Here is a 576,716-nt window from a genome sequence, read left to right as displayed (position 1 = left end):
CCAAAAAAAACCCTATATTTGCTATTAGGCACCTCTCCATTTCCCTGGGGAAACCACTAATCTGTTTTTTCTCTGTATGGTTTTTTTTATTCTGGACATTTCATATAAATGAAATACAGTGTCTGGCTTCTTTCATTTCACATATATTCAAGACTCACCTGTTACAGAATGTGTCAAAAAATCATTTCTTGGGCTGGAAATGATTCAAGGAGAAATACCTGCCTAACAACTGTGAAACCTTGAGTTTAAACCCCAGTACCACCAAAAAGAAAAGAAGATTGTTTTTTATCCAGGTGCCAGTGGCTCAGATATAAGTGGCCTATAATCCTAGCCACTTGGAAGGCTGAGATTGGGAGGATTGCAGTTCAAGACCAGCCCAGGCAAAAAGTTTGCAAGACCTCATCTCAATCAATAGCTGGGCACAATGGCACAATCCTGTCATTCCAGTTATGCAGGAGACTGAGATGGGGAGGATCAAAGTTTCCAGGCCAGCTAGGGCAAAAAAAAAGTTGGGCAGGATGGTGCACCCCTGTCATCCCAGTGACAGCAGGAAGCACAAGTTAGGAGGATAAGGTCTAAACCCGCCTGGGCAAAAAGTGACACCCTATCTCCAAAATAACCAGAGCAAAACAAGCTAGAGGTGTAGCTCAAGCAGTTACAACATCTGCCTTATAAGTGTGAAGCCCTGAGTTCAGGCCCAAGACAGCCAAAAAACAAACAAACAACATTTCTTCTACAGCTCAACTAATATTCCATTATATGAATGTAATATATTTTGTACATTCCCACGTCAGTTGATGGATATCTGTATTGTTTCTCCTTTTTGTTTACTATGAATAATCACTGAAGATTTGTGTATACATTTTTGTGTGAACATAATGTTTTTCAAGTCTCTTGGTATGTACCTTGGAATGTAGTTTCCTTGGAACGGAACCACTGGGTCACATAGTAAGTCTCTGGTAAGCTTTTTGATGAGTTGTCAAACAGTTTCCAATCTGAGTATTTTAAAAGATCTCTCTCAGCCACATGTGACACAGGTAAGAACTGCCACCACAACTCTATCTCCCAGCCAATAGAATTCTCTAAACCTCAGTCTAGTCAAGGAACCCCTCAAGAGAGGTCTCACAAGAAATATTTCAGAAGCTTTCTTACTAAAGAAGAGCCACATATTAAAATGGTGTTGGGGTGATACGGACCTGGTATTAGTGGGGGGTTCTACATGCAGTTCTGACTCTAGGCAGGGTAATTCCTTATTATTGTGCATGCTTTGTGTGCTGATGCCACGGTTAAATGTATACGAGGGGAACAAGCATTACAATCCAGTCAGCTCATTTACAGAGATTCACTCTTCATGCATGTATGCGTTCTTAAATCCAGGTCAATAGAGGCAGTGCCTTCCTCATGTTGGGCTTGTATAGACAGGGAATCAGGCAGCCACAGCAGACTCAGTTTGTGCCCTCACGGGGAAATGGATAAGAGAATCAGCACTCACAGTCCAGTGCTCTACCAGTCCTGGGAGGACTACAAATGGACATGGAAGTCGGCCAAAGAAGATCAAGGAAGGCTTGACTTTGCTTGAGGTGAAGTGGGCTAGGAATTGGTGACTGGGATGGAAGTGTGGAGGGACAACTCAGGCAGAGGAAGCATCATATGCAAGACTGGAGGCTGGTGAGAAAGTGCTTGCTGCAGGCTCAGGGACCAACCTCGCGGGGCTGCTGGTGGGACTGATGATTGATGACATCAGTGTGTGCTGGGTGGGAGATCCTAAAAACCTTTACTGGATTAAACCAGATTAAACAAAGGAAATATTTTAAGCAGAATAGCAATAAAATCAGGTCTGTATTAAAAAAAAAAATCCCTTTGGTAGCAGTATGGGAGAGGGTGTAGGTGGAGGGACCATAAGAATTGAAAAAAGGAAATGAATTAAAGACTCATTTCTTTTTTTTTTTTCTTTTATTATTCATATGTGCATACAAGGCTTGGGTCATTTCTCCCCCCTGCCCCCACCCCCTCCCTTACCACCCACTCCACCTCCTCCCTTTCCCCCCCACCCCCTCAATACCCAGCAGAAACTATTTTGCCCTTATTTCTAATTTTGTTGTAGAGAGAGTATAAGCTATAATAGGAAGGAACAAGGGTTTTTGCTAGTTGAGATAAGGATAGCTATACAGGGAATTGACTCACATTGATTTCCTGTGCGTGTGTGTTGTCTTCTAGGTTAATTCTTTTTGATCTCACCTTTTCTCTAGTACCTGTTCCCCTTTTCCTATTGGCCTCAGTTGCTTTTAAGGTATCTGCTTTAGTTTCTCTGCGTTAAGGGCAACAGATGCTAGCTAGTTTTTTAGGTGTCTTACCTATCCTCACCCCTCCCTTGTGTGCTCTCGCTTTTATCATGTGCTCAAAGTCCAATCCCCTTGTTGTGTTTGCCCTTGATCTAATGTCCGCATATGAGGGAGATAAAGACTCATTTCATTTGAGTTACTTATAACCAATATATTCTCTACTGTTAAGTCTCTAAGGGGGATTCCAAGATGGCGGCTAGAGGCAAAACTTTGACCCTTCCACACCTCCAGCCTGTGCATAGCATCTCCACTTCACATTAAATGGAGAAACCAGGAGGGCTCCTGTGCTGCCAGACACCAGCGCCCAGACGGCTTGGGAAGATGCGGACCACAAGGTGAGCTAAGTGGTATGCGGTACTCCCACAGACAACCCTGAGCCAGATCAGCATAGCCCCTGGACAGACTGACCCCCACCCAGGGAAAAAAAGAAAAAAAACTGAATAATAAGCAATAACAACAAAAAGGACAGGTAGCAAAGAGGGTGGGGCGCCCTGAGCGCCAAAGTGGGGGAGGGGAAATCACTCACAACAAGCTGGCTGGAGAAGGCAGGAGCGGTGGCACACGCCCAGCAACCAGGAGCGCGAAAGCTTGTAAAAGTGGTGGTGGGAGGAAAACTCCACAGGAGAGGGGGGAAGACCCACTTCCCATGTGAGCTGTAAATAAACACGCAGGCCTGAGAAAGCGGGTGCAGTGTCACCTCCCCCCCCCCCCCCCCCCCGTGCTTGGAAAGGGGAAAGCTTGTAGCAGTGGCAGTCGCACCCAGGAGAACTCTAAGTAAACAAAGTCTGAGGGGCTAGGTGAGTGTTAAGCTCACTCCTGAGATCTGCACAAATAACGCCTCCAGCAAAACCTACAGCCATTAGGTTGTAGAAAAACTGAAACCATTCCCTCTAAAATCAGGAACAAGACAAGGATGCCCACTATCTCCACTCCTATTCAACATAGTACTGGAATTCCTACCCAAGCAATTAGGCAAGAAGAAGGAATAAAAGGAATACAAATAGGTAAAGAAACTGTCAAAATATCCCTATTTGCAGATGACATGCTACTATACCTTAAAGACCCAAAAAATGGGTCTCTAAACTGAAGAGAACACCCACAGAGTGGGAGAAAATATTTGCCAGCTACACATGAGAGAAAGGACTGATAACCAGAATATATAAGGAACTTAAAAAACTAAATTCTCCCAAAATTAATGAACCAATAAAGAAATGGGCATGTGAACTAAACAGAACTTTCTCAAAAGAAGAAATTCAAATGGCCAAAAAAACACAGGAAAAAATGCTCACCATCTCTAGCAATAAAGGAAATGCAAATTAAAACCACACCAAGATTGCACCTCACCCCTGTTAGAATAGCCATCATCAGCAACACCACTAACAGCAGGTGTTGGCGAGGATGTGGGGAAAAAGGAACCCTCTTACACTGCTGGTGGGAATGTAGACTAGTACAACCACTCTGGAAAAAAAATTTGGAGGCTACTTAAAAAGCTAAACATTGATCTACCATTTGATACAGCAATACCACTCTTGGGGATATACCCAAAAGACTGCAACACAGGTTACTCCAGAGGCACCTGCACACCCATGTTTATTGCGGCACTATTCACAATAGCCAAGTTATGGAAACAGCCAAGATGCCCCAGCACTGACAAATGGATTAAGAAAATGTGGTATCTATACACAATGGAATTTTATGCAGCCATGAAGAAGAATGAAATGTTATCATTCGCTGGTAAATGGATGGAACTGGAGAACATCATTCTGAGTGAGATTAGCCTGGCCCAAAAGATCAAAAATCGTATGTTCTCCCTCATATGCAGACATTAGATCAAGGGCAAACACAACAAGGGGATTGGACTATGAGCACATGATGAAAGCGAGAGCACACAAGGGAGGGGTGAGGATAGGTAAGACACCTAAAAAACTAGCTAGCATCTGTTGCCCTCAACGCAGAGAAACTAAAGCAGATACCTTAAAAGCAACTGAGGCCAATAGGAGAAGGGGACCAGGAACTAGAGAAAAGGTTAGATCAAGAAGAATTAACCTAGAAGGTAACACCCACGCACAGGAAATCAATGCGAGTCAACTTCCTGCATAGCTTTCCTTATCTCAACCAGCAGAAACCCTTGTTCCTTCCTATTATTGCTTATACTCTCTCTACAACAAAATTAGAGATAAGGGCAAAATAGTTTCTGCTGGGTATTGAGGGGGTGGTGGGGAAAGGAAGTGGTGGGGGAAGGGGGGAGAAATGACCCAAACATTGTATGCACATATGAATAAAAAAAAAAGTCTCTACACAGTTTTGAACCCACATTGTCATCAATAAAAATAGATAAAAACATTAAAGGTATCCCTTCAATGTAGGCAGATTGAGCAGCATATTTATGTATAATTTATCCAGGTACTACCTACCACGGTAAGCCCACCTTACCTGTGGACTTATCACATATGATTTTGACCAAGCATGGCAAAACAAATAAACAAATCAAAAGAAATTTCTAAAACAAAAATTTTAAATGTGTTCCTGCGTACACATTCCATAGCTTGGTTGTTACAGTAAAGCTGTCAGTCAGTCAGTCTGTATTATCGTCAGTTGTGTCTAAATTTTTGCGTGATCTACTGAGTGTTCCCCTACACTTGATTTTGTGAAAATCTGCCTCTCAAAAAGCAAAGAGTGTCCCCCCAAAGCTAGGTAAAAGTTATGGTGATTCTCCCAAGCCAGAAAGGGCACGTAATGTGCTTAATTTAAGTGATAAAGTGGAAAGTTTATTTTTGTTGAAAGGCGGCCTGTCTTTAGTGGAAGTCAGGTGGAGTTACGGGAAAAATGAATTGAGCATCTGCAGTACAGCACTGAGCTCTATGCATCCTGAGCGTGCATGGTTTTCCTCAAGCGTGGTCTCTTTGGAACCATATACTTGTGGATACCAAGAGTCTACTGTAACACGTTATATATAATAAGATAAACAAGGAGAAGACATTTTAAGGATGATATCAAAAGTTAAGTGTAAATATAATGTCTAATACCTTCTCGGTCCTTAGTATCCACACATAGTGTTGCCAAGACCCGTTTGGGCCTCCTTTTACCGTGGCCTTTTTCATAAGGCTTAAGGGATTCGCTCACTTGGAGTTAATATTGCTGCCTCTAGGTGTTCTCTGGGTATCCAGGACTTAGAGTTCTCTGTCCAAATGGCCTCCAACTTGATCCCAAGGCCAACACAAGCCTCCTGTCTGGGTCCTCCTTCCATGGGAGATGTCAAGTGCTCACTCAGAGGCCCCTGGGCCAGTCAGGGAGCAGATGTTGGGGTAGTGGTGTGGTCTGGGTTTAGACACATGGGCAGGAGTGTCATAGGAGAGTGATTTGTGCAAGGCCTTTATGTCAAGGGCTGGAAGATAAGCAAAGGTAAGCTGTAGGCTTAATAATGTAGCAGATATTCTATAGACATGAGTTCAGTCTAAGGCAGCCAGTTCTGAAATCATCACTGAAAACTGGTAAATGTACAATGCCAGTGGGAATGCTGAGTATTTGGCACTTTCAAACACCGTTGGTGGGAGTACAGATCGAAATAGCCTTTCTAAGAAGGCAGTTTGTGAATATATCCAAACTTGAAAACTGTAGCATGTTGACACAATATTTTCTCTTCTGAGAACTTACCCTAAGGAGATAATCCTGGCTGTGAGAAAAACTGGATGAATATGGATCTTCATTGGAACAGTGAACGCTTAGGAGCAGATCAAGTGGACAACCATGGGAAACCCAGTTAGCATGGTTTACCTGCCTGATGGAGCACTGTGGTGTGAGCAGTAAATGAGTTTGGAGAATATATTCAAAGGCATAAGAAGCTGATAAAGGAAGCAAGCTACAAAAGCTATGAGTCAAATTTTTATAGAAAAAAGATAAATGTATGAATTATCATTCCAAAGATAATTATCAAATTATGTTTGGCTGTTGAGATTATAGGGATTTTATTTTTTATACTTATTTTGTAATTAGAAAAATCTTACTTATAAAACATAGCTGGGTGTAGTGGTACATGACTGTAATCGCAACCCTCAGTAGGCAGAGGCAAAAGGATCATGAATTCAAAACTAGCCTAGACTACATCACAAGACCCTGTCTCAAAAACCAAAAACCAAAACATAACAGTCGTAATGATGAAAATACACTGGCAGGGAATGGTGTAGTGCTCAACGGAAAGGGTGATGATTGAGAATGAAGATGGAAGTGAGCTGGTATTAGGGGCTGAACTGTATTCCTTCCAAACTCACATACTGAACTCCTAATTCCAGTACCATATTTGGAGACAGAGCATTTAAAGAAATATTTGAAAAGAAATGAGGGGGTGAGATGGTAGATTAGAAGCACCCACTGTTTTGATGAGAAGAGTCAGGTAACACAGAAAGAGACTATATTCTGAAGAAAGAGAGAGGAGAGGAAGAGCACTGGGAGTCATGAAAAAGGTAGTGCAAGACAGCAGAAAAGCATGGAGAAACTGAGGCAACAGAAAAGCATGGAGAAACTGAGACAGCAGAAAAGCATGGAGAAACTGAGGCGACAGAAGGGTCCCAGGCCCAGTTTCTAGCTCCCCGGGAGGGGGAGGGCATGCTGAAGACACAATCACAAGTTAAGCCGATGGCCCTTGTGGCAGACTGGCAACTCTCACCATAGGATAAGCCAGCAGTTCCTGCCAGCCTTAAACTCAGTGAGAAAGTTACTGCTCTGGTGTGGAAAGCTAGCCTTGAGAAGAAGGATAATCTGTTGCCCCATCATCTGTGAGAGCTGTCGCTCTACCTCTGAGGCCATCTTGAGAGAGGGCCTGTTGTTGAGACCACCGGGGGACTTGAAAACAAGGAATAATAATGGCACAGGGAGTCTTGGGGATACCCTGCCACAGTGTCTGGATGGGAGACAGCTATGGGAAGTGGTTGTGGAGAGGGGACAGACTGTTGTGGTCCCGCAGAGGGGAGCTATGGCAGCAGAGTGCTGTGGTCAGAGGCTCCGTCTTCCTCAGGGAAGGATGAGTCCCATTGCCTGAGGGGGAAAAAAGCATCAAGCCTGTGACTGCTGTAGGATCCAGCCTCAAGGGCTTGCCTCCTGGCTGCAGGGTAGAGTTGAGGTCCTGAGTTCAGACCTGAATCCTGTGGTGTCAACAGCCTCCTCCCCCCACACAAGGAAGCGACCCTGCTGGGCAGGGTCTGAAAGCACTGAGGTCAACCTCTGAGACTGTATCATGGAGTGCGTTTTGCTGCCAGGTGGGTATGAGAGCCCAGAGACCAGACCTTCCAAATCACGTGACTTCCACTTAGGTGAACAGCTGGACAGGTAATGAAAGCACTGAGAGCTAGGGTTTGCTGCCAGGCAGGACTGAGGACTTCAGGTCCAGACTCTCTGAACCATTCAACTTCCTTCCACAGCCTCCTCTTCCCCACAGAGAGCTGAACTGCTGGATGGAGTCTGGAAGCACCGAGAGTAGCACGGAGTGCTTAGGTTCCATCTCACTTCAGTAGCAATGGCTATAATGAAGAAACCAACAAAAACAAATGCTGGCAAGGATGCAGGGAAAAGTGAACCATTACACATTGTTGGTGGGAATGTAAGTTAGTACAACCATTATGGAAATCAGTATGAAAATTCTTTTAAAAAACCAAAGGTAGGCCGGGAACAGTGGCTCAGCCCATAATCCTAGCTACTTGAGAGGCCATCCAGAGAATTGTGTTGAGAGACCAACCCAGGCAAAGAAGTCCACAAGACCCCATCTCAACTATGGCTGAGCACAGTGGTGTACATCTGCCATCCCAGCTACGTGGGGAAACACAAATGGGAAGGTTGTGGTTCAGGCTGGCCTGGGTATAAGGCAACATGCTATCTCAATAATAATGATCACCAAAAAGGCTGGCAGAGTGGCTCAAGTGGTAGAGCACCTGCTCAGCAAGCATCCAGCCTTAAGTTCAAACCCCAGTACCACCAAAAAAAAAAAAAAAAACCTAAAAATAGAACTACTATGTCTTCTAGCAATACCAGTCCTGGACATATGTCTGAAGGAACGGAAGTCAGCATACATGAGACACACTGGCACACCCATGTTTATTGGAGCACCATTCACAATGGAATTATATCATTTGCAGAAAAATGGGCAAGTGGAAATGACCATGTTAAGCAAAATAAGTAAGACTGAGACTGGCAAATATCACATGTTCCCTCATATATGGAATCTATGCCTAAAAAACCAAAAAAAGAAAGACATATAAAATGGGGAAACTCTCTGGGGGTGGCAACCAGTTTGGGGGGAGGGTGAAAGTAGAGTGTGAAGGGAAGGGTGAGGATGACAAAGTACTTTGTACACATCAATGAAACAAGAATAACAAAACCTGTTAAAATTGTTTTAAAAAGAGGGGGAAGGGGGATCAGAAAGAATAATAGAGGGGGTGCATTTGATCAAAGTGCCGTGTGCATGTGTGGAAATATCACAATGAAAGCGCTTTGTACAATCAATATATGCTAATAAACCCATGAAATGAGTCCCAATCCAGTATGACCAGTGCCCATACAGGAAGAGGAGAGTAGTACACAGTACACAGACCCAGCAGTGGCCATGCGAGGACACAGCCAGAAGATCACTATTTGCAGGCTCAGGGGAGACACCTCAGAAGAAACCAAGCTTGTCATCACCTCCAGCATAGACTTTCAGCGCCACAACTTTGAGAAGAGAAATTCCTGTTGTTTATGTCACCCATCTCTAGTATTTTGTTATGACAAATGCAAGTAGTATTGATATGATAACCTCTGGGCCGCCTTTCACCAGGTTAGGACACTGTGAGAGAAGATGGATGGCTGAGTTCAGGGCAGCTAGAGATGCAGGTGTCATTGAACTGCTAGGTGAGTGTCCTGTCAGGAGCTCAGCAAAGAGAGCTGAGAGAGGCCGGGCGTTGCATGGACGATGTGGGTGTGCCTGAGAGCCGTCCGGGAGAGAGAGTGGACCAAGAGAAAGAGTACACTGTTGCTCAGCGAGCCTGGCTTTGGCTTCTTCCTCCACCTCTCACCAAGCTACGAGGATTTGCACAAGTTCCTAGCCCGCTGGGAACTTTAACTCATCATTCGTAGACAGAGAAGAGAACTGGGCCTCACAGGATTCTTGTGAGCCTTAAATGATGTAGCATGTTAAGTTCCAGAATGTTCTAGAGAAGGAGCTTAAACAAAGTAAGCAAGTACTAAGGCCAGGACAGAATGAAGGGCTACCTGGAGGATGGTGACTATTTGAAGGAAACTGAGAAGGAAAAACCAGAGGGTTGGGAGAAGTCAAGATCGGAGAAAGTTTCGAGAAAATACTTGGGTCAGCAATGTGACATGTCCTAGAAAAGTAAGATAAGCATGGAGACTTGGCTGTTATGCAGTGGAGAAACAGGGACATCACTTTAAAGTACAAGGCAGCTGGGCCTTGTGCAGGCAGAAATCAGGAGGATTGCAGTTCAAGGCCAGCCCAGGCAAAAAGTTAGCAAGACCCTATCTAACAGAACAAGCTTGGTGTGGTGGTAAAGGCCTGTAATTCTAGCTATGCAGGAGGCTTAGATAGGAGGATTGCAGTCTGAGGCTGGTCTGGGCAAAAAACGTGAGACCCTATCTGAAAAATAACTAAAGCAAAAAGGGCTGGAGGAAAGACTCAGTGGTAGAGTGCCCACCTTGCAAGCTCACAGCTGTGAGTTCAAACCCAGTATTGCCAAATAAAATAAAATAAAATAAAGTACATGAGAGACAAAGGAATGAGGCTTAAGTATAGAGTATTTCAAGAAGTTTAACTCTTATGTCAGGGGGGAATCAGAAGAGAAAAGACCTAGGTCCTGTCTACATAGACCATGGATGTGAACGCCAGCTATGTAGACACTGACAGGAAAAAAGCATGGAATCCTTTCCTGTCTGCCCCCCCAGCAGAACTCAAACACAAACCCTATAGGATTCCTATTTAAGGTCAAAGTAGAAGAGAACATACAATACATCCCAACCGCTTATTCTACATTTTCCCCTTCTAAGGCTGTGCAGAATGGTTTTTAAAATTCTACATTCTCCCTTCTTACCTGGGAACTAGGTTAGAATGCTTGCTTTATATCTCTGGGTGCCTGTGTGGTAATAATCCCAATAAAGACAAGTGAATTACAGAGCTGTGTGCTAGTCAACTTTTGTCTGAGAGGAAACACACTAGGATTATCAGAAACATTTTCTCTTTGGATGCATTTTTGTTTCTCATTCATGATTAATTCAAATCTCTATCTACAGTGTGGCGCCTACAGCAGACCCACCACTTCCTTCTATTAAAAGCCTACTTGAAAGAAGCAAAAACAAAACCCAAGCATTGGCAAACTTTTATCTCCTTGTAAGAGTAGTTTTAATAGAGTGGGCATACTCTTAGGAGGGAGTTCAGATTTACAAGAGTGAAGGAACTCTGGAAGACTCTCTGCTGAATTTCTGTACCATGAGACATGGGAACATCTCTGCATGGGTGTACATCTTCCCGTGAATGGCATGTCACAGGATGACTGACAGCCTTTTCCTTCCTCGAGGGTACATAAAATGATGGTGTGTATCAAAATAGATGCTGCCTCACATATGATGAAATGCAGCAGTGCTGTGCCCTACTGCTGGGCAAGCTATTCTAGAAGAAACACTGTTCTCTGGTGTTATAGCAAAAACACACAACCCCGACATTTGTCATGGCTTAGTGTGAAGCTGGCATCTCACTACTCACACCAAGAAACAAGCATGAAGCACTTCATGGATCAAGATTATAACATTCCTTTTTCTGAGTCTCTCTCTCTCTCTCTCACACACACACACACACACACACACACACACACACACACACACACACACACAATTAATAAGCCACCTCCTTGTCACTCCCAGAGGCCATTACAAGCTTTGGGATGGGTCAGCTATCAGCTGATGGCAAGAGAAAAGTGGGGAACCTCTTCTATTTCTTAGTATTTAATTCTATTTCTGTGAAAGCTTCATTGAACATTTATTGATAATAAAGTTCTCCCCACTTTCTGAAGCCCAGGGAATCCCCAAGTTCTCTCAGGCATTTTACAGAGATGCCACCATACCTGGGCGAGGCGCCCCAATTCTGCACCTGGCACTAGGAGCCGGAGTGCATTTTCTTTCCTGAGAAAGACATGGAGCCATGGACAGAAGTCTGGAAGTTCTTGAGTTCAGGAAGAATCTGAACTGCAAAACACATGTCTTGATATTTATAACGGAGAGTTAATGTTCCATCTGTTATGGAATTAAACCTTCTGAGCCGTCCCCGAAATGCAAAGGGGCTGCATAGCTCTGTGGTCTCCATCCTTTGTTTAACTCATGCAAGATTTGAAAGCACATTTGTCTACAAGAAATAAAGCTTCTTTGGAAATGGCTTATAAATGAACTCAGATGACAAGAAATTCAAATAGCAGGCATGGATGAAGCATTCATCCCAGTCCGAAAGCCAGCTGGGGCTTTCTGCAACATAAAAGGCACAAACAATTGAACCAAAGGGGAGACTTTCCTCCCAGCAGCCTGTGCCCTCAGACTCACCACCCCGAAGGGAGGGGAACCTACCTGGTCTGCGGGTTTTCTTCACCTGGAAGTTGATTTTGCCTGAGAGTTTGTAAATCGCAGTTCCCATCTCTGAGCTGAGCCCTGCCATGCGGTGTAGTGTGGAGAGACAGCTGATGGTGACATGCTGAGCAGGCCAGCCCCTCTGACCTGTGTGACTCAGAGCCCACCAAGCAGGAGGGAGGCTCCAACTGGCCACCACAGGGGCTGTTGAACTTTCACAACTTTGATCATAAATCACCTCAAAAGAGGTTGAGGGGGGGCCCAGATCACCAGGCTGATTAGAGGTGGCTGTGATGGGTTGGCTAAGGCTACTGGACATAGGCACTTTAGGAGAGCTGTGTGACCTTGGTGATTTTTCAAAACTTCTCTGTGCCTCTGTTTATTCTTTTGTGAGATGAGGAAATTAATAGTTCCCATCTCACTGATGTTTGATAATTATGAAAAGTGCTTCAAATGGCCTCTGGCTCACAGGAAGTGCTCTGCAAGGGTGAGCCATTTAATTTAGTATGGGCTAAATAAAGTCCAGGGTGTGTCTTGTTAAGAAAATTTGCATTGGGCCAGATGCTGGTGCCTCACGCCTGTGATCCTAGCTACTTGGAAGGCTGAGATCAGGAGGATCGCAGTTCGAGGCCAGCCAGGGCAAATCGTTCCAGAGACCCATCTCCACAGCAAAATGGACTGGTGGTGTGGCTCAAATGATAGAGTGCCTGCTTTGCAAGCACAAAGCCTTGAGTTCAAACCCACTCCCAACAACAAACAAACAAAATTTGCATTGGCTTGGAGTATAGCTCAGTAATACTGCCCTCACATGCACAAGGTCCTGGGTTTGAGCCCCAGTACTGAGAGAGAGAGAGAGAGAGAGAGAGGGGAAGGAAGGAAGGAAGGAAGGAAGAAAAAAGCTGCATTAATGAGTAAGGCTGCTAATTGATTGGGGTTCTGGTTTCTAGCTGCTTCCAAGAATACTGGGAAACCCCACTTCCCATGGTCAGTTGGATCACGGTTCCAAGCGTTTTGAGGGAAAGGATCCCTAGCATCAGACTAGAGCTGAGGGGATACTGCTGTGTACCCCCAGACAGGCTGTGTGTGGGGAGCATTCTGTTCGCACCCACAGGGCTGCTGAGCCTCTGCTGGCCTTCTGCCTACACTTCCTAAGCATCCTTTCCACAGATGGGAAAGCCCACCTGTGACTGCGCTTTCTGTCCCTGGCCTCTGCCTTCCGTTGACTTTGAGGAAGCTTTATTCCTTGTGGAAAACCTCAAGTCGGTCCTCTGTGCAGGGTTGTGCTGCTTCACTTTTCTGGTGTCCAGAAATGAGGAGAGTTGATTTCACCAAAGCCAGATCTCACAGCAGGAGGGAGGCTGTCAGGATTTGGTGCAAACCCCTCAATAGCACAAAAATAGCAATTCTTATTTCTCAGCTGGCTCTGTCACTTACTAGCTATTTTATCCCGGCTTCTCAGTTGTCACCTCTGTAAGACCCATGCCTCTACAGGACCTAGAAATTCTCTGGTTTCTTTTGAGAGTCTCAAATTGGTATCTGCACACCCTATAGGGAGGGAGAGGTATCATGGAGCCCACAAGAGTATGGCTAAACAGGGCCCAGCCCCCTTGGAACATCAACATTTTTTATATTGAAGCAAAACCGGACTGCCATTCAAAATTCCAAAGTTTTTAAAAGACAAAAATGTGAGGTTAAAAAAAAGTCTGGACTGGGGCTGTGGCTCAAGTATTTACCTAGCAAGTGAGAGGCCCTGAGGTCAATCCCCAGTAACCACACATACACGCATACACACGCACACGGTCATTTTGGGTAAAATGGTGGTGATGGTTGCACAATGGCATGAGTGTAGTTAATGCCACTGAATTATATATTTAAACATTGTTAAAATGCTGAGCATAGTGGCACTGCCTAGACTGGGGTACTGAGGCAGGAGGATCATGAGTTTCAGGACAGCCGAGGTTACATAGCAAGACAGTCTCAAAAACACCATCACAACAAAAGGTTGAAATAGCAATTTTTTTTTTCAGGACTGAGGTTTGAACTCAAGGACTCATGCTTGCTAAGCAGGCACTACATTACTTAAGCCTCTCCGCCAGCCTTTTTTTTTTTTTTTTTTTTAATGGTACTGGTGTTTGAACTCAGGGCCTATATCTTGATCCACTCTGCCAGCCCTTTTTTATGATGGTTTTTCGAGATAGGGTCTCCTGAACTATTTGCCCAGGCTGGCTTTGAACCAAGATCCTCCCTCCTGGGTAGCTAGGATTATAGGCTTGAGCTATCAGCTTAGAAATGGCAATTTTTATGTCATGTACATTTTAGGTAAAAAAAAATAAAAAAGCAGTCTTTTGGACTCTAGTCCAGAAAAAATTCATACATACTTAGTCAATTGACTTCAAACAAAAGTACAAAGGCAATTCAGGGTGAAAGAATACTTCTTTTAGCAAGTGGTACTGGGACAATTAGGTATGCATATCCTTTTCATATTATTTAATAAACTTTAATCCATATGTCACACCATAAACAAGGATCAATTCAAAATGGATCCTGGATCTAATCGTAAAACCTAAAATAATAAATCTATTCTATTTCTAGAAGAAAATATGTAAGGAACTTTTTGAGACTTTGGGTTAGACAAAGATCCTTAGATAAGGTGTACAAGTCTTAATGAAAAAATTGATAAGGTGAACTTTATCAAAGTTAAGAACTTCTCTCTCTAGCTGGGTGTGGTGTCTATGCCTGGAGTTCTGTCTACTCCAGAGGGGGAGGCAGAAGGATCACTTGAACTCTTGGGGTTTGAGGCTAGCCTGGGCAACCAACATCATGACACCCTGTCTTAAAAAAAAGAAAAGAAAAGAAAAGAAAAAGGGCTGAGGAATGGCTCAAGTGGCAGAGCACTTGCCTAGCAAGCGTGAGGCCCTGAGTTCAAACCCCAAGGCTACCAAAAACAAAACAAAACAAAAAAAGGGCAAATACTATGAACAGACTTCATTAAAAAAAAGACAACTGAGTACATGAAGAGAGACGCCAGACATTATTATCGGAAGGCCAGGATATAGACAAATACACATGAAAACCGCAATGAAGTACTACTATCCCCCCATAAGAATGGCTAGAATGAAAGTGTGACCTGAGCACATGTGCAGAGGGTGTGGAACAACTTGAAGTCTCTCTTGTGCCCTGGTGGGAGGATGGAAAACAGTTCAACGAACTCATAAGAACAGTTTGACGGTTTCTTAACAAGTTCAATATCCATCTACCGTATGACTTAGCCATTCTACACCGATGTATTTAAGCAGGAGAAAGGAAATGTGTGTTCATACGGAAGCCTGTGCAGTATCCACAGCTGCTTTATTTGTAACAATCCCAAACTAGAAGCAATTCAGAAGTTCATTAACAAGCAAACACATAAACAAAATGTGGCTGAACGAAATACTATTCAGCAATAAAAAATGAACTCCTGGTACACAACACTATAGATAAATTTGAAAATAATTATCCCAAGTGAAACAAGTCAGGGTATGCATTGTATTATTGCATTTCTGTAGTATTCCAGAAGAAGCAAATTAATCTATAGGATTGGAAAACAGATCAGGTTTACTTGGGGGCGGGGAGGATGAGGGAGAAGGATTATAAGGCACACAAGGGTGCTTTGGGGGTGATGGAAATATTCAGTACTTCCACAGTGTCAGCCCCAGGGTTACGGAGTCAGCTCTTCTGAGATGGAAGTGGCTTGGTGGAAAAGTTTGTAGGGGCTCATGTAGCAGGGCAGATGCCTGCATGAGAGGCGAAATCTCTCACCAAGCCAGATTGTCCCAGATGTGAAGATTGAGGTCCTGATATTCATCTCTTCTCTTTCTTTGTCACAGCAATGATTTGGGTGAAGAACCAAATTTTCAGCTGGGTGCCAGTGGCTCACACCTGTACTCCTGGCTGTTTAGGAGGCAGAGATCAGGAGGATAGCAGTTTGAAGCCGGTCCCGGGCAACCAGTTCAAGAGATCCTATGTCAAAAAATACTCAACATGAAAAAGCATTGGCAGAGTGGCTTGAGTGGCAAAGCACCTGCCTGGGAAGTGTGAGGTCCTAAGTTCAAGCCCCAATACCACCACCACCAAAAAAAAAAAAAGGCCCACAAAAATAAAGTTTTTAAATATCTTGCCTATTTTTATTGATCAGGATATTTTAATTTAAAGCAACAGGAAACCTGTCTCATATGGATGGAAGGCAGTAGGTGAATTAGTGGAGCACATGCTGGTAAGTGCAAGGATATCAGTTATGGCTCATCTAGGAGTTGAAACAAGATCATTGACTCTTGGCACTGGGTGCATAGCCCAGTGCTAGACTGCAGGCTTAGCATGTGCAAAGCTCTGAGTTTAATAACCAGCGTCATCACCACCGCCAACCAAAGATCTCTGGCTCTTGACCCATCGCCACCTCTCTGCTATCCTTTCCCCTGAGATGGCTCCATCTTCAGAAAGACTTCTGTCATCGTGACAAGATGGCTCTCAGTAGCTCTAGGCCACATCTAGCAGACAAAGTGCTTCTTTTTCCTAAAAGTTCCATCAGAAGGTCCAGGATGGGTTCAGATTGGATAGGTTTACATTATCTCTGTGTGTGTGTGTGTGTGTGTGTGTGTGTGTGTGTGTGTGTGTGTGTGTGTTAGCGAGTACTCATTGGGCACAGCCAAGAAAATAACCAACAGAGTGAAGTGACACTGACACTCAACCTATAGGATGAGGGGAGATATTTACAAACCATATACCTACCAAGGGGTTATTAATATCCAGAGTATATACACAACTCAAAACTCAATAGCAAAATATAATCCAATTATATTAATATATGTTAATTATATATTATCCAATTATAATTAAAACATGGGTGCTAGACCTAAACAGACATTTCACAAAAGAAGACATGCAGACATGTATAGGAGGCAGGTATAAGAGAAAATGTTCACTACCACTCATCTTTATGAAAATGCAAATCAAAACCTCATTCTAGTAAGAACGGTTATTATCAAACAGAAAAAGAGAACAAGTTGTGGCAAGGATATGAAGAAATGTGGATACCCTTGTACACTGCAGATGGGAATGTAAATTAGTAAAGCCATTATGGAAAAATGGCATGGAGTCTCCCCAAAAATTTCAAGCAGAACTACCATAGGGTCCACTACTAAGTGTATCCATCCAAAGGATGTGACGTCAGTGTGTCGAACAGCTGCACTCCCATGTTCCTTGCAGCATGATTCCTGATAGCCAAGAGATGAAACAACCTAAATGTTCATCAGCTGATGAATGGAGAAAGGATAAAGAAATGTGGTTTATATACCCAATGAAACACTATTTGGTCACAAAAAGATGAGATCCTGTTACCTGCAATGACACGGGACGGGGTGGGGGGGAGCCAGAGATCATTACATTAAGTGAAATAAGCCAGGCGCAGACAGACAGGTCCTGCACCATCTCACTCACATGAGGCATCTAAAAATGATCCCATAGAAGGTGAGAGGGGAGTGGAGGGAGGTTACCAGAGACCAGGAGAGGGGGCAAGGGGGATAAGGAAAGGTTGTTCCATGGGTACTAAGTTGCAGTTAGATAGGAATAGAAAATTCTGGTATTGCTGCTATACAGAAGGTGACGATAGATAATAATTATGTACTCTATATATTTCAGGAAGCTACAAGACAGGATTTTGAATGTTTTTCTCATAAAGAAATGATAAATGTTTGGGAACATAGATATGTTTAGCCCTATTTAAACATTATATAACATATACATGTATGAAAAAACACACAGTACCCCATAAATAGGTATAATTTTTATGTATTGGTAAAAGCAAATTTAAACAGAAAGAAAGAAAGAAGGAAAGAAAGAAAGAAAGAATAAGAAAAAAAGAAAGATGCTGATTGGACCAACTTGGGTCCAGCCATGGATCAAGCACAGGCAGGGAACAAAACTTCTCCAAGGAAGACAGACTTAATGTGGTGCTTAAAGTTATTTGTTCAAAATTTGACTTTTCAAAAGTAATTGCAGTTGGGCGCCAGTGGCTCACACCTGTAATCTTAGCTGCTTGGGAGTCAGCGATCAGGAGGATCGTGGTTCAAAGTCAGCCTGGGCAAATAGTTCACAAGACCCCATCTCAAAAACACTCAACACACATTGTATGCACATATGAATAAAGGAAATTAAAAAAAAATACTCAACACAAAACAGGGCTGGAGGCCTTTGCTAGGTAGAACTCCTGCCTAGCAAGTGTGAGTCCCTGAGTTCAAACTCCAGTACCACCCCCCAAAAAATAAAGTAATTGCATTTTATATTCAAGATCACTAAAATGTCTAACCACTGAGTGGAGCCGCTTTCCCATCCCTCATTCCTTCCAATCTGTGGCTTAAAAGGCAATTAATTGTATTTCACTGCATATGATCACTCAGTCCAAGAAAACGTACAAGGAAGTCAAAGGAAAAGCTACCCCTGCTGTATTAAGCAGTTTCTCTAGGTAGCACCTGGCTTTTCCAACATAAGAATGGAGGAGCTGAGGTTGAGAAAGGCAAAGTAATTTGAAGGTCAAGCTTGTGAGTGGTGAGCAGGAGTGGAACCCAGGCCCACCTGACACTAAGCTTGCGCTCTCAGCTCTTGTCGCCCCCGACCGCAGCATTTCCAGCCATCAGTGTTTGAGGGAGGGAGGGTCTGGCCCAGCTCCTCCAGGGCAGTGTTAACCAGCGTCAGCACCAGGGCCGTGCGGGAGCAAATGACGTAACCTATGCTGTCAGCTCCCTCTTCCGCAGGCTACAGGGAGCTTTTCTTTGGAGCCAATTTTATATATAAGGTTTATTCCAGTTTCGAAGGGCAGGCTAACAAAGGGATGTTCCCTTTTCAGTACATTTCAAAATGCCTTTTAAGAACACTGATGGTGGAATAAAAGAACACTGACCCAGTTAGAAGGAGACCTCAATTTCTTTACTTCTGTCTTTTCCCACAACTCCTCGTGTAAGCTTCTGAAAATTCATTTAACTTCTCTGAGCTTCAGTTGCCTGAACCCAAGTTGAATTAGATCAGTATATCCTAATGGTAGATATACCACGCTGGTACCTAAAATGAACATTTAAAAATTTCAGGGCTGGGGGAATGCTCAAGTGGTAGAGTGTCTGCCTAGCAAGCAGGAGGCCCTGAGTTCAAATCCCAGTATTGTAAAAAAAAAATCAGTAGTTAACTTTAAGATGTAAAAATTGTAATAGCACAGAAATCATTACCAGGTAGCACTTCTTAGAACAATGCTAAAAGGACAAGTTATTTAGTAAAAATATATCATGCAATATTAATGTGATACGAGTATTATGCAGTATGGCAAAAATTGTCACAATCATCTGTGAGTGACATTTGGGATGCAATAGGTTGGGCAGGAAGGGGGAGCCACCCTTTATTAAGTATTTCCTAAGTGCTGGGATCATTACACTTTGTACGAATTGGTCTACTTGTTAAAACAATCCCAAGTGATAGGTACTGTTACCATCTTCGTTCTAATACGAGAGGACACTAGGGTTCAGAGAAGTTAAGTTACTTTCTTATGGTCACCTGGTAACATGTGGCAGAGCCAGGATCTGACCTCCAGCCATGTTCTAAGTCCTTGTACTGTGCTGGCAACCTTGGTTGAGCACAAAGGACAGATGAGATCCAGTGACAGGCTCCTGTGATTCTGTAGAAGGACAGCATGAGCAGCACCAGGGAGCTTGGTATAAATGAAGTCACAGTCCCTCCTGCAGACATCAGCACTTGGATTGGAGGGGGGCCGGAAGTGGCATATCCCCCTCCAATCCCCCCAGGAAGAAAGTGGTCCTGCATTCTCTGAGAAATGAAGGCAGCCCTAGGAACAATCGGAATAACGGGTTCAAGGTGGAAGACATTTCTCCCTTGCTTATCTGGCTGGTCACTTGCACCTGAGGCTTATTTGCGGTCCACAGGACAGAGCTTAACAAGCTGACACTGAGCCTCTTTCCAACCTCTCTTTTTTACATACCTCACGTAAGCAGCAAGGAATCAGGTGACCTTTATTCTCAAGCCTGTTCTGGTAGCAGATGAATATGCCTCTGATCGCCCTACCAGTAACCCAAGAAGCTCCACAGTAGGGAAAAGAGGAAAATAGACTTAGAATTAAATGTAGAGGCAAAGTCTAAGTCTGCAGGAAATTCACTCACGCTCACCACTGCCACCTGCCAGCCCTGTTTCCTCTTCTATAGCCAGGCTCATTAGGACCCTATGTAGGCCAAATAGATGAGACTGAAAATGGCAGAAAAGAAGTGTGAGAAAGTGTGATACTGTTCCAAAGAGGCAATGAGGAAAACTGCTTGGGAAAGAAGCCTGCTCAAAAGCGAGGTGTGAGCGAGGAACAAGAAGCAAGGATGCCTTCAGAGCTTCTGAAAAGGAGGTTCTATTCTCCCTCACACCCACAATCTTGAAAACTTGAAATGTACACAGATAATTGCAATTCAGAGTCCAAAATAGTAACAAGGACAGAAGGAGATGTGTAAATATTTTAAAATAGGTGTAGAACAAGTCTGATGTGAAAATATTTTCAAAAGTCAAAGACCCAAATACCCAACAATTGAGTAAAGAGTCTGCAGCTGGAACACGAGCTCTTTAATTCACTATGGTTCCCATCATTTTTTTGTTTTGTTTTTGTTTTTCAGCACTGTGGTTTGAACTCAGGGCCTCACACTTGCTTTGAATACTAGCTTTGAACCTTAATCCTCCCGATCTCTGCCTCCTGAGTAGCTAGGATTATAGGCTTGAGCCTCCAGTGCCCAGCTCTGAATTTTCTTATACTCAAACTCTTTCATTCATTTCAGTGATGCCTGGGTTCCTATAGTCCATGAGTTTGCCATTCCTGCTTCAGAGCATGGTATGATGCTACTCAGAGGATGTGCTCCAAGTGCAGTGAGTCTGGCCACGTGGGCTGGGTGGACGCTGCATTCAGTACCATGCAACTAGAACTCCAGCTCGTCTTCAGATCCTGCACGCTGACATCACTGAGTCTAGAAGTTGTGTTAGTCAGTTTCTATCCTTGTGACAAAATACCTGAGATAAACAACTTAAAACCAGGAAAGGTTTATTTTGGCTCACAGTTTCAGAAGTTTCAGCCCATTGTTGCTTGGTTCTATCACTCTGGGCCTGTTTTGAGGTGGTAGATCATGGTGGGAGTGCATGGCGGAGGAAACTGCTCATCCTATGGCAGCCAGGAGGCAAAAATGGAGAGGGGAAGTGACTGGGTTCTAATCATCCTTTCAAAGACACTTGCCCGGTGACCTAACTTCCTTTCAACAGGCCCAGCTCTGAAAAGTTCCACCCCCTCCCAACAGTGCCACAAGTTGGGGACAAAACCCACGGGGGACATTTATCCAGATCACAGTATAAGTGTCCTCCCAGGAGCATGCTGTGCATGTGACTGATGTGAAGGTAGAACAGCTGCTGAGAACCAAAGCTGGAAGCAGCTAGAAGCCACAAAACAGTGCGTGACTTGGGACTAATGAGCGCAACTGCTCTTTAGAACATCCCTGCAGGGAAAGCTTGGAGGATGCCGGAAGGATGGCTCAGGAGAACAGCTAGCTAGCGTGGCACAACAATAACCCAGGGGGGTCTTGGAAGCCCCTTCCCCTCACTAGCTTCCCTATTCCTCCACTCAGGACCTGGGATGTGGGGAGGAGATCAGGGTGGGTAGTGAAGACCACTTTACTGAAAGCCATTTGTCCCTGTTGCATTTTTCCCCCTTCCTCCACTTAACCCAGAGTTTATCATCTCTAGTCTTAGTGTATACAAATTTGCAAGCCTGGCCAGGCACTGGTGGCTCACACCTGGAATCCCAATGACTTAGGAGGCAGAGATCAGGAGGATCTTACCTTAAAGATGGACTTGGCAAACAGTTTATGAAACCCTAGCACAAAAATACCCAACAGAAAACTGGGCTGGTGGAATGGCTCAAGTGGAAAAGTACCTGGCTAGCAGGAACGAGGCCCTGAGATCAAACCCCAGTACCACCAAAAAACCCCACTGCATGCCTATAATTTCAGCGTTAGGGAGGCTGAGGCAGAAGGATTTTGAACCAGTCTGGTCTACATAGTGAGACTGTCTCAGCAACAACAAACCCCTCCTGGGACAGAGAAAATTCTGCACTCTCCGATCTCTTTAGCTGAAACCAAGTAGGTGGGTGATTGTGGAAAGCACAGTCGAGAGGACGATCTGGGGGCAGAGGAGACTTGCAGTCTCTATCCTGGCACACAATTGCCACAGTCTTTATTGCAAAAATGTTATCAACTCTCTTAGCAAAAACCCTAAGAATGCAGATCTTACAAACCATCTGATAGTCATTTCACAATGGCTCTTGACAAGAGACTCCATTAAGATGCCTCTGTGTGTGTGTGTGTGTGTTTGTGCTCTGCTGTGTGCACACTGTGCCCCATGGCAGAAGAGGGAGGGGACTCCATGGACCCACCACTGTGCTACTACTGCCCGGTGACTGGCAGACATTGAAGTCAGATTTTCCTCATGACCCCAGCAGAGCTGAGATGAAAATAACAGCTTAGACATCTGGAGAACAGAAATTCTGTTGTAATTTCTGCTTTTCATTATATTTTCCCTTAAAAAAAAAGTTTCAAGCCTGGAGAAGATCCACCCTGTAACAAGGACTTTGTGGTCCATGTTCTCCTTAGAGAAAGCTTTTCAGATCTTTCTGGAAAAACATGCTAAAGAATCAGTTAATTTCCAAAGGCATTTATTCTCTTGTCTCCTGACATTCCAAAAAGTTTGCTGTATCTAAATTTTTTGTGGTGCTGGGAATTGAACCCAGGGCCTTGCATGTGCTCTACCATGGAGTCAGCCCCTCCACCCCCAGGTTGATGTTAAGGAATTTGTAAGTATGAAGCTTTATAGTCAAGCTTTGCATAATTTCCTAGGCATCCCTCCTATTGAGATGCCAGCAGAAGAGCTGTGTCCCCATGTTTTGGGGAAGAGACCCGAGGGGTTCTGGAGGTGGGTGGAGCCTCACACCCAGGCATTGCTAGCCCTGACTATGCCACTGGAGTTGTGTGAGTTATTTAGCCTCTCTGAGCCTCTGGAAGCTCTTCACTGCTCAAAGTAAAGCAGGGTGGGGATAATACTTGCTGAGTTTCAGGACAGACCATAAGTGATAACGATGCCCAGGAAAGCAGGCTACCGAGATGCCGGCACCCATGGAAACAACCATTCCTTCTTGTGCTATCTGCTACATTCTCCATATGTCAGCTTTCAGCATGAGATGATCAGGTTAGGGCTTTCAAAATTAAAGCCCACTTCTGTAACCTGGGTTTCAGCTGAAGTGGGTTGCATACTTTTAGTTCTTTATCTTGTTAGCACAGCTCCCTGACTGTATCAGACATTGATTTGGGATTTTAGTTTGATGGGTGTAACCACATCAAGGAACTGTATTTCCATCTTTTATCTTTTCCATTTTTATCTTACTAAGATTTTTTAAAAATTGGAACTAGGGTTAGGGATATAGCTCCGTGTCAGAATGCTTGCCTAGCACGTGCAAGGCTCTGGGTCCGAACCCTAGCACCACACACACAAAATCAGAAATACATGGTGAATTTTGTTGCATGGCTTTGTAGCAAGTATTGCAAAGATCATAGGATTTTTTCATTTTTAACTATTGATATGGTGAATTGCATTAATAGTTTTTTGTTTGTTCATTTAAGAATAGGGTCTCACTATGTAACCCAGGCTGGCTTCAAACTCTTGAACCTGTTCAAGAGTTCGAACTCTTGAACTCTGCCTCCGGAGTGCTGGGATTACAGGTGTGTGCCACCACACCTGGTTTAATAATTGCTTAATACCCAGCCACACTTGCAGTTCTGGAATGATCACCAAAGATAATTTAGATAAAATATACCTTTACTGATGTAATTAGGAAGATTAAGAAAACATTCTGAACAATTAAAAGGTCTGAATTACTGTATTTCAGATTAAAAAATTTGGTTTTTGACTTTTATGTGCATTAAACTCAATCTAATTTTCTGGTGGCCAGGAAAAGAAATCAGATTCTTCCTGTCTTTAATGAAATTGATGAGCATTGTTTGTTTTCAGCAGCACTGGGGTTTGAACTCAGGGCCTCGAACTTACTAGCCTGGTGCTCTGCTTCTTGAGCCACTCTGCCAGCTGTTTTGTGATGGGTTTTTCGAGATAGGGTCTTGCTAACTATTTGCCTGGGCTGGCTTTGAACTGTCATCCTCCTGATCTCTACTTCCTTACTAGCTAGGATTACAGGTGTGTGCCACCAGCGCCTGGTGAGCATTGGTTTTTACAGCCAGCAATGGTCCTAGGAAAAAAATCACGTAATCAAGCACTTTGGTTGGAAGAACCTGCTCTTCTAGGCAGCTAATGTCCTCACTACGTTCTTTCTCTAACAGACGCCAACTCCTTCATAACAGGCATAAAAGCAAGGAGAGTCCAGTCAGATGCTATGGTGTCAGGGAGGTTGTGATGAATTGCTTTTCAGCCTGTTCATTGTCTGATATTTCTGTTTTCCTAATTATACAACTAAAAATTTCCAAAACAGTAAAGCAGTCATTCTGGTCTCTTTATGAACTTTCTTAGGCTCATAGATACTAGTCCAGGCCTAGTTTAGATATGATTAGAGGGCCAGACATAGAGGAGTACCATAGGTCTCTGACCTAGGGGAACCTAGTCGGTTGTCAGGAGATAATGAAGGGCAGGTTGACTACTGGGAGAGAGAGGGTTAGAGGACCATTCTAATAAGTTCAATACCCTTAAGAGGAGGAAGCATCAGAGGGTAGGAAATTGCCAGAGAACGAATGGAAGAAAATTTCCCAGACATGTGTTTCCAGCTCAAAGGGGGCTGAGTGGGTCCCCAGTCAAAGAAATAATTTGTAAAAGGCTATCTCCAAAGAACTTCATTGGGGAATTTCTGAACACTAGGTGTGGAAGAATGCCTTTTACATTTCACAGAAAGCTACCACATGCTCTCCATTGAAAGTGAGAGTAGCTGGGTGCAGTACTGGGCACCTGTGGTCTCAGCTGCTCTGGAGGCTGAGGCTTGGGCCCTTAAGTCCAGGGTCAGCCAAGACAACAAAGAGAGACCCCATTTCAAACAAAATAAATAAGGTGAGGGCGTGAACAAGGAAGAAATGGGATTCATGAAGTAGATGTTCAACCTCAACAGAGAGGTTAAGGGAATTCTCAGGAAAAAAGGCTCAAGTAGGCCTAGAAAGTAAACAGTCCATATTGGAGCAAGAAAAGGAAGGTTTGGGGGAAAGAGGTGAGGGTGAGGGTAGAGCAGGGAGGGCAGTAATAGGCCATTTATAATGCTTCGTTATGGGAAAGATTGTATTGAGAAGCTACTGAAAAATAGAGAATGAATTGGAGATAGAAAGAAAAACATTAAAAAACCTAGCAATCACTGATGAGATAGTCCTAATTAGTTTGGACTGTTCATCAGATTGGGGTTGCCAATGTTTCTTTTAAGGACACTCGGCAGCTATAAAACGTCCTAACGACCCCGGGGATACCCCTAGAAGGATGCATTACGAGAAACCTTGCTGGTTGCTGTAACACCAGTCAGAATGATCCACTGCGGCCTGAAGGCACTAAGTCAGCAGCCTGGACTCCAGTCCAGATGCTGCAGAACTTGAGGTGACAATTTTCTGAGCAGGACATTCTATATTGTCTTTACTTCGAGCTTTCCAAGGAGATGGGCGGGTTTGGCTTTGAGGTCCAGATCTAATGTGGACACCGTTACACATGGCCCTGCTTGGCAGCTCCAAAATCCTACTCTATTTAAATTTTACTTAAACTTCAACCTTTCCTCAAATCCTGTAATTTCATCATTCCTGTGGTGGAACACCCCAGGTTTCCTCTGGTATGGGGCCGCCTTTGTTGTATGGTCTATATGTTTGTCTCCAGAGGGCTTAGGTGGATTTGGAGGTTCTTGACATTTAATCAAAACCTTGCTGCATAACCATGTGCAGATGGGAAACTCCCAGAGCTTCACCTGCTCATGAGCCCACGGTCTCCACCTGCATGGGATTTGTGCTGAACCTGGACTCTGACCATAACCTCTTTGGCCCTTCAGTGTTAGCATCATTATTTGTCTGCAGAGATCTGGGGGTTCTAATCAAACTCTGGGATCTTTTGGTGAAATTTTCTTATTAATGCCTACTCCTTTCTGTTTGCTCATCCGTGTCTCTGAGAATACTTCTAAGCTTGGTCAATGAAACTTACATATCTTTTGTTTGGGGAAATTTATACAGCATATTTTAGTGGTGGGCACAAGGCTCTAATTTCAAACTCCAGTTACACGCCCCCCCACCCCTTTTCTTTCCTAATCTCAAATTCCTTTCTACTTGAAGCTATCCTTTCTTTTCACATACTCTACACTTTTTATTTCTTTTGCAGTTTGAACTATAAATTCTCTTTTGAAGGTTAAACCTATATCCTGTATTTATTACTTTTTTTTTTTTTTTTGCAATCCTGGGGTTTGAACTCAGGGTCTACACCTCGAACAACTCCACCAGCCCTTTTATGTGATGGAATTTTTCAAGATAGGATCTCGAGAACTATTTGCTGGGCTAGCTTCAAACCATGTTCCTCCTGATCTCTGCTTCCTGAGTAACTAGGATTACAGGTGCCCAGATCCTATTTTTTTTTTTTTTAAATCAGTAATCCTTGCTTTTGGAAACACAACTGTAATATAGGAACAAAAGTCACAAAAGTAGACATGTTATTTTGAAGATAGTTTCACTTGATAGTCACTGAAAATTAGGAGACTGTTACCCATGTACCTTTATAGACTTAAAATGCTTTGAGTGAGGATGCATTATTTTGTTTTGTTTTTGGTGTTGAGGATTGAACCCAGGATCTATGGCCTGTTTAGCACAAGTTCTACCACTGAGCTACATCTCCAGTGCCAACTAGGAATTCTGAGTGTGAAATATTGAAAGCAATGTATGTGTACACACACACACACACACACACATACATATATACACATTTTTTTTTTGGCAGTACCAGGGATTGAATTTGGGGCCTTTTGGTTGCTAGGCTAGCACTCTACCACTTGAGCCACACTACACCCCCAGTCTAAGAACAGATATATTCTTATCAATGCTACTAACAAAAATACAATCCCTAAGGCATAGGTTTACTGGTGTTCTTTGCTAGATGTGCTGGGAACCTCTCCTCCCCCCTACACAAAACTAAATACAAATATATCAACTAATCCTATGATTTGAGTAAAATTTTATCCATTGTTCAATGATAAGATATTTAAAACTATACAATTCAAGATACACATGTGGAGTTGGATGCTGGTGGCTCATGTCTGTAATCCTAGCTAGTTGGGAAACTGAGATCAGGAGGATTGCAGTTCAAGGCCAGCTCAGGCAAATAATTTTCAAAACCCCATCTCCAAAATAACCAGAGCAAAATGGACTGGAGGTATGGGTCAAGTGATAGAGTGCCTGCTTTGCAGCAAGAAGCCCTGAGTTCAAACCCCAGTTCCACCAAAAAGAAAAAACTAGATTGCTTGAGGTCTGAGTCCAGCCCAGGCAAAAAGCAAGACTCCCATCTCAATAAAACAAGCCAGTAAAAGGAGAGTAAATACATTTAACTATTAAAAACTGAATCATCTTAAAACTGAAATGTATTTTGAGTGTTTTATTCTCTTTTGCTGGTATTGGGGTTTAAACTCAGGGCCTTGCACTTGCTATGCAAGCACTCTACCACTTGAGTCTTGCCCCCAGTTCCATTTTACTTTGTTTTTGGGAATAGTTCTTGCACTATTTTGCCTGAGGCTGGCCTCAGACCTTAATCCTCCTTCCTGACCTATGTCTCCTGTGTAGGTGTAATTATAGGAATGGTACCACTTAAGCCCTGTTTGATGGTTGAGATGGGATTTCCATAACTTTACAGGCTCATCTTGAACCTCAATCTTCTCAATCTCTGTTTCCTGAGTAGCTAGTGGGTGTGTACCACCACACATGGCCCAATTTACTTATTCTTTGGGACATTATATGTTTATGACATAAAGACTATTGCCATCCTTCATTAGTCCGACAAGCCAGGAAAACATAATCAAACCAATAAAAATCCCAATGGATAAAATATTTTTTTTGTTGAGTATACTCCTTTAAGTCTAGAACTCTGGGTAAGTTTTCCAAAGAAAGCATTTCCTTTCATTTTGTGTAGCATAAGTTTACGAAAGAACTTCTACTATACTTGGAGTCAGTAGTTTATAAGAGACGCAGAGTTGTCCCTACATGAAGTATTCTGAGATAATTTACCATCACCACCCATACTTCAAAAGATAACTTTTGGGCTGGTGATGAAGTGGGAGAGAACTTGCCTAGCATGCAAGGAGGCCCTGGGTTTAAAAAAAAGGTAACGTGTTTCTCAAACTGGATACATAAAAACATACAAACCATTTACATTAAAATGAGAAATTTATTTTTTTCATGAAATAGTAAGCAGAATTAAAGTAAAGGAATATACAGCTTAAAACAATTGAGATGATCCTAGATTCTAATGACAATTATACATTTATGGTCAAAGGAAAAATGAATACTTGTAAGTAACAAATCCACTTTAAAAATTTTGCTCAATAATTCTTCTTGAAATTAAACATACAAGGAAAACTGAGATCTGGGCACCTTGTAAAGTGAAATAATGCCACTTTATCCTTCTGAAAAGAATTGTAATCCTAGAAAAACAGTGGTTCAGTTCTGCTCCCCACTCACAGAAGCCACCTCTTCATTTTCTAATTTGTAAACGTGCCAACAGTCAGTCTTTTCTGATCTGTAAGGATGCTAGTTTTGGTTCCACTTAGAAACATTTCCAGCAGGCACCAGAGCAATGCTACTTCTCTACCTTACTGGGAGGGAGGAGGCCCAGCACCCCAGCATATTGGCCAGCCATGGCTTTCTTTTAGTGCTCACTGAGGCCAACTGCCTCAAGTACTTAGAAATGTGAAAAGGCAAAATTACTTCTTAACAGCAGCCAAAAATTTATATATTTTTTATGTATTTACAATATTGTACATATCTACATGACCACATCAAATACTGAATTACAGAAATAAGAAACCACCTGTAAAGACATTCATTAATGCCCTAGCATTATCTTCTTGTGCAAACTGAAACTTTTCTTAACCTTCTTAGGAAGCTCTTAAAGACAGTCCACATTGCGAAGGCCACCATCCATTGTCAAAGACCCAAACCTAAAGCACACAAAGAAGAGAAGAGAATCTCAACAGATTTCACTCATTTGACCTCCTACATTTTTTTTTTCAATGCTGGGGACTGAACTTGAGGCTTCACACATGTTAGGCAAGCACACCCCCAGACCCAGACCCCCAACATTTCAAAGAGAATATAGGAGAATAAATAGTTATTTCTAAGAGTTTGAGCAACTGTGATTTGCTCTATTTCTTACTGAAAAAGAGTGGTACTATCATAAATTAATGGAAAAAATACAATCCAGTAGCTTGGGAAGATTTTTTAAAAGAGAAAATGATGAGTGACGTAACTGAGAAGGTGTTTGTAAGAATCGGATAATTTCTTTTTGGTGAGGGATTTATAAACCAAGATGTGGAGGTGGGAGTATGACAAATTCAAGGGACAGTAAGGAATGGTACTTTGCTGTTCTGAGGAGTAATGGGAAATAGGCTGGGACCAGACCATTACATTCTTTGAATGAAGTATGAATTTAGATTGTACTTTTCAGGTAACAGGAGTTTTGACATTTTTGAGCCAAAATGAGGGGCATGATTACATTTGTATTTTGGATAATTATTTTGGCTAACACCTACAACAGATGGGAAAAGCCTGCAGTTAAGAAAATAGGTTAAGAGGTTATCACTACAGTTCCACATGAAGGGCAAAGGAGGTCTGAGTGAAGGTGATGAGGGGAAGTATACAAGCATTTTGAAGAACGATGACCAACTTGTGGGGCAGGAGTACAGAAGAGTGAGTAGGTGAGATAAGGACACACAAAAACCTGGAAGTGATAGTGGGATGGACAGCCATATGGAGACAGGATGGTACAATATTCTCCATAAGACCTGGCTTCCAGCATAGGGTGAGTATTCCCTCATCTGAAAATCCAAAACACGAAATGATCCAAAATCTGAAACTTTTTGAGTACTGATATGAGGCCACAGAGGAAAAGTCTGCATCTGGCCTCATGTAACAAACTGTAGTCACAATGCAGGTACATTAAAAATACTCTTGAAGTTACCTCCAGTTAATGAATATAAGGTGTATGTGAAATACAGATAAATTTGCTTCTGGACTTGAGTCCCATCTCTATGATATCTCATTATTTATAGCCAAATCTGAAAAATGAGATCAGACACTTCTGGTCCTAAGGATTGTGAATAACGGATACTCAACCTACACTAGTTCTGTCACAAATTCTTAAGTAGTCACTTAATATTTAAGATGTGTTTTTATATTACCCATGTATTGTCAGATAAACCTGCAATTAAAGCAAAAGAAGCTGAGAAACTGAAGTGCTTTAGGAAGTGGGATTTGATTCTACAAGTCACAGTGGTTTGTTCTGCTTTCTTTTTTTGTTTTTTCTTATTAACATTTTGAAGATTCACTAAGTTCTTAACTTTAATAATTAAAATCAAACATTTTCTGGGGCTGGTGGAATAGCTCAAGTGGTAGAGTGTCTGCCTAGCAAGCATGAGGCCCTGAGTTAAAACCCCAGTACCACCAAAAAAAAAAAAAAAAAAAAAAAAGTGCAAACATTTTCTGAAACATTCCCAACATTAAAATTTGTGGTAGCCATTTCAGGGACTTTAATGACTGTGATTGTCCTTAAGACTCATATCATGGCATTACTATTGCAAGCTTTTTCTAAATTTCTGTACAAACACATTTAGTTAAGCAGATTAACAGACTGGCTTTCTACTTTCTAAATCTTTAGCCTTACAAGATAAATTTGGGATTTAGCTAAAGTTGTGAAGAAACTATAAGTTAGAATGGTAGATATTTCCTATGTAGTTTCTATAAACAAGTAGGAAAAAGATTAAAACAAAACAAAACAAAACCCCAAAAACCTAACAGGTAATCTCCAGGAGAAATAAAAAACATATAAGCATACAAAAACATGCTTGATATTGCTATTAACCAAAGAAACAGAAACCAAAAGAAGATTTAATTTTTACTAAACAAATTGGCAAACATTTATAAGACTAATACAATTTGGTGGGTTTTTTTTTTTTTGTGGTACTGGGGCTTGAACTCAGGACCTTCACCATGAGTCACTCCACCAGTCCTATTTTTGTGAAGGATTTTTCGAGATCGGGTCTCGTGGAACTATTTGCCAGGGCTGGCTTTGGACTGTGATTCTCCTGATCTCTGCCTCCTAGGTAGCTAGTATTATAGACATGAGCCACCAGAGCCTGGCTTCATTTGGTGTTGAGAAAGGCATAGCTTTTGTCTGTTTAGGACTCCAACACGTTTAAAGAACAAATTAATAACACCAGCCAAAATTTAAAAGTCATAGAAATTTCACATCTAGAAATCAATACTTCAAAAATTCCCTTCTAGCCAGGTGGTCATGCCTGAAATCGTAGCTACTTGAGAGGCTGAGATTCGGAGGATCATGGTTTGGGTCAGCTGGACAAATAGTTCACGAAACCCCATCTCCAAAATAACCCAAGCAAAATGGACTAGAGACGTGTGGCTCAAACTGTAGAGCACCTTCTTTGCAAGCACAAGGCCCTAAGTTTGAAAGGTTTTTTTTTTTGGATGGGACTGGGGTTTGAGCTTAAGAGCCTTGCACTTGCTGGGCAAGTGCTCTACCACTTGAGCCACACCCCTAGCTCAATACCTCAAAAATTCTTACAGGAGTTCTTGAAGAGATAAATACAATGATCTTTACTGAAGCATGGTTTATAATTGTGAAAAATCAGAAACACCTTAAATGCTCAACAAATAAGACAGGGTTAAATACACTATGATGAGAAAAAAAGACCACAGCAGGACACAGGAGGCTGGGTTCTCCTTCTGGTTTATTTCCTTGTGGTATGGACGTCATAGCTAGAGAACACAAAGAACCCGCCCTACTCCACTACTGCACAAGGCTGGAAAGCATGTGACGCGAGACAGTGCAGTGTGGAAGCACCCTACAACAGAACAAAGTACCAACTGAGAGTCTTTTATTAGCACTGAGAGTGAGAGAAGTTCTCCTCCAGAGGAGCCCCTACATACTTAAAAAGAGCCAAATGTTGACTGCATGTCTCTGAGGGACCAGCACAAGGAAAGCAACTGTCCTGGCTCTGTACTTCTCAGCTCTCTTTAGGCCTGATCTGCTAGGATTCTATGGACAAAAAGCAAATAATCAGCTTTTCATAGACTGGCATTTCTATATGGCTCACACTTGCAAGGAAGTTTGCAGAGGGCTCTGTAGGTTATTCAGCACCAGGATGCTGCTTTCTTACAGGGAACTCTGAATAACAAAATTGAAAATCATGGCTCTCCTGAACTAATGTTACAAAAAAAATCAAATGAAAAAGATTTTAGTTTTTATATTCTGATTCAAGTAAGCTAATAAATTCTATTAGCCAATCACTAAAAGACCATCATGTTGAAAGAGAAAAATATGAGAGTTGTGATTTCTTTTTTTTTTTAATCTTTTTTAATGGATTGCTTTTTTTTTTTTTTGGCAGTACTGGGGCTTGAACTCAGGACCTCACACTAGCTCGGCAGGTGCTCTACCACCTGAGCCACTCAGCCAGCCCCAGAGTTGTGATTTTCTGTCCCCTTCTTATTATGTAATCTACTTGCTAGAGGAAGACAGACAAATACAGCATGGATATGTACCTCCTAAATTATGTACAAAATAGGATGTTCTGCACTACTTACCTTTCTAAAATATGATTATTTTCAGCAAGTTCTTTCACCACTCCTTCCATCTCTTCCTTCAATTTCTTCATACTATACACACAAAACAAAGATAAACAAAACAACTCAGCTCAAAAAAATATGCAAATATTTAGAATTAGATTTATATTACATGTTAGTTTTGTAGAGCTAACTGGTCATTAAATGAACATTATCAAACATTATATTAACAACAAACATTAAGAATTTCAAAATATCAGAGCAAGGTTACAAACTGAAAGAAAAGAAAATGGAAACAGTATTGTTTCCCAAAAAGTACCTTACCCAAGAGTCATTTCCACTAATGTGTTAGAACTTGGATAAATTGGGGTCATGGTGTGTTTGATTCCACTGGAGGCGGCAAACATTTTCTGGGGCAGAGTTTCTTGCAACTAAAACATCGAGAACATCACAGAACAAAAAGTACTTACTACCTTATTACAGTTGAAATTTTTATTTCAAAAACAGCTAAAATTTTAAAACTCAGCTCAAAATCCGAATCCATATTAAAAATGGGTGAGTTAGAGCTGGGGGTGTTCCGCAAGTGGCAGAGCACCTGCCTGGCAAGTGCAGGTCTTGAATTCAAACTCCAGTACCACCAAAAAAAAAAAGAAAACTGGGTAAGCAGAGCTGGTGACAGGCATACAACACTGGCTTCTGCCTTCCTCAATCTCTATCAGATAGAAATCTGGAATAACTATATTTTAATTCTTTCTAATAGGAAAGAAGCTTTACCCTAAATACTTTTGATAGCTGTACCTGATTAGCATAGTCTTGATACTTTGAAACTTCTTCTTCAATATCAAAACACTGATTAGTTAGCGATAGTAACTGTTTCCTAAGATGAAGCATCTTTCTGAAAACCAAAAGAATCTATTAATAAGTAGGCTAGTGTAAAGTTCTCACTTTAAGTACACAGTAAACATTATGTTGTACAGCCCACTACTGATCACCCCACAACAAGTGCACTTACCTCATCCACTCTTCTGACTTGTCCAAAAATATTTCATACTTTTTAACACATTCATCTGTAAAGTGGGTCATAGCTTTTGTTGCATGGTAATACAGTTTTTGCCTGCAATTTAGAAATAACCAAGGAGTCTTAATCTAATTTACTGTTTTTACTCCCAATATTTAAACTTTTCAAATACATGAAATTCATGTTTCCTATAATGACTGCTGTGGCTTGCAATATTTACAGTAGAAAGTAAGTTTCTAAGGTAGATATCATAGCTGCAAGAGGAGAAAGAGAAGTTTCCAAATGGAAAATGTTCAAACAGTATTTACTGACTGGTGTTAAAGTTAAGGAGGTAGTTCTACCTGTCCTCCCTGTTCCCTACTTTCTACCCTCTGCAAGCACAGCACATGCAACAACAGACAACTGAATAGAACAGGATCCCTCCTCACTCCTCCCCACTGCACCCTCCATGGCCTTTTTCCTGTCTTGGTAACCTCCCAGTCAGGGACCAGATGAGTGGACTTCAAAATGTGCACGCAGAGTAACAATCCTATAAAGTCAAGATTAAAATGCAATTTTTGTTGTAATGAATCCCAACTTTAAGAATAATCATTAATAAAGACAACCAAAATAGTAGTGAAAACAGCCAATTTATTAAACATAATCTGGACACTTACTTATCAAATTTGTGGATCTGTTCTTCATTGTAAGCTAGTCCTAAAAACAAGAAAATATAACTATTGTTAATGTGGAATCACAACATCAAGCACAGTATTTTTTCTTTTGAGAATATTGCTTCAAAAAGGCCAGGAGTTTGAAGTAGCTATCACACACCAGTGGCCTACAGATGCTTTTATTTGGCCTGTACAATGTTAACATTTAAAAATCAGGATATTTTTAACAAAACCTGTATTTCTAGCTTTTCTTTTTTGGCAGTACTGGGGTTTGAACTCAGGGCCTTGCTAGGCAAGCATTGTACCACTTGATCCACTCCACCAGTACTTCTCTGCTTTATTTTTTGAATAGGGTCTCATGTTTTTACCTGGGGCCAGTCTCAGACCAGAATCCTCTTACTTATGCCTCCCCAGCAGTTGGGATCACAGGCATGTGGTCCTTTAGCTTTTTTTAAAAAATGGGAAGCCTTGGCAACACACTGGGTGATCCTGAACAGTGGACCTCCCTCTAGATAGGTTATTTCTTCTTTAGTTTCCTTAGTCCCCACTGGCCACTCTCATTCCTGGCTATTACCTGCCTAGCTTTGGAGTTTACCACTCTGATTTAAAATGATCAAAAGACAGGTTTCATTTTTAGTACATTCAATCTCTTTTCTGTTAGAATCACATCTCTGAAATAGTTACCCTTACAAATATACCAAATTAATCCGACTGAAATATGCTAACTACTAAGGTTGATTCATAAGATTAATAAATAGCAAATTTTACTTACTACGTTCTGCTTTGTCTTTTTTGAACTGATAGTAAATCTCTGTGATGCAATTTAACAGGACTTGTAGTTTTTCTACACTATTTAAGGGAGAAAAATCCAAATAAATTAACTGAATTGATGTGACAAAGGACATTTAATAAGAGCAGAAACTACCCATAAACTATAACCTACTTTCTATCTTTTGGATGAGTGCCTTCTTGATGTGCCCATGCATCAGCCAGCAATCCACCTGGAGATAATCTGCTCTCAATGTCCTGAAGACTGGTTTCTATCGTTCCCTGAGAACTGGAAAGCTAAACAAAACAATGGGTTCAGATCTAAATTGCCAAACTAAGAAATGATAATCACAGTGCCAATAGTGTCCGCAGACTGAACCACATTTCTTTGTAAATTAATTCAATTCAAAGCAGGTTAATTTTCCATCTTTAAATACAAGAACAGTTTCATAGGTTGATTTCCACCAAGAGCAATATGGTAATAAAATATAAGACTAACTAGGATTAAAACACTCTATGAGAAGATTTCATGCAGTAAACATTTTTGGTTTTGGTAGTGCTGGGCATCAAACCTAGGGCCTTGTGCATGCTAGGCAAGTGCTCTACCCCTGAGCTATGACCCCAGCCCAGCCCAGCCCAGCAAATACTCTTTAAAAAAAAAAAAGTAGGAATTTTTAATCATTCATTTCTGTTTTCTTTTCTTAAAAAAAAAAAAAAAAAGAACAACAATAAAAGTACAGTTAGTACTGTACTGCATTGGGTTGTTATGAAAATTAGTAAGAGAACCATTAGTGCTGTATTAGGATAATGTATAGGTATGAATGATTTGTGTTTAGAGGGTCTAAGAAAACTAAAATGGGACAAACCCAGAAAGCACAAGGCCTTAAATTTAAGCCAAAAAATAAAAAAAGGAAAATTAACAGAAACCTTCCATTTAAGCTTAGTAAATTTACATTTATCTACTATGATACTGAGATTTATAAAACTTAGAAAGGACAAAGGTTAGACTTAAAGAATAAATATGTTTAAATATCTTAAGGATCCTGATATACACTATTGGTTTTTTTTTGGAGTTCTGGGGCTTGAACTCAGGGCCTACACCTTGAGCAACTCCACCAGCTCAACTTTTTGGTGATGGGTTTCTTCAGGATAGGATCTTGCCAACTATTTGCCTGGCCTGGCTTCAAATCGTGATCCTCCTCATTGCTACCTCCTGAGTAGCTATGATTACAGGTGTGACCTTCCGGTGCCCTGCAGGAAAACTTAATAATCATTTAGGCATATGAGGTATTTTTTTCTATTTATATACTAATGTTGCTAACTTATTTGCTTTTTAACATTTATTAGAATTTATATGGTAATGTTTTTATATTCATTATTTATTAAAATTTTTATTCTAATACAAATTTAAAACTTTTTAAAAATTTAAGGTGTTTATTAGGGAAGGAGCCACAACTCAACAGCTATAAAGAAAAACAATGTAATTAGCTTTAAGTTAGAAGTTGTGATGTCATAAAACGTCATGTTCTTCAGTCATTTAATAATCCATGCTTTGATTCTAGAAGAAATGTAAATCTCACAAAAATGTCATTAAAGTGAAAAACACTTTGGGTTCTCCAGAAGCAAACATAATTTTGACTGAAAGTGTTCAAATGATGCTGGCACTCAGAATAAATGTCCAGTAGGTATATGAACTGATTAGGTCAAATTCTAAGGCAAGAGCAGAGAAAGAATACAAAACTTTTGTAACAATATGGGTGCCTATATTTAAACGCAGGCAAATATTGGGGATGACTATCTCTTGTTTCTCTGACTTCTAATCACTATCTTCTGTAGCATTATTTTTCAAACTTTTTGACCACGACTCAGAAAGACATTCACTGTTTTAACCTAGTAACATTTGAAGTGCATAAACCACTGAACCAAAAGTTTCATGGAACAGTGATTTCCTAATATGTGATTCATTCTGACATTTTCTATCTTATTTTGTTTAAAAACATTGCTGACTACAATGCACTAAACTTCACAACCTGCTACTTGTTCATGATTCACAATCTGGAGAACCACTGTTTTAAAACTGAAGATGAGAAACAACTAAAGTTTAGCCTAACCTGGAAAGAGAAAATATCATGCCATGTTCCTTTCACTTTTAATTTGACTAATCTTCATTTTATGAATATTTTAAATATTAAGAACTTGTAGGAAATCAGTATTTCTTTTTCTTATATCATTTAATTTCCTATGTCATTTAACAAGAGATGAGCAGGGTAAGAAATTGACTATTTCTGAGGAAAAGAAACCAAGGATGCAAAGATTTAAAAGCCTTAAAATAACCAGTCAGGAGTAGGTGGGTAAAGAGGCACAGATCTGGGAGTAGTGATCAATTCTCATAATGTATGGGTACTTACAATACATTTTTATGAAAGGTCCTGCAATGTTGCTGCATTTTTTCAGCAGAAACTTGTGTCCTACCACCTTTTCTGATCATAGAAATGAGGATTCACAATCTCTTTCCTTTTATTTTAGAAAAGATCTGCTATTTCCCTAGTTTGCATTTATTTCTAAACCAGTTTAAGCATCCTACACTCAATTGCATGTTTAAATACACTATAAATTTGCTATAATTGCCACAGCAGCAATACAAGTGCTATGGATTCAAAAAACAGAAAGTGAAGAGGAAGGTGGAGGTTTGGGGGGAGGAGGGAGAAAGAGCTGTAAGTTTAAAATACAGCATGTATTTGGAAATGTTATGAAGAATTTCATGGCCTTAAGGTTACTGAAATATTCTAAGAAATCTCTAAATATGGGAAAAGGCTACTTATACTTTTTGTCTAAATATCTTTAGAAATATCATTGCTCTGAGAAAGTTTAAGTCTAATTTTGTCAGCAAAGAAACAGATTATGAGCTTATAATTTTTGTACTTTTGCAAATACTTACTCTCAACAATTTGGTGTGTATGTCTGAAATTTCACCTAACTCTGCTGCTTCCAGGTTGATCTTCATCAACTTTTCATATCTGCATGAAAAGTCAGTCACAAAAAAAATTAAATTAAATATACATTTGAAAGATTTTTATATTATTTTGAGTTTTTAATTTTCCTAACTATTCAATAAAATTTTATTCCAACTCTATAAACTAGCAGGGTCTAAGAAAACTTTGATGTTTTCTTAAACAAGAAATTTTATATAGAGCAGTCCCCTGATCTGTGTTCTTTGCTTTCTGTGGCTTCAGTTACTGAAGGTCAATGGTAGCCTGAAAGTATTAAATGGAAAATTGCAGAAACACTTTATAAGTTTTAAGTTTCATGGTATTCTGAGTAGTGTGATGAAATCACATGCCACTTGGAATATGAATCACACTGTCCTATATACTCAGTGTAAATGCTACCCACATGTTGGTCACTTAGTGGCTGTCTCAGTTACTAGATAGACTGTCAAGGCATTACAGTGCTTATACAAAGGGTTTGGTACTTTCTAAGGCTTTAGGTATCCACTGAGAGTCTTGGATTGTATGCCCAAGGATAAGGAGGGGCTACTGTGCTTATAATTTTGTAGATGAGGACAAGACAGAAAAGGCAAGTTTAAATAACTGTATCCCAGGATAACAGTAAAAATACTAGGTTTCAGAATTAACAGAGGTCAATAGTAAATACTAATTTCACTTATTAAAATTCCTTCGTAGTACAAATAGCACATCCTAGAAACAAGGCAGTTTAAATTATCATTCTGTTTTAAAAGATGTTCTTAGACTAAGATTAATAAATAAGAATTGACAGTTACTTCGAAAATTCTAAAAATACTAGCAAAAGGCTATTCTAAATACCTCTTCCTACTTCCTTAGTTGATTATAGGTTTTATATTTTCCTATGAGATCTTCTGCTTTGCAAGATAGAGATGAGATGTTTTTATCTTTTTGGTAGCACTGAGGTTTGAACCTCACATTTGCTAGGCAGGCACTCTACCACTTGAGCCACTCTGCCAGTCTGAGATGTTTTTATTTTGGAGGGTGGAAAGCCCACCAAAGAGATAGTGCTAATTTCTTCCTGAGAAAACTGGTATTTTCCTTTTGTGATGAAGTAGCCACCAGCCTATGGCTGCTCCAAATACGATTACTTTTGTGATGCTAAAGATAATTACATAAACTGAACACAACATTCAATATTTTAACCATGAGTAAGGAACTGATCTACTTACACTTTCACAGTTTTCTCAATGTTTCTGATGTAGAAATCCAACGTGATCACAACTTCTGTCTTTTTGTGAACCGTTTCATTGTAGTCATCTTTAACTAATTCACTAAAAAGTAACATTTTCTCCATTAGTTTATCTAAGGAATTATTTGTCAGTTGCTAATTATACAACTGCATTACTTCAGACACATTTCACAATAATATTCTTGGTATGTTACGAAAGCCAAATCACGTATTTTAGGACACTATTAAAAGCATTTTTGTGACTCTCATACATATGAAGGGCATTTAAATTTTCACAAAACATTACCATATTAATTAGTTTACAGTTTAGACACCTAAAGCATTTAAAATTATATTAAGGAACAAAAAATAAGTTGTATAGCATATTTTACACAGAATTAATTTTTGCTATTCATAGATTTCTGTAAATTTATATTTCAATCCAACTCATCTGATCTCAGAAGGAAGATGATATAATATGTAATACATAACTGAAGGACTATTGGTCTACATCAGGAATCAATAAACTAAGACCTAAAACCTGTTTTTTTTTTTTTTTTTGTTTTTTGTTTTTTGTTCGCCCCATCAGCTATTGCTACCTTTTGAAAGGCTGTAAAAATAGGACTGAGTGTATAGGTCAAGTGGTAGAATGACTGCCTAGCAAGTGCAAGGCCCTCAGTTCAATCCCCAGTACTGCAAAAAGAAAAAAGAAAATGGAAAGAAAAGAAAAACAACATGCAGGCAACATAACTTAACATAATGACAAAACTGATAGACCCTTTAAAGGAAAAAGTTGGGCTGTGGACATGGCTCAAGTGGTAGAGTAGCTGCTTAGCAAGTGTGAGGTTCTGAGTTCAAATCCCTGGCTACCTCCAAAAAGAAAAAAACTAGTTTTTCATGAGTTGTTAAACTATAACTAATAAGTAAAAGGCAAAAAAAGACTATCAACTGGGACAGAAAACAGGATGAGAGGGCTGGAGGAGTGGCTCAGGTGGCAGAGTACCTGGTTAGTAAGTGAGAAGCCCTGAGTTCAAATTCCAGTACCACAAGAAAGAAAGAGAAACTAGCAAGAGAAAATAAAAGCTGTTAGTATACACAGCCTTTTTTTCCAGAAAGTATTTAGTAAAAACAGGAGGCTTCTTTTTTCCTCCCTCCTTCCCTTCCTCTTTTCCTTTATTTTATTTCTTTTTGGTGGTGGGGTCTGAACCCAGGGTCTCATGAATGTCAAGCACAAGCTGTACACACTGCGTCACACCCCAGCAGCACAAGGAAGCTACATTGAATATTATCTCAAGCACAAGTTTATGGATTTCACATAACACTAACAACAGTAAGAAAGCCAAAAGAGGAAGTAAGAGAAAGAACACTGAAATGCTTCATATACATTTTGGAAGGGACGGGTGTGAGGTGGATGTATGTAAGATGTCACGGGCATTAAGTTCCAAGGCATGACCTGCAGTGCAGGGAGCCTAGGAAACACACTCCCTAGTACCTTTCAGCAACAGGGCCATTATTATATGTATACAGAATTTAAAAGCTTCAAACAATGTGTAGAATTACACTCATAATTCTTAAAAAAGACCTATTACTGTCTACTTATAAGAAATGGAAAGATGACATCTATAAATCATAAAAAGGTCAAAATCATAAACACCTTCCACATTTTTAAGGTCATTTTTCAGGAACAGAATACTTAGGTAGATGATCAGTATTCTGTTCTAGGCTGCTTGTCAAGGTGAGTACATATTTGCATATACGATTCCATTTATATGAAACACCTGGAATAGGCAAATCTATAAAGACAAAGTATAGTAGTAATTGTCTAGAGCTGGATGGTTTGGGAGAAAATGGGGAGTAAATGCTAATGGATGCAGAATTTCTTTTGGAAGTGATAAAAATGTTCTAATCTAGTGGTGATAGTTGCACAGCTGTGTGAAATACAAAAAGCACTAAACTATGTATTTTAAATGAACTATGTAGTATGGGAATTATATTTCAATAATGCTGCTAAAAGATAGTGAATGTGTACTTCATTTAGGAAAATGGGAAGAAACAGAAGAAGATTCTGAAGACTGTATTAAGTTATGACAAGCCAAAGCCTTTCAAGATAGCAAAATGAACACCAGGTAATGGTCTTTGGGAAGGAATTCATGTTGCACAGAGTTATCAAGGTTTTAAAATTCAGATTCTATTTGTCTTATCTGTCCCACAGATGACTGTGAGAAATGCAAAAACAGCTGCTAAATGTTTTCTTAAATATACAGTATAACAAAAATCAAGCCCATGAACCATGAAGTGGTAAAGTATCAGTGAGGTGATTCCCAGTTATTTAGTGAGGTCTGCATGTATAAAGAATAATTTTAAAATTTTAATTCATTACTTACATCAACCACCGTATCCCCTTTCGCATTAATTCCTGATAAAGGAGCAAGGTACTGGCAACTCTACAGGAGTAACACACAACCCCTGTTATTGCCTGATGAGAAAATAAGAAATATCAAAATTTGGTACCAACTGTGGTATAGGGTTTGAAAAATTCTACACAAAAGTTTTCAGGTTTAAATATTTCTGTAAGGTTAATTTAAAACAAAATAAACTAATAATGTCTAAAAGTTAAAGATAGCTATTAATATAATAAATATTTCATCCTTTATGTAGCTAACATATATTGTCTCACTGGAGAGAATCTTCTTTTTTTTGCGGTACTAGGGCTTGAACTCAGGGCCTTCACCTTGAGCCACTCCACCAGCCCTTTTTGTGTTAGGTATTTTCGAGATAAGGTCTCGTGAACGATTTGCCTGGGCTGGCTTTGAATTTCAATCCTCCTGATCTCTGCCACCTGAGTAGCTAGGATTACAGGCGTGAGCCACCAACGCCTGGTAAGAGAATCTTCTTATTAATGATCTTAAGAAAGGCTACAAAGCAGAGAGAATAAATAACTTGGAAAGGGTAACAATTTAAACAAATAATTTTCTAAGTCATATAGGTACATATTAAGACATAATATACTGTACTGCCTCCACTATGGATAAGATAAAATTTAATGTTTATACAGTAATTCCATTGATACTAACCTTAGCCATGCTAGCATCCCCATCTAAATCATAACGTGGATGCACTTTAGGGAGGGAAACTGAAATATGAAGCAAAAGAATCAGAAATAAAAATTTTGGGATATTTTATACTTTATATGGTAAATAGAATACCTAAAGTAAACATCTAGCAAAACTCTTCAAATGTACTTTTCCTGGTTTTTTTTTTTTTAAACTACTTGAAAAAATCATGCTCATTCTCTAATTACCTCCACTACTTCTTAGGAGTTTCATTTTTTTTTTTGAAATATACGCCAATACAATGAACTCAATGTTTCTCTTTAAATGTAAATCAAATACCAAAGTCCCCCCAAAAATGTAAAAATATAGATGATTCATTTTTTTCTACCAGTAAGATGAGTAACTTAAATTATTTAAAAAATGCATATCTTATTTTTCCTAAAACTAAAGCCTGGCACAATGTCCTATATACACTGGAGATAATAAATATTCGCTGAAATTTTTGATACAAATGTTATTTTGAGTGTTAACAAAACACTAAATGCAGAGTTAAGTAAAACATACTTGACAAACTATCATTTTAAGAAACAAAATATTTGAGGTAAAATTATATCTATGAGGTTTTTCAGTTTTATTACTACTCTTTAGAAGCTAATTTACAAAATTTTAATACTTATAAAAGTTCTACATCATCAACCTTATGAAAATGTCAATCCTTTTTACAATGACAGATTTTTAGGGTTTATTATTATTATTTTAATGGCCAGTAAAAACAAGGAGGAAAATCCCAACTTACTTTTTTCGTATATTAAACCTATGGTACTCAGGGGCTCCCGGCTTACTACAAAGATCGGATTTTCCTCTGTGGTTTTAGGGAAATGCTGTGCCAGTCTTCCAGGTTCTAGAACTAAGCGTCGTCCTTCATAGATAAGTTCTTGATTTGCAGAAATAATTTTGGTTTGCTTATAGACCAGTTCATGAAATACAGTAGCACTGTGTGAGAAGAAGACAAAATGTAATTTTAGCTAAAACAAGAATTAAACTTTTTTTAAATGCTGAGTGCAACATTAATTTCTAAGACCATGACCAGTCTCTATAAATACTGCTTTGTAATGTGGATACTAAAAAGTTTATTAAAATGAGAATTCCATATAACCTATCCCTATAGTAATAAATTCTAGAATATCTCTAAATTTCGATGCCTGTATAATATACATGATTCCTAATTTTTTTAATAGGAAAAAACGTAGGTGTCTGAGTCAGGCAGACACCAGGGTTCAAATCCCAGCACTTCCACTTACTTACACGTGACTTAACTTCTCTGTGCTTAGTTTCCTCACTGGTAAATGGGAGTAGTAATTGTAACCATTCTCAAAATTATTGAAGATTAAATGAGTCTAATATGTACAGAACCAAAATTGTACTTGCAATATAACTATTACAATTATTTGTTGCTAAATACATTTTAAAAACCAAGATACTTTCAAGATGATTTGGCGAAAAGGAAGATCCCCCCTAAAAAGATCAATGAAACCAAAGAAATATTTCAACATCTGGCTCTCTGCCACAAGCTGCTGTTTTGATTGGCTCAGGCTTAGGTAGGCATTATAAAATTCAAGTATATTTATTTATTTTTCCAGTGCTGGAGTTTGAACTCAGGGTCTTCGTGCTTGTCAGGCAGATGCTCTACCACTTAAACCATGCCCCCAGTCCTTTTTTTTTTTTTTTTGCTTTAGTTTTTTTTTTTTTTTTTTGGTAGCACTGGGGTTTGAACTCAGGGTCTCATGTTTGTTAAGCAGGTGCTCTTACCATTTGAGTTACTCTGCCAGCCCTTTTTTGTGGAGGTTTTTTGCAAGATTATAGGATCTTGCTAACTATTTGCTGGAGGCTGGCTTTGAACCATAATCCTGATTTCTGCTTCTCCAGTAGCTAGGATCGTGGGTGTGAGCCACAGGCACCAAGCTGCATTAGTTATTTTTCATATAGGATTTCTTTTTATGTCTGGGTCAGTCTGCACCAAGATTGTGCATAGCTGGGATGAGGATGTGTACCACCATATCCAGTTAGTTTGTTCACAAGGGGTCTTTTTTGTTGGCTGGCTTTTGATAGTCACTTCCCGAGTAGCTGGGATTATAGAGGCATGAGCCACCAGGCCCAGCCTAAAGTGTATTTTTTTAAAATGAAAATGATGGCTCACACCTAACCATGATGGGTATTCAAACTCAGACTATTAAGTACCAAAATAATAATAGTAACCTAATGTTATATTAATATTATTGCATTTATATTTGATTTGTATATTGCATTAGATAAAATATGCTAGATATTAATATCTAATGTATTTTATCTATTTTTTTTCTTTTCTTTTTGGGGTTGAGCACAGGGATGTGTGCATGCTAAGCAGTACTCTCAATGAGCTAGTCTCCCCCCAATTTCCTTTTATAAATTTTTTGAGGCATCAAAACTATTATTTATATTTTATCAAATCAGAAACTAAGGTACACAGAATGGTGTAATTTTCCCCCCCTTCATTAAAAAATTTTATTTTGAGATCACTGCAGATTCACATGCAGTTCTAAGAAATAATACAATGAGATGCTATACACCCAACATCCAAGTTCCCCCGATGGTAACATCTTGTAACATAATAAAATACCACAACTACAGTATAAACTTTGACACAACTGGTCTAATTCAGATTTTCCCAGTTTTACATGCAAGTGCATATCTGTGTATTTAGTTATATATGCAGTTTTATCACAAGTAGATATTTTAAAAATCTCAGGGGTAAAATGTGTTTTTGTTGACATAAAACAAATGTTGAATATTTCTCCAGCACCTAGTAAGTGTTTTATGCTCCATATGTAAATAAAAACTGAACTATATTGAAGATTTAGGCTTTAATATTTTTAAAATGGGACAATACTCTTAGTAAAACCACGATCATTTACCAGCTCATGATATTCATGGTGATGTGATCACACCATTTGAAAGAAACCAGTGAATTAACTTTGTAAAACTTAGTTGAAGTACAGGCTACTTCCAGAGATTTTAATAAGCACTCAATCATAATTTTCCCAGTGATAAGTGGGTGCCCTGAGGCATCTTTACTGTTCCTGTCCTAGTTTAGGAAAATATTTATTATTTAACAGTGTTGATGCAAGAAGGAAATATAAAAGAGGTACTTACGTATTATAGCTGTGAATGTAAATTTTATGAGCTGTCATTTGTTGTAGTGAAAAAACATGAATTATCATTCGGTGAAGTATATCACTAGTCTCTGCAAAAAACTGGTCAAAACCCCAACACTTTTCCTGGTCTGCTTCAAGGATGTTTGCAAGAACAGGGGTAAGTAGAACCTGAAGACCCCTAAAATAGTATTGAAAAAAGTTACTTAAAAAATAAGTGTCGTATTTTGTTTAACTACAAAATTGTAATACTTACCAACAAATCAAAGACATTGCTATTATTATTACTACAGGTTCAGTATCCTTTATCTGAAATGCTTGGGATCATAAGCATTTCAGATCTAGAATATTTTCTGATTTTAGAATCTTTGGATATAAACATTAAGAGACATGTTGGGGGATGGGACCCAAGTTCAGATATGAAATTCACTTATGTATCATATATACATTAGAAACATAGCCTAAAAGTGATTTTATACAGTTTAGCGCACCTGTATTTTGGTTACGACCTGTCACATGAGGTCATGTATGGAATTTTCCACTCAAAAACGTGGATTTTGGATTAAGGATGCTCAGCTTGTGGTATTAAATTCTTACCTATTTTTTAAATTAAAACCTGCATGGCTAGGGGTATGACGTAAGTGGTAGAACAAGTGTGAAGCTCTGAGTTAAAACCCCACTACCACAAAAAACAAACCAACTAACAAACAAACAAAAAGACTGCCAACTTTGAAAGCCAGATAACATTCACCAATGAATTAGGGATTACAGCATTTCATGTTAACTTCTCTCTCAATGACTTACTGTTTTTGATTCTTTCCTTGTCAAATTTCCTCACTTTCTAAACACATCATATCTAGATGAGATCAGGTGATTAGAACCAGATGTTCATGAGGATACCATAATTTTTAATTTCTATCAAAGGGTCTTTAATGTTCTTATAATAAGGACTCCAATATGTAATTTTACATGTGGAGTTTATATGCCTTTCACATTTACATGTATTATTGTTTAGGAAGTAAATTACTATGATAATCTGGCAATCAATCAGTGCCAATTCGACAAGGAATAATCTGATGAAAAAGCTCATATTCTTTAAAATGTTGAGCTTGAGAACATTTGTTTTCCTCATGCTTTCACCAAATTACAAAGCAAGTTTGAATAGACTCCCAATTGTGGAATTTCAGTCTTTAAAATTTAAATTTGGTTATGTGACAGAAACTAACTTAATCCCTTATCTGTTAGCACAGGTATCCAAAGAGGTTTCCAGACCTCTCTGCTCTAATGTCACTTGCTGTGCAAGGTAGACAAGAGAGCCAGATTTTATTGTGATTAATTGAAGGTTTCCAGGTGGCAGCATAAGTTAGTTCAATAAGAATCAATCCAGAAATTTTAACTAATACAGATAAAAAAGAAAGTCTTTCTTCCTACTGATCCTTCAAAGTCATGAGAATGTTTTCTAGGAATGCCAGCAGCCCTCTGTGGATGTCAGGAGTGTCTGACTTCAAGTGAAGAAAAAAGCAGATCTGAACAATGGAGAGACCACTTCTTGATAACACAGTCTGAAGCCAAGGATTCAGCTGTGCTTCGAGTCATAAACAAACACATGAACTTTTAAATTAAAAGTTAATCTGTTTCCTTTTTTACTTAAACCAGACAGGTTAGGCTTCTCTCCATTGCTATCTAGTTTTAACAAATACATGAAAAAAGAGAATTTTTTTTTTTTCCTACCAGCTCACTACATTTTTGGTTAATTGTTTCCATTGTTCATTTGTAGTACTTAAAGTCTTTACTATTTAAAACAAACAAAAATCACATAATATACTTTTTGATGCCTAAATTTTTATCAAAGACTTCGTAACCTGGTATGATAAAAACTGATTAGGTAGATAAAGCCTGCTGCCTTCCAGAAATAAGCAATCTGTAGTTCAGACTACTGAATTATTGATTCTGAGTTTTAGCAGTACAATTGTTAATGAACACATGTTCACGTCCTATACATTTTATCAGTTTTGTCTGAGGTCCTGAAAACCGAGTACTTACTAAATAAAAAGAAATCTATTCTAAAGAACGAAACGAACCTGTTAGGACACTGGTTTTTTGAAAATGATTTTATCAATGGAACTCTTGGTTTAAAAGAATTGTCACAGGACTTAATATATAAAGTGAGACTATCTTTATTAAATTGTCACAGGACTTAATATATAAAGTGAAAATATATTAGCTTGTTTTAGATATTTATATGCTGAAGGCCATATATTAACCAGCCACAATTTATAACAGGTTCTAAGCCAATAATCATATCCTGTGTGAATTTACTGTGTGTTACATAACTACAACACTTGGGGGAAAATGGAAGTTAATTCAGTAATCACAAATCCTAAATACTGATGACAGTCTTGGCTTTATTTCCAGTGTGAAATCTAAAATAATTTAGTTTTGCTGGAGATGTGGCTCAGAGGTAGAGTGCTTGCCTAGCCTATGTGAGGCCCTGGATTCATCCCTACAATGAGAAATAAGTAGATAGACAAATACAATATTTTACTTTCTACTTTTAATTTCTCTTGTATTTATTCTTTCCTTGTGATAATAGAAGTCTTACCTAACAATATAATTTTTTTGAGATCTGGCTGCTAAATTAAACAAGAGCCATTTAAAGATTTGAAATGCTGGAAAAGGTACTAGGAAACTATTATTTCTCACTTTTAAATAATTAGAACATTTAAAAAAAATGAGCAATTTCTAGCGCTTGCTTTTTTACAATTCCAGTTGAGAAATTTCCTCCTATCTACACCACTATTTGCGGCCCATAAACAAAAGTGTACAAAAGTTACCAAGGTTCTGAGTAGGATCCTCACATTAGGAAGAATTTCAAGACTAGTGATTGGTAATCTCAAAAAGATATACCCTATATCCTGGGAAAATCATTTATATAGCTCAGAATATTTACATTACCACAAAAGACAAAAATCACGTTTTAATAATATAATCAAATAAACTACAAGCCAGGTGTGGTGGTGAATGCCTTAATCCTAACATCCAGGAGGCAGAGGCAGGAGGATCATGAATTCAAGGCTAATCTGAGATACATAAGTATACCCTGGCTCAAATACACACACACACAAATAAAAACCCCAATACTTAAATATTTGAATACGTGTTTTTAGAAAACAAAGTTCCCAAACGCCAAATTTAGGTACATTAAACTTACCGAGAAAGACTGCAAGAAACAGGCATGTCTCCACTCCAGTCGATTGGTCCATTTTCTGCTTTCTGTACTCCAGATATTGCACCAGAAGGCTTTCCAGTAATTATTTTATACCTTGGGAGGAATAAAAGCAGAATAAAATAAGCAGTTCATTATTGCATGGTCTATTAATGAGCTTTGCAAAAGTATTTCCTCAATTGCACCTACAATTATCTACTAGACGAAACTTTGTGATTGATGGTCACAGGATCCATAAAACAATCAAAATACTTTGAATCTGACTGACTGAAGTAGAATAGTGGTTGTACGAATACTTTATATATGCCATAATAAATTTTCATTTGGGATCTCAGAGTGCCATTAACAGCATCTTGATGTTCACAACAAAAATATTAATTTTTCCATCTGAAAAAATGGAGCAAACACAAAAAAGTTATGTCACAGAATATCTCTAGACCATGAAAAAAGCATCTAATCCTTTTTACTCATATTATCCAAAGGCAAAGTCAACTGACTATAAATTAGTGCAGAATGAACAATAGCATTCTTAAAAACAGACAAAACTCTACATAGCACAGTATCAGAAAAATTCTTTGCATACCAAAAAAATATATATATACATGTAGGAATATATGTAGGTACCAAAATTATAGGCCAAATTTAATGGAATTCCTAATAAGAATGTTAAAGATAAAGATGAACTGAAGATAGAGATGGATGGGAGAAGCAAAAGAATACTATTATGATGCAGCAAGTCAGTAAAAGCAGTCTTTTGGGTTTCAGAACTTTCCTAAACAAAGCCTAAAAGCTGGAGAAAAATATGAGAGCTTTATGCTTCTAAGAATACTTCCACGTACATGAAAATGTTAAAACATAAGCGATTATTACATAAGCTTATCAATACTATTTGTCAGAATTTGTTTAATGTCTAAATAAATGTGCTCTGAGCAAATCAATGCATTATTATTATTTATTTTTAAGTAAAACCAACCAGTGAAACTGCTTTAGACTATTTGCTGCTTCCTCAGCAGAGGCAGTCATGATATCTGTTTCGAGAAAATTTTCAAAGGAAACTGATATGAAAAGTAATGTATGTTCACATAAAAAGGATCTGATTGTGGAGGAGTAAGTGGAGATAAGTGAGATTAATATAAAGAGAAATGAACAGACTGAACTAGAATGAATGACAGTATTCTTACACAAATTCTTAAAAAGTTTACTTTTGATAAGATTCACATAAAAACATTCAACACTGCTATAATGTTTGATGAATGCATCACTCATCATTAAACAAAACAGTCATTATTGATTCTAAACATTCATTAATATCAGTGTTCATAAAAAGATGAGTTTCTGTGCAAATAAAGAAATTCTGCAAATGTGTTACTGACCACATGGGGAATGGGAAAGTTATCAGGTTGCTTATGAGTCATATGTTTCCATTATTAGAGAGCACCATACTTTTTGCTTAATCTATTTTTAGGGCAGCAAGAAATGTGGATATTGCCATAAAACATATCTATGATGATAAAAAGCATGATTAACTGTTAGGAACAATTTATGAGAAAAACACAAACTGACTCTCAGCCTGTTAATTGAAGAGATTTTATAAAAAGGGCACTGCTGTAAAACAGACTCATGTTGATGCCACACTAACATCTTTAGTCCAACTAATGGATATTTTCTCCCATTCATACATGTACTATTCTTACCAGAAAGCATGAAAACACACAAGTTTTAGCAAAAGTCATTGCCTCATCCGAATATTTTACTTCCTCAAATTAACAGAAGGAAACAGATGCTTCTTCCTCAATTTTCTGAGATGAGATTAGATAAAAGATTTTAATTTTACAGTTGTGATTACTTTTAAGTCATGTGTGTTATAAAAGGCAGGGTGTAATTTGTAATGGTCTGAGAGATGTATAAAGGCCTATGAGAATGACTGGGTAGGGTAGCTGTTGGTGAGCTATTGTCTAAATCACTCATCAAACTAACCACAATTTTATGTGTATTTGCATTGGCTGTTTCTCATGAAGCAAGATCATTCAGTAATTTCTTTCAAAACATCCAGAAATTTATCTTTTCCTTATTTGGTTTATAATAAGTTACTTTGTGCACTAATTATTTCCTAATAATATGTCAGAATATAATTGTATACTATGCTAGTAAAATGAATTCAGTTGCTGGTTGAAACCTAATTAACATGAAAAAAAATTAACATTACTGTCAAAATGTTATTTTTAAAATGGTTAAAGACATTAGTTCAGTGCAGGATAAGAACTACATTTCTTTTAGATCTGGTAATAGTTCTACTTCTCCACAGAATCGTATCATTTTTTTCCAGTTACTTGGAGGAAAAATGCTGACACAAAATGAAATAAAGAGGTAAACTGTGCTGAAGTAAAATTCAGAAAGCAGTTTACTTGCAATGATAGCCCAAAGATTGGATAGCATATACTTTGTATATAAGATATTTAGACATAATATGGAAATGATGTCTATACACTTTTAAAAGGTTGTGTTTTAATTAAAAACCACATACCTTAAAATATCAAGAGTGACTGCTAAGTCCATTTTAATTAGCGTATACCTTAAACATGGTGAAACAAAATAAGATACATGCTAGAAATTATTTCTAATTAAATGCAGAAATCACTTACATCACTTCTTTGTTCCTACGAGGCCCTTCAAATGGTCTAAATGGCAGAGATCCAGTAGCTGCATGGTAAAATGTTACCCCAATACTCCAAAGATCAACTGTTGCTCCATATTTCTTCTGGTGATCTTTTCTTAGCACTGCTCTCTCATACATATCAGGATGCTAAAAGAGGAAAAAAAAAAGATGAAAGAACTAAAAACTTGTGACCTAGTGTAATATATTACACCAAAAAATGGGCTCTCGATAATGCCTAGAAACCCTATCATGTTTTCCTAATAACTCACTTTCCCACTCTCAGAAGACTATTTCATGTCCTCCCCTCAAACCTCTAATTTTGATGACCTCACTCCGTATTTGCAATGAGGAAATAGAAGCAATCAGACCAACTCTTCTTTAGGCCCTTTACCAAATATCAACCTACCTAAACTTGCGTCCACTTACCAGGCCTACTTTCCAGTGGGAGTCAATAAAGGAAACACGTCTGAGAATGGCTCCTAATGATTCAGCCTGTGAATCTGACTCCCAAAGGGTCATGGTCTCTGGATTTTGGGGGAACGATGAGAGGAGTGGGGTGGGGAAAGACTCTTGGAAAATACCTATTAGTGTGAAATTAGAAGTGGGCCTGAACTACTTGCACCTGAAACACAGATACTAAGATAATGCTACTCCAGGGTTTTCAGGATTACATTATTGAAACAGTATCTGTCATATTAAAAGTACTAAAGAAAGAATGCTTTCTTTGAACTTAAACACACAGAGAGAGGATTTAACTTCTGGCTAGGTAACTCCTGAGAAATTCCAAATGAGCAAGGTTTTTACTTGAATATGGAATGTTTCTAGACTACTGAGCTTCAGACTATTGTTTATCTTACTTAAAAATTTCTGAGGACATGAGTCAGGTGGTGGGTAGAGTGCCCGCTGAGCGAGCACAAGCCCTGAAATCAAACCCAGTACCACAAAACAAGGCATAAAACTCCTGCACTTAAAAACCAGGGTTAAGCCTACTTTGAAACAGAAAATAGGTTAGAATAAAATTTCAGCCTGGAGTCCAACAAGGACTGGGAGGCCTAAAATTTATTTAATGCTTTGTAGTTCCCAATTCAGAAGTCTGTTAGAGACAAAATCTAACCAAGGTTGACAGGAGGTGACATGAAAGATGAATAGTTGATGGTGGGGCAGCAACCTCAAGACAGCTGTTTGTCACAGTCATCACAATAACTGGGAAAGGCTATTGGTATTTGGAGGGCAGAGTCCAGAGATGGAGACATGTGATAGTTCTGACAATAATCTTTCCAAATATCCTGAAATTTCTTTCCAATATTCTGCCAGGTATATGTACATGTGAAAAATCTATTTCTAACTACTTTACATATAACATATCTTCCCAAGAATGCGGCTACATTTTAACCGACTTTATTTAGTTAGACGCATTAAGAATCATTCACTACTCTGAAACACAGTGCCTATAACACTACAACTTGCAACACATGATTCACTAAAACAAGCTATCTACCACTGTCCTTGTACTCAAAGTGGGCATTACATGCACGTATAAGCATATAATGATTACTTCATTTGTTTGCTAGTGACCTTGTTCCTAAACTTTTCCATATAAATATCTGTTTTATTATAAAATATTTTCCTGTAGAATGACACCATGCTATTCTTTTAATTAGATTTGCAGGTTGATTATATTACCTAAAAATTTCATTTTGAGATAAAGGAATGTATGAAATATTTACCATAAAAAGGGGATGTTTGTCTGACGGGGTAGAACTGCTAGCCTATATGATCTGGCTGGCCCCTGATTACCATTCCAATTCCAACTCCCACCACTTCTCCCCCTCATTACTAAACTCAGCCAAACTGCCCTCCTTTGTGCCTCTCAAACACCCGAGGTCATCCTTGTCCTAGACCTTTGCCATTGCTGTTTCCTCTGTTTCTAATGCTATCCCTGAATCTCTGTGTTGCCTGCTTCTTTTTATCATTTGTGTTAGTTTACTTATGCCTTAAAGGAGGCTTTTCCTGCTATCTTTCTTCTGCTGGTCACTCTTTATATGTTATGACTTTATGTCACTGTTTGCAAAATTGCAATGATCTGAATTTACCTTATTTATCTGCTAACTGTCTGTTTTCCCAACTAGAATGTGGGTTCCATAGAACAGGAATGGAAACCCAGTGGCTAGCACAGTAGCTAGTTCAGAGTGGGTACTCCACAAAACTTGTGGAGTGAATGAATAAAATTCATCTTTAGCCACTCTTATCTGAAGATCATAAAATATATCTACAGATAAGTTTGGAGCTATCTATATGGAGAACAAGTCTTAATTCATGCCAAACAGAACAATCAAAATAAAGCTGTAGGGTGGCTAAACTTCATACTTCATCTTAAAAAATCACAACAGCATATTCAAATGGAAAAAAGTCACAGAATCTGACTTTTAAGATCAAACCCAGAACCATAAATAATTAAGGATAGCCTTATATTAAAACTTTCCAAATTACATGTGGAAAGTATTTACTTTTAAGTATATTTTCTTTTTTGGTGGTATTAGAACTTGAACTCAGGGCCTATACTTTGAGCTACTCCACCAGCCCTTTTTTGCAAAGGGTTTTTTCAAGATAGGGTCTTGCAGAACTAGTTGCCTGGGCTGGCTTCGAACCACGATCCTCCTGATCTCTGCCTTCTGAGTAGCTAGGATTATAGGCGTGAGCCACCGGCACTCAGCTTACTTTTAACTATATTTTCTTAAGTTTTTCAAATCTCACTAACTTTACATACATGCACCTACCTAAACCTTTTCAGCAACAGAGCCCTTCTAGCTTTTTAGAAACAATTTCAAGTTAAATATTTGCAGAGGCATTTTATTTTTTTTGTGTTTCTAACAATAGTCCTTTAGGGGTTTCAATTGCCAAACCCCACCTAAATAGAATCTTTGGTTTCAGAAAACTAATGAATTTTGCTTGACACGGAATAGAATTATAAAAAGCTTATAACATATTAATTGTCCTGATCTAAAAATGGCAGCCTTTACTGGCTAGATGCTTCTTGAGTGTACAGATGGCTTTTTCTTTTAGAAAGATCGATGGCATTCATAAAATTAAAGGATTTAAGAGTGCTATAAAACTTCTACGCAATTTTAACAGAAAAACAATAGCATCCTCAGAAACAAATATTTAATTCCTTTCTTGCATACTATATTCATTAAAATAGAAAATTCAGTTTTTTTCATAACAACTATACAACATTTTATAGTGAACTGGTTGGCCAATAACCCAACTGTATTTGCTCTACACCTAGCTTTCTAAAATGAGAATATTAGTGACACATGACTTACCAAATACTCTTCTGTGCCATACAGAGAAACAAACTGCTCATCATCCTCTAATTCTCTAGCTGCACCGAAGTCTGTGAGTTTGTACACAGACTGTCCATCTTCCCCTATGACACGCATGATATTTCCTGGCTTGATATCACGGTGCACTATGCCGTTCTCCCGGAGGTGATTCATTCCACCCACTTAAGTAATAAATATAAAACGAAGGAAACCATAATGTAGATAGCTATGTGTACATATATGTCTCAAATTCACTAACAAAATGTTTTCTATGAGTTGGTCCAAGTCATTTTACTCAAAGTAATATAATCTCATTTCTCAATTATAAGAATTAATCTCTCTTTTGTTTTTGAAACAGGATCCTGCTATGAAGTCAGGCTGGCCTGAAACTCACAATCCCTCCTGCTTTAGCTTTCCAAATGCTGGGATTACAGGCATGAGTCACTATGCTTGGTCAGTACTACCCAGAAAATATAACAAAATGGTCTTAAAGTATGATTTCCTGAATTACTTTTGGTTTATATATACAGAGATGTGGGTAACTTAGGAATACTAAAGATTTCCAGAAAGATGTCAATCTTTCACTACAGTTTTATAGTGCTTTATTTCTGGGGAAAAAACAAACCCCAAAACTCCCCAAGAAGTAAACTAGATTCAATAAATAAAATAGTAAAGAAGTAACAGGAAATAGACAAAGAGTCAGACTTTTTCCATAAAAATGTATTTCTCATATGCTTAGTACTGTACAAAAAGCACATTTTCTTTTCTTTCTTTTTAAGTACAAAAGTAGCTACATTGCTACAATTAAAGTATTGGCTGTCAGGCAGTACCACCGACAGATAACTTGAACTATCTGTTTAGAGCTGATAGATGAATGTACAAAACAACATATGAAATTAAGTTTAGGGATACCAATGCATAATTATTAAAAATCAGGGCAACCAATATACTTAGGAAGGCATCAATTATCTACCATTTCCATTTGACTAAACAGGCTGTCACATATTATTGTGTTTCTCTCTAATTTTATCCTCATCTAAATGTTCTCCACTTTGCTTCCAGTATCAAGTTCAAGAATTCCCATCAACTTTATACCTTCATCACTGATCTTTCCCACTCCTCAAATATTTAAATTTCTTTCCAAGAAGACAGTATTTTCTTTGGTTGCTGTTTATATATCTTTTAAACGAAGGTTTACTGAGACATAATTCACATATAAGAACATTCATCTTCTTAAAAAATTAATTTATTTTGGTGGTACAGGAGTTTGAACTCAGGGCCTTGTACTTGTTAGGTAGGCACTCTACCACCCAAGTCATGGCCCCACCCCCCCAACTTTTAACTTTAGTTATTTTTCAAATAGGGTCTCATATTTTTGCCCAGGGCCAGCCTCACTGCAATCCTCTTACCTATGCCTCCTGGGCAGCTAGGATTGCAAATATGCACCACTACACCCAGCATGTTTTGTTGAGATGGGATCTCACTAACTTTTTTGCCTGGACTAGCTTTAAATCATGATCCTTTTGATCTCTACCTCTTGAGTAGCTGGGATTACAGGCACGAGCCACTGCACTCAGCCCTATATGAAACTTTCTAAAGTGTACAATTTAGTAGTTTTTAGTATGGTCAGAGTTATGTAACTGTCATTGCTAATTTCAGAATGCTTTTGTCACTCTTCAAATAAAAGCCTCATTTCTACAGTGTCAAAAGCAGCCCCATACATATTAGCAGCTACTCCCTAAGTGTCATCCAACTCATGAACAGCTATTAATCTGCATTCTATCTCTATAGATTTGTCTATTCTGAATACATCATAAAAATTATGTAATATTGTGATATTCTGTGTCTGGCTTCTTTTACTTAGCATGTTTTCAAGGTACATCCACATTTTACCATGTATCACTACTTAATTTCTTTTTATGAATAAATATATTTCATTGACATATGACATTATTTATTCATTCATCAGTTGGTGGACATTTGGGATGCTTTCAGTTTTTGGCTATTATGAATAATGCTCTGAACAATGATGTACAAGTTTTTATGTGGATATGTTATTCATTCTTTTGGGAATAAGCCTGGCAGCAGAATTGATGGCTCATATAGTAATTCACATTTTGCCTTTGAGGCACTGTCAGACTGTTTTCCAAAGGGCTGTATCATTTTATAATCCTACCAGGAATGTGTATGATGGTGCATCCTTGCCAACACTTATTTTTGTATTTGTGACTTTAACCATCCTAGGGGTAGGAAGTAGTACTTCATTGTGGATTTGATGTGAATTTCCCTAATAACTAAGATGGTGAGCACCATTTAATGTACTTGTTGGCTAATTATCTGGTTTTTTTGAGAAATGTCTGTTCAAATCCACTGCCCACTTCTGAACTGGGGTTGTCTTTGCACTGTTGGGATGTCTGGATAAAAACTCCTCACATGTAATTGCATACATTTTCTCTCATTCTATGGGCTGTCCTTCAACTTACTTATCTTTTGAAGCACAGAAGTTTTTAATGTTGATGAACTTTAATTCATTTACTTTTCTTTTTGGCACTTGTGCCTTTTGGTGTTGTTATCTAAGAAAGCACTGTATAAAGGTCCTTTGTTTTGAATATAAGAAATTAATTTTTTTACTGTCATCAAATTATATACACTTATGTATAGTCATATAAATAAATATTGGGCTGGAGGCATGGCTCAAGTGGTAGAGCTCCTACCTAGAAAGTATGAGGCCCTGAATTCAAACCCTAGCACCGCCAAAAAAAAAGAATAAATAAATAAATAAATAAATAAACATACCCACATCTCGTAAAACAATTAGAAATTCTGATTCTGGTAGTCCATAGGCATTGGATGGCTCTTCTAAAACAGTGTATAAACTTCCACATGGACAAAACTCCATAATAAGTACTTTATGTCTTGTTGTTGTCTGAAAAAAGAAATCAGTGATTGGAAATCAATACAAAAAAAAGCTCGGATTATATGGCAGTACTTATCTGATTTCATTTAAAGGCAGGATTTACTGCAATGATGAAGACACTGAATTTCTTCACATGGGATTCACTGAAATATCTGTTGACTGTACACATACAAGAATTAGCATCTTCCAAATTCCTATTATGTAAGAAAGCTGCATTTGTTTTTGAAGACCAGTGAAAAGTGGCTAAATCTGAATTATAAAATCACTGTTACATTGGTTCTGTCAAAATTATTGTTAATTTCTTATGTATAATAATAGCACATTCAGAAAATAGTCCTTCTAAATGTAACAGTACATTTAGAACAAAATTCTTCTCATGACAAGTACTTCCACTTCAAGGCAGAGTCTGGTCTGCTTATTTCTGCCTGAACAGATTTGCTTTATACCTTGATTTTAATGTACCATTGATTGTAAGATGCATCATCAATATAATAATCGCTTTGTAAGGAAAAAGAAACACCATCAAAGTGTATCATACATAATAAGAATATGATGCATGCCAATTTTAAAAATTTGAATTTTTTTTTTTTTTTTTTTGGTGGTACTGGGTTTTGAACTCAGGGCCTTATGCTTGCTAGGCAGGCGCTCTACCACCTGAGTCACTCTGCCAGACCTTTTCTTTTGGTTTGTGTTCTGGGTATTTTTAAGACAGAGGCTTGCTTTTTGTCTGGGCTGATCTCAAATCATGATCTTCCTGATCTCTGCCTCCTGAGTAGGTAGGATTAAAGGCATGAGCCACCAGTGCCTGGCCAGAGACTTGAAATTTTTAAGGGAGTCTGAAAGTCTAGTATTTATCTTCAACTTTTTATCTTTTCTTTCTTTTATAATTTTTTCTACACATCCTAAAAAATTTTATAAAATATTTTGAATTTCTTACTATTGAGTAGTTATGAAAAATGAGAAATAATTGAAAAGAACTTGCTGTTTTTAAATGATGAAATACTTACTGATTGTTGAAAATTTTGGGAAATATCAAGATCATATTGCATAAATACACTTAGTCTTATTTTCTCAAGTAATAGTGTATATTGCTCCCAGGTGGTTAAAATTTTGGTAAAACTTCTTTACATTACTAGTTAAATACTTCGCAGGGAAGAATTCACTTTACCCTCAGAGCAGTCTAGCTAGATGAGTTATCTTTGGCCCCTGAAATGTCCTGTGTGAAAGTGTTTTTAATCATCTGGGGGCTTTAGCCAATGGACAGTCTAATAACGTGATTTACGATGGAGACTCAGGGCATGTGCTATCAGTCTGCCCTGAGGAAATGGAGATGACAGGAAGCAGTCCAAATCCTTCCTCTAGAAGGACTGGAGATTCAAGGTCAGCCATGCAGGCAGTCTGTGATGGCGCAGTAGTGAAAACACTGCGTGCTGAAGGCGTCGGTGGGGCTTCCAGGTTGGCAGTGCTGTGCATGTCGTCCTATGTCAGTCCTTAGAGGGTCACGTATTCATGTTTGGAACCTTCTCATATTCCACCCTGTGTCAATTTCTGTGGCTGCTCTAATTTACATCTTTTTGCTACAATAAAACTGTAAGTTGGTAGAGAGCTTGCCTAGCATTTGTGAGGCCCTAGATTCAATCCTCAGTACTGGTGAAAAAAAAAGTACAACACTTTTCTGAATTCTATAAATCATTTTACATACTAGCAAATTATGAAATCTGAGATTCTTATGAGAACTCCGAAATTTGCAGTCAGCTAGTCTGAAGTGAGAATAGCGTTGGGGACTCCTAAACCTAAAGGAGTTTGTGTCTGAAGTTCCATGTTCTAGGAACTCCTTTGCAGTTGGTGTCTAAAGTCTTGGGCTGGACTGGTGGGCATGGCTCAAGATGTAGAGCACAGAGAGAGACAGACAGAGAGAAAAAAGTCTTAGGAGGTAGACTTGGCAGTCTGGGAAGGCTATATGCTTTTAATACATTCTAATTTCTCAAATTTTTAACCAGTCTTTATTGTAAACAGGGTACCAATTAACATTTTTATGTAGAAAGTTTAAATTTAAGCCAGGCACTGGTGGCTCATGCCTATAATCCTAGCTACTTGGGAGGCAGAGATCAGGAGGACTGTGGTTCAAAGCCAGCCTGGGCAGAGAATTCATGAGACCCTATCATGAAAATATCCAACACGAAAACCAGGCTGGAGTTGTGGCTCGAGTGGTAAAGTGCCTGCCTTGCAAGCATAAAGCCCTAAAAAAAAGTTTAAACTTGATTTGTTCCTAAGAAATAACCACTAAAAAATGAAATGATGAGGACAAGGAGCATAAACTATCAAACCGCTTTTCAAAAAGGATGATTTTATTAATTACCCATGTCTAAAAGAATGAAATGTCTCCTACTTCCATTATTTCAGATTTTTCCTAATAATACCCTTACTTTTGCTATTTCTCTCTAAAAAAATCAATTCTTCATAACTAGTCTTTGTATATTAATAATCTAGATTACTAGGACTTTTATTATTTTATAAAGACTTCTACATATTGCTTGGCTTTCTCTTTGTTCTTCTTATAATGATGTGAATTTAACTTCAGTTAGCTTCTTCCCCCTCCGCCATTTTTACCAATAATATAAGTAACCAAATTCTATACTCTCTTCTTTTGTATCTACTTTTTTTCCTGATTCCATTCTTATGATACTTTATTTCTACTGCTACATCCAAGAATCCTTGGGGCTAGGATAGGGGGTTGTATGAGCCCTAATTTTCACCAGTTTTTAACCCATATTTTAATATTAGATCAACTCTCCTGAATCACTAACTACAATAAACACAAGATTAACTAAAGCTTGACTACTTACCTCCTCTTCAATAGCAAATAATTTGACAATATTTTTGTGATTGAGTTTTTTTAACACTTCAAATTCTCTCATTTGAACATCGACTGGACGGAGGAAGCTTATGTTATTAAATACTTTGATAGCAAATAAATCACCAGTTTTCTAAAAGAAAATGAGAAAACTATCATCAGTACTAGCTAAAATTTATATTTCTTATAGAACACCACACACCCTTTAGACAAAGCTAATTTGTACTTCAATTCCTAAGTTTTTTAAAAAGTTAAAATGAATCAACTGATCAACATTTTAGAATTTCCAAAAGGCAATTTTCTTTAATATTATAAATAAAACCTACATTATGGCACACTAGTGGCAAAGATAGTCATTTGTACATCAGAAAATAAAAGCTCTAACAATATCAAAAGTGAAATCATCTTCTGGATAAGAAATTGAAAGTGAAAGTTCAAGGATTTCTCCAAGGCCTAATACTTTTAAACTAATCAAAATAAGAACAAAGACATTGAAAACTGTATGCCACCTATGAATTCTTATTAGGAATATCAAAACAATGTTATTCCTTCATGGAACATGTCTAGAGATCAAAGTGTCCTCTTTTCTACTGAGTACTGTAGCACCCTACTCTCACTCTCTGGCCTACTCAAGTAGATCACACACTGTATTACAACACACAGTTGTAGCTGAGAGAATCTTAGTGGTACAAAATACACCCATAAGTTTCAGGTACCAGCACACTTGGATGTTCTTCATATTAATCTCCCACTAAAACTCTCTTCCAGATCTGCCCACTTCCTTTCAATCACTGGAATCAGTAAGCCTTTTCTCTAATAGCCAGACCACGTTCTTTTGAGTTCAACCTTCGTTCCCTATTTATCCAAGGTTGAGTGCCCTTGGAGTAATTGTAAGAGCATCCTCCTTGGGGTTCAAGCACATCCTGCTTAGAGATATTTTGTGGCTCTGAATGTCAGGACCCTTCTCTAATAGCTTTCCACAGATTCACCACTCATAACCATCATCCTCCCTTCACCCCAGAACTGCATGATCTCATTCCTATCACTATTTAGCTGTTTAATAATCCAGTACCTCAAGATCACTATTTGAAGTCAACCATCTGCATGATCTTCAGTACCCCCTCCCCACAGTAACACCAAATACACAGAGATGTATATTCTCTCCAAAGGGAAATGTGACTCACTGTTTTTAGATAATATGAAAAGAGAACATTAATTTTACTAAAGTTCAATTAAGCTGTTTTTCTATTTGTTCAGTTATGATGAAGACACTGTCAAACCTATATATCACCTAACAGATTTTTAAGAACACTTGCCTCAAACTCATTGTAAAATACATTTTTAATAGAGGAGCAAGCAGGGAAAGTAATACACTGTTGCAACGTACTCACTGAGATCAAGGCCAGAATTTTCCAAACTTTTGTGGTCTATCATACCTGTGAGGTTACTGGGACACATGTGGGAGAATATCATTTTTCCTTTATTCACCTGTACAGTCATCTATCATTCACTGTCACTAGGTCAAAGACTACACAAATAATATTTAGAGATCTGCAAATGTGCAGACCAGTACATCCTTCCCACAACACTCTTCCCTTTAACTTTACCATGTTTATGACACACATGCACATCCACTCAAACATAATAGTAGTTAAAGGCAATGTGATAAAAGAAGAGAAAAATAACAAGTAGTACACTTAAGAACTTGGTTATTCTAAGCAACAACACAACAGAGCTAATATCATTAAAGATCCTTAAAATTGTTAAGGTGCCAGGAGCTGGTGGCTCACCCTATAATCCTAGCTGCCTTTTCAGAAAGTAGAGATTAGAAATATCGCAGTTCAAAGCCAGCCCAGGCAAACAGTTTGCAAGACCCTATTTTGAAAATACCCAATACAAAACAGGGCTGGTGAGTGCCTCAAGTGGTAGAGTATCTGCCTAGGAAGCATGAGGCCCTGAGTTCGATCCCCAAAAATAAACAAACAAACAAACAAATAAATAAAACAGGGGGAAACAGGATTTTTTTAGTACAGTCCTAAGTACCTAAAACTGGTATCATTAAGATGTGCTTCTCAAAACACATCACCGGCAAGACTCTTGGGGACCAAATACTAAACTGAGTCTTAGCAATCTTTTAAATGAATCCTTACACCTCTCAAATCCTTAGTTTAGATTTCCATACTATATTCAAAAAAAGCACATCTTTGATTCTTTGATGAACTTCAGGTTGTCTTAGGGAAGTCTAATCTGTCCTCATTCATTCATTTATTCTTTACTTCAGTGAACACTTACAGAGTACATACTATTTGTAGAAACTTAAGGACACAGAGTAGCTAAAGAAAAAGGACCAGAGCGGGTGGGGGCAGGGCGGAGAAATGAACCAAGCCTTGTATGCACATATGAATAATAAAAGAAAAAAAAAAAAAAAAAAAGGACCAGAAAATGTGTACTATCTATTAATGTCAGGCACTCTGAATATGTCTCATCCAATTACTGATGACTATCATCTCCATCCATTTCCAACTTTCGTCCTTTCTAATGCCTCCTTGCTACTAAGTCAAAGCTCTTCATGTGCAGAGATTGCACATTAGTTGTACTTTATTTTACTTACCAGGCTGACATCACTGCCTACCATGTACCTAGTGATCATTAAAGTTTGGTAAATTAATTTGGAACATAAGAACACAGATAGTCAGATGTGTTTTCAATGTTAAATCCTATGTCACTGTTTTCCCTTCTTGGCAAAAAACAAAAATAATTTCTAGGATAGGCATATGCAAGAATAATGACAATGAACTTAAATCAAAGCCCATGGACAGCTCCAGAACTGGGGGGGGAAAAATGCAAAAGCTGTCCATATGACACTTCTGATTCGTCTTCTGTGAGCCACAGAGGCTGTTTATAACCATACTCTCACCCCAGGGGAAAGAGCCCTTCCCCCATGCATGCTTGTCTCATTGTCACTGACAGAACTGAGTGGCAAGCTCAAGGCCACAAGAAAATAGGAAGAAACTTCTCTGTATTAAAATGTTCACACCCAGGGAGGGAAGTATGGGGGGAGGTAGCCCAAATAATGTATACACATGTGAGTAAATGTAAAAAACGATAAAAAAAAAAATGTTCACGCCTGTTTCTGAAAATGAGTATTTAAAGTATTCAAACATCATTTAAAACAAATTTGTAGTGTTGAAAAACTAGTGATTGCTTGCATTATAAAAGGATTTTTAAAGTTATTTTTCTAGCTTCCTTCCCAGGACAGAAGCTTTAATTATCTCCAATTCCTTCATTCTAAATTATTTTAATTATCTTTAATTTCATCCTTCACGTTTGGACTCTGACAAAACCCTCTTGGTTCTTGAAGTGCTTCTTGGATTAGCCCTTTTATCCTATTCCCACATCTACTACCAGGCTCTGATTATCTCATGCCAGACATAGCTTTCTAACCCTGGGTTCCTATTCCAATCTACCTGGTAGGATCCTGTTTTAGTGGGGACAAAAACCCTTGACAGAATAGATCATCTAGTGAGATTACTCACTGCCGTCAGGAAGGTGGGTTGGGGGAAAGTATGCAAAGGCAAACACTAAAATTATGTTCTCCATTCCCTTTCTAATCAACCTCTGTTCTCCTCCATCCTGTAGCATTAGGTAGACATGTTCACTGTCTCTGACACAGCTAAATCTTACTTATATAACCACAATTTTGAGACAAAATAGTCAAAATTACCAAGTCAAACATTTAAGTATAAATGTGCATCCCAGAAAAAGACTATATACACTGATTAAAAAGGCTTCAATATCTTTACTGTACTTACCTTATGTCTTCCACGAAAGACATTTGCAGTAGCTCCCTGACCCAAGATATCAGATAAAAGCCACAGATGATTAGAAGTGCTCTGCATCTCTGCTCAGTCAGGCGAGTCTCTTGTTATACTAAGAGAAAAGAAAAGATGTGCATGTATGTTGTAAGAGAATAATATAGTTAAGAAACAAATTTTAGCTATTTTTAATCTCAAGTAGGAATATCCATTATTTATTGCTAAGATGAAGTACATAAACAGTCCAGTGTAAAAAAAAAATCTAACTTTTCAGCAATATTAAAGGCTAAAATGCTGTGTGGGCACAGGGAAAAAAACCCATTAGGCCAGTGACATCTTATAAATTCAATTTAATTTACATCACAGGGCGAAAGAAACATCTATTTTCCTTCTACTTTTGTCTGTCAGTGAGAATGACATTGAGTACCTACCTCCTTCAAATGTTTTAGAAGATTAATAACTTTTTTTTTTTAGACAAGAGTTTCACTATGTAGCTCAGGCTGGCCTGCCTCAGCATCACAAGTGCTTAGAGATACTTTATATTTTAAAAAGTTTAAAGAAAAGTAATGTAAAATACAGAAAAAAATTACTTTGTCTCCTTCAAGGGCAGGGCAACACTACTATAAACAACTGTTGTTACTACATAACAATTCCTTAATCTAAAACTCCATCTACACAGACTGACAATCATGATGGAAAGGTACAACAGTTATTTCTGAAAAATTAGGAACTCTTCTGAAGTAATTTAAGGATAGTTTTCCTAACCTCCAAGTATATAAATATATACATACAAAGTATATATTACCAAGTCTTAAAAATTAAGCATCACTTCTAGACTTGCCTTCTAATAATGAAAAGTTATGGAACTATAAAGAAAGTGAAAATATTTGAGTTCCATGGTAAAATTAAAATGAGGTGTGCTCACATGGCATAAACACTAAACCCAGCATGCTCCCTTTTAAGCCTGCTGCAATGTCAGGTCAAGACATAGTCTTAATACTCCTTCACAGTAAAAACAAAAAACTGGGTATTCCATGATCAATTAATGATTGTCAATATTCCCAGTAGTGTTAGCAACATGCAGAATAGCCAAAGATCTAAATTTCAACATTCTTGGTAGTACACTAGCATATATTTATACAACTTTAGCACTCATCTAATTTGGACAAGGAATTTTATGTACATCACAGTTTATTAGAAATAAGCAATAGATATAAAATTCCCTTTTCACAAATAAGGAATGCACATTTGCTAGTTACTACATTCCACTCAAGAGGTAGTAAACTCAAATAACTAATGAAAAACCTTCCCTAAAGTTTCAGATAACTGCAAATGGCATATCATATCATTAAGTACTTCTATGAATCCAGTGAATAATATAAAACACACTTATCAGCTAAGATATCTGCTCTCCCTGTATGCTGATATAAAAATATGGTTCCACAATAGCAATCATGGGAAATATGAAAATATCTTCCAAGAAGCCCACCATAAAGAGTATGCTAAAACATGACTCAGCACACCCACCAGGTGCTTGCTATATAAATCTCCCCAAATTTCAGAGTACAGCAGGCACTCAACAAGTACATTAGTGATGATGCTATGCTAAGTCCACTTCGTTCTACCGTTCAAAACAAAAGTTACCATGGATGAAAACGGTTGGTGACAAAGACTATGGACAAAGTTCCAGGATTTCCGAACGACCACTACGTGAATCAATTTATTCGACAGATACTGTATTACCAATTCCAGAGTGAAAAAAGGTCGGTCTGGGGTTAGACATTTGACAATTCCTGGGGAGTAACAACTACCCCTCAGTTTTGAGGCTAACTACTACAAATGCCTAAGAAACTGATTAGAAGTTAAACCCAGAAGCCAGGTCGAGGAAGAGCCAGGAAACAACTGGGAATTTGCATTTTGTGGGTGAGTACATTAACGACGTCTTGTCCTTCTGGCTTCCGGTGAGTCAACCTTTGCTGTTCAAGATCGACGCCGAGACCCCAGGGGGACGTCTTTCTAGTCGGTCCATTTAAAAACCCCAATGCTGCCATCACTCGAAAGGGGTGGGAAGTGGGTAGTGCGCCTTCCCTGGGAAGAGGCACCAGTGCCGGAGCCCGGAACCGCACGGGCAGGACGGCCGCGGGGGTCTGGAGAGGCCGCCCGCCCGCCCGCCCGCAGTCCGGGAGCCCTCGGCCTCGGGTCGCCCGCCGTCCCTGCTCTGACTCAGCACCCAGCCTCCCTCCCTCGGCGCGGGGGCGCCCGGCTCCTCAGTCCGCGCCTCCGGCCCCCGCGCGGCCTCGGCCCCTCCGCCCGCGCCCGCCCCCGCCCCGCTTACCAGCAGGTCTCCGCCGCGCCACCGCCAGCGGGCTCCCGCGGCCTTCCAGCGCCCCGGGCCACTTCCGGCTTCGCGATCCCCGGCCGGGGCCACGTGACCGACGGCCGGCGCGCGGCGCGCGTGCGCACGCCTGCCTGCCCGTCTGGGCTGCGCTGTGGCAATGGTCGGAAAACGCCAGGCGAAGGACGCTGGCTCAGGATGAGGTTGGAACGCTCTACCTGCGCGGGGAAGGAAGCGTTCAGATGCCGGGTCTCCGAGGCCCAGCGCAGCGACAGTGGGCAACTGGGGTGGGCAAACACTCGCATGACCCCAGGTAGGCAGTGCAGCACGCCCGAGCGGGCGATCACGGGGCACTGGGCTGCCAGGTTATCATCTCACAGTATCCAGAAGTGGAATTCGTGTGTTGATTAACACCCTCTTTCACCCTGTAGTTTGGAAAATGGCGATATTGGAGAACCTAAGTACCAACCTTAAGAATTTAAGAACTAAAACCAGCACTAACTAAAATCTGGTCCTGCTTAAAGCACTATTTCCTATAAAGGACGACAGCACCAAAGCCTTTGTCTAAGTAAGGAGGGCACAGATTTGCTGGTCTGTGGAGAGGAAGAGGAAGCTTCCCTGAGCACTGCTGCGGCTAACACCAAAGAATGGGGAACCATGGCAGAGTGGTTAAGAGCAGATGCTTTGTTTGCCCGGAACAGACCTGGGCTTGCAGTCCCAGCTCTGCCCCTTACTGTCTTTACGCAAGTTTCTTATCTCTCTGGGCCTCGGTTTTTATCAAATGCCAATGGAGATTTAAAAAAAAAAATCTCACTCCAGTGAGTTTTTACAAAGAAAGTTATTTTTATTAGAATTTAAACGTTTATCTGATGAAATCACTCTAACAGCAAATCTATTCATTGCTTACAATTTCAACAGATTTCAGTTATGATATGGAGTAACAAGAGTGAAGACCTGTCAGAGTTTCTTCCAACAGTAAAACCCACAGCTCCAAGTTGTGAAAGGAAATGTTAGTGAGCCAGAGGACCACATAAGTGATGCAGTTAAAATACCACACAGTACTTTCTTAAAAAAAGGTCAAACCACTTGTAAACCAATTAACACTAGCATTAAGATTCAAATAAACTGTTAGGTACAGGACTAAATCAGGTACCTTAAAACCCTGTGGTTCCATAGTCAAGTCACCTAAATCTCAAGTCTTTTGCCTCAGTTACCTCACCTGTAACAAATGAGATTCACCCTGGTGACAATTATTTGGGTGCTTGCTTTTGGAAATAAGGGAAGTAATGATAGAACAGTTTCCTGTGATGGTGCTTGGGGCAACTTCAAGGGATAAAGATGAGAATTATTATACATGATTATATAACATTAATTTCTATTTACACACTCCGATTTCCATGTCCAGATATTTCAACTCTAAACATGTTAATCTACTGAAGGGCTTTAAAACGTTTTACTTCATATGCATGGAATTAATAGTAGAGTAATACAAGCTAATATCAAGGCCTACATGCCAGCTACAGTAATAAGCGCTTTTCATGTTTAACTCATTGAATTCTTAATGAGTTATGAGGTAGCTACCATTATTTCCCCCATTTTTGAGATAGGGAAAGTAAGGCAGGAAGAAGTAATTTAACCAGTTACTGGCAGAGCTGGTGTTAGAGCCTATTTAATTTGGACCTGGAGCCTGTGTTATATAAGCTCTTGGCTACTACGTTATGCTATATACATTGGTACTCTGAACATCACTACTACTGCAACAGACGTAATTATCTCTCCCAAGTACAAGGGAACCTGACACACAGCGTTCACTTAGCTATTTTAAAACCATTTTTATTTAAGTAGTAATATACATTCTACTGATCTATTTTTGTAGTTAACTGTAAATTTAGTATTTTTATTCTATGATGTAAAGACAGTATTTAAAACCTCTTCTGGAATAAACCCATAAAAAGATTCATGTGTAGAATTTAGAATAAAATTTTAGGAAACTAACAGACCACTGAAGCTCATCCACAAAACTGCTAGGCAACACATTGGTCAAATGTAAAAAACAAACCCTCCCTGATCATCTTTTTTTTTTTCTCCTTTTCTTTTTGTGGTGCCAGGGATCAAGCCCAGGTCCTCAAGCAAGAGCTCTACCACTAAGCTACACCAACTTCCCTCCCTGAAAAATCTTAATTTGGGCTTTTAAAATTTAAGCTTAAATGTCTCTAGTCATTTTGCTCTTCAGTTTTGTCCCTCCTTTCTTCCAATGCTACTACCATTACATTTCCTCTTGCTTTCTCCAGCAGCCACCGGTAAAAATGAGAGATGGCAGGGGGAAGTACTTAAGAGTAATTAAATAGCAGCTGACTATTTATAAACACCACAAACACATAGGTACATTGTACTCTATACTCAATAACAGAGAAAACATTGTGATTTTTAATTCAAAAGACTCTAGTGCATTAAAAAAAGACTTAACAAAACTAAGTTCATGTACCCTTTTAGGAGCATAGTTAAGTGAAATAAGGCATTCACACTCATATTTGCAAAAAGATGGGAAAGTGAGGCTAAAGTATTTGTAATAATTCCAGAAAAGACTTGGAAAATTTCACTACTTAAAATTTATTTTTTTATAAAAAAAATTTATAATACCGGCACCTACTTTTAAATCAATTAATTTATGAACCCATTGTTTTGTGGAATACACATTGGCATTGACACAGTTTAAAGAAATTAATGGCTATCTACAAAAAATTAGTTCTGATTGTTGTATTTTCCCCATACTTTATGTGTCTGCACACATAAAACTAAAATTTTTCAAATTTTATATTCAACAATTAAAAAAAGTACAATTTTCCACTGCTATGGTCTTTATAAAGGACTTGAGTTAAAGTTTCAAATGAAGGAAAAAAAGCATTAGGATAACTATGCTGTATTTCAACAGCATTTTTATATATGAGCAGGCATGCAAGCAACTTTTGTTGTCACATACCAACATTTAGGGAAAACGACACCTATTTTACAGAAAACTCTCAATACATATACTGAAATAAGCTCAAAACAATGTTAAAAAGACCAGTGTGAATGGCACACAAAAATTGTTTCTTTATAAATTAACTGGAATTCCTGATCATGAAGTAGGCACGGGGAAATCCAGTCCTTAGGGCTTTGCTCTCTGGAAGAACACCTGTAAATAAAGAATTAATGCAATTAATACAAACGTCAGAAAATATAACCTCTTTCACATAAAGAATGGCTCCAGGTTTCTAAATTGGTAGTCACTCTTCTGTTACATAAATTGGCTGACATTACTCAATTGGGAAAGTCATGAAAACCTGGTATTACCTCTAACTCTGTAAGACTCAAGGGGTCAGGTGTTCTTAGCACCTTTTTATGACTGGCACTACTCTCAAAATTAACATTGGGAAATTAAATTTTGGGGAAGAAATAGTAGAAGCTAAAGATAAGAACTTGAATCCCTAAGGAATTTAATGTGATTTGGTGGTTAAAAGGTACTTCTACTTCAACACTGGAGACTATAAAGGAATAGGCAAGAGGCTGTGTAAGGCATTGGCCAGTATTACACACTACCATCCACAGTGATGCAGTGATATACGTGCTAGAAATAGTAAATGATAGCTTAGGTGGTGAGCTCGCTGAAGACAAGGACTCTATTTCCATCCCTAGCACTTAGGAGATTTGATATTCATATAACAAAGAACAGAGTACAGAGAAAAGCAGGGTTGTGATGGTGTATGCTGTAATTCCAGCACTGGGGAGGCTGAAGCAGGAGGATCACAAGTTCTAGGCCAACCTGTGTTACAAGAGAGAACCTGTCTCAAAAAACTAAAACTAAAAAACAACAAAAATGAACAATAAACAAAAAGGGCAGAGAAAAGAATGGTCACTGTATGAGCAAAAGAAAGCCTTACAAAGAGACCATGCTTAAGGTAAGCCTAGAAGAATCGGCAGAATTCATAAAAGAAGCAGGCAGAATGAACTTTTTGTTCTTTAACTAAAATAACATACTGCTTTCAATGAAAGCTGGGCTTGGGAGGAAGACTTTATAAATACTATGCAAATAAGCATATAATCTGGGGCACAAGCCTTCTATAATATGCCTAGGTTTACTGTTACCCATCAATTGTAGATTCTATCGAGTCCTTTAATCAAGTTTGGAGAGTTATTGAACAGAAAGTACTTTGCTTTTATATTTTTTCCCCCCAATAATAAAAAGAATTCTTAACATTCTGCCACACAAACTCTTTGAGAGATTTAAGCAGATAAACTATAATAACTGACAGGGAAAATAGACCACAACAAAAGATGGCACATTTTATTATTTACTCAGCAAATCCTTTTTACCTATAAATTTTAACAAATGTCTTAGGCAAGAAACAGGTAGCCATTCACTTGTTACTTGCCACTAAGAAATTCAGTATAGGGCTATGCTCTCCAACTTGCTGAATGAAGGTAATAAATAAAAATAAACAGTTCTGCATCTTGTCATATTGCAACTTTATTTCTAGACCATGAGCTCTCTGGTCAGGGAAAAACCACTCCTATTGGTGTCAGTAGCAGTTTTCTAAGCTTGGTACGTACAAGGCAGTCAGGAAGTGTGAGATGACTGATGTAGGTGAGAACAATAGCTTTATTTAATGAATTTAATTGTGACTATGAATACCAAACAAACATAGGGTTTCCCTTCCCTCCCTCTTCCTTCCCTCAAGACAGGGTTTTGTCACTTAGCTCAGGCTGGCCTGCACTCAAAATCCTCCTGCTTTGGTCCTCCATGTGCTGCAGTAAGAGGCATGTCCACCACACCTCACTTGTTTTCTTCTGGCAGTACTGAGGTATGAATTCAGGGCTTTATCCTTGCTACACAGGTGCTCTATGCTTGACCTATGCCTCCAGCCCTTTTTGCTCTGGTTATTTTTGAGATAGGGGCCAGGCTGGATCACAATGCTTCTATTTTGCTGCCGTTGCTGGGATGACACTTGCACCCAAATACTGGTTGAGAAGGGGTCTCATAAACTTTTTGCCCAGGCTGGTCTCAAGCTGCAATCCTCCCATTCTCAGCTTCTGGAGTAAGCTAGGATTATAGGCTTGAGCCACCACATCCAGCTTGTTTTTCTCTTTTTTAAATCAGTGATTTTTTGAATATGAAAACAGCCTTGATGGCCAAATCTGATGATTCTCCTTTTGTCTGTTATACAATTCAAATGTTTCAAACTAGGATATAAGCAAATAACTCATGCTTCTGTTTTTTTAATTTTAGATCCTTCCTTTCAACTTAATATGGGTAACTGTTCTTGAACATTTCTTGTTTTCCCAATACCCTAGTTCCACTGAATTACATCATGAAACTGTAAAAGGAAAACTGGCATTTTATCCCAACATACTCAGGGTGTGTGCACATTTAGTACAAATATGTAACTTTGATCTTTTGCAAGAATTTAGTTGAAAGGACTTTCACAGAAACTTCAGATTACTTAGAAGGAGCCTTTTGGATCAAAGAGAACCCAAAGTAAATGATAGTCAAGCTACAGCACATATGTATTCTCTCTGGGCTTTCAAATGTTACCTAATTGTACAAGATACAGAAGGTTTCCCAAATACCTACCTTTAAATAATTTTTAAAAACTTTAGCATCAGGCTGCTGAAGTGCTTGACAAAACTCCTGGAAGAAGGGCATGAGGAAGGAAGGAGAGAAAGAGGAGAATCACTGTTTGCATTAAACATTTGAACTGAAACCCAAACTATTCTTCTTTAAAATTGTGATGAAAAACAAAACTCACCATCTTAGCCACTTGTACATACATAGCATAGGAGTGTTGACTACACTCAGGGCAGCTCAAAACCTTTTTCATTTTGTAGAACTGAAACAATGCTATGCAAGAACAAGTCCCTATTTCATCCTCCGCAGTCCCAGACAACCACCACCCACCTTCTGCTTCAGTGAGCCTGACCACTTTAGATACTGCATGTAAGTGGAATCATGTAGTATTTGTCTTTTTGTGCCTGGGTTACTTAACTTAGTGTAAGTCCCCAAGGGTCACCTGTGCTGTAGTATATGAGAGGATTTCCTTCTTTTATTTAGTGCTGAATACCTTATGGCTGCATGTATACACATTTTTCTCTACCTACCACCATCAATGGACATTAAGATTGCATCAAATCCAGTCTGCTTGTCACAGCTTATCAAAATTAACCCAAACAGGTTCTCACGAGAAAAGGTTATATGGCATTTTCAAAAATAACCTTATCAGACAAGCTGCTTTCACTTTTGAGAACATGCCTCGTCAAGACAAGGTAAACTCATGCCTAAAAAGAATGAATGTGAAACTACATTGCTGTGGCTGTTTTCTAGTAGGAGAGGTCACTGAGCAGAGCTACACCAAAAGACATTCATAATTTTCTTAAGCAGAATTCTGCAAAAAGTGTTGTTATAAAGCACATGAAAAAAGAAAAAACCTAAGTTCTTTATATTATCTTTAAGAATAAAATTATGAGATTAAAAATATGGAAGTATAGCCAGGTACTATGGCTCAATCCCAGGTAGGATTTTGGTTTGGGCTAGCCAGGGCCAAAAACATGAGACCTAGCCAAAAAATAACTAAAGCAAGAAGATCTGGGGGTCATGGCTCAAGTGGTAGAGTGCTGACTATTAGGTGCAAGACTAAGTCCAAACCTCAGTACCACCAAAAAACCAAAAAAAAAAAAAGAACAACCAAAACCTTGCTTCACTTAGCAATCTGGAAGGGAAGTAATGGTAAATTTGTATTTTCTTATGAGCACAAAGTTCACATGGATAATTAATAACTTATTGTTTTCACGAAAATACTAGTTTATTTAACTACTATATTTCTTAATTTTCAGTGCCTCTTAAAAAAACAGAATTAAGGACTGGCAGAGTGGCTCAAGTGGTAAAATGCCTGCCTAGTAAGCATGAGGCACTGAGTTCAAGCTCCACTACTGGGAAAAAAAAAAAAGAATTAAAAAACTTTTTTTTTGCATACCCTTTCCCCCCTCAATGTCATATAGAACCCAGATCCTTACACATGCCAGGCAAGCACTGTAACAGAGTCACACACCCAGTTCTAAAACCTTTAAAAACAACACGGCTAAAAGACATCCTGTGTTAAAATGTCATATTATCCACAGTGATCCAAAAGTGGAAATGGTACTAAGGAGAAGTGGTTAAGTCTGCCAGGTATTATCATTTGGTGCTCTCTCTTCTGTTCTTCGTACTCAGCTGCCACTGTGCCCATGAAGTGGCATTTCCCTATCTTCAGTACCTAGGCAGGGTCAGTTATGGCAGGAACTTGATGGTGAATTATAACTTGCATGGAGAGCTGTGTGTAGGCACAAAAAAATTTGTATATTTCAGCACACCTCAGATCCAACAGGAAAAAGCCCTGGGGTGCATTTAGGAACATGATACCATTACCTATGTGTGATTCTGTTTAGATTATGGAAATCAGGACCTGGTGGATGTAAAGACCAAGAGCAGTAAGAAGATCACAGCCCATCAAAAAGAAATCAGGGGGGCAATGAGAAACCCTTCACAAACAGGAGCATGAGATGAGTTCAAACCACCGTACTGCCAAAAAATCCCAAAACAAACAAACAAAAAGAAAACAAAACAAAAAACCTTACACAAATAGAAGCATGAGCAAAAGCAACTCTCACCCAGCCCACTTTGGCCTTAAGAGTATTTCCTGGGGGGAAGCATTTGTGAAGTAGAAGGGCAGGTGCCCCAACCAGAACTAGTTCTATTACCCGGTAAATTATAAAGCAACTCTGAAGCCAGAGGACAAGACTAAGGCCCAAGGCTACTGCTGTATGTTGGGACACTGATATGGAAAAAGAATGTGGTATACACATACAATGAAATATTATTCAACCTTATAAAAAAAATCCTGCCATTATCACAAACATGGATGAACTCTATAGACATCATGTTAAGTTAAACAGCCATGCACAAAAAGACAAATACTCCATGATTCCACTAATATGAGGTATGTAAAATAGTCACATGTCAAGAATTATACAGAATGGTGATTACTAAGGGCTGGGAAGCAGGAAAGGGGCTTTGCTTATGGGCATAAAGTCTCAATTATGTAAGATGAATGCATTTTAAGTCCATCTAAAGCTGCACAGATACAACATTGTCCCTAGAATTAACAATACTGTATACTTAAAAATGTTAAGTCTTCTTACCACAATAAAATGACATAAAAAAAAAAAAAAGACAAAAAACCCAAAATACTGTTGAAGAAACAACTCTTAGAATATAGGCAAGATTCTAATTCTACTTGTAATTGACAGTTGGGGGACAAGAAATCTGAAAAACTGTTTGCTAAGAAAGTAACTACTGTACTTTGTAACAATCCAAAAGTACAAGGTAACTTTCCAGCCACTTACCTCAAAATATAGTTTCAGATTTACAAATTAAGCATTGATAAGCATGGCAAGAGGATTTTTCTTTATTTTATTTTTTTGCCAGTGCTAGGGATCCAACCCAAGGTCTTGTGCATGCTAGGCAAGTGCTCTACCACTAAGCTGCACCCCAGTCAGAACACATCCTTCACATGCTATAGTCCCCTTTGGCAGCCTGGGAAAGCCTATTAGATTCCTTTTAGAATGTTTTTAGAAATATATAAAATATAACTCCGTAAGATTAAAAAAGTAAACAATGATAATGCTATATAACAAGATGTAGTGACATTAAGTAGTAACTCATAATTTCAAAACAGTGGCATCATGAGCAGTATTTTGAGACATCTGCAACAACTTATGTGATGTGAAAATATCTGTGATTTCTACTGGACAAAGTTACAGGCAATGTTACCACTACTGAGGTCTGTCATCTGCACAATAGAAGGAAATTAAATTTCTGTTATGTTAGTAAAAATATAAACAATTATTTTTCCCATTCAATTTTATAGATCCCCTGAAATCTGGATTCTAGGCTACATAAGTATTCTTGCTATCCTATACTTACCAAAACATCAAGGTGAATGCAATCTGGCTTTCTTTTATTTATTTATTGGTGGCACTGGGGTTTGAACTCAGGGCCTGACACTTGCTAGGCAGGTGCTCTATCACTTGAGCCACACACCCAACACTATTTGCTTTAGTTATTTTTTGGATAGAACCTTACATTTTGTTCAGGGCCTGGCCTGGACTGTGATTCTCCTACATGCCTCTCAGTAGCTGGGATTATAGGCTCATACTACCAAACCTGGCTTGTTGGTTGAGATGGAGTCTAACATTTTGCGCAGGCTGGCCCTGAACTGCCATCCTCCAGACCTCTGCCTCCTTAGTAACTGGGATTACAGGCATGTACCACTACACTCAGTCCTGTTTTTCTTGAATTAAAATTTAGATTGACATACATACTCATTTTTAAAAAATAAATGCTAGAACAGTTCTCACCTGAATTATTTCTGGAGCTACTTGCAATGAGGGCAGGTATTCTTGTTGAAGATACTGAACACATTCTGGACCCTAAAGATTAAAAGATAATTATAACTATACTTATTTTCTTTCTGGACATCAATAATGCTTAAGAAGAAATTATACTTTAAGAGCAACACAGTATTGTAATTAAGAACACAGACTTTAGAACCAGAGTGCCTTAATTTGAAGCCTGGCTCTGGGAAAGCTATCTCAATCTCATTAAACTTCAGTTTCTCTATCTCTTTTATCAGTGGGACTGAGGTTTGAACTCAGCTTTGTACTTGCAAAGCAGGCACTCTACCACTTGAGTCCTACCTCCAGTCCTCAGTTTCTTTATCTAAAAAAAAAAAGGTTACTAGGGGCTGAGGACATAACTCAGTGAAGAAGAAGCTGCCTGGCATGTTCTCCAGCACACCACCCAAAAAAAGTTATTGTGAGGACTTGAATTAAGAAAGACAAAGTTCTTAGAATACCACTTAGCATTCACTATGTATTAACATTACTAGTGCTAAGTACTGTTAAAGATTACTTCCAAATCCAGGTCACAATGGCAGAACTATCTACACTTTGAAAGGAAACATCAAAGAACAGTGCTCCTGTCAATCTACCATTGGGTAGATGAATTATAGAGTGTGGGTGCATGGAAGGAAGCCTCTGAGCTTTCAGGGTAATGACCATTTTTACAGACTAAAGTACAAGCAAAAAAGAACAAAACAAAATAGAAAGTCATAGCAATAAAAGCACAAGCTTCCTTTTCCTATTCAACAAACTAGGGAACAGGCATTTAGTAGCCAGCTGGAACAGATGAAGAAACCAAGAGGAAAAGAAGGGGAACTGCCTAGACAGTGACTGATTAAAACTTTACTAAAAAGTGCTGGAATTCTGAAGCCAATGCTCTTCAACAGAGATCATCTTCTAAAACTTCTATATGCTAAAATCTATAAAAATAGTTTTTCTGTTTTTTTTTTTTTTGGGGGGGGGTCCAAGGGAGCAGATAAGCTCAGTGGAAGAGAAACCCCTAATCCCTACTCCTTCCCAGTAGCTACAAAGGAACCTAGGATACAATTTGAAAATAGCTTCCCTTCAAAATTTAACAAATTTTACTGTGAGAAAATTTAACAAATCAATTGCTCTAAACAAAACCAAACAGAAAATACTAGTTAGTTGCATGTTCAAACATGAATCTAACATGTGTATGTGCTCACACAAATGTGCATGTGTGTATGTGGCACTGGGGTTTGAACTCAGGGTCTTGCTCTTGCTAAAGCAGGTGCTCTAGAACTTGAGCCAGGGCAAGCCCTTGAACCTAACTTTTAAAGGCTTTAGTATGCTGATGTCCCCAACCTGAAAGTAGCAGTTATCAAATGAAATCAATCCATCTCTCTTCAATGCAATCTTTCTTGCATTAATGGATTTCCTATTTAATATTACTGCTCCTGAACCAAAGGATTTGTGTCCTTTCTACCTTGACTCCTGGCCCTCTACCCAAATGAGTCTATGTCTTAATTTAATGACACTTCAAAAGAAATCTGTTCTTAATTGGAGGGAGGTAACACTACACTGCATTGTTCCTGAAAGCTTCTCAGATCCCATCCCACCTTTTCCTTTAGTCTACCCTCTCGCTTAAAGAGTGTAGGCTTTTTTTAATCTAGAAAAGTAAATGTATCCAAATCAATCAAAATAATGAATAAATAGAGAAAGACACATTTTAAAAAACAATCGCTTGACTCAATTCTGTGTTTAAATTAAGGCTTCTCTGGACAAGACAAATATGTTGAAATAAAAATACCATTCTTACTGCTTCTCTTCATTCCTCATTTTCCTTAACTCTCCAGCATCCAACACTGTCACCAGTGTCCTCTCTCAAGACCCTTCATCCTAAACATACCTTTATTAATCTGATAATATACCTAACCCTTGGTTCTACTTCTAGGTTCTCTTGACTACTGCTTTAGTCAAGGTTCTTTCTTTCCTGATCTGAGAAATTCTCATTCATTCAGACCATTTAACCAGACTCTAAAATCAGTTGTAACTGCTTCACACCCATATGAACATTTGGTTTGTATGAACATTTTTATCCTACTTAGTTATCCTAAATTACATTCCTCCTGCCTACTGACTGCCCAAATTTTCACATTTAACAGAAGGCTTTTTTTCAAAACTTTTTTTTAATTTTTGAGATTGCTCTGTAGCCAAGGCTGCACTTGATCTTTTGATCCTCCCACCTCTGCCTTCTACAGTGCTGGGATTACCGGCATCACCATGCCTGACTTAAACACAAGCTTTTAACTATCTGTTCCCATTATGTTTTAGCTATTACTTCTGCCTCCATACGTTAGCTAACCAAATAACTGTAATTTCCCAAGAAATTCACTGTGGAACATCTGATCTGTCACACATCCACCTAATTCTGCCCAGAGTACCAGCGCCCCGCTTGTCAGCCCAACCAATCAATGTATATTTGTCTTAAGACCTATCAAAAAAAAAAAAGTAACTTTTTTCTTATGGCTTGCTTAGATTGCTCCTTAAACAAAAACTGCTCATTTACCTTGGGTCCTACAGTTATTTCATACATTTTCACTAAAGTTGAGAGCTATTTATGCACTGGTCTCCCTTGATTCTGAGCTCCACAAAACTGAGGGTATTTATTTATGTTTTTGGTACCCTAGAACACACATACTCTTTACCCTAGCACACAGCAAGTGTAGTAAAATGTTGAATTGGAAACTCTTCAACTCCATATCAGAATAAAATACTTAAGCTCAAGTAAGAGCAGGTACTGAAAGAAGACTGGCAAGCCAGAACACTCACCCTCTTCAGGGTGAGAGGAACCACTCATCTTTTTATAAAAGACACAGCTTTCTTTCTCTTCTCTTTCTTCTTTTGTGGTATTGGGGTTTGAGCTCAGGGCCTCGTGCTTACTAGGCAGGTGCTCTTAAGCCATGCCTGCAGCCCTTTCTTGCCTTAGTTATTGTTCATATAGTCTCACAGGTTTGCCCTGGGCTGGCCTTGGACCACAATCCACCTACTTATACTTTCCAAATAGCTGGGATTACAGACGGGCACTACTATGCTTGGCCCAAAAGTCACGGTTTTCAAGAACACAAGTCAAACATAAAAGCATAATAACGAATACTACATCACAAACCTTACCCGTTTGAGATGAATTGTTTTCAGTGTCACAGCACACTCAGAAAGAGCCTATGAAAAACAAATTTATGAATTTTAATGTAGTTATTTCTTGGTTGCTAGCCCAACTTTTATTTCCCTGGCTACTGCTAGGAAAACATGTACCTAAGTATTTCCAGGGACCTATTTACCTGCAGAGAAAGGACAGAGGAAGGAATGGGAGTAGGCAGGTGGGGTGAGTGGGTTGGATAGAAAAAGGAGGAAAAAAAAAAACCCAAAAAACCAACCTGCTGTCTTAATGTAGCAAACTACAACTATGAAATATGGCTTGTATTAGATTGTGGAGAAGACAGAAAAGGGTCCTTATTTAACATAAAGTATTCTGCAGATGAAATTCTGGGAAGTTATCATCTGAAGAGAGCTACTATTTAGTGCTCCTAACAGTAGGGAAAACCATTAATTAAAGTAACAGGATGGGTTGGGGCTGTAGCTTAGTGATAGAACACTCACCTATCATGTTCAAGGTCCCTGATTTGATCCCCATCACCACAAAAATAATTAAGATATAATAAACCATAATTTTAAACCATTCAACCAAAAAAAAAAAAATCAATGAAACATTACCAGTTATTAAAGAAATTATGAGTGTATTAGAGCTATACAAGGTAAAGATTTCTAGGTGCTTACCAATACTGTTTGTGCATCTGCCAGGTCAAAGGTTTGTTTTAAAGGTGCTAGGAAACATGCAGGGACAATGTGCTTATAAACAAAATCAGCAAATCCCACTGGTCCATCTTTACCTCCTGCCAAAAGAATTCAAATTGTCATCTTGTATTAAAAGAAAGTCAGTAAGTTCAACACCAGGGGAAAAACTGCCAGTTCCTGCCTATGTTTGGGTTAGGGTTCCACTTCATCTCTAAAAGTATTATGAAACAGGCCAGGGAATGAAGGTTAAATACCTATATAAAATTGTGGAAGGGGGAGGCATATAACTTAGTGGCAGTGTGTTTGATTAGGACATGTGAGGCCATGGGTTTGATTCCCAGAACCAGATGAAAAAATCTCAAAAACAAAAAAAATTATTACCCCAGAGTTCTACCAGCTTTGAAAGGATGATAAAACATGTTTTCTGTGCAATTGGATCTGGATAGTCAACTGCTCCTTGGATAATGGTAACCAGAACTTGTTCTACATTCTCTGCACCTGAAGAGAAAAACTTAAGTATAATTTAAAAAAAAACTAGAAAGAAAGACAATCTGAAACTCTCATTTCATATACAGTAACAAATCAAAAAGCATTTACAAAGTTGGTAAGACCCTTTGATTTTTATAAGCTGGTCACCTAAATTTTAAACATTCAAAACTTAGCATTCCCTTCATATCTTCTTACCTTCCTGGATTTCTTCTATAATAGATTTTCTATGTTGGTCTGTATAGTCCTATCTATTTTTAATTTTAAGATGGCAAACTGGTCAGCAAAATTCAATTTTTAGGTTAGTTCTGGCACATGGTAATATACTATTACTAAAGAAGCAATGAAAGGAGAACTTAATTTTAAGGGGTGCTACATGAAAGTTATTGATTTCTAACCTAAAAGTAATGAACAGTCTTTTTAGAGGCCAACATACAACTATTTCAAATGTCTCATGTTTACTTCACCCTTGCTCATAAGGATGTACAACTGGGCCAAGGACTTAAGCAGACACATCAGGCATGGCACACATCCCCACCTTGATTTGCTATAACCTCGCTCATTCCGCTGCCAGTGACTGTTTGCAGGAAGGCAAAGTAACTCCTCCGTAACATTTGCTTCTCTAGTGCAGCTGACTGGTCATTCTCCTCTGCTGGTCGAAGCAGCACTTTGAAAATTGCATGAAGCAGGGGCATGAACATCTGTTGTAAAAATGGGGATACCTGTATCTGAAAATAAGAAACAACTATTACTACCTTAGAAATAAGGGAGAAAATTAATACAGAACTTACAGAAATAAAATTTACATATTGCCTTTCTTCAGCACCATATCCATTTATATAATTTAGCTGGTAAATATCAAGGACAAAACTTTGTAATATATACATTGCTGAAAGAACCTCAGGATTCTAAAGTTCAACCTACTTTCGACAGTTTTAAGATTCGGGCTAAAATAATAAATTGTCATAATCAGAGACTGCCATGGAATAGTGTCAAACTCTTAAATTCCTAAGGAATGTTATAAATTAACATATATGACTTGAACTTTCAGCTATGCCCTCGGACAAATTCCTTAATCTCCCTGTGTCTGTTTCCTCACCAGTAAGATATAATTCCTACCTCCCATGGTCATTATGAGGACCAAAAGAGGAAATGTGCAAAAATATTTAGAACAGATTTTGAACTTAGAAATCATTCTTTTAGCCATTTCTCTTAGCTAATTTATAACTGGCTTACATTTCTTTGTACATAAAAACTGACTTTAGCCTACTGAGTTATTTTTAAACTCTTGCTTGGGTACCTAAATTATATGGCTTCTTACTTACCTCTTTAGACATTTAGGACTCCATACTGTTTTTTTTTTGCTCTTCTTAGTAGTTTTCTTCTGATACAGTGAGCAGATAGGATGTTTTTATTAAAACATCTAGCAAGCCTGATCTATGTGTCATTCTGTGATAGACATTGGGGATGATAAGAATTCCTATGATCCATGTTCTCAAGGAACTCATTAAGAATAAAGAAAAAAATCTAAAACATGTGTGAAGATAAATACATCTAATTTTTAAATCCGAAGAGGTTAAGTCAGAAGAATCTCAGAGCTCTAAAGGTTTGTGTTACCTTAAATTTGGCCGTAATCTGGTTGATAAGAGGAATGAACTCCTGGAGGTCTTTTGCTTCACAATCTTTGAGCATGTGTTCTGAGGCAGATGGGATGAATGGAAGAACTTCTTCCTCTAGGCAAATAATCATTCGATGAAGAAAAGTTCGAACTCCACTTCTGAGAATATCCTTTTGTAAGGGGCAGCTGAGGGCTGGCAAGAATGTCTGTAAACAGTCCAGGTAAACTTCAGAGCATCCACACTGTTTCACAGTCTGCTTGTTGCTGAAGGCTTTGCTGGTTCGACTGTATAACCAAGAATCAGGCAACCAGATTTAATTTTATTTTTATAAAGTTTATAGAATATTCAAAAACAATATACAGCAAACAAAACTAAGAAACCAGTTCTTTTTTTTTTTCTTCATTTTTCTTTTATTATTCATATGTGCATACAAGGCTTGGTTCATTTCTCCCCCCTGCCCCCACCCCCTCCCTTACCACCCACTCCACCTCCTCCCTCTCCCCCCACCCAATACCCAGCAGAAACTATTTTGCCCTTATTTCTAATTTTGTTGTAGAGAGAGTATAAGCAATAATAGGAAGGAACAAGGGTTTTTGCTGGTTGAGATAAGGATAGCTATACAGAGCATTGACCTCACATTGATTTCCTGTGCGTGTGTGTTACCTTCTAGGTTAATTCTTCTTGAACTAACCTTTTCTCTAGTACCTGTTCCCCTTTTCCTATGGGCCTCAGTTGCTTTTAAGGTATCTGCTTTAGTTTCTCTGCGTTAAGGGCAACAAATGCTAGCTAGTTTTTTAGGTGTCTTACCTATCCTCACCCCTCCCTTGTGTGCTCTCGCTTTTATCATGTGCTCATAGTCCAATCCCCTTGTTATGTTTGCCCTTGATCTAATGTCCACATATGAGGGAGAACATACGAGTTTTGGTCTTTTGGGCCAGGCTAACCTCACTCAGAATGATGTTCTCCAATTCCATCCATTTACCAGCGAATGATAACATTTCATTCTTCTTCATGGCTGCATAAAATTCCATTGTGTATAGATACCACATTTTCTTAATCCATTCGTCAGTGGTGGGGCATCTTGGCTGTTTCCATAACTTGGCTATTGTGAATAGTGCCGCAATAAACATGGATGTGCAGGTGCCTCTGGAGTAACCTGTGTCACAGTCTTTTGGGTATATTCCCAAGAGTGGTATTGCTGGATCAAATGGTAGATCAATGTCTAGCTTTTTAAGTAGCCTCCAAATTTTTTTCCAGAGTGGTTGTACTAGTCTACATTCCCACCAACAGTGTAAGAGGGTTCCTTTTTCCCCGCATCCTCACCAACACCTGTTGTTGGTGGTGTTGCTGATGATGGCTATTCTAGCAGGGGTGAGGTGGAATCTTAGCATGGTTTTAATTTGCATTTCCTTTATTGCTAGAGATGGTGAGCATTTTTTCATGTGTTTTCTGGCCATGTGAATTTCTTCTTTTGAGAAAGTTCTGTTTAGTTCACTTGCCCATTTCTTTATTGGTTCATTAGTTTTGGGAGAATTTAGTTTTTTGAGTTCCCTATATATTCTGGTTATCAGTCCTTTGTCTGATGTATAGTTGGCAAATATTTTCTCCCACTCTGTGGGTGTTCTCTTCAGTTTAGAGACCATTTCTTTTGATGAACAGAAGCTTTTTAGTTTTATGAGGTCCCATTTATCTATGCTATCTCTTAGTTGCTGTGCTGCTGGGGTTTCATTGAGAAAGTTCTTACCTATACCTACTAACTCCAGAGTATTTCCTACTCTTTCTTGTATCAACTTAAGAGTTTGGGGTCTGATATTAAGATCCTTGATCCATTTTGAGTTAATCTTGGTATAGGGTGATATACATGGATCTAGTTTCAGTTTTTTTGCAGACTGCTAACCAGTTTTCCCAGCAGTTTTTGTTGAAGAGGCTGCTATTTCTCCATCGTATATTTTTAGCTCCTTTGTCAAAGATAAGTTGCTTATAGTTGTGTGGCTTCATATCTGGATCCTCTATTCTGTTCCACTGGTCTTCATGTCTGTTTTTGTGCCAGTACCATGCTGTTTTTATTGTTATTGCTTTGTAATATAGTTTGAAGTCAGGTATTGTGATACCTCCTGCATTGTTCTTTTGACTGAGTATTGCCTTGGCTATTCGTGGCCTCTTGTGTTTCCATATAAATTTAACAGTAGATTTTTCAATCTCTTTAATGAATGTCATTGGAATTTTGATGGGAATTGCATTAAACATGTAGATTACTTTGGGGAGTATCGACATTTTTACTATGTTGATTCCACCAATCCATGAGCATGGGAGATCTCTCCACTTTCTATAGTCTTCCTCAATCTCTTTCTTCAGAAGTGTATAGTTTTCCTTGTAGAGGTCTTTCACATCTTTTGTTAGGTTTACACCTAGGTATTTGATTTTTTTTGAGGCTATTGTAAATGGAATTGTTTTCATACATTCTTTTTCCGTTTGCTCATTGTTAGTGTATAGAAATGCTAATGATTTTTCTATGTTGATTTTATATCCTGCTACCTTGCTATAGCTATTGATGATGTCTAGAAGCTTCTGAGTAGAGTTTTTTGGGTCTTTAAGGTATAGGATCATGTCGTCTGCAAATAGGGATATTTTGACAGTTTCTTTTCCTATTTGTATTCCTTTTATTCCTTCTTCTTGCCTAATTGCTCTGGCTAGGAATTCCAGTACTATGTTGAATAGGAGTGGAGATAGTGGGCATCCTTGTCTGGTTCCTGATTTTAGAGGGAATGGTTTCAGTTTTTCTCCGTTAAGTATAATGCTGGCTGTAGGTTTGTCATATATAGCTTTTATAATGTTGAGGAACTTTCCTTCTATTCCTAGTTTTCTTAGAGCTTTTATCATGAAATGGTGTTGGATCTTATCAAAGGGTTTTTCTGCATCTATTGAGATGATCAAGTGGTTTTTGTCTTTGCTTCTGTTAATGTGGTTTATTACGTTTATTGATTTTCGTATGTTGAACCACCCCTACATCCCTGGGATGAAGCCTACTTGGTTGTGGTGAATAATCTTTTTGATGTGTTGCTGAATTTGAGAAACCAGTTCTTTATTTTCCACATAACAATTACTTCCACCTTCAGCTAATATGGTTGTATATAAACTTGTTTCCAAGGATTATTCCGGAACGAAATGCTCCAAGTTAACTTAAATGAATGAGATGTAGTTAATATAATCCCTCCAATATGAGTCCACCTAAATGCTTTACTAAAATCCTGATAAGAGTATGCAGGAAAATATTCTACTTCTTATGACTAAGCTGTACTAGGCAATCTACAAACTACTCATTTAAAATTAGAAAGCAATCTTTAGACTCAAGCTCTTGCTCAGAAGTGTGTAGTATAAAACAGAAGATCCAAGTAAGATCCAAGTAAATTCTGCCCATGTAAAAGCACTCACTTTACAATTCTAACTACAATCATGCTTACCTGGCAAATCCAACAGCATGGTTGAGACAGTCTGCTAGAGATGCCTGCCTTTCTTCATCTTGTGCCAGCATCAATTTTTCTAACAGAATTTTAAACTTCTCCATTAGTGGAGTCAATAGATTCCTCATTAATGCTTGCTTCCTTTCTGCTGGGTACTCACTGTTAACAACCAGCACTCCAGCTGTCTCATAAATAAATAGTTGATCATCACTGCTCAACAAGGACTGGTACCCATTCTCCTGGAATGAAATTTCACTTTATTGAATTTTTATTTCTTTAATTTTTCTCTCATTTAATCAGAATAAGAGAGACAGGAGACACAATCTATCATATGAACTCACAGATCAAGTTACTCATATAAACAAAATTTCTCCCACAACTTATAATAGAAAAAAAAAAAAAAAAACTGAACAAGAGGTCCAAAAAGATGATGGTTCTAATTCTAGTCCTAGGCTGCAGGTGTAGCTCAGTGGTAGAGTGTGCTTAGCCTACACCAAAGTCTTGAGTTACATTTCCAGCACCATTTAAAAAAAAACTTCTAGTCCTGACAACAGTTTGCACACAATCATTTAATTGTTAGTCTTTAAACTTATTTCCTTTTGTAAAAATCATACTTGTAACATTTTTATAAGGCTAAACTTGAGGTATACAAAAATGCTTTGTTGGTACAAAGGCCACAAAAACTAGTATTTTTATGAGTGTTTACAAATGTAATAAAAATTAACGAAGCCCACACAATACATATACACACATGTATAAACAATACTAATTACTTTAGAATATTATGGAAATAAGAAAACATGTATCTCATATGTGCAAGCAGACATTTCATGTACTGGTCAAGTTTTATTAGAAAGTTTTGTTATTTTTTACTTTTATGTACACAGAGAAGCCAAGAGAAGGGAGAAAAAAAAAAATCAGAGGCCATCTGAGGGCCAACACTGAAATTTCCATTAAGAAATCATACAAAAACCTAGTGTTCAAAGAAACAATTTATAAAATTCTTTGATTATAAAAGAACTGCTCATCCACTGAAAAAGCCACGTTCCTTAAAAGAAAAATGTCCCATTTAAAAAGTAATTCAAGGGGCTGGGGACATGGCTCAAGTGGTAGAGTATAAGCCCAAAGTTCAAATTCCAGTACCACCAACACAAAAAAAAAAAGTAATTAAAGCATTTATTAAATTCTTGTTCTATGAGTTGAGAACACAAAGTAACTATAAATACAGAGAACTCCTAAAATGGGCAATCATACTCCTAAGTGGAAGACATTCAAACCTCAACTTACTTTATTTATATTTTTGGTGGCACTGGGGTTTGAACTGGGGTCCTCATGCTTGCTTGGCAGGTGCTCTACACTTGAGCCACTCAGCCAGCCCTAGATGGTTGACATTCAAGAAAGCAATTTGAATTAAGTTTTTGTTTTGGATTTTTTTTGGCCTGAACTCAAGAGGCTGCTTGCTAGGCACCTATACTATCCATATCTCAAGTTTTTGTTTATATAGTGAAAACAATTACAGGTACAGTAAAAAAGAAAAAAAAAACCTTATTTATATTTACTATATTAAAAAAACCATGGAAAATTTCTAGTCCATGTAAGATAATATTGCTCTTTGAAAGCCTGAGTTTCATGGGTCAGTGCTGAATTGCAAAGGAAAACTGCATTAACTGAGCACCAATAGTAATGACTGTCATTAAATAAGTATCAGCATTTTCTTTACACAGTAACATGTACAGTAAGCTCAACTTTGAAGATTTATCACATGCAATTTTGACCAAGTGTGATCAAGAATAATGAATTCTCTGCATGCACGTTATGCAGCTCAGTTGACGCAGAGATGCCCCCAGTAAGTCTCACATTGTCGTGAGTTGTGAAAAGATTGGCAGTAGGTATTATAAATAAATAATTTACATTTAGCAAAAAGTAAAACAACAACAAAATCGCCGTGTGATCTGCTGTTTCCTTGCTCTTAAATTGAAAATCTGCCTCCCTCAAAACTAATGGTGTCCCCAAAACAAGGTAAAAGTGAATGTACTTAAATTTTTTAGATTTGTTGAAAGGTGGCATGTCTTTAGCGGAAGTTGGGCAAAATGAATTAAGCATCCTTAGTATTCAGGACAAAAAACATGACATAAGATCTAGTTTTTGGTGAGCAGTGTACAACAGTAACTTTTCTGACAGTAATGCAGCCTACTCCATGTAGTTTCAAGTTATACTATGTGTATGGGTAAATTTGAGTAATTTTAGCGTACTGAATTCTATGTATCCTGAACACTCATGATTTTTTCTTAATGGTAGTATCTTTGGAACCATAAACCTGTGGATACCAAAAGTCCACTCTACTAGTCAAAATGTATTTACAGAATAACAACTTAAATCTTTCTGGTGAAATGGACACCAAATGGTATTTATTTATTTTTTTATGCTAAACCTGAAGATACATAGAAAAACTTCAGTGTAAGAATAGCACTTACTAAGAATGACTAATATGATCATAGCACTACAGAATAATTTAGAAACTGAACTTTTTCTTCTCCATAAAAGATTTAACAGTACAGAAAAATCAGATCATACCCCACGCTACCCAATGTATTAGTTAACTTTCGATTTCTTTCCATTACTGTTTTACCACATCACAGTAAGCCCTGCACATATGCTTCTCCCCACCACCAGTTACAAAACTAAAGTCCACAAATGTACTGGCGAATGGCCTTTGTGGCCTTAATGATATCTGGGGAAAATACCTTGGAAGGACAGATACTTACAGGTGGAGAAAGGGCTAATAAATCTTGTATTCTATTCAAAATATCCTCAATGAAAGGATTCATTTGTTTACTGAATAAAGGCAAAAAGGAAAACCACAAGTAAATAACAGTATTAAAAAACCACTAAGACACCAAATTTCTGTTTAAAACAACTAAAGAAAAGTTCAATTCTAGGCCAGCCATATCTGATTATTAAAACTAGCTATGACTAATTTTTTTACAAACTGCCTCTATCTGCTCTATAGTGATTATCAAGATGACTTACAATCCTAATCATAAGCACTTTTCATATCAAAAAACATATTAGGTTAAAAATGTGTTTTTCCAGGAGTACATTTGAGAATTTCAAAGAAACCATATAATGACTCACTGCAATAAAATTGTTGGTTAAATAACTAACAAATGCCATTAGTGATAGTGATGACAGGTATTACCTACTGGAAATCTGCACAGGGGCTGGGATGTATAGATCAGTGATAAAGTGGCATTTAGCATGTGTGGCCCCAGGTTCAATCCCCAGCACCAAACAACAGAAAAAAACAAAAACAAGTCATTTGTTAGTGCTGAACCAAGTACTGGCTAATGAGGAAAAGAAGTCATAACATAAAAATGAACCCCCAGTAAAGCAAGTCTTAGAACAGAAAGAACCAAATCTACTCCAAGCTCTTGGAAAATAATTTATATATTTTATGGCTGAAAAAAAGAGCTAAACACGATAGCTGAAATTTATACTTACTTAAGAGACTTGACAAATCTAGAAAACAGGTAAGCGGTTCTGCTTCGTACTTTAGCACTAGAATGTCGCAGGCCTCTGTGATCTAAGAAAGCCATCTAAAGAGAAAGAGGTATTTTTACTACTTTTGCACATATCCAAAGCTTTCATTACTTTTGTCATATTACATTTTTGTTCACATCAAATTTTACTTCTTAGGGGCTGAGGTATGGCTCAAGTGGTAGAACGCCTGCCTAGCAAGTGCAAGATCCCAAGTTCAAACTCTACCATATCCCCTCCTCATTTTTTTAAAACTTCTTCAGCACACCAAAGGCAGGGACCAGGAATACAAATAATTTCATACTATGCACAAAGAGGCTCTTGAGGACTTGTTTTTGATAAGCTTTTGACTTTTAGAAAAATTAGAGAGGACAGAAAAATGGATTACAATCTGGTCACAAGCTGAAATACATGGATAATAAAAATCCAGAGCAAAGCATATACTCACTAGGACACATGGAATGTACTGAGGTTCCACCGTGAAAAACTTTTCATATCTAACAACAGTTTCAAAGAACTCCAATGTCACAGACGTATGCTGATAGGAACTGACACCTGATGTCACCAACTGTACCAGGAAAAAAACAAAGAAATCTATTCTTACTTATTGCAACATCAAAAGCTCCAAGTATAAACATACACAAAGCTCTAGCAACTAAGGATCTCCCATTAGCTTATAGTGAGAACATAAAATTATTTTCAAAATAAATTATCTTCGGTATACTTACAGTTCGCATCATATCCTGCAAAGCACTAGCTTTTGAAACATCACCTGAGAAGTGAGCACCATGAGATACTGGAAGAGCTTCTGCCAACATATACAGCAATCTTATTGCTACTTCAACTTCCATAAACCGTGTAGTCTGCCAATTCCTACCAAGGTAGAACATGTCAGTGAGATCTAAACGTAAGCTTTTTTTTAAATCACTGGACAAGTAACAACCAACAGAAGTCTCTTTAATAAATAAAAAAAGTCATATCATTCATTAATTTCACCAAGCAATGTAATTTATGCCACAAAAGTAGAAAGATTAAGATAAATTACAGAGGAAAGTACACCATTTCCAAAGAGACACACAAGTAATGGATTAAGTCATCATATGAATCAGCTATTTTAGAACACCTTCCAGGAACAAAGGAAAGAAGTGCGCTTTCTAAACAGTAAAACTTACTGCAGCGTAGAACTAAAAACTCTGCGAACAGAAGCCAGCAGTAACTCTGGTGAAACTTGAGCAAGTCTGTCCAACAATAACTTCAGTTGTTTTCTATATTCTACAAACATGGCTTCATCTTCACCCTGTTGACACAGATTAAGATCCTCATTTTCAAAACCTAAGATCTTTAGCCAGGAGTGGTGATGCGCACCTGTAACCCCAACACTAAAGAACTGAGGTAGGATGTTCAAGGCCAGCCTGAGCCACAGAGTGAATTCGAGGCTACCCTGAGTGCTAAGTGAGACCCTGCCTCAAGAAATCAAAATAAAACTTCGAAATAAAAAGAAAATTCCTATCAATGTTCAGTTGTGTAGCTTTCTGCATTTACAAATGTCATACTTTTATTTTTCAACAGTATTTACTAGAAAAACACTATGCTTAGTACCTTTTCCTCTCCTGCTTACAAATAAGTTTTTCTTAATATAGTCCTAGCCCTCAAAAGCCTAGAAATAGTATAAGAAGGAGATTAAGGGTGAGAATATACTACAGCTAGAATGGGTATGCACTGGGCTTTGAAACTTTCACCATCTTCATCTTGTTCACTGCCTTTTAGCTCAAGAAGTAGTAATAAGCTGGGCATAGTGGCTCACATCTGTAATTCCAGCTCATAAGAATGCAGAGATTAGGAGGATTGCAGTTTGAGGCCAGCCCAGGCAAAAAGCTAGTAAGACCCATCTCAACCAACAGCAAGGCATCATGCCAGCTATGTGGAGAAGGCATAAATAGAAGGATCATGGTCTAGGTGGCTTGGGTAAAAACATGAGACCCTAGCCCCAAAATAACCAAAGAGGGCTGGGGGGCATTTTGGTACATGTATCACTCACGTGGTAAAGTGCCTGATGAGTGAGTGAGAGGTCCTGAGTTCAACCTCCAGTACCACCAAAAGAATTTTTAAAAAGTGGTAATAATCAGGGCCCTGGTACATCCTAAGTTTGCCGTGTTGGTCAATTACCATTATCCTTTTGCAGTCCAACCTTTTTAAATGCTTAAATAGGAAACAGAATATTTTAGTGCATACCTAAACAGCAATGCTATGGTCAAGTTTCCAGATGGCCCTCGTCCTTGATGGGAAGCTGACCCTCTCACAACTCTGGACAAAACTTTTAACTACAACATGTCTAGAGAGTTAACCCTCATCCCCACCATCCCATACAAATTGATGACTTAGAGGCCTACTCACTGGGCCTCAACTCACCATTCTTATTAGATACAAAGTTGGATATGATCACCAATAATATTGTCATTATTTTACTAAGTTTTAATGCTACAAAGTAGTATTTCTCTTTGTGGTCCTGGGGATTGAACCTATGCTTGGACATGGCAGGCCAGCATTCTACCACTGAGCTACCCCCAAAGTATCTTAAAACGGGTTGTTAATGAACAAAATATCATAAGTGAAGGATTAATTTTATCCCAAGAGTGCCATTAATATAAACAATACAACATCAATTGATTTTTCAAATACTACTTCTTGTAAAGAGTTCCAAAACAAAATTATGAAATATTAATTTGACACATGCAAACAAAATTAAAAGTGCTTTCTCTTTGATGCAAAAAATTTTACCTCATTTTCAAAGTTATACTCTTCATCGTAAGTCAATTTTTTCATAACGGCTAACATGATTGCCTAAAATTAAGAATAAAATAGCTTTTGTCAATTAGGCAACTTTAATTTGATATAATTTAAAATTTCAAGGTAGAGTTTTTTTTAAACTTAAAAAAAAATTATTATTGTTGGACTGGGAGTACATTGTGACATTTACCAAAGCTTTTACAACATGCATCATAGTTGAATTCACCCCTCCATCATTCACCTTTATCCTCTCTCCCCCCTTCAAGGTAGATTCTCGACAAAGAACCTATCACTGATTTAAAAGGGGGATAAAGAAGTCAATTACCTCTACATTAGTTTTTTGCTGATCCGAGAGCACTGTAAGCTGTTAAAAAGTAAGCAATAATTTATTAGATTTCCTCAAGTTGTACTTGCCTATCAGACTATTTTCCTAATCAATTAAGATTCAAAACATACACTATAAGTTTCTAGTGGATAGTTATATATACTTGAGATCTAGTAATTTCACTTCTGGTAAAAAACTTGACATATAGGCAAAGACGTAGATGAATTTGATTTTTAAAGATATGTGTGATGTATTCAGCAAAGGAGCAGGTTGTAAGAGAATGAAGAATGATCTCATCTTGTTCTTTAAAAAAGCAAAATAAGCTAGAAACCCATTAAGAAATAACATCATGGGATTACCAATAATGATCATATTTTCACACTGCCTAAAATTTCTTAAAGTATGCTTGCAGACATGTGTTATGTTTATAAGAATAAAGGAAGCTAAACTCCTTTTGCGAAGAAATTACTTTAAGCTTACTTGACTCAATTAATCCAATGCAAATAAGAATGACTCTCTCATCTATTGACATAATGAGAGCAAATTCTTTAAAATGGTACATACCATATAATATGGAGACTAACACCACGCACATTTTCAGTTCTTATTGGAAAGAACTGAGCAAAAATTTTAATTGTAAAAAATGGTTTCTAACAAATGACATACACATGAAATTAAATATACAGCAAAATTTCCACTGTATTTAGAAATACAGGTTCAAAAGGAAAAGACAACCTAAGACTGTAACTAAAGCTTGTTAGTCTAACTAATTTTAGAACTTAATCACTCTCATTTTCTAGCCAAGAAGTTTTTGTGGTACTCGGGTTTGAACTCAGGGCTTCACGCTTGCTATGCAGGCACTCTATCACTTGAGCCACTCCCCAAGCCCTTTGTTGTGTTGGGTATTTTCAAGATAGGGTCTCATGAACTATTTGAACTGGAATCCTCCTGATCTCTGCCTCCTGAGTAGCTAGGGTTACAGACATGAGCCATGGGTGCTCAGTTTTGAAGGCTTTTCTTTTCTTTCTTTCTTTCTTTTTTTTTTTTTTTTAAATAAAAACAGAGGGAAACATACTAGTAATTAATAGTAAATATCTTTGGGCAATAGAATTGTGGCTGTTTCCTTATTTTCATCTTTCTTGTATTTTCTAATTCTTCATGGCTTCTTTATAGTATCTATTAAACTAAAAGAATAAGACAAGGTCTTACCTGTTTCAAAATATGAAGATAATCATAACAAAACCCAATAATGTTAGAGGAAATGTCATCATCCTCATGAATTAGTAGCTGTAACATAAGTGCTACTTTTGTTTCAATAGCTTGTAGTGCCTCTTGAGCATTCTTGATATCCCCATTCTTAATTAATTTAGTCCAGCTAACTATCAATGACTGTCCCATTCCATTTACCAGCTTAGAAAATCTGGCCAGGAAGTCCACATCTTCTTCCTATAAGCAATCAAGAAAGACCTCAATTTGCAACCACCTAGCACTACACCAAGAGTAAGAGGGAAAACTTTAGTATGAATCCAATACCAATTATATAAATCAGTTTTAAACTGACATTTAGACATTTAACAATGCTACCATTATGACTGGGCATTTATTAGAATTTGAATTTTCTGTTACATAACACCCCTAATACTCTTAGCAACTATTCTTAGTGATAATAGTCTTGTGAACATTAGCAGCTTTATTAAAGCCTAAATAAAATAACAGTTATTTCAAAATCTTTTACTCTCTAAATTTCCTTCTGATTTGATTTGGTTTGGTTTGTTTTGATTTAGCCTCAACTATCGTAAGAAGGCACAAAACTACTACTATAATGACCTGTCTCAGGTCATTATCAATGTTAAAGCCAGAACTCAAACTTAGATCATTTTCACTAATTGTCCTTAGGCTGTTCTCCTACAGAGAGGCTCTACCTTCACTATTTTAGATTATTTTTTTAAAACCAGGGGCTAAATAAGACAATTACAATGGGCAAAGTAAATGTTATAAATAACATTACAGCTCTCTGGACAGTTTATTATAATTTCAAGGAGTTTCCAATATTCAGAAAAAAGAAAAAGGTATTATTACGCTTCATTTACTATCTCTCTGTTGTTCGAACAATTTTCAACATTTTATATATATATATATATATATATATATTTTTTTTTTTTTTTTTTTTTTTCCTCACTCACCTGGTCAATGCTGAAAAACCCAGCAGTCTGTAATACTCGACACAAGGATTCTACTAATTTCATTTTATCAACAGGGTCCATTCCTTTATTTACAATTTCAAATAAACAGTCACACGCTTCTTCCCGTAGAACTTCTATTGACATATGACCTAGCAGCATATTTATAAACCTGGTAATGTGGGAATAAAACTGTTTTAACATTTTCAAAGTCATGAATATTAGACACTGTATTCTGCATATTTATATTAAAAAATTATAGGCATATTTACCTATCATTGGCTATGAGGGATAAGTCTATCCAAGAGACATAAGCCCCAACTACTTCAAGGCACTGACATGTCACTTCTGAATTAGTATACTGATAATTCTGCAAAATTTGGTACCATGATTCCACCAGACTTGGAATGCACTGTTCCCTCATGGTATCTTTTATTAGAGTATTCCTACGAGCCTCCTGAAAAACAAAACACCAAATACAAAGTAGAATACAAAATAATATCTAACATCAAATATAGTTGCACACAGTAATTTCCTCCACACTAAACTTCCAGACTTGTTAACACATTCTCTGCCACAATTTCCTATTTATCATTTCTAAAATCATATCCTGTGATTCTTTGTATTTCCTCTTTCCGTTCTATTCTTCGGTGCCAGACCTAGTTTCTTATTAAATACAAGCTATACATAAGCATTGTTTACAAATCTTAAGCATGTGATAAGTTATTCCTCAATATTAAACATGATACTTAACTACTTAGAATGTGGCAGTAAGTAAATGTGTGCAGTAAGTAAATCATGGGGATGTAGCTCAGCAGTAGAGAGATTGCCTAGCATGTGTGAGGTCCTGGGCTCAATTCCCAGCACCAAACCAAACCAAACAAAAACAAAAACACAACAACAAAAAGCAGTAAGACAAAAGTTACACAAATTAATGAAGAAATAGAATAGATAAAAGACTAGGTGACTGCTAATGTGATTGAAAATACAGAGGCCAGCACTGACAATTCATATGCAATGCTTCTTCCCTGCTCAGGGACTACATACAAACATTAAATATAGACTACATTTCTCAACAAAGGCGAGACAATCAACTGTGTATTTCACTGGTGAAAGTATTTTCCTAGTGTAAAAAAAACCTAATGTAGTAACTCTTAATTTCAGCCTATATCTGGAAAAAAAATCAAGTGTAAATTTGTCAACAAAATTCAAAATGACTATTTATAATTATTCATAAGAATGCTTTAAAAAAAAGGGGGGAGGTTTCCTGTTCCTTTTTATTGTGTGCTCATTTCCTCCTGCAAAATCTTCATTAAAAACTAATAATTAATAGGAAGTTACTTGCCTCTGATGAATGAACCACATCACGATCCACCAACTCTGAATCAATAGCCATAAGGATTCGAAGGTACAGATCCACTCCTCTTGGATTTAAGTCCACTACTGAGAGAATGTCAAAAAAAAACTTGGGCCATTTAGTGAGATATTCTGTAACAAAAAGCAAGGCGAAGACTTGGGCTGCTTTATTTCGTATAAAGGTCTTCTCTGGTTGGGGATTCAGCATCTGACAAACAGAAATACCCCACAAAATTAAAATGAAATGGAAAAAACTAAAAAGCACATTGTTTTTCTACTTCTCATCAGTAGACAAAATCCATTAGCTTCAACATGGTCCAGATTAGCACAGCCACAAACCTGTACCAAGATCATCCAAGTATTTAAGCCAGGCACTGGTGGCTCACACCTATAATCTTAGCTACTTGGGAGGTTGAAATCAGAAGGACTGCGTCTCAGGCCAGCCTGGGCAAAAGGTCAGACCCTATCTCCAAAATAACCAGAGCATAAAGCACTAGAGGGAATGGCTCACATGAGTGAGTATCTGCCTCACAAGCATGAAACTCAGAGTTCAAATACCAGTACAAAAAAAAAAAAAAAAAAAAAAAAAAAAATCCAAGTATCTTCTTAAATCTCCATTTGGAGAAAAATGAAAAGACTAAAGGTTCTGATGATTACCTCTCATCTTTAATTTCTTTCCTCCCTCCCTTCTTCAGTCCTGGGAATTGAACCCAGGGCTTTATGTATGCTAGGTAGGCAAGGGCTCTGCCACTGAGCTACATCCTAAACTCCTGGTTTTTGGAGACAGAGTCTCACTATGTAGCCCAGGCTGGCGTAAAACTTATGATCCTCCTGCTTCTGCTTGTGAGTGCTGGGATTAAAGACACAAGCCACCACAGCCGGCTTATTCTTGTAACAAAAGTTTCATGTGCAGAGTTTTAATAACTCATGTCATTTCTTTCAAGAGGAAAAAAAATTCAATTCAAAAACTATCTACACAACTGCTTTAAATGTTAACTTTAGCTACAATTAACCAAAAAGAACATCTGTAAATAAAGAACTCTATCTGCTTTTTGAGAAGAGCCCTTGTTAAGAGGCTGTCCAGGAGGCTCACCTTTAAGAACCCAAAAGAAAAAGCAGCTTTTGTCAAGAAGGAAAAAAACCCAAAGACCAAACAATTACCTCTTAAAACCAAAGTTTCCACAATATGTCATGGAACGACATTAACAATTCTGGAAATCAATATAATGTTAATTATTGCCAAGTTTTTTTCTACCCATTAACTTCAAAACCAACACTTTTAATAAAAAGTGATCATTTGAAGCACTGATGAAATTAACTATTTTACCTGAGCTTGAAGCCAAGATATGAGTGTCTCTCTAATTAGTTGTTGTTGAATAGTGGTTAGTTCTGAATATCTGTTCAAAACAGAAAGAACAGTGGCTATATTTGGTGTCTGTGTTCTTGAGAAATAAGTCTCATCTATTTGAAAGGGAAGGTTTTACGTAACACCCAATTATCTAGTTTCCCAAAATAAATTGTTACTGCCTGTCAACACAGCTTTAAAGAAAATACGGGGATGAAGAGTGGCAGATAAAGTTATCATTGTTGATCACTAATTTGTGGCTCAGTTCATGTTAAAACAAAATGAAAGCTACACAATTTTTCAAACACAAATATACCCATGCTCTGAAGTCTCTGGTCTACAGAATAAATCAGCAGATGATTCTTTGTTTTCTCTCAATTAGTACAGAGGTTCTAAACACAAGTGCTGCCACTCAACTCTGTCAGAGTTGTCACATAGAAAACAGGCCTACTGTTGCTACATATTCTGCCTTTTCCAGAGAAGTTAGAAATCTAGATTTTTCTATAAAATGCCTGTATTTTTATATGTAACCAACAAACTAACCCAGTTTGAGATACATCAAAACACATTTTTAACTTGGATATAACTTATTGTCAATTTACCACCTATACTATGGTTTCCTCAAAGGAAAACCAAATGGCCTCTCTCTACAAATCTGAGTCAAACAGTGATAAAAGCCTTACTTGTATTTAACTTGATGTTCTAATACTTGAAAGCAGAAAAATTTTATGTGATCATCACTGAAAAAAAAAAAGAAAATCAGATAATCAGAATATAAATTGGAGAAAACAAAACAAAGGCAAAATATTACTGAATAACAGTTGAGACATTTCTTGGGTTATTTTCTATTTATCAATCTTATTTTATAACATTCAGATTCACTTAAAAGTTAATATTCAGTATTTCCATTAAATCTGGCAAGCAAATAAGCAAATAACTTAAGCTGTACCCTAAATGTAATGCTTTGCCCCAAATTCTAGATGTTAAGATTCCTGGAACCTTTTTTTTTTTTTTTTTTTAGGAATTTTATGATTATTGTTGTACTGGGGGTACATGTGACATTTACAAAAGTTCTTACAAGGTATCATAGTTGAATTCACCCCTGCATTGCTCTCCTTTAGTCCCTTCCCCCCACTCCTGGAACAGTTTCAACAGGTGTCATTCTCCCATTTACATACATGTGTACACAATATTTTCACCATATTCACCCTTCTTCACCATTTCCTTATATCCTCCCCTCTCCCACTGGTACCAACCGCCAATACAGGACCTGTTTTGCCTTCCTGTTCTTCATTTTTGAAAAAAAATGACACTTTTGTTTAAGATAGCTATACAGGGAGTTTTCTTGAGACATTTTCATGGATATATGTATTATAACCCAAAGATCCCTGGAATAATTTCTACGTCTTATGATAGAAAGGTTAAGTGTGAAAGGGCAAATGGTATAAGAGCAAGAGACTGTCAAATCATCTTTGATTTGACAAGTCCTACCTAAAATTTAATCACATTGCAGCCAAATTCAAAAAGAGCAGGACCAGGCAGACCATCATCCCAACACGAACATTTATATAGGAAGCTACAAATGTATTGACCTTATAAGGGGAGGGGGTGGCAAAAGTCAACACGTACCAGTTATCCACTTCCAGCTGTTTGTCTAGGGGTGATACAGTTATAGTGAGCCAGCTATAAACTCTAGCAAAGTCCCTCTATGAGCTGCACAATCTGCTCATTCAAGGTAGTTGATCTAAGCCAAGCTTAGTTGTATAGCATTTTTTCCTATGTAAACTAACTGGTCCATTTAACAATGGAGATTTCATATTAATTTATACTACATGAGTTAACCAAACAAAACAATCTCACACACAAGAGGACAGAATTTAATCATTTAAAACTTCTTTAAAAGTTAGGTTTAATAAGCATTTCTTCTGAGACTTTAGTTTTCTATTAATTAAGGATGACACTGCAGCCTTAACTGAATTATGTTAAGACTTAGATTTTCTACTGAAGCAAAAAACTACAGGAAACCTTCAATTAAAACTCTAAGATGTTCTTGGAACCAACTTCTGCTAAACTCAAGCATTGGATAAACTCAAGCAATAGGATAATATGCACAGCACTCGAACAACTCTAGTCAGGAAGCCATCACTAACCCCATGTGCTTTTGCTCCCACTAATGAGTTGTTTGTTTACCAATAGTCAGTTGTGTCTCCCACAAGCCTTATGTGCCAATTTTTCTTCAATAAGAAAGTAACTTAATTAATTATATAAACTGATAAAATGAGCATAAGAGTTCCTATTTATATAAAAAAACTAAGATGACTGCTTTAGAAAGACATCATAGAAAGTCACATTGCAAGGGGGAAAACCTCATACATATTTGATGCAAATAAGATAACTAGAAGACATGAAAATACCTAGGAATGTCCTTTCACTCTTCCACACTCCATTACAGAGCCCCATGCTAGAAACTGTAGAGGATGCATTATGGGTACAGTAAGACCGAAGAGAATAGTAAAGACAAGACCTTGGTCCAATGCCAAAGAACGGTCATCGAATGCTTACATACTTAAAATGTAAAATCAAGATATATACAATTTATGGTCACCTTCTTTCCCAATTTTTTAGAAAACCAATTACTACTCCCAATCATAAGAAGTTAAGGAAATTTTTACTGCAGTTTATTCCAGCTGAGATTTTCTGTCAAGTATACAACATAAATATAGCAAAGGATAGTTTTACTAAAAAGTCAATTCTGGAATGGTCTAATTATTGGTTCACTGTTTTTCTTATTTCTTTACTAAATAAATATTTAAAAATTTTCCAAAAGGCAAGCTACAAGTATTTTTATAAAAACACTTTCCAAATACAGGTAAAGTAATAGTCTTGCCATGTTCACAGGAATTTAAATTCCCTTCGATGTCACATAAATTTTGCTTTAATTACCTGTATGTCCTCTGAGCTAGTGCTTCTGCACACACCTGCCAGGCATCTGGGGAAATCTTTAGTTGCTCAAAATAGGCCAGGGCCTGTAAGAATGCAAAACAAAGAAACACATCTGGAATAGTCCAATTTCCATGCCCTATTAGTACAAAACCAAGTATTTTGAGCAACAAACCAATAACAAATCATTGAATTTATAGAAAAACAACTAAAGCATTCAGTTTAAGCTTCTGAATATGTGCAATGTGTGGATCAATCCTAGAAAACAGACTAAACAGAAGACAAACCTATCAGTTATTCAAATCCATTTCCTTTACAACAAAGGAGACTGCATAAGAACGCCCTGTCGACTTCTCTGGGTTAAGAGAACCTAGAGAGAAAACATGCAGGAGTTTTATCAAGCGACAGAATTCTAAAGGGTATATGAAAAGTATTTTTCTTAATAGTAAATCTACTAAAGAGGTGATTATGAAAGCTAAGACACATTGTGTATATTACTTAACCTATTTATAACACAGTATTTCAATTCTTCTATTATATCATGCAAACTCCCTAACAAAAGAGATTAGTGTTATAACTGCATGATATGAACTTTGGGAAAATATCAAGTATTTGAAAAAGTGAAAGCTTTAGGAAATGCTTCTCATCCTTCTGTTCATGAAATCAGAGTCCTACAATCAGAAGTAAAAAATTGTGCTAATGAAGAACCAGTGCACTCTTGAATGGATGTGGCATCAAGTCTATATGCCCTCTGCCAGACTATTGGGATTACTTATGCTACTCTTTCCCATTAGCACATTACACTAGATGTAGGATTCACATATGACAATGGACAAATAGTACTATAATTTTAACTTGTGAAGAGTACCTTAAACAGCAAGAAAATTACAAAGACTAGAAACACTGCTAGATGACTTAAAACAATTAGGTACCCATACAAACCTCAACATGAGATAGAAGCAAATGAAGGATTAGAGAAACCCAATTTCAATTAGTCAATTTTTCAATTATGATTATTTAGCAGTTTTGATCAGCAATTTAAAAAATAAAAGAGTAGAGAATATATCAGAGTGCATTGTAATATAGCAAAAATAACTTACTTTATGTAACTTGTTTTAGTTATATATGTGTGTATATATATATATATATATATATATATATATATATATACACACATATATATACACACACACACACACATAAATACAAATTAGGTCAAGATCTAAAATTATTGTTTCCTTTTGGCCAGAAGAAGAAGCCACTGTAAATATGTACATTTATATGATAGTTTCCTGCATTATGTGAGTATATGAGAACAAGCTTTCATATATAATTTCAATGGTTGTTCACACTGACAGATGACTCATAAATGAAAGTAATTAGATGAAAATCACCAAAAACCAAAGTATAAATGTGATATAATAATATATATTTGAGCTTTGCTTCATTCCCTCCTTCCCAGTCCAGGCCTCTTAGGGGTTGGTGGAGTGGCTCAAGTGGTAGTAGAGTGCCTGTTTAGCAAGTGTGAGGCCCTGAGTTCAAACCCCAGAACTGCCAAAAAAAAAAAAAAAAAAAAACCAGTCCAGGCCTCTTAAAAATTCTTGGAATTTTCTGAGTGACAGAACTGTCTTTTGTTATTTATAATCATCCCCTTTGGATCACACCCAAGTTTATGCTACAAGTGACTTAGGGTAGAACTACTACTTAGGGTAGACTACATAGCCTTAGGATGTGGTCTACTACTAGAGAGATGAGGCTTTAAGCCAAAGCTGGGTTTTTGTTTTTTCTATTAAAGGAAGTAACCTGAAAGCTTTCAATTTTAAACCAAAATCTTTGTCCTCTGAATCCATGTATTACTAGCATTAAAAAAAGAAGAAAAAAGAAAAAAAAAAAAAAACCTGTGGCAATGGTGAACAAGATCTGGCTTTCATCACCTAGTTTTTCTATCCCATATCTTCTTTCAGCATCTAAGTGACAACAGAGTCAGTTCAGCTATTTTTGCAGCCCAGGTAGAAAATAGATGGACAACTGAGTATTTGGGGCTGGGAGACAGTCATTATCTTACCACCAAACTGGTAAATTCCCACTAGTCCTGAAGAACATTAGCACTAACAGAATTCACTTTTTCTCAATATTCTTTCCGTATCATCCTCACTGATTCTGTTAATTGGGTTGGCTTAACAGGATATCAAAATAATCCTTGGATACTTAAAATATTCCTCTGACAGAACCCATTATTGTCAACAAAAAGCACAACTTCTGTATTAAAACCACTAATAATAATGTGAAAAAAAATCATGGCACATTTAAAAAAAAATCTGTTGGATGCTGAAACTTAATTAAAAAAATGTATTTTTTTTTCTTTTGGTGGTACTGGGATTTGAACTTAGGGCCTCACACTTGCTCAGCAGGTGTTTTACCACTTGAGCCACTCCACCAGCAAAAAACTATAGATTTTAAAAAGGACTTATTTAAAAACAGAGAAGGCCATCTAATAACAACAACAACAACAAATAGCCAAAGGCTTTTAATTACAACTACCATGCAATACCCAGCTAGACTAAAAGTAAGATGTACAATGCTTCAATTGCTTTGAAGGTAGGTAGTTTAAACCACTAAGAATCTTTGTTTATACACAGAAGACCGCAGGGATTTTCAGTATCTTTTGATATTCTAACTAGTATGATAGATATCTTGTCACTGGCCAGACACTAAAGTCTCAATTCCTGTTATTTCCTGCATCTGGAGGGCTAGTTACTTATTTAACAGCAGAGGTATGCACTATGTTAGAAATTCTTGTGATTTTTTTTTTTTAACTGCTTTAAGAAGTTTCTGCTTAAAAGCAGAACAAAAACAGCTATAATATTTAATGAGATTACTAACCTCGTTAAGCTTATAAAAAGTATTCTCTGCTATGAGAAGTAGAAAACATGCCTCTCCTTTCTCTTAGCCTATACTTCAGAATACCCATGTCTTTTAAAAAATAATTATAGGATTGTCCTTTAGATTCTTCTTTATCATTCAACTAAAGTCATGATTATAGTTGTAGGCTACATTATGGTTGCTGACATTTAATATCCTAGCACCTCCTAATAGATTCCTTGCCATATAATCATTTTTTATTAACTTAAGATATGGCATACCAAAACTGCTTATTTACATGTCTGCCTGGATGTTAAATATCACTAATACAAGCATTATGTAAGCAATGGGAAAATAAAATATGCATGTCTATTACTATGGGAAGTTCCTTGAACAATCCTGTGCTACAACTTTGAAACAATTAGAAATAATGACATGTTGCATAAAGACCTGCCTTAAATCACATGAGATTTTAGTATTTTGGTTCAGCCAACTAAACTGAAAATAAATCACTGTTTCTGTCTTCAAAACATACTTACCTCAAATTTGTTTGCTTCTATTCATTTCTACCCAAATTAGACCTTTACTATCAGACATATTTTTTGCTCAAATACTTTACTGCATATTTGTGGTAACATGCTTTTAAAAATGATTAAGCAGACTTACCCTTTGTCTAAAATTTGAATCAGCATTTGGATTTAGCCCTAAGAGAGCCTGTTCATCCATCTCCACTGTTACACTTACAGTTTTCTGATTACAATAGACGTGCCCTCTGATCCCACAGAAGGATCCACAAACATCTGGACATAAGAAACAGGAGAGAGAAAATAATACTCAATGAGAAAAATAAACGCTTATCCAAAATATAGTAAGTGGATGAAAATATACAGATACTTCAGTGCTTAAAAAATCTTTTGAAATTTACCCAAATTATAAGAGCCCAGAAAGGGCCTTGCTAAAGGCTCCAGTAACGTGTAGTGTCTAAAAATGTAAAACATATGCCATTAAAGTTCAAGCTATCTTATTCTTCAAAATCTCAGTGAAGTACAGGAAGTAATAATTTTCTTCTTTAAACAGAAGCACTATTTATGAAGTCTATTACTTAGTCTCTCCAATATTTAAAAGTACAACTGTGCAACTGTAAAAACATGGCAAATCTAGAGTCTCTTGTTTTAGTAAATACAATAATTTCCCTACTTCCAGATATCAATACCACAGATCTCTAAAAAGTAGTTGAATAGCTGATCCCATAGTTTAATACACTTACTGGAGTATTTACAAAGTACTGCAAGAGAAGTTAAATGAAACAAAGGTGAAAAACCAGCCATTTAACTTTTGAACAATGAACGGGCAGTATCTGCCTGTTACAAATCTCTGCTGCTGACAGTCAATTCTAGAAATGTTATTTGAAAGAAAAATTTAATAGCAGACACAGAATTCATAAGGGACTTATACTGACTACTCTTACTTAAAAACACGTTTTAAAAAATCTCTGGGAAGTCATCTACTTCTTTAGAATATAGAGTCTAGTATTCTCAAATCAGAACATTATCAGCCCCAAAAGGCAGGGTAGTTTTTGACAGGTGTATTTATTTGAGCAAATATGTAACAAACTCAAAATGATGTGAAAATCACATTCTCTGGAGACCTATGAGGTAGGGAGACTTACTACTCTCATTATAAAGCTGTGGGGCCTTCTGTTTTTAAATTGTCATAATCAAAGAGAACCTAAAAAGATCAAGACACTCAATGGGGGATTGAGGGGAGTGTTACAGCCTTTTAGGAATGGTGAGACCAGGATCAGATCCAGGTTTCAGGACTCCTTATACTTTTCTGTCTTCCCTGGGCCTGCAGCAATGAAATGATAAATCAGAATACAGGCTGAGAGACTTAGAGAAGAAAGTTCAGCTGCTTTTCTAGACATTCATAGCATACCTGCAGACTACAGCAAGGCAATGTAACTCCCCTTTGCCCTCAGGATTAAGATCCAAACAATTTTGAGTGCCCCCTCACCATTCTGCACCCAATTCAGCAAGGCCAGCAATGCTGCATCACATGGCAGCATTGCTGCTATTCTGCCTTTCATCTTTGCACACACTGCTCTTTTCAGCTACTTGGTTAATCCTTGCTTGTCCTTAATTCAATTTAGAGGTCATCTCTTTCAAGAATACTTCCTTGACCTTGATTGTCCAACCCTCCCAAATTGGATTAGATACCCCACTAGGCTCTGCTATATTGTCACTATCAGCTAGTTGTTCTCATTAACCTTAAAGGGTAAGGACTGTCTGGAATATTCATAACTATGTTCCTGGCATGAAGAACACAAGTTTTAGGTTTTAAAAGATAGGGGTTTATATTCCAATCTTGTCAATAATAAAAGACTACTTTGTGCACGCCTACCACATAGTGGGCCCTCAACAGGTTACTGAAAGGTAGACACACAGGAGCTGAGAACTTCTTGGAACATTCTTAAACTAATAGGTCAATATTTCAACATTTTGAACAGATGGGAAGACGAAGATTTTTTTTCTCCCTTGGCCAAAAGGACAAGGAAAAGCGATTACCATTCCCCTAAAAAATGCCCACACAGAGGGAAAAGAGATTTTGGAATTTCTATGAATTCCAGATTGAGAAGACTTCTAAAGACTTCCTTTAATATGTCATGGCTTTAGAGAAAACTGTTCAGCTCGGTTACTTTACTCTTACTATCAAGAGAAAAAAAATTAAGTGGTTCTATGGGGGAAAAAACCCCAAAACCATAGCCAACAAACAATCTAAGGAGACAAATTTGTTACAGTTGTCAGTAGAGAAGGAATCTCTTAGAAAAGGCAATGGGATATGGTAAATTGTCCCAGCTTGTGCAAAAAACTGAAAATTTACACAGCGAGTAAAAAGGAACAACCTTCCCAGTAAAGACTGAGCATGAACACATAGTATTGTAACCAGACATATCCGTGCAGGCTTAAACATTTGTTACAATATGGCAAACACTTCAAGTACACGTTTTACAAAGGTGCGTTTGGGGGTGGAGGTGGGGGAGGGAAAGCAAAATACTTAAATATTAATCCTTAACTTTTCCTGGATAGCTATTAAGTCAACAATCAAACAGTTTGGAAAATTCCTCCACACCTACTGAAAACTTTCCAGCCTTTGAACATCAAGCTGACAAGTCTCTGTAATAAAACGTAACTTCCCCCGTAACAATTAATTAACGCTTTCAAAAAGTACGCGTTTTTCTGGTTACAGGGAAACCTCACGCTTCTCTGCTCCTGCAGGATTGTGAGCAATGCAAAGAGAAGAAATGGAGTGTCGGTGCTGGCAAATTATTACACAGACATAACACTTTTTCTCCTTTCTGCAGCGGGCTGGAGAATCAAGTTTGAGGTCTCTATGGTGGGACGCCCTACAACTACTCCAAATAGACTGGGGGTGGAGGGGTGTGCAAAAGCGTGTAGACTCTCCTCGGCCTGCCTCGCCCCCATTCCTCCCTCCCCAAACCAAGCCTCGTGGCAACTCGGGTGATGAAATACCGGGCAACTGGCGGCCACGAACTCGGGACGCGCTCGGCGACAGCGGCCACCTCTCGTATCACCCCCACCCAGCCCGCCCAGCCGCGGAGCGCAGCGCCATGGAGGGTCCCCGGCGCCGCACCCGGACTCCCTCGGGCCAACTTCCTCGCAGCCTCGCGTGGGGGTTACCGAGGGGAGTACAGGTCCCGCCGCTGCACCACCACCCCCAGCCTCGAGTCACCTTCCCTATCACTCCATCCCTCTTCCAAGCCTGCACTCCCGAGGGCCGGTCAGCGGAGTGAGCGGCGCCGCACGCAGGGAGCGAGGAGAGCGGCCGTCGTCCTTGTCGCCGTAGTCCTCCGCCACGGCCCCAACGCTCACGCTGGAGACCGAGCTGGCCGGGGCCGCGCGCCTCTCGCCGCTCCGCGTCCCTGGGCGCCTTAAGGCTCTTGCGTGGCGCGGAGCAGGCAGGCTAGTAAGCAAGCGGGCGGGGTCGGCGCCCTAGGAAGGGAAGGGGCGAGAGGGCCGGCTAACGCTGCCGCCACCTTCGCCGCTGACTCAGCGCAAAGCGCGCACCCCGAGTCGGCGCCGCGCGGGCAGCTCCAGCAGCCTCATGGAGCGTGTGAGGACGGCTGCCTGCGGGCTCAGGCCCTCGGCCTACAACTACCAGTATGCAATGTGCAGGAGGCGCTTCCGGGCGGCGGGTTGCACACGCGCCGTCTGGAGCTCGCCGGGGGGCGTGGTCGTCGCGGCCGGTGGTGCATGCCGGGATGGGGTATCCGGTTGCCAGTCACTCCTGGCTCCTGAGACCTTCCCCACCTCCAAGTGTCTGCCCGGGTCTGGGCTCCTTGCTAGCTGCGGAGCCAGGTTGTCCTGCACCTTGCAGAAAGGCTCCGCCAAGGCATTGACAGGTTGGAGTACTGCGTTCCCGAGTTAGGGATGACGTGGTTCAAACCACGTGTGGGCCAGTGGTTTAATGGCTTTCTCTATGGTTCCACGTGTCCCAGAGCGTGAAGATCTGATGAATGCTGACAGTTTTTATAAAATTCACCTTGAATATTTTAATATTTTGTTTATGAAAAGGAGAGCGTTCGTAGGTTCTACTCATAGGGTCTTCGTTGATTCGGTCACTAATTTGTCACTGATTGAGTTACTAATTTGTTAATGCTGCATATAGAGGCAAGTAGGCCCCAACTGCCAAGATTTGAATCCCATGTCTGCCCCTCAGTGATTGTTGACCTGGAGCTTGTTACTAAGTCCATCTCATCAGTCACCTGTGAGATGACTATCTGCGGTAGTATAGAGGGTTGTTGTTTAATACCTCTGTTTGACATACAGCTCAATACTGTTTTTCTGTTGATGATTTATTATGTACCGAATACAGATGCAGTCTCAAGGCTATAGCAAAGAGCAAAATTTGGTGGGGTAGAGAGGGAACTGTAGAGAAGTAGGATAAAATGAGTGTAACAATTTAACAGCTACATTTATTTAGTGACTGCCATGTTTAAGATAAGTGTTCCGCATATAAAATCTTCAATCGTGTGCATCATGTTTTTAACTTACTTGTTTAAAATGTCAGACTAGCATTCCTGTCCTGTCTTATTTCAGTGTATCTTAGAGTCTAGCACAGTGCCACCCTATAGTTACAACTCAATAAATGAATCATTGCATGAATTCTTACACTGAGTTGTGACCCTCAACTCGGAACTATCCACAATCCTGGTCTGAGTGGCTCTGCAACCTATAGTATGCTCAGCATATTCCATTGCCTCACCCTAAAGAATTCAGTCTATTGTAACTGCCTTTATGTGCCTCTTTTCCTTTATAAATTCATTTTGAGTATTTCATATACGAAATGTAAACAAAGCTTATCTTCAGCTTATCTAAAGTCGACCTAGTAACATTGACCCTTCCCTTAACTATAGAACAAATACAGGAGATTGTAGAAAAATTGATTCCAATTTTGTAAATTCTTAACTGTTTCAAAGCAAATAAATATGCGTGGGTGGACTTCAACTGAAGAAGACCTGGTAGGGGTAGTAAATTTGACCATCCATATTCTGACTGCTGTGTCCCTGAAGGAATGAGCACTTTCTCATCTCAGACTAACATAAGGGGCCAGTTATCAAAATGATGACACACAACTCTCTCATGTACACCACAGGCATGTATAGTTGCATATGGCAATGTACTTATATGTTGTCAACATTTTTGAGAATGTATTTTGTGCTAAAGTTCTAACTGTTTATACATTAATCCTCACAGCTGTGTAGAGATAGGTGCTGTTATTAACCCCACTTCATAGATGAGGAAACCGAAGTGCACACATGTTAAGTAGCAGAGCTGTGATTCAAACCTACAGCCTGACTCTCAGGGATCTGCACCTAGCCTGTCTCTCAAATGAAAGTCATTAAAACTGATGACATTGTAGAATTTTAGTACCAAGTCAGTTCTTCCCTCAAATACGTTCAGGTGCTTCTTATAACAACAAAACTGTATTTGTTCCTGTTCCCTCTCCTCCCTACCCCTTTATTGTTTTGAGAGAGGGTCTTGCTATGTAATGCAGGCTGACCTTGAACTTGAGACCCTCTTGGCTCAACCTGTGGAGTGATGAAATTACAGGTGTGTACTACCATGCCTGGCCCCATCTCTCTTTTCAATAGCAAGAGTATTTGAAAGAATTATGATAGCTAATATTTGTAAGTTTATTTCAATATGGCTTGCAACATACCTTCACTATCTTTTCTAGTGTGTTCATCTTTCACATTGTAGGATGGTGCAAGTACTATCATCATCACTTCATTTCATCTTAATTAAAAGATACCCTTTTTTGGTGGTACTCGGGTTTGAACTCAGGGCTTTGTGCTTGCTAGGTAGGTGCTCAGTCACTTGAGCCACTCCCCCAACCATTTTTGCTTTAATTATTTTTCAAATAGGGTTTCAAATTTTTCCCTGGGACCTCCGACCATTATCCTTCCCTCCTGTGTAGCTGAGATTATACTACACTCAGCTTATTTGTTGAGACGGGGTCTTTCTGACGTTTTGCCAGGGCTGATCTTGAACTGTCCTCCCAGTCTTTGCCTTTTGGGATCGTAGGTATCAGCTACCACACTTGGCCTACATGGAGATATATATATATATATATATATATATATATATATATATATATATATATATATATCTGTATGTATGTATGTATACATGGAGATACATATATATATATGTATGTATGGAGATAGATATACACATTATTTATTTATTTATTTACTGGGGCTTCTAGGTGGGTGCTCTACCACTTGAGCCACTCTGCCAGCCCCTTTTTCTCATGTTGGGTGTTTTCAAGATAGGGTCTCAAAAACAATTTGCTTGGGTTTGGCTTCAAATCATAATCCTCCTGATCTCTGCTTCCTGAGTAGCTAAAGTTTCTGTTACTTTTTGGATGACTACTCTTTGTCTTCACCACACACCCCTACTTTTGCCTTCTTAACATGTCTTTCTCAAAGCTGTGCTCTTAGTCATCTGATTTTCATCACTTGCTCTCTCAGTAATTATCTGTCTCTACAGGTTCAACACTCAATGCTGTGATGATGACCTCCGGTTCCATACTTTCGTTCTGATATTCTATACTTCCAGTTTACATTCCAAGTTAACTACATGTCTCACAAGCACCTCATCTCTAACATGACTGCAAGGCTCTCAGTGTTTGTGTCCCTCCCACATTCATATGTTGAAACCCTTATTCCACTGTGATGGTATTTGGAAGTAATTAGGTCATGAGGGTGGAAACTTCTATTACGTTCTCTTAAAAGAACAGCCAAGGAGCAGCTAGCTTTCTTTCCTCCATGTGAGGATAAAAGAAGATAAGACTTCTGCACACCAGAAAACAGGCCCTCTGACACCACCTTAATCTTAGATTTATTGTGAGAAATGAATGTGAATTAAGCCTCTCAGTCTATGGCAGTTTGTTACAGCAGCCCAGACTAAGACAAATGTCTAAAACTAAGAAGTTGTCATCTTTTCCACAAAATATATCTTCCTCCGTTGTAGTTATTTCTTCCAATGAATTTGTCAACATATTTCAATGCCCCCAGGGTCATTTTTGTCTCCTTCATGTTCAATGACCCAGTTCTCTTTCAGCATAGTGTATTTATTACACCTACTTGTTCTGTTCCATTCCTTATTTTTTCCCCTTTAGATTAGACCCTCAAAGGTTCTCTTGGACTTCAAGGAAAGAAATGTATTCATTACTTGAAATGGTTACCTTTAGGTACTGCAATTGCAGGGTGATTTTTTTTGTTACCTTACAAATTTTTTAATTTAAAAAATTCCCCCCAGTGACCATGTACTACCTTCATAATCAGAAAAGTATATTTAACTGATTGTAATAAAAGGGAAAAAATATGTGCATTCACTCTTTGAACACTAACTGGATGTTACCTCTCTCTTGAAGCCTTTCCAGATTTCTTTAATTGGGCTTGTGTTCAACTATTCCTTTGACATTACTTGTTACCTCATATGTCATTAATATATTTTAATGGTTTTGTTTTGTATTAAGTTAGTGTGGTTGTCTTACTGGTAGTCATTTTTATTTATTTTTTTTTGGCAGTACTGGGGTTTGAACTCAGGGCTTCACACTTGCTAGTCAGGGGCTCTGCCACTACAGCCAGCTGATAGTTAATTCTTAAAGACTGAAAGTATTATTCTGATTCTGTTTGTGGATCATTTCTCAATGAAATATTAAATTGAACCTAAAATAACATAATTGTGAGCTGATGACCACTGAATTCTGCATCAAATTCTCTCCTTGGTATTCTTCACTTAACTAATTTCATGGTCATTAAAAGCTCATTCACCATGTGCTTCTTGGCAGAAAAAAAAAAGTTGGAAAATAGGTCAGAAATGCTTTCTCTATTGGTCCTAGTGCAGTCATTGGTTTCTCTCAGAGGAAGTCTGTGTGGTAGCAAGAAGCCTGAGAGAGGCATAACAGAGACCGGGAGCATTATTCAGTAAAAGAAAACACTTTTATGGTTGGCAGAGTGGCTCAAGTGTAGAGCACCTGCCTAGCAAGTGTAAGGCCCTGAGCTCAAACCCCAGTACTTCAAAAAAAAAATTAGTAAATCTGAATAATTTGCATGTCCCTTTAGAATTTATTATAATAACATCCCTCCTCCACATGTCACGTGATAGCTAATTGTTGTAGATATCTAAATAGATAATACCCATTAATGCTAGGAGATTCCTAAATCAGACACCTCCTAAAATTCAGGTTTTATTCACCTACTATAGATTTCAAATATCTTTCTGTGTGTGTCCTATCTGCCTTAGTTTCAAGTTGGAGAAATAGGAACACTTGAAATCCCTAGACCCATTGAAAGGTATTAAAAAAAAAAATGGTATTGCTAGTTTGAATCCTCGAAGAGTTCTCGTGACATAACCCACTGCTCTCTCCACTAAAAATGCAAGTAAAAAAGTGAAAATGGCTTGGCACTGGTTGCTCACAGCTCTAATCCTAGCTGTTTTGGAGGCAGAGAGCAGGAGTTCAAAGCCAGTCCCTGGCAAATAGTTTTAGAGACCCTATCTAAAAAAATACCCAACACAAAAAAAGAGCTAGCAGAATGGCTCAAGTGGTGGAGCACCTGCCTAGCAAGTGTGAGGCCCTGAGTTCAAACCCTATACCACAACCACCAAAAAAAAAAAAAAAAAATGCTCCTCAGGTGTGTGTTTGTGTGTATGTGTATTAGATTATTATCTTGAGTCCTAATCTAAAGTTGAAAAGGTTAGACTAGCATCCGATGAATACTTTAATACTACTTTATAGGTGGGGAGAAGAATGACCACATATGTAATAGGAAATCACCTATTTGTTGAACTTGCTCTTTAAACATTTACATGGTGTTTACTCTGTTCCAGATCCCTGTTTTAAGTACTTTTGAAGCTTTGTTAATCCAACCACCTCTTTGGAGTTGGTACTATTACTCTCATTTCACAGATGTGGAAACTGAGGCATACAGGAACTTGACCAAGGTTATTCAGTCACTTGGTGGGAGGGCAGGGGTTTGAACCCAACTCTTCTGGCCCATCTATGCTCATAACTACAGTCCTTTAAGGAAATATGAATACTTCACATATCTCTTGTGCTCATAAAGGTCATAATTTATTACATTTGATCCTCACTCCACTCTGTGAGGAAGGAAGGGCAAATATTAGTAGTTTCATAGGTGATGAAATGAGGTTCAGAATAAGTGATTTTCCTTAAATCTCCTAGATAGTGAGCAACAAAGTTAGTGCTCTAATCCAGTTCTCCAGGCTCCAAACCCAGGGAGCTTTCCTCTGTATTTAACCTGGTTCCTGCTCAGATTGCTGTTACCTTGGTAACCATGTAGAACACTGGGTGCCTGGAAACCAGGATAGTGCCTTCTCTGTGTGCTGCAAAGTTTAATTGAGGTCACCTTAATCACCAACCCCTATGTGTTAAATTCTCTTCCTTGTGTGCTTCATCTTAAGGTTTGTGAAGCTTGTGCCTTTGTCACCGAAAAGGCATGACCGGCTTTCTGGCAGATAGATCACGTATGCTGTTGTTTCTAGTCCAGGTCATTCTGTTTCTGTTAATCCTGGAAAGCAGTCCAGCCTGGAGTGAGGCTTTTTTCCCTACTTGGACCTTGTTTTCCACCTCTGTTGTAGTCATTTCCTACTCAGCTGCTGTTATGAGGGGTGGCTATTGGGCATAGGTGAAGGGCCTTTGCCTTTCTTTTGGTTGGAAGCAACAAACTTCCAATAAATTTGTAATAGATAGTGTAGTCCACCCTTCATCCAGTTAATGGTAAAGTATCCAATCAGCTCTTAGGAAAATTCCAAATGCTAGGTTGAGATTTTGCCAGCAGGTGGCACTTCTCCCCTAGTCTTACCAAATAACAGCCTCTCCAAGAAAAGAAGCAGTATCATTATTCAGTTCCTCGGAATATATACATTACGTAAGAGTAAAATAGGAAGAAAGGGAGAATATAATTGTCATGGAGGAGAATATTAGATTTGAAAGCCAGAAGTGGTGGCTTTGCATGTCTGTAATCCCGGCTATGTGGGAGGCAGAGGTAGGAGGACTGAATGTGATGTTGGCTGGGGACAAAGTGCAAAACCCTAACTTGAAAAATAAACTATAAAGCAAAAAGAGTGTGGAGGCATGGCTCAAATTCTAAAGCAAGCGCAAGACCTTGAGTTCAAATCCCAGTGCGGGTTTGAATATATTCACACACATTCATATAGATATATATCATAATTTATTATAATATGTATAACTATAATCGGCTTCAGTCTTTCAAGATGCCAGCTCGACCCACGCATTCGTCTTACTTAGATTGTCGTGGGCATTGTGAACATAGCCTATCCTTTATGCAGGCTTGGACTGCCCAGAGAATTTATACAAATCCCTTCTCTCAGCTTTTCACTGGATGGAAAACGTCCCGTGTTTATAAATCCAGACAAAATTGGAGCGCTGTACCAGGCAATGTCATAATCAAATGCTAAACCTGGTATATAGGGTTCTAAAAATAAATCGGTAAATTCTCTTTCAAGTGTCTCTTTAACAGGAACCCAGATGAAAACTGGCTTCCTGTATTCCTAAAGTTTGTAGGGGATGGCGGTTTGTAGCTGGAGTAGGCGGGTAGGGAGGAGAGGTCTGCTAAACCTCCTTCCGTGACCACCCTAAGTATTTCGTGGTTTTGACACTCGAGGGGCGGGTCCGCGTGGCACCGAGGACCAGCGTCTCGCCCCGCCCATTGCTGTCTGCGGTTAGGACAAAGATTAGGGGCGGAACCTCGAGTCAGTCCCCGAAGTTGGGGGCCTGGCCTCCCGCACCCAGGGAAGGTGGTGACAGCTTTGTGGCGCACGCGGGTTCCACCACGGGTGGCGCAGAGACGGGGTCGCGCGGGTCGCGCGGCTCTTGGCCGGGGGAGCGGGGGAGGGGCGCCTCATGGCCGGCCCCGCGCGGTCGGGCTTCCCCAAGCGCACGAACAGCCGCCTGGACGCGTTCCTGCGGCGGCACCTGCCGCCGGAGGTCTACGATGCGGTGCGCGCCTACGAGCCGTGCATCGTGGTGTCCAACTCCGAGAAGCACGCCTTCAAGTACGTGGTGCTCAGTGACCGGCTCATCTACCTGACCGAAAATCCGCCCAAGTCCATCCAGAAGGTTGTGGCGCTGCGGGATGTCATGGCCATCGACCTGGTGAGGAGCGTTCGGAAGGGCGGGCGGCGCGGGAGCGCAGCGGAACCCCTTTGTAGTCCCCACCCCCACCCCAATCCGCCCTGCGCGGGAGGAGGAGGAAGACCTTTCCCTTCCCGCCTTGGACTCCATACTCTCAATTCCGGCACGAGCAGCTGCCGAGGAAAGCTGTAGCTTCCTAGGAGATGCCTTTCCCATCTCTTCGTGTCTGTGCCTCCTCCCCATAGGGCTACAGGTTCGCAAACATCTCCCTGTTAAAAATATACCTTAAGTCATTCTTTTATGCACCTACCCTGTGTGGGCCCTGTGCTAGACCTGGACGATGCAAAAACGAGTTAGGACCTGTCCCTAGAAGCGGTTGTGGAAGGGACCGAGACACCGCACCAATGCAAATTAATACCTGTGTTAAGGGCTGTTACGCTTTCTTTCTTTCTTTCTTTTTTTTTTTTTTTTTTGTCCTCAGCCCTTAGAGCCTGTTAGGTGCTGCAGACAGAATAGAAGAATGAATGAATGAGTTCATTAATGAGGTATGCACAGCACGCTTGGCAAGCCGTCTCTTGATGCGAATTGCGCTCAGGGCATGCTGGGAAAACTTCCTGGAAGGAGTTTTATCAGAGCCGAGCCCTGAAGGAGATAACAACCTGGCACAGCCCCAGGCCTTCTCCCAGTTTTTCGGTATGCTGCTGCGGTATCCCTTTCCTCCAAGAGTGGTTTACTCTTTAAACCAGCCGCAGATTGGAAGGACAGTCTCCTCTCCCGTTACTGATTTTTCCCTGCTTGGCACTTTTGTCTGAATTGCTCTCCAGGTGTTTTCCTTTTTTTCATTGGGGACAGATGTCTAGCCTCCTTTTGTTTTCCTTTACCTGAGACTGTGTCCCCCACGGGAAGGTTGGTCAGACTCTTGATAGCACTGTTTTGCCTAGAGAATCATAGCTTGTTTTGAACACATCTGTAAGACAGTAACAAAATTAAATGAAAAGATTTTTTTTTCTACTCAAACTACCCCAACTGGGGACTGGGGGGATGGGGTGGTAATTTCACATTTATTTGCTTCTTTTTTTAAAGCAAAAGTTAGAAGTAAAACCTTGCGATTATTCCCATTCTCTTGAACTAAACTTTCTAAAATTATATTTCCTTTACCTCTCCCCCCTCGTTTTTTGTAGTGCTAGGATCAAACTCACTAAGCAAGTGCTCTACCACTTGAGCTGCAGTCCAGCCCTACCAAATGCTTTTGAAACCTTTAAATGCCTGGCTTTCTCTCAGTGTAAATATTATTGTTTTGACAAGAAAATAATCATATTGTCACTTTCCCCCAAGACACAGTGTTTTTTAGTAGTTGTATATCTTTCTGTTAAGATGTCAGAAACTGAAAAGTGTGATAAAAACTTCTTAGTCCCCAAGCCAAGAATCCTATAAAGAGGCATAGCATGTTTGGTTATGCTTTATGCACAAGGTTTATTTTTCAGGCATATAAAAGAATATATAATGTCTGTTAATGGGCTGAACAGATCTAAGATTTCAGTATTGTTGATAGATTGAATGTCCATCTTGCACACAACATAGTTTAACTTCGAAAGTTGTATTATGCATAATAATCTCCCTGAAATGATAACCACATCCGAAAAGCCTTGGACCTGTGAATATATTATATGAAAAAAAGGAATTAAAGTTGTACTTCAATTACCTTTTAAAAAGGGAGATTAATTTAGATTATCCTTGTGGGTCCAAATGTAACCACATCCCTAACAGGAGAAGAAGGAGGTAGAAGAGCCAGTGGTAGCAGTACAATATTGGGAAAGACTCTACTAGCCATTAGTAGTTTCAAAGGAAGAAAGAGGTCATGAGCCAAGGAAGGTAGGCAGCCTCTAGAGACTGGAAAAGACAAGGAAACAGGCTTTCCCTCAGGGAATCCAGAAGGTATACAGTCCTAAGTCTAGTGAGGTCCAGGATTATTTTTGTTTGGCGCTGGGAATTAAACCCAGGGCCTCACACATGCTAAGGCATATGCTCTTGCCAACCCTGAGACCCATTTTTGAACATCTGGCCTCTGGAACTATAAGAGAAAAAATTTTTAATACCATTAGGGTTGTAGTAATGTGTTACAGTAACCGTAGAAACTAATATAGAAATATTTCCTATTCTGATGTTTTCAAATGGGTACTCTTTTATTTATTTCTCAGTGAGAAATAACTATAATAACTAATTGGTCATCCTCTATGAATACTAGGTCCTTAATCAAAACCACAGTTGAGCCCAACTCAGTCACTTCAGTTACAGGATGTCACTGCCAGGTGGCTTTGTTTAGAACCAGTTCTTCCTTTCTGGAAAGATATCTGGTTAATCTCCTTTTCTTCTAAGGCCAACTCTGAACATCCTTTTCTGTTGTCATCTTCATTGGTGTTCTCACTTTACTCTAAAGTTTGTCCTCTTGTCATTTAGCTTTTGGTTGTCTCAGATTCCCATCCTTTCTTTGTTCTAATTGTTACCTGGTTGCCAGATTTCAATAAAGCCCTAAAGCAAACTAGTCCCTTAGGCTTCTGTGCCCCAGACCTCCTTGTTCTGTGTTGGGCCAGTATCTCATGTTATATGGTACAGTTATACTTCAGGACAAGAACTGCAAATATTCAGGTAAAAGTCCATTCTCTCCCTTAAGGCAGGAGGGGATGGAGGTAAGAGCCACAAACATTATAATAGAAGTTTGCACATGTTTGGGAGAGGGTGAGATTTCCCTTTTAGCAATAATAAGCTTAAAGTGTATTTGGTTCACCTCCTGAAAGAAAAGTTTCCAAGAACGTTTGGGCAAAGCTTCTATAGAATGCTGACATTTTCTTTAAAAGTTAATTTTGAAGGAATTCTCTAGAGTTTTGCTCTTGTGTGCTTCAAAATACTATTCTTTTAAAGCCCTTCTAAGGTTAAATACTTTTTTTTTTGGTGCTACTGGAACTTGAATCAGGGCCTCCTACTTTCTAGGTCACTCAAACCACACACCCACACCTTTTTTTTTTTTGCATTGGTTATTTTTTCAGATAGGGTCTCAAGTTTTTGCCTGGGCCTAGCCTCAGACCACAATCTTCCAATCTCTACCTCCTGCACAGCTGGGATTATAGACACATACCAACACACATGGCTTGTTGATTGAGATGTGGTCTTGTTAACCTTTTGCCAGTGCTAGCCTTGAACTGTAGTCCTCCCAGTCTCTGCTTTCTGGGTAGTCACTGTGCCAGGCTCAAGGTTAGACACATTTTTTAAGTGTGCAGACAAATACTTAGAATAGAATCTCCTATGGATTCAGTCTCTTGCAGAGCCACCCCATCACCTACAGATGCTGCCTCTCTTTCTCTTTGTCCTTTCACCATTCTTCCTAGTAGAGGAGATAAGAGTGAACAAATTAAAATCCATAGAGGATGGGATGTAAAATGGACTGATTAGGTTCAAGCAAAGGAATGACCAAACAAGAGAAGGGCATACTTACCATTATCTGTTTGTCTCAAAGCATTTATCACTTTCTGCCTTGGATAAGATTAATGATTTGTTATTATCTATCTCTCATAGTAAACATAGACACCATCTTCGGTTACAGACATGAGCTGTAGGTTTAAATGGACAAAGAACTGGGGGCAGGAGAGGAGCAGTATTACTAGTTAAACTGTCCCAGTCACAAGTGTGGTCTGGATGGTTACCTGGAATTAGGCAGATGGTCCATCCCGAGGATCCTGTTGCGGTAGTTTCAGTCCCTTGTCATGAAGATGTTATCATCTGTCTTTCCTGGAATCCAAGGTGATTGCAAGTTGATTGTAAAGGGTATGGCTTAGAGCAAAGTCAGATACAAAATGAAGGAGAGATACCATGTGTTTCTCCTGCTTTCAGTTAATTCTTAGGCCTGAGTAAGGAGTCAGTGCTTTTCAGCAAAAGCAGTTTAATCACCTCTTATACTACCACTTGAGCCACACCTCCAGTCCATTTTGCTCTGGTTATTTTTGGAGATGAAGTCTTGAGAACTATTTGCCTGGGCTGGCCTTGAGCCATGATCCTCCCAATCTCAGCCTCCAGGTAGCTAGGATTACAGGCATGAGCCACCAGTGCCAGGTATATTCCATGTTTCTGGAAGAAAGGGAACAAGAATATTTGTGAACAACCCTAGTGTCAACCTCAAATTGCTGACATTTATTGAGTTCTTACTGTATGTCACTTAGCTGTTCTAAGTGCTTAACTTGGATCTTCATTCTCATATCAATCCCAGATAATATCGTCATCTTAGTTTTATGGGTGGGGACTTTGAATGACAGAAAGTTTAAGCACCTTTCTCAGGTTATTCACTAAAGGGTAGAATCAGAACTTGAACTAGGTAATCTCGCTCTTAATCACTGGGTTATAGTTGCCTTAGTACATAGTAGGCTATAAAAAAGTTCTTTTTGGGTTGACTGAATCCCCATAAGACTCTAAGCTCTTTGAAAACAGAAACCTTTCTTAAATTTTATGTATCTCATCAGGCATCAGTGTTATGCATATAATCCTAGCTACTCAGGAGGCAGAGGGCAGGGGGATTCACGGTTGGAAGCCAGCCTGGGCAAATAGTGGGAGATACTATCTTGAAAAAACTCTTCACAAAAAAGGGCTGGCTCAAGGTATAGGCCTTGAGTTTAAGCCAGTATCACTAAAAAAAAAAAAAAAAAAAAAAAAAAATGTAGATACACAGATTTCTCAGAGATTTAGTCAAAGAAGTTAGGGATATTTTCAGTGAAATATAATTTCTTATTATGTACATTCAGATCTTATTCATTTGAAATAATAATAAAAAATAAAAGGGTCTCTCTCCTCTCCCAAAATGCCCCTTGCTACCATATTCAGGGACAAATATTGGTCTGAGTGAAGGATGATTATGGCTCAGTGTTGTATTACTGAGGTTCTAATAAACAGCCAGTAATCATTAATCATAACCAAGTATCAGCTTTGTGTAAAAAACTTTAAGCAGGGTATCTCACTTAATCTTATGTAACTTTATAAGTAAGGTGATATCTGAGTTGAGGAAACAGAGACAAAAGGGGTAAGTACTTGCATGAGGTCACATATTCCAAGAACATCTGAGCTGTAATGTAAGCCCAGGTTTTTCGACCTCACAGTCAGCATTCTTTAGCCACTAAACACATAGCAACAATTGCCTTTTGCAAATTTATGATACTTCTTTAGGAGGTTTTAGGTTTTGCAATAAGGACAACATAATTACTTCCATGTATAAATTATGTGGTTCCTAGGCATAAATTGCTGAGAGAGGAGGGAATGAAATTATAAACAAAACACCTTGCTGGCTCCACTGTAATCCCTGCTATTCTGGAAGCTGATGTGGGGAGAATTATGAGTTCCACACCTGCCTGGGCAACAGTGAAACCCCACCCTCCCCACCAAAAAATAAAAAACCAACAAAAACCAACAAACAAAAGTACCTTAGTTATTCCTCCATACCCTATTCTCAAGGTTGTTGACCTTCAAAGCCTGAGACTAGTGTTATGTATATCAAGGACATACTTAGCCGAAAAGCTGCAGGTGAGATGTAGCATCCTTTTCACAGGTCCAAGACTTGAAATCTTTTTTTCTTTCAGTCTTTCTTAGCTGTGGCTTTTGGCCCTAAAACAATGATTTTTCAAGTCTAAGTTTTTCTAGTCTAGGGATAATTCCTTTTGGTAACTCCTTTTTGAAATACAGGGTGAATCACTTCATGGCAGGAATATTCATAGACTCCAAAAACATCTTGACTGCCCAGACTTCCTGAGGGACTGGTACACTAAAGTCCAGGTAGGGTATAATGGGAAAAAACCCCACATTGTGGAGTCTACAATGAGTTTTTAAATTAGGACATTGGGAGGATTTGCCAAGTTCCAAACATAAAAATAGCTTCTACATAGGACTAAGCTATGAAGGTGACATAGGTAGTTGCTAACATGGTTTAGTTTGAGGGACGTCCACTCAAAATGTCTCCATATATTGGCCACTTTACTTATTAGCATAGTCAATCCTTCAGATTTTCCATGGTCTGCTTTTGTATTTTCTCCGAAATACTCTTGGATTTTAAATTTTAATTAATTAATTAATTGCATTTCTTTCTTGGTTAGAGATTGGAGAGTTAAAGCTTACTGTGCACAGAGGACATTAAACCTGAAAGAATCACGGGAGTTGAAAGACATCAAACAATTTAGTTCTTGCTGGGTCTTATTTGTACTTAATGTCCCACAAAATAACTAGTCTCCAAACTGTGGCCCTGCTGATCTTCAGACTTTTCTCTACCATGTACACTTCCACTGAATGGATGGTTGATTTTTGTATAGTGATTTCCACCAAGATTTTGAATTACCAGGAACTAAAACTGTAAGAATGAATGAAATGATACCTGCACAAGCAGATGAGAAAGAAGAAAAACTGTTATAAGCAGATATTTATAATGAAATATGAAAGCAGGTATAAAAAAACATAAACAGTATCATAGGAAGAGGGAGTGGCATATGGTGTTAAGAGAGCTTCACAGATAAAGCTTCATGAAAGAAGTGAAAAGCTTGTTCTTAATGATGAATAGAATTTTCTAGGCAGGGAAAAGGGGAGTGTACTCCAAAAGGAGGGAAGGGCACGTCCCTGGTCAGCTATGTACAGTGTATGTAAACCCAAATAAATCAGCAGAACCAAGCAGAACCCTGTTTCTGTGAAGGCCATATAGACTTTCTGTTTCAGGATGTCTTCTACGGATGGTTCGTTCAAGCTAGGATCTAACCAAGAAGCACACATTGTATTTGATTGTTATCGCTATATTAACCCTTTCTCTCTCTCTGTCTCTCTCTGTCTCTCTCTGTCTCTCTCTCTCTCTCTCTCTCTCTCTCTCTCTCTCTCTCTCTGTGGTACTGAGGCTTGAACTCAGGGCCTTCACCTTGAGCCACTCCACCAGCCCAATTTTTTGTGATAGGGTTTTTCGAGATAGGGTCTCCTGAACTATTTGCCCAGGCTGGCTTCTAACTGTGATCCTCCTGACCTCTGCCTCCTGAGTGGCTAGGATTGCAGGTGTGAGCCACAGGTGCTGGCAATGAACCCTTTCTGAGGGAAATTTCAAACCTAAGCAAACTAGAATGAGAAGGAGGATGAATCTCCGAATTCCCACCGTCAGTTTTAGTGGCTATGAAAAGAGACCATGTTTTAGTTTTCCTCCACTTAAGTTTCCCACTGGAGTATATATATTTTTTAAAGTCTAAAACATATTATTTCATCTATAGATACCTCAGTAAAAAAAGTAACCACAATGCCATTATTGCACCTAAAAATTAGCAGTTAATTTCTTAAATAATATCAGATAGTTTAAATTTGCCACTTGCTCAGAAATGTCTTGCAAGTGGGTTTTCTCAACTCAAGAGGCCAACAATGCCGATACATTGTGCTTGGTTTGATTTGTCTCTTAAGTCCCTTATAATCTATTCCAGTTCTTCCTTCCTCTTTCTCTCTCTTTTTTTTTTTTCTTATCATTTATTTGCCAGAGAAGCCAGGTCATTTGTCCTAGGAAACTTTCCACATTTGGAATCTGCCTGATGCAATCAAAGGTTGAGATCCTTGACATGTCTCTGTGTCCTCTTGATTTCCTATAAACTGGGTTGGTAGGAAGTGGTTCAAAGGGTGGAGGAAAGGGGGAGAATGCCCATAGTTGGTGCTGTGAACTTCCCATTTCATTTTACATACCATCTTTTTTGTTTTTCTTCAATGCTGGGAATGGAAGTCAGGGCCTTGTACATACTAGGCAAGTGCTTTACAACTGAGGGTACATTCTGAAAATATTTTTTATACATTGAGTTTGTGTAGCTGCTGATAGCTTTTCATCGATCCATCTTCCTTTCTTCAGTTACTCTAATTAGATTTTATAAATTTAATTATTATTTGATGTTTCCTTTTTATATTTGTGACAAGAGAAAGATGAAACTACAAGATCACAGGAAATATTTTAATCTAGATTTTAAATACTTGAAAAAGTTTGTAGCAGAATACTCTCTGGTTCTTGAATCTGTGGCTTTAGGTATGCACTTAGCTTTCCAATCAGATACTATTGCTGCCTGTCATATAAAAGGAAGTAGGTTATTAAACAGAAGTTCAAAATGTCCTCAGTATATATCCTTTTTAAAGTCAAGAATAGAAAACAGGATTTTGGAGAAAGCAGAGCACATTCGAATGGTTCAACCTAGATGTTTGTACTCAAAGAATCTCTTAGAGCTTACTGTAGGACACTGTCTCCTTCATAGAAAAATCCTAGTTTAAGCCCAATTAATTACACATTTTTTGAGACGTCCCCCCCTCCACAGAGTCCATTTTCAAAGTGGAAGTGGAGAGGAATATCTTTTAACAATAGAAACACTGTTACTATTTATTCAGTAATTCTATAATGTAAATAGTTTCCTGGGTTTTGTTGTCCAGCACGTTTTTTAGTAGGGACTAAAGCAAACAGAGGAAGAATGGGAAAGCTAACAAGAAGAGTGAAGTGGGGGAAGTGAAAAAAAAAAGATTCAGTTTAAACTTTCCCTTAGCTTTTGGGAATTTATTATCCCCAAGTGAGTAAGCAGTCAGATTTGTCTTAATAAACTCAATTAATATTTTTTTTCAGGTTGATGATTACCCAGAATTTTTGAATTCATCAGATAGAGAAACCAACCAACACATTCGTATCCTCTATTCTTCAATTGTGTTGAAAAAGGAGTGTGAAAAGTCAAAAGGGGTCAGGAAACTCCTCTTGCCATTTCACCATGCTAACAAGAAAAAAGGTATGTAGGGTGTTTTTGGAGGTGACATAGGCAAAGGTTGGTTTCTTTATGATGCAAAATGCCAATGTTGTTTACACTGAAGATGAGCTGACCACTTTATTATCAGCAGCAGAGTGGAAGGACACAGTGTGCCATAAAGGTATGTAGAAAAGAAGGAAAGGAAGCAAAGAAGAAAAAGAGGAAGCGAAAAGAAAGGAAGGAGCAAGAAGAAAGAAAAATAACTGTGTTCAATATTGGTTCAAGTTAGAATTTGGATTCCATTTGATTAGTTCTTGTTTAATCTTAATCTTGTTGACACCCACAAATTTTTAACAAAAACCTAGTAAAGGAGTATAGAGGGTAACCAGAAGGAATGTGAATTTGACTCTAAGATACCCCCTTGATGGTAATCTCCGAGAGCCTTGCACCTCCCACTAGTAAGGAATGGTTATTAATAGCATTTATTCTTTATTCAGAACACTCTAAGACTGAAGCAGGAGGATGTCTAGTTCTAGACCAGCTTGGGCTCATAGCAAGATCCTGTCCATAAAAAAAAGAACTGGGCTCAATTCTGACTACATCATGGCCAAGGGGGAAATTTATAGGACACTTATTAAGGGGAAAAGTCAGGGACAATGGGGGACACTAGCTAAACTGACCTGAGAGGATTCTTGCTGATGGCAGGCCAGAGTGATCAGACACAGCCTGGGTGACTGTGGAGAATGAGAAACCCTATTAGACATAGAGAGTGATCCTATATGGAGGATGGGGGAGTCTGGGTTTCTTTCTAACCCATGATCCTCCTGCCTCAGCCTTCTGAATGCTGGGATTACAAGTGTGTACTGCCATACCTGACTGGGTGGGAGATTCTGACTAAATCAACTTAGCAGGATTCTTGCTAAAATTGGACAATGCAGAAAATAACATGAAAGTCCAAAAGTTGAGGCCTGGTTGAAAAGTTCAGTTTGGTCCAGGAGAGTATCTTTTTAATTACCCCCAAACTATGAAACACAAATAATAAAATATCACCTTCAAATCTTGTCTTTAGAGAGCTCAGAATCTGAGGCAGGTGATTTTCCAATTGTGCCCAGGGAGAGAAGGGCAGGAGGAGGAATCAGGGCTCCTGACACTCGCCTGGCTCAACCAGAACTGCCCGTCCTTTACATTTCACATTTGGACTCTTCTGTGAAGATGTCTTAAAAATCCAAAGGACAAATGAATAAAAATGGAACTGTAGTTCATTAATGCACTGTTTATTTTCATGGCTATATATATATATATATATATATATATATATATATATATATACATATATATAAAATACATATGCACACCATACCAACCATATTATTAGAGAATTGGAACTTTCAGTCCTTTCCCACTTCCACTCCCACCCCAACTTCCAGGGAGGGGAGAGGGTCTGGAGATTGAATTAATCACCAATGACTGATGATTTATCAATCTTGCCTACCAAATGAAATCTCGTTAAAAGCTCCGAAACAGCCACGTAATCCTAGCTACTCAGGAGGCAGAGATGAGGAGGATCACAGTTCGAAGCTAGCCCGGGGAAATAGTTTTTGAAATCCCATCTCAAAAAAAAACCAACATAGAAAAGGTTAGTGGAGTGGTTCAAGTGGTAGAGCACCTACCTAGCAAGCATGAAATTCTGAGTTCAAGCCCCAGTACCCCCAAAATAAATAAATAAAAATTTCTTAAACAGTAGGGTTACAGAACTGATGTAATTGGAGCGCTCCCAGGTTCGTGAACACGTGGGAGTTGCTGGGAGGGTGGTGTACAGGAGAAGACCTGGAGGCTCCAAGTCCTTCTCCTCATACATGGCCCTGCATATTTCTTCCACTTGCCTGTTCAGGATTAATATCTTTCTAAGAAACTGATAATAATAAGAAAAGCATTTTCCTGAGTTCTGTGAACCATTTTTCCAAATTATTGAACCTGAAAGAGGGTGTGTTATGGTAGTGGGGAAGGCTTTCTTTACCTTCATAGATTCTGTGCCTGGGTTTGAGAATCAACAAAAGGCCGAGTAGCAGGAGAAAAGCATTCAAATTTTATTTGACGTTAAGATTTTTACATGGTGCAGAACCACTATAGAAATGAAGACTCTATAAAGGAGGCAGGCCTTCGAGCTTATATACAATTTCAACAAAGAATGATCGTTGTAGAGTCGTGATAAGACAAAGCCAAAGGAGTTTGAGTTATAGACTTTGGGGAAGTGACTAGGAAATACATGGAGGACACTAATGCAAGATAAAGGTTATTTTAATAAGTTTCCACAGTTGTGAGTATGGCGCAAGGGATAACGCACCTGCCTAGCAAGTGCTAAGGCCCTGCGTTCAAATCCCAGAGCCAACCAAAACATAAATAAATGAGTTTGTATTGACGCATCTTGGTGTCAACTGTTTAACTCTGGGGATAAGAATCTTCTTTTCCTGGCATGGAGTGGCAGGGGGTTACCTTTCTCTGGGGATATTTATGCCCCATTTTAAGGTTAGAAAGAGCTAGTCAGTACTTCAGCTCAAAATAACCAAGATGCAAATGTGGCATATTTGGGGGTGTCATGTTTTGATCCTCTTCAAGGGGAACCCCTGAGTTATAACTGGTTGGTAAGAAGTACAAGTAGAAACCTAGGACTTGCAGCTGATGTATGAAGTGAGGACAGTCTCGTGGGACTGAGCCCTTTTTTTTTTGGTGGTACTGGGGCTTGAACTCAGGGCCTAACGCTTGCTGGGCAGGCACTCTACTAATTGAGCCACTGGGACTGAGCCCTTAACCTGTAGGGTCTGTGCTCACTTCAGGTAGTTAGTGTCAGAATTGAAGTTGAATTGTACATCAACTAACTAGTGTCCAGAGAATTGAAGACTTGGTTTTTCGTTGGAAGAAAGGCCCCACAAAGTTGGTGTCAGAAGTGTGTGAATGAAAATGTTCAGATATATAGACATAGAAATAAAGATACGTAGATATACAGGTGTAGACGTAAGAGTCCTTTAAGGTGTCTATGAGTGCTTTAAGGAACCCCTACAATTGGGAGTTGGTAAAAAGCAGACAAAAAGAGCATGAACTTTGGACTTGGCTAAACCAACTTTGAGGGCTGGTTCTTATATTTCCTGGCTTTGTGACCTTCTGCAAGTCACCTAACTGTTGTGACCCTCAATTTCCTCATCTCTATTGCTGACTTCACAGAGTTATTATATTACATGATATATTATGGGCAGTGCTGGGCACACAGCTGGGATGGCTGACTTAATAGAGTCAGCCATTAAAATTGCATCCTTCACATAGAAATGAAGAATGAAGGTCAAGTGGCCCATGGAAAAACCCTTCTACTCCTGGCATGCAGCCAGTACAGCTCGACAAGCCCATACCAGCCCATTGATTGTTCTGCTAGACTTCACTCAAAGTCAAACAGAGCCTCTCAGAGTATCGTTTAGCTAGCTACAAAATGTGAAAAAATTTGTGTGCTGTTTGTACTCTTTCTCAGACAGGCACCTTTACACACACACACACACACACACACACACACACACACACCACAGTATGGAAACTGTTCGTAGAAGTTGTTGTAATTAGCAGGTTTATTAAATCCCTGGTTGCTCAGCAGGTCTCTTGTCACACTAATTAGGGCATGTAACTGGTGTTGGTTACCTTAAATGCATATTTATCCTTGTCCACAAGCATAATTTTTCTTGGCTTTTTTTCAACATGCGTAAGAATATAAAAACACATTAAAAGGAGGTACTAAATTAGGTAGAAGCTTTATGAAATTTAAATTCCTAGTAACTTTGTAAATGATGTTAAAGCAGTGAAGTTTACCTTATATACATGCACATGGTTATTCATAGAACTCCTTCTGCCACCTGTTCTTTACTTTCATCCCCAAAGGTACCATCTGACACTTTTGTGCAGAGGCTTTTGAAATGCAAAACTGCTACTGTCACAAGAAGCCACAGCACATACTACAAGATTAAAAAACATTTCACCTTTCCTTCATGACAGCAGTGATGTACTCTATATTTTCTGTTCTCCTCCTTTCTGTTTGTTTTCTGGGTTAGGTATTGCTGAATACATAAGACCCCATGGTTCACCTCCTAGACATTCTGTAATATGTGATCCTGAAGCAAGAGATAGGCTCAACTTGTCTGACCATTTATTTGATAGTAGTCATTTCTAAAATCTTTGATGTTAATAAGGATGATGTCATGCCTAGAGAAGCAGCAAGCATTAACGGCTGAGCATTTAAATAAAGATAATTATTAGGACTGACTCCAAACCTCTTGGGTGAAAGCCTAGGGAATATTTTTATCATGTGGCAAAGGTGTCCACACTCCAGTCAACTTGATCATCTGAACAAAGGAAGCTCAAAATTTGTAGTAAAAATACTTCATTAAAATCATCACACTTTCACAGGATTCTTAATTAGGTTCAACTTTTCTAGAGATAGAGAAAAAGAAAAAATTTCCTCTTTAGTATTCCTATGTCTTCATATGGGCTACAGTCGGTGAATTGTACTTTTTATATTTAGATAAAGAGGATGGTCATTGGAGCTGACAGAGTGGCTCAAGTGGTAAGAGAGCCTGCCTTTCAACTGTGAGGCCCTGAGTTCAAACCCCAGTGCTGCCAAAGAGGGTGGCATTAAACATTGTGTTACCCAGCTTCCCAATACTGAACAAATACTGAGATAAATCAACTTAATAAGAGGAAATATTTATTTGGCTCACATTTTCAGTACATGGCCAGTTAGCCCTGTTACTTTTGGGCCAGTGACAAGGCAGCATGTCATGGAGGGGAGCACATCGTGGAGCTAGCTGCTTTCTTCATGGTAGTTGGGAAGCAAAGAGAAAGACAGGAAGGGACCCAAGTCCCAGTATCTCCTTCATGGGTGTGCTTCCAATGATCTAACTTGCTCCCCCTTAGACTCCACTTCTTAAAAGTTTTACCACCTTCTAATAGTGCCATGGACTGGGGACCAAGTCTTTTGCACATTATGAGCCTTTGGGAAACATTCCAGATCTAAATTATGGCAAACTCTAAATGGACAATGCTGATGGAAAGAGAGTGACAATAGTGAACTGTATTAGCACTGAAGCTCTTCAATAAATTGGGTTGTAAATTGTAGTTTCAGGTACATTCTAGAACAGCATTATCAACAGAACTCACTCCAATAATGAAGATGTTTTATATCTAGTCTAATTATATCTAATTCTGCTACATGTGGCCACTGACCACTCAGTCAAATTATTTGATTAATACCAAATAATTTTAATTTAACTTATTAAGTTTAAATAGCTACTTGTGACTAGTGATTACTAAATATTCACTGTAGCTCTAGAATCACAAAAAAAACCTTAAAAGTTGAGTGGTATATTTTGTAATATTGGCATGAAGTAAAAAAGAATAATCCCGAAAGCAGAATGAAGTATAATCTAATGAAATATAAACTGAACCAAAGTTTTATATATATATGAGTATATAACATACATGAAATATAAAGACACACACACTCATATATATGTGTATATATATATACACATGCATATAAAATATATATATAAGCTAAAACCTAGAATATTTCCTGAAACCAATGATGTGGGGAAAAGCCTAAAACTAAACCAACAAGGCACTGATGAGCCTCACATATTTGGTAGGTAGTTTTTACATATGGAAGCTTGAAAATCTTCCCTGTAGGAATAGGATTTTGACAACTGTAATAAACTTCCTGCATTGAGAAAGCAGATATTATTTTAGTGTCCCCTCTACAAACTGTTTTCAGCTGGCCAGCGCTCCTGAGCATTCCATCAGGAATGCATTATGCTAACTGACTGAGGACCTCATGTCTGAGCCATGGAAGAAGAGAATGTGTAAGAGAATACAGAATACAGAGAACTTTGTCCCTCATCATTCTCTCATCATTCTTGCCTTTACCTGCCAGACTCAGGTTACTGGTGTCTAGGAGAACGGACATTCCACCAAGTGTAGAAACAGATTGAACCATCCTCCATTTCTGAGTGGAGAGCACAGATGATCCTAAGATTCTCCATAGCATTGTTACAAATGAAAATTGAAAGCTAACAGAGAGACAGAGACAAAGACAGAGAAAGGCAGGGACATTAACACTGAAGTTGTTTTGTCACAAGCCTTTAAGGACACTAGGTCTTCTTTGTAAACTCAGTCAAATTATTTGATTAATAGCCAAATAATTTTTTTTTTAAGTCAAGGAAGAGAATAATGGTCCTGTCTTTTGGAGAAGAAAAGAGTCTAGAAGTCTGAATGAATCCTCTCTCAGGTGAGAATGTTGTTTGAAGTGTGTTTTTAACTTGATGCCCAAAACTACTGCAATTTGTTTTCCTTTATACTTTTTCTCCACTAATGGCTTTGCATTGTATTCTAGATCTCTCATATCTGTAATAATAAGAACATTTTTTATTTACTTGTTGTTTTGAAACAGTCTCACTATATAGCCCAGACTGGGCTCATACTTGCTCTGTACATCAGTCTGCCTTTGAACTCGTGATCCTTTCCCTCAGCCTCACAAGTGCAGGGATTATAGGTGTGACCACCATGCACAGCATGAAGAAGGTTTTTTGAGAGAACTTCTCCTAAATTTAAATCCATCAGTTAAAATAATAAAATACAATATTTCCATGGAGTATATCGATTTCATAATGTAAATAGTTGATTTAATTAAATTAGAAAACATTTGTTGAGCTCAATCTGTGGAGAGCACAATGTTGGGCCCTATAATGGATACAAAGGTGAGTTAAGCATAGTTCATATGTACAAGAAGCTGACTCTAACTAGGATATATAACATTTGCATAAAAGTAAATACGCTAAGTGTCCTAAATTAGTTGGAGCAATTTGTCAGAAAGATTTCAATATGGGAGAGCTTACATTCAGTTGTAGGGAGAAGTAGAGATGCCAGGTGACACCTGGTGAAGGGACAGTGCCCAGGGACACCGGATACTGGAGGGAACAGTGGAAGTTCAGATAGGGGCAAGTAAAATGGACCATGCATTCGGAGTGGCAGGCAGTGCGATGTGACTTAAAGGAAGAACCTGCAAGTGACATTGGGTCCATCTTCTAGAGGCTCTTAGAAGACCAGATGAAGAATTTACAGTTCATTTCATAGGCTTTGGGAAAACGGATGAAAGTTTTTGGCTGGGGCAGTGATATGATAGAAACTGTTGTTACAAAAAATAATCTAACAATTGTGCTTAAAATGAATTGAAGTAAGGAAAGAACAAAGATGGATGAGAAGTGATGAGACTCTGAACTGGAGTAGAGACACTGAGAATAAAGGGAAAGGAATGCCAGGCGTGGTGGTGCGTGCCTATAATCCCAGTTACTTGGGAGGCAGAGTTAGGAGGATTGAGGTTCAAGATCAGCCTGGGCAGAAGCATGAGACCCTATCTGAAAAATAAACTGAAAGCAAAAGGGCTGGGAATAGTAGAGTGCTTGTCTAGCAGCATAAGCCTTGAGTTTAGTCCCCAGTACTGTAGAAAAAGGAAAAAAAAGAAAAAGGGATGGATGGAAGAGACATTGCAAAGGCAGAAACTACAAGACTGGCAACTGACTTGAAATGAGATGGAGAGAGAAAACACTGGTTTCAAGCTGGGGTGAGTGAATGAATGGTGATGTTAAGTAAGAAAATAAGGATATCAGTGGGAACCAAGCCCACGTACAGGTGTAGACAGGCTAAGCTCAAGCTTCTAGTCAGCCTTGTCTCATTTAGGAGTCCAATTGGCTGCTGAAATTTCAGTATGGAGGGTGGCAGAGAAATCTGCGTATAAGTTTGTTTATTTCTGTCGGTATTAGGGTTTGAACTCAGGGCCTGAGCCTGCCAGGCAGATGCTCTACCACTTGAGCCACACCCCTTTTGCATTATTTATTTATTTATTTTAATGCTTGTTCTCCTGTTAGTGCTTTATTTTATTTTTTTCAGGCACAAATATCATAACATCTATGTAATACCTTAAACTTAGACATCCTAATTTTATCAAGAATTGCACAAAGCAGTCAGATTCTGTTATTGAATGTAGATCCTCAGCAGTTTTCTATTTTGTGGCTTTAGTTATTTCTTTTTCTTTACTTTTTTTTTTTTTTTTTTGGCTACTGGGGCTTAAACTCAGGGCCTCACATTTGCTAGGCAGGTGCTGTACCACTTGAGCCACTCCATCAGCCCTTAGTCATTTCTTGAATAGTGTCTCAGTCCTCCTACTTATATTTCTCACATAGCTAGAATTACAGGTGTATACCACCATGCCCAACTTTTATTGATTGAGATGGAGTTTCCTGAACTTTTTGCCCGGGCTGACCTGAACCTCGGTCCTCTGAATCTCATCCTCCTGAGTAGCTAGGATTACAGGCCTGAACCACGGTGCCATGCTTAGGTCTAAATTTAAAAGGCAGACTCCCAGGTTGCTTAACTTGAAGTATGATACTGCTACACAATGAAGTATCTAGACATTAGAAAGAAGAGGGGAACATTGATTCTAAGAGTTGTCTGTCAAGAGATACACAGACATGAAGAAAATTAATGTGGGTTGGGTCCTGAAAGGCATGCCATGCCATGGGAGAAACCCATGTTAAGGAAGTGCTCTAAAGTGCCCTGCAGGGAAAGTCCCTGACTGGGGAACATGCAAAAGCTGGAGGTGCACACCGCTGCGCTGTCTAGGATGCTGGGCTGAGAGGCCTTTCTTGCTGTACTTTCTCTCATTGGTTGAATAAATTCTTTTCTAATCCGAAATCATTATAACTTCCTTTCTTAGCATTCTTTTTTCTTTTCTTTTTTGGTGGCACTGGGGTTCAAACTCAGGGACTCACTCTTGCTAGGCAGGTGCTCTACCACCTGAGCTACTCTACCAGCCCAACTTCCTTTCTTACTACACACAAAAAAGTAGTTTAGGATTTTTTTTCCTACTGGGAACACATCACCAATTTGCTTTATAGAATTTTAACCTTATATGCTTTATTTTAAGGCTGGGAGCAAAGTACAGTGGTGTATGCTTATAGTTCTAGCTACTCATAAGACTGAGACAGAAGGATTGCTTGAGCCCAGGAGTTTGAGGCCAGCCTGGGCAATATAGTGAGACCCCCCCATCTCAAAAAAAAAAATGTTATTTTGGGTTAGAGACATAGCTCAGTGGAACACTTGCCTAGCATGTGTAAGGCTCTGGGCTTGAACCCCAGCACTAAAAAGAAAAAAAAAGAAAGGAAGGAAGGAAGGAAGGAAAAGAAAGAAAGAAAGAATTTAAACCTTGCAACCAACTCTTTGGGGCAAGAAAGTTGGCTATAGTAAATGTGATTTTCCTGAAGGTGTTTAAATTAGTTTGAGGAGTTAGCTACAAAAAGTCTCTGCATTCCTGACAGAGTTCTATTTGAAGCTAAAACATCAGAAAAGCATACTGCCTAAGGCTGGATTGACTGGTGAGTGTTCTAGTTAGCATTGCAAAGCATGGCTCAGAACGTGATTGGCCCCTTTATAGTGGTGGAAAGGGGGAAGGGACAGCAGCAGCCTGTGTGGCTGAATGCTGTCTACCAGGGCTTCCCAGTGGGGTGTATTACTATATTTTGGGGCACCATAAGTGGTCATGCAGAAGGTGGCAAGTAAGCCTCCCTAGCTCTTACCCACTGAATGCTAGCAATGCTGCCTCTTTATGGTGGCAACTAAAATCACCATCATACATTTCCAGGGGCCCACCCCTGCTGGGTCCAGCTCCCAACACACTTGTCAATGGGTAAGTTTGTTTACACCTCCCCCCCTCCCCCGCACCCCTGCATTTTCCCCCTTGTCTAGTAAGCATCCCTGCTGTCCCTATAAGATTTTGTGCTTGAATCTTTGATACCACAGTGTGCAAACGTAAGAATATAGATTTAAAATGGCTCCCCTCAGTGGGATTTGCATTATAATGTGCATCAAACCAGCAGCCCAGTGAAAGAAGCTCAAGTAATAGTATTTTGTTTTTACAGCCCTATTGAGGTGTCACAGACCATGATAAACCATGCACAGATGTTTTGTCATGTATACCATCACCACAGTCAGTATCTAATCCCCCTCAACACTGTGGTCTGGAAATGTTTTAAGGCTGTGAACTGAGGCAATCATTAGATTTCATTTTGACTGTTTCCCACCTCTCAGGGTTCACTGTCTTTTGTTGCTTAATGTCTAGTGATTGAAAGCTATTTTTGCATATATTTTGTCCAGTTTTGGATTGTTTCTAGTGGGAGTGTTTATCTGGACCCTGTTATTCCAGCATGGCTGGAAGCAGGAGAAAAACTAGTAGAATTTTAAGCTTATAACAGTGGATATAGAATGGACTTGGGTTGGTTTCCTTCCTAGAGCCAATGATCATTCTGGAATTTCCATAAAAGAGGATCCTTGGGACAGCAATAAGAGGAGATTAGGAAACTCATTTGCTTGGACTGTATGCTTATTTGTAGTGGCTCTTTCCTTTCAGCACTCACAAACACGTTTTTTTGATTTTTTTGTTTATTTATTCACATGTGCATACATTGTCACAAACACGTTTTTATATAGTACAGTCATTTGTTTATGATAGCTCACTAAAGAGAGGACCATTGGAGATCCTGGGGAGTGAGGGACACTAAAGCCATCTTCCCCCACCAGCCCCTTGTTCTGCCTAGATAATCCTGAAGCGCAGAAGGACCCCAGTTATCAAAAATCATGAGTGCCTACACTTCTGCCTTTTATAAAAGGACAAAATGACACACTTTTAGAAATCTTTATTGACAAAGCTTAGCATCCAAAACAAGGTTAGTTAGAGAAGTCAGCTGAAGAGAAGAGCTCATTCCCCAGGCACTCCTGCTGTTTGAGTTTAGATTGGATACAAGGGCTTGAATTTGCTTGTCAGAAACTGAGAATCTGGGACATGCAGGAGCTCTTCTGAAGGCGGTGTTACTGTTTTGAAATGAGCTACACACTTGCTGTTTGGGTTGTGTGAAGAAGCAGCCCAGGTCATCCAGGGTGTGAAATAGAGCTGACCTAAAATATTGGCAAAAATCTATGAATTTTTCAAGCTTGGCTGTGAATCACAGTCTCTCAAGGCTCATGGAGACATTCCTGGGTTCTACTCCAGGCTGCTGAATGCTTAGCTTTGGGGCTCGGGTCAGCAATCTGATTTTGGTGGCTCCCTAGATGATGATTTTAGCTAACTACCAAGGCTTGGGAATTACTGGCCTAGATAATCTACAATGATGTTGATCTTCTGGATTCCTGAGACTCCTGACTTCTACACCCATAATGCATCTTGAATTCATCAACTCTGTTTCCTCACTGCAAATACCCCAGTACAAGCCAGGGTCATCTCCTACCTGTACTATCTAACACCTGTAACTGCCATCTCCACCTCCATTTTCCGTACCACTGCACCTTTGCCTGACTTTATTCTGTGGTAAAGCTAAAGTGACTATTCACAATGTCTTTCTTGCCTAACACATTTCAGTGCCATCCCACTGCACAGAAAATAAAACTTTTTTCTGTGGAGACATCCTCATAAGACTTGGCCTTTGCCTGCAGCTCCAGCTTTGTCTCACGTCACTTCACCTCATTCATCACAAAGGCTAAAGCACATCTGTCCTTTCCCTCCTAATGTTATTTTTCACATGGTTTATCCTTTCTTATCCTTCAGGTCTTAACTTAAACGTCTCAGAGAGGTTTTGCCTGGTCCCTTGGTCTAAGAATCCCACTCCCTGACAAAAACATGCAGCTTTCCTTTGTTTAACTTTATTTCATAGAACTTCCATAAGCTATAATTTCAGGTTTATTCCCTATTGTCAGACTTTCCACTAGAATGTAAGCTCCCTGAGGGCCAGGGACCTACAAACTCTTGTTCAATGCTATATTTCAGGTGTTGGCTGAGTGCATGGAACTTAGTAGGTACTTAATATTTGTTGAATGAGTAATCATGTCCTTTACAACTTAGCATGGCTTGCATTATATAGATTTGCAGAAGTGTGATTTGATCTAAACCCTTACAGTAATAAACACTATTTGAAGGGACTGATGTACTTTCAATGTTGCTATGAAGGCTATGACTTCTGAGCTTCTGGAGGAGGATTGTGCCTTGTAACAGAGCGCTGGGTAAACTTCTTAACATGTTCTTTATGGCTGGATGGATTGAGGGAGATGATAGCCACCCACAGACTTAGTAGTCTTCATGGTATATAATTCCCTCTGAACACTCTGATGTTCTGAAGTTCTTCCAACTTCAAAAATAAAAAAGTTTTTTTTGGTGAGGGGCAGTACTGGGATTTGAACTCAGGGCCTTGTGATAACTCACATCTTTCCTTGCATTAAAATTTTTTTAAATCCTGGCAATGGTCTCTGACTGCCAATTTGATTAGACAACTCAGCCACTTATGGCCAAGAGATCAGGGTGTTTAAAAATATGGTAGATTCTCTGTATTCCATGTGTGGGGCAGAGGAATATTTTCCAAATAAAGGGGTGGGGAGGGAGCTGGCTTACTATACCATAGTTTTCTAGCATTGTCATCTCCATAATTAAATATCCGAATGAGAAGTCTAAACAAAAGGCAGGCTGGATAGAAAACACTAATTAGAGGATGAAAGGATGCTAACATGTGCAGAGCTTTGAAACATCTCTTAGGTATAAAGTTTATGCCTAATTATGAGAAACTGTAGGTCATAAGAAGGATGCTATTACCTTGGGACATCAGATTTACAGAAGTATGATTAACTTTCAGAGTAATAATAAGCAATAGGCTGTTAAACACCTAAGGGATAGAAGACGGACTAGTGATCTCTGATAACGATTGAGTATTTAGGTTTCTCTTGCTTTATTAGTAGATAGTTCATGTATTCACATGTATTTTATAAAAGAAAACACAAGGATGTATTTTAACATTTTTTTAAAAGGAAAAGTGTTTTGTGACCTACTTAAGAGTTCCTTAATTCTGAGGAGGGTGGAGAATGAGCAGATTCTCCCTTACTTTATTAAGTGAGTCTGGATTTTGTTTGGGATGGTAGTGAGCTCAGTAGAAAACACCTTCCTAGATGTCCTTGTTACTACAGATGGCCACGTGAACAAATTCTGTGCAACAACTGGAATGTGAAATCAAGTGAATTTTATGTAGATCATGTTGTCTACAATTAAAGACAGACTATCCCGGGTATGCTCTCTAACCCTGGCAAAGAGAAGATCTGTGACAAATGATTTCATGTGATAACAATAACACTAACATAAACTATAGGCTTCTTATATATGGTGCTGTCAATGTTTACTCTAGATGTGAATGTCTTGTCTTTTCCTGGCAGATAAGGCATTTTGCTTCCTCTACACATGGTCTTAGCTCCAGAGAGAGAGAGTAATTTGAACATTCATATAAACTCTTATGAGGCAGAGACTTATTCTGTCATTTTTCTATATCTGTGATACCCAAGCAGTGCGTTATTTGTTCAATGATGACTAGTGGAAATACATGGTAACCCTATCCTAATACTTAGGGAATGTGTACTACACACCCAGAGGAACCCTGTGTTGACATTGGCTAGCAAATCTAGGCTCTTTCCCCCAACATAAAGTTGGGTAGTCTTAGTTCCACCTTTAATGTCTTTATGCCAGTGCATGTTAGGACACACCCAATTGGGGGGAACTTAGTACAAGTATCAGCTGTATGCTGTAGCAAAGGCCTGGAGGTTTTCTACTTCAGCTGCTTTCTTCTTTCCCAATTCTACACTGCAACAATATCCTGCTTTAGCTGAGCAAACTTTAAAAAGCAAGAAAAAGCCAGGTGTGGTGGTGCACGCTTGTAATTCCAGCACTCAGGAGACTGAGGCAAGAGCATCATGAGTTCCAGGCCAGCCTGGACTGCATAGTGACACTCCATCTCAAAAAGAAAGAAGGAAAAAGCAAGAATGAAGAAAATAATATTGATAACAGCAGAAATCAATGAAATAAATTAACTGGGTGCGCACAACAGGAACAATAGAAAATACCAATGCTTCATTCCCTTTTTCAACAAGCCTAAATTCTTTTATCTAATTATTCTCAGTAATTACAAACATTTTGGACAAGGATGGGGATATTCTTTCTTTAATACATTTCTGTAACATGGGAGTAGTCAGTGCACTGCATACAAAGACACAGAAGATGAGGAATCAGTAATCATTTAGTGAAAGGACAAGAAATGAGGTGGAATCTGGTCACTGCGTGAGTGCCAAGTATTCTCTAAGGAGCTAAATGGCCTTTGCTTACTTGTGAGCATGTTCAAAATTGTTGTTTTAAACTCCGCATTGGAGCTCAGTGCCCTATACGCAACACTGAGTATTTACAGATCTCCTGTACTACTTAAGAGAAATTGTTTTGTGGCAACTTCCCAACTGCCATGTATGCTATTATTACGTTAAAAATGGTTGCTGCCTGATTTTAAAATAAGCAATATTCAATTCTAACCAGAGTTTTTATTTTTTTTTAAACAACTGTATCAAAGGTTTACTGAATCAACTGAATTCACAAATAGGACTTAGAATTTCTTTAAATAGTAATCTCCTTTGTGTAATTTAAGCGTTGACCAGTGTATGAACATTGACTATATTGGGGTGGGAGGTTGGAATGTGGCAGGGAAACTTTAAAAGGATTAGGACCATAACCAAATTTAAATTGGAATAAATAAATTTTATCAGAAACAAAGTCAAAGCATCTCAAAATACTGATTATTACACTATAATATTCAGTTTCTAAAACAGACTTAATTTTATATGACATTATGAAATGTCAGAAGAGTTACTTTTGGTGCATTAAAAGTTATCTAAATATCTATTGAAGAGTTAGAGCACTCAGAAATGTGACAACAGTTTTTCAAGCCTTTTAATTTTCTTAATTTTCATACATAATTCTCACCTTATAGGTCATAAGAGTCACAAAAGCAGTTTATAAATTTTACCAAGTTAAAACCAATAATTATATCATTAGGGCTGGGCATGTAGCTTAGTGGTAGAGTGCTTGCTAACATGTGTAAGGCCGTGCATTTGATCCCCAGCATCAAAACAAAATCAAAACCAAAACCAAAAAATACCCAAACCCCCAAAATCAAAACAAAACAACAAAAAAAAAAAAGAAAAGAAAAAGGAAAGGAAAGAAGTGTATTAGTTTGAAGAGATAAGCAGTATGCAAGTATGCATCTCATTTCTAAGGTAGACATATTGATTGTTTTAGCCAATTAGACATCAGAAATTCATTTCTCACAGTTCTGGAGGCTGGAAGTTGTAGATTAAGGTGCCATTGTGGTGGGGAATGACTCTTCTGGATTGCAGGTGACTGACTTCTTGTATCCTCACATGCTGGAAAGAGACTTAAAGAGGTCCCTCAGAGGAGTCTCTTTTTCTATCTCTCTCTGTGTCTCTGACTCTCTCTCTCTCTCTCCTGTAGTGCTGGGGATTGAACCCAAGGCCTTGTATGAGTTTCCCACCCCCCCCACCCTGGGGGCTCTTCTATGCACCCGTTCCATATGAGACCCTCATAATTTAATCCTTTCCCAAAGGCCCCCACCTACTCTTATCATCACACTGGAGGTTAAATGTTCAGCAGATGAATTGGGAGGGGGACACCACAAACTTTTTCTTCTTTTTTTCCAATTTTTTTAAAGACAGGGTTTCATTACATAGCCCAGGCTGGCCTTCAAATAATGATCCTCTGTCTCAGCCTCCCAAGCGCTGGTATTACACATGTGCACCACCGTACCTGGCTCACAGACTTTCAACCTATAACATTCATTTAACTCAAAATCACAGTCTGAGCTTCTTACATTTTTAGACACTTAACTATCACTGTGATGTAACACTAGAATCCTAAGAAGGAAATAGTGTAACATAAGCTGCATGCTGAGATGCATTCAGGGATTGTGCATCACATTTAGTGACTTGTGCAGGGATGTGATTAAAATCTGCCTGTGCCATGTGCCACTTCACAGGGCAAGAGGAGTGTGTGGGGAGGGCACAGCTCTCCCTTCCAGACCCTGTCCTGGGATTACAGTGGCAGCCCCTTTAGCCTGAGAGTTTGGCAGGCAGTGGCTATAAGTGGGATAGAACTGGGATGAGAGCCCTGGGGTGGCCACTGCTCTGTGTCTGAAGGGGGAAGGAGCTAGAGATTGGAACTCAGCACAAATGATGATAGTACTATGCAGATAATGAATAAATTTTATGTCTGTTTAAAATTAATTTAAGAACTGATAAAAAGAAAGTGGTCTTCCACTTTCATGGAGGTTCCAATTTTATGGAATTTTATATAAAAAGACAAATCATCAACTTAAAGTAATATTAATAGCTAGCACACATTGCAGGTATTTTCTTATTTCATCCTCACAGAATCCTTATGATATTGGGTTGATTATTGTTCCTATTTTAAAATTAGGAAACCAAGACTTAGGTCAACTAAGGTGGTAAAAGATAAAATTACCATAAATTTTATTTAAAGATCTCAGTGGCTTTTATCTGGAATTCTAGAACCAGCCAACACCTCATTCTACAAAGTAGAACGAGTATTCAGATGAACTGAGCTGAGATTGTTGACTTTAAAGGCAGAAGAGGACTGAAGAAAGCGGAAACGGGACAGAAAAGCACATTGGTTTTTTCAAAGTTACTTTCCTTCTAGGGTTAAAAAGTAGAGGTAACTTCCTCTTTTATGCTGAATCTGGTTGAGTTTGATTACATGGCACTTAGCTCAAGTGACCCCTTTCTGGCATCTGCTGGGACCTAGTATAGAAGGCTTGTCCAAGGGACTTTGTGTAACAAAGATCACAAAACCACAAAATGACAGGGCCAAGATTGGAACTTAAATCACATGATAGTTTCTCTAAGCTTCCTTGTGCCACAGAGTAGAAAAAGAGGTGGAGAACAGAGAACGTGAAGGAATGGGACACAGAACTGATTCTGGAAAAAAGTCCTGATGCTGTTGGGAAAATCACAAGAGTAGATGAATTAGAGAAAACAGCATTAAAAAAAAAAATCTCTCTTCATATCTCCATTTGAATAGTTTATTTCTTTATAGGATCCATTAGCAATACACAGTGAAAGAACAATCAGGTTAAAAATAAGAACGTAAAAGTCCTTTCAGTGATAACATGGGGGCCCCATGAAGGGCAGGCACAATGCTTTCAGTATAAAAAATGCTTCTTTGTACTGGGTAATTTTATTTCTGAAATCAGAAAAGTATAATAAAGGATTACTGTGCTATAGTTCTGATCAATGGGTAATAGTGAGTGAGGTCAAATCATTCTTTTCTCTCTCTCTCTTTTTTTTTTTCCAGAATGGGGTTTGAACTCAGGGCCTTGTGCTTGCAAGGCAAGCACTCTAGCACTAGAGCCATACTCCCAGCCTACTCCCTTCTTTTAAGATACATTTCATTTATGTGAAAATCATTGCTTTCAGAGTCATAAGGTGCTCTTTATTTCTTACTGGTAACTTCTGAATATTATGTTGAACACTAACTTCTACTCATAGATATCACCAGGAGAGCAGTATTCCATCCAAGGACTCAACTCTCTGTCCTCCTTCGGACCCCAAGAAGCTGCCCCTTCATGGCCAAGTTACCGTTCGACCCTTACCTACCCCCTCCAGGATGTGTACTCAGTCCACAGCAGCTGCTGGGAGGGTTGCCAGCTCAGCACCTTGCTCAACAAACACAAAAGAACCTCAGGGGCTTCCAGATCACAAAGACTCTCCAAGTGAAACCCCTTTCAAGTGTGATGGGAACAGAAACAAGTTTCACTCGAGACACTCCCTCCTAGCTTCCCCTTTGCAGAGTAACTCAGATCCAGAGAAAAAGGAGTTGGAACTTCATCTATATGTTATTTCCACAACCTCATCAATATTTCTGCACTTAAAAAGTTCATGGAATAATTATATTCTAGTAAGTATCCTCATAAGTTAACCTTGACCTCAGTATATATATATATATACGTATATACGTATATATATGTATATATATATATGTATATACGTATATATATGTATATATATATATGTATATATATATATACGTATATACGTATATATATATATACATATATATATATATATACATTTTTTAGACCAAACATGCCCTCCCTGCTCTGTCTACCCATTTTGGAAATTTAGCCTTGGAATTTAATAATTATTGTGAAAGACAAAATGCACTGGACAATTGAGGGGATATTTTATTCAGGCTGTTGTAATAGGGAAAAATTTTTTATTAAACAGTAGTGTCTTACAGACAAGGAGAAGAATCTACATTTTTGTAGGAGAATTGTGATTTAAGATCAGCCTGGGCAGAAAGTTCACGAGATCCCCATCTCAACTGAAAAGGCTGAGTGTGGTGGGACACACTTGTCATTCCATTTCCTGCAGAAAGCATAAATAGAAGGGTGTGGTTCCAAGACCCCAATCTCAAAAAACAAAACAAAACAAAATCCAAAAAAGAGAACAAAAAGGGCATGGCCCAAGTGGTGGAGTACCTGCCTTGCAAGCACAAAGCCCTGAGTTCAAACTTATAAACTATTTTCAGTGATAATTATTATCATTGATCTTCTAACATAATATAATAAATATGAAAAGCTATTTTTCCAGAAGAAACTATGAGTCAGGGTCTTATAAATGGCTAAAACCTGTGAAAATTACAAGATAGCTAATTCTTTTTCTTATAGTACAATTCGGAATCACTGAAATATTTTAAATTTCTATTTGATCTTACAACAGGAATTCTTTCTATAAATTAAAAACAATCAAGTTATAAATATAGGAAAACTCTGGCTTGTTAAAAAATCTCATATTCTAATTGAAAAATCAAAACTTAATTGACTTTCAAAAACAATGTATGCCAAATATTCAAAATAACTGATTATTCTTCCTGAATTGGATGGTTTTAATACTATTTATTAATTCTGCAGCAGAGGCATGGTTGGGGCAAGTCTGGCCAACTTATACCTGTAAAACTATACACAGTCCTTCAAATAATAAATTCAGTAACAATAGCTACCGTGTATTATTATAATATAGAAGGCTCCATTCTAATCTTTTATGGTATCAAAAGACAAAATTACAACAAATTTAGGTATGGATCTAATTGGCTTTTGTTATTCATGAATCGGGGGCATCCTCCTTTCTACCAAACAGCATGAGAGTTCCCACTTGGCAAAAGCAGAACAGTAGGATTTGTACGGTGGGAATAAGGAAATAGAACAATAGAAAAAAATTGATTGGTTAATGTATCAGATTACTTCAAGTTAGTTTTTTTTTTTTTTTTTTTGGTAAGTATTAAAGCAGAAGCAGTTTATTATACTGACTCAGATAGACTAGAATCTCCTGTTTTGGATCTGTCTGCTTCCTTAAAGGTTCAGTTTGATTATATGCCATTTGGCATGAATGACCCCATTTTAGTTTTATTTCTATTGGGTCTTGGGCTGAAGCTCTAAAACAAGGACTGCTTATAATTTTTGTTTAAAAACTAACATCACCTTACTTAATCTGCACAACAAATCTATAAGTTAGGATTGTCATTCTCATCCTCTAGATGAGGAACTTGAGGCACAGATAAATATGTGGAAGGTCACACAGCTCATGTAGAGCTGATATTTGAACCCAGGTAATCTTTTTTCTGTGATCACTGAAATCAGTGTGGGTAGAGGAGGGCTACATTTATGAGTTGGTAGATGCTGTCATTAAAAATAATGTTCTATCCCTTGAAAAATGGACAATGAATACACAAATATTTTGTATATGAGTGATGAATCAGGTCAGTATTCATTCTAGTAATACTAAGATAGTAATTCAATAAAAACATTGTAAAAGTTGTGACACTGTTTGATTCTTTCATTATGTTGGTCACCTTGGTTAGTTTTGGTTACATCTTCCTAAGTTTTAGGGAACTGAAAGAATACCATCTCGTAAATCAGGCAGACTTATCTTGGGCAACTGATCTCTTCTTTTGTGTCTTGAGATCCAGTATGATCTATCCTGTTGCAGGTAGGGAAATGTTCCTAAGAAGAGGAACTGGACATTTTATCTCTCTCCATACTCTTCAGTAAAATTAATGTAAGCCATCTGGATTTCCAGAGTTGAGCCTCCTTCAGTAACCCATTTCACCTGTGACTTTTACCAATAATAATGACTTCTGGGTGTTCAGCATCTCAAACTCTATGAAGATTAAAATGTTTGCCTTTTATGTGTTGTGATGATCGCTGCTAGAAAGCTAAGTTTCTAAGACTTACCTCAAATTAAAATTCTACATTTAAGGCAGACATAAACATTTGGAGAACAAATGGGCAGTTTTATTTATTTATGTATTTATTTATTTATTTAGATGTAGAACAATGAAAAAAGTACAAAGAAAAAGGACATATTTTCCCTGCCCCTATCTATCCTCTACCGTGCTCTGATATTAACATGGGGGTAACCTTGTTCAGAGTTGCAAATCAGCAATATTTTGGAAATTCCTTTTAACATATCTGTGAAGCTGCAAAAAAAAATTAAATTGCTTTACAGAGCTTGGTAAATGTAACATGAGTATTTTGAGGACTGAGAATAAGTGGAAATGTCAACACTAAAGATTTAAGGAATAATTTACCCCATTAATAGGGAATAATTAACCAAGTTTTGTGTATCTGTGCTATGTAATACTAGGTAATCATTAAAAAGATTGCAGTAAATCTATAAACACAGGCATAAAAATCTGTCCAACATCTATGAAGTGGAAAAAAAAGCAAGTTCCAGATTAATATATGATATAACTTAGCTGGGATTGATGCTACATTATAAAAAATGTCATAATTCAGAAATACTATAGATATATATTTTATAATTAATGTCTTTATATGTATGGAAAGACATAAACCAAAATGCTAATAGCTATTTTGAATACTGGTATGGAAGGGAAGGAAAAACAAAAAACTTTTATCTTTTACTTTATGCATTTATGTACCGTTTGATCTTAACAAATCATTTTATAATAAAAAGTGTTATGATGGGGTTGGTGACCTTGAGCCTAGCAAGCATGAGGACTTGAGCTCAACCTCCAATACCGCCAAAAAGATTGGTATGTTTAAAACTTTAAAGAGAACTAAGTTAATGGAAAAATTCCCTGTATGTTGCCAAATTCTGGAATGAGTTATATAAACAAAGCAGACACTATAGAAACAACTAAAGAGCAGGTGTATGATATTGGTTAAAGGTAGAGATAAGTGATTTTTAGCAAACAAAAATTCTAACAATTCCCACTTTTTTTCTCCTTTCAGAAAGCTACACTTTTACAAGATCCTTTATATGCTAGTGAGCACAGACCTGTCCCTGGAAGTCAAAAGCCATATAGGTAAGGAGTGATGGTGTGATAGTCACTGGGGGACTTCTTTCTCTCTTTGTTACTTTTTCTAACTCCATATCCTATGTGTGACTGACTATTGTATTTCTACCTCTACTTCAACTCTCTGCAAACACAAGTGTCCACTGGATGTCACCTCTTACATGTCTCATGGGAACCGTAAAGTCAACATATTCAAAAGAGAGCCCAGCATCTTCCTTCTGGGACCTGACCTTTTTCTAACAGAGGGAATGATGTCATCATCCTCAGATTCCATAAACTGGATACTACCCTTACTTCCTCTCTTCGTCCTATCCTCCATGTCCAGCCAGTCACCACATGGTGTGTTGTGTCTCTGTAATTTATCTGAATAACACCCACTTCTTCCCACTGTTACTTGCTCAAACCCAATTGTCTCTGTACTGGGCTCCTACAGTAGAGTTGGTTCCTCTGCCTCCACTCTTGCTCATTCTAGTCCATTCTCCATTAGAACAGATAAACCTTTTCATAGCACAAATCTGATCATAAAACTTACACACCTGGTCGCACTTACCAGTCCACGTTATGATGGCTTATTTGGCTAGTTGCCGATCTATTTTGTGGTGTGCTTCTTAAGGACAGGGATTATACCTTGGTCACTGGTACATAGTAGATCCTGATTGTAACAAACTAAATATAAAAAGGCATTTTTAAGACAATAGAGGAATTTGAAAGTGGACTGAGTGTTATATAATATAAAAGATTTTAAGAAAAATTTTGTTGGGTATGGTGGTAGTAATTCTGTAAGACAATGCCCACTTTATTTAGAGGTGCATTCTGAAGTATGCAGAAGTTAAATGACATACAAATAGCCTAGAATTTCTACATGTTTTTATGTTTCGTCTTAAAAAGTATCAGTTTCTACTTTAGTCCTTCACTTAAAGAGACTTTAAAGCCTAATTCTCTAGTAAAATATACTGTTAACTTTTACATGTGGCATTTATCCCTGAAGGCAAGAAGTACAATTCTAACACTTTCTATCCTGACTCAGGAAAAGCATGTTTTTCTTACAAAATTAATTCCTGAAGGCAATATACAGTATTTAAAATACATTGTGAGAGATGACATAATCACAAGAAATGGTCTCTACATGCAAGACACCTTAGGCTGGAAAGTAATAAATGTCCTTGGATTTTCAAATTACAACTTTTGTTACAGATTTGACAGTTGTGTGACCTAGCCATTGTAAACATAATATACAACGCTTCTAAGATGGTATATGAAAAGCCTTTTCCAGATGTAAAGCATTCTGCAAGTGTGAGGTATGATTTATATTAAATGTCTGCATGCTGGGTATTATGGTACATACCTGTAATCCCAGCACTCAGACAAAGCAGAGGATCATGAGTTTGAAGCCAGCCTGGGCTACATACCAAGACCCTGTCCCAGGGGAAAAAAAAAAAAAAGTCTGCAAAAAAACAAAATAAAATACAGGAAATTTGGGCATGCCTATAATCTCAGCTACTCAGGAGGATTGCAGGCAAAAAGTTAGTGAGACCCCATCTCAATAAATAAGCTGGATGGGGTGGTATATAACTATTCCCAGCTACAGGGGAGAGGTAGGTAGGAGGATTGCAGTCTGAGGCCCGCACCCAGGCAAAAATGCAAGACTCTATCTGAAAAATAACTAAAGCAAAAAAGGACTGGGATATTACTCAAATGATGGGCTGTCTGTCTAGGAAGCAAAGGCCCTGAGTTCAAACCACGGTACTGCCGAGAGAGAGAGAGAGAGAGAGAGAGAGAGAGAGAGAGAGAGAGAGAGAGCAAGCAAGCTAGCGAGAGAGGGAGGGGGAGGGGGAGGGGAGGGGGAGAGGGAGGAGTGACTCAAGTAGTAGAGCACCTGCCTAGTAAGCATGAGGCCCTGAGTTCAACTCTCAGTACCACCAAAAAAGAAAAAGAATCTCTCTTGCAGTATTATTCTGGTGAATTTATGTTTTCTAATTGATGAAAATAGAGTATCTGTTAACATTAACATAAATTTCTCTTATTTTTATTTCTTTGAAGTGCTGGGGTTGAACTCAGGCCTCCTGCTTGCTAGGCAGGCACTCTAGCACTTGAGCCACTCCACCAGCCCCCTCTCTCATTCTTGAATTGAAGAATGCTGTCTTCCCACACTAGACATGTTCTTATTTAAACCAGTCACGTAAAGTTTGTCATGTGTGTAAAAGCAAATATTCTTTGACTGTCCAAATTACAGTTTTTATCACTCATCAGTAATAATACATGATGACTAATCTAACTTGAATTTATGATACATATGAGGCCTTAATTTATGCATGAATTAATTTTCAGTATGAAAAGATTAGTGTGCTTTTTCCTATGAAAAATGTTTTGGTCTTTTAAAAAATCAGTTTGGCATTGCAATTTATTATCATGGAGGAAAAGGATGAAAAACTTTGTTTCTGTTCTGGATCTCAACAATCTGCTGACCCCGAAAAGGAAAAAGTAGAAAATTAATTTTAAAAGAATTCTTCTGGTATTGTATTTTATCTGAGCTTTTGTTTTTCTAAGGTAACTTGTTTGTAAAAACTATAATTCTGTTGTTTTGGGAGTTCTCAGAGCAGAGAGATTTTATCTTTTTTTCTTTTTTTAATGAAATGTAGTAATTAGAAGTGGCTGTATAGGGAAGCAGGATCTGAAACTTCTTTCTGTCTTACTTAGAGATTGTTTATTAAAAGCTCGTCACGGGGTAAGGACATGCATTAAATAAGTGTCACAGCACAGCATGTGTTCTCCTTGCTCCATGGTACAGACAAGGCAGTTGAGGCACAGAGAGGACATATAACTTGCCTGAGCTGATTCTGTAGTGAGTAGGGCAGAACTAGGATTCTGACTTCAGTCCTTATGCTCCAGAATTATGTTCCTAGGATTATAATAAAGAATAATACACGTAATATGCATTACATATTATAAATGCATTATTAATATGTACTATAGGTAATAAAAGGTATATTCCTAAGATTATAATAATCCTGACTCTAAGATTGCTATTATTGAGTTTGTATTGATAATTTATTATTTTTTTTTGGTGGGGCTGGGGTTTGAATTCAGGGCTTCATACTTGCAAAGCAGGTGCTGTACCACTTGAGCCACATCTCCAGTCTATTCTGCTCTGGTTATTTTGGAGATGGGGTTCTCACAAATTATTTGCCCCAGCTGGCCTTGAACTGCAATCTCCCGATCTCAGCCTCTCAAGTAGCTAGGATTACAGGCATGAATCACGTGTGCCCAGCTTGTAATGATAATTTTTTCTCCTGATTTCCCACTAAAAAAAGAACTCCCCCCCCTCCAGAAAGTGGGTTAGTAAAAGAGGCTTCCTGATTAGATAGATCAAGATGTTTTCACATAAAGGGGAGGTAGTGGCAGGAACCATCATTCCATGTGGTAGTATTGGGATAAATGGTTGGTGCCACACATTTCTGCAGCAGGTGGTAAAGTTGTTTTTACTTCAAGTAAAAAATGTGAAGCTCTCATTCATGCAGAGCATGAAATATCCTTCCTGTTGTTCCTTTGAGCTCAGGCATTCTGAATCCTTTGCTGTGTGAGCTTGGACAGGTTTCCTGACCCCTTGAACTGCTGTAAAATGTCACAGTAGTCCCCAGATCAGTCCAGCAGGGGGTGCTAGCTCTGCGAACCAGGGAGTCCATGAAAAGCACAGGGCCTGGAGCTTGCTATGTAGTCAGCGCCCAGTTAAGTTCAAGTTATTACTGAGCACAGTGCTAGATGGAAACAATATTTAACCTGAGAGAGGTGCTTAATGGTTCTTTTTGGGTTGCTAAAACTCAACTGAGTGGCCAGGATCCATCCACAAGTAACTACAGTGGGCACAGTAGGATTGGTGTGAGTCTAGAAGTATGAAAAACCTGCCATGGTAGAGGGTAGATGGTGGAGTTAGGGAAGACCTAAGCCAGGCTCTCCTGAAGTGTGGAACTTATATGGGTCAGTGAAGGGAAAGGATCTCATGTGGTATCTGACATAACCCAAAATAACACTGAATTACACAGGAAAGTTACTCCTTTCCTAGTCTACTAGTCTATTCTAGTCTACTCTCAGCAGGGAGCACCTCCTGGCTTGGTGCTTTTGATATTCACTCTAATACATACTCATCAGCCTTGCCTGTGAAGGGAAAGCAAGTGTCACACTCAGAATTCAGAGCATTGACTTAGAATCTATATGGCTTTCATGCTATTTTTATAATTTCCTGCCAAGGGATACCTGTTTTTCCTATTAAGTAGTGATACAGTTTTGTCTCTTTGTTTTTCTTCTTCTTTCTTTTTTTTTGTGGCACTGGGGTTTGAACACTTGCTAGGCAGGTACTCTACCAGTGGAGCCACTCCACCAGCCCTTATTTCCGATTTTTTTTTTTTTTTTCCAAGATAGGGTCTTGAGAACTATTCTCCTGGGCTGGTTTTGAACCATGATCCTCCTGACCTCTGCCTCTTGACTAGTTAGGATTACAGGTGTGAGCCATTGGTGCCTGGCATGACAGTTTTCTTAAAACAACAACAAAAAGTGAGTTGATTGAAAGAAAAATATTAAATAATATTCAGCATGGTTCATGGATTATGGTAACATCGGATTGGGTAAGAAGGAGGATAGAAGTTTACCAGGGACAGTGAGAGTATTCCTGGAGTATACAGGAGTACAGTTTGAGAAAAGTAAAGTTTGGGAATCAACGAAGGTTAATTTGGGGGCATGCAACTTCACTACTGATGAGTAACAAGACCAGGAGTACAAAACTAAAATTCCATTAGCAACAAAGTTTTACAAACCAGTCAGGCCCAGTGATATTTGTAAACTGCTGTGTCTAATTTTTCACATGGAAATATTTTTGTGTATGTTTTTGCAGATCTGAGGAGAAAATTAAGCACTTCAGTCAACTTAAATCTGAACTTTTTCTTAAAGACAATACCTTGACGGAGATACTTTGTTTAATTACGGAACTTAAAGTAGCAGCTCAGAAAAATTTCATTCTGAAAAGGCTTTTCTGGAAAGTAGGTGTTTTATTTTTAATCTTTAAAACTTCTTTCACCTGGCTATCAAATTCAACCATAAATTGAAATATAAATGAAAGTTGTCTTGTATTTTGGTGCTGTATTTTAGAATGTTGATTAGATTTAATGTAGTCATGTCTTAATACCTGAAAAATTGCGAGGTAATCAATAATGCATATTTGGGGGAGAGGGGGAGAAGGGAAAGTGGGGGAGCCATGGCACAAAGTGGCTCACATGGGTTGGTAGAATTAAGGATAATGATATTATTCAGACTGGAGGAGTGGCTCAAGCGGTAGAATGCCTGCTTTGCAATGTGAAGTCCTGAGTTCAAACCCCAGTCCCACCAAAAAAAAGAAAAGAAGAATAGTGATATTAGAAGGAAAGATTTTGACATGTAAGATGGAAAAAAGATTTCGAGAAGTCTTATGTGCAGATTTTTACATAGTAAAAATACAATTTTTAAAAATTACTGTTGGGTGTAGAACTAGTATCTTTTTAAATAGAGGGGTGGGGCTTAGTGTGGTAGTTTGCACCTGTAATCCCAGCTATTTGGGAGGCAGATATCTGGAGGATCGAGTTTTGAGGCCAGCCTGGGCAAAATATTAGTGACATTCCATCTCAGTCAATGACTGGGCATGGTGGTATGCACTTGCCATCCCAGTTATGCAGGAAGTATACATAGGAAAATTGCAGTCCAAGCCAGTGTAGGCATAAATGTAAGACTCTACTCCCAAAATCACCAAAGCAAAAAGGGCTGGAAGGGTGGCTCAAGTAGTAGAGCGCCTGCTTACCAAGTGCAAGGCCCTGAGTTCAAGCCCCAGTACTGACAAAAACAAAAATAAAAAGCAAAGAGGGAGTGAACTCCCTGTAGACCTTCAGAGGATTGTGGAAAATACAGTGATAGCATCAAAATGACCCAGGAAGTTGACCGTGAAAATGGAAGCAAAAGTCATGCACAAAGGCTAACAAAATTAGGATCATCTCCCACACACGGTATCAGCTTAATCAATTAATTGTGTAGACTTGCTTGTTCCAAACCTCTCTTGGCTCTCCTTACCAAATGAACAAACACTCTGTCTCCGACATTTAAGGCTCTCCACTAACGGCCTCTGTGGCAGGGTCTGAGTCTGGACAAGCCATGCCCTTTATTGTAGTAGGGTAGGCTATCAGCCAGGGGTCATGTCTGTAAGACAGGCACGCAGACCTATCCAGCTGTAGACGCTCACTGTGCCTAAGGGTGAGAGTCATCTTGACATAGAAGTGAGCCAAACAAAATGTGCAGGTGTTTCAGCATGTGGCTAGAATTGTGCTCAGATGTCTGCACAAACGTCTTACACCAGGAAGTCTGCTTGTTTAGGTTCTTCAGGAAGGTGAGGTCTGGGGGAGGGAGTAAGGATGTAAAGGTTGTAAAAAACAAACAAACAAAAAAAAAAAGAACCAATAGCTGGAGGAGACTGAAAAAGGACTAAAGACAGGGTGTAGAGAAGAAGTCCACTCACACAAAATCAACACAATCAGGATTTGGATGTAAAGTAGGTATTTAGGTAAGGAGAACTGAAGTACCACCTGAGGTACTTGAAAGAAGTTGTGAACACCAGAGGGTTGATCTGGAGGTCATTTAAGCATCTCCAGTCTTAAAACAGGCTGATGCTGGTGGCCTTGGTTATGGAGCAAAAGGTGAATGCCGAGAAAGAATAAGGCTATGCTGAACACACTCAACTCAGTATTTTATCTCTCTCCCCTCTTTTTCTAAAAGCTTGAGCCAAGTGTATGACTTGAACACTCTGTCCTCCCAGCCCTCCATCTTTCCCCCTGCTGTTTGCTTTATCTACATCATGAATTTTCTGTTGTCAGTGTCCTACCAGTTCTTCAAGGTTCATCTTGAATGCTGTTTTCCTGCCTGTCATCCTCAGTGAGGAACTTTGGTACCTTCCTGTTTTTGATGTTCTGTGGCAGTTCTGTCCATAGAACTTTCTTTGATGTTTTATAATTTGCGGTGTTCAGTATGATAGATACTAGCTGCAGATGGCTCTTAAGTACTTGAATATGGCTAGGGACTAAGGAAGTGAAAAATCTGATTTTAATAGTTGCTTGTGGCTAGTGGGTACTTTATTGGGCAGTGCAGTTCTGTGGCATCTCTCATGGTGCTTTCTCTTTAACCATTCAAAAACAAAAAACATTTATTGCTTTTCTAATCTGTGTGAAGTATGGTAACAGGTATTAGAAACTCAAGTATGATTGAGATATGGTTCCTATCCTCAAGAATTACCAAAGAGTTTTCTCTTATTGTACTTGTTAGTACAGCTCCCTTATTTACCAAAACATGTTAGAAGCTTCTTCGGGACAGGCAGGTGTCTTACTCATCTTTGTATCCTCCTTAAGGCCTCACGCCATACAGGCATATACCATGACTGGAAGCCATTCTTCCAGAATTGAAATTCTGCTTTTGTGAAAAACTAATCTGATCAGTAGTTTAGGAATAAAACATTCATGTTCCATTTCACACTTGAAAATACTGCAGCCATTCTTTAATATGATGTCTTTAGATGAACTAAAATAGAAGATATTTTAATTAATTTCTCAAAAAAAGAAAGGCCAGAGTGAATGGAGAAGGAGATACAAGGCACATGTGTAGTGTCCCTTACTGGGGTCTTTCTACACTTTTGTGGACTACTCCATGGTCCTCTCCCTGACCATGCCGTCAAGAACTCTCTCTTTAATCCATAACCAAAATCTACTCTCATATTCATTTACAAAAATAGCTTATGTGACTAATGAAAATCATCATTCTTACTTTCTTATTAGGAGTTAAAAATAATTTAAATGGCTATGTTTGTTAACATCAAGCCAATGTTGTGTCTTTCCAACTTTGTGTTGAGCTCTCTGAACATAAGGTGTGATGCTTCCTCAGGAACCAACTCTAAGGTAGGGAGATTAAAGACATCTCTAATTCTTGGTTCCTGGTTAAGAAGATGGAAAATTTCATATGTATGCTTTTCCCCTTCTAAATCAACTTTCTTGGGGCTCATCTTTACTTTTTTATTTTATTTCGGGTGGAATTTAAATTACGAGAACACTTTTTCACAAGTTGACTAAACCATAAGGAGTAGAGAGACATGCGTTTTGTCTGTTTTGTTCATGATACTATTCTGCTTCGTAGTATAGTAGCTGCCACCTAGCCGGCATTCAATAGTTATATGTTCAGTGAGTGGATAAAGAGTACGTAGAAGACTTCCTATTCATGATCTTTCTTAGCCTTTTATTTTTTTCCATAAGGTTAGTTTTTTATTTTTATTTTTTTCAATTTTTAAAAAGTAAAACACACACAATATAACATTGACCACCTTAAACATTTCTGAGTCTACATTTCACTGGCATTGTCATCCACACTATCATGTAACCATCAGTACAGTCATGTCCAGAACTCTTTCATCTTGCAAAACTGAAACTTGATACTTGCGAAACAGTGACTCCTTATTCCTCCACTACCCGGCCTCACCCGGGAACCATCAGACTTTCTGCCTCTATTGACCTGACTGATCAAGTCCCTCACATTGGTGGAGTTTTTGTCTTCTTGTGGTTCACTTACTTCACTGGCTCACACAGTTCTATTTTTAATTCTTTGAGGAACCACAATACTGTTTTCCACAGTGGTTTGCTATCTTATATTCCCACGAACAGGGCCAGGGGGTTCCAGTTTCTCCTTATCCTCACCATCCCTTGTTATTTTGTGGGTTTTTGGTACTAGCCATGTGAATGAATATGAGGTGAAATCTCCTCATAGTTTTGATTCAACTTTCCCTAATGATTAGTGATGTTAAGCATCTTTTCGTGTGCTTAATGCCTAAGAAACTGTTGGGGTATAATTATAAATTATGCATAATAAAATGTGCCCATATTTAAGGTACAGTCTGAAGGATTTTGGTAGGAGTGTGTGTGTGTGTGTGTGTGTGTGTGTGTGTGTGTGTGTGTGTGATACCAACCCAGTAAAGATTTAGAACATTTCTGTCACCACAGAAGGCTACGTTGTGCCCTCTGGCAGAGTGATATCCTTACCCTCCTGGTCTCAGTCAAGTATTGACATGCCTTCTATCACTGTTACCAGTGAGTGCTGCCTTAGCATTTGACTGACATGGAATTGTGCAGTACGTTCTCTTTTGTGTCTATTTGGTTTGGCATAATCCTTTTGAGATTTTTCCTTGTTGTTGCAGGCAGGTGGATGATATTTTAGGAGCAAAACTCCTGAGCCAATGAGCAGGTGACAGATCATAGCAACTGATCTTTATTAAGCACTTATGACTTGCTAAGCACTCTTTGAGCTTTACAAATACTATGCTATTTAGTCCTAAAATCAACCCCATGAGGTAATAGTATTAACCCCATTTTAGAAATGAGGAAATTATTGCTTCTCAGCCTTTTGGCTAAGATCAAGTGGAGACTGAGTCACATAGGAAGCATAAGTAATTTGCCAGATATATAGTAACAAGTGGCTGAGCTGGGATTTGAATTCAGAGAGCCTGGCTCTAGAGTCAGTATGTTAAACTGTCACAGTCTGCTAATTTCTCAGGCACTGGGAAAGCCCAAGCACTTGGCTTGGTGCTCATTCTGCTCCTTCTTCACCACCACCCTGTGCTTCTTCTCATGCCATGTCACCTGAAAAGGGTACCATATACTTGTCTAAACAGTCTAAGATGTCACTAGTCATCAAAAGTCTAGGGAAAAAAAGTGCACACTAGAGGAATAGAAAAAAGAAGCAATTGCATTGTCTTTCTCATTAGTACCAACTGGCCTGATTTTGTAGGCCAGTGCTTATTTTCATGCTTGATTGTATCTCATGAAATTTGATAAGAACACAAAAATATTAGTTGCTCAACTCTGAGTCAGTGTTTATTTAGGCAGAAATGGCAACTTGTGTCTCCCCTTTATTACCCAGAAGTAATCATATTGTTCTATTCCATTTTTACCAGCTACATTAGTGCTGTACACTCAGTTTTGTATTAGTAAAGTTTTTTTCTTTTCCCTTCAGTACTGAAGACTGAACTCAGGGTCTCATGGCTGCTGGGAAAGTGCTCTGCCACTTGAGCCACACACCCTTCCTCTTGCTTTTACTTTGTTTTTCAAATAGGGTTTCATGATTTTTGCAGAGGACTGGTCTTGGACCATGATCCTTCTCTATGTCTCCCAAGTAGCTGGGATTACAGATGTGTGCTGCATTGCCAGCATGGTAAACAATTTCAAACAAGAGCTTTCCTATCTATTATTTCATTATATCCTTACAAAAAAGCCAAAGTACTTTGGAAAGGCAGGATTTATGGTATCCTGATTTTCTAAGATAACTGAACGACTTGCCCAAGATTATATACTTACTTCTGGATGATTTTCAATGTTAATTGCTGAGCTAAAAAGTATGTTTTCAATTTGGATTATGCCAGTATTAATGAAAGATACTATAATTCACTTCTACTCAGGGGACAAATGATTTTTTCATGCTTTTATGTAAGGGCAAAGTTTTAACAACTGATATCTTAATTATCATCTTTCTCATTTGCTTTCACAGACCAGTGACCTTTTCTATTTCCTAGTGAACAAACTTCATGAGTACTTACCGGAGTCCAGGGATAAGAACGCACTTCAGAATAAAAGCCAAAGGGCTGATGAGCTGGTGTAAGTATGCACTAGATAATCAGACATTTCCCCCAGGATGTTCAAGATGAATGAAAGGCACTAGACAACACGTATGCAGTATTGATGATTAACGGTATTCAAGTCTTGCTTCACACACACTTCTAAAAATAGCATTCTTTTTGTCCTAATTTTAATGGAAGGATATATAAGAAACTAGTAATATTGACTGCCCCAAAGAGGTCAAATGGGTGATTGGAGGACAGACATCTTTCACTGTATTTCCTTTTGTACCTTTGACCTTTTGAGCCCAATATTACCTACTTGAAAAAAAATGGAAGTTATTAAAATAATTTTTAATAATGTGATTACCCTAAAAATCTTTGCAAAAATATGCATGCATAAAGAATATGAATGACTTAATCCTGATATGCAGCTGTCATTCATTCATTCTATACCTTCTTTTTTTTTTATAAAGTAGAATTTATTGGAGAGAAAAGAAAGGGTACAGCTAAGGTACCACAGTGGAGCCCGGAAGCCGGTGGCTCCCATTCTATACTTTCTGTTGTTGTTTTTTTTCAGTACTGGAGTTTAAACCGAGGGTCTGGACCTTAGTAGGCAGGTGATCTACCACTTGAGTCATGCTTCCAGTCCTTGCTTTTAGTTATTTTTCAAATAGGGTCTCATGTTTTGCCTGAGCTGGCCTGGACCATAGTCCTCCCATTTATGCCTTCCCATTATAGCTGAGATGACAGGCACACACCACCATACCCAGTTATTAGCTGAGATAGGGTCTCACTAATTTTTTGCCAGAGCTGGCCTTGAATCACAATCCTACCAATCTCTGCCTCCCGAGTAGCTGGGATAATAGATATGAGCCTCCCTGCCTGGCTCAACACATGTTTTTGAGTTACTACTATGTAGACATCAGACTAGGTAATCAACCAGTGTTGGCTATTGGATGTACAGAATCTCTTTCCTGTACTTTTTGCTATATGAATATCTGAAAGCAATTCTAACAAGGATTAATGCTTTTGTGGGATACTGAACTTCTAATGAAACAATGCCATCCCCATTCTTTCTTTTCTTTGTTTTCTAGGGCATGTATTGAAATTATACAGACCCTAGGTCTGATGTTCCGAGAAACAGAAATTGAATCATCACGCCTGAACACGTTGGCAGCTAAGAAGTAAGGTTTTGAAGAAGATATCGGGACCTTGTAGTTTCAACCCATTCACTACTCTTGTTGAGTGTCTTCTAAAACTTGTAGCTCTCTAACCTCTTTGCTCAATTGCCTTGTAAGTATATTACACCTTTTCTTCCCTCCACTTCCTCTGTGATGAGTAGATTCCTTGGCACACACTGAGTTCTGTCTGTCCCTCTGGATTACTAAGGATACCAAGATTTTCTTAGCGTAATTTTATTTATGTATATATTCATATACACCCACACATATAGTATAGACTATTACTCCTAGGGTCATCAGAGAGAAAACAAGATGAGATTAGATCAACCACAATAGGAAGTAATGCAATTGAAAGAGGGAGTAAACGAGATACATGAGGACTGCTGCTGGCATAATGTGGCATGGTTTTTTACAGTGAACTTTTATAAATAGGAGCACACTCTAACGTAATAATTCAAAACTATAGTATACTAAATACACTAACCAGTAACGCGTACTGGGGCCTTTACCTTGAGCCACTCCATCAGCTGTTTTGTTTTGATAGGTATTTTCGAGATAGGGTCTCTCAAACTATTTGCCTGGGCTGACTTTGAACTGCAATTCTTCTGATCTCTGCCTCTTGAGTAGCTGGGATTACAGACGTGAGTCACCAGTGCCTGGCTTGTTTTCATCACTATCAAGCGTTATGTACTAATATAGTTGTGCGTAGTATACTTTTCAACAGGTGGCAGCACAGTAGGTTTGTATACAGTAGCATCACAGCAAAGATGTGAATAATGCTTTATGCTACAATGTCGTGATGGCTACAGTGTTACTAGGCAATGGGAAGTTTTCAGCTGCATTATAAATTTATGGGACCACAGTCAAATACACTGCCTGTCATTGAGGAAAACATTATTGGGCAGCACATGCCAAATTGTAGGACCTTGGATGAATGACCTTGAAGGGTTTATTAATGTATAGAATGTGTTCTGTAATAAAGACACTCTAGGACTGGGAGAGTGTCTCAAGTGGTAGAGTGCCTGTCTAGCAAGCGTGAGGCCCTGGAGTTAAAAGTACTGCCAAAAAACAAAACGAAACAAAACAAAAATACTCTAAAATATGTGGTCAAAAGAAGATAGAAATTTATACCTTCCTCACATAACAGTCTAGAGCAGATAGCCAAGCTTTCCTCTACAAGAGTCATCCAGATCCTAGATTCTCTCTCTCTCTGTCTCTGTCTCTCTCTCTCTTTCTCTCCGTCTCAGCAGTACTAGGGTTTGAACTCGGGTCTTTGTACTTCCTAGGCTAGCACTTTACCACTTGAGCCATGCTTCCAGCCCTAGTATTGGGCTTTGAACCTGGGGCCTCCAGCTTGCTAGTTTAGGTTATTTTCAGATAGGGTCTTGCTTTTTGCCTGGGCTGACCTCAGACCTCAATCCTCTTACCTATCTCTTGTGCAGCTGGGATAACAGGCCCATGCTACCATCCCCAATTTGTTTTGTTGAGGCAGGGTATCACACGCTTTTTACCCATGCTGGCCTTGAACCATGATCTCCTGATCTTTGCCTCCTGATTTGCTGGAATCATAGGTGTGAGGCACTGCTCCTGGCTACTCAGCCATCTTCTATCATGTGTCATTGTCTAGAGGTGACTGACCTTCATGATTTCATTACACCCTTGGGAAGCAGAACGAAAAGTAGAAGTCAGGCAAATTTCTTAAGCAACACATAAAACACTTCTCGTATTATACCATGGGAACTCAAGAGAGGCTTAAAAATACATCTGCTAGACAGCCATGTGTTTAGCTACACTTTAGATGGTAGTGAGGACATCTGTTATTAAAAGTAATAATGGGAGCCAGGACCTGGTGGCTCATGCGTGTAATCCTAGCTACTCAGGAGGTAGAGATCAGAAAGATCACAGCCTGAGCAAATAGTTGGCGAGACCCTATCTTGAAAACACCCATCACAAAAAAGGGCTGGTGGAGTGGCTCAGGGTGTAGGCCCTGACTTCAAACCCCAGTACCACCACAAAAAAAAAAAAAGTAAGAATAGGACTAGAGTTGTAGCTTGAGTGGTAGAGCACCTGCCTAGTAAGCATGAGGCCCTGAGTTCAAACCCCAGTACCACCAAAAATCGAAAGTGAAGGATGAAGGCCATGACTCTAAAACACGCAAACCAGGGGAAGAATAAGAACTTTTAGAAACACTTCCCAGGTTATTTATTAAGAATCTTAAAAATAAGTTTTAGTGATAACATTCATTAATATTTCTAAAGTAACTTAGAATGTACTAAATTTGCTCTGTACTAGGGATTATGGGAATACTGTGCTCTACAGCTGAGCCAGGCAAACATTTCTGCCATATAGCAAATATTTTAGCTTTCTAGGCCATAGGGTTTCTGTGACAATTACCCAACCCTGCCATCATAGCACAAAAATATCCCCAGACAGTGCATGGGTAGATGGGCACAGTTGTGTTTCCAATAAATCTTTATATTCAGGGTTGGGGTGTAGCTCAGTGGTAGAGTGCTTGCTTAGCATGCATAAGGCCCTGGGTTAGATCCCAAACACTGAAAAAAAATCTTTATTTATAAAAAACAAGCTGGGGGTTGGATTTGGCTTTCAAGCCCCACTTTATAGCAAACAAGGAAAACACAATTTGCTATTTACTCTGTATACTTCTTTTTTAGTTTTTTTAATTGGTTGTCCTGAGATTTGAACTCAGGGTCTTAGGCTTGCTGGGCAAGTGTTCTGCCACTTGAGCCATACCTCCAGCCCCTTTTTTGCTTTAGGTTATTTACCTAGGGTCTAGTTTTTGCCCAGGGCTGGCCTAGACTACAATTCTCCTACCTATGGCCTTCCACTTAGCTGGCACCACAGACATGTGCCACCACACCCAGCTTTATTGGTTGCAATGGGGTCTCATTAAATTTCTGCCTAGGCTGACCTCAAACTGAGATCCCCTCCCAATCTCTGCCTCCTGCATAGCTGGAATTACCGATGTAAGCCACTGTGCCTGGCTCCCTATTACTTAATGTAGTTGCAGCACTACCACTTCTTAATCTCTGAGATGGACATTCAAGACTATTTCTTGTAAATGTCATTGTCCACTATGAAGTTATTGCTAAATCTTTTCTGTCTTTTATGTACCTTCTGGTCTTTTACCTTTTTCCATCCAAGTTGAAAAAAAATCACCTTTACCTCTATTGTAAAGTGTTTCTTTTAGTTATTCTGTTTTAACTTGGTTTGACCATATCAGCCTTACAATATCAGTACTCTTTTCTAGACTAATTCTTTTCATGTCCTTCTATACATATATTCAATTGCTATCACAGACTCTGGTTGTAATACTAACCCTGCAGCTGATTTTGATAGGCACAGGGCCATCATGTTACCCTTGGTAGTAATAATAGCACAATAAATGTCTAAGATAGCAGCATCAACCTTCTATTGCTGTGAAACAAATTGCTACAAGCTTAGTGGCTTAAATGACATGTATTTATTATCTCACAATTTCTGTGGATCAGGAATCTAGGTACAGCTCAACTGGATCCTTCCTTGGGATCTCAGAAGGCTTCAATCAAAGTGTCAGCAAGGCTGTGGTGCTCTTCCAAGTTCATTTGGGCGGTTGTTAGCAGAATTAATTTCCTTGAACATATAGAGTTCATGCTGGTGTGATTCTTCAAAGGAACATGTCTCTGAGGCCACAAAAGGCCAAAGTTTAAGGGCTCTCTTGATAAGATCAGGCCCTCCCAGGGTACTCCTTTTGATTAACTAAAAATTCAGTGGAGAGACCTAAATTGTATTTGCAAAACCCTTTCACCTTTCTCATCTAATATGTAATTATGTGAGTGATGGTCAGGCATATTCACAGGTCCTGCCCATACTTAGGGAGAACACTGAGGAGCGGAGGGAACACTGGAAGCCTTCCACAATATATCCTAGACTGACAAATGATGTAAGTTTGTCCTTCAAAGGGTATATTTTAAAATATATTATAATGCCTTGAAATTCATACATTGGAAATGATGACAATCTGAACAATAAAAGTATTAAATTGTTGGGGTTATTTTTAAGCCTGTGATGTCAATCCTAGAAGTCTCTGTTTTCAGGATGAAACTACCATTTTTACTAAAATTATTGGCCTCATGCATTTTGAATTAAGTGAGTTGGCAGAAGGGGTGGATTTCAAATTAAATTCTATTTGAGTAAATACAAAAGCAGTTATTCACTTAAGCATTTCCCTCTTTATCATTTTTGTAAGTGGGGATTTTATTAGTACAATCCACATCATGTGTTCTTCTGAAATGGGCCATATCCTTTCACGTTTTATACTGTTAGGATTGAATTCATATGCTATCATAGTAAGTGACCCAGAATTTGAAGTTCCTTCTCTTAGCTTTGAAAGAAGCTGTTATGGAAAGTAAAGGACTATAATTAAATTTAACAGTGAATAGAATCTCAATTCAAACTTAACATCCAGAAATGCTTCAAAAAATAGCGTACTGTTGATTTTATAAGGGTCTAAATGAAGATTAGTCATTTCAAATAGCACAAATAAAACATTAGTAAATACCCTACACAATCTATTCCTGTATATTTTAGAAATAAACTGTCCAGTTTCTTCTTTTCTAGACATAAGAATTAGACTTGCTTTTTTGAGTTGGACAAAAGGAAGGATATTGTATTTTTATTAGAATTTTGGTTAATCATGAGCTTCTGACCATGATTATGATTTAAATGATTATAAGAAATTAGGGAGCATCAAGTATTACTAAACAAGGATTGTTCATATTCTCCTTTATTCCATTATGAAGAGAATGTTTATCGTTATAGAGATTTTTTGTGCAGTCCTGTCCTTAAATTCTTTTACTACTTCTATATCTGATCTTGTCTTCAGTTAGGCAGATTTTCTTCACTCTTTCTCTCTTTTTTTTTTTCCGTACTGGGGCTTGAACTCAGGGTCTTCCCCTTGAGCCACTCTACCAGCCCTATTTTTGTGAAGGGTCTCGTGAACTGTTTACCCAGCCTGGCTTCAAACTGCAATTCTCCTGATCTCTGCCTCCTGAGTAGCTAGGATTACAGGCATGAGCCCCTGACAGCTGGCTTCCCCCTCTCTCTTTTACTGATTTTTTTTCTAGATTTCACTGTGCTGAACAGGCTGATCCTGAACTCCTGTGCCCAAGTGATCCTCCCATTTCAGCCTCCCCATGGCTGGGACTGCAGGCATGCACCAGCAGGCCCAACAAGGCAGCTGATTTTCTAGTGGTCTGTTTTCAGTTCCTTTTCAAATGTACATGGATTGTACTTGGCATTGGAAGATGATGTTACACACCCAGCTCCTTAGGCTGCACATTTTGAATTGTGATATTTTTTGTCTTTTAAATTTTCAAATAATTGGGCACCATATATTATTAAACATGTATAACCTTTAAGTGAGTTGTTTGTGTAAATTAATGGACAGTATATTGCATTTGGAAAAAAAGGGTCTCACTTTTAATACTGTTTTATTAACTAATAGCTAGTGGTATTCAATGAAATAATGAACCCTAAAATGCTCTGTTAAATAAGCATTTAAAGAAATATTGCAAATTAGTCACAATAGCCAAGATATAGAATCAACCTAAGGGTCCATCAGCAGGCAAATGGATAAAGGCAATAGTTCATACACAACAGAATACTATTTATTGTTTTATTTACTTTTGCAGTACTGGGGTTTGAACTCAGGGCCTACACCTTGAGCTACTCTGCCAGCCCTTTTTTGTGATGGGTTTTTTTGAGATAGGATCTTGTGAATTATTTGCCTGGGCTGGATTCAAACCTCAATCCTCCTGATCTCTGCCTCCTAGGTACCTAGGATTATAGGTGTGAGCCACTGGTGCCCAACTTAAAATACTACTTAACTTTAAAAATAAGAAGGAAATCCTGTCATTTATGACAGTACAGATGAACCTGGAGGATATTATGCTAAGAAAATAAGCCAGGCACAGAAAGACAAATACCACGTGCTATCAGTTTTATGTGGAATCTAAAAATGTTGAACACACAGAAACAGCGTGGAATCGGAAGGTGCTAGTCAAAGTGTACTTGTCAGTTAGATATCTTCTCCTATCTAAAAAGTTCAAGGGACGTATTGCATATCATGGGGATGATAGTTGTCGAAAAACATTATATACTTGGAGATTACTAGGAGTAGATTATAAGTGTTCTCCTATAAAACATAGGTATGGGAGGTAATGCATAAACTAAGTCCATTCAGCCATTCCTCATACAGATTTCAGAACATCATGTTGCACAGCACAGATATAAACAGTTTGTTAATTAAAAACACTTGAAAAAAGAAAGGCTATGTATTGTTTCTTTGTCCTGGAGATACATAGTATATATTAGCATATCAAAGCCTCTTGAGAAGTTCTGTAGTAAAGACAGCAAATAAACTTAGTTCTTTTAATTATAAAATATTTTAAAATATGTTCCATAAATAAAAATGCATAAGGTGCAAGGGAATCCCTGTTTAAGGGGATTTTTATATCATAAGTACATTTACTGGAATAATGATCATTGGACAAGCCTTCTTTTATTACATTTAGTTTCATAATTTGTTTCACTCTAATTTTCTCTCTTTCTATTGTTGTTTACTTCTATGTAAACACTTCTCTAACACTATCTGTTTAATATCCTATTTTTACAGTGCTTTTACATCCTACTTCTCCAGTCATTATTCTCAGCCTCCCTCCACACACACACACGCCTCCTTTTTTTTTTGGTGGTAGTGTGGTTTGAACTCAGGATCTCATGCTTGCTAGGCAGGTGGTCTGCCACATGAGCCACTCTTCCAGCTCTGTGGTTTTGATTTTTCTTTTTTCTTTAATAGGATCTTGCAAACTATTTGCCTGGTCTGGCTTCAAACCTGGATCTTCCTGCTCTCTGCCTCCTGAGTAGCTAAGATAACAAGCTTGAGCCACCTATGCCCAGCTTTCTCACTCTTTCTTATTCTCTCTTTTCTTCCAGTTTTTGCATTTGTGCTTCCAATGAATTGAGTTTGACCAAGTACTTCCCATTCTTCCTTTGATCACAGAATTGTTTTGATCATAATTTTGCCTGGAATTAGTAATTCATAAAAAATTCTTTGGAAAATATTGCTGTAATTGAAATTCAAACTCTCCCATAAGTCTAGACCTACTAAGCTTTGAGTTTTGTGAACTTCTAGAACTGTACTTGCTCTGAGCCAAAAAAATAGGAAATTTCATTTCTATTTAAATATTTATTTAAAAAAATAATACATTTCTTATTTCTAGACATTGATCTGCATGTCCAAGAATCCAAAAATTCAGTTAAGAAATGTGTTTAAGCTTGAATTCACTGTTTTTCTTTTCAAAACTTTATTTATTAACAGCCTTCTATTTATTTTTCCAGGGGAACACTATTTAATCTCTTGGTAATTTTAATTAGCAAGCCTCAGATTCCAAAGTCTTGTCCTGTGTTTGACATCCAATTGGTGGCGGATTCAACTTTAGTTGAAATGTCTTCTGATACTGAGGTGAGAGCAGAATTTGGGAGTACACTATATATCATACAGAGGGACTATGAGTTCTTGTTATTTAAAGTGGACCATGATGCTGTAGAATGTAGAATATACTTAAAGTGTAGATGTTTTGTCACTAACCTAAAAACATCCATTTTACATGTTTTAAGGTATATATGTATAGAGAGAGATAGATAGATAAAGGAAAATAAATACTGTTCTTTATAAATTACACAAATGTGCTTATTTGTATCTATATACAATATTGATATACATGTAATTCCATAATAAGGCTCTAATGGACCAAAAAAAAAGTACTGTCGGAGATGTTTTAGGGTTAACTCTTGGGCTTTAATTTACCATCTCTCTCCCTAAATGAGTAGTGCAAATTCAGCCAGAGTCACCTGTTTTTCGAAGACTGTATTCAAACATCAGAAATATCGAACTGGGCTGGTGTAGTGACTCAAGAGGTAGAATCCCTGCTTTGCAAGTGTGAGGCCCTGAGTTCAAGCCCCAGTAAAAAAATAAATAAATAAATATCAAACTGTCTAAAAAGTGGATATTATTCTGAGAGAATATATCAGAATTTATTGTTAGTTTATTTTGAGACAAGTCAACACAATTTTTTTAAAGGATGAGACATGATTTAATAGTTCTTGGATATGGAGCATCTGTAATACACTTTCAGTGGTTCAGGAGTGGATTAAAGAGTGGCCAAGAAGCAAGCTCAGAGCCATTAAGAAGCTAATGCATGCTGGGTATTGTGACCCACACCTATAAACCAAGTACTTGAGAGACTGAGGCAGGAAGATGGTGAGAGTTCAAGGCCAGCCTTAGACTCCATAGCAATACCCCCCCCTTACCCCCTTTTTTTGAGAAAGGATCTCACTATACAACCTAGGCTGACTTTAAATTCATCACTGCAGAAGTTTTTTTTTGGTGGTGCTGGGTTTTGAACTCAGGACCTCACACTTGCTAGGCAGCCACTTGAGCTACTCCGCCAGCCCCAAACTGCAGAAATTTTTAAAAACTGAATTGAAAAGTTGATGTGAAAATAAAATGTGAAGATTAGAAGATGACTTTTAGATTTTGGTTTAAGAGTAATATAAGAATTACAAGAAGAGTAGATTCAAAGGGGAAGTACTAAGCTTGATTTTGGGTTTGTTAATTTGATTTGACGATGGTGCTTCCATATAAAAATATTGAGTGGGCACAATACAGAGGTCTAGGTTTCTTGTTTTCAGACTTTCTGATCTATTGCATTTGGGCAGTTAGTGGGGCCACTAGGAGATGATGTAAATTTTGGTTCCGAGGTCTAACAGAGGGAGATTTCAAACTAGAGCTCTTTCCTGCAAAAAGTATGGTTAGGGAGAATATGTTGGCCTGAAGTGTGCTCAGAGACAGTTCTCAGGCCCAGAGTGGCTTGTGGGTTGGAAGACAGCCTTCCCAGTTGCCTGGAGTTCTTGACAGTAGCCAGATGTTCATAAGCTCTGTATTTACCCATACCACAGTTCAAGTTGGGCACAAGTCTAAATTCCCCAGAGAATTGCCAACCTCAATTCTGGGGAGCATATTTCTACATTCTTGAAAGGATGTAAGGTTGTTGATCTGATAGATTTTGCAAACCAGTGTGTAAATTTTTGTATGTTAGGAGTCTGTATGTTAGGGCTATTGTATCTTCTTTTTCTGACCCACTTTTTGTGTGATTATTAAATGTGTAGTGTCCGTATGAGAGCTACTTTCTTGAGAATGACTGGATCAAATGAATAGGACATGGTCCACTAGTTATATTTTGAGTTAATCAAAAACCTTTTATAAATATTTAGAGGGAACCAAGACAAATGATTGTTTTCTGGCTCAAACTATGATATCATATTGATTACTCTTGAAAATTCTAGTTACAGAAGCTTATCCTGGAGTATACAGACACAGCCACAGCACTTTTATATGAGATACTTCTTGTCTTTCAGCAGGTAGAGTACATATGTTTATTACATACCTATGTGATTAAATTATGATTAATAATATACAGAGATGTTTATATTAGAAATGCTCTCCAAAACTGGTTGGTTTAAATAATACTTCTTTTTTTAAAAAAAAAATTGAGACAGAGTCTCACTATATAGCCCAAGTTGGCCTCAAACTCATTATCCTCCTGCCTTAGCCTCCCAAGTACTGGGATTTTAGACACATACTGCCACACCTAGCTTTAAATAATCCTATTTTTGTTCTTAAGTACTCATCTAGCTTCTTTAACAAAGACTGATTTAAAGATTGATTAATTAGTATAGACATGCATTTGAGAATGGGTTTCCTTTTAGATAAAACTTGGACTTCATGAGTATAATTTGTTTACTTCCTTGAGTTTTTAGGGAAATCTTGGATTGGGGTCGACAAATTTTGCTATTAGCTGGATGATGTCCTTTCTACAAAGTTGTCCTTCAATAGTAAGTACCTAGAAGTAAAACAGAATCACTACTCAAGCCTCATTAAACAGATGATCTTGTGCTTAATTAACAAAATACACATTTCTCAACGGTATAGTCATGCTTATAAAACAGAAGCAAAATGTGTATTTGATAATTTAATTATTTAATTAAAATGCTTTTAGGTTTGATGTCTAAATGTTTAAAGTACTGAAATGATATGTTAAATGTGATCTTGTTTTGTGCAAAAGATTATATGTAGGAAATAGAATATTAAATTATTGGCTGTATAATTATGTAAAAAGATGAACATTTACCTTAAACAGAGTAGAGCATGATACTTAGGATTATCTGTGCACTCTGTTCCACAGCCACTATCCTGGCTCCTTAACACTAAACTGTCACCTTGCTCCTTCACACTATATCACAATGGTCTATCTTCCCAGTCAGAGGGAGCTGTTTAAAATAAAAATATGATGTCATTCTTTGCTCTAAATCTTTCAGCAGCTTTTTCCTTTGAATAAAGATTAAACTCCTTAATGTGGCCTTCAAGGCTCTGTGTGTTATAGCCCTATGGTTTCATCTAATCCCTTACTCACTCAGCCACATGAGTCTCTTACAGACTGCCTCCCCACCCCATGATAGGGCCTTCTCCATTGCCTCTGTCTCAGTCACAGTCTATTTTGTGTTCTATAATAGAGTCCCACAGACTGGGTAATTTATAAAGAATAGAGATTGATTTGGCTTGTGGTAGTCCAAGATGGAGAGGCTATAACTAGCAAGGGCCTTCTTACTGTGTGATTCCATGGCTGAAGGCGGAAGGGCAAGAGAGCACAGGTCGGTGAAGGGAGAACTCACTTTTATAACAAACTTACTCTTTCAATAATGAACTCACTTTAGTGGGTGTCCATGTGAATAATGACATTCATACATTCTTGAGAGTAGACCTCTCATGATTTTGTCATACTTTATTAGCTCTTCCTTCAAACACTTGCTTTGGTTTTTCTTTTTCCTTTTTGGAAGTACTGGGTTTGAGTACTGGGACCTCGCACTTGCCATATGTTTGCCACTATCACTCTATGACTTAAGCTATGCTGCCAGTCCATTTTTGCTTATAGGTTATCTTTCAGAAAGGGTTTCACTTTTTGCCCAGGGCTAGCCTTGCATCGAGATCATTCCACCCAAGGCCTCTCTCGAAACAAGGGTGACAGCTGCATTTCTTTTTTTTTTTTCATTTTTCTTTTATTATTCATATGTGCATACAAGGCTTGGTTCATTTCTCCCCCCTGCCCCCACCCCCTCCCTTACCACCCACTCCGCCCCCTCCCGCTCACCCCCCTCAATACCCAGCAGAAACTATTTTGCCCTTATCTCTAATTTTGTTGTAGAGAGAGTATAAGCAATAATAGGAAGGAACAAGGGGTTTTGCTGGTTGAGATAAGGATAGCTATACAGGGCATTGACTCACATTGATTTCCTGTGCGTAGGTGTTATCTTCTAGGTTAATTCTTTTTGATCTAACCTTTTCTCTAGTTCCTGGTCCCCTTCTCCTATTGGCCTCAGTTGCTTTAAGGTATCTGCTTTAGTTTCTCTGCATTAAGGGCAACAAATGCTAGCTAGTTTTTTAGGTGTCTTACCTATCCTCACCCCTCCCTTGTGTGCTCTCGCTTTTATCATGTGCTCATAATCCAATCCCCTTGTTGTGTTTGCCCTTGATCTAATGTCCACATATGAGGGAGAACATACGATTTTTGGTCTTTTGGGCCAGGCTAACCTCACTCAGAATGATGTTCTCCAATTCCATCCATTTACCAGCGAATGATAACATTTCGTTCTTCTTCATGGCTGCATAAAATTCCATTGTGTATAGATACCACATTTTCTTAATCCATTCGTCAGTGCTGGGGCATCTTGGCTGTTTCCATAACTTGGCTATTGTGAATAGTGCCGCAATAAACATGGATGTGCAGGTGCCTCTGGAGTAACAGTCTTTTGGGTATATCCCCAAGAGTGGTATTGCTGGATCAAATGGTAGATCGATGTCCAGCTTTTTAAGTAGCCTCCAAATATTTTTCCAGAGTGGTTGTACTAGTCTACATTCCCACCAACAGTGTAACAGGGTTCCTTTTTCCCCGCATCCTCGCCAACACCTGTTGTTGGTGGTGTTGCTGATGATGGCTATTCTAACAGGGGTGAGGTGGAATCTTAGTGTGGTTTTAATTTGCATTTCCTTTATTGCTAGAGATGGTGAGCATTTTTTCATGTGTTTTCTGGCCATTTGAATTTCTTCTTTTGAGAAAGTTCTGTTTAGTTCACATGCCCATTTCTTTATTGGTTCATTAGTTTTGGGAGAATTTCGTTTTTTAAGTTCCCTGTATATTCTGGTTATCAGTCCTTTGTCTGATGTATAATTGGCAAATATTTTCTCCCACTCTGTGGGTGTTCTCTTCAGTTTAGAGACCATTTCTTTTGATGAACAGAAGCTTTTTAGTTTTATGAGGTTCCATTTATCTATGCTATCTCTTAGTTGCTGTGCTGCTGGGGTTTCATTGAGAAAGTTCTTACCTATACCTACTAACTCCAGAGTATTTCCTACTCTTTCTTGTATCAACTTAAGAGTTTGGGGTCTGATATTAAGATCCTTGATCCATTTTGAGTTAATCTTGGTATAGGGTGATATACAAGGATCTAGTTTCAGTTTTTTGCAGACTGCTAACCAGTTTTCCCAGCAGTTTTTGTTGAAGAGGCTGCTATTTCTCCATCGCATATTTTTAGCTTTTTAGCTCCTTTGTCAAAGATAAGTTGGTTATAGTTGTGTGGCTTCATATCTGGGTCCTCAATTCTGTTCCACTGGTCTTCATGTCTGTTTTTGTGCCAGTACCATGCTGTTTTTATTATTATTGCTTTGTAATATAGTTTGAAGTCAGGTATTGTGATACCTCCTGCATTGTTCTTTTGACTGAGTATTGCCTTGGCTATTCGTGGCCTCTTGTGTTTCCATATAAATTTAACAGTAGATTTTTCAATCTCTTTGATGAATGTCATTGGAATTTTGATGGGAATTGCATTAAACATGTAGATTACTTTTGGGAGTATAGACATTTTTACTATGTTGATTCTACCAATCCATGAGCATGGGAGATCTCTCCACTTTCTATAGTCTTCCTCAATCTCTTTCTTCAGAAGTGTATAGTTTTCCTTGTAGAGGTGTTTCACATCTTTTGTTAGGTTTACACCTAGGTATTTGATTTTTTTTGAGGCTATTGTAAATGGAATTGTTTTCATACATTCTTTTTCCGTTTGCTCATTGTTAGTGTATAGAAATGCTAATGATTTTTCTATGTTGATTTTATATCCTGCTACCTTGCTATAGCTATTGATGATGTCTAGAAGCTTCTGAGTAGAGTTTTTTGGGTCTTTAAGGTATAGGATCATGTCGTCTGCAAATAGGGATATTTTGACAGTTTCTTTACCTATTTGTATTCCTTTTATTCCTTCTTCTTGCCTAATTGCTCTGGCTAGGAATTCCAGTACTATGTTGAATAGGAGTGGAGATAGTGGGCATCCTTGTCTGGTTCCTGATTTTAGAGGGAATGGTTTTAATTTTTCTCCGTTAAGTATAATGCTGGCTGTAGGTTTGTCATATATAGCTTTTATAATGTTGAGGAACTTTCTTTCTATTCCTAGTTTTCTTAGAGCTTTTATCATGAAATGATGTTGGATCTTATCAAAGGCTTTTTCTGCATCTATTGAGATGATCAAGTGGTTTTTGTCTTTGCTTCTGTTAATGTGGTTTATTATGTTTATTGATTTTCGTATGTTGAACCACCCCTGCATCCCTGGGATGAAGCCTACTTGGTCGTGGTGAATAATCTTTTTGATGTGTTGCTGAATTCGGTTTGCCATTATTTTGTTGAGGATTTTTGCATCAATGTTCATTAAGGAGATTGGCCTATAGTTCTCCTTTTTGGAGGTGTCTTTGCCTGGTTTTGGGATAAGTGTAATAGTGGCTTCATAAAATGTGTTTGGCAGTTTTCCTTCCCTTTCTATTTCGTGGAACAGTTTAAGGAGGGTTGGTATCATTTCTTCTTTAAAGATCTGATAGAATTCATCAGAGAATCTATCAGGTCCTGGACTTTTCTTTTGGGGGAGATTCTTGATTGTTGTTTCAATTTCATTTTGTGTTATAGATCTATTCAGGTGACTAATATCCTCTTGGTTCAGTTTTGGATGATCATATGTATCTAGAAATCTGTCCATTCTTTAAGATTTTCAAATTTATTTGAATATAGGTTCTCAAAGTAGTCTTTGATGATTTCCTGGACTTCCATGGTGTTTGTTGCTACCTCCCCTTTTGCCCTTTTGCATTCCTGATTCTATGAATTTGGGTTTTTTCTCTCCTCATTTTAGTCAGGTTTGCCAGGGGTCTGTCGATCATGTTTATTTTTTCAAAGAACCAACTTTTTGTTTCATTAATTCTTTGTATGGTTTTTTGGTTTCTATTTTATTGATTTCAGCTCTTATTTTTATAATTTCTCTCCTTCTATTTGTTTTGGGATTTGCTTGTTCTTGTTTTTCTAGGAGTTTGAGATGTATCATTAGGTCATTGGTTTGGGATCTTTCAGTCTTTTTAATATATGCACTCATGGCTATAAACTTTCCTCTCAAGACTGCCTTTGCTGTGTCCCATAGGTTCTGGTAGGTTGTATTTTCATTTTCATTGACTTCCAGGAACTTTTTAATTTCCTCTTTTATTCCATCAATGACCCATTGTTCATTAAGCAATGAGTTATTCAGTTTCCAGCTGTTTGCATGCTTTTTGTCTTTACTTTTGTTGTTGAGTTCTTGTTTTATTACATTGTGATCAGATAGAATGTATGGTATAATTTCTATTTTCTTATATTTGCTGAGGCTTGCTTTGTGTCCTAGGATATGATCTATTTTGGAGAAGGTTCCGTGGGCTGCTGAGAAGAATGTATATTGTGTAGAAGTTGGATGAAATGTTCTGTAGACATCAAGTATGTCTATTTGATCTATTGTATATTTTAAATCTAGGATCTCTTCATTGATTTTTTGTTTGGATGACCTATCTATTGATGATAATGGGGTGTTGAAGTCTCCTACAACCACTGTGTTGGAGTTAATATATGCTTTTAGGTCTTTCAGGATATATTTGATGAAATTGGGTATGTTGACATTGGGTGCATATAGGTTGATAATTATAATTTCCTTTTGGTCTATTTCCCCTTTTATAGGTATGGAATGTCCTTCTTTATCTCATTTGATCAATGTAGGTTTGAAGTCTACTTTGTCAGAGATAAGTATTGCTACTCCTGCCTGTTTTCGGGGGCCATTGGCTTGGTAAATCTTCTTCTAGTCTTTCATCCTAAGCCTATGCTTATTTATGTCGGTGAGATGGGTCTCCTGTAAGCAACAAATTGTTGGATCTTCCTTTTTAATCCATTTTGTCAAATGGTGCCTTTTGATGGGGGAATTAAGTCCATTAACATTAAGTGTTATACTGATAGGTATGTGGTGATTCCTGTCATTTAGTTGTCTTAGTTGTTTGAAAGTTTGATTGTGTTTACCTAAGTTGAGGTTACTCTCCACTTTCTTGCTTTTTCTTTTCCTGTAGTTTAGTGCTGCCTGCTCTTTCATGGTATGTTGGATTTCACTTTCTGTGTGCAGAATCCCTTGAAGAATCAATATGTGGTCACATATTGTTTTAGTTTCTGCTTATCATGGAAGACTTTTATTGCTCCATCTATTTTTTTTTTTCTTTTTTTTGCTCCATCTATTTTGAATGATAGTTTTGCTGTGTTGAGTATCCTGGGGTTGAAGTTATTTTCATTCAGTGCCCGGAAGATCTCACCCCATGCTCTTCTTGCTTTTAATGTTTCTGTTGAGAAGTCTGCTGTGATTTTGATGGGTTTACCTTTGTATGTTATTTTTTTTTCTCCCTTACAGCCTTCAATATTCTTTCCCTAATTTCTGTACTTGTTGTTTTAATGATGATATGCAGTGGGGTAGTTCTATTTTGATCTGATCTGTTTGGTGTTCTGGAGGCCTCTTGCATTTGTATGGGAATATCTTTCTCTAGGTTTGGGAAATTTTCTGTTATTATTTTGTTGAATATATTATGTATTCCCTTTGCTTGCACCTCTTCTTCTTCAATGCCCATGAGTCTCAGGTTTGGTCTTTTGATGGAGTTGGTGAGTTCTTGCATTTTCTTTTCACAGGTTTTGAGTTGTTTAATAGTTCTTCGGTTTTTCCTTTAATTACCATTTCATCTGCGAGTTCTGAGATTCTATCTTCTGTTTGTTCTATTCTGCTGTATTGGCCTTCCATTTTGTTTTGCAATTCTGTTTCGTTCTTTTTTCTGAGTTTTTCCATATCCTGCGTCCCTTCCTCTTTAATGTTGTCTGTTTTTAACCTGAGTTCATTTATCTCTTTATTAATTGTGTTCTTTGTTTCACTTTGGTGTTTATACAGTGCTTCTATGGTTTCTTTTATTTCTTCTTGTGCTTTCTCAAATTCTCTATTTTTGTTGTCTTGGAATTTCTGAGTGTTTCCTGTACATTTTGGTTGACCATATCCAGTATCATCTCTATAAAATTCTCATTGAGTACTTGTAGTATGTCTTCTTTTAAATTATTCTTGTGGGCTTCATTGGGTCCTTTGGCATAGTTTATCTTCATTTTGTTGGAGTCTGGATCTGAGTTTCTGTTCTCTTCATTCCCCTCTGGTTCCTGTACTAATTTTTTGCTGTGGGGAAACTGGTTTCCCTGTTTTTCCTGTCTTCCTGTCATTGTCTTTGGTGTTGTTACTGTCCCTGTACTGTGTGTAATTAAGTATTTTCTAGCTTGTAATAATAACAATGGTGATATTTAGAATGGAAGGGTGAGAGGAGATGGAAAGCAAAGAAGTTAAAGAAAAAAGAGAAAAAGAAACAAACAAGTAGAAAAACAAACAAACAAACAACAATAAAAGTTTCGAAGATATAAAGAGGGAGAGATAGTGTACTAATCAACAATAAGCTTGTGGTCTGCATCTTCCCAAGCCGTCTGGGAGCTGCCTTCTGTCGGCGGCCCGGGGGCCCTCCTGGTTTCTCCATTTAACATGAAGTGGAGATGCTGTGCGCAGGCTGGAGGTGTGGAGGAGTCAAAGTTTTGCCTCTTCTCAGTGGTTTTTCCTGTAAGGTGTATCTCCAGCATCCCTCCAAGATTATACTTTAGGAGGCCCTCTTTCTGCTTCCTCCCTCTAGCCGCCATCTTGGAATCTCCTCCTAAATTTATCTTTTATCTTTTGTGGTGTTAGGGATTGAACTGAGGGCCTTGTACCTGTTACAATGCAAGTGCTCTGCTATGGAGCTACATCCTTAGCCCTTTTGTTATTGTTGTTTTGAGACAGGATCTCATTGTGTAGCCCAGGCTGGTGTTGAACTAATGATCCTCCTGTTTCACCTACTGAGTGCTGGATTACAAGTGTGAATGGCCACAGCCAGCTGGGGATTAAACACGTGAACCACAGCGGTTTCTCTGTCTGGAGTGCTCTTCCCTCCTTTCCCAGCTAGGTAACCCCACCCATCTTGTAAGCCTCAGACCTGTCTGTAGACTGGGGAGGCATAGTGTGGGATGACTCTCTGACCTTCTTACTAGGTCAGATTCCCCCATAATAGGCACACAGAGTGCATAGTAGGATGTCCTCTTTCTCTCCTTCATGGGACTTCCGTTTACTTTTGTTTCTGTTATTATATGGTTCTGACCTGTGGTAGCCATTAGTGGCCACATGTCTTCTGGCTCTTTCTCCTTCCATGCACATGGTAGGTGTGCTCTCTGTTCATGGTAGGTGGGTCTCTGTTCTTGCTTTGGCCAATGACATATGAATACAAATGGCTCGTCACTTCTGGGCAGAAGCTGTAAGAGCCAGTGCATGCTTCTTTGCATTTCCTTCTTCTGGCATTGTGACTGACAATGCTGCACATGGGGACTGCTCCACCAGCCCTGAGTGACTACAGTGGACAGAGCCCTGTACTGGCCCATGAGGATATATAGTGCAAACCAGCAATAAACCTGCAAAGCATCAGTGGTTCTAGAGGTTTACTGTGTGACCTCCATGACTTGCAGCAGTGGAGGGGCAAGGTGTGAGACTCCTACTTACTCTGCGCTGTGGACCCTCTCTGCGGACTGAGGGGTGAAAATCTGGGGCTCTGAGGATTCCAAGCAGTATGGAAGTTCCTTTATCAATTGCTAGAATTGATTCCTCAAAGGAATTGAGTTGAGTATGAGGCCAGCCTATCACCATGAAGCATGTCAGGATGAAGGGTGACAAGAGACCGAAACACTGTTAAAGCTTTTATATTAACCTAGTTCTAGACAGTGTGGGCAGAAGCAGACCAAATGGAAGAAGCTTACTAGCCAAGAGACCATTGTGTGAATCACTGAGCATACCCACATGCCAGCCAGTGCTGATTATCTTAGTTGGTTAACACAAGAAGCTAGAGAAGTTAAGACTTTGATCCCGGGTTGGCACGCTGTTTCAGTTAGAAATAGCACAAGGGCATTGGTGTAAGGGTGGTGAGAGCTTCAACCCCAGCTGAACTAATCCAGTGGCACTTGTGGGTGTTGTGCAGCCTACATGTCACTGCCTTTTCCTCCTCTAGATCACTTTTGTGGCCAGTATTGTGAAACAAGTGGCGAAAGAGCTTTCAGCTTCGTTACAGCTGCTGAGCCCCTGCCAAGCCGTTCTGTTGTACCAGCAGTTTTATGTCCTCAAGAGCTGCCTGCAGTACAGCAAGACACTTGCTGAGTTTATTAGGAATGACTACAGTGAAGAATTCAGGTAAGAAAGGTGTCTGCACCTAATCTGCAATAAAACTACTCAGTTCTGATTTTTATGCCAGCCTGCAACACGGTCCCACATTTAGAAGATTACATGGTGATGGAAATTTTCTGTTTTTGTTTTAAATACTATTTCACTTTGATCAGAGGAAAGGTGGAATTGGGGAGACTTCTAAGAACCATTGCCATTTGATGAATATTCTCAGGCCAGAAATGACTGGTGAAACATCAAACTTTTTTTGAAGAACTATCTCTCACTCATTTCTTCCCACAGAAGTAATAATTATTTTAATCTGCTATGAGTAATTAAGGGTAACACATACCACTGAGGGGATAATAAATTATGGACTATGACTTCAATTGAATCATTGGAAAAAAATCAATTGATAAAGGAGGAACAATTAATGAATTTATTAAATTTTGTTTGTTTTATTTACCATTTTCTCACTCTCAGTAACAGAATAGTAAAAAACATCAGTAGCCAATGCTAGTTTCATTAGCCAGCCTGTTCTGCACCTCAGGAGTTCCACTTTTATATATATTTCAAGGCTGGCAAAGCCAACTGCACTTAGTGTACAGCCTGAATTAGCACCTGTTAAGGAAAAACCCAGGTTTTGTCTACCTTAAGATGAAAAGGCTGAAGTCAGCATGGCTTTGTAACCAGTTTGGAGGGAGACATGAAAGGGTGTGGAGGTTTACATTATGGCCATAGATTGTCTTAAAAAAATTCAGTCCTTTTTGTAGACTGTTTTTCCTCTATGTGGTTTTACACCCTGTGGCCCATTCTGGCTACCATAAAAGCGATTTGTTTGGCTCTGAGTTGGTCCAAATGACCCAGTTCCCACCCCTTCCCACTCATGTCTCTTCACTTCTTTTTTTCCTTTTTATTAAGGAAAAACTTACATAGCACAAAATTCAGCATTTTAAAGTATATAATTCAATGGCTTTTAGTACATTCCATGATGTTTTTCAAACCATCACTCTTATTAAGAAACTCCACACCAATTAAGCAGTCACATCTCATTTTCTCCTTCCCCAGACTCTGACAACACGAATCTACTTGTTATCGTAGTGGATTTGAATACTCTGGACATTTTGCCTAACTGAAATCATCCAATATGTGACCTTTTACATCTTGTGTCTTTTACTTAGTATAATGTCTTCAAGGTTCATCCATGTTGTAACATATATGAGACAACCCAATTTTTAAAACTCAGTTATAATCATTTGAAAGTCAGGACAACTGGCAAAAATGATGACACATTCCCAGATGACAACAGTTGACTAGAGTGCAAAGCAGTACCTTCTTAGGTGGATCATGTACTGTTAGTTTGTTACCACTTCCTTCTCTCTCTTGCTCACTTACATCCTGCCCCTCTAATTTACTTTACTTGTGGGCATTTAAGTTTGTACATGTGCAGGGTTTTTTTTGTTTTTGTTTTTTTTTTGGCGGTACTGGGGTTTGAACTCAGGGCCTCATGCTTGCTAGGCAGGTGCTGTTACTGCTTGAATCACTCTGCCAGCTACATTTAGGTTTGTGATCCTTGTTTTAAACTAGTGAGTTTTGAACTCACTTTGCTTTTAGACTCACCCAAGTAACTATTAACAATACTGATCCAGGTCTGGCCTCACATGTAAAATTCTGTTTCTGTTTGTCTGGGGTTGGGCCTGGGTAGTGGTATTTTTAAAAACGTCTCCAGGTGATTCTAATTTGCGCTCAGAGTTGAGAACCATTCTTTTAAGCCATCAAGGGCATGGGTGAAGGCCATCTTCAAGCCAGCCTTTCCTATACATTTATGAGGCCAGGTGTGTAAACACTATCCTTTCTTCTTGACTTGTCCTTTTCATCCAACTCCCTGCTGTGCATTGCCTGAGAAGACCAAGATGGAGAAGCCTTGGAACATACTGTGGTGAGGACAGTCCTGGCTTCTGTATTATTGCTTAGAATGGGTGATACATTATTCATGAAATTCACCTCCTTTACTCAAGTAAAGTGCTTCAGTGAGTTGAAAGGCAAGCGTATCAAAGATTTTCTAGGTCACAAATTTGGGCAGGGGGGAGAGGTGAATTGGAGGGCTGAAAATACTGACTGAGTCTTGTGGCTCAGACCCAAATGCCCACAAATCCACACCAGTGAGTGTCAAGTACTGATGTGACCAATGTGAAAACTCTTGTTTTTAAAGTTCTCTATTTTTTTCTCTTTATGATCTGCAGGTACTTTATTCACGTGCCAGCCTTGGAAAAAAGGCTGCCATTGTGTTACCCCATTACCCAGCCTACCACTCAGCTTTGTCATGAAGTTCTGAAATTGATTGAACAGAGATCATTGTAAAATGTTAATAATAAGGGTATAAAATGTCAGTTGGAAATCAGTATTTATGTGGAACTTTTTTGTTTTTGGTTTTGGTTTATTTAATGTGTGGCTATCCTTGAGTCCTATAAACAAAGATTTTATTTGAATGTCCCATCAATACTTCTCTAAGAGGTCTTTAAAATTTTCTATCTGATTATATTTAAAAAAACCTGTCTAGGCCGGGGCTGTGGCTCAATATAGAGGGTGCAGAGGGCTTGCCTAGCATTCCTGAGGACTTGGGTTCGATCCCTACCATCACACACACACAGTCTTAAACACATGTGCACACATACTAAACCCACAAAGCCCTGTCTAAATCCATACTGACATATATAAAGTAGTGCTAAAAACTAGTATTTCTTCAGAAAGGAAAGTTCCTAAAGAAACTTTATGAAACTATAAAGGGAGCAGAATCCCAGAGACAGCAAACACAGAAAATGTAATCTGGTGAGTTTCATTGGAATAATAACAGACTAGCAGGGTGAAGCCACTGAAACATCTGAAGAAAGATTGTTGGAGGGAGTATAAACTACACAGAGATCAGTAGAGAAATGCTGAGCAACAGGTTGACAACCTTCTCCACCTGTATATATTTTAGTGACACAAGTGTTCAAGGGAGAATGAGCAGGAGAACACAGGCATAGCTGCATGAAATTCGAGTTCCTCACTTGTCCAGAGGAAGAAGGGTGGACTGTGACAAAATTAAATATATTGTATCACAGCCTTCAGGCATTTGTGGGCCAATCTGAGCAGTCCATGAAAGAGACCTTGTCCATGAACAGTTATGACTTCCACAACCATTTAAAACATGTCTCTACTACCCCAGTACCACACACCCCAAAATATGTCTCCACTATATCTTATGGCCATAAACGAATTTAACCCAACAAATACTTAACTTTGGTATCCTGTGAGCTATTGAAGTAGACTTCTTGGAACCTAGAAGCTGGTTGAATGACTTTCTTCAATTTATGACTTGAAGATCAGAGAAAAGTCTCAGAGCTCCTCAGCCAGATTTGCCTATGTTCTTGCATAGTGTCAACTGTAGTTACAGAGTTTGTTAAGGAAACTTAGCAATATTTGAATAAATTATTTTACAATGATAAAACTTTCAGATTATAGCATTTGTATTGATTTTTACTGATTTTCCAAGGTGTTTCTTAGATTTAATATTTAGATAACTTTACATAAATTTCTTTGTAAAAATAAACCTGCTTGAGCTGGGGTTATAGATAATTATAGGGTACCTGCCTATCACGCGTGAGGCCCTGGATTTGATATTCAGCACCACAAAAATAAATAAATAAAATAAGATAGAAATAAACCTGCTCTAAATAGAAGACTTTAAGTGAAAGCTATGTATATGCATATAAGCTGTTAACTCCTCAGGTTGCTATGCTGAGAGCTGGTTAGTGGACAGGGATGAAACCTTTTGTGTTATTTGGCTTCTCAGATGTGTATGTACTTGCTCACAGCAGTGGAAGCCTCAGCCCCACTTTGCTGGGCATCCCACAGGCCATCCCTGCAGCTTCAGTAACAATATAGGTTCCCATAATTTATAAGCCCTGTGCACTTGTTTTGTTGTTAGCCCAGTATTTAATGTATAAAGGCGGAATTATCTGTAAGACTTTTCAAAAGATGTGAACACAAATGCAGTACTGACTTTGCAAACTTTAAAAAACTGGTATACTGTTACTTCTTAAAATAATGTTTAGGTACACTGGTAAATTATTTTTGTTAACAGGTTATTTTGTTTATAAATTGCTAGTCTTGTTTGTTTCCATGACATTTTTATTTTTGGTGGCACTGGGACTTGAATTCATGGCCTTGTGCTTGCTAGGCAGGCGCTCTACTACCTGAGCCATGCCACCAGCCCTTTTTGCTCTGCTTTGGCTATTTTATTTTGTTTTTTATTTTTTCGTAGGACTAGGGCTTGAACGCAAGGCTTCATGCTTGCAAAACAAGTGGTCTACTACTTGAGCTTTACCTCCAGTTCTGCTTTGGTTGTTTTTGAGGTAGGGCCTCCCGTTTATGCCTGAGTCAGTCTGGACCATGATCCTCTCACTTATGCTTTCTGCATAGCTGGGGTGACAGGTGCACACTACCATCTCCAGCTTTTTATTGTTGAGATGGGTTCTTGCTGACTTTTTGCCTAGGTTGACCTTGAATCACAATCTTCCCTATCTTAGCCTCGTAAGTACCTAGGATTTCAGGCCTGAGCCACAGTGCTTTGCCATGAGATTTTTTTTTTTTTAGTGTGGCTTTTAAAATGTCTTATAAAAAATAAACAAAAAGTCACCCAGGATAGCTCATTTCTGGTTGTAATTGAGCCAAATAACCAGCTATTGGACTTTAAACAAGTCAGGTCCCCTTCCCTGGGCCTTATCTGCTTCTTTCTCAGCCTCTGTTCTATGGAAGGATGGGGCTGGATGTTCTTCAGGTTTTCTTCCTGTACAAGACACTTAACACTCTGAAATGGGGTAGTGTGTTCCTCTACCATCTTGGCTCAGTAGACATTGTCACTTTACTTTCTTTGTGTCACTGACATCACCCCACAGAGTCTCCAAACATCCTCCATCATCACCCAAGTTGTCCAAGTCTTCCACCCCATTTTTGGGGCAGAGAGGGAACAAAAAGAGTGTCCTTGGCTATTAGATGGCAGGTTATTCCCAAGAGATGGTCAGTCTGAGGAGCATGAAGAGATTTTTGGGATACTTCAAACTGGACTAATGGTGAATTGGTGAGTGATGGAAACCACAGACAACATTAACAAGATCAGCTCAGCTCTGCCTCAGCTTCTAGGCAGTGCTCTGGCTCCTCACAGATAGCAGGGCCAGCTTTGGTGAGGTTTGAGGTTTCTTTCCCATGTGCTTTCCTGTCTATTGTTTCTTCTTGTCTACTGAAATCATAGTTTATTCAGTCTCCCAGAGTAAAAGCTGTCAGAATGTACCTGAATCTTCCCATGCACAGCTAAAGTCAGGGCTTTTTTGAGAGCGAATGGGTGAATATTTGTCAATTTGATTTTTTTAGTTTACACTGTGTGTATCATGTCTGAGGGATGAGGAGAGAACCAGAAATGAATACATCGAAAGGTGGTCTTTCCATAGTTCTTTTATGCTGTATGTGTTTTCTTACATGGTTGTCAAAGGCAACAAAATCACTAAAAAAAAATCTGTCTCTGTTACTGATTTGACACATTGAATATTTTTAACTAAATACTGACCTCAACCAAAAATAATAATTTATTTTGGCTTTTTGAGATAGGCTCTTGCTTTGTTGCCCAGAATGGAATGGAATTTGTTATGTAACCCAAGGCTAGCTTTGAACTCATGATCCTTCTGCCTCAGTCTCCCAACAAAATAATTGTTTTTCAGGAAGTCATAAAAAAAACTTAAATATGAAAAAATCATGTAAATAACTTTTTAAGAATAGAAAGAGTCACTAAAGGGCAATTACCCATAGCCAGTTTTCAGGCTAGGATCAAGATTCTAGACCATCTTTATGATACAAACATGGCCATTTACCACCTCCACAGCAAGATTAGTTCTATGATTTTTTTTATTTTTTGGCAGTACTGGGGTTTAAACTCAGAGCCTTGTACTTGCTAGGCAAGTGCTCTACTACTTGGGCCACATCTCCAGCTAGTTCTACTATTTTGGAAAAAATATATTTACATATACAAATGTATACACACACACACACACTCACATATATTAATTTAAGAGTACTGGTTTTGAGGCCAAAATGGCTGAATTTAAATCCCTGTTCTGCACCAGTTTTGGACCTTGGGAAGTTGATAACATCTCTAACTTTCAGTCAAGGCAAGGATAGTATAACCTATTGCATAGGGTTGCCAGGTAATTTAAATGAAAAGTTATTGGTGGGGAAGCACATTGGTGTGTGGCATGTAGTAAGAACTCAATAAATAGTATTTATTGTTATTAAAATAATATCAAAGATGTCTGAGAATTTAAAAACTAAGTACTCTCCCCTTTTTTGGACCAATCTAGCTTCTACACTCAGAGAGCTCCTGGCCTATATAGCTCTGGAGAACAGATTCATTTGGATATTAAATTGAAAACTCAACTTTGGCATAGCAGGAATGTGACTTATTTGACAAGTGACCATTTCTACTGCCTGCTATCATAAAGGGCCCTTGCTCCAATTGACACCATCAATATAAGAGCTATATGGGAAATATTCTTCTCGAGGGCAGACAGAAACCTTTTCAGTCATGTTAGTTTCTGTCGCTCTAACAAATGCCCGAGACAATCAACTTAGATGCTCATTTTGTTTCACTGTATTATGGGTTTCAGTCCCGATCACGCAGCCCCATTTCTTTAGGGCTCTGGTGCAGGTGCTGGACAGCAGCACAAAATCACTCATCTTATCATGAACCAAAGAACCAAGAGAGCAAACAAGGGGGCCAGGGACCCATAATTTCCTTCAAGGCATACGCCCAATGACCCAAACACCTCCGTTCACTCCACTGCTCAAAAGAGGAATACTTCTCTTCATTCCCCAACTATCACCCATCAGTAGTGCTCATTAGCAAGCCTTTCAAAACATAATTCTGATCTGCTCACTCCCACAATTATGGCTACTACCCTGGTTTGAGCCTCTGTCACCCACTGTAATAGTTTATCTAGTCACCCTGCTTTCACCCTTGACCTCTACAGCCCATTCTTTAAAGTGACAATAGACTCATCTTTTGAACAAGGAAAGCAATAAAATTTCAAGTTTAAAACCTCTACATTGGTCCTGTTACCCAGGATTATATCCTAAATCTTTACTGTGGTCTTCAAGGCTGTTTGTGGCCTGGCCTGTGACTTTCTCTGTGACCTAATCCAAATAATTTTCCTCTTTACTTGGTATACCCCAACCGCATTGGACTCTGTCACAGAAAAAGTTTTTGTTTTCTTGCAGAGCTGGAGATGGAACCCCATGTCTCCTGCATGCTAGACAAACATTCTATCACTGAGGTACATCCCCAGGCCCACATTGGCCTCTGCACCACCAGCTCTTTCAAACCCTGGAAATATGTAATAGCAAATGCTTTTCCCCAGATCTTCAAATATCACTTCAAAGGGGCCACTGGTCACTATAAAATAGTCTGCCACCCACCTATATTAGTTTTATGTACTTTTTATGTGCCTGTTCTGAGGGTTTGGCTCTCCTTTGTCTGTCCAATACTGTATCATATATCCCAACACCTATGATAGTGCTTTGCTCAGTGTCCAACTATGTTGAGTGAATGAACGGACTAAGGAAACATAATTTAGACAGGATTAATTACTGGCTAAAGATTTTATTATGATTTTAAAGAAAGTCTGTAATAGGTGATCTTCAAAGATGTCCCAAATAATGTCATCCCTCACTGTGGTTGGGTGTCATCAAGTATTGGTTTTTTGTCCCTTCTCCTTTCATCTGTGCTGGCCCTGTGATATTCTGGTGATAGGAATGTGGAGGAAGTGAAGTTCCAGGATTTTGGAACCCAGATTTTAAGGCCTATCAGCTTCTGCTTCTTAAAGCCCCAGCCACCCTGTAAGAGGCCCTGAAAGATGACACCATATATATAAAATACCAACAGGAGCACTATCCCTATTGTTACTTCATAGCAAACTCATGAGAAACCCCAAGTAAGTCATAGAACTGCCCAGTGAATCCACAGAGTTCTAAAATATAATAAAGTATTGTTTTAAGCCTCCAAGTCTTCAAGTGGCTTATTACAGCAATAGACAAAACAGTCAAAACCAATTTCATTTATGGTTAAACAAAATTAACAATATGAGAGTAATTACAAATTAAATAATTCACCACCATCAGGTCACTCTAAGCAATCCAAGGGTTTTACTTGTGCCTATGCGCTTCCAGCTTTTTTCCCCTAAATTTCCTCATTTTGAATGGATTTGATAACATTCCATATAGTTTTTAAAGACATGACTCCCTTTTTTTTGGTACTGAGGTTTGAACCCAGGGCTTTGTGCTTGCTACAGGTTCTCTACCACTTAAGCTATGTTCCCAGCCTTGATTTTTAAAATATCTATATAGATACTTGGAGCCACAACATCACTGTCCCTTATGAGAGAGAGGCCCAAGGAATCACACAGCACAAATAATAGCTGACCACATAAAGTAATCAAGTGTCGATGGTGTTTGATTTCCACCAAGGAACTAAGATTGCCCTTTTCTTAGATCTTTCTTCCAGCTAGCTGTTAGAGAGACTGGTGAGGAAAGTTTTATAAGGTGGAAAGAAATAAGGTCATTGGAGGTTTATTGGCTACATGTCTGAGAAATTTCTGGTTATGGAGAGACTTTGGGTTAAAGGATTTTCTCCCTCCACTACAATCTCCTTTTCCTGTTGCCTTCTCCTTGGGAGGTGACTTTGATTCTGGAGGGATCAGAGGGATAATGGGTGGGGTAAGAGAAAGGAAACAAGATTTGCTCAATATTTGCCTCAAGATTCTGAAAGAAGCAAAGAGTACCTTTAAGTTTCATTTTAGTTAATGCACTCCAAAAAGGCCCTAGATGCATGTGGGTCTTCTGAGCTGGTGTTCTTATAAATAAAGATGTTAGTGGTATTTTTTTAAAAAAATGATACTGGGGTTTGAACTCAGGGCCTTGAGCTTGATAGGTGGGCGCTCTACCACTTGAGCCATCCCCCCACCCCCAAGTCCAAGATGTTGGGTTTGACTAAAGCACAAATCCCCTTCCTCTCTTCTCTTCTTATGACTTCCTGTGGTGATGGGGCAAATTAGTAGTGATCATAGCAATGACTATGGGTATGATGGAGTTTATTTGTTTTGCTAACAAGGAGAGCAATGGAAGGAAAAGGAAGATATAAATTAAATGGCACAGTGCTAACTACCAATAATATTTCAAGTACTTTTTATATGGGTTTTGGTGGGCTGGACTGTAATATCTGCCATTGCTTATGACATTTCTATAGGGAATTTATTTTTTCTTTCACACTGCCCACCTACAAATGAATATGGAAAGCATACATTTACAGAGTATGGTATTTTACTTCCATTAGCAACCACCAGAGGGCATAGGTGAATTAGAAAGAACTATAAAATTATGATATAACTATAAAAAACAAGGAGCACTATAAAAAGCATTGCTTGTTTTTTGTATATGTTAGTTTGGTCAACTATAGTAACTTTTTCTGTATATTGTATCTTATATCATGTTATATACATTAAATATACCAAAATCCATTTTTTAAGAAGTGAGATTTACCCTCAACAAAGTTTCAGTGTATTGTGTTAACTGTATGTACCTTGTCATACAACAGATCTCTAGAACATTTTTACTTTGCATTACTGAAACCCTTTACCCTCTGAATGACAACTAATTTCTCCAGACCCTGACAGCCCCATTCATCTATCTTAGATCCCTCACATAAAGTGGAATCATACAGTGTCTTTTTGTGACTAACATTTTACTTATACTGTGCTCAAAATCCATGCTGTAGTATGTAACCAGAATTTACTTTTTTAAGGCTAAATATTCATTATATGTATATACCACATTTTTCCCTTTTTTTTATTGCTGTGCTGGGGGTACATTGTGGCATTTACAAAAGTTCTTACAATATGCCAAATATATCACACTTGAATTCACCCCCCTACATTGTCTTTATTCATCTGTTGGTGGACTTTTTTTTTTTTTTTTTTTTTTGGTGGCACTGGGGTTTGAGTTAAGGGCCTTGCGCTTGCTAGGCAGGTGCTCTTACTGCTTGGGCCACTACGCCTGCCCCTGTTGATGAACATTCAGATGTTTCTATCTCTTGATTAGAGTGAATAATATTGCAGTGAGCGTGGGAGTACATTCTTTTGGATACATATAGTAATTCAATTTTTAATTTTTTTTGGCACTACTCGGGTTTAAACGCAGGGCTTAATGCTTTCTAGGCAGGTGCTCTATCATTTGAGCTACTCCACCACTCCCCAATTTCTAATTTTTTAAGGAACCTCCATATTTTCTTCTATAATGTCTATAACAACAGTGCACAAAGGTGCCAATTTCTTTCCCTGTCAACACTTATTATTTTATGTCCTTTTCGTAATGGCTGTCCTAGGCCATGTGTGGTGATAGATATTTCATTGTGATTTATGTTTCCCCAATGATTAGTGATGTTGGGCATCTTTTCATATTAATGTTGGTCATATATCTATATGCCTTCTTTGGAGAAATGTCTGTGTAGGTTCTTCTCCCATTTTTAAATCAGGTTGAGTTTTTTTGCTTTTGAACTGAGTGAGTTCCTTCTATGTTTTGAATAGAATCCATTATTAGATATAGGTTTGTCAAATGTTTCTTCCTGTTTCATGGGTTGCCTTTTCATTTAATTGTTTGGCACCCTCTTCACTTTCTTTTACCTCCTGGCCATGCTCATGCTCCACCATGATGTGGTGTCCTACCTCAGGCTCAAAGCGCAAGGCGAACCAATCATGGACTGGAACCTCCAAAACTGCGAGCCCAAATAAGCCTTTTGTCTTTATAATTTAATTGGCTACCTTAGGTATTTAATTATAGTGACAGAAAGTGCTGGCTAACACACTTGCTGTGGTTTTGCCTTTTTTGTGTGCAGGAGATGGTATTGGAGATTGAACCTGGGGCCTCATGAATGCTAGAAAAGTACTCTACTACTGAGATTACACTCTCTGTCCTGTGGTTCTTGTTTTTCATTTCCCTAACCTGCAGCCTGTTTTTTGTGTGTTTATTTTTGTTTTTGTTTTTAAGACAGGGTTTTGCTATGTAACCACACTGGCCCTGAACTCATGATCCTTCTGCCTCATCCTTCCCAGTGCTGGTATACAAGTGTACACTACCATGACCAGCCCTGCAGCCTGTTTTTATACTACTTAAAAACTAAGAATTATTTTTACACTTTTAAAAATAAAAATAAAAATAGCTCATGACACAAAAATTATTTGCAATTTAAATTTCAGTGACTATAAATGAAGTTTTATTCAGATATGGTTGTGCCCATTCATTATGTTTCCTTAGTTGGATGTAATCTCCCTTTTCTCCTTTTCCTTTTTGCATTTGTCTCCTATGCTTTTGGTTTCATATCAGCATTGATTCTTAAACCTTGAAAATAGCTTCTTTAACATGTACTAACATAAATCAAAGTGTAATAAAACCTGTGCTCTCATATTGTTAACATAAACTTAAAGTCTATAAGTTTATAAAATAAATGCAAATAAATATCAATGTAATACATGATGTTTTGATGAAACTCCATCTCTTGTACTGTCAATATGGCAGAATGCTCAGTAAGATTCTTGAGTTCAGTACCTGCTGTCACATTGCACTTTTTTCTTTCAGAACCACACAGATCTTTATTTTGACACTCACGTGGCTTAAACATTGCACTGTGTGTGAAATCTACCTCTGTTCTCATTTTGGCCGAGGACAAAGTTCTCCCACTACAGACAAATGGTGGGCCAACATAAACAATGCAAATATAGGCATATTAATCTCAGGCATTTCACTGCAGTTAAAACAAGTTTAAACTCTCAAATAAACCCCTCAGACTTTCATGTTGAAATCTAGAAACTCTAATTTGAGAAGTTCCATGGATTAGAGATAAGAAGCTCAAAGTGTTTTATGCACGGTACCCGTGCATCAAGGTTTGCATGTGGGCCCTGGTTTAGGCCTTTTTCCCAACATGCCTTTTTAGTTTCAAAAATGTCCTCATCTGGATGATAAAGTACAAGGTTTTATACCTGGTTGTGAGCTAGTACTGGCCTGGGGTTTTAAGATCAGAAAAGACCTGTGTTTTAGCAGTAGGAGTTAGGAAACAGTTGAAAATGTTATTTAAAGAAGTTTCATAGACTTTTCTCAGAAGGCATATCTAATCCAATATGAATGAAGCTTTTAAGGGTCAAACCAAATTTTTGATCTCCTTTTGTGATTCAGAGCAGTTCCCTCTCACCCTTCTCTCCCCCAAATACCACATCAAAACCCAGCCTAAGCCTGGTGCCAGTGACTCTCACCTATAATCCTAGATACTTGGGAGACTGAAATTGGGAGGATTTTGGTTCAAGGCCAGTCTGGGCAAATAGTTCGTGAAACCCTGTCTCCAAAATAACTAGAGCAAAATGAACTGGAGGAGTGGCTCAAGCCATAGAGCACCTGCTTTGCCAGTCCGAAGTCCTGGCCAAGTGGGGTTTGCCAGTTCAAACCCCAGTTCCACCAAACAACAAAAACAACAACAAAAAAAGCCCCAAAAAAGCCCAAAACAATTAGGCTGTAAGAAAGGAGATTAAAGATTTCATCACAATTAGGCTCCATTTAGATCTGAGAACATATAAGTTTATTTTAGGGTAGGAGGTACAGCTTCTGAAAGGGTCACATTTACTGAAAAAAGCTGGAAGATTGGACAGCAGTCCTGTTACCATATGACGCATTTGGCTGACATTGTGTATAGGGGTTGCTACACAACAAAATGACTCCTTGGTTCCAAGTCTCAAGACTGAATCTAGTCATGCGCAATATGACTTCAGATAGTTCAGTGTAAACAAGAATGAAAGCATGGCATGAAATAGTGATTTTCAAGGAGAGAGTTCTCTAAAAAAAATATGCAGTATATTGAGAACAAGTGTAGGAGGGTGGTATATCCATGTCTGTGGGTGTGTGAACTGGACCAGATCCACAAACCAAAGTGGTACACAAACTGAAATACGCCAGGATTGGTTTGTTGGAACAAAACTAATGTGAGTATCCTGGCAACCTCAAGTCCTCATTCCTTCAGAGGATGGCTATTATTAGCATTATTTCATATCTATCACGTCCCAACTGGGGCAACTTGTCACAATGGGCAGGGAAGAAGGGAAAATGTACCATCTGTCTGCAGTATTGGCACACAGTGTTGGGGATTCTGCTTAGAAGTTGTCAGTCAGAAGGTTTGGGAGGTTTTTCCATGATTTTCAAAGGTCTCACTGCTCCAGAAAGCAATCAGTTCTATTCAATAAGCATCTATTCTGAGTTTACTGGATGCTTAGGGGAATCAAAAATAAATAAAACTGGGTCTCTGTCGTCAAGGATGTACATTCTAGTAACTTCTTCTGTGTTATATTCTTTGAACATAACTTTCAAGTTTTGCCATATCATCAGAATTATTTATTCAGTATTTTGTAATATTGTTTACTCAATACTTTTCCAATATCTCTTCCTACTTTATTTTTGTCCTAAAAACTATTTGGGAAATCACAGAATTGATGCACTAAAAATACGTTTTAAAATACATATGTGTACATACCTCTAATGTACATTTTTTAAAAAATACATTTCAAGAAATTTAAATCTCCTTCCCTGAAGGAACAAATTATCTTTGTTTCAACTATGGGGATGACCACAGTAAGGAATACTCAAAGAAGACATTATTCAAGGACAGAACAAATCTGTTGTTTGAGGTACAAAGAAAATGCTACAGAAAGTTATGGGAAGAATTTAATTCTGAGTGGGTACACCAAAGAGGCCTACTTAGAAGATACGATATTTGAGGTACTTTTAAGAAATACCTAAGTTTGTGATATTTTTTAAAAAGTAAAGCAAGATGGAGAAATGATAAGATTTGACAGAGCTTGGTGGTGAGTTCATAGATATGCCTATATTAATCTCTTCTGTGTATGCTTAAAATATTTAACAATAACAGTGTGCCTAGGATTAATTCCAAGGGGAAGAGAAAATATAAGCAGAAGCTCAGAACCCTGAAATTCAGGGGTGGGTGTCTTGTTCTATTGGAGGTGAGTGCTGGAAACTATATGGCTAGAGAGTAAGATAAGGTCAGATTAGGCAGGAGCCTTGTTAAGTGGTCCTGGCTGAGAGTTCTGTGGTTGAGTGTGGGGGACCCTGTATATTTCTGATGAGTAAAATGATACAATGAGAGCAATAGATTAGCATTTGTAGGACTGGAAGAGCTCAGAGGTGGAAGGATTTTATAATAACAGTTCAGGTGAAAAAAATGGTGATTTACCTAAGCTCCATAACATTGTTTCCTCCCTAGTTCTGCTTGCTTGCATTGTGTTTATATTTAAAAAATCCATTTCCACTGGCAATCATGTTCTCCTTCCCATTCTAAATCCTTCGTAGTCTCATCCATCTCTACTGCAAAAGAAGAGTTGGTAAACTTTTCCTACAAAGGACTAGATGATAAATATTTTGATCTTCATAGGTCATATGGACCCTGTTATACTATTCATCTCTGTCACTATTGCAAGAAAGGCAGCCAAAGAAATACATAATGAATGGGCATGACTATATTTGAATAAAATTTTATTTAGAGTCACTGAAATTCAAATTTCAGATAATTTTCATGTGTCATGAATTATTTTTATTTTTCTCAACAACTAAAAAATGTAAAAAGAATTCTTAGTTTTTAAGTGGTATAAAAACAGGCTACAGAGCTGGGCTTAGTGGTGCACACCTGTAATCCTTGCACTGGGGAAGATGAGGCAGGAGGATCATGAATTCAAGGCCAGCCTGGATTACATAGCAAAACCCTGTCTCAAAAACAGAAACAACAAACAAACAAACAAACAAACAAACCAGGCTGCAGCTTAGGGAAATACAAAACAAAACACCAGGGCAGAGAATGTAGCTAAGTAATAGAGTATTTTTCTAGCATTCATGAGACCCTGAGTTCAATCACCAGTTACCATCTCCTACACACACATGAACAAACAAAACCACAGTGAGTGTTAGCCAGCACTTTCTGTCACAATAATGAAATACCTATGATAACTGATTAACTTAGAAAAGGTGTATTTTGGCTCACAGTTTTGGAGATTCCAGTCCATGATGGGTTGGCCCTGTATTTTGAGCCTGTGGAGAGACACCACATCATGGTGGGAGCACGTGATAGAACAAAACTGCTCACTTCATGGTCAGGAGACAAAAGAGAGTAAAGAAGATTCAGGATCCCACAATCTCAAAGTCACACCCCCAATGAACTAAAACCTCTCACCAGGCCATACCTCCTAAAGGTTTCACCACCTCCCCAGTAGCAACATTCTGGGGACCAAAGATACAACACATGGACTGTTGGAGGATATTTAAAATTCAAACCAGAGCAATGAGATGCAATTTCTCATCCTCTTGGATGGCTATAATAAAAATATGGATAATAACAAGTGTCAGCAGGAATACATAAGGAGAAATCATAGCCTTCTTACATTACTGATGAGAATGTAAAATGTCACAGCTACCTTGGAAAACAGTTTGCAGTTCCTCAGATGGTGAAACAGAGTTACCATGTGCTCTAGCAATTCCATTCCTAGTATATTCCCAAGAGAAATGAAACATAAAAATACTTGCACATGAGTATTCATAGTAACATTATTCCTAATAACCAAAAATGGAAACAACCCACAGGTCTCTCAACTGATAAGTGAATAAACCAAGTGTGATATACCATCTAATGGAATGTTACTTGGCTATAAAAAGAAATGAAATGTTGATGTGATGCAACATAGATGAATCCTGAAACACTATGCTAAGTGAAAGAAGCCTGTCACTAAAGATCACCAATGATATTATTTCATTGATACAGAATGTCTGAAATAGGCAAATCTATAAAGACACAAAGTATATCAGAAATTACCTAGGGCTAGGTGGATTGCAGGGACAGGGGGATGACTATTAATGGGTGTGGGATTTGGGATATGGGTGTGATGAAAATGTTATAATTGTGATTGTAGTGTTGGTTGCACAGCTTAGTGAATATACTAAAACCCACTGAACTATATACCTGAAAGGGGTGAATTGTGTAATATGTGAATCAGTAAAGCTGTGCAAAAATAAACAATAACAGGTTGTGGTCCGATTGGTTATATAGGCAGTAGTTTGCTGGCCTTTGTTGTAGGCACATTTATGTAAGACACCAGATGAACTTTTAGAACCTTACTAGTCGGTTTAATTATTTAAACTTGAATATTCAATTTAGGAGAGCTAGAAGGTGTCTTTAGTCCAAAAGGTTTGTTCTCAGGTCTTATTGATGAATGGGTCTATATATTTTATAGATGTGTGACCTAAGTAACGAATTCCCATCTACCTAGAATTCTGCCAAGAATTCAGCCTACAAACTTGGATGCACTCAACTTACTATCATTTCCAGTATTGGATTTTTGCATGGCTAATGGGTTGGAAGACCTTTAATCCCAGACAAGCAATCATTTTGTCCATTTCTCTTCTAGAGTATTTGGTTAGTGTCTTAGTCTGTTCAGGCTGCTGTAAGAAAATACATAGACTGGATGGCTTAAAAACAATACACATTTATTTCTCACAGCTCTGCAGGCTAGGAAGTCCAAGATTCAATACACAGGCAGATTCAGTGTCTGATGAGAGCCTTATTACTGGCTCATACTTGGCCATCCTCTCACTGTGTCTTCACAAAGTGGGAGGGGTGAGGGAGCTCTCTGGAATCTCTTTTATAAGGGTACTGCTATGGTTTGTACATAGCTTGTCTTCTCTGAAACTCACATTGGACTTTAATCTCAATTGTGAGGTATTAAGAGGGTAGACACTTAATCTTCTTATGGCGTTTGGAAGTGAGACCCCTGCAAGGTGATCAGGATTAGATAAAGCCATCACATTGGAGCCCCATGATTGTGCCTTCACAGCTTTATAGAAAGAGTATGTGTAGAAGACACACCCCCATGCGCACACACATATTCCCTATCTCTTGCTATATATACACACACGTGTGTATACATATATATGTATATGTATATACATATATATTCACTAGATATTGTCTGAGGAACACAAGATAGGAATTTTAATCATGCTAATGATGTTACTAAAGGAAACAAATCTATGATCATTTAAAGCACAAAGGGAGAGTCCTAATGAGTGCTCCAATCTTCTATAGAATTAATTGGAAAGAAAATGTTGACAAGGGTTTATTTCCAATCCCTGGAAGTTTTGGAGTCTAAATACATGAGAATAGCATCTATATTTTCAGAAAAAAATGAGTGTATTTGTTCATAGTATAGCACTATCAAAACAGATTGTTGTAATTGTTTCAACAGCTAATTACAGAATGCTGAATGCTACACACTATAAAGATTGGTGAGACTCAGTGCCTATTTCAAGAAGCTTAAGTGTAACAAGGGAAATGAGTTAATCACAAAAACAACTATAAAATAGGTAGTTGATAAAGTCCAAGAGATTCAAAGTTTTCTGAGACTTAGAGGAGAAATGGCTTGTATCTTATTCAGACTTTCAGAAACACTTTCCTAAAGGAAGTAACATTGGAGATAAGGCTTAAAAAATCATAACATTGAGAGTCTGAAACACGATGGAAGAGCATACAGGAAGATTTTTAGGAAACTCAACAGTTATTTTGCCAGGGAAAGAGGGCAGAAGGAACCACAACTAGAATGGTAGGTAGGAGTCAGATTGTGAAGAGCTTTTCATTCATTCATTCAACAAGTGTTTACTGAACATTGTGTCTGGCAATGTGCTAAACACAGTGTGTGTGTGGGAACCCAGTAGGTGCCTTGAGTGCTATAAGCACAACTGTGGATTGATTTGCACAACTAAAAGCCTTAAACATTCTTTTGGTAAAATAAAGCCATGTTATTTGTCTTCTCTTCAATTTTCATATTGAACTAGTAAAACTTAACGATGATGGAGGTGAATCTGTGAGGTAAAATGTCTTTTTGCTGTCTCACAGGGGTTCAAAAGTAATTTTGAAGAAGATAGAGACACATTTGCTACCAATTATGCTTTCAAGTTACATTCAAGTTTCAAGGAACTAGGTCAAATTCCTTAGCAGGTTTGCAAGGATCTAACCTGTTCTTTTCTGGGACAAGGGGCTTCTAAATTTGCTCCATAAAAGTCTGGTCCAGCTCATTTTGTTCCAGTGAGGGTGATAATGGTGGTGATCTTGTCCCAATGGCTGATTTACTAGACTGACCAAATTTGGTCTTTAGCAACTGAAGCTACTGCTAAAGAATTCCAAGGGCAAATTTTTGCAGCTGTTTTCAGCCTTGAACATGACTAGAATATCAATCTATCTACTTGGTGGTAGCACACCTTAAGGTAGTTTCTGTTGCAACTACAGAGACCCAGACTTTAAAATGGCAAATATGGGTGTGTTAGCTATTAAAATAAGGACGGAATGCTGTTTATGCTCTTTAAAAGAGAAATGTGAAATAACAAAACATTAGAAATAACAATGGAATCAACTGAAAAGCAGAACAATTGCATAAGTGACAATTAAAATGGAATGTAAGAATACAGTAGGGAAAAGGCTATAATAAAAGATTAGCATGAACTTAAGGGGGATTCCCAGGCTGAGTGCTAATCAGGTAGAAGGTGGAGAAGTTTCCTCAGTTTCAAGCCCTAGTGATGGGACTCCATGTCCTCAGAGTTGTAACTCAGACTTGACACTTACGCTTCAGGAATTGTAGTCAAACTTGACACCTCAAGTCTTTACCAAAAGCCACTGGGCCTTGAATGCACACATGGATGAATGTGAATTTATTATTCTGCTTACCGATTATACGTTAGTTTTCTAATCATACAGTTTTTCAGAGGCTCTAATCCCTGACCTTTTACCACTTCAGCATAAAATCCATGTTGGGCCTGCCTAACCAGGAATATTAACTAGATTTGATATCCTAGACAAATGTAGGAGCATTTTTCTTAAGATCTTAATTTATTTTATATTTTTATTTTTAAAAAAATTTTATTGCTGGGCGCTGGTGGCCCACAACTGTAATCCTAGCTACTCAGGAGGCAGAGATCAGGAGGATACCAGTTCAAAGCCAGTCCAGACAAATAGTTCACAAGACCCTATCTCGAAAAAACCCATCACAAAAAAAGGGCTGGTTGAATGTTTCAAGGTGTAGGCCCTGAGTTCAAACCCCAGTACTGCCAAAAAAAAAAAAGATATTATTATTTTTAGGTGGTTATTGGGGTTTGAACTCAGGACCTCATACTTGCTAGGCAGATGCCCTACTACTTGAGCCACTCTGCCTGCCCTTTTTTGTGTTTAGTATTTTCAAGATAGGGCCTCGTGAACTCTTTGTTCGGACTGGCTTTGAACTGTGATCCTCCTGATCTCTGCTTCCTGAGTAGCTAGGATTATAAGAGTGAGCTGCCAGCACCTGGCAAATTTTATTATTTTTTTAGAGCCATTTTTTAAAATCAAATTTCTGCCTGGGTTATTCTCTGTAGCTTGAAAAGGAAGACATAACAGAAATATCATTTATTTAATTCAGTCAGTAAGTTTATATGCTTGCGTGCCTATATATTCCTAGCACTGTACTTCATGCTATAAAGAAGAGTGTAGGGAGCTAACAGGTAAGGGTGTAATAGGACTAAATAAAGGTAGAAGGCAGTGCATGATTAACTGTTAATATCTCTCTTTTGTATGTTCTGTGTTAAAAGTGCCCTTGTCAATTGCCTTGCTACCATGGTAACAGTTACTAAGAAATGCACAGATACACATGTGAACAGGTTACAGAGTTCTGTTGTTGTTGTTGTTTTTTAAACATGAACTGTTTTTCCAGTCAAATAAATGGTTCTTGTTCTGTTTTGCAATGCTAGGCCTGTACATGCTAGGCAATCATTTTGCCACTGAGCTACATCTCCAGTTCAAATGAATAGTTCTTAATATCAGTTTCTAGTTTCCTCTGTGGATTCTCTGTATGAAAGTTCTTAAAGGAAACTAGACCAGCTAGGCATGGTGGTACATGCCAAAATCCCAGCACTTAGAGGCAGCAGCAAGAAGATTGAGTTTGAGGCCAGCCTGGGCTATATAGCAAGACTCTGCCTCAAAAAAACCAAGGGCTACGGGTATAGCTCAGTGGTAGAGTGCTTGCCTAGCATGTGCAAGGCCCTGGGTTCAATCCCTAGTATTGAAAGAAAGAAAAGAAAGAAATAGAGAGCGAGAAGGAAGGTAACATATGACAATAAGTATAGCTTCTTGTGAGGAAGAATATTTCCCCACAATCAGATATCAATCTATACAACTACATATACACCTATCATGAGTCTGTTATGCACTGGACATAGTACCATGGAAAATGTGAGAAAACTACAAAATAAAATCAAGATACTCTAGGAGATTAGAATTTAGAGGGCAAGTAAGGTTGTCCTATAATTAAGTAATAATTATGGAATGAAATATAAAGTAGAATTCATTCATAGAGTTTTGGAATTTTATTGATCCTGTTTTTCTTTTTTGCCAGTACTGGGGTTTAAACTCAAGGCCTCACGCATATTAGGGAGGCAGTCTACTTGAGCCACTCTGCCAACCTGAGGTTTGGAACTTTAGAACTAAAAGTATTTTAACGATTGTTCTCTGTTTTGCAGAGGAAAAAAACTAGAGTTCAGAAGGGTTCATCGTTTACCTGAGGTCACAAAGTTAATTTGTGGCAGGGGTCAGGGATACATCACAGGTATCAAGAGCTGTCTTTAGCTTGGTATGGTGGTGTGCCTGCAATCCCAGCCTTTAGGAGGCTGAGGCTGGAGGATCATGAGTTCGAGGCCAACCTGGGCTATGTAGCAAGACTGTCTCAAAAACCAAAACAACACAAAAATAGTTGTCACTGCATGTAATAACTATGAAGCCTCAGTTCCATGAAAGGAAATATATAGCTTGAGGTAACACAGGTTAAATGCTTAGCACAATGTCTGGAACCATTATCATTATCAATATCATAACAGAGTACAGTTATGATGTAACAGCCAGATCTGATGTGAGTCCCAGTTTTTTTTAAATTAGCACATTATAGTTGTACAGGAAGATACATTGTGAAACTACATACATGCTTACAATATATCTTAATTAGATTCACCCCTTCATCCTCCCTCATCACTCTTTCCCCCTTCTTAGAACAATTTCAGCAGGTGTCATTTATCTGTTTTCAGATATGAATACAAATACATCCACCATGTTCATCTTCCTTCACCCTTTCCTTAATGCCCTCCCCCTCCCACTGGTACCCACCCCTGGAAAAGACCTGTTTTACCTTCCTGTCCTTCATTTTTTTAAAAACATTTTTGTTGGTACATGATAGTTTCTCAGGGGATCGCATTGTGACATTTCCATATATACATGTTTTATACCCCAAATTGGTTTATCCCCCCACTATTCTCTCTCCTATTCCATTCCCCTTTTTAAGGTACTTCAGCAGGTTTCAATGTTCCATGTTCATACCTGTATAGAAAGTATATCAACCACATTCACCCTCCTTTACCATCTTCATTTACCCTCCCTCTCCTACTAGTGCCCTCTCCTTAACATGACCTGCTTTAATTCCTGTCCTTCATTGTTTAAGTGTCTGTTCATGTTTCAGTGGGGTTTTGCCTTAGTGTTTTACTTACAAATGTATTGTGCTTAAATCAGTCTAACCCCCTTCACTACTCTTCCTCGTCCTGTACCCCCATCCTGTATCGTACAACAGTTTTCCGTGTGTTTTGCTGTGATTTATTTCTACACAGATGTGATGTCTTTGATTATTATTCACTCTTTTCTTCCTCCCTTAGTCTTCTCTAACAGTACCACTTTTGGAAACATCCTATGTATATATTTATATGTATGTATGATAATGCTTATATTTGTATTGGATCTATCTTCCACATATGAGAGAAAAGATGAGACCTTTGTTTTTCTAGACCTGAGTAACTTCACTTAAGATGCTGTTCTCCAGTTTCATCTATTTACCTGTGAATGACAAAATTTCATTCCTCTTTATGGCTAAATAAAATTCCATTGTATATAAATACATTTTCTTAATCCAGCCATCAGCTGCAGGGCATCTAGGCTATTTCCATAGCTTGGCTATTGTCAATAATGCTGCAATGAACATGGGTGTGCAAATGTCTTTATTGTAACCTGACTCACATTCCCTTGGGTATATATCTAGGAGTGGTATTGGTGGATCATATGGTAGTTCTTTTTTTTTTTTTTTTTGGTGGCACTAGAGTTTGAACTCAGGGCCTCATGTTTGCTAGGCAGGTGCTCTTACTGCATGAGCTACTCTGCCAGCCCTTTTTTGTGATTTTTTTTTTTTTTTTGAGATAGGGCCTCACATACCAGGGCAGCCTGCTAACCACAATCCTACTGATTTCTGCCTCCTGAGTAGCTAGGATTACAGGCATGAGCCACTGGGTACCCAGCTGGTAGTTCTATTTTTAGTTTTTCGAGGCACCTCCACACTGTTTTCCGTAGTGGCTGTACTAATTTACATTCCCACCAGCAGAGTATGAGGGTTCCTTTTTCCCCACATCCTCACCAACATTTGTTGTTATTTGTGTTCTTGATGACAGCCATTCTAACAGGAGTGAGGTGGAACCTTAATGTGGTTTTGATTTGCATTTCCTTTATGGCCAGGGATGTTGAGCATTTTTTCATGTGTTTTTTGGCCATTTAAACTTCTTCCTTTGAGAAAGCTCTATTCAGTTCATTTGCCCATTTCTTCATTGGGTCATTGATTCTTTGGGAGTTTAGTTTTTTGAGCTCACTGTATATTCTGGTTATTAATCCCGTATCAGATGTACAGCTGCAAAGATTTTCTTCCATTCTGTGGAGTGAACCAGTTTTGTGTAACTGTAGATAAGTTACTAGCCTTCTGTAGTTTCTTCACCTATAAAGTAGAACAAAATAATATCTGCTTATTAGAATAGATGTGATTATTAAATAAGATAATATAACATATATATATAGCATGTTATTTTGAATTTACATTGAAATTATTTAAGCATTAACTCTTCCATAGTAAATATTAACCTATATAAGTATCTAGAGAATCAAACAAAAAGACACAGAACCTGTCTTTCTTTTCCTTGCCAAAAAGAAAACCAGTTAGTTAATAACATTTATAGCTTTCACTGTATACAGTTATCAACATGCAATAGTATGAAACAAAGAACATTATAGAAGAAAAGTTATTTGGGGTGTTATAAGAACTAGCTATCACTCTCAACAAATACACAATGATGAGTAAGACTGAGTTTTTGCTTTCCAAGAGCTGGTCCGGTACAAGCAGCAGCAGGAAACCAGGCTATTATGATATGAAATGATAGGCACAGTGCAGAGCTGAGGCTAAGAGCTATGGAAGCTCACCAAAAGGCATCCAATCCAATAAGAGTTGGAGGTAGGGAAGGGAATATCTGGGATGGTTTCTCAAATAAAGGGAAGAGAAGAACTGAAAAGAGCCTAAAGCCATAAACCAGCTGTATTGGGTTTACAAACTCACTCTGGCTCTCAGAAGTCTTCTAGTGTGCTTTCTTAAGAACATTTGAAAAACTGAAGGCCAAATCCTTCAGCTACAGGTTCTGCATATTCTGCCAATTAGATGCCCTTGGAAGGTGGATCCCAGGCTGCAGCCATCTGCTTTTTTTCTGCTGGCAAACCGTTGTGGACACACTAGGCTTGTCTGTAGCATATTCATGTCTAGGTACTAATTCTGCGGGTTTTGAAAGGTAGTTGTAGAGCATCAGTGACTCCCTTATCCTTGGATCATTGCTACAGTGTATGTCCTTGAACTCAATAGTCCAGAGGATGCCCTTGACTATTTACCTTGCTTTTCTGGTTATTGAAGAATTAGCAACTTCCCCAGTGAATTGCCCAGCAGTCTTATCTTAGGAATCACTCTGGGAGGCCTGTTAAGTGATCATGCCTTTAGACTTTCTAATGATTTTGTAAGCTCCTCAAACCCTGCAGTAAGTCTATTTTTGCTGAAATCAGTTTGAGTGGTTCCTGTTTTTTCAACCTAATCACTAACAGAATAAAAAATGTAAAATGTGTTATGATTAATACAGTGTGCAGGGGTCAGAAAATTAGCAAACATTTTTTTTTACAAAGAACCAAGATAGTACATATTTTAGGCTTTGTGGGCCACATGTGATTTCTTCACCCTTTCCCTCTTTTTTTCTAAATAACCCTTAAAATATAAAAACCATTCTCAGACCTTACAACCAAACAGATTATAGTTTGCTAACCCTTGATATAGTATTGACAGCATGAAGAAATACCAAAAAATTTAAATACTGAAGGGAAAAGCTCCTAATTTTTTTAAACTGAAGATATCTTTAATGACATTATCACATACATATCAGCAAGTCCTAGGGTAGGATCAATAGCTGATCAGAGGAGACAACAGAATTTAGGTAAATAAGCTGCTTCTTAACCCAACTCTGATGGCCAGTTTAGCTATTTAAAAATAATTTTAATTTCCAATTGTAAGAAAACATGTAACAGGGCTGGAGGTGTGGCTCAGCTGGTAGAGTGCCTGCCTGGCAAGCATGAAGCCCTGAGTTCAAGCCCCAGTACTGCAAGACAAAACAAAACAAACAAAACCCTCCAAAATAAACAGGTAACAAAATATACCATCTTAACCATGTTAAGTGTACAGTTCATTAGTATTAGCATATTCACATTTTTGCAGAATGGATCTCTAGAACTTTTTCATCTTGTAAAAAGGAAACATATTACCCATTAAACAACTCCCAATTTTTCCCACCCTCTCCATCCCTTAGCAACCACTATTAAACTCTGTTTCTACCATTTGATTACTGTAAATAACTCATATAAGTGATGTATATAGCTTTTGGTTTTTGTGATTGGCTTATTTCACTTAGCATAATGTCTTCAAAGTTCACACACACTATAGTGCATTACCAAATTCCCTTCATTTTTAAAGCTAGATATATTCCAATGTATGTATTACCACCTTTTCTTTCTTTATTCACCCCTTGATAAACATTCGATTTACTTCTGCCTCTTGAGTGTTATGAATAATGATGTTGTGGACATAGATGTACAAATGTCTTTGAGAGCCTGCTTTTAATTCTTCTGGACATGTACCCAGAACTGGAATTGCTAGATAATATGGTAGTTCTGTTTTTATGTTTTGAGGAATCTCTATATTGTTTTCTATAATGGCTACATTATTTTACATTCCCACCAACAGTGTACAATGGTTCCAATTTCTCTACATCCTCACCAACACTTATTTTATGTTTTTTTATAAAATAGTTAGCTTAATGGGTGTGAGATGGCGTCTCATTATAGTTTTGGTTTGCAGTTCCCTCATGATTAGTGATGTTGAGCATATTTTCATATGCTTGGCCATTTGTATATCTTCTTTATATTTGTATATCTTGACTAGACACATGTCTATTCAAGTCCTTTGCCCATTTATTAATCAGACTTTTTTGATTGAATTGTGTAATTCCCTAATGTGTTTTGGATATTAACTCATCAGAGTTCTGATTTGTATACATTTTCATATATTTTATAGGGTTCTGCCTTCTTCTTCTTCTTTCTTCTTTCCTCCTCCTCCTCCATCCTCTGTCCTCCTCCCTTCCTCCTTCCTTCTCCTCCTTCTTCCTTCTCCTTCCCCTTCTTCCTCTTCCTTTTCTTCTTGTGGTTCTGTGCTCAAACACATGGCCTGTGTATGCTACACAAGTACTCTACCACTAAGGTACAGCCACAGCCCAGACTGCTTTTTCACTCTGTTGATTGTGCTAGTCCAGTTTTAATCAGTGCATATGAATGGAGGTCTAGTCTGAATCAACTTAGTGGCAGTCTGGCCATGTCTGGAATTGTCTTCTGTCCCAAAGACAGTAGTAGGAATTAGCCAGTAGGATCTCTATCTTGGACTACTTTGGGCTGGAAAACATACAACTTAACATTTATGGGGGTGAAGAATTAAAAGTAGCCTCAAACTGCTAGGGTAAATGGGAGGTACATAGGTGGACTCACTAGATTAAGGTTTTGCATTGCCAAGTGACTACAAGTAGGAAGCTGAAATTGACACTATCTCATTTTGACACATTGCTCCTTTTTATTTCAAATAGTAGTTCATTTCAGATTCTTTATTCTCCATGTTTATTCTAAGGAAATGAAACATCTCAACACTGGAGATCTTACTAATTCCCAAGCAAATACATGAATAGTTAATTCATGACTTAGTCTAGAATGCAACAAATTCATATAGTACTCACTCCAACAAAACCTTGTTTATTGTGTACTAGTAGATGTGAACGTGTGAACTAGTACATTCTGCCTCATCGTAGGTCCAAAGCAGTGGAGTCAGCAAAACTTGGACTAAAACCTCTGAACTATAAGCCAAAATAAATCTCTCCTCCTAATTCTTTCCCTCCCTGACCTTGATGTACAATGTCCATCACTGAATTATTTCTAATAATGAATGTCAGGAATCATGACATTCTGAAATGACAGAAAATCCAAACACAATAGTTTAAAAATGCTTATTTCATTCATCATAATAAGAAGTTTAGAAGTAGCCAATTGCTGTCATTGATTTAAATGTTTAGTGATCTACTGTGGCTTCTCTTTAGATCATATAAATCTTTTGCCTCTTAAATGTTTAGTGATCTATTTTTTTGTTTGTTTAGTGATCTTGTCAAGGCTAAGGTGTTAATTTTCACTCATAAATGAAAGAAGGGTATAGCTCCAGATAATTCTAAGTTCACTTTTTTGCTGCTTCTGGCGGCACTGGGGTTTGAACCCAGGGTCTCACTCTTGCTAGGCATATGTTCTACCACTTGAGCAATGCTACCAGCCCAAGGGAAGAGAGATGATACCAGTTTTGGGTATCTCATTTTATTTAGAAGGCAAAAAAAAAAGACTGCCTGGAACTTCCCCTCAGCTCTCAGAGAACTACAACTTACTTCTCAATGGCTGAAATTTGTAAGTGATGCTAGGAAAACTAGTATCTGAGAATATTTGGCTTTCTCATTCTAGAGGCAGACAAGTGAGAAAGATGTTGGGAATGCCTGCTTGTCTGCTACAGTGAAAATCCTAAGAATTCCAGGTGGCTGTTAAAAATTCTGTTGTAGAAAGTGCTTACTTATATGCAAAGTTATTCATAAAATATTATCAACTAAAAATCAATTTAGCAAATAATAGATAAGGAAATTTCAAATTTCTTCAAGTAAAATAAATTTACATTTATAATATTTACATAGCTATATGCAAAAAGACAAAAATTGGAACCTATATCCTAAAAATGTTGAGTTTGGCTGGGCTTTCCAGGAAGCAGCCTGTGAGGCAGAGATTTGCATACAGGTGGTTTACAGGAGCATGAGCTCCGGAATAGCACCTGTAAGAAAAGCAGGATTCGGAAAAGGAAGAAGATAAATTGCAGGGCTGTTGCCATACAGACCTTAATAGGTCTCATGGGAAGCTCTAAAGCTGAGATGTTTCAAATTGTTCCAACAGAGGGATAATGCCTTTGTACTTCCATAATCCCCAGCCATTGGATGTGGGCTGACCCCAGACAGGGGATATAACCTTGGGTGAGGCATTTTTTTTCACAGAAGGCAATTTGGGGGAGGAATTCAAGTGTGAGTCATCAACAGCCAATATTCCTGGCATGTGTAGGATTTGGGCAGCACACCACAGCATCCACTCAAAATATCAACAGTGATCATCTCTAGGTTTGGAGATTAAGGGTGTTTTTTTTAATTACTAATTTTATTATCGTATTATTGTTGTCCTGGATGGACACTGTAACATTTACAAGCATGTTTACAATATATCTTAGTTAAATTCACCCACTCCAAAGTTGGTTTTCTCTGTATTTTTAATTTTTTCCAAATTTGTCACATAACATAGAATTTTCCCAAGGATTAAATGAGCTAATTCATATGAAGCACTTAGTGCATTTGTTGAATTTATTAAGTACTCAGTAAATTTATCTTTGATTGTTTTGTAATTAGTTTTTTTTTTTTTTCAGTGATGGGGATTGAATTTGGGCTTTGTGAATTCTAGGCAATTGCTCTACCATTGAACCACACCCCTACACCAATTTGGAAATTTAAAAACAAAATTGATAAGGAATGAATTTTCTGAAGCTGTAATACTCTTCTTTCATTCATGAGAGAAAAGTTAAGAAAATTAATGACTTATTCCTGACAAGACCATTGAACATTTAAATGAATGACAGTAATTGGCTACCTTGGGATTTCTTGTTACAGTGAGTAAAGTAAGCATTTTTCAACCTACTGTATATTTAACCTACTTTGTGTTTAGAAGTTTAAACACAAAATAATCATAGGTAAATTTATTGAGTACTGAGTATATATGTATACATAATGTTAAAAGAAAACATAAATGTACATATTAAGATGAATGAAAGTATGAAACAGTATTTAAAATAACAATATATACACATTGCTGTCATTTTGTTTTATCTGAACTGTGAAATTCTTTCTTATGATATTGTTTCTTTCCAGTACTATTCAATAGGACATTTTGTGATAATGGAAATTTTTGTATCTGTGCTGTATAATATGGTAGCCACTAGCCACAGGTGGTTACTGAACGTTTGAAGTGAAGTTAACAAAATTTCAATGTTAGCTTTTAACTCATGTATATGTAAATAGCCACATGCTGTCGGTGGCTACCATACTGGACAATGCAGCTTAAAGCAATACTTGGGCTAGGTGAGTTATAATCACACCTGTTATCCTAGCTACTTGGGAGGCAGACTGGGAGAATGTTGGGTCCAGGTCAGCCTGGGCCAAAACTTCAAGAGACCTCTAGACCTTGAGATCTAGTCTCAACCAATAAAAACTGTGTGTGGTGGTACATACTTGTCATTCCAGCCGTTTGGGAAGCCAAAATAGGAGGATGGCTGTCCAGGCTGGCCTGAGCATAAATGTGAGACCCTATTAAAAAAAAACAACTAAAGCAAAAGAGCCTGGGTCATGGCTCAAGTGGTAGAGTGCCTGCCTAGCAAGTACAAGGCACTGAGTTCAAAACCCAGTATTGGCAAAAGCAAAGACCAAAGACCTGCCTCTAAAACAAAACAAAAATACTTGGGAAGGGATAGAAAATAGATCTAAAATATTCTCTCTTAATCTTGGATTAGTTCCTCACCCCACAACTCCTAAATATAATCCCCTAATCTTGATTTCAAAACCTCATTATATGTATAAAAAAACTAAATGGAAGGATTTAAGTAAGTGCAAAAGAGAGAGTGTGTTGTGCGTATGTGTTGTTAGGTTTTTTTTTGGTGGGATTGGAGTTTGAACTCAGGGCTTTACTGCTTGAGCCACATCTCCAGTCCATTTTGCTCAGGTTATTTTGGAGATGAGGGGTCTCATGAACTATGTGTCTGGGCTGGCCTTGAACCTCAGTCCTTCCAATCTCAGCTTTCCAAGTAGCTAAGATTACAGACGTGAGCCACCAGTGCTCTTCTAAGATGTTAATTTTTTTGTACGCAAAAGGAAAAGTAATGACAATCAACGACAGTGTTTTATTGTTTGTTTAGTTAGATGCCAAAGAACTATATAATACATTGCAATTGTGTAGTATTTTTAGTAAGTAATCTAAAAAGAAAATAAAAAAAGAGCTGAGGGTATGGCTTCAGTAGTAGTACAACTGTGTAGCTAAAGTGCAAGGCACTGAGTTCAAACCTCAGAATCTCCTCCCTCCAAAAAAGCAAAGGAAAGGAAAAGAAAAACATTCTCAGCCAGATGCTGGTGGTTCATCCCTGTAATCCTACCTGCTTGGGAGAAAGAGATCAGGAAGACTGCGGTTTAAAGCCAGCCAAGGCGAATAGTTCCTGAGACCCCATCTCAAAAAACCCAACACAAAATAGAAGTGTCAGAGTGACTCAAGTGATAGACTGCCTGCCTAGCAAGCATGAGGCCCTGAGTTAAAACCCTAGTACCACCAAAAAAAGAAAAAGAAAAGGTTCTTTTTCTTTGATGTATTGATGTAATTCTCTTACATCAATTGTTTGGTTCCTTTTGGTAAGCCAAAGAAGACTTCTTACTGAAATCTTGTAACCATACTATTGATATAGTAAGGGAGATAACTGCAGAAATAATTTGGAAATGCCTGAATAATAAGATGGAAGTCCCTTACTGCTCAGATAGAAGGCTGTGAGTGTAGCCATGATTCTTTGTTTGTTTTGGTGGTACTGGGTTTGGGCTCAGGACCTTGTGCTCCACTTGATCTATACCCCCAGCACCTATCAGCACCCATGCTTTATAGAGGCAATAGATTAAACTTGATTTGCATTCTAGCCTTACTAGTTACTGGCTTTTTGTAGTTTGAATAAGCTACTTACATTTTCAGAGCCTCCATTTTTAAATGGTGTTAACTACATCTACCTTGATTTGTAAGAAGATTAGTGATACAAAAAGCATAAGGCATACACTAAGTGCTAAATTAATGACAGTATTTTATTGTTAGTATGTGTTCAGAAAATAGATCAGGCAAAAGGAAGGAAGAAAGTCCAAATAATATAAAAGTTCAGTAGCAATTAAGTAACATAAAAATCATTTTTGGTGTATGTTGCTTTGTGTATACCAACCACAAATAAATCTTAGTTCATTTTTTATTGAGTAAATCAAAGAATGAATGTCTTACTCTGTCCTTAATGTCCTTTTGTCCCCAAAATGGGTGCTACAACTAAAATGGTTTTGTCACTGGTATTGTCAGTATGAGTATTTTCAAAGACCTGTAAAGAATACTAATAAACCAATGATCTTCAGCAGAATCATTTTTTTTAGATTGAACAGGACAGGTTTTGGTTGAAATTAAGAAACAACATTTGTAGCAATGAAATATTACTGAAGGAGCAGTTAAGGACTTCTATCCTTAGATACTTTTCAGATGACAGACAGTGCTCTATGTTGGAAATTTCCTTATTTGTGGTAGCCATCCTCCAGGACAGCTCCCAGTGATACTTGCTCACTAGTATTCATGCCCTTCAGTAGTCTCTTGCTCAGATTCAATTCAGGCTGGCCCCGGATATGACAGATATGATATGTGAATTCCCAGAATAAAGTCATAAAAGGCACTGCAGCTCCTGCTTTGGTCTATTAATCACTTGCTCTAAGGTAAGCCAGTTGTTATGCTGTGAGGACACTCAAGCAGCCCTGTGGTAAGGCCCATGTGGCCATCAGTCTGTGCCAACTCACCAAACATGTGAGTCACCTTGGAAGTGGATTCTCCAGCTCCAGTCAAGTCTTCAGATGACTGCTGCTCTCACAAACATCTGCGAACAAGTGACTGAGACAGCACTGCCTAACTGAGCCACTCCTGAATACCTAGCTACAGAAACTGTGAGAGATAATAAATGATTTTTACTTTCTCAAGTCACTAAGTTTTGGGGGATTTTGTAATATAGTAATAATATGTCATCAATAACAAATACTTATTGTTGCTATACAAAATATCCTGCTTAGGCTGAACATGTGATTATTGAAAATAACTTCTTGTTTTATAACTTTAATATTTTAACACCTTGACATGACATTAACTCTATTACCTTTCCTTATGTGTAATCTTTTTTTTTTTTTTTTTGGAAGTACTGGGGCTTGAACTCAGGGCCTCATATTCGTTAGGCAGGTGCTTTACCACTTGAGCCACTCCACCAACCCTCTATTATCTTTTCTTACAACATTCTCACAAAACAAGAATCAACCAAATATTTAATGATCATCCATTAAGTCCAAGTTCTTCTTCTCCCTTTCTTCCCTCCCTCCCTTTATTCCCTCCTTCCCTTCCTTCCTTCCTTCCTTTCTTCCTCCCTTCCTTCTTCTTTGTCTCGCAATGTACTCCAGACTGGCCTTGCACCCACAATCTTCCTGCCTCAGCCTCCTGAGTGCAGGGATTCAAGGCATCTAATTCCTAGAAACACATAGCTTCCCAAGACCAAACTGTGAAGAAAACTAAACAGACCAATAGTGAGTAAGAAAATGGAAGCAGTAATCAGAAGCCTCCCTACAAAGAACAGTCCAGGACTAGATGGTTTCACCAGTGAATTCTACCAAACATTTAAGAAATAGCTAACACAAATCTTTGTCAAACTCTTTCAAAGAAAATTGAACAGGAAGGAACATATCCAAACTCACTTTATGAAGCCTGTATCACCACTGTATCAAAGTTAGATAAGGATACTACAAGGAAAGAAAATTACAAGCCAGTATCCCTGATGAACAAATTTTGAATGTGAAAAAATTCACAATCCTACCATGATAATAATTAAAAAAAAAACCCTCAACAAATTATGAAAAGAATGTACCACAGCAATTAATCAAGAATAAGAAATAAAAGAGATCCAAATCAGAAAATCAAGAATAAGAAATAAAAGAGATCCAAATCAGAAAATCAAGAATAAGAAATAAAAGAGATCCAAATCAGAAAGGAAGCAGTTAAATGGTCTCTATAAATGACATTATATTATAAATAGAGAACCCCCTAAAGACTCCACCAAAAACCTATCAGAATTAATAAGTGAATTTAGTAAGGATACATGATATAGGACTAGAGACATGGCTAAAGTGGGGGACCTGAGTTCAGTTCAATCACTGGTATCATAAAACAAAACAAAACAAAAAAAACCCAAACCCTATAGGATACAAAATCAACATACAATAATCGGTTGCAATTCTATACACTATTAACAAACTATCTGAAAATAATCTTATTTCCAATAGCACCAAAAAACACAAAGTATTTACTTTGGAGTAAAGTTAACTTACTTAGGAATAAAGTTAACTAAGGGGCTGAAAGATCTGTACACTAAAAACTATGACATTAATGAAAGACATTGAAAATAACACAAATAAATGGGAAGTACCCATGCTTGTGGATTATAAGAATTAATAGTTAACATGTCCACACTACTCAAATCTCCAGATTCAATGTAATCGCCATCAAAATTCCAATGATATTTTTTCACAGAAATAAATTCTAAAATTAGTATAGAACCATAAAAAACAAAATAACTAAAGCAATTTTGAGAAACAACAAAGCTGCAATCATAATACTTCCTAATTTCAAATTATATTACAAGGCTACATTAATCAAAAACAGTATGAGTGCTTTCATAAAAGCAGACATGGAAACCAATGGAACATATGTGCACAGAAATAACCCCCTGAACATATGATCAACTAATCTTTGACAAGGGCACAAAATATGCACAGGGGAAAGGATGGTCTCTTCAACAACAGTCATTTGGGAAAACTGGATATCTACATCCAAAGACCCTTATCTTTCACCATGCACACATTAATGTGAAATGGACTGAAGACTTTAAGATTCAAAATAAAAAAACTCTTAGAAGAAAACATAGGGGAAAAGTCCTTAACATTGGTTTGTTAATGATGTTTTTTGGCTATGACACCAAAAGCACAGGCAACAAAAGCAAAAATAAATGGATTATATAAAACTAAAAATCTTCTGCACAGCAAAGGAACAATTAACAAAATGAAAAGACAACCCACGGTATGGGAGAAAATACAGGCAAACCATGCATCTGATAAGGGATTAATATCCAAAATGCATAAGGAACTCATAAAACTTCATGGCAAAAAATCAAATAATATGGGTTTTTGTGGGACTGGGATTTGAGCTCAGGACTTCACACTTGCAAAGCAGGCACTCTACTGCTTGAGCCACACCTCTAGTCCATTTGCTCTGGTTATTGTGGAGATGGGGTATCACGAACTATTTTGCCTGGGCTGGTCTTGAAAGGCAATCGTACTGATTTCAGCCTCCCAAGTAGCTAGGATTATAGATTTGAGCCACTGGCACCTGGCTCTAAATAATCTGATTTAAAAATGGGTAGGTGCAAGAAAACATGCTCCACATTACTGATCATTAGGAAAATGCAAATAAAACCATGGGATATCACCTTGCATCTGTTAGAATGGCTGTTATAAAAAGACAAGAGCCGGGTGCTGGTGGTTCATGCTTGTAACTTGAGAAGCACAGATCAGGAGGATCTTAGTTTGAAGCCAGCCCTGGGCAAATAGTTCGCAGACTCTATCTAGAAAATACCCAACACAAAAAAGACTGGAGGAATGCCTCAGGTGGTAGAGTGCCTGCCTAGTAAGCATGAGGCCTGCAGTTCAAAGCCCAGTACCACCCCCCCCAAAAAAAGACAAGAAATAACAAGTGTTGAAGATGTGCAGAAAAGGGAACACTTGTACACTCTGGTAGGCATATAAACTGGTATAGTCATAGAATATTGTATAGAAGTTCCTCAAAATATTAAAAATTGAAATGTCTTATGGTCCAGCAACCCTATTTCTGTGTATATATCCGAAGGACATGAAATCAGTACTTCAAGAAGATATTTGAGCTGGGCACCAGTGACTCACACCTGTGATGGCTCAAAGCCGCCTGGGTAAATAGTTTGCAAAACCCCATCACCAAAATAACCAGAACAAAATGGACTGGAGTTTCTCCTGCTTTGCAAGCAAGAAGCCCTGAGTTTAAAACCCAGTCCCTCCCCCCAAAATAAAAGAAGGTATCTGTTAACTGCAGCCTTATTCACAACAGCCAAGGTAAAGAAAGAATGTAAGTGTACAGACACAGATGAACAAATAAAGAAAATGTGGTACATGCATATAGGAAGATATTGTTATTATTATTCAGCCATAAAAAGGTAGTATTGCCATTTGTAACACTGATGAACCTAGAGAACATTATGCTAAGTGAAATGGGCCAGACACAGAAGGATTGATACTATAGGATCTTATTTACATGTAGAATCTAAAAAAGTCAAACTCAAAAAAGCAAAGAGTAGAATGGTGATTGTCTGGGGTTGGAGGGTTAGGAAGATGGGGAGACATTGGTCAAAGGGTACAATAAGATTGAGTAAGTTATGTGATCTATAGTACACCATGGTGTCTGTAGTTAATACTGTGCTGTACCTATTTTTGAAATTTGCTAATACTTAGATCCCAAGTGTTCTCACCACAAAACCACATACCAAAAAGGTAACTATATGAGGTAGTGTTGATTAACTAAATATATATATTAAACAGTAGTCTGAGTGCTCTGTTGAATAAAAGGCATGATGATGATGATAATAGCAGTTATGATAGACACTAATAATTTCTAAGCATCTACTTTGTCTTACTGTTTTAGATTTATTGATATACAATGGTGACAAATGTTCATACCAAGTTATAATCACATCTTTGTGTATAAGAACAGATTTGCTGCATGTTATCAGCACTTAAAAAAAATTTTCTTGGACTGGTGGAGTGGCTCAAGTGGTAGAGCGCCTGCCTAGCAAGCATGAGACCCTGAGTTCAAACCCCAGTACCACTAAAAAAAAAAAAAGTTTCTTTTGCTAATCTGAAGATGAAAAACAGAATACAGTAGTCTAATCCGCATTTCTTTGATTACTGCTGAGGTTGGGCATTAAAAAAGAATTTTGAACGCTTTATATTCCTCTTATTATTTGTTAAAAAGAGATCTTGATATGCTAAAACTTTACACATTAACCCTTTGTCTGACATGTATTACAAAGATTTTTTTCCCAGATTGGCATCAGGTTTTCTTGACAAGTAAGTAGAAGAGGAACTATTAGTAACTGAGAAGAGAGAAGAGAGAGGACATGATCAATGCATGATGCATGCACATATGGAAACATCACAGTGAAACCCTTTAATTTGTTTAATTCATACATGTTGATAAAATTTTACAGCCAATCAGTTCCTCTGTAAGATTTTCCAATTCTTTTCAATTAAAAGTTTTTTCTGTTTTAAATCAACTACATATTCACTTGAATTTTGTGTTTATTTGGTTCAAGACCAGACCCAGCAAACAATTCTCTAGACCCCATCTCAACCAATGGCTGGGGACGGTGGCACATACCTGTCATCTCAGCTAGGCGGGAAGCCCAAATGTGAGGATGGCATCCAGGCTGCCCAGGCATAAAGCAAGGCCTATCTCAAAAATGACCGGAGCAAAAAAGGATGGGAGTGTGGCTCAAGTGGTAGAGCGCCTCCTATGAGGCACACACCTGAAGTCCAAAGCTCAGTGCTGAAAACAAAGTTACCAGGGCAGCTGAGTAACATAAAGTAAGCATGTATAAAGAAGGGAAAACCTCAGCGAGTAGTGGGCAGAGTTTCAAGGTAGTGGACATACGCATCAGCCGGGCTCAGGGTGTTTCTTGAATGTCATAGGAACTTGTGATAAATCTGAATGACGAGCAACCATTTATATGAACTTATCCCTCATTCTGAGAACTTTTCAAGGAAGCCTGGGGAGGGTGGGCAAGCTGAAGAGGCGCGTCTAATTGCTGGGCTTGGAAGCTGATGAAATGGATCCAGGTGAGCGTTGGCGGGTGGCGTGGGACGGGATGAAAGGCCAGGGGTCTGACGTCTCACCTATAAACCTGTTCCTTGAGTCAACTTATCACCGGCTACACGAACTTCCCAGAGTCCTTGCGAGACTGAGCACAATTCCCGGCCCCTCACGCCCACAGCCAGTCCAAGGCCAGGTGCTCACGCAAGAACTGACGTCATCGTCGTGACGTCAGCGGCGCCGACGCGGGCTCACAAGGAGGGGCCGCTCGGCTCACTTCAGAACGCGGCCGGCTCCCAGCTGCGGCTCGCCCCTCCCGTTCTACGCCGAGAGACCGAACAGAGAGAGCTGCGAAGGTCGAAGCGCCAGGGAGACTCAGGAGCGGCCACCTCCCGGCCTCCTCGGCCTTTTCCCGCGCGTTCTTGGAGGCCGGCGAGCGGTCCCGGGGGGGGGGGGGGGGGGAGGGGGACGCGCTCCCCAGCCCGCCGCAGGAGGCGGGCACGCGCACGCACGCTGGTGTGCGCGCTTGTCTCCTCGGAACCCGGAAGTACGAGGGAGAGGAGCCACGTGGGTTGAGCTGGAGCGCAGCTCGAATGGGGGAGTCTATCCCGCTGGCCGCCCCGGTCCCCGTGGAACAGGCTGTGCTGGAGACGTTCTTCTCTCACCTGGGTATCTTCTCATACGACAAGGCCAAAGACAATGTGGAGAAGGAACGGGAGGCCAACAAGAGCGCGGGGGGCAGCTGGCTGTCGCTGCTGGCGGCCTTGGCGCACCTGTCCGCGGCCGAGAAGGTCTATCACAGCCTCACCTACCTGGGGCAGAAACTAGGTACCTCCGCCCCGCACCCGTGCCCCTTGAGGAGGATGGAAAGGGGGTTTACTCCCCGGTCGGCAGTGGCTTGGGTTTCCCGACTATCACTCCCAGCGGCAGGCTGAACTCGGCTTCCCCAGGTCTCCTCCCACCGTCCCTTTCCTTCCTTCGGCTTCCACAAGCCCCGCCCACCGGCCTGGGTCGCTGATAGATTGACGGATGCTCTTTGCAGGGCTTAGTCCCAAACCTGTGGGTATACCGTTTTGCCTCGTGCATGTATTGGTGACAAAAATGAGAAGTTAACCAGAGTATGCCCTCGTACTTCTAACTAGTGACACCGCGCTTAGAATGCAAAACTTGGCAAGACAACTTAGATGTATTAATGAATACTGTCTGGCCTTTTAAAGTTACAGATGGGAGTCCTGGCCTCTTCATAGTCATTCAGTGCATACTTAATGAGTGAAGAAATAAATGAATACTGAGCAGGAAAGGCAAGAAATATGCCAAACACTAAGAAGAGGAGACTTAAGGGGAAAATGATAAACACTGATAGCATCCCATGTAAATCTTGTCCCTGAAAATAAGATGCAAGAGCTGGTTCAAATGACTTTCACTAATAAAAATAACTAATATAAGTGGGTAAGACGGAAATAATAGATGTAAAAGCCAAAGGCTTTTTTTTTTGTATGCAAAGGCTATGCATACAAAGCACTGTGTAACACTGGCAAGTAATTTTTGAATCCCAGCGCTTTTGCTATTCTAAGTACTTGGCCTGTTTTAGACCACTTAATTATCGGAGGCCAATATTCACAGGCTTAGGGGTGTGGTGTGAGTGAGGGGCAAAGATATATGCTATAAGGAATAGAAATGTACAATTGATCGTAAATCGCATTTTGGGATTAACCCCCTTATATTCCCTGTACAAGTGACCTTGTACATCTTACTGTAAACACAAGGGACAGGGCTTCTGAGATCCTAACTTCTGCTGTAGCTATTCAAGTAATTTATTTAGCGTACTGATTAGCAAAAGTTGGTCAGATAGTTTCACTTTATGTATTTGTTTTCTTCCCTTTTTTAACAGTGGCACCTCTCACAAAATGTGTAGTTGCTGTTACAGTGTCATTACCCTTACTACAAATTAGCAAATTGTATATACATTTGTGTTGAATAGGTGATGGAGCCCAAACCTGAATACCTGCCTTTGAACTATCAGATTGAATGTATACATGTAATTTATTTAAAACATGTACATAAAATTTACACATGTTGTATATACATAAATGTGTTAGCTGTAACATTGAAAGTGGGTACTATTCTGGCGATTTGGGTTCTTTTTACACTCCTCCACTTACAAAGAATGGTGATTGACCAAAGTGTGTGATTCATAACATTTTTTTTTAAGCTCATCCATGGGAATTTGATGAAAGCTGTAGATTTACTCACCAGAAAAATATATGTGTACATAAAATTTTTCATCTAACCTGAGAGAGTTCAGTTGGATTTCCTAAAGCCTATTTACTGACACCAATTAAGAAAAAAAATCTGCTCTAGTTTTAAGTTGTATGAGCCACGTTTTTATGTAAGCATAACTGGCTCATCTGTGTGTAAGAATATGTACATGAGTCCTTCTTTGTCTCTTAGTTGGGTTTTGTGAAGTGGACCTTATATAAAGTGATGAGTTCTGCTTCAACCCCACTGATGTGGCTGGGCCTGAGAGCTGTGCCTTGAAATTGACCTGCACACCAGTTCACAGTGTGAAGTCCAGACAGTATTAGGCTTCCATATGGTCTCACTTCTGGGTAAATGTCCTGAAGACAGCAAGCTCCATGCTTCATAATTTACATGTACAAAGTAACAATGCAAAAAATGTAGTCCAGAATTAAAAATTTAACTGTGAATATCTTAGGATTGTTTTTGTCCTGGAATGTATGTGATAACAGTGAAATTATAATAGGGCCTCCTGACTATCAAGGTGACTGTTCATTTTCTATCAAGGTGACTTCATTTCCTTGAAACAGGAAAAAATTGTGTTGCTGTATAAAATATTCCTGTGTTTCACAACTATATTGCTAATTAGATGAGTTATATAGTTTTATTTATAAAGCAACACAAAAAATTTATACATAATTTTAAATTTTTTTAAAGATGGTTCACAAGTCTTTTTTCAACTTTAAATAAAAATTGTATGTATTTAAGGTGTACAATTTGATGTTTTGTATACATAAACAGTGAAATGGTCACCACAATGAGGCTAATAATACATCTTCCACCTCATATAATTCCTTCTTTCCTTCCTTCCTCCCTCCCTCTCTCCTTTTTTTTTCCTTTCCTTCCTCCCTCTCTCCTTTCCTTCCTTTGTAATGAGAACACTTAAGATCTACTGTCTTAGCATGTTTCAAGTAAGAAAATGAGTCTTCTTGACCACTTACGGCTGGTGTTTGAGTGTGTAGCAGGGAATTGTGCTTATAGATGCAAGCATGAGCCTTTAGACAGAGGACAACCCTGACTGGAGTCTTCTGTGGCTGTTCTGGCTCTTACTGAAAAATCCTGGGTGTGACCCTTGTCTTGGCACCTTCCCTTTCCTTTGAGGGAAGAATCAGTAATTAAAATGTGCTGACTCAGTGTCTGTAGGGTTTTGAAGGTCTGTCTTCTCTTCCCTTTGATTCATTACTGGAGGCTTTCCTCAACCTCTGATTGCTAAATTTTGGCTAGTAGATAAGACTTGAGAACTGATTTTCTTAAATTATTAGCAAGAAGTTGTAGAGTAAAACTGCCCAAGATGTTTTACATGCTCCTTTAATATACTTAAAATCTCATGATATGAGGTAATCTGTTGGAATCTTGAAAAATAATGAGCATTCACAATTAGAACCTTCTGGGAAAAATGCAAAATAATTATTTGTAAATTTAAAAGTATTGGAAAGAGAAGTATCCAGGTGTTTCTGATTCCTTGTTTCCCAGCATGAAGGAAAGCCAGTCCCCACTGGATATTCCAAGTCAGGGTAGTCAGTAGATAGGATTGTGTTGCTGAAAGCTTTGGGAAAAGAGACTTGTTTTAAAACAAGTGCTTTGGTGGTCTCTTTCTTATAGTGCTATAATTTTACTTGGTTTTGCATACTGGTGATTGGTGCTTGATAAACTTTTAATGGTATTATGTGTATTTAGGTAGTGTTTCCATTCCCCTAGATAAGGGTAATCTGATGAGAGTAGGTATTCCTTTTTCAGTGGCAAAGTTAAAATTTTCACCAAGGCCACCCCCCCCTTTTTTTTTTTAATAAAAAGAGGAAATGTTTATTTCTTAGTTTGTTTTTCAGATAGGGTCTTACACTTTTGCCTGGGCTGACCTCAGACTGGGATCCTCCTACCTCCAACTCCCAAGTTGCTGGAATTGCAGTTATGTACCACTGTGCCCAGCTTTGTTTTCATATAGGGTCTCATGCTGACTTTGCTCAGACTAACTTTGAACCGCAATCCTCCTGTCTCCACCCACTGAGTAGCTGGGATTACAGGCTTGATCTACCATGCCCAGCCAAAGACCACCACCCTTTTTAGCAGTGGAAGTGAGTACACAGTTGAGTCACATAGCTGTTTGTCAGATAAGTAGCAATTTCACCAAGAGTTATGAAGCTCACTTACATATTATTGGGAGTCTCCTTATATCAGAAGAGTGTGCATCATTCCAGGCATATTGCAAAGATTTTGTTTGGGCTTTTTTGCAGTTTTAGTACTAGTTTTATGTTAAAAACAGCAACAATTAAGGCTCAAAGTAGCTAGGTAATTAGCATATCACAAGTTTGGGAGCTGGGAGTTAAAACCAAGTCTTTGAAACTTCTACATCTTTGGATTTAACAGGATCCTTTTTTTTTTTTTAGTGGTACTGGGGTTTGAATTCATACTTGCTACACAGACTCTCCCACTTGATCCACTCTGCCAGTTAGGTGATACCTAGTTTTTGTTGTAGACATGAGCACAGAAGCCTATTCTGTACTCATCACTATAAAATCAGAACTAGATTGAATATGGGAATAGAAGGAAGGCAGACCCTTCAGGGTACAGTCCTATGTGAAATGTTGGGTGTCACAATTGGTACATCCATACTATATGGTTTTTTTTCTGTTATTTATAGGAGAAATGATAATGAATGCTACTTGATCTGTTTAGATGAGGTGTTGGAGAAAATGCTAAGTATTAATAGTTTAGAGTGTCAGTATTAGGGTGACCAACCATTCAGGTTTGTCCAGGACCAGGGGTTCCCAGGATATGGGACTTTATTTTAAAAGGTATACTGTGTTGAGTATGGTGGTGCACATCTTTAGTGCTGACTATTTAAGAGGTGGAGGTGAGAGCATTACTTGAACCCTCAAGTCCAAGACCAAGCTGGGCAACATATGAGACCCCCCCATCTCAAAAAAATACAAAAAAAGGCAAAACCTGGAGTCCAGACTTCCTGTGCTGAATCCTGGAAAGTCTAGGTAAGGTGGGACAAGTTGGTCACCCTAGTAGTAAGGGATGTAAGGCTCATTTCTTAAAACATAAGCCAAGCAATGAACTAAAAATAATATTGTGAAGTAGTTCATTAGGATATTTTGTACATCCCTTGATACATAATTTTCAAAATCCAATAATATGTTTAAAGTAGTAATTCATTCATTCAATAAGGAATTCAGCAGAATATCTTGTTTATCGACCGAAAATTTAAACTGTCATCCATCTCTGAGATTTTTTTTCTCATAGGTATATAAACTATTTATTAACAGAAAGGCCTAGATTCATTTCTTCTTGGACACGCCCATGGTACAACCACTGTGGCAGCCAGTGGTCTTGGTGTTCTGGCCTCTGACATGAAGGCCTCAGAAGTGGCACAAGCTTCTGTGGGCCCGAGTTGAGATTTTTGTGTATTTGTAGAAATTAGTGTTTAGGGCCTTCCATTTCTTTTTATTGTCCCAATGTGTTGCTTCTGGCCCTTTGGTGGGGTGCCCAGTTGCTTAAGAAAACATCCAGGAAGCTGGCTGTATAATGAGAAATACAACTGATCATGCTTAAGTACAGAAGTAAATAATAATCTCTTTGCTATTTCATCCTTTTTTGCTGATTTCCTTTGGAACCTCTGAGTTAGAGCAGCAGTTACGTATAATTGGTTCCTAGTCTTAATAATTCAAAATGTGATCCTTATTATAGTATCACCTATAGTGTCAGCCTTGTTAAGAGCACTGTAGTCTTCTTTCCCTGAGATCCCAGTATATGTTTTTGCATAAAAGGGTTTTATGTGTGTGTGTATTGCTTTTTCTGGTATGGCCTAAAAAATAAGATAAAAGAAAAGTGCAGCTCTAAGGCAGAAACAAAGCATTCTGATTTATCAAGAATAACAAAAGTGTTTTATTGTTTGGGTGTTCTGTTTTGTTTTAAATGTGTTTATGAGAAAGGTTCTTTTTTTCAAGCTGGTCGATGTTATTTGCTAGGTTAACTGTGCACTGCAATAAGTCTGAGGACTCATTGAAGTGGAGTGGGGGTTCAATGAGTGGTTCAAGAGTAAGAAAATCATACACAGGGCCTTTGCTACACTAATGATGTACAAGGTATTCATTTGAGTTATTATGAATAATGTACAAGGTATTCATTTGAGTTATTCCTCAGTGAAATTATGAATCATAAGGTATTTGTATCCCAATCATAGAGTCAGAGAATGTGGTCAGTGCAAAGTCGTTGAGGTCAGTGGGTTCTGGTTCTTTCCTTTTGGATGCTGGAAGGTATTGGTAATTCTGGTTTCTCTTCCTTACCTGTAATGTGCTTATGTCATTTGCCTACCAGGGGGCCAGTCTTTCTTCAGCAGGAAGGATTCCATCCGTACCATCTATACCTCGCTGCACAATGAGCTGAAGAAGGTGGTGACTGGCCGAGGTGCCCTGGGTGCAACTGCTCCTCACGTGGAAGAACTCCTTTCTCACCTGTCAGAACAGCTCTGCTTCTTTGTTCAGGCTCGGATGGAGATCGCAGATTTCTATGAGAAGATGTACACCCTCAGCACACAGAAGGTCATCAACGCTGAAGAGCTGGTTGGCCTTTTGGATGCCATTCTCAAGAAATACAGCTCCAGGTCAGTATAGCGTAAGGCGGGGAGAGAATGTCACAGTCGTCTGGATCCCACACAGGCTCTGAGCTTTTTCCCCACTCTGTGATTGAACTAACTGAAGGAGAAGTAACCATTTTGTACATATTAAATAACATATATCTAAACCTTTGGATTTAGTTAACGCCATATTGGAAGGGTACTTCTCTAAGTAATAAGGAAAGACTGAGAATGAAGTAATCCTTAAAAGTTGTATTAACTAATTTTGCTTATGAAAGAGGTCCCATATCAAGAGAATTGTATAAAAAATGTGACTTTAGCAAGTGACTATGCAAATAAACATCCCTTTCAAAGTAATCACCTCTGAGTTATCTATGTGTTCCTCTGTTGTAGCCATTAGTCTGTGTTGGGAATGCATTTGTAATTGCTTGCAGTCTGTGACATATAATTTTGGTTTTGTTTTCAATTTTCTTAGTGGAGGCAGGCATCTGCTTTTGAGGGGGACATAAGAGTTTTGGAATGGCCAAGAAGTTATTTAGAGACAAATTTAACTTTTTTTTTTTTAATAAAAGATACTGCTCAGCTGGAAAATTGTTTTTGTTTGAAGGAAACTGCTATTTACAGAGAAAGGAGGCTGCTTATGATGCGCTGCTATAGCCTCACCCAAAAGCAACATCAAACGAATTTCAGAAACATTGCAATTGTCATTGAAGTGAATGAACCAGTTTTATTCTTGTTTCCTTGGAGCTTGGTATAATGCCTTGCATATAGTAGGTGCTTAATAATTGTGGTTTGAACTGATTGGAAAGTGATTTCTTTGAAGGCTACTACTCCTTTGGGTATATGAAAAATGTTTGATTAAAAAAGAAAGGTTGATGTGTGCCATTGGGTCATGTCTGCAATCCTAGCTATTTGGGAGGCTGAGATTGGGAGGATTGAGGTTGGACGCCAGCCCCAGGCAGATATTTTGCAAGACCCCATCATCAAAATAACCAGAGCAAAATGGATTAGAGGTGTGACTCAGGCAGGAGAGGATTTGCTTTGCGAGTGTGAAGCCCTGAGTTCAAACCCCAGTTCCACTAAAAAGTAAAACAAAAGAAAAAGAAAGGTAGAAGCTGGGCATGCTGATACATGGCTATAACCCCACCTACTTGGGAGTTGGAGGCAGGAAGATCACAAGAGAGAGTGAGAAAGGAATTTATACTTCCAAATGAAGTATTACACCCATTTGGTAAATGGAACAGGGTGAGAGCAACGTGGGGAGATTAAGAGAGACTTCATGTAGGAGGTACACTCTCAGATGAGCTTTTAAGGGCAGGTAGGATTTTAAAAGCAATGTTAGGAAAAATGAGAACAGCTGCTTTGAGATGAGAAGGTGTCTTCAGAATATAAAAAGGCCTCAGGGTTTTGGAATTTGCTGTTCTGACTTCCTGGAATGTTCTTGCCCATGTTGTCTCCTTATCTTTAAGTCTTACTATCTTACCACAGTTATTCCTCTTTTGGTCACTACCATATTGCCCTACTCTATTGCTGTCTGAAATTGCTGTTACTTACTTAGAGTGTTTTTTCTTTCCTTTTCTCATGAATGAGATTGTGAGCTCCATGACAGCTTCTGTGGCTTCAGCACCTGGAATAGAACCTTACCTACTACATAGCAGGCACAGTACTTATTTGTTGAAGGAATAAATAGTTGTGTTCAGGTTGAGACTTTGTACCTAATTTGGTAAATAGTGGGTAATTGTGGCAAGTTTTTGAAGAGGGAGTATCATGTTTTCGTCTTTATCTTGAACTAATTACTGTGCCACTGGTGTATGGAATGGGTTTATGAAGATGACATTAGCGCAGGACAGGTTAGGGTAGCCGGCTGTTAGGGTAGGCAGTATGGTAAGTGGTGGTGGAGCCACATGGTTGCAAGACAATGGGAAGCAAGTTGGTGACAAGAAATATACAAGTCTTGGTGACAGGATGATAACAGTAATGAGAGGTTGCTGCCAAAGATGATTTGGAGGTGTTGCTCCTCTCTTGATAATATTAACAGGATTGAGAAGTCAAGAGGAATTGGTTTAGAAGGAAGGTAGTGAACTAAATTTGAATTTGAGTTGCTAGCCAGTTTTCAAGCAGAGATTCAGCAGGCAATTTAAAATGCAGGTCTAGAGCTCAGATGACAGGCCAGAAAAATACAGAAAACAACTTGAAAGTAAATTCATACAGGTTTTTGCTTTCAAACTAAAATGTCAACGTTTCTTTAACAAAGCAGCAATTGATATTACAGCTTGTAGGTTTTAAAAGGGTTGGAAAGTGAGTGGGTGTGTGTGGAAACTGTCACGTGTTGAGTAACTACTGTGTGCCAGTTATTACACAGGAGTGTGTACATGTTATCTGATTCGAATTGTAGGTGTAAAGAATATACCATTTATGGAATGTGAAGGAATTTAAGCAGTTTGCTCAGGAGCTCACTTCTCTGTCACTTCAGCATCCATATCCTTTTTCCTCCTTTGTTTTATTTTAGAGCTGAGGATTGCAAGGCCCCACACAGGCTAAGCATGTGCTCTTCTACTGAGCTATTCCTCAGCCAGAGCCCATGTTCTTTTATATATGCATTCTTGCTTGTATAAAAATCGAGATGCTTCTTATCCAGACTGAATAGGTAATTTCTCTTTTGATTGTTTTGCAAGTCAGTAAATAAGATCAGTTCTTCAGAAGACATAGGAAGCACTTCACTACATTCCCCTGCTAGGAATAAGAATTGCACACTGCATAAATGCATATAATGTACATGTTCTGTCTGAGCACAAGATAATTTAGTTACTGTATTATTATATTCTTTATAAAGTTTTCTCAGTGTTTTATTTTGAAATTTTTAATCCTATAGACAAGTTACAAGCATATTATAATGAACACAGTTACCATGTGACCAACAGTTGCACTCTGTGGTATATACCAATGGTTGTGGTGATTGTTGCTCAGTTCTTTAAGACAATTCAAGACACTGAATCATGCTTTTAAAGGGTGAATTAAGTACCAGTAAAACTATTATTTGTAAAACTAACAATTGTATAATGAGCACACAGATATCCTTCACTTAAACTCTCATATTGTTAAAAATTGGCGATGTTTGCTTTATCTCTTTTTCTGTATATAATTTTATTGTTGTTTGGAAGTAAGATGCAAGTGTCATGCACTTCTTAAATACTCAGATTTTATCTACTAAAAACCATATCTAATCATAGTGTAGGTTTTACACTCAGGAAATTGAACACTGATTTTTCTACCATTGTATAACGAACAGTTTATATTCAGATTCCCACAGCTTTTCCTTTAAACTTGGTTATTTTTGTCATATCTCTTTGATATTTATGACATATTCTAAGTTTTATTTTATATTGTTCAGTAGGTTATACATTCACATGGCTCAAAATTTGTGAAGTACCAAAGAACTCATACTGAAAAGAATTTTCTCCTATTCCTGTGCCAAAGCCACTTATCCCTAAAGGACAACTAATGTTAGCAAGTTCTTTCTGTCATTACTGAGACTTGGTCTATGTCTATAAATGTATGCATTCTCTTTTTAAAAACATTTACAAATTTTATATTTTTGAAAGTTTTATTTTTCCTTGCATCCAATTAGTATATGTTTTATTTTTATAACTTTTTCCCTTCCTTCCTTCTTTCCTTCCTTCCTTCCTTCTTTCTTTCATTCCCTTCCTCCTTCCCTCTCTTCCTCTCTTTCTCTCTCCCCTTTTTTTAAAACTGAGAAATAAGGTATTATTAGGGATGTGATTGTTAAGGAGAAGCAATCTCATTCAGAGATTGTGGAAGATTTATGTGAATTGGTTTGTACAACTATCTGAGAAGCTTAAAGAAAATACCTATCCCTGGACCCTTGTCCTCTTCTTCAAGAGGTTAAAGGTTAGTGATTCTGGGTTATGTGGCCAGAAACCCATGTTCTCAACTTTCTCAAACAATGATACATAATCTGCACAGAAAAATTGGATAAGTAAGAGAAAGGTGTTAGCACCAGGATATACCAGGTACTGAACCTTACTAGTGTATTCATGCATGTGTATGTATTTCCTAGGAAGGATTATTATTATTATTAAACGTTTTATTTTATTAGATTTTTAATCTGTCTTACTTACTTATTTTTTTTTTGAGATAGGATCTTACTGTGTAGCCTAAACTTACCTCAAACTTGTGATCCTCCTGCCTCAGCCTCCTGAGTGTTGTGAGTATTCAGATTACAGGTATGTGCCACCATGGCCCTCTTGGAATAACTCTTATGTCCTACAACCTTAAGCATTTCTCCCTTTTTTGTACAAAAGTCCAGATTTCATTTTTGAAGTTTTAAGTTATCTTAGGATACTTGGTTTATCTGTCATTCTTTTGAGTGGATATTGATAGAATCTGATTGAACTCAATGGAAGTATCACTCTCCATCTTCCACCCATGCTATCTTCTACTAGTTGATACGGAATTAGGGTCGCAGACACATCTGAGCCTCAATATGATCTAAGTTAGGGGATTTGGGTTAATTTGAGCAACATAAAATTCTATGAAATTCTGAAAAGTTAAAATTCTTTATAATGTATTGATTTTCTCTAGGAAGTGAGATTAATTTAGGTATAACTTAATGTAGTTTGCCTTTTGCCAAGATAACATTCTTCTTGTCTGTAGGCTTTTTGACTTCAGATCTGCTACACCAAATACATTTCTTTCATGGTTCCTGTATTTTAGAGAAATAATACATATTTTGGTATTCCATTGTATTGAAAGAGTTAATAGGTTCTTTCCAAAGAACCTATTTATCTTTTAAGGAATGTTTATTTGCCCCAATATAGCTGATCCATGTCAGAATACTTATAAAAAATTTTGTGAATAGGGTCATCTTTCAAATGATGAAATGCCTTTGTATTAAAAAAATTAACAAGTTGATGAATAACAAGCTTCTGGCCTTGATTCAAGATGCAGACCCTATATGAGTTATTGCAGTGTCCAGACTGTTTTCAGAGATGGATGGAGAGTGTATTTGTTTTTTTTTTTTTCTTCTGGAAGGAAGTTATTTTCGGAGTAGAATGGTATGAAAGACTTCCTGCTTGGTAAGTATTAAGCAAGTATAAATTCTTGGTTAAGAATCACAGTTGTGCTAGAGGCATGGCTCAAGCAGTAGAGTACCTGCCTAGCAAATGCAAAGCCCTGAGTTCAAACCCTAGTACTGCCAAAAAAAATTAAAAAACAGAATCACAGTCATTTGTGATGCTGCATTTCAAATTGAGTTATTAATAAATTGAGTTATATTGATAATATACTCATTAATTACATTAAAGTTTCATTGTTTGCCATTTAGAAAAATAAATATGAATTTAGTTTATACAAGGTTGGAATGTCTGCTAGTCCTCAAATATTTCTGAGAAGAGGTGGACTTGGACTTTGTTCCACTTTCTGATTCTGTAGAATTTGTTTTGCATTAATTGACTTATTTTGTATAGTGCATATAAAAGAAAATTCTGGCTAATTTTTCTGTTTCATGGTTAAAACAAAAATGGAAGGTAGATTATAAATGCAAATTAGTGCTTACTCTCCTAAATCAAGAATGTAATTTTAAGAAATAGTATGTAAAAGAAAGAAATGAATGATCACTTACTCATTCTAGATAGTTTTTTTAAAAATCCCTCTGGTATGGGAATAATATATAATTCAGTGATTTATATTTATTAATCTAATTTTATAGCTAGAATATTTTTAAAAATTAAAAATTTAATTTATATAAATTTCTGTGTGCATTATAGGAAGCCTGGTTTCTTGATCTGAATACTTTAACTGACAGAATTCTCACTAAGGGTAGAACTATGATTTATTTAGACTTTATGCCCAGTTTCTTCATAAAAGGATTTGCAATGATAAGTCTTGATGAAACAATTTGTTACTTGCATGTATATAGTTCAATAGTTAATTATTACCCATTAACAATTTCATAAACAAACAACTTCCGTGGGAAGAATTCCCTTCTAGTCTTCTGACATTCCTAGATCTTAAGAAGACTCAAGAAAAGTTTTCTGTGATCTTGCCCCAGCTTACCTTCTCAAATTCACTTGTGACTGCCCATCAGATGTCTTAAATTAGTGTAAAGGAAGAAGCTTCAAAGAGAAATCATTGATGATTTTAAGCAGAAGCCCTAATTAGTGTGCCCCATTAAGTGTTTATCATTTCCTGTCTCTCTGCTTTGGCTCTCCCCACCCTTAGAATGCCCAGGCATTGTTCTGTCATGTATCAGCTATTGGCACAATAATTCCCAAGTCTGTGATTATGAGCTCGAAGCTATATTGGGGGTTGGCTGAGCTGGGTTTACCTGGGCTGCTCTGTTGGTCTTCCTTTGCTTGTGTCTGTTAGGTCTGCTGCACATGTGATCATTCTGAGCCCCAGATGGGAAGCAGCTACGCAGTAGCAGTGTCCAAAATGCAAGAGTAAGCCCAGCCACTATCATTTTAAGCCTTTGTTTACATCACATCTGTTAATGTCTCTTTGGCCAAAGCCAGTCATGTGGCCCCGTCCATAGTCCAGAGGTAGGACAGTACACTTTACCTCTGTTGAAGGAACTGCAAAGTCATATGGCAAAGGGTGTACAATTAGGGGTAGAAAAGAATTGGGACCAGAAAATCAAACCCTCATCTTCACAAGGCTGAATCCTACCTACTGTTTTCACTCCTTTTTGATTATTGTTAAAGGAAAAAAAAAAAAAACCAAGGTAATAAAATTTACCAGCAGTTCAGTAGTGTTGAATATATTCATATTCTTTTGCAATTGCTTTTTAGAATTTTTTTATCTTACAAAACTGAAACCCTAAGCTCATTTTTCATCTCGAAAAGCTGAAATCCTATATCCATTGAGCAAGCAGCATTTCCCCTCTCCCATCTCCTGGCAATCATTATCCTGTTTTCTGTTTCTACTTTAGAGTCCCTATAGAAGTAGAATGATGCAGTATTTGTCTTTTTCTGACTGACTTACTTAACATCATATCCCGAAGGTCATCATGTTGTAGCATGTGACAGCATTTATTTCTGTTTTGAGGCTAAATAATAATACTTTGTAAGTTCCACATTTCCTGTATCTGTTCATCTGTCATTGGGCATCTGGATTGCTGCTTCTCTTAGATGTTCCCACCTTCTCTTTAATCATGGTGGCCCATTTCAAATGCCATCTTTTCTATGGCTTCCACAATTTTTCAACCAAAAGGAATTGTTCCTTCCTCTAAACTATTACTCTATTTGTATCTCTCATATTAAATGTATTACTTTCTACTTTATATGCATGGTAAACAACTTCTTGGACCACAGAAAGTTGGTAGGAAAAACTCTAGGCTAATTCTTCTTTGTATGGTAGTCCCTCCTTATCTGTGACTTTACTTTCTATATTTTGCTTACTTATGGTTGTCTGTGAAAGTAGAAAATTCCAGAAATAAACAAGCTTTAAATTGCATGCTGTTCTAACAGTGTGGTGAGCTCTCACTGTGTCACCCAGGATGCATATCATCCCTTTGTCCAATGTTTCTATACCATGTTAGCTACCCATCCCATGGCAATAGAAAGAGATGGAAGCGGGGAGGGGAGGGGAGACTAGAAGAGGACTGAATAGTCCTCTGACTAGTCCTTTGACTAGTTTATGAATTAAATTTCATCATAGATATGAATAGGAAAAAACAAAGTAAATGCATGCTTCACTATTATCTGAGGGTTCAGGCATCCCCTCGGGGCTGTAGATCATAAGCCCCACATTCTGGGAGGCTGCTGTATCCTCATTGTGTTGGTGTGTAAGAACCAGTAAACTAGTTTTAAATGAGAGATTACGGAGTACTTGTATTGTAGTAAAATGAGCATAAAATTTACCATTTTGACCATTTTTTAGTGTGCAGTTCTGTGGCATTTAGTACATTTACATTGTTTCAGATGTTTATTTATTGATTGAGAGTCTCCCTATGTAGCCCAGGCTGGCCTTGAACTCAGTCCACCTGCTTTAGCCTTCTGAGTGCTGGGATTATAGATGTGTTACCACCATAAGCAGCTGTAGATTTATTTTTAAATGGGCTTCTGGCTTATCTCATACATGAGCCTAGTATACTTTTTTGGAAGGAACCCCATGGTGTGGATTTTTGAAGGAGAAAGATAGTGTTTCTGAAGGAGTTTTGTGTCTCAGAACATTACACAAACACATCTGTTTTGTATTTTACTCTGTTCTGTGGAGCCTGCTTGCTCCCCCTCTCCCCCTCCCTTTTTTCCTTCCCTCCCTCCACTTCTTCCTTTCTTTAGAGCAGATGTTCTCTGCAAATAGTTGTCAATTTCTTCCACATTCAGACTTTTTCAAGCTTACTGCCATTACTAGGTGTATATTTTTGGATTACAACCATTTAACAGATCCCCCTATAATACGAGTTGTGAATGAATAACTATGAGGCACACAGCAGAGTAGAAAGAGGGAAATAATGCATCATAAATGCTAATCTCTGTCTTGGCAGGCTAACATTAGTGAGAATTTTTAGTTCTTGATGAAAAATAGCTTCAGCATTCACATTGTCTTTAGTAAACATTTAAGCACTTCTAGTATGTCATTGAAGTACTTGTTTAGAATTCTTTCAAGGAGGGTATTGGATATAAATGATTTCCAACTGAAAGCAGTAGAAAAATAACAGAAGTGTTATTTGTGTAGATGGTTCCTGATTTACGAAGGTTTGATTTAAGATTTTTAAACTTTACAATGGTGTAAAAATGACACACATTCAGCAGAAACTACTTTGAGTTTTGGATTTTGATCGTTTCTTAGGATAGCAACATTTGGTACAGTACTCTCTTGTACAGTTTGCAGCCAGCCTCGTGATTGCAATGGAAAACAACCAGGACTCTGCGGTGCACAAGGGGGCTTCTGATGTTTGGTAGGTTAGGTGCATTTAATGCAGTTTTGGCTTGTGATATATTTAATTTAGGAGGGTTTATTTGGATGTAGCCCCATCGTGAGTCAAGGAGCATCTGTAGTGGAGTTTTCTCCAACTCTGTACCATCTTACTGTCATTAACTGTTGTAGGTCCTTGGCAGATTATCCTCTTAGCCATAATGATAGAATATTATGATATTTAATGTTAAATATAAGGGGCCTAAAAAGCTAAGGTGGTAGGAGCCTGTCTTACAAGTCAAAGATTTTGAGACTTAAGCTAGCCTGTGGGTGTTAGATTTCTGAATGTTAACCTTCCACCAATGTTTTAACTTCCCCATCTTGAAGAATGTGGAGAACAAAATCTGGATAATAGATGGAAATAATGTTATTTTTATGTATGTAACTGTATTCCCTTTATTACACATGATGATCAGTTTCTTTTTTTTTTTTGGTGGGACTGGGGTTTGAACTCAGGACTTCATGCTTGCAAAGCAGGCATTCTACACTTGAGCCACACCTCCAATCAATGTTGCTGGGGTTATTTTGGAGATGGGGGGGTGGGTCTCCAGAACTGTTTGGCTGGGCTGACCTTGAACCGTGATTCTCCCGATCTCCGCTCCCAACTGTCTAGGATTATAGGCATGAGCCACCACTGCCTGGTGATAATCAGTTTCTGTCTTACAATGTCCAGCCTCATATAGGCTCTCTTAATCATAATCCCTTTAATTAGTGTTTAAATAGATTTTTTAAAAAAAAGAAACTAGATATACTTGTAATGATTTTTCTTGTAATTGTTTACTTAGTAACCAGCATTTCTTCTTCAGTAGGAGCTATGTGAGAAATGGCTGTCCTATTAACAGTGAAGCAATTATGTTAAGTGAGTGCAGGCCTGTAAATCACCCACCATAGTCCTGGAGCATAAAATATGCTCAGTAAATGCATATTCTTCCCACACCTGTAAAGTGGGGTCAGCTGCTGGGGGAAATCCTTCAGCCTGTGCAGGTGCTTTGGATCTGTAGGAAGAGTATAAGGCTGGATGTGGGCTTCTTAGGAAGGAACACACATAGGTCTGGCCAACAGTACCACTCTCTAAAAGAAAAGACTGAGCAAGGGTCTCACTATGTAGCCAGGCTGGCCTCAAACTTAAGATCCTCCTGCCTTAGTTTCCTGAGTACTGGGATTACAGGCATGTGTTACATGCGTTACAATGGCTCTTCTTAGCCATCCTGTCCCATTCTGTTCTGTTCTGTTGTAGAACTTCATTTAGGTTGTAAATAACAGAACCAATTAGGCAGTGACTAGGATTCAAATCTTGGTCACCATATGTACTGAATTCCTACTTGTGCCATCTGTTCTAGAGAGAAAGGAGTGAAGGGAATAGGCAGCTTTGACTTCTGCTAGGGTAGGAGCTTAAAGCTCAGGTGACTAGATGTCTCAGTTTGCCTGAGATATTACATGGTCAAGCTACTAATGAGATGGGTATTAAGAAACCAGAGGACCTGACCTAGTTTGGGAGTAGACAGAGAAGACTTCAAGGATGTGATTTTGAAGAGGAGACTGAAGAATCAGAACAAAGCACTAACGAAAGAGGGTCATGCTCTCACATGCCTCAGGGTCTTTGCACTTGCTCTTTTTTCTTCTGCTTTGAAAGGAAGATGTTAGCTGGGTGCTGGTGGCTCATGCTTGTAATCCTGGCTACTAAGGAGGTAGAGATTAGGTGGATCTTAGTTCAGAGCCTTCCCTGGGAAAATAGTTTGCAAGACCCTATCTTGAAAAACCCATCACAAAAAAAGGGCTGGTGGAGTGTCTTAAACGGAAGAGTACCTGCCTAATAAGCATGAGGCCATGAGTTCAAACCCCAGTATCATCAAAAAAAAAAAAGATATTTTCACATCTTACCCATTCGCCCTGAATATTACTGTTACATATGAAGTAGAATAGTGTTTTATAGATGGAAGGTAGCAGCAATCCATGAGTTATAAGATTAATTTGCTGAGTAGTAATCTGATTTATATGTTAGAAAATATCAAGAGTACATTGTGTATAATAAGGATAAATATGAAATAAAGTAAAATTTATATTTGTGTTTATATAGCTGGTCACAGTATAAATTGTATTTCATAGTATAGAACATGGTCAAAACTTTAAAAATTTGTGTAGGACAAGCGAGAATGAAATCATACTGCTATTTGACCTTGTAATATTGTATTTTAAATTATTTATTTAATATCTGGAGAAAGTGAAAATAGGAATGTGGCTTAAGGAAGGACTGGTTTATTTGAAGGCCTAGGTCTTCTTATGGGTTTTGGGTTTTATCCTAAGATAAGTAGAAAGTGAACAAAGTATTAGGTATTCTCATTTGGCACCATTTTTTAAAGAAAAAATCATGATTAATTATGAAGGGAATTTCGGACTAGGATTGAATAAGAGTTATCTGATAAGTGTATTCTTTTATTGAATAAATAAACTTAATTCAACACTTAATTGTCTACTCAGTTTCAGATATATGCTTATAGTATTTAATCCAAAAAATAGGCTAAGTAATACTGTTTACTGTAAACAGTAGATGAGTTTATGTTGTGTGTGTATTCAATGTCTGTTTCTTTAGGACCACACTCTGAAAAGAGGATGCCTTTTTTTTTTTTTAATTAGGACATATTTGTTGTATGGGGGGGAAATTTCACTGTGGCAATTCCAAATAGGCTTATACTGTGCACTGGTTAGCTCACCCCTACCATCTCTCCCCCTGGACCTCTTCCCCAGAAGATGCCCTGTTTTGATGATAATGTTATTCGTACAATTTCCAGAATAAAATTTTAAAAATATAGCTAATTTGGTTTCTCTGTATTGGAAAAGAAGGTAGTTACTATTCTCCTTTTCTTTAAATGCTAGTCTTGTTTCCTTAGGAGAATAGGACATTGACAAAATTCTGAAATGCTGAAGAATTTTTAAATAAATCAACATAGAATTCTTCCATCTTAGCTGGTGCCAGCAGCTCATGCCTGTAATCCAGGCTGAGATTGGGAGGATCGCAATTAGAGGCAAAAAAAATCTCATCATACCACATGTCACCCAATAGGTGGGTAGTGGTGGTGAGCGCCTGTCATCCCAAGCTATGCAGGAGGATCGAGAGGCTGGGATCATAAGGATCGTGGTTCCCAGCCAGCCCAGGCAAAAATGTTTTTATGACCCCATCTCAACAGAAAAAAACTAGGTGTGGTGGCACAAAAAAAGCTAGGCATAGCGGCATGTGCCTGTCAACCCATTGATGGTCAGAAGCATAAAATAGGAAGGTCATAGTCCAAGCCAACCTGGGCAAAAAAGCAAGGCCCTGTCTACAAAATAACCAGAGCAAAAAAGGACTGGAGGCATATCTTAAGTGGTAGAGTGCCTGCTCACAAGCACTTAGCCCTGAGTTCAAACCTCTGTCCTGCAAAAAAAAAGAAAAGACTTCTTCCCTTGCCCTCAAATGTCCTGTAACTACTCTGGTCATGTGTTTTTATTCAAGGTAGGAATCATCAGTGTGAAGTAATCTTTCCACTTTCTGCCCTCTTTAGATTTCACCACCCAATCCTTAGTCCTTTGGAGAGCAGTTTCCAGCTGGAAGTTGATGTCCTGAATCACCTCTTGAAGGCCCAGGCCCAGATCTCTGAGTGGAAATTCCTCCCATCCCTAGTTAACTTGCACAGTGCTCACACCAAGCTGCAGACCTGGGGCCAGATCTTTGAAAAGCAGCGGGAGACCAAGAAACATCTGTTTGGAGGGCAATCTCAGAAGGCCGTTCAGCCTCCACACCTTTTCCTTTGGCTGATGAAACTCAAAACCATGCTGCTGGCCAAATTTAGCTTTTACTTTCATGAGGCTCTGAGCCGTCAAACGACTGCTTCAGAAATGAAAGCATTGACTGCAAAAGCTAACCCAGACCTTTTTGGAAAGATTTCCAGCTTCATCAGGAAATATGATGCTGCCAATGTGTCCTTAATTTTTGACAACCGAGGTTCAGAGAGCTTTCAGGGTCATGGCTATCACCACCCCCATTCCTACAGAGAGGCCCCTAAGGGTGTGGACCAATATCCAGCTGTGGTGTCACTGCCCAGTGACAGGCCAGTCATGCACTGGCCGAATGTCATCATGATCATGACAGACCGCACGTCAGACCTGAACAGCTTGGAGAAGGTGGTCCATTTCTATGATGACAAAGTGCAAAGCACCTACTTCCTGACCCGTCCAGAACCCCACTTTACCATTGTTGTCATTTTTGAGTCAAGGAAATCCGAGAGAGACTCCCACTTTATTTCCTTCCTCAATGAGCTCTCGCTTGCCCTAAAGAACCCCAAAGTTTTTGCAAGTCTAAAACCTGGATCCAAAGGTTAGCGAGGTAATTTGCAGGAAAGATTTTCAAGACTGGAAATGGTGTTCTTAATTGCTCTGATGATCAACAGTGGTCTGTGACTAGAATTTACATCTATTCCTGCTTCTTTCAGAACTAAATTAAAGACAAATCCTCTATAATTGTGTTGCATACTTTATAAGCAATTAAGGCTATTTGAATTAAGTACCCAAAGAGTAATCTAGGAAGTGATTTTGGGCTATGTGTATTTCTATGATACAGCAAAGCAGTTTCAGTATTTTTTCTGATTTTCCTGTAATTCATGTGGACTGAGTATTTATTGGCCTTTGATTTTTCTCTTATTATTCTAAACATTGTGTTCTAATGCACTTCCATAACCCTCTTTCCTCTCCTCCTTCATGGAAGAGTAATTGGGATAAGATACTAAGTAAGTATGTTTTCTGTCATAAATTAGCAGATTAATATGGTACTACTCATCTTATAATTCTGGCCTACAAATTAATATTTTTGATTCCGCTGTGAGGATCATAGTGAGGAATTTTTATCAGTGAAGCTGAAGGTGAATCAGATGGGTAGCATAACATGAGGTTCTACCAATTCTGAAGATGTTAACAGCCATGGGCTCTTTTTAGGTAATCTTCACACCTATCTGATTTATTTTTACCTTTATAAAGTTTGAGTTTTTCACTGATATAAAGCCAGCATAAGCAATGATATGGGATTTCACATATTCTCTGCCTGACCATTTATCACTTTTCTGCCGAAATGTATGTTCATGTTTGGCTCCATACTGCTTAGAAAGTATGCAGCCTTGTTTTTTGGTGTTTTTTTTTTTCAGCCACTTTTAGTTTCTCACACAACATAGTCTACTTTTATAAAATAAAAATGAAGGTCTTGTTACCTTACACTTGCTAAAAATCAATTGTGCTTTCAAAAAACCTCTTAGTTGAGTAATCAACTTAGTGCTTAAGTACATTTGAACTTGGGTTTCTTGCCTGCCTCCTACAAATAATGTTTAGAAGCAGCACTGCATCTTAGCGTACTCTGCCTTACGGTTTTCCTGCAGTGGGTGTTTATGGGGACGTAGATGGATCAGTAAAGACATAGTGGGCTGTGGAGACCTTCACTTCTAGGTTATTGATTCAGAGTAAAAAGAAGCCCCCAATAGTAATTGAGTTGTTACTACTTGTTAATTCCTTCAAAGCTTATATAAAATGTGATGGTCGAATCAGTCTTGTTTTTCATGACTATATAGAGCCACTCTTACTGGGTATCCAATATCAGCAGAGCCAGGTTGCTGCTCGGAGTCTCTGTGGGAGGCCTGATATCTAGTCTGGATTGCCTGGTAGAAGAACCCCTGGCCTGTTTTTTAGAAAGAATATGTGTTTTTCTTTTCTTCTCTCTCTTTCTTTCCCTAAACTATCTCTCCATATGATGTTTTTTCAAAAGCCAGTTTGCTTTAAATAGAAAATAGTGATTAGTGTTTTATTCACTCAGATGCTATAAAAATATGAACAGATTTTACAGCATTGACCTTACATAAAAATTGGAACTGAAACTCAAGTCATTTTTCCTTCCCTTTTGCGTTTTGCCAGAAACTGAAAAATACTGCTTCATGTGCATGTATTTTTTTTCCCTGGATAAAACCACCATTAGCCTTAATGATATGGTTTCCCATGTACCTAAAAGAATATGTGCTTCAGTGGAACACAGAGAGGAGTGTGAAAAAACATACATACAAGGACTGGTGGAGTGACTCAAGTGATAGACCACCTGCTTGGCAAGTGCCAGGCCCTGAGTTCAAACCCCAGTATCAGCAAAAAAAAATCATATATGCAGTTTACATATTTGACTTATATATTTATTTTTAAACATAAACAAAAAGAATTTACAAAAATAGAAGGCAGATGTGAATATTGGGAAAATCTAAGAGAACATAAATTCATAAATCATCTGTTGTAGACTATACTGATGGAGTTTTTGAAGATTAAATATTGGTACTTTAATAATTTCTTAAGTTCTTCTTATATATATGTATTTTGGTTCAAGGCAAGAAACAAGGTCATTTTTACTCTAAGCATTTATCCACAGTAATGAGATAATCTGTAACGTGCATTTTGCTAACTGGAAGAGTAAATCACATTTTCTGTGGATTGCCTTCTTTGAAATTTATTTCTGAACCCATGCCTGATGAATTTTTATAGGTAACTGGAGTGTGATCAACACTGAATTTGCTAAGGGGACCATTAAGGAGTGTTTCATTTTAGGATGCTGTTTGGACATAGGGTAAACTTTCACAGCTTTTCCTTTCTTGAGTTCAACCTGGTATTTTGTCATTTTAGAAATAAAACCTAATTCTTTTTTTTTTTTTTTCATTTTTCTTTTATTATTCATATGTGCATACAAGGCTTGGTTTATTTCTCCCCCCTGCCCCCACCCCCTCCCTTACCACCCACTCTACCCCCTCCCGCTCCCCCCAAACCTAATTCTTAAGGTTTTATTTATTCTCCTCCTCTCAACTGAGGAGTCAGTACCCTTCCTATATATAATTGCTTGTACATTTGGACATTTCGGGGAAATTTTGCTTTCAAGAAGAAAATAGTTAGTACTTCACTGCACTTCTAAGGGATTCACCTAGGTGATCTTTACATACAATATGTCCACCCTTTTAACCTAGCAACTAGCTTGTGGTTCTGGGTTTTTTTTTTTTTTTTTTTTTTTTTTTAGCAAGTCAGCTCTGAGATCACCTTCCTTGTCTATGTATAGTGGGGATAAGAAAATGTGGGCTGCCTTTTTCAAAGGAAGCCTAAGGCTATAAGGAGATTGTGCATGTGACAAAGGCTTTGAAAACTTACGGGGACTTGAAATCTGTATGAATAAAAGATAAGCCAGTCTTCCCTTAAGCTTGATACTTCCCTCTCTTCAAGTCTGTGGCAAACCTGTGCTTTGTCATGAAGTTTGAACAGTACTGGAAGAATTTCTTAGGAAGGAGATGAGGCAGATAAATGCAGAACCAGTACACCCACTCTTCCTGTTTTACAATCTTTGTTCCCAAAATTTTATGGTGGGTTGATAGCATCATTTCAGCTCTTCTATATCACTGATTTTTGGTCTGGTTGTTCTATCAGTAACAGAGAGGAGAGTTAAAATTTCCGTATGTGGGGCTGGAGGCATGGCTAAAGTGATACAGTACCTGCCTAGCAAGCATGAAGACCTGAGTTCAAACCCCAGTACCACACACACACACACACACACACACACACAATTTCAGCTGTGAATGTGTGTCTTTCTTCTAGGCATTACCTAGACAGGTTATAAAATAGTGAAATTTTAATTACATTTTCCCTTTTTATTGATTAGCCAGAACATATATATAAATAGAAACTTTACCACCAACTATTGGGTTACCTTGAAGTACAGTTCATGTAGGAATAGTTAGGCCTTTGAGTGTTTTGCCTTTTTCTCATCTGGTTTTCTTTCCTTATGATGCTGGAGATTGAACCCACTTCCTCAAACTTGTTAGACAAGTGTTCCATCACTGAGCTACATCCCCAGCCCTTAAACCAGTATTTAAAATAGTTCCTTATCATCTTCCAGAGACAGTGGAGAATCATAAAAGAATATATAAATTATGTATATATAATATATATATGAATTTATAAGGATTTTTGCCTCATGTTTAACCTTAAATTTGAAACAAAGTAGCCATCTTCCCCCTTTCTACTCAATACTTTCATGTAAATATTATTACTTTCCCTTATTTCTTCCACCTGGTTTATATTCTCTCTTCATTAATGCTGGTCATTTTCCTCCACCTTTTCCCTTCCTCTCTCCCTCCTTTTGGCTCCCTTTCCCTATGTTCCTCCCTTCCTTAGATTCTGCTATCTTTTCCACCAATTCTACTCTTGTCACTTTTTCCCATCTGTCTCAGGGAGCCAGAATATGGCCCAGTGATCATTGACTGTTTTGTGAAGCAGCAGCTGACAGTGTTCATTTTGGTTGTCTTTGCAACCAGTTAGTCTTTTCCAGGCACTGAGACAGAAATATGTAACCGGGAAAGCTTAATGTTGACACTAATGGGGTGACCATGATGGAGCTGAGCCTTTCATGAACACAGGACCCCTTTCACTAATTACTACTAAACAGTGCCGTTTGTACCTAACAGATTTGGCAGAAAAGCAACTCAAAACCACAATCTTCCTAAGTATACTTTAATAATGTAATTTTCATTAAATAATTTTAATTAAAAAAAACTATTTGCTAAAGTGTGTAAAAGCACTAAATTAGCTTCAGAAATTTTCAAAGTTGAAGAAAATAGTTTTTTTTCCTCATGTTTAAGAAAGAGAAAAAAAAAAAACCCCACATCATATGACTCTCAGAAAGCCCTCTAGGTAGTTTAATTTAGCAATTCTCTCTTCTTTTCTACTAGGTTCCTGTTGTCAATGCAATTATTTCATGGCCTTTTGCCTGAATTATTATAAATGGCTTCTCCAGAGGAAATGAGTCATAAGAAATAGGCTTGATATGCACTTTTGCCTTTGGAAACTTCTCTTGGTATCCTGTAAAACTATAAGGCTTCATTAATGCAGGTGTTTTGACTTGTCTGCATTTTTTTTCAATCTGCTTTTAATAACAAGGTCTGTTTATGGGTGCTTTAAATTTAAAACCATATGATAGGTAAAGATATTAATACTAGAAAATGGACAGAGGCAAATGGTCACCCCTTTCTGTAGCCCCATGGGTCACATCAGAGTCTGGGGGTGAGGCTCTGAAAATGATATGATTCAGGATGGGTCCTGAGAGGTAACTGTGCTGGAGTAAATTCTGATAGAGGGCTGCTTAGCACGTAATGGCAACAGAAAAAAACATAAGGTGGCACTTGACATTGATCTAGGAAAGAACACAGTCATTGAGACTTCTGCTAACATTGTCGCCAGTGTTAATTCTACTTTTGCTAGTCGGGGAACTGCAGAGTGATTCTGGAATGCATGAAGATCTGATTCCTTATTTGATCTGAGATTATAACGACTCAGATGGTTGACCTTGTAGGTTAGATCTAGGTTTTTTACAATTTTGTTGTGATAAGATGTGACAGTGTAGCACACATCCCAACCCCTAGACTCCTGGTGTCACTCCAGCCCAGGCCAGTGTTAGAGTTGTCCTCCAAGCAGAAACAGATAGAGGGTATGAATGACTCTAGGATTCAACAACCATTCATTTAACAACTGCTAAACGTTGTGCTAAGAATGGTAATGTAAGTTAACCAAGACCACACCTAGCTTGGTTGGTGTTTGTGTTAAGGTGATCTTGCTCCAACCACCCAGACGGCCAAAGCTGAGAAGGCTGCAACAGGAAGGCAGTAGATAGTTTTCAGACTCATCCAGTTGCATGCCTCTCTACTAATTTTGGCAAAACTGATGCTGAGAACCTTAAGTCTAGATCATTGATTCTCAGTTATCAGAGTATGTATCAGGATCACCTATACCAAATACAATTCTAAGGCTCATTTCTGACTTAGTAGGTCAGTGTAGACCCTAGAATTTGCATTTCTAGTAAGTTGTCTGGCTTTATTGATTCTGCAGTCTCAAGGGTTGCACTTTTAAAACCTTTGATATGGTATCAAAAGTTTATCTGCCACAATAAAAAGATATTTAGCGTGAATCCAATGTACTATATTAGTTCATTAGTTGTCCTTAATAACATTGTTGACATTTTGGTGGTGTTTTATTTTGGTTTTAGAGCTGGTAGGTTTCTGTTTAATTTATGTTGCAGCATAATAGCAAAATCTCCTTTGGCAGTATTGGAAATGAGAGTATGTTGGAAATAACCAGTAGAGGGCAATGTGAAAGCAACACAAAGCTCCTCTTTGATGGTTTCCTTTCTATCCTGGCACAGTTGGGTGCCCCTTGGCTTTTTTGGACAATGGAAAGCTAAGGAGTGCAGTAGTTATTATAAAAATGACCATTTTTAGTGTTTCCAGTTGGAGCTTTCATGACTGCTCTTGTAGAAACAGGTATCCAGGCAATGGCTCCAGGAATGAGTCAGAAACTCTACTGTCATTTCCACTGAATTTAAACCAAGGCATTCCAAACTCTTTTCTCATCTGGTGACTAAGCAGTGAAGTTCTGCTGAGTCAGAACCATCACAAATGACAGTAAGTTCACTGCCACATAGTTTCTGAGACTTTTTTGGTTTGTTTTGAAACTCATGTTCCGTCCTCAAATTTTCAAACAAGAGGATTTATCTTTTGTTATGGTTTGGATCTTAAATGTCCTCCAAAGGTCCTTATGTTAGATGCTTGGTTGCCAGCCCACGTGGAAACGTTAGCAGTTGGGGCCTAGTGAAGGGAAGTTAGGTCACTGGGGGCATAACCATGAAGGGGAATTTGGAACCCAGACTCCTTTTCTTGTTCTTCACTTTCCACAGCCATGAGATGAGTGCCTTAGCTCCACCACATACTCCTTGTCTGTGAGGTACTTGCCCAAAATTAATGGAGCCAGTCAATCAAAGACTGAAACCTGAAATTGTGAGCAAAATAAGCATTACTGGAGTTTGAACTTAGGGCCTTGGACTTGCTAGGTAGACCTTCTAGTATTTGGCCATTGCTTCTTCCTTTCTTCATTTTAAATTGTTTATCTCAGATATTTTGACACAGTGTCAGAAAGCTGACTAGCACTCCTTGCTTGGGAATTTAGAAGGATGAATAGAGAGTACTTTTTCACATTTTTTTTTGTAGGAAGGGATTTGTGTATTTTTTGAGTTTATATTGAAAGTATGTATCTCTTCCCAAAGATACCTGAACAAAAACAAAACTTGTTGCTGTAATTTCAGGGGCTCATTGAATCCTCTGAGCCCTCAAGATAAAAATCCCTACTGGGGAGAAGCTCTTGATAAAATGCAAATAAATTATTCAGGAGTCTAAAAGGTTAGTGCCTTGTGGTGAATAAATGCAGAATGTGTTCACCTGGGTATTCTGTAAGCAACATAGAATTTTTCCTCTTCAGACTTGGTCCACCTGGCATCATTAATTTTGCCTTATTGTAACTCTTGTTCCTGCGACCCTCACTTAAGACTTTGGGGTCATTTTGATTCTTTTTATTTAATGTTAAATCCTTAGAGCCTCATGGTCAGTCTTTTCTTTCCATTTTTATTGTCACCATCTTTCTTCACTTTAGTTAAGCCTTGTTAGAAATAATATCTCCTATTTGGTCTCTCACTTCTCTCTGTCTCTCTCTTTTTTTGTAGTACTGGAGTTTGAACTCAGGGCTTGCTTTTGTTAGGCAGCCACTCTACTGCTTGAGCTTGGCTCCAGCTCTCTCACTTTGTTTCTTTATAGTCCAACCATTGTTCTTACCTTTACTAGGTAATTCTTTTAAAATCTTGATTTGATTGTATCTTGTCTGTTTTGTTTTTGCCGTTCTTTAAAAAAAAAATCCCAATTAAATGACTCCCCAGGGTCTGCTGGAAAAGGTTCACTTATTTTTTTTTCATTTTTAAATTTTATTCACTTATTCATGTGTGCATAGATTGTTTGGGCCATTTCTTCCCCCTGCCCCTTGCCCCCTCTTTCTCCCCCAAACCCCCGAAGGTTCACTTCTGATGGTCAGGTTCGACCTCTGATTTTTTTCTCTTCCACTGTTTCCTTGCTTTAACTCACATTTCAGCCAAAATGTAATATTTGCCCCATCCTGTATTTTCTCACCTCTAAGCCTTTGCTCAGAGTTTTTTTCCTCCATAATCCTTCTAGACTGCAGGCTTTTTTGCACTTTTTGCATGATAGGATCTCTTTGGCATTCTGTGAAACCTATGGACATTTTCTCAGAATGTTTTTAATGCATAAACTTGAATGCACAGAATTACAAACAAAACCAATTACACTGAAATAAAGTTATAAAGGTATTTTGAAATCTGATATTGCATTTGTTTTCTGTGTATGAAATAACATGATCTAGCATTGGTCCTAATAATCAGCATAGTAATTTATTGCCTACATCTATAATGGAAGGAAATGTTAAATTTCTGTAACAGGTTAGAGAATGTGAACATGTTGTTTTTCCTCATCCAAGTTCACAGGGCCCAGGTTGAGAACCTTACAGTAGATCATTGATTCTCAAATTAGAGTATGTGTCAGGACCACCTGGATGCCAAACAATACATAGACTCATTTTTTACTTAGGTCAAGTGTAGACCCTAAAATTTGCATTTCTGTTAAGTTCTCTGGCTTTGCTGATGCTGCAGGCCCAAGAATTATACTTTGAAAACCTTAGATGTAGAATAGATCATCTCCTCATGCCATTGTTTTGGGTTTTTTTGGGTTTTTTTTTTTCCTTTTTCTTTTATTATTCATATGTGCATACAAGGATTGGTTCATTTCTCCCCACTGCCCCCACCCCCTCCCTTACCACCCACTCCGCCCTCTCCCTCTCCCCCCCATCAATACCCAGCAGAAACTATTTTGCCCTTATTTCTAATTTTGTTGTAGAGAGAGTATAAGCAATAATAGGAAGGAACAAGGGTTTTTGCTGGTTGAGATAAGGATAGCTATACAGGGCATTGACTCACATTGATTTCCTGTGCGTGGGTGTTACCTTCTAGGTTGATTCTTTTTGATCTAACCTTTTCTCTAGTACCTGTTCCCCTTTTCCTATTGGCCTCAGTTGCTTTTAAGGTATCTGCTTTAGTTTCTCTGCGTTGAGAGCAACAAATGCTGGCTAATTTTTTAGGTGTCTTACCTATCCTCACCCCTTCCTTGTGTGCTCTCGCTTTTATCATGTGCTCATAGTCCAATCCTCTTGTTGTCTTTACCCTTGATCTAATGTCCACATATGAGGGAGAACATACGAGTTTTGGTCTTTTGGGCCAGGCTAACCTCACTCAGAATGATGTTCTCCAATTCCATCCATTTACCAGCGAATGATAACATTTCGTTCTTCTTCGTGGCTGCATAGAATTCCATTGTGTATAGATACCACATTTTCTTAATCCATTCGTCAGTGCTGGGGCATCTTGGCTGTTTCCATAACTTGGCTATTGTGAATAGTGCCGCAATAAAAATGGGTGTGCAGGTGCCTCTGGAGTAACAGTCTTTTGGGTATATCCCCAAGAGTGGTATTACTGGATCAAATGGTAGATCGATGTCTAGCTTTTTAAGTAGCCTCCAAATTTTTTTCCAGAGTGGTTGTACTAGTCTACATTCCCACCAACAGTGTAAGAGGATTCCTTTTTCCCCCGCATCCTCGCCAGCACCTGTTGTTGGTGGTGTTGCTGATGATGGCTATTCTAACAGGGGTGAGGTGGAATCTTAGCGTGGTTTTAATTTGCATTTCCTTTATTGCTAGAGATGGTGAGCATTTTTTCATGTGTTTTCTGGCCATTTGAATTTCTTCTTTTGAGAAAGTTCTGTTTAGTTCTCTTGCCCATTTCTTTATTGGTTCATTAGTTTTGGGAGAATTTAGTGTTTTAAGTTCCCTATATATTCTGGTTATCAGTCCTTTGTCTGGTGTATAGTTGGCAAATATTTTCTCCCACTCTGTGGGTGTTCTCTTCAGTTTAGAGACCATTTCTTTTGATGAACAGAAGCTTTTTAGCTTTATGAAGTCCCATTTATCTATGCTATCTCTTAGTTGCTGTGCTGCTGGGGTTTCGTTGAGAAAGTTCTTACCTATACCTACTAACTCCAGAGTATTTCCTACTCTTTCCTGTATCAACTTAAGAGTTTAGGGTCTGATATTAAGATCCTTGAACCAGTTTGAGTTAAATGTTGGTATAGGGTGATATACATGGATCTAGTTTCAGTTTTTTGCAGACTGCTAACCAGTTTTCCCAGCAGTTTTTGTTGAAGAGGCTGCTTTTTCTCCAGCATATATTTTTAGCACCTTTGTCAAAGCAAGTTGGTTACAGTTGTGTGGCTTCATATCTGGGTCCTCTATTCTGTTCCACTGGTCTTCATGTCTGTTTTTGTGCCAGTACCATGCTGTTTTTATTGTTATTGCTTTGTAATATAGTTTGAAGTCAGGTATTGTGATACCTCCTGCATTGTTCTTTTGACTGAGTATTGCCTTGGCTATTTGTGGCCTCTTGTGTTTCCATATAAATTTGACAGTAGATTTTTCAATCTCTTTAATGAATGTCATTGGAATTTTGATGGGAATTGCATTAAACAAGTAGATGACTTTTGGGAGTATCGACATTTTTACTATGTTGATTCTACCAATCCATGAGCATGGGAGATCTCTCCACTTTCTATAGTCTTCCTCAATCTCTTTCTTCAGAAGTGTATAGTTTTCCTTGTAGAGGTCTTTCACATCTTTTGTTAGGTTTACACCTAGGTATTTGATTTTTTTGAGGCTATTGTAAATGGAATTGTTTTCATACATTCTTTTTCCATTTGCTCATTGTTAGTGTATAGAAATACTAATGATTTTTCTATGTTGATTTTATATCCTGCTACCTTGCTATAGCTATTGATGATGTCTAGAAGCTTCTGAGTAGAGTTTTTTGGGTCTTTAAGGTATAGGATCATGTCATCTGCAAATAGGGCTATTTTGACAGTTTCTTTACCTATTTGTATTCCTTTTATTCCTTCTTCTTGCCTAATTGCTCTGGCTAGGAATTCCAGTACTATGTTGAATAGGAGTGGAGATAGTGGGCATCCTTGTCTGGTTCCTGATTTTAGAGGGAATGGTTTCAGTTTTTCTCCGTTAATTATAATGCTGGCTGTAGGTTTGTGCGTTGACATTGGGTGCATACAGATTGATGATTATTATTTCCTTTTGGTCTATTTCCCCTTTTATTAGTATGGAATGTCCTTCTTTATCTCGTTTGATCAATGTAGGTTTGAAGTCTACTTTGTCAGAGATAAGTATTGCTACTCCTGCCTGTTTTCGGGGGCCATTGGCTTGGTAAATCTTCTTCCAGCCTTTCATCCTAAGCATATGCTTATTTCTGTCGGTGAGATGAGTCTCCTGTAAGCAACAAATTGTTGGATCTTCTTTTTTAATCCATTTTGTCAAACGGTGTCTTTTGATGGGTGAATTAAGTCCATTAACATTAAGCGTTAGTACTGATAGGTATGTGGTGATTCCTGCCATTTAGTTGTCTTAGTTGTTTGAAGGTTTGATTGTGTGTACCTAACTTGATGTTACTCTCTACTGTCTTGCTTTTTCTTTTCCTGTGGTTTGGTGCTGCCTGCCTTTTCATGGTTAAGTTGGGTTTCACTTTCTGTGTGCAGAATCCCTTGCAGAATCTTTTGTAATGGTGGCTTTGTGGTCACATATTGTTTTAGTTTCTGCTTATCATGGAAGACTTTTATTGCTCCATCTATTTTGAATGATAGCTTTTCTGGGTAGAGTATCCTGGGGTTGAAGTTATTTTCATTCAGTGCCCGAAAGATCTCACCCCATGCTCTTCTTGCTTTTAATGTTTCTGTTGAGAAGTCTGCTGTGATTTTGATGGGTTTAGCTTGTGAGCTCTTCTAAGGTATGAGACATGTCTTATGATTTGTAAAAGAAAGGAGGAACAGAAAAACTTCAATGGAGAATTCCTCAGTATGGGAATTTATCTAACAGCATAGAAATAATGGAAGAGAACACCTAGTTTATTCACCTAATTCCTTTCCTGAGGATTACCCACTGAAATATCCTTTATCCAGATTTTAAAACATGTATTTAAAAAGTAGGTTACATACTGGCCCACCAAGAAAACTTTAGAAACACAACCATTGTTTCATGGTAATTATACAGTAAAAGTAATTCAGATCACTGGTAAGAATGCACTACAGATGACAGGAGCCCTACAAAGGCTTTGATGGAGTTGTTAAAGATAGGATGAGGGCCAAGTGGGGGGGTGGATCACAGCTGTAATCCCAACTACTCTAGAGGCATAGGAGGATCATGGTTTGAGGCCAGCCCTGGCAAAAAGTTGAATCTTGTTTGTTTGGCAGAAACTTTACCTCTATGAGGTAGCACTTATGCTAGATTTCAGTTCAGATCTTCTGTCTCTACCTTGCTGTGCTTATCTCAATCATGGAATTTGTTATTCTGTCATGTTCAGACAATGACTATAAAAGCAAAATAGTAGTTGTAACAGTGGTGATGATAAATAGTTGCATGTTAGTGCTTTTTGTTTCCAAATGGTTTGGAGGAGACCAAAAGCTGCATTTGTTAATATTAATCATTCTACTTGGGAAGGCCCTCATCTTAGGTAGGAGTGTTGCCCTTAGACAAAAACTCACTTTGATAGCTTTTGTGGGTTTTTTTCCATATTAAAAAAGAGATGTCATAATGCTAACCTTTTAATTCACTTACAGGTTACATCAATACTCTCTCACTAGCTAGCTATGCATCAATTTCTAGTTTCCTACATGCATTTAGAACAGATCTGCAAATAAAACCCCAGTTTTCACAGTGACACCCTTTCTGGGAATTCAGTGGATATTTTGAAAGCCTACCTCCTCAAGGCAGTGGGCTAACAATAGTAGCTAATGTTTCTCTCCCACTTGTCTAGTAGCGAATGTCCAGGTAAACATTGCCCCATGCACACATCTCTCTCTCTGATCACTTCTGAATATTCTAGATGGATTTGTGTACTGTTCTGTGTGTATGACTAGACCGTCATGTACTTGGTGTTATAGAAGGATCAGGTAGTGGGTCTTACGTCTTTTTTCTCCTATTACCTGATATATAAATTGTTTGTTGGGCTAGGTATGGTGGCTCATGTAATACCAGCTACTTTGGAGGCAGAAACTGGGAAGATTGCAGTTCCAGGCCATCCCAGGTAGAATTAATGAGACCGCATCTCAGTCAATAAGCTGAGTATGGTGGTACTCATCTGTGATCTCAGCTATGTGGGAGGACTTAGGTAGGAGGATCAGGGTCTGAGGCCATCTCCAGGCAAAAACATGAAATCATATCTGAAAAATAAAACTAAAAGCAAAGCAAAACAAGACAAAAAAGACTGGAGACATGGCTCAAGTGGTAGAACACCTGCCTAGCAAGTATGAGGCCCCAAGTTCAAAACTCTGTACCACCAAAAAAAAAAAGTTAAACTAGTTGGAATCCTCTTTATTCTAATCTCAAATTAAACCAGATTCCTTTTATTATAATCCAGCCTGTCTTAGTACATGGTTTAGTGATCTAAGGTTGTATTTTGTGATAGACACTGCAGTGTGTTGTCAGGGGTGACCCATTAGACTCCTTTACTGAGTCATTGGTTACTGCAACAGCTCATGCAGACCCCTATATCTTGAATGCTTTTCCTCACTCTCCATCTTGTGTCACATCCCCATCCCTGCATCCTTCATCTCATTCATCACTTCCTCCAGAAGCCCCAGAAACTCTCTGCCCAACCTTATACAACCTCCTTTGGCCAAGGACTCTTAGGTTCCTTTCCTTTGGAGCCTTGATTGCATTGTGGTTGGAGGGCCCTTTACTCCTGAGTCTTTCTCTCTCTCTCTCTCTCTCTCTTTTTCTGTCTCTCTCCCTCCCTCCCTTCTTCCCTCTCTCCCCACCAACCTCTTTGAACTTCCTGAACCAGGGCCTGAGCCTGCTTTTGTAATCTTTGTATTTCCAGCCTTTAACACAGAGGCTGGGACATAACACCAGTGGCAGTGCCAAAGAATGCTAGGGATTGGAGCTTCTCCCACAATTTCCACCATTGCACACAAAATAGTTCCATTCATAAATATGAGCTGTTACTATTTTCTCAATCTTCTATAAAATGTAAATCTGAACTCCTCAAGGGTAGGGCCTATCATGTGTTCACTTATGTCCTGGAGCACTTGGAAGAGTGTCTCCTATGTAGTATGTGCTCTGAAATGTTTGCCCTCTTGAGAAAACTTAATTTTCATTGATAGCCAATATTTAATTGTACATGCTCCACAAATCCAGTGTCAGAGCAAATTCTCCCATTTCTTTCTCCAATTCCCCATCTTCTGTCACCTAGATTTGTGCTTCCTCCTCCTCCTTCTTGGTTTTTGGTGGGACTGGGGTTTGAACTCAGGGCTTCCTGCTTGCAAATCAGGCACTCTCTGCCACTTGAGCCACACCTCCAGTCCATTTTACTCTGGTTATTTTGGAGATGGGGGGGGGTCTCATAAACTGTTTGCCTGGGCTGGCCTCAAACCATTATCTTCCCCCATCTTGGCCTCCCAAGTAGCTAAGATTACAGATGTAAGCCACTGGCGCCCAGCTAGATTGTACTTTCAAGTCTGTTGCCTCAGCAACTCTGGTGCTGTTCACTGGTTGGCTCACCATGTTTTATGAGAGCCCACAGACATTTTCAAGGAAGTTCCCCAATGGGGCAAACCTAGCAAAAGTGTGGCCAACTATAGGGAGGGAGTTGGGAACATCTCCCAAGGTATTGCTTTCAAGAGCATTCTAGGAACAGTTTGCTTTGAGGAAGCACAAACAATTAATATCTGCACATTTAAAAAAAAAGTTTCGATGCTATAAATACTAGTTTATGTGTATTCACATTAAGAGTGCTGCCACACGCACAAACCCTCCCCCTCCCATTATTTTACAGTATTGTCTGTCACTCCCCACTCTCAAAGTTTCCTTGTCATTCAGCTTGTCTGTGGCTTCATTGAACAAAGCAGCTTGTTGTAGGTGTGGCTAGCATGCCCTGCTGCTGCAATAGAGGGATGTCAGGATTAAACTGTAAGGCATTAGTTGTAAGAATCAGACTGAAATGTGGAGGGTGTGGTTTTCATACATTACCACACTTCTAGGATATTAGGTAACAAATGGTCATGACTTTAGCAGTGGCTTGTTGGACCACAACTATAACACACTTTCTGAAATCAATTAATTCCCCAAACATATGGTTTTAGAACTAAAGCACCCTGGAAGCTAGAAATAGGTCAATGTGATTGCAGACCAGGCTTTGCAGCATTGTTGTGTGGCTCCTAATGGCTTCTGTTGGTCACCCAATCAGAAAGCTTGTCTTTAGACTAATGCTATTCAGCTGGTTACTATGGCAATGATGGAGTACTAGTTGTCATGGCAATGAAATGGAAATTTTGGGGGACCAGTTTCTTTAGAGGAAGTGGATTCATTAAGCCTTGTCTTTCTTTCCTTAAAACTTGACCATGTTGTATAATACTTTAAAAGGAGGTCTCTTTTCATAGTCTCTGCATACATCTCAGGATTTCAATAATCTTTTCTTATTCTTGGATCTCTTGGTTTAAGTCCTTTCAACTCTGTAATGTGAGTAGACACTCCCTGCCCCCTACCGTTTTTTATGGCTCATAATAAAGAATGAATAAAGAATGCACCAGCTAGGTTTCATTTATCCATGGAAAGTGTTTCTGTCAAACTCTACTGGATTCCTCCAAAATTATTTTGGTGTGAAATACAATAGGTGAGAATAAATATAATGTACTGTAAATAATGGAGACCTAGACCAATGCAATGCAATCACCTATGCCTCACTTACTGGAATCATTCTTTGTGGCAGATCCTTTTGCAAAGCAGCAGAAGCTCAGCTTCTTCCCTAAGTGACAAGACATTCATTCTTTTTTGAGCACACGGCATGAGCTCTTCAATAGGAAATGTACGCTGTTCATGTGTTAACACAGCCTTAGTTGACCTTTTTTCTTGTCTGCTCCTAAGTAATGAATTCAGCTGCTCATGCAAAAGAATGAGTGGTATTATTAGCAGTTTGACTAAATTTGGGGCTCATTAGAGAATTTAGAAAAAATATATTGGAACAAACTCGAATTCATGGACCTCTCAATTTTTCTGAGATTACTTTTGGTATATTGATACAAACTCTGTGGAAAAAAACATTCTGATACATTTTTATTTTGAGACTTTGCTACTGTAGAAATTTTACATGATATGGTAGAAGATGCCCTAGGGATTTGAGGGAACCCCTATGAGCAGTCCCTATCATTTATAACTCCCCATTGATGAGAACACACTAATTCCATGAGGTCCTCTGGAAAGGTCAAGAGGCCTTGTTGGATTAATCCCTTAGATCCAAACTGAGGCACTATGACCAAAGGGTTACAATCCTATATGAATCGGGCTGGGCTTTTGTCTGGTATTCTCCCCCTCTCTGTTCTAGTGCCATGCATTAGTCTCCTCCATCTGCCACAACAAAGCCCACACACTGGGGTTTTCAACAACAGAAATTAATTTTCTCACAGTTCTGAGGCTAGAAGCCCAACATCAAAGTGTCAGCAGATTTGATGTCTCTTTCCTTTACCTGCAGATGGCTGTTACCTCTCTGTGTCCTCACATGGCTTTTCCTCTGTGCACACATATCCCTAGTGACTCTTGTGTGTCTCTAAATTTCCCCTTATTAAGACACCGGTCACATTGGATTAGGGCTCATCCTAATGATCTCATTTTAAGTTAATCACCTGTTTAAAGGCCCCATCTCCAAACACAGTCACATTCTGAGGTACTGGGAGTCACGGCTTTAACATATGCATTTTTGGGGGGAGAGAGAACACATTTTAGCCCATAACAGCCTTAAACACCATATTGTAGTCATTACTGATTGTTTCTAGCAACTCTGACTAGACCCTCATAGAAATGGTGGCAAGCTTAATGAAATCAGAAAGACTTTAGCACTCTCTGTACAATGTGAGGGTACAGAGGTAGTTGAGTGGGCCTTAGCTGGGTTTTCTTGGTCTAGTGAGATGAACACTAGTAGAATTTTATTAAACGAAGACATTGAGAGCAGATGGAACACAATGCATGTTTTAAGACTTTTTCTTGGTCTGAGAGTTCTTTTTTTTTTTTCTTTTATTATTCCTATGTGCATACAAGGCTGGTTCATTTCTCCCCCCTGCCCCTACCCCCTCCCTTACCACCCACTCCACCCCCCTCCCTCTCCCCCCCACCCCCTCAATACCCAGCAGAAACTATTTTGCCCTTATTTCTAATTTTGTTGTAGAGAGAGTATAAGCAATAACAGGAAGGAACAAGGGTTTTTGCTGGTTGAGATAAGGATAGCTATACAGGGTATTGACTCACATTGATTTCCTGTGTGTGTGTGTTACCTTCTAGGTTAATTCTTTTTGAACTAACCTTTTCTCTAGTACCTGTTCCCCTTTTCCTGTTGGCCTCAGTTGCATTTAAGGTATCTGCTTTAGTTTCTCTGCATTAAGGGCAACAAATGCTAGCTACTTTTTTAGGTGTCTTACCTATCCTCACCCCTCCCTTGTGTGCGGTCTGAGAGTTCTTTAGGGATTACAAACTAAAACCCAATGTGCAGGCTAGAATAATTTGCAAATTTGCACAAAAGTCTAGGTTTCTTAGTTCTCTTAGAAGATCTGACAACAGAGCTCACATTCCTGAGCAAAAAGATTTCTTGCTAATTTCCAATATCTTCGAAGAAGATATTGAGGGTGAGCTTCAGACACAGGAGGTGAAGCCAGTGACCAGTGTATGATTCCATGATGCCAGGGCCTCACAAGAAGTGAAATGGGTCTGATGAGATGAAAAGCCACTCATCTTGGTTGGAGTAGATTTAGTGTGTTCAGGGCTCCCCGTTAACCCAGAAGCCACAGAGAACATCAGAAATGTGTGCCGCAGGGGAGAGCAAGCATCAGGGGCTGCCACCAACTGGCTTGGTGTTGCACTTAGGCTCTCTCTTTCTTCCCTCCCTTCCAAGGGACAGTGTTTGTGATGGGAGGTATGGGCTGCAGGGACACTGGAGGAGGCAATGTGAATTCTAATCCTTTCTGTGGCACGAGTCTGAGGGATTTCCAAGGTAGGAAACCTTCAAGTCTCTTTTCTCTGACTTTCCTAAGGCTCTCCAAGCAAACTGTTAGGCTATAAATAAATTCACCTTGTGTTTCCATTATCCAGTGTCAGTTTCTTTTGCTTGCAATCATGAACACTATTATCCTTTGTACTCTGGATAGACTTACTGATCACTGACAAGAAGAATTTGGGGAAGGGGTAATCCACAGATCCAGAGAAATTGGTATCCAAATTTCTGAGAGATGCAGAGCCACATCTAAGATTCATTCCACTCATCCCCTTGGTAATAGCATCTCCTCCTTGACTATGGAGCTACAGTTTTTCTTTAAGGTGAGCAACTCCTTCCAGCAGCAAATTAAGCCCATTTCCTTCTGTTCTTTATAAGTGGGTCATTCTCACCATGTTTCAACTAACGTTAATAGAGTCGTAAGATACCAGAGTCAAAAATAGTGTCTTTTTCTTTAAGTATCAAAGTGTTTACTGGCAAGAAAAAAGAATTTCTCGTGTCTCATGCTTTTTTCTTGCAAAGAAAAACATAGCAGCAATGTTAGCTTTAATTAGAGCTAAATCATGACCAAAGCAGGAATAGAGGTCATTCTGAAAATGACAGAGACCTTTGGAAATGATTCATGCCATTCTCCTATTTCTGAATTTTGTAAAATATATTATGCAAGTAACATGAATGGGGATGCCACAAGAGAACTCTAGAAATGGAGTCAGAAGTGGAGCTTGCCAAGAAGGGTCATCTGTAAGATGTCCAGCTTCAATGGTGCTCTCTCTCTCTCTCTCCTTCATACAATGAAGTAATATTTCATTTTTTAACTTCAAAGTTAGAAAATTGGTGCCAATACTAAAAAACAAAACAAAACTTATATAAATGGAAGAGAATATAAGCAATCACCTGTAACTTCACCATTGAAGATAGTGCTCATAAATTTGTGTCTGTGTTCATCTGAATTCTTACTAGTAAAAGAAACGAGTAAAGAAACTTTAAACTACATTGCATTAAACTAGACAATGTGTTGGGCTAAATAAGTACTAAATCCAAGGTTAGACTCATATGCACTGACTCAACAATGTCATAAAGGGGGCAAGGCAGGTGATGTGTTTTTTTCCTTCTTTGAAGATTATTGACTTTATTTGTTCATTTATTTATTTTTGACATTTAACTGTCCTTGTTGCTCTTCAGAGAGACAATTCTTTCTTAAGTGTAGCATAACATCAACCCTAAAAGCTTCCTCCCAGCAAAGATCTAAGGATGCTGTTGATGTACAGAGCACTAAGACAAGCAGACCATTGTGGAGTGTGAAGAACCAGGTCATGGTATAAATCCAGCCTATGTACATTAAAAAAAAAGGAAAAGGGAAAAGGAGGCCCTGTAAATAGTGAAACTCTGCACCATTTGGAGCGCAGCCTTCCTTCTAGCCACAGGCAGAAACTTAACATTGATGTTTTTATCATTCATTCCCTCAATTCCAGATTCCTTAACTCTGGAAGAAGGCAGGGTTTTCTGGTTCACTGGAGTGCTTATCCTGACTTGAGCAAATGTAACCCTTTCTTCTGTTTTCTATGTCCATGACATAATGACAAAGGGACAAATAGAAGCTTTACATGTTAACAAGGTAACAATATAACTTGCATAGTTTAAAATAACATTAAATTTTAAGTCAACTCTCTCTAGAGCTTTCCCTAGAATAGCTGGAAATGAGAAAATAATTTAATTTTTGTCCTGTCTGTTTGACTAGCAAATAATTTCACGAGTAACTGCTGATGTGAAGGTACTTCCTTTGCTGGGTTAACTAGGCCCAGTGAAGGACGTGAATTAATACACATGATCTTTAGCATCTGCTTTTACTGAAATCTTTACTTACTTCTTCAGTGAAATTCGACATCTCAGTCAAGGGCAAATATGGCCTGGTTTTTTTGCATCCTTGTAGACTTTGCCCACTGTAGATTTGCTGCTTTGGAGCACATTATTGCCTTAGCACCTGTGTCTCTGAGATCAGGGACTTTGTCCAGTTTTGTGCTCTGAACACAGCCCTCAAAGGCCAGTAACTGCTCAGCTGTTGATGCTCCTTGGCCATCACTGGGAAGAAACAGATGGGTGATTGGAAATTGACCTTGACTGACAGTGGGAGGTTAGAGCTCAGGTAATATAACTGTAAGAATATAACTGTAAGTCTTAGGATGGGGGTTGAGTACAGTGGCTCACAGCTATAATTCCAGCTACTCAGAAGGCAGAGATTGGGAAGATTGCAGTTCGAGGCCAGACCTCCCCCCACCCCCTCACCCCCCCCCCCCGCTAAAAGTTAGCTACATTTCATCTCAATTAATAAGCCAAGGATGGTGACTCACTCCTGTGGTCCCAGCTATGTGGGAGACATAGGTAGGAAGATCACTGTCTGAGGCCAGTCCTGGGCCAAAAAACTGCAAGACCCTACCTGAAAAAATAATGAAAGCCCACCCCCCAAAAAATGTACTGTGGGGGGGGGGTAGAGTGCGTGCCTAGCAAGCACAATGCCCCGAGTTCAAACCCCAGGGAAAAGATTGTCATAGGATGAATGATGCCACCGCACTTTACCTGTTGTTTTCACTGCAACCAGTTTCTTTCCATGTCTAGACTTCTTGGTAATTATTTTATAGAATCCTTTCTAACCATCGGCATCATCAAGACTCAATTATAGTATCTTCGTTCTAAATATATCTGTCAGTTCCTGTAGATTTAAAAAACTTGTGACCTGAATTTGATCTACATAGGAATTCTTATTCCAAAATCTCTATTTAGTGTTAATGATTCCCATTTTCAGGTGATTTTGGGGAGTACACAATCAGATCCTTTGAACCTCTTCTTCCTAGCTCATATCAGTCCAACTACTTGGTTCTCTGGCCCTGAAGCTAACTATATTTTTTTCATTAACTACTCCCACTCTAACCTAGGTAGATTCTAACATTTCTTTTTCCAAGTAGAACTTCTTGACCTGATATGGTCATTTTACTTGTGTGTTTTGGTCAAATGCTTTGTTTATTCAGTAAGCATTTGTTATGTGTTTTACTTCACAGTATGCTAAGCACATTTTACTCATTTCTGATTGTTTTTTCCTTTTGAGATATATTTTATTAGAAAAACTAAAAACCTCCAAGATGAATTGTTTTCTCCACACTTTTTTGTTTCTAAATGATATGCTAATTAAACCAAGTAAAGCAAGGGTAGATTCTAGCTGGGTCTTCTCCAATCTGTCTTCTGTTGAGAAAGTTAATGGGAAGCCAATGGAATGTTCACATCCTGCTGATGTACATGGCACCATTTTGAACTATTGTGATCTCCAGAATATGGAGATTCCTTGACCAAACCATAGCTTCGTCCTAATTACCTCTTTAACATTCAGGATTCTGTTTATCCTCAAGAATAACTATTTTGCCATTATTAGGATGGAAATTCTGAGTACTTGTGTCAGTCAGGACTTTCAGTTGCAAGCAGCAGAACCCAACTCTGACTGATTTGGGATCTTATTAACAGGCTTAAGAAGAACTTTTGGGGTTGGAGGTTTGGCTCACTTGGTAGAGGGCCTGTCCAGCAATCATGAGGCCCTGAATTCAAACCTCAGTACTGTAAAAAAAAAAAAAAGAACTTTTATTTAATGGTGGTGATTTGAAAATAGGCATTTACCTTTGATAACTCCCAATACCTTTCTTTCTTTTAAAAAAAATTATTCATTTATTCACATGTGCATACATTGTTTGGGTCATTTCTCCCCCCTGCCTTCTTCCCCTACCCTCTCCCCCTCTTCCCCTGTCCCCCCCTCAGTTCTAGGCAAGTCCTATTCTGTCCTTATCACTAATTTTGTTGGAGAAAAGACATAAGCATAATAAGAAAGACAAAGCATTTTTGCTAGTTAAGGATAGCTATACAGAAATATTCCTAGTATTGCTTTTGTGAACACGTGTTACGACACCTATTGATTCATCTCCAACTGATCTTTACACTGGTTACTGACCCCCTTCTCATGATAACCTCTGTCGCTTTAAGGTTTCTTTATTAGTTCCTCTGGAGTGGGGACATCAAACGCTTTCATATTTTGGGCTTTCTACCTATTCCTATATATCCCGTATATGCTCTCCCCTTATCAGGTGATCCAAGCCAACCACATTGCTGTATTTGCCCTAGATCTAAAGTCTGCATATGAGGGAGAACATATGATTTTTGGTCTTCTGAGCCTGGCTAACCTCACTCAGAATGATGTTCTCCAGTTTCATCCATTTACCTGCAGATGATAAGATTTCATTCTTTTTCATGGCTGAGTAAAATTCCATTGTTTACAAGTACCACATTTTCTTGATCCATTCATCAATAGTGGGGCATCTTGGTTGTTTCCATAACTTAGCTATTGTGAATAGTGCTGCAATAAACAAACATGGGTGTGCAGGTGCCTTTGCAGTAACCTGTGTTACATTCCATTGGGTATATCCCCAGAAGTGGGATTTCTAGATCATATGGCAGGTCTATGTTTAGATTTTTAAGAAGTCTCCAAAATTTTTTCCAGAGTGGTTGCATCAGCTTGCATTCCCACCAGCAGTGGACTAGGGTTCTTTTTTCCCCACATCCTCGCCAACACATGTGGTGTTTTTGATGATGGCTATTCTAACAGGGGTGAGGCGAAATCTTAGTGTGGTTTTGATTTGCATTTCCTTTATGGTTAGAGATGGTGAGCATTTTTTGGTCATTTGAATTTCTTCTTTTGAGAAAGTTCTGTTTAGTTCAGTTGCCAGTTTCTTAATTGGTTCATTGATTTTAGGAAAGTTTAGTTTCTTAAGGTCCCTGTATATTCTAGTTATCAGTCCCTTGTCTGATGTATTGCTGGCAAATATTTTCTCCCACTCAGTGGGTGGACTCTTCAGTTTAGAGGCCATTTCTTTTGTTGTGCAGAAGCTTTTTAATTTTATGAAGTCCCATTTGTCCATCCTTTCTCTTAGTTGCTGGGCTGCTGCGGTTCTATTGAGAAAGTCTTTGCCTATACCTATTAGTTCCGGACTGTTTCCTGCTCCTTCCTGTAGTAACTTCAGAGTTTCAGGTCTGATATTAAGGTCCTTGATCCATTTTGAGTTGATACTAGTACAGGGTGATAGACATGGATCTAGTTTCAATTTCTTGCAGATAGATAACCACTGTTCCCAGCAACATTTGTTGAAGAGGCTGTCTTTTCTCCATCGTATATTTTTGGCACTTTTGTAAAAAATGATGTGGGTATAGTTGTGTGGATTAATATCCAGGTCCTCTTTTCTGTTCCACTGGTCTTCATGTCTGTTTTTGTGCCAGTACCATGCTGTTTTCATTGCTATGGCTTGGTAATATAGTTTGAAGTCAGGTATCGTGATACCTCCTGCATTGTTCTTTCTGCTGAGTATTGCCTTGACTATTCACAGTCTCTTGTGTTTCCAAATGAACTTTAGGGTAGATTTTTCAATCTCTGTGATGAAAGTCATTGGGATTTTGATGGGAATTGCATTAAACATGTAGATTGCTTTCGGTAGTATAGCCATTTTTACTATGTTGATTCTACCAGTCCATGAGCATGGGAGATCTTTCCATCTTCTGTAGTCTTCCTCGATCTCTTTCTTCAGGGGTTTGTAATTCTCCGTGTAGAGGTCATTCACATCCTTTGTTAAATTTACTCCTAGGTATTTGATTTTTTTTTGAGGCTATTGTGAATGGAATTGTTTCCATATATTCCTTCTCAGTTTGTTCGTTGTTGGTGTATAGAAAAGCTAATGATTTTTGTAAGTTGATTTTGTATCCTGCTGTTTATGATGTCTAAGAGTTTTTGGGTAGAGTTTTTTGTGTCTTTAAGGTATAGGATCATATTGTCTGTAAATAAGAATATTTTGACAGTTTCTTTACCTATTCATATTCCTTTTATTTCTTCTTCTTGCCTAATTGCTCTGGCTAGGTATTCCAGTACTATGTTGAATAGGAGTGGAGATAGTGGGCACCCTTGTCTCGTTCCTGATTTTAGGGGGAATGGTTTCAGTTTTTCACTGTTAAGTATGATGTTGGCTGTAGGTTTGTCATATATAGCCTTTACAATGTTGAGGTACATTCTTTCTATTCCTAGTTTTCTTAGAGCTTTTATCATGAAATGGTGTCTTGTCAAAGGCTTTTTCTGCATCTATTGAGATGATCAAGTGGTTTTTGTCTTTGCTTCTATTAATGTGCTGTATTACGTTTATAGCCAACACCTTTCTTAATGACAAGAAAGGACATTTTAAAAAAAGATATTGGGCAGGGGTGTGTCTCAGTGTAGAGCTCCTAGTGTCTATGGACATGTATGTGTAGACATAAATAACACAGAGAATAAGAAAGTTAGCGACATTAACTAGGTTTTGGAAGATAAAAAGAAGATATACAAAGAGTAACTGATTCAGTGTGTGGGAAAACTTGAACCCTAGCTGGGAAACCAAGGGAGTGTTCTAAAGCCTTAGAAACCGGTCATAATTGATACTTCCATGATGCAAAGCTGAAACAGGGAGATGTGTAGGTATAAAAAGCAGTCAGAGCTCAATGTTTTTTCCAGCTCTACAAAGACAAACAAATATATCCTTCCTGCTCTAGCAGAAGACTGGAGATTTACTCTCTGCAAAGAGCAAACTAGAGAATGTTAGTCAGAATAAAGTTAGCTACCATTACAGAGAGACCGTACAGCAATTTTTTTTCTTATGCAACAGAGCTTCCAATTAGCTCTTTTGGAATCAACTTTATTGAGTAACAATTCACATATACTATTCGCTACATTAATGGGTCCAATTCAGTGTTATTTTGTAAACTCACAGTTCTGAAACCATCCCACAATAAATTTCACAACATTTCATCATTCCCCCAAAACATCCATACCTATTAATGGTCATTCCTCTCCCCCAGACCCTTTTCCCTAACCCAGGACAGTTATGAATCTACTGTCTGTTTCTAAGAGTTTGACTGCCTTAGTTAGATACCTCATAAAAGTAGAATCATGCAGTAATTATCTTTTTTTGTGGCCAGTGCATTTCATATAACATGTTCCTAAGATTGCCCATGTTGTAGCATATGACAGGATTTCCCTTTTAAAGGCTGAATAATATTCCATTGCATGCATATACCACATTTTAAAATATGTTTGCCATTGATGGACACTTGGGTTAACTTTCATGTCTTGGCTATTATGAATAATCTGCAAATGACCTTTTCTAGATCCTATTTTCAATTTTTTTGGATAAATATCCAGAAGTGAGAGAGTTGGATCATATCATCATTCTATTTTGAATTCTTTTGAGGGCCTTCCCTAATGCTTTTCATAATGGCCTGTAAGACATTGTATTCCTACCAGCAGTGTATAATATAAAATTTCCAATTTTCCCACATCCTTGACAAAGCTTATTCATTTCTCGGGTTTGTTTGTTTGATAGTGGCCATCCCAATGGCTATGAAGTGCCATAGCTTACTGGTTTCGTAGAGTGATCTTTTAAAAACAGATGATGTCACATAGCAATGTGACGACATCTAAATACTTTACTTTGGTTTCAAGTCTTCCTGGTCACTGCCAGCTCTCCAGCCTTCACTTTTGTTGCCAGCTTGTCTTGTCTATAAAGTGCTCCTTAACCACTCTGAGCATAGGCACTGTTTTTGCATGTGCAGTTCCCTCTACCTGGCTGAGTCTTTCTTTCCTTTTCACATAGCTTGTTTCTTCCCCTCATTCAGATCTTAGCTTAAATTCCACTACTTTAAAACTTTAAAGGCGATACTTAAGCTGTCTCATCTAAAGTCCCCTTCCAGACACTCCAAATTGTATCATCCTGCTCTGTTTCACTGCTTTTTATATCGGTGATTGGCACCTGAAATGGTCTTGCTGATGTAGTTGCTGGCTTGGTTAGTGCTTTTTATCAACTAGGAAGCACACTTCATGAGACCAGGAACTGATGTCTTGTTACAGCTCCATCCCCAGAGGAGACCCTGATTAAATGAGAGTGAAGCATGGAGGAAGGAGTGATTACTGCCAGCTGGGTGATTGGGGGATGCTTCCTGGGGGATGTGACATTTCAGTGGGGTTTTGAGGGATGAATATCACAGCAACAGGCAAATATTAGGATGAGATAAGACATTTCAGGTTGAGAAATGGATATGTTGAGAGAGCATGCAGCCCAGCGTGTTCAGGAAATGCAACCTGGGATGGCTGAAATGCAAAGTTCTTAAAGGAAGTGGTGGGTAAGAAGGATGACATGGCAGGCAGAAGTTGGGGTGGTAGACTTGAATTTATTTATGTTCCACTGATTTGCTACTTAGTTAGCAATGTGTTAGCTTGAGGGTACAAAGACGATTGAGACACAGTGCTGGCCCTGCAACACTGAGGAGCCACTTGTGGCTTTTGAAGAGGAATGACACAGGCACCTTATGGGGATTGGAATACAGCAAGGGGTCACAGGCAGAGCCTCCAAGACTTGGAATCAAATCCTGGCTCTGCCACTAACTAGCTCTTGCACCACAGAAGTTCTTACCTCCTCTGTGACTTAAATTTCTTCTTCATAAGGATGACAATAATAATTGTAGTTCTCTCGGCTTTCTTGTGAGGATTAAATCAATGGGCATGTCTGGCCCTCAATAGATGTTAGCCAGAACTGTGTGACATGTTTAAAACAATGTATGGTATATGGTATGCTTCCAGTGGTTTCATTTTTTTGCTTTGTTTTTTAAGAAAGATGGCTGGAAAAAAATAAAAATTAAAAAAGAAAGAAAGAAAGAAAGATGGCTGGCAGGAGCATAGTGCAAGGGAGAGATGCTGGGTCCAGGAACTTGACGTAGGCCACTGCAATAGTTAAGGCAAAAAGTGAATGAAACAGAACTAGGTGCAAGTGGAGATGAAAGGAAGCAGGACAGGTTGGGTGTGGAGAGTGCAGAATAGGTTTGGAACAAAAGAAAATGGATTTAGTTTTTGGGTCTGTAGAGTTTCAGAAGCCTGAGGAAAATTCTTATTTTCTGATGTTCAGCTGAGGCAATTGGGAGCCATGTGAGGTTTAGGACCCTAAGGTGAGTAAAACAGTGATTGCATGCTGGAAATGCAGGTGTGCACATTAACAAAGACTGCCAAGAATTTAGGTAGGACCTATCATTCTCCAATTCCAATGTCAAAGAAACAAAAGACATTATGTACTGTTACACATTGCTGGTAGGAGCATAAATTTGTCCAGTCTTTCTGGAAAGCAAGTTTGGTAATTAATATTCATCAGGAGCTTTGGAGATGCTTACATTCTCTGGCCCAGGGTTTTCATTTTTTGAATTCAATACTAAATTAATGACCCAAGTAATTATTATGTATAGAGCTGCTCACTATAAATTAACATTCAATTGAAAAAACAAGGCCTGCAAACAGGCACACTTAATGAAAGGGAAATGATGAAATAAATTATGGTATAGTGTCCATATGCTAGAATATTATACAGTTATTAAAAATTATGTTTCCTGGGCTGGGATGTAGCTTAGTGGTGGTGTAGTTGCCTAGTACTTGTACAAGGACCTGGTTTCCATCCCCAGCACCACACACACACACACACACACACACACCACATTTCCTAAGACTTCTAATTTGAAGGGCTGTGAGGAAGATAAATCCAATAAGAGCATACAATTATAAACCAAATATCAATTCAACTTTGCTAAAATTAAGTGTAGTATAAGGATTAGAAGGCAATTTTAGAAAAAATGTCCTCATGGATTATTTCTGTTTGGGAAATTGAGTCAGGGATTGGTAATCTGTTGAAGTCTGGTAACTGAGTTTCAATTAGGATCAAATACTAGATAGTAGCTTATGAAAATTTATTTTCCTCTTCTCTCAGATGCAGCTGTTAATATTCAGTTATTAATGCAATATTAATCTTTTACTCTCAAAAATTCAAGTTGTAATTTGTATTTCGAACCTTTACCATGTTGCTTTATTTATTTATTTTGTTTTATCAGGTGAAGTTCATCAAAAGCTTAAATCTTTGAAACCTCATTTTCTTCTCTTTTCTCTTGTGGTGTTGAGGATTGAATTTAGGGCCTTTCGTATTCTAGGGAAGCAATCTACCACAGAGCCCGTCAGCACCGATTTGGTGAATGTCACCAGATTTCCCTCTCCTTCACCTCATAAGCACAATCATCCACCTCCATTTTAAGAAACATGATTCTTACACAATGGATTCCTTATGTTTGTCAAAGACAAAAGATTAGTATAACACACCATCGTTGAGAGGCAATTCACCTAGACTTCATTTTAGTTGTACATGCAAGCAGGTAAGAGGAAGCCAATCACCCAGGAGCACTCCTGATAGAAGCTGAGCTCTGTCATCAAATTAAACTGAAAATATCCTAGAGTTGGAAATCTGTGGGTCATGCCATATTTCAGATATTGAAGACAATGTGCTTAACAAAGCATGTTGTTTCAGACTTTTTATACCCTCCTTCACACACACACACACACACACACACACACAACCAGCTCAGTCCCAACAGGAGAGCTGGGAATGGCCTTGAGAGAACAACTGCTTTTGTTTTGTTTTGTTTTCTGGAGAATCAAATTTTCTATCTGTAGACAGAAACATATGTAGAAATATATAAAAGATCACTAAAGAAATGATGAATCTCATGGTGGTTGTTTCTAAAAAGTATAATAACCGTATTTTCCAAAGTCCAAACAGGGATAGAAGGCCTGTAGAATGGAATTTGCTATAGTTTTTGGTTTTCCAAGACCTTTTTTTGACACTCTACATTAAACTTGGGGAATTTTTCACTGTAGGTGTCCCAATTACCTAAGGGAGAAGCCTCTTCAAGCTTCTTGTCGGGTGCAGTCATATGAACTGTGGGTACCAAGAAACAGACAACACCTAATGGGACTCTGATTCCAGAATGAGAGATGTGGGGAAGCAGGTGCACGTAGAGTATCATGGCAGGTGGAAGTTCTTGGGTTGGAAGGGAGATACACAACAGTGGGTCTTTCTAGAACAGTCCCAAGTCTGATTTGGGCATTTGTTCCTAGTGGGTAGCTCTAAATCTCTCTGGAGAGTTAGAAAAGCATCTAGAATTGGGTAAGAGAACTACAGCATCAAGTAAATCTTATACTAGCTTCAGTGTTACCTGGGAATATTTCTTGCCTCCAGATTGAAAATAAAAGTAACCAACCTTGCCTTCAGGTTGGCCTTCTAAATAATGGCTTATTCAAAATCCTTCCATAAGGTTTTGGGAAAACAATTCCTTTAATGGGTAGGGTTATTTATATTTTTTTCATTTGGTTCTCTGGGTTAAAGTTTTCTGAATATAATGCCCAAAGTTTAATTAGAAAATAGTATAATATTGAGTATGTTCCTGTGATAGAATTCTATACAGCATACAAAATGGAAAAACTACTGCTAGTCTCATGACTCTCACAAACATAAATTTCATCTCTTTCTTTCTCTCTGGTGCTGGGGAGCAAACGCTAGACCCTGTGCTCTTAGGTATATGTTTCACTACTGCCTTATAGGTCCCCAGCCCCAAGCACAAATTTCAACAAAAAGAGCCAGGCACAAAAACTACATCTGTATAGCTCCATTTACAGAACATTAAAACAAGAGACAAAACCAGACCTCAGTGTGATTCTTCAGGACACTGCGAGAGAGACACCAGTGCAGTGGTTTCTGGGATCTGATTGATAGTGTGCTATTTCTTGATCTGGGTGGTGGATATGTTTCTCTCTCTCTCCTACTCTCTCTCTTGTGCTAGGGATTGAACTCTGGGCCTCTTGTATGTTAAGTGTAAATTCTACCACTGAGTAACACCCACCCCCAGCCTTAGCGTTATTTTGTGAAAACTGTTATACTAAATGATTTGGGCACTTTTCTACATGTATTTTTACACTTCGGTCAAAAGTTAAATTTGTTTTATAGGTCATTTTTAAAACTCCACATCTCTTAATAATATTCAATCTGGCACATGCCTGATGCAGTTTTACAAAACTATTATTACTTGACTTCAAAAGTAAGCTTTTTTATGTTTGCAGAAAAAATATTAATACCTGGGAGTTCTAAACAGAGCCAATACCTAAACATTATATTTCAATAGATTCAAATGAAACAGAAGATCAGCTTGACAAGTTTTATCATGCCAAAGAGTACTTTTCAAAGGACAGATTTCAACCCTTGTGTGTTGAGGACCGCATTCTCTCAGCCTCTTGAACAAGACACTCCAATCAATGCCTTTTCCTTAGCCATCGGGGGAGCCCCCAAATTGTGACTCTTAAAAACTACAGCTTCTTGGACAAGGCCCTTATTTTCAAATGCATGAACCAAAATGAAAGTGAGTTTAAGATAATTTTTTTTTAAAGTTTCAAATTTCACATTCTTTAATGCAGCCCACCAGTTCTCTGGGGGAAAAGAGTGATGAGGAGAAAATGAAAGGAAAGGAACAAAGACAGCACAGAGAATCACACCAAACTGCATGCAGACAGAGGCGGCCAGAGCTATCTTATTTATTATAAAGATACACCGTGAAGAACAAAACCGACTGTATACCGAAGCCTGTATATGAAACATGCCAAAATGTACAGTACTATACATAAAGGTGCATTGCCACGACAGATTAACAAAACATTGTTTTTTTCCAGAACTGTAAAAAGCATCCCCATTTATTTTCACCTCACAGAGGAGGGAGTGGAACAGTGAAAGGCAGTACAGGGCATGGGCGAACACAATGGCATGTGGCAGTGTGTGAGCGGGGCACAGATGATGTGGGATGGGAGGATGCGGGAGAGTCACTGCAGGACTAGAAAGGCACAATCACGTCTACGAGGAAAACGAGACAGTCTGATGATTAACAAGGATGCAAGACACACATGGCTGAGCACTGAGAGGCACAGGAAGGTGGGGATGGAGAAGAGGTTGGGAGAAAGTGAGGAAGTTTCAAAACACTCAGGTGGGCAGGAATTGGGAGATGGAGGTGGACAGGGCACAGAGTGGGCAACAGTACAAGAGCAAGGCTAAATTCCTCTAAAATAGAAAGGCACTTTCACATGTACATACTACAGATGTACATCGACACAAATAGGTAACAGTCACAAGCGGGAAGCTACCAGTACTGCAATCGATCAAACTGACAGGAAAGGACAATACTGATTTAATTAGGTGGGCAGGAGTTACCCTTAAGTACGCAGGTAAATAGCAGTCTCTCCTGTTACACAGCCACTTACTATACTTTAAATATCTATAATAACCATCGCACTACACATTGAACTTGGATGAATGCTCTAAGCGGGGCATTCACAAATGCACGATTTATATATTTTTCTTTTACTAAACAGTTTCTAAGATAAGCATTATGGAACCCAATACAATTATTAAAACATACAAAATTCCCTATGTAATTTAAAGATACAGGTACCCATCTCAATTATACCACATAGACTATTTAAAAAAAAAATTTTAAGTGAAAGGTCAAATTAGGCTTGCTTTATTCATTTGTGCCAAAGTCACCCTGTGCCAAAACTGATGCTCCAGCCCAGCTGAAGCTTTGGGGGGGGGGGTGGTCTTGGCTCAGGGGGTGGCCTGGAGTAGGGGGCTCTATTTACACATAGATAGAGCCTTCAGTTGTAAGTCACTCTGTGTCTCAGGGTCTCTGTGATGGATAACTGAAAGCAGGACTGAGCCCCATATGCATTTCCTGTATAGATGGCCTCTTACTGCTGTGGTCAGGAATAAATATCAACACAAATCTGAAGTCTTCTAACCCTCCTCAATGGATCCATAGGCTTTTTTTTCTTGATGGTACTACAATTTGAATTCAGGGTCTCACCCTTGCTAGACAAGGGCTCTGCCACTTGAGCCATGTCCCCAGCCCTTTTTGCTTTAGTTGGTTTTAGGTAGGATCTTGAGCATCTGCCTGGGTCAGCCTTGGATCATAATCCTCCTACCTCTACCTCCTTAGGTACAGGTTTACCACCATGCCTTGCCCAACCCATAGGCTTTTCAAATGTGGATTTCAGAGGTTCTAATTATCAGATTTGTTGCTTTGGTTCATAGGCTTCAAAGGCTATGCCATTCTCAAATGCCAAGGACTCCCCTACCAACCCATCTTCTTTTTTCTTACAGTTAAATTATAAACCCATTTTGGGAATGGCAAAAAGCACACAGAAAACTCTTAAAGGACCCAATTTGATACTTGGAACTCTATATTCATTGATAACTGTTTGTGAATATTGTGGTAGATTAAGTGGGACCCTTGGTGTATTATTCTATGGGTGGCTCAAGGAGCACAAAAGTTGTGTGAAGACATGTAAATTTGTTGAATAATGGTGTTGACACTGAACAAGAACATGGTGCTCTAAAAAGTGCCACTCAGGGCTGGGATGTAGCTCGGTGGTACAGCGCTTGCCTAGCATGCGTGAGGCCCTGGGTTCGATCCCAGCACCAAAAAAGAAAAGACAAAAAAAAAAAAAGTGCCACTCAACAGGTCGAAAGAGTTTACATAGCACTCATCAGAAAATGTGCACTGTGTACCTTTTTCTGTCCTAATAATCCATTTCTCAAACCACCAACCTAAACTAAAAGGATAATTGGTATCTATGTCAGTGAGTTCCATGGCTGGGACACCACATACAGTTGTATCAGCTGTGAATTCATATTCTTGTGTAGGTGGAGCCCAGCAGTCCTGGTAGAACCAAAATTTACCATCATCAAAATGACCTTCCTAAACTGTTCTAGAAGACTGCTAAGGTCCTTGAAATAGGGGGTTTTAATAACCCCAGGACTCATATTCTCTCTTTCTCCCTCTTCCCTGTACCTCCCCTCTGTTGCTCCACTTGTAGCCCTAAAGAAGGCCTAGCATCAGGTGAACGCTCTCAGCTGCTTCAGTTTTTAATGAGTGAGCTTTACTGGTTGTTGTTTGGGTTCTTTGTGAAGTGACCACCTTGTCTTATCCCTGTAAATTTTTTTATGGGTGGTTCAAGGGACACCACAGTCAGATTATACTGTATGAAGAAACGAGGCTGAACAATTACTAAGCAAAGTAAGGATAGGTGAATTCTTACTGAGCACTTTCTCACTTGGAGGCTGTACCTTTCATTTGCAATTGATAGAAACAAAAATCTGGGGTGAAAACAGTACAGGGAGAAAAGATGGAGCCATGCAGAATAGGGAATGATGGAAATATATTAGGAGCTGAAAACAGTACAGGAGCCAGGTAGAATAGGGAGTGGCAGAAATGTATTAGGAGCTGTTTCCTGAAAGAAGGCACAGCTTCTGAGGCTCCAAGGGTCAACAGCTGCATGTCCTCTTTCGTTCAAGACACAGAGTCCTGATCCAAGGGGCAGAAAAGCATAAGTGGACAACAGAAAGGAGACCTGGGAGGATTCCCAGGAGATATCTGAAGGAATGAGCTGTGGGAGTAAGATCTGAAAAGCTAAAGGCATTTAAAAAGAAATTCACAGCACCTCTGCCCTTCCTGTGCTGACAACTTCTATCAAAAAAGTAAAATGGTTTTAAGAATCCTTATTATTTAAAAGGATTATGGGGGAGGCGGTTGTTTAGGGAAGTCTAAACTTCCTAGGAAATGTGGGAAATGTCGTTTAAAAGGGTTACTACTATTCAAAACTCAGTCCTGGCAGGGTCTGAGACCTCTTTTTCAAAATGGCCAAAAGGAATGGTTCTGAAAATTCAGAGGTTTAAAACTTTACCATACTTGGAAATACTTGGGGGAGGGAGGTAAAAAACCACTATTCAGTCCATTTATAAAATGAGGCTTCAGCAATCAACCAGCAGTGTGACTTTGAAAGGTAATATTTCCTTAATTTAATCTCTGCAATGGAATGAATGACTGGTAAACTGAGGTAGAGAGCAAAGAAATGATCTTGACTTTAGATCCTGAGTCATTTCTGCAGGATGCATTCATCACTGGATGATGAATTATAGTATACCTGGTACAACTCTTAGTTGGGCATGCATTTGACTGCCAGTTTGAAATTAATCCTAGAAAATAATCAACAGTGGTCCAATGGGGTTTGTTCTGAGGCATCCATTTTTTTCTACAAAGATAGAAGTTCAAAGATGTGTAGATAAAATGTTCACAGGTCTACAGATGGTATTAGCTGCTGCTGGTAGGACAATGGTGAAAAGGATTTCACTCAAAATAGTTCTGGGGGAGCTGGAGATATAGCTCAGTGGTAGAGTATGTGCTTATTAGCATGCATGAGGCCCTAGTATTAACCCCTAGCACCAACACAGAAAACAACAAAAACAAAAACTCCATGATTTTTTAAGATAGGGGAGAAATACAGTAAAACTAGTGGGCTAAAGAAAACCTGTCTATGTGCTAAGATGCCAAAGAGACTCCTTATTGAGCTCAACAGACTCTGTGAGTTATACAGAGACTACAAGCAAAAAAATTAAAGAAAGAAAAAAACAAAACACACAACAACAAAAACCAAAATCAAACCAAAACCAAAACCAAATGGGAAAAGAAAAAAAGTTATTATTCCGAGGTATGAAATTGGGAGGAAATCATGCTTGGACCACGAGGTAATTTTCCCATGATTGCCTGGGATGGCTCTTAGTAAGCACAGCCAGTTCTGGGTTGGTTCAGAGAGAGAAATGGAGAGGAGAGCTGGGATTCCAAATTGTAGATCACTGGGCCTTTGTGGCATATTTTAAGGAACCAAGGTAATTTAGTCATAAGAGAACATTGAATGATTTTGGATTCATATCCTGTTTGCTTTCTCCACTGCCACAGAGGACACAGGGATTGGGGGTGGAGAGGAAGAATAGAAATATTTTCTAGGCAGTTATTGAGCAACAGATGTTTGCAGAAGTTTGTAACCAGAAAGTCTTTAAAATGAGACTATTCTAGTCCTTTGTGATTGCAGGGGACGGTCTTGGAAATCTCTAGGGCCTGATCACACTCATGAACAGAGTAACATCAATAGCTTTGGAGATGGTGTCTCCCTGTCCTTTCCCAGGCTCAGTTTAAGCAATAGCTGTGAGTTTCTAGCCCCTTCCAGCGGGTCTTTAACTGGACCTAGGGAATGAGTGTTAGGGAAGAGGCATTCATTCAACCCATCCAAGCCATGGGAGCACCCCACTGTGACAACCAGAAGGCGATAGCGGGAGCTGGACCGTGGCTCTGGGTGGAATCAGAGGCGCCCTCTGTCAGCTATTCAACAATGCACAGTCACCTTTCAGTTATTTCCCACATGCCACAGACCAACACTGGTTGTACTCCATTAAGACTTGGAACTCAGATTCTCCTGCTTTCAGGAGACTCACCTGGGCTACAATAAATCTGAAGCAGGGAGCGGTGTTACCTTCACTACAAGTGGTGCAGCATTGGATTTTCAAGTAAGTCTAAGTGTTTCTATTGTCTTAAAAATGACATATGTCCAGTTATTTAAAAAAATTATAAAGTACAAATGCCCATGTTAATTTAGCTATTCTCAGACATTACATTTGACAACATAGAAAAGCCGAAATATCTCCAGTTATAAGCACAAAACTAAGGAAAGTTATGGATCACTGACTTTTGTCACTAATCCGTTCTCTTTTAAACCACCTCCCCTTATGCTCAGCTGGTTTTTACATCGTGCAAGACTTGTCTGTTGGACCCTGGGAAGGCGGGGCAGGTCCTATGGTAGGGTTTGTTTTTGGAAGGACTGCAGGTTTCGGCCTAAGGGCTGGGGGCTTCAGCTGCACGCCCATCCTGGGTGCCACCACAGGCTTGAAAGTGCTCATCGTGTCACTGGAGGAGCTGGTGCTACGTCGGATCTGAGGCTCTGAGCTCCTGAGGGCAACGCTGTGCAAAGGGCTGAGAGATTCTGTGGAACTGGCAGGCGTAGGAGAGTTTTTCACTTGTTCCAAGGTATCCAGCACCACATCAGGGGCATGCTTGGCTGTACTCTGTCTCTCCAGTTCTCGGAGTTCATTCAAAGCAGTGTTCATCGTCTCTTCAATATCCTACCGAAAAATAATCAGAGAGAAAGAATGGGTTGATAAGTCATACCAATGCATAGAAACCCCTACATTTTATTTTAAACAGGCCAGCAAAGAGCACGAAGATTTTAATTTATTATGGACATAACACCATCTTGTGCAATTAGCTTGACTCAATGTTCAGAAGACCAAGATGCAATGGTTCATGGAGACCATAGATTAAACATTTGCCATTCTAAGGTACTAGGCAGACTTTCGTGGTCTCTACTTTGCATGCTGACTTACATAGGATCCTATTTCAACTTACGATAAAGCATAGTTTAAATTTAGATACTGCAGTGCTGGATGTGGTAGCATATGCCTGGAATCCCAGCACTTCGGGAGGTGGAAGAAGGAGAATTTCAAGTTCCAGGGCAGCCTGGCTGACATGGTGGAACCCTGTCTCAAAAACCCAAAAATGTAAAAAAAAAAAAAAAAAGATAACATACAATTTCTGAAGAAATAAATACAAATAGGAGGAATGAAAAATCAGGCTTCATTCATTCAACAAACAATTTCTGAGTGCTTACGATTACTTGAATAAATCCTAGAAGCTCTCCAAATTTAGCTTAAGCCTTTCCGTGATGCCATTGTCCAGTGCATCTCAATGGATATATATATATATATATATATATATATATATATATATATATATATATATATATATATATATTTTAAAGTACTGGGTATTGAACCCAGGGTCTTGGAAATGCTAGGCCAGTGCTCTACCACTTGAGCTACACTCTGGGCCCTTTAGTTTTATTTTGTTTTTGAGACAGGGTCTCGATAGCTTTGTTTGTGCTGATCTCCAATGTGTGATCCTCTTGCTTCTTCCTCCTGGCTTCTTTAGAAGTGTGCCACAATTCCCAGATCAGTGTATTTTTTAATGTCACAATAATGAGGTGGCATTATTAACGCTTGGTGGGTAGGGGGCTGACAAATCAGTTATCTTGCAAATGCCCTGGATAATTTGTAAATAATGAACTGTTCTGTATTTTTTCCACTTTTGACTTTCTTATCCACATTTATACAGGTGAAAACTCTGATAACTAGAACCTAGATCCTAACTCTTAAAAATTAAAGAATTTAAATTGACTCATGGTAATTGTATATACTTATAGGGTGATAGTTCAATACATGTATACAATGTGTAATTATCAGATTAGATTTTGAATTATATAACGTCACTTCAAACACTTATCATTTTGTGTTGGGAACACTCAAATTGTCACCCTATGGTGCCATAGAACTCTAGAAATTATTCCTCCAATCCAGCTGCATACCCGTACCCCTTAACTGTCCCCTCTCAAAAGCACCCCCACACTCCCCAGCCTCTGGTAACCACTATTTTACTCCATACTTCTATGAAATCCACTTTTTAGCTTTCTAATATAAGTGAGAACATGTGGTATTTGTCTTTATGTGCCTTACTTATCTCACTTAACCTAGTGTACTCCAGTTCCATCTGTGTGGCCACAAATGATGGGATTTCATTCTTTTGTGGCTAAATAATATTCTATTGTGTAAATATATCTATCTCTGTCACATTTTCTTTATTCATCCATTGATGGATGATGCATAAATCTTGACTAGGTTGAGTTCATATCTTGGCTTCAGTGAATAATGCTGAATCAAATATAGGAGTGCAGATATCTCTTTGACATACTGATTTTTGGCTGTTTTTAGTTACTATAGCTTTGTAGTATATTTTGAAGTCAGATATTGTGATGCTCAGCTTTATTCTTTCTGCTCAGAGTTGCTTTTGCTATTTTTTTTTGTGGTTTTGTTTGGATTTTAGGAGTGTTTTTTCTGTCTTTCTATTTCTTTGAAAAATGTCATTGGTATTTTGATGGGGATTGCATTGAATTTGGGTGGTATGGACATTTTAACAATATTAAATTCTTCTAATCCATGAACATGGGATAACTTCCTATTTGTTAGGTGTCTTTTTCAATTTCCTCCACCAGTAGTTTATAGTTTTCATTTTAGAGTTCTCCTACTTCCTTGGTTAAGTTTATTCCTAGATATTTAAAAATTCTGGAGATACTGTAAATTGGACTGCCAGCTTGATTTATTTTTCAGCTAGTTTACTTTGGTGTATAGAAATGCTACTGATTTTATGATATTTCTATTTTAAAATCAGTAGTATTTCTATAAGAACTACCATATAATCCTGCTATACCACTCCTGGGCATATATCCAAAGGAATATAAGTTGCTATACAATAGAGATACCTGCACACCCATTTTCCTATATAGCAGCACTAGACACAATAGTCAAAATATGGAATCAGCCTAGGTATCCATCAAGAGATGAATGGATGAGGAAAATATGGTCTATATACATAATGGAGTATTATTCAATCATAAATAAGAATGAAATTATGTTGTTTGCAGAAAAATAGATGGAACCAGAGATCATGATGTTAAGCAAAATAAGCCAGACTAAGAAAGACAAATATTGCATGTTCTCTCTCATATGTGGAATGTAATCCTTAAAAATGATTGTAAACAGGTTCTGTTTGGGGGGAGAGGTAGGAAAGGGAAGGCGAGAGGGTGATGGGGGGAGGGGAATATGGTCAAAGTATTTTATACACATCTATGAAACAAGAATAATAAATTCTGTTAAATTATTTTTTACAGTGTATTTTGAATTTGATCAAAATACACTGTATACATTTATGGACATGTACAATGAAACCCTTTTGTATAACTAATATATGCTAATAAAAATGTAAAGAAAGTAATGCTACTGATTTTTGTATGTTGATCGTCTGTATTCTGCTCTTGTATGCTGCATCTTCACTGGCTTCTTTTATCAGTTTAACAGCTTTTGGGTGGAGTCTTTAAATTTTTCTATATTAAGATCATGTGGCTTGCAAACAGGGAGTAGGACATCCTCCACTATAATTTGGGGTGCCTTTTATATCTTTCTTTTGGATAATTGCTCTGGCTAGGACTTCCAATACTATGTTGAACAAGAGTGATGAAAGTGAAAGTATCCTGTGATGAAAGCAGGTATTCTTGGTTTGTTGTAGATCTTAGAGGAAACACTTTCAACGTTTCCTCAATTGGTATGATATTAGCTATGGGTTTCTATATATGGCCTTAATTCTCTTTCTTAAAAATTATTTTTAACTGGAAACACAAAAACCAAACATAATAGTGGCATACCATATGTTTCGATACATGCATACATTGCACAATGTTCAAATCAGTTAAATATATTTACTTCTTCAAGCATTTATCATTTGTGGTGAAAGCTTTCAAAATCTTTTCTTCTAGCCTTTTGAAATGTACATTGATTATCATTACCCATAGTCTCCCCACAGTGCAATAGCACACCAGAACTTCTTGCTCCTATCTAAGCCCATCTTAGAACCCACTGATCAATTCCCCCTCATAGCTGTAATTATGTGAGCTATGTTTCTTCTATTTCAAATTTAGTGAGGTTTTTTTTAAAATCATGAAAGGATGAGTGGTTTTTCTGCATCTATTGAGATGACAATATGGTTTTCATCCTTTATTGTATTGATGTATCACATTTATTGATTTGCACATGGTGAACCATCCTTGCATACCTGAAATAAATTCCACATGATCAAACTCTTGTTGATACAATACTTTTGTTGGATTTGGTTTGCTGGTACTTTGTTGAGAACTTCTGCATCTGTGTTCATCGTGGTATTGGTCTCTAATTTATCAACTTTTTTTGATGGTACTGGAGCTTGAAACTTAGGGCCTCATGCTTGCTAGGCAGGCACTCTATCACTTTAGCCACTCTGCCAGCCCTTTTTTGTGTTGGATAGTTTTAAGATAGGGTCTCACAAACTATTTACCTGGAACTATTTTGCTTGGAATCCTGAGTAGTTAAGATTACAGGCGTGAGCCACATGGTGCCCAGTTGTCTGTAATTTTTAAAATTGTTGTGTACTCATCTGGCATCAAGGTACCAAAGGATTAGTTTGGAAGAATTCCTTCCTTATCAAATTTTTTGGAATAATTTAAGAAAAATTGGTAGAAAGCCAGTCATAGTGCCTTTATTTCCTGCACTTGGGAGGTGGAGGCCAGGAAAGCCTGGGCTGCACAGCAAGACCCTGTCTCAAAAAACAAAACAAAGCAAAACAAAAGTTTTCAGTAAAACTACTGAAGAGAACTCCGTAGTGAAGCTATCTATCTGGATTTGGGCTTTTCTTTGATGGTAGACTTTAATTACTGTATCAGTCTTTTATTATTGGCCTCTTCAGATTTTCTGTTTGTTTCTTCATGGTTCAATATTTCTTCATCATTCAGAAACATATTGTTAATATCAATATACTGAATGTGTAGAAGTTTCACAGTTCATACTTTTGCTTATTTCTAATTTTATTCCATATGTAATGTGATTTCAGTTTTGTTGAATTTGTTGAGACTTAATTTGTGGCCTAACATGGGTCTGTCCTTGAGAATGTTCCATGTGCCACTGAGAATGTATATTCTGCACCTGTTGATGAAATGGTCTGTATGTATCTGTTAGGCACATTTGTTCTGTAGGGTAAGTTTTACTTGGATGCTTCTTTGTTGATATTTTTGCCTGGATTATCTGTCCATTGATGAAAGTGGGTGTTGAAGTTCCCCACTATTACTGTATTGGGGTCTATCTCTTTATTTAGATCTAATAATCTTTGGTTTATACATTTTGGTAGTCTGGCATTGATGTATACATATTTATAATTGTTATAACCTCTTGCTCATTTGATTCTTTTATCATTATATAAAAACCCATGTTTCTTTTTACAGTTTTTGATATAGAGTCTGTTTTTATCTGATATGAGTATAGCTACTCTTTCTTATTACTGTTTTCTGTTTGCATGGAATATCTTTTTTCCACTCCTTCACTTTTGTCTGTGTATCTTTGCTGGTGAGATCAGTTTCTTATAGGCAGCATATAGTTGGGTCTCTCTCTCACAATCCATTATCATTCTATATTTTTTAATTGGGGAATTTAATCAATTTGCATTCAAGGTCATTATATAAGTAAGGACTTACTCCTGTCATTCTTATTATTTTCTGGTTGTTTTGTATATCCTTTGTTCTTTCTTCCTGTCTTATTGTTAATCTTTGTGGTTTGATGGTGTTCTGTAATGAGCAGTTTGACTATTTTTTTTCTAATTTGTGTATCTATGCTATCGGTGAGATTTATATTTTCACATGTTTTCATGATGGATGTTATTTTCCTTTTCACTTCTAGATGTGGGATCCCCTTAAGCATTTCTTGTAAGGCTGCTCTAGTGGTGATGAATTCCCTGTTTTCTCCTCTTTGTTTTCTGAAAACCAGATTTTTCTGGGCATAGTATTTTTGTTGGAAGTTTTTTTTCTTTTTCTTCCCCCATTTTGTACATATCATCCTATTTTCTTCTTACTTACAAGGTTCTGCTGAGAAATCTGTTTTAGGCTTATGGAGGATTCCCTTATGTGTGACTTGATATTATATTTATTTTTTGTGGTATTGGGGACTGAATTCAGAGCCTCTTGCTTGCTGATATTCTGTTTGTATTTGATTTTTGACTACTTGATTATAAAGTGCTCTGGAGAAGACCTCTTTGGGTTGAGTCTAATTGGGGTTCTTTGAGCTTCATGGATTTGCATTTCCATCTCTCAGTTATTATTTTAAGAATGCTTTCTGTCCCTTTCTCCATGTCTTCTCTCTCTGGAACTCCTAGAATGTGCATATTTATTCACTTAATAGTGTCCCATGGGCTTTTTCACTCTTTTATTCTTTTTGTCCTTCTCTTTTACTTTGGGTTAATTCAAAAGACCTGTCTTAAAGCTCAGGAATTCTTTCTTTTTTTTTTTTTTTTTTGATCATTTATTCACATGTGCATACATTTCTGCTTCACTTAGTATCTTATTTTGGCTCTCAGTTTTTTATATATATATATATTTCATTCAGTTGCGAGATTTTTGTTTGGTTCTTTTTCATGATCTCTACCTCTGTTGAATTTCTCTTTCAGATCATGAATGGTTTCCTGATTTCATTGAATTGCTTTTATTTCTTGTATAACACTGAGCTTCCTTAAGATCATTATTTTCAATTTGTCTTTAGACAGTCTATGAAGTTCTTTTCTTTGGGGTCTGCTACTGGAGTATTATTATGCTCCCACTCTTTTCCATGTTTCACTTATTCCTATGTTGATATCTGCACATCTATTGCCAATAGTTACAATTTCCAATTACAGATTTTTTTTTCAAAGAGCTCTAGAAAGGCTTTTTCTTATGGGTGGATTCTAGGGTTCTGGTTCAGTATGTTATGGTAGCTTTGATTCTGGATGGACTTAGTAGTGATTCCTATGCCATTTTTTCAGTTGGAATCCTTGTCAGTGATGTCTGTAGGTGGTTGCATAATTGGCCTAGGCTGCAGGTGTTTGTGACTGCAATGGTGTGACACAGTTTTGCTGGGGGTAGGACTATTACCTGGCTCATTGTTTAGATAGGCATGCATATAAGCAGACACTGTAGGCTGGTAGTTATATGGCAGACTTTGGTGGGCAGGGCTTCCACCTGACAGACGGTACAGTAGGCCCACCAGGGGGGTACCAGTCTGTGCTTGGATGTCTGTTGGGCCATGGTGGGTATGTGTGGGTGCTATAAGCTGGTTGACTGTAGGTGGGCTCAGATGACTATCAAGCCATGCTCTATCAACTTCCCCTCCATGTAAGTTCACTTGCTCCCTGGCAGCTGAAGTACAGCATGGGTTTGGAAGTTGAAATGTTGGCCTTTCTGCTGGGGCTAGGCTCTGAGCAGGCAAGGTTGGGTACTGCAGCCACTCATGTGAACCTGGTGGAATGTCAGCAGAGCTCAGAAATGGTGATACTGAGTGGCTACTATACCCCAGAGCAGAATAGGCTCTAGCAGTGGGTACATTTTCAAGATGGTGCTGTGTCAAAGTTAGGTTAGGTCATGGAGGATAGAAGGTAAACACTGTATGCTCCTATATGTGGCAGTACAGCTGTATGACAACTCCAAACTATGTTGGCAGCCTATGAGGGCTGCAGCACAGCCTGTGTAGTCACTTGGAGCACCAATGGGGACATCTGGGAGCTTCAGCAAATCTTTTCCCTGTAAGAAGTCCATTTTAGCTTCAAATCTATCCAGGTGAGAGACAGTGTGGGAGAGGCAAGATGGCTTGCTTTCCTCTTTTCTGTATGATCTTGGCTTTTCACACTCTGTGGGGGTCACACCTCTTCCTCTAGTCTCCAGTGTATTCTCTCAGTCACTCCAGTTATAGGGGTTACAATTGTTTATTCTTTACTGTGGTCCCTTTTGTGTGGCAGGTACAAGTGATGGGAAATTCTATTTTGTCATCTTGATCCTATGACCTTTAAGTATCTTTTACGCTGTGAAAGTCGTGAGAATCAAAATGGAGTCACATTTGTCAAATCCCAACCAAAAAAATGCACATGAAACTGGGAAGTTAAAATGAGGGCATCCCATGTAAGTGTGTCTGATAACAAAAACTAAGCACAAAAGACTGCCAGATCCCCGACCTTGCACAAAGTCCACTGGGAACTTACAAAGGAAATACTACTGCAAGGACATCTGCCCTGCAACTGTCTGTTCAACCTTGGACAGGTGCCACTTTTGTTATTAGTCCTTGAAGCCAAGGATTACTATTTCAAAATAATGTAATCCTCCTCATTTCACTTTTGTTGTTGTTGTTTGATACCGGGGATTGAACTCAGGGCTTCACACTTGCTAGGCAGTGCTCTATCACTTGAGCTAATCACTAATGGGAACATTTTTCATGAAATGTAATATTGCCATATCGATGAACTTCTTTTTTTTTTTTGAGACAGGTCTTGCTCTGTTGCCCAGGCTGGCCTCAAACTTCCAATCTTCCTGCCTTAGCCTCTCTAGTGCCAGGATTACAAGTATGTACCACCATGCCTAGCTTCAATGGACATTTTTAATGGTTGCATTTATGGAAATGCATTTTGTTATTCCATTTGTCTTCTAGTGTAGTCAGTAAGTCACATACACAGGAGCAATCTGTTCTAGTGTTCTACAGCACGACAGGGTTCACAGTTATCTACTTACTATCTTTTTATATTTTATGAAGAGCTAAAAGACAGTAGTTTGAAGGATCTAAACACAAAGAAATGACACATATGTAAGGTGATGGAAATGCTAATTACCCTGCTTTGATAATTTCACAATTTATACTTGTATTGAATTATCATACTGCATCCTATGAATATATATAATTATTGTATCTCAATAAGAAAGAAAAAGGAATTTAAAAACTAATTGTAAACATTTAATTATTTAAATATTTGTTTCCTTTTATTTTTCCTCTATGTTATATTTAGAGCTTTCTCCCCCTAGATTGGACATATCAACCAATTTTCTTCAGATAGTAAAAGAAGAATGACAAAATATTTGTTTCAATGGGTGAAGTATGCACCATTGATGAGTGAATGGATAAACAAAATATGGTATAAAATGGGCAATCATTTAGCTTTAAAAAGGAAGGAAATCCTGTCACCTGCTACAATACATGTGTACCCTGAGGACATTATGTTAAATGAAATAAAAATAGACACAAAAATACAAATACTGTCTAACTCCACTTATGTGTGGTATCTGACATAGTCAAATTCATGGAAATAGAAAGTAGGGTGGTGGTTGCCAGGGGCTGGGGAAAGGAGGAATTAGGGAAAGTCTTCGGCGGACAGGGAGATGTCGTTTCGCAAGACAAAAAATTTCTGAACAGTCACATTCTTTTAGAAGAATGTGAATATTCATTACTGCAGTATATGTACTTAAAACTGGTTAAGATGGTAAATTTTATATGATTTTTCTTTTTACCACAAACTTTAAGGAGGTAGAGTGTTTTGTGAGGGGGGGGTGGAAAATCTGCCCTGGTCTGATTAAAATGTCTTTTCTGGTTCATGCCTGTAATCCCAGCTACTGGGGAGGTAGAGATCAGGAGGATCCTGATTTGAGGGCAGCCTGGGGCAAAAAGTTAGTGAGACTCCTAGCAAGCCAAGGCCCTGAGTTCAAACCCCAGAACTGTCAAAAAAAGAAAAAGTCTCTTCTCTATTCCTAGGACTTCTCCCACTTAACCCGGAGCCTAATTATGCATAATGGTAATTCATTTCCATATCCTTCTCCCCACTTCGGTGCAAGCACCTCAAGGAAGTAGCCACTGTTTAACTTCTTCATCTAAAAGCCTATCATGGGACTTGGGATACAGTAAGTGCTAAATGGATAAGCCCAGATATGATGTTAAGTTCAGTCTCCAATGAACCAAGACATGATGATCATATATGGATAGTGTATCCTTAAAAAACTCTCCACCAGGGATTTCATAGCATCTTCATGTTGGGTATGGACACAGTTATGTCCTCATGAGGACATCTGAGGACCAGAGGTGGAAAGATGAACAAAAGACAAAGTTGAAGCCATTGTGTAAGGGTGACATCATTTTTCAAGTAATTATTTTCATTTGTGATTTCTATTTGTTAAACATACTTTTTTTTTTTTTTAACAAGTATTTGCCCCAGAAAGAATGTCATCCTTAGGATCTCTGCCTCCCCAGTGGCTGGGATTACAGATGTGTATCACCACACCAGGCCCAAGGTTTTGTTCTTATGATTTATAATAAAAGGACTTCCTGGTTCTAGAAGCCAAAGGGTTAAACAGACCTTATTACGTCTTCCTACCCCCTAGCTCCTCCTGAATCTCTGTCTCTCTAACCTAAATCATGTTTCATGTGCTTAGGATAAGCCATGGTGTTATGGGTTTCTCAAATCATTAAATTCAGCTCTAATCAAATATCTGTGTTTCTAAGTATGTCTCAGAGGGCCTTGCACAGCACTCTAAATAGAAAAACCCCAAAAGGTCAAAAGCCATTTTGATTTTGCTGAGAAATTGTTATACACTTAAAATTCATTTAATTAAAAAAAAAACACATTAAACTCCTCACACAATCTAATTTGCTCTCCACAATTCTTTTTCATTAGGGGACTCAAAATAGCTTAGAAATTTGTCATATCAGGGCAGGTTTCCTCGGGTGCTTTTTATTAAGAAGAATCCATCTTTGATTCTTATTTGTTTCATTTATTTCTCATTGTCTGTCTGTCTTTCTCTTTCTCTCATCTCTCATATTCAGATAGTTCTTAAGCTACACTGGTAGCTGGAAGATGCTTTTGACTACTCAAATGTTAGACTCACCATGTATATACCTCTTTTGTCACTAGCTATAAACGTATTTCCCGACGTCCAATGCTGTAAAAAGAACCTGACAGCAAAGTGCTGGAGCAACAGGCGAATCCATTAATATCGTTTTATGACAGAGCCCCTCTTGGCATCAATGTTGGGAAGAGAAGATGTGTGTTCAGGAGTCACAGAGGATCCAGTTCTGCTGTTCTTCTAATGGCTAACCATTACTGATCACATTCGTTATAGAGTAATCATCCTTTCCTAAGTTGAAAGTGCACACTAAAATTTTTCTGTTTTGGGGCTCTGCATTCTGTTCCATTCATTTGTCTATTTTGCTAGCATTAGAATGTATTTAGGATCTGCTAGGGCTACTCCTTTCTCATTCTTCTTTTTCACAATTTTCCTGGCTATTCAGCAATGATGGGTTTGAATGTCCTAGCTCCTCCATTTCCGCCATGTCTCTGTTTAAATCAGTACGAACCTAATATGCTTGAGTTGTTCCAGTAACAAATGGATCTTCAGCAGAGACTCACAGCCAGGCCTCAAAGAATGAGCTAATTTCCTTTCTGTTTTCTTTAGTTGGCTTTGTACAAGAACATAACTACAGAATGTAAATTCTTCACATTACATTCATCATGCCCAGGTATTAAAAATGCAGTATTCCATTAAAAGCATTGTACCTGAGCAATTGTTTCTGGGTCCAGTGGCTTGTGATCATTGAAGCCTGTGTATTGTCCTGATGATGTGGACCTTCTGATGGGAGGGCTGTCGATCTTCTTGAGGGAGTCGTGTCGGCTGATGTTGGTCAGGCTGCCATGGCCAGGCCGGCGCCTCCTCTCAGGACTGTCATTGTTGAAGCCACGGTTCTGTAGCAGGCCTCGGGGGTGACTGCCTAGGTTTGGGGACCCCAGATCAACTGAAGAGTTGGAAAGAGCATGCGGGGGATGAAGAGGACAATGGCCATCGCTGGTCCTGCCAGGACGTCTTCCTGGAGGGGGTGGCTCTCCTCTTTTTCTTTGCCTAGAAATTCACAGAAAAAGAGAAAAAACAGGAGCTCATCGCACTGGGTAATACTACAAGCTGGCTCCTCACAGACTCTGGAGAAGTGGAGGTTTAGAAGCTGTGTTACCAGACTTCACTTACCTGGCTAAACAGCCATCAGGGTGACGGTCTGTAGGGGAGTTCATGTCCTTGGAAGAGGACTTGTCTTCAGTGACCGGCCCACTGCTGGCCTCACTGTCTGCTTTTTGGCTCAGAGTGTCTGAAAACGTATCATCCCTAAAACAATGACAATTAAAAGTGAAGGTCTTCTAGATGAGTGAGAACAAAACAATAAGGAATCGTATTTATGTAAGTCATTTATATGTAGCTTTTCATTATAAACATAATGCAATTTTATTGCAGGTTAACTGGAAATTTCAGATATACAAGGAAAGAATGACATACTAATCAACTCTAACATAACATCTAGAGACAACTACTGCTAGAATTTTAAGAAATATCCTTCTACACTTCTTTGTATACCTGGGAATACATATCTATGAGTGTGTGCCTGCTTATGTACAGTCTTTACACTCTGGATGACCGATATCTGTATGTTTAGATAGTTGAGATATATCTGACCATATATCTATAAGTACACGATATCTCTTGGGCTATGATCTATATATTTTAACATTCTAAAATTATGCTAAAGCATTGTATACATCTTACATAGAATATTTCTCTTTTCCTTGAAAAGCTACATTTAAATGGATAGTCACTGTGAAATATTGTACTCCGAAAATAAGGATTTTATTGTACATTATTTTGTAGCCTGTTTCTTTCACTTATTCTGACCATTTTCCCTATCTTTAAATATTTTTGAAAACAGAACTTTCTTACCAGCAAAGGTAAAACAAGAACAACAAAAGCCCAGGGGTGATTTGCTGAGATTGTCAACCAGCCCCCTCCCTCTTGGGAATCTGAGATTGAAGCAGTAGTCAGACATCAAGAGAAAAGCACAGCTGTTATGAAAAAATTACCAGTGTCACTTCAGCTCTTAAAGCCATTCCCTGCAGAGATTATTTTTCTAAGAAGCTGAAAGCTTCAAAAGATGATTCCCACTAGGTGCTGCTCCAAGCCTCCTGGTAGAGTTTGGGAAACAAATATCATCAGTCCCAAAGTGCAGCTAGCAAAGCGCCACCAGGATGGTGCAAGATGGTGCCTGGCTCAGTTTTCTTTCTGTAACCTCTTTTGTTCTTTCCTCACAAGAGCCAAGTCACTTTAAGAACTGTAGCTAGAGCCTGCCATTGGGAGCACCCAGGCAACGGAATTTGGGACTACTCACATATCCTGCACCACTATGTATTGGTGAGGCACCAGCCCGTCGATGCCGTTGTGCCTGCCTTCCCACCAGTCTTCCGATGCGCGGTGATAGAGCAGCAGGGAGGCGCCCTTCTTGAAGGACAGTTCTCTGGCGGATCGCCCAACATAGTCAAACTTGGCTATTGCTTCAATTGGCTCACATTCTACAAAGAACACACCAGAAACAGGGGAGGGTCAGGGTTGTGAGGAATGCATGGCACGCTCTCCGAGAGGTCAACATGAGGCTTTAGAAACAGGACATTTTAACATCTAGAGTGGACAGGGCAATAAACAAATCATCAGGGCAGAAGGAAAGAGGTAGTTATGTGAAATATGAAAAATGCTCTCTGGCTGCTATCAGTTTTTCAGGCAGATCTTAATTTCCACAACCTCTTATGAGAGATATAATGACAGTCTCATAAAAGATATTTTAACTTTGCAATACAATGTCTAAAAAAAAAATCTCTCCTTGGGTAATATCCTCCACTGTTCCTCCAATATTGTTTTGACATTGATAGAGTTTCTCTGTTATAATACCATATAACAGAGAAAACTCACCATTCCAGAAAACACTAGGAAGTTTATGCTTTACTAGCTTATTTTTAAAAAATCAAGTACAATCAAAACAAGAAATACTATTTGAGTGCTTTTAATTTCCTCATGGGCTTTTTGGTATTATCAAATCTTCAACGGGCTGGTGGAGTGGCTCAAGAGGTAGAGTGCCTGCCTAGCAAGTGTGAGGCCCTGAGTTCAAGCCCCAGTACCACCAAAAAAAAAAAAAAATACCCCAAAACTTCCAGCTCCCATTAAAAGTAATGACAACTTTTTCTCTCACCTCTGTAACAATTTCAGGTCTAAATTATGAAACAAGCATACCTTCGACTTCCTTTTCTCCAAATTAAAAGATTAGATTAAAAAACTATTTTCTAGAGATTGAAAGATTATTGAAGGAAAAGCAGTAAGTGAAAAAAGTCAACTCTGCAAAGGTTGCATGCCATATAATTCCACTTATGCAGCATTCTTCACATGGCCTAATTAGAGATGGAGAATGGATTTGTAGCTGCCGGGGTGGAGGAGCGATGGTGGAAGTGGCTATGGCTATAAAGGGTGGCACAAGGAATCCTTGCACTGGAATCGCTCTTGACAAGGACTGCGGTTACACAAATCTGTACATGTGATAAACTATACAGAACTAAGGAAGCACACACAAAGGAGTGCAGGGAAAACTGCTGCAGTGTGACTATGGTGGACAGACTGTATCCACATTGAATTCCTGGATGTGATGCTGTACTATAGTTATGCAAGATACTACCATTGAGGGAGAACGGTATCTGGGATTTCTCTGTATTGTTTCTTACAGCTGCTTAAAATCTACCAAGAACTTGCAATGAAAATCTTTCAAAAAGATACTGAACATAATGCTTAGAACTGGAATTCAACTCTGACCTAATTGTGACCAAATACTGAAAGCAAATAAGACCACTCTAAGATGTGCTTTTTGTGGTTTAGTTTTGTATAAAAATGTCCTTAATTGAGACCTAATGATATCTTTCCTCTCATCCTTCTCCTGCTGTGTCAATACAGGTGAGTAAACTTCCAATCAATAATGAACAGAAACAAAAAGGGTGAGGGGCATATGCTTATAGAAATATATCTACACAATGAGCATTTCTTAAAAACTGACCATGTATTAGTTCCAAAAGACTCTAGAACATGTGTACAAATAATAGATCAAATCCTGCCTGTCTCTCAAAAATTCTTCAGGAAATTGTTTTCTATTTCCCTTGGTAACAAATCTTTCCATTTAAAAGAATTTACTCTTCCAAGAGTTTACTGCAATATGTGTTATTTTCACATGTAACAATACCATGAGAAAATTTTAGATAAAGATAGCTAGGTTTATTTTCTCACGATAAATTCAAATTTTCTGAGATATACAGAGTAAAAGCATAAAAACTGACAAAACACTGAAAAAAATTTGAGCAAAACCTTTTTTTGTGGTACTGGGGTTTAAACTCAAGGCTTTGTGCTTGCTAGGCAGGCACTCTACCACTTGAGTCATGCCTGCAGCCCTTTTTTCTCTGGTTACTTTTGAGATAGGGTCTTGTTTTTTGCATGAGCCTGCCTGAACTATGATCCTCCTATTTATGCTTCCAGTGTAGCTTGGATAACAGGCGTGTTGCCACCACTCCCAGAATTTTCCATTGAGATGGGGGCCTGGAACCTTGAACTTCTCAATCTCCCCCTCCCGAGCAGCTAGGATTACAGGTGTGAGCCACCAGTGCCTGGCCTCAGCAACACTTTCTAAAACAAAGAAAAATGAACTATCTTTTTGCTAGTGGGTATTTTTGAGGTAAATAATATTCCATATTGAGGTACCAGAACACATTGTATGATCTGCATATAAAAGTGTAAAATTAATTTAAATTTAAAACAACAGTTTAAGTCACTTAGCAATGAATATAACTTTTAGTTCATATGTTTGATATTTTCACCTAAACTCATGTTTTATTAAAACAGCATAAATGATAATTTATATAAGTCTTCTTCATAGAGTCATCTCTTTACATTCAAAGATTTGTGCTAAATGTGCAGATGAATAATCAAGGATCAATCCTGGTTGATCTGAGATGACAGACAGCAAAATTTCTACTTCAGTTCTCTCTCGCAGACAGAAATACCCATGTCCACTAGAGAAATGAAGACATGCTAATTTATTAAAAAATAACTTCATGATTTGCAGTTTGAAAATCACTATGTGAACACACCCATACATTTCTGTTTGATTTTATTTTAAAAAGTAAAAGATAGTGCACATTATATGATATAAAATCCATATACACTAAGTCAAGGAGAAATGAAGAGAGAACTATTAATGTTCTTTTTTTAATTAAGAAAATTTTTTTTTTATTGATGTTCTTTAGTGACATTCAATAATACACTCCTAATGCTGGCCAAGAGCTATTTAAGATAATTTAACAGATACATACATATTTCATCATAATTTCATAAAATATAAGGTCATGTCATGACTTCTATTATCACAATGTCTTCTTCTTATTACTATTATTTGTGATAATAATAGTAATATTATTGTAATATAACTTTTAGTTCATATGTACCCATCATCCTTGTGTAGGAGCCATGCTAATCTTCTCTGCATTGTTCCACTTTTTTATACCTATGCTGCCAAGGCAAGCACTTACTATTTTTTGAAACAACTTCAGTTGGATCATCAGACTCTGCTTATTTTGTTGAAATGTGGACAAGTTGTGAAAGAATGACCAAATGAATCAAAAAATGCTTTATTGGTAATCCCAGTATATCAACTAGTAATTCTGAGCAATTTCATTATTTTGACTCTTTCTACTCTCCTGGGAACAATTGCACAGTCAAGTGTCAATCAATAAGCTATTTACACACATCTTAACGTAGGCATTGCATAGCAAATCAATTCCAGGCCATGGCGTACCACGCCCTTTCATGCAGAGTCTCATAATCCTTTAAGGTCCTGTGGAGACTTTAGGGAACGCTGCTACTGCTGTTATCAAGAGCAGGGGCAGTGAGGGTATAACATGATCACTTAGGTTTCCTGCGTGGCTCTTATAATTTTGTGCAAGGGGGCAGTGCAGCAGAGCTGATATCTTGATAGCCTGGTGTTATCAAGTCTTACATTTCCATCTCTTATAATTTTGGTATAATGTTAGTACATCATAGGGACTTTACTATCTCCCATCCTTTTCTTCCTCTATCTGTTACCTACTGCCCTTGCAGAGGATGGTGGTGTTGTGACGGCCTATTTTGAAATACAAGCCACTGTCTCTAGTCATACCATAACAGAGAAAAGACAATATAATATCTGACAATCAAAAAGGTCATCAATATTCTAGTTAATTTAGCCATAGCACTTTTGACGTTGGCTGTGGGTTGGAATATCTGTCCTTTGTAAGCAATGCTTTTCTTTCTTCCAGCAAAATCAGGTGAACACGATCTAAATGATATCTAAAACACAGCACTCAAAGCTCTCTTATAGTCAAGCAGTTAAGAACAACTGACAGATGGCATGGTGTTGAGAATGTTATTTGGGAAGAAAGATGTCTGGGCCTTTGTCTTGGATTTTCCTGCCATTTGAGAAAGCAAAAACACAGAGAAGTCTACAGAGAAAAAGGAATGAACCATATAGAGAAACAAAGAAACCCAAGACAAAAGAAAGGATGGTGGCAGAGGAAGGGCTCAGAGACTTTCAAAAGCAACATCATAAAAATAGAAGTTTTTATTTTAAACAATATCTTCTAGGCCATGATCAGCCTGTTATCCTAGCTACTGGGGAGGCGGATATCATGAGACTCTCAGTTGCAGACTGGCCAGGGCAACAAGTTCTTGAGACCCCCATCTTAACCAGTGGTTAGGTGCAGTGGTGTAATGTCACCCCAGCTATGTGTGAAGTGTAAACAGGAGGTTCATGGTCCAGGCAGGCCTTGGCATAAAGCAAGACCCTACAAAATAACCAAAGCAAAAAGGGCTGGGGGTGTGGCTTAAGTGGTAGAGTACCTGCCTAGCAAGCGCAAGGCCCTGAGTTCAATACCTGGTGGTCTGGAAAACCTCAAGTGAAAGATTTAGTGTCCTGGGCTGGTTGTCCCCAGGCAGATATAAAAGAAAACCCTTTCTGGAAAGAACCTATCTTCTTCAATTGAGCCTTAAGCTCCAAGAAATAAGTGGAAAAAAAAATACAAACAAAACAAGACTCACTGAGTGACAGCCAACAAAAATCTGGGAATGTGTATTACAATTATCAGACAAATAATCTGAGAGTGCACAGGATTGATATTATGGGCAAACAGCAAAAGACTATAAAAATGACCAAGCAGTAGATATAAGAATTGCAAATAGACGGGTACTGGTGGCTCACACCTGTAATCCTAGTTACTCAGGAGGATCGCAGTTCGAAGTCAGCCTAGGCAAATAGTTTGTGAGACCCTATATCAAAAAAACCCATCACAAAATTATTTTTTAAGAACTTGAAAATCTGAGTTTAAATTTTGTGTGTAATTGCAAAGGGACAAAAACTGTTAAAAAGCACAAAGTCAGAGGTCTTGCTTTGCTAAGTATTCAGATTTTTTTGTTTTGAGGTCCTAGGACCTTGTGTTTGCTAGACAAGTGCTTTACCACCTGAGCCTCACCTGCAGACACAGATCTTTAATAGGTATAAAAATTAAGACAGTTATATAGGGACAAAAAGGCCAGTGGAAAAGAACAGAGCACAGGAAGAGATCAATTCACCTGCTTTAAAACGAAGAGCCTATCTCTGTTTCTGCTCAGCAAAAGGCATAAGAAGCATACAAAAAGATAAGCTTCAGAGCTGAAGATAAATGCAAAGCCTATACTCAATAAAGGACCACAAAGAATGCTTACACAGAGGATCCAGACCCACAGAGCACTCTGACATATCAAAGGAAAAAAAAGAAAGCCCAGCCAACCAAACTAAACCAAACAAAAGAAGCCTGGGAAACTTAACTGTTAGGGAATAAAGGACAGGAAGACTGGTTTTATAGTAGCATGAACACAAGGCATACCGTCCTCACTGGTGTGGGGCTCTGTACCAGCATCCTGGTCCACTTCCTCCAATGTACCGTGCTCACTGTATGGGCTGTCACTGAGGAGCAGAAATAGAAATTCATATGAAACCAAACTGGAGAGAGTTTTTTTAAATGCATTTCTAAATGAATAAATTCTACTGTAAGGAAAACATGAGATTTTCAATGGCAAAAAAGTTACTGGGTAGTCTGTCAGTAGAATGCTAGAACCTCCACTGATTATCTGGTTCTTGTGGATATATGTATACATATATATATGCATATATATATTGACTAGGTTATTTTACAATTCTATTAAGACAGGGGTTAACTTATAGAAAGCTGATACATTTATAAATAATCCTTAACCAAAGAAATGTAAAATATGTGAATTCAGTTAGAATGTTTGGTTACCGCCCTACAGACAGACCAGCTTCTGAAAATTCAATTCCTCATTCTTTTTCTACATATAAATAAATGGTTCTTTGATGTCTGTTAACTGACTGTTGCATCTTTTCTGTCATTTCTTGATGCACGTTCATTTTATATCTGCTTGAGAATCATGATTTTTATCATCGTCTAGAATTTATTCTTTAACACAACCACTCCATCTCCTCAAATGTACACTGAGAGATAAATGCATTGGTCACAAATGCAAACTTGATATCACTGTAAAAGTCCATTTATAGTGCTGAAGTCGGTTGACAAGGATAATTACTTTATTATTGATTTCCTGTTTAAAATGAGTGATTCCCATATAAAACATTATCTATAAGCAGAGGATATACTCAAACCTATGCTGAGGACTGCAAGACTTTTTCCTTGTATGGAAAAAGTAGTGACAGCAAAATGTCCAAGAATACAACACATGGAATAATATTGACTAGATATCTAAATACTTGATTTTTTTCAAAATGAAGGAGATAGCAGATGTTACTGATACAGTCTTAATGTTTGGGAATGCTAAACATGCCTTCAACATTGGCCTTAAAACATATATGATTATGAAAATAAAATTATGTATCTTAGCAGGACTGAGTTTTATTCATTTACCTTCCCAGAGCCAATCTTCAGTCAGTTTTTTGCACATAATAAGTGTTCAAGTAAATATTTCTGAATTGAATTTCATGTGTAAAGTTGCTGGATATATACAGAACTAGTATATTCTGCCGCCAATTTAGAAAGCAGTAGTTCTAGATAGTCAAGACTCAAGTTTCCTTAACCATCAACACTATGGTTCAAGTAAAATATGAGCGCGTTCACTGTGTTTTTGATCTTTTGGCTGCTTGTTCCCTCTGTAAGGAAGACGGAAACACAGTGTTCTGAGTAGGGTCCAGATGAGGGATTTTGATAGGTCTCTTTCCAGCTGCTGCTGAATCCTGACTGCACAGGACAGTTTATAAGGTAGACAAGGAGGCTGCTGCATGGAAAGCCTTGTGGGCTTCGGAATCAGATGTTCCCAGTACAATGGCTTGAATGTGTTCCCCCAAGTTCATGTGTTGGAAAGTTAATCCCCGAATTATACATTGGTGGTATGTGTAGGTGGCACTCTTAGGAAAGTAATTAGGGCTAGATGAGCTCAAATCTCTTTTATCGTATATAATTTCTAGGAAATTAGTTGAAACATACAAATAGTGAGCACAAACATTTTAGTGTTTCTACCTTTGGGATTATTCAATTAATTATACCACCCCAACTTGTACACTTGACTGGGAGGTGGCAATATTGCCATATTAAAATTTTTTCCTCTTGCTGGGCACCATTGGCTCATGCCTGCAATCCTAGCTACTCAGAAGGCAGACATCAAGAGGATCACTATTTGAAGCCAGCCTGGGCAAATAGTTACTTGAAACCTTATCTCGCAAAAACCCATCCAAAAAAAGAGCTGGTGAAGTGGCTCAAGGTGTAGGCCCTGAGTTCAAGCCCCAGTACTGCAAAAAAAAAAAAAAAAAAAAAAATTCCCCAAATTCAATAATATGATAAATTTGCTCATGATGACCTTTGCTACTATAATTGGTTAGAATAATATTAGTAAGAGTGAGAATGAAAATAAGTAAAAATAAAAACATTTGATTGACATGGCTCTTTTAAAGTAAGAGTTTTAAAATACTTATATGAAATCAAGACTATCTTATTAAAAATGAAATCTGTTCATTCAATTAGCTTTTCTTGACATAATATAATAATAAAAATTAACATAGTTGTATTCTCTACAAAGCCATGATAGGATAGGTTTATCTAAAAAAGATACAATCTTTGAGAAACAGATAGGGATAAATATGTTGATTTTTTTTTTTTGTTGTTGGTGGGATTGGGGTTTGAACTCAGGTCTTCATGCTCATAAAGCAGGTGCTCTTACCATTTGAGCCATACCTCCAGGCCAACAGGGTTAAATATGAACTTCCATAATAAATAGCACTGCCATGGATCTTAGTATCCCAAGTTATTGCAAATGCTACTGCTGCTTCTTTTTAAAAAACTGTTTCTTTTTTTTTAAAAATTAGAAGCATTGGTGGCATATAGGCAATTCATTTTCCTAAATCTATTGACAGCTATACTTCCATAATTTTTTTTTGTGAGAGGACTAGAATTCTTGGACTTACCAGTAGTCATCTCCAGCCATACATTTCTCATAAACAGGGCCATCCAATTCTTTAACATCTGGAAAAATAGTCTCATGGTGGATGATGATGGTCTTGACAATTTCATTCACATGAGCCTGGCAAGACACTTGATCTTGTATTTCAGGGACAGGCATCAATGTTGGGCCAAAGCAAATTGCCAAGTTATAAGGGTCCATCATGTTCTCATCACTGTATTGTGAAAGACTATGAAAGGAAGCAAGAAAGAAGTTGAAAAGAACAAGTTGACTTAGTGAACTCCAAAGACAGTAAAATGACTTTCAACTAGGTAGAAACTCAGAGGGGAATATGTCTTCACTGCTTAATTAAGCAGTATTTTCAAAGTCTTTAATGGAGAATGGGATTAAGTAGATGAGTTTCATTTGTAAATATGGTCAGGCTCTAAATGCTGCTCAAGTAAATTTCGGAGGGACAGTACAATTTCCACAAAGCTTTGTGGATGTCTTTAAATTTGTCTTCCCACTGCCCCAAATTATCTCACATTTCAGTTTTTTCCTGTAAATCTTGAGAAAGTCTAGAAGAAAAGAGTCTTTTCTGTGTAATTACCTAAGGAAAGCAAATAACAACTGCAGGCTTTCTGCAGTGCTTTTGGATAAGTCTACTAACAACAGGCAATGACCTGTGTTATAAAACACATTGAAAGTACAAGTCAAGGAGGAAAGAATCCTAATTCTTTTATTTCATTTAAGGCAGAAAAACTTTGCAGGAGATGTTCAGTTGTCTTGCACTAATATCTAAACTTAATGTAATAGATATTTATGAAGTATTTTCACAGGTGACTCGAAATGAGCCAGCTCTTTATTGCCATGCATCTAACACAAGAGCAAGTTGCTGTGATAGGCAGAGTTTGAGACATTATCTCTCGGCGTGTAGAATGTCAAACTTGAAAGGAAATGTAAAATCCAGGGGAACAGATGACAAGTGGAAGGCAAAAAAGGAGACTCAACTACCTTTGTGAGATGATGACAAACACAAAGAAACTGAGATAACACCTGACATGATACTTTACCGTTTTTTGAGAAATAAGATATTCTAGAAAGTGGAAACACAAGCACATAATTTGTACAGCTAACATATGTCCTTCCCTTCTGCCAGCTCTCAAACATGTAATCTTAAAAAACCTCAGCAAGTGATCTCATCATAGATCATCTTGAAAATGGGAGCAGGGGGAGGGAAGGAGGTTCAGAATAAAATTGGTCTAATTTTCAAAAGACACACTTGAGCTCAGTTGGGGGAGAGTTATCTTTCTAGGGCTTCATTTTAGTCCTGGCCTGAACAGCAAAAACTTGATATAAAATGATTATTTCCAAGTTTTTCAAAATTAGTGTTTCAAGCACTCTGGCTGAAGGTTGGGCCCTTATCTCTGTATGAAGGCAGCTGGGGGCATGGTTGGATAGAACCATCAGAAGCCATGCCAGCTATCTGAGTCACAGTGCTTTTTCCATTCCTATGAGATTCATGATGAGTTAGATTCAGGTTTCAAGAGTCTTCTTAATCAATGGATTGGTCTCCAAGTCCATTGTGGTTCATTTGTTCACAGTGGGTTTTGCTTAGGTGTGTCAGGAAAATTTCATAGGAACAGCATGTAGAGAGTCAGTGGGATGTGGGTGTGGGGAAGCATGCAATGACAGGTGAAGAAGGCAAGTCCCTGGATTTTGACAGCTGGCTAGGTTTATTTAAAGATAAAATGTGCAGCATCTGCTTCACCTAAACATAGTTTAAACCCATCTTCACGAATCCTGATTATTTCCAGTGGTGACTTCTGAACAAATGGGTTCCCACTGTCATCTGGGAATTTTTAGGCACCACAGGGTGGGACAACAGAGCCCCCTTCTCTTTGGTTCTCCACTAGCATTCCCCTATTGTATAAAACTTGGCTCTTGGAGCCAACTTGAGGGGGTTTGATGTCAGGACTAGTCAGCAGGGATGTAATAAATCTCCATGGTTTCTAAGAAGCAAAACCTCCAGTAAAACAAAAGGTAAGAAAAAAAAAGTCTAAATTTCAGGAAGGGAAAATCCACGCCAGAATGAGAAGACATTTCCCCAAGCTTACTCAAGAGTTGACTCTCCCTGGATTTTCTTTATTTCCAATGACTCAACAGAATTGTTGCATAGCATACGGACTTGGGCTAGGACTCAGAAAAGATGTTCACATCATAGGGCCCAGATATAAGGAAACAGTGTAACTGAAAAATCAAGTTGCCTAACTAAGAGAAGTTCCTTTGAAAATAATGCAATGACTTTTAAGATTTCTGTTACTTTGTTTTAGAAATATTTTCTTCTTGACAAGGTCTAACTATGGTGAAGTTTCAAATTCAGTTTTGATTCTGTGTCTAAATCCCATTTATAGTTTATCTCCATCCCTGACTATGACATTAAAAAGTTATAGTGCTGGTGGTGCGGCTCAAGTGGTAGAGCGCTTGCCTAGCGAGTGTGAGGCCCTCAGTACAAATCCCACTACTACTACAAAAAAAAAAAAAAGTCACAGAAATTTTCTGCAATGAGTAGGCAGTTTACATCATTTTGACAAAAGCATTTGTGACATTAGCTTTGGATGGAGGTTGGAAAAACATTTCACTGGCAAGTGTTATTTTTAGAAATATGTGGATGTTTTTGCAATTATGTCTTGTCAGTTTCTGCATTCTCTTTAACTTTGCTGATACACGGGGCACAGTGCACATTTTATAGGATCTAGGAGCACAGACAGAATTCAGATAGGCATTTTGGGTACTTACTGGTTGAGGAAGGCAAACAGGTACCTCATCACTATAAGGACCGACCTGGGCAAGGTCAAGAGGAGTTTGCGGATGTGAAGCGCCCTCTCATAGAGATTATCTATTCCTACAGACAGAAGATGACACGGTCAGGGTCTTCACCTTCATGTTTAGACCATGGCAGCACATGTTACAGGCACACATCTGAACACAGTGATACCCTGCCCTGGGGAAGATGTAGTCATGACCAGTTCTGTAAAGCTATCCTGTAGGGTGTCGTCATTTTTTAAGGTGTTTTCTCTGGTCCATCACTCTTTGTTCTTGGCTTTCCACAATTTAGAGATTTCCTAAATTATTTATTCCTAAAATTCATTTATTTCCCTTGCTATAAATTCTAAGTTTTGTCTCTGAAATAGTTTCAACTCCTTTTTGCTGCAGGTAAACTAAAGTAGTTTTTAGGGACATGGTCCACCTCTTCTGACCATCATTCATCATTCATTATATATTTCTTTGTATATTGCTATGATCCAGGCAATGTGCCAGGATTTGAATCTCTCCTTTGTCTAAACCATTATAGCATTTTATTTAAATGATTTTTTACCTTGTACTATATTAGTTCATCAACTTCCAGAAACAAAGAGAAGAGTTTGTTGGGTTTCAAGCACTGAGTTAAGCATGGGGGCACATTAGTGATATGACTGATTCCTGCTGCCATAGAAGGGATGTGTTTATAGTTATTTCCATGTCCTGTCTTCCCTTAGCATAGTGTGTTTCAAAGGTTGTCATAAAAGGGTCTCTTTTGTATTGGTTTCCCTTTGCCAGGACTACAACTTTCTCAAAACATCTCAGTACTAAATTGTGTGCGAACAGCAGCAAAAATGTCACTAATTCATTGTATAATTGGGCATATTTTAAAACATACTTTCACTTTTATTATCTGACTTTAGAGAATAACAAAACTGTGGAGTAAGTAGGCCATGCACTGTCATTCCTCCTTAATACAGCAGAAAAGGTGAGAACCAGTAAGTGGTTTACCCAAAGTCAGCTGGCTAGAAGAGGTGGAGCTGGAGCTAGAACCTGTTTTCTGTTTCATAAATCTGGTTATTTTTCTTAGGTCTCAAAGTACTTTTATAAAGTATAACTTTGAAGCAACCCAGTAAGCATACATTTGCAAAAATATTTCAGAGACAAAGATGTTTGAACATATTTTTGAATCTTTCTACAAGTTTGCATTGCTATATGTGTTCTTAATTGCTCTTGAGATATTCATGTATCATACTTGAAAATTCTCAGTCCTTCATTTCTGACATCATGTCAAAAGATTCCCTTCAAAGATTTATACCTGCTTCTCTTCAATAGGAAACTCATCCACTCTCCAGGTATCGACCACCACTTTTAAGATGGTGTCTTTGCTGCATTTTCTCCCTGGTGTGGAACAGAAGTCCTGTACCTCTGAATATTGCACTGCTAACTTCCACGCTGAAGTCTTATTGGCTGATCATAATACTCTCCTAACTTGGTTTCCCTTTCCACTTTCTCTTAACTGGTGGTGCTCAACCTTGACTTGGGCCCATTCGGGGAGATTTTTTTAAAATGCTGATGCCCAGGGTTCTTTTATGCAGTCAAGATTAAAAACTATGGCCTGAATTACTCATGTTGAGCTCATTTTCTTGGAATTTTGAGTTCTGACTCTACCTGAATTCTACTTATTATCAAAATAGGTGTTTTGTTCTTCTGAAAAGGTATGAAAAATGTATTAGGAATATTCTTGCTCAACCATGATGGGTTTGCAAAACAGCAAATATTTCGCCAGGATTCTTGGGAAAGCATACTTGCATTCCCACCTTTAAGTAAGTCATAGTTAACACTGTAGTTCTGTCATATTTTAGAAAATGTGATTTCAGAAACTCTAATCAGAATATAAGTAAAACTTTATCATGCAATTAACATTCTTGTAACATTTTTATTCTTTCAGTACAAACCTATAATTAAGATAGTGTGATTGTAGTCATAATGATAGATACATTGCATTCTGCCTTTTTATTTGTAAAAGTCTTTCAAAGTAGGAGAAACCCCCACTATGAACAAAGTAGATTAAGGTTACATCTATTGAGTATAAACATTTTGTGGAATATACTTTCCAAGCAATGATTTTGATTTTTTTAATTCCTGGAAAGTGGGAGTTAAGATGCTTCAGAAAAAAAAGCTGTTCATCAGGTACATAAATTCGCTAAAGGCACAAGAACTCAATAATGAAGTTATCAACATTTCAACCCAATTTAGTCCTAGAGTCCCACTATGTTCAAAACATACCCCAGAGGAAAGCTGTTTATCTTCTATGACCTTATGTGATACAATTTGAATACTTACAAATGAAGCGACTTCCAAGTCATTGAGAATATAAGGGGGGAGGGGGGAACTGCATATCCATAAATACTATGTTATTTATATCAGAAATTCACTGATTAAGTGCTTATTTCTAACTTTTTAAAAAGTATAATGATCGCTGCTACTTTATGTTAAAGAGTAAAAAGATAATTTAACATAAACTATACCTCGAAATCTACCTTTAAAATTTAAAAAATTTGGGTTGGACATGTGGCTCAAGTGGTAGAGTGCCTGCCTTGCAAGTGTGAAGCCTTGAGTTCAAACCCCAGTATTGCCAAATGAACAAAAACAAAAACAAAACAAAACAAAAAAAAACCCAAAAAAGCCCTCTAAAATGAAAACAAATTCTTCAAAGGTGAAACTATGAATATGATCTACTTTAAAAAATAAACATTGAAATTTAGAAGCATTCATTTCCTTGCTCATTAAGAAATTCTCTGCACAAATGATTTTTACATTCATGGTGGAAACCAGTTACCAAGTTCAACATGTTCATCTAAATAATAAATTATAAAGAACTGTCCTATTAATGGTCCTGGGTTGGCACTAACTCTATTCTTTATTGAGCCCTTGTAGAGGCATAAAAGGGCTTTGATGAAAACAAAACAACATCAAAAAAACATGTGCCATTGTTTTTTGAGGACCTTGGGTATTTTAAGAGTTAAGTTTCGCGATTCTCCAAGCCAGTTCTTGTTTTAGAGTTAAGGTCATCTATCAGGAACAGGATTTGAGCAGTTTAAAGCTAGTTTAGGGGTCCCAGAATTAAAACAAGGGAAAGTGGAAAGAAAGAATGTAAAGACACCACTCTTACTCTAGGACTAATCTTTAACAGTTGTCAGATCACAAACAAGGCAAGTTAATCTGGAGGCTAATGGAGACACTGTTCTAACTTCCAGGAGCTTTAGTCTAAACTCAGAATGCCCTTGCTTTTAATTTCTCAGTTCTAAATTTAGCCCTCTTCCTCTTAATGGTAGTTTCAAAATTTACATCAACCTCACAGTGGCACTATTACAAGAGCAAAAATACTGCACACTTAAATTGGGAAATTTTATGTATATTTGTTTACAAAAAAAGGAGGTGGGGAGCCTGGGATGTAAAGGAAAGATTGAGGTGTGAAAAGCAAGAGGGATGTAGAAGAATGACTCCAAAAAGACTATGTGAAAGTATGTGAGACAAGCATGTATTCTTTACAACTAGAGTGAGCGTAAATCAAAGCAAAGCAGAATTGGTGGTATTCCTGAAGTAGCAAATCTATCTCTCCCAAAGGCCTCAGTCCTGTGAGTAGGATGAGACTTTTACGTGGCTGGCTGCTCCCCAGGCTTGCAGCGTGCATTCTGCATGAGCTTTGCTCTGGTACAAATGACTCATTTACTCTCCTGAGTCCAGTTAGCGGGTCAAAATTTATGGTTGCCACCAACACTCTGATTAATGTGCATTCCTTGCTGGCAATTCATGGTCCTTCAGTTTCATGCTGAATGTAAAGATGGATCTCTTCTTCCCCTCACAAGCGTTGTCAGGAAAAATCAGTATTCTATCTGGATTTCTTTTAAGCTGGGTCTTGTTCTCACAATTCAGGATCTCATTTAATTAGGTGACATTTCATCCAATCTTGGTGAAAAGCTCCCAAGCTAATTTATGTTCTTTTCCCATCAATGCAAGGCTTTCATATTAGCATCCCAACTTCACAGCTTGGGGGTGTGATAGCTCCATGAACATGTGTGTGAAAAGTTCACCAAAAAATGCAAGTGTCTTCAGAAAATGGCAAAGTTCAAATGGCCATCATTCCTAAAATACCAGTTCTTCTGTGGCACTATTTGCAAAAATATTAATTTGCCAGAAAATAATAAATTGCAAGATACAAATTTATCCTTAAGCATGAAGACAAGAAAAAGGTCTTTGGTGGCGGTGTGGAGACTCTTTTCATTCTAAATTCATTTTAATGTTTTTGAGCCCCATAATCCAACGTCTAGCATTCAAGATGAATTTACCAGTTTCAGGGCATGTTTGGGTTTATTCCAATAATGTCCAAGTGTTAAGCAATTGAGTGTGTGAATGAAAGGGAAAGAGAAAACTAGAATGTTCTAGTGTATTTGGATAGAAATTGTCCAGGCCTTGTCGTGAGTTATCAGTCTCTTTCCTAAGTAAGAAAAAAATGTGTAGAAACCTCTATCATTAATGATGAACAGATCAACTTTCTCCCCTACTGAAAAATTAGCACTAAAGAGACAAATATGCAAATAGTGTTTCTGTTCTGCTGAATTATACTGAGGTAGTAGAGAAATGGAATCTTAGCTTATAAAGCTTTATCTATTCAGATACTCAGCCTATTAAATATTTTTTAGGGATAAAAGAAATCCTAAGAACATTATTATAAGACCTGAAACAGAAAGTTAGAATTCAGAGAGAAAAGTAGTATGTATGTCAACGAAGTGGACAGAAGTTACAATAACATGAGCACCAGGAAAAGAGTTCAAGAGCTTTTTTATGAAACAACCAGTTACCAGAAAATATATAATGAAAGGCACATCATAGTATTCTGTATGATTGTCGAATCAATGGAAACAATCCAAGTATCTAAGGATACTAGGGATTTGTTACATGCAGTAGAAACCATTGTATGACCAATAAAAGTTACATTTTATAAAATGTATACTAGTAAGATAAAATGTTGCTAATATCACTAAGCTTAAAAAGTGATTTATAAATGGCCAGTATGGCATGATATAATTTTATTTACAACAGCTTTATTGAGATAGAATCTGCATACCATGTAATCACCCACTTAAATTGTACAACTAAATGATCTTAATAATCAGCATTGTACAATATCACCTCCATCAGTTTTAGGGCATTTTCTTCACCTAAAAAAAGAAATCTCAAGGGGTGAGTGTGATGGCATATACTTGTAATCTTAGCTACTTGTGAGGCAGAGGTAGGAGGATCATGGTCCTAAGACAGCAGGAGCAAAAGCAGGAGACCCTACCTAAAAAAACAATCTAAAAGAAAAGGGACTGGAGGTGTGGCTCAAGTGGTAGAGTGGTCTCCTAGAAGTACAGGCCCTGAGCTCAATCCCTCAGCACCAGGAGAAAAAAAAAAAAAGGAAGCCTCATATCCATTAGCAGTCATCTGGTATGAAATATTTTTTACTGAAAGGAGCGGCATAGCCATACAGTGAAATATTATTTGAAAATAAAATGGAATGAAATACTGATACATGCTGCAACACGAAGTGCTGACACATGCCAAAGCATTATCTAAGTGAAAGACAGACATGAAAGACCACAGGTTGTATGATTCCATTTATATGATATGGCCAGAACAGGCAAACCTACAGAGACAGTGGTTGCCTAGGGCTGGAGGCAGTAGCGCTTATAGCTATATGGAAAGTGATTGCTCAGGTTTGCTAACTGGAGTTTCTTTTGGGATAATGAAAATGTTCTAAAATCGATATAGTAATGGCTGCATAGTCCTGTGAATGGACTAAAAACCTTTGAACTGTTTTCTTTAATGGATGAATTGTATAGCATGAGAATTCTATCTCAATGAAGCTGCTTTTAAAAGCACATAGTTATTATGTAAAAACTCTGGAAAATACTAAAAAGTTAACATTATCTCTGTGTAGAAGAATTGCAGATCGCTTGTTCTGAGCTTATTTTATGAATTTTTATACATAGATCATGTGTTAATTATAGAATAATATGAAGTACTGCCTATGTGATGATTTTATGGAATTGTTAATTTTTTGGGTTTTAATAGTGGAATTGTGTTTTTCTTATATATTAACATACATTATAATATCATTTACTGTACACAAAACATTTCTCAATGGTATCCACCCACTGTTACTCTCTGAGTAGCTGGCATGATGAGAGACAGCATTTCGTTCTATGTACTTTTGTGCATTTTTAAAGCACCTACGACAACTGCATATTGTTTTGTGATAAGAAATGTAATAGTAAAAACAAAAGAAGAAGAAGCCCTCATTTTCCAGAGATCATACGCAGATAAATGGTATGACACCGCAGGGAAGACGCAGGGGGCACTGGCAGAACACATTTAGCCAAGAAATGAAAATTGTTAAAACTGGTGACTATGGGAGTTCATTATATTATTGCTTCCTTTTGAAGATGTTTAAAATTTTCTGTAATATAAAAAGTTAAAAATAATGTAGATTAAAAATAGTATGGATAGCACAACTCCACTTTAGTTTCAAAAAGTGTTGTGCGCACACAAATGTAAACAAAGCTTAGAAGGAAATATGGCAAAATGTGAACATGTCATTGGCTCTCTTTGGGGGGTGGCAATCATTTGCCCTATGTGCTTTGTGTATTTTTCAAGTTCTCTACAATGACTAAATGTTGGTTCTGTGATAGGAAAAACATTTCCCTCTATAAAAGTTTTTTCATGTTAAGCAGTCACCTAAATAATAACATGCTATGCAAAATGAAGTACAAATGTTTCATCTGGCCTCACAGCTCTGAAGAAGCCAGGAAAAACCAGGAATTACTTGAGTAATTCCTTGGACGTGTGCCCTGGGGAATCCAGAGCCATGATACATGGACACACTAGAAGCTGCCCAGACTTTGTGGGTATGACCATTCATAAAGTGGATGACCTAAGAAAGCAAAAAACAAAATAAACTTTGGGTGAGAAACTGAGAAACTATGAAGTCTGTCATTTCCAGTTTATATTGCATTGATTTTATGATGTCTTCTTCTAGATAAGTAATCTTTTGAAAGAGATTTGCAGTGAATTGGGGCATGAAAAGTATACATTTTTTTAAAAAAAGACAATGCTATGTTAAGTCCTCTTTTACTATATATTTGTAAGCTTCCAGAGAATGGGGCTATTTTGGAACCAAACATCACAAGATAATAACTCACTGTGAGTGTGCGCATGTGCACGTGTGCGAGCGTGTGCGCACACACACACACACACACTCTCTTCCCCAAACAATCCAAAATTATGTAAGCAAAAAGTAGTTGGTGCTTATAAACCGACTTATACAACCTACTAGAAATGATGAGAGGGAAGATTTTTCTTATGAAATAACTAACACATGAAATTACCATAATGGGGAAATCAAACCCAATTATGGCAATTTATAAGATGATACAGGTAAAAATAACCTACCATTGAGATTTCTGTCCCCTAAAATTTTTAACTCTTGGTGTTTCTATCGTATATTTACTTAGACTACATTTTTTATAAATATCTTCTCTTTCCTGCTAGATTTTAAGTCTCTTGAATGTAAGAATCAAGTCTGAATCATCATAAAGTTTTGCACATTGTAGGTAATTCATCAACTTAATTCAAAACATCATTTGTCATATCAATGAGGGGATATAATAATGGCTGACGTATGCCATTTTGAAAAATCTAGGAAAAATGCAATCATACCATAGTCACACTGGTAAGAGCAAATGCTGCCTAGAGAGGAATCCCCTCTCTTTAAAGGGGTTAGACATTGGAGAAAAAGGGCTTATTATATAAATGGTTTACAAAGCTGGTAAAGCTAGGATTCGCACCTAGATCATTCTGACCCTTTGGTCTCAGTTATTAATAACCACAAAATATAATATTTCTCATCCATGAAAGTGTGAAATGATTCTATAATAGTAACTTGATAATACATCCTCATGCTCTTTATCCAACTGGCACATCTAAACACTAAAAGTTGACATGATATATATACCTAGAAAATCACTAAGCACTTTAGAAGTACTTAATATTTTTCCAAACTTAACTTTTCTGGCTAGGACATAAGAGAAATCTTTGGACATGGCCAAAGAACAATTCCAGAAGTGAGACACCTCCTTTTTCAGTTCTTTCCAGTTGGGTCAGAGGTCTGTTGTGGTGACTTAGGCTATATAAGAACCTTGAAATGGATACATAGGAGAACTCCTAAATTCCATACAGCATATATGACTGGGGTAGAGGGGGAGAATTATGACTGAGGAATTTTTACCCAACTAGATCTAGATTTTAGGCACAGATGCTAACAAAAGAACTTTTGGTGAAATCTTGATTCTTCCTTCCACATAAACTTTAACAACTATGCACTGAGTGTTTACTATGCACCTGGAATGAACTGTGACAAGTGTTCCCTACAAAACTGATTAACTTATCAAGATCTCCCAGGCTTGAGAAGGTAACTAGAACTTTATTGAGAAGACTCTGCACTAAGCATTCTTCTTGGTACTTGAAATGTATTTTAAAGCATTTAGTTCTACAGCCCTATGATGTATGGACTAATGTTCTGCCTATTTTATAGATGAGGAAACTGAGGTGAGGAAGCTTAAGAAAGCTGCCTACAGTCACACAGTTGGTGAGCAAGTGACAGAGCTGGGACAGACCCAGGCTGTTTGAGTCCAGAGCTTACATTCTTGACCTCTTCTCTAAACTCCCCCTCTTGTGGGAGAAGACAGAGGGATTAAAAATTATAATATGGGGCAATAAGAAAAACTGTAGATGTGTACACATTGAAATAGTAGTAGAGGAGAAAGTGATTAATTCCACATAGGGTGATGGGGAGGATACCATTCTGGAAGGAGTGCGAATTCAGCAAAACCTTCACAGCCTTCACAGCAGATGTTGATGGCTATCAGGGAGTAGAGGAAACACTCTGGGCGGGAGGGGGGCAGGGTTGGCTTGTCTGCCGTTTACTGTATTACCCTATATAGTTCAACAATAACAAAAATAGGGTAGTGGAGGCAGAGATAATTGCATAGCAATAGGAAGAGATCAGGTATAAGAAAAGATCAGATAGCAGAAGAATTCAATCCTATGATTATTAGCCAAACAAGGAGTGTGTTTTATGTGAGAAATATTGAAAGAGATTTTAAGCAAGGGTAAGAGCAAATAACAGGATTTCTCTCTTTTGAATCTAGCTGTAGTGTAAAGGATGGAATGATGAAGGTTGGGGAGCAGGGAGGGAGGGAAAAACTCTAGAAGTAGGGAGTCCATTTAAGAGATGATAATAATCATAGTGAGCAACCAAGATAAGAGTGGGGAAGAGGAAGGAGGGATGAAAAGAGAGATTTTTTTTTTGAGGTCAAGTCAATGGGACTTGTTAATTTAGGTTGTGGGGGTGAAGCTAGCAAGGTTTCTTTATTAAGAGGAAAGCCTAATTTCTTCCTTTTTTTTGAGACAGAGTAGCTCAGGCTGGCTTGAACTCGCTGTGTACTCCAGGCTGGCCTTAAACTCTCTTGTGCTCCTCCTGCCTCTGTCTCTGAAGTGCTGGGAGTATGTCTCCATGTCTGGCTCTAAAGCCTGATTCTTATGAAAGCTTATATGATGAAGTCAGCTCCAGACTCTTACCTGGGAACTTAAAAGTACACTGTAGTTTTAGATGCATAGAACTCAATTGTGGTTAATAACTAATTTTTCAAAATCTCAATTTCTATCCATGTTGCTGACTTTCTTGTCCAGGTTTTAAACTTCATTCATCTGTTTGTATGAATCCTTTTTGAGGTCATTAATCATCTTTGTTCACATTTCAACCATTTCAGCATCTTTGGATTCAGTTATAAGGTTTTGGAAGAGTCATATTACCTTGCTTTCTCATATTTTTTGTGTTTCTATGTTGCAATTTAGGCATCACAGTTCACTCTGCCATTCTGCTAGTGTTTTTATCCTCAGCTTCCCTCTGTGGTGTGGCTTCACACATAGCTGGTCTCTGTCCTTTTACCAGAGTTTGGGCTGTAGCTCCTTTACATTGATTTTTGGGGTAGTCACTTGTTTAGCCAGTAGAGAGGGAGGACTTTGGGGGTTGGAACTATAAAAATGCAGGTTCTTTTGCTCTTTCCAGCTGAGGGGTTTGACTGTAATACTTCTCCTAAGATGATTCTCCTGCTAGGAAGTGCCCCCTTGCTTCTCTGGCATCTCTTGCTGCTCAGTACATAGATTTCCCATCTTAAACTTTATCTTTTGCAGAATTCTAACTTATGTGTGTGTGGGCTCCCAGAACCTTTCCAATTCTAAAAACTGATTCTTGGAATCACTATTTTCAAAAGCCTCCACAGAAGAAAAGAGCAACACTTCAGTTTGTTGCTGATTATTGGTTTCACATACACAGCCCCAAAGCAACTCTGCCTATAGCATGGGATGGCCACTGACAGATAATTACTACCTGGCATTCTTATACTTTAACAATGACATTTTATCCTATTTTATCTTATTTTTGGAAGAGCGATTCAAAGATAGGTAAATGACCCCACTTCTAAAATTGATTGAGAAAACAAAGAACCAAAGTCCCCCCCTAAAGTTACATTTCTATGCTTACACCTGGCTAGAACCTGCTTTTCTCCTTTGTTCTGGCAATGAAATAATCAGTTCCTCATTCTATGGAGCCTGAGGATATTCAGAAACAAAGCCCACTCAGCTAAGGGTGAGGCCACAGCTGGGAGGATGACTCAGGCTGGACCAAGAAAGTAAACAGATGGCCTCAGAAATGTAGTGGTAATGGAGTAATTGGGGGGTATGTGGAGGAGGACCACTGCGTTTTCCAGAAAGTTGGTTAGTGAAATAATTTTGGTGGGAAAAGACTAAGGAAAAAAAATGTTCACTTACTGATACAAGAAATCAGATCATTAAATCTTTCCTTAGGAAAGAGGGGGTTTTCCAGCCCACGGAAATAGAGCTTCAGAACACCAGCCACTGAGTTAATATCATGGTTACTCTGGTCATCAGCCAAAGGATTTTCACCTAAAAAAAACCAAAACAACTCATCACATGCATGGTGCTTCTTTTTTCCCCTTTCAACAAGAACATGTTTCCATATACACACTGCTATATATACATGAATCTTTTAATTATACTTTATGAAAGATTATATGGTACTAAAATTAAAATAATTGGTTTAGATATCCTACCCCATGATTAACCTAAAAATAGTTAGTTAAAATAAAGCTTTTTAAAATAGTCTTATACTATAAATACTCCCTTACAAGTTATCCAAATCTTAAAATAAAATATTGTGGGATTTATAATTTTACACAACCTTCTTTAAGCTAAATTCAGTAATCTTAGTTTGAGATGAATTAAAAAACAACTTTCTGTGTTTCTTATCCTACTGGGAAAAAGACACACTAGTGGTCTAGCTGGTTATGCTATATGGGTCAGTAGAATTTATCAGAAATATCAAATAGTAATTGTGAACACCTAGAATTAAATAAATGGTTAGTTTCCAAAGTGGCACAGTTGTGTACACAGCACATTTGAAAGTCACCTTGAACAGTGGGAGATTCTGAAGTCAGGCAGGGGAATTTAAAAATGTACCCTTAATGGTACCAAGGATTTTGTATGAAAAAAGACTAATTTAATAATATGCACAAATAAATTATAATTTTCTTTATGGTAAACAGTTTTAAGATTTTTAGGTAACTGGGATGGTCAATCTATTTCCTTGAGAGTCAAAGTGGGACAAAATCCTTAAGTCCACCATGATATATAAGCTCCAAATCAAACTCCATTTTTTATTAGTTTTTCCCACAGGTTTACTCTTTCTAAAGTTTACAAAAGGCATTCATTGTATTTTAATATATTGTTCGCTTCTTAGGACAGTTCATTTTTAGGAACTTATTGTTCCCTCTTCTAGGGCAAGGAATCACTGAACATGAACTCAGTGGAATTATTGCTGTTATTGTTTTTGCCCACTACTAAAAAAAACCTCACCCAAATCGATCACAAACAAACAACAAACACCAGGGGGAATTTCCAAGGAAAAATAACAGAGCTTTGGTCTGTGGTGGCTGGCATAGGATTCTGATGCTTCACCATGTTTCCACCTGCCCTCCTGAATAAGGTCAATGTAAGAGATGGGGCACACGATGGGGCACACTTAGCTGCTAGCAGGTGGGCAGGTTGCTTTGTGCTACACGTCATATTGGTCAGAGAATTTGGAACAGGAAAAAACAGTGTGGTCCCAACTTTACCTCTTTGAACAAGACTTCAAATTTCAAGAGTTCTCCAAGTGTAGGTCACTTAGAGAGAGAGAGAGAGAGAGAGAGAGAGAGACAGAGACAGAGAGACACAGAGAGAGAGAGACAGAGAGAGAGAGAGAGAGAAAGTAGCTGTTCTCTATGCCATGACCACAATGCATTTTGACCACCAAGCAGAGGGAAGGTGATACAAATCATTATAATTGGAGAGCATTAATAACTAATAGCTGTCATTAAGGAGTTAGGGGTTTTCATAGATTTTATCTAATCCTCACACCAATCCTACATTGTTGCAGGTGAAGAAACTGAGGCCAAATTAAGGTTTGAATCACTTGACCCAAATCCCACAATTAGTAAATGAGACTCTTACTTGATTGAGGCCTGCCTGACACTAGGTGTATATATGATTTTGCTAATCATAATGTGCTAATTAATAGTCAGTAGAATTTATATGGCAGTCAGTTATGAATACAAGTAAGGCACTAACAAAATATCACAGGGAAGGAATCTTGGGTAGTAACAAGAGGAAGGAAGGAGAGAGAACTGTGGGAGGAGATACCTCACACATTCACTGCCTAAGCCAGGGCAATGTGCCTTTCTGGAGCCCTGTCAGGTATCACCTTGACACATGTCAGGGATGATCAATGTCAGTCCTAAGCCAGGATAGAAAGCTCATTTACTTTTCTACTTTTAACAACAAAGACTTATGGTATGGGCCTCATTACTTGGCTGTTGCAGATAGATTCTAACCCCAGCATCTACAATGAAGTAAATGGAAAGATAAAGATTTCTGGGACACACAGAATGAGTATGCCACTGCAGAATACAGAAAATGATGACTTTTTAGCACATTTTGCTTATAGGTTGAGACATAATATTACCTCTCTCAAATGAATTTTTAATATCGTTGACTTCCACCTGGGAACCAGACACTCTGAAAATCCCCTGATGCTGAAGACCTAAAGGCAAGAGAAGGGAAAGGGGATGAGAAACTCCATCACCTCCTTTAGGTCTCCTTCTCCCAATAATTAAATGTTAAATGAAAAAAGACACATTAACTAAAATGCTCATGGTGAGTATTTCATAAGAATCCTGTAGCTTATGGCTTACCGTAGAGATTGATAAACCGAATACAGCTTTCCACAATGAGGGGGATAACCTGTCCTGAATCCTGGGTAAAGAGATGGAAGCCAGTTAACTTCAAAGAAGAGCTCTTAGTCACACTCAGGTCAGCAGTAACTAGAGTAGTTTTTATCTATTATTTAAAATAGATAATCATTTTGAAGCCAAATTTTCAAGTCTAAAATCTTCCACAATGTCAAAAAATGGTAAGTCATTTTATATTTAAACAAAGATATATTTCAGTTCTGGAGCAAACCAAGTTAAATGTATTCAACACAAGAAAGCAATATTTCTTCCATTTACTATGCTGTGCCTAGAGATGTCAAGATCTCTTTTACTTATGTATAGTTGACATACCAAAACAACTCATATTTTGAAATTTTTCTGATAGGGACGATCAATCTTTAATGGATGTAAAAAGACCATTATGTGTTATCTTCAGACTGATTAGTTGTACTAGTCACCTATCAACCTTGCAGTTGCCTCAGGACCTCCCCACCACCGTCCTGAAAGGTGTTACACGGTCTTGATGACGAGTTAGTTTCAAAAGGGCTCTGTGGCTGCAGATGCAATGACATAGGACTGTTTCACAGGTAACTAAAACATGTCATTTATTTACTTGGTTTGCATCAGAATGTACTCATCCTTAAAGATTATTCATGTATTTCAAATTTTAAGGATTAAGAAAAAAAATCACACAAATGTACATCCCATTAGATCTTGTTTCTTAGGAAGATTTTTTTTGGAGGGGTGGGTTTCCTCTCCCCATATCTTGTAAAATAGTAACTGCCCTCTACTGAATAAATGTAAGTTCTGGAAATGCTTTAAAACATGCATAGGATGAAACAGGAGATGAAGGAGCTGCTGAGGCCACAGTTAAATATGTTTCAATGCCATGCACTCCAGGGAGTTAAAGAAAGTTTCTGGGTATGGAATTGTCTTTCATGTGCTTGTAAGACTCTGATCTTTCAGGAATTAGATCTCTAAAGGGATTCAAAAATGATTAGCTCACATCAGGTATACATTTTTGCAGAATTTTATTCTGAAACACAAGAAGAACTTGGTTGTCTTAATATATTAGAAGATTCAGAATCCACTAACCTTTCCAATTAAGCAGAGTGGGAAAGATCGGGACTATGTGAGCTCAGCAATTTAAGCTCTAGACTATTTCTAGAGCAGATAACATACTTCTTAAGGAATCCTTTTAAAGTTAAGACTATATAATCAGTGTATAAGCCAGCTGATAGTTCAATTTCTTCTGAAACCTGTATTGTTTCTCTAGTCAGTTAATTTAGGAGCATTAAGTTTTATTAATTCCTTAAAGAAGAGCCATAAGAATAAAAACACATTTTAGTGTAGACTAGTTGGCTTGCAAACAGTGATGTAATTACACCAAAATTTGCTGAATACATATAGGGACTTTTCTTTAAGACACAGCATGTTTTAGTCAAATTAACTTTCATATGAACAATTCATGTAACACTGTAATCTAAAAGAGCAACAAATATTTAAATGTAAGTGATGAAAGAGAATATTAGTTTATACCTCTGCTGGACTTAGCATTAAAACATAAACAAAGAATGAAAGATTATTAAAAGAAAAATGTTTGCACCAAGAAAATTCTAAATAAAAGTCTTGTTTTTATATTACTTAAAAATATTTTTGTCTTTACATTCGTTCAGGTGAATGTTAATCTTTTAGCTGTGATTGGTATTTCATTCAGATATAATGAATTTTATAGCCCCAAAGTAATGAGTGTGTGTATGTTTTAATTTAATTTCATGGATGCCAGATGCCTGGACAGAAAATATTTTACAAGGAGTGAAACAATGGGCTGCCCTCCAGCTAGCATTCTAACAAATCTCTTTGTATCTCAGTTTCTATATGAAAATGGTTGTGCTCTTATAGTCTCACAGTGAGATTGGGAAGATTTTAAAAGCACTTCTCAGAAGTGCAGAAGGAGATAGAGAGAGACCTCTGCACCCTCTCTGTGTTACTGCTGGTAACAGAGATGTCTCAATATGCCACCTGGATGGTAAACAGCATGTGCAAGTGAGTTTTCTATGAAAACTGCTGTAGTTCTTTTTTAGCACCTCAATGTGGTTTCCTTTAACTGTTCTTAAAGAAAAATATTTTAAAAATATAATATGCACTTCACCTTAAGCAGCCATTCTTGTACCATGATAGCCAATATAACATAACCATCCATCTGCCTCTTTGAGTTTCCCTATGTCTCTTTTTCTGCCAAGCCATCAGCTGCACACCTCACTGCTTTCATTTTAGTGTTCCCCTCTCTCCGTCTAATTTGGGCCCGTTTATAAGCCAGAGGCTGAGAAAGTAGATAATCAAATTTGACAATAATTTTATATTAAATTAGAGCCAATAAGGCTCTTCTGGGTTTAAGGTTCAAGACAATGGGTTTGTGATTGCCATTTAGGTTGTTCTGTTGCTTTTCACTTAATTTCAGGGTCACGGTCTCATTTTTAAGGCTGCTTGAGGTTTTTAATCTCTCCCTATGCATGCATAGCTGTCTACGTACATGGCACACACATGCTGACTTTTTAATCATTAGTATGTACATTCAATGAATAGATCTGTCTTTAAAGAAAGCAAGATTCTATAATGTACCAATCAATGGAGGTTATCACAAATGTGGTTTCTCATGCAAATTTAGTTTTTGAAAACACTGTAATCCATGTATTAAATGCTAGCTATGAAGAAGAAAGAAAGCCCATTTCTTTTTTTGTATAATTTCTATTAGGATCCATAATACAGTATTAAATGTTTATTTGGTATTTAACAATGACTCTTCCATTATAAAGGCTCCTAACTCAAATTTCATACATTTGCCAAACATATCATGTAAAAACTTAGAGTTCAATCTTTCTACTTTTACTAGAGAAAACCATTTCTCTTAAATTAGTGTTTGATTCCTGTAGTTCTTTTCTAAGTAAGGTCTTTTTATAAGCCAGTCTCTTTCCAATTGCAAACACTTTTCTTTTAAAGACCTTAAAAAATCTAATGAGAGCCGAGCATGAGCATGACTTGAAAATGATGCCAGCAGCGACAGAGGCTGTGCCCTTGCTTCCCCCTAGCACGATACCTGATGTCTTGTGTGCGAATTCCTTCGTCCCCGGCTAGAAGCATTATCAGAAGTACAGGATGAAAAAGAAGACAGAGAGTAAGCACAGCAAAGATACAAGATACAGACTGTAGGGCCTGACAATGTACTCAATATAATGAATTCCTCAAGTCATGGGAAATCAAGACTCTTGTGCTTGGGAGAGAGCCCAAAGAACGGATTTTAAAAACATACATTTTATGCCATCTCATTTGCACAAGTAAAAACAAAGCTTTTTTAAAAATCAGGTTTCTCTTCTCCTTTTTGTACAATTATGGCATTTAAAAAAATACAAGGGCTTTTTCTTTTGCCCACATAATAATGTCCACATTTATTTCCTCTTCTGAAGACACTCAACCCAAATACTGTTTCCTCTCTGACTTTAGGAAATATTATATTGATTTTCTAGAAAAGCAAAGAGCCCCAGGACAGACTCGGACATAATGACCTGCCTCCTTTTATGAGAGGCTGAGACCATTATAGTGAGAAGCGTGGAGATCAGCCACCCAGGTGGCTGGTGCCAGTACCTTGACGAATGTTTCCAAATTCCCATTAAACAACTTAGCATTATACTGTGAGCGGGGTCTGGACTTCCTGTGTTTCTGGGGCTTAGGGGGAACATTTGGAGGCCTGAGGGAAGGGAACATAATTACTGAGCATGACAGAAATCAAACAAGAAATGAAACACCCATAGGTCACATCAAAATTATAAAACCTGGAGATCCTAGGTTCCTTTCCCGCCCCAGCCTAGGGGGAAAAACAGTCTCATCCCTTTCAATTGATTTACTTTTACTTATGCATCACAAAACATACATGTTCTTCATTTAGAATGTCATTTTCTTATATGTTTGTAGCTGGTATTTGTTTGTTTCTTAGCTTGTTTAATAATGATAAGGATTATCAAAAAGAATTGTGAGCTATCTGCCTAAATGTTATAAAGCAGGGTTCTTCTTACTTGGCTTATGACACAATTGGTAAAAGTTAGTGCTCTGATAGATCCCTGAATGAGAAATTAAATATAATATTTTTAGTTGCAATTCTTCAATGTCAGTAACATCACATCTCTTCAACACTCCTCATATATTAATGTGATTTTGTTTTATGCAAAAGTAACTCTTAATGGGTCACAAGTGAGAAAAACGGGGTTTGGTTTCAATGCTGTTTCTGACTGAGGGCACAGTCTCATGTGAATTAGTATTTCTGTAGAGAAAACTATGCTGCTGCCTAAATATTTGCAGGGCATTAGAATGCACTCATTTATGTTTGTCTGGACTCTCTCCATGTCCTGTCTGTCTGTTTGTGTTGGTGGATAAGCCAGTCTTTCTGACATACACATCCAGTGCACTATGTACTAGACAGGGAAATCCTGCATCATCATGTGCTGTAATTGGAGCCTCTTCTGCTCTCTCTTTAGAAGAAGGGGCCTGGCTTCTATATCTGGGCTACTGGAATTCATGGGAGGACAGACCCGAGACCTGTCTTCAGATGTTCCAATTTAAGCTCCTTAACTGCAAGACTTACAGGTGACTGCACATCACACTTGGAAATTACATAAAGCCCTTTGTTAAGCTGTAGACTGTTCAGAAAAAATGACTTTTTAGTTCATTTTGTTCAAGTTCAGCAAGTCTAGTTTAAATCAAAATCCCAAGAATTTATGGGAAAGCCCAAAAAGCTTCATAAGATATTATCACAACAATCAACACACATGAAACAAACCTACTGCTATAGCCGTTCATAGCCAGATTCTAAGAACCTCCCAGCAGGTGGGCAACTATGACTAAGGGGTGTATAGCTAGCAGCACCTGAAGTCCCATGGTGCCCAAGAGCTCAAAAGGTACCTTTACAAGTAGCTAGAAGTGAATCTGGAAACTGACCAGGTAGCATGTCATGTCCTGCCACAGCTGAAATTTCTAAAATCTTATATTTACTAAATTCTGTGTCATTCTTGCAAGAAGGGATTTGATAGGTTTTTTAAAAAAAAATTAACAACTATCCACTAAAGAGTTAATATGTCCTTGATTTCATCTCTTTCCAATCATTTGATAAATGTTTTTTAATGTAGACTCCATTTTTATTCTGGTATAGTGAGGTCAACAGACCAAGAGATGACTGCCAGTGAGCACACCTCCCAGAAGAGGGGGTGTGCTCTGCCGCTCGCCACAAAGTTTTGGGGAGGGCATCAGAAACCTCAGGGTTGGGCAGAAGACAGAGTAAAGGGAAAAGGAGGGCAAGAACCTTTATTGTGCCTCTCAGGGGAAAAGAGGGGCAAACAGGTTTAGGAGTGGATAATCTGAACCATTTTGATAGTATCTGGGGCACTGGAGCTGCTCTAATTGTCTGGTACTTGGCACTGGAGTATCCAGTCAGGGGGAACAGTGACCCTGAATGTGAGGGCCTGATAAAGGAGGTAGTTGAAAGGATGGCCACTGGGTTATATTTCTAGGAGCTGGCTAACCCAGGCAGAGGTGGTCCCTCCAGGCCTCGCAAGGCCCCAAGATTTTGATGCTCAAAGCAGTATATACAGAAACTAGAAAATGTGGCCATTATAGGGTCACTCAGAGCTTTGGATTTGGTGATATCTAGAGTAGTTGATGAAGCTAAGGGGAGCAGAAATTGTTTGGTTACCAACTCAAGGGGAAAACAAATCTTGTAGCTAGAGCCAAAATGTCCAGTGGCATTGGACAACTGTCCCTGCTTGACTGGGAGACAAGGGTTACCCTTCGATGGGGCTGGGGATATCTTTTGAGACTTTTACCAAAGGCATGAAGTAACTGTAAAGGAGCTAAAGTTGTGAGGGACTTGGAATTAAAATGACCTACCTGAGTGTTTGCCAAAGTCATTTTCATGGCAGAGGAGAGTTAATTACGCCGGCTGGTGTGCCAACAGTTCTTTTCCACTCTGCTCACACTGGGTGAACAGAGCCAACACCAGACATGCAATATTCAGACTTTATGACTGATTCTGGCTCTGTGCCAGAACACAACTTCCTGGTAGTTTGATTTTCTATGTAGGATGTCCACATGAAAGGGATTATTAGACAAGCTGATGTGAATAACTAGTTTATTTAGCAATTAGAGTTCAAAATCACAAATTAACATATTTGAATGCTTCTTTTAAAAAATGTGGCTAAGTGCCTAATATTAACTATAATCCAGAAACAACAGGTAAAATAATCAATAGTGCAAGGAGATATTATATGCAAAAAAAGTTCCATAAGTTGCACCTTACTAGGCAGAGGTAATATTCCTCTGTCACTGAAAAAGTGAAGAAAAACCTCAGTAGTTTTTTGCATAAATTCTTCTGGTAAGTTTAGAAAAGTCAGTAGCTGTATCTTTCTAGTTGGTTCACCAAGAGTAGGGCTTCCTTGTGATTAAATTGCTCAGCAGTACCCTTATAGAACCTTGGAAATCAACTTGTAAGATACACTAATATTCTCAATGTCGCTTGCCTCAAACTCAAATGCAAAAGTTCAAAGTCTTGCTATGCCAACTAGAATAACTCTTGGCAGTTATACAAATGGTGTCATAGGAAAATAAAAGTAATGACAAATTTTCCCCAACCCTAATCAGAATCTGCTTCTAAAATGGCTTTTCTTTCCCAGCAATAGCTTCAAATCCTTCCACGAAGGGTAATGGAAAAATAAAAAGAATGTACAATATGGTTATAGGTATTAAAAGTTAAAATTTTAAAGTGACAAAAGGGGTAAATAATTAAATTCTAAGAGTATTTAATATAGCTATTATTTTTATATGAGATAAGTCAAAAGTAACTGATACTTTCTATTTACTAACACAGTAGATATGTACATCATACTGGTTGTTAGCTAAATTATCAAATCAAAAGTCTTGCCAGACTATTTTTAAAAACTTAATGTGTTTTGGATTAGAGAAACCACGCCTGTTTAACTTAGGTCATTATTGCTGACTCTGCTTATGAACGAGCTTTATAATTTTGTTGGGAAATGCTTAGATATGAGAGGGCAGATGTAGTCTGGTAAGAACCCCCAAGCATGTCATGGTGCTATGCTTTGTCATGCTCAAACTATCTTCCATGTTCATTAACAAAATATGTTTGTTTTTGCAGCATTTAAATGGCTGCTTCTAGTTAAAGTGAAAAGAAACTGAGATACATTGTGAATTATGATAAGATAGCTTCCTACCTTGTAGTCATATACTCAGCTCTATGACCTGAAAGAAAAAAAAGATTAAAATAAGTGAATTGAATGTAATCAGTGGATTATAAACTTTTCTATCATATATCCCTTATTTTAAGATGCTGAGTTTATAATAACTTATACATATTTATGGTGGAAAAAATGAGAATAGTATGATAGACAAATAATTCAAAGTCAGTGTTTCACAAAATCTATATATAAAATTTAATATGTTATATAGATTAAAGAAATGTTTCATTAGGCAGTTTGAGGCAAGGTTCTTTTAATTTCTGAAACATACAAAAATAGCTGCTTGATCATAATTTTAAGTTCAAACACAATATACAAACAAAACATACCCAAGATTTGAGTTTAAGTTATTTGCTCTGTCTTGATTGATACTTGTTGGGGAGAAGTAGGTCAAATAGGTTTGGAGAACTCAACTTCCCATAGGCTATACTGATACTCTTTCTGTGATATGAAATCTGAGGATTGCGAGACAAGTTGTATTCTACAATCAAAAATGACATTTGTAGATAATGACATCCAAGGACATTTTTTTTTTTACATTCCACCAACTCAAAAGCTAAAACTCTTTCACAGAGTTCTGTCATTTAAAACATGAGCTGCTTTTTGTAGGGCCTCTTGACTTGTTTTAAATAACAGGCCTGAAATTTTCTAGCATTCTCACAATCTGCACTAATTTCAAGTTTGCATGTGTCGATGGTTGCTGTCTGTTTTTTCTTAGATTCAAGGGGGAGTAGTGGGAAGAGGTATGGGAGAGTGGAGCCATTCTGCTGTTTGTTTGCAAAATGAGGATATGGTCTTGAACCAGTTTAAAAACATACTAGCAGAGGAAGGTCATGTTGTAGCATAAACAGGTGAGCCCAGCCCATAAAATAATGCAGTGATTCAGACTTATAGGACAAGGCCAACATAGCAACTGTAGAGAAAGCTAGCTTGTAGAAATTGTGAATGAACACTCCCAGTTGCAACAGCCTTTTACTCTATTTATTATCTGCTCTTGAATAACAAGTAATATAAACTATTTGAGTGATATCTGTTGATTAAAAAGTGGGCAACAGATATTATCAGAGAATGGTTTTCCCCACATAGATCCAGGCCACTGCAAGTGTTGGTAGAATTAGTTCTTGGCCAGACTTGAGTGGGGATAAGGGAAAGGGGAAGGACCTGATTACCTCATCCTCTACACAGTTCTACCTTTCACTTAACTATTGGTCTGTCCTTTTTGCTAGCCTTCCACTACTTTGGAGGAAAACAAAGGGAACTCTAAAAAATATATAGCTATCTGTGAATGGAGGTAAATGTCTACTAGGAAGTAGAGGGGCAGACAATGAGCTAAGTGTGCCAGGTGGTGCCTGATGGATATTCTAATAGAAATGTCCAGCAGGAAGCTGGTTAGACAGGGTTAAGACACAGAGAGAAGACAAGAGCTGACAGTCACTACCATTTAGATTGTGTTGGGGCCCTAGCAGCTGGCTAAGATCACCAAGGGTGAATCAGTAGAATGAATAAAGGGTTGAGAGAAACTATCTGCTTGTATTGTATGGTATTGTTATGCTACATGCTTTATTGTGGCATTAAAAAGTATGATACAATATCAATTAGAAACAATAAAAATAGCAACAATGTCTAATATTTATCAGACACTATTCTAACAAATGCTCATTAATTAAGCAACAAATGTTCTAAAGCAGGAAAATGGATAGAACTGGAGATCATCATGTTGAATGAGATAAGCCAAACTCAAAAAGCCAAAAATTGCATGTTTTCACTCATTTGTAGAATGTAAGTCTAAAATGATGATAACAATAATGGGACATGAATGTAAAAGGGGGACTGTTTGGGGAGGGTTAACAGTAGTGGGGGAGGAAAGTAAAGGATATTGAGGGGTGAAGAGGATCAAATTATATTTTACATATATATGAAGAGAGCATAATGAAATGCACCAAACCCATTGAAAATGGGGGGAGGAAGGAGAGGGTGGGAGTATAAGGAGGGGATGGAGTTCAAAGTACACTGTATACAAATATGGAATTTCATAATGAAAGTCCCCCATACTATCAATGTATGCTCATTAAAAAGCAAAATAAAATAAAAAACCATAAAACGTGCTAAGCATTTTCATTCTTTCTTTCTTTATTTATTTAGACAGGGTCTCACTCTTAGCTTTGGCTGGCCTGGAAAATGTTTTGCTGTCCTCACGGATCTTGAACTCCCTATCCTCCTGCCTGAGCCTCCAGAGTGCTAGAGTTACAGGCATATGCCACCATACCCAGCCTCAGCACTTCATTCATATCAAACATTTTAACTCACAGCTTTCACAATAATCTCATGAGGTAGTTTCTATGATTTCTATTACTATTCTGATTTTTACAAAAGAGACTGAGTGCATAGAAAAACAACTTTCCCCAGTCACGATACTCATACAGACTAGCCTGGCACAAGGGTCTAGGTTTGTTTTAATTCCGGATCTGAGATCCCAAGCACCTATACCACCTTTAACAATGTAAGTCTTGGGCTGGGGGTGTGGTTCAGTGGTAGGGAGCTTGCTAAGCATGCACACGGCCCCCCAAATCTAAGTCTGTTCCTGGAAAATACTTTGAATGATCCTAGAAGAAAGGTAGGAATCTTGGTTTATCCTTCTGTCCTTTCCATATGGCTAAAACCAAATATAAATCATTAAGATTTTAATAAAAATCTAAGTCTATAAATATGAAAATTATTAAATTAGTAAATATGTATATGTTGAGTAACACAGGCTGACCACTTTCAAGTGGTCCAATGCTAGTGATGCTGATGATAATTCCTTAAAAATGAAATGTATAACTTGGAAATTTTGCTATCTCTGTTAAAATATCCCAACTAATTATTGTCTAGACTTAGAAAAAGATCATACATAAAATAGCTTAAATTACTTTGCTCCATCCATCTATGGTTAATTGCATGAGATAAAAAATTAAAAACCTATAAAAGATACATTTTGAATAATGATCCACCAGCAAGCTTTGCAAGAACTATCATTCACAGCATAACTGCACCATCACATCCACTGTGTTTTCAGCTAATAGTCCTGAGTGTGTCTCCACTGATGAATGAGGTTTTATTTTTTAATCAGTATCATCATTAATAGATCAATAATACACCAGTGTAGAAGATTCTCCTTCCCAGAGAAATGTGAAAGCTTCCAGTAGTCTGAGGATTAGGTTTCAATCACTTTCTTTGGAAACCTACTTAATTATTAAAAACTACAGAACTCCTCCACAAGCTATTTGGAAAAATAAAGTGACTCAGGATTAACTTATTCTTGGTACAGACACCTCCTTTGACTAAGTCTTAATTTCACTGGAGAATTATGTGGTGAACTATTTTTCACATCTAAATTTTATCTCTATATGGTAAAAGGGAAAACAAAAGTATAGTTTGGAGGCAACTTGAGATAAAAAGCTCAGCTGGGCACCAGTGGCTCATGCCTGTAATCCTAGCTAATCAGGAGGCAGAAATCAGCCAGCCTGGGCAAATAGTTTGAGAAACCCTATCTTGAAAAACCCTTCACAATAGGGCAGGTAGAGTGGTTCAAGATAAAGGCCCTGCATTCAAGTCCTAGTACCTCAAAAAACAAAACAAAAAAAAGCTCAAGAAAAATATTTAAGATATGCATAGCTCAAACTAGACAGATACACTCTGGATTTGAACGACCAATGAACACTCGTGATGTTACTTTCCAGCCCTTTTTCTTTCCTAAGAATACCAGCTTCTGTGGTGCTTTTCTAAAAAGATATAATTATTCACCATCAGCTTCTCTTTTCAAAGTATATTTGTATTCCTACTCAAAGATAACGATGGATTTATGTGAAGATAACCTGTTTAATTCCTTTCCCAGAATCTTTATGCCCAGGGCAAGAAACAATGTAATGTGGCCGCTCAGCTCCTACTGTCAGATTTTCTGCTTAGCAAAATTGCACAGATATTTACAGCCTCTTAACTCCAAATATTGTACACAAAGAAGCCACTGTGAACATTAAAGCTCATTACTGAGAAAGAAAGAAAAAATTCAGTGCCCTGGTTTTATAATGTATATCTCATTTATTGTGGTCAATTTACCTTGGATTTAAAAAGAAATGACATTGGGCTGGCAGAGTGGCTCAAGTGGTAGAGCACCTATGTGCATGGAGCCCTCAGTTCAAACCCTAGTACCACCCTCACCCCCAAAAAACAAATGACATCACTGAGCCTGATAGTATACACTTTAATCCCAGCTACTCAGGAGGCAAAGATCAAGAGGATCAGAATACGAAGCCAGCCAGGGTGAAAAGTCAGCAAGTCTCCCATCTAATAAGCTGGGCTTGATAGCTCATGCCTGTATAGTCCTAGCTAAGTGGGAGCCTAGGAAGGAGGATCCCAGTCTGAGGCTGGTCCTGGGCAGAAAGCACGTATTTGAAAAATAAGGAAAGCCATAAGAAAGGGGGTTAGAGGCATGGCTCAAGTGGTAGAGCACCTGTAAGGCTCTGAGCACAACCCCCAGTATGGACGACAACGAGAAAAGGTACAAGAGTATTGCTGAGGGATGAAGAAAAAAGTTAAGTGCAGTTTTCACTGCTCATTGTGTTTCTATTTCAATACCTTTCAAAGACCTGGAATTCTGACTTTTGACAACACCTCTTTAAAGAGCTCGATCTAGTCGCTTCACAACGCTGTAAATCAAAGCACTGACTGGGCCACTGGTAGGCTGCCAAAAGCCAGCAGAGAGGCAGGCCAAACACATGGCTGTAGTTAAGAGTCTCAGCTGTGTACCATCAACTGCTAAGTCCCCAGTTAGGCTCTGTTTGTTTTACTATGACAGCAGTTTCTGCAGAGGCAATTTCTATCTACAGTCAAGAGGGTCCTCAAACATACCATTTACTTCTGTACTACCAACCTTATTTAACCAAAGCAGGACTTGGATTCTTCCTAAGGATTCACCATGGGACAGGTGCCATGAACTGTCCTAGTTTCCTCTGGTGCAGGCCTAAGAACAGAAATGGGGCCTGCACAGAAAGCCAGCAGTTCGACCACAATGGTTGAACTAAAAGCTGGGGCACATGTCCCGTGCTCAGCTTTTCTCTGAGTGTCAAATCCAGGCGTGACCAGCAAGTGGTAAGCTGCCAAGCCTGCAGGAGAGCTGGGGAGCAGAGACGTCTCCAATTAGAAGGCAGGAGCTGGTGTCTCTAAAAAATATTCAGTTCCTTCTGAGACTTAAACTGAGTCCAGTGCAGGTTTTGGCAACCTGAACACAGCTGTGTTGCTGGGACACTGAAGTCCATTGAAAGAAATTCCAAGATAAAGAAATCCTGGCCTTAGAGATCACAAGGTATAATATAATCTAAACACAGTACGGCCACTAAACACATAATCTGGCATATGGACTCAGCAAGGTGGCCAAAATACATCCTGATCCAAGTATGACATGTAGGATAAAATTAACCATTGGGCTGTCACTCTAGGAGACGTAAGAGACTTCATGTTGAACGAGCACCATAAAATTTCACAGCATGGATGCAAGCCACATTAACACTTTTCTAGATGCTGTGCCAAGAAAGAATACACCCACTTCTTTTTTAAAATTATTTTTTAGTTTTAGTGATATTAAGCTTTGAAGTCAGGGCTTCGCACTTGTTAGACAGGTATACTACCATTGCAGACATGCCTCCAAGCCCTTTTTGCTTTATTTATTTATTTTTGAATCAGGTCTTGTGTTTTTTTCTGGACTGGCCTGTACCTTGATCATCCTATTTATGCTTCCCAAGTATCTGGGGTGGCAGGCACACATCACCACACCTAGCTTATTAGTTGAGATGGTTTCATGCTAACTTTTTCCTTGGGTTGGCCTTGAACCGTGATCCTCCCAATCTCAGTCCCCCAAGTACTAGGATTACAGACGTGAGCTACCAGTGCCTGGTGGTTATTTTAATTTTGGTTTTTTAAGGCAGTACTGGGGTTGGTTATTTTATTTTTAAGATACTGTTTAGTAGTAAAAAAAACCAAAAAAACAAAAAAACAACTTACTTCCCCTTAGGTGAAACTGGCCTTTTTATCTTGAGGTCTGACATGTCAGACCTTGGAGACTTAGGTCATGATAACCTTTCTCCTGCTGGTCATCCGTGAGGAATGATGGATTCTTTGGAGGAAATCATGAGATAAGGTGATGGAAACATTGTTTTACAGGCAAGGAAGGTTCCAGAAACTTAGTGGGCAAGAGTTTAGGTTAAAGAGAGGAAATTTCCTTTGTGTCACCTTAGTCACTCACACCTCTCATTTCCCACCCTCTCCTACATTCTCTTTCCCTTTTTTTTTTTATTCCCTAGTGTGAATAAAAGATAACTAAAGTTGCATACTCTAAGGCACTTAAGACAGTGACTCTGCTTGCAAATATTTGTTTTCTTTTTGGCGTTTTTTTGTAGTACTGGGTTATTTTTTCTTTTAAAATTTTATGAAGACAGATTAACAGTGATATCTACGCACTCCTCTTTGCCTAGAGTCCATTCTTCCCTCAGTTTTCTTATTTGTAAAAATGAGGAAATTAATATTGTCCAGTTAAGAACAGAGATCAGAACAATGCCTGGCACAGAGAAAGTCTTATTAGCATTAGCTCTGGCTATTGTTTTTGTTATTTGGCATAGCAATCTATTTATTCTATTCGATTATTTCTCAACTACCAACAATGCCTAATGAAAGAAAAAAAAAAAAATCACCCAAGCTGGTTTAACTGGTTTCTAGAGTCCCAAAGGCAATAGAAGGAATAACAAATACCAGCTCATTCAAACAAACAGGTGGGGCTGGAAGGTGCAGAAGTCCAAGAAGGGAAGGAAGAAGTGACTGGAGGTCAGTAGGTGACTGGCTCCTCCTTAGAGACAGCACCTCCCTAGGCTATTCTTCCTCAGGTTTTCCACCAAACTTAAAAGGAATGAGGTCCAGAGAGAACTTGATTACCACAGACACAGATAAACCCAAATCTAAACACAGAGCGTTGCTGCTGCTTAAATCACAAGGGCATGATTCACACTCTTCCTGGAATATATTCATGACACAACATACAACCCAGCTATTCCAAACAACTGACCTTCTCCAAGAGTCCTCTGCAGCAAGTCATGTTTGGCTTGAAGTTTTGTGATAAGATTACTGCCTTCCAAATACTCTCTGAGTTTCTGCAAAAGGCAAGATCAATTTTTAATTTTTAAAAACTGTCCAATTTTAAAGAACTTCTCATAGGAGATCTTAAGCCCAGCTCGGTTTATCTTCTAGATCCTAAAATTTACTACTCCAAGTGTGGTCTGTAGTCCACGGTGTCAGTCATCATAGACTCTCAGACCTCTTCCTCCCCAGACCTACTGAAATGGAGCCTGAATTTGAACAAGCTCTTCTGGTGACATGTACCTAACTTAAAGTTTAAAAGTCCCGTTTTAGAGCAGTCCTAACTCCTGGCTCCTAAACTCTACCTAGACTGATTGAATTAGGACAAGAGGGTAGACAGGAGTCCATATTTTATTTTATTTTTTCTCTCCTTTTATCATTTTTATATTTAGTTATATGTGTATACATTGTTTGTACCACCTCTCCCCATTCCCCATAACCCTCTGCAGGAGTCCATATTTTAAACAAGACTCCCAGGTGATTCTGATGCAACTATATATAGAAGCATCACCAGGGAACCCTGAATCTGGGCTCTGTCAAGAGTGACTTAGGGAAAACGAATGGGCGCACCATGAAGTAGAACTGCTCAGTTTCTTGCTGGTTGGCTCTTCTCTTGGCAATGCTGGGTTTACTCAGGTACGTTTCAGAGACAGTAGACTTCACAGACTCTGTAGAGCGGCTGTGCTGGAAGCACTCAGATACATCATAATCCTCGATGGTCACCATGTCTTGTATCGTCTGCAGGGTGGCTTCGGTGGTTTTCTTGACCTGGGAACAGAAATACATTTCTCATGAGAGTACATTATTTCATGATTCCCCCCCACACACTCAGTGAGGGTCCACTCTGTCAGGCAGAGATGAGAACATGGACCCTACCCCCAAAGTCACTCAGGGCCTGTTAGAGGAGAAACAGCTCAACAATAACCCATACACCAATACAAGGGGAGAAGTCCTTCAAAATTATCCTGAGGAGGCCTTGTATGTATTTATATTTGGGTCCTCATAGGGACTCTCAATTTGTTTTGTTTTAAATAACCTTTTTAATTGAAGTAAAACTACATACAGAAAACTACACAGACCCTAAGTGAACGGCCTGATGAATGATCACCAAGTGAATGAATCACCTATGTGAACACCTCTCAGATCAACACACAGTGCCTTACGAGCAAACCCTCCTCTCCATGCACTCCTCCTTCCTCTCCAGTGGTACCTGCTAGCCTGGTTTTTAACATCATATATTAGTTTTGTCCTTTTTTGTACTCTACATAAATGGAATCCCACAGCATGTATAGTTTTTATCTTATTTCTTTTGCTTGATCTTGATGAAAGCCATTCATTTCTTGTGAGTATAGCTAAGTTCTCACCATAAGAATACACCATAATTCATTCCTTTCACTATTGATAGATGACTTACTTTTAGTTTTGGGTTACTATGAATTACAGTGCTATGAACACGGTTTTGTTGGGCCACACATACATGAATAAAATTGCTATTCATAGGTATGCTAGACTGTTTTCCAAAATATTGTTATTATTCATATTCCCACCAGCAAATACGAGAATTCCTGTTGTTCTACATACTCATCAACATTTGGTATTGTCAGTCTTCTCAGTTTAACTCAATATTGTGCTGGCTGCACAGTGGTGTCTCATTGGGTGCATTTCCCTGGTGCATGAGATTGAAAACATTACCATATGTTGAAGGTAATGTGGATCTCCTCCCTTGGAAATGCTTTGTTGAAATTTCTCATTCAATTTTTTACTGGGTTATGAGTCTGTTTCTTATTGATTTGTAGGTATAGGTAAGAGTCTTTTGTTAGTTACACCTTATAAATTCTTTTCCCACTGTGGCTTTTCACTCTTTCATTATTGTTCAGTGAATAGCTTTTACTTTCAGTATAATCAATTTATCAATTATTTTCTTTAAGATTAGTACTTTTTTGTCTTGTTTAAGAATTATTTTCCTATCTCATGCCCACAAAGATTCTATTCTCTGTAGTTTTCTAGGAGCTTTTAATTTTACTTATCCCATAGGAGCTTTTTATTTATTTACCTTTAGGTCATAACCCACCTTTGCTTACCAAAGTCTGATGTAAACTGATAGTTTTTCCTTTTCCTACACAAGGTAAAGAGTTTAGGACACCGTAACTCTTTACTGATATACTATTTTATAATGTAGCCAGCATCATATTGTTTGGGAAAGAAACAACAGCCATTAATACTAGTTTGAATGCTTAAAAAAAGATCACATGGTAGGTGTGCTAAAAAAAAAAAAGAAGTAAAAAAACTTAATAGACACTTATTCCTGGGACTATGCACAATGCAAAGGACAGACATTGTAAAAAAGCATATTAAGATCAGTTTAAGTCACATTATAAACAGTTACTTCAAGCAGGTCATGATTGTGCATTTACAGTCAAAGTGACTCACTATCCTGTTAGTCAAATGGGTTCTTATAGCAAAATTTCCAATGATGGCATTATGCACAAGTTTTAGAAGTACTGTATCTTGGATTGGGGTATGGCTCAAGTTACAGAGCACCTGCCTAGCAAGTATAAGGCCCTGAGTTTGAACCCAGTACTGTCAAAAGCATTGTGTCTTAAACAAATAAATGCAAAGATGGTGTACTCTGGCAAGAGTGTGCCTGATGACTCAAAATGTGGCTCTGGTTATGACAAACACAGCATCAGGACATGTGATATGTGTGTCCTGGGGAGCCTCCATAAAATTGTAAGAATGAGAAAGAAATCACATTTCTAAATTAAAACATTATTTTCTATATGATTTTAAATATTTATATACAATTAAATTATTAAATATTGAAGGTAGATATATGACTATTTTATGACTCCAAGTGTTTTATGTTCACATTAGAAAACTGAAAACCTTTTACATGTACCTATATATAATAACTGAAATATTATTAAATGAACAGTATTACTTCGTTATTCAGTTAAACTCTTGATGTTTACCAGTACATATGGAAGTACTAGTGAGAGAGTAAACCCTGTGGTTTGAGGAGTCAGTGAGAAGGAAAGTTCTGAGTCATGCATGGAAGGATGAGTAGGCATTCACTGGAGAGATGGGGTTCCAGGCAGAAGAAGGAGTCAAGACACCCTGGCTCCTTGGGGCTATAAAAAGTAGCTTTGTATGAGTAGAAGGAAGGTATAGCACATGGAGATGACATGCTAATGAAGCCCCTAATTGAGAATGAGTAGGGAGCCACTGACATGTATAACAACTGGGAATGACAGTTCAGAATGACATTCTATTGAGCTGATGAACAATAAAAGGAAAAGAGACAGAAAGCAGAAGGTGAGTCAGGAGACCTCAGTGGAGTCCAGAGACAATGAGTAGAGATGGTAAGTGCTGGATCTGAGAATTAATACTGGCAATAAACATGATAAGACTTTGAAAAACTTTTAAGCTACGAGGGTTCATCTTTTTTGGGAAATGGCTCAAGGGAAGAAGTTACTAGAAGTCACTATGTAAAGTATAGCAGAGCTTCAAAAACTATAGAAGGTTGAAAAACATACAATGTTCTTAAGATGTTGGTGGGGTGAACTATATGAATAAAATTATGTAAGGTTTGTAATCGAATGCTTTGATAGGTTTTAATTAAAACCTATCAATCATGAAATCAATGACAAAACGTAGTTCCCCAGCCCCAAAATAGAATAAATAAACCAACAAAATGAAACAAAAATCACAGATAATCATTAAAACCTATATTTTATAGTTTGTTTTAAAATAACCTGTTAACTTGTTGAAATTTGGCAATTAAAGGATGTTCCCTTGAGCTTACAACAGAGATGGTCTATTTCACTAGAACCATGTTCTTATGGGTAGTGTAATCAGAGGCAGCTGTGTTATCAAATGCACACAAATAGAAGACACACATAAAAATCAAAATCAACAATGTTGTTCTTCTTTGTTCCAACTTAAAAGCAGTGCTGTCACAGTTAAATTTGGAATTGCCAGGTTGAATAAACATGTGACAGAAGCCACCAGGCACTGTGGTTGGGACTCTGTAATCATCCCTTGGGATGATCTCCGTGAGGAATAACACCAGCTTTTGACATACCCAAGTCACATTAATAAGACACAGGGGGATACAATAAGGCAAATGAGAAACAGCTAACATGATGCTTGCAATGACTTCTATCAGCAGCAGGAAAACACCATTGGCTTTGGTAGAAGGAAAGGCCAAAGATTTTGACAAGGAATTCATAAAAATTCCAAGGAATATGCTTCATGGAGGAGTTGGCCAGGAAGCCTGAACTCTGAGCTGTGGATGAGCACAAATCATGGGGAAAAGGTGATTTCTGCAGTCTTTTTGTAGACTGGCTCTTTTGTTTTTTTATCCCTAGCACATTACAGTCTTTGGGGAGAATAAGAAAGTCATTTTGGTGATCTCATTCCCCACGCACACTGACCAACAGAGGTTTACTGCCTCACAGTTCCAGAGGATAGATGTCGAAGATCAAGGTGTGATCCTGCTGGGTTGGTTCCTTCTAAGTGCTTGTGAGGGAAGGATTTGTACTAGGCCTTTCTCCCTGGCTTCTAAATGGCTACCTTCTGTGTTTCTTGACATTGTCTTCTCTCTATCTGTGTCTATATTCAAGGCAGACACAGATAAGGACACACTGGATTAGGGCCTACGTAAATGACTTCACCTTAATTTGATAAGCTTTGTAAAGGTCTTTAAGTACAGTCACATTCTGAGCCACTGGGGATAGCACTTCAATATATAAATTTAGGGAGAACATAATTCATGTAATAAGACACACTGCTATTTAATGGCATGGTGCCTTGCACTTGCTTTGCATGCAGGCCTGTTCATCTTTGAGAACTTGTTACTCTATCTGTGAAAGTGATCCACATCTTTCCTTCCCCTCTCCACTTAGCTACTTCTTCCTTGCTATCACTGACCTTGTGTGTATTCCAATTATAGCACTGTATCATTTTAGATGTGTTAAACTTCGCAGAAAGGGACTACACACACACACACACACACACACACACACACACACACACACACACGACTGGATTTAATTACTAGTTAATCAGTCTAGGGTACAGAAACTTACTGCCAGTGTGGGCCATAGATGATAAGAGCAGAAATAGCACATTTTGCCATGGTCTTCCCTTCTCCCTTGTTCCCCAACAGGGTTGCTAGCTAGTACTGGTGACCCAGTCTGTGTGGATAAGGTGTTACCAGATTTGAAAAACCAGCCCAATCTTTGCTGCCCTACAAGGTTTTATTTATTTACTTTTTGCAGGGGGATGGTCATATCACTACTGCAGGAGTCACACTATTAATCTAAGTGCCTGATTTTAAGATATTTACAAATACTGGGATCTCCTCATTTTCAAGCAAAATTCATTCTCAGCAATGACACAACTTAATCTAAGGAAGAAAAGAGAATCATTGCCCAGAGACTCTTGGAACAAAATCTCTATTGTCAGCTGTGCCTCAGAAAACCTGTTTTCCTACAGTCCACCTTGACTCTGATTTAATGGGGTCCTTCTTCCCATGTGGGTGGGTCTGATACTGACTGTGGTCTGAGGAGCATAACCCCAAACCCATTCTCACAAACATCTGCCATACTGTTTAGAGGTCTATGTTTCTACATATACTGGGGTAAGCTGAAGTCAGGAATACCTCATTAATCTTTCTGTTGCTAGTGATGACACACTGCCTGGACCACAGCAGATTATCCAAAAAAATTTGCTGATTGAAAGGTAGAAACAGAAGTCATCCTCTATTCACTACCATGGATGCCAGGAGATGCTTGGCACACACCAATGGCATGTGACTGCTCTGCTCCCAGTCACCCTGCGCACTGCCCTTTTTTGTTGGGATACTCTTTCTAGAGATACTCTTCATTCCCCTTGGGCTTCTTCCAGGACAAGGCCTTCCCTTCCATGAGTTGAAACACATTTGAAACAAAAAACAAAAACATGCATTTCCAGTGAAAGACAGTCAATCCTATTTTCAGTTTGGGCCAAGATGACATCATCACTCAGGGGAAAATGGCAGTTATCTTTCATTTAGGCTGAAGATACGATCAAGCTGGAGATACGTTAAGTGAGTGAAGATGGAACTGCAGGTCACAGAGAAGTTCTAAAACAACAATTACCACTAACAAATTTTATACCAAATCTTAAAACAATTTGAGAATTCCCAATGAGGGTTCAATCATGGATTCACATGCCTCATCTTTTGTTGCAGTCCTTGGTTCCATGGGAAATTTTGGGGAAAGTATGATTTTTCTATCCAAGGTAGGGGGTGTAACTGAAATTTCTCTTACTCTCCTCAATTACCCATATCTGAAAATTGTCTCAATTTGCCTAAAATCATGCTCATTACTGTTGAAAATATCTTGGATACGGAGTATATTTTTGGAATAGCCTGTGAAATACTCTGTAGTGAGCTGCTGGTGGAAGATTTTAAGTGGTACTAGGAAAATTTACATGGGGCTATCAGTTCATTAAATACTGTTTGCAAATTGATTGAGGAATTACAGGCTGCTTTTTTCCACTCCCCTCAGGGTGGCAATCCACTCGTGTAATTTAAGAGAGTCTGGTTGCTTCATATGTGAGGAGTTTTATTTAAAATTTTGTTTTGTTGATATTGGGATTGAACTCAGGGTCTCATGCTTGCTAGGCATGAGACTTCATCCACACCCCAGTCCTCACATGAAGACTTTTATTCACAACAAAGACATGAAAGGCCAATGAAAACTCTATTTTCCAGACCAAATACTGGGGCAAGTGACCTGAAATTGTCCTAAAAACATGATTTGATAAAAAATATGATAGTAGCTCTACTTAATAAAATTCAGTTTTCTCTTTCTTGAGCTATGTACATGTAACAGAAGAAAGAGAAACACTAAGCAGGCTGTAATATACTGGGAATTATGCCAGAGTCCCACTTTGGAAGAAAGTAGCAACAGGAATGATCCTTAGGCAGAAATCCTTGACAAAAACAAAAAGTGAACTTTGGGAAAGCAGACACAAGATGGTGTAACTTTAGATTGGAAAGAGTTATGACAATGCTAATAGTGAGAAAGGATATCAGTGATTAGATGTAGCTTTTTAAAGTGTGGGCTTCAAGAACAATGTTTATTAATCTTTCAATTTTAATAATAAGTTATCATCTTAACTAAATAAAAGAAAGTAAAAAATTGGGAACAAAGCTGGGTGGTAGCAGGTTCTGCTCTAATTCTCTATGCACAACATAGGTGGGCACTAATAAATAGTCACCTTCTGACTGGGAGTTGCAATCATGAGACTGAGGTCCCCTGGAGGCAAATTTACAGCATAATGAAACTGAAAGCTCATTAAAAAAAAAATTTACCAGGTAAACAGTAAAGTCGTGAAGCGACCATAAATGTCACAATCCAATCTGAATCCCCATCAACAGCAAATTTAATTAAGCCCTTCTCAAATCTTTACTTTCAGTTTTTACAACTTGCAAGTTTATGGAGACCATTTCACAAATGTTTATTGTTCTCTTCGTTATTTTAAGGCAGATGTTGCAAATTCAGGTAACTTTAATGGCCAGGCAAGTAAATAAAAGGAGGCAAGTGGGCTCAGTGGGGAGCATGGCAAAGAGGACGTATATGCTCTGTGTCTGAAGGAAGTCTCTATCATTCAGCTCCAGCCTGTTACTGTCCTGCAGAAGTGTGGGCTTAGCATGACCAGAGCTTCTAATTTTTTAGTGATACTTACATGCAAAACTCCCAATTTTTGACTGACAGCAACGAAATTTTAAAAATGAAACACTGTAGAGCAAAGAAAATTTGTCTGTGAACCAAAAATGGTCTGCTGTCTCTTAGCATAGACACTCTCTTCTAAGGGGACCTACAGTTCCAAGTGCTTCCCACAATGTACAGGAGTCTAACATTTGGTGAAAAGGTTCACACTCTGTCCATTCTTAGGTAAACTTGGATGAAATTGTCCTTCGATGCTGATCTTTTCACAGGACAGTCATAACTATTATTAGTTAATTGAAATCTTTCCAGTCATTTTGGACCTACTGTTTATACAGAGGCAGAGAATTACATATGTGTTTCTTAACTTGTATGTTTTGGTTTGACACCAATGTGTCAATTTTCTGTCCTTGCTCTTATCTGAGGAAGATGGAAGCAAACTCCTCATTCATGGTACAGACTCCAAATCTATTACTTCAAATTTATGTAGGGACTCCAAATGAGCAATGAAAACCAGGTTTTTCACAAGCACATTGCTTGTGGTAGTCTATCTCTCAGGCTGGTCAGAAGGTCATTGTGACTTAATCATCTCTGTATTCCCACACCTGGCAAAATATCTGGAGTGTCAAAGATGCACAACCCATGTTTATTACACTGGAATGAACTGAACCATAGGGACAAAATGCCTTAACTTGTCTTCCAAGCCTCTTGTCCTGTGACTTCTGTTTCACCATCAGCTCATCCCGGGGAGAACCAGAATGACAACCAAACTGTTCTATTCTCCAGGATACTTCAGTATCTACGATGACGTCTTCCCTCCCTACACACCTGATTCTGATTGTCAAAAACTGAATTTGCATCTTCCTGTCATTGGGAATCCCATTTCATTACAGTGAATTTTGCTCTGTATCCAATAAATGATAAACCATAGTCATGCTTGCAAGAAATGTCAGGACAATTCAGTTCATTTGCCTAATTTTTAAGTTAGCCCTCAAGAAGCACGACCTGCCCTTACAAGTTGATAGGGTCACCGAGAGCTTCCTATGTTATGCTGGCAGTGGTAAATATTAAGGGTCATGAGCTGGCAGAGGCCAGACAGGTAATATAAACAGAATAGTCCAATGTGAGAACACTGGGAGTTGAATGACTAGGTGAAGTAGAATTGAGATGCCTCAGGTCTTTACTTCATGAAGCCACACAGGGCCAGAGGTGCAATATTTTCTTGTCTTTTTTTTTAAACAAGTCAAAACTTTGGAAGCCAAACAAGCCTATGGGTTGCCAGTTTTGAGCCAGTGTATAACAGTATTTTCCTAGAGTTTAAAGGATGTTTTCCAAATAAAACAGTAGGCAGATATGAAAAAATTGGAGGCCATTAGACATATAAACTGTGACTCTACCAGAGTCCAGTAAACTGCATTAGGTGACTATTTTTTGGTTCTTAGCCAAAATGCTAAGCTCTAAAATACTGCTTCAAGGAGAGCAATACCTTTCCTTTGGAAAGTTTCATTTGTGGGACTTTATACAGAGATGATATCAGCTGCATCTTTAAAAAGGGCTGGTTTGATTTCTCTGGTAAGAATGGAAGACAGGAAGCTAAAATGGGTTTTGATCAAATTACAACAGTCTAAAAACACATTATTCTTTTTTAACATAACTCATAGCTCAAAACATCCCAGTGGAATTAAAATAAAACAGGGTACTTAAGTGAATTTTGATAATCCACTCTATCAGTCTGAGTTTGTTTTCTTCCTGGTTCACATTCCATCGTTTTGGAAATTTTCTGTCTTTAGAAATACATTATTTCTGTCAATCACGGGGCACAGGAGTGGCACAATATCTAGTCTGGCCAATTAGAGAATTCTGCTTCCTGGATGTAATGCTTAGAGTCCAGAATAGGCATGTCTAAAGCCCGGCCAATGGAAAGTCAGTCTTATTTCAGAGATAAGGATTCTGGGATGAAGGGAGATAGCAAGGCTTTCAGGGACCATGTAGTTCTGAATCTATGCCCCAAACTCAACCAATACACAAACCCTACCCACACACATGAAGAAACCACTTTGAAGTGATAAAGATGAGAGAGAGGGAGAGGGAGAGAGAGAGAGAAATTCCTAATGCTATCATATAGCACAAATCCATAATGTCAAAGGCTACTGCAAACCTTTACCACTAAATTAACTTTTTAACTTAAGTAAGTTTGGTTTGGGTTTTTTTTTTTTTTGGTTTATTTACTCATTTATTCATATGTGGATACACTGTTTGGGCCATCTCTCCCCACCTGCCCCCTGCCTCCTCCCTCTCCTCCCAGCCCCTCTCACTTCCAGGCAGAACCTGTTCTGCCCTCTTCTCCAATTTTGTTGAAGGGAAGACATAAGCAATAATAAGAAAGACAAAGTGGTTTTGCTAGTTGAGATAAGGATAGCTATATAGAGAGATTCCTAGCATTGATTCCATGTACAAGTGTATTATAACCTGATTCATCTTTACCAGACCTCTTCACTACTTCCCAGTCACTTTCCCATCGTGGCCTCTGTCAGTTTAAGGTTACAATATTAGCTCCTCTATAGTGGGCACATCAAACACTTCCAAGTTTTGGGTTTCCTACCTTTCCCTATTCCTCCTGTATGTGTTCTCCCCTTAGTGTGTGACCCATGTCCAATAATATTACTGCATTTGTTTTAGGTCTATAATCTGCATATGAGAAAGAACATATGACTTTTGGTTTTGAGCCTGGTTAACTTCACTTAAGATGATGTTCTCCAGTTCCATTCATTTACTTGTGAATGACAGGATTTCATTGTTCTTCATGTGTGAGTAAAATTCCATTGGGTATAAATACCACATTTTCTTAATCCATTTATCAGTAGTGGGGCATCTTGGCTGTTTCCATAACAGGCTATTGTGAATAGTGCTGCAATAAACATGGCTGTGCAGGTGCCTCTGGAGTAACGTGTAGCATTCCTTTGGGTATGTCCTTAGGAGTGGGATTACTGGATCATATGGCAGATCTATGTTTAGTTTTTTAAGAAGCCTCCATATTGTTTTCCAAAGTGGTTATACCAGCTTACATTCCCACCAGCAGTGTATGAGGGTTCCTTTTCCCCCACATCCTTGCCAATATTTGTTGTTGGTGGTGTTTTTGATGGTGGCTATTCTAACATGGGTGAGGTGGAATCTTAGTGTGGTTTTGATTTGCATTTCCTTTATGGCTAGAGATAGTGAGCATTTTTTCATGTGTTTTTTGGCCATTTAGATTTCTTCCCTTGAAAAAGTTCTTTTTAGTTCAGTCACCCATTTCTTTATTGGTTCATTGATTTTTGGGGAGTTTAGTTTTTTAAGCTCCCTGTATATTCAGGTTATCAGTCCCTTGTCTGATGTACAGCTGGCAAATATTTTCTCCCACTCAGTGGGTGGTCTCTTCAGTTTAGAGAACATTTCTTTTGTGGTGCAGAAGCTTTTTAATTTCATGTAGTCCCATTTGCCCATCCTTTTTCTTAGTTGCTGGGATGCTGGGGTTCTGTTGAGGAAGTCCTTGCTGATTTGGATTTCTATAGACTACAACTAAGAGCCTTGACCAATACAAGAAACATTTGTGTTTCATATTTTTATTTTAGAAGAATGTGGATCCAATTAAGTTCATTTCAGAAACAAGAATCTGAATTGTATAATTGCTTCCTGGCTCAACATATATTTATAATTCACATTTCATATTCCATCCTTTTAAATGTATGTCAGCAAATAAACATTTTTCTATCCTCATTCAAGTACTATTTCAAAATGTGATTCTTACTAAAGCAGATACCTTAAAAGCAACTGAGGCTAATAGGAGAAGGGGACCAGGAACTAGAGAAAAGGTTAGATCAAAAAGAATTAACCTAGAAGGTAACACACATGTACAGGAAATTAAGGTGAGTCAACTCCCTGTATAGCTATCCTTATCTCAACCAGCAAAAACCCTTGGTCCTTCCTATAATTGCTTATACTCTTTCTTCAACAAAATTAGAGATAAGGGCAAAATAGTTTCTGCTGGGTATCGAGGGGGTGGAGGGGAGAGGGAGGGGGTGGAGTGGGTGGTAAGGGAGGGGGTGGGTGCAGGGGGGAGAAATGACCCAAGCATTGTATGCACATATGAATAATAAAAAAATAGGAATTAAACAAACAAACAAACAAAACAAAATGTGATTCTTGCATTAATTTTTTAAGTAATGCCATGCTTAGTACAAAAATTTAGAGAATACAGAAAAGCATAAGGAAAAAAATGCAAGAACTAATTTTGAAAGTTAGGATTAACTTGTGAGCGAAAAGTTGCATTTTATTCACGACTATATATTTTTGGATATATATGTTGAAATAGAAAATCCAAGCAGCTATTTTCAAGTATGAATTGTAACTTAAGAAAACAAGCAATGTTTATACATCTATGCAGTAACTCTTTGGTAAAATATTTCTGGAAGAATATAGACTTTTTGCATTTATCCTCTACAAAGGAGTACTGTTGGAGCCCTGAAAGTAATGTGCTTGATGAAGAGACTGCATTTAGCACAGCAAACATGCTCAGGCCATGAGAGCTCTTCCAGCTTACGTGGGAATTCAGATATTGGCAGGGCAGGACGCACACTCACCTCCTCATTCTCGATTTTGAGTGTGGCCAGTCGTGACTGCAGCTGTTGGTACCTCAGCATGAGCTCGGCCTGGACTGGCTGCTGGGCACTGACCTGACACACCTGATGGATAACCAGAAACTGTAGTTACAACAGGGTGCCACCAACCAGCCTTGGAAGCATGAGTCTGCTATTCAAATGTCACACAGGTCACACCACTCCTTTCAAGACTTACTTTTTTACTTTTCTTTTTTTGATGGTCTGTCTCACTATGTAGCTTAGGCTGGCCTGGAACTCACATTCCTCCTGTCTCCACCTCTGGAGTGCTAGAATCACAGGTGTGAGCCACCATGCCTGGCTACATCTTTAAACAGACACCTCAAAGCTTCAGTTTTAAACACAGAGCTGGACGTAAGTGGCAAGGGCAGAATGTAGCCGCCTGGCCTGGCTATGACTGGGAGGACAGTAAGCTTTTAGAAGAGAAGTTCCTGAGAGAGCACTCAATGACCACTGGGCAGAGGGCAGAGCGCAAAGGATAGTTCAAGTACAGGCATAAGTAAAGCAGGCAGTAGAGTTTGCTGGTAGGGTGTGAGCTCTGCAGGCCCAGGTGTGCTCAAATTCTAGCTTTGCCACCTAACATCTGGGTCACGATGTGATGTGGTCAAGCAACAAGACCACAGTTTCCTCAGCTGTAAAATGTGATTAAAAAGAGTTTCTATATCCCTGGGATGTTGTGAGAATGGAAAGAGATAAGGTATGCAAAATGCACTTAGAAGGATGCCTGCTCATATTAAAATCTCAGAAGATGTAAAGGACCACTTAGCATCTTTTCCACCACGACAGCTGCTAGCCAATATTGGCCAAATCACATAATTCACCAAAACTTGAAGAAGCAACTTACCTTAGGCTTTGGAGGAAGATACATACTTTTTTGTGCTACTGGGATTGGAACTCAGAGCTTCAAGTTTGCTAAGCAGGAACTCTACCACTTGAGCCATGTCTCCAGCCCATTTTGCTCTTGCTAATTTGGAAATAGGGTCTTGCTTTTTGCCCAGGCTAGCCTGGACCACAATCCTCCTATTTTACTCATATGCTATCACAGGGATGACAGGCATGAGACAACACACCTGGCTTTTTTCCATTGAGATAGGGTCTCATGAACTTTTTTGCCTGGGATGGCCTGGAACCATGATTCTCTTGATCTCAGCCTCCTGCATAGCTTGGAATGACAGGTGTGCCACTGTGCTCAATTATTGGCTGAGATGGGAGTTTCATAAACTGTGTTCAGGCTGGCCTCAAACTGCAGTCCTCCTGATCTCAGCCTCCCAAGTAGCTAGGATTACAGGTGTGAGCCACTGGTACCCAGCTTGGAAGAAGATACTTTGACCTCTGAACTGTACATAACAGTCAAAATTAAAGCATTATTAAAATTGCACCAGAAACAACTTCTTCTCATTTTCTTTATCATAGAAATTCTTTTTGGTTGATAGAAGTTCCTTTTAACAGGATAACCAAAACATCATGGGTATTATTACTCTCTGTAAGAGATTGTTATTAAAAGAGGGCAACAGACCTACTTCATTAAAATAATAGTAGCAAAATCATGGGCTAGGGGCATGGCTCAAGTGCCTGCCTAGCAAGTGGGAGGCCCTGAGTTCAAATCCCCAGTACCACCAAAAGTAAAATAGTAAGACAAAATCATTAACATCCATCCAACTGAAGTCATGTGTCTGTGCTATTTTATCAATCCATGTTTAGCTTATCCACAACTGAAAAATTAAGAAAGCAAATATTTTTAGAAAGATAATGCTGGGTCAGATAAACTCTTCATTTTACATGTTAAAATGCATGTATTATGCTGGGTGTGGTGGTACACACCTGTAATCCCAGCACTTGGGAGGCTGAGGCAGAATAAGGAAATTTGATTAGAAATACAACAGGCATAGATATATTCATGTCTGTCTGTCTATCTACCTAGCTATCTATCACCTACCTATCTCTATCATCTATCTATCTATCATCATCATCATTTATCTATCTATCTATCAACCATCAAATTACCTCTATTTTAAAAAATAGGCATCAATTACAGCAAGCTGGAACTGAATTTTTCTCTGAGTTTCATTTTGCACAGCTGGATCATCAAGTGCTGTGCAGCATGCTCCCTTAGTTGTTTTTTCCTGTTTACAGATAATAATATAAACAATTATAATTCACAATCTATTCAAATGTTTCCTTTTGGCAAAATAGGATATAAACCTAATTCATATAAAGAATATAAGATATAATATATAATTCCTGATGCTTACTTTATCAGTTATGAGCCAATTTGAGTCTTAAAATTATTTTGCATTTTTTTCCTCACTTGTTTTTTTTTTTGCCATTTTCCTGTATTTTTGGATGGAGATATTAAATCAGGATTACAAGGAGATTCTATTGGACCAGCAAACTGTTTTATTTTAAATTCAAAGTTGAATGTTTTGAGGTGGAATGGTTCAGTGCTTACACTTAGGAAAATTGTGCATTTATTTGTTTGATCCTTGCTTTAAATGGTGGGGGTGGCTAATCTTAGTATAATATTATACTGAGATCTTGTACAAAGGCAGGAGAGAGAGAATGACTGAGAATTCTCACAACTCACAACTGTTGGGTTACAGCAGGTGACGACAAGTATAAATGAAAATACAATTTATTGATTTTAAAATAATCAATTACTGACCTCGTCACCCATGTGAGACTGGAACTCAAACTTCATTGGTGGACAGAATGCAGCAGGGTACATCTCCATGAATCTCTGCTTATCACTCCTCGGCTCCAAATTGTCAACTGCATTCTCAATAATGTCTAAGCCCTCATGTCGGGAGGTCTCGAGGTTATACTCCGCAGAGAGATATGTTCTTAGGGCTCTGTTCAAACTTGCATGATAGCCAAGATCACAGCACTTTTAAAAAATTTAAAAGAAAACAGTACACATAAAAGTTAACTCAAAAGTGATCAAAGAACTAAATTGGGGCCAACAATTAAAAGACTTAGAAGAACACAGAGGGTTCATGATACTGGATATGACATCAAAAAGATAAGCAACCAAAGGGTAAAATACACGGAATTTCATCAAAATTGACAACTTTTGTGCATTGATAGACATTATCTATAGATTGAAAAGACAACTCATTAGGGTTTGAACTCAGGCCTCACGCTTGCTAGGCAAGTGCTCTACCACTTGAGCCACTCCGCCAGCCCCCAAGAATGGGAAACATTTTTGCAATTCGTATCCTATAAAGAACTCTTACAACTCAATAATACAAAGAAAAATAAGTCAATTAAAGTGGGTCAAAGGATCTGAATTAACATGCATCCAAAGAATTAGATACAAAAATGGTCACAAGCATATGAAAAGGTACAACATGATTGGTCAGGGAATGCAAAGCAGAACCACAATGAGACACTACTGCATGCACACAGGATGGCTATTATGAAAATAGATACAGCAGGCACTGGAAAGAAGGTGGAGAAACTGGAGCCCTCACACACTGGTAGCAGTGGAGTCTGGCCGTTCCACAAAAGGTTAAATATATTATTACATGTGGCTCAACATAGCCACTTCCAGGTGTATATCCAAGAGAAATGAAAACATACTTCCACATAAAATCTTGTACATGAATGTTTATGGTAGCTTTAAAACATCATAGCTAACAAGTTGAAACAACCTAATATCCACCAATCAATGAACAGATAAATAAAATGTGGTATAGACATATAATGGAATGTTATTGAACCATAAAAGGCATGAAGTACTGATACATGCTACAACATGGATGAACTTGGAAAACATGCTATATGAAAGAAGCCAGTCACAAAAGAGCACATATTGGATGAATCCATTCATATGCAATTCACAGAACAGGAAAGCCATAGAGACAGAATGTAGATTAGTGGTTGCCATAGGCTGGGAGAAAGGAATAACTGGGGGGTGTGACAGCTGAGGGGTACAGAATTTCTCTTTTGGGAGCAATGAAAATGTTCTAAAATTGATTTTGGTGATGGATACACAAGTCTGAATATACTAAAAGCCAATTATAGACTTTTAATATATTAACTGTACAAATTAAAAGCAAAATCAAATACTGAAAGGAAAAAGTGAAAAATAGTATTCAAGTTTCACACATGAAACTTGAGATGTAATAAATTCCAAACAGCAATTAAAAATAGTTGGAATAAGTAAGAAAAAAAAAGTTTCACACATGTAGTATGGTGATTGATACAATAATCTGTTCTAATCCTGCAAGGCTGCAAATACACTAGGTGAAATCTTTTGGACTGTCATATTTGAGGGAGGACTCAAAGGTAATCTGTACTGTCTCATACGCAGAGAAGTTTGGATTTATCAATATAGTCCAGAAAAGCCTTCCTCTTATCGCCAGAACAAAATTCTTATGTAAGAAATGATTGCCAAACGCCTCTTATTATAGACAAAATTTTGTTTAGTATCCTTAGGAATAAAAGAGCCTTGAGTCGTAATTACCTTTAATTTGTATTTACATTTATTTTTTCATGTTGCATTTTAAGCAAATATGATTTAAAACAAGCACATAAATCTGGAAATTAGTTATCAATTACTGATAGCAGAATTTTAAATTTGAGCATAAAAGCAATATAAATCCCTTAAGGAGGAAACAGTGATTTTAAATGGACAAAACCAGGTCATCTCCATATTATTCTAATGAAGTTCAGTTAATTCAGTTTAGTTTAATTCACCTCATTAATTGGTCAGGTGCCAGGGAATATGCAAGGCTCCAGGCATATTAAGATAGGAACACAATAAAATACCTTCATCCTCAAGGAAAGAGAATATAAGTTGTTCACTAGTTTGCTACTAAAAGAGTTGTAGAGGGGCACTTGGGAAGCAGGCTTTGTACACAGGCTACGTCCTCCAGGATGTGAAGGACCAGACCAGCCCTAATGAACCAACACATTCAATCACTTAGAAATACCAAGTGCCACCTATTTAAATCTACCCTTCCCCCTCCAATGCCCACATTACTAAATTTAGGATTTTTCTGCAAATATATTAAAAAATCTTGCCACTCAAAGTTTGGTCTGTGGTCAGCAGCAACAGCAATGACCAAGGAGGGGCTTGTTAGAATGCAGAATCTTGTGTCCCACTCCATCCTACTAACTCAGAATCTGAAGTTTAAAAAGGAATCACAGGTATATCATTAAAAATGAGAAATGCACCATGCTGAACAATCAAGTGAAAGGGTCCTGCAGTCCTTCCCTTGGGCAGTGCTATTTCCCCGGGCAGGCAAGAGGACTTGATTGAGGATTACTTGATTTATAAAATCAGAAAACAGCTATGACATCACAATTACAAATACAAGCAAAAGACAATTGTGAAATGCAGTGATCACTGTCACCATTTAAACATTTCCAGTGAAATCAGCTGCACTCAGCTATAGAGAATGATTCATTTTTGGTTAATTTGGAAATTAAAGTAGCAAATGAACAAAGACTCCCTTTATTCATCTTGCGCCTCACAATTCATAATGGTTCTAAGTAGCAGTGCTGTACATGCCAGGCGGATTGAAAAAATGATTCTGTTTTTGAATAATACCTTATTTTATGAAAACACAAATTTGTAAAGGAAATGGCCTCATTTTTTTGAGATGCACTGGTGCTAAGAAAACCAAAAATCCACTATTCCAAAGAAGAAAGATTTTACTTGACTATAAGGAAGTAGATGAGATGTGCTGCACTATTTTATGAGTACTGATCAGAATGAGACTTAATAAAAACTGAAATTGAACAAAATAACTCAGAGAAGAACCTCCCTGTCCCCCACAACTCACAACTCTTACAACTTAAGAGAGAAAGGAAGATGGAAGGAAGGAGGGAGGGAGGGAGTGAGGGAGGGAGGGAGGAAGGGAAGGAAGGAAGGAAGGAAGGAAGCCCTAACTAGCTAATTGACTTGGAGCTTTAAAAAAAATGCCTTCTAAGTTTTCATTATTCCCAGACTTAGTTCACAAGGTTACAAAACCATCAGTGTGTTTCTATTCCATGTGCAGCCAGATGAATTCTGTTGGTCTGCACTATAATTTCACTGTGGCTTCCTAAGAGAGTAGGGAGAAGCACATGTGTAGCTTAGTAACCCACCTAGGAGCCTTGTCAGTACCTTCTGGACTTGCACTGCTACCCATAGGAGATTTCTGTGACGAGCTGTGATGGTCAATTTCCTTCTCTGACCCCTGTGGTGCTTGTCAATCAGTAAGGTCACTTAATTGGCATGGTTTGATTGCTTCTGAGCTGCAATATTCCTATACTCCAGGTTTTTAAAACATCTTGAACTTACAAGAAATGGGAAAAAATTCTTCTTTAAAGTCCTGTGAGACAGCAAGTATAGCTACAGAATAGTCCTTTTTTTTTTTTCTAAACTAGAAGCTGAAATGACACTGGATATGTTAAGATTCAAGATATTTGGTTTAAAAAGTCTAAAGTAATTCTATGGTGCTTATGAATTATTGATGACAATATGAAAGGCCAGCTTGTGCACAAAGAGTTGAGTTATAACCCAAGTCCATTTAATGATGAAAATACATAGGAAACCAATAAAATATTTCATGCAAACAAAGCAGTGTTATTCTGATGGATGAAAAACTCTGAATGAATGCATAAATTATAGATCAAAACTGAGGGAGGAAAGACTGTTGGAATCTGAAGGGTGCATTGAAAAAATATATATCCTAAGAACTGCCAAAATAGATCCCACTAGGTTTTAGTCTAAATTATCACAGTAGACTAATTTCATTAGGCAAAAGGGTTGCAAATAGTATCAAAATGAAGATGATATCCAAGTATGGAAGGTTGTGGAAAACACTTCATCTTGTCCCAAACATTGAGAGCCATCTGAAGCTTACGTGTTGGGTATGATGTTAGGTACAACTGGATCACAACTCTTCAGAAGAACTCCATTTTCTTTTCTTTTTGCTTAAACTCCATGACATGAAAAGCCCTAGTGAGGTCGAAGTTTGCTATTAAGATAAAACTGCATCATTCCTGTTTCCAGAGCAGTGATAGCCAACGTCATTTTGCCAGAGAAGCCCTGGAAGCACCTGGAGGACGGGCCCCACTTCCTACGTGACGTCAGAACCAAGCAGCTGCCGTGAGAATGGAGACAGGGAAGCGTTTGCTTCTTTTCTGCAGAAGTATTCCACCTTCCCTTCTTTACCCTGCCTCTGTCTGAGAGACTTGAGTGATCTTTCTCCTGGTTCCTGTCTCTGAGCTTTAGTAAGCTCGGCTTTGATCATTCCAGAGTCAGGGATATTGCGTAAAGACTCTGGCCCCCCCTTTATTATTGTGCAATCCGAGCAAACTGAGTTATAGAAATGGACAGCTTTCACACGACCACGAGTGACTTTCAAAGGACCACAGGGGCTTTCACATTAGCAGTCCAAGGAAGAAAGTGGATTTCTTCTGAATAACTATCTCCTTGTCTATCATTATTTTCTTTTCTAACCATTTAGTACCTAATCCTAAAAACCACAAACACACTTTCTGAGAGACTAGCATCTCACAGGACTGAACCAGGTGTCTAAACTTCTACAGGCAACTTTTATACACCTGTTTTCATGTCTGGGTTCTGATGGCCCATAGAGAGCTGGCAGTTCAATTCTTGCTGATATTTTAACAACTATAGGCAAGTATTTAGTGAAAATTGTTTTGAGTTTTCTCTTGAGCAATGAAAAGGTCAAAATGGTATGTCTGTGTGATAGGAATAGACACAAAGTAGGAAACAGGACAATTGATGCTGCATATGCCTGAGCCAATGAGTAGGTTAAAAAATCACTTGCAGCCTACTGCCTCTTCCACCCATCACACTCATTTTCTCCAGGCTAAATCTCTGTTACCAGCCTGAATTAAATCAAAAGGAAATAGAACAAACAAAGCAAGCCCAAGTAAATACAGGCCAGATGGTAAACGTTATGGAGAAAATCAAGGGTCAGAGCAATCGTGTTGGGGGAGGGGTGTTGCTCTTTGAGGTGTAATATGAATGAGAAGGAATCAGTCTTGTAAAACTCTAGAAGAAACAGTGTGCTGGATAAAAAGTAAAAAGCCCCAACCAAGCTTTATGGTTCTGTGGAACAGAGAGAAGTCCTGTGGGCTGAGGCATGGTGACAGGGCAAAGCTGTAGCAGATGCCAGTGAGGTGGCATAAATTCAGATAGGGTTCTGGAGATACTTTGGATTATATTCTATGGACAATGGGAGATCTCTGGAGAATTTCAAACAGAGACCATCGCATCCAATTTTCTGTTTGGTAAGAGAATGGCTTTTAGAAGGCATGAGTGGAAGTTTGGAGGCATCTCAGGAAGCCACTGTAATGCAGGGAAGAGACAAAGAGACTTTGTCTAGGAGACTGGGAGTGAGAAGTGGCAAGGTTTGGGACCTTTATGAGGTAGGGATGACAGGATTTGCTGATGCATTTGCATGTAGGGAATGAGAGAACTGGGTTTTTGGCTAGTGCAATTAGGTGGAAAGTGGTACCATTTTCTGAGATATGAAAAATGGACAGAAGAAAGTCTATGTGTGGAGGGTCATGATGGAAGGGGAAATGGTTACAAAAAGTTGTGTTTTGGGAGACTGATATGTTCAAAATGTGTATTGGACATGTAGTAAAAGACATCCAGTAGACAGTTGGATATACAAATCTGAAGCCCAAGAAGATGATCAAGGCTAGTGACAAAAATCTAAGAGCCAAGGTACAAAGCAAAAGGCAGCTGAGGAGACTTTAAACTTTCAGAGGTCCAGCCAAGAAGGACAAGCATTGGACACTAGAATAAGAAAGGACAGCACATGCTACATGAGGAACACAGGCAGGTATGGCTTCCTTTAAGCAAATGCCCACAGTCTCTCCACTGAAAGGAACTTGAAATGCCAACTACTTCAGTCATCCAACTCATTTCAATTTTTAAATATCCCCCTCACTTTTTTTTTTAAATCACAATGGATTAAAAATGAGCCTAATTTAGTTTACATGATCACTATAGTATCCTAACCTATTTAATATGATCTCTCTATAATCTTTCTAATAAGAGTTCAACTCTAATGGGGAATACAGTATTACCATTTGGCAGGTTTTCATGGATAAATCTTAATACCATTGTGTATGGGGAAAAGTCAAACTAATTAAGGAAACTCTGAACCCTGAATAAGTTGCTTTTTAATTAAATGCATATCCCAGAGATAAAAAGATAATGTAAAAGCTTTAGCATAGCTGATTATTCAGAAATGATAAAATAAAGATGGCAGGGACTACACGATACAATCTAATTTCAATCTTATTCTGTAGAAATGGCCAATAAAACACGTGTGACAGATCTTTCTACGAAGAAAATCGGCTAGCATAAGGGATTATTCCCTAGAAATATTCCATAAAATAAAGATTTATCCTCCAAGCACCAAAGTGACCTGCAAGCTTTTATACTGAGAAAGTGGAGATCATGAAACCCTACGAAAAGGATGAGAAGTACTTTATTACTATTGGGTAGGTGCTCTGTGACAAAGCACCAATAGAATTTTATTACTGAGGATTTTGTTTCTCTGCATTCTTGGAAGTGTGGAATTGAACTGGAAAAAGCTACATTAATTGCAATTAATGCAATCAATTGTTTTCAGAATTCCAAATTTACAGAGTGCTGAATGTGACTATAGATCAGGGAATCCTAGCATTGTACTCTTTTCAATTTCTCTTAACAAATCACAGTCACTGCAAACTGTCAGCATGCAATTACAAATATTTGTTGCCTGTGTGATTTTTCTTGTGGTTATAACATATCGCAATTCTTACAGGTTAAGTTATAGGCTCTTTTGTACCTAGTATTGCAGGTAGCAATGATCACAGACATGAAATCTATTATTTATAAAACAATGATCTATCTTACTCTACAATTAGGTTTTTATTCTCCCAAATCAATCAAAATTCCTTTGGTCAATAACTGTAACATTCATTATGTTTTATTTTGTAGAATGACATAAAAATCCTTGTGAAATTAACTCTCTGTTCCACTACTTACATGATTATGAAAGTTGTTGATACACAAACTAAATTTTACTTAGGACTTTCTTTAGAGATAGATGAGAAGCCCTCTTAAAAGTCTTTGCTTAAGAGTCACTCTGGCTTAACTAATACTTGGTTCATTCTATGAGGCGGTGTTCAGCACACTATGGTATGTGAGAATCCATCCCATGGCCTGATTGAGTAAATTCCAGCTACAACACAACCATGCTCACTTTCTTACTCATAATCTATGTCTGATTTTGTAGTATAGCTGAACAGTTGTGACAGAGACCATATGACTCACAAATCCTCAAATATTGACTTTTTGTCTCCTTCCAGAAAAAGTTTATCAACCCTTGCTTTAAAGCATAGAGACCAATGTCAATAGCACTGTGCACACACCTAGCTGGTTTGTGTTCTGCACATACTCCTATATGTTTCTGTTCCAACAATTAATCTGTAGCCTCCAAGAGTCAGCTGCACAATATTTGTGCCATTTATATTTATTATAATTTAATTAAATGTTAAATAGACTGACAAACTAAGCCTGAAGGGAGCTGTAGGAAAGACTCAAGAATAAACAGGCTGGATGCAGTGGCTCTCATCTATAATCCCAGATACCTGAGAGGCACAGAGCAGGATTGTGATTTAAGGGGAGCCAAGGCAAAAAAATGTTAGTGAGAACCCACCGCAACTACATAAACTAGGAATAGTGGGGCATGTCTGTAATCTCAGCTATGTGGGAAGCCTAGGTAGGAGGATCATAGTCTAAGACCATCCTGGGCAAAAATGTAACACTCTACCTGGAAAATAACTAAAGCAAAAAGAGCTGGGCATGTGGCTCAAGAGGTAGAGCAATTGCACTTCTCAGGATCCTGAATGTAAACCCCAGTACATCAAAGGACAAAAAACAAAAATGAGAAATTGCTATCAAATGAGGGAAAGGTGTGAAAATTGTAGGAAATCATGGAAAGATTATAGATATCCAGACTACTGGCCCCCCTACGTGTAATAATAAACTAGAAATTGTAGCTAGTACACAATGGAAGCGATTTGTGTGAACAAAGACTACTCAGGACTCTGTACACAATAAAAATCATGGGCTGGGTGTGGCTCAAGTGGTAGGGCACCTGCCTTGCAAGCCTGAGGCCCTGAGTTCAAACTTCGGTCCTGCCAGAAAAAAAAAGAGATAAATCATAATATTAAAAGATTGGCAAGTACAGATGTATTGGTAAGCTTTATATTAAAATATTTAAAGTATTAACACTTTTATAACTTATTTTTAAATTAAGTTAATTTTATTTTATGGAGCCAGGGCCTCATGCATGCTAGGCAAGTGCTCTAACACTGAGCCACATCCAAACCCTTTTTTTTGTAACTATAAAGTATGCCACACTTACAGAAAAGCACAAAACATACATGCTATTTTTTTTTTGACACTACCAGGGTTTGAACTCAGGGCCTCTACTTCTCGAGCCATGCCTAGGATGGACTGATCCTAAGCCTCCTATTTAGGCCTCCTTCCTAGCTGAGATGACAGGCATGCTCTACCATGCCCATCTTTATTGATTAATATGGGGGTTTCACTAACTTTTTGCCAAGTCTGGCCTCCAACCATGATCCTCCAAGTCTCTGCCTCTTGAGTGTCTGGCATTACATGCATGAGCCACTGGCCCTTTTATCCTTTTAAATAAATAAAGACACCTCTAAAAAGGAGAACTATAGGCTAATCTCCATAATGAACATTGATGCAAAAATCCTCAATAAAATAATGGCAAACAGAATTCAACAACACATCAAAAAGATTATTCACCACGACCAAGGAGGCTTCATCCCAGGAATGCAGGGGTGGTTCAACATACGAAAATCAATAAACGTAATAAACCACATTAACAGAAGCAAAGACAAAAACCACTTGATCATCTCAATAGATGCAGAAAAAGCCTTTGATAAGATCCAACATCATTTCATGATAAAAGCTCTAAGAAAACTAGGAACAGAAGGAAAGTACCTCAACACTATAAAAGCTATATATGACAAACCTACAGCCAGCATTATACTTAACGGAGAAAAACTGAAACCATTCCCTCTAAAATCAGGAACCAGACAAAGATGCCCACTATCTCCACTCCTATTCAACATAGCACTGGAATTCCTAGCCAGAGCAATTAGGCAAGAAGAAGGAATAAAAGGAATACAAATAGGTAAAGAAACTGTCAAAATATCCCTATTTGCAGATGACATGATCCTATACCTTAAAGACCCAAAAAACTCAACTCAGAAGCTCCTAGACATCAGCAGCAGCTACAGCAAGGTAGCAGGATATAAAATCAACATAGAAAAATCATTAGCTTTTCTATACACTAACAATGAGTAAACTGCAAAAGAATGTATGAAAACAATTCCATTTACAATAGCCTCAAAAAAAAATCAAATACCTAGGTGTAAACCTAACAAAAGATGTGAAACACCTCTACAAGGAAAACTATACACTTCTGAAGAAAGAGATTGAGGAAGACTATAGAAAGTGGAGAGATCTCCCATGCTCATGGATTGGTAGAATCAACATAGTAAAAATGTCTATACTCCCAAAAGTAATCTACATGTTTAATGCAATTCCCATCAAAATTCCAATGACATTCATTAAAGAGATTGAAAAATCTACCATGAAATTTATATGGAAACACAAGAGGCCACGAATAGCCAAGGCAATACTCAGTCAAAAGAACAAAGCTGGAGGTATCACGATACCTGACTTCAAACTATGTTACAAAGCAATAACGATAAAAACAGCATGGTACTGGCACAAAAACAGACATGAAGACCAGTGGAACAGAATAGAGGACCCGGATATGAAGCCACACAACTATAACCAACTTGTCTTTGACAAAGGCGCTAAAAATATACGATGGAGAAAAAGCAGCCTCTTCAACAAAAACTGCTGGGAAAACTGGTTAGCAGTCTGCAAAAAACTGAAACTAGATCCATGTATATCACCCTATACCAATATTAACTCAAAATGGATCAAGGATCTTAATATCAGACCCCAAACTCTAAAGTTGATACAGGAAAGAGTAGGAAATACTCTGGAGTTAGTAGGTATAGGTAAGAACTTTCTCAATGGAACCCCAGTAGCACAACAACTAAGAGAAAGGATGGACAAATGGGACTACATGAAATTAAAAAGCTTCTGCACAACAAAAGAAATGGTCTCTAAACTGAAGAGACCACCCACTGAGTGAGAGAAAACATTTGCCAGCTGTACATCAGACAAAGGACTGATAACCTGAATATACAGGGAGCTTAAAAAACTAAACTCCCCAAAAATCAATGAACCAATAAAGAAATGGGTGACTGAACTAAAAAGAACTTTTTCAAAGAAAGAAATCTAAATGGCCAAAAAACACATGAAAAAATGCGCACCATCTCTAGCCATAAAGGAAATGCAAATCAAAACCACACTAAGATTCTACTTCACCCCTGTTAGAATAGCCATGATCAGCAACACCACGAACAACAGGTGTTGGTGAGGATGCGGGGAAAAAGGAACCCTCTTACACTGTTGGTGGGAATGTAGACTAGTACAACCACTCTGGAAAAAAATTTGGAGGCTACTTAAAAAGCTAAATATTGATCTACCATTTGATCCAGCAATACGACGCTTGGGGATATACCCAAAAGACTGTGACACAGGTTACTCCAGAGGCACCTGCACACCCATGTTTATTGCAGCACTATTCACAATAGCCAAGTTATGGAAACAGCCAAGATGCCCCAGTACTGACGAATGGATCAAGAAAATGTGGTATCTATACACAATGGAATTTTATGCAGCCATGAAGAAGAACGAAATGTTATCATTTGCTGGTAAATGGATGAAATTGGAGAACATCATTCTGAGTGGGGTTAGACTGGCCCAAAAGACCAAAAATCGTATGTTCTCCCTCATAGGTGGACATTAGATCAAGGGTAAAGACAACAAGGGGATTGGACTTTGAGCACATGATAAAAGCTTTAGCACACAAGGGAGGGGTAAGGATAGGTAAGACACCTAAAAAATTAGTTAGCATTTGTTGCCCTCAACGTAAGAAACTAAAGCAGATACCTTAAAAGCAACTGAGGCCAACAGGAAAAGGGGAACAGGTAATAGAGAAAAGGTTAGATCAAAAAGAATTAACCTAGAAGGTAACACACATGCACAGGAAATTAATGTGAGTCAGCTCCCTGTATAAGCTATCCTTAACTCAAGTAGCAAAAACCCTTGTTCCTTCCTATTATTGCTTATACTCTCTCTTCAACAAAATTAGAGATAAGGGCAAAATAGTTTCTGCCGGGTATTGAGGGGGTGCGGGGGAGAGGAAGGGGGCGGAGTGGGTGGTAAGGGAGGGGGTGGGGGCAGGGGGGAGAAATGACCCAAGCCTTGTATGCACATATGAATAATAAAACAATAAAAAAAAAAAAGAGAAATGAGAAAAAAATATGAAGTGCTTGAAAATATTTCTCAAATTGTTATTTTCCTGTAATTTACACTATTAACTTGTACTCTAAGGAAGGGTTTTGCTGACCAAAATTAAATTATAACTCAGACATTTCTGAGTTCCAAATTAGTAGATTCTGGATTTAATAATATCCAAATTTAAGATGGTTAAAAAATAATCTTAGTCTGGAGAGGCTCAGTGACTCACACCTGTTATCCTAGTTACTGGAGGCAGAGATCAGGAAGGTTGCATTTCCAGGCTAACCTGGGCAAAAAGTTCCAGAAACCCCATCTCAACTGATAAAAATCTGGGCACAGTGATGTGTGCCTGTCATCCTAGCTACATGGGAAGTATAACTAGGAGGATTGAGGTCCAGGGTCCAGGCCACCAGGGCATGAAGCAAGACCCTACCTTAAAAATAACTGAAGCAAAAAGGGCTGGGAGTGTGGCTCAAGTGGTAAGACTGCCTGTCTAGCAAGTGCAAGGCCCTGAGTTCAATATCCAGTACTGCCCCGCCAAAACAAACAAACAAACAAAAAACAAATAATACATATCTCAGTCTGTGGTAAGGGGAAAACACGTACCTACGTGATGGGGGAATCAAAGTTGCTCTGCGCTGAGCCAGTAATTTTAGCATTGCTATGGGTGAGTTAAATAGGCATTGTAACATGCCTACTGTTATGAGTATTATGTTTGCTGTACATTAAACATATTGAAAAGTATATAAAAATATAATACATTGTAAGACCTATAGGAAAACAATATTGTGTGCCCTTGCGAGCCCTATGATGTAAACAAATACCATATGGCGCCCGGTATGCAAATCAGCCAACCCCCAGCTGGTGCCTGGCCGCTAAGAATACTTAAACTCCACTCGCCACTTCCTCCTGACCCGCAACGCGCATCACGTCGGTGGAAAGCAGCCCAGGGCGAGGTGGACCGGGACTCTCCGCATGGCCTGTCCGATTCCCTGGGCGTCCTGGAGGCATATGGAGACTGAGAACTAGCCAGGACCGGTTCGGAGCCAGCCCCTGGTGGACTACGATTCATGTCGCAAGGTGAGCACAGCTTGGGGAAGGCTGAGGCGCTGTCGGGTGTTAGGTCGTAACTCCCAGCAATAAAGTGTGTGTATGAGCAACTCAGTTCCTGCCTAAGTTAATTTATTTAGCTCCTGACGGATGGTCAATTTGATACTGTCGCCTGCTCGGGACACCTACATAATAAGCTAACACCATCTTTAATGTGTTCTTTTGCAAAGTGCCTAACATCATCAAGCCTTTATCTAGAGTTCATTTTGTCGAAAATAGAGAAACAGGATAAAAGATGCAACAAGGAGGTAATCAGACAAATCCAGAAGCTGGGGCATTCTGATGAACATCTGTCCATGTCTCTTCAACAAGGTACTTGGCAAGATTGAAAAAAAAAAAGACTTAAGGGTTCCATTGTCTAGGTAATCCAGACACAACAGCTATGAAACATATTTTGGGGTCAGAAATGGGAATACAGTCAGTCTGGTTGCTAGATGAAACAAATCTACTGAGCTGGGCAGAGGTAGATCCTAGACTGACAAAAGCATTTAGAGTGGTATGTAAAACATGACTCCTTTTGGTCTAACACTGCATGTGTAGACCCAGAGATAGTGTAGTCTTTTTCAGCTCAGGTGTTGAGTATGTGATCATTTTTCATGTAAAATAATAAAATAGGAAAAAAGAATGTGATCGTTTCGTTTTGGCTTATAGTGGTTTTAGTTTTCTACAGCATACATGTACTGCTTCTCTAGTAATAAAAGAATTGTTTAAAAATATATTCTGTAGAAAATTTATATGAAGTTTTTGTAATATTAACTATCCATTTGCGTCTGTCCACCATAGCAAATTTGTTAGAAAAGAGACCGAAGTAGACATGAGTAGAAGCTAGGGAAAACTGAAGTTTTTTTTATTGTTGTGCTGGGTTGGGGGTACATTGTGGCATTTACAGAAGTTCTTGCAATGTATCAAATATATCACACTTGAATTCACCCCCTTCACTGTTCTCCTTTATCACCCCCAATACTGGAGGTTTATATAAAAAAGGTCTCAACTTGAATTCTCTGACTCTTTGTAATGCTTTAACTCAATCGAGATAAATTTACTGCCTTTCATGTCATTTATCATAGAAAATGCTGAGCATTAAAGACATTGTCTTGACTTTCTCCCTGGAGGCATAACGCATCTCATTATTAGACAGCTCAGTATAAAATGTATTTTGCTAAATAAACGAACAAAGTGTAAAGGATTCTAGGTACCTTTGCATAATAATCAACCTGTTTCTTTTTCACTAGGAAGGGTCAAAGCTTAATGGTTTTTAGGATCACCACTATCTATGCAAATTGGATTTCTACAAAATAAGCAGCAGTTTTAGAATGTACATATTCACATTCTGATTGTCTTAAAAGTACATCAGGTAACAGAAAAATTATTTTCACCAAGAGACTATTCAATTTCAGTTGACTATGACAGCAAACCAATTTAATGTCATTTCTTCCAAAATTCAAGTTTAAGTTATATAATTTGAGAGTTGTTCACATTTTAAATTTAAAGCTTATCATTTAAAAGTCCAACTTTTTAAAAAATTGGAAATCAGTTGGCATAGTTAACTGTTACCTATTTACATCAGAGTTAATTAGGTCTGGAGGTTAAGATTGAGTTTGAAGCTTACCACTTACTACAGTTGTAACTTCAGGCAAGTTATTATTGTAACTGAGTCCCAGCTTCAGTGTTTAGTTTTTGTTTTTTAATCTATAACATGGAGAAAAAAGCATTTATCTCAAAGGTTGGTATGATTAGGTGAGATTATGCATTTATTGAGTCAGACTCAACAAATGTCTATGATGATGATGGATTCTCTTAGTCCTGACCCTGACAGTATTTCCGTGCAGCTCCCCACAACCCACCAGATGCTCAGCAGCTATCTTAATCCTCCCACGTGAAACACAACTGCTGCTCTCACACTGCAATCTTCCAGTAGATGGAGTCATTTTGGGATCGGAATCTCAGCCATCTATACCCTCCTTTTCACCCACCACATCAGATTCCTGTTAGCTCTATCTTCCTATTTTGCATCCTACTACTCCTCCCAGAGCTATCCCTGCCACACCAGTCTCAGCCAACACCATATGAAGCCTGGCCAACTGGAAAGACTTCTGATGGAACATCCTGTGTTTCGTGCTTGACCTCCTGGTCAAGCCCTTCAGTCTGTGTTGCACTCATCACAAAAGGAACAAAGTCCAACCCTTCCTTTTTGGTCCAAAAGAGTCATGGCTTCTGCAGAAGTCGAATCCCGGCACTTTGCTCCTCACTCGCTCAGTCCCAGCCAGACTGGACTCATGAGTATCTTGAGCTTGTGGATCACACTTCTGCCTCTAGAACACGCCTCAGCCTTTGCAGTCACCTGGCCAGTCCTGTGGGAGGGATTCCTTCTCTGGACCGGATGCTGGGCAGCTCTCTATCCCACTTGTCTGTTCAAATATCAAACTTTCCCTGACTACCCCATCACAAACGCAACCCCACCACTCTGTGTTATGTTTTGTTATGGCATTGTCAGTGCTTATTTTATCTATGCGTGTATGTGTGCATATGTATATGCGCAGGTTCATTTATAGTCTGTCTCCCAACACATACATAAACACATACATACACTCCATGACAGTGAGGACTTCATTTTGTTCATTGCTGGATTCCTATTGTCAAGAACAGTGCTTGAAGGGGATGGGGTAGAGCTCCTCAGCCCCAACAAAAAGTATTAGCTGAATACTCAGCACTTAGGTCTACCACTTAAACACTGAGCACTTTGCTAAGTGGTAGAGTGGGTGGTTAGCTTGTGTAAGGCTCTGAGTTCCATCCACAGCAATTCCACCAACACACATAAAGTGGGTGGGGGTATTGGTCATGGTAGCACACTTGCCTAGCATGGCATGAGGCTTTAGGTTTGATCCCGAGAACAGCTAAAGATACCTCATTGGTTACTTATAGCTATAAAAGAAATACTTTTCAATACATGAAGAGTTTTTCTTGTATAAAAACTACGTTAACCACATACTCCAAGCACTACTAAAATAGATACTAAAAAAAATAGGTAGAGAAGTTATATAGGATTCTGGAATAGAATATAATAGAATTCTTCTATATTCCGTGTGCTTTGCTGAAGCCCTTATAGATCTAAGTCTGAAAATATGTGCCATGGCATTCTTTATTTTAATTCAGAAAACCTACAGAATTTTTATTTCATTTTAGGAAATCCAGCAACAATCTAACAGAAAAAGTTTTTGTATTTCATTAGCATGGTGGAAGAAATGAACATTAAAAACAACCACAAAAAAGGTTCCGTGTTTGAAACAACCAAGGGACTAGTTATTTGACTGAAATATTTGCAACAAGTGAAAGAGAAGTTTTTCCTGGTTTTACTTATTACTCCATGGTTATGTGTAAATAAATTATAGTAAGGGATAAACTTGTTTTGAGACTAAAATAAAAGGGGAAAATTGTATCAGAGTGTTAATGAACTAAAAATAATTCCCTCTGCCAACGGTTATTTTATAAAAGTCCCAAACTGGTTCTAAAATAATAGCTAAATACATGACACTTAAACTCACCATTTAACTTACTATATATTTAAAGTGTGACAGCTAGTATGAGCTATAAAAGTAATGTCATAAAACCACTGGATCCAATCAACATAGAGACATAGAGCAGTATATATCAGAGAAGCTCTGGCAGATAACTCTGAACCACTCTCACTTTATCTGTGCTTTTCTTATGGTGCTTTTTGCTTTTGGTCTTTTATATGCAGGTATTGACATTTGGGGACACTGGGTTTTCAGCCCAATAACTGTGCTCCTTACTTACATATTTTCTGAATGAAAGAATGAGTGATATGGGGCGGTTAAAGTTGGAGCAGTAAACACTGTGCAAATGCAATTGTGGATGTTTATTTGGAGAGTTCTAAATACTGCTTTAAATTTTTTTTTTTTGGCAGTGCTGGGGTTTGACTTGGTCTCATGCTTGCTAGGCAGGTGCTCTACCACTTGAACCACACAGCCAACTAAATAATGCTTTTTCATATCACATCCTATACGAGTAAAGCATAGAGATAAAGGTGGTTGTGTGCATGCTATTTTGCTTCACTGTATTGATCACAGTGTAATAATGCAGCCATTTGTGTAGTCATTTGCTTAACATCTGTCTTCTCTACTTTACATTCCAGAGGGTAAGGACAAAATGTGACCTCTTAGAGCCTCAGTATCTCACAAAAATAGCCCCCTACAATAATAATAATAATAAATGGATATATATGGATATATATATATGGATGTATATATATATATATATATATATATATATATATATATATATATATATATATAAGGCCCAATAAATATATTTTGAATCCATGACTGCAGTTGTTGCTGGGCTAACACATACCTTGAAAATGACTGGGTCCCCGTCCTGGCTGAGACCAACAAGCTCTCACAGCTTCATAGACCCTAACAATTTGCTTTTCATTGGTTTTATGATTCACACTTTTTCACATGCATCTTCCAATTGATAGTGTCTAAGTATCACGAATAGTGGAACTACAAGTATTTTTTTCTGAATATTATATAAAATAGCATTATTTTTTAAAATGATGGCATTTTCCAATTAGTCAACTATAGTTACTGTTAATTCCATCTTAGTATGGAATATGTAAAAACTTCAAGTACTTACATCAATTAAATCCGAAAGGTCATGAATATAATACTTGAAGACCGAGGCATTGGTAGCTTCTAGTGTTAGGAGGTACTCATTCCGCGCTTTAATTGATTTTAGCTTATTTTCTGAGTATTTTGCTTGCCTCTGGAAATGAAGAAGATCCAGGCATTGGGAAAGAAAGCAAAGTCATTTTAAAACAAGCCAGAGAAACATACATGAATTTTTATTAATCTAAACAACTTATTCCATATATACAAATGACCCTCAAAGGCCTTTGTGCAAAAGTACATTTTGAATCTGATTTAAATAGCAAACTAAAATTACCCAGCTATGGGGAATAAGAACAATGTATTTGGGCTCCAGGCCCATTTGTAATGAAACCCCTTGTTAATATTCAAGCTGTCCACGTTTGTACTGAATACTTGGCATTCACTATTAAATGATGTCCAGCTGTTATGACATGATCCTTATGTGTCTTCAACATTTTTCATTCCTCTGGGAGGAAGTGCATATCTTTTCATAATAATTTATATGTGTGGTTATCAGCTATTGCATTAGTGTTTTTAGTTCTATATTGTCTCCTTAAATGAGGACAGAAGGGCGCTGCAATGTATTTTCACTTACCTTTTCTTTCATTTTTTCAATTTTCTTTACAGAGCTGCGCCGCTGGTGCCTCTCTTCTAGTCTAATATGGAAGACTGGATCGCCAGATCTTCCGATTTGCTTTTCTTCTTGTTTCTCCGCCTCTTTTAGCTTGCTCTCTGCACTGATGCTCTCTGCATGATACATATGGTATGTTTTCATCACCTGTGAAAAAGTGACCCAAATTGTTAAACGATGTCTGTCTATAACTCACAAAGTGAGTGGGAACCATAATATGAGGTGTATGTTTAAAAATATCTCCTTCCAACTGGCAGAGGAAAGAGATTGTTAGTAAAACAGACGAATGATGGCCTGTTGCTTCCACATAAACCAAACAAGTATGCAAGTTCACCTGCCAGGAAAAGGCCAGTAGGGGACAGTTTTGATGAAAAAATGATCAACAGAGTCTTATGCATACTTTTCAATTTACTTGAAAAGTTCTCTAAGCTTAAAAAATGTTTCTCTAAAATCTCCTCTGCGTTATTAATATTCAGAATAAGCCATTTATTCACAGGTAAGTTTAGCTCAACCAAAACTTCAAATTATTCTAGTCCTTACTAAAGGAATTTTGATTGCATAAAATCAAAAATACCAAAAAAATCACACAAAATAAAAAAAAAACAAAAAAGTTACACAAAATCAAAATACCAAATGTAAATATTAAAATTCATTCATAGGTTTAATTTTTTAAAAATTACTTTTGACCACAAAGAACTACTTTTTGTTCAACGTAGGACATGCATGATACAAAAAAGGAAAGAGAGAAAATAAAAAACAAGAAAATATAATACTTGTTAAGATTGGATATACAGACTTCGCCTTTTTCCTATGAAAACACACACACACACACACATACTCATATATACACATACATGCACACACACATATGCTCACACACACACTGTAGCATACATACTTTTTCATATTAAAAGATTATATCTAATTTCTCCCTTTAAAAATGTCAGATTATCCTGTATAAATAATTTTAATGTCCTTTTTCACTTAACACATCTGAACATCTTCCTCTATCATTAAACATCCTAAAACATAATTGTAAGGTCTGTATAGCATTTCTTTATGTGATTAATTTGCAGCTGTTGAACATTTTAGGGTGATTTCAACTTTTTGCTTTATAAATAAAGCTATGCTGAAAACCCTTCATGTATATCTTATTTCTTCTCTTGGAAACAATACATATAATTTGTACTTTAGTAAAATTTAGGAATGTACTGAACATAAAACTTCTGTAATGTATCTTTCCCATGTATGTTGAAAATTGAGGATTATAGAATGAATCCTCAATTGTTAAAATTTTGGTTATGTTATTATTATAAAAATATTCTTGCACAAAATTGTGTCATATTTTCTAGGGTCAATTTCCAGAAGCAGAATCACAGGGTTAAAAAATATGCACATTTCTGAGGCTTTGAAATACATGGCTAATTTTACACTCTGCTTATAAAGAATGAAACAAACACCAAACTAACTCATCTATACAGTTATTTCTCACAGTAATTCAGATAATATGTATTTAATAAATACTTTCTCAAGTAATGAATAAAGGTGTCCATTACTTCTTTTAGCAATATCTAGATATAATCTCTGTATTCTTAGATACAGAAGAATAATAGTCACATATTTTCAGAGATTTTATCTGAAAAATCGCAGTTTTCCAATATAACTTCAGTGTGCTGTTATATGCGGAGTCAGACATCCAGGCAAATTCTGCAGCCTGTGTATTGTATTCTGTGCACAGTTATACTCCTTAAAAGAAACAATATATGTAGGTGGGATTCTCAATGCAAAAGATGAACCGAGATTCATAGCAGGACTTAGCCCCCCCCGTGGTAAGGTCAGTGTCGGCTCTTTCTCATAAAGTATGTCAAATTCACATTCCTCGGGAGACGTATTTTATCTCATTTGCAAATAAACAAGAGTTATACAGATTCAATTTTATACCCAAGGTATAGTTAAGAAGTTGAGATTAATGTAGTGTTTGAAAGTAACAAACTATCTTTCTCATTTCAAAAGATGAGTTTCAAAATAGATTGAAACCTATAAGCATCACTGGAAATAAATATACTTAACCACACAGGATTGTTGTTTCTGTAGGTTATGAAAAAAAAGGGGAAACCAACACTTTCTTAGGGTCCAACAGCCCTCCTTTTTTTTGCGATGCTGGGCCATGAACTCAGGGCCTCACACTTCTAGGCAGGCCTCTTCCACTTATGTCCCTCTACAGCCCATCATGTATTTTTAAGATGATTATTTGGAAGACTAAGACATGGGGTTCATGAAGATATTTATTTTCATAAGATCTGATAATGTCTTTCTTTGAAAATGCAAAAGTTGTATGGACAAGAACAAGGGGCTAAATGACCAAGTAGTGGCAGCTAGCTGTGTGACTTTGGAAAGTTGTCTGTTTTTAGTAATGATTGAGTCTATCTGGGGGAAGTTTGGTTGGCCAGACTTTTAAAAGAAAAATAAAATAGCATTCGGAAGCAGCTGGGCAGCTGGGGAATGAGAAGGGAGTCACCCTGCAGCTGGGCAAACACAGAGGCCAGTGAATCCATTACACACCTTGCTTTTCTAAGCTTGGCTCTGTTTATATTCCCTGCCTGAAGCAAACCCACATACCATTTAGGTCCTGGTGCCAGTTACATCTTAAAGTGAGAGGTTAAAAAAAAACAACAACTCAGACACACACACACACACACACACACACACACACACACACACACACACACACACACACACACCCTACTCCCCAGAGTTGCTTAGCCATCTGTAGTCTTCTTGCTGATAGACAAGAAGGAATCAGTGAGAACAAGTGACTCCCATCCCACTTGGATGAAAAGACATCCAGACAGTCCCAGGTATCTGAGAAACATTTCTTTTCAATACACCACACAGAAAAAACCCCTGTCCTCCTGACTCTTGTATTATGTGGACACTGAGGACTAGTATAAACAGGTACTTTGCACAAATGAAGCCCTAGTATAAAAGACAGTATACCGAGCTGAGTAAACTAAACCCTAGTTTAAGATAAAGTGCACTGAGGTATTTCTTAGGAACTAGTCTGGGTTAAAAGGAAAACATTTGAGTCTGACCTAACACTAGCATAGAAGTGGTATAAATATCTCATTGTAATGGGGATTACCACCATAGCTGAGGTTCTCTACATAGTTCAATGGTAATTTCCAGAGAACAAATTTTTTTGTTCAGTTTTCCAATTTGATTTAGGTTTTTCACTCTACAATGTTAACACTGACAATGAATTAATTAAAATTTTTATTAGCATAAATTAATTGCACAAAGTGCTTTCATTGGGATATTTGCAATGTGCATATAACATACTTTGATCTTAACCACTCTCCCTCCCTCCCTTCTTTTAATAGTTCTTAGTACGTTTCATTGTGCTGTTTTCATACAATGAGGAATGAATTTTAAAAGTTGGGGAGAAAAGCACTAAAAACTTTTGGGGAATTCTAATTGCAGAATGCAAGTACAAACTGTATTATCTAACATGTATCCTGTTGACAGAAGTCAAATGCGTTTTGTATTTAAAATAAAATAATGGACAGTTCTTTTTTTTCAATGAAGAAAAAAAGCTTTGTTTTAAAGGTACATTTTGAATATATACTGCAAGGAAAATAAACAGCTTTTCCTTCAGTTAATGCAAACACAGTCTTTGCATTCCAAATGGTATGATAGGCATATATCCATTTAAATGCAGTTCAGTGGCATGTTTTCCTATCCGAATTCTTTTCTACAAAAACTTCATGCATAATTCTTCATTCAGTACACTCAATTTATTTTTCTTCAACTGCAGGAAAAATATAGTCAAGTAGAAAGTAAAGTGACCCACATTGTGGATTTCTTTGTGAGACTGAGAAATCAGATATACTAACTTTTTTGTATAAGCTGTTGATAATTTTTCTCACTGAAAGTATCATATATATGTCATATATGATACTACTCTTGCAGTTTAAATAAAAATAATTAAAGTATCTGTAGTCAATCTAAATAGTTAATGTTAAGAAGTCACTATGAATCTGAAAACTACTTATGTGTTGGAGAAGACCAGTGGATTCCTACTATTTACGTTTGAATCAGGAGCTGTTAGACATGGATTGCAGGAATGGATCTATCAGTCACTAAGAGTGGGGTTATTTAATACTTCTGCTCACCTTACAAAGTTATTATGGATGCCAAATTGTATACCACAATTGTGTAACTTAAATTTTACTGAGTATGTACTATATATGTGCATATCTGTGTATACAGTCTATACCACCAATACAGACAGGTACACACACACAGTTTAGTAAGCTTTAAATAATGCTTAATATATAATACACGTTATTCTAAGCACTTTATAAATAGCTTATCTAATCCCTTTAGTAACTCTTATGAGGTAGGTATCTTTATTTTCCTCTGGTTAGCATTTTGACCCATTTTCCAAGGCAAGCTCAAATCTCATCTACTGCTAAGTGTTTCTTTCTCCCCAGCCCAAAAGAGCTCATCTTTCCAATTGCAAAGACTTACTTATGGAGAGCACTTTAGAATTACTGTCATGTGTTCTAGATATCTGTGTGCTGCCCAGTATGGTGGACTGTCCTGTAAGATCAACGAGGGCACTGACACAATCATATGTGCTCAGCTTGCCCATCCATTTAACAACTGCTTATTAAACACATCTACTAAATGCCTACCATTATTTTTGTTCCTCCCTGGCATCCAAAATAGCACCACCATGAAACACCTGGAATTGGTCTATTAAATCATTTGTGAAGTCATAGCTAATGGTTTTTAAGTAGTTAATCATTTTATAAGTCATATTCATGGTCCCTCAAAACAAACAAAACCCAAAAGGTTGCCACTTTGGCAGCAGTATGTGACAATATTTCCTAATTCTATAGCCTGCTATTTCACTCAATTCATCAATCACTAAAAACTTTTCTGAGAAACGACGTTCTTTGGTTTTCCTTAATTTCTACAACCTGCGATAAAAGTCTATTTTCTACAATCAATATGCAGACAGCTCTAATTGTAACTGAGTTTCTCTGCAAGTAGCATTCTAACAAAACCACTAGGTTAGGACGGTAACCTTGGAAGCCCACTGCTATTGTTTCCCAGGGTGCACCCAGGTTCAAGGGGAAGGAAGGGCCACTGGGACACTCTTGCTGAGCCGGAGGAGCTGCGCTAAGAGGAGCCCAGTTTCTCTAGAAGCCTGTGCAACCTTGGTTCCTCCCTCTAGGATAAGGCTGTTCAGCCACGCTGTGACACTGTGGGCTTTTTCCAGACTGAGTCAGCAGCAGGAATTCCCTTTAACAGATCACTCAGGCCACTGTGTGCCAGTGTCTTTGCACCTGCCACCTCCAATCTTCTTACTCCTTGGTTTACCAAATCAGCCCTGGTGAGGAATATGGCTTCTGGAGCCAGGCAGATCTGGATCTGAATTTCAGCACTACTGCTGCCTAGCTGGGCAAGTTTCTTGAGCCCTGTTCCTCCAAGGAAAATTGAGGACTGAATGACAGAAGACTTAGAAGCACAGAGTAGGTTGGGAAGTCCTCATTCCTGGCAGTTATTAAGGTATATTGTAGATGTAAGAGTGAGGCTTTGGGGCCATACTACCTGGCTTCCCATCCAAGCTTGAGGCAGATAGTGCAGGCCACTGTCTCCCAAAGACAGCTGGGAAATCTGAGGCCCAAGAAAAGTAAGCCAATGGAGGTGTTTTTCCTCTTGTTTCATAGGTAGCCTGCTTCTAGTCTAGACAAAAACTCTTAAAAACTCATATAACATGCCAGTGAGGGTGGCCTAGACACCAAACATGTTTGTAAAATGTATCATCTGAATTCACATTTTAAAAAAGTTTTTAGCCTATCTGGAATGTACATCCTATAATTAGATCCTGCTTTAACATATGTTGGCAGTTACCATAAAATTAGGTGGACATTAGCTCAGGTTTCGGGGGTATTTTGCATTTCTCCAACAATCCATCAGAGACTGAGTGTCCATGTGCAGACACTATGCTAGGCTTGAAGCCAGAAAGGAAAAGCACAATCCCTACCCAATGGGACAGACACAAACAAGCCTCCTCTTAGTGTAAAGCTAATAGGGGTCACCACGTACAGAAGGAGACTTTAGAGTAGGCTGAATGCAAGCTTGGTGGAGGATGACTCCCAGGCTTCTTTTATATCAGCTTATACTTAGTCCGGGTGCCCATTTAGGGAGAAAAGTATGGGAAATATATTTTATTTATAGAAAAAATGAAAGTCAGGAAAAGCTGACCATTGACATTAATGCTATCCAGCCAGTATCTACAACCAGTTCCGTCCATCTCCCTCACCCACTTCCCACTTAAGGCCTGTGAGTGACATCAGACAGTACTTTTTATTCCCATTTGTGGCATCAGGGCTAAAAAAACCTTGCTGATTCCTGCAGTCACTAGGATTGTCACGATGATGAACTTTCATGAACCCACCCCCTTTCCCTGGGCCTGTATGTCTCCTAAGTCAATGAAAGCAACTTATAAAACTTAATTACATTTACAAAGTCAAAACTGTAGGAGAAATTACTTAGGTAAGAGCTCAGACTCAAAAGAAAGATTGTTTGGGTTTAAATCCTGTTTTTGTACTTCCTTGTTGTGTGATCTTGGGCAAGTACCTGTCGTGGCTTGGGAAAATGATACCCCAAAATATGTCACATTAGATTTCCCAGTAAGAGCAACTGAGGGGCAGCAAATTCAGGGAAAGGCATTCCTCTGATGCTCCCTGGTCTACCTAAAGACTAGGTCCACCAAAAGGGAACATACTTGTCTTCTAGCTTCCTATTATTTCATCAATCAAGGAAGAGTAAACTCATATTCAAGAAGAAGGGACATCACAGCCAGAACCCATACAAACTTTGCTTAGGCCATCATTTGTTCTTCAGGTCTACTTATCTCTCCTGAAAATCATTTACTCTCCATCTAACATTGCCTACAGTCCTCCAGTTTCTTTCACTCAAGAAAAGAGTGTTTAAGTTTCAACCACTTGGTTGAGTTTTCCTACTTTGTATGCCTCCTGCTCATTAATACATTTGCATGCCTTTGCCCCTGTTAATTTATCTATTACAGGTTTGCATTACAGAATTCAAATTATTGAATCTCCAGAGGGTAGAAAGAAAATGCTTTTTGCACCTATATAAGTTAACCTTTCTATGTCTCAGTTTCCTCACTGTTAAATCAAGATTACAATACTGCTAACTGAGTAGGGTAGCTGGGAGGATTACACATGTTAACACATATGGAGCACAGAAGAAAGTGGTTGACATATAACTACTACATATGACAGTAAATATCAACTACTGATATTTGAAAAAAAACCTACCACAAGACAATTCATTTTAATATGCAGTAGTGAATTCTCCACAATTGGAAGGATTTATATTTATAAAGAGGTAAAAGGAGAGAAATCAGCAATATTTCCATTTATGTATATGTTAAGAATTTTAGCAACTTTGCCTTTTAGAATGAGCAAGTAGACTAAGATGAATAATCAAACAGGTTGAAATGTTATCTTTATAGATTTTTTTTTTTATGTTTGTTTGTTTGATTTTTTGGTGGTACTAGGGTTTGAGCTCAGGGCCTCATGCTTGGTAAGCAGGTGCTCTATTGCTTGTGCCATACCTCCAAGACCTTTGTTACTTTGTTTTTTTTGGAGATAGGATCTTGTTTTATCTTAAGGCTGGCCTGAACTGCAATCTTCTTATTTTAGGCTTCCTTCCATAGCTGGGATGACAGGCATGCACCAATGCACCTAGTTTTTTCCACTGAGATGGGGCCTTGCAAACTTTTTTGCCCAGGCTAGTCTGGCATCTCAGCCTCCCTCATAGCTTGGGATGACAGGCACATGCTCAGAGCTCAGCTACTGGCTGAAATGAGGGTCTCACAAACTTTTACCTAGGTTGACCTTAAATTGTAATCCTTGAGCTCTCAGCCTCCCAAGTAGCTAGGATGACAGGTGTGAGCCCTTGGCACCCAGCTGAAATGTCGTCTTTATTTTTTTTTTCTTTTTCTTTTATTATTCATATGTGCATACAAGGCTTGGTTCATTTCTCTCCCCTGCCCACACCCCCTCCCTTACCACCCACTCCGCCCTCTCTCCCCACCCCCTCAATACCCAGCAGAAACTATTTTGCCCTTATTTCTAATTTTGTGTAGAGAGAGTATAAGCAATAACAGGAAGGAACAAGGGTTTTTGCTGGTTGAGATAAGGATAGCTATACAGGGCATTGTAGAGATAGTTCATCAAGTAAAATTTAAGGTACCTTTTGGCTCCACTGAAATGAAATCAGTATAAGTCTGAATTTATCATCAAAATTATATTTACAATACAGACAAATGGCCTTGAACAAAAGGCATTGTCTGGGACTCTGGCCCCTGCTGCTAGGGACTGACAACCAACCAAATGACAGGGCAATGGAAAAGCAGAGAATAAACCAAACAAAGGGGAAGACAGAGAACACACGTACACAGGGAAGAAATTAGGTGAATAAAAATCATGAAAACAATTACATTCTGTTCAGTATGTAGTGTTTAGGATTTTCTTTCAGGAGTAATTATACAAAGTAGTACATTTCATGGGGAAAGGTTCCCTCTATGAAACCTGGATTTGGTGCTGGCTTTGCTGTAAAATAGCTCAGTAACCTCGGCCTTCCTGACCCTCAGCGGGGCCTCATCTATTAGAGATGACAATATGACAACAAGAGGTCACCCTACAGAACAAAAATTAGGGAGATAAACAAAACAATGCACCTCAGACCCTTTGAAAAGTGGAATGAAAAACAAAGCACAAAGCAGAGGCATGATCACAGAAGGAAAAAGAAAAAGGAAAAGAAAAAACCATCACAACTTCTGGATGCAAAGGTTCAGGCCAAGAAAAATTTAACATATCCTATAAAAAGAATATTTGATAATGCTCAGAGGAAGTGGAGCAGGATGGCAAAGAGGAATAGTATCATATAGATGTTCCTTGACTCACAATATAGTTATAGCCTGATAAACTCATAACATTAGCAATATTAAGTCAAAATGTGTTCAATAACCCAACCTACTGAATATCAGAGCTTAGCTCAGCTTACTATAAATGAGCTTACAATACTTCCACTGTAGGTCGGCAAAGCCTATTTTATAATCGAGGGTTGAGGGTCTCATGTACACAGACAGATGGGCACTTTGTAGACACCATAGGATGAGAAAATAAAACACAATATCCAAAAAACTTTGGCAACTCAGTACACCAGAGAGAATTTGGCAGTTTCCCCTCCTGATAGTGTGGCTGGTCGGGACTACAGCTCACTGATGGTGTCCAGCATCCTGACAGAGGATCAAACTGCATGTTGCTAGCCTGGGAAAATACTATAATTCAATACATGGTTTCTACTGAATGCTTATTGCTTCCATACTATCATAAACATTGGAAAAGCATAGAGTGGGGACTGTCTGCATGTGAAAGCATCATCATTCCTGTTTTTGTGTTCTGTTAGAGAATAACTCCTTTCTTCCCCATCCTCAGGAGCTCATGGTCCTAGAAGGAGCTTCCTGTCTTGGATACCTGAGAGTGCGGGACCTCTGTGTCTGCTGTGTGGGGAATGTGTGACCCTGGGCAAGGTTTTGCTGAGCTCTGTGGGCTCAGAGCTCTCTCACTTACACAGGAGGTGGTTGGTCAATGGATTTCTCAGCTGTAAAATTCTAATGATATTAAGTCCAGGGTTTCACATAACAACTAAATACTGTAAGAACTTATTTGGGGAAACATAAATAATATACTTCTCAGTGTAAAGGGGTTGATTTTTCTCAGTGTTAGGGTAGATGGCAGATAAATTTTAACCAAAAGGGAAAAACAGCTTAACAACAAATTATACTAATTATCTCCTACTTCTGTTGACTTGAGACAGCAAGCAGTACACCATGCTATGCCAGGGATATGATTCCTCTAGAATTCTCCACAGGCTCTGAGGCCATACATAACTCATCTGCTTTGTATCATAGAAGGTATCCAGAAATGGATAATGCTCCTGTCGTCTGTCTAGCATACTGCTGTATTGATGGACCTTATTCAGATATATCTATCACTGTAGCTACTTTAGTTAGTTCCTCCACTGATTATCAATCAATCATCAAGTGCTCATTAGGGAGGAAAACCCAGAACTCTTTGGATAGTTGCAAGGCTGACGTAGAGATACACTGCATGATTCTATTTTTGACTGTTACATTTAAGTTAAAGTAGGGAATTAGTCATCTTCAAAATGCTAAACTGAACAATAATCTTAGATGCTAATATAAATTACAATTGGTTTTATAAGAATTTGCTACTTAATAAAACTAATGAAAAATGACTAATTTAGCCTAAAGAGGATAAATTATTTTATGCCTCATTACAAAGAAAATGTTTCTATTTGTAAAAAGAGTAAACTATTTATTAATCTTAATCTGAGCTCACTTTATTTCCAGTAGTTATTAGAGGCGGTTTCTAATTTAAAGCTTTGAGTCACTGACAGGGTTATTGGTTTTGTTTTATCTTTAAGGAACTCCTGAGGAACATCGTATTCAGCAAAAACTTCTCAAGCCCCTACTGTGTACCACAAATAGGCCTTGGCCTAGTTGTCTTTGATAATATTATATTACTAAAAACTCAATTATGTTTTAATTTTTTATTGGTTTGTGCTAGTTCATCAATTTATAACTTTTCATAAGAATAATGTACAATTTAGTATAAGATTACAATATGTACCCACTTTACATTATCAGAGATTCTGACATGAGATAAAATGTAACTTATGCCATAAATTCTGGTTTTGTCAAAGATTACTGTTCTTTCTTGTCTCTCAAGTATTTCGTTGTAATGGGGTAGAGAAAGTAGCAAGGGGAGGGGATTTTAAGAAAGCCTAGCTTAAACGTGAAGGGTAAAGGAGGATGAATATGGTTGATGTATTTTCTATCCATATATGAATACGGAACACTGAAACCTGTTGAAGTCATTTTAAGAAGGGGGAGGGGGAAGAGGGAGAATAATGGAAGCGATGAACCAAACTGAGGAGCATTGTAAGCATGTATGGAAATGTCACAATGAAACCCCCTACACAATTAATATCTACTTATAAAAACATTTTTTCAAAAATAGTGCAGCTGAATCCTACATTTCTTTTTGTATCACTGATTTGCCAACATTCTGGTAATACCAAGTGCATGGAGTTCCTCATACATCTGTGCTTTCCCTCATACATGCCCTCTTTTGGGAACACCCTTCCCACCCATCCTTTATCACAAAATTCAGGTGTCCACTTCATCAAGAAGCCGCTAGAATGGAGACCTCTATGTAGCCCAGACTCCAACACATATGTGGGAACCTATCACTGGCTTGGGTCACTGATAACAGGACTGTGTCAGTCTTGAAACCTCCACCTTCCCAGACAGTTGATGAGTATGAACTGAATGAAACAGAGATGATCCTATAACAATTTTAGTAAAGAGACGACAATGCCTTTAGTACTTTCCATTCAACTGACATAGAGACGGGACACAAATTCTGAGAATTAGGACAAATGTCAAATAACTGCATTCTATAAATCTGACAACCTTATAAGTCAAGACCCCTCTTCATATGCTTGCTTGGTAGCCACCCTCCAAAAACAGCAGTCTTAAAAGAAAGCCTATTCTATTTCTGAACAACTTGAATAATTAAACTCAAGCTGTCTGGGTTGGAGTCCTACTCTTGCCTTTTGCCATGCTCTTTAGTTTTCTCACATCTAAATGAGGAATAAAGATAGTAGCTAAGGTTGTTGTGAAGATAAAATGAATTAATCCATGTCAAGCTCTTGCACACAAGAAATGCTTAATGAATGCTATTATGATTAATAAAATACTCCACCCTTCTATCATATCTGCTATTGTGTGAAGGTTAATGTCTTCCAAATTCATACTTTAGAATCCTCACTCAAGTGATGGGACTAGGGTGACACAATGGGGTGATCAGGTCATGAGGGTAGAGCCCTAGTAAATGGGATTAATGACTTTACAAAAGAGGCCTGGGAAAGTCCCCTTTCCCTTTTACCAGGTGAACACAGCTAGAAGATGATATGTGCCACAAAGTAGGCCCTCTCCAGACACCAGATTTCTTAATGTTTTTTAAAATTTCTTTAATTTTTATTATCATATTATTGTTGTACTGGGGGTACATTGTGACATTTATGAAAGTGCTTATGATATCTTAGTTAAATTCATCCTCTCCATCATTCTCCTTTGTTCCATCTCCCCTTATTCTTGGAATAGTTTCAACAGATTCTATTAATGTCTTGACCTTGCACTTCTTAGCCTCCAAACCTGTGCGAAAGAAATTTCTGTAGCTTAGAAGCCACTTAGTCTATGGAGTTTAATTATAGCAGCCTTAACAGACTAAACAGACAAAAGCAGTACTTTATTTTTATTTTTTGGTGATACTATAGTTTGAACTCAGGGCTTTGTGTTTGCCAGGCAGGCACTCTATTGCTTGAGCCACACCGCCAGCCATGATGCAGTATCTTTTAAACGTACAGGAGCCCTGGTCCAGGCAACATTCACAAGTTTATTCTTACGCACCTGAAAGGCTGGGGAGAAAAGCAATGGTTTTGTTTTATGGATCAAAGAAACCGAGCTACAAAAAGACTTAATCCTTTCCCAAAAAGTTAATAGAGAAAGGGAAGGCTGGTCAGAAAGTTCTTGTATGAAAAAGGGGCTTTCATATGAAATCTTCAGAGTCACTGAAATACAAGTTACTGGAAGAAAATACCCAAGAGTCAGTACATGGAACACATATAAACCAGGGCCATGCTGAACACGGTGGCAGCAGAAGCTAACTGATAGCGTTTGGGGCAAAGGAAAAGTTTCAAGCAGTTGGCAGAGGGGAAGCACATACATAATGAAAGCCACAAAGGCACTAGAATTTCAAAGTCACCTGCAACTTGAAACATTTAGTTCTTTTCAGGGACATGTTTACACGTCTTCAATGCTAGGCATCCAAGTTACAGGTTTAGTATACGAAATATTTAAACAGAGGACATAGACACTTGGAATCCAAAAACCATAAAAGCCTCTCACTCTTAGAATTACAGACTCAGGTGAAGAATCCTTTTCTTTCAATGAATAATAGTTTGGAATCTGACATATCCTCTGCCTCAAATTGAATATTTCTCCCCCCATTCATTAAAAAGAAAAGGATAGGCCTTTGTGAATCTGTGCAAGAAAGCATTTTTGCATTTTTAAACAGCTTTTGACTGTCTAGCCACTTTTTTTTGTTGCCTATGTTTTTTATAATCTCGTTTTAGTAATTGTGTTGAAAACAATCAACTCCTGATTTCTACCTAGATGTGGCTCAAGAGAGAAATTCTGTGAATGTACCCTGTGTTTTTCCAAATCTGTGCTTTGGTTCATGCTGCTCTTGCTCAGACGCCTTTACCCGTTTTTCATCTCTCCCATTACTGCAAGCCTGACTATCCTTTGAACTTCATTTTCACAGTCTTTGCTCTCTGCAGTTTTTCTCAATCCTCAATGTATGCCTCTCTTTTTGGATCTCCAAAGTTCTCTTCCCGAACCTATTTGTTGGTATAGAATACTTGTTCATTAGTATCCACAGGGCTTTGCTTGCCTGACCAAAAACTATACCAAAATCTATGTGTGAATGCTCAAGTTTCTTACATAAAATGGCATATTATTTGCATATAACCTATGCACATTCTTCTGCATACTTTTAATTATCTCTATATTACTTATAATACCTAATACAATGTAAATGCTGTATAAATAGGTATTGTACTATATTATTTAGGGACTAATAACAAGAACACAAAGGGTGTATGTGTTCAATACAGATGCTATTTAAAAAAAAATATTTTGTGGTTGTTTAATCCATAGATACAGCACCCATGAATACACAAGGTCAAATGTAATGGTCTGCTTTATGTTATAATATGTATATTGAGTTAAAGCACAGACTAAGTGTGGTTTGTGACTTCCTTCCTATGTGATCTTGGACAAGGTACTTCACATCTCTGTGCATCAACTACCTCACAGGGCTGTTGCAAGAATCTGAAGAGCTAATTAAGTAAGGCTTTAGAACAGTACCTGGCCCAAACATCAGTTGTTACTGGAACCTTGCTGAAGCATATTAACTACACTGAAAAACACCAGAACTGGTGCTATCTTACCTGAATCTATTTGCTATTCCTAGTTCAAGTAAAGCCTGGGTTTCATTTTCAACCAGGCCATGGATTAGCTCTGGGACTTTAATGAATCACTTACAATCTCTGGGTTTTAGAAAATTCTTCTGAAACGAGGAGGCTAATTTGATCATTTTTAAAGGCCCATTAAGTGCTAAAATTCTATCAGCTTAAAATAGTATTAAATTCAGATAATCACATGAGTTAGAAAATGATGTGAGTGAAGGTAAGTTGAATTGGATCCTCTGATTTAACGGATTTAGATCTTGATTTCCTTTGTGTGATTTTTTTACCTTCCTACTGATTAACATTTCTGGTCCATTTCAAGATAGGAAATCCAAGGAAAATGCTCCTAGTTTTATTCTATGTTTTGGCAAGCACCCTATTATTTAATATTATGTTTATATCATATATCACATACATATATAGGCTTAATGAATAATGGCAAACAAAACTAAGCATCTTAATTATCCATAAAAACTATTCTGCCTAAGATTCTATCCTCAAACTAATCTAATCATCTAAAAATCCAAATGCTATATTTCAGAATATAATTGTCTGGATAAAATACTTTGCTGGTAAGCATGCTTAATATGAAACATTCTTTAGTTTTTTTTATTTTAGTAAACTAAATACTTTTTTTTTCATTTCCAAGCCAGATAATTTTGGAGGTAAAAGAGGAGTTTGTATTGTTCACTTTTAAAAGATAGTCAAAGGGGACTAGTGGGCTGGCTTAGGAGATATAGTTCCTGTCTAGCAAGCATGAAGTTCTGAGTGCAAACCTCAGTACCATCAAAAAAAAAATTAGATGAAGGGAAATAATATATTCACAGAATTAACCTCAGTACTGAAAAAAAAAGAGGAAAAAAAAAAAAGTCATAGGCTAGGCACTGTGGCTTAAGTCTGTATGTACTTGGGAGGCGGAGATCAGGAGAATCTCGGTTCAAAGCCAGCCCAGGCGAAAAGTACAGGAGCTTCCCCATGTAGCTGAGATGACAGGCACATACTTGTAGGGAAGTACAAATAGAAGGATCACAGTCCAGGACAGACTGAGCATAAAGTGAGACCCTATCCCAAAAATAACCAACACAAAAAGGGCTGGAGGAGTGGCTCAAGTCATAGAGCACCTGCTTAGCAAGTGCAAGGCCTTGAATTCAACCCCCATACCACCACACACCTACAAAAAAGACAGTCATATTTATGGTTCAAAAGCACCAACCATAACTACTTCTCAACTCTCATTAAGAAAATGAAAACTTCAGTCAAGGGCTACGGAGCAGTTGGTGTCATTAACTGGCAGGATGTCCTAAAAGATATGTACTTAAAGAGTTCTTATCCACAGCTATCATCAAGGATTCATAAAGTGGTAATTTTAAGAATCCCAATCACTTGGGCAGGAAAACAAAGCAAGTTAAATTTGCTAACCAAGTCTTCAAAGTCAGTTGTGTCAGAGCTAAGATCAGAATTTAGAGGTTGTGGGCAGGGAGATAGGATCTTTCTGTCCATCCAAGTGTCTAGCAGTCAAAGCCAGGGAAGGAGATATGGAAACAGTTCCGTGACCATGATCTCTAAATAGACTACTTAAAAACAAACAAACAAACAAAAAAAACTTGTCCAGGGGGCATCACGGAGAATGTGGTATTCCAATGAGGTTTTCAATTCAGGAGCTTTTCCCTGTATCCTTTCTTTACTCCTTATTTCCCTTTGTTCCAGTGTTTTGTTCTGAGACTTAGGCCTTTTGTAGTCCATCTCACAGGAATGAATTTTCATTTTCACTACCAAGATATATATTTCAAGTACTCAAAAATGCCCTTGAGCTAAAATACTTAACCAAAAAATAAAAAAGCTCTTTGAGGCTCACTCAGAGAAAAATCTTTGATATAAGGTAGCAAGTGTCTTGGGCTCTTTCAAAATGACTTTCCAACCTTGCCTTGGGCAAGTTTCTCCTTTAGAGAGCAGTGTTAGCTCCTTGTTTGTGGGAGCTCGCAGAGCCTTAGGAAGAAAAGCTGTCCTCAGCAGTCCTCTGAGGCTGAGTTTTCAAGGAAGGGCTTGAAATAATAAACAGCATCCTCCCTCTCGTTCCCTCTAAAAAAGAATGAGCCCTTTCCATTTTAATACCTTTAAGAGCTAAGTGCTTTAAAGACATGTAAAGGCGTAAAGGCCAGGGTGGGCTCTGTGCTCATTGCCAATTCTGTTTTTCAAATAGCCCCTTGTAGAAGTTGCTGAGAGCCCCTTCTGGTCTGTAACCTGAACTGCTTCTACCTGCCATGTATGTTTGTTAGGCAAATTGAAGTTAAGTTCAGAAGGAAGAAACTAAATAGAGCAAGACAATTTTTTTTATGTTCATATGTGTGCCACCACACCTGGCGTGGATCTTAGCAGTAACCTCTGTGTATGAACACGTATCTTATGAAAGCTGAAGGAAATAGGCCGCAAATGGATATATCCTAATATTAAAGCTGAATAGACAAAGCCACTTGGCTTTGCCTATTTTGTAACCCATACAGCAGTCTGGAAAGCTCCAGCAAGTTTTTACAATGTAAAATATTTTACCTCTGAATTTCATCTATTCTTTAGATCAAGCTTTGGATAAGGCATCTACTATGTGTGTGATCCTGAACTAATTTTTCACAGCCCCACTTCCTATTTGTAAAACTGGGTTTTGGACAACCTGCTTCAGAGGGCTGCCATGAGAAATGATTAGGATAACGCATCTCCCTGACAGAAAGGGTGGGGGAAACCCTTATTTTCTCAGCTCTTTTCCTCACGATTTAATGGACCTTGAGGATGGATTACCTCTTGTGTCTGGCTAATCATGTGTGGAGCTGATGCAGAGTGCGGTAATCGATTATACATAATTAGCAATCAATTTCCTGTGTATTTATCATGACGTCTACGTTAATCTCCATTAGAACTAGCTTACTGAGGACACCAAACTCTTCGTTCTGTAAAATGGTAGAAAGCTCACACAGGGTAAAGAAATATTAACAGAGGGAAAATAATTATGAAAAAATACAGCATAACCTTTTGAGATTCTTGTATTGGGATAAGTCTGACACCTTTAAGTCTGTTTCATGTTGAGCCCTTTACTGGGCTGATTAAAGGCAAATTTTGTTTTGGATGTGTCACAATTTTCTCATTTTTCCCTTCATTTCCCTAGCATGGTCCTATTGACACTTACTATTGATTCAGATTTTCTTAGGCAAGTTCTTTTGTTGTTCTCTTTGTACAAATATTCATTGTAGGGAAAAACCATATACAGGTTGAAATTCCCTAACCCAAGAATCCAAGAATCCAAGATCTGAAATTGAAAGATTTTTGAGTGTTGACATGATACACAAAAATTCTGGATTTGGGAACATTTCAGATTTTGGGCTTTTGGATTATAGATGCTGAACTGGTAAAATCTATACAAATATTCTAAAATCTAAAAAAAAAAAAATCCATATTCTGAAGCACTTCTGTTCCAAGAACTTCAGATAAGAGATATTCATGCTGTACATATGTAAAAACCATCTGTAATTACTGTTAACATCACCACTGATTTCTGTGAGGCAGACAAGTACTTGGTACCATCCCCACTCCACTGAAAATGACTGCAGATGATATTAACATTTATTCTGCATTTACTATGTGCCAGGGACTGTTCTAAAGCCCTAACTGTATCAACTCTTTCCTCTTAGCACTTAGACCAGCTAGATTATTTGTTTACTGTCTCTCCTCATTAGAATACAAATGCCTTGAAAGGAGGAACTTGATCTGTATTTATTCACAGTTGTATCTCCAGTAAATGAACAGTGTGCCTGGCTTTCAAAAAAATGTGTATTACAGGAAATCAATGTGAGTCAATGCCCTGTATAGCTATCCTTATCTCAACCAGCAAAAACCCTTGTTCCTTCCTATTATTGCTTATACTCTCTCTACAACAAAATTAGAAATAAGGGCAAAATAGTTTCTGCTGGGTATTGGGGGGGGGAGAGGGAGGGGGCGGAGTGGGTGGTAAGGGAGGGGGTGGGGGCAGGGGGGAGAAATGAATCAAGCCTTGTATGCACATATGAATAATAAAAGAAAAATGAAAAAAAATGTGTATTAAATGAATAAATTTAATAAGTAACATTTACTCTTTATACTAACTTTATGAGTTGGGTATTGCTATGATCTCCACTTCCCAGAGGAAAAATGGATGCAAAGGGTCACACACAGCCAGAAAGCACCGGAGCTGTGATTTAAGTATTCCTCCTTCCCCTTCCCTGATGCCTTATTAGATACTATGATGCCTCATTTTAGGTGTTGACTTGACTGGAACATGGGTGCCAAATTACTTGGTCAAACATTATTCTGGGTATGTCTGTAAGAGTCTTTCTGGATGAGATTAACATGTGAATAGGTACAATGGGTAAAGCAGATTGCTCTCCTCCCCAACATAGCTGGGCTTTATGCCATCCATAGGTGGCCTGCATTGAGTTAAAAGACTAGGTCAGAGGAATCTACTCTCTCAGTCTTTGAGCTGAGACACTAGTTTTCTGATTTCAGACAGGCAACTGGACTAGACTGTGCACTTTTGGCTCTCCTGGTTTTTAGGTCTTTGGACTCAAAACTGCCATAGCCTCTCTTGGGTCTCCAGCTTGTCAACTGCAGACCTTGGGACTCTTCATCCTCTATAACAGTGACAGTCAACTCCTTAGAATAAATTACTTCTGGTTCTTTTGGTTTCATTACAGTGTAACATTCTTCCTGGCTTCTTGACCCTATTCTCAAACTTGCTAAGTCTACCCTTTAGCTCTCTTTCAAATGTTCATCTTAAAGGAAGTGAATCAGCAGACTAGACTCAGAAAGCAAGTCTGAAGATCTTGGTTTACCCTTTTCCTTTTAACCCAATGCGTTCCATCTGTTAGATATTTAAATTAACATTTTAGAAAGTACAGGTTACCATTGAACCACATTCTGTTTTTCACTTAGATTTTTATTAAAGCAACATTAATGCCATTGATTCTAAAAAAAAATACAAATGAGCAGGTTATAAACTGCTTAATTTCTCTATGTTTTGTGGGAGGATTTAATATTTGGAAAATGGTTCCTTAAACTATAGCAATAGAGAAAAAGTAACAGTAAAGGACATAGGCTCTGAAACCAGATATGGCTTGAGATCCCACTTGACATCTGACTGACATACTGTGGGACCTGGGACAATCCCCCTCCCCCAGCCCTTAGATTCCTCATGCGTGGAATGAGGATCATGAGGGCACCCATTTTACAGCGATGCTGTATAAGCTGACACAGTAACAGCTGAGCACGGTAATGGGTACATACATAATAAGCATGCAATAAACATTAGCTACCCTGCCAAGCATGGCTACTTACCTATGACTAACTCCTTCTCTTTCAAATGAACAGAATCTCCATTAAACAACCTGAATTGAAATGAACTAACTAGCTAAAAGACTGTAATTTCTAAACCTCCTTGCAGCCTTGTGGAACCATTCTATGTTCTGGTTAGTGAGGTATATATGAAAGCATAATGTAAGACTTTGATCAAGTCTTGATAGACAAGGGGCCTGCTCTTTTTCTTTCTCCATTCTGTTTCCAGGATGCAGAGTTAAAGGCTGGACTCTTGCAACTATCTCAAACTACAAGAACAAACATTGCAATTGGCTTTTCTGAACAGCAGATTAGGAGGAGCCTAATTCTTGAATGGCTTTACGCAACCTCCATACCAGCCTTGGGCTGCCAATCATTGTACTTCTGAGTAAGAGAGTATCAACTTCTATTTTGTTCATGCCATTATTTTGAGTGCCTTTGTTACATAAGACAAAACTAATCTTAACTGCTTTGGTTGTCCCTCATGGTACAATGGAAGCTTGAACCCATTTTGAGGCCTTGTTTTTGCAAATAAAGGCAAAACTGGGCAAAGATATAGAAAAGGAATGGTGTGTCTTTAAACCCTATCCTTCTGTGAAAATTGCTCTTGATTGTTGCCTCTGGATTGAGAATTATTTAGGAGATTAGTAAAACTGTGAGGGTATTTCCAGAGAGGATTAACTAAGGGAGAAGAACCACCCTAAATGTGGTGACACCATTAGTTAGGCTGGGAACCCAATGGAAGAAAAAGAGGAAGAAGGAGGAAGCCTGCTAATGCAGGCATTCCACTACCTGGCTGCCACAAGGTAAGCTGGAACTTGACTCTACTCCACCCTCTCTACCAGGATGCTCTGCCTCACCACATGGCCCATGGCCATGGGGCCATTTAAGGACGAGGGACCAAAACTTCTGAAACCAGGATTCAAAGTAAATCTCTCCTCCTTTTAAGTTGTTTCTCTCAGGTATTTTTCACAGCAGTGAAAAGTCTAACACACCTTCCTTTTCAAAAGTTGCTCTGATGCCACCATCCTCTTTCCTACTGACATGTTCAGGGCTTCTTGCTGTTGCTGTATTTATCACATATTCTGTGCTCTAGCATTTCATCCCTAGCACATCACTCCCACAATCTGAATTGATCAACCTCAGTTCACTCTAAAGCACAAGTGATCAAGAGGCATCTCTTTTTAGTCACCTTCCGGGGCATTTGTATTTCATTTGAGACAAAATCTTTTGATGCAATGTTTGGAACAGTCAACAATAGTGTTGGGAACAATGTTTTGGAGTAAGGATGTCCACACATGAGACTGTCACTGACCACTAAGAGTGAGTATAACTTAAAAAATTCCACTGGTACGTACAATTTAATATATTTCTCAAATCTTCACCTTCAACTCTCAAGGGTTTCAAGGGTTGAGAGAGAATGAGGAGTGAATATTTGTCTGACTAAGGCACTTAAATAGCATCCTCAAGTCCCCGAGGCTACATAGTCCTTACCTGTTACTTCAGCAATCATTATTACATCATCAACTGTGCACAATTTTATGCATGATGCAACCAGTTCATGACTAAAATACCAGTCAGTCTGGGGTTGATTAAGGAACCTAAACTATACTCCTTCAACTCACAGTCCACTGTTCAAATGCACTGTACCTTTACTCCTCTCTAGCGTAAAGTGATTATGTATAATGCATAGATTTCATTTGAGCAAGTCAGAATTTATATGTCTGAATATAAAATGTAAGAAGAGACCAAAGAGAAGAAAGGCATGAAGATCTCTCGCCATAGAAAGTGACCTTTGGCCTTGGCTGAGCTTGCTGTCTAGTTAAAGTAAATTCCTTTCCCAGGAGCTTAATGTGATCTATAGATGACACAATTAAAACCCTGTTGCCTGCTTACTCTGTCTCTTAATTCCCCACTTATTCTGAGAGGTTAAATCACTCTGACAGGGTTCTTAAACTCTGGTAGCCTTTTCCAGAACCTGGCTCTTTCAGGCTTTCAGAGTGATGTTGATTTGAGTTTTAAGGATGTGTCAGTTGACTTGATCCAACTCTACAGAATCTGCTAAATGTCTAAGTCCGGTTAATAGGATGGATCTATGAGAAATTCTCCTAGACACATCCCTTACTGAGACACAACACTCATGCTATCCTACTGACTTATATCTTACATCTAACCATCAAGGTTGCCTTGGTCATTGCTACTATGAGCAGTGTCTGGTTTCAGACAATAATCAGTAGGTTATTGTCCATGACGCCATGACAACCAGCAGACTTGTTTTGTAACATATTAGACATGGGTTAGGTTTATATTTCTAGGTAAAACAATGACCAAGCCAAGAGAACCACATGGAAAGTACCATGAAGTTCTCATCTCAAAATAGTTCAGTGAAAGGCAACATAGACCTTCTACTTGTCCTCCTTTAGAAGTCTCAGGGTACAGTGCTCATTTAACTTTTAAATTACAAGGCTTCTAGAAATGGTTGATACCTTGGGTTATTAGAAATTAAGAAATCACATAAAGCACGGGCAAGTAATTGGCTTTTATCATCTAAAACTCAACTTCATTAGGCATTTAGTAGATGGATATGCTGTATAACACGAGGTTTTTGCAGCGTGGAGGTAAATTAAAAGTTTCCGAAGGAGGAATTAAGACATGGAAACCATCAGTTCAATTCATAAGTACAGATGTAGCAACATGTTCTACAAAAATACAGACATACAAAAAACTTAGAAAGTGTACTTCATAAAAATATCACTCATTTTATATGTTTAATTTATAGGTTTCTTTAACAAGTATCAAAAAAGAAATGACAAAAAAAGAAAAAATATTAACAAATATCAATGGAGCATTAAAATTTAATTCATCAAATTATGTTTTACACATAAGGTTTTTTAGGAACAAATGAAATTTGTAAATTAAGAAACATTTTAAAGCTGGGTGCCGGTGGCTCATGACTGTAATCCTAGCTACTCAGGAGGCACAGATCAGGAGGGCTGCAGTTCGAAGCCAGCCTGGCAAATAGTTCAAGAGACCCTATCTTGAAAAAAAAACCCTATCACAAAAAAAATTGGGCTGGTGGAGTGGCTCAAGGTGAAGGCCCTCAGTTCAGCCCCAGTATTGCAAAAAGAAACATTTTAATAATAAGTTTTAGGTTTAACTTGCCTAATCTTGTACCTTGGTAATCTTGTACCATGAAAATGTAAATATACCTATGTCTCATTGCTATTTTATTCTCTTTTAAAATAAAAACTGCTGAAAAACCCACAAAAGCAATTTGCATTTATAAACATTTCCATGACATATCATTAATTTCAAGTTGCAACACCACAGTATTAGTTTTCTAAAAACTAAAATTGTTTCAAATTATTTAATTTCTTATGACTATATGAAGTACTCTAAATAAAATACAAGTCAAAAAAGCAAATTATTGCAAGAAAGGAAGTATCAACACCTCCACATACATTGTCATTAACTAAACAATTAATTGAAATGAAACAGGAAAGCACAGAAAGCATCCCAAAAGTAAAGCAACTTTAAATTGGTCAAGTTCTAGAATGGCAGTTTTAAACAAAATATTCTGGAATTGAATAAATGTACGAATTCCATATAATCCAACTAATTGAAACATGTCTAATTGAGACACTATATTGTATTTTGTTGCTAATTAGTAAGTATGCTAATTACATGTGTGAGTGCTACACACACACACACACACACACACACACACACACACACACACACAAATACAACGGAGTGGCAAAGGAAAAAAGCAGCGAGCATGTACCTACCTTGTCCCATATTTCAACCATCTAGCTTGTCTACACTCTAGCTTAAAGTGAGTTTTAAAATGAGCAGTGTTTCTACAAACCAGAAATCTAAACCAAGATATCCTGCAAAAGAAGAAAGATTATATGCTTACCGTGTAAAGCTCATTAAGAACCTTCATTAAATCCTCATGAAGTTGGAATGCAATCTCCTTGCTCTGTAATTAAGAAGAAATTAAGAAAGAATATTTTAACACACAACGGAAACTTGTTTCTAAATTATTTACATCTGAGACTAGAAGGCTATATATAACATAATGGAAAGCCAGCATGTCATAAACATCTCCAATCTTTTCTAATACCAAGTGATGTGCACTGATGGCCTCCAAATGAGTGGCTTCCCTACCATCCACATGAGACTTCATCAAAAAGGGAAAGGAAGCAGGGTAAAGCGTCATGCTTGCTTAGAAGTTGTGCTGCAGGACTAGTCATTAAAGATGAACTTGAGCTGGGTATGGTGGTACATACCTAGAATCCCAGCATAGAAGGCTGAAGCTGGAGGAGTGTGAGTTCTAGGCAAGTCTGGGCTATAGAACGAGTTGGAGACCAGTCTGGCTATGAACTAAGATCCTATTCAAGTATGATATATTTGATACATTGTAAGAACTTTTATAAACACCACAATGTATCCCCACCCAGCATAAGACTAAAATAAAAAAAAATGAACTTTAGAGACAAAAAATAGGGAGAGAGCTTCATTATCCTATCCCGCTAATACAAAACAGTATTTACACCATTCTTCTGAGAGTTTGATAAAGAAGTATTAAATCACACTGAAATAATGTTTTCCACATTTTACAGTCATTATGTGGTCAGCTATAAAGAATGGAAAAACTGCAAAGCATGGCTTCATCTATACTGCAAGGCAATACCAAGAGCATCCCCAGGTTCATTTATGTGTTTCCCACTGGGCTATCAGTTCTGAGGGTAAGGGCCATATACAGCACTCACAGTTGAAGGTCTGAATCTCACCTACCCCTGTCCTTCCTTGGGTACACAGAAACTTCAAACAGATGCTTCTAAATGAATCCAAGAGCGAGCTGAAACACTGTGTGTGTGTAGCTAACAGCTGAAGCAGTCGCTGTATTTGCTGAAGGTGTCTGTTTACCACAGCTGAACGGGCAGAAAAGAGTGGTCACAGACTACCCTTAAAAATGTACTGAGACTAATGAAACTGAGTCTATCTGCAAACATTGAGGTCATTGGGCCAGGCCTCAAAAAAAGCCAAACTGATTAACTGAAAATTCCTGGAAGATAAAATACTGTGGGAAGATGACATCAGCATTGTATCTAAAGTAGGACAAATTCAAACTCATTAGCAGCATATGTCACCTTTTTTTTTTTTTTGGAGTATTGAAGAGAGTATTGCATTCCCCAAGCTCTGACTGCGTCTACATTGGAGTTAGGGATTTTTAAGTCTTGCTGTGTACCTGATATGTGAGGATGTGGATTAAGAATCACTCCAGAGTGAAAGCACAGTTATAAGTATACAAAGGAGGTCAACTGAAACTCATTTTATTTTTCCCAAGACTTGGTTATTCTGAATGTATATATTATACTACAATCTTCTATGATTTCAGCGGGGTGTTTTTCTAATATCAAGTTTCATTCATGTGTCCAGGCCACCAATTTAGAACTCTCTAATGGGATCAAAGGCCACCAAGTAACCGTGCTCAGATACCCACATTTCAGGTAGCAAGTCCAAAAAGAAAATGTTTCTTGGCTAAGATTTCAGAACAATAACAAAAGAATCCCTTGGGTTCGATTAACCTCCAACCAGAAATATTTAGGGTTAGGTTAAAGACTTAGGCTTAGCTACTCTACGACAAATATTTTAGATCAAGCAAGATGATTTTTTGTGTATTCCATCTTTTGCAAGACTTCAGGTAATGAGGCGGAAATCTGCCATAACAGACACATTGTGCTCTGCCAGGCCGACACTTACATTTTTCTTTCCCTTTTCCCTAAAGGCCCTGAAATACAGGATGTCTGTCTGGGAAGCAGGATAGCATAATGTTTAAAAGCAAGCACTCTGGAATCAGCCTAGTTTGAAGTCTCAAAAACTTTGAATCTCCCTTATCTCGGTTTCCTGATGGATAAAATGAATATAACCATTGACCCTTTCTCAGAAGGTTGTTGTAAGTATTAATGAAACAAAACAGACACAGCACTTAAGATGGTACCCAACACACAATAAATACTCTTTAAATGTTAGTTATTTAACTCTGCCACAGACACTGTTTGAAAATGACAACCAAATGAGTGAAAAGGCCATTCTTTGTTTTAGTGTTTTATGGTACCTATTTCATTTACTTCTATGTAGGAGATGCTTGATAGAAACTTCTTGGTTTGACTTTGATGTTCCTCTCTGTTGCCCTGGGCCTTTGGACTCCCCAGACTCCAGTCTGTGAGTTTCTTTACTATCTCTACCCCCTCACCATGTACCAATGCTAAACTTACTTCCTGTGATCCATTTTCTTGAGGTCCTACTATTAATGGTATAGAATGCATTAACGAAAAATGCACGAGGAAGTGGGTAATTCCTAAGGCTAACTTGGTAAGATAAATGCAACTCATGAAAGAGGCCCTGAAGGAGCTGGGCTCCAGTGGGAATTTTAGATTTTGTGAAAACTTGGAGCGGAATTCCTGTTAGTTGGGAGAACTCTGGCTGTTATGACATGACTCCAAAGTTTCTGCTTATTTGTTTTCCTCAAGTCACAACCCAAACCCGATATGGTTTAGTAAGTAAGTAACCTCAAAATTAGCAATTTTCTTCCACACCTTCATCTTTTTTTTTTTTTGAGACTGAGTCTTGTTATGTAGCGCAGGTTGGCTTCTAACTCTCCATTCTGCTTCAGCCTTCTGAGTCCTGGGATTACAGTCGTGTACCACCACACCAGCTCCACTACTCCTTTAGATTGCAAAGGTTGATAAAAAACTAGTCTGTGAAGAAGAAGAACTAGTTTGTGGAACAAATGTGTGAAACATGAGTTCACACACCCATGTATTCAGAGATACTCAAGCTGGACACAACCTCAAATGCCAGTCAGAAGGCTGGGGGCATGGTCCCTGTCCTCATGACATGGCACTATGAAAAAATCACTTCATGTTACCCCTACCCCATTTAAATGTCTCTAATTTATTACTGTAACAATGAGAAGTAATAATTCCCTTTAAATAACACTCTAGACACCCAAAGGAGCAATCTTTACCCAGGAACACAGTTGTTATAGCACAGTTAGTATACAGGCATGCTAAACTAATGAACTGAAATCTTCTAATTAGAAAATGCCTAGATTGTCAAAGTCTGTCAAAATTCATTAGGATATACATGCCTCTGGATTCTATTTCATTGAAAATCTGAAAACATTAAGAGCAGACCCTTAAACAAGAAATATTATGCAAGAAAAATGATACTGGCCTTAAGGAAAGCAATGAATGTTCCTTTTGCACACAAGAAAAAAATACGAAATGATATATGTTTGAAATAAAGTATTTTCCATGTGATTTTTAGATTAGCTGATTTAAATTACATTTATTCAGGGAAGGAAAGAGAGCCCCTTAGCCGCTTCAAGTATAGAATTGGAAAAGAAAAGAGGGTTTTTTCTCCCTTCCTGTTAATATGATCTACAGAAGTTGAAATGACGGCAAAACTTCTAATGTTTCATTAGGCTTTTGGGATTCCAATGCAAGGAGAAGGAAATTGATCAGAACTTCAATTTAGATAACATTTACTAAATATCTCCTATATATAACCAGAGTTTAATTACAGACCTATTTACTACTTATTGCCACTTTGATGTTTCAGTGATCTCAAACACAAGTTCAAAATAAACAGTTGCATAGCTTTTATCCTTTTCCTTTATGAAAATGAATTAAATATACTGAATACCAGAAAAATTGTGAACAGAGGAACAAAATCATCACCATGATGACAACAGATTTCCTTCAAGTTTGTTTAAACATAGGTCTGCATTGCAATCATTCTATTATAACCAAGTGTATTTTTCTATTCTGCTTTTTCTAGTTAGCATAAAATTTTTATGTATTTATATAATTTTCAAAGCCACTACAATTTGATTAATTATACATTAATTCTCTTCATTATTGTTTCCTCTACTTTTACTGGTCAACGGTTAAATTTCACCTACTACTATGCTTTAAATTTTTATTTCTATGTTCACTGCACAGTATTGAAACAAGTGCCTCATACATACAATTATCCTTTTTATATATTTCAAATATGATATGTTGAATTATCATATTAGAATTGATTATGTTATCAATTCTAACACAATCATTTACACCAAAATATTATATGAAAAACACAAAAGACTTGAGGATTAGTGTTACATTTCTAGTGTAAATGTAAAACAAGAATAAAGGATATCAGTGATGCTAATATTCAAAATGGATTTTATCTAATTCCTAATTTCTCTATTCCTCTCCTACATTATACATGAGAAAATATTTATCATAAATTGAAAGTCCAAAATTTTAAAAAACTCAACTGGTTGATAAGGTGTATGATAATCTATTACCTGTAAGCCATTGAAAAAGTAAGTCCATATCCAGTAGCAATAAAAAAGGCCAAAGCTCTCTTTGGCTGTTGAGGGGCTATCACATGTGCAACTGTGTGGTAGGCCCATGCTCCAAAGAATACGAAGTAAGATCTGGACCACTCAACATGTACAGGTTGACATAAGAAATGGAACAATATTTTCAAGGCCATTCAGGTGGGCTCTTAGTACATATTCCATTTTGTTCTCTGTTCAAAGATGTCTGTTGATACTTTCTCCTTTGACAAATCTTGTTCAGTCTTCTGGGTTTATAAAAACCTTTCTTGTCACTCTATAGAATATAGGTGTAGTACTCATAAATATCATTTTTGAGAGAATGATTATTGCCTACCTAGGCAGCAAAGGCCATGAATACTTCATTTCTATTAGTGGGGTGAGGTCAACCATCTTTTCAGATTTGGTCTGGATTGATGCATCCAAGGAGAAGGAGGGAGGCAGCAATCCTGCCCTGGGAGGCAGACTGCATGGCTGCAGTTTCACCAATGTGTGGGAAGCACTCGAGCTACCATCAGGAATGACAATCTAAAGGCATATTCTGCATTTTGTGCTATTTGTGTAAGCCATTTCCTAGACATGTACATTCTTAAGACCCTTGACCCATGCTGGAAGATTATGTTTTAAAAAGTTTATGATAAATTTGTACTGCTTCTATGACAATAGTGCTTGTCAAGTCAGAAATCTGGGGTTCATCTGAGACTTAATGCTTCTCCTTGAAGGATAAATCACCAATCCTATCTATTCTGGCTGATCCATTTTTCTGTATTTTTTTAAAAATCTAATTAGACTTCTTCTGACTCAAATTCTTTAAAGGCTTACAGTGTTTTTGAGGGTGGATTTCAAACTTCTTAACTCATCCATGGCCTCGCCTGCCTAACTCATCTGCTTTGTTGTTCCCACAAATCCCAAAGCCTTTTCCACATGGTGATCAACTGCTAACCCTCAGGCCCAGCTCTCACTTTCCTGTGCTGTCCTGTGCTCTTTTCTCAGTCTATACGCCTTTTCTTCTCTTTACCTTTTGCAATTATACATGCTACTCAGTAAAAATGCTCCTGAAGGTTCGCCTTTTCCCCAGAAAAAATTAGATCCTCCCTTTCCTGTGATCTTATAATCCATTCATTTATCACCACTCTGGGAATATAATTATGTAATTTAGTGATTAAGAGTTCAAACTCTAAAGTTGAACTGCCTACACTCAAATATCTTGTTACGGTCTGTGGACAAGCTTAACAGTTTTGTGAGTCCTTGATTGTGTCACTGGCAAAAAAGGTCTTAATAGTCTCTATGTCATGGGGTTTTATTGGGATGGTCCTTATTAAACACTTCACAAAATATTATTATGCTTGTCCCAATTCTTTTTCTCCTCAACAGAGTTTCTTTGAGAGCAGGAACCACATCCTGACCCTGTGATTCACAGGTGCTTGGAGCTCTGCGGGTGCTAGATACATCTGTGGAATGACTGGAACCCAGAGCTGATTCAGGACTGGCTTCTGCCCTACAAATTCATGGTCTTACAGAAGAGCCAGACTTGATGGATTAGCCCATTTTTTGTTGTCATAATGAAGTAACAAATTCTCCTGGCTGGGTAACTTTAAAAAGGAGAAAGGTTTATTTAGTTCACACTCTTCTGGAGAGTCAGGATCTGATACCAGTGTTAGCTTGGCTCTATGAGGACATTAGGGTAGATGGCACCATGTGACAGGAACACATATGGGGGAAGAGACTACATGGCCATACAAGAGACCATAGAACAATTCAGGGTTTTCCCTCACTTCTATAACAATACCCTTCTGACCAGAGACCAGAGCTTCCTTAATCTCTTCCCATAGCAGCTCCCCTGTGCCCTCCCACTAGGCCGCACCTCTAAAAGGCCCCACCTCCTCTCACATAGCCACACTGACAACCAACCCTCTAACGCATGAACCCTTGGGGGACAAACTCAAACCACAGCACATGCCAGAACAGCTTTCTACAAGGAATGCCACAGAAAGCACCACTCTCGGTGGGCCCTGACCAGGTCCCTGTTATTAGAGGTCTACAGGCTTGTGCCCTGGAATGTCTCAGAAAGCAGAAGAGATGACAGAACAAAGAGCATACATAATTAATACAACCACATGTGGGTACACTGAGCAATCCATCACATGACCTAAGTGGTTGGATTAAATGGCTATTTCTGAAAGTTTCTGGCCTCTCACAGAGACAGTTTTAAAGCAAATCTATTGTGATGACCAGTCAAGGAATCCTGACTGAGTCAGAGTGGGAGTGAGAGAGAAAGAGGAAATCAGATTAAATATTTAATGAGACTGTTTCAAATAATTTCAGTGTTTCACGCTCAGTCAGTTTGGGATATAAATTCTGGTTAAAAGGGTCAGACCATACTTTCATAATTCCAAAGCTCACACTCACACGTCCTTATAATAAGAGATTCCTCTGATTCACACAAACTCTGAAGACAGCGGCAAGACTTCTTCTACAATGTCGAATGGTGAGAGTTGGGTTGGGTTGCGTGGCCTGAGCTGTTTGTGGATAATATGTACAGTTTCTGCACATTCCCCTCTGTCTGCCAGGTGACACAGTTTTATGCTGATTAAAATAAAAACAAAGTATGTTTTTATTTTAAACATGTTTAAAAACAAAATATGTTTAAAATAAAAACAAAATCAGCATGGAGTTGGCTTCACAATCTACTTTATCCCAAGTTAAAAAAGAATTGATATATAAATATATACATATATATATATATATATATATTTTTTTTTCTTTTAGAAAAGCTCCACACTAGTGAAAAATGTGGGAAGATTAGAATTAGATGCAGGGGACCAGAGCTTTGTTTCTGAAACCAGTCAAAACAGTCCTAAAGGACGCATGCGGGCATCTCCCAGAATACTTGCTAATGGAACTGGCAGTAAATGTGGGTTGCACACTGAGGAGGAAAAGGTTGCTCACAAAAGATGCCAAGTCACTTACCCAAAGCCACCCGTACCCTCCCAGGTGCAAATGGTACTTGAACAGATAGATTAAAGAACTCAAGACTGAAATTTACAATCCTGTTTTTATCTTTCATTTCCCAAATTCTTTGAGAAACACAATTTTCAAGCTAAGGTTATTTATTCAAAATGGTAATAAATCAAAAAGACCTTTCCAGTGTCACTAAATGAAAATCAAACATAAACTCTCAGTGGCTGGTGTAAATAAAACCTATTCAATTAAAATCAGAATGAGTTATAATGTTCTGATTCAGTCTATAATATAATTGACTAAAAAAAAAAAATCAGGTCGTTCTTGTTCTCACTCTGGAGATGACCTACTTAGTCTATTGAAAGTGTATTCCTTTTCTAATAAACCTTACTTTTACTACATTTCCATGTCTTGCCTAAAAAAAAATCAGAAATATATTTTCAGACTACTCTAATATGTCTAACTTCATAAAAATCTACCAACTCAGCTTTATTAGTAACCTATTACTTCTAGAGCATATTTTCTTTAGTGTACAAACCGAAGTCTACTTAATTATCAGTAAAGTTGGATGGGTTTCTCTCCTGTAAAAGTTGTGACTACAGAGGTTCTGAACCACACTGCTCCTCAGCGTGCTTAAAAGCTCCTATCTGTGGCACAGTCGGCTGGGGTTGTGAGCATGGACTGTGAAGCAAACTATACCACGTGGTGTAGGAGGCCCAGGACATTGGTTTTAAGAGAACCAAGGCAAGAAAAATCCAGGGAGTATATACAACAATAAATCAATAAGTGGGAGACCTGCTCAGTTAAAGGTCACTCATTCAATCAGTAGATAAATGCCAGAGCATCTCTGAGCACTGATATAAATTCATTCATTCACATTCTCATCTATTCACCTGTTTCTACAGTTCCTACTGAGTGCCTTCTATGTGCCAAATGTAGAACAGAGGCCTTACAATGTAGTGAGAGGTAAATAAAACAACTTCTATCTAGTCTACTATGCTTGTCCAAACAATTTAAACAAAACAAGATCTCTCCTGAACCAAGCCCCCACTTTTTTTTTTCTTTCAGATCTGGGGTTTGAATTCAGGGCCTCATGCTTGCTACACAGGCACTCTATCCCTTAAGTCACTCCACCAGCCTTTTCTTGTGTGTATGTGTTGAGTATTTTTGAGATAGGTGCTTGCTTTTTGCCCAGACGGGTCTTGAACTGTGATCCTCCAGATCTTTGCCTCCTGAGTAGCTAGGAGTACAGGTGTGAGCCATGAGAGCCCGGTGCACACTCCCTTGCCCACTTTTAAAATAAAATAACTCATCTCTAAAAATTTAACCTGTGTCAGAAACTTCCTTGAAAAATATTTAGGCTATCAGCACCTTTTCAGAACTATGGCTGGTTAATCAGTAAACCTAACTAACAAGGGATGTACACAAAGTAAGGAAAACAAAAGGAAATTTCTGTTGGGTAAGTGTCCTTTTCACCTACAACTTGACTCACTAAATATAAGCAGAGGAGGAAGAAAACCAAAATAAAACAAACACAAACAAACAAACAAACAAAAACACCCCACCTGTGGCTAGTGGGCAACTGCATATAGAATGATAATCTACTTGAAAGAGGAAAACAACAACAGACCAAAAAACAAATCATCAAGATAGACTAAGGGTCTGAGTATTTAAATACCTTCAACTTCTCTGAGCTGCTTCCTTATGTATAAAAAGTGCATACCCATATGATACTGTAAGGATTAAACGAACCGCTCATTGTTATGTGTTTAGCAGAGAGCCTGGCACACACAGGCATTCCAAATGTCAGTTCTTACTGCTATTATCAGTGCACCATCACATCCTTGCTTTACGAGGTTACTCTCCATTTTTCTAAGTACTGATAAAACAGTCTATTCATAATGAATTTCAAATCAGAATATCAACTCAACATAAGTCAAAAGTTATTTTTTTGAATACTTTTCTGTGTTTGTTGTACTATATTAAGAAGGATAAAGTCCAGTGTGAGGATATGGCAAAGCTACACAAAACAGAACTTTCTTCTGAGATAGCCTTTGCTGACTTCAGACGACACAACTCTTAGGCCTCAATTAGGGCAAAGTAAAAACTTGTCTCCACTTAAGTTCCAACAAATGGTCTCAAGTCCTAGGAAAACTATGGCATCTCCCCTATGACAGGGCTTCAGCTATCTAAAGACAGCTATTGTGTCCTGGCTGATACTTAGTTTCTCTGTACTACATGTTCCCAACGTCTTCAAGTGTTCCTTATTTGACATAGTTCAAAGAAATCACAGCAAATTCTCTTTGCCTCCCAGGTAACGTTCGTTGTTTTGCAGCTAGCGTTTTGAAACTAGTGACTTCAAGCGGTGGAGGGAAAGATCTAGGGAGGATTATGAGGCAGCACACACTTCTTGGTGACTTGCAGTCACTTGCAATCACCCTGTTTTGTGGAGAGAGTCCAAATCTATGACTGTATAATTATTGTAAATCCAAGAATCTTGGAATCATGGTTAGTGTCTTTCTTTTTCTAATAGGGCACAGAATCATCCACTAAAAGAGTAGAAGTCTTACAATCTGATTCAAATGGACTGAATAGCAATAGTCTGGTTTTAAATTCCTGACAAGCCTTTTATGAAACGCCAGAAATCCATTCAGTTCATTCTTAATCCATATGGATGGAACGTCTTGAAGACATACCATTCCAAGGCTGGAACTACTTTCCAGTCATATTTCACATGGCAGTTACTAACCCAACAGCTTCTTCACTAGGTTCCTCAAGACAAGTTTCTTCCCATTCCAATTTACTCTTAGCAATGCTTTAAAAAAAAAGTGTGTGAGGAGGGGGGGAGTGATCACATCACATCTCTGCTTAAACATCTCTCCTAGCATCCTTAGCTGCTCAGATTGCAAATATCAGTTCCTAAAAATGAGATTCAAAATTCTTGTGCCTTCCCACAACCTGCCTTTTGAGACCTCAGATAGCTGTCACCCCACAAGATACTCTTCACCGTGCTAGAGGCTACACTCCTAACCCTAGCCAGGTGTGGGACAGATGGGAGCATTTGGTCCAGGCAAGACGTGGCCTAATCTCTAATTCTTACCACTTGAGGCCATATGAGTCCTAGCTACTATCATTTTCCTCAAGAACCTTTTCTTAGATATATACTAGCGTTGACCAAAATCCAGACCCTTGTTTGTGCTGGTTTCTCTGTATGAAAGAATATACTTCTCTGATTCCTTTGTAAAACTTCCCCAAGTGAGGAGCTTAGCCAATTATCCTTCTGTGAATTCTTTCTCCATTCTCCCAGACAGAATGTCCAACTCAGTCCTCTGCGCTTGTAGGTCCTGAGAGCAGTTATCAAGTTACAATGTCATTTTTACATCTGTGTTTCCTTCCAGTACTAGACTTCAAGCTTCTATGGGGTATCAATTGAGGACTTATTTCTTACTCACTTTTATGACCCAGCACTGTGCCTATCACAAAAAAGTAATCAACAACAGTTTGTTGAATGACAAATGAAACAGAATGCCTATTCTGTTTTGGAAAAGAAAGCTAATTTCAGTAAAGTTAGGTTTCAGAAAAAATGAAAAGGGAAGGGATGTAGAATTTATGTCGGATTTGTCATGGCTGTTAGACCTTATTGAATGATAAAAGTTGATTATTTTGTGGATGCCTATAATCTCGAGCTTTAAAACTTAAAGAGATAAAAAGAATATGGACATGTTTATTCAAGCTAGTACACCAGCCAATTATTGTTCTCTGTGTTCATGTAAAACTACTAAATATTAAAGACTAAAAACATATTCATCTACCATTGATTTATTTACTATTATTGAACATGACTGATTTTTCTCAATCTAAATAGCTCATATATCCAGTTCCCAAATGCTCTATTTTCATAGAATTCTAGGTTGATCTGACAAAGTAATTAGCTGGTAAAATTTCTTATTTCTTTTTAAAATTATATTTTTTATTTTGCAGTGCTGGGGACTGAACCCAGGGCCTCATGTATGCTACATGAATGCTCCACTGAGCTGAGCTACACCTCCAGCAAAAAATTTCTCATTTCTTTATGCAGCCATGAAGAAGAACGAAATGTTATCATTCGCTGGTAAATGGATGGAATTGGAGAACATCATTCTGAGTGAGGTTAGCCTGGTCCAAAAGGCAAAAATCGTATGTTCTCCCTCATATGTGGACATTAGATCAAGGGCAAACACAACAAGGGGATTGGACTATGAGCACATGATAAAAGCGAGAGCACACAAGGGAGGGGTGAGGATAGGTAAGACACCTAAAAAACTAGCTAGCATTTGTTGCCATTAACGCAGAGAAACTAAAGCAGATACCTTAAAAGCAACTGAGGCCAATAGGAAAAGGGGAACAGGTACTAGAGAAAAGGTTAGATCAAAAAGAATTAACCTAGAAGGTAACACCCACGCACAGGAAATCAATGTGAGTCAACTCCCTGTATAGCTATCCTTATCTCAACCAGCAAAATCCCTTGTTCCTTCCTATTATTGCTTATACTCTCTCTACAACAAAATTAGAAATAAGGGCAAAATAGTTTTTGCTGGGTATTGAGGGGGGGAGAGAGGGAGGGGGTGGAGTGGGTGGTAAGGGAGGGGGTGGGGACAGGGGGGGAGAAATGAACCAAGCCTTGTATGCACATATGAATAATAAAAGAAAAAGGAAAAAAAATTTCTTATTTCTATTTAACTGTGCTACTAAAGAAAAAATATTTTTCCTTTGACTGAAAGTTAAAATAAATCTGTGCCTGCCTAGCGAGTGGAAGGCCCTGAGTTCAAGCCCCAGTACTGCCAAATAAATAAATTAAATTAGTAAAATAAATCTAACAGCTATATTCAGCATTTGTCCTGCACACAAATGTTTTGGGGTTGCTATCATCCACAGTCACAAGTGTTTCTTAATTCAAATATTCAAATATGTGCAGATGCAGCATTTCTTGAAGCTGTGGGAAATCTTGTAGACCCCTACTACATAGAGTGATACAAAGTCTTCCACTGGTGAGAAACCTTGACCTGCAACCAGAACAGTGTTCTTAAGTTGCTTTAGAATCTGTTGATTTCAACTGCATACACCTTGACATACGGTAGGAAAGTTCGCTCCCTGTCACTGCCTGACTGGCAGCAACTTTCTTCATGGATAAGAATGGGAAAAGACGCAGTGTGTCTGTGGCTCATTGAAAATGAACTCGATTAAGTGTTGATCTTTTATAAGTAGGTGAATGTGAATACCTGGTGCTTTTTTTTTTTTATCAAGTTTTAATGGAAAGTGAGGCATTAAATAATATTTTATTTACCTCATGTTTATTAATTTAATAAATCTCATGATGGAAAAACAAACCAAACTGGAACATTTTTTAAAAAATCTGTTTGGTGAATAAATGAATAAAAAAAAATATGGTACCTCTGCAGAGTGGAATACCATACAGCCAATAAAAAGGAGTCACAGTCTTGAAAAAAAATCTGTTTAGGAGGATGGAGGACTCAATTAATTTAGAAGTCAATTTTGCCTGCTTAAAGTACTGTCACAACCACGAGGTGCTACTAGCATTTTAGGTGGGGTGGAGGATTCCATGGTCATTTGAATTGATGTTCCCCATAAGTAATGTATTATTTTTCAACGGCTGCTTTCAATATTTTCTTCTTTATTTTCAGTTTTAATTTGACTGTGATGTACCTGGGTGTGGACATCTTTGGGTTCATTCAGTTTGGTTCTGTTGAGGTTTTAAAATGTGTAGGTTTGTCATTTGCTAAATTTGAAAAGTTTTCTAGCAATGATTTTTCAAATATAGTTTCTGCATCACACTCTTTGTCTTCTACTTCAGAAATGCTGATAACACAAATATTAGATCTTTTACTATTATGGTAAAGTTCCCCCGGCTCTGTTCATTCTTGTCTTTTAATCATTTTCTTCTCTCTGTTCTTCAATTGGATACCTTTTGCTACTCTAACTTCAAGTTCACTGATTCTTCACTCTATTAGCTCCATTCTGTTATTGGGCCCAGCTACGGAGCTGTAAAAATTCCACTACTATATTTTTCAACTAAAAAATTTCCAATAATCCTTCTTGTTTATATCATCTATTTCTTTGTTGAGACTTTCTGTCTATTCATTCTAAGAGTGTTTACTCTTATTTCTTGGAACATTTTTGTCATGGCTGCTTTAAAAGTCTTTGTGAGAGAATTCAAACGTCTCAGAATTGCTGTCTGTTGATTGTTTTTTCCATCGAGTGAAAGCTTTTCTGGTTCTGTGTGTTGGGTAATTGTAGACTACATTCCGGGTATTTTGAATATTATGTTATGAGAATCTGGGTCTCGTTTAAATCACAAATAGAATTAGATATTTTGTTTTCTTAGGAAATTAACCTGGTTGTATTCAGAATATACACTCTGGCCAGTCTACTATGAGCTGTGGTTTCAATGTCAACTCTGTTTCCAATACCTTTGCAGTGCTATGGAGAGCTTTCCTGCACGCGTAATATGTAGTGGCCAGTCTGGAACTGGGCAGTGGTCCTTCCTCAAAGTCTTTAGGGGTATCCCAATTAAGATAAAACCTATTCATGTGCAATTTAGGGGTTCCAGAGCTCATAAAGAACCTTATGGAGGTTGCTCTCTCAATCTTCACCCTCTCTGCAATCTCCCCAGTACTTTTTGGTTCCTTGGGTCACCCTGTTCAGTTCTCTGGCTAGAAAGTTAGGGTTTTTGCTGTTGCAGTCTATTTTATCACAGACTTCCAATGGCTGTGTCCATACCTGCAGCCAAGTGATTGGGAGCAGGGAGAAAGGGAGGAAGAGAAGAAAGAAGAGGAGGGGGAAAAGAGAGAGCAATGGGAAAGAGGGAGCAAGACAGAGGGGAGGGAAAGAGGGAGAGAGAGGGAGAGGGAGAAGGAGAGGAAAGAGAGGGAAGGGAAAGAGGGGAGTGAGAGACTGTGAGAGAGAGAGGGAAAGATAGGGAGAGAGAGGAAAAGAGAGAGAAGGAGGGGAAAGAGAGAGAGGAAGAGGGACAGGAGAGTGAGAGGGAAAGAGGGAGAGTGAGAGGGAAAGAGAGGGAGAGGAAGAGAAAGGAAGAGGGAGAGAGAAGGACAGAGGGAGGTAGAGAGAGGGAAAAAGAGGAAAGGAGGGAGGGGAGAGAAAGAGAGCGCGCACTGGCATTTACTCTATCCTCTTAGACAACAGGTCCTCTTACTGATGAGGAAAGTTCCTCTCTTTCAGAGTTTTAGGGACTTTAAAGACCCTCCCTGTTATCATTTCTGCTCTGTTGCCATGGTGGGACGTTTGGTGACCAGGGCATGAGGAACTGGAGAGAAGGAAGAAAAAGGAGAGACTGGCCGTATTCTTTCCTCTGCTCTTTCAGTCCCCATGAAAGACTTCGTTAGGCTGTGGACTCCTGAAGGGAAATGTTAGGAAACTTACTGACAATCTGGTGGGATTTGAAAATCTGCTCTTTTTCCCTAATTTACCTGCTACTAATTTTCAGAACGTGCAAATTGCTGTCACGGGCATTGTGTTAAGATTTTGTAGACGTATTTAGTGGGAAAGCCATGAGAGATTATGCTGACTCCACATACCTGGAATTTGGGTTTATTTTTTGAGGGTGAGCACAGAAAACACCTAGTGTTTCATTTAGCTTTTGCTGTGCAACAAAGCACCCCAAACGGTGGCTTAAAACACTTTACTTAGCTCACGATTCTTTGGGTCAGTTGGGAGTTCTTCTGAGCTGGCTTGGCTGTATTCTTTCTAGCATTTGTGGTCAGCTCAGGTCAGGTGGCGGTTGGAAAATGTAAGATACCCTCTTTCATATGTCTAGTAGTTAGCTGGCTGTCACAGGATGCTACAGTTGCTTTTTATGGGTCTTATTTTTTATCTAGCAAACTAACTAGGACTTGTCTACATGTTGTTCTTAGGGTTCCAAAATTATCAAGAGAGGGCAAGTCCCAATGTGAAAGCACTCTTCAAGGATGTGCTTATCTCACTATTGCCAAAGTAATCACATGGCTGGCTCAGCCCGTGTAGGCGAGGGCCACTTAAGAGAGTTGATGGAGGAAGGAGTTACTTGAGCCAATTTTGCACACAATCTACCACAATCAAGTGTACATTCAGAAATATGTGGAATATATTTAAAGCTGTTCTTCAGTTCTTTTCAAATGAATAACAACTTGATTGTACCAAGAATGTTAGAGTCATAGCTTTCCTTCAGTTGCTTTTGTCAGTTTTGCTCTGTTGTCTTCTGACATTCACCATTATAATAAGGCCTAATCTGTGTTCTTTTTGGGGAAAGAGGATGTGTTATGGGATGCTTGTTGAATCCATTCAAGTTTGAAAGTACTACTAAGATATATTTATGAATCTCATACTCTTTCTATTTTCAGATTGTGATATTTTCTCAAGTGGGAAATTTTTCTTATAATTCTTTATTTTTAATTCTCAGTCTCCCCAGGGGTTGTTCAGAATCTTCTCTACTTTTCAGTTCCAAGGCTCCCACTCTTGTCTTGCTCATCATCAGATGGCATAATTTCCAAGCTCACAAAGGAACTGCAATAGAGAATCTGGCAACATCCGGCTACCCTACCTACAAAACTATCTGCAGCCACATCAACTCTCATTTCTTTTCTCCTTACGGAGTCTCTTGCCAAAGGCTAATCCTTCTGCCTGCTCTTTGGATCCTGGATCCACTGATTATACCTGTTTTCTCATAGAATTTTGAGCTTTCTTTTGTATTAATCCTTCCCTTCAACATTTTTAACTAGATCAGTTCTAAGTTCTTTTAAAAAAAATTGACTCCATATACTTCTTTAAATACTCTCCATTATTTCTCTTCCTCTTCACAGGCAAATTTCTAGACAATATTGTCCACATCTTCTGTTGCAAATTTGCTCACCTTCTTCTTATGACTCAGTTTCTACCTTTCTACTCAGACTGCTCTTTTCAAGGTTACCAATGACCTTCCTTCTGGGGTGAAATTAGTTGGACTTGTCTCAGTCCTTACCATACTGACCACTTGCTCCTGCAGTATTTTCTTAGCTTCCCAGACACCTCATTCTCCACTTTCTTCCCACCTCTCTGATTGATCTGTCTCAATCAGATAGTCACTTTACAGTCTACTTTTCTTCTTCTCATTCTTTAACTCTGCTTTTTTTTTTTCTGAGTCTTTCTTAGATATTCTTCCTTTCCTACCCTATGTGTTTTCCCGGGTATACTTCCATGATTTTAATTTCTAGCTACATATTAAAGATACCAGGCTTGCTTTCTTTCCTAAAGTTCTTAGTCTGCTTATGGGACTTCTTTATTCTGTTATCTCTAGGCACATTCCAAACTAACTTATTATCTTTCCCACCATCACTTTCCCATCAGAGTCTCTGCGCCCCAAACTTCCTGCTCCCATACACCCCCTTCCACCATGATAATTGACACACCCTGGATGTCTCCTTTGACCACTCCCTCCACATTCCCTCTCTTCTCGCACCCCAACCAATCAATTGCCAAGGCCCATAGAGCCCATCTGCAACACACTGTTCAAATCTATACATTACTCTACCACTACTGTCATACCAAGGGAGATCATCCTCACCTCTCATCTGGATTCATTCCAATAGCTTCAAAGTATCTCGGATGCTAGTCTGTTTCAATCCAACCTCTGTTCTCCAGGCACATTGAAAGTTGATCATGTCATTATCACGTTTGACTTGTGAATGCTTTTCCAGTGATCTTAAACTCAGACTCCACAACATGGATTTTAGTTTCTACTCCTTACATCTCCAGTCACACCTCTTGTCATCTTTAGTTCACCCATGGACATCCTTTTCCCTTTAATGTCAATGTTCTCTAATGCATTTTATTCATGACACATGCTGGTTCATCCTGGAGCAGTTTTCTCAATGTAATTATAGGTCTAACTGCTAACACTGGAGTGTTGGTACCAAAGGATCATACTGTATGATAAAACATTCAACTTAGTTGACAACAGTTGGCTTATTATTGTTGTAATAATTTTTCAGGGACACACACATCTATCATCTGGTTAATGTCCTCCTTATAAGACTTTTATAAATCTTCTGAACAGATGGCAAATACTCTTAGGTGGTAACTCACCTGTTAAATTTATAGCCAGGCTAATCATACATGTCCTGTTGTTACTAAGTAATAAAGGCAACAAGCTAAATCCAAGAATATCACATCAACCACTGCTATTCATGGAGCATTTATCAGGATGGGCGGATCATCCTGATATGACATTTAAAAAACAAATAAAAAATATTTAAGAAATACTTTAGAAAATTACATCATTATAAGAAATGATAGTTTGAAAGGGAGTTGGGAGGATGGGGAATAAGAAAGTAATAGAGGCTCCAGGTGCTAGTGACTCACGTCTGTAATCCTAGCTATGTAGGAGGCAGAGATCAGGAGGACAGCAGTTCGAAGACAACTCTGGGCAAATAAGTTTGTGAGACCCTATCTTGAAAAAAACCTATCACAAAAAAGGGCTTAGGGGGTGGGGTCGCATAAGTGGTAAGAGTGCCTGCCTAACAAGCATGAGACCCTGAGTTCAAACTCCAGTACTACTGAGGAAAAAGAAAAAAGTGATAGAGGCAAGGCGTGACTATGATCGAGGTACATTATAGGTACATACAGAAATATGGCAACGAAAACTCCCACTTTGTACAATTAATATAATAAAATAAATTCCATAAAGAATGAGATAGTTTGGTTTTGATTTATTTCTAGGAAAGCAAGCTGGCCATAAGGTTGCTAAAACTCAAGAGAACCGGCTTGTAGTGTTAGCTGGAACTGTTCTTACTTATTTATCTGGGCCCTATCAATTATTAAGCTGTCCCTTGAGGCCGTGATAATACCATTTAATTCTTCTGCTGCACTGCACTAAAATACTTTGAAAAAGTTCCTCATGTTATATTATTTACCAGTGTTGCATAAGCATGCTAAACTGTTTCTGGTAGAACTCTAGTTCACTTATTTTTCAGGGAATATACTACTCTTTGGAAATCACACCCATGAGTGTTATTACTTCAGAAAGGCAAAAGGTAAGAAATTCATCCAAGATATGCAGTTGACCTACAATTCTCCTTCAAGAAATGTAGCATAAGGAAAAAAAACACTGATGTATGAAAGATTTAAATATCCAGCAACAGGAAAACACATGGGGCCCTGCAGATAGCAAAGTACTATGCAGGCGTGATGCATCCAATTCTAAAAGATAATTTCCAGGCATGAGAAATGCAAATAATATTTTAGATGAAAAGGGCAGGTTCCTAAGCTCTCTGCAGTGATAGCTCAGTTTTGTAAACTATATATGTACCTGCGTTTGTATACTAGTCATAGGTGTGTATACATATAAATATCGAAGAGATGGAGTCTAAAATATTAACAATAGATAGTAGCCTAATTGATAACTATTTCTCTTCACAGTTTTTTAATGTTTTATAAATTTCTATAATGAATATACATATTTGTATTCAAAAGGAAATAGACTGCAGATACAGGTTGATAGTTTTCAATATTTTAAAATTGAGGGAACTTTTATTCAAAACAAGGTCAGAGCCTTAGAGATCTGTAGCAGACTTTATTAACTTTGACCAAAGCATCAGTTTGAGTATTAACTTATTTTAAATGGTCTATTTGCTAGCTTTATTTCCATGAAATGTCTTTTTTCATATTGAGTGTTTTTTTTATATCGAGGTACTTAAATAGACATGACTTGCTTTGATAAAAGTAAAATGATTCTGAATCTTTCGTATTCTCTCCTTCTTTTCAGATTAAGCCTCATAATCGGCAATACCAAAAGTGGGTTAATTTAATTTCTATGAATCTAAATCTGATAACCTATGCATTTATGCCAAAGGAGGTTATTCTCAGTGGCCCAAGGCCAATCTTGGCTCCTTTGATTCCCTGTGGATAATGTGAATGATGGGCAGATTTTTCTTTCTCCCCTAGGAATAGCTTCTTTCAGGATTTTTGTGAGAGATGAACAGGGCCAAGAACCATCGTGCCCTAGTTCTCAGAAATTTTTGACCCTATGCATTTTGAGTGACATTTCCAAGTATTACCAAAAACAAGTATTACCAAGAGTCCGCAGTAGCTATGAACTCTCTAAAGCATATGGGCAAATGACTTGCCAGCCAGGCCCTGCAACTTACCTCCCTGAGCATTTTCTTTTCTCATCCCCCAAATGTGTATTGTAATACCTGTTCATTGGGCAGCTATGACCAATGGAGAAAGATACAGAGCTTGGTGCTTGGTGCAGTTAAAAATCAGCAAGTGGCCTCTTACAAATGTTGTGATTGTTGGTGAAGAAACAAGAAATCATGCTAGTACATACATTTATGCAGAACAGTGAAAGAGAAAAAATATATGAATATATTAAAAACAATTCATGGAAAAATGGCAGCCTTCAAGATCATTTAAGACACAGAGGTAAGTTAACATATTCAAATGCTACCATTTTATGGTATCCTCCCTTACACTTGCTAAAATTGGTAAGTAAGGAATTGTAAATAGGTGATTAAATAAAATGATTCCTGCAAGCTGGCTGTAGCCTGTCCTGCAACTGTGACTGCTGACATCAATTACATTTTTATGTGGAGCCTATGAACTGCACATTTTCTGGCTGCAGTATCAGACCAGATGCAAAACACTCTCTTTCAGGATGAGTAATGGAAAGAAGAAGCAAAATCTCATGACTCCAGGAGGGAGGGCTAGAGCCCAGGGCAGGAGGCACATCATCAGCCTTTGTTGTTTGGAAGAAAAATGAGGCTTGATAGCGAAACAAACCCTTGCATACAGGAGTCCCCAGATTCTGACCTTCTAAGATGGTAAACAGAAGTCAACAGTGCAAAAATCCAAGTCCTTTCCTGTCTGTGTTTGCATTGTCCATGTAGAATGGAGGCTCTGGAACTGAGCAACTCATTTTGCTGAAAAAATGAAGGATTCAATGAAGCCCCAGAGGTAGACTTCAGTGAAATGCCCGCTGGAGATCTGAGAGGCCAGGAGGGCTGACCTGATCAGTATCTACTTGCTTGTTTACTAATTGTTTAAAGGGAAGGACAAAAATTTTAATTCAGTACAAGCAATGATGTTTCCAGGGCATTTCTGAGTCAGCTTATAAATATAGGTTGGAACTTCATAATGAGTGATAAATAAATAAAACCTGATGATCCAAACATGTTTATCACAAGTTGTGCCACATATTCTCCTTAAAATGAGGACATGTTTACTTACTGTGAAATTAAATCAGAATTTCTCATAATTATTTCAAGTATATGGAGTAAATGATTAGAATATAGATAACAGTAAAGATACTAGCTAAAAGTTACTTAGCATTTGAGTCCAGACACTAGGCTAAGTTGCTTTCTATATACGACTCAGGAGTCCTTCACACAACTACCTGGAACAGGCTACTATATCCACTTTACAGACATGGGAATTGAGACTTAGAAGGTTTGCAAAGACTCCCAAGTCTACAAGCTACTGACAATGGGGAGATTTATATTCAAAATGCCTGATCTCAGAGCTTAAAAGCAGAATTACGATGTTATTCTTACCAATGGGCTTCATTTAGAGCTTTCTTTAAATATCTAAATTCTATTTATTTTTTTTTATTGTCATATTATTGTTGTAATGGGGGTACACTGTGACATTTACAAGAGTTTTTACAATAAATCATCATTGAATTAATCCCTACCATCATTTTCCTTTATCTCCTCCCCGCCCCATTCCTAGAATAGTTTTGACAGGTCTCACTTTTCTGTCTTCATACATGAGTACATAATATTTTTACCACATTTACCCTCCTTCACTGTTCCCTTAAAACTTTCCCCTCCCACTAGTATCAAACACCAGACAGGACCTGTTTTACTTTCCTGTTCTCCGTTTTATTGGAAAAAAAAAAGTCATTTTTGTTTGTTTAAGACAGCTATACAGGAAGTTTCCTTGTGACATTTCATGTATATATGTATTATAACCCTAATTGGTTCATCTCCTCTATTTTCCTCCTGTCTATCTGAGTCCTCTTCTTATGCAGTTTCAACAGTTTAAAAATTCTCTATTCATTCTTGTACAGAAAGTACATCAACCATATCCACCTTAACTTCCTTCTTTTACCCCCTCTCTCATGTAACCTCCCCTTAGCGTGACCTGTTTTTTTATAACATTACTCATATTTGTAATGAGTCTATAGTCCACATATGAGAGAAAAATGTGTGGCCTTTGGCCTTCTGAACCTGGCCAACTTCACTTAAGATGATAAATGTCGGGCTGGAATGTAGCTTAGTGGTATAGCACTTGCCTTGCATGTGCGAGGTCCTGGGTTCAATCCCAGCACCAAAAAAGAAAAGACCAAAAAAAAAAAAAAAAAGATGATAAATGTCTAAATTTAAAATAATCAATACTTGAATAAATAAGCATTACTTTAGGAAAATTTCACTTTTTCCACCTATTGAAAAATGAGGCAAATATACGTATAATTGGTTCCTTTTTTTTGCTAGGCAAGCACTCTACTGCTTGAACCACTCTTCAGCCCTTTTGGCTTTATGTTATTTTTTAGATAGGGTCCCAGTGGCCTCAGACCACAATACTCCTACCTCTGCCTCCACTGTAGTTGGGATTACAGGCATGTACCACCATGCCCAGTTTGTTTGTTGAGATTGGAGTCTCAATAACTTTTTGGCTGGACTGGCCTTAAACCAATATGCTCCCAATTTCTACTTCCTGAGTAGCTGGGATAACAGATGTGAGTCACCATCCCCAATGTGTATGTTTTCTTAATTATTACACCCATTTGGACATAAAAACATTCCCAGAATTACCTGCTCCAAACTTACTTGAGAGAATAGTTTGGGAAAAAGGATTCTCTGTTGTTGAATATGATACAGCTGCTTAAGAGGCCCAAGCTGTCACACATACAGCACCTATCAGGATCTCCATACAGTCATGGGAATAGTTTTGAAAAATGAGGAAGTCTCAAAATTCCCTCGTAAGGAGAGAGTTATTGTGCCCACTAAGGACTCTTCAGCAGCTCTCAAAGTCACTTCAAACCAACTGTGATGGCTTCTCACCTAGAACCTTAACAATTGAAGAAGAGCTGGAGAAGGAAAAAGTTAGGGATTGAGAAAAACAAATGCCTATAATCCTAGCTACTCAGGAGGCAGAGATCAAGAGGATCATGGTTCAAAGCCAGCCTGGGCAAATAGTTTGCAAGACCTTATGTCAAAAAAAAAAAAAAAAAAAAACACACACACACAAAAAAGGACTGGTGGAGTGGCTCAAGGTGTAGGCCCTGAGTTCAAGGCCCAGTACTGAAAAAAAAGAAAAACAAAACAAAAACAGTAACAACAACAACAACAAAAATTGAAAAGTTTACTCTTGCTTTCTAATCTAAAGGTCATGAAATTCTTAGACTTGAAATATTCAGATTCTGACTTTCTTTCCACTCAGAGGATAAATGTATTCAATTGGGTGCAGCTGGCTTCTCAGTGAACTTCTGGCCTGTCTCTCCCTGTTGCCTTCTGCTTCCCTTGTTCTTTCTTTTTCCATCAATAACAAAGATGGAAAGGTGAGGTGTGTAGTCTGCTGTTTTCCCTTGAGGAAGGTAGAATTTGATACCCATGGTTGCAAGGACTGGTACCTTCTCTGCTGGACAGCAAAAGTTAAGAGAGAGAAAACTGTTCAGGAAGCATGAGTTATTCCCTCACTAATATCAAAGTTAACAGGAATACACTGCATGTACTTTGAGCCTTGAAAATCTGAAAACAGGAATGCTAGATAGCCAACACACAGACAGTGTTTCCTATCCCTCTATTTACTGTGCATTCCCCAGATCCTTTTTCAACAGCCAGGAACTCATGAGCCCCAACTACTGGGAATATTGGCTGCTGACTGTTGAAACTCACAGCTGATTCCTCTCTGGGAATAACCCTTGGGAATTACCCTCTGCCATGGGAGCTGCCTCTCCCAAGGTTTCTTATCTCTTCCTCCAAAAGTAGTCCAGATCCAATGACTGCAAAACAAAGACCAGGCCTCCTTGCCTGGATATGAGACAATGCCAAAGGCCAAGGACCATAAGAGCCTCAGAGCTCCCACTGTTTCGGCCTCTCACCCTGTCCAATTTTGCCTCATTTATTCCTTTGATGAGTAGAAAATATTCTCCTGAATTATCTCCCAAGACCATACGCAGGGAAGCAGAAGAGCTGGGATTCAAATCCAAATCCATTTGACTCTCATCCCTAGGTTTCTATCAACTTTACCAAGCCCTTGACTTTGATTTACAAAATGCAAATCCTGAGCTCAGTGTGGTGGCCCAAGCCTATAATCACAATTACTTGGGAGACAGAGAAAGGAAGGACCTGAGTCCAAGGTTGGTCTGGGTAAAAACATAAGATCCTATCTGAAAAATAACAACAACAAAAAAAATGGCTAGAGACACAACTCAAGTGGTAGAACACTTGCCTAGCAAATGCAAGTTTCTGAGTTCAAACCCCAGTTCTTCCAAAAACACAAATACAACCCTTACATCTTAGTGACTCAGGGCCTTGCCCTTGCTTGGCAAGCATGCCACCACTTGAGTCACATCTCTAGTCCACATCTTAGTGATTCTTATTTGATCTTTTAGCCTAGCTTCACATCCCACAACTCACTCCCATACAGCCCTTGTCCAGTCACATCAAACTCTTTCCTTTACCTGCATGCATGCCTTCGCTTTCTTTAGAAGAGCTCTTTGTCATTGCTTCATGAATGCCTCCTCCTCCTAAAGCTTCACTTCAAGTGTTCCCACTTGTGACAAGCATTTCCTACCCCCTAAGTAACACTAAGTCCAGCCTTCGGCTCCCTCAGCAGGCTGTGCATCTCCTTAGCCTGTTAATTCTTAATTACAGTGATGAGCTCCTTACAGGCAAGGGCATGTCTTTTAACTCTGCTTCGCCAGTCAGGCATTTTTAAAGATGCTTTGTTAAATGGATGAATAAATGAGCTCTATTGAGGTGCAGGTCCTAGAGGCCCCTGGCCGAACTGTTGCCAGCGTCCTCATGGCTGGGAAGCATCTTTTAGCACCATCCAAATTTGGATAATCCACAGCCTCCTTGAGCATGAGAGCTGGTCTTCTTCATTTTTGTAGCTTTTCTGACACCTAACATCACATCTCCTGCTTACCAGAGATGCTCACAGAAACCTGCCAACTTAAATGAGGTGTCTGCAGAAGGCACTCTGCATAAGAAAATTACTTCATTTTCACACCATAAACTATATTTTTAAAGTGCTACTATTTTTTCTTAATTAATATGCTCCTTAGTTCCAATTTATAAAAAATTCAGCTTTGTTTGAAACACTTTTTTTCCTACATCATAGAGCACAAGATGACTTTGAGTTTACTAAATTCCTTTTCTAGATCAGAAATCAAATCTAATGTGCATACATCAAACACGACTAAGAAGTTTTGCAGCTGGTTTGCTTAACACTGCGTCTTTGTTTAAAGAGGCCCCTCTGAAACATAAATATATCATTAATCTACAGGGTGGTTCCCTGCCCCCCTTTTTGAAAGTGATGACTGCTTACTGAAGAATGGTTCAGGTATAAATATAGGCACTAAACACGATTAGCACAAAACAAGGAGGGTTGGGGGATTCTTGCCCCACTGACATGAAAACCGAAAGTCAGTATTACTAAGCAAGTAGCTGCATTCCCCACACAGGACATTTTGTTATTGTTCTGGGCAAAAATGTCCAAACAACAACAAAAAATTTTTTTGCTGAGGCTGGTAATGATGATAAAAACCTTAAAAGAGCTCAGTTCTTTTTTTTTTTTTGGATTTGGGAAGGAGGAAGCTCTCTTGTGTGTAAGGAGCTGAATTTTCTGGGCTCTGTGTAATTTTTTTCACATCGCTCTCTCACAGCCTCCACTGTTGGTCTGGTGGGAGGAAGAAAAGTTGTGATAACGTTTTCCTGAGAGAGCAGCACTCGTGGTAATCTTGTTCTTCACAAGTCTCATCATGTGTGAGCCCAAAAGACAGAATCTGAGGCTCTTCCTCTCTTGTCTGACTTTTAATAAGTGCAGCCAGCAGTTCCTAAGGACAGAGGTGCAATTTGCAGGTATCTCTTTTTCAAAGTTTTGCTCACGATGTCCAGGTCTCAGTCCAGTACTTTACTGGATATAAATAAGAACATTTAGCATACAATATTACATGCTAAACACACTCATGTTATATACACACATTCTGTAAGGATACCTGATTAGGTTTAGTGTGTTATTCTGTGGGTACAAAATTCATTCCTTTATTTTTTTCAGATGCCATTCTCTGTCCTTGGTTATAGGCAAGTGGCGGTCAGCAATCACAGAAGGGCAGGATTTATGGGGCATACCTTTTTGAACATCCTGGTAGAATCCTCACTGATCTGCATAAACCGCATAATCACATTGTTCAGGTAGATATCACTCAGGGTGGCATGGTCTTTGCTTTCTCTCCTCACTTGGTTCAGAAGCAAATACCAGCAGTTCACTGGAGACAGCAGGTTCTGGTCCTTCCTGAGAAGTGCAGAAGGACAGAGTTACATCAATTTCAAAGCTGCCTCAATCAACTCAGTGACGTCATCCAAGCAGATTTAGGAGCCACAGCAGGTGGGTACTGTCGCTGTTCTTGCTCTGAGCATTTCTTAGATCTGAACAGTCCGCCTGTGTACAGTTCAGAGCCAGCAACTTGCCAGGCTTGGAAGGAAAACTTGCACCAAGAACATCTGTGAAAAGCCACACTCCTGACGAGGGATGCGGGACCCTGAAGTCCACAGTGCTCAGCAGCCCTCAGGTTTAAACACCCCACTGAAGATCTATGTTTACATAAAAATCTATTGACTACTGTCTCACAGACAGACTGTGGTTTGCCACTGCACACAAAGTGTGCTTTGAATGTTCAGTCTGCTGCTGGAAAAGAAATTTGGCCAGTTATGCTTTCCATGGAATACAAATTTGAGGGTTATTTATTAATCCCCTGACACATAACCTCCAGCCTACAGAAAGTGTTTCTGGGGAGTCCGAACTTTATAGTATTGTCTCAAGGCTCATGAATAGAACTAAGAACTTTGCTGGCTTATGACTTGTCACATGTCCTGTTCAAACCCATTAAACTATTTTAGATTTGTAACTGCTCCTGGCTTTATTCTAGATAATAAAGCTAAATATGACTACGAGTCACGAAAGGAGACATTTTTAATAATCTCAAAGAAAAAACTACAAACAAAAACTTTGAGCAACTAAAATGTCACTGCTTAAAAAAAAAATCAAAGTACCTTTTTTTAACTTTAAAAATTAACTGTAAAATGGCAAAATGGCAGAGCATTTATCCTAACTCAGGGACACAGAGCTATCTAAATCAGATGTGTTATTTTATTATTCATGAACATTTTTGACCCTGAATATTTTTAAGTTAGGAAAGAAATGATTAAGTGGAGTTTTTCTGCCATTTTGCCTCTCAGATTTCAGATTTAATACTGCACTGAATCTCTGGAGGCTGAGGCAGGAGAATTGTGAGTTTAGGGTCAGACTGGTCTTCACAAAAAGACTCTGCCTCAGAAAATATAAAACAAAATTGCATTGAATCAAAACTCTCTCTAGAAGAAAAAGGAAGAGGAGAGTGAGGCCGAAATGAACATGGAGAAGAAATGCCTGATCTAGGCTTCTATCACTGATGCCCCTGACAGCAGCCCCCCTCTTCCAAAGGCACATTCAAATTATACCCTCCACCTAGGGGGACTCCCCCCTCCTTTTTTCTCAAAACCATCAAACAAGGAGCAGTGGTTCCATGGCAAGTGATCAGAGCCTTCCTATTGTTACCTTAGTTATATCAATTTTTATGTGTCTTTTATCTTGAAGTATCTCATCAATTCCTTGGGAATATTTCATATATCTTTGTATCTTTAGTGCCTTGGCCCATTTTGTAAGCATTAAATAAGTTTCATTGACTGGACACCTTATTATTATTGCTTGTTACTGTCAGTAGAAGAAATCATAATAATATCAATAATAAAAATAGCAACTATCATTTACTGAGTAAGAAGTAGTACACAGGTCAGGATGGCTCTTATTCTAGCTACCGCCTATTGGGTATATGGTCCTAGAAAAATTGTTTGAACCTCTCTGTACCTCAGTGACTTTATTTTAACCAGAACTCACCTCTTAAGATTATTACAAGGATGATTTGAGTTAATATGCATATTTGCATGCTTACAATAATGTCTTGAGCACATAGCAAGTGCTATATAAAGTCAGCTGCTTTTGTCCAGGGACTACTCTAAAGACTTGATATTAACTCTACTTAATACTTCCCACAGTCATTTTAAGGCAGGGATTCTTTGTGTCCTTTCTATCAATAAGAAGAAGCTTAGCAAGGCACAGTGGTTTGATAAAAACCAAAGCAAGTGTCAGAACAAATCTTTGTGTCCAGGGAGGTGGATCCAAGCCTTACTCTTTCTATTAAGCAATGGCAACTTTAGGCCAAGGATTGTTCTACACAATAAACATCCCAACACTAAAGAGCAGACTCCAGAGTCCAAATCAAATGACTGGTAAATTTAATGTGTTAAAGATACAGTGCTGGTTTGGTAGAGGGGAAAAGTAATACTGTATGTGTATACCAAGCCAGCAATCAGTCATAACAACTACTTTGCCATTCCCTAATCATAAGACCCCATTTTACATGTTAGGAACCAAGGCTCAGAGGGGATATGTAACTTGCCAGAAGTTACACAGTATAGTCATTATTCAAACCCTGTGCTGGCGATTTAATAAAGCCTGTGTTTGAGTTATTCCTAACCCTGGTTTATCCTTCCCACAGACTTATTATCCATTTCATCTTCAGTTCCACATTCAATAACAAACTTACTCAAGTCAAAGATAATTCCTACCTGCTTATCATTTGAAGAAAACTATCAAACAAACCTGCAGATAAAGAGTAGGCGCCCACCAATATTTTTAGTTTACAACTTAAATATAGACACAGAAGAAGACACTAAACCATGAGTGGATGGTTTACTTATTTGCAATTGCCTTTTAGAAGGGACAGTCACTATAAATGTGAATATAATACTGGTTCTATTCTCCTCTTTCCAGCTTCAGTCTCTGTAGTACATTTGACATGTCATCACCCTGGGAATCATCTTTAAAATTTATTTCTATGCTGGACTCAAAGCAGAGATTAAAGTCATTGAAAAAAGAAGGGAAGAAAAGAGACAAATGAATTACTTATCCAGAATAGCTTCACAATTTGCTTCTGCAAAAGTACCCCACCCTACTTTTTATGTAGGCTCCAAGGTCAGGGAGGGTTGTAAAATGGAACTGCAGAGTCAGCAGTGAAGAAAAAGCATGGTTCTCAGCAGCCCCTTCTAGGACCTTGTGCAGGGATGATGGTTTTCGATTTTACCACTTCACTGGGGGCGAGAGCTCTTCTGTGGTCCCGGAATGCAGAAGGGCTGGAGGTGGAAAAGCCCTCAGTGCTTTTCTGACAGACTTCACCTTCTGTCTCCATGTGCAATTACTGGGTAGTACTACTGTCACTTACATGTTCACCTTTCTCTTCCTTTTTTGGCTCCTGTGAATTTCTCTTATTTTCTTGTGAGTTTAGTTACACATTTACAAAGGTGTCTATTATATTTTAACCAGCATTTCTGGAAGTTTTGTGGTATAGGTGTTTGTCATATTATCTGGCCCACTGACTTTGCAGAAATAAAAGTCTGTGCTGCCTTTTTACTATTTTCCAAATAGGTTTATCCTCTCTACCTTCAGAATGGCTACTTTACCATCACTGTGAAAGCCCTCCTGTGTTCTTCCTTCCCTTACTGTATGTTTCTCAAGTTCACAATCCTACTTCTGGATTTTGTCATCATTTTAAAACTCAGGAGTGGGCAGGTCACCCTTCTACTTAAAATTCTCCAAAGGTTTCTCATGTCTGCAGGACAAAGTCAAAACTACCCAGGAGATGTATAAGAAACCATGATCTGCTCCAATTTACGCCAGTAGCCACACAAGTCACCCACTTACTGCTAACTCCCACAGAACTACTTTCTGTTCTGCAAACCTGATGTCTACCCCTTCCCTTCTGGCCCCTTATCCATAAAGTACTGCTTGACTGGAGTATCCTCCTGGGCTCCCTTTACTGGCCAACTGGTCTTCAGTTCTCTGGTTAGGTATCATTTCTTCCAGGACCTTCCCTTCCCATCATGACTGAATGTATTTCAGTCATGTCTGCCCATGGCACCCCATGCTTATCCCTGACTCACCTTGTATATTCTACTGGAGTTGTCTGCTGTCTTGTCTCTCTTTGATGCCAAGATTTAAATTATAAAGCAAATTTCATTAACAGAATAACCTGTATGTATTTCTTAAACAAATGAAGTACAATTAATGCTGAGGTTTAATTATGCTCATTCATAAGTGTTTGACTAAGCCTTTGTTTTAAATCAGTTTCAATGGCAATGACCACAAACATGCTGGGTAAAGGACAGAGAGTGTTAAACTCAAGCATCTGTTATTGCTTGTTTTCATGAAAAATCACTATAGAAATCTAGAAGTCTTTGCTCTAAGCAGCTATTTTAAATTTAGCCTTTCAAATGTCTACCTGGGTTTGATAGTAATTCAACTTTCTGTAATTAAGAATTTTACAAACATGTTTTCTCTTCTTACATATATGAACTTATCCATAAATATATTTGTATTGGTAACAGGAAAATCTCCAAAGAATACCATTAGTTTAAAATATGATAAATTAATACCCATAAACTAAAAATGCAGAGGATTTAAAAAAAAAATAGGGAACTGCCCACCAGTAGCTTCTCAGATGAAAATGGAAAAACCTAGAATAAGGGCTGGTGAAAAGGCAGGGTATCACTGTGGACAGTGCATTTGAGGGAAGGCTCTCTTACTTGTACTGTTGATGGTCCTTAGTGCTTCTTGTTTTTGCCATGAACCTTTCGGCCAACTTTTCTAGGTTCCGAGAATATTCCGTCTCAATTTCAGCTTTTTTCCGAAAGAAATCTTGCAGATCCTGGAGAAGCTGGACTCGCATCTCCGTTTGCTGCTCAAGGCATTTTTGTTGTTCTACCAATTGAGCTCGAATTTCTAAGGAAAGAACAGAATCCATTTGATGATTTCATGAAAATTATTGAAATGTACTTGTGTGTGCAAGACATAAGGAATGAATCCTATTATATATTTAGCTCTGTTTTATACATATATATAAACATATATATATATATATATATTTCTGCTGACCCTTTAAAAGAATGAGATGAGACTCAAGAAGGAATGTAATGAATTAGAATAGAAATATGGATCACACATGTAATGCCACAAACATGCATGGAGTTATGAAGGAAAATGATTAAAGTCTTTTAGATAACAATTCAGAACCTGGGACATCTTTGGTAGCTGAGTACATTGTAATTTATTCAACAGCATTTTACTTCAACTATCTCTTTTGAGTTTAAATAGGAAAGAAATGGCGTAATTTCTTCCAGAGTTTTGAGTACTACACATTTGCCAGTTGGCACATACAAAGACGACATGTGGTAATTTTTATTTAGTGCATAAATTTCTTATTTGTAGAGCACATAGCTTCAGGGTTTATAGGAGTGCCATGCCTAAAAATAACTTTTTTCTATATCCAAATAATCCATTCATTGTATGGCAACCCTCAGATTTCACCTAATTATTCTGTTCTGTTGGCCTTCACTTTGTGTACATTGTTCAAACTAACACCCTTATCGACACACATAATCCTGAAAGAATCCTTTGACAATTTTAATATATCAGGAACATGAAGGTTAGTCATTTACTGATGTAGCAAAAGCACAAAGCAAAAATGTGGCATGCAAAAATATTTATAAGTGACTGTTACAAAGAAACATGTGTGTTTTGGAAAATGAGATACAGTAACTACTAACTACTGGCTTGTTTTTGTTCTAAGATCCAGGACAAAGATCCAAAGACAAGAATATTCTTAGTGGATAACTTTATTTCATCTTCCCAAGTGTCAATACATACATTCTCAAGGAGGGTGCTGAATCAAATTCAGTGGAAATAGAATAAATTAGTGTTCAAATAACACTTCTTCTATTTCTTCCTGTGATTTTTCTTTGGTAAGAAGGCCTGAGTTGTTGCAGATATGCACAAATTTGACCCTGTTAATTCAAGCTCACCAATAGCAGGGTGTTCAAGTTCAGAGTGAAGGAGATGGCCAGGAAATTTCCTGAACTTAATATCTAATTATAATTCAGTGTTTACTACTCTACGAGGAATTACTAGCATTGCCCGCCATTGTACAATGATTAAATTGAAGTTTAAGGAGAATAGATACTTTATCTAAGAATTTCAGGTAGTGGTATTCCCCAGGGACAGCCAACCTTGTTCTGTCAGTCTGGCTAAGCAAATACTTCCCGCCCTCCTTCTCCCCATCAAACATGTGTGAGCAGCTATCCTATGGGCTGGCCTATATCCTGGGAAAGAGGACACAAGATTCTTGACCTTGGTAAGATAATGCTCCAGGAAATGCTGTTTCTGGGGGGTCTCATGTCCTCTCTTGGCTTCCCCACTTCTGGATTGAGGGATCCTCTTACTAACTTCACAGAAGTGTGGCGGACCAGTGTGAACACAGAATCATAGGCTTTTAACTACCACGAACACCATCTGGTTTTTAGCCAATCAAAGTGTTTTCCAATACAGCATTTTAATCAGCATATCTGCCAAACTCTTTCTTCCAAAAATACACAGCTATTTTTGTTTCATGAAGGAAAAAAAAAATCAAGGGTGGGGGTATTTCTCATTCAGAAATTCCAGTAAGTCTTTTGAAATGAAGTAATTTTTGCACATCTTGCTGTGCTAAGAGAAAATAAATCAAGCATCTTAGCCTATCAACTAGTTTTTTCTGTGTGTTTGTGTTTAAGTTGCCTAATTCCAAATAGGAAATAAAACTGGCTGAAAGAACAAATCTCAAATCTCATTAAAGGTACACAAAAAGCACCAGGACTTTCTCTTCAAATATTTTCTGCTTGCTTCTACCAGGATTTTAAATGAAGAACTAGGGAGTTCTGAGGATGACTGGGCTGAGACAACTAAAATGTCTTGAAAAATCATGAAACTTATTTCTATACCAAGGATGGCAAGTTCCCTCCCACCCCAGATATTTTGACAGGCCTATTAAGGCCATTCCTGTTAAGAGTTCTTGGATCAGTATTCATCTGGGTCATTTTTTTTTTCCACACTCAGGTTTGTTTTAGTTTAGCTGGACAAATACTGCACTCCCATTCTGTGTACGGCAGAATGCCAGACCCTGGAGATATGAAACTTTGTCAGATTCAGCAACTTTATTAAGGTAGTCACCCCTATCCTGCTAATAGCAATACACTGTGACCAGGGCTATAATAAGGGGACACTATGGAAATAAGAGTGGAAACTGACTCCGAATAGGAGAATTTATAAGAAATAATGCCCTGAAGGGTAAGTAGGTTACAAGATACACAGCTGTAACCATCAAGAAAGTGAAAAGGTACTCCACAGAGTGAGAGAATATGTTTGCAAATCGTATCTGATAAGAGATTTGTATTTAAAGTACACAGTCTTAAACCAAATAATAAAAATAAAAGAAAATGAATTTTAAAAACGGGCAAAGGATCTCAACAGATTTTTCTCCCAAGAAAATATACAAATAGCCAATAGTATATGTAAAGTAGCAGTGTCTTAGCCATCAGGGAGAGGTGACTCCAAAGCACAATGGATAGAACTTCATACTCACTTCATGGCTATAATAAAAAAGATAGAAATTGGAAACCTCTTACATTGCTGGTAGGAATATTCACATTGAGATTTCACATTGAAAAACATTCTGGCAACTCCTGACAAGGTTACACATGGAGCTATTAGATAATTCAACATTTCTACTGCTAAGAGAAATGAAAGCGTATTTTCATACAAAAACTTGTATACAAATGTGTATTATTCATAATAGTTGGAAAGTGGGACAACACAAATGTTTATCAATTAATGAAGAGATAAAGTGTGTTTTGGCTATACAATGGAGTATTGTCTAACCATAGAAAGTACTGATTTATGTTACAACATGGATGAACCTTCAAAATATAACCTTAGTATTATAACACTCTCTCTTTAAAGTCTAGATAATGTATGATTCCATATATGTGAAATGTCCAGAATGGACCAATTCATAGAGAGGGAAGGTAAATTAGTGTTGCCTAGGGTTGGGGAACTTGGAGGGAAGTGGTAAGTAAATGTTAATGGGCATGGGGTTTCTTTTTAGAGTGATGGAAATGATTTAAAATTGAGTATGGTGATAGTTATAAAACTTTCTGGATATACTAAAAAAGTCACTGAGTTTATAAATTGTATGATATATAAATTATATCTCAAAATAGCTACTATATATTTTTTAAAAGATAGCCATAAGATAATTCCAAGAAATTTCAGTTATTGATGCCTTTCTAACTACCGATAATAAAAACAGTAATAATATACAACAACTTACATTTTCATGCATAGTACTTTTTTGGTATTTTTTTGTCAAGTTAGACTCTATATACATGTGCACACATACACACACACACATTCTTTAAAATGATGTCTGCATAAAATGACTCTTGCCTCAATCTTTTCATTTTCTCCTGAATATATTCATAAGCCAGACAGTGAATTTGCTTACTGGCTAGCATCATCTGCACATTAATTGCTACAATTTCTAACACTACAGAAAAGTTTTACTAATAGAATATGAGGAGGGCTTATTACCATGGCTCTCCTATAACTGCATAAAACAGCACATTTTAGGTGGAAGAATGTGACCCCTGAGCCAGCTCTAGGCAGTCATTATTCAAATCTAGGTCAGGAAGAACTAAATAATCATAATGGCTGTTTTAATGGGGGCTAAAATTTACTATTTTTTTTAATGATAGTTATTTCATTTCTGTTCTACCAGAGCATCAAACAGAATAATCAGCATCAATAATCAAACAAGAACAAAACATAAAGAGTTTGCTTTCAAACAACTGTAATTAATTTGTAAAAAGAAAAAATATAGATCCTCTAAGCTATAAAAATCTGACTAACATTTACCAGATAAAATGAAATTGGCCAGAAATGGAGGAAATGAAGTTTCTTGCTATTGCTCTGATAAGAGGAAGTCCTAACTCTTAAAATAAATTTGTGCAAACCACAGGCTAATATAAATCCCATGGAAAGACTGATCCAGACTGAACTCTTTCTCTACTATGTTACTGCATGCCTAGGACTAGGGCATAAAACTGATAGACTGGTCTGATACTCATGATCACCTAGCAAATAATAATATAATAATAGTTCTAAAGCATCACAGGCCATGTCAGTTACTTTGTTTTCTCATTTGTTCATTTATTTTTCTTGTACCAAAAGAGTTTACATTCTGTTAAGAAATATTAGGACCTTTATCTAAAGGATATAAGGAATTTTTTTTCAAACAGGGGAGAGCCACTGGAACACCTTCAAAAGAATAACAACCCAATGAGGCTCTAATTGGTTCTATTGACTATTTACGTGCTCATTGCTTATATGAATATTTATACAACCTGGTGACTGCTGATTAACTAAACACCAGGTGCATATTTTGTAAAATATACTCTTTAGAATGAAAATACAGAATAGAAAAAAATCTATAAAACTGAGCTTGATTTTTTTTAAAGTTAATTGCCTGAATAAGCAAAGGCTATTTCTCTACTTCACTGGAATGCTGAAAGATTTATGCTTCTTGTACAACACTGCACAGAAATTAGGTAATAGCAGAATAAATTCAGGTTTAAGTTACAGTGTCACCTATTACAAGTCATGTGACATGGGGCAAGTTACTTAATCTCTCAAAGTTTTGTTGTATATAATAATCATCCCCACATCATAAGACTGTGGTGAGAATTAAATTTGATGATATAAGGCCAAGTGTTATATATATACAAAACAAAACAAAAAAAGGGCTGGAGGTATAGTTTGGGAGGTAGAGCACTTGTCTAGAATGTGTAAGGCCTTGGGTTTAATCTCCAGAATCTAAAAAAAAAAAAAAAGAAAAAAACCAAACCATCAAAAATAAATAAACAATACATATGTGTAAAGCAGGGTGCATCTATAAACCTAAGAAACAGCTGGACATATTACTAGCAGTGGCAACAGGTTTTCATTAGAATAATACTTACTATTTCCCTGAGCTCTACCCTCATTGAGGAGACACAGGCACAGACAATGAGAACTACAGCCCTCCACTGTCTTCATGTAGAAATGTGAAAGAGCAATGAGAAGTGTGGAGAGGGACTGTCCATGCTGGGCAAAGAGGCAAGCACAAAGAAGGGGATCTGAGATTGGCTTGTCAGAAGTTTGCGGCCAGACATGTGGGAGAAGAGCATTCTAGGCTGAGGATGACAGGAAAGGAGGACAGCTATCAGTGCATCTCTGTTGCTGAAATCTACAGTGGTGACAGATGTAGTTGCAGGCTAAGTCAGAAAAAGACTCAATGTGGCATGCTAAGGAGTAAAACTTTATTTCATAGGTCATTGTTCCAAATTGGCTTGATGATAAAAACCACCTTGGGTCCTCACTAAAAATATCTGTGTCCAGGTGGCATATTTTGTTTTTGTTGGTATAGTAGTACCTGGAGTGGAGGATTCCTAGTAAGTCCCCAGGGACATCTTTTCACCAGGCAACTTTTGGAAACTCCAAATGGAAGAAACTGTACAATTCTGAGCAAGAAAGTGATCAGATTTTCATTCCAGAAAATAACACAAATACATATAAATAGATAAATAAATAAATGAAATGTTAATCAGCCTGTATCTCATGAAATAGTTTCCTTTGTAAGTTTATGGTTGCCCATTCAAATGATGAATCAGTGGCCTAAACAAACTCCCACCAACCAAAACAATGCTCACAGTAATAAATGGTATCCATGATTTCCCCTAAGCCTCCTATTATTTTCATTATTTATGAATCACTTGTTTCTGCCTTCTGGTGTGGAACTAATGAGTACTGTATTTCCATTTGGTTTGTTGTGGGGGGAGAGGTAGAAGCTGATTTTTCATTTAGATTATAGAGAAATCTGAAGTGCTATTCTACCTGATACGTAGCCATCAGTCACGCTGAGCACTGCAAATATTACTAGCTCAAATGGAGATGTGCAGTAATGTAAAACACACACTAGATTCCAAAATCTTAGTGTGATTAAAAGAAAATCATAAAAGGTCTCAATATTTTTATGTTAATGAATGTTGAAATTATGAAATCCTGGATATACTGTCTGACAAAAGATATTAAAATTAATGCCATCTATCTTCCTGCTTCTTTTTACATTTTAAAATGTAACTATTAAATAACCTAAAATTACCAACATGGCTCTATTGGACAGTGAGTTAGTTTTTCTTAAGTGGAATCTGCAATGTGGAGTTCCATCAGAAAGAGTAGTCTCCTTTTAAATACAAGATTTCAAAGAGATGAGCTAGGAAAATATGTTCCCTTCATATAAAACACTGTTGGTCAACTTTTCCATCACTGTGACAAAATACTTGAGGAAAACAACTTAAAGAAAAAAGGGTATATTTTGGCCCATAGTTTCAGAGGTTTCAGATCATAGTCTCTTGACCTTATTGCTGTGAGCTTGTGTTGATGCAGAACATCATGGTGGGGGGCATATTGTAGAGTAAAGCTGCTTACCTCATGGTAGCCAGAAGTAGAGGGGAGTGGGAGGAGCTAGGGACAAGATATACCTTCCAAGGTATGCTCCCAGTGACCTACTTCCTCCAACTGGGCCTCACTTCCTAATAGGCCATTCAATATGATCATCAATAGGTTAATGGTGAAATTTACGCCTTGTGGATCCAACCACCTCTCAACAGCACCACCAGTTGGGGAACAAGCCTTCAACACATGAGCCTTTTGGGGGGACATTTCATATCCGAACAATAATAAGTACTGTATGGCCCAATTACCACTAAAACTGTAATGAAAAAAGAAAACCACAACTTTTAGATTTGATGGTATAGACTATCCAGGCTAAAGGATGTTTAGGAAAGGAAAGATCATTGGCTCTGGGGTGTCATCATCAGGAATAGTTTCAGAGTGTTGGATCTGCATTGTCTTAAAGAACAGGTAGGAATTTAAAGTCTCTGAAAATTTGGGGGATAGAAATGTAGTTCATTAAATAAACTCCAACTATGTTTTTGATACCTTGGCCCAGAGGCTTAGGTTCTGGGGAAGGAAATCCAGGGTGGCTGGACTAAAAGTAACCTTCCAGGTCACTGCTTCAAAGAAAATACAGTTCCCTAAGATCTTTTTCTACTTTAGAATCGTGATATTGCCAACAATTTAGGCAAACTAAATAGTATAGCAGATCCACATGGAATCAAGTTGTTCTACCCCTTAGCTCTCAGCTACAGTTTCATCCTAGAACTCAAGAGCTGATTAGCACATTTTGGGGAGTTAAGAGAAAAGCCCTCTTTTGAATTAAGGAAGGCAAGAAGCTGTCTTCTCAGTATGGTTAATCCTCACTATTTCTGATTTTAAAGGAAATTTTACAAAATATCTGACAGTTAAAGAGAGGTTGCATTCATTTTTCTAAGTCTATTACAATACCTTCATTTGAAATGGTGTTAAACTCAGTATTATTTTAGAACAAAAGCTTACTACAAAAACATCAGTTTTTGTAGTAAAAAAACATAGATTTTGCAAGCCATAATATTTTGGCCTACCAACATTTTCAGGTAAAAGTATAGAAAACAAATCTGCACTTTTTTCCAAATGAAAGATGCCTAAGGTAAAAGGCAATAAATTGAGGTGATTGGTGATTCAAGGCAACACAGATCAGAATGACCCACAGTGGTGCTGTTATTTAGAAAGTACAAGAGGCAGAGTTTCATTAACTTCCCCATAATTAAGCAAGGACATTTAAGACCTTATTAGTAGATTGATTTTCACTACCAGAAAAAGGCAGTGTGTGGAAATCATTGATTGGTAGAGAATACAAAGATTTACATTTTGGGATGATGGCGTTACTGGCAAAATGTCCAGAATATCCTCTAAAATTGACTTTTTCTGTGTAACTCAACGTGGAGTCTATGGAGTACGCGGAGTAGCTTACATATATTTCTAACTTTTAAGAATGGAAAACTTTAAAACGAGTTAAATCTTTTGTACTGAATTAATTGCAAGTGAGGTCTTTTTTTTATCTTTTTAAATTAAAGCTATTTCCCTTATTGCAGTAATTACAATTTCACAGTATCAACTAGAAAACAACTTAATCTCCCAGGCAATTTACCATTTCCATCTAACAACAGAATATTTATTTAGTTCTTACTATGACTCCAGGCTCTCTGATAAGTATTTGATGCAGCTTATCTTATTGTTTTATTCTGAAAACAATCCTATTAGGTGGTATCCTGCATTAGAGAGATGAAGACATGGAAGCAGAGCGAAGAGTGTTTTGTTTTGAAGTCAGATAACTACTAAGTACCAAAGCTTAGATTTTCATTTGGGTTTGTCTGACTCCAAACCCTATGATGCAAAATTATAATGTTCAACAATTACACAGAGTGTGTAATTACACGAAGCAAGCGGAAGTGACCCAGGTCTGAACTTCTAGACAGTTTATTAGAGTGTTGAAAATATATTAGAATGTATAACTATGAATCAAAGAGTTCATAAATAAGAGTTTAAGTGACAATTGTCCAGCATTAGTCTATCATTTACTTAGGGTAAGAAAACCAAAAGACACCCTCTAAATGCAAATATTTTTCAAAATCTAGCTGCCTAAAGTTAATTTCCTGAATATCAGAGCTGTCTAGGATCTTTTTGACTGAATTAATTGCAACGTGAGTGTTTTTCAAATTAAAATTTTATCATTTTTGTTGTTTAAATCATTGTTCCACTACCACTATTATGTCCTAGTTACAACAAAGTTCTGAACTGTACGTGTTATTCCAACTAAATCCACTGAATATCATAATGCTTTAAATACCTCTCAAATAATGGCATAGTTTATATGTCTACCACCCTTCAATCTAGAAAAGTAACAAAGGAAACACTGATTATTTCACTCAAGTTTCCTTAGAATGAGACTTTGGATTGGCTGGTCAGCTCAGTTGCTTAATTTGATTTAAGTACATTTCAATAAATGAGGGCTCTCACAGCCTCCAGTCCAGCTCCTTGTGAATTACCTTGGCTCTGGCTCTGGTGCTGATAAAAGGTAAACCAGCAGTGATCCAGTTACCTGTGCTTCCTCAACATACAGTTCACAACTGAAAACCACAATTCTGCATCACAAAGTAAATGCCTGTCAAGCTTTAGGTTACCAAGACCTACAAAGACAGCTTTTTCTCTCTCTCTCTCTCTCTCACACACACACACACACACACACACACACACTCACACTTCCTTAAGATTTTTCAGACCTTAGCAAATACTGAACATTAGCCAGTTTTGTTAAAATGTCAGGAATATTCATTTTCTTCACTATCGTATCTCTGCAAATCACCAAAGAAATAAACAATCTGTGTATTAAAAATGTCTTCATTTTATCCTTAGATATAAAAGTATACTTATAGTACTGCATGAACATCCACCTTTTACCCACATAATCTGAGAAAAACTGAATTCACCAATGGCCAATCAACAATGTCTACTCAACAAGGAGCAAATATACATAAGACTGGCGGAGGGGCTTCAGTGGTAGAGCACTTAGTTAGCAAGCATGAGGCCCAGAGTTCAAACTCCAGTACTATACACACACATGCACACACACAAAGTGAACATAAAAATACTAATGCTATCCATCTGACAAACATCACTGAGCACTGGAGAGACACAGGTAAATCCATTTTTTTCCTCCTCTCAGGGCCTTCTAGGTTATCTCCTGGTCTACAGACCTGAAGACATATACTTGTCATTTTTGTAATTAACATCATTTGCATGCAATGCAATAAGCCCTATAATGGAACCATGAGGAAAGCACTTTGAGCATAGGACAGGGACAGCAAATCAGGGAAGGCTCTGAGGTGATAGTGGAGCTAGTAGCTAAGCAAGCATTTACTAGTCTGGGCTTGGTTTGGAAGGGTGTTATGGGCAAAAGAAGTAGCTTGGGTAAAGGTCCAGGGCTTAAGTGTCTGGAGAGGCTGACGTTACAAGGATGGCAGTTTGCTCTGAGTAAGGTAGGCAGGCTGGGCCAACTATTAGGGGATTGAAAAGTAAATATTCTAAAATGAGAAATGCTATCTTTATTCCGCTCCTCATCCCCTTATTATAAGGAATTCCTCAGTTTATTGATGTAACAAATTAGAAACAAATGTAGATAATTCACATTAGACAAGACAGCTAAAGAACTACGTTCTAACTGATACAACTCTCAGGAAATGGTATTTCCTGCCAAATTTTGGACAACAGATTCTTATCGCTGTTTTATGCTGATTTAGGGAAGGAAGGGCAGCGTCAGCTATATTTAATAGTCTACTGAGGACATGGAATGGGAGGATTTGTAAATACCATAATATGACTGAAATTGCCTTTTAAAGCTGAAGCATGGATTGTGGTACAGCATCTACCTAGCAAGTGCAAGGCCCAGAGTTTAGGCCCCAGTAGAGTAAAAAACAACAACAAAAATGTCCTTTTATGATTCTAAACACTTATCTGCTACCTTCCCTATTCAACCTGTGATTTGCTTTCTTGTTGTTGGTTTTGAGACTGGGTCTCGCTCTTTAACCCAGGCTGCCCTTGAACCCCAGATCCTCTTGCCTTAGCCTCCCAAGTGCTGGGATTACAGCTGTGTACCACCATATCCAGTTTGTAATTTACTTTGAAAAAGTACACATTTCTTTTTTTTTTTTTAACTCAGGGCTTTGTGCCTAGTAGGCTGGGATTCTACCACTTGAGCCACACCTCCAGCTCTGAAAAGGTACACTTCTTAAAAAATATAAACATATTTTATCATTAACTCTTTGCAGTAAAATAGCATTGTGAAAATACTCAACTGAAAATGCTAGAATTTTCTAACTTTACACCTCTACTACTTTGAAAACCTTTTATAAGGTCTCAAATACAATATTTGCATGTTGCTTCTGCCACACTGTCTCACAGCTGCTCTCATCTGGAAGAGACTCATTTTTAAATGTGATTATAAACATAAACAGTTCTTAGCGCACTGCTAGGGAAATACTGTCCTCCTCCATCCAAACCCTCAGAACAAAACAGCCCTCACTACCTCCCCCTAATTACGCACCTACAATCTAAACATTGGATTTTAGTTTAACCTCTCCTCCCCAATTCTCTGCACATATAACTCCCCTGTTAGGTTTCCCTGTGACTTGGGTAAGGGGCAGAACTAGTAAAAAGTAAGGCACAATGGACCCATAGACTGGGGAGAGAGGGTGGATGGGAGAAAAGGATAAAAGGAAAACAAAGAAGAAAAGAATCCAGGAGAACAAGAGAAATTAGAAAGAAGAAAATGCTAGAAGGGACTCCAGAGGAAAGGGGGCAGATTAAAACAGTGAAACAAATGTAAAGAAAGTGATGAAGGTGTCAGGAAATCACCAAATCAGACTTGGGCCCCTGGGTGACTTTGGGAGAGCTTTTCTCTACCCAGGCTCTTAGATTTTTCAAGAGTACGTTTTGCTTTTGAACAAATTCCAGGTATCAGATTTCAGACTTGGGCCAGTATGAGAATAAAATTTCAAGGTGAAACATAAAGCACAATTTCTTTTTCTCTTAGAAACAGAGTGTAGGTTGCCTGATTATATGAAACCCCCCACCCACCCCTATTTTTAACCCCCTGAAATCCAGGTACAAGCAAAACCAATCATGAATAGGCAACTTCAGTTTTAATGGAATCTGCCATAAGATTCATCTATAATCTACTTTCTCAGAACCTGGGTTCTAAGATAGTTCTAACACGAAACAGAAATTCATTGTATTCATTTTATTTTCATAGCTAGGTCATAAATGCAACTATTATGGCTTCTTAATTATCTTGGCACCTCAGGGGCAAATTGGAAGGCCATTAAGTACAGGTAGAGTCCAACAGAATGTGCCATACCCTAGTCCTTTTCTGTACAAACAAGCCCAATTCAGTAACACCAAAAGCCTTCCACATCAGCCCACAGTACAGTTTTCTCCCTTTGAAGTTTAGATGTTTCTGGCAAGGACCCACACTACTCACAGGCACAGCTGATGTTCTCTTGGCTGCTGGCATTCAGAAAACTGACTGAATGGATGGCATAGAGCCTGCTGCCACTCCATTGGATGCTTCTCCAAGCTCAGGTGCCAAGTAACCATGAGCTTAGGCGAGCAAGCAGTCTGCAGGGCACTTCAGGCCCAGTCTCCTAGACCAGGGCTCTCCTGATGCCAGCAGAGCAGCACAGGATGAATGCATTTTTCTCTGTTGCTCTGGTTACATGGCTAGCTGCTGGGATCGTCCCAAAGACAGGACACTCTGCCCAAATCCAATGAAACACTTTACATTGTTTAGCAGTCCCCTGTGGTGTGGAAGTAATAGTTACTAGTATTCTTAGGACTTGTCTGTGGGCATTATGTATACAGTCACAAATTCAAATGTCCTCAGAGGCCAGACAGGCCCCATAGATGAGAAGTGGGCATAGTATAAAATAACAAGGAACAGTAGTGACTGTGGTTGAGCAGGGGGCACACACCTCCTCTAGCCACCAGGTGCCAGATAACAGCCACTATGTAGGAAGCTTGATGCACTTATGCTAAATCTGATACACAGAAAATATATTTGTTTTAAAATATATTTATAAAACCATATTTTTTTGAATGAGAAACCAGAAGTCTGGATTTTTTTTGGGTAAAATCTTCAAAATTTTTAACCTTAGCAACTAATTAAAACACTAAATACAGGTGATGCAAAACACATCCTTGTGCTAGATTTTGCCTCTTGCCTACCATGTGTCAACCTCTGATATAGAGACATTCTAAGCTTATTAGAGAAAATTAATATCTTCTTTAATTGTCATAAATATTAGAGGAAGAAAATTCAGATCAATGTTAACCTTGGGGACCTCATAAATAAACAGTGATGTAAGTAGGTGTGCAGAACCAATTAAAATGATTTAATTTAACATATTTAGTAAGTCCTATTATTTTCCAGCTTTTAAGTAAATTTGTTTATAACTTGAATGCCAAGGACTTGAATTATTCTAAAACTTCTCACACCAACTTTCTAACACTGGAAATACTAGGACACTTTCTCATCCTGGCATACTCTCTTGGGCCTCATCCCAAATCTGGATGGTAACCTGAGGTCCTCTTATTGGAACAGCTTCTCAAGATGAGCCTTGCTTATGCTGTCCCCAGAAACTGGGGAAAAGTCTTTCTGCTCCCAATGCTGGTACAAAACCAATCATCCATCATTGCCTAACCAAGGACTTAAGGATAATCTGTAGTTCCAATTATGTTTCTGTATCCCTCTTTTTTGAAGACCTGTTAGAGAAATAGAGGAATTAAAGAATCTCAAAGTGACAACAAGCCTTAGATGTTAGTGGTTAAATTCCCCTAAGTCCATGCCTGCCTGGAATTCACTGTGTCCTGGATCAACCTGCTGTGCCACCATCCGGCAACTCCAACCGTAGAAACATCTCCCTGTACTGAAACAAAACATTAACTCAACAAGAGCCAACCATATGACTTGTTTTGGTGGCTTTTATAAAAAGATGAATAAGCTAGGACACTGCCGCCTCTAAAAGCTCACCAAAATGATTTTTAAATTAAATAATAAAACTTCCAAAAGAGGACTTTGTAAATGCACTTAAGAAATAGGACAAAGTCAACCACCCAGAGTTCAGGACATAAGGCAACTCATGAAAAGTGAGTACTTACAAGAAAGAAAAGGCTTAATAATTATAAAGGAATAGGTATGAATACTCACATACAAAATTTTCTTCAAAATGAACCTAAGGTCCTTTCCGAATCTGGGAACCAAAGGCTAAAAGGAAGACAATTGCCAAGTTCATTACCTGCTACTCTATGACCTCCAGATGAAGTGGTACAAAACCAGTTTCAGTATCACAACCTATTTGCACTTGATAAACATCTCCCTTTATGGGTACCTATGTGCATTCTTCTCCTATCCTGCCCCTAAAGCCTAAATTAAGAAGAAGATATTTAATCAAAACCATTCCAACTCTTTCCCCTAACTCCAAGTAGCCTAATTAAAAGAAATTTCAGAAGCAAAAATTCTGACTATGGAGTGGTAGTTTAGGTTTGCATGACAGATAGCACCTGAGAAAACTTGGTTCAATGTGAATTTGGTCATAAATTCTGCGGAAAGCTTTGTTTCCCGAACTAAGTATAAGCAAAGGATTGGTATTTCCATAACTGGGATTGATTTTCCTTTGAAAGTGCAAGTTTAAATTGTGAGTCCCACATTAAATAATAAACATAATCTTCAACTGGAATCAATCTTATCAAGTTGTGATGATTAAATTAGATAATGCATATAAAAAGCTCAACTATAGAGCCTCACATAGAAATGCTCAATTTTGGTACCTGTCGTTATTATTATTACTATGATGTCTACTAGTTCTAACACATCTTCACATACCTTCCAAGAATCCTTATTTTTGTGAGTTCTAGTGCACTGTAGATTCTATTTCTTAGTAGTGATTACACCTATTAAAAATGGACTCTGATTTTCTCCATCAGTCATGTAAACATACTCATCCTTGGAAATTACAGAAGTAGAAAGAATGCGAGAAAAAACACCCATCCAGATAACACACCTGTTTATAGGGTATAAATTACTTCCCATGGTTTTAAAAAATAAGAATGATTCTCTTAACTTAAAATAATATATTATTGCTGAAAAGCAGAAGTATATATTACAAATAGAATATATAGCAGAAGAAGACACACTTGGTTTTCTGTCACCCCAAGAGAATAATATTTTGTCACATATCATTTTGTTGTCTTTCTTTTCAAATTTTTTCTAATGTGAAAAATAAAATGCCTAGATTGCACTCATTTTGAGTTCCTGACATCCAGTGGTTTATTCACACAATGTCGTTAGAATGGAAAATATGACTCCACTCTTTATAAGAATTTCCACAGTACCAATAATTGCCATCACTGGTCCCCTCCTGAGGACAATGGTCTTCATTAGCTTACCTCTAATCCTTACAACAGTCCCAAAACATACATTTCAACAGGACTACTTTGCAGATGAGAAAATTAAGATTCAAAAAGGTTAGAAAACAAAATCAAGGCCACAAAACATTAAGTGACAGAACTAGGTTTCAATTATCTTCATGTGGCACCAAAGCCTGTATTTCTCCCCCTTGTACCAGCCTAAGGTTAATTAAGATTGTAGATTCTATATCAAGAAACAATTAAAACACTTCACATAATTAAGATTCTTAATTTGTGAACAAAGGAGTATGATTCTCATTTTACAAATGGACAAAAGTGGCTCAATGTGACATGGTGAACATGGGCATAGCTGGGTCACAAACATAGTTAAGATAAAAGAGGATAGACGCTACAATTTAATACAGAGTTAGCCTTCTGCTATGAAGTGTTTCGATTTGGGGTTTGCTGGGGTTTTAAGTAAAATAAGCACATCCTCAAGTCATTCATAAGTAATCACTGGTGAGTGACTTGGGACCTATAATCTAAAGAGGAAAACCCATATTAGGCCTGGAGTTTATGAAATCCTGCTTCTCAGGCTATTGGGAAGAATATCCTTAGAATCTGTGCACCTGCCTGGATAAGATTCCTAGCTTTGTTGCTAATTGCCTAAATGACCTCTTCAGAACTCAAGTTACTTTATTCTTAAAACAAATACAATATCCACCCTTGTGGGCTAACAAAGGTATTAACGTATGAATAATTTATACATTGATACAGATGAATGAATGAATGGATGGACAGGAGGTATGAATCACAAAGCACTTAGAAAATTTACATTTTCCATTGACATGTAAGACATCTAGTAACTGTAATGACAACTATAATATCACTATAGCTAAATTTGAGTGAGTATAAATTATATCAGGCACTATTCAATTATGTGAAAATTCATTTAATTGCTCATACCAATCCAATTAGGGAAGTACTATCATTATCATTTTATATATGGGTTAACTTAGGCAAAAAGTGGTTAAGAACTTGCCTGTGGTCACTTGGTTAGTACGTAAAGCTAGGTTCTGAAGTCAGACAGTCAGCTCCAATCTATGTTCTTTACCTACATGAAAAGGTTTCTAGAAGCTTTTACTTCCTCTTCTCTTACTTCCAACCTGCTCCAGCTCCCCTGGGGGAGAATTAATAGCAAAATACATTCTATTCCTCAGCAACTTTTACTGCTTCCAATTATATGATTTTCTTTTTGAAACAAAACAAGAAAACAACCTTAAAGCTATTCTCACAAACCTGTTGATTAGGGAAAAAATGATTTTGTATATTCCAGCAATGCTATACTTAGGCATACCAGGTGCTTTCATAAGAACATTTTTTCAAGGGTTTACAATTCTTTCAAATGTTAAACATGACTATTTTTAGAAAGGTTCTCATTAAAACATTTCCCCCATAGTCTTGAAAAATTGCATCTTCATGTTAAAGGAACAACACCTGCTAAGTTAAATTTTAAGTTCTGAGGAAAATTTAGAAAGAATAACATGCCATGGACATAAAATTCTAAAGTAGATAACATTCACATTTAAAAGAAATTCATTAATCTACTGATCCATGCACTCCTTCATGGCTCCTCCTTCTTAACTAGCAGTTCCTGTGCAGTTAAACATTATTGCCATAGACAAGGGTTTGTGGCTGTTGCTGAATACATTCCCCCCATACACATTTTTGTTTTTTCTCCAAGACATGACACCCAAATGACATGCCCCAAACTGCAGTTAAAAAAAAAAAAAAAGCATCAAAAAGTAAGCAGAAGAAAATAGGGGCTACAAATTTAGGCCATACATGTAATTTAAAATTTTCTAGTAGCAAGTAGAAGAATCAGATGAGATGAGTTTTAATAACATACATTTTACTTAATGTGTCAAAATACTATTTCAACATGTAATCACTACTAAAAATTAACCATGAACTATTTTTATAATTTTTTATACTAAGTCTTCAAATTCTTCTGTGTGTTTTATCCTGACAGCATGTCTCAGTGTTCAAGTTCGGGACAGCCACATATGCTAGTGGCTATCACAGTGGACAGCATGGTTCTAGTGGAGTTTAATGAGGATTAGAAAATCAGCTAGTTTCTCATCTCCATCACCAAACACTGGTCAGAGAGAAAAATTAAAACTGGTTGGTAATTCGACACTATTTCAGAGGTATATAGTGTTTTAATATAAAACTCTTTCAACTAGAATTTAAATGACAGCCCAGATTATAAAGAAAGGACATTCTCTCTGGGAAATTCAAGGCATGTATCTGAATCCCTACAGTATGTAGTTTGAATGGAATATTTAATATTATTATGTAATTCTGTACTTGGAAAAAACATTGTATAGAGAGATATAACTGATTTTCAATATCTAAGTGATCAGTAAAATCTTGACAAGTATGGACACCCAGTAGGATCTCACAAAGGGAGGCAGAGGGACAGAATGTAGGAAGAGCAAGATAGGTGGACGTGAACTTCAGGACAGCAGTGATTAAAACTGAAGCTCATATCAGTTCATTTCCTCCTGTCCTTTCTTCTCTTTCTTCTCACCTTCCCTGTTTCACTTGATTAAGATCTATCCTCAAAAGTCTCCTCCCCTGAAAGATTTCATCCCGTCACCTATCGAAACTATACACAGCCCTGGGGGTGCATCTTAGTGATAGGATACATTCTTAGTAGCACAAGGCTTGGGCTCAATTCCCAGCACCAAAAACTAAACCAAACCAAACCAAACCAAAACAAAAATAAAAATAAAACCAAACTCAGTAGCTCCAACCTCCAGCACTTATTCCATTACTATGGTTATTTTTCTTCCCAGCACTTATCACTCCTCAATATTAGTGTATGCATCTATCTAATAGCTAACTAGCTGCTTCTCCCCATGGAATGGAAGCTCCAGGAGAACAGGGAAGTTCTTTATTCACTGTGGCTCTAAGGCAGAATTCACGCCTTGCTTCTTCCAATTTCTAGAGCCTGCTGACATTCCTTGGTCCTGAATTGGAAGCACACTCCAATCGCTGTTCATATTGTCACATCACCTCTCCTGTTTACTACCTTGTATCCCTTTTATAAGGATCCTTGTGATTATTCTGGGAACACCCAGTTAATCCAGAATAACCTGCTTATCTCAAGATCCTTAATTACATGTGCATGTGATTCATTCTGGGGCTGATGATAGGGATATCTTTACATGGGGAGGCGGTTGCATTATTCAGCCTACCACAGGTTATTGAGTACAACAGAGATAAGGACAGAGCTTCATGCAAGGATTTTCAGTAGAAAAATAACATGAAAAAGATCATCCTGCTGGCAGAACAGCTGGAGGGAAGTCAGACTAGAGGTAGGGAGAGCAAGGAAGAAGCCCAGTGGGAGGACAGAGGAGAGATGAAGGACAGAGAAGGCCTAAAACCAGGTAGCAGTGGTGAGCAAGAAGAAGAATGGACAAAGATGGGAACTGCAATTTATTTTCCCAATAAGAAATTCAGAAATGTCTCTGGAAGTATTAAGCAAGGAATCCACAGAACCCTCAGCCTAAGACAGTGTTAGAGGAAGAAAAAGAAGAACAAGAATTTCAATACTCACCTCTAAGAATTCTAATTGATGATTTGTGTAATTTTCTTTTCTATCAACCTTACCTTAAATTCATTCCACTTGTGGACCAAAAGAAGGAGGTGTGTTCTACAATGTGGATGTTAGAAAGAGGAGGTCTATCATGCAGGTGCTACACAGAACTTTCTTCAGATGTCCAAAAGAGCGGAGGCACACGTTTCATAATGAGGCAAGAGTGTCAGCCTGACATACCTTAATATCAAGGTATGTTCATTGGAGATAGGGAGTTTTAAAAGCTATAAAGCAAAGTTGCACAGCCAGAAGATAAATCTCAGTGACTAAGCCTGTGGGCTCTGATATCTCAAAGGCCCGAGTTCAAACCTTTGTCTTTTTACTAGCTTTATCAACCCTGATGAGCCTGCTTAAATTAACTCTCTGAACACTAGTTTCTTCATGTTTCGGAGAGATAATGTAATTACAGGGTTGCAATAAGGGTTAAATGATAATCTATTTCATGCCTAATATAAGGTAATCAATATGGGAATGTATCAAGAAAACTATGCTTGGAAGAATCATAATAGGAAAAACATGCTTATAGCTAACAAATCTAATAAGGACCCACTAAGTAGTTTTAAAAACCCACATAAGTAGGGATGTCAAATCTGGAAAGAAACACATTAGTAAATCCTCACAAAATAACTATGGATAATCTAATGACATGGGTTTTTAAAACTTCAGGGTAAATGCCAACTGAATTGAATTTCTTTAGTTTCTGTTGTAGCTTTACATGTTTCATTGGGTTTCATTAGTGTTTAAAGGAACACAGTAAAATTCATCCCAGATTAATCAGCTGTTCTGGCATTAATACTGAAAAAAAAAAACCCTAAATGCACAAGAATCCTCAATTTATGAAGTAGCTATATCCTTGAAAGAATATATATATATTATAAACTAGATTTTGGGAATAAGAATTTATTTTCCCAATAATAAATTCAGAAATTTATCTCTCTGGAACAATTAAATTAACTTTTTTGGAAGAACCAGCTATAGGGTTAAGACAGATGACATTTGGTTTTTCAGGCACAGATGAAATTAGACAGACTGCTCTACATTAAATTTTGGGTCTTGCTAGGGTCCTGTTTTAACCTCAGTAGCAAAGTAATCTTCCAGTAATGAAAGCCATCCTGTGCTGTAATTGACAAACTGGTCTCAAGTATAGTGCATTTCTGTGTACTTTCCTGGGGCAAGACATTTCACTTACATAAAAGACAACAATTATCCAACTTCAAGAAATGTTTTGGGTAAATGGGATATTTTGAATAGATATACAATTAATCAGACAGATGGCGAAAGAGAAAACTAGGAGGAAACCCATAGTTGTTAAGTAACCCTTACAGAAAGCAGGTAAACAACCTAAGACACAGGCTGCCTGAGTAACACAGTTTGGCCAATTGACCTCCTATTTACAAACTATGATTAACAAAGGACAGGGAATTAAATGCTAATCTTCACGATTCACAGCGATATTTTTAAAATTGTATCTTCTGGATGCTTCTTCACCTTATTAAACACTCAGAGAGGTTACTCCTAAAATCAAGTCGTTCAGCAAAGATGATCCATGATAGTTAATGGTCACTGCGAAAACCAGTCTGCAATGCCTAAGGGACAATTCTGTAATTAGGAGCAAGCATGGGATGAGGCCTTCCAAGGAGGAGGCTCTCATTCTGAAGTCTTGTGGGGAGGGAAGGGAGGACCTACACCATACAGCTGCGTGTGCTTGCCAAGGGAGGCCGCACTTTGGTGGTAGAGAATGCATAATTTTCGTGGACTCCTCAAAGCTTCTGAGAAGGAATATAAAAGCCGTAAGAATACTACTGGGTGCCAGGGAATTTTTCTTGGAGCTGCCACCCAACTCCTACCAAGTGGGTTCTGAACCATTTTAGTAACATCTTGGAAAGACTTGGTACCCTTATCCGAATGCTGCCCTGATAGAAATTTGGAGCTGCAGAAGCACCACTTCAAAGACTTCACACAGGTGCTCAGGGATTCTGCATCACCTGTGACATGGCTACCCTCATTGCTAGGCATGCCCAGCATGTGGTTCTCAGGTGGCATTCTGCCTTTTGTCCTCTTGGGGCTTCACACTGGCCAATGTGTTATTAGTGTCCAAGACTCAGTGCCCAGCAAGGCATACAGAAGGGAGATGCAGGTCTGAGTCTGAACGAGAAATCATTTCTGGAGATTTTTTTACATCACTTGTCTCATTCAAGATTAAATCATGCAGAGGCAAAAGAAAGGTTAAAAAAAAAGCAAATGATCCAAGAAGAAAATTGATGAAAGGAAAAAAAACACATTAAAGAAGCAACTAGACAAGTGACAAAGACAAGCAGACGGGAACTGTAGCCCCGTCTCTATCCATCCGTATGTTTTATCTCACACCCATATGTTCACTCTCAGTTCCCATATGGTTTTTCTTTCTCAATATGAAATTGGGGATTGGGTGGGGACAGGAATGAGCACGCGCTCACTTTGCATCTATAAAGGTTGTTGCAGACAACCCCTCTGAGGAGGGGGTAGAATAGGAAAGCTGAGTTAAAGAGGTCACTGCCAGGCTATGGAGTACTCTAGACTTGGGGTCCCTCTTTCTGTCTTTTGCAGGGTCAGGAACTTCAGATGTCCTATCACAAGCTCTCTGGTCTGGCTGAACACATTTGTTCCTATTTATAGGGGTCAGTCTGTGGTGACATTGGGGATGGTGAGAATTTTAAGAGGTACAGCCTAGTGTGAGGAAGTTAGGTCACTGGGGATATGTCCTGGAAAGAGCTGTTGGGACCTTGGCCATGTCCCCTTTTGCCTTTGTTTCCCCACCACCATGAGGTAAGCAGCTTTCTCAGCTATGCACTCCTGTCATGATGTGCTATGTCACTACAGCCCCAAAGACAGTGGGGCCAAGCAATCATGAAATGAAATCTCTGAGCCAAAAATAAATCTTTCTTTCTTGTAAGTTAATTATTTCAGTTATTGTGTTATGGTGAGGGAAGACTGACTAACATAGAATTGCACACTAGATCTAGGAAAGTATGCTGTATATGGATTATATCTCAATAAAACTGTAGGAAAAAATTGTGCCTCGTTTATTGATACTCAAAAGGCAAATACATCCTAGCAATTATGGGAAGTTGTCCATAACCTGAGGCCAGATGGTGAGAACTTTATATTTTTGTTGTATTGAAACAATTTTCCTATTTCTCTTCTAGTATATCTGTTGCATATGTTTCTCTATTATTAAGCACCAATAATCTTGAACTGTATTTCCCCCCTTTTTTGAGAGCTTGTTTGGAGGTTCTAGCAGGGGAGAGCAGCTACTCGTACACCCTTGACCGAAGAATGGTCCTCCTCTATCGGGGATGGTTGCCAGGCATGCAGCTTCGGGAGGGACGCACATGGAGCGGTGAGTGAGGAAGGGGACACCCGCCTAGCCAGCCAGATCAGCTGAATCAACCCTGGCGATCAATGGGGTGACAGATGTCACAGCCAGATCACCCTCACATCCTCCCCCCCCTTTTTTGAATGAGTCTGTATTATTGTGTTTTTTTGATCAACCTTTATGCCTCATGCAACTTTTACATCTGCATCTTTGAAAGTAAGACAGAAGTTCTACCTAGTGCCTATAAAATAGACAAAAGCTTTAATGACATTTTACATAGCTAAAAATGGGCTAATATTTTGGCTCATGAAAATCTGAGAATTTTCCTGGTCCTCTAAGAGCTTCCAAATTTGAATAATGTCTCCCTGTGACCCCATCATTTACCCTCATTCAGATCTCTATAAAAGCCTGTACTGAAGTTGCTGTGAGATGAAATTGATGTGCATGTGTGTCTATTCTTTAAACTCTGAGCTCCAGGAAGACAGGAGCTACCTCTCAATCATTGGCATACCTTCCATCTTGGGCACAGTGCCTGACACATAGGGAGAATTCAGCAAATGCTTGTTGGACTGGCATGGCTGTGTCACTGCTGCTCACGAATCATGTACAGCCAGCAGCAAAAACTAAGCTATTTACATCTGCAAATGTATCATGGAGTCTTGAGTGGCTAAAACTAATGAACTTCAATGGATTCAATGTTAGTTTATTTTTTCTGAACTTTACTTTTAGAAATGGTAAATCTCAACTTCAAGGACTAGTTTAAAAAAAAATTTCCAAGGAAGTCCTGTGGTCATCAAACTCATTTGACCCTTACATCTTGCCCATATTTCATACCATAAGTACCTCCTGAGGTTAGCATTAGCCTCAGAAGTAGTATATGTTCAATTCGAACTTGACAAATACATCATGAAAACTGGGTTTCAGAGTGATCAACAAGAGGCACTTAGAAGTGTTTAAAACTCAATTACTTATACTTTAGATACTTCATTAAAGAAAAACAGATTATTTTCATTACAATTGCACCTAGTAAATAGGAAATTGTCCCTTCTCCAGTCCTTGTTCCCTAGGGTCCATTTTAAACACACAAGCCAAAGTGATCCTTTCAAACAGAAAATAAGACCATGTGGCACCTCTACTCTAAACCCACGCCATTCAGTGTAGAAGCCAAGAATGGTCTTACTCATGGTCCTAAGGTGCCACTTACCATGATCTTCCTCCGCTGCTCTCCATCCTCTTTGCTATACATCCACATACCAGGCACGTCTGACCGCTGGACCTTTGTGCTGGCTCTTCCCTAGACATTTCCAATGGCACGCTGCATCCTCTACTTAACATTTCAGCTCAAACTTTACCTTCTCAGTGAGGCCTTCACTGCCCATCGCATCTGCGTCTGCGCCACCACTCCAGCGCACAGAAAGTCTCTATCCCTTCCTCCTTGCTGAATTTGTCTCCATAGTGCTTATCACCATCTGACACACAATACATCATATGTTTGTATATGTTTATAGTCTATCTTACTCCATTTGGAACACAATCCCTTGAGGACAGGGGAATTTGCTTGGACCAGAGCCTAGAACTCTTCCTGCCACATAGTAGGCACTGGTATTTGCTGATTAAATTCATACATTTTATGTAGAATTTCAACCACTGAAGTATTCTGGTATTCAAAAAGAGTTCTGGCAAATCTCCTGATCTATAATCACACATTAATTATTGAAATTTACGAAACTTAATACATGTTTGCACAGTATCATACCATTTTTAGTGGTTTCCGTTTCTTATAGACCCAAGTTGCCTAAGAGTATTAATCACGTCATGCAAATGGGACAAACAGACATCAGTGACTGTCAGAGTCATGCCACACAATCAGGGACTCAGTCACAACAAACCCCAAAGCACATGCTCACTTTTGGATAGGGCCTTCGTGAAGAGGCCCACGGTCTCTGCCTTCTGTGCGGAGAACACGCAGTTCTTTCTGGGCTATGATTTATAATAATAGCTGTGTATCTTCAAAGGATTTTAAGTAAGTGGGTGTAGGCAAGTTAACCGTCACCAAAAGAAAAGAATTTTCTAATATTCTGAGATTATTTTCCCCCTTATTCCAAACTCAATTGTCCACAAGCAATTCATTATTTTAATTCAGATGCAACTCAGCTCCAGGTACTTCTTTAAAAAAAAATTCTTCAAAAAAGAGAAAATTAAGAGCTTCACATTATTTAGTATGGTACCTTCAAAAGCACGTAGTTTATGAAGACCAACATTCAGAACTCTCTCTCTTTTTTTACTGGTTGGTTTTATTGTGTGTCTCAATGAATTTCTCTTAAAGTTTCATTTTAACTTACTCAACAAGTTAATACCTCTTACAAAGAACTGGGCATGAAGTATTGAATCTAACTAAATTAAGTATTTATGAAGAAGAGCCACATAGCCAGGCATGGTGGTACACACCTGTAATCTCAGCACTCAGGAGGCTGAGGTAGGAGGATCAAGAGTTCAAAGTCAATCTGGGTTATACAGCAAGACTCTGTGTCAAAAACAAACAAAAAGCAGAGAGAGAGAGACAGAAAGACACAAAAAACCCACAAGATAAGTATGTGAGGTGATGTATATGTTAATTAGCTTGATGTAGGCATTCCTCCATGTGTGTGAGAAGACCATGTTGTGTACTGACTATATATAATTTTTATCAATTAAAAATTAATTTAAAAAGGAAGAAACAAAAAAATCTTAAACTCTTAAGAAAATGTTCTCAAAGGAGGGAAAAGGAAAAGATGAAAAAGTACTAATATTTGTTAAAATTTTGCATATATAACCTCACTTACCTTTTTGTTTTTGTTGTTGTTGTACTGAGGACTGAATCCGTGTCTTGAGTATGCTGAACACATCATCTCAGTTACTCTTAAAACAACCCTGGAGTAGTTACTGCATGCATTTCCCACATGCAAAAAGCAAGATTCCAAGAGGAAAAATGAGGGGCTTCAGGCTCCGTGCACTAGAAAGCAGCAAAGCTGCGGTCAACACCTGCACCTGTGTGGCTCTGAATTTCATTCAATCACATTGCCTCTATTAACCTTGCATGTTGCTTTTTTCTTTTTTAATGAGAAAGGTGGGGGATATCTCGTCAAAGTTGGGCAAAGAATAAGAGGAAATTACTCTGGAAACTTCTGGGTTAAGGAAATTTTTTTTTCCTTTTTGGCAGCACTGGGATTTAAACTCAGGGCCATATGCTTGCTAGGCAGGTGCTCTACCTCTTGAGCCACTCTGCCAGCCCTTTTTTTTGTGATGGGTTTTTTTTTATATAGGGTGTCGGGAACTATTTGCCCAGGTTGGCTTCAAACAGTGATCCTCCTGATCTCTGCCTCCTGAGTAGCTAGGATTACAGGCGTGAGTCACTGGCGCCCAGCTAAGGAAAATTTTTAAATAAAGGCATATAAAGGTGTATTTTGTCCTAGATAAGGGAAACATTTAAAAAAATTACGAAGCTACTCTTAAACCATACCTTGTTGAACAAAATACGAAAGAAATATTGTGGAAACTTTTATGGAAGGAACATTCAGACATACATGTGAGGGCCTGTGTTGTTAGCAGGAATGTGTAAATTACTGAAACATTTCTGAAATTTCTTACATAACTAAAAATAATTGAGAGCAAAAGAAAGTATATGTATGATTTGTGGGCTGGGGGTGTAGGTGAGTGGCAGAGTGTGTGTTCAGCGTGTATAAGGCTCTGGTTCCGCCCCAGCACCACACACACATAAACCCATCTACGTTTACATAAATATACAGTGATTCCATGCCTTCCTACAGTGGTCAGTGACAGCTTAGGGCTCAGAAATAAGCTAATGAGGAGTCTGTACATATACTCATGCTCTTAGTAACAGCATCACTGCTAAAGTTGCTGACATAAAATCAGTTCCTTGCTGCTTTTAATATATGCAGATGGCTGTGATATGGATGAAGGTCTGGGCTTCCTTTAACGATGGAACCATGAACTTCAAACCAATCACAAAACTTAAGAGCAGACCTATGCAAAAGACACTAAGCATAGACTTCACAAAGCAACAAGGCATCATTAATCTTTTCCTTCACTAGGAAGTCAGAAAAAAAAAAAAAGGAGTTCAACAAGATGATGTATAATGTCAAATTCTCCACATGGTTCCCCTTCTGTCTGCTGACCCCTGTGACAGACCTCACTAATTAACAGAGGCATCCTTTATCTCCAGTTCCCAAACAGTCTGCCCACACACTATACACACCCACCAACGGCACACTGCTAGGTAATCTGATGTACTGGAAAGAGGGAAGGCTTTGGAGTCACAGAAATCAAAGTTTGAATCCCACCTCTGTCACTTACAAGTTGTGTGACTCCAGCTAAAATTACTTATCTTCTGGATGTATAGGTTTGTCCTTTGTAAAATGGGAAAAATAACTCTCTTCAAGGTTGTTTGAAAGATGCTTAGGGCTGGGGAGTGGCAAGACCAAGGCCCTGAGTTCAAATACTGAATTTCCAACAACAACAGCAAAAAAAGATATGAGCAGTGTTTTAAAAAAATGTTAGCACCTTTACCTCTTTATTTTCCCTGGTTTTTCTCTTTTCTTTCTTCTCTTTTGTGGTGCTGGGAATTGAACCCAGGGCTTTGTGCATGCAAGGCAAGTGCTCTACTGAACTAGATGCACAGCCCTTCTTTTCCCTCTGTAAAACCTTTAATTTTGCTTTACTCAATACTCCAGCTAGGGTTATTTGTTAAGGGCTTAATTTATGTATTTCCCATTCCCAAAGTCACAAAACACAAACTGTTTGTGACCCACTGAGTTAAGCACTCTGGGACTAGCCTCCATTTGATGTGCCAAATCCATTACACTTCTTACTCCCACCTAGACAGCAGAATGCAGGCTCAGTGGTATGGGTTTTATCTGTCTAACCTGACCCACTAATTTTGGTTCACCAGAGTATAGAAAGCAGAAGAGGAGGGAGACAGGGCAGAGTGTGTTTCAAGTTAGGAGGATGCAGGCCCTGAAACTGTCCCATGTTCTAGATGAAAAGCTACATCTTCTAGGCCAAAAAGGTCATTTTCTGTATGCACCTTAATTAGAGCTGCTCCCTTCCCACTCTCTGTTACATACAGAAAAGTTGGCTAATTACACATAGACTGAGGAAGGAAGGAAGGAATGGAGGGAGGGAGGGAGGTAGGGAAGGATGGAGGGAGGGAGGGAGGTAGGGAAGGATGGAGGGAGGGAGGGAGGAAAAGATGGAGGGAGGGAGGAAGGAAGGAAGGAAGGAAGGAAGGAAGGAAGGAAGGAAGGAAGGGGATCCACTGAATAAAGGTATATTCTTTCTAAGGGATAACATGTCTTTATAATTTCTACAGTTATGCAAGCTTATAAGTTACTGAGTCTGAAAAAGAGATTCAACCAATTCCAAATTTTTCTCATTTAGAGCCTCTAAATGAGAAAACTAGGAGCTTGCTGAGGAATTAACAGTGACTGCAATCCTACAAAAGTTAGTCTTCATTCCATCAACATAATTCCATCAAATTGTAAAGTTAGGCTAAAAAAAGGAGTAAAAATTCTGATAAAATGAAGATTTTGATTTTTGGTGAGACATGGTTTGCCTATGTAGTCCAAGCTGGCCTGGAACTCATGATTCTCCTGCCTCAGTCTCCCAAGTGCTGGAATTACAGGCATGCACCACCTGCTCAGTTTAGAAGAAGCTTTTTTTTTTTTTTTAAAAGCTTAATCTTTTTTTTTTTTTTTTGTGCTTTTAAAGTAAGATACAAAAATCTTTTAAAAACACCTGCCAAAATTTGGGGAATAACACTATCCAAATTTTGATAAATATCATAGCTTTGCAGATCAGTTTCATTGGTGTGGCTTCTGGAGTTTTTTCTGAAACCAGCATAAGAGATGAGTGCAGTGATTAAACTAGTCCTAAATGGCAGAGACTGATCAATTTGCAAACACAAATTAAACACTAATGGTGATCAGACACCTTGGATGAAATAAGAATATGAGTGGGTTCCTCCCTAATTATAGGCACTCACATAATTAAAAATCTATCAGATAGCTGTCATACTATAGGGTAAATGCCAAGACGGCAACAAGCAGAGAATTGTAAGAAAACACCGAGGTGGGGCACCTAATACAAAACAAGGAGATAAAAGATGTGGGGTAGGCAGGAAGATCCTGCTGAGAAGACAACACTGTGTAAGGAACATTCTGGAATGGTTCACTGTTCAAAATTATCAGTCTAATTCAAGGCTGCCAAATGTTTCTGCTACATTGATGGAATGTCAACAATCCTGTAGAATGCAAAAGTTTATACAGCTTTTATCACCTTCTCACTTGAAAATTCAAACACTTTAGTTAAGGTGGCGAGCTCTGGGGTAACAGAAGGCATGGAAAGATACAAGAAGTAAACCTCTGTACAAACTGATAGGATGTCACCCAAAAATCCATTATGGGAGGAAACCATAGGCCTGCCATGAGCTGGTAACACAGGGCCACCTGTACACTATGTACTGCACATTAAATCCATTATCATGTCTGAAAACAGAGATGGAGCCTAATAAAAGCTAAAGAGAAACAACTGAGTTACAAAGCACAAAAGGCCTGCAGTATTTTCACAAATCCTTAAAGAAGGAGAAGCTAGAAAGAAAACCATACTCTTGGCATAGGAATTTCACAAAGAATAAATCTCTGAGAATGAGGATTGCTGAGGAGCAATAACTGTCTAGTTTCTTTTCTGCGTATTTGTACATTTAAAAACATCTCTCTTTGATACTTGTAGACGCTTTCAAAAAAGGTAAGTGGAGGTTGGGGGAAAGCCGAAAGGAGGAGGGTTATTAGGTTGAGGGTTTTATTTCTCTCTTTCTTTGAGAAGATGTGTCTCCCTTTCAATAAGAAGTTTATTCACATTCTAGCCAGCTGCAAAACAGGGTTGAGAGCCAAGTTCCTACTGCCAAAGTTCACTCTTCAAACCGGCAGCCTGAGGTCTGATAACCAGTTAAATGCTCAACACAATCACTGCCTTTTGGTGGAAAACAGAGGCTCCATTGTTCAAAGATACATTTTCAAGTTTAACTCTTCTAGAATTATGAAATTCAAAACAAGAGCTATTAGGTTCAATCAGCATCAGAGTGAAGGGAATTTGTGTATGTGTGTCAGTTTGGATTCCTTTCTTCTTTTCTTCCCAAAGAATAACCGGATTCCTCTGGTAATGGACAGGAAAGAAAATTGTCAGTAACCATGAATACTCAGAAACTGAAAAACTGTGTCCAAGTTATAAGATTCCATGGGTGTGATCTATAGCATTTCTACAATATGGTCTAGCCTTTAAAATAAAAACATCTGATCCAAGAATCTAGGTTTCCTAGAAACCAATGGCAAAAAAAAAAAAAAGGTTCTGACCAGTAGCTGCTATAGATCTAAAGGGCACTTACAAAAGAGGAGATGAGAAATTATTCTCTATTTGTACCTGAGATATATGCTTGTATAAGGTATTGAGTATATATTTGTGAAAACTGTGTAAGTTACGTTCACCTATTCATTCAATACGCACATGAAAAATGCTTGCCATACTCAAGGCACGACCCAGGGCGGTACTTATGGGCAGGCAGAATATGGACAACCAGGGTTGTATCCCCAGATGCTTAGTCTCGTGTGAAATATGCCATATAAGAAAATGAATAAAAAATAAAACTAAGTGTCTTAAGATATAAGAACCTAGAAGTGACTGTATTTAGATTAGTTCATCCATGTCCAGCAATGGGACATCCCTAGAGAGGAAGCTGAGTGTAAAATGCTGGATTGTGGGAGACACTGGGAGCCAGATGAACCTTGTTCTGAGGGTAATGAAGAGTCAGGAATGGATTTTGTTGAGAACTAAGGCCAAAAGTATTCTTTAGGAAGGTTTTTCTCAAATCATGATGGAAAGGGAGAAACATAGGGTGGAAAGAACAGTTTAGAAGCCAGTCTAGAGTTCCAGGTCTGGCCCTTCTCCTGCCTCCCCAGCCTGAGCAGGTGCAGTGAACCTGAATACACTGAGGGAGACGGACTATGGACATTCTGCTGGAGATTTCAAGAATTTCAATTAGTGGTTTAGACATGGAAACTGTCTATTTGCTTATGGCTTTGTGAACAAGGAATTAACCCAGAACTTTATCATTGGTTATTAAGGAGCTTTGCAAAGCTACTGAAACACTAGAGGTTAGAGATTCATATTAGTTCAGTCTCAGTAATGATGCTTATGTTTACAAGAATGATTAATGCTGGGAGCAGGGCTCAACTAGTAAACCACTTGCCTTGCAAGCGCAAGGCCCTGCGTTCAAACCCCAGTACCACCAAAAACTAGTAAGAATAAAAATATGATTAATGACGAAGTTATGTGAAGATTCTAGTTAAACAAGATTAAGCTAACTTCCAACAACATCAAGAGAAATTCTGAAGGCCAGGGGCTTTGTAACATATGTTCAGATCACAAAAATTACTATCACAAATGATGTTATCTTTTCTTAGAAGTTTATCTTAAGAATTTTTCTGTGAACCACTCTGGAAAAAAATTTGGAGGCTACTTAAAAAGCTAAACATTGATCTACCATTTGATCCAGCAATACCACTCTTGGGGATATACCCAAAAGACTGTGACACAGGTTACTCCAGAGGCACCTGCACACCCATGTTTATTGCGGCACTATTCACAATAGCCAAGTTATGGAAACAGTCAAGATGCCCCACCACTGACGAATGGATTAAGAAAATGTGGTATCTATACACAATGGAATTTTATGCAGCCATGAAGAAGAATGAAATGTTATCATTCGCTGGTAAATGGATGGAATTGGAGAACATCATTCTGAGTGAGGTTAGCCTGGCCCAAAAGACCAAAAATCATATGTTCTCCCTCATATGTGGACATTAGATCAAGGGCAAACACAACAAGGGGATTGGACTTTGAGCACATGATAAAAGCAAGAGCACACAAGAGAGGGATGAGGATAGGTAAGACACCTAAAAAATTAGCTAGCATTTGTTGCCCTTAACGTAGAGAAACTAAAGCAGATACCTTAAAAGCAACTGAGGCCAATAGGAAAAGGGGACCAGGAACTAGAGAAAAGGTTAGATCAAAAAGAATTAACCTAGAAGGTAACACACATGCACAGGAAATTAATGTGTGTCAACTCCCTGTATAGCTATCCTTATCTCAACCAGCAAAAACCCTTGTTCCTTCCTATTATTGCTTATACTCTCTCTTCAACAAAATTAGAGATAAGGGCAAAATAGTTTCTGCTGGGTATTGAGGGGGTAAGGGGGAGAGGGAGGGGGCGGAGTGGGTGGTAAGGGAGGGGGTGGAGGAGGGGGGAGAAATGACCCAAGCCTTGTATGCACATATGAATAATAAAATAAGAAAAATAAAGAAAGAATTTTTCTGTGAGGTAAGTAGAATTGTGTCTGCCCACAGAAAGAGATGTTCAAGTCCTAAACCCTGGTCTAATAAATATGATCTTATTTTGAAATATATTATTTCAAATATATTATTGGAATATGTAATCAAATTAAGAGGAAGTCATACTGGATCAGGGTAACTCCTAATCCAGTGATTGATGTCATTATTAGATAAAGGAAATTTGGACACGGATTCACAGAAACAATACCATGTGAAGACCCAGACATAGAAGGGAGAAGGCCATTGGTGCTAGAGGCAGAGATTAGAATGATTTATCTATAAGCCAAGGAAAGCCACTGATTATCAGCAGCTACCAGAAGCAAGGAAGAGGCAAGGAAGGATCCTCACCTACAGCCTTCTGAGAGTATGGCCCAGCTAAGCAGCACCTTGATTTTGGACTTCTGGCCTCCAGACTGCGAAAAATCAAATTTCTGCTATTTTCAGCAACACAGTTTATAGGTGCCCTAGAAATTTGATATAGATTTTAGTACTGGAACAAATACTTAAAATGTGGAAGTAGTTTTGGAATTGAATTATGGATAGAGACTAGAAAGTTTCAAAGTACTTAATAGAGAAAGTTTAGAACTGTAAATATTAAAGGCAATTTTGGTGGCTGCTCAGAAAGAAGAGAGAAGAGCCTTAGAGAAAACTTCAATTATTTCAGAAAATACATGTATCATTAGGAGCAAAATGCTGCTGGAAGTACAAATATTAAAAGCTCTTCTGCTGAAGTCTCAGATACAAAGAACAACATTTATTAGACACTGAACAGTGTTATAAAGTAACAGAACCTGTTTGAATTATAATCTGTTGTTGAAAGGAAAATAGAATATTTAAGCAGTGAACTTGAATATTTCACTGAGGAATTTCCGAGCTAAGTGTGAAAGGTGCAGCCTGATCTCTCTTTGTTGCTTATAATAAAATATGAGAGGAATGACAAATTGAGGAAGGATTTGCTAAGAGAAAAGAAACGAGCAGATGATTTGGAAAATTCTCAGCCTGTTGGGATAGTATGGTCTACTGACAGGACCAAGAGGGTGGCTAGACAACTTTTTTTTTGAAGAGATTAGGTGTGTGATAGACCCATTCAGCCATCTCTGTACAACCACTGCCAGCCTGGAATGACTGGGACAGTATAAAATGAAAGAAGACTGTAATTACCAGAATTCTACAGACAGGAAACAGAGCTACTTAGCTGTGACCATGTGTCTTCAAGAAAAAAAGGAGAAAGTGACTCCCGTGGTTCAGAGACTAGGGGCTACTATTGCCACCATGAGCCCAGGGGGTTATGATCTACTCACATTTTAATTACCAAGACTGGAGCCAGGCTATAATCCTAACTACTTGGGAGGCTGAGATCAGGAGGATAGTGGTTCAAGGCCAGCCCAGGCAAATAGTTCATGAGACCCTGTCTCCATCTCCAAAATAACCAGAGCAAAATGGACTGGACGTGTGGCTCAAGTGGTAGAGCTCCTGCTTTGTAAGTGTAAAGTCCTGAGTTCAAACCCCAATCCTACCAAGAAAAAAAAAATTTAGTAAGATTGGAAACAAGAGAACAGTCATGTTTCTTCTCTTGCTTGTACATGGTCTCTGATTTAAAATCTGATGATTTTGTTTAAATGTTTATATAGTATTAGCCATGAGTAGTGAAACTTTCAGTTGTTTCGTTAAAACTTGTACAATAGAAAAAAACAAAACAAAACAAAACAAAAAAACAACCAAGCCAGTCTGCTCATCAAAATCAGAAGTTTTTAAGAACAAAAGTAGGATGGTGACAATGGCATCTAATGACAAAATGGAATCCACATCATTTCCTCTGTTGGATTTACATTATGAAGACCTCCATTTCATTATGTAATTTGGGACAAAAGAAACCAGGGGATATTTTCAGTTAAAATGATTCCTTATTAAGATGTCTACAGTGCCAAGTAGAAAAATTATATGATCATTTCAGTAGATGAAAAAAGTCATTTGACAAAACTCAAATCCATTCGTAAAAAAAAAAAAAAACCTCTCAGTGACTAAAAATAGTAGGAAACTTCAGCATCCTGATGCTGAGCAGCTATGACAAACCAAGAGCTGACATTATACCTACTATATTTAATGGTGGAAGACTGACAGTTATCCCTGAGATCAGGACCTCTCACAGCGTCTATTCAACATTGAACTAGATGCCAGTGCAATGCGCTGATTCAAAGACTAATGGAGAAATATAAAGGACCTCAAAAAGCCAACAATATTGAAAGAATAAAGTTAAAGGATACTACCTTATTTCAAGATTTATTATAAAGTTAGATAAATCAGTACAGTATGGTGTCAGCCTAAAGATAAAGATACGATTCATACAACACAACAGACTTCAGAAATAGGGTCATACATATGGCATAGTTAATTGAAATAAAAAGTCAATGGGTAAAGAAGAATTCTTTCAGTAAGCAGTGCTGGAGCAAGTATCCACACACATATAAAAAATTAAACCTTTACCTAATACCACAAACCAAATTAACTCAAACTGGGTCATAGACCCAAACGTATGAGTTAAAAAATAAAAATATTTCAAGAAAATATAGGAGAAAAATGATCTTATGTCAAGAATATGCAAATTAAAATGATAAGGAGATACCACTATACATTCACCAGACTGGCTGCTGGTGAGAAAGTGGTAGTGAAAATGGTACTATCACTTTGGAAGACCACTTGGCAATTTCATACAAAGTTAAACTTACCATATGTATAGCCATTTGATCCCAAAGTGCCCAAGACAAACAAAAGAGGGTCTACATCACAACTTGTACACAAATGTCCACAGTACCTTTGTTTACAGAAGTAAAAGCTGGAAATGATTCAAATGTCCATCAATAAGGTCAATGGAGAAACAATTTGTGATATATCTATACAATGGGATATTAGTCAACAATAAAAAGAAATGATCTATTCCTATATGCGCTAATGTGGATAATCTCAAAATAATTACACTAAGTGAAAGAAGCCAGAGCATCATCAAAAATAAGTGTATCTGCTGTACGATCTCATTTCTACCAAATCCTAAACAATCTAGTAGAAGAGAGCCAATCAGAGATTGCTGGGCAAGAATGGGAGGAAAGATCACAAAGGGGAATAACAAAAATTATGAGTGGTGGTGATAGAAATGTTCACTGCCTTTGTGATCTCATAACTGTATACATGTATCAGAACTCATCAAATTGTACACTTTAAATATGTGGAATTTATTATATGTCAATCATATCTCAACAAAACATTACAAAAAGAAAACACAGAAGCCACTCATAAATCTAAATAGGAAATAATTCATAAATAGAGATAATTAAGACTAAAATTGGAATGGTGACTTGGGAGAAAATGGAAATCAGATCCTCACCATTACTGTGTTGCTGGTCTCTACTGTTCACTACAAAGACTTCCATTTCACAATGCAGTTTACAGCAAAAGAACACAGTGGGTAATTTGGTTGAATACAACTTCTTACTAATGCAAATGTGATTTTTGTAAAAAAAAAAAAAAAAAAAAGCCAGGTAGAAAGAGTATTCAATGGATGCTGTGTTAGTGCTGGGACAGAGAGTGCTCACTCCTCCAGAGGCCAAGAGTGTTGGCTGCAGAAGGCTCACAGATGAGTCACTCCCCAGTAACTGTCCTTGTTATAGGAGGCCACCTCACCCAAATTCCGCTCCCTCTCTAGAGAAGTCCTTATGGGATCAATGCAAGCCTCTTAAGATTTGTTATTCCCAAAAGACAATCCAATAAACTACCTGCGCACAAATCTCCAGGTTTCCCAGGGAGCGAGACTGAAGGCAGCTCTCCAAAGCAGCTTAATATGGAAAACTGAAACATCTTCAGTGGGCCAGTGTTTATGGACGGTTTAAAGAGAGAAAGGACAGATTTTCTGAAGTTGGGTGGAGAAAAGGAAAAGCATTGCAGAAAGTACCATTTTCTTCTTCTTCTTTTTTTTTTTTTTCTTTTTGGGTAGTACTGGGCTTTGAACTCAGGGCCTTGCACCTGCTAGGCAGGCACTGTACCACTTGAGCCAAGTCCATCAGCACCAAAAAGCATCATTTTCAATAGAGAAATAAACTGTCATTATTACAGCTGACAGACAATAGTCATGGAGCTCATAAGTTTGTGTGTACTGAAACAGTATCCTATAACATTTAGACGTCCCTAGAATAACAATGAGAATAAAAACTCTTACAAGTTGTAGACTCCAAAGAATAAGACAGCTGAAATGTGCTACACTAAAAGTGCTTGAGGAAGATGACTACTAGGAACAGCGCGCGCGCGCGAGAGAGAAGCTTTTGCCTCCCCAAAAGAATATCCCACTTCTATTAATGTCAAGAAAGAGTTAAAAGCAAAAATGCTGAGTCTAAATTTCTCTGCCTTAGGGGGAGAGGTGGGCAGAAAGAGGATGTAGAGGATGTCAAATTCAGGGAATAGGAAGAGCTGCATTTGTTTTGTTTCCTGGGGTTGGGGGGTGCTTCCTGAGAGCCCTGCCAGGAAGTCATCTTTTCTGCCTGAATAACTGGATTTCATGATAAGTGGCTCAGTGGCCCATCCAGGTCACTAACAGTCAGAGAAAATGAGAGGCAGAAGTAGCCTACTTAGTGGACAGTGCTGGCTATCCATTTGGCATGACAGAAGCTAGGGGGCAGGTGAAGGAGCTAAGGGGGCACCTTGTTGTTTATTCACCCAGCATGCACCTGGGCTCTTGATCTGCTCCAAAAAGAATCTACCATTACTAGATCAGTTCCTAGGTTCTTTTATCAGAGTGGTGGAATGCTAGTTAGCGCTGCTCCTTGAACTCTCTTCAGGCTTCGATATTTCTTTTGTTTACTGCCAAAGGCAACTTCAGGCTTTCAGTCTATGTCTGATTGTGTGTTTATAAGTTCCAAACCTGTTTTTTGACCCATCTTCCTAGGGAAGTTTTCATTCCCACTGCTGTTCCTGTGGCCCAACTCTGCAGCAGAGGCAAAGGCACAGGGCAGGCACAAAGCCCTGGCCTTAATATGGATACAGACTGGGTTGCCTCACAGATCCATAGGTTAAATCCTAACACCCAATCTGATGGTACTAGGGGATGGAACCTTTGGGAGGTGATTCAGTCATGAGGCATTGATACCCTAATAAGAGAACCTCCAGAGAGCTCCCTCATTCCTTCTGTCCTGTAAGGCTATCCTGAGAAGATGAAGATTTATGAACAAAGAAAGTAGGCTCCCATTAGAACTGAATCAGCGATTGCCTTGATCTTGAACATTCTAACTCCCAGAACTGTGAGAATAAATTTCTGTTGTTCATATACCACCCAGTCTCTGGCAGTTTGTTATAGCAGCCTGAACAAAGACAAAATCCTAGCTCTGCCACTTACTACTGTGCAAGCTTGAAACATTACTTAAGTTTCTGGACCTCAGTTTTCTTGTCTATAAAATGGAGATAACAGCACTTTCATGGAAAGAGTTTTGAGAATCTGAGGTAATGTGGTAATTACCAAATGAGAGAAGTGCTTACCACTTATTCCTCCTTATTAGCTGAACTTAACCCCAGTGATTAACATGTATACATATTTAACTACATTATGTACGTGAACTCCTTTTATGTACTTTGTGGTACATGAGTCTCCCTGTAGTAATATATTTACTATATGCTCTTGGGCTACTTTTCTGAGGATAGATTTTTAAAAACATATTCATCTCATACATTTCATATGAAGCGTTGTGGCTTCATAAACCAACCACGTGCTGTTAAAATCATCCAAATGTTGGCTCAGAGGGTTGATGGAGTGGCTCAAGTGGTACAGTGCTTCTCTAGCAAGCATAAGGCTCTGAATTCAAACCCCAGTATTGCCAAAATATTTTTTAAAAAGAGTGTGAGGTCAGCCTGGATTATATAGTGAGACCCTGTCCCAATGTTGGCTCAGATCTCTCTATCCAACTGCACATAGACCTCATTGCCCATCCAGGACCTGTATCTTTGATGCCTTCAGGCAACTCAAGTTCAACATTTTCCAAACATAGCACTAACAGACTGTTATAAGAATTAACATGCTGATACCCGGATATACTTGGATAGGCCTGTCATAACTAGAATGCAGTAGATATTAATTATTATCACTACTATCACTCAGTAGGATATAAAGATTTTTTATTAATGGCACGGAACACGTATTTCTTATCCATCTTTGAGTTTGTGATCAGTTCTTGGCAAGTGTCTTACATATATCTACATTTACACATGTATATGCACATAAATGTACATATATACACTGTTTTTTTGATCCAAGTTCTTGCTGTTGACCAGGATGACTCTGAACTCATAGGCTCAAGTGATCCTCCCACCCCAGCTTTGAGCAGCTGGGACAACAGGCATGTGCTACTATATCCAGCTCTTAATATATTCTTTAGCTGAGAAAAGAAGTTTCTTCAACTAATTATAAAATTATAATTATAAATTATGAAAGAGACTGTCAATTATTTTGTGGCAGGAATGACCATGAACATAGAAATAAATACTAAGGAAAAAATGGCTTCATCCGGTTTACAAGTTTACTTCCCTTTGCCAGATAATGAGTGATAGACAACTCATTGTGCTTCTCTTTATGAAACTTTCAAGAAACTCAGAGGGAAATTTAGGACTTATTTGTAGTAAGTAGACATAGCCTAGATATTCTGGTTGTATTAAAATCCCTATGTACTTTGAAAGGTTCCTTTTCTTCTTTTTTCTTTCTTTGTCTACTTTTAGTGCGTCTAACAAGAAACTGGCTAAAAATAACTTTTGGATGCACCCACTCATATTAAAAAACCTATCTATTTAGTGAGCAATTTCTTGGGTCAAGCACTGTGCTAAGAACAAGAACAAATGGATGGATGACAGGAAGAATCATGTTGGGTGGTGGTATGTGGAAAAGAATCAGATGGAAGGCAAGGTGGAGGATGGGAGCAAGATTGAGGATTCCTTTCTGAAATGGGGGACTCCAAGTGTTTCAGATTTGGGAATATTTGCATATAAATTATGAGATATCTTGGGGATGAGACCCAAATCTAAAACATGAAATTCATTTATGTTTCATCTATGCTTTAAACATATTGCCTGAAAGCAGTTTAAACAATGTTTTTAGTAGTCTTATATTTTGACTGTGACCTATAACATGAGGTCAGGTGTGGAACTTACAACTTGGGGTACCATGCTGCACTTGAAAATTTCAGATTTTGGAGCATTTGGGATTTTGGGTTAGGGATACATCAAATTAGAACACAGAGGACAGGAAAGAGGCCAGGCTCACAGAAGAAAGAACACGGTAGTTACGGTCTGTGATGCTTGCTAGGACAGCCAGAGGCTAACTATGACACTCACCATAAAGTGGGCAAGGCCCCCCTGGAGACCCAGGCTACTCGGGCCAAGCATTAGAATCACTGTGGCCTAACCAGGACTGAAGAAAACCACAGCATATCACCATGGATCAGAAAAAATGAACAAGGGGGAAAAAATGCCACTTTATCCAATAGCCTATTTACTAAATCTTCTAAATAATTTAAAATGGCGTGCACTAAAAAGCAACAAATACAATTTTAGTTCACGACGACATATTTTATTTAGACATATGTGTCATCGAATGCATATGGCTCATTTGAATGCATGGGAAGTCTACATGTAAGCCATATTGCATAGAGTTTTACTCCATATGCCCTTTCTGTTTAATAAAGAATGACGATAGTGTATTTTTCTTAGATGTACATGATAGTGTATGGACTGCTAGAATTACACTGATGCCCACTGGAATCTTTTCAATAGGGCCACTTCATCTCCTCATACTTTAGCAAAAGGGAAAGGGTTGAGAGAGAGAGAGCTGTAGATCGTGAAATAGTATAAATGCATAGAATCTCAGGTTTTTCATTGAAAGAAGTTTCCTGGAGGTCATTACTATATGTACTTCCTCTTTCTTTAAATTCTAATACACTCAGAGATCTGGTTGCTAAATGTGTATTGGAGACAAGTTTGTAATGTACAAAAAGTCAGCAAGTACCAACAAGCAAAGGTAACATAACACATGTCCTCAAAAAACAGAGAAAATGAAAGAAAAAACAAAAGAACAAAAAGCCAGTCAGGTGGAGCCATCCCATCCAACAGAATCCAGACATGTCTACGGATAGAACGGGACTATTTTCAGCAAAATTTAAGATAGCAGACAAAGAAATGCTAGAAATACAATGAAAAGCTTTCCATTAAAAAAACATCAACTTTAAGGCCAGGAGTGGTGGTATAAGCCTATAATCCTAGGTCTGCAGGAGACAGGAGGATTAGGAGGATTACTGTCTGAGGCTGGCCCTGGGCAAAAAGCATGAGACCCTATCTAAAAAAAAATCACTAAAAAGCAAAAAAAGCTGGGGGCATGGCTCAAGTGATAGAGCACCTACCTAGCAAGAGTAAGTCCCGGAGTTCAAACCCCAGTACTGCCTAAACAACAAAACAAAGCAATAATGATAAAAACCCAAGAGGCAACTTAAAGAAAGACTAGTATACCAAAAAGAGGAATTATAAATCTTTCACTGTTAAAATACTAGGTTACATTGAGGATTTTTTGGCCATATTGAGGATTTTTAAAATAATGTTCACATGTTTCACTGTTAAAGGAACAATGTTGGTGAAATATAATTAAAATTCCAAAATAAAATGCCTATTATAATTTTAGGGAACACCGTGAGCTTCACCCTGGTTGATTAGCCACAGCTCAAGTGGCTCACAGACACGTCCCAGATACATTACTAGTTGAGTTCATGTCAAACCCAACAGACTTAATAGGTATTTCTGAGCCATGAAAGTCCTATCCTATTATCCAGGTCCCTTTTTTAAAAAGGCTAATTAATTTATTTTTTGGCATGGTGACAAGAACAAACAGCCATTCCTTTCATTATTATTATTATTATTTTCAGGCAGAAGGACAAGGGACTATAGTTAATCTTGGCAGATAAATGCAAACAGTAGGAATAAAGGTGTGTACGAGAAAGAAAGCTATGCTACTACGTAGTTATCAGGCATTAGCTCTACTTCAAACATCTTATTTACCACAATGAACTTATCTCTCATAGACCAGCAACACTGAATGATACCAAAATGTCACTTCCATTCAGAAGCCATTAAGTTTCTGACATCCGGTCTCTAGAGAACACCTGATAGGAACAATCATGGCCTCCACCTAGAGTAAAGCTGCCTTCCTCAGGTCACGGGAAGGTCATGTACAACTATTGCCATGATAATTGGGCTAGTGACTTCCTTCGATAGCCACCATTCTTCCTATGCCGACAATGCATAATTCATAGGATACCACATGCCACCTAAAGCAAGTGCCCTTGTAAGCCTTTCTGATGACACTTTGAAGCATGCTGGCTTCTATTGTGAGAACACTGGAATATAAGAAACAAAAACAAGACACAATTTCCCTAAACACTGTTCTTAAACTGATGCTGTAGTTAGTGGTCTGCTGAACACAGAATACAATTAAGAATAATTAGCCATTCAGGGGCACAACCACAGACACTTTGCCTGTGGCCTATATTTTAAACAAAAAGCCAAGCTTCCAAGCAGAATCCTCAACCCTTCTGTGAGTGAAGGAAGTATAAAAACTGCTCCCTATTTCTTGGCTGACCTCAATACCAGACAGTGCTCCCCCACTCCCCTACCACTTGCCACACCCCTTCCTCCCCTGACACAAACACTCCTTGGTCTCAGCTCTTCTGTTCAGCTTTTTTGTCTTCTTCAGCAGCAAAATAGATAAGCAGCTATTTAAGAAAGACAAGTTTGACAGGACACCAAGCAGGAGTGGGGATGAAAAAGGAGTACAAGTTCAGTACATGTTGAGCATTCCTAATTTGAAAATCCAAAATCCAAAATGCTTCCAAGTCCAAAATTTCTTGAGTGCATACATGATGCCACAAGTGGAAAATACCACATCTGGCCTCAGGTTATAATGCACACAGTTATTTAAAATATTGCCTGGAGTTATTTTCAGGCTAGGCGTGTTATGTGTATTTGAAACATAAATGAATTTCTGTGTTTAGGATTGAGGATCTCCAAGATCTTCATTATGGATCTGTAGATATTCCAAACTCTGAAAAAATTTGAAATCTGAAACTGCTGGTCCCCAGCATTTTGGACAAGGGCTATTCAACCCGTAATAAGAAATGGGAGACAAAATGTTTCATTTTCTAGAGGACAAAATGGTTAAGGGAGAAGAGAGCACACTCCGTGAACTTGAGAGTTACAATGATTCTTTAAATCTTTTAGTTCAATTTCTTCATTTCACAGGAAGGAAATAAAAGTTTAGAGCCATGAAGCTGCCTTCCTAGGGTCATAATGTCAGGCAGTTATTCTAATTAGGGCTTCTCTAATTATGAGTACCCTTGGGAGAAAATGCTACCTTAACACTATGAATAATTATTCTCCTCCTGAGAAACAACTTGTTTTTTACTTCGTAGTCACTGGGAAGTGTTTAACAGGCCACCATTCCCTTTTCACTGGAAGAAACCAAACTTCACAGGAACTTTCATGGTGCCCATGCATTAACTTGTACCCCAGGCAGCAAGGGCTGCACGTTTCTTAGTTTCTTTCTAGCTCCTTTTCGTGCTTTCGATTCCTGGTTACTTTCAAGTCTTCCACTTAACATTCTTGTTGTCTTATATTTTATAGATTTTTGGACACTACCTTACATCCCTTCTGGAGCAAGGTGTGGTCATGTTTGGCAGGCACCTATAACCCAGTACTTGGGGGGCTGAGGCAGGAGAATTTCAAGTTCCAGGCCAACCTCCTCAGATACAACCATGTCTCAAAAAACAAAACCAAACAACAACAACGAAAACTTTCTCAAATAAAAACAATGTATAACAAATACCTTATAGAACGTTTGCCATTTCGAGGAAGTTGGCACATGTCACAGGCATTTGTTCATATTTTCTCACTGGTTACTGAGGAGAGAGGCTGAGTATTAAATACTCTTCTACTTTACCTGCTTCCACAGACTTAGGATTCGTGCTTCTATACTTGTCTTCTCAGAACAGACTTCCTCTTAAGTAAGAATAGTTGCTACACTAATTGACCACTTAGTTCAGATATTTACATCAAGAAAGCATATCATATTTAGTTCAGATTAAATTGAGAACTACATTAGCAAACCTTATGCCATTAAATTAATTTTATTCAAATTGAAGAGATTTCAAGCCGGAAAAAAAAACACCCTCAAACATATTTCTAAAGGAATTTCATAGCAGAAGTTGCCAACATGGTAAAAATTGTTTCATTCTACTTCATAGGTGCAAAAATGGATAATAATTTATACCATTTTCAGCTATTCAACTGCTCAAGGCATTATTTTTATTTGGACAATATTACCTAGGAAGGAAAAAAAGAAGGGGGAGTGAATAGGGAAAGTAATCAAGTATTTCTTTCTACTCAATTTCCCATGACGGTAGGATTGGGTTTGGGTTGGGCGATCTTTCTAAACTTTGGGAAACAACCAACCAGAAAAATAAGCACACACCATGACTCAGCAGGAACAGGTGACAGGCGAGCACAACCAGACACCTTTTAAGCCTTGTCGATCCTACCCCAGACCAGGGTAGCATCTGCTCTTCCACATCTACATGGGCTCTAAGGTGTCTACATAATTTATGTGGCTCAAGAAGTGAAATGTGAACCAGATAAAATGTAAGCATTTAAATTTGGAAGTACAGAAAACACAAAGCGCATCTTAGACATACACAAGCTTGTTAGGTGACAGGTCTTCTAGGAGGCCTTACAGTTCCAACGTCTAATCCCTGAGCCCACTGTTCTCATTGTTCTGGGCCCTTTAAAAAGGCTGTCCTGTCAGGCCAAGTGGCCCTGTGCACTCTTCAGTAGCATGCACTGAGGCTTTCTCCCTGGAGACCATTACATAGCTTAGTCCACATACGGGTGTGCTAATGTGTAAAACACTCCACTTGCTTTTTGGCGGACCTGGTAAATCCAGGGCTGCCTGGCTGCTATGTGGGAGACCATGGGAGATTCCAGGCCAAGAGTGCTTCTAGACACAGTGTGTTGCTTCCACACTCTGTGAAGACGGACTCAATACCAGAAACAACAAAGGCTCCTGGTGTGCGTGAAAAGAAAGAAAAAGAAGGTGCTAAGGCTTTGCATTTAGAGTGCATCTATTTTATTAGTTATTAGTGAGGGAGAGCGGTTTTAGGCAGGCTCCGGGTGTTAATATAACACACTACACGTCTCATTAAGAAGCTACAAAAGGCTGTTTATTGTTCTCATGCTAAAGGTCCCCGTATGCAGAGAAATCAAAATGTCAGGATTTTCCTGTCTTAGTCCTAAGGGAGATGAGTCTTTGACGGGGATATCAAACTATCCAAATTCTGCATCTTTGCTTTAATTAATGTACCATATGGGGCCCAGATGTCATAGATGTTGGACTCAAACTGAATAAGTTATAAAATAATACCATACTAAATATCATTTGAGGTATGGATATTGCTAAGTTATCCATAACTAAAAAGAAATATTCTAGACGGTTGCTGGGTTTCCTTTATTTCAAGCTCAGTGGTTACTTATATATAAAATGGTTTACATATAGATGTGTTAACAAGATAAAAAGATTTTTAAAAATCCTCCTTTCTGATTGTCCTGATGCTAGAATGATGTCATCAATATCACAGCCTTCTCCACTCTATAAGGAATTAACTAGTCTGAAATTCTTAGTTCACAATTCGATCTCAGCTTCACTCCTTGACCCAGTTATTCCTCCATACCAGCACGCAATACCCACTAAAGCCAACACAAGATGCACGTGCCAAATACTAACCACATCTTTACTCTTTATCTTTTCCTCGCCCTCGTCCGCTTTAAATCCTCAGTTCCTAGATTGCTGCTTAGCAAACAGCAGACATTCCATCCCCAACTAATGAACTGTAAGCAGTCTGTCTATTTGTATGGAACTATCCATTTGCAAGAGCACAGAGAATATAGAAAGATGGCTTCAACCTCCAGTACCACTAAAGAAAACAAAACAAAAACAAGAGAAGTAGAAAGTTAAAATTCAGTCCTTAGGCAAGTTGTTGTTGTTGTTGTTGTTGTTGTTGTTTTGGCTGTACTTTTTTTTTTCAAAGCATTTTTCCTTTATTGTTGTGCTGGCATTTACAAAGATTCTTACAATGTTTCAACTATATCACACTTCAGTTCACCCCCTCTACCACTCCCCTTTATCCTCCCTTACCTGATTCCTGGAATAGTTTCAACAGGTATCATTTTTGCATTTACATGCATATATACACATTTTTTTGCACCATATTCATCCTCCTACCCCCTTTCCCTGCCATCTCTTCCCTCCCACTGGTGCCAACCTTCCCCCCCACCCCTCACGTAGGACCTGCTCCATCCTCCTATTCTCTGAACTCAGGGCCTCACATTTTGAAGTCAGGCACTCTACCACTTGAGCCACTCTTCCAGCCCAGTTTTGTGTTAGGTATTTTCAAGATAGGGCCTTGAGAACTATTTGCCCAGACTGGCTTCAAATCATGATCCTCTTCTTCTCTGCCTCCTGAGTAGCTAGGATTACAGGTGTGAGCCACTGGTGTCTGGTGCAAGTTGTATTCTTTTAACTTTAGTTTCATCTTAAGTATATGGTATTAATTATATGTATCTCATCCAATTCATAGAGCTGTTGTTCAGATCAAAGTCAATACTGGATATATGTAGATTGTTGTATCAGTGAAGATGCTTTCATCTCAGTTCAAACTAGGGAATTAGTTATCGTACATACCTCTAAGTAGAGGAGAAGAAACTAGTTCACTCAAGATAGTGACTGATTGTTAATGGCATTCATCAATGGTAGTACTGATGATCTGATTCCTTCTAGGTCTATACTCTATTGTCTCAAGTCATTTTCATCTTATGCAGCAGCTCTAGGTGTCATATAAAATAAGATAAAGTCCACAGGCAACAAAAAGCCATCTGTTTCTGTGTCTAAAGAAACTCCCAGAAGTACCTGAGCACATGCCCCTTGCTGTTTCATTGGCCAAGACTGGATTACATATCCAATGTCACATCAATTCCTCATCACTCATCAATCTCAGTTCAAGTCCTACTTCTTCTGTGCATTGTCACTGTCCAAGCCAAAGGGAGTTAGCTCACTCTCTGGATTGCCATAGCCCTTGCTATGCTAACCTCCCATTTGGTACTCACTGTACAATATTGAGTGGTTTGTTCTGTAAATACTTCTTATTATACTAATAATATACATTCATGGAAGAAAATTCAGAAATATGTAAAAGAAAATAAAAACCAATCCATCTCATTATGAAAGCTTACCACCACTAATACTTTGTAATATCATCTTTTAACCTTTTTTTCTATTTGTATATATTTCTCTGTGAAAGAAATATCTCTTTATCTTTATAAATGACAGTGGCTTTCCCAATTAAAATTTAAACTCACAGAGAGCTGGATTTTCTTTTTTTTTTCTTTTATTCATATGTGCATACAATGTTTGGGTCATTTCTCCCCCCTTCCCCTGCTCCCTCCCTTTCTCCTCACCCCCTCCCTCTCTCTGCCTACCCCCTCGCTACCAGGCAGAAACTATTTTGCCCTTATCTCTAATTTTGTTGAAGAGAAAGTATAAGCAATAATAGGAAGGACCAAGGGTTTTTGCTAGTTGAGATAAGGATAGCTATATAGGGAGTTTACTCACATTGCTTTCCTGTACATGTGTATTACATTCTAAATTATTTCTTCTTGAACTAACCTTTTCTCTAGTTCCTGGTCCCCTTTTCCTATTGGCCTCTGTCACTTTAAAGTATCTGCTTTAGTTTCTCTGTGTTGAGGGCAATAAATGCTATCTAGATTTTTAGGTGTCTTACCTATCCTCATACCTCCCTTGTGTGCTCTCACTTTATCATGTGATCAAAGTCCAATCCCCTTGTTGTGTTTACCCTTGATCTAATGTCCACATATGAGGGAGAACATATGATTTTTGGTCTTTTGGGCCAGGCTAACCTCACTCAGAATGATGTTCTTCAATTCCATCCATTTACCTGTGAATGATAACATTTCATTCTTCTTCATGGCTGCAAAACATTCCATTGTGTATAAATACCAAATTTTCTTAAGCCATTCATCATTAGTGGGGCACCTTGGCTGTTTCCATATCTTGGCTATTGTGAATAGTGAGAGATGGATTTTCTATGCTTCCTTCTAATCATGATAACAGTCTCAGGATCTCAAAAGGCACCTGCAGATTGATATTTCTGTAGCTCACACAAGAAAGCTCTTTTTCTTTGGGGAAATAAGAAAGAAAATTTAATAAAAGCAACATCCCAAAGCAGGTGTACTAATTTTTCATAGGCTCATTTTAACAAACACTTATAAGAAAGCTTATTAAACTTTCTGGCAATAAGACACCTGAGTAATATACTGTTGTATGTAAGTAAATGTTGTTTTTAGACCAGGATGTATTGTGTCATTTCACTGATGTTTGGCAATTTCATTTACACTTATAATTAAAACCATATTTCCATTTAAAGATATAACACCAAACTAGGTGGAATAAATACAATTTTAGAAGTAAGATTCTCAGATGATTCACATAATAAAAGTAAGTTCAGGCTGGTGGTGCAGTTCAGTGGTAGAGCACTTCTGCCAGGTTCTGGGCTCGATTATCAGCACCACGGAATTAATTAATTCCCTAAAACTTTTATGCAAAGCATGTTTCTATACTCCAAAATCACATTTTCAAAGCACTGGAGCAAGTAGCTATTTGAAGGAAATTGTATAATAAAATAAATAGTCTCCTATTAATTTATCTGCTCTTTGGTTTCAGATTTTGTGACCAACAGGTTTTCTTAAACTAAGGCAAAAGTCTATATGGGAGAAAACCCACATAATAGAGCTTCCTTTGGCCAGGCCCTCAATAGGACTTCATAGGCTCATTTTTGTTAAATAAATAGTTACTTACTGAGCATCTACTATGTGCCAAGCTATGTGCCAGCCACAGGGGATTAAGTGGTGTACAAAAACAAAGACACGCCCTGCTCTTGTGGGTTTTGGGGGCTGGTAAAAAGCCAAGGACATTGCTGGGAGGGTTTATGTGAATTTAAGATTTTTTTTGTCCTAACAACAATCCTTGATGACAAAGTATATGGTTCTCACCATCATCTTTTTGCCTTTCTAGTCTCCATCTTCAAACTAGTCTACACAGAAACACAAAGAATTTATATTAAAATAATAACCAGGAAAAATAGGCAGGTGAATTGAAAATGCTGAGAGATGTTTCAGAACCTCCTTGGAATATGTAATCTCTTTTGCATAAACAGCCAAAGTCCAGGTGGACAGGGCCAGGCAGTGGCAGAGATGATTCCTCAAGTTCCCTTTCACTCTTATAAATTTATTGCAGTTAGTATCCTTATGCTATTGAGGGAATCTACTAGTCCACAGATAATTTACTGAATACATGGATGGGTTTTTGTTCAGATCTAAGAACAACCAGTGACTATGGATCACTAAAGGAAACGAATAATCTATGGAACTAGATAAAAATATAAAAGTTGTTGCAAAGTGACACATGCAGATGGAAAAACTGGCACAGTACAGAGGTCAATGAGTTCAAAGGAAGGAAGAAGTAGTGGGCCAGGGCATTTTCCAAGGACTGAGTGGAAGCAGTGGGCCAGCTGTTGGGTTTCTTAAAATGGGTGCAATGGGGGCAACTAGCATGATGGGGAAGCTACTCCCTGGTAGGTGTGATAGCAGTGGGAGGCCAGCCCAATGGAACCAACTCAAAAGTAGCTGGCAGTATGGCAGCAGATCTCAGTCATGAGGGCAGACCTAATTTGACTGGCTTGAAGGGCCTAGGCAGGGAAGTGATAGCTGGAATGTACAGTGGATGGGCTCGAGCTTCTCACGTGCAGCTTCCATGTGGGCAACTGACATAGTACAAAGAGTCTCCTCCTGTCTTTCCAGATTAAAGTTTTTAGCTACATACAGGTTCCATGTCAGGATTTCCAAGAGCTTTGGACACAACTTCTCTACGAAGTTTTACTTTGGTGTAAAAATTATTTTAAAGTGACAATGATGCTTTTTTACTTGGGTGCCTTCTCACCTATGCCAACATTATATATGTATACACACACACACACACACACACACACACAAATACATATATAGGAGGAGAAAAGACAAAAGAACACAAGGAACTGTGCAGGGGCAAAGAATGCAGCCACTTTCCTCTTATGTACTTAAAACAGCACAATCCCAGTGCAAACTTGAAGACCAATGGTAAAAATCAAGTTTCTTGGGTCTTTTGCTGACTACTAAATTGTTAAAATTCATCAATGTTTAAAGGTTTTTTACTAGTACATTTCAAGGACTTTGGGATACAACTCAAAAGAGTTTTTAAAAAAACAAATTTTTACATTTTTATTTACTTATTTTTATATTAGAAGAATTTATTGGGGGGAGAAATGACCCAAGCCAAAAAAAAAAAAACTAAAAAAAAAAGAATTTATTAGTTTACTAAAAGAATTAGTGATGAATATTTCTTGGCATGACTATCATACTAAAGACTGAAATTTAATTTTAATTTATAAGTCTGTTGAAAAATACTCTTATCTGCATCTATATTTCTTTGTATGGTCTTTTTGCCAACCTAAAATATGTATAAAGATCTAAAGATAAATTCCCAAACTACATATGGCCGGAACAGACCGAGTGTTTGATTTGACACAGTAAATTGATTTCAAACTTAGAATCTAAGAACTTTCCTTAATATTTGCTAGTACCTGTTCCAGTGCTTTTAGTTAAATTTCACAAGGAGAGGGAGATATTTACCAAAACTCTTTGTAGGGACAAAATTCAAGGCATTTTCTAGGCATGGTGGTACATACCTGTAATCCTAGCAGTTGGGAGGTAGAGGCAGGAAGACCACAAGTTAGAGGCTAGTCTGTACTACATAGTGAGACCCTGCATCTAAATAAATAAATAAAAATAAAGGCATTAAATAATCTGGCCTCCACTTGTTCTTAGCTTAAAGTGCTGTACGTATATTCTAAGCTCCCGTCCCTACATACACTAGACTCCCTATGTGTACCAGACCTCCTGATCAACACCCTGCTCTTCAGTCCTCATTCATTTGCCTACACCCATCCTGCCTACTAGAATATGGTCTCCACGTACACCTGTTAAAAATCTTACTTGCCTTATTCTAAGCCATAACTCAAGTGTCTTCTATTCTGTAAAATAGTCCTTGGCCTTGAGCCTTTCCTGATGTAGTATGACCTTTATTTTCCTGAATACTTCCAGCATTGCAGCTTCATTGATCCAGGTAACACCCATAGTGCTTAGCATCATGTTTTTTCTAACATGCACTGGGTAAAGAAATAATCCTGGTGATACAAGAAGAAAATCTCTTAACTGACATGTTTTGTTTGTGACATCAACATTGTACTTTCTGGGCATTGAATTAGTGTTTGTGAAAGGAAGGAGAGAAAACAGGGAAAAAACTGACTAAGGTAAAAAATTAACATAGGTAAAAATTATTTTACCTATGGAATAGAGATGTACTTAAATAAGAGATCTGTCTACTACAGTTAATTGCAAGAGAAAAGATTTTTTTTTCCATGAAGTGGTTTCTCTAATTCCTCAATTTTACTTTGGCTATTATCTTCTTTTGCTTAAAATATAGGCGATTTCTAATCTATTTTAAAGATGTAAAAGTGAGGCCCAGAGAAAAGAAGAAAAGTAGGGAAGGACTACTGGTTTCATTTCATCACTTCTGGCCCATTAGCGATGGAGTTTGAGTCAGCCAAGACACAGTACAAATGGGAATCATCCGCCAAAATCTACAGAAATAAAACTCCCCACACAACTCCATTATTGATGAAGGAACACACTGTAACTGTAAAAGATTTCCTCTAAATGACTGGGTTCTTTCTCACTCAAAAACAGAAGGTGGGGAGAGTGGGGATGCCTTGGCAACACAAATGGTTTATGGTCAGAACCACAAACCAGTCCACTAGCAACTCATTATCAGTAAGAGGCAGGCAAGTATAAATAAAAATAGTTTCATAAAGAGAAGCAAATTCCCCATTTACATAAAAGCTCATCTGGCCATATTCATCTTCTAATGCAAAAATAGCATTATAATAGCAACCCAAGTGTCTACAAGTCTAGTGCCATCTGCAGCTTTTTCATTAGCGACACTCTTGACACTTTTTACACTTTTTTCTGATCCCAATGAATAAGATGATCTTTTCCATTAAAGCAAGCTCAAACAATTCACTGAGTCACTCTTGACAAAAGTGAGGTCCATTTGGTTTCTTTCCTCAAAGACAGACTTGATGTAACTCATTTCTACATATTAATCAGAGGTCCTTGTTCTTCCAGCACTGCCTGTATTCACAACTAGAAATACAAAATGACAGTAACACTTAACAGAGCTCGGAATACAGGGCCAAGAGTCTCACATTTGCATTTGGGGTGTATTACCGCCATCAGTTAAATTTCTGTGCTTTATCATCCCGGCTTTGAGTACTACTATTTTTTCCTCTCAAGTGCTTTATATCTCTAGTATTTCTTTCTAATAAAAGAAAAAAATAATTTGGATAAAAACAGGTGATCTCAGTTCTCCCTCCTGAATGTTAGGGTTTCCTGTTATTTCTCTGTGAAAACAGAATGCGTGAACACCAATAATTCTTATGGAAATTCATTACTAAATTGATCTTTTACAATTTTCTCTAGAAAGGCTTTTAATGCTATTGGAAATGGAGCAAATACAGTCTACCTGATACAAAGTGCTATAATTACTAGAAATTAAGAATTTAATTATGATACTATACAGCATTACTCATCAAAACATAGTTTTTGCTAATAAATACATAAATAAATAAATACATGTAGGAGCTTTAAAAACACCACCAAGCCAGGCAACTGTGCTCATTCCTGTAATCCTAGCTACTCAGAAGGCAGAGATCAGGAGGATCATGGTTTGAAGGCAACCCTGGAAAATGGTTCAGAAGATCCTATCTCAAAAAAATCCATCTCACACACACAAAAAAGGCTGATGGAATGGCTCAAGCGGTAAGAGCACCTGACTACTAAGCATGAGGCCCTGAGTTCAAAGCCCAGTGCTGCCAAAAAAAGAACCCGTTTGAAAATACCACCAAGTTCAGACTCTGTTTAGGTCAATCATATCAGAATCCTTGGGTATGGAGCCCAGGGATTATAGTTTCATAAAATCTTCCCAGATGATTCTTCAATGCAGCTAGGATGAGGATTACTGAGGTGCTGTCTTAAAGGTCAGAGTGTTTTACTTTTAAACTTTGACAAAAACTTAAAGAGCACAAATTAATGCATTTAACTCTCATAACAACTTTAGGTTGACGCTAATTTCATTCACATTTGACAGATAACACAAAGGCAATTTTCAATGATTCCATGGCAGAACCAGGATTAGCATCTGGTTCCAAATTCCAGGCTCTTAACTGCAGTCAGTGCTGGACTGATTCTCCCAGAGAGAATTCATCTTAGTAAAACACATAGATCTGTGTTTAGTTCAATGAGTTTTGACAAATGTATGTACCTGTGTAACCACCACCCAAAGCAAGATTGAGGAACACTTGCATGGTTTTGAGATTTGTTCATGTTGTTACAGGAGCAATGTTCTCTTTATCTTTGTCTCTTTCAAATGAGAAGTGGTCTGTTTTAGATGTTTACCTAGTCAACTGCTGTGAACACTTGAGTTGTTTCTAATTTTTGGCTATTACAAAGAACAATGCTATTAATATTTTTATTCAAGGTTTTTGAAGATATATGTTTTAATTTTTCTTGGTTAGCTGTATCAGAGTGGAATTGCTGGATCATAGGGTAGGGTGCATTAAACTTTATGAAAAGTGACTATACAATTTTCCAAATTAACTGTATGTGCCATTTTACACTCCCATCAGCAATGTGCATCCCAGGGTGCCTTTTAGGAAGAGCATGCTGCAATTTTCATACTATATTCATCCAGAAGAAGTGAAGTCTAAAAACTGACTAGCAACAAAATAGGTATTTGTCTTATACAGCAGCAGATTCTGAGTGGAGGCATTGATTCTACTAGACATTAAGTCAGATAAAACAAAGGAGCAAAAAATATCACACATACACATACCCCTGACTTGAAAAGACACAATGGATCCCAGCAAATTGAATGCACATTGGCTGTAAGAGGAGCCATAGTAAGAATCAATAGTGGAGCTGGGAATGTAGCTCATGTAGTTCAGTGATTTAGTGTTTGGTTAGCATGCACGAGGCCCTGGGTTCCATCATCAGTGACACACACACGCCCCAGTAGGGAAAGTAGTGAAGAGTTGAATCATGTTTAACTCAGCTGTTCTCAAGGGCCCCCAGTTCACCAAAATAAGAAATAAAATAAGGAGCATAAGTGCATGATGATGTTATCAATGATGCAACATTTATAGAACACAGATGAGAACAACTGCCTGTCTGAGAAAATGGATATGTGGTTTCAGACTTGGGACACGGGTGCAGAAAGGAGGCTTAGAATAGAATGAGAACTAAAGTACAAACCAAGAAGTGTGAAAGGCATAAATAAAAATGTATTTACTGACCTCTGAGTTAAGAAAGAATGGGGTCAGACATGGGGAATGCTCACTTTTCCATGTAAATATGAGGACACCTTCTCTCTCTGTTAACGAGTTACCCTACTGATTGACAACTGTATAAGGGTAGCAATTAGTTAATAACATTTACAAAGAACCTAATCTGTGCCAGTCAAGCCCTGTACCACACACTAGGGGTATGGTGATAGTCTGAAAAATGCAATGTCTCCTCTTGTGAAATTTGCTATCTAGCAGAGGTATGTAGTTCTTTACAAAAAGCAAGTTCTAGAACTCTGGGATAGGAATAGATGACATCCAAAATCCCTCAAGTCATGGGATCAGAGTCTATTCAAATCAAGAATCTTAAAGACACTGTAATCCTAGCTACTCAGGAGGCAGAGATCAGGAGGATTATGGTTTGAAGCCAGCCCAGGGAACTAGTTCCCAAGACCCTATCTTGAACACCCATCACAAAAAAAGAGCTGGTGGAGTGGCTCAAGGTGTAGGACCTGAGTTCAAGCCCCATTACTGCAAAAATAAATAAATAAATAAAAAATCTTAGAAGATAATATTAACAGATATAAAAATGAAATATATATATAATTGTTAACCTCTTGTTACTACATATTTGGGGGTGGGTAGGATAGGGTGCATCGAGATGAAAAATTGAAAGTACTTGAGAAATATGTAGATAGAAATTGTTGGGAAATAGAATGAAGCTCTAGATAAAGATTTGGTATTATTAATATGCAATATGACAAATGGAATAATTTTCAAAACTAGTGAATTTAAATTTTCTTATTTAAATCACAAGAAAATTAGGATGATGTTAGATCCTATAAACAAAAGGAGACAGAATCCCTACCCTGAAAGAATGCAGAATTCAGACTCAGTAGGTAGACAAAATTGATTTAAATCCCAACTAGACCACTTGCAACTTGGTTGACGCCAAGGAACTACCTTCTCTGAGCCTCATTTTCCTCAACTTGAAAATTAAGATAATAACTGTATTTTTTCTCCCATAGATATTATGAACACTGAGTGATATAAAATAGCAAAGTGCTTGCCATACAGTATAAGTTCAGTAACTCTTAGCTATTGAATTGCTGGATCATATGACAGATCTATATTTAGCTTTTTAAGAAGTCTCCATATTGCCAAACTCATTTTTATTTGCCACAGGGAATATCTTATGGTTCTTAGAATATTCATACAAGAAATTATGCCTGAGTGACATTGGTAAGTTGACTGAATAGAGTTACCTGCTGCTCACCTCCCCCTGCCACACACACAATAAGGGACCATAACAAAGAACAAACAACTATATTCTGACTGGAGTGACTGAGGAAGTATGATGGAGAGAATCAGGAAAGTGGTGAGATCGCTGTGGATTGTAAGAATCCAAGATGGTACCACAGAGGTGAGAGAGACAAATGGAAGTACAAACTGCACCACCCTGCCTCTCCTGCACTGTCTCCCACACCCAAAGTGGCTCAGAGCCAAGAAGAACAACTAATGGGGAAATGAGAAGTAGGAGACATTCAACTATCCACATCGCTGATAGGTAGTTGTAGATACTGTAGATATTGTAGTCTTTACCACAGGAGAGGCCTGCAGCCCTCACATGCCCAAATCACAGTCCAAGAGTTGCTTAGACAGTTACACATGGCTATATTACCCCTGCATAGGCGCCTACACTGTACTGGCCAACCATGACCTAAGCTGCAATGACTCAGCACCATTTTGAGACTGGACTCACTGCTATAGTGTGTTTGCCCTCCGGGCAAGTAACCACACCATAGCTGCATTCTTGGAATTCTGCAGTCATACTACCATGCTCATACAGGTAGCTGCTGTACCAGCTCAGAGCCTGAGCTCATACAGGTAGCTCATACACCAACTGCTCAGAGACTATACCCAGTAAAAAAGGTAGACTTGGGCTTCCAAACACATGTGTTGCCCTGCCTCCCAAGGGGGCAGACAAACATGCACATAGGGGAAGCTGACAAACCGCTAGTGGCCTGAGACTACCATGTATGTGACCATACCTGGCCCAACAGAACCTATCAGTAGCCCAACCTCTTCTAGTGGGCCCACTAAACAGCTATCTGGCCTGAAGTACCAGAATGCAGCCTGACAGTCAACCATGCAACAGCTCTGTACATGGTAAGTTGTACATGGTAAGTTGACTATACATCTTGTTAGCCTATAAAATCCATATGCACATTAACCCAAACCGAAAGTCATCCAGGCAGCAGCCTCCTTCTCCCAGCTGGCCTATCTGCAACACTCATGTGCACACAGCCCAGTCCAATGGCCAGCCAGCCAGCAGTTCTGTGTACTAGAGAACCTGCTGTACCACACTGTTGGTAAACCCACACCACCTGCAGGTGCCCGTGTCTGCCCAAACAATCATCCAGGTGTTGGTCTCTTCTCCAGAAGAACTGTATCAAGCAGCCACAGTCACAAATGTCTGTCATCTATGCTACTGAAGCAACCACAGACATTACTGACAAGGATTACACCTGGAGAAACTGCACAGATACCACAGTACTGAGAACATACAGAAAAATAGCCAAAATATCATTCCCAAACAATACCCTGGCACCACACCACTCCATAGGAAAACTCTCTCCCCATAGAAAATAAATAAATAAAACACACCACAAAATAGGAAAAGGTGACTGCTGCACTGGATGCACAGATGTCCATAAGGACACAAGAAAGATGAAAATCAAAGAAATGTAACACCTTCATGGGAACACAGAGTACAGACTGAGAGTAGACAGAGAAAGGCACACAAAGCAGTTTTAGTGAAACAATAGCTGAAAATGCCTCAAGCCTTGGGAGAGATATGAACTCCAGATCCATAAAATACACAAAACCACAACTAGACTCAAATAGGTCCTATCTGAGTCACATAAGAATCAAGCTGTCAAAACTCAGAGATAAAGGTTAACGGTGCAAATCAGTGGTAGACATTTGTCTAGCATGCATGGATTTAATCCCCAGTACCACAGAGCAAACCAAAGAAAATCAACAACAATAAAATCCTCAAAGGCGACAGAATTCTAAAAGCAGCAAGAAAAAAATGTCAAGTCATATATAAGGAAATCCACATTAGACCAAAAGCAGATTTCTTATTGAAAGAGAAAAAACAAAACAAAACAAAAACAGCTAGCCAAGACTACTAATGTCAAGTAAAGCCATCCTTCAGAAATGGAGAAATAAATCTTTCACACACAAGCAAAAACTGAGGCAATTCATCAGCACTCGACCAACCTTATAAGAAGTGTTTAAGAGTTTCACATCCAGAAGCATAAGGGAAATAAGTACCATAATGAAAACATGATAGTATATAACTCACTAATATCACAGGTATACAAATGAGAAGAAAAGAAGCATATCTTACCACTGTAGAACACCACCAAAACACAAAGATTAATAGTAAGAAGGAAAGAAAGAATAAAGACTATATAAAACAGCCAAAAAGCTATTAAAATGACAGGAATTTTTCAATAATAGCTGAATGTAAATGGATTAAATTCTCCAATTAAAAGATATAGATTTGCAGGATAGAGAAAACTAAAATCACCCAACTACCTGCTGTCTACAAGAAACTCACCTCATCATTAAAAGTACTCATAAACTGAAAATGAAGGGATAGAAATAATAGAAATAGAAAAAAAATTCCTAATATTCATGTGGAACCACAAAAGATCCCAAGAGATAAGAATGTCCTAAGCAAAAAGAACAAAACTGGAGGTATCATAATAATTGACTCCCAAACATATTACAAAGTTACAGTAACCCAATCAACATGATATGGGCACAAAATCAGACACAAAGACCAACAGAACAGAATAATACACGATCTAATAAAATTGTGTATTTACAGCAAACTGACTTTTGACAAAGTCACCAAGAACATATATTGGAGAAATGAATCTCTTCAATAAATTGTGCATAAGAATAAACTAGATTCCTACCTCTCATAGCATACAAAAATCAAATGAGAAAGCAACAAAGACTGAAATGTGAGACCAAACTATGAAATTATTGGAAGAAAAATGTATGGAAAAATGCCTCAGGACATTGATATGGGCAAGGGCTTTTTGGATATAATCCCAAAAGTACAGGTTACATGCCAAAATAAAAGGAATTATATCAAATTAAAAAAGCTTCTGCCTAGCTAATGAAATAACCATAGAGTAAACACACAACCTACAAAAACATTTGCAAAGCATTCATCAAAGGGTTTAATATCCAGAATATATAAGCAATTCAAACATTTCAACAGCAAAAACCAAATACTCTGATTTCAAATTAGGCAACTTATCTAAGCAGACACTTCTTTAAAAAAAGATACACAATAGCCAACAAATATATTAAAAATGTACAAAATCATTAACCATCAGAAAAGAGCAAATCAAAACCACAATGAGGGCTGGTGGAGTGGCTCAAGTGGTAGAGTGCCTGCCTAGCAAAAGTGTGACATTGGAGTTCAAATCCTTGCAACACAAAAACAAATAAACAAAAAAACAAACCCACAATGAGCTAGACAGGGTAGCTCACACCTGCAATCCCAGCTAACTGGGGGGGGTCGAGGGGGTGGAGATGAGGAGGATTGCAATTTGACACCAGCCCAGGCAAATAGTTGGCAAGACTCCCGCCTCAACAAAAAAAGTGCTGGATGTGGTGGTGTGCACTATAATCACAACACTGTGTCTGAACTCAAGAGTTCCAGGCCAGCCTGAGCTAATGTAGTGAGACCCTGTTCAAAAAAAAAAAAAGAAAGAAAAGAAAAGGACCTAGTATTCAATTGTCATTGAAATTCTAATCAAATAGTTTATGTTGAAAGAAGCCAATGTCAGCAATAGATTCACCTTAAATGTGAATATTGGTATCATTTGCACTCAGCAAAACCTCTCTTTGTTCTGTGTAAGAGAAGGTAGTCCACTTAGTCTAAAAGAGCTTGTGGTGCTCAATTAAGATCCAGGTAAGATCACCCTCTTTAACTCATCTGTTCCTGTAAGCATCATGGACACACAGAATAGCATCAAGTGCAGTGACAGTCACTCCTCCTATGCCACAGCAAAATGACACCACTTAAGAGTTGTAACTCCTTCAACCAGATGGCATGACATGGTTTGGCTCGAGCTGTGAACTCATTTTTAAAATAAAAATTTTAATTAATTCATTCCTTAATTCAGACATTCATTTGGCAAAAATATATTGCCTCAAAACTATGTGCCAGTCACTGGCAAGACAGCGTCTAAAGACTGGAACTCTCTTGGAGATGTTCCCACATTTTATAAGTTTGCCATCCTCAAACAGACTGGTCGTCAAGGACCAAGTCGCAAAGCAACTGAGAAACTCCCATGAGGATGGGAGTTCTCCAAATTGCTTCCTCCTCTATCTTCAATAAAAGATGGTATCACCAAAAGAATAAGGTGAGGAAAATCCCTAGTAATTTAAGCAATGAAATACTCTATCAGATGATTACAAATATCCCTTTTGAAAATCATACTGCAAAGCTAGCTGTGGTGGTGGGTGTGGTGATGCAGCTGCTTGGGAGGTGAGGCACAGCTAGGAAGATCATCAGTCTGAGGCTAGTATGGGCAAAGGTATGGAGATTCTGTCTCAAAAACAAAATAAGGACTGGGGGGCGTAGCTCTCAAGTTGTAGAGTACTTGCCTAGCATGCACAAGGCCCTGGGATCATTCAAACAAACAAACAAAAAATGTTAAATCAGCTATTGGTGATTTTCAAAATCCTGATGTTCTACAAAAAGTTGTTCATGTAATGCCTAAATTAGATGATCTACTAAAATACTGAATCAGGAAACACTATAATCACAAGGTTAGAGGATAATCTGCTTGTGAACTGTGTTATCCTTCATCAAATAGACTACTAGGCTGGGGGCATGTGATACAGAAACCCAAAGCATCAGAAACTCAGACCAAAGAAGGATGATGCCACTTTCTCTGAGGCCTAACTGAAGAATCTGATAAACTGAAGGACCTCAGAAGGAAAATTAATGTTGCTATAAAAATCTCAAGACAAAAGTTTTATACCTCTCACACCCTTTTGGTCACATATCAAATTGCACAAATGTCTTAGGTGGTTAGTGTGTAAGGTATTCATTAATTAGTTCCTTAAGAGACAATAGTACAGTCTGAGCCTTTTCTCAAGTGACTTCCTACTGGAATTAACACATTTTTGACATCTGTCATGTATACTTCTTGTATAAAATTTAAAAACTCAAGACTGTTATCAAAGTGTCTTACTTAGCTTGATAGGAGAGGAGATTTATTTTGATTATATTATGCAACCCAGGAATTTTTAAATGGGCATTTGGAGATAGATAATTTTGATGAGAAAGACAGAATAAGGCTATCTATTAAATACCATCCTAATTATGTACTCGAGCAGCTATAATGTCACACTTTTTTGGTTATATAAAATCATGTGAAATTTCTTTGATATGACTGGTTAAAAATTTTAGGTAACTATTCCTTCATCCTAATTACTCCTTAAATAAAAAAGTGTCAAATTAAAATACTAATTTAGTATAAATTAAATATTTAGAAGCCTTTATAAAATGATGTTGTAAGAATGGAAGAAAATAAAGTAACATGACCAAGATTGTCTGTCTGTCTGTCTATCTATTTATCTATCTATCTGTCATCAACATTGTCTTTGAAGAAAGTATGTTACCAAAACAGTGGCACAGTTTGGTCCCATTTTAGGATACAGATAATAGAGGCAGAATATTAATCCCATTTATTTACTTCTGAGTGTCAGGAGTAGCATTTTAGTTTATGGATTGGTCAGCATATGATTTCAGACTTAACTAGGTAAGTAGGAAAGGTGATAAAATTATTTCCTTTATGCCACCAATGAGATCTCAGGAGAGGTAGTCACCAATGCAGTGCAGGTGTCATCAAGTGTTCTGTTATTATTGTTATCAGTGGCATACCTTAGTTGATCTACTTTCTTTTTTTTATTATTATTATTTTATTATTCATATGTGCATACAAGGCTTGGGTCATTTCTCCCCCCTGCCCCCACCCCCTCCCTTACCATCCACTCTGCTCCCTCCCTCTCCCCCCACCCCCTCAATACCCAGCAGAAACTATTTTGCCCTTATTTCTAATTTTGTTGTAGAGAGAGTATAAGCAATAATAGGAAGAAACAAGGGTTTTTGCTGGTTGAGATAAGGATAGCTATACAGGGAGCTGACACACATTAATTTCCTGTGCATGTGTGTTACCTTCTAGGTTAATTCTTTTTGATCTAACCTTTTCTCTAGTTCCTGGTCCCCTTTTCCTATTGGCCTCAGTTGATTTTAAGGTATCTGCTTTAGTTTCTCTGCGTTAAGGGCAACAAATGCTAGCTAGTTTTTTAGGTGTCTTACCTATCCTCACTCCTCCCTTGTGTGCTCTCACTTTTATCATGTGCTCAAAGTCCAATCCCATTGTTGTGTTTGACCTTGATCTAATGTCCACATATGAGGGAGAACATACGATTTTTGGTCTTTTGGGCCAGGCTAACCTTACTCAGAATGATGTTTTCCAATTCCATCCATTTACCAGCGAATGATAACATTTCATTCTTCTTCATGGCTGCATAAAATTCCATTGTGTATAGATACCACATTTTCTTAATCCATTCGTCAGTGGTGGGGCATCTTGGCTGTTTCCATAACTTGGCTATTGTGAATAGTGCCGCAATAAACATGGGTGTGCAGGTGCCTCTGGAGTAACCTGTGTCACAGTCTTTTGGGTATATCCCCAAGAGTGGTATTGCTGGATCAAATGGTAGATCAATGTTTAGCTTTTTAAGTAGCCTCCAAATTTTTTTCCAGAGTGGTTGTACTAGTTTACATTCCCACCAACAGTGTAAGAGGGTTCCTTTTTCCCTGCATCCTCGCCAACACCTGTTGTTGGTGGTGTTGCTAATGATGGCTATTCTAACAGGGGTGAGGTGGAATCTTAGTGTGGTTTTAATTTGCATTTCCTTTATTGCTAGAGATGGTGAGCAGTTTTTCATGTGTTTTCTGGCCATTTGAATTTCTTCTTTTGAGAAAGTTCTGTTTAGTTCACTTGCCCATTTCTTTATTGGTTCATTAGTTTTGGGAGAATTTAGTGTTTTAAGTTCCCTATATATTCTGGTTATCAGTCCTTTGTCTGATGTGTAGCTGGCAAATATTTTCTCCCACTCTGTGGGTGTTCTCTTCAGTTTAGAGACCATTTCTTTTGATGAACAGAAGCTTTTTAGTTTTATGAGGTCCCATTTATCTATGCTATCTCAGTTGCTGTGCTGCTGGGGTTTCGTTGAGAAAGTTCTTACCTATACCTACTAACTCCAGAGTATTTCCTACTCTTTCCTGTAAGTTGATCTACTTTCTAAAGGTCTCACTGAGACCTAGTCCCACAGCTCAGAGCAAAGGCTAAACTCAATGACATAAATGAGATGAATAGACATGGATAGAATAGAAAATAGAGGAAGTTGTTGATAATCATATAAGTCTTTCATGAGCTATGAATCAAGTGGCAAGTCTTCAGGTGCATCCTCTATACACACACACTTTGAGTAATCAAACAGACCTACTTCTATGTGTGTCTGACTGAACACAAGTTTCATTCATTCATCAAGTATTAACTAAGCCAATGACTGTGTACCTGGCTCTGTACTACTGTGGTTGATTTATAAATAGGGATAGGGATATGGCCAAGAGGTAGAGCATTTGCCTTGCATGCACAAGGCCCTAGGTTTAAGCCCCCAAAACATACACATAGACATTGTTTATTCCCTCAAAGAGCTCAAGTTCACTGGGAGAGATACCCATTATGTAAATATATGTCCAGGGTAGTCCAGCAGCAGAGAGGAAGAGCACCTGAGCTAACCTGGGCAACCACAAGCAGTTTGGTACTGTGGGGTGTGAGGGGTAATACAGTAAGTGGTGAGAGCTGATGATGGAGAAGCAGGTTGGGAAGGATTGTGGAGGCTGAGACCATCTGCGGATAACGGTGAGTATCTGGAAGGTGCTGCTTGTGAAGTAACATGCTGTGCAAAGAGGAAAGCTTCTTCACTCGAGGACACACCTAAAGTTTCATAACAAGTCATAAACGCTATTCAAATCTTACTGTTTACTGCTGTTCCCCTTACATCTGGGCATTTGCTTTGGAATCATGAACAGGGCAGTCTCAGTTAAGTTAAAGTTTCTGTTCATGAATTCTTTAGACTACATTCGATTAGAAATCAAATTCCTCAGATTAGTAGTAACTGAATCTTGATTTCACCTACAGTAAACAATGGGTGCACAGTGTGACTGCTAAGAAAAATCTAAAACAGAGCTAGGATATTTTTCAGGCAAGACTGAAAGAGTCTATCATCATCAAAAAATGTATTTATCTTAGAAATGCCTAGTCAATGATTATATTTAAGCCAGTCCACCTCCATTGACTCGCTGGACAAAAGTCCATTCAATGTTTTCTATGTACCAGGTACTGTGCTAGTGATACACAGTGTACAACATAGAATCTTACGGGCCTCAGGAAGCTGACATTCTAGGGAAAGATCCTAGAGCTAGCAAATATGTAAATATATTATGCTAAGTGCTATGGAAGAAAAATGTAAAATTATATTCTTTAAGAAGACATAACAAGGAGCCTGGGGATGTAGCTCGGCAGCATAGCATTTGCCTAGTATGTGTGAGGTTCTGAGTCAATCCTTAGAACTGGAAAAAAAAAGCTTTAAAAAGTAGACATTGTAAGGAAAAAAAAAAAGAAGAAGATGATGATACACAACAGGGAAACCTAACCTAGTTGTAGCAGGTGGTAAGGGAGAGAGAGAGAGAGAAAAAGAGAGAGAGAGAGAGAGTGTGTGTGTGTGTAGAAGTAGCTTCTCTAAGGAAGTATGTGAGCTCAAATCTGAAGGATGATGTTACTTTGTGTTTGTCTAGGTACAGCCTGTGCAAAGGCTGAGGAAGGCAAGGGACTGGTACCTTCAAGGAACTCACAGATGCTCAGAGAGGAGGAAGTAACTAGAGATGAGACCAGAGACATGGGATGGGCCCAATCATCCATGACCTTTGGTCACATTGTGGATTTATTCTAAACGCAATAAAAAGCCATTGGAGGGGTTTGAACTTGGAGCTTCAAAGTAATCTGGCTGTAGACAACAGAAGAGGGAAAGCAGTTAGGAGTCTGTAACAGAACTCCTGGCAAAAGCTGGAGGTAGCCAAAGCTAGGGTGTTTGTGGTAGAGATGGAAAGAAATGGACAGACTCAAGATATTTTAGCGCTAAAACTGGCAGGCTGTGGCAATGAGTGGTAACTGTGGTAAGGCCAAGATTGTATCAAAGATGGTTCCTAGATTTCTGGCTTGTCCAAATGGATGAATGAGCTACCATTCACTGAGACAGGAGAGAAGATCAAGGGTGGGATGACAAGCACCTGCTCAGTCTGTGCATGTTTAATTGGAGGTACCTATAATACCTCAGCAGGTAACAGTGAGGTACACATATAATAAATATGTCTTCTTCATATTGAAGAGTCTTTTTATTTTCTCCCCAATGCTGCTCTTCTCCTACTGTCTTTCCCATTTCAGTTAATGGACCTACATTCTGTTTAGTATTCACTCCTAAACCAAGACATCATCCTTAATTTCTCTCTTCCTCACACCTCCATCCAAGCCACCAACAGGTCTTATCAGGTGATCTTTAATCTATGTCCTGAATCCAATCTCTCATCACCTTCCTCACTGACACTCTGAGAAAAGCCAGAGGATTGCTTATCTAACCTCTGTATATCCACCTTATCTCTAATGTACAATCTCACTGTCCCCTAGAGCCTTTATACAGAAATCAAAGTAGTATTTTTAAAAATCTTAATCAAATCATGTTCTTCTCTTAACTCTCAGAATAAAGTCCAAAGAGTTTGCCAGGGGTCCCAGGTCCATCAACCTGGTTCAGCTCTCTCTAATCACAATGGCTTTCTTGCTGCTCAGTGGACACCCTGGGAGAGTTTCTACCTCTGAAATGGCCTTGGAACAGTCTGCCACCAGTCATACATGGTTAGCTCTGCAGAGATTCAATCTCATTAGTTATTGCAAAAATGTCACGGAAGATGATAAAACATGACCTTATACCCAGTAGACTGGAAAAAATTAACATGTGTTATAAAACCAAGAGCTGAAAAAGTAGATCAACTGGAAGTCTTAGTCACTTGTGCGTGGGAATATAAACTGCTACTATCCCTTTGGAAAACAACAGGGTAAGCTCATGTCTATCTCAACGTTGAGATACCTTATGACCAGGTATATCTCTCCCAAAAACAAGCCACGGAGAAACTCCTGTACACGTCCATCAACAGGCACACCCAAAAATTTTAACAGCCCTGTACCAATAGCAAAAGTTTGGAAACAATCCAAATATCTATCAAAAGAGCAATGAATCAAATGATTTTGCATATCCACCCAATCATTCAGCTATTAAGATAAATGACCCTACAGATACATGCAACAATATGGAACAATGACATTATTTCTACAAGTCAAATATGCAAAGCTGAACAATATGTAATATGTAAATAATATTTAGGGTTTCATGTAACACTACTTTTTAAATTTAAAGGAAAGAGAAAGATAAATGAAAAATCTGTGAAGGAACTGCTTCAAAAGATAGCTAGGTAGAAGAACTGAGTTTAGGAAAGTACAGCAGAATTGGTAATAATTAAATCTTAGCTTTAGTGGTAGGCACATAGTATTATATCGTTATGTTTTATAATTTAAACACATGTTAGCATGTATATATTAACTATTAATGAGAAAACTTAAATAAAAATAATAATAGCTGAACCAAGATGAAAGCAAAGTTGCTACTATAGTTAACTTTTTATTTTTTCTTTTAATATATAAAATAGCAACTATACCTTTTCTCTGGACTTTATTTTTCTTCAAAGCATATACCATTCCCAAATGTACACATGGGGAAAAAAAACCCAAAAAACCAGGTTGTATGCAGTAGCTCACACTTGTAATCCTAGGTACTTGAAAGGCAAAGATGGGAAAGATCACAATTTGAGGCCAGCCTGGGCAAAAAGTTCACGAGACCCCTATTTAGGCCAATGGATGGACACAGTGGTGGGTGCCTGTCATCCCCAGCTACACAGGAAGCACAAGTAGGAGGCTTCTGGTCCAGGTCAGCCCAGGCATAAAGCGAGACCCTATCCCAAAAATAACCAATGCAAAACGGGGCCCAACTGGTGGAGCTCACACGTAGCAAGTACAAGGCCCTAACTTCAACCAAGTATACAAACGTGAATATATACACTCCTATGTTCACTTTTTTTTTCTATGTTCACTTGATTAGAATATAAATTCCACAGCTGTGGAATCTTTGGCATTCTTGTTTATCACAATACTCATAGGCCTCAAAGGGTACCTGGCATATAAAACAAATACTTTTAGAATAAATAGGATAGCTAGATGAACAAATGGCCTAGCAATGGAGGCCATCAGGGTTAGTGCATGGACTCTGAAGTCAGACACCTCTGCGTTCATAGCCAAACTCTAATCGGTCTTCTTACTGGGTGATCTTAAGTGAGTGACTTCATCCTTACTATAAAACCGGATAATGGTGTGGTCGTGATTGAAACAATGCATTTAGTACTTTGCCCAGGAAATATGATGATGATGATGATACAATAATAATATAGTTTCCACATAAACACTATCCTTTCTTGGTGACTTTAAGCTATTTGAATTCTTCAGGCAGTTTTTCTACGGCTGATTTCCTCCACACCCAATTTTAAAACATAGACCAATTTAGAATGCTACAGTTATTTCTGCAGTTTGGTCAGACTAACAAGATGTGCCAGGGAAATTTTGAAACCACCAGACTTTCAGTGAGCATGGTACAATATAATCTTGCATCTGCCCTAGCAAGATAATAGAAACTTAACACCTGCTTAATGAAGGCATTCTACACAATCAACAACATACACATATCTTCTTGTTAATTTCTCACAGCTAGCTGGGGAAGCTGGTGTGTACAGGAATTTCAGAAACCAGCATTATCAACTGTTTTCAACTTTAGGTGTAAGCAGGTTCTGGAATGGAGACCAGATTCAAATAGCAATCAGCTATTCTCACAAGTAGTTTTATACTCTCAACTGTAATACATCTTTCTACAACAAAACAAAAATACAAAAAGCAAAATCTTTTGCATCACAAATGATGCCTCATTTTATAATATTAAAGCCCAGAGCCTTTAGTGAGTCCCCTAAAAATTACTACAAAAGCACCTGTTCCCTTAAAAGGACCAAGTCCACAGCATGGTCAGTTGGCTCACACCTGTAATCCTAGCCACTCAGGAGGCAATGATCAGGAGGATCGCAAATAATTCACAAGACCCTATCTTGAAAAAAACCCAACAAAAATAGGGCTGGTAGAGTGGCTCAACTAGTAGAGCACCTGTCTAGCAAACATGTGGCCCTGAGTTCAAACCCCAGTACAGCCATAAAAAAAAAGAACCAAGCCCTACAGTGCTGTTGGAGACCCACAATAAAAATAAACCTCTCCTTGAATGAACTCACATTTTTCCACCTTGGACTCTAGCCAAAGACCAAGGCATCCCTGCCTCTAGAAGGACCATACCGTCCTGGAGAATTCTAAGTGTTTCTGAAAGAAGTTCTGCTTGGTTCCAGGTCCAGATAACACTCCAGGGTTCAAATGACTCGGGAGGATCCCAGAGTAATAATTACAATGACACATCATTATCATTGTCATAATATCAATCATTTATATAGTGCTTAATGTGTATCAGGTAGCATTTATTTTAAGGGTTTTGCATATTTTGCTTGTTTAATCTGCATAATACTCTAGGTTATAGCTTGCAATGCATCTAAATTCTACAAGTGAGACTCCTGAAAGTGAGCACATGACCTCCATGTGCATCCTGACCTTATAGGGAAAGGTGACACTACAGCAGAAATCAGCAGTCCACCCCAAATGTGCAAAGGGTCCCAGTGTGAGATGAGTTATTTGGCCTCATGGTAGTGATCCGGCTACCTCTCTCTCCTATGCAAACTATTTTTCTGGAATTGGTCAAATAGAAACAAATGGAAAGGGGGTGGAACACAGAAAGGGTGGTTAACTTTTGTCACATCCTACATTCTGATTACTTTCCATCAAGTCTACTGGCCTGCATGCAATCCCCTGACCTTTCTTAAATCTCATGCCTTTCACACCATGGTAGACACTTTATCCCCTCTTAGCTTTCAACATAACCACACTTCCTCTAGGAATTTCAAGTGTTTCCTTACCACGTCCCTCCAACCTCTCTCTGCACATAACATTCTGCATGTTTCCTACACCATATAATTACTAGTTTCATTTTTAAGATTATATTTTTGTCCCTCTCCCCTTTAAACTTTCAGCACCATGAGTCAAGAATGACACTTCTTTTCCCAGTCCCTGGTACAAGGTTGGCTGGACTACTGCAGACAAGTTATAAATGTTTATTGACTGAATGAACTAAGGAAACCAATACTCTTCGCAGACAGCATGTAACTCCTCCCCATCTACCTAGTCAGCGCCCTTGTAGAACGAGCAGTATGGGAAAACCTAGGAAAGGAAGCATCCCACACTGGTGGGGATCTGCTTGATTTGTAAGGACGGAATTATAAAAGAACCCTTTCAAGAGCTTTACTTCTAGTCCTAGAATTTAAGTTTGCATCGTTTTCAATAAAACGATAATCAGCACTACCACCTATGACCAAGGCATGCATTTAATTCCTGGGACTTCTCACTTTATTAATATCCAAGTTTCTGAAGAGCTTGTGAAGTTTGGTGAAAGGCTGTTTGTAGTGGTTTTAAATAGTTTCTGTTTTGAGAATTACCTTTTCTCTTCAGGGCAAATCCCATTTGGTTTTCCTTTATCTTTGTAATGAATGCTGTTTAAAAGGTTGGAGGCATTGGAGGTGAAGAAAAACACATCTAAAATTTGTTCATCAATACGGAATTTCTCCAGGCATCCGTGTGACCTCAGCGTTTTTCACATTTCCACAGGTCTCCTTGGAGATGGTTGCTATGATCACTCAGTGTCCTCAGCTAAAAATCTTCAAAATGTGGATTGCTGCTTTTCTTCTCTTGTCTCCTCTTTATTAGCTGTTTTTGCCTCACACAGTTTATTTCTCTACAAATGCAGTGTGCTCACAGTTTTTATCACATTATATTACATACAAACAGAACACCCCCATTCTTTTGGTTGCTCTGAAAATGCTTTTATTTGATTATAACATTGGGTAGTCCAGTCCATCAGGAGTAGCATTTATATTTTTATGTTTCCTACTTTTCTGAAAATAAATTATTCATATGGCAGTTGGCCCTGCCTACCTCTTTTTTAAAACACCAGTCTGCACTGGAAGAAACTCAATATTAACAATAAAGACAACTAACCTAGTTGATTCTTTTCGTGTAGCTTATTTAACAAGATCTTGGCTTGGGTTATCTCAAGATTAATTTTTAAATGTATGAAAATTTTACATTTCATCTCTTTATGAAAGTTAATATAAATATACTTTTCATTGATTCAATATTCATTAGTGACATTTCAAATATCTGAATTATTTCATGATGCAGATTTCTTATAAACATATAAGAAGAAAAAATGCTTGAAATGTTAAATAGATTTAAGCAAAATTGAAATATTGACTGTTCAAAAACCAGGAAAAGCTAAAATGCAATATCCCAAACAATCTTAGTACCCTCCAAAGCAAGGTTAGATGCTTAGTGGAAATTTAGAATTCAAATGAATCTTACAAAACAGATCTCTTCTGAGAGCTTTCAAAGTCCTAATTATCTATATCTTATGAATAAGGAATATATTTTAAGGTCATAGGAAATGATTGTTAGAAATGTAGAGTTTTTCTTTCCCTACTGTATTTTTGGAAAAAAAACGAACAGCTGGGAAACAAACACCAAACTTTAAACCCATGAAGGAGGACCTGGCTTGGGAGCAGGATTATATTATCAGTGGCAACATGATACAGGGACATTTGGGTAGTACAAGTGATAAATAACTAAATGTGAATCCTACTAAGTTGAAGTGGATAAAAATAGCGTTACCTAAAGTTGTGCTAAAAATTCTTTTTAGCAATATTAATTCTGGTAGATTTTGTAGGTAAACATCAGAAGTTAATTCTTCTGTACCTATTTGAAACATTTCCTAAAACTGTGAATAAACATTATCAAGTGAGGTTACTAAAATTAAAAGAAAGAGATAACAGCTAGACTTTGTCCATTTGTTCATATAATAAGCTCTTATTGAGCATTTGTTTTATTCTAGGCACTATGGTTAGTATTTGGAATAGAAAAGTCATTAAGAGTTGATCTCAACCACACTGAGGATGTAGTGGGAAAGATAGAACCATAAACAGATAATTACAGTAGGAATGATAATCACAGTACAAGAGGCGTAAAACGGTGTAATTTCGTTTTTACAAAGGGACAAATGACAGAGGTAGAAACAGTTTAATAACTGTTATTGCTCCAGATGCCAAATTCACGACTGCTGACACAAAAGTACTGTTCAAACAAAGAAGAATTTTGCCCTCACAGTGCTTACAGTCTAGCACAGAAGACAAATAAGCAGGCATAATAAATGGTACTTCTCAAACTATTTATTTTTTAAAATTGGATTCTTCCCAGTCTGATATTTTTGTCAAGTTTTTTAAAACCATAAAAATGCAATCTTCATAAAATGACTGTCAAAATACTATAAAATTTCTAAATGTTTACCTTCAAATTTTGTGCTGATTTCATAAAGGTCCAGTAGCATACACTGTAGTCAGTGGACGAGTACTGCAGTAAATAAAGTACTACGGGAGCTAAAATGAAAGTATATATCTATAGCCAGGCACAGTGGCTCCTAGCTACTTGAGAGACAGAGACTGGGGGGATTGTGGTTTAAGGCCAGTCTGGGCAAAAAGTTCACAAGACCCCATCTCAACCAACAATTGGGCATGGTGGCATGTGCCTGTCATCCCAGCTAGCACAGATTGGAGGATAGCAGTCTAGACTGGCCAGGGCATAAAGCAAGATCATATCTCAAAATAGTCAACAAAAAAGGGCTACTGGAGTGGCTCAAGTAGTAGAGCAACTGCCTAGCAAGCACAAAGCTCTGAGTTCAAACCCCAGTATCACTGGAAAAAAGTATGTATATATAATATACTTTATTATATATATATATATATATTATATATATTGTCACATAGGAGGAAGGAACAAGCTATGGGAAGAAGAGGGATAGAGTTAATCTGAGGAAAAGCTTTATAGAGCCTGTGACCCTGGAAGAATGTCTTAAAAAGATGGAGAAGGATTTGCCAGAAAAGTAAATTTGGGGCAGAAGGAACAGCATTTCAGGTAGCAGAAGTAAAACACAAAGGTAGGAAAAGCAAGAATTTCCATGTGATTGCATGATGAGGGAAGAGAAGGAACGGATCAAGGAGGGTCTTGACAAGCTGAATATGAGTCTTATATTTCACCATTTGGTGAAATTTCATAAAGGGGACTAAAAAAAGCAAGCAGTTGATTCTCCTACTGGGTATTTAAGATAAGTGTTATGAACAACAACTTCACTGATACCCACAAGTGAATTGAATCCTTCTGGGTGGAGAGCTTATGTTCAAGTAACTCTTAGTTTACTTAGTAATGGCCCCAAGGGGCAAGAGTAAGGATGCTGGCAATATGGGACGCATAGTAAGATATTCTGAGAGAGAAAGTGGATGCACACATTCACACAACTTGTATTAAACTATAGTGTTATAATTGTAGTTTTGTAGAAGAACTTCCTGTTCTTTCTTACTATGTCCAGTTTATAAATTACACTTTATCATCGGTATATACGTATAAGGAAGAACAAAATACATATAGGGTTCAGTACTATCTGCTGTTTCAGGGGTTCCTGGAATTTTTCCCCTACAGATAAGGGGACCACTGTCTTCCCCTCCTTCTCCAGTTTATTTCATATAAATATCCAAGCATAGGACCAATTTAACCCCCTCATTTCTTTTTTTTTTTAATTTTATTATTCATATGTGCATACAATGCTTGGGTCATTTTTCCCCCCTGCCCCCACCCCCTCCCTTACCACCCACTCCGCCCCCTCCCTCTCCCCACACCCCCTCAATACCTGGCAGAAACTATTTTGCCCTTATTTCTAATTTTGTTGTAGATAGAGTATAAGCAATAATAGGAAGGAACAAGGGTTTTTGCTAGTTGAGATAAGGATAGCTATACAGGGAGTTGACTCACATTAATTTCCTGTGCATGTGTAACACCCTCATTTCTAACTCTGTACATCATCTACTATTTCTTCAGCATCATCTTAAACCTAAACATGTATTACAGGTGGAGAAAATAGAGCTAATTATACGTCCCTGGAGCAAAATGACTGAGGAAAATCAATAGGGAAGAGCTTATTTTCTGTCTTGATCCCTTACCTTGGTTAGCCCTAAAATTAGAAGCTAGTAGTTTGGGGTTATTGACAGATACTTCCTTTGTGAAAGGAAACCAGACTGAGACAAGACAGTTTAGGCAGGCTTTACTTAAAACAGTTAGCACCTCTTAGAAATGTAAAGTAATCAGGGAGATGCTTAAATATTTTAAAGTCTGAGATGGTCATGGAGAGTTCACTGAGAGTTTGACAACTGGGGACTGCAGAGTAAGTGACATGATGCCACTTCACACAGAGGCTCATTGAGGGGCTATAGGAATTTGGGGTCAGTAATGTCAGAGCTCATCTTAATTTAGCAGCCGTAGAGCTGGCAGCATCCAAATCTAGCAAAGTTTTTTCAGGGAGATCAGCTTAGAGCCCAGTGGTCTAGACAACGCAACACCACCCCTCCAAAAAGGGGTTGGCAGACATTACAGAGACAAAACCAGACTGTCAGCAGAAACTTGAAAATGAGACCAGAATTTTAGAACACTATTCTGGAGGACACCTTAAAGTCATTAAGATTCTACCCCCCCCCACTACCACCCCTGGGCTGAAGTTGTGGCTCAAGCATAGAGCACCCATCTAACAGGTGCTAGACAAACTTCAGTATCCCAAAAAACAAATAAAAAAGATGCTTCCTCCCTTATGCTTTAAGTGTGCAGTCATGTGTTTTGTTTCTGAGATCTATTCCTTTCTCCTCTATCCTCTAAACACTTCCACAATGTCACCCTATAGTTTTTAGGACAATGGAGGAGCATTGCAGACCAGACTGGGAGGACCTCTCCTAAAAGCCCATGCATCTTAAACATAAAACAGTTATATTGGTTGGGCAAATAATTCATGAGACCCTATCTCAAAAAAAAACCATTCACAAAAAAGGGCTAGTAGAGTGGTTCAAGGTGTAGGCCCTGAGTTCAAACCTCAGTACTAGAAAAATAAAAACAAAAAAACCCCAAAGTACTCAGGATAACTGTTCCTGGAGAGAGACACAGTAGGCAGTCATCCCACTGCTTGCAAGTTCAAAATGGGGCAGAAGAGGGTGGAAAAGGAATTGGGTTACACTGTGTTAGTCTTGAATACTACGTTTACTTAACAGTGAAGCAAAGTGAAAGGATAGTTAGCTAAAGAAATTAAAACCATAGTTTACATATCAGTGACATGAGGTAGGAATAAACCCAGAACAGAAGGCGTGGCATATTTAGTTGAAATAATTTGGCTGCCAGAGAGATTGGGGAAAACAATTTCCTGATAATAATATCTAACAATAAAAAAAAAAATCACCTGCTAAGCAGAAATAATCTTGCCAAAATTATAGCTCTGAAGTCGTCAAGTTGAATTTTAGACTTAACCTTGTTGAACTCACTCAACCATTCAGTCAAGCATTTTTAATACAGCTATTGATTATATAGCATTACATTTGACTCCCTGGAGTAAAGAAAAGAGAAACAGAAGACACAGACCCTTTCCTGCAGAAATTTCTACTCTGATGGTTAGTTTTATGTACCATCTTGGCTAGTTTAGACTCCAGCAATTTTATCAAACACTATTGTAGGTATGAAGGTATTTTGCATATGTGATTAACATCTAAAATCAGTTGACTTTAATAACAATGTGGGTGGGCCTCCTTCAGTCAATTCAAATCCCTCAGTGCAAAACTAAAGTTTTCCAGAGAAAAGAAATTCAACATCAGCTCCTGCTAAAGTTTCCCTCCGGCCTGCCTTGCCCACAGATTTAGATCTGTCAAATACATCCTACTGGTTCTGTTTCTCTGGAGAACCATGTTGGTACACACTCTAGTAGGCAAACAGGAAATAGGAAGAACAGACTGGTTCAAAGATGCCTTGCAAAGTCATGTCGAAGAGCATACAATCAGCTCACTCTGGTAGACAGTATAGTTACTAGAGTGAAGCCAAGTACAGAAGGTAGGAGACAGGGGAGTGCAATATTTGTCTGGGGGTGGGGTAGGGATCACAGACAGTCAGGAATTTGTTACAGGGAAAGAAAAAGGCACACACAGTTGAAAAGTGATGTTAAAAGTGATGTCTAGGGCTGGGATTATGGCTCAGTGGTAGAACATTTACCTTGTTAAGGTGTGAGGCCCTGGGTTTGATGCCCCAGCACCATAAAAACAAACAAACAAACAAAAAGTGAAGTCTATACATATCTGTTGGAGCATAAAGTGAAAAAACAGTATAGACTTCAAAGGATGGAGCAAGTGAGGGAGTAAAAGATAAAGTAGGAGGCATAGGTAGGAGAGGTCATGTCTGCAGGTGAGAAAAATTGAAGGATCCCGGAAGACAGGGCCCAAATTGTTAGCAGCTCTCATTTAACTCAAAGCTATTCAATTAGTAAATTTTAATTTTGTGCGTGTATAAAAGAATACTACTGGATTATATTAAAGATTCTTAATGATAATTATTTTCTTTTTTGGAGCACTGGGGTTTGAACTCAGGGCCTCATGCTTGCTAGGAAGGGGCTCTTACCACTTGAGCCACTCCGCCAGCTCTACATTAAGATTCTTATTGTAAAGCCATGTAGTCACAAAGAGAAGTGAAGTGAGTTTAGCAATGTGGCAGGATCAAAACTATGACAAAAAATATGAGTTTCATTTCTATAAGCTAACAATGAATCATTTTGAAAATAAAATTAAGAAAACAATACCATTTATAGTATTATGAAGCAAAAAGAACAAAATACCTAGGAAAAACCTCTACAGTACATCACTTACACAATAAAAATTAAAAACCACTGTCACTAAGAGGATCAGGCATGGTGGGGCTCATCTACGCCACTGGCTACTTGGGAGGTTGAGATAGGAAGAATGTAGTTTGAGGTCAAACCGGGCAAAAGTGAGCAAGAGCAAAAAATAAAAACCCCAGGCTGGGCATTGTGGAAGCTAATGCCTGTAATCCCAGCTATGTGGGAGGCTAGTGTAGGAAGACTGCAGTCAAAGGGGAGCCCCAGGCAAAACATAAAACCTATCCTGAAAAATAAACTAAAGCAAAAAGAGGGCATGGCTCAAGTGGTAGAGTAAGCCGAGTAAGCGCAAGGTCCTGAGTTCAACCCTAGCACCATGGAAAAAAAATTAAGGAAATCTAAATGAATGGAAAGACATTTCACAGTCACTGATTCAACAGCTTTGGTAACAAGGCAATAGTGTAGAAAATGAACTAGAGATTTCTACCAACAACTCAGGTAGCTTGAACTTCTGCAAACATCAACAAGTTGACCATAAAATTCATATGGGACACAAGCTATCCAGGATGACAATAATGATAGTAGTAATAATAATAATAATAATGCAGTAATCAAGACAGTGTAGTTAAGGGCTTGAGGATAAACAAATATATCATTGTATGGCAGGTAGAACTGAGAAGCCAGATATAAACCATCACATGTATGGTTAATCAATTTGCAACAACGGTACTGAAAAAATTCAGTGGGAAAAAAGTATTTTTTTTTCAACGAATGGCGCTGGGCAACTGGTTATCCACAACAAAAGAATAAACGTGTACCTATGCTTCACATCTTACACAAAAATTAACACTAAATGAATTAGAGACAAAAATATAAGAGCTAAAACCATAAAACTCCTAGGAGAAAACATACAAATAATTATTTATGATCTTGGGTTAGACAATAGTTTCTTAGATATGACATCAAAATCACAATGACAAATGAAAAAAGTAATTAAGTTGGACTCCATTAAAATTCAAAACAGAAAAGCATCAAGAAAATGAAAGATAAACCACAGAATAGAAGAGGATATCTGCAAATCATTTATCTGATAAGGGACTTATATCCAAAATATTTAAGGACTCTGACACAAAACTCAACAACAAAGACAAATAACTCAGTTTTTAAAACAGGCAAAGTGGACTGGATGTGTGGCTCAAGTGGTAGTACACTTGCCTAGAAAGTATAAAGCCCTGAATTCAAAACCCAATACCACCAAAAATAAAATGGGATGGAAATTTGTCCAAAGAAGACATACAAATGGCCAATATGTACATGAAAACATCATTGACCATTGAGGAAATGAAAACCAAAATCACAACGAGATGCCATTTCAATCCACGGAGACGGCTAAAATAAAAACATCAGATAATAACAAGTGTTAGTCAGAATGTTGGAAAATTAGCAAGCTCACATTTTGCTGGTGCTCAAACACAAAATCATGTAGTAAATGGTTCCTTAAAGTGCTAAGCAGAGTTACCATATAAATAACTCAGCAATTCTACTCCTAGCTGCTCAAGAGAACTGAAAACATGTCTATACAAACTCTTGTACATACATGTTCGTAACAGTACCATTCACAATAGCAAAAAAAAAAAAAAAAGGGAAAAACCATGCATGTCTACCAGTTGATATCTCTACCTGATGGAATGTTATTCACCACAAAAAGGAATGAAGTACTCATTTGTGCTACACAACAAATCAGAAAACATATGCTTAATGAATGAAGTCAGTTACAGAGACCACAGGCTGTATAACTCTACATGTGAAATGTCCAGAATGGACTAATCCACAGAGACAGAACACAGATAGATTAGTGACTGCTTAAGGCTGAGGTGGGGGCTAGGATGGGTGGACAGCAGAATCTGAGGTGGCTGCTTAAGAGGCAAGGAGTTTCATGGAGTATAGAAAATGCTATAAAACTGGATTATGGTGACTGCTGCACAACTCTAAATATACTAAAAGCCATTGACCCACTTTAAATGGATGGATTTTCTGATAAATGAAATAGCTCTCCATAAAGCTATAAAAAAGGTAGGAGAGAGCCAGACACTGGTGGCTCACGCCTGTAATCTAGCTACACTGAAAGCAGAGATCAGGAGGGTTGCGGTTCAAAGCCAGCCTGGCCAAAGAGTTCATCAGACCCTATCAAAAAAAAAAAAAAAAAAACACAAGAAAGAGTTGGTGGAGTGGCTCAAAGTGTAGACTCTGAATTCAAACCCCAAACTTCTGATACAGAGTAATTTTTCTTTTAGGGATCCACAAATCGTCCTAACTTTATTAGGCAGAGATCAGGAGGTTTTGTTATTTTTCAGCAACACAGTGTACATTATGCACTTAAGTCATATAAATTTAGAGATACAAATATTGTTATATCTATCATTTTAGAATCTGAGTGAGTCACTAGGACACTGCTGATAAATGTCACATACTTAAACAGTGTTTCTTAAATTTGAATTGTAGATCTCTTTCAATATTAGAGTTCTTGAATATAATTCAAAAAACCTTGAACAGAGAAATACTGTGTAATAATTTTAGCTTCGCAATTTTACTTGGTACTGATTTAACTGGAAATACACAATTAAATATGACTAAAAACAATCCAAAGTCCATCAATGGATGAATGAGTAAATGCATGCTACAATGCAAGTAACCTCAAAAATTTATGGTAAGTGAAAGAAGCCAGGTGCAAAATAACACATATTGTTTGATTTCATTGATGAGAAATATCTTTAAGAAAAGGCAAATTCACAGAAACAGATGGGAGATCTTTGGTTGCCTAGCATGGAGGTGGGATTGGAGGTTAACTGCATGCAAACCTGAGAGAGGGACTATTGGGGATGACTGAAATGTCTTTAAACCAGATGGCAACGATGGCTACACAACTCTACAAGTTCACTGAAATGTGCACTTGCAATGGGTGAATTTTACGGTAGGTAAATTAGAGCTGAAGGCAAATGTGAGGCAATAACCTGTCAGGAAGTCAGTGCCAGATTTCAAAACATGCCTTGAGGTCACAGAGAAAACTTCCAAATTATTTAAATTAAAGATCTGCCAGGTGCTGGTGGCTCACTCCTGTAATCCTAGCCACCTCAGGAAGCAGAGATCAGAAGGATCAAGGTTGGGGGAGGAAAGGGGAGAGGTAGGCCAAATAATGTATACACATGTAAGCAAATGTAAAAATGATAAAATAAAATTTAAAATAAATAAATTATTACAACATAAAAAAAAAAGGATCAAAGTTCAAAGCCAGCCTGAGGAAATAGTTCACAAGACCCTATTTTGAAAATATCCAAAACAAAAAAGGGCTGGTGAAATGACTCTACTGGTAGAGCATCTGTGTAGCAAGGGTGAGGCCCTGAGTTCAAATTTCAGTCCTGCTAAAAACCAAAAAGGATTCTCTAGAATTCAGAGATCTCTCAATTCCTGCTTTGCTATTGAGGGAAAATTGCCCTACAAGTGTGACATAGTTTTGGCAATGTTTTCTGAGGACCTAAATATTCCTAGCCCTTTTCTGCATGTACACAAAGCACAAAACAATTAGAAATGCCTCATACTCATTTTGATGACAATCTTTCCAAAGTGCCTTGTAAAAGTCCTATGCCTTTTCTCTTTCTATTTCTCCTCATATGACTTTATTTTAAAGACTGAAAACTACATGCTAAAAGATAATTATAGTTCTACAGCCTTTGCGTGAGCTCCCCCCTTTAAAAAAACTATCAATTGCATGAATTCTCCCCTTCCTCTTTTTCTAGTAAAAAAACCCTGGACCCCTCTCCAGGATATAATATTAATCCCTTGTTTGTTATAACTAGTCCAAGTAGTCATGTTGTTTTCCTTTTTGCTTTATTTGGTTTCTTTTTTCTGAGTATAGAGGTTATGTGACTTTGCCACAGTCAGCTTCTCGGCTATTCATTCTATATTTTTAAGGCTGCAAGTTATAATTCTCCCATGGGTCTGAATGGTTCTAACCTTTTAAAATATAGTGTACCATGAACACTGTCTGGATGATTCAGGCTTGTCTCTGTAAACACTAATTATTGCATTTTGCTGGGTGATGGCTCCAACATAGTGAAAGAGCTTACTGAGGTATGCGCGAATGTCTGTTCTCCCATTAAATGCCTCCAGGCCTCTATGGCTTAAGTTCTCCCTGTGTGTTTCCATCCGGCCCACCTGCTGTTAGTTCTCACTTCCTTCCTGGGCTTGCTTACAGCAAGCACCATCTTCCCCCTTTACGATGGACCACTCCATTGTTCTGTGAATTAGGGACCTGATGTATTAAAACTTGCTAATTTAGAGCTGTGTATACATAAAGAATAAAGAGGCTTTGAGTGGATCGTTTAGCTTTGGTACAGCATGTGGCTTTTTCTAAGGACACTTGTCCTTCACTGCAGTACAGATAGGTTGGCCACCTGGTATCACTACACTGGGACACCTCTCTGCTCAGCAATCATCAACTAAACGTTTACTGAACTTGAAGACAATGACAGCTTAATCATCAGATAACCTGGATGCATGTGGTCACTATCCCCTTCTATGACTAAAGCAGACTTTGACAAATGACTATAGCATTTTTTTTTTTTTTAACTGAACACAGCATGCCTCAGAAAAAATTTTGGCAGCCCTTTAGTAAGACATTAACAATACCAGAATTGTCAGTTATGGTAAAACTTGGAACCATGGCCCAAAGCAGGGTCCTCATACTTTTCTACCAAGGGACTATAGTTAGCTCCATATTTTTATAATCTAATTAATTATACTTAAAATAATTAATTTTAAGTGATGTTACATAAATTTCCCCTGGAAGTTTTTTGGGTTTTGTTTTTGTTTTTTGCAGTACTGGAGCTTGAACTTGGGGCCTACACCTTAAGCCACTCCACCAGCCCATTTTTTTGTGTGTGTGGTAGATTTTTATCGAGTTAGGGTCTTGCAAAAACTATTTGCCCAGGCTGCTTCAAACCACAATCCTCCAGATCTCTGTCTTCTGGGTAGCTAGGATTACAGGCATAAGGCACCCGCATAAACTGGACGGATTTAAAAGGAATTGACAGTACTGTATGCTTTTGGGGGAGGTTACCAGGCAGCTGGGGGTAAAACAGAAATATGGCACTCTTTACTGTAATACCTTTTGGATTTAACATGTGACTGTATTGTTTTGTCAAAAATAAAATCTTTTGAGTTACATAATGTAAATGCACTAGAAGCCAAGTGATTGGGGGCATACTATGTAACTTTCACCCTCTGGGCAGGAAAGAATGACATCTACTTCTTCTATCTTTTTGCTTTACATTGTTAACACCTGACTTCTGTCTCATGGTCTTAAGACCCTGCTGCAGCCTGGCCCAAAAGACCAAAAATCATATGTTCTCCCTCATATGTGGACATTAGATCAAGGGCAAACACAACAAGGGGATTGGACTTTGATCACAAGATAAAAGTGAGAGCACACAAGGGAGGTGTGCAGATAGGTAAGACACCCAAAAAAACTAGATAGCATTTGTTGCCCTCAACGCAGAGAAACTAAAGCAGATACCTTAAAAGCAACTGAGGCCAATAGGAGAAGGGGACCAGGAATTAGAGAAAAGGTTAGATCAAGAAGAATTAACTTAGAAGGTAACACACATGCACAGGAAATCAATGCAAGTCAACTCCCTGTATAGCTATCCTTATCTCAACCAGCAAAAACCCTTGTTCCTTCCTATTATTGCTTATACTCTCTCTACAACAAAATTAGAGATAAGGGCAAAATAGTTTCTGCCAGGTATCGAGGGGGTAGGGGAAGGGGGGAGAAATGATCCAAACATTGTATGCACATATGAATAAAAGAAAAATTAAAAAAAAAAAAGACCCTGTTGCAGTTCACATTCCAACCAATTAATAGGGGAGAGAGAGGAGAGCACAATCCTAAGGACATGGCAAGGAAGTTGCATATCACTTCTGTTCATATCACAGTGCTGCAAGGGAACTTGGGAAATAGTGTCTTTAGAAGATAGACATTCAGTTATGACTAAAGGAGAAAGGAAATGGGTGTTGGTGTACAAAGGTGACAATCTCGTCATAAATAATGCAAAATTCAGGGTAGGAGGTCAGGTATGGGGTGGTACATGCCTGCAATGCCAGCTACTAGGGAGACTTGTGGTTTAAGGCCAGCCTGGACAAAAAGTTAGAAAGACCCCATTTCAACCAATAATCTGGGTGTGGTGAAACACGCCTGTCATTTTAGCTATGTGGGAAGCATAAATAGAAGAATTGCAGTTCAGTTCAGACCAGGCAAAGACAAGAAACCCAAAAAATAACTAAAGCAAAGAGGACCGGGGCATGACTCAAGTGGTCAAGTAGGAGAGCCAAGCGAGAGGCCCTAAGTTCAAACCCCAGTACCGAAAAAGAAAGGAAGGAAGGAAAGAATCCAGGGTAAGAGTTATCTCTGGTGAGAGAGGAAGGAAAGCATTCCAGGGATTTTTGGACTATTGATAACATTTTATTTCCTAAGCCAGGTGATTACAACATGGGGCTTATTTTTTCACTGTTATTCCTTTAAATACGCACACACGTAAAAAACAGTTGTTAAAGCTGAATATGGGTTGCATGGGGCTTTGTTATATTATTCTCTTTACTTTAGACTCTCAAAAATTTCCAGAATAAAAAAGCTATATGCATTTTATATACATACATATATAATTTCATCTTAATATTCTTTTGGACACTTGGTACTTATTAAAAACCTGCTTTGTAAAAATGATTGTCCTAAAGGTGACATTATGGTATATATACATGAGAGATAATGGGTTGAGCTATCCTTAAAATGTTGAACATCTAATTGGGAGGTCGAGACTAAAATAAAACAGGTATGATGGAGTGAGTCAATGGGGGTACAGGCAGAGTCCAGAGAAAGGAAAGATCAGTTCATTTAGAAGAATGAGGTTGCCATGTCCCTAGGAAGTGAGCAAATGTGACAAAAATAGTAAGCAGTTAATCAAAATAATAATAAACATGCAAACTCATTTTAAGCAATTAGATTTGTGCAGGCTTCTTCATGCAGCTGTGGATTTGTTTCAAAGTTTAGAACCAAGTTAAATGCAAACTAAGGAAACAATGAAAAATAAGCTGCTGCTCCACTTTTACACATTAAGATGGACTTAGTTACTTTATAACTAAATCCAGCCTATTATTTTAGGGCCTGCTTTTGACAGTGCCCTCCATCTGGGTGACTGTGGGCATCGGTAGTCGGCCTGCTGACCTGTGGCTCTCCTTTTTAGCATTTGTGAGCAGTACACCCCTGGAGCAAGCTGCTTAATCTCTTTGTGCTTCAGTTTTCTCATCTCTAAACACAGATAATGATAGTATCTTCCCACCAGGAACACTGCTTGCAGACAATCCTGAGCGTGGAAAAGTGTCTGGCACGTAGAAGACATCCAATGTGGTGTTATCTGCCTCTCCCATGGCTCTTTGCAAATGAGCTCATTTATTTACTTTCTCCTAGAGTTCACTGGGGTGGGGATGGCTATTTCAGACATACTAGACATCTGAAATTTTGTGATAGTTCTTGATTTTTCAAACACTACATAAGCTAACTCCAGTGAAAGACACCAATTCATTACTTAAATTTTTACGGAGAACAATGTTAGGTGAATTCCTGCATAACAAATGATGTTAAACTTTGGCAGGTTACAATGTTCCAATAATTCTAACCTAGAGTCCAAGCTTGATTATTACTCATATGGGTTATATTCTTGATGATAATCCAGTTAATTTTGAAATCTCAGGCTCTTTCTTGGCACCCATCAAAAACTGGAGTCTCGCTTTCTTTCTCAAGCAGTTGGACACCCAACCTCTGCAGCAACCAGCAAAACTGAGACGGTCAAGTTGGGGAGGTATGACTAAAAACTCCCTGTGCAAAACAGTATGTGATTAAGTGCTAAGCCATGTGGTGTCAAATGTGGATAGTCCAGGATTCTGGAGAGTTCAGTTGTTAGCAAGAGTAATCAGAAAGAAATGGAATTGTGTACAAACTAAGATTTTGCTTAGTCCTCAGGACTAAGAATAGTCTAGTTAGAGAGAAAGAGGAGCAGCTGTAGAAAAAAGAGGAGGACAGAGTTGAGCTCTGTGGAATACAATTAGACCAGATAGTACAATTCAACAGGACCAGTTTACATTTTGGAGAACCAGGGAAAATAAACATGTAGATTGAAACACAGAACCAGACTATGGATGGCTCTTTTTTTGTTGCATATTTTTGCACTATTAGAGTTATTTGTTCTAGGGTTCCTCATCTCTTGGGATGGAAAAGTAAGAATGGACCATATGAGGAATAGGGCAGTGCAACTATGAGACTTCTGCAGGTCAAGGACCTTAACTGTATTCATGGTTGAATTCTTAGCACCTAGGACAGTAACTAGCACAGGAGGTTTTCAAAATGCCTAGCAAATAAATGACTGAACAGACACATAGCAATAGCCCAAACCAGCAGACCATGCCTGTCTCTAATTTAAAAAAAAAAAAAAAAGTGAACAAGTGTGGTTGAGGGTTCACAATCGTAAAACATCCATGAAAGATGTGTCTCATTACCATCTTACTCACTCCTATTGTCTTGAAGCCTCCTTTTTAGTATGCATGACTTCTTATTTAGGCTGGACAGTGTAAAATTCGAAATAATGTTATTACTTCCTTGTAATTTAGTTTAATTAGGAAAAAAAGGCAAATGGAGATATGAAGCATTGCTTAGTTTTTAACTACCAAGCATCTATATCATTTATTTACCAACAAGAGAGAAAATGTCTCATTGGAGACACTGGGGAGTCCTTTGGGATATCATTTTAGAGCATCATTTATTTTATTACCCCTCAACCTGCCTCTCAAGTCCCCCCTAAAAAAACAAGGAAAAAAACCTCGTTAAGAGCTGTGTTGAGTGCTTATAAAGTCCTTTGACATTGACACATCCTCTGCAGAGTTCAGTGACTCACATTTATTAATGACTTTTTCTAAAGTCTGACATACTCGAACAAAGATATTTTAAATTTATTATATAAGTCACTTCCTAGCTCCTAATTTAGATTCTGGTAAGCATACAGAATACAGACCTTAATAAAAATCATATGTACATACCAATAAAAATGCAATTTATGATACTACATAGCAAATTTGGCTTTATTTTTGAGAAAATAAACCACTGTTCAGGAAGTTTTAGGGTATAGCATACTATACTTCTGTAATTTCTAATGTAATCATGATGAATCATCAACTTCTTAATAAGGTGGCAAAACAGTAAAGAAACTTCAGCAATATGTGATCAATGAGGAAGGAAATGAAACATTTTAAAACTCTTCTAATAATCACTAAAAACTGGTCCAATTTAAAACAAGAGTCAAGTAGGTGAGTTTTCTTTCTCATTCTTTTTGCCAAAAAGTATATGCACATTCAAACTTATTTATGTTTTCTTTTTTCAAAAAAATTAATGATGGCTTGAAAAATGAAAACGCTTAAAACAATATCTACCAAGCAAAAAAGACAAGATTAACTAAAATAAAATTAATATACATTCAATAACTTATAACTTTTGTTTGGAGTCTAAATTTACACTGTTATTTCAAATGATTCTGGACTGAATAATTCTGAACTATTTTTAGTATCTCCTTCAGTTCTATCTTATTTACATAATATAAATTTCCCAACTTTCTCAGCAACACACCCAGTTGTATGTTTTAAATTTTTCACATTTATTCATATGAATAAATATTTCATATTGGAACAGAGACCAATGTGCCCAATAAAGTGTCCATTTATTTGACAGAATTACAGTGTGAAATTATCAGAAGGGAAAACATTAACTGTTCAAGGAAAATGTTCTTATTATAGATAACAATGACTATTTAGAGTGAGCAGAGATGCATTAATTTTCTTATGGCTTACAAATGCGATGTCTTGAGCTGATTACATTATGTTATTATATGTTAGATTCCATAACTACGAAACCAAGCTCTCAGCTATACTGGACTCCATATTTCTGAATGAATTAAAGGGCTTCCAACAAACTTCCTTCCCAGCACAGGAAATCCTGTCAGAGTCCCCCTGGCATGTGTGCGTCATGCTCACAGCTTTTCCATTTTGTGCCCTTTTAAAGACCAACATTAGCTATATTTCACTGGAAGTTCTTTCTTTTTCTCCCCAATAGTTTATAGGGTAAACTTTGGTTGGACACAGGTTTGAATGTATCAAGCTCTGTTCTCTTATCACAGAGAAGCAGCTGCGCTGAGGTTGTGACCCCACTATCCCTCCACACACTCCAACCTTTTTTTCCTTAGTGTTTGAAATATATTCAGCTTCAGGTGCATGGGACTTTGTGCTTTTTGTTCTCTGATTTCTACATTAATATCTAGAAATACCTCTGAAAAATATCAAGGAAAAAATCTATTTCCCTCCCCAAATCCAAATGCTAACCAAAATGAAATCCCCAGAAAGATTTGTATTAGTTAACCGTGTTCCCAAATAGAATTTGAGCCTCTGAATAAAGACACATGAAAATGCAATTAACTGAAATCAAAGGTAGCAACATTTTACTAAGTGGTGAAGCACTCCAATTTCAATAGGACTGTGGGAAATTATGCTATTTTAAGACACATCTAAAATAGCAGGCAAGGTAAACTGAGGTTGTTACCAAAAGAAATCTTGGGAGTATGTTAAAGACTTACTGCCTAAATAGAAGGCTCACTGAATTCCTTTTAGAGGAAATTATTTTCACCTCCTGCCATAGACTGTGCACAGATTTCATTGATGAAAGTGAAAATAACCCTCAGTTCCAAATAACCAAGCTGTTAAAATAATGTAGGAGTAGGACAGCTGAGAGTACAGTTGGCATGTCCAAACACTGTTCTCATAAGCATTGCTGTCGTTGCCCTGCTTCTCATACCATTATCTACCCTAAACTTGGCAGCTCAGATTCTTATGCTAGCATAGTAGTCTAATTCCCAAACAAAAGCAGATGTCTCAATATTTATTGCTATAGAAACTACACCAAATGCATGAAGTCTAGTAATAGACTTTGTAGTGATAATATCTTTTATTTAAAAACAGAAAATCTGACCTTGTCAAAATGGACAATTCCAGGGTGCCGTTTACATTACAAAATGATTAATAACTTATGGTAATGATTTCTGTCCCCATGTTAACTAAGATTCCATTTATGTCTATAGAATAAAAAGAGGTCAAGCAGATGAGTCTACTCTCTGGATGAGTCACCAGATGCTGACACCCACACTGGGTGCTCCCAAGAAGGGGTCCTGAACATGTTCTTAGGGCACAGGGTTGTCTGATCAAATAAAACTGGGGAACCAAATTCATCATGGAATATTTTCTAAATGTCTTTGGTTAGAGACCCAAGGTTCCCCAAATTGATTTGATTATAAAAACTGCTTTTCAAGTAATTCCAAATATACAACAGAATTCACACTCTTGAGAAGACATTGAATTATGATGCTTTAAAGAAAAGGTCATACATAAAGTGGTGACCCCTCATGTGTGGGTCAGCTCCTATCCACAGACACATCCTATGTGGTCTGCACAGAGTTATAAACAAAAATTACGCCAATACTGGGCACTTGGAGATTTCACATAAACATCTAGATTTACTAAAATGCCATTCCCACATGGTCATAATTGGCTCAGGCTTTGCAGTGGACTTAGACCACTTAGGATACATGCTGTCCAGTTTGACAAAGTCCTTCACTTTCTGCAATCTGTCACCCACAGTCTGCCTCATGCATGGGCTTTCCCTACTGCTTCTCCTGGACATTTATTTGCCTTTGAGATCCCATGCAGAGGACAGGGGAAAGATCACAAGCCCGTTCTCCTGAATTATTGAGTACAGATGTGAGAAATCCCATCTCTAGCAAACCTCCACACTTTTGCTGTCACCCCTGTACCTGAGCTCCTAAAGATAATTCAACTAGAGTGTTTTGCAATGTGCTTTCTGTACTATCAGTGGGTGTTATAAACAGGTATTATCTGCACTGTCAGTTAAGTTATCCTCCTCCGTTATCAACAACAAACATGTTTCCTGAGCACTAACAATCTATCGCATATTTTCTTTTATTTACCTCCACCTTCCATTTATGGATGAGAAAACAATGTTAGACTTGCCAAGGGCACACAGTGTGGCAGAATATCCTGAATGTCTCCAGACCCCACAGTCTTGCCCATTATGTTATACTGTGCTGCACACGTGACCTAGACTAAGTGACGAGCAGACCTGAGCGGGAAGTTTGGCAGAGGCCATGTCCTGTATCCTGATATATCAAAAAAGAAACACACACAGACACCTGTAGAATGCAGAATTCTCCCACAAAACCAATGAATTTAAGGTACCACACCTCAAATTCCTCAAGAAACAAAGAGGATAAGTAGAAAACAAAACCACTCATCTGTTTACTGGAGTACATATTTATTGGAAATGGAAATACTTTTTGGTTACTAAAAGTTAACAACAACTCCAACTCTACCTTTGTCGATGTAAGCACTTCAGGTACAACATAAAACATTTCACAGAATTATAGGATATGTAGCCTCATTTTACCCAAAAGAAACCAGAGCTCTTTCTACATTAGACCTGCTGAGACCTGGTAGCTTATATAACAAGGTGAGTGGTGAAAGTAGAGTTCAAATTTTGGTTTTTGGATTCTAGGTCCAGACTCAGTCCAAGTGACTCTGGCAGGGATGGAGCAATGTGGTCTAGTGGACTCCTCTATGATGACTGGAAGAGTCTATGTCTACTCTGCTCAACACATACCCACATTTGGTTGTGTTACTGAATAAATGCATTTTAATTATTAAATTTATAAATAATTTAAATTCCAACCTAAATAGTCAAACTTGGCTAGTTGCTACTATATTGAACAGCACAAGGCTAAAAGTTCCATAAACCTTTCTACCACATTTTCTGAGTGTGCATCATGAAATATATTTTCTATGAAGACTTGGTAACTTCCATGTGGGATACACTTCTGATCAGAGGAGCCAAAGAAAGGCTCAGTCTTGGTTTAAAACACTAACTTTTTGACTAAGCTACCAAACTGTAGCTTAAACAGTGACTGAGTGCCTGTAACACAGCAAGTGCTCAATAAATGTTTACTTCAGTAAACAAATGGCTTTTGTTTCCTAATGTGCAAAATAACTCTATAATAACATCAGTTGCAGCTGCAGTAACAAAGTCCTAAGGAACAGTGGATATTAAAATGCATTGAAATGTTCAGATCTAATAACAGTAAAATGCTGCAGACTCAGATGTGCCAAGGTCACATAGTGAGGGACTTCAGGCGAGTCACTCAGCTTCTCTAGTTTCAGTTTTCTTTTCTGTGGAAAGAGAAGACTGGACCACTGATTCCTTGCCATTTTCAGCTGTCAAATTCTAGCTGTCAGAGATGTTGTGGGCACTCAGTAAACCTTTCCACTTGATGACTATACCTGAGCACAGCTCAAAAGTATAAAATCAGACCCATACCTTATTTTATTCTTTTCACTGAAACCCTTCCCACTACACAGTTATTAATACAGAGTGCGCCTTCTTAGCCAGAAACATCCCCCTTGCTGCCTACCACACATAGAATACACCAAATCCTATATTGGCAAGCCTAGTTTCCCCATGATAATGGACCTAGGCCAGCTCTCAGATCTTCAGTTTCCTTATTTAATCCATTTACTTCGGCTTGAAATAAAAGTCATGTCCACTTAAACTCAAAAATGACACCCTGTTTGTAATTGGCAGATATAACATGAATTTTCTAATAAACTAAACAATGTCTGATGGGGGGGTACAGAAAATAGCATAATCACACTCAAAATAACGACTGCAGTGAATGATTGGACTCACTTAGCAATAGTTTAGCTGGGGAGCACAGAATTCCAAAGATCCTAATTTTATGCTTGGATTTACTGTGTTGCTCTTCTTCAAAACACCTACATAACTGAACAGCTCAGCTCCATCTAAGATGGCATGCAATCAAGGGAAATAATGAGACATAGCAAACAACTTCAAAGCCTCTGCACCACTTAGGTTAATAATATATAATTGCTACAATTTCTCCTAGCACAGTACTTTTAATTAAATGCACTAAAGTCTCTACCTACCAACTTATTTTCCACCACAGGCAGCCATTTTGCACTCTGAAAGGAAACATCTAGATTGTGCCCTTTTTCAAAACACATGCCTCTCCTCAATCACTTTCCCAGAACATTGGCCTAGGGTGGAGGAGACACAGCTGCTTTCTAAGCCCACCTTGGGAGACAGGATTCAAAGATAGAGTAAGCTGGAGCTTGCAAGAGCTACATGAGGTGCTTACCATGGTTTTGTAAATTAAGTGCGATGAATTTTCCATACTGTATCCTCACAAGAGGCAAAGAGGGGGCAGGGAGAAAAACACCACTTTCATTCTGACTATTAAATATAAAAGCATCTCAAAAGCCATTTTCTTCTGGTATTAAAAGATGAAGAGAAGTAAGCATTTTGATTGAGCAATATGATCACTTAAAGGCATTTTTCTAGAATTATTTTGCTCATTAATTTTCATAATGAAATGGTAAACATGATGCAGTGTGAACAAAAGTGATTCAGTGTCACACACTTTATGAATCTTCATTATTTTTAGGGGCTGTTTTCCACTAGGCCTGTTTGAGATTAAACCACAGAATTTACAAAGATATGCAAGAACCATCAGCAAGAGTAGAAACTTTTAAAAATGGTTGGCCCTCTAGCTCAAGACTGGAGGTAGGAAGGACAGAGAGGGCTGGTTTTCATTATATGCTTGTTTATTTTATTATTAAATAATGTAAGTATATTACTTTTTTATTGTGCTTGGTAGGGATATGTGTGGCATTTACAAAGGTCCTTACAATATATCAAATATAGCACACTTAATTTCACCCCTGATATATTACTTTGATAACAAGTTTAAGTTACATGACTGAATTTGAGAAGTGTACAGCAGAATTTCTGGAATGAACTTTTATCTACAACTTTCATAGCTACAGCATACTTTTTTAGGGTTAGCGCAGATCTGTCTCCCTTGCCAATATATTTTTTCTGAATATACGAATATGTTCTAAATCCTAACAACCCATCAACAACTGCAGTGTTCCACAAGCATTCCCTGTATGTGTGCTGTATGAGAAGAGACTAAGTGCAAAGTATCCAATGAAGTAGTGAGTAACCTCTACCCAGATGTAAACCAATAGGCACTGAGGAGGAGAAATATGGGCTAGACAAAGAAGAGGTGCGGAGGAAGGGGCGTTCAGCTTTGATGGGGGTCTAACACAATTTCAAGAGAAAGGGATGAACTAACTAATGGCCACATGGTATGGAGATGGGGGGTGGGGAAAGGAGTGAGGAGTCAAGACTGGGTAGACCCATCACTTGGAGAATGAGTATGCTAGAGTCAGGCAAGTAAGAAAACTGGAAGGACAGGCAATGACTATTTCAGCAGCGGGGAATTTCCTCTGATAACAACTCAGGTGTGAAGGTCACTGGAGTCAGCACTGAGGATGTCTATGGGAGGCATCAAAGATCTCCATAAGTGTGGAGGAATGAACTAGAATGATGTGGAGTCACAAGGAACCAGAGAGGGTAAAGTCCAGGCAGGCAGCCTGATGCCTGAAGAGGAAGGGCTTTTGTAGAAGCAATGGAAGGAAGGTGTCTGAAATCAGTGACATGGAGCCAGGTAGGGTCTTTACCTCCAGCGGGAGAACTGAGAATTTCCAACTACTGGAGATGTAAAGTATGATCCTTGAGGCACTGGAGGGCTGGGGGCACAAGATGGAAACAAGTTCTGAAGGAGCAGTCTGTGAAGAGGGCCAAGAGGATGAGGTGTTTCTTTTACAATGGAACCAGTTCTTCACAGGGCCCAGTGAAGACATCAGAAGATGCATGCAGACAGAGCACCATGGGGAGGTGGTGCCTGCTGGATCTGATTTCACCCAGGTGAAGAGCTCCTCTTTTGCAGGGATGATGCTGGTACAAGCCTGCCAGGAGAAGCTCAAGAGGCGCCACTCAGGCCTGGTCCACTCTCCTTCTCCATCCTAGCTGCAGGGACATTTCATGGGTGAAGCTTTAGCACACTGCTCATGCCACATGTTCCTCAAATGCTTTCACCTTCAATGGCCAGCCACATTTCTGGCTTCCCACAATTAAAAGACCTCAATTTTTAAATTAACATGGATTGGTTTTTTTCCTACCACGGAACCCAAACTCAAACTTAACAATAGTGGCTACTGCAGTTAGTGGCGTAAAGGAGGGGAAAATATACATACCTTAAAGAGAAACACACATTCATGTTTTCCAGGCAGCAACATCCACTCCATCAACTCTCTTTTTCCTGCCCATTGGCCTCTCACTTTGTCAACAGTTGTTTCGAATGTATAAGCAGGGCACTTCAAAAACAAACTGCTTCACTCTTTTATGATCAAACAACATTGGTTGGGCCATCACGTCTGTAATCTCAGCTACTTAGGAGGCAGAGATCAGGAGGATCAAGGTTTGAGGCCAGACTGGGCAGAAAGCTAGCATGACCCCATCTCAACAGATAAGCCTGGCCTTGTGAGAAGCAGAGATAGGAAGATCAACAGCTAAAAGATAACTAAAAGCAAAGAATTGCTGAGGGTGTGGCTCAAGTGGTAGAGCACTTGCCTAACAACACAAAGGCCTAAGTTCAAACCCTAGTACCTCCTGCCATCCAAAAGAAATTTAAAAAAAAAAAAACAAACAAAAACCCAGCATTGGCTTCTTGAAGTTGGGAAGGAGATGGGATCAAAGAATATTGCTGAGTAACTCCTCCCAGCCTCTAGGCCAGGTATCAGGAGTACACCAGAAGTACCTGCACAGTTGAAAAGCATAACTTAATGTGAACTTGGAGCCACTGGTAAAGAAAGCAGAGGGAGAGAAAGGAAGGGCCAATTAGCAGGAAGCAGATGAAGCAAATGGAGGAATCAGCCCATGCTAAATAATGACCATGGGACATTCTTAAACTTTTAGTTTCAATTACCTGAAACTGAGAATTGCAGTATTCACAATATTTGTTCATTCAGCAAATTCATATTGTGTGCCTACTGTGTGCGAGGCACAAGATAGATGCTTGTACTGGAGGCATTTTTGATATGACATAGACTTGATATGCACTAAATCTTGTCTTTACAGGGAAAGTCCAGGATGGTTATTAGCTATGTCCTTCCCTACCCAATCCACTCATGGTCAATCAACAAAGTTGGGTTTTCTTTTTAAGCCCTCCAAGCCTACTGATATTCTGTCTGCTGCATACACTCTGTTGCACTGCATTTCATCCTTTCTAACACAGCATATCTCTCCAAAGTTGCATGGCATTAGTTTCCAACAGCAGCAGCTGTTCCTGTGACTTATGACCTAGACTGGGGAATTCACACAAGATATGCCGCTTTCCTATCTACTCACATAGCGGGAGGGGCAGGGATCCAGAGCCCAGGACACAACTGCCACAGCCTCTTCTCTCCACCTCCCAGCAGAATTCTGGAACGAGTTCAAAGCTCCCCTCCAGGAACTGTATGATGAGTCAGCAGGGCGTTATGTGTGAGTGTTCAGTGATGGGTAATGTGGCTTTGTCCCTCTGTCACTCATACCTTCATTCCTTCCACAAACATGCACTGGGGCCCAGACCATCCACTCTGTGTCTGGCCCTGCCAGACACTGGGGCCACTGGGATAAGGAGGCTGTGGGATGGATATCATCCCCTGTGCACCAGCCCCCCAGGGGAAGGGATTTCCGGGCAGATACAACACCATATGCACAGGATGGGGTGTGGTCTCAAGGGCCAGAGAAAGCAAAGGTTAAAAAAAGGGAAAGAAGGAGCTGTGGGTGCAAGTTCTTTTGGATCAGGCCTTCGCCCATTGATCTTCTCCACTCATGCTCTATCCTGGCTGCCAGGAGCAAGCATGGCTCAGAGCAGATCCCTGTCTGGTGTTCAATGTGGTGTGGTGTGGCACAGCTGGTCATGAAGACTGTTGAGACTCTGTGGGACCATGGGTGCTATAGAGGATCTCATTCTGCTATGGGCTACACTTTTGGCCAGTCTGTGAGATGACACATTGCTCTGTGACAGAATTACCCAATAATGTGGGCCCAAATCTTGGCCTAGCTGAATGTTAACAGTAGGTGGTAGTGTATACTGGGGTGGTTGATATATCAACAATTTCATTAGTTTTAGGCTGAATTTTTCTGTTGGTAAAAAAAAAAAAAAGAAAAGAAAGCCAATCTATATAAAAAGACATGCCATGAAGAACTCTATCTAATAAAATGAAAAGTGCATTGTCAAGTTTTGCCCTATAATGAATGGAAGAAGAGGGAAGTCCAGAATATCAGAGCCGTGGACATGGCCAACCCTGTGATGTGGTCTATCTCAAGCTTTATAACAAACCAATCTGGAAAAGAAAAACCATAGTTATTACGAAATGTCCCCCACAGGCTTGTGTTGTGAATGCTTGGTCCCTAGCTGGTAGAACTATTTGGGGAATGTTCTGAAAACTTTCGGAGGTAGAGCCTAGCTGGAGGAAGTAGATAACTGGGGGGTGGGTTCTTAGGGGTATCTTGTCTTGGCCCCTTTTGGTATCTTGTCCATCAAGAAGTGAAGAGCCGCTCTCCACAGGCTCCTGCCACTATGGGACCATGGACTGAACACTCTGAAAATGGGAGCCAGAAAAAATCCTTTAAGTTGTTTCTTCGTTGGAATTTCATCACAGTGATGCAAAAGTAACTAATACAGCAAGATGGTGCCAAAGAAGTGTGGTCACTGCTGTGATTAAACCTGGCCATGTGCTTCTAAAGACTTTGGAACTGATTTATGCAAAGAATTTGTGAAAGCTTGGAGATACAGGCCAGAGAAGCCCTACAATGTTGTAAGCAGAGCTCAGCAGACACAGTGCCTACAGGAATGTGGGACAGTGAAGACCGGGCTCAGAAGGTTTCAGATGGGAACAAGGCCTCTAGTGGGACTGGACTCAAGGCCATTCATGTTACATTCTGGCAAAGAATTTGCCTACATTTTGTCTGAGTGCTGAAAACTGTGGGAGGCTGAGTTTAAAGGTGACAGACTAATTAATTTGGCAGAAGAAATTTCAAAACGGCATATTCAGGCGGTGCCATGGTTGTTATTGGCTGCTTTTAGCCAGGTTTACAGTGAGAATCAGGAGCAAAAAGCAGAGCAGAAAGATTTGAAAAAGAAAACACGCAGCCCAGCCAAAAAAGGAACAAGTTGAAAGTTGTGGACAAAAAGGGTATGGTTGTTAAAGAGACTAGTTTAAAAAGAAGCCAAGCACTTTGCAATGGGACATAGGAAAGATACCTTGGAGGGCATTTCAGGAATTGGCCACAGGGTGTAAAATTGTACACTCACTGGAAAGACTTTTCTTGGAGTACAGAGGCCACTGGGGCGCCCTGGGGCTGCCTAGGGAAGTGGCTTCCTAGGTTCAGCCAGCCCAGGTGCTCAGAAGCTGCAACAGTCAAGGTCCTAGGAGTCCTGGTTACTGCTGGAGCTGCTGGCAGATCTTGGCATTATTGATGCGATGTTGATGCTCTTTTTGCAGCAAAGCAGAATGCAAGAGTTAATGGGGTCATGGAAGCTTCCACTGAGATTTCTAAGGAAGACCTGGGAGGCCAGGCAATGTGTGACAGTGTCAGGATCCCTGCAGGCAGTCTCCAAGAGGACAATGTAGAAGCTGTGAGAGTGAAGTCTAAGCTGCAAAGGAGACCCCAGGATGTTGGCGATGCCAGGAATGGGAAAGGACTGCCAAGGAAAACCACAGGCAATGAGTGGAGTCATCTTGGGAAAGGCAATGTGGACTGCCAACAACAAGGCCATAGGAGAGAGGCAACCCAAGCTCAATGGAGCTCACACCAGGTCATGTGCACCTGATGCCAGACATGGGGCTCCAGGATTTGCTCTACTGGGTTTCAGTCTTGCTTTGGTTTGATTTTCCTTGCTATTCCCCCATTCCTCCCTTTTGGAACGGTCATGTTTACTGTATATCATTGTATGCTGCAAGTATATGAGTTTTGTTTTTCGTTTTTGGTTTTTTTAGTTTACAGGGGCTCATAGCTAAGATTTTGTCCTGAGTCTCAATAGAAACTCTGCATGTAAACTTTTGAACAATGCTGGAACTGTTAAGACTTTGAGGGCTTTTGGAGATGGACTGTGCATTTTGTATGATGAGATGAATGTGAGCTTTTGGAGATCAGTGATAGAATGTTACAGTTTGAATATGAAATGGCCCCTACAAGCTTGTGTTTTGAATGTTTCATCCCCAGCTGATGGAGCTATTTGGGAGAAGTTCTAGACACTTTAGGAAGTAGGACCTAGCTGGAAGCAGGAGGGGCCAGGAACATGACAGGTCCTTGGGAATATCTTGCACCTGGTCCCTTCCTATCTTGCTCTCTGCTTCCTATCTACCAAGAAGTGAAGAACAGCTGTCCTCTACCACATGCTGTTCTACACAAGCACATGGAGCTAAGCAACCATGGACTGAATCTTCTGAAGCCAAGAGCCAAAAATCAATCCTTTCTCCTTTAAGTTGTTTTCATCAGTCACACAAAAGTAGCAAATACAGGCATATTCAGATGAAAATGACCCAATGTCTGATGCTGCAAGAAATAACTGATCTCTGAGGCAGACATTAAATCCATAAACACGTAAGTAGAAAAAGCTATAAAAACTTAGCACTATTAATTAAGGGCAACAGAAAAGACACCTCAGGATCTCCAGAAAGAACTCTAGTCTCTGGAAAGCTAGCTGAAGATCTGGAAAGATACCTGTGAAAAGCTCAAAGACCTGCTGATTATTCAGAAACAGGGGACAGAGACCGTGCTGGTGACCAGGCAAGAGAAGCCAGGACAAAACTGACTGATGGGGCAAAGTCCAGTGTGCATCTACTCCCAGAATTGAGGGGGAAAATATCAGTTGTGCAGCAATATTTCTAAAGAAGAGGACACAGAAGCAGACCTGACAAATCATCCAAAGTCTTGATATTGAGCAAACCTCAAAAGAAAGTGCAGTTCAAAACCTCCAGGAGAGGGGCAATGAAACAAGGGAACTCAGAGAGAAGAAATGGAGCTTCTTGGGATGTTACCAGTCATGGAAGATCAGAACTTGGAGCAAGAGAAGGATAGTTCTGAAGACAAGATGGGCCATGAGGATAAAGGGCTGGAAACCTTAAAAAAGCAATGCAAAGATCTTGAAGAAAGGCTTCAGAGAATCACTTCTTGGTTTCAAAATAGATCTGTTCCTTGAACTAAAAGCCCATGATCAAGTGAATTTAACTATGATATACTGAAAGAACTTTTGTAAATGTCACAATATACCCCCAGTACAACAACTATAAAAAAAAAAGAGCTCATAATCACTGACAGGAAGTGTGGTAAGCTGGACAAAACTCAAGACAGGAAGCTTTAAGACAAAAACTAAAATGGCAGGTAAACTCTCACTTCTAAAACTGGATCCTCAGTTATCTGATGATGCCGGTGGCACAGGTGACATACAGCATTTGTTGCCCAGCATCTGGGCTGTGGGTATTACATGTTCTGACACTAGTGGATCTCATTTTCTTCCACAAGGACTCTTCTTCCTTTTTTTTTGGTGGCATTGGGGTTTGAACTCAGGGCCTCACGCTTGCTAGGGCAGGCGCTCTACCACTTCTCCAGCTACTCCTCCTAGGACTCTCTTCCCAGTCAGCACGTTTTATTCTCTCCCCCCCGCCCATTGCTGAATCCAGTAGACCTAAATGGGGAGTTTATGGCAAGAGGATTTCCTCTTCCTCCCTCTCCTTCCCAAAGCATGGATAACCCTTATCTGTCATCACCATCACCTCCCACTCCCTGCCACAAGCTGAACTTAAATCAAAGGGTTTTTGTCCTTATTCTCCCTCGTCAGCTGGGTTTTCTCTGGATATCCCCATGAAGAAGATAGAATTGAGCTACCTTTTTGAGTCCTTGAAGGGTCCACATGACCCCTCTGTCAAAATCCTTAAGGGACAGCCTTCAGTCACTTCATATGTCACTCTTTTTCTGAAGTATTTTGTGAATTATTTATATTTAATAAGTGTTCTTTCTTTTTCTTTTTCTCAAATTGCAACTTGGCATAAATTTTGGACAACTTCTAGTGAAAGGATCATTTAATTATGCTCATTATATATCTAGAAAACAGAGTTAGCAAATTTTAATTGGCTGAGCCAGGCCACTATTCCCTAGAGAACATATCATCCCTAAACAGTTCAGGTGGCATGATACATGGAACAGCAGAATGTTATTCCCTGACAATTCCTGCAAGTAGCACAGTTATCAGGAGAAAGCTCAAAGTTCCCTGTTGGTCTCCATAACCTTCAGCTTGATTTAAAAAATCTCCTGGAATAATGTAGGAATCAGAACCAACTATGACATGTAAAAATCTCTGTGACTAATGCTCTCTGTACCTCTTGCTATATATATTTATTCAAAAGGGTTTCCCTTTAAAGGAAATGTCAAAGTAGAGGTTTGCTTGTTGAATGATGAGCAAACCCTGAACAGGGCTGTCGGTGTGAAGGCAATGCTAGTACCAAAGGCATTTTTACATGTTCAACAGTTTTATATATGCAAAATGCCATCTACTTTTAGTCAGAATATTTATTTTAAAATATAAATTTAGGAAGTCATTTGGTCCTAAGAACAAGAACATTTGGTATATCTATCAGAGTCTACCACATGGGAGTCTTCAAACAAATAAAACACAGGTTTGCTTCTCCTCATTTTCTGGTGAGAAGACTTAACCTTCGTAAATTACCTTGGCCAGTGTACAAATGTGTTCGATTTCAAGAGAAGCTTCGGGGGTGGCCTGGGATGGACAAAGGGTGGGCCCATCTGCATCCCAGAAGCAGTCCAGTGGAGTAACAAGCCAAGGTGACTTCCCCATGTCTCCCACTGCATCTTTTCTTCTGCTTTGAAAGCTTTGCAGAAAATGAAGACGTTTAGAGTTAAATGAGAAAGGTCTCTATTGGCGTGACCCTAAATGGGAATAATGGGGCTGGCAGGTGGACCCGCAGGCTCTGCCTGGCAGATGTGAGCCTGGCAGGCTGTCACCACTAACTGCGATCACGCCATGAACCAGATCTGCCTGTTCCCGACTGTAATTGGATATGTCCGCACATGCTTCAGGAACCAGCCGTGACCTCTAGGGATTCCCTCAACTGAGCACAAAAGAAGTTTGTGCTGCTGAGTTCTCACTGGCCTTGAAAAGTTCCTTCATAAAAGTATCTACAAAGTGTCACAGAGTGCGTTTCAAGAGAATTATCCTTGGTCCCTGCATAGCTAACACAGGTCCTGTGTAAAAATTAATATTTGGCTACTTAACAGTCCTGATGGGAGACCCTGTTGGTTCTTAGCCATAAAGGAAGTTAGTTAATTAACAAAGCAGTTACTTAATTTTAACCAACATTTTTAAAGTAAATAAATTTGCTATTTATAAAAAAAGTATATTTACATTCGATATGATTTTTAATCTCTATCATTTTGACCAATTACAGTGAATAACTTGTATTTGATTTTTAAATTGTAAATAAATGTCTCACAATAACATTTCAAACACTGGAACATGGAAGGGAAGAGGAGCCATCTTTAATCACAATGCTATGACTCAGCTATTATTTATTTATTCATCTTTTTTTTTTTTTCTTTTGGTGGGATTGGAGTTTGAACTCAGGGATTCACACTTGCAAAGCAGAATCTCTACCACTTGAGCCACACCTCCAGTTCATTTTGCTCCAGTTATTTCTGAAGATGGGTCTCGTGAACTATTTGCTTGGGCTGGCCTCAAACCTTGATTCTCCTGATCTCAGTCTCCCAAGTATCAAGGATTACAAGCGTGAGCCACTGGCAACTGGCTCTGTCTATTCATCTTAAGTGCAAATATCTACTTAATTATATTCATGCTATGTACACAACTCTATGCTAAGTTTTCATTTATTTTCTATATTGGTAGTCTTTATATTTTTTCTAATACTGTTTTCAATTCAATTAGAACTTTTACATGGTTTATTATTTTACAAGAGTTTTAGTAATTTATTTTTAGTAAACTACAGACCACCTCTCAATTAAGAGTTTAAAAGTTAAAGCTTTTGGGTTGGTAGAGTGTCTCAAGAGGGTAGAATGCCTGCATAGTTCCTGAGCTCAAACCCCATTACTTCCAAAAAAAAAGTTAAAACTTTTATTTCAAGAAGAATCTCCAGCTGGGTGCTGGTGGCTCACAGCTATAATCCTAGGTACTCAGAAGGCAGAGATCAGGAGGATCTGGGTTAGGAGCCAATAGTTCTTGAGACCCTATCTTGAAAAAACCCATCACAAAAAAGGGCTGGTGGAGTGGTTCAAGGTGTAGGTCCTGAATTCAAACTCTAGTACCACAAAAAAAAAAAAGAATCTCCAGAACCGCTACTGATGCCACTTCTTTTCAAAGGTATCTATACTGACCAACAAACTATACAGATCAAATGATACTGAAGTGGTAAAGAAATATTGGGGCCACTAAGCAGCTTTAATGAATCACCATATTTAATCTTCACAACAGTCTGTGTTCTGTTATTATGCCCACTTTATGGATAACAAAAGTGAGGCTCAAAAAGGTAAGAACTAGGATGGGACTCCAGATGCCCTGATTCAAAGCCTCCATTTAGTCAATGTACTATTAACTTTACTGATGCTCTAAACAAAACAAAACCAAAAACCTAATCCATTACTATAGACACCAATTTATTTTTAGTGAGATCTTTCTCCTTGCAAATGATTATTGTTATGCAAATGAAATTCTGATCCCCTCTTCTATCCCACCATATTGATACGATTTTGTGTATGTAACATAAACTACCCATAAATGATTTACTGTTTTGCATCAATGATTGGTAATATCCCATGTAAACACTCTGACATATTCCCACACCATTGTTGACTCCAGAAAATTACTATCTAAATCTCAAGAGCTCCATGCCATTGAATTTCAACTAACATAAGGTGTGGCCTTGATAGTTTCCAGAAAGTCAATGTGACAGCTTTGACAGTGGCAGCAGAGTTGTTGACTGCTTTCCTACACCACTGTTATACAATCAGCAATAAAATGTGAGGGAAGAGAAAAACAGTTGTCTTCCCAAAATACACAGTACTTGTTTGGGTTATGGGCATTGAAAAAATTGTTGACAGCAATATGTTTTTCTGGATGACTTTCTTCCTCTCCCCTCCCCTACTCCAATCTGGTTAAATTTCTGAGAGTGACCCTCGCAAAGTGAAGAGCATTGCAGATACAGGATGGCAGGCTGGTGAGAGGCCTGGAAAGATTACCCACTCATTCATTCACACATCAAGGTGCACCTAGGGGGAACCGGAGCTGAAAAGAGAATAAAATAGTCCCTACTCTTGCAAAGTCCAGTTCTGTGGGGGCATCAGAGAAAATAACAACAATATAATACATGGTTTAACAAAGATAATGAGAGGAGCTACCAGAACACACAGGTGAAGGGAAAAATGAAGACCTAAGGTTCCTAGACCTGTACCCTAGGAGGTCAGTGCTGGCAACACTCAGACTAGTTGTTCATGGAGATCCAACCTAGGGCCATCTTGGAATGGGCCAACCATCAAGGTCTATTCCCCCATAAGAATCTCCAAGTATCTCAAACTAAACAATCTGCCATTGTAGGGAAGTAGGAGGAGGGTTGATCTTGGATTTGGCTAAGTAAATAACTTTTAGTTACAGTTGGTAACTCTATTAGGGAAGAAGGGACAAACTTATCTATTTAGAGATTACTTCCATCCAAAGTGATTGACAGGAATATATTGAATGAATTCCCTTGAACTTGCTTCCTCCTAACCCAGTGTCCCTAAAAGTATGGCCCATAAATCAGTACCAGTCTGCTAATTATTACCTGTCCCCAAAGAAACAAGCAGAAAAATTGAGAGTAAGCCTTAAGAAATTTGGGGAAGGGGTTTTGGTTCTCATTTAAAAATTGAGGACTGTGTATATGCTTTTTATAGATTGAAAAAAGGCAAAACAAAAAGTAGTCCTTCACTACACTCTGAGAGGCATAGTTCCAAATAATTTTGAGTATATAAGTACATAGAAATACATTTTCTTAAGGGAACAAAAAACAGAAAATAATAAAGTTTCATTTTCTTTTTTTTTTTTTTAAGTACTGGAGTTTGAACTCGGAGTCTACACCTTAAGCCACTCCACCAACCCTTTTTTTGTGATGGGTTTTTTTGAGATAGGGTGTTGTGGAACTATTTTCCCAAGCTGGCCTCAAACTGTGATCCTCCGGGATCTCTGCCTGATCTCTAAGTAACTAGGATTACAGGCATGAACCATGGGTGCCCGGCTGTAAAGTTTCTACAAAACAAAAAAGTCTTCAGGATGTAATTCTCACTCTAGTATTCCGTTTTATCTGTTTCAGGAACTAAGCTCTGTACTTTAAATGCGTGAGGTCATTCATTCATTCACAGAACCTAACCAGGTAACAATTATCACGTTTAGCAATGAGGAAACTGAGTCCTAGCCCTACAAAAGTCACATCAGAACCCAAAGACTTTGTACCTACGAGATGGGTCTGGTGTGAGGTGAAACTATCCAGAGGTAAAGCCAGGACTCAAGACCTACTCAGTCATGAATAAAAGGGTGTAATGATCCCCATTATCTCCACACACCTTGTTCCTAGAGATGAAGAGAGGGACAAAACAGTATACAATATAATTTTGGGAACAAGAATCTGTCTCTGATTTTTAAAAAGGAGATGCTACTTTACTCTCAATTCTCTATACCAGGGGGTCAGCAAAATGTCCATTTTAACAAAAACAGCTTTACTAGAACACAGCCTAGCATTCATGTACATCTTGTGCATGACTGGTCTTGGCTACATGATAGAGGAGTTGTGATAGACTGTGCAGACCACAAAGCCTGAAATATTTACTTCCTGGCTCCTTACAGAAACAGTGTACTGACCTCTGCTCTATAAGAATTAGGTAAACAGCAGTACAGATAATGATAGCCATAAACACAGGCCAATCTCGTTGTAGGCATCAGAAACAAGAATCTGAGCCAGCAAGACTTCTCAGACACATAGACAAAGAGAGCCTAACTTGCATTCTTGTTATTTTTCCCCTTGCCCCTTCAAAGAGGGTATGGCCAAGCGGAAAGGAGTTTTAAGTATCCCACAATATACAGAAGCTCTAGTGCCAACTACATAGTAATATATACAAACTATCACTGACTCCAGGTAACATTCTTGGCATTTTCCACACATTGATGAGGATTTTAGGTAATTTTCCTAAGGCTCCCAAGGAGGTGAGGCCACAGGGCACAGTGTGATTCACAGACCTGACAAGAATGGTGGTATCTAAGGTAAGTGAGTGCTAGTTTTAGGACTTGGCCTGCACACTCTGACCCCAAAGTGCACCCTGCTAATTACCTCTCAAGTGTCACCAAGGGACATCACCATGCATCTAAATTAACCTCAAAAGAAAAACAGTAAAAAAAAAAACCTTAAACCCAAACTTAACGAAATGATATTTTGCTACTATTTTAGGGAATCAAAATGAAGTAACCAGATAGGTGTAACATTACCACAAATTTGAGAATGTTTCCACTAACCCGACAATTTTATTTACTTTGAATGAGTCCCTGTTTCCATTTTAACAAAAGACAGGAAAAAAATGTAACTGAGACACATCTTTATTTTGGTTATAATGTGAACTGTATTTTCCTATTAGATTATATTTTGCTAAAAAAGAAAAAAAAAAACCTAAGCACTTTAAATAAAATCCTTTCAAAGGATAAAAATACCTTTTCATAGGTTTTATGTTTGCAAAGAATAAGATAGCAGAGAGTCAATTTTCCTCTCAAATATATACACACACAAAATAAGTCTAGATTATAAAACTAAAGGGGAATTCTCAGCCAGTATTTTCATTTTTAATATTACCGTTTCTTTAGGAGGAGCTGTTAAATTCCAAAGTCTGGATCATCAAAAACAATAGCCAGGCACTGGTGGCTCACACCTGTAATCCTAGCTACTCAGAAGGAGTAGCTCAGGAGGATCGTGGTTCAAAGCCAATCTGGGCAAATGGTTTGTGAGACTGTATCTCACACACACACACACACACACACACACACACACACACACACACACACACACAAAGCTCTTCACAAAAAAGGGCTGGTGGAGTGGCTCAAAGTGTAAGTACTGACTTCAAAAACCCCAGTACCAAAAACATAAACAAATAAAAAAGGATGGGCACAGGTGGCTCACAGCTATAATGCTAGTTAAGTAGAAGGCTGAGATAGGAAGGATTGTGGTTAGAGGCCAGTGTGGGCAAACAACTGGAGAGAACCTATCTCCAAAATAACCAGAGCAAAAATGGACTGGTGGAGTGGCTCTACTGAGCACTTACTTTGCAAGCATGAAGCCCTGAGTTCAAACCCCAGTCCCACAATCCGACAATGAATAATGTACAGTTAGATAAGGATTCAGTAAACCATATAGCTATATAAACTATATTGAGAAAATAGCTAAAATTGTACCTGACCATAAGAAGTAAAAACACTCTAGTTGGTGATCTATTTTTGCATAAAGAATAAATTATCTTTTTTTTTTTTTTGCAGTGTTGGGGCTTGAACTCAGGGCCTATACCTTGAGCCACTCCACCAGCCCTTTTTTTGTGATATGTGTTTTTTTCAAGATAGGGTCTCAAGAACTATTTGCCTGGGCTGGCTCTGAACCTCAATCCTCCTGTCTCTGCCTCCTGAGTAGCTAGGATTACAGGCCTGAACCACCAGTGCCTGGCTGAACTCAATTTTTGCATGCATCATTCAGTTTGTCATTGTATGTTAGCCAGAAAAGATGTTTGTCCCACAGGATATAAACTACTGCTAAATGGCAGAAAACATCTTGCATTTTGTAGTATTTAAACATAATTCTTCTCCATCAAAGGATTGCATGCTTTTTGGAATTTGAGTTCTATAAACACTGTAATTTTACCGTTAAACATATTTGCAAGGCCATAAATATTCAAATTATGTAATAAAGATAGTACGAGCGGCTGATAAAATGCGATTAACATTCATTTACAGTAGCTTAGCAGGCTTTGCCAAATGCTATTTTCCATAACAGGTTATGAGGTTCTGATTGCATTAAGCTTCCTGATTATTCTTTTCTATCCTATGATATTTCAACAACACTATTTCCGAGATTCCAAAAAAAAATCACCATCAAGTGGATATTAAAGTGTTTTGAAGTTCAGAGTGTAGGTTTCATTGTGCTAATACAAAAGTATGTTTTCTTAATTAGCACTTCTAAATTTCTTGTACTTCCAAAAGTCACACTTTTCATTTCTTCAATTTCCCCAGTTTAACTATAAAACTGAGACCTCTATTAAAGGAGTCTTCAAACTTTTTAAGTTGGTTTCATGTAATTAAGCATACATTTCTTTAAGAATGTATCTTACTCTCAATTTTCTCTCCCGCATTTAAGACATTCTGCAGAGCTGTGTCAGAGAGATATTATAAACACGATCATTATGTTTTAAGCAGTAAATCCCACTGTCAGCACATTACTTTCATTAAGGGACTCTTATCATTTGGTTTTATAAACAGCAGCTGGTAATTCTTGCTGTTTCATTAGTCCTTGTAGTGATCAGTCTTAGTGACTATTTACAATGAAGAAACTTTGTATACTGCAGAGACCTTTAAACTTGTAATAACCACAGATTCAAATTATGTCTTCCTATAGAATTATAGATCCTGCTAAAACCAAGTGTGTTCCTATTGTTCCACTAAAATACCTTCCAGGCTGTTCAAAATGTACATATTCTTAAGTTGTGACATTAGGACCAGGTCAAAAGGATGTGTGCGGTGACGCTATCACAGTTTTATTGAGTTCTTCTTGTTATAAATCTTGAAAACTATAATTTTAGAAAAAATTATAAAGAAATCCCAATGCCACTGTACAAACCAAACACCAATAAACACACTTCTGGTTCATCAACATACCATTTAATACCATGCAACGCCTTCACTTAACGTACATTTCAACACTGATAAGAACGATGAAATTCTCAATTGGGAACAGCTAACACCTTACCAGCTTTCTCATTCATGACCTTCCTGCTATGAAATAAGAAAATAAGAGAAATCTGATCTTTGTAGGTCCCAACAAATATTGACCAAGCACTTACTATTTACCAAGTACCGTGCTCAATACTGGAGCTGGCGTATACATGACAGATGTGATGTTTAAGGACCATAGTCTATGGAGGACAGAGATTAAACAAGTGGTTATACAAATAGTTATAATTAGAGTGGGTTTTAAAAATATTTATTTTAAAGTAATGTTAGTACAGCAACAGTCAAAATACATACTTGAGAGTTCACTATAGGGGCAGATATTCTAATGCTTTGTAGGTATTCATTAACTGAATCATAAATGTAATGCACACTTGTTAGAAAAGATATTTGTATTTGGAAAATACAAGAATGAACAAATAAGATTTTTTTAAAATTGCCCATGCTATTTTTCATAAATATAATGATTGTATTTTAGTATAGATCATATTTTATTAATTATATTTTTACCATGTAATAGAATATCCTAAATAGTTTCCTTGTCCTTGAATATTTTTCAAAGTTACAATTTTTAATAGTTCTATAACATTCTAACACTTTTATATACCATATTTGATTTGATTATTTCTTGGCTCTTTGACATTTACATGGTTTATAATTTTCGTGGTTTAAGAAGGTTATGATGAATATTGTTATGCATAAATCTTTATCCTTATTTCTGCTCATTTCCTTTGGATGAACTTCTTTATTGGTATGGGGGACTGAACTCAACATCTCATTCATGATAAACACATGTTCTACCACTGAGCTGTACCCCAAGCTCATGCAGACTTCTAAAAGTGAAGATACAGGCATAAATTATACTCCAAAAATGTTGTATCAATTTACACTCTCACTCCTAGTGAGAAATTATGTTTATCATACCACATCCACAACTGTATCAAATATTATCCTTTAAAAAGATTTTATCATCTCTAATTTGTGCATAGTCAACCTACATATAAAACTTTTCTCAGCTATGATGACATGAAATATTTTTTAAAAAAGATAGTTTAATTTTATTAAATAGGATTTATATTTAGAAAATCAAGTGGTAAGCATTAGACATATTTTTCTAAGACATACAGAAAAAAACCAAAAACTAAAAACTGGAGTTCCCTAATGTAAATACTTCCTGCCAGAAGTCAGGACATTAGAACTTTTTTTTCTCAGATTAAATTTGTGTTAAGGTATATAAATACCAAAATGGTGGAAAAAAATGGGAATACCCATGATTCAACACACAGAACACAATGTTTTAGAAATAGTGACTGAGCTGGGTGCCAGTGGCTCATGCCTGTGATCAGAGATCAGGAGGATTGTGGTTTGAAGCCACCCGGGCAAATAGTTTGTGAGACTTTATCTTGAAAAAACTCATCACAAAAAAGGGCTGTTGGAGTGGCTCAAGATGTAGGCCCTGAGTTCAAACTTCAGTACCACAAAAAAAAAAAAAAAGAAAGAAAGAAAAAGAAATAGTGACTAAAATAAAACAGAATGGAGTACTTACCAGAGAAGTGACCATAAAAAAACAGACACTAAAGCAACTCCACCATGGAGGAGAAAGACACAGAACATATAGTCCACCTTTACCAAGTGACTCATTACTACTTGCAGAAAAATGTCAGATTCATGACCAGGAATACCCATACTATGTCTGGATTGAGTTCTGCCAAGCATAATGCCTTTCAAGAGCTAAGGAAGTTTCTAGAAAATGGATAGCTGATCTTACTTATTTAAAAACAAGAGATGCTGAAATACTCCATCTTTGGAGAAATGTGATATTGGACTAAATTCAAAGAGGAGATATAACAAGATCTTTAAACACACACACATATACATGCCCACACATGCCCACACAGGGTTGTTCACAGGTGGCTAAAAGCAGCTGCAAAATTGGAATTCTGGACACCTGCTTTCCACACGTCACCTGAACTGAGTGAGTTTGGTCAGGGTCCCTGATACAACCCTATCAGCAGAGTGCTAGACCAATGAAAGCATGCATTCTTCCAAGGAAACATCTTAGAGAAGTGGCAAAGAACAATTAGCATAGTAACAGAGCAGTTCTCATATTTTTACTGTCTCTATATAGAAAAAAGTACTCAAAAAGTACTATATTCATGACAAAAATATTTTTCAAACTTAATATATTTTATCTGACGTGTATTTTTCTAATGCAAAGATATAGAAGTATCAAAAGTCTTTCACTTCTATCAGTATTTAAAACCCCTCAAAGTGGCAAAATTTTTAATGATGAAAAGAATTCTTTTTCCTTCCAGAAAGAATATGAGAAGAATGAAGGGATAACGGAAACTCTGCTTGAACCAACCCCCCTTCTTCAAATGCTTAAATCCTAAAACATACATATACATTGGTCACATGATTCCATGTGAAGGAAAACTTGCAAATTAAAAAGAAAAATCTACTTACCTTTCTTCCCATTCAGTGCCAATATGGCTACAATGCAGGAAGGCAACATGTCACAGCAAATTAAATTTTATTAATAAGAGTCAGTTGTCTCAAACTGAAAATAGCTTAAATTTCTGACAGTGCCTCTTTTCACAATTTTGAAATAATCTAATAAATTTCTTACCTTTTCAAAGTCAGTATGATATTACTGATTATTTTTATACAATTCCTATAAGAAAAATGACAGAACTAAGTTCCAAAGTAACCTCTGTTAGCTCCTATTTGGAAAAGCACACTCAATTGTAAGCCAAGCTTTACCACCTTCCCAACAACGCTCAGAAATGCAAAGCAGTCCTTTATTCTAAAGACGAGGGGAGACTACGGCTCAGAGAAGCAACATAATTTATCCAAGGTCTTGTTTCTAGAAAGTACTAGAATCACATCTGAAACTCGGATCATCTGACTCCTGATGCTACAATGTCTTCTCTACAGAACAAGGAAACCAGGCATGACAAATGGTGATGTGGAAAATAATTAGGATGCTCTCTGACTGGACTCTACTCCCCACTGCCTTGTTAATTTAATCAGAACCAATATAAGGCTGCCCACTTCATAGGAGAGTTGTGAGCACCCAGTGTGACTGTGCATGTCTGTATGTATGGAGTACTTAGAAAACTGCAAAGCACCTGACTAGTGTTACTGACTCTGTGACTACTAAAGGGAGCAGTTGCTGATTAGGAATGCAATCTGTTCCTGTAAATGGAAGAATTCTACCTACTACATCTGTCCAAACTGCCTTGTGAAGGACTGGGCTGCCTGCCTCTTAAAGGACTCAAACCAAAGCCCAGTGACTGCCTATCTTAGATTCTGGATGGATAACAAGATGTAGGCCTTAGATGACCTGAATGTTCACTCTACTTCTCACATCCTCCAGTGCCAAGAAAAAATTAGAACATAATCTTTCCTATAGGAAAAGAATGCCCTTTTCCCTTTAGTACCTTTATCCCAACATTAAAGATGTTTCTGGGTTATTCAGAAATAAAAAAAAAATAAATGGTTCAACAGTGAGAAAGCACTTCAAATGATCACCAGCAGAAGTAAAAGTGCAAATAGTCATCTTTTCATCACCTTAGCTATCAATCTTTCTTGCCCCAGTGTTTTTCTGACCTCTGGATGATGACAGATCTCTAGAGAGTACAGTATCTTCAAACTTTTGATGTTATACCCCATAAAGAAAAATAAGCACAATTTTTATGTGTGTCTATTTCTACATTTATAAATTATGTATATAATACTAACCTGTACTATATTTTATATTACATACACACACATAAAAAAAGAAAGGATAAAAAAAAATAACATTTTCTTCCAGCACATCAATGAGTCTTATTCCCTACTTTGTAAATCTTGATAGCTCAGTCACTTATTCCTCCCATTGGTCAAATCTTCTTGATTCCATCTCATATCTCGTTCATGTCTCTCAAGCTTTCCATTCCCAAGGTCAGGGATGGAACTCAAGCTTCCAACATGCTACTAAAGAATACAAGAGGAGTTTCAACTGGACACCTTCCACTCAGGGTTTCTAAATCTATCCTGTAGACTCACATCTGACTACATCACCCTCAATGGCTCCCCACTGTCTGCAGACCAAGTCTAAACTACTCATGTGGCACTCATCAGGGAATATACAATATAATGGTTGTCATCTCATTAGTCAAGTCATCTCAGTTTCTTTCTAAATTGGAAAATGGGGTTGGCAATATCAACCTCATTTGCTTCTTGTGAGATTTAGCCAATGTATATAAAGTGCATTTGACCTGCCAAGGTGCATAATACACATCCATAACTACTATTACAGGATTACCTTCCTATACTAGCTCAAAGCATTTAAAACTCTAAGCTAATGATTCCTAAAAAGGAAATATCTGAGAGTCACTGGAAGAGCCTCTTCTTTACCTGGGATGCCCTTCCTTTCCAGGAGAACTCCGACTCATCCATCAAAGTATAGCTTAAATGTCTCCCCCATGAGTCTGCTCCTCACTCCCCCAGGGCAGAGCTAATTTCTTCCTCCACAAGACTCTCAGAAATTTAAGGCACTTCTAACACACTACTCAGCTATTTGTTTATATCTCCCTCTCTAAAGCTAGGACATGAACCACAAAAAGACATGGACTTTTTGACTAATTTTTCATCTAAGAAATACTGAGCAACTACTATAAACCAAATCAGGTGCCTTAAAAAATAAATTAAAAAGAATGGATGTATGCCTGTAAAAAAATTTAGATTAGTGGCCCACAATCGAATCCTTCAATCATCTTAATATAATGGAGTCACATTACAAGGATATTTAACTTACCAGATTTTTCTCTGTGTGTGGATGGGACTGGGGTTTGAGCTCAGGACTTTAAGCTTGCAAAAACAAACAAACAAAAGTAGGCACTTGCAAACCAGGCCTCTAGAGCCACACTTTCAGTGCATTTTGCTCTGGTTATTTTGGAGATGGCGTCTTCCAAACTATTTGCCCAGGCTGGCCTCCAACCTTGATGCTCCCAATCTCAACCTCCCAAGTAGCTAGGATTACAGCTGTGAGCTGCCTGTGTCAGGCAATTTACTGGACTTTAACTACATGTCTATGTTTATGTGGAGGGAAGGAGGGGAAAATCTTTTCCCCAACATCCATTCCCTCTTTCAGCTGGACCTTGGTCAAAGGAAGTATGAGGCCACAGCCTATAAGCAAAGAAACATAAGTTAATTTCTGAGTTTTGAGTTTTAGAAATTTTCAAGAGTAATTTTAATGAATTTTTCTTCTAATTGTTCACCTTAAAATCCTAACCCTCGCATACTTTGTAATTCCCGTGGAATTATTGCTAAAGCAATTTCATAAATTGCCAGTGGACCTGGGATTTAAATAAAAGCTTTCATGGAATATAATAAAATGTCCTATTTATAGAACAACTCTCATCCTTCCACTAACTTAAATAGGCATGATTCACAAAACACTTACACTTGAGTTGTTCAAGGGTCAGGTGTCAAATCTGCTGACTGTCCTAAGAGTTGGGGGTAATGGTAGGAAACCAAAATATGCTAGTGGAAATCTCACAGAGGACACACTGCCCCGTGTTCCTTTTCTTCTGTTCAAATGGATGTGTAGATTTCAAGGAAACTGCTTGACTCCTCAAGAGCTCATCACGATCCTACTTTAGTTTCCAATTTAGTCTGATGTGAAAATGCTCTTTATAATTTAAGGAAGTAACAAAATAGGAAAATGGAGGGGGAAATACAAAACAAGAAGCAGGGAGTGCATGCACTTTCCATAATCTTAAATTGCCACAATTGAATGTCCATTTACAGGAAATGAGAGCAATTATAAGACAGGTAAAGATCTTCAGGAAATTGGGAGGAAAATAAGCATTTAAATTGGCTAACAGAAGGAAATTACAAAATCGCTTTGATTTTTACAGCAATGGTTCCGAAAGTGTAGTCAGTGACCCACTGAGATAACATCACCTGGGAACTTGTTGGAAATGCAAATGTTTGGGTTTGGGTGAGGCCCAGCAAACTGCTTAAACAAACTCTCCAGGTGAGTCTAGGTGTGTTAAGTGGTTCTACCTGAAGGCCTAATACCATACAAAGAGGAACACAAAAACCGAGGGCTTAGGTAAAGTTGAGAAAACAAGCTAAAGAGATACAATTTCTTTCCTCAGAAAATCCAGATAGAGAGGAAACTAGGCAAGCCATTGGGTGGGAGTAAGGAAGGAGTGATGGCAGCAACTCTGTTCCCCAGAAGCAGGGCAACAAATTTCGCAAGAGTATTCTTTTCAGTTTAGGGCTTTTAAAATACTTCTCTACAAACTGCCTTCTCCTCTTCTTCAATGAAGCAATGATTTAATGTTCATATATAATTGTTGAACAACAAAAAAAAATCAGTCTTTTATCTGAATTGATACAAATTCACACAAAGGTACAACCCTTTTTTTTGCAGGTTATGAGTGAATAAGATATAATTTAAGCATTTTACCTTTTTTTAAGGTGGCATTTCTTTTGTAGCTCTGTAGGATGTAGAGCATGAACTGTGCTGGCTCCATTTAATAAACTGGGTGATCATGGGAAGACTACCTCAAGTTTGGAGTTTCATTTCCCCTATCTAGAACCAAAGTGACCTCCCTTAAAAAGGACACACTGTCATGGTAGCTGCTGGTACTGAAGACACTAACAGTAATAACCCTCAAGCAGCATTCACATTGTAACTAGTAAATATCGTAACAACACCAAGCATTCCATCAGATCACAGATACAGTATAGACCCAAGGTGATTTGTTATTAGAGAGCCAATCAGATTACAGACTTTAATTATACATAACTACAGTTAAGTTACGGAAGATACTGAGAAAAAGCTTCTGACCAAGGGCCATTCATTGAGCATGTATCTCAGGTGTTCCTTAGGAAAGGTGTCACCCTGCTCAAAGAAAGGAAAAAAACTACACATACCCGTAACACACACATATACACGTATGTTGCAATTTGAATGTGTTGGAAATTTAATCCCCAGGGGCAATGTTTACAGTTGGAACCTTTAAGATGAGACTTGTCCATGAAGACTCCACCCTCATGAATGGATTAACGCCTTTATCAGGGGAATGGGTCATTGTGGAAGGAGTGAGCTTCCTAGAGAAGCTCAAGTTTGACTCCCATTCACCTACCATGGGATGAGGCATCAAGAAGGCCCTTGTTAGAGGCCAGTCCCCTCATCTTGGACTTCCCATCCTCCAGAACCAAGAGCCAATACATTTCTGTTTATTATAAATTATGTGCTCTGTGGTATTTTGTTTTGACAACACAAAATGGACTAAGCCACCATACATATATAGTATACCTGGAAGCAAATGAGAAAATAATGCCTTTCACAGACAAATGGAATAACTAAAGGTTCTCTTCACTTGTCTGATTGGTTTATTTTTGGTAACCCTTAATGAACAACTAGAGCAGGTTAACAGTTGAGAAATGTACATCTATAGCTGAATCATACACATACGGAAAACAGAATTCATTAGCCCTGGAAGCTGTTACAGAATCTAAAGCATCAAATACCTAGGCACTGTGTGGTTTAGCTGTCACTCATTTGCAGCAAGGAAGCAGTATCATGATTTACCTTTATACCTGTGGCCTGGTAACAAAGAACTTGGGGACAACACTGGACTACAGATCATATCTGAGTAGCACTGGCAGAGATGACATATTATGGAGCCAAAAAAAAGTATACATTAACTATTCTGCAATTGATCCCTTTTGTTTGATAAGTAAATAGATTAAATATTATAAATATAAATACAAGTGATGTGATTGGGATGATCTTTTTCAAACTTTTACAGTGGGTATCTTTACAGAGGTGAAAACTTCCATTTTCTGCCTTGCTACGTCTGTCTTTTAGCCAATGTGGGACCCTAAAATATGCCATCTCAAAATACATCTCAACCTGTTTCAAGATGGCTGTTCAGAGAAACTGTAGACATCTGTAGACCTAGGATTAACTCTGAAAGACTGCCCCATGTAAAAGAAATGTATATCTATGAAAGAAATAGAAATCATCCAAGTAAGCAGCCTGTGGATAGAAAGGAGCAATTCTACCTGACATCCCCTTTCTGCCTAGGAAAGATCTACACACAGGAAGAAGAGAGTGGTGTCTGACACCCAGCCCAGGCAGAGATGACCACAGGTCATCACTGGTACTCAGAGATTTCATGTGCATCCCCAACCTATACTTACTATGCATCTTCTCCCCCCAACTTTCCACAGTTTACCCTTTCCCCCATCCCTTTGTTTAGCACTTATAATAAGGTCAGTCATCTACTGAATATGTATGGCTTCTGTATTTAGATGAGTAATAAATCTGTACTTTTTCCTGTTTATCTATTATCAGTTCATTTCATAGTATAAAATTATCTACCCTTCACAGTGTTAAGAAAAAGTTTAAAACTTCCCTACACAAGTTTTTTTAACTATAAAAGTTATATATGAGTGGGATATTTTAAAACAGAAAATATTTCATTTTCCTAGTCTTATGTATTTTTTTAAGGAACTAAAGCCCACAGTTCATTGAGATTCCCTAGTTTTTTCCTACTGTCCGTTTCCAATATAGGATATCATTGTATTTAGTCCTCAGGTCCAACATGGGCTCCACTTGGCTACTAAATCTTTTGTAAGCTACAGTGTGCATAGTTCAGAGTCAGAGTTCATAAAAGCGACAATGCATTCACATATTCTGTGCACTTACCATGTGACATGCAGGTGTTGTTTGTTCAACACTCTATTTCTCTCATCAACGATCTGAAGGACGCGTCGTTATTCCCATGATTTTTATGGCAAGGAAAGTGAGGCGAGATGAGATTAAGTAATTTGCGCAGTTAAATTGCTGCAAAGTAGCAGGCTGAGTCCTGAGGCCATGCTATAAAGCAGTATGTCACACGAAACTTACAGAAATCGATGCAAGTGTGCTCGCTAGAGTGTTATAGATTTGAAAATGGGCATGCCATTATAAGAATGTCAGAAACATCCAAAAGCTGAATGGCCACAAAGACAACCAACATAATTTTTATTGTGTTTCATAGTGTACAACACTTTCTGTAAAGGATTTCATAGTTTAATTCCAAGATTGCCAAAAGAAATGAGATGCCTGACAGAAAAGAGACTAAAATGCTAGTCTAACTGTAGAAAAGCAGATCTCCCAGCTTTAAAGAAGATACTTATTGGAAGATTAGGTATTTGGGGAATACAGATAAATGTGTATAATTAAAACTCTCCACTCTAGAAAAATAGTCTGGAAATCTTTCAAATGTAGAATTTTGGTAGCATGTTTGGGAGTGTCCATAAACATTATCAATAAAACTGAAAAGATGTTCAATTAATGATGCAGTGACAATTTGGAAAGGCATTCGTTAACTTTCTCCTTTGTAATACTGTACTCAGAAATCTTTTCTAAATGGCACAAAAATTAACACATTTTCCTCACTAAATCCTCAAGACTGACTACCTTTCTATATCACATTATTGGCAAGGAATGCATCCACTGTCAAAGATAAAGGTGAAAAGAGGGAATGGCCAAAGAAAAGGAGCAAAGTAATCAAAACTTTGGGTCAGCCAGTGACAAAACTGCTCTGCCTTGTCTAGTGCTGCTCATCCTGTATCTTCTGTAAAGGTGAACACTTTTACCTAATGCTTTCTACCTGCCTCTCCTCTAAAAGCAGGGAATAGGCAGGACTCAGCACTGCAGAAAGAGCAAACGTGGTTCACATATGGATTCAGTTTGACATAACTGCCACCATCTTGAGTGGCAACCACCATAATGCCCTAACCCTAGCCGGTTTGTCTGGCATAGTTTCCCAGCAGGCTATCAACAGACAAAACAATTTGAATGGCATGTGGAGCTTTAAAGCCAGATTCTGGCTGTAGGGATGTTCCTGCCTTTTTATCTTAGGATAAACCAAGTGCATTCCAATCAGCACAAAGTCGCTTTTGTCGCAACCCGTATATACAACTCTCTTTCTCTGTGTTTTTTCCTAAGGAGAATTCCATGACTCTGAGGGTCATCACCATCTAGAATATGTTTATTGTAAAAATGGTTTCATAGTAGGAAATCTATAAATATTATTCATCACATTAACAGACTAAAGAAAATATATAATACCAATAGATTTTTAAAATACGATATTCAACCACCTATTGTGGAGGAAAGTCATCTTATGGAGGCATGGTGGGAACAAAATACCAAGAGCCAGGTGGAATGAGGAGGAAGGGGCTGAACTCCTCTGTTATCAATGATTAAAACCTCAAGTAAACAAGGAATACAGGATTTTACTTAACCTGATAAAGAGTATTTATAATAAAATGAAAACAATCATCAGGGAGGAAGAGCTTAGAAGCAGTTCCCTTTAAATAGGAAATAGGAAAGAATATCAATACCAGTACTTTAATTAATTTAAATAAAAATTCTGCCTACAGCAAAAATACAAGAAAAATACATCCATAGGATTTGCAATTGAGAAAAGGAAAATTGTCTTTCTTTATAAATAATAAGTTTTTTAAAGTGAGTTAAAATTGTAGTGCAGTGAAGGAAAATGTCCTCTCTACCTTCTGAAGGTTTGCTAAAATTAACTGACAATAGGTAGACAGGTGAAAAAGGCATAAAATTTATTAGCATTATACAGGAGGAAATCACATCATGGTAGTCATACAGAAAGAATGAGCCTCCAAAAAGGTCCTGATGGTTGAACTTTATATACTATCCTAAGTGGCAAAAAAGGAACAAAAGCCTAGATAGGGGCTTGAGTTACTGGAGGGTGGCCACAAATTATAGGAGGGGTGAAGGAAAAAGTGCACAGGTGAAAAAAGATTGCCTTGATGTAGTCTCTTAGGAACCAGTCCTCAGAAGACTACAGGAAAAGTCTGTCTGGGTGGTATCCTGAGAGTGAAGACTTTTACTCTTGACAATTAATCTTGCCTGGTTAATGAATTTCCCAACAATTGCATTCCTTCTGAGAAGGGAATTTCTCTCAGTCAGAAAGGCCTTCCCTGTACTTTGGGAGAGAAAGAAAATTATGAGACAGACCAATAGGGACAGGGGGCAGAAAGTCAAGGGAAAATGTGAGGATAATCTTTAGTCCAAAGTCACCACAGTTTGGGATGTGGAGTATCATTTCAGAGTCCCAAAAAAATAACTAGCAAAGTGGCTAGATATACGACCAATATACAAAAGTAGACTTCATTTCTGCCCAACAGAAACAACTAGAACACAGTCTTAAAAGAGAACTCATGAACCTTAGTAACTCATATCGTGATATAAATTTAAAAAAAAACATAGAAAACATCAAACTTTACAGTAAGATATTTGAAAACAAATAAATGATGACATGTTTATATTCATAGGTAGGAAGAACTAACATGTAGAAGACAACTGTCCCCTACTTGATTAATTAATTTCATGCTGTGTCAATTATAATGTTAATGGGTTTTTAATGAAAGGCACACTGATTCTAAAATGCATTTGCAAGAGATGGTGACCAAGATACTTCTGAAAGAGAATAATGAAGGAAGAGTTGGCTTATGAGGTATAAAGTCATAGTAATTAAGTACTGTGGGACTGGCACAAGAATAAAATTAATCAGTGGAACACTATACAGTGTCCAGAAAATCACGTATTTTATGAACCTTTGATCAAGATAGAAGCAAACTAACATTTCACTTGTAAAAGAAGGGACTATGTAGCAAATGGGAAAGAAAAGGCCATTCATGTTGGAAAAAACCTTTATATGTATCCTTAATGAAAACAGTAGGAAAGATAAACTTCTATATCAAAAGCAAAATTTTTTTACTTCAGAGTAGGGAAGGATTGCTTAAACACTAAACATAAAATAAATAATTGATACACTTGAACAAATTAAAATTAATAACTTCTATTTACCAAGAGATATTGTTCAAATGTAAATATAAGCTATAAACTGAGAGAAGATATTTGTTTTGCTTTTTTTTTCTATTTTTTCCTTTTTTTTTTTTTTTTTTTTGGTGCTTGGGGACCGAACTCAGGGCCTTGCACTTGCCAGGCAAGCGCTCTTCCACTGAGCTAAATCCTCAGCCCCAAGAGAAGATATTTGTAACAGATATAACTGACCAGAGATAAATATCAAGAACACACTAAAACAAAAACAAAACTTACAAATCAGTAAGTCAATAATGGGCAAAGATATTATTCATATAAGATAATATAATATATATAATATAATTTTTACTACAAAAAAAGAATGGTCCATAAATGTGAAAAGATGCTTTATCTCATTAGCAATCAAAGACATACAAATTAAAACAAAATATCGTTTCATTCAAGAGATTGCCTCTCTAAAAAAAAAAATATGTCATCATTCAAACTGCTGGTGGTCTACTTCAATCTGACCTCTCCTACCAAGGTCATGGAGTTGTGGCTAGAAACAGGGCCATCAAGATAGACTACATTTCCCAGCCTCCCTTGCAGCAAGATGTCACCGTGTGTCTAGGTTCTGACCAGTTTTATCAGTGAAAATTATGTGTGCTACTGATGGCTCAGGTTTTAAAACACTGGACACATGCTCTTCAACACACATTTTCCTTGCCACAAGGTAGAACACAGACATATTTAAGGCCTGGTTTCAAACAGGAAGACATATTCAATTTTCTAGGTGATGGTAGAACAAGATGGAAGAAACCTGAATAATTTAACGGGGCAAAGCTATCCTGGCCTGGATTGCACACCTTCACAGTACCAAATGAGCAAGAAAGAAAGCTCTATAATTTAAGTCACTGGGTTTTTTTGGCTTCTCTTTATTATTACAGGTTAGCCTCTAACTTAACTAATACTTGGTGTTTTTCAGAACGTAGAATCCTCATTCTCTACTGGTAAGAATACAAATATCAGCCACTTTGAAAAAAACTCTGACATTACCCAATATGGTTGAATATGTATATATGTCATCACCCAGAAAGCAAACCTAGGGACACTCATACATGTACACCAAGGACACAGTATTATAGCTTGAATATGAAATATCCCATCTGCCTCCCCCACCCCCACGCTCACACCAGCTCACATATTGGGGACTTGATTGTCAGCTGATGGGCTTTTGAGAAGTGATTGAATCCTGAGGGTTCTGACCTAATCAATGGATTAATTCCTTGATGGGTTCATAATACAATGGCATTATTGAGAGATGGTGAAAGTGGGAGGTGGCCTAGTTGAAGGAAGTAGGTAGGGAAAGCAGAGACAGTGCCCTAGAAAGATGTATCCTGTACTTTGTTCCTTCTTCTTAGCTTCCTGACCCCCATGAAATGAGCTGGTCTGTTAGACTTTATACATCCTGACGCACCTCAGACTCCATAGCAATGGGACTGACAACCATGGACTAAAATGCCTGAAACTGTGAGCCAAAACAGACCTTTCCTCCTTGAAATTGTTTCTCTCAGGTATTTGCTATAGTGATGAAGTCTCACTAACACAGGTAACTACAACATTTTATAAGCAGTTGCTATTCACAATAACCCAAATGCCATGTGGAAAGAACAGTTTGTAGTGTTTTTATGCATGAGAATAATATCCACCATTGCATGAGGATATGCAGTGATCTAGTACTGAAATTACAGCTTCTCACATTACACACATTAATCTTAACTTCATAATACTGAGTAAAAACGAAAGCCATAAAATATATACTAATCAGTAATTTTTTTGTTTTGTTTTGCAATGCTACGAATTAAATCTAGGGCCTTGCCCATGCCAAGCGCTCTACCACTGAGCTACATCCCCAGTCCTCTTTAAATTTTTTGTTAGGGAAAATTTCAAACATATGCAAAAGTAGAATGTTCCATGTGCAGCCAATAATTATAAATTCATGACCAATCTTATTTTGTCTGTTATGTCTACCTACTTCCTCTCTCTCCAAGGTTATTATGAAGAAAACCTCAGATGTTGTAATTTCATACATAAATATTTCAGGATCTTTAAAAGAGAAAGCTATACATGTCAAAATAATATTCCATTTTTTTTAATTTTACAATTCTTCAATATCATTAAAAATCCAGTATGAGGGCCAGTGGAGTGGCTCAAGAGGTAGAGCACCTGCCTAGCAAGCATGAGGCCCTGAGCTCAAACCCCAATACTGCCAAAAAAAAAATACAGTATGAATTCAAATAACTCTATATTTCTTATATATGAACACGTCATATGTCAAACAATAAAGAAAACAATAAAACTATATCAAAGTTTTAAAGAAATCAAGGGAATGATTAATACTAAATTCAAAATTGTTGGGTGCCAGTGGGAAGAAAAGAGATTTGTCAAGAAAAGGCAAATGTGGAAGCTTCTTAATGTTCTGGCAGTGTTCTGTTTCTTCACTTGGCTGTCTGGATTATTCTTTTAATTATAAATTATAATTTTTAATATCCATTTGGATTTATATTTCAGAAGGAAGAAAGAAAAGAAGGAAAGAAGGAAGGGAGGGAGGGCAGTAGAGAGGAAGGAAAGGAAGGAAGGAAGACAGGCAGGAAGGAAGGGGAGCTTGTTCTTTCACACACACACACACACACACACACACACCCTGTTAGCTGAACTCAAAGTAAGGAAGAACCAAAGTATTAACCAGGAAGCTGTAAGAAAACAAGAGGTATGGAATTGTCCATGGACAAATCTAATTACCAGAGGTTCAACCGAGAGACTACGCTTTGCTTGGATTTTCCTTGCCCACTCCCATCCTCAAGGAGGGTGAGGCTGAAAATGAGATACCAAATTAAGTCTGAAAACGTAATAAGGGCCATGTATACTGTGGTTCAAAAACACAGGAAGTATGAGCTATCTCAAGCAGGAAAAATAACCAGAAGCTCCTCCTGCTACATACATGTAAAGCACAGTGTCCCCATTCAAGGCAATCACAATGGTGACTAACACACTGTGAGGGCCCAATAATGTTAGCTGTGGTTATGATTATCTTTAATTAATATTATATGCTCATTTTAATAAACTTTTTCTGTTAAATTATTATAAAATAATTCACCATAGCATAAAATGTTTTTCAAAAACCATTGTTAATGACTGCATAACAGTCCATGTGTACAGGTTAGTTAGCCATTCCCTAACAGAATTTAGTTAACCACTACCCACTATTGGACACTTAGCTTACTACCACTACCAGCTTTGTGACTTTCTAAAGAAGTAACAAACTATTTTAATTCAACTTAATGTTCAGGTGATACTTGATTGGATGCCCTAAGTAATTTTGAATAATCACCATATTCATTTGTACTATAGTTGTCATTCCAAATTCTCACTCTATTAATTTAATAAAAGTTTAATGCAGTCATATACTAGGGGAGTGTGGGAGATGCACAATGATTTCTCCTATCAAAATATTTTTATTTCTACATTGATTTTTAGAGAAAACATTTTTTTTCTAAAGACTATGAAATTAAATCAGTCATGTTACTGATGTCATAAGAATCTTTTTTTTTTCACCCGGGGTAAATAAAATCCATTGACTGGCTATAGTTTTATTCTTCCATGAATAGAGAAAATTTAAAACAAAAGTTGAAAACAAATGGATGGCAATCCAGGCTCAAAAATGCACTTTTAGGCTTACTTTCTTGCCTAAAAAATAAAAAAAACAACCACCTGGGAGGCTGAGATCAGGACACTGGAGGTTCCAGGCCAGCCTCAGCAAAAAACTTTGCAAGAGTTGGAGCACTTGTGGCTCACGCCTGTAATCCTAGAGATTAGGAGGATCGTGGTTCAAAGCCAGCATGGGTAAAATAGTTCATCAGACCCTACCTTGAAAATAAGCAACAAAAAAAGGGCTGGCTGAGTGGCTGAAGTGTAGAACGCCTGCCAAGCAAGCATGAGGCTCTGAGTTCAAACTCCAGTGCCAAAAAAAAAAAAAAAAAAAAGAGAGTGATTCTGTCTCAACAGAGAAAAAGATGGGTTCAGTGGTACATGCCTGTTATTCTAGCAATGGTGGGAAGGTAAAATAGGAGGATCAAGTTCCAAGAGGCCTGGGCCAAAAGCAAGGCCCTATCGCCAAAAGAACCAAGACAGAGGTGTGTCTCAAACAGTAGAGCAACTGCTTAATAATCACACAGCTCTGTGTTCAAATCCTAGTACTGCCAAAAAAATAATGACACAATATAAAAACCCACCTTCTAAGGAGCTGGGAGTCTGTTTTGGTTGCCAATAGTATTATTATTTTTAAGTCCACCATGGAACACATTTCCTTCTGAAAGAGTGTGGTGTTTTCTAAGGAGAATTCAAGACCTTCCCACTTTGGAATCCATTTAGACAGCAAGAGTGGAGATTACGGATTTGGATTTCAAAAGACTTATCTAAATCAGAACATAACAAGAAGCAGTTGAGATACAAAGAAAACCAAAATTAAACAGATAACAATGACTAACAATTTACTGAGTGTTTGTTATGTGCCAAGCCTGTGCTACGTGCTATCCACAAATCACATCATGGCACCCTCACAAAGACAACAAGGTAAGTACTGTAATTATCCCTGCTTTACAGATAACGAAACTGAGTCTCAATATCACAATTCTAATTGGTGTCAAGGCTAGATGGCTAGCATCAAAGTTCTGCTCCTAAACAATGCATTCTTTCTCTTCCCATTCTGAGATGTCAACAGGGGAATCAATGATGTCAACATGCTGTCAATGAATTAGAAAGAAACTCTGGACCCAGAAATAAAAAAAAACCTTCCCATAACTGTCTCTAATCCCAGCTTCTACCTTCAAACTACAAAACAAATATTGTTCAATTAGACACATACCTTATACCTTCTTGTTTATCCTAAATTTTAGTTGTCTGAAAGCAGGGAGCGTGAGTGAAATACAAAAGGGTCTGACAAAGCCACAAAGTAGACTAAAACCTGAACGATGATGTCTGGCTTCTAAACCGGTCAATACAGACGTAGCACAATTAAGAAAATTCATATAGATGGCTGGAGCTGAGGTGTCCCATCCTGTACTGGACTCCAACCCCCACTGTATTTCAAAAGAAAGTGTTGCTCCCTTTCCTCAGATATTTTGAAGTTTATGAAAAGTAATCAGGTAACAGGGCTTATTGCAGTAGCGGCAATTAGTTTCACCATGACAGCAAGCAAATGACAGGTCTACATATTCTTGTTTTTCTTTTTGGTGGTGCTGGGATTTGAACTCAGGGCCTCACACTTGCAGGCAGATACTCTACTTGAGCCACCATTTTGGGTTGGTTATTTTCGAGACAGTGTCTCCAACTATTTGCCTGGGGCTGACTTTGAACTGCAATCCTCCTGATCTTAGCTTCCTGAGTAGCTAGGATTACAGGCATGAGCTATTGGCGTCTGGCTCATCTTGTTTTTCTTGACTTTAAAGTTCATCAAGAAAAGCTGAAGCCTGGGTGCTGTAGTACCTGAACTTATCTTGGGGGGAAAAGCACCACCAGCAACACCCTTAGTTATGGTTTAATAATATAGTTTAATATAGCTTAACCTTAGTTGTTAATTTAATTAACTCCTATTCACAGACTAGGCTTGTTATTCTCTCTTAAATGCAATCTATGTGTGACTCCTTCAGTGAATGAAAAGTATAGTTAAGTATTCCATCTCCTCCTTCAATATCTACTGCATGAGGCATCTGAAAGCAAACTGTCGCTATGTATCTATCATTACGCCTGTATCCTATAAACAAGTGGGTTGGACAAGAAATGTTGAGAGTCCCTCCCAACTATAAAGTTTTAGTTCATAATTTAAATTGTTGTCATTTTGATTTCCGGTTATATGGAAACAATAAAAGTAGACATAGTCTCCATATTAGTGATAGCAGCATTTTTAATTTCCCTATTAAAACTCATGGTGTGATGTGGGGTCATATCAAATTGAATTGGCATTTCTTCATTTTCTGTCTACTACCAAAATATACTACTCATATTTCAGTTATCAGAGTGGTGGAAGAACAACAGATTGTTTTTGGTGCTTCCTGTATACATTGACTATCCCGGGAAAATACTACAAATAATAGCTGTCAGTCCTTAGCAACTCACAATGTGCGTTGTTTAAAACAAACACAACTTCTAACGCATGGGTCCCACCTCACAAAATTTGCCCCTTAATTCTTTTGGCCCTTCTATGTGTAGCTGTACTGTATTTCTGCTATTTTCATATTATATAAATTACACAGACTACTAAAACCCTCCGATAACCCTCCAACCTTCTGTTAGCCAATTCAACGTCTTCCACTGCTCAACTTTTGCCAGAGATGCTAACAAGTAACAGAGTCAGCTGGCTGGCATTCAGACACTTTTCCAGCATGCTTACTTTTAATGGTCCATACAAATAAGAGATTTATTTCTCCTGATTTTTTTTTAATATAGGGTCTCACTGTGCAGCTTAGGCTGGCCTGGACCTCATGATGCTCCTGCCTCAGCCTTCCAAAGGCTGTCTCTTGATTCTAAGTGTTTAGACAACTGCAGGCCCAAGTGGTAGAGTACCAGCCTTGTAAGCTGGAGACCCTGAGTTCAAATCCCAGTACCACTTAGTGTTTGGGAAGTTGACTAACTTATATGCTCTAAGTTAATACATTCTTTTCAATTGTGGCTTGAGTTCCTTTTAGCCCTGACTTAACTTATCCATTCTTTAACTACTTGTAAAATGCTGAGTTCCCCCTGTTTTAAAATACTGTGCTATGTTTATCTGAATGTGGTTTTGATCATTTTTCTCTATTCTTTTTTCTTTTTGCAGTGCTGGAGTTTGAAGTCAGGTACCTTGAGCCACACTACCAGCCTTTTTTTGTGAAGGGTTTTTCGAGGTAGGGCCTCTCGAACTATTTGCCCAGGTTGGCTTCGAACCACGATCCTCCTGATCTCGGCCTCCTGAATAGCTAGGATTATAGATGGGAGCCCCTGGGGCCCAGCTATTTTTCTGTATTCTTTATTGCATTAGATTTCAATTCCTCAATAACTCAATTGATTCATTATGGAAAAAAAAGTGAAAACAGAGATTATTTCACCTCCCCCCCCCAACACCAAACAGGAACAGCCAAGAGAAAATGTGAAAAGCTTGAACATTTAACCCAGTAACTACTATTATAGTAGTATTATACCCAAAGACCTTTAGGGCTAACAAAATCCAAACTTCTCATCTTATAGATAAGAAAACAAAACCCCAGCAAGAAGGCAAGTAATTTGCCTAAAATGATACATTTTAACTAGATACAGTTATGATCTCAAACATAAAATTACACACCATCACCAGAGATGGTCTTTTCCCAGCTGAGGATAACCCCATAAAGTCTGTTCCCAAAATCTTTGCAGGTAGCCACAGTGGTAAAATCCCTTTAGACCAAAATATTTTCTCAAAAATTAATATAAGTGCAACTGTTATCAGGGAAATGGAAGCAAGTGATAATGGACAACACTCTAGAATATTAGGTTCTAAGGTGGAAGGTGAAAAAATTACACATAATCAAAATGACTCTTGAAATCATCCATACACCTAAGTCACCTAGGGTCCAATATGTATGACTGGGAACAGATCCGTGTGTTACTGAGCCCAACATGCCAGGTTTTCCTTCAGTGATGTAACAGAGACCAGTTTCTTCTGTTTATCATCAGATGAACTAGCTGGCTAGAATGAAAAGAGTAGGTGAGTCCTACAAAACCCAAATCTTTAAATTCTGGACTAGTGGTCTATAAGGGTAAGATGCTCACCCTTTAAGAAGTTCTCAGAAAATGAAACAAAACTAGAGTCTGATCTCCCATGGTATCCTAACTAAGGGGCCAACTGTCACTGCACAGAACAGCTGACTTCAGGCTCTACTGAACCTCCATTTCTCTCTCCTTCTCTTCTTGACTTCGCCTAAGAGCACAGATGAATTTGAGTCACTTAATGTACATGAGCCAGCCTCACTGTATCACCAGTTCCCATGTTTGCACATGAATATAGTGGCGGCTAGACACAGGATGTGTAAGTATTACGGGGAAGGCAAAGTCTGGCCACAGAGCAGGGCAGGTACAGTGGAGTCTTCAAGCAGCCTAAGGACTCCTGGGTGTGTTTAAGGGAGAAGGGCTGAAGGAAAAAGGGCAAAGGTCACTTTTTGTGGGACAGAATTAGTTTCAAAAACCATCTTTACCATGTTCATATTTCTGCCTACAATTAGATTCCACAGACCCATTATGATGTATCCCATTTAATTGATTTTTAATAAATGTAGAGGCCTTATGCTCCCAAGTACACAAGTAACCACATAACTATAGAACATATATACTCAAAGAAATTAAGAAAATATTTTTTCGGATATGGACTCAATCCTAAATAAATGACCTCAGAGTGGAGATAGTTAAACCAGAAAAGGTTTGTGGAAGTGACTACTACCCATTGGTGTTCCAAGCAGCAAGAAAACCAGACCGCCACCACTCAAAGACCTGCCACAAAGAGCCATGTGGAAAAACTGGCCCAGGAACATGTCAATGTGAACAAGAGCACAGCTCTGGAATGACAGGTTTAGGTTATTCTCATGACAACATTTACCTGGCTCTAAGGAAATTACTATTTGTCTTTAATATAACATCCACTTCATTGTAACAAGTTCCTATAAGTATAAATTATCCTAATTCCAGGCAGAAAAAAAAAATCTGTTTCCTGAACAATGCTTAGTTTAGCACCACTGAAGAGGTCAGCCTGAAGGAAACCCACCTCTGGTATGGCAGTTGATATGGGTTCACATTCATGCTCAGGTATTCCAGGATTGTCCCCTCCCTACCACCACCACCAGGTCCTCTCTCAATACTCCAGGCATTTTCACAACTTGACCACACAAAAGAACACTCCGGTCTCTCCAGCCTTTCCCAAGGCAACTACAGTAAAGCCTTCCCAGCGCTCTTTCCTAAGACTGTATATAGACAAACACAGGTGTGACACAACAATCTTTTTGAACTTTGCATTGAATACACTGAAGAACACCAATGATCTTAACACTCCACCCATTGTCTCAACCAGAAAAGCTACCCCAGAGCTCACAGGAGAGGAAAACAAACAAACATATATGTATTTATTAAACATCTCAGGAGCAAAACAAAATACTTGTATTGGGGAGAAGATAAATATTTTTTAAACCACAAGGCCCACTAAGTAAAAATGCTTAATCCACCATAATTAGGTTTGCTTCATTAGTTGACAATGTAAATGGACTGAAGCTATTATTGAAATATTCAAACCTTTATTTTACAAACAAATGCCTTCCAGCAAATGATAAAGCAATATTCTCACTGAGTGTGGAAGATGGCACTGAATTCTAACCCATTGTAAAGAAGGAATCACATTCACTAGTGACTGCTTGGTTTAACTGCCAGGCTTTGAGGGAGCGGTTTCATAAAAGGGGAACTCGCCCTAATCAATAGTGGAGTGTCAATGTCGAAAGAACCCTCACTCAATGAAGCCGTAGACCACTTGGTGTTCAGTCTTACAAAATGACTCCATAGAAAAATTGTGTTGCGATAATTATTTCATATAAAAAGAATGATGATGATAGTGGTGGTGATGATAACTAAGCAGGAACCACCGGCGCTCCTGGCCTTCCCGTGTAAAATTGCCAGCTGAAGGTGGTTAAGTTCAAGCCAGTTCTCTCCCCGTTGGAGACGCGGGCTAGCAGCCAGGGGAAGCCACCCGGTATCCAGCTCCCTGTGGGCTTGATGGGACTAGCACTGGAACTAGGAGTGGTTTGTGAGAAGCCCTATGGGGGCTCAGCGAGGGCTCGATCTGTACCTCAGCACCGTCCTCCAACGCAGACCCCAAGTTACACGCGCAACTCCACGAGCACAATGACAAGAAGGCACACAAAAGGAGCAAGGCAGCCGCTCCCATCCTTACCTTTGACTTGACTTTCATACTCGGCTATGATCTCTTTGTCCTTTTTGAATCTGCTCGGGGTGGACATTATCCAGCTGTTCCGGGTTTGCTTTCAATGGACAAGTTCTGTTCAGTGGTCAGAAATCGTTCTCCTTGGAGAGGCACAGAGTTGTACTCCCACACGCCGAGAACCCAGAGGCAGCCCCGGCAGGAGAGGAGGAGGGAGAGAAGGAGGAGCAGGAGGCAAAAGGAGCGAACCGAGAACTAGATTAACCCGGGCGCTGGCACCATGCTCTCGGGATCGAGCCGCCGTCGGTGATCCCGAGGGGAGCCCGAGGCCGGTGAGGCCAGACGCACAAACTCCCGCGAGCGAGTGGCGGGGGGCGTCTCCCTGCCCACCCCACCCCGAGCCCGGCCACTTCCTCTACGACCGCTGGGCGGACGCGGGGCTCGCGCCGGCGCTCCGCACCATTGTTCAGAGACCTGCACCGGGCCAGCTGCGGAGGACGCGGCCGGGAAACGCGCCCAGCTCGGGCGCCTCGACCCTCCCTTCCGGCTCCCCACCCGGGCTGGGGATGCTGCTGCCGCGGCTGCCGCTCCAACGCCTGCAAACACTACTGCGACCGCTCAAGCAAGCAAAAGGGATCGCAATCCTAAAGCGAGTCTCTTCTGCTGGACGCTGAGGGTGGCCGCCGCGACGCTCCCACGCGCCCTGGGCGCAGTCCCCGACAGAGTTTAGGTCTCGAGAGCCGGCGCCGCGAGGGTCCTGGATGGTCTTGGCCACCGAGCGCCAGAGCTACCGCTTTCTCCTTGTTCCCCTTTCCAATGCTGCCCCCAGGAGGCCGCAGGTGACACGCACATTCCACGAGCACCAGCAAGAGCCGCGCCCCCCGCAGTCGCAAAGTTGTCCGCGCGCTCTCGCCTGGCCCGCGGCTCGCCGGCGCCTAGCGCTGTGCGGGAGGTGGTGGCTCTGGCTGTCGCTCCAAGATCAGCGAGGCGGGGCCCGGCTCGCAGGAGGGGACAGCACTCTCAGTCGTGCCCTTCTCCGCTCTCGCCTCCGGCCCTGCGCGGTGAGGAAACGCCAGGCTTGTACGGGAAGATGGATGCCTCTTGTGGCCAACCGCAGGCGGGCCCTGCGCGCCGAGCCCTGGCAGCTGTGGGCGGTGCCCCCTGTGCGGCCCTCCTCGGGGGCTCAGCGCCGCGCTCTGGCCGAAATGGAGGTTCCAGCAGCTGGAAAACCCCTTCCTTACCAGGGGGGCCGAAGGTGGGGGCTCCAGTGCGGGGCAAGGGGGTTGTCTTTTAAGAATCTAGAGTTGCATGTCGCCAACTCTGGGAAAGGGATGTGACTCTTAAGATGCTGGACCCCAGTAGGAAATTTGAACACTGAATTGTGACCGACCTGGCTGGGAGGGCGAAGCTCCTCGGTCAGGTGGAGAAAAACATCCTTCTTGAACACTATTCTTCCCCATCCCAGAAGTAGTACAAAGTGCTAGGAAAGTGGTAAAGGCATGGCTGAGGAACAAGTCCCACTTAAGGTATTGCTAGCTTTTTTTACACACACATTTATTTGATACCTTTCCTGGTCCTTTCAAGTCACTTCTCAAATGTAATGGTCCTGATTTATCAAAGTGACGTGTCCAAAAGCGTGTCTGGTTCCACCTTTGGAGATCTAAAGAGACACGTTTAGACTTTGATCATTCATTCACGGATTTGGTGATGAACTTTCGAGTTCCTGTTGTCAGTCAAAAAACAAGCTAAGAGTTAAGGAGTCAGAGATTAGGAAGCTGCCATAAAGGATCTCACAACCCATGTTGTATAATAGATTATTACAGGTAGTGCAATAACGTAAGAGAGAATTACTTCCTTAAAGTTCAGGATTTTGGGAGTCCCCAGAGAAGGAAGCACAGAAGGTGTTAGAGGTTTGAGAAGTAAGAGTTCACAAAGAAGTGGTTCTTGAACAAAATTTTGTGCGTGTATTTGTGTGGGTTGGGTGGTTGGGGGATCCAACCAATGGCCTCATGCATGTTTGCAAGGCAAACAATCTACCTACCACAACCCAACGTCCTAAAATTAGAAGATGCTATTTCCAGGGGAAAGCATTTTACTGTGAGTAACATGTGAGCAAATAGAGTTATAAGATAGCCACCGAAGTTGGGTGTGGTTCACATGCCTGTAATCCCAGCTCTTGGGAGCCAGAGGCAGGAGGATTTCAAGTTTGAGGCCAGCCTGGACTACACTGTGAAATCCTCCTTAATTTACCCTCACCAAAAAACAAAACAAAACAAAAAACCCAAAACAAATAGCTATCCACACAAATTCCAGTTATGATGGAAGATGAAAAATAAAGTGCTGATGGATAGTTTGTGGTGGTATTGGGACTCGAACTGGGGTCTCACGCTTGCAGGCAAGAGCCACCCTGCCAGCAGTTTTTTAAAGTTAATTTTTAGGAAGTCTTTTTACTTTATAACAACAGAATAGAATGAAAAGGGAACACTCCAAGCCATTATTTAAAGGTTTTGTTTTCAATTTTACTACAGGAGGTTAGACTGAGGGCCTCTGAACTGTCCTAATTGCATATGGAGCTGTCTTACGTAAGAACCAGGCGGTCCAAAGCAAAGACTGCAAAGGAAGGTCAGCGCCAGCTGGGAGAGGCCTTCTGTTCCACACTGAGCTCTTGGACACAGTTCTGCAGACAGCAGGGAGCCTTTTTAAGTAGAGAAGTGTCATGGTCTGATTTGTGTTGTATAAAGATAACTGTTGGCAGTGTGGAAGGATGGGTTAGTCGTGGGGAGAGGAGACCAGAGGCAGCAGCCCATGTAGGTGATAGTCGTCGTCAAATCTAGACAGGATTCATTTCATATTTGTACCCAGGAAGTACAGTGTGACAACAGAGATTACAGTCCCTGCAAATGAATTGTTGGCTGAATCTAGACCCTACAGATGTGGTGTCAACAAGCCCCAGAGAGAGAGGGCCCAGAAGTGAATTCTAGCTGCACTGCTTCCTGAGTGATGTGGTAAAAATTACTTCACCTCCTTGGGCCTCAATTTCCTCATCTGTAAAATGGGTTAGTTCCTAGATCCTGGGGATGTGGTAACTTACTAGATTATCTTTTAAAAATGCTTACAGTGAGGGTTTGTGGTCCAGGCCTTTAGTTAGTCCCAGGTCCTCCGAGGCTGAGACAGGATAATGGCTCCAGCCCAGGAGTTTGAGGTCAGTCTGGGCAATGTATCAAGAGCCCCGTCTCAAACAAACAAAAGTGCTTACAAGCTATTGCACACATCAAGTGAATGTTGTTATCATTATTATTACAATCTGTTTTAATCTTCAATAGAAAAAATATTTAAAAATCAGAAGCAATGTCTTAATTATCTTTGATTTCATCATGGTGTCCAGTAAACAGTGGTGAATGTTAATGAGTCACCACTTTATTCTTGTTGAAAAGTCCCATTAAGATGAGCATTTTACTGCATTCTCACACTGGCCATACAGTGAACACCACTGTCCTCATTTTACAGGTGAGAACTGGAAGACTTAGAAAGTTCAGGAAATGGCTAAAGACCAGCATGCCAGTGCACCTCTGTGTGCATCCAAACTGGGTGCCCGTTCCAATTTGCTGCTCTGTGTCCTATGCACCTATCATTCCTTTAAACTAGTGAAGCAGTTTCACAGACAGTAAAATGAATATGATGGATCATGGTTTTCTGTTGGCCGATCTCTTTTCTGATCCAGCCATTCAATGTAATTAATAAGTCTATTGTTCTTGTCAAAGTTTCCTTTTTCAGATTCTCCTTATCTTTCCCGTATTTATGAATCCATCTTACAAATTTGGGCATGGTGAATGTCTGTGAGTTGAAAGCCAGGGTAACCCAAGTTTGAGAGACTGGTCTGGGATTTCCCAACTCACACCAACTCTCTGTGACTTTGCTCCACCTTGTGGCAGCTATTTTCCTAGCCATGCAACAGGGAGAAGTGCCCTTTGCCCCTGAAGCCTACTTCTCCCCTGCCATGTTTTCACTTTTGGGGGGGTCTGTTGTGAGAAATTTGGCTGATAGTGGAAGTCCCGTCCTTTCAGGGCCATCTCAAATTTCCATAAGTAAATTCATAGCAACTAATTTGCCATTTGACTATATAATCTGGGAGTAAACTGGAGTATGCACTGAGGTCCTTGCAGCCACAAAATAAATCACTTATTACAGCATCACCTTGTTCCAGTGGTTAAACAATTGAAATTTTTTTTGTGTGAGTGGTATGGGGGCTTGAACTCAGGGCGTTCACCTTGAGCCACTCTCCCAGCCCTTTTTTGTGATGGGTTTTTTTGAGATAGGGTCTCGTGAACTATTTGCCCAGACTGGCTTCAAACCGCCTGGCTTGAAATCATTTTTTAAAATTAAACACAAACACATTAAAGAGCCAATGCCACATTCACATAGGTGTTTTTAAGCTATAATTTTGCTTAAAAAATTTTTAGGCTGGGCGCCAGTGGCTCATGCCTATAATCCTGCTACTCAGGAGGCAGAGATTCAGGAGAATCATGGTTCAAAGTCAACCTGAGCAAATAGTTCATGAGACCCTATCCCAAAAATACCCAGTACCAAGCAGGGCTGGTGGAATGGCTCAGGTGGTAGAGTGTTTGCCTTAGGAAGCCTGAAGCTCTGAGTTCAAACCCTAGTACTGCCAAAATATAAAAAAAATTCATATGTGAGGTGGGCCATTGTGCTACTCCCCTTAACTGAAACAGTACATTCTCTGCCTCTGGGAATTTTTTAAAAGTAGATGACAACATCCTAGGTTTTAGTCTTGGGTCTAGCCAGCTCCTCAGAACACAGACCACTTTGCACACATGTCTCCTACAGTCTTGACTCTGCCACCCCCTGTCTTCTCAAATTATTTGCAATAAGGTTTTCAGCAGATTGCATTTTGGTATCATGTCCTAGAAAAATGTTTTATAAAGTGTGATCTTACATTGATCACCTACATCAGAATCACTTTGGGAGCCTGTTTAAAATGCAGACACGACATGGGGACCTACTTTACACTTAAAGTGACACTTCTCAACTTTAATGTGCATACAGATCACCTGGGGAATCTTGTTAAAGTGCAATTCTGATTCCTCCAGAATTTCTAAAAAGCTCCTAGGCTCTGTCGAGAATGCTGCTATAAAAATCATATTTTGAGAAGCAAGGAAACTTTAGGGTCCAAACTTTGGGTGAGTCGGAAGTCTCCAGGTGTTCTATGCCTGAGAATCTTAACTCAAGGCAAGGAGTTTTAAAGAATATCCTTAGAAAAGATTTGCTAGATTAACTCAAGTAACACTGAGGACATTGTCAAGACTATTTTTCAGTTTAAAGGGTCTTTATGGTACTGGACTATTTTCTCAAGAAAAATTTTGTTTTAGCTCCTTTTTCATCTATAAAATGGAGACAGTTACCCAAATAGATTTTGATTTATGGGAGGGATTAAATAAAAATTATATATAAAGCACTTAGCACCAAGTCTGGTACACAGTAAGTGCCACATAGATGTTGGTTGTTTATTATTATTATTATTATTGTTATTATTGTTGTTGTTATATTCTCATGCTGAAAGCTTAGGTCCAGATTTAAATTTATAACATAATCATTGCAATTACAAAGGACTTTGCAGCCTGTTTACCTGTGTCCTACTTACCTCCTTGTTGGAACTTCCAGTGTTAGTTGAAAAGTTCTTTGGTTTAATGGGTTTGTTTTGTAATTTATTATTGTTGTATTTCTATACTTCCTATATGTCATTTCTTTAGAGAGCAGTTTCTATAGTCTATGCAATTCTACCTAGCAAATATTTATTGTCTAATAGGTTGAATCATATGATATTGCTGATATTTCATCATTTTTTCACACAAAAGTGGCAGTGTCATATGGTTCAACCCAATACTATTAGCCACACATGCCTTGATTATTTATAAACAAAATGCAACAAGAAAAACCCACTTCTGAGTAGCCAAATAAAGGCTCTGTTGGACCTGCCTAAATCTAGGGGAGTTCTACTCCCTCACAGGTTAGATAAGCCCAATGTGGTTTGCCAGGTGGTCAATCAAGAAATATTAATCACTGTTTTAACAGACACTTGGACCCTAATTTCACACCAGCTTGTTGAAATGGACTGTATAAATACCCATTTTCACTTTTTTGCCAGCTGAGCAGTAAAAACAAGCTGTCAAAAGATCTTGCCAATTTTATTCTGATTCACTTTCGCTGTCAGGGAGGAGGACAGAATGAAGCAACAGAGGAAAGTTTAGATGAAGCCAGGGATGGATCTGGTAGGGTGTACAGAGGTTAATGAGAGACAGGAGGAAAAAGGACAGAAAAAAAAGAGGCAGAGAATAAAACTTCACAGGGAGAAAAAAGGCAAAGAAAATAATGATTAATTACTATAAAAGTGAATGAATGATTATTCTAAAATGCTCAGTTGTATAATTTAGCTTTCTTTCCCCCCCAAAAAAAAAACTTGTCCCTAATTTTAGGAGAAGTGTTAACATGCTAAAATAAATCAGTGTTTTATACTTTTTAATTTTATTTTAATAGAAACTGCCTTATAATATTTTCAGTCACCTGCTCAAAAATCACCTGTTCCCACTTTGTACAAATCATTATCAAAACAGAATTTGCTTTCTTTTATCTCATACTCAGGACGTCCAAACACCTACACATAACCTTCTCATGAGAGCCACGGTTTTCTGCTTTTTAAAAATGGTCCCCCAAAGCTTTTTGTAATGAAATGGTTTATTTCTGATGTTAAATGAGTTCCTTGATCTGACTCAGTCTGTGAAGGATGCCAAGATGAGAAATGAATGATCTCAGTTAATTTTTTTTTTTTTTGGCAGTACTGTGGTTTTAACTCAGGGTCTCACACTTGCTACACAGGCCCTCTACCATTTGAACCACTCCACCAGCTCTGTTTTTGTGTTAGGTTTTTTCGAGATAGAGTCTCATGAACTATTTTCCTGGGCTGGTTTCGAACAATAATCCCCTCATCTCTGCCTCCTGAGTAGCTAGGATTACAGGTGTGAGCCACCAACAACTGGCTCCTCCTGCTCCTCCTTCTTTTTTTTCACTATTTTTATTAGTATAGATTAATAGTTCAAGGGAATTTCCTTGTGATAATTCCATAGCTGCATACCCATACTTTAAACAAGTTCACCCAACTACTGCGACTTCCCATGTGGCTGCCACACAATATAAGTAGAATATGAATATTCAATGAGCCCATCATGGTGAAAATAATACTGTCACTTATGAAAAAAAAAGTATTATTGCTTAGAGAAAAACAGGGAAAGTTAAGCAACAAATATCAGTTGTAACTCAATTATCAGAATCAAAGATGGGTTTGTACACAGAGAAAACTGTGACAAAAGATTTATGCTAAGGAAGACATGTGTTTCTAATGCTTATATCTTAGGAAATAAATGGTAGAGTTCTCCCTTTCTTGTCATTATTCTCTGGTTGCAGACATTTTGAAGCTGCCTAATTTTGTCACCTTCTCCAGAGACACAATCTGTAGAATTAGTCCTCTTAGATGCAGGACAAGGGAAGTCTAAGGTTGGTAAAGAGTCCTATTTAGATATATTAGAAATATCTTCTATTTAAAAGAGTCTCATGTTATCACCATTTGTAAAGCAAACAACCTTTTTTGAAAACAGTTATCACCTGCTCTAATTTTTTGATGTAAGTTTGAATTTTTATCAGCTAGGTCTTTCTTTAAAACAGTAGCTCTCAACCTAGTAGGAACCAATGTCTTCTGTTTAAAAACTGTTTTGTCAGTTTATTTGTGAGCAGTTTTATGTTTACAAGAAAAACTGGACAGAGAGTTCCCATAGACACCCTAATTCTAGCCATGCCTCCTTATTAATGTGTGTTTGTGTAGTACACTTGGGACAATTGGTGAACAATGTTGATATATCAGTATTGAATGATGTCCATAGTTTATATTAGGTTTCACCCTGTGTTGCATTGTGTGTTCCATGAATTTTGACAAAGGTATACTGACATGTTCACCAAAAGAGTAACATACAGAATAAATATTTTGTACCACCTCACTTACTATCCTAAAAGAAAATTTAAGGAACATAAAATGTACCTGCATGCTATCATTTGGATATGTTTTCAGTGTTCTAAAGGGTTCTGAGGTATTAAGAAGGCTGAAATTTAGTCTGTGGTATTTAGAGGTAAAGCCTTTGGGAGGTGATTAAGATTTGATAAGGTTGTTAAGATGGAATCCCATGATTGAATCCTGATGGTTTTGAGTCCTACAAGACATAATTAGTTAGAGGCTTGTCCCTACTTATGAATACACATATCTATTGGAGAAATAGTAAGGCCAGAAGATATTGCACAGAAGTAAGAGACAATAAAACGCAAAAGCATATATGAATATTATAATAAAAACCAGTGCCAGGAGCTGGTGGTGTAATCCTAGCTACTCAGGAGGCAGGAATTAGGAGGATTGCAGTTTGAAGCCAGCCCAGGCAAATAGTCCTCAAGACCCTATCTCAAAAAAATCCATCACAACAAAGGGCTGGTAGGGTGGCTCACAGTGTAGGCCCTGAGTTCAAGCCCCAGTACTGAAAAAAAAAAAAGTGTACTTGATGTATATCAAAACCTTGCAAAATACTTTAGCATGTAAAATGGAGTAAGTCTAAAGGCTCAGATGATTAAAATCAATATTTCCACTTATGAGTGTCTGGTGGGACAGTTCTCTGTTAGTGAGACTGGCCTGGGTAAGGTAGGGCATCCAGTCTTGGGCCAGTCCAGTAAATACTGATATCCCCTCTGCCTCAAAAACTGAGACAAGACAAAATACTCTCTCCCAGGTCCCTAGGAAGCAATTCAGCTTCCACCAGTAACCAGCTATTTAAAAGTCTAGTGCAACTATAGAGATTAGTGTCACCATTATCTCCTTGGGGACTTTTTTCTGAACAATTTTATCCACCCCCATCTGACTTTTCTGTGAAAGATCTCAGAATTCCTTCCTTCTCTCCCTCTTTTCTCTCTTTCTCTCTCCTTTTATTTTCAGCAGGGTCTCCCTATATAGCCCCAACTGTCTTGGAACTCACTATGTAGCCCAGGCTGGCCTAGAACTCTGAGTGCTGGGATTACAGGTGTGCACCCACATGCTATGCTGCTTCTTTCATGTGCCGTGGGCCAGAGTTCTCCACGGTGAGGCCCTCACCTCAAGGCGGTGTGGGATAATCTGCTGTTGGGATTGGAAAGACAACATTACACTGCAATCCCTCAGGACACACTTTGGTGCTGGGGATTGAACCCAGAGCCTTGTGCACGCTAGGCAAGTATTTCTACCTCTGAGCTATAGCTGCAGCCTATTCTTTTTAAAATTTCTTTAAAAACATTTTTTTTGTGGTGCTAGAGATCAAATCTAGACAAATGCCTGCTAGGCAAGTGCTCTACCACTGAACTACACCCCCCCAACCATATTTTTTTTTAATTTTTGAGTCTTGTATTTTTGCAAGCAAAGCATTGCTATAGGAGTCTAAGTGGATAGTTCATAAAAATAAATATGTAGATATAAAATTGCATAAGATTATGATTTTTAAAAGTTCACAAATTCCTATTAAAGTACAAGGCATATTTTAGAGAAGAAGATATAATATAATAGAAGTACCTTCTTTTAAAAAGCTGAATAATATTCCATCATAGGTACATATTACATCTTGCTTATCCATCAATCTATCAATGGACACAGGTTGCTTCTTTAGCTATTGTGAAGAATGCTGTTATAAACATAGATGTATATATCTCTTTAAGACCCCACATTTTCTTTCTTTTATTCATATGTGCATACAATGTTTGGGTCATTTCTCCCCCCTTCCCCCTGTTGCCACCCTTCCCCCTGCCCCCTTCCTTTCCTCCTGCCCCCTCACTACCAGACAGAAACTATTTTGCCCTTATCAATAATTTTGTTGAAGAGAGAGTATAAGCAATAATAGGAAGGACCAAGGGTTTTTGATAGTTGAGATAAGGATAGCTATACAGGGAGTTGACTCGCATTGATTTCCTGTCCATGTGTGTTACCTTCTAGGTTAATTCTTTTTGATCTAAACTTTTCTCTAGTTCCTAGTCCCCTTCTCCTATTGGCCTCTGTCGCTTTAAAGTTTCTGCATTAGTTCCTTTGCATTGAGGACATCAAATACTATCATGGTCTTTTTGGGTTTCTTGCCTATCCTCATACCTCCCTTGTGTGCTCTCGCCTCATCATGTGATCAAAGTCCAATCCTCTTGTTGTGTTTGCCCTTGATCTAAAGTCCGCATAGGAGGGAGAACATACGATTTTTGGTCTTCTGGGCCTGGCTAACCTCACTCTGGATGATATTCTCCAGTTCCATCCATTTACCAGCAAATGATAAGATTTCATTCTTCTTCATGGCTGAGTAATATTCCATTGTGTATAAATACCACATTTTCTTCATCCATTCATCAATAGTAGGGCATCTTGGTTGTTTCCATAACTTGTCTACTGTGAATAGCCCTGCAATAAACATGGGTGTGCAGGTGCCTTTGGAGTAACCTGTGTCGCATTCCTTTGGGTATATCCCCAAGAGTGGTATTGCTGGATCATATGGTAGATCAATGTTTAGATTTTTAAGAAGCCTCCAAATTTTTTTCCAGAGTGGTTGCACCAGCTTGCATGCCCACCAGCAGTGTACCAGGGTTCCTTTTTCCCCATATCCTCGCCAACACCTGTTGTTGTTGGTGTTTTTGATCATGGCTATTCTAACAGGGGTGAGGTGGAATCTTAGTGTGGTTTTGATTTGCATTTCCTTAATGGCTAGAGATGGTGAGCATTTTTCATGTGTTTTTTTGCCATTTGAATTTCTTCTTTTGAAAAAGTTCTGTTTAGTTCAGTTGCCCATTTCTTAATTGGTTCATTGATTTTAGGAGAGTTTAGTTTCTTAAGTTCCCTGTATATTCTAGTTATCAGTCCCTTGTCTGATGTATAGCTGGCAAATATTTTCTCCCACTCTGTGGGTGTTCTCTTCAGTTTAAAGACCATTTCTTTTGTTGAGTAGAAGCTTTTTAGTTTTATGAAGTCCCATTTGTCTATGCTATCTCTTAGTTGCTGAGCTGCTGGAGTTCCATTGGGAAACTCCTTGTCTATACCTGTTAGTTCCAAAGTATTTCCTACTTGTTCCTGTACCAACTTTAGAGTTTGGAGTCTGATATTAAGATCCTTGATCCATTTTGAGTTAATATTGGTATAGGGTGATATACATGGATCTAGTTTCAGTTTTTTGCAGACTGCTCACCAGTTTTCCCAGCAGTTTTTGTTGAAGAGGCTGCTATTTCTCTATCGTATATTTTAGTGCCTTTGTCAAAGACAAGTTGGTTATAGTTGTGTGGCTTCATATCTGGGTCCTCTATTCTGTTCCACTGGTCTTCATGTCTGTTTTTGTGCCAGTACCATGGTGTTTTTATTGTTATTGCTTTGTAATATAGTTTGAAGTCAGGTATTGTGATACCTCCAGCATTGCTCTTTTTGCTGAGTATTGCCTTGGCTATTCGTAAGACCCCACATTTTCAAATGGGGTATATGTCCCAAACTGGAATTGCTGGATCATATTATAATTTTATTATTAATTTCTTAAGGACCTCCCATACTATTTTCCATAGTGGCGTTACCATATTTCTACCAACAGTGCCAATTTCTCCACAACCTTCCCAGCGCTTGTTATTTGTGTGTGTTTTGTGTATGTGTGTAGGTGTGGTTATAGAACCATCCAAGTGGGTCAGAGATAATATAGTAGTTTTTATTTGCATTTCCCTAACAATTAGCAATGTTGACTATTGCTTCATGTATTTGTTGGTCCCTTCTACATCTTCTATGGAGAAAATGTTTTGCCCATTTTTCCCCCCTTTGGTGGCACTGGAGTTTGAATTCAGGACCTCATGCTTGCTAGGCAGGTGCTCTACTGCTTGAGCCACTCTGTCAGCCCTTTTTTGGTTTGAGTATTATTGAGATAGGGTCTCATGAACTATTTGCCTGGGCGGGTTTTGAACCTCAACCCTCCTGATCTCTGCCTCTGTAGTAGCAAGGATTACAGGTGTGAGCCATTGGCACCTAGCCTTTTGCCCATTTTGGAACCAGAGTGTTAAGTTTCAGAAGTTGTTTATATATTCTAAATATTAATCTTTTTTTTTTTGAAGTACTGGGGCTTGAACTCAGGGTTTGTGAAGGGTTTTTTCAAGATAGGATCTTACGAACTATTTGCCCTGGCTGGCTTTGAACTGCAATCCTCCTGATCTCTGCCTCCTGAGTAGCTAGGATTACAGGTGTGAGACACCGGAGCCTGGCCTTAATATTAATCTCTTATCAGATATATGATTTGCAGATACTTTCTCCCATTCTGTGGGTTGCCTTTTTACAGTGTTAATAATTCACTGTTGCAAAGGTCTTGAATAGACTTGTCTTCAAGCCATTACATCTTTGGACACTTTAACCCTTTGTCACTGGTGTTCTACAGGTCTTTTAGATTGGGATCACTCCTTCAATCTTCTTTCTTTCTCTCAGACTCAATAATTTTCATTGTATTATTTTGAAGTTTACGGTTTCTTCTGTCTTCTCAAATCTGAATTTGAATCTCTTTGGTGATTTTTTTTTTTTGGCAGTACTAGGGCTTGAACTCTGGGCCTCATGTTTGCTTGGTAGACATTCTACCCTTGAGCCAGTCCATCAGCTCTTTTTTGTATTGAGTATTTTTGAGATAGGGTCTCATGAACTGTTTGCCTGGGCTGGTTTCAGACCTTGATCCTCCTGATCTCTGCTTCTCTAGTAGCTAGGATTACAGGAGTGAGCCACTGGCACCCAACTCTCTAGTGAATTTTTCATTTCAGTTGTTTTACTTTAAGATCCAGAATTTCTTTTTTGTTTTTAAAAGGTGTTAAAAACCCTTTTTATTAGTATGTCCAATTTGTCCGTACATTGTTTCCTTTTTGTTGTTTTCTTGAGACAAGGCCTTGCTGTGTTGCCTGGGCAGGTCTTGAACTTGCCACCCTCCTACCTCAGCCCCTCAAATGTGGGATTATGGGCATGTGCCACCATACATGCCAGCTCATACATTGTTGTCCTAACTTTCTATACATCTTCCTTTGGTTCTTTTCTTTCTTTCTTTCTTTTTTTTGGTTGTTGTTGTACTGGTATTGAACCTAGGGCCTTGTGCGTGCTAGGCAAACACTCAATCACTGAGCTACATTCCCACCACTTACCTTTGGTTCTTTTAAAAAAAATTATTATTGCCATATTATTGTTGTGCTGGAGGTACATTGTGACATTTATAAAAGTTCTTACAATATATCATAGTTGAATATACCCCCTCCCTCATTCCCCTTTGGTTCTTGAAGACAGTTAAAGTATTTGTCTAGTAGGTCTGTATCACATCTTTTTCAGGGACAGTTTCTGATAATTTTTTTTCCCTTGAATGGGCCATAATTTCTTGTTTCTTTGTATGTCTTATTTTTTGTTAAAAACTGGACCCTTGGATCTAATAATATAGTAACTTCAGAAATCAGATTTTCCCTCCTTTCCTTTGAGTTCACTGTTTTTGTTATTAAGTCCCCTGAAAGTCACCTCAGCTGGAGGGAGATAGGCTTGCATGGGGGGAAGTACAATGACAATGGCCGCTAGCTCCGTCTGCATCTTTGTGATCAGAAGCAGCAATCAGTAAGCAGATCACAGACCCCAATATTTAGAGGAGAGGGTCATTCTTGCCCATTCTGGCTCCCAGGCATCGTGTGCAAGCTGCTTCAGGAACACGTTTGGCAGGTAAGAGAGGCTAAGTGTAGGCGATGGGCAGCTGCTGCTGTGAAAAGGGCTGACATTGACCACAGTAACTGCCCTTTACTGTCCAAGCCTGTCCTGGGAAAGTGGCCAGCCTTCAATATACTCTGTAGTCCCTGAATAGGTATAGTATACAGATTAACTTTTCCAGATTTATTCAGGTAACATTGACTGTACATTGCACACCTTAAATATAAACAATCTACATATACCTTATAAAATATCATATATATATATATACACTTGATATGCAATATTTCGTGTATATAAAAATGGTCCTGATTTTTGGTGGTTTGACTAACAATTTCTTAACTTTATGAAAGTACAAAAACATACCTATACAACCATTTTTCACTTTCACCACAGTATTCAATAAATTACACTAGCTGTTTAACACTTTATTGTAAAATAGGCTTTATGTTGGATGATTTTGCCCAACTATAAGCCATGCAGGATTCTGAGCACGTTTAAGGTTAAGGCTCAGCTTAGTGCTAATGCTAGGGAGGTTAGGTGAACTAAATGTATTTTTGACTTACAATATTTTCACCTTTTTGGGAATTTATTGGGATGTAACCCTACTATTGGTAAGGTGAAGAACATCTATCCATTGATATTTTATATGCATATACTTTGTGACATGGTTACCACAATCAAATTAGGTTAATGCATCCATCACGTCACATAATTACCATTTCTTTTTTATCATGAGAACATGTAAGGGTCTACTTTCTTGGCACATTTCAAGTATACAATATAGCACTATTAGCTACAGCCACCATGTTGTATATTAGATAGCTAGAATACATCCATCTAGGTAATAATTGCACACTTTGACAAACATCTCTCTATTTTCCCATGCCCCAAGCTCTGGCAACTACCATTCTATTCTTGTTTTCTATGAATCTGACTTTTTTAGATTTCACATAGAATTGAGATCATACATTATTTGTCTGGCTTATTTCACTTAGCATAATGTCCTCCATGTTGTCTCAAATGGTAGGATTTCTTTCTGTTTTATGACTTAACACTATTCCATGATGTGATATATATCATATAGACATTAATTTTTAATGTGGTGCTGGGGATTGAATATAGGGTCTCATGCTTGCTAAGCACACATTTTACCACTGAGTTACATACATCTCTAGCTACGTCTCATATTTTTAAAAATCCAAGCCAGGCATGGTGGTTTATGTCTATAATCCCAGCACTTGGGAGGTAGAGGAGGAAGGGCCTGAGCTCCATACTAGTCTGGGCTATATAATGAGACCATATCTCAAAAACCAAAAAGGAAAAAAAATCCATTAATCCATCAACTAACATTCATTTAGGTTATGTAAATCTAGGCTATTAAGCTACAATGAACATGGGATATCTTTTTGATGTACTGATTTCATTTCCTTCAGATATACAACCAACAGTAGGACTGCTGGCCATATGGTAGTGTGAGTTTTTTAAGGACCCTCCATGTTGTTTTCCATGATGGCTGTACCAGTCTCCATTCCCATCCATAATGCACAAGGGTTCCCCTTTCTCTGCATCCTTACCAATGCTAGTTATTTCTTGTCTTTTTGGTAAGAGTCATCCTTACAGGTATGTGTGCTATCTCATTGTGGTTTTGATTTGCATTTCTCTGATGATAGTGATCTTGAGTCCCCTTTCATGTTCTTCATGGCCATTTGTATGTCTTTGGAAAGATGTTTATTCAGTTCCTTGGACCATTTTATAGTTGGTTTATTATTTCTTCTTCTTCTTCTTCTTCTTCTTCTTCTTCTTCTTCTTCTTCTTCTTCTTCTTCTTCTTCTTCTTCTTCTTCTTCTTCTTCTCCTCCTCCTCCTCCTCCTCCTCCTCCTCCTCCTCCTCCTCCTTCTTCTCCTTCTCCCTCCTCCTCCTCCTTCTCCTCCTATTCCTCCTCTTCCTCCTTCTTTTTCTTCTTCCTTCTTCCTTGCTATTTTCTGTAGGCAGCATAGAAGAACCTGATTCAACCAGAGGCAGAGATCCCATCTGTACTGGTAGGGTAGCATTTCCTGTGAGGGTGTCTGGAGATATCAGATCCTTCCACAGTTCACTTGACTGGGCATGCACTCTTCCAATTTAATTTGGAATCTGTGATTAATGTAGTTCTAGTTGAGTTTCATAAAGCCAGGGCAGACTACCTGGATGAATGTGGGATGTGCACTTCCATTCATTGGCCCCATGTGAGCACAGCCATATGGTGGGGATTAGCGCCACAAGTCATAGTGGAGTATGAGGAAGCAAAGCAAGTAATTGCCCAAGTGAGGTGACTCAAGGTCCTGAGAAGCCATTTGGCCAAAACAGTTGTCCAATTCACCTTTGCCCAGTACTTGAAATAGCTCCATTGCTTCATCTCTTTAATGGGGCCTAGTGCCCAATGTGGAATAAGAAAACTGTGACCCAATGTCAGTTGTTTTAATAAAAGCTCCAGAGAGATCTTTCTTTTCCATCCCAGAACATCAATCACAACAATAAAAAGTGAGCATTTATGTAGATGTGCAGAGAAGCTTTATCACAGCCCCTATCTTACAGATGAAGATATTAAGTTACAAAGGTGACAAGTCTTTCCGATAAGCAAAGAGCCAGCAAGTGGCACAGCTGGACTCAGAGCCAGGGCAGTCCTGCTCCCAAGTCTACCACTTAGCCACTATACCATTGTCTATCTACTTGTAGCAATGGAAAAGAATGCATAATCATTTGTTAATTCTTTTAAGAGTAATCCCTCCTCCTCCCTTTGATAAAAAATTACGTTTGTTGCTTTTTAATGTTTCTATTACAGAGACCTGGGAGAAACCCTCCCCCTCAGTGCTCCCAATAAGGTGGAGGAATTGTGGACTGGGATCATGGCTCACTGGTAAAGAGCTTGCCTAGGATGCACAAGGCCTTAGGTTCCATCCCCAGTGCTGCAAAAATACACACCGCCCCCACACCCAGAGATACACACACACACACACACACACACCACACACACCCAGAAATACACACACACACAGAGATTAAAACTCAGTTTTCCCATTTTGAATGATCACCCACTTTTATCTGCCCCTGGGCCACTGTGGCCCAGGGGCAGATAAAAGACAGCTCTGTTCCCAAAGACTCCATGAATGGAGTAAGTCCTGAGCCTTGGACCATTTGACTCACTGGAGGCAGCAGGCAGGAGGGGAGCAGATAATACCCTTGGTTCTTGTGCTCTTGTTTCAAGAAATAATAGGATGCTGAAACCTTTTCTACCTTGTGCTCTTTTACATTCTTCAGTTTCTAATCTCAATAAAACAAAATCAAAGTAAAATATGGCACATCCTGACTTGAATTAAATTGCTTTGAAAAATCCATGCTAGAACAAGTGTTATTACATAGGATCAATTTACTAAACCATAAAAACTGTTCTCAGCTATTAGAGCTGGCTCTAATGCATTCATCATACCACCAAGCCTCCTAGGCTGAGCCAGGACACTGACAGGGAGGGCGGCTGTGGGAAGATGGTGTGTGGGGTGCTGGGCTTTATAGCAGGATGATAGTACCTGCGAGAAGACATGGACTAGGACAGAAGGGGGCAGCTGTTAACTGCCTCATCCTGCAGAGGCTTAGGTGGGCCTGCCTAGAAGTCATTTCATCTAAATAAATCAAATGTCATGAAATGATGTACATGAAACCTTTTGTAAATTGAGGTTCTTGTCTTTGCTGACATTGGATAAGACTTAGAATATATGTATGTATAATGATCCACAATTATCTTTATGTACACAAATTCTTTACATATACACATGTGTACTCACACTTGGGAATTAGATTTATAGACAGACTTATGATTGCATTCAGATGTAATAATGTGGATTTAGTGTGACAGTGTATACTTGAGAATCTTACACAAGAAGACAAAAAGGTGTTTATCCTAGTAAAACTTCAGAAAAATATAAGAACACGAGCAGTCAGAAAAACCATTTTTCTGCATGGCATTTTCTTTATTGGCTTTTTTTTTTTTTTGGTGGCATTAGGGTTTGAACTTAGGGTCTGGTACATGCTAGACGGGAGCGCTACTGCTTGAGCCACACCTCCAGCCTGTGTGGCATTTTCTTTGAGACACACATTATTAATCATGTATATCTTTGGGGGGGGTATCTTTGGCTTATTGTCTGGCTTTCTTTCTCCACCAGGGGATTTGAAGATAATTTATCTTAGCTATTGATTGCTGTGTGACCTTGACAGTCCAACAGAGCTGCCTTCAAACTTAGAACTGGTACTGGGGGGAACCATAGAGGGCTTTTCTGCTTTCATTTGCAGCACTGCCAAATTTATCTTTTTTCTCAGAATCAAGTCTATTATAGAGGGAATAAGAACAGGAATGGATTTTTAAGAAGAGAGAGAAATGGAATAAAATGAAGTGTTGTAGGGAACTCAATGCATATACTAGAATTCCTTTCAACTGCTCAGGATAGAAAGCCAAAGCGTGAATAACCTTTTTGCTCATGGAAACACCTGTCACATCCTGCTCCACACCAGCAGTGATGGGGTTAAGGAGAATGTCTGTAACAGTTGGAAGAAAATTCATCCATCCATCCATTCATTTAGCAAATCTCTGTGAGGTTGCACCATGAATAAGGCACTGGACTGAATGCTGGGCAAACATAGGTGAAGCAAACAGATATAGTCTTGCCTTTAAGGAGCTTACAATCTAGTGCAGAAGATAGACAAGCAAGGAAGCCAGAAATTCTGATAAGCTCTGCAGGTTTCGGGGATGGAGAGTTGGGAAGCCTAACATGGGATTGTTGTCAAAGGCCTTTTCAAACAAATGGCATTTGAGCTGGAACCAGAAGCAGAGGGTGATGATCAGGCTGGGGTTGAGTTAGAGGAGGCATCTGGGGCAGAGGGAATGATGCACATAGAGGCTGACAGGTTGAAAACACTTGATGAATAGATGAAGGTCAACATTTTACTGACATGTTGTCTTTGGCAAGATTATTTTGAGGTGAAGGCAATTGACAAGCAGCAGATATAGGAAAAGCTCACTGCCCTCTTCTATCTGCCTGAAATTGGGTTATAATGTCTTCTTGTGGAGGTGGCCCCCTTCTTCCCATATCAGGAAATAACTCTTCTTAGGGAAAAAAGAGATGACATCGGGAGAGCCTACACGAGCAAACTGTACTAGCCTTCCCTAATTGACCACCAGAGCCATATATCTTTCTTCCCACAATCTGTCACTCCTAGAATGTCTACATCTTCCTTTGTCTTGTCACTTCTGTATAAATTTATAGCCCTTTGACTGGTGTAAAACCTTCCAAGTCCAGTTGCTTCTTTGGGTATTTTTTCCTTAGCTACAAGCCACCCTTTCCACTAAAATTTGCATTCTTTTCTCCTGCTAATCTTTTATGTGTTTATTTTGGAGCCTTGATGAATAAACCTAAAAAAGCAGAGGAAAGATTTTCTCTTCCCTACAGTGAGAATATGTTACCTAACATGGCAAAGAAGAATTAAGGCTGCAGATAGAAGTGCTGGTTTTGAAGCTGCAGGAGGGGGCCCAAGACAAGGAAGACTCCTAGAAGCTGGAAAAGGAAAGGCAATGGGTTTTCCCACAGAGTTTCAGAAAGGCAGCCAGCCCTACTGACACCTTGAGTTTAGCCCAGTGAGTTCCATTTTGGACTTCTGATCTTGAAAAAATGTGAGATAACATATTTGTGTTGTTTTAAGCCATTAGGTTTTTAGTATTTTTAAAGTAGTAGCCTTGGAAATCCAGTACAAGATTTATATGAAGATTTAGTTCATTCATTTTACTACTATGTTGAATACCATTGTAGGTGTTCTTTTTTTCACCTGTTCTCAAAAGCTTGGATCACGTCATGTTGGTGGATACAGCTTCATTAGTTTTCTACTGAACAAGGATACTATGATGCCATGTTATTTTTCTGCCTCCTATTGAGGGACATTATATTGTTTCCAATTTTTTTTGGCTATTATAAATAATGTTGCTATGAATATTTTTGCATTTGTTTTCTTACACATTAGTTTCTCATAGGAGGGTGAATTGATAACCCACTGGGCTAAACACCAGGTTTTCAACGTGAAAGCATATGCGACATTAACTTTATTCTGTGTGCTAAATTGCTCTGCAATGTGGTTCCATGAATTTCAATTCCTCCAGCAGTACATGAAGGTGCCTGTCTTCTTACAAAGCCAAATTTGACTTTTAAATTTTTGTCAATATGGTGACTCTGAAATGGCAGCTCCTTTCCATTTTTTTTTTGTATCCCTTTTATTACTTTTTGCCTTATTGCTTTGGCTAGGAATTCCAGGACTATGTTGAATAGGAGTGAGTAGAGTGGGCACCCTGTCTCATTCCTGATTTTAGGAGAAATGGTTTCAGTTTTTCTCCATTTAGTATGATGTTGGCTATAAGTTTGTCATATATAGCCTTTATAATATTGAGGTACTTTCCTCCTATTCCTAGTTTTCTTAAGGCTTTTATCATGCAGTGGTGTTTGATCTTATCAAAGGCTCTTTCTGCATCTATTAAGATGATCAGGTGGTTTTTGCCTTTGCTTCTGTTAGTGTGCTGTTATACATTTATTGATTTGCATATGCTGATCCACCCCTGTATCCCTGGGATGAAGCCGACTTGGTCATGGTGAATGATCTTTCTGATATGTTGTTGGATTCGGTTTGCCATTTTTTATTGAGATTTTTGCATTGGATGTTAATTAAGGAGATTGGCCTATAGTTCTTTTTTTTGGATGTGTCTTTGTCTGGTTTGGGGATGAGTGTAATACTGGCTTCATAGAATGAGTTAAGAGTGTTCCTTCCCTTTCTATTTCGTGGAACAGTTTAAGGAGAGTTGGTATCAGTTCTTCTTTAAAGGTCTGATAGAATTCAGCAGAGAATCTGTCAGGTCCTGGACTTTTCTTTTTTGGGAGACTCTTGATTGCTGCTTCAATTTCATTTTGAGTTATAGATCTGTTTAATAAACTGGGGTGTACCTTCTTGGTTCAGTTTTGGATAGCAATAAGTATCTAGAAATTTGTCAATTTCTTCAAGATTTTCAAATTTATTGGAATATAGGTTCTCAATGTAGTCTCTGATGATTCCCTGGATTCCCTTAGTGTTTGTTGTTATCTCCCCTTTTTCATTTCTCATTTTACTGATTTAGGCCTTTTCCCTCTTCATTTTAGTCAGATTTGCCAGGGGTCTGTCAATCGTCAATCTTGTTTTTTTTTTTATTTTTTATTCATATGTGCTTCCTTTCCATTTTAATGTGCATGTCCCTGATTACTAGCAGGGATGAATATTTACATGTGTTTATTGGCCATTTGTCTTTCCTCTTCCTTGCTTTGTCTGGATACTGTGATACAACAGAGGAGAGACAGGCCTCTGTTGGCTAGGGACAATGTCACATGGGAAAATGTAACTAGACCCCTCCACCCCCAACATCGGCCTTCATGGTTATTTAAATAGGATTTATTATAGTTAAGTAACTTTGTGTGAAATCTATGTGAGGATTGAAGGAATGTGTTACGCTGAATAAAATCTGGGTAATCCTCTGTCTCTACATAAAGAAGTATTAAAAATGATTGAAATTTGGAGAAATTTGAGCATGGCTTTAGGCAAATCTTACTTCTTAGGTTTTTGATTTCTAAATCAAAGTTCAATAACATGAGCCCATGTTTAGTAAACAACACATTCTAAATTCTCACCAGCTCGCCTTAGAAGAATAAAAGCTTTTAAGGGCAAACATATCATCTTGATAATATTTACAAGTCTTAGGTTGTAAAGAGACTTAACCGAAAATCACGTGAGTGGTGGTGCTGGGCTTCTGTTCAATGGTTCTACATTTGCAGTGCAGAGACAATGTCACCAGTGAGCTGCCTTCCCGTATCCTCCAGTTCTCTGCACCTTCTGTGTCTCAGATGAGTGAGAAGCAAAAGTTCAGGAAAACCATGCTTCTCTCTGTGGTGTCACTGTGGCCTCTTGTGGAAAAGACAGGACTTGCACTAGGAAAGGCATAGCTATTTCCACTGCATGACCTGCAATAAAGGCCTATTTCTGTGTCTCCACTATATAACTATCAATTGTATTTAATCTATCAATATTACAGTCAGTGTATTTTATATATGTATATGTTTCTTTAGCTAGACATATCACTCTATCTTTCATAAGTAGACAAATGCAGCCACAGACAAATAGAGACATAAACAGATACATGTTATAGGTTTCTTTTCCTACTCTCTTTTCCCCTAAGTCTTGGGACATGGGAATATCCCAAATAAAAAATATTTTTAAGTGTTGTTATCAATTGATAATTTACCTTTAATGATGTCTTTTTCTCAAATCTTCTTTTGTACCTTTTAATGATGTTCTTTATTTAGTTCTGATATGATCCTTTTTTTCTGAAAGAGAAACTGGCTGGGCACAAATCGTACCCTTGGTATAGCAGCCTGTGTGTCTTTCTTTCCCCTTTTCTTGTTGTGAACTTTTGTAACTGCCCAGTGAATAGTGTGGAGGATGATGACCACATATAATGTAGCACAGCTTCCTCTGTTACTTTTTGCTCATTAAGTTGACCAGGGTTTTGACAACTTTACAATTAATCAGAACACACATGCATGCAATGTGAAATTGATGCAACACCAAAATGCAGATGACAAACCAAGGTGCCTTTCACTCATCAGTTTCCTTCCCGAGGAAGCTTCCTTAACATGTATTTTGAAAGCTTAATCCCCCACACATGGTTAACAAAATGAGGTGAAATTTTGGGGTGACGAGACATCACTTTCTCCTTCAACGAAGAGAAAAAAGCACGTGCCCTTAAACCCTCAAATACCTGGCCAGCATTTCCTACTGCTGCTGTCTGTACACATGTGAAGTGGTTCTCCATGGGACCAGGTCCCCAGCACCAGCACCACCATCTCACTTGTTAGCAATTCCTAGCCCTGTCTCAGGTCAGCTCGGGGCTAGGCTCAACCATCTGTATTTTAACAAATGGTGATTCTGATGCCAGCTGAGGTCTGAGACCCATTGCACTAGAACACCAATATCTGAGCCCCACTGTGGACTAGTGAACAGATGCTCAGAGGTGGGGGGAATGACCAGAGTCCTTAGGTGACCTTAGTGGGCAGCTGGCATTAAGAATCTGGTCTGGCCTAACTGACATACCTTCCTAGTTTGACCTACCTCAAACTTTTCCGATCCTCTGCCTTTTCATGTTTCACCTGTCTTGGATGCCCGATGTGTTACTCCCACTTTATAGGTAAGAAATCTGAGGTTCATAATTAAGTTACTTGTTCCAGAAAAGTAAGTGTATATTGGCAGAGCTAAGTCTTAATGCCAATGTGTTTGGAATTCCTGGTCAGTGCAGTTTCTGTTTTGCCCCCACTGCCATCCCTACTTATGTACGTGCATGTCTTCTAGAGGCTCTGAGCATCTCCAGTGATTTATAAATGTCAGTTAGTTATGGGTGAATGAATGAGTGAATGAATACAAGTTTGGCCCTCTATACTTCAAGGGAGTAAGAGTTCAGTTGACCACATCTGGGCAGAACTGAGTCAGTAACATGCAGCTCACCCTGTGAATCAATCACTGAGCAATGTCACAAATGGAAAACCAAGGCTGCAGGGCACCTAGCGGGGATGAACTTCATGATGTTAAGGAAGAACCACAATAGTCAGAGGTTAGCATCTTCATGAATGGACTAATTTCTTAACTTTGTGATATTTCTAAGAGACTACTTCAAAATTAACTATTGGTGTTACCAATTATTATTATTTTTCTTTTTGGTGAGTCTGGGGGTTAAACTTAAGACCTAGAGCTTGCAACGCAGGTGCTCTACCACTTGAGCCACACCCCCAGCCTGTATTTTGCTCATTTTTCTATTAGGTTGCTTTTTTTTCTTTTTGCATCACAGTTATTCATATTCTGGATTCCAAGTCCTGGTCAGTTGTTGTTACTCCATGAATTTTCTATTTATGCCTGCTCTTTCCCCTTGCCTTATGGTGCCTCTTGGTAATGTCAAATTTGTTTAATTTCCCCTTTTTCCTTTGGCTTCTGCTCATTGTGCTTGTGTGGTCTTTTTGTTTTTTGTTTTTGCACTGCTGGGGATCAAACCCTTTGCCTCCACACATGCTAGGCAGGCAGTCTGCCCCTGAGCTTACACCCCCAGCCCTATCTAGAATCACTTTATTTTTGTGTATGCTGTGAGGTATAGTTGATTTCATTTCCCCATGTGGACAGTTGTCCTTGAAACACTCACTGAAAAGCATGTGTTTCTCAATGATTTATCACGAGTCTGGGCCATGTAACTTTCCATATCTTACACTCCTTAATCGTCTGTGTCTTAGCTACTCTTTACTTTGATATTTTTAATAACATCCTTCAATTTTGTTATTTTTTGGTGATATTGGATTGGAACGCAGGGTCTTGTGCTTGCTAGGCAGACATGTACCACTTGAGCCACATCCCCAGTCCTAGTCCTTTTTGTTTTAGTTATTTTTGAGGTAGGGTCTCACTTTTGTCTGGGCCAGCCTAGACTGAGATCTTCCTGTAGATTCTTCCCACAATAGCTGGGATGACAGGCCCACACCACCATGCCCAGCTTTTTCTGTTGGTATAGAGTCTCTGGAACTTTTTGCCTGGGATAACCCTGAATGGCAGTCTTCCCAATCTCAGCCTCCCAAGTAGCTAGAATTATAGACATGAGCCACTGTGCCCAGTCATTTTGGTTCTCTAGTGCTTTCTGAAGATTAGATTCAGGACATGTGTTTTTACCAATATTGTCACAGGAAGGATGTTGTATCTTCCCAATGCATCCCATTGAGAAAGAGTAATTAGTAATTAATTAGTAATTATCCCATTACTAGTAATTCATTGACCACTTGGTAAGTTGGTGTCTATCAAGATTCTCAACTGTAAACTTCTATTTTTCCTTTGTAATTAGTGAACATATTGTAAAGAGATACTTTGGAGAATGTAAACTGTTTCTTCCCAAGTTCACCCACTAGTTCTCAAAGCACTGGGTTCCCTACCAGAGAAGTGCAATTATCTTTTGTTTTCTACAAATGCATATTCCAGACAGTAAGAATCATCCTTCAATGTTTAATGTACTAGTCAGGATGGGCTAGGTTATGCTGTGATAACAAATAACCCTTAACTCTCGGTGGTCTAACGAAGAACAGGTTTATTCATGTCCTCCATGTGTATTGAGAATTGGCAGAGGTCTCTGTTCACCCAAGGACACAGGTGGACTGAGGCCCTTCTTGACCCAGCTTCCATAACTGATGAGACAGGAAAAAGGATTGAGGTGAGTTGTGTCCCATGCAGAAACAGATCCCAGCTGGAGTTCTAGCTGGAAGGTAAGGGACAGAAGGCAGTAGAACAAAATGAAGACAATGTCGGTTTAGTTAGAAACCTGCTTCTGAGATAATGATCCCCTATGACTGAAAGCGGCACCTGCAGCTTGTCAGGGTACTTCCTCTTCTGTTGTGTGGTTCTCAAAACTAAGTGTTCAAAGGATTTCCTTTAGAGATTAGTTACTTGGAATTTTCATACTTTACTGTGTGCCTGGCTCAACTGTATAAAATAAATATTCCACTGTTTCTCTGTTAAAAAAAAACCAAAAAACAAAACCTAAGGCTTCATTATAGGGTCCCCAGGAAATTCAGTTTCAACCACTGTGTTTTTCGTTTTCATCTTAGACAAGTAAATGAGAATATGCTTAAAGCAATTAAACTCTCTTTTAAGTAAGATAGACATGTCAAAATCATGACTGAATCTAAGGTAAGTTTAAATAGCAGGTTGGTTTAGTCATCTGGACATTTTGACTTAGAGACAAACTGAAGCTTGTGTCATGTCTCTTGGTGAATAGTCTGAGAATCTATCAGTTGTATTGGGATTGATAAAACCTATTGTCACTGTTATCATGATGGAAGAGACAAAATGTGTACTCGAGGAAGCAAATAAAGGACAAAAGCAGCAGTGCCTGAGAGTATTTTCAAAAGCTTAAGGTGGACTTTCTTGTGGATCAGGGGTTTGAACTCAGGACCTTGCGCTTGTGAAGCGGGCACACTACCACTTCAGCCATGCCCCCAGTGTTTTTTTGCCTTAGTTATTTTTCAAATAGGGTGTCATGTTAATGCCCAGGTTGGTCTGGACTGCAAACTTCCTGTTTATACCTCCCTCATAGCTGGGATAACAGGAATGTACCACCACACCCAGCTTTTATTGGTTGAGATGGGTGTCTCATTAACATTTTCTCCTGGGCTGGCCTTGAACCATGATCCTCCTGGTCTCTGCCTTCCAAGTAGCTGGGATTACAGGCAATGAGCCACTGAGTGTAGTTTGTAGTTTGGACTTTTTTTTTTTTTAAGTATTACAGACTCTTTGCAAAATTCAGAGGCTGATAATGAGATTAATTCCTAGAACTCAAGGTTTCTGCCTTCAACAGGGCCGACAACAGAATAGGTGCTCAACAGATATGTGTGTAGTATTTTAGTGAAAACTCAGTGGAAGTTTGCCGCACACTGAAGTGTAAAAAGTATCCTGTATTCACTTGCAATAATTTGCTCCTTTTTGGAAAAAGCTGTTTTATCAATAAATCAGGACATACATGAACCATTGTAATCAAATTGTTTTAATAAAAATATATCCTGAGGCCAGTTGTGGTTGTATGTGACTGTAATTCCAGCACTTGAGGGGTTGAGGGAGGAGGAGGTGAATTTGAGACCAGTCTTTGTTACATAGTGAGACCTTGTCTCAAAAAAAAAAAAAAATCCTGCCACTGACACTTTAAGAACTTAGACTATAATTTCCCTTGCTGTGACTATTCTGGTAGAAGCTTCACTTCCAGCATAAATGTAAGATTCTTAGTGAATGAGACTGAAGTCACAAAGAATTTCTTTTTAATTGTTAACTTAAAAGTTTCTATATTTTTGATACAGAAAATAACCCAACTAGAGTGACTACAACTCAAAGATATGTCTGGTTTTGTCTAACTGGCTTTCTTAAATAACAGTAGCACTTCACAAAGAATCTTAATTAGTTTCCTTAGTAACAAATATAATCCATGACTAAATACCAATAATTAGTGCTGCTGTGGAAACTGTTCTCATTAGACATTTAAGCCACTCTCATATATTTATGGAAGACATTAGAAGTTGTTCATACTATATTAAACTTTGTAATTCAGAAGTTTTACCTGCCACTTTTGACTTTCAATCTTCAATTATTGTATAAGTCAAACAGCAGATCTCATAAGTAAGGTTTTTTACACGATACTTCATAGTGTCTTAAATTAGGAATTGATCTCAGTAACATCAATTTGTTTCTGCAGTAGAAAGTTACTACCCCCCAAAATATTTTATTATTTAAAAAATTGCCTAAATAAAATATGAATTTGGAAAGTGATAAAGTAGAGGGCTTCATCAATTTAAATGTATGAATGTGGCTGGAGGAGTGGCTCAAGTGGCAGAGTGCTGCCCAGCAAGTGTGAGGCCCTGAGTTCAAAACCCAGTACTACCCCCCCAAAAACCAAAACAATGTACAAATGTTAAACAAAAGCAAAGGCATTATTTAAGTTCTTGGTTTCATTATAAAGAGAGAGTCGTTGAGTCGTTCTAATATAGGGCAGAGGCTGTTTTGAAATAAGCATTCACTCATGGAACAGCCATGCCTTCCTGTCACTATCGTGATTTACACCTCTTCCTGTGTGCATTCCTTAGGATATCGATTCCATTGCTTGTTAGTCTCTTTGACAGATTTATGTTATGTTGGGAGGAGGCAGACTAACAAAAACCAAATATACTTTGTAACTGAATTAAAGAAATGTTATATAGCCACTAAAGTAATGGTACTAATGACCCATTTTATTGCTTCTGGAGAAGCCAGGTGGGGGGTTGGAAGTAGAATGAGGAGCATTCCAGATAGAGAAAAACGCTGTGTAAAAGTGTGCCTAATGGGGGAGGGGAGAGTATAATAGTAATATATTGCATGTATGTATGAGATAATGAAGCCCATTTTAAAACATGCGAGAAAAATTCTAAAAAGGGGTGGGGTTGGGGGGCGGGGGATAAGAGAGTAAAGGGGGTAAATATGATCAAAATACATTATATGTATGCACAGAAATATCACAAGAAAGCCCCACATTGTACAATTAGTGCGTGCTAATAAAAGATACAGAAGAAAAAAAGCGCCCAAGAGCATGTTACCACCCAGGTAGTGAGGGGGGCTGGGGCATCTTTTGAAGGGTGGAAGGAGATGAGGCTGGAGAAACTCATTGTGGCCAGATTGTGAAGGGTCTTGGAATAACAATTTATAAAATGTCAATTTATTCTATAGGCAACAAAATGCCACAGATGCTTTTTTGTGGTTTTGGTGGTAGTGGGGTTTTGAGCTCAGGGGCTTGCACTTGCTAGGCAGGTGCTTTACCACTTGAACCACTCTACCAGCCCTATTTTGTGTTTTGTTTAGTTTTGTTTTTTTGAGGTAGGATTTTGTGAACTATTTCCCTGGGCTGGCTTCAAACTGCGATCCTCCTGATCTCTGCCTCCTGAGCAGCTAGGATTACAGGGCAATCCACTGGCGCCCAGTGCCACAGATGCTTTTAAGTAGGGAACTAGGTGATGGGATTTATGTTGTAGGAGTATGTCTGTGTATGTCATGTAGTGTGTTCCCTTCGAAGAACTTGAAATTTCAGATTTAGTCTTGAGATTTGTTGAAACAAGAAATGATCACTGCACCAATGAAACTAAAGTAGTGTGGACAGTTGAAAAGGCAGAAGGACAGGAAGTTGTGACTCTCCTATTGACATAAGACCAACTATGCAACTGAGAGAGACTGGTGAGGTGGAGGGGAGGGGACTTATTCCAGGAAAACTTGGGTAGAATGCACAGAAGCTGGTAATTAATTGGAGGGTTGGGAAGGCATGAGCAGAAATCTAAAGCTTCTGGTCTGGCAAACAGTGTGGCTGTGACACAATTTACTGAGGCTAAAAATATTTGAGAGGAGCCAGGTGCTGGTGGCTCATGCCTGTAATCCTAGCTACTTGGGAGGCTGAGATATGGAGTACTGCGGTTCGAGGCCAGTCAGGGCAAATAGTTCGTAAGACCCCATCCCTAAAATAACCAGAGCAAAATAGAGGAGGTGTGGCTCAAGTGGTAGAGCATCTGCTTTGCAAACTCGAAGCCCTTAGTTCAAACCCCAGTTCCACCAAAAAAAAAAAAAAGTAATTTTGAGAGGAAACAGGTGTGTGTGTGTGTGTGTGTGTGTGTGTGTGTATTTTGGATGAAGAAAGTAATTAATCCAGCTTTAGTTATGTTGTTTAAGATGCCTAAAAGATATCAAGATCAGACTGAACATGACATCCAGAACCCATGACACCTAGAAGACGCTAAGTCATATGCTAAACAACTTGCCGCAAGTGAGTCTCCAATTCTTTCTGACAAGATGCAAGAACAGTAGCTCCCTGTAAGGTCTTGCCTTCTTAGATTTCAGTTACCCATGGTCAACTGTGGTGAAAACATTAAATAAAAAATTCTCTTATTATTAAGTATTTATTTTTTGGCAGTACTGGGATTTGAGAGCTCAGAGTCTCTTGCTAGGCAAGCACTCTACCGCTTGAGCCACTTTTCCAGACCTTTTTGCTCTGGTTATCCTTGAGATAGGGCTTCACTTTTTTCTTGGGCCTGGCCAGGACTGCAATCCCCCTATTTTACACCTCTGCCTTAGCTGGAATGACAGACATGCATCACCATGCCCAACTTTTTCTGTGGAGATGGGGGTCTCAAACCTTTGCCTAGGTTGGTATTGAACTGTGATCCTCCCAGTGTCAGCCTCCAGAGTAGCCAGGATTATAGGCATGAGCCACTGGTGCCTGGCAGAAAATTCCTGAAATAAACAACTTGTAAGTTTTAAGTTTTTCTGAGTAGTGTGATCACTTTAAGGTACTTTATAGTTACCTTATATATTTCATTTCACATTTACAACCAAACCTATGAGACACCATTATCTCCATTTCACACTGAAACTAAGATCAGAATGACCAGGTGACTTGCTCAAGGTCCCCAGATGGTATGTCAGAAGTAAGCTTTTAACCTAGGTTTTATCTGACTCCAAAACTTAGTTTTTTGGCTTCATAATGCTGCTCCTTAGACTAGGTTGATTTTTTTAATTGGTAGATAACATTGTATGTATATACCATGTATAAGATAGATTCATTCTATCTAGTATTACCTCAGAGTTACCACTTTTGTGATAAGAACCCTTAACATCCACACAGCATTTTAAAGGATATAATATATTGTTATTAATATAGTCACCATGTTGCACAATAGAGCTTTGGAGCTTACGCGTAACTCAAATTTTGCATTTTTGACCAGTATCTAACCTGAAACCCACCACCCAAATGCCCCAGTCCTTGGAAATCAAGCATTCTATCAAGTGGGTTTAAATGGGTGAGAAAAGCTGGGTGCGATGGCTCATGACTGTGATTCTAGCTATATGAGAGGTGGAAATCAAGAGGATTGCAGTTCAGGGCCAGCAGAGGCAAAAAGTTCACAAGACCCCATCTCAAGCAATAAAATCTGGGTGTGGTGGTGTGCGCCTATCATCCCAGCTAAGGTGGGAGGCTTAAATAGGAAGATCATGATCCAGGCTGGCCTGGGTATAACTGTGAGACCCTATTCGAAAAATAACTGGGGCCATGGCTCAAGTGGTAGAGCACCTGCCTAGTAAGTGCAATGTCCTGAGTTCAAACCTCAGCACCACTAAAAAAAAAAATGGGTGAGAAAAACTGGTAAGTGTTGAAACATTCAACTTGGGATAAATAAATCTGAGTAATCTTTTAACCTTTCTAGCGTGTATACAGTTACCCAGTAAGGGGGACATATGTTACATACACAATCTAGAGTTGATGAAGGTACCTTAATGAACATTTACAAACACATACTCTCTCACACACACACACAACTAGAAATGATTTTTAAAAATTACATTAGCTGAGAATGATAATTAACAGGTTAACTTTTATTATTCAAAAAATGAACTTTCTAAAATACTAATAAATTTCATTTTTAGCTTTGTTTTGAAGTATTGGTACCACTGAAGTAACATTTTTCTTCTTCTAATCTTTTCTTGTAAAATTATAGTTTTCTCTCTTTCTAAAATAGCAGGAAGTTCATTCCAGTTCTTAATAAAGATAAAGGGAGCGCCCATGGACTTGAGTAACTGCAGAGGAGCGTCATGAAGAACAGACGCATTTCCACACCTGCCAGCTGTCATCATATCTTCCACCACGGGAATGGAGCCATAGGAGCAGGCCTCGTATATTCTGTAGCATTCTGTGTTTACTCCTGCGGGGCACAGCGTGAGGTCACTCTGCAGCAAAGCATCTTGGTAAGTCTTAAGGCTTTCATTTGTTTCTTGAGGCTGCCACCTAGAAAATCAGAAAAACTGCAGTTTTTACTCTGTTTATCTTTTGTGATAGAAAATATTCTACCTTTTAACGCTGGGTACAGGAAATGGTTAACACATTATAAGGATGATAAACATAAGATATATTTAAAACTTTGGCTCAAACAAGTTTCTTAAAAATATTTGACAATATATTTTATATCTACTCATTAAAACAAATCTGGTGGTCACCATAAAATCCTCAAATGAACAATATGAATTCAATCCCTATTTTCTGGGTGCCAGGTCCTCTCTTCCCTATCTTACCTTCAAGGAGCTTATTTAAGTCTAGTGATGAAGATGGACAGTAACAAAGTCAAATTAGTACACTTCTAGAAAGTGTTAAGTGCTGTGAAGAAAAATAAGGCACAGAAGTGGGGTGAGGGTTCCTGAGTGGGTAGGGTTACAATCTGAAATAACTGACCAGGGAATGCTCCACTGCTGAGGCCTCTGAGCACAAAGCTGGAGGTGAAGGAGCAGACCATGCAGATCTGTGAGAGAACAGAGAAAAGAGCAAACTAGAACAAAGGCCATGAGTAAATGTGTGCCTGGCATATTTAACGAACAGCAGGGAGGCCAGGGTGGTGGAAGCACTTACTAAGGGGGACAGGTGTAGAAGATAAGATCTGAATGGTCACAGAGGTGTGATATGACCTGACAAAGGTTTTATCAGGATCAGTTTGGCTGCAGTGTTTATAATAGACTGTAAACTGAGAGATCAGTTAGAAAGCTATATGTTCTCTCCTGTTTCTGTTTTCAGAGTAAAACAACAGAGTCATAAAGTAAGAGAGACTGGTGGGGGAGAAGGTGTTGGTGTTAGAGTTTAGGACAAGAGAAGGTATGAAACAATTTTCTAGGAGACTGGGAGAATCCATGGACAAGAAAAATGCACGACTGCTGGGCATTTGAGGTTCAAAGTCATATACTTAAAACTTATGTTCAGCTGCATGGGTGCAGATGTGGAGCAGGTAGAGAGATGGATTATAACCAGAGTTGGGGTTTGCCGGACTAGGGAATTAGGGAGCTGAAGGTAAGGCAGTTATAATTGACTGTAAAATTAGGTTGGGTAAAGAGTAAAGTGAATAGAAGGGTAGCAGGAACAATGGATTGTAAATTCCAGCTGATTGTTGTAGTCAGATTATAAGAAATGACTTGGAATGACAGGATACAATGGTCACAGAGAGAGATGCTAGAATCTGAGGTCAGTTGAAAGCATAACATATGCATAATGAGAAGGTCTAGGAAATGACCAAGATAGGAAATGGCTGAGGTCAGCTGGAGGCTCAGATCAGTGGAGAAGAGGAGATAAAGGAACCATAAGATCAAGGTGATGGAAGGACCATGTACCTAGATTTGGGAATCACCAAGAATTAAGAACAAACTAGTGACTGACAGAGTAATAGTGACCAGGATCTCCCCTCTTCAAAGAATCAGGGGGCTAAACCCAAAGATTGGTAATGGCGGTTTTGTCTGGGGCATGAGACTCAAAAATTGGGGATGTCAGGGAGAGAAAGGAGAGAATGGTCTGGAAGCAGCAATGAGAAGCAAGGAGGATACCTTCTCAACCTCTACTTCAAAGTTAGAAGAAAACTTCTAAGAATAATTCAATTCCTTGAATAAACCTATGTTATTCTATTTTACACTATCTTTATTCACTCTGCTCCAGACACACTACTGCCTTATGGCTTTTGCATTTGCTCTTCCCTATGCTTGAATACTCTTCTCCCAAATAAACAGACTCAGTCCTGCACCTTCCTCAGGCCTGTGCTTAAATGTAACCCTCTAACTAATGCCTTCCTTGGCTATTTGAAAACTATGAATGCTCTGCTTTCAAACCCCAGTCCACTCTATGCCATTCTTCTGCTTAAATTTTTTTATATGGCATTTATCATCTTCTGTCACATAATTTATCTTGTCTCCTCCAACAAGCATGGACTTAATTTTGTTCACTGCAGAATTTATTGTGGGCAAAAGTTTCTGACACATAGCAGTTGCTTGATAAGTATTGACTGAATGACTATAGTATGGTTACATTAAGAGTAGAGTTGGGAGTTATGCTTTCTAGAAGAAAGTATCTGATACAATTACAAGGCAAATGATTTTAAAATTACTCCCTTCACTCCATAAACACCTGCTTCTTAATTACCAAAAAGATGTAAATGATGGAAGAAGGTTAACCCTGCTAAATCTGTCAATCCACTCACCATTTACCTCATGCAAGGCTCTACGTTAGATCTGAGAATTCAAAGAATACATGGCCCCTGTCCTCGGGATGGTGACAGGTTCCTGAGTATGTAAGGAGTAGTACACTGAACTTGTCTTGGCACACTTAACTGGTCTTTTGAACATTTCAGGGAAGAACCTAAGACTTTATTGGCATTTATAATCTCCTGTGTGCCGAGCCAGACTAACAAATATTTTCGAAGAAACCCCAAAGTGACTTTCACAAATGACAGTTACTAGTATTCTTCTTCAGAATGGGCTATCTCCCACAGGAGATCTCCCTATTTTAAAAGAATACAACCCAGTCTCTTCACAGTTTTAGTTACCAATGTTTCCTGGGTGAAGACTGGAATCAATCAAATTAACAATGCTTCTTTGGAAAGGTCTTTGCACATGAAGCCACTCAGACTAGAGAACAAAGTGGATGAATTGAATAAACATAGAACTTACTGTTCTCTTGCTGAAACCCAGCAAAGCTTATTATTACCATCTTGTTTTAAAATGTCCATTAGTGTCTGTCTGGATGAATTTTTATAAACAGTTCCTAAGAAATTACATATGTAGGGCCTCTTATCATGTAGCATTGACCAACTTGCTTCCACCACAGGAAAATTCCTGTATCTATAAAACAAGTATGTATGAGTTAGTATATGACACAGAATTGGCGAAATCCTCTTAACACAATTCCTTAGGTAACATGAGACTTAAAACATGAGTTTTAATCTCAAATTGTAATTTTCCATGATGACTTCAGAAAAGTCTCTGAATCTGCTGACTCAAACAAAATTTTCACATTGACAGCTCTTAGAAAAATGTCATGGAGATTTTGTGCCTAAATTTCTTTGTTTCTGATGTTCTTTAACTTCTGTAACTCACTTGCAGGTGTTAAGCTGTTGAATTAATGACCTTCAAAGTAGAAATGATCTTCCACATTTATAATGATCATGATTTAACCAATATTTTAGCAGGTGATGGGAAGATCACAGAATACTCTTGGGAAGGGAGATGTTGATCCAAGGGTAAAGTTTCAGTTAGACATGAGGGATAAGCTTTAGTGATCTACTGCATAGAATGGTGACTACAATAAATAATAATGGATTATATATCTCAACATTATTCAAAGAGTAGATTTTAAAGGTTTTTGTCACACACACACATACCGCACAAGTATGTGAGCTGATGGATTTGTTTCTTAGCCTGATTTACTCATTGCACATTATAAACACGTATCACATTGTATCTTGTTCCCATAGATGTATATAATTCTTTGTCAATTGAAAAGAAAAAATAAAAAAGAGAAAGATGACAGTATATTACAATAGCAAAGAGCTCTGAAAAATTAATTCCAAGTCTTTTCAAGTAGATCCAAACAAACAAATACTTTGTATGCCGTACAAAGGAGGCCTACTTCAAGTGACCCATTCTTATGGGCATTTGGGCTTAATAAAGATTTAATTGTGTTCCTGAAATACAACCTTTACACGAGAGCAAAGTCTTACAGTAACAGTTAGTCCAGGTTTCCCAGCCTCAGCACTGCCTGAAATTTTGGATCAGATAATTTTTTGTTGTAAAGGTTGTCCTGTACACTGTGAAGTATATAACAGCATCCCTGGGCTCTACACATTAGATGTGGGAGGCAAAAACTGCCCCTAATTGAGAACTATGGATCTGTAAGAAATATACTGGACTAGTCTCACAGTACCAGAATCACCATGTTTTCATCTTCTACTTTATAAATAGGTTATGTAATGCTACTGTGGAAAAGTATAATACATTAAAACATTTTATAAATGTGACTTATCTCAAGTGATAGATTTTACAGACGGTCTCCAACCTAGCTGTACTTCAAAAACCTTTCTGACTTGCCCTACCCCAAATGTACTGAGTCAGAATGTTGTAAAAGTAGGTCTGGGAGTATGTCTCATTAACATGTTTCCCTGGTGAGCTAAGTCGGCAGTAGTCTGAAGTCACATCTGGTGGTACCCGATAGAGTAATGAATAATGAATGCATGATTAAAAAATCATACCAGAGCCGGATCTGGTGGCTCACACCTATAATCCTAGCTACTCAGGAGGCTGAGATTGGGAGGACTGTGGTCTAGGTTGGCTTGGGGAAAAAAGGAGGAACCTATCTAAAAAATAACCGGAACAAAAAAGGGCTAGTGGTATGGCTCAAGTGGTAGAGTGCCCTGATTTAAAAAAAATCCAATCAATGAGGTAATTCGTCCACTCAACAAATATTTATTGAGTGTCTAATGCACACAAGCACTATTTTAGGCTCTATGGATGGAGCAGTGAACAAATTAGACAAAAATCCCTGTCCTCAGGAGGTACATGTGCAAATGGCAACTTATCTTAAAGTCAATTTAGTGTTAATTCAAAACTTTCTAAACCTAACAGATTAAAAATGGGTTTTCTGTTTTATAGCTGGAGAAAGACTACACATTGAAAAACCTTAGTTATCATTTAATTAACCTTTTCTTTTATAGGAGGGATTTGTGCAAATTTAGCCAGTCTACACCCAAGGGTATAATGCATTCTTGATTTAATAATATTACTTTAAAAGTATTTTTTACTATAAATTATATAGAATTTATCATTGTTCATTCTGTACTAAACATCTTTTTTAGGGTACCCCTAATAAACTTAAAAAAATCTATCCTACAATTCTAAAATCAAAACATTAACTCATCTGTTCTCCTTGGAAAAGGTAAAATACTCTAAAAACATCATTATCATCATTGAAGCATGAGACCACACTATATTTTTGCCTTTAGGCAAAATGCTCCCAGAAGAACCAACCTGATTGCAGTTTAACCCCAATCTAGAAATGTGCAATCATATTTTGTACTTACGTGGCTACTCCTAAAGGCCACTGAAAAACATCCATGCCATTAATCCAGGGGCTGTCATAGATTATAAAAAGCAGCTCCACAAAGCCTCCATTTCTTTTGAGGAACTGGCTTATCCAGTCATTATCACATTGTTCATTTCCAAGCAAAACAACAGCAAGATGCCGGAGTTTTTTCATTTGCACTAAATTCTGTGCATAAACTAACCACTGGGTGGCATAAAAGGCCTTTGATTTTTCTCTTCCATTTAAAACGAGTACCACATTATCCACATCAATGGAGAAGTACCCTGGGACCACGGATGACCCAGTGATGAAGCTGTTGAAAATGACAAACCAAAAATAAGACATAAACAAGAACAGAAAAAAGGTATTCATTTTATATAAAATCTACAATGAGATTTAATTCATATTCTCTCCAGAAATGAAATTTCTTAAAGATATGCATTAATTCATGACAGTGACTGCCTCTGAGAAGAAGAAAGAGTACAAAGAAAACTTCCCTTGTATTGAAAATATTGAATTCTCTTAAGAGAAAAATTAACCACTGGAAGCAAATATAACAGAGCTGGAATCTGTTAGTGAGCAAAGGGGAATTTGTTGTATTACTGTTTTTTACTATATTTAACAAGTTTACATGAAAGGAATAGACATGTTTCATAACTTGCATTTTCATGTTATGTGCTACCTAGAACAACTAATGCCATTGAAATATTTTTAAATTAGTATGTATTAATCATAAAAAATATCATTGAATTCATCTTATAATTAGTCACACTGGTCCTAGATTCTTTATGCCCTCTTTGAACCCTTTCATTATATCCAGCTAGAGTCTTAATTTTTTTTTTATTACTGTGCTGGGTGGGGGTACATGTGACATTTACAAAAGTTCTTACAATGTATCCAATATATCATACTTGAATTCATCCCCTCCACCACTCTTCTTTATCCTTCCCCCCTCATTCCTGGAATAGTTTCAACAGGTATCATTTTTGTATTTACATACATGTGTATACATTTTTTGCACTGTGTTCACCCTCTTATCCCCTTTCTCTGTCACCTCCCCCATCCCACTGGTACCAACACCCCCTGGGCAGGACCTGTTCCGCCCTCCTGATCTCTGATTTTGTAGAAGAATAAAGAAAAAAAATGATGTTTTTGCTTGTTTGAGATAAGGATAGCTACACAGGGAGTTTCCTTGTGATGTTTCCATGTATATATGTATTAAAACCCCAGTTGGTTCATTTCCTCTATTTTTCTTCATTCTACCTTAGTCCCTTTTGTATGGTGATTTCAGTTGCTTTAAGAATTTTACCACAATTATGCCAAGATCCTGCTTTTATTGCTGGGGATAAAAACTAACATTTGTTAAATGCCTTTTCTATAATAAAACACTTTGCATGGGTTTTTATTTAACCCCTAACAACCATGCAGAGTACATTCTTCCCTTATTTTGCATTTGGGAAGTTGGACTTTAGTTGTACAGCCTGTGATGGCAATGCTGAGTTCAAATGAAAGTGGAACCAGAAGAGGAAGGTAAAGGTTAAAACGTAGTCTAGGAAACAAGTAATGTGAACAGAGAAGCAGAAGAGCTTGAGATTCTAAGCTGTACAGAAGAATGAGGTTGCATATAGGTAGTAGAACTGATTTAGCTGGGAAGGAGCAGTGTGCTATAAGGATAAAAGGAGTTAAAGTACTTGTGATACTTAACCCAGTATCTTGTTCAGAGCCTCCACACAATAAATGTTAGCTAGCAGTCTGTGAAGAAGCAGGAAACAATACTGAATAGGTAGTGTAATTTTAGTTATGTAATAATGTAAGTAGAAAAAAGGCTAGAAGAAGACACAACTAAATGCCAACTGCAGAACCTTTGTTTTTGGAATTATGGGTAAAATGGAATTATGAGTGATTAAAACTTTGTTTTCTGAATTTTCCAAAGTAAACTCTAATTTTGATAAAAATGAGTTTGTAAAATTAGAGTGCTGAGTATTTTAAATTTATTAAAAACTTAAGTCAGTCAAAACCAGATTAAGATGGAATAAGATACTGTAGAATTTAGTCAGAAAAGTTAATTTACAATTTCTACATGATAAAAAATTTTAAAACTCAGAATATCTTGGACTTTTTTTTTTTTTTTCTGGTACTGGGGCTTGAACTCAGGGCCTACACCTTGAGCCACTCCACCATCCCTGTTTGTGTAAGTGTTAATTATTTTCAAGCTAGGGTCTCACGAACTATTTTTCTGGGCTGGCTTCAAACTGTGATCCTCCTGATTTCTGCTTCTTGAGTAGCTAGGATTACATGCGTGAGCTGCTGGAGCCTGGCAAGATTATCTTGGACCTTTTTTAAAATCTTAAGTCCCTCAACTAGAAATATGTTGTACACATATAGGAGGAAGCCAATAGACAAGAATATTTTTCTCAGTATGAGCTTGCATGAACTTAGCTGGACACTGCAAAACTTTTGCTCATGTACTATTAATTTGGAAATTATACTAAGTGTTTTAATGCTATGCTGGATTTTAATCCATGTATTAAAATTACATTAAGCTATCCCCAAATGTCACTTTCATAAGAAAGGGATACCTTCTTAATTTTACTGACCCACACAAATTAACAAAATTAAGCATGATTCATTCAAGGGCCCACTTGACCCTTCTTGGTATCTCCACAGCTCTTAAGCCATGGGGTCAATTCTGTGAAGTGGTAAATCAGAGGTTTCTGGCACCTTTAGTGTTTCAGTAATTTTTAAAAAGTGTTTCCCAAAGCAAAAGAAATGAGTAGCAGTTTTACTTTTAAAAAGTAATTAGATCTAAGTGACTTAGTATCCATGTCCTAACAGGTTAAAAGCCACTGGAACATACACACGAACACACAGAGAAATAAAAAAAAAAATTCCTGTTTCATTCTTACTAATCACAAGTACTTAAGGGAATGTATGTACCTGAGCAGTATACAACTTCTCAAATCTTGGAATCAAAGTGACACTACCACTTATTTCCTGTTCCACTGATTTTTTTGGGTAGTCCTTGCATTTTATCACAGAAACCATAGAAAACCGAGCTTCACAAAGTTATGACACCACAGGAATGAATATAGGAGGATCTAGTGTTGAAATTGTGAAGCACCTTGAGCTAGTAGTTTGCACAGTGTGTCAGTTATAACTGAGTTTCCCACAGATATTTAAAATATTTTGTGGCACCCATGGCACCAGTATGGGAACCAAGGAACTAAGTAACTTAGTAACTAAGTAACTTTAAGGGCAAAAAATAAATTTCCTAAGATTCATATAGGTGAGCTCTGTGTGTGTGTGTGTGTGTCTGTGTGTGTGTTGTTGGGATGTTTGTTAGTAAAACTGCAATGGTTTGAGAAGTTGGTAAGTGAAGACTGTGAGTGTACACAACTGTTTTGAAAGTATGGGTGAGAAGATAAGAAAGACAGGAGTGAAAAGTGGAGGATAAAGGAGAGCAAGGAATTAAGAGATGGAGCAAGGTCTTGGAAGAAGAGACAGGATGCACAGGTATAGGGAGGCATTAACTCTGAACTAGGAAAGATTACATCATTGTCCAGACAGCTGGAGAATGAGGTAAGGATGGGTGAGGAATCAAAGAGTAGGAAAATGTTAGAGCAGATAGTTAAGGGAGATGATTATGGATGCCTCAATTTTCCTGATCAAACAGGAGGCAGGCTGTCTGCTGAGGAGGGGGATCATGAAAGTGTTGAGTAGTGGACTAGCAAAGGGGACAAACCTCCAGTTTCCCACATAGTGTACCTGCAACCCACCTGCTGGCTTCAAATATTTTTTTCCATATGGCTGTTAGAGAAATATATATAAAAGCAAAAAAAAATGACAACTATCCTGCATAATCAACTTTGATTGCTTTTTGCTGCTGACAATGAAGTCTAAGAGCCTTTTGGTGTGATACAAATAAGGTCCACCACGAACTGACCCTTGCCCCATCCTCTTAATTGGAGCTACTCTACCTCATCTCCATGCTTGTAGGAGTGTCAAACAGCTTGCAATCTATGAACAAATCAAGCTGTTTATCAGTTCTGGGCCTCTGGTGTCACCTCTGCTAGGAAAAAATAATCTCTCCTTCCTCTGACTTGCTACTCCTACTCCTTTTAAAGAATTAGCAACTATAAATGTCTCTAAGTAGTCTTTCTCCATAGGTTTCACAACCCCAACTCTGTTCAGATTGGGTTAGTTGCCTTTCTTATGTGTTTCCCTAACAACTAACATGATGCAGTATGCATAACTTTATCATTACGCTTTATATATAATATGACAATAATTTATGTTTGTCTCAACCATGGGTCTAAACTCCTCAAGGTTAAGTGGAAACTTATTCATTTATTTTGAAATCCTTGGTAACTATTAAGAACTAACGAGTAGGCACTCAGTCAATGTTGAATGTGTAAGTAGCAATTTTCTTTAGGCTTGGCTGGTTCAGAGACCATCCACTTAACCACTGAGCTAATCACCCCTCACTAGCAATTTTCTTTAGGGAGTTATTTGCTCTACCAATTTATTTAAGTTTTCCTATTGCATTTAAAATATGAATTTATAAAAATTCATTTTAACAGCAACTTTCCTGCAATGCATTTCTTTTATAAAGTGAGGATTATGTATAGGATATTATAGTATATTTATGTATGATGAGTGCTGTACTTTAGTTTACTAAGGTTATTAGGCAAGCATCTATCATAAAATTCCACTAGTTGAAGAAGGAACATATTTGAAGAGTTCATTTACAGAATTCTAAAGTGGTGATTTGCTCTTGTAGATCACTTAGCATATATTTAATAATCAGTATTTATAATTTTCCATATTTTTTTCATCTTCTGCTTGGCTCAGTTAAAAATTTGTCCTCCAATAAATACTTGCAATGTTTAGAAAGCCCAGAGAAATCATTCAAATATTTAGTCCTAAAGCTGACTGTGAAAACAATATATTTTTGGAATTCATTTAAGTTACTACCCACATAACTTTGATTCAGCTCAAAACTTGCAATTTTATAAAGATTTATTAATTTTAGATAAATAGATTCTGTGGTACTTTTCATCACTTCAGCTGCTTTAAAAAATCTACTAAAATGGTGAACTTCTTTGAATACACAACTCACTAAGAAGAAACAGCATTGCTCTTTGATGATAATATGGAATCTTATATAAAAATTTCAGAAGGGAAGAGTAAATAAGGCTTCCTTTGGGAGTTAATGCTATTAGCTCAAATTCTTCCTATCACTGCAGTAATATTGTATAGCTTTAAGCTTAAATATACTAACTTCCTTATGAATTTGTAAGAATTTTTCTGAAACTGTACATATTATAGATAGAACCATTAGACCAATTCCCCTTATGCATGTTCACATTTACCTTTCTTTTCTTTTTTTTGTTTTTTTACAATTCCTAATTTTTTTAGCATATAATAGTTGTAAGGGGTTACATTGTGATATTTACATATGTGTTTACAATATATCTTAATTAAATTCACCCCTTCTATTGTTCTCCCTTAACTCCTGCCCCCTCTTCTTAGAACTATTGCTTTTCTTTGTTCTTGGATGGGGGTACATTGTCACTGTGGCATTTACAAAAGTTCTTACAATATATCAAATATCATACTTGAATTCACCCCCTCCACCACATTTTTACTTTTCAAATATAAAATATTAGAGGATCGGTAGAGTGGCTCAAGTGGTAGAATGCCTGCCTAGCAAGCCTGAGGCCCTGAGTTCAAACCCTAGTACTGTTAAATACAAAATAATAGATTTATTCACATAATACACATTTATTTTCAAATATCCAAATCCAAGTATTATAAGTTTAGAATTATGTATAAAATCTGGAATGGGACTAAAGCAAAAACAGCATGAAGATGAAGAAAAAATAGTAATGACTAATGACAATTTTAAGAAACTGTTTACTTTTTCAGCATGATCCTTTTTGAGAAGATACATACAATGAAATTGCTTTCCAAATGGTTATAAATTAAGCAAAGAATTAAAGCAGTAGTGAAACTTCAGTTGAAACTGAGATTAACTATAGCCTTTCCTCTCTTCATTTCTGTGGGAAAGAAATGGAATCCTAATAGAAACTTTGTTCCACATTTTTTCTTCTCATAATACAATTGTTATATGAAATAAACATTTAAAAATAATTATTTTACTTTTATTTCAGTAAGAAAGCAAAATCTAAAATTACATTTTGATGATAATCTTAATTCTATATAAAATATTCAGAAAATATTCAGCCTTAGATAAGAATTCTTTAAAAAATAATAAGAGCCCCCCCAAAGTCTTAAGTAATACATTGGTTTTATTTAATTTAAAAAAATGACTAAGTATTACAGATAAATGGTAACATATATCATTTAAATCATAATAGAAGTCATACATGAGATACATTCTAATAAATAAAAATTTTAAAAATAGAGCAAGGACCTGGGTATGGTGGTGCACACCTGTAATTCCAGCACCTGGGAGACGAAGGCATTGACAGTTCCTAGCGAGCCTGGACTATAAAGCGAGACCCTGCCTCAAAATCAAAACAAACCAACCAAACAAACCCCCCAAAATCAAACCAAACAGAAAATTGATACCAATAGTTCTGACACAACCTTAATACTGTAAGAAAAGACTACTATGTTAAAAGAGAAAAGGAAAATGCTGTTAGGTTTACATATTATTCCCTCAAAGCATGGAAGGTTAGTGCTCATCATCAATCAAATGTTATAAAATGTGGAGCATGTACTTTTCCAAATAATCAAGATTAAAACAAAACAGAAATAAGATTCTAAAAAGGGGAGTATTTTGCAGCACCTGATATCATAAGGAAATGTTCAAGTAAGCTTTAACTGTGAATATGTATTCACGAGATTTCTCTACTCTTCACAAGCTGAAAAGCAAATGTGTACAAATACGTTTTCCTCCCAGTATTTACAAAAGATACTGTATAGCAACACAACATTAACAAAGGTTAATGTTGCACAACTAATACCTGTATTGTGTTCTTCCTACAATTGACTTCCCTTCTCTCCACTGAGCGGTCACATCAGTGGGATCAAGCAAGCCTTCAAAAATATGCTCCCAGAGATATAATCCTGGTAATTAAGAAACAAAAACAGAAACAGAAAACATTTACTGTCTTTTCTACTCTAGTGTGCAAGAGAAGTTTATGTGCTGTTCCTTTATATCTTTGTCTCTGAACCCAGAACTTTTCCCCTATGGTCTACTGGCAGGCAATGCCACAAAGCAAAAGCTCAAAATCATTAATATGGCAGCTGATTTTTGAAAGACAGAACTCAGAGGTCGTCAGTGTAAAATATGGGTTATATTAAAGACAATAACCTCTCTTACTCTGGACTGAGAAACCTCTAATATCACCAAACTCTTACTACCTATCACATTCTGAAATTAAATGTATTATACTACACAGTAAACTGCTGTATGCTTAGAACTGTTTATATGTTATTACAAACTGGAGGGATTCACCATTTTGTGCCAAACACAACCAGAATAGCTAATATATATGCATATGCATTCAATATGTTAAGAGGATATTACCTTTGTCTCTCTTGAACACATATCCCTGACTGAATGATGCCCTTGGCAGACAAATGCCACTTCATGTGTTTTCTGCTTAGAGAATGTTTTAACATGATTTCAACTGAATTCATGATTTTAATGAATGTTTTAACG

At 38.4% G+C, this 576,716-nt stretch overlaps 6 protein-coding genes, 1 long non-coding RNA gene and 2 other non-coding genes across 19 annotated transcripts in view; 2 read left to right on the top strand and 7 right to left on the bottom strand.

Moving 5' to 3' along the window:
• Window positions 1-28,395: 28,395 nt before the first annotated feature.
• Window positions 28,396-66,923, bottom strand: Tbk1 (TANK binding kinase 1). Its single transcript, XM_020182148.2, has 21 exons — window positions 66,825-66,923; window positions 64,487-64,604; window positions 60,667-60,807; window positions 57,700-57,829; window positions 54,904-55,085; window positions 51,567-51,727; window positions 48,910-49,020; window positions 45,700-45,879; window positions 43,307-43,503; window positions 42,532-42,590; window positions 41,842-41,933; window positions 39,459-39,560; window positions 38,202-38,280; window positions 35,439-35,560; window positions 35,268-35,344; window positions 34,499-34,538; window positions 33,837-33,938; window positions 33,623-33,719; window positions 33,149-33,255; window positions 32,846-32,917; window positions 28,396-29,187 (listed from the first exon to the last, which is right to left on the bottom strand). Exons 2-21 carry the CDS (start codon window positions 64,571-64,573, stop codon window positions 29,136-29,138), a joined length of 2,190 nt encoding a protein of 729 aa, XP_020037737.1. The 5' UTR covers window positions 64,574-64,604; window positions 66,825-66,923; the 3' UTR covers window positions 28,396-29,135.
• LOC141410640 (small nucleolar RNA SNORA33) lies at window positions 30,753-30,882 on the bottom strand. The gene has a single exon (XR_012435468.1). It is a non-coding gene; the product is annotated as a small nucleolar RNA SNORA33 (small nucleolar RNA).
• Window positions 66,924-67,643: 720 nt separating the features above from the next.
• Window positions 67,644-106,898, bottom strand: Xpot (exportin for tRNA). Of its 3 annotated transcripts, none has more exons than XM_074083819.1 (26): window positions 106,760-106,898; window positions 103,676-103,809; window positions 100,151-100,233; window positions 97,891-97,947; window positions 97,190-97,259; window positions 95,852-96,070; window positions 94,779-94,963; window positions 94,510-94,678; window positions 93,536-93,772; window positions 92,327-92,365; window positions 91,993-92,055; window positions 90,387-90,511; window positions 89,943-90,087; window positions 89,663-89,782; window positions 89,179-89,273; window positions 88,443-88,512; window positions 86,965-87,054; window positions 85,678-85,916; window positions 82,215-82,500; window positions 81,136-81,325; window positions 80,493-80,609; window positions 80,094-80,209; window positions 79,431-79,478; window positions 76,254-76,325; window positions 72,436-72,492; window positions 67,644-69,999 (listed from the first exon to the last, which is right to left on the bottom strand). In XM_074083819.1, exons 2-26 carry the CDS (start codon window positions 103,733-103,735, stop codon window positions 69,973-69,975), a joined length of 2,979 nt encoding a protein of 992 aa, XP_073939920.1. In that variant the 5' UTR covers window positions 103,736-103,809; window positions 106,760-106,898; the 3' UTR covers window positions 67,644-69,972. The 3 variants fall into 3 exon arrangements, with proteins under 3 accessions (XP_073939920.1, XP_073939921.1, XP_020037735.1); XM_074083820.1 differs by lacking the exon at window positions 106,760-106,898 and adding an exon at window positions 100,435-100,517 and having other exon boundaries at window positions 103,676-103,811; XM_020182146.2 differs by lacking the exon at window positions 86,965-87,054.
• Window positions 106,899-109,766: 2,868 nt separating this feature from the next.
• On the top strand, window positions 109,767-177,794 carry C8H12orf56 (chromosome 8 C12orf56 homolog). Of its 3 annotated transcripts, XM_074083823.1 has the most exons (14): window positions 114,599-114,736; window positions 115,197-115,260; window positions 123,354-123,510; window positions 129,715-129,787; window positions 140,980-141,388; window positions 144,747-144,820; window positions 149,697-149,841; window positions 155,399-155,505; window positions 156,563-156,652; window positions 164,048-164,171; window positions 166,055-166,129; window positions 166,529-166,603; window positions 175,245-175,423; window positions 177,637-177,794. In XM_074083823.1, the coding sequence occupies exons 2-14, from the start codon at window positions 115,240-115,242 to the stop codon at window positions 177,752-177,754; spliced, it is 1,647 nt and encodes a 548-aa protein (XP_073939924.1). In that variant the 5' UTR covers window positions 114,599-114,736; window positions 115,197-115,239; the 3' UTR covers window positions 177,755-177,794. The 3 variants fall into 3 exon arrangements, with proteins under 3 accessions (XP_073939923.1, XP_073939922.1, XP_073939924.1); XM_074083821.1 differs by lacking the exon at window positions 115,197-115,260 and having other exon boundaries at window positions 109,769-114,736; XM_074083822.1 differs by lacking the exons at window positions 115,197-115,260; window positions 166,055-166,129 and having other exon boundaries at window positions 109,767-114,736.
• Window positions 177,795-196,480: 18,686 nt separating this feature from the next.
• LOC141425788 (uncharacterized) lies at window positions 196,481-212,290 on the bottom strand. Its single transcript, XR_012450891.1, has 2 exons — window positions 211,407-212,290; window positions 196,481-198,387 (listed from the first exon to the last, which is right to left on the bottom strand). It is a non-coding gene; the product is annotated as an uncharacterized lncRNA (long non-coding RNA).
• Window positions 212,291-212,297: 7 nt separating this feature from the next.
• Window positions 212,298-239,408, top strand: Kics2 (KICSTOR subunit 2). Of its 3 annotated transcripts, XM_074083825.1 has the most exons (4): window positions 212,298-212,666; window positions 218,457-218,742; window positions 231,192-232,003; window positions 236,415-239,408. In XM_074083825.1, the coding sequence occupies exons 1-4, from the start codon at window positions 212,432-212,434 to the stop codon at window positions 236,486-236,488; spliced, it is 1,407 nt and encodes a 468-aa protein (XP_073939926.1). In that variant the 5' UTR covers window positions 212,298-212,431; the 3' UTR covers window positions 236,489-239,408. The 3 variants fall into 3 exon arrangements, with proteins under 3 accessions (XP_073939926.1, XP_020025609.2, XP_073939925.1); XM_020170020.2 differs by lacking the exon at window positions 236,415-239,408 and having other exon boundaries at window positions 231,192-234,341; XM_074083824.1 differs by lacking the exons at window positions 212,298-212,666; window positions 236,415-239,408 and adding an exon at window positions 212,769-212,897 and having other exon boundaries at window positions 231,192-234,343.
• Window positions 239,409-262,189: 22,781 nt separating this feature from the next.
• Srgap1 (SLIT-ROBO Rho GTPase activating protein 1) lies at window positions 262,190-532,841 on the bottom strand. Of its 3 annotated transcripts, none has more exons than XM_074083816.1 (22): window positions 532,701-532,841; window positions 406,182-406,377; window positions 401,634-401,796; window positions 375,811-375,873; window positions 352,278-352,460; window positions 351,669-351,797; window positions 334,116-334,337; window positions 331,418-331,519; window positions 319,651-319,848; window positions 319,010-319,094; window positions 311,896-311,923; window positions 308,264-308,366; window positions 304,604-304,664; window positions 304,375-304,452; window positions 302,124-302,258; window positions 291,186-291,291; window positions 288,412-288,636; window positions 285,809-285,888; window positions 280,219-280,399; window positions 279,033-279,167; window positions 278,570-278,909; window positions 262,190-267,672 (listed from the first exon to the last, which is right to left on the bottom strand). In XM_074083816.1, the coding sequence occupies exons 1-22, from the start codon at window positions 532,765-532,767 to the stop codon at window positions 267,295-267,297; spliced, it is 3,258 nt and encodes a 1,085-aa protein (XP_073939917.1). In that variant the 5' UTR covers window positions 532,768-532,841; the 3' UTR covers window positions 262,190-267,294. The 3 variants fall into 3 exon arrangements, with proteins under 3 accessions (XP_073939917.1, XP_073939918.1, XP_073939919.1); XM_074083817.1 differs by lacking the exon at window positions 308,264-308,366 and adding an exon at window positions 307,719-307,752; XM_074083818.1 differs by lacking the exon at window positions 302,124-302,258.
• On the bottom strand, window positions 283,332-283,437 carry LOC141410533 (U6 spliceosomal RNA). Its single transcript, XR_012435386.1, has one exon. It is a non-coding gene; the product is annotated as a U6 spliceosomal RNA (small nuclear RNA).
• Window positions 532,842-563,496: 30,655 nt separating the features above from the next.
• The window catches only part of Rxylt1 (ribitol xylosyltransferase 1), a 20,036-nt gene continuing 6,816 nt past the window's right edge, over window positions 563,497-576,716 (bottom strand). Inside the window, exons 3-7 of one of the 3 annotated variants that reach the window (XM_074083815.1) lie at window positions 576,016-576,118; window positions 569,022-569,336; window positions 566,617-566,787; window positions 564,368-564,434; window positions 563,764-563,926 (exon numbers count right to left, since the gene is read on the bottom strand). In XM_074083815.1, the coding sequence (XP_073939916.1) occupies window positions 563,903-563,926; window positions 564,368-564,434; window positions 566,617-566,787; window positions 569,022-569,336; window positions 576,016-576,118 (680 nt within the window). In that variant the 3' untranslated portion in view covers window positions 563,764-563,902. Of the gene's footprint in view, window positions 563,927-564,367; window positions 564,435-566,616; window positions 566,788-569,021; window positions 569,337-576,015; window positions 576,119-576,716 lie in introns of all 3 variants that reach the window. The other 2 variants (XM_020167229.2, XM_074083813.1) reach the window with 2 other exon arrangements.

Source organism: Castor canadensis, chromosome 8, assembly GCF_047511655.1.
Source record: "Castor canadensis chromosome 8, mCasCan1.hap1v2, whole genome shotgun sequence".
Lineage (NCBI taxonomy): Eukaryota > Metazoa > Chordata > Mammalia > Rodentia > Castoridae > Castor > Castor canadensis.
This window is presented reverse-complemented; position numbering and strand designations above follow the sequence as displayed.

Coding starts and splice junctions, on each gene's coding strand:
- Tbk1 (XM_020182148.2), bottom strand. CDS start 64,573: ATGCAGAGCACTTCTAATCATCTGTGGCTTTTATCTGATATCTTGGGT. Junction 38,281..39,458: donor ATTGAGAAAACTGTGAAAGT/GTAAGTAGATCA, acceptor CTTTTCATGCAG/ATATGAAAAGTTGATGAAGA. Junction 32,918..33,148: donor TTAGTGGAAATGACTCTTGG/GTAAGGTACTTT, acceptor TTGTGTGTATAG/TATGAAGAAATTGAAGGAAG.
- Xpot (XM_074083819.1), bottom strand. CDS start 103,735: ATGGATGAACAGGCTCTCTTAGGGCTAAATCCAAATGCTGATTCAAAT. Junction 90,512..91,992: donor AGTATAACTTTGAAAATGAG/GTAAAATTTTTT, acceptor CTGTGTCAACAG/GGTGAAGATGAAGCCATGTT. Junction 88,513..89,178: donor AGATTTGTCAAGTCTCTTAA/GTAAGTATAAAT, acceptor GCCTTTATTCAG/TAAACAAATGAATCCTTTCA.
- C8H12orf56 (XM_074083821.1), top strand. CDS start 114,485: ATGGCCGGCCCCGCGCGGTCGGGCTTCCCCAAGCGCACGAACAGCCGC. Junction 141,389..144,746: donor CATGGAATAATTATATTCTA/GTAAGTATCCTC, acceptor TTCTCCTTTCAG/AAAGCTACACTTTTACAAGA. Junction 166,604..175,244: donor TACAAAGTTGTCCTTCAATA/GTAAGTACCTAG, acceptor TTCCTCCTCTAG/ATCACTTTTGTGGCCAGTAT.
- Kics2 (XM_074083825.1), top strand. CDS start 212,432: ATGGGGGAGTCTATCCCGCTGGCCGCCCCGGTCCCCGTGGAACAGGCT. Junction 218,743..231,191: donor CTCAAGAAATACAGCTCCAG/GTCAGTATAGCG, acceptor TGCCCTCTTTAG/ATTTCACCACCCAATCCTTA. Junction 232,004..236,414: donor TCTAAAACCTGGATCCAAAG/GTTAGCGAGGTA, acceptor CTTTTCTACTAG/GTTCCTGTTGTCAATGCAAT.
- Srgap1 (XM_074083816.1), bottom strand. CDS start 532,767: ATGTCCACCCCGAGCAGATTCAAAAAGGACAAAGAGATCATAGCCGAG. Junction 311,924..319,009: donor GCAGAGGACTCTTGGAGAAG/GTCAGTTGTTTG, acceptor TTTTTCTTTCAG/GTCATAGAGCTGAGTATATG. Junction 308,367..311,895: donor GCTGAGTATATGACTACAAG/GTAGGAAGCTAT, acceptor CCCTTCCCTCAG/GCCTCCAAATGTTCCCCCTA.